This window comes from Eulemur rufifrons, chromosome 7 (genome assembly GCF_041146395.1).
Source record: "Eulemur rufifrons isolate Redbay chromosome 7, OSU_ERuf_1, whole genome shotgun sequence".
In the NCBI taxonomy this organism is placed as follows: Eukaryota; Metazoa; Chordata; class Mammalia; order Primates; family Lemuridae; genus Eulemur; species Eulemur rufifrons.
The window spans coordinates 171033000-171609715 of record NC_090989.1 but is presented as its reverse complement, the minus strand read 5'-3'; the positions used below and the strand labels follow the sequence as shown (position 1 = coordinate 171609715).

The 576716-nt window shown below is 41.8% G+C and overlaps 2 protein-coding genes and 1 pseudogene across 8 annotated transcripts; 2 read left to right on the top strand and 1 right to left on the bottom strand.

Annotated features, from left to right (window-relative positions):
- Positions 1-205469: 205469 nt before the first annotated feature.
- LOC138385854 (transcription elongation factor A protein-like 8) lies at positions 205470-205854 on the top strand (annotated as a pseudogene).
- Positions 205855-302780: 96926 nt separating this feature from the next.
- LRIG1 (leucine rich repeats and immunoglobulin like domains 1) lies at positions 302781-414972 on the top strand. 7 transcript variants are annotated; one of them, XM_069476036.1, is made up of 19 exons: positions 302781-303633; positions 339465-339536; positions 349824-349898; positions 381849-381986; positions 384106-384249; positions 385863-386006; positions 389046-389189; positions 390419-390562; positions 392585-392665; positions 398361-398432; positions 399222-399293; positions 403234-403397; positions 408137-408457; positions 409805-410086; positions 410647-411066; positions 411577-411702; positions 412256-412402; positions 412921-413205; positions 413305-414972. In XM_069476036.1, exons 1-19 carry the CDS (start codon positions 303416-303418, stop codon positions 413562-413564), a joined length of 3309 nt encoding a protein of 1102 aa, XP_069332137.1. In that variant the 5' UTR covers positions 302781-303415; the 3' UTR covers positions 413565-414972. The 7 variants fall into 7 exon arrangements, with proteins under 7 accessions (XP_069332137.1, XP_069332138.1, XP_069332139.1 ...); XM_069476037.1 differs by having other exon boundaries at positions 302809-303633; positions 412256-412393; XM_069476038.1 differs by lacking the exon at positions 339465-339536 and having other exon boundaries at positions 302809-303633.
- Positions 414973-414989: 17 nt separating this feature from the next.
- SLC25A26 (solute carrier family 25 member 26) lies at positions 414990-553395 on the bottom strand. Its single transcript, XM_069476043.1, has 10 exons — positions 553283-553395; positions 539965-540121; positions 534529-534638; positions 514763-514867; positions 513522-513569; positions 444933-444977; positions 431288-431357; positions 424373-424437; positions 423287-423360; positions 414990-416208 (listed from the first exon to the last, which is right to left on the bottom strand). The coding sequence occupies exons 1-10, from the start codon at positions 553313-553315 to the stop codon at positions 416091-416093; spliced, it is 825 nt and encodes a 274-aa protein (XP_069332144.1). The 5' UTR covers positions 553316-553395; the 3' UTR covers positions 414990-416090.
- Between the last annotated feature and the right edge of the window lie 23321 nt (positions 553396-576716).

The window sequence follows — 576716 nt, the reverse complement described above, 5'->3', positions numbered from 1 at the left end:
GAAATGCAGAGGCTATTGCTCTCTTGCCACAGGGCAGACAGAAAATAGATTGTTCTCATTCTTTCACTGTGGGTGAAAGTCTGTGAGGACAGACTTTAAAGTAGGAGAGAGCAAAAAATATTGGTGGTGTTTTGGGTTTTTGTTTGTTTGTTGTTTGCATTTGGTCCGTTTGTTTTTGTATTTCAGAACAGGATTGGAAACCCAGGCACTTCTAAGTTGCTCTTTATCAAGTTTAAATAAATAATAATAACTATTATTGTAAAATTATTTTTCCTAATAAGTCATGTTAAAAAAAAATTACTCAAATTTTAGTTGCCTGTTCTACAGTAATTTATTCTCCTTGTAATCTTTAGAGCTAAAGTTTAATCTTATTTTTATTCTTTGGCCTCAAGCACACATTTTTTTTGGCCACCCTGGTCTTGTCTTTTCCCACATTCAGGCGACTTTGAAATTATCTTTCTATCCCTACTGCTTTCTTTTGCTGTTTGTCCCCTAATATGAGTTTGCTGTCTTCCTTCCCTTTCTGGGAACATCTCAAGTTCTCTCTTCTTGAAATATTGTTTTGTTCTGCCTTCCCTTCCTGTCTAACCAACCCTCTTTCCAAGTTCTTATTTTTTTACCTTTTTCTTTCCAATTTCTATTAGAGTCTAAACCAATTCTACTTGCTTTTATCCCACTGGCACTTGTTAAGAATTAACTTTGAGTGTAGAATAACAAAATATTTGACTTACTTGTATACTAAGGAACTTAAATGTATGTGATTCATGTAAGGGTGATATTCCTCCTGTGCCTTGGTTGCATAAGGAAGATAAAATTTCATGAAACTACACTTCTTCTTATAACAGAAATAATATATGGTGTTGAGAGTCCAAAATATTTGCTATCTGACCCTTTACAGAAAAAAGTTTGCTAACCCTTGTTAATACCCTGGATGTTGGGAATGATATGTTGAAGAGGTTCTGGATTCTGTTAAGTTCCTTTAAAAACTATTGGTTATTTTTGTAAGCAGAGAGTTAACTTTGAAGAACTCAACACTGTAAACCTTGTCCCCCCTGCTATGAGCAGCAGCTGAAATCTCAGTTCAGTTCTTTTGGCTTTAGCTGGATGTCTGGAAGTCTGACCCATGCATATATGACTTGGGGACCAGCCACAGACTGAGGCAGGTTTTATACACAAAATCTGGGGCACCTTTTCTGTGGGTCTCTCTCTTCTGTTATGTACCCCTCTGCCATTTTCCATCTGCTCTCAGCACCCTGAACTTTTATATCTAATTTTTCAAGCCAGTATAACTGCAAGCTTTCTCTCTGAGTTTGAGTTGCCCTATACAGCAGACTAGGCTAAAACCATCAAAAAATGGGAAACTCACCAAGGGGCATTCCGGTTTTTCAAGTGTCAACTCCACTACAGAATCTGGTTTCTTCTGGTTGCTACCCCACGTCTTTAGATAGTTGTTTGGTCATGGTTTGTCCAGAGTTTAAAATTGTTATCTCCAAGAGTGTTGATCACATAAAAACTACTCAAACAATACCAAAACCAAAACCCTCCTACTCTTTTTATCATTCTTCATTTACCCATTTCTCGAGAACCCTTCACAAGGCTGTATTTTGTTCATCTCTATATCTGATGCCCAGAGTCTTGCTACTAAACGTGTAATCTCTGGACCAGAAGCATTGGCCTCACCTGGGAGCTTGTTAGAAATGCAAAATCTCAGGCTAGTGGGGGCCACATCGTGGGCACTTGGCAAATGTTTATTGAAAGAGTAAATGAATACATTTTTCAGCTCAACATTTACTCCTAAGTAAGGTGTGCTTACCTTAAGAAATCATTTTCCTTTCAGATTTTAATGTCAATATCTGATTCCAGTGTATTTTCCTCCTAAGAAAACTCTTCCTAAACTGATGAGAAATTTGTTTGATAAATATGAGCACAAATGGTAAAGCAGAAGTATTTTAAAGCTCCATTAAAAAATGGAAATGCCAGCCACTACGTTTAGAGGGAAGCAAGCATCATGTGTGGTTGTAATTGAATTGAGAAACTATATGGATCAAATCTTCCATCTACTTTTTTAAAAAGCCTTTCCCCCAGCCTCTAGGCTATAGATGAAAATCTCCCTGGAACAGAGAATCTCCTACCCCCACCCCATGCATAAATTCATCCAGATAAAAGCATTCTTCTTCATTGGCAAGCAAGGCAGACAATAATTATGGTCCCTGGCAAAGCAAATCCTGTCATAAAAATATTTCTGATAAATGTTCATAGTTTGGAAAACTACAAAATAATTTTCAAATATAGAACATAGAAAAAGCTTGACAAACCCAATGACTATATCACCTTTACATTTAAAAATAATCCTACCCAATTAAACATTCTTTTATTCTTCTTCACTTAATGGTAACTGTTGATGCCATTTTATGTGTTGCATTCTTTAAAGAATGGACTTTGCCCAAAGACAGGAAAGTAATGCCAAAAATCTTACCCAGAATGAAATTAATTAGTCTAACATCCTCTCTCTTTCCAAGTGATCTGTAACTCTTATTATCACATAGTAGGCATAAGCTAAAGTATTTATCTTTTTTTTCCCATTCTAGGCATATAATGTTATTAAGTAAGTGCAATTTGTGAAAATGATGCTTCTAAATAAAAGTGGAACAACACATTTAATAATAAACCCTCTTTAAAAAAGAAAAATATGATTTCCATTTGAATATCAAATAAATTCCCTTCTTAATAAATAGACAGGAATAGACGAGAATATTTATAATCAGCTAACAGTTGGCAGCTGTGACTGCTCAGTCCATTCCAGCAAAAGCAGCAGCAATGGCTACAGAAAGGAAGAAATAGTTGTCAACGTTGAAACAGACATATTTCAGTTTTTAATCAAAGTGGGCATTAGGATTGGCCTAGAATATAACTGGTATCCAATTGTACAAATTTGGTGAAAGCTTCCCCTTGGCTTTTAGTGGGCTCACCGCTCATGGAGACTGTGGACCCTTTTCTGTGAACCCTGCATTATTGAATCATGAGTTCTAGGATCAAACAGCCCTCGGTTTAAATCCTGGCTCCACCATGTATTAACAATGTGACCTTCTGCAAGGTAATGAACTTTTAAACCTCTGTTTCATCTTTAGAATGAGGAGGAGTTATAATTTCCCTTATCTCACAGGACTGTTGAAAGAATTAAATGAGACGAATCATAGAATGTCCTTATTATAGCCCTGACACAGAGTAACCTCTCTATAAATGGTTCTTCCTCCTCACCCCGCTCCTCCTCCTCCTTCATCTCCTCCTGCTCTTACCATAATTTGCAGGGTGTAAAATCCATTCGGTGGGTGGTAGGTGATGTGAGGTAGGGAGAATTTTATACTAGGTGCCAGCCTTGATTCGGAAATAGTTAATGTCCGGAACAGCAGTGTCCAACAGTCTCCCTGGGATGATGGAAACGTTTTTGCCTGTGCTGCCCAATCTGGTAGCCACTAACCACATGTGGCTGAAGAGCATTTGAAGTGTGCCTAGTGCAACTGAGGAGCTGCATTTTAAATTTTATTGTAATTAATTTAAATATAAATGTAACCCTATGTGGCTACTATATTAGACAATGTAAATCTAGAGTAAGGACCACAAGCTCCAGTGCGTGGAGGAAGGATACGGGCAACATGAATGAGTGAAATGAGTTGAGTAGATGATGGGGTCGGTGGGACTTGTGGAAGCTACAGACACGTGTCTTGTCTGAAGGGGTCAGCCAGTACTAGCCTCAGCCAATGTGGCTAGGGAGGTGTATGTCCAGCTCTTCTAACGTTTCAGGAAAAGCCAGAAATGCAAGTTTTCATGCAAAGTCTCCCTATTCTTTAAAGTGTCAACTAACTAGAAAAAGTTTGGAACACAGTGCAGACCAAACAAAAACTGTTTACTAACAAGATGTAGGCTGCAGAACATTGGTATGTAATCTTTAGTTTAGAACCCACCCCTGAAATCACGGAAAAGTCTTCAGATTAGACTGTCCTAGGGAAAAGCAGGAAGCATCAGTCTTGATACACACCAGGCCAGATGTGCAAGAAAGGGGGACTTCCTGGGAATCCCATGAATGGTGACCTCATTGCCTGCAGCAAACCTTCAGAAGCTAGTTTAGTCCTGGGGCCTCCATGCCATGTGCCTTATAAACTGAAATAAGCTAGTCTTAGAAAGAATAATCTTGCAAAGACGTTAGCGCTTCCTGGTCCAGCTCATCTCCAACACTGAGTGTCCACTGGTGTAAGCCTCTCCCCCAAAGAGGAGAGAGACAGGGACAGGAACCAGGTCTTTCCTTCAAGCTCTAAGTCCTTAGACTTGAAGGCAATTCCCAATTGATGGAAAAATGAAAAAGATTTTGTCTTGCTTGAACATGAAGCTCACTGGAACCTATTAGGCTACCAGAGTTTTCCTCCACTGTATTTACTCATTCCTTTACTTACTAAACATATATTTGTTAAGCAACTCTTACGTCTGAAACTCCAGCGCCACCTCCTTGCCTACCACCTGGGTGTGGGCAGTCAGAGAGTCAGCTTTCAGCCTGGTCTTCTTGCAGGAGCTGCATGCAAAGGCAACATAGCACTGGGGTTAAGAGCATTATCTTTGGCCTCAGATAGGCCTGTGATTCCAGTTGCCGACTTGCTATCTGTGGGGCCTTAAGCAAGAGACATCTGTACTTCTTAGTCCCTCATTTACAAAATGGGGAAAGTAAGAGTAACTTCCTTATATGTTAGCAAGAGGAGAGTAAATGAGAAAATCGTGTAAAGGGCTTAGCATAACCATAACAAGCCCTCAATAAAAAAGACATTTCCAGATAACAGACTGTATCTCTGGTCCATACAGTAGCATACCAGGGGAAGTGTGCAATGGATTTATCTGCACCAGCAGGGAGGGGTATTTTTTCAGTGACTTCATTTAGAATTGCTGGTGCAGGCTGAAAATTCAAAGCAGACTAACTTAGTCACTTTTATTATTGTTTTAAAATTCTCTGCAGACATTGTACCCCATTATTGTCTGCTCCTGAGAAACCCCCATCCCTTGACATACCACTGGCTTCATATTTATCCCTTCTGTGGTCTTGCTTCCTGAATATCTTTAATATTTGTTTTCATCTCCCCTGGAATCATTGGCCAGTTATGTATATACCGGTGAGTTGAAAATAGATGCCATGTAAACATAGATTGAGCGCCTGTACCAGTTTGCCCAGGACTTTCCCACTTTGAGCACTGAGAGTCCCATGCTCCCTCAGTCCTGCACAATGGGGACAGTTGGTTACCCTGGACCCACTAGGCATCAAGATGGTGGGGAAGGTAAGAAGTCAGGGTTCTAGTACCAAGAATTTGGCTGGGCCCAGTGGCTCATGCCTGTAATCCTAGCACTTTGGAAGGCCAGGACAGGACAATCACTCGAGGCCAGGAGTTTTAGACCAGCCTGGGCAACATAGGGAGATCCCGTTTCTACAAAAAAATAATTTTTTTCTTAATTACCAAGGAGTGGTGGTGCGTGCCTGTAGTCCCAGCTGCTTGGGAGGCTGAGGCAGAAGGATCATTTGAGCTCAGGAGTTTAAGTTTGCAGCAAGCTACAATGACGCCACTGCACTCTAGCCAGGGAGACAGAGCGAGACCCTGTCTAAAAAAGCAACAACAAACAAACCCCAAGAGTTTGAATACCATTTGGTATAACATCAGAGGAGAAAGAACTACTGACTGAATGTGTCTGGGCACATGCACACACACACACATGCACACAAATATATATATTTCAGAGCTTGGCTAACACAGGCTTTGACCAGATCTCCTCCTTTAGCCTCACACAAACATCTGCCTCCACCCACTGATCGCCTCCATATATGCTCAGACTCATTTGACTGAACCTAGAAGTACTGAGTTAGCAACCATCGCTTCATGCCCTTTCTTGTCTCTCGTGTTTTGATGTGCCCGCTAAGGGAATGCTCAACACGTTCTAAAGGCGGCCACACAGACTCGCAGTCCGAGCCAAACTGATCATTGCATAATTGATAATAGGTCTTTTGTATTCACATTCTATTTAGATTATCGCACGGAGCAGGTGACAGGTGTTCGGGGAACATTACCCAAGCTGCCTGTTGCCGAGAACATCCTGAGACCAGCTGGGGCAAGGAGCCCAGAGGAAATCCCCATAGTAATATAATAGTTCACAGGGCTTTGGGTTTGTGATTACAATGAAGAATTAAAGTGATATTGACCACCCACTGAAGAAGGGCCTTTGAGCTTTTCCCTTGGTATTTCTATACTTATCATTTTTTGGCCAAGAAAATCGCTGCAGGGTGACCAAGAAGAAAACTTTTCTTTTGCAAAGGGTGTGTGTTGCCACTTAACATGAGAAACAATTAAACAGAAAACATCGAGTAAGTGAGAAGCCTGTTTTGAAACAGCTGATTTAGGGGATGCCGGTTTGGAGACGGATGAGGATTGCTAACTTCTCTTTTCAAAGGAATTGAACCAGAGCTGGATGTTAAGGAAAATCTTAGACTGCAATTTTCAGAACTAAAAGTGGGTATTGAAACAGAACAAGGCAGAACATTTCACTTGATTTCTCACAATTCATACTCTGGATTCACAGATAAATTTTTCAAAGTTGATAGAGCCATTGGCTGTATGTTCTAGAATTTAGTTTCCGTTGGCCTCCCATTTGAGTATGTCTCCCCTGTTTTCTCAGGCAGTTTTGTTTTTCAGAAAAAGTTTGGATCAGAATTCATTCATTGGCTCATTCAACAAACATTTGGTAAATGTGCCAACTATGTAGCACATGATGTAAGACACGATTCATTCAATATTCATCCCAGAGATACTTCTGGAGTGTCACCCCTGTGGCACACTCTGAGCACACCAAGCAATGGAGACACATTCTGCGCGTGAAGCTTACATTCCAGTGGGGCAGATGGAGCCAATTGGTGATACTTGCTTTGGAGAAAAATTAAGTAAAGGTAGGAAGTGCTAGAGTAGGAAAGTGAAAAGTCATATTGTAACAAAAACCTGAAAAAGGTGAGTGAATTAGCCAAGTGAATATTTGGGGGAAAAATGTTCCTGGCAGGGGAAACAGCCTGTGCAAAGGCCCCAAGGCAGACAGTACCTGCATATTTGAGGCCATTGTAAGGACATCAGCTTCGCTCTACCTGAAAAGCCTTTATATCACTCCTCGGAGAAAGGAGTGATGTGATTCAGGTCAGGTTTTAACAGGATCACCCTGACTGCTGCGTGAGAAATAACACCACAAAGAAAGGAGGACACAGTCTAGCCCTCAACAGATGTGTAACTACTGCAGAAAATACATATTTGCGGCATTTCATTTACAATGAGGCACAATGAAATAACAGGGAAATAATAAAAAGCCAGCTGAGGAAAGGGTGGTTAATTCTAAGGCTTCTTGAAGGAGCTGGCTATAAGAAAAAATTTTTCTTTTTCTGTAAGTTTTTCCCTCCTCTCTCTCTTCCTTCTTCCTTCTCTCCGTGTCTCTCTTTCTGTCTTTTTTTGATGATGTATTTTTTTTTTCTGCCTTACTAATAGTTAACTCATGGCTAACTTTCATATCACCTTTACAGTACCTTTCTTTTATGGCCCTCAACTCTTCCCTAACTTCATTTTTCTCCCCTCAGGCAAATAGAGATCAGCACACTGACTACTGTTTCAAAGCAGGTTTTAAGCACTGAAATGATGAGTTTTGATGTTCAAAATATGACAATTGATTTAACTGATTAAAATATCATTTTAAATGAAGAGGTTTGGAATGGCGGAGGCAAATACGGATGCCATGAGATTGGCAGGATGATTGGCAGGATAGCCACGAAGGCTGAAGCTGGGTGGTGGCCCCGGAGGGTTAGAGTGCCACTCTCTCTACTCTGGTGAATGTTTGGAATTTTCTCTAATAAAATATGTTTAAAACTCATTGGATCATTCTCATGGAAAACTGCCATCCATGACACTAAATGTTTGGCATCTTTTAGAAATTATATCTTTGAAAGCCTTTTTGTTGGGAACCAGTCTCTGACTATGATGGTTCATAAGAATAAACATTTCAGGAAATAACTATTTTAAACACAGTCATGCATGGCATAGCAACGTTTCAGTCAGTGACAAAGCTCATATATGACAGTGGTTATCCAGTAAGCTAAGGTTAATTTATTACTGAAAAAGAAAAAATATTTTCTTCTAAATTCAGTGTAGCCCAAGTACCCAGTGTTTATAGTCTCCAGCAGTGCACAGGAATGTCCAGGCCTTCGCAGTCACTCACCACTCACTCACTGACTCACCCAGAGCAACTTCCAGGCTTCCAAGCTCCATTTACAGGAAGCGCCCTATACAAGTGTACTATTTTTTATCTTTTATACTATATTTTTTACTGTCCCTTTTCTATTTTTAGGTATGTTTAGATATACAGATACTTACCAAATTGTGTTACAGTTGCCTCCGAGTTCAGTCCAGTAACATGCCGTACAGGCTTGTATCCTAGGAGTAATAGGCTATACCATGTAGGGTAGGGATGTCATAGGCTGTAACATCTGGGTTTGTGTAAGTACACTGTATGCTGTTCACAGGACATCACCTAATGACGCATTTCTCAGAACATATCCCCATTGTTAAGTGACATGTGACTATATGTGAACAGGAGAGTGCAGACTTTTCTCTGTATCTTGATTTTACTTATTTTATACTCTTATTTTATACTTTATAACAGCCCTTATTTTATACTCTTAGTTCCATAATATTGTCTTTCTTTCAGTCTTATATTGTATACCTAACAGAGGTCATTCAAAACCAGCACAGTTTGAAGCAGTTATAGAGTAAGGCAGATTTTAATCACCAGGGTTCAGCATACGGTAGATGTGTGACAAATATTTGTGGGACTGATTTCTAAAGCAATTTATATCCAAATGTCTATTAGATAGACATTAGACCAGACTAATGGTTAGACACTATGGTTTATTAGACTAGACCATAGACAATAGACCAGACTCGGTCTATTAATTCTTAAAGGAATAGAACACTAGAGGTCAGTCTTCACATTGAGAAAGAATGGAAAGTATAGAAAGTGACTAGAAAACTCTATCTCTTCTAAATAGTTTTTTAAATAGTAAGAAAGTTATATTAGAATAACCTTCACATATTTTATACAACTTCTATTAATGCAGTTGAGAAGTAATAAAGTCACTAGATATGTGGTATATAAGTAGGTAGTGTTTACATTTTCATAGAGTTGTATGGGAAGTATTATATCACAAATTTGATTTTTTAAGCACTTAGTCTAATAAGATATCCTTTAAGAATCGTAAACCTAAATTAGAAGACAGAAATTCAAAAAATCCCAATCCAAATAGATTAAACTCTCTGCAAACGTATACTACAAAATCCAGAGCTGGTGAAATGCCTCAGCCTTGCAGATCAGAAACAGAAACAAAGAACAATTTAAACAGCAATAAATGTTAAGTTATTATGAGAAAAAAATAAGCATAATTAGTTATGCCTTTGAAAGGCACCTTTAAATTATAAGGCAAACTTCTGCTCTGAGAAAGTACATAGAAAGTGGGTGAGAAGACAAACTACAGACTAGAGACAAAGGACTGATATCTAGAATATATGATCTCTCAAAACTAAAAAAAAATAAACAATCCAAATAGAAAATAAATAAAAGACAAAAATAGACATTTCACTGAAGCAGATATACAGATGGCATATGAAAATATGTTCAATATCGTTAGCCATTAGAGAAATGCAAATTAATGAGATATTGCTACACACCTCTCAGAATGGCTAAAATAAAAAATAGCAACAACACCAAATTCTGGGGAGCATGAGGAAAAACTGGATCATTCATATATTGCCAATGGCAGTATACATTCACTCTGATAAACAGTTTGGCAGTTTCCTATACAACTAAACATAAAGCCCTGAAATCATACTCTTAGGCATTTATCCCAGAGAAATAAAAATGTATATTCACACAAAAACTTGTGCATGAACATTCATAGCAGCCTTATTCATAACAGCCTCAAACTGGAAACAACCAAGAAGTCCTTCAACGAGTGGGTGATTAAACAAACTGAGATGCATGCATCAGGGAATACTACTCAGCAACAAAAAGCAACAAAGTGTTGATACAGCAATAACTTGGATAAGTCTCCAGGGAGTTATACTAAGTGGAAAAAAAAAAAAAAAAAAACTTATTTCCAAAAGATTACACACTTGGTGATTCCATTTATATAACATTTCTGAAATGACAAAAAGTTTAGAAATGAGCAGATTAGTGGTTGGTAGGGGGAACCATGGTGGGAGGGGAAAGAGGGAGTTGGAGGTAGTTATGAGAGGGCAAGAGAAGGGATTTTTGTGGCGGAATGGTTCTCTATCTTGACTGCGGTGATGAATATATGACCCGGTGGTAAATATATGACCCAACAAGTAATAAAATTGTATGGAACTAAATACACACACACAGAGACACAAATGTGTCCAAGCAACACTGGAAAAATCTGAATACAATTGGTGGATTGTATCCATGTCAATTTCCTGATTATGATATGATACTATAGTCTTACGGAAATGTTAACATTCAGAAAAACTGGGTAAAGTGTACACAGAATCAATCTCTCCGTGTTATTTCTTACACTTAAATGTGAATCTTCAATTATAGCAATAACAGCTTTCAAGCAAAAGAATATGTAAAACAATGGTTAAAGAATTCAAACGTTACAATGGAAATTTGAATATCAGACTCTTGACCACTTTTTTCTGCTTGTTCAGACTTAAATTTTACATGACATTATCTGCAAATTGGTTGTTTCCATGTCCTGAGATTACTGCTGAAGAGTGGATCAAAATAATCTAAGGTGACAGTTCTCTAAGGCAAAAGGAAAAAAAAGTAATTTCCAAAGTAGATTGGTCATTTGAAGAATTGCCACAAAAATTACAGTATTGGAGAAGGAAAATGTTAATATTGGGAAAGCACAAATCTTTTTCTTCACTCTTCCTGCTTTCAGAATATCCTGCCAGGCTATGTGGAGCAGGCTGTGAAATGGAGTCCCTAATTGGCATGTTTATTCACCTCACTCAGGGAGTGTTGGCATTAAAATCTTTTTTTTTTTTCACCTTTTACATAATAAGATCTTCTATGCTCCTGCTACTACCTTTCTTCTCACATTATTATCAGGTCTTTTAACCACCAGATTTCCTGGGCCTGAATTCCCCAACCTAATTTGAGTGACATATTGTTTTCTAAATACGTAAAAGTATAAAAAAAAGATATAGATGTCTCCCTCCACCCCTCTACCAACACCCCAGAGTCACCTCAGATCTCCAAGTGACCAGATGAGACATTTTCATCGATGACTTCTGGCAAAAGGATTATTTTTGCAGGGATCAGGTGGCCTTTGAGGTTGCACCTAAATGTGGAAGAGATTGGGTAGATCAGGCAGGGTAGGCAAATCCCTGCTGTGATAATAACACCAAAATCTTACAGTAATGGGGTTAAGCTGTACATAGGATCAAATTACATAGGACCCCCCAACACACACACACACACACACACACACACACACACACACAGGGCAGTGCTTGTAAAAGGGGAAACTTCATTGAGTCTGTAGTCTGGTTAACAGTGTTATATCAGTGTCAGTTTCCTGGGTTGATATCATGCTATAGCCATATACAATGTTACCATTGGGGGAGGCTGGATGAAGGGCTCCTGGGATACTATGTACTATTTTTGCAACTTTCTGGAAATCTATGATGATCTATGAAAATAAAGCATGCCAGTTTCTTTCTCATCCCTACGACTTTCCCTCTGCAAGTCAACTGGAGACTCCTCTCTGGGCTGTGTCCTCTTAAGGGCTCAGAGCAGCTCCTGTCTGGAATGTTGCCGGCACCCATGCTCCCCCGCTCCACCAGGGAAAGAGAGTTTAGGAGTATCCAGCACTGGCCCAGAAGTGACACACAGAACTGCTTCTCACCACCTGTGGCCAGACCTAGTCATCACAAGGGTGGGCAGAAGGAGCTAGAAGGGAGGAATTAGTACAATCTTTCCAAGTCTCAGAAGGTAGAAACTTGAAAGTATTTAGCAAATAGTACGAATTACTACCACACTGAAACAGGTGGCAAGCTGCAAAACAAGCTGTCTATGGTGTTCTAAATACAAATTCTGGGCCTCTGGCAAAGAGATTCAGAAATGAGCTACTCATTTTATTGGAAAATGAACATAGTTTCTCCCTGGGTGAATTCAGGCTCTGCTACTTAATAATTATGAGACTTTGGGCACAGCATACCAGCTCTCTTTGAGCTTTAGTTTCTTCATCTGTGAAATGGGTGGGTTGAGAAAATTAAAGATGATGTATGTAAAACGTTCTATATGGAGTCTATACAAAAGCACTCAAAGAGTTAACACACAACATATGTAAGCAGTTACTGGGGCTGTTACCATTCTGCTACTATTATTTTCTTATTATTGATTGTCTCCACTCTCACTCCCCCTTCCAGGAGATATTAGGATTCAGTCTTTTGAGGCCTTATATTGAAGGAGAAACAGTCATGCTGGAAATTAAAAGACATTCATTTATAAATAATTCTATTGAACCATTAGTCATTCCTATTAAGCCTTGGTTCTTCCCCATCCAGTCCAATCTCTCTAACCCCCTACGAACCTTAGTATATTAGTAATATTAATAAAAAACCATATAGAATACTGGTCAAGAGGACAGACCATATAGTGCCTGAGCACCTGCGTCTGAATCCTCTTCCATCATTTACCAGCTGTGTGACTGTGGACAAGTTACTTAACCTCTCTGTGCCTCAAGTTCCTCATCCAGAGAACCAGCCGTTGCGAGGGTTAATTTGAGTTTATATTTTATACCAAATAGCAGGGAAACAGCATCAACCACAGAAGACATGATGTGCCTTTCTCCTCTCACAAATCAAATAGACAAATAGTGTGAAAACATACAAACTTCCTCATGTACAATGGTACAATGGAGTCCCTGGTCCCTCAAATTTAAGAAACATAGTTTTAGGTGATGGGAAAAAGCAAAGGTATATAACTGAATAGAAAGAAGCTAATTTTAGATCTTTTCTTAATTAAGGAAATTTAGGATTCGTCGTGGTAAATTATCTCAGAGTTTACAGATATATCCCCTGTTTTGGTTGACGGCATGGCGCCTTTGCACGAGGCAGCAATGACCATCTGAACCCGGGAGCAAAGGAACTGCTGTTCCTGTCATTGTGCAGAAGAGTAACTGCTATTGATAGCTGGGAATGCCCTGGCGACTCCTTCACTTCCTCCTGGCTGCTGGTGGAGTCAGGGGCTAATCCCAGAACCTTTTATTCAGATGACATTTTAAAAACTGTGTCCCTTGTGCTCTTGCTGCATTTCATCAAAGGCTAAGATGAAAACCTATCTAATCTGTCAGAAAGGCCAATCTAATCTGCCCTGTTAACTGTGTTTATTGAGGAAAATGTTTTATAACATTATGTATCATAAAACTAAACACGTGAAGCAGACTCGAAATGTTCCTGAAATTGCAAATATTGACTGATCTCTTTTCCTCCCGAAGCAGATAAACTGGAGACACGAGAAACACATCGTCTGTCACCAAAGGACAACAACAGAGAAAGTCACGGTAAGACTGTTTCACCTACCACATTCACTCACTCTGTAGTGCCCATGACAAAACCTCAGCTGCCTGGAAACATTTTATGATATAGCGTAATTTTTAAATGTTTTTAAAAAATTATATTGGTTAGTTTTTTGAAGAACCTCCATACTGTTCTTCTTAGTGGTTGCACTAATTTACGTTCCCACCGATAGTGTACAAGGGTTTCCCTTTCTACACATCTTTGCCAGCATTTGTTATTGCCTGTCTTTTTGATAAAAGCCATTTTAACTGGGGTGAGATGATATCTCATTGTAGTTTTGATTTGCATTTCTCTGATGACTAATGATGTGGAACATTTTTTCATATACTTGTTGGCCATTTCTATGTCTGCTTTTGAAAAATATCTAATTCAGATCCTTTGCCCATTTTTTAATCGGATTATTTGACTTTTGCCTATTGAGTAGCTGGAGCTCCTTATATAGTCCGGTTATAAATCTCTTGTCAGATGGAGAGTTTGAAAATGTTTTCTCCCATTCTGTGGCTTGTCTCTTCACTTTGTTGACTGTTTCCTTTGCTGTGCAGAAGCTTTTTAGCCTGATGTGATCCCATTTGTCCAATTTTGCTTTGATTGTCTGTTCTTTGGGGGTATTACTCAAGAAGTCCTTGCTCAGACCAATGTCCTGAAGCATTTCCCCGTATGACCCAGCAATCCCACTGCTGGGTATATGTCCAAAAGAAGGGAAATCAGTATATCAAAAAGACATTTGCACTCTCACATTTATTGCAGCACTGTTCACAATAGCCAAGATTTGGAATCAACCTAAGTGTCCATCAACAGATGAATGGATAAAGAAGTTGTGGTATATATACACAATGGAATATTATATAGCCACAAAAAGAATGAAATCCTGCCATTTGCAATAACGTGGATGGAACTGGAAACATTATGTTAAGTGAAATAAGCAAAGCACAGGAAGACAAATCTTGCATGTTCTCACTCATATGTGGGAGCTAAATATTAAAACAATTGATCTCATGGAGACAGAGAATAGAATGACTCCCAGTACCAGAGGCTGGGAAGGGTAGTGGGGAGGGGGAAGGGATAAAGTGGGGATGGTTAATGGGTACAAAAATATAGTTAAGATAGATAGAACGAACAATATTTGATAGCACAATAAAGTGACTATAATCAACAATAAGTTAGCATATACTTTAAGAGAACTAAAAGAGTCGAATTCAAATGTTCCTAACACAAAGAAATGATAAATGCCTGAGGTGATGGATACCCCGGTTACCCTGATTTGATTAATTCACATTGTATGCCTGTATCAAAACATCACATGTACCCTATAAACATATGCAACTATTATGTACCTATAATAATTAAAAATAAAAACTTTTAAAAACAAAAATAAAATAAAAATTTAAAAAAAGAAATAATGGCAAATGGTAAAAAAAAAAAAAAAAGTTTATACTGGCCAGTTTGAATTTGCATTTAGTCAAATCTATCATATATAAAGTCTTAGTCAGTTGTTTCCCATAACCCAATATTATTTCTTCACCTCCATCCTATTAATAGTTTCTCTCAAAGTTTCTCTCATGCATTTGAGTCACCAGGGGAACTTGTTAAAGATACAGGTCCCCAGGCCGGCCCCAGTGGGGCCTGAGTCAGAATCTCTGAGGTTGGGCCTCAGAAAATGACATCTTCAACCAGCCTCCAGGTTGCTGTGGAATTGCTGCAATCCTAGCAAATCTTTAATGATATATTAAAAATTATAGTTTAAATATCATTTTAAAGTATTTTAAATAGATAAGTGTGTACTGTATTTCTTCCTTTTTAAAAATTTTTTTTCGACTATTTCAAGTCTCTATTTCTCTAAAAAGATTGCATTTTATTGTTAATCCCTTCTTAGGGTTACATATTTTATCTTATGGACCATATAAACATAACAGAATAATAAATAGCTATAAATACAGATGATATATAGAAAGATCTTTATCTCTAGCTAACTTAAAAAAAATTCTCTACAATGCAAATGCTAAATATTTTTAAACAGAAAAAAACAACTACATTATCCAAAAGTAAGGTTTTTTTGTTGACCCTCATTAAATCTAATAAGAACATATATTTTTGAAATAGAAAAGACCACATTGGGGGGAGTGTGTTTATTTGTTTTTGATTTTGTTTTGCTTGACTTCAGGTATTTTCTCTAATGAGTAGCATGGCAGTTTCAAAAATATTAAAGTGCTGAAGGAAATCAAATTAAAATGCAAATCTTAGTAGAAAGAGAAAGGGCAAACATCACCCTTAATCTTGCTGAATGGCAGCTCAAGCCTGATGAGAGTGTCATCCTAAGCCAGCGTTTTCCAAAGTGGTTTCCAAAGAACAATGGCCCCATGTGGCACACCTCCTAGGGAAGGGTCCCATGGTCCCAAATGTGTTTGCAAATTGCCCCAAACTCTTTCCTGCCCTCACCACAGTGCCTCACAAAGTACATGTTCACATTAAAGACTCCGAGGAGGCCTGCAATAAGGACACTTAGTAAATTTTGATACACGAAGCATTTTTCAAACTTATTTGTCCCCAAGCCCCTCCCACCCCTCTTATTTGAAATCACTTGTATCACTTTGTGAGCAGTTCCTGGGAGCAAGCGCACCTTGAGGCTGCAGGAAGCAGCCCTGATGTATCTGCAAGTCAGCGCTGTGGGGTTAAATCTAATTTCTGTACCTATCAGTTAGATAAATCCTGTTCCCCAGGCAGAGACTTCAGCCTCCACCTTCATCTTCTAAATCTCGGCCGCTGGTCATCAGTAACAGGAAACTTCAAATCGCCCCCATTCCCCGAGCCAGGAAGCAGGCTTGGAGCTCCCACCCTGCTCACCAGCAATGCAGCCTGGGAGAAGCAGGGCGAGACGTCAGCACTGTGGTTCCAGGCTGATGTCTCTCCCCGCTTTAAGGATTCCCAGCAAAGGTGATTTCCCAGTCTCCCTTTGTAAAGGACATTATCTCATCTCCCTCATAAAGCAGACATTTCCGTCTAACGTGCTCCCTCATATATGTGGTCGCCTAGGGGGATACTTTCCAAGGCCCCGTATTTGCAGTTCTGGAATGGCTGAGTTGTGAAGCTGTGCACACCGGTAGTCTTTCAGCATTGCAGTGTAAAACAATATTCCTTCTTAAATGATCCGGCTGTCTCCAGCGTCCAACAGGAAGACCTTCCCCCACCCAGTTTTGTCAGCACATCTTGTTCACCTCTCTCCCTGGTGCCTAGAACAATAATATAGTCTGTAATTGGTACACAATGGACACTTGGTAAATACCTGTTGAAAGGGTGCATTGGGTAGAAAGCTCAGCAATGATCATAGTTAAAGGCTCCTTCCCCAAGGGCATCTCTGTGGCTGACCCGTCAGTATCATGCCTGTTCCCTTAGGACGGGCAAACCTCCTGACCCTTGTGACCGTGTTCCACACACTCCTTCCGCTCCCACAGCTCCTGTTGCTCTCGGGCAGGGGCCGTGTCCTCGAGATCGTCTCTAAAGGCCCCTTGAGTACCGCGTGCGGGCACTCAACCGAGGCCCGCGGCCAAATGAATACAACTGGTTCTTGGTCCATCGGTTACTAAAGGAAAACCACTAAGCAGAATACGTGCTTTAACAGAAGAACAGGACAAAGAAATAAAACCCAGTCTAGAGAAAATGACCCCTGAGCTTCCAAGAGTGCAAGAGTCTTTGTGCAGCCAGGCTCTCTCTTGAACCTGTCATGCCCGTGCCCACTGTTGGGACCCAGATATGCTGGGGCACGTCTAGCAAACTGATGAGGGAGCCCCACATTTTCTTTGAATTTGGGCTTTTTAGTTTCCTCCAAGAGGCCTCCCCTCAAAGCAAAAAGGAAAGCGGTGCAGTAAACTGAATAACAAACCCAAGCGTCAGAGGAAGGAAAAAATCACGCTGGGGCATGTTGACCTTTACTCCAGCGACTCAGTTCCAGAGGAGCCTGCTGAGGGCGAGTCCAGGTCCTAGGGAGAGGGGCTTTAGTAAATAGTGAAAGTGTGATTTCCCTAAATTTTGGGTCAAATTAGCAGTTGAGAACCCCTGCTTGGGGCCTCCCCAGCAGAGCATCAGAAATAAGGGAAAGTCATTCTTTTCTCCTTACCCCAGGCTCACGCCCAGCTTTGGTGTAGGGAGGGCTCAGCGTGCCTCTCAGCAGGGAACTGCTGGTTTTGGCACATCAGAGGGAAGGCTTGGTTCCTGGAGCAGCAGGCCAGGCTCTTGACAGTGCCTTGAGGCAGGGCAGACACCACCTGCAAAGAGCTTCCTGCTCAAGGGAACAAAGGCTGATGCTTGAAGCTACTCAGATACCCGGCAGGGGAGGACTGTGGGAAGCTGGATGTCCTGTGTATGCACAGAAGAGGGCTAGGGGTGGGCCGCTTGTACTGTAGAACAAGAAGTTGACTGCAGGATGACAAGGCCTCCATAGTCAGTAAGCTTGGGCTTTAAGGACCTGCTCCTTTGAGATATCTTGGGCGCATGCACATGGGTTGGGAAACTAGCATTTTAGAGAAAATATACTGAGCGAGGAACCGGGGACTCTGACTATAAAAATCAAAGAATCTCAGAAGATAGACCTTGAGTCACCTTGAGGTGATTTTATTTACATCTTGTAAGGTTTTCGGATAGGAGTCCACGGGAGGGGCGGCGCAGCTGAAAGTCAAAGCACCCTCCCGGGTTTCGGCACCAAATGTAAGGTTTTTTGGATTGGCCGGCACCAGAGAAAGAAAGACAAGCAGAGTTGAAAGGGATAAGTAAAGAGGCTTTATTGGGGTGCTCCTGGTTGAGGGTAACGAGTCCCAAGAGAGGGACCCGGGTGAGATTTTTGAGTTCCGGGGGAGAGAGAAAGAGGGAGAGACCCGAAAAGTCGCATCGCCCAGAAGTCTGAGTGGGTTTATATATGTTTTTAGGGCTGGGGGTAGGGGTTTCTTTGGCAGGAAGATTTATGGCGGGGAGAGTAAGGAATTGTCCCTTGCAGTTTAGGGCGGGTATTGAGAAATAGGAGGGGCCGGTGGTATGTGTGGACTCCAGGAACCGAGACTCTTATCAGGGTAACCATCCAGGTGTGGTCGTCCTTTAACTTAGCTGGGCCTTGCAGGCATTGTCCTTGGCAGGTCGTGGGCTTCTTCTTTTTCCATTAGGGAGGGGAGGGGTGCCCGCCACCAGCCTTACACATCTGTCCTTTTACAGATCAGGAAACTGATGCTAACAGGGAAGTACAGAAGTTCATTTAGTTAGGAGGAAGAAAAATTGTTTTCAGTTTGTTTTTTTTTTCCAAAACAAGAGTACTAAGTAGCAGTCCTGTGTCAGCAAATCCTGCCATAGCCCTGAAATTTCAAGCTGGGCTCTGGGCTTTGAGGAGGATCACCCTGGAATATAGAACAGCCAACGCTATGAAGTTCATTACTGGGGCAAGAAACTTGTTGCTCTGGAGATATCAAAGCCCACAGTCTCTGCTTCCAGAGCAAGGCACCTACTCCAGGCACAGCAGGGAACTCCCACTCTCCAACCCAAGTGCAGAATTCTGCCAGGAAGGCTCCTTGTGACTGCTGTGCCAGCCAGCTGGCCCCAGGAGGGGTCCTGGGAAGTCACTGCCTCTGCTGAGACTCAGCTGCCCACCCTTGGAACTCCATGGACATAAGAATATACTTCTCTTCCCCTTTCCAGGTGAGCTGCAGCACAGTAGTGAGTTGGGACAATAACTCACCTTTGGCAGGGATTAAAAAAAAAACACACACCTGCAGATAAAAGGCCCAACTCCCACTCTATCCCAGGGGAGCCTTTGAGAAGGCCCTTAGTGGCCTATTATGAGAAGAGTTCTCCAGCAGACCCAGAGAGAAATGATATACAGGGTTTTCTTAAGCATTTCCTTACTAAACTACTCATGGCTTTGTTGCAAGCCTCTCCAGAAATTCAAAATCTTTCTAATTTGAAGAGTAGATATCCTAAGGTTCAAAGGAGGGTAACCACAGAGAAAGGTTCAGTTGGGGTCCAGACATCACAAACCCATCCTCTGTTCTACCAGTTCTCCACCTGTGCAAACTGGACCCCCACCCATCGGGAGCATTCTCCCTGCAGCCCTCACTTGCTTGGTTATTCATTTATCCATTCTTTATCTATTTGGTGAGTGTCAGACACTCTGCTCAATAGCAGGGATGCAACTGTGGCATGACATATGTCCCTGTCCCCATTGAGCCTGCAGTGTGCTGGGGATCTTGGTGATTATACAACGAGGTAAGAAATGCTGGAATTGGCATCGGTACAGAATGATAGGAGAACACACTGGAAGGTCACCTCACTCAGTGTTGGAGGGTCAGGAAGGGCATCCTAGAAGAAGTGATGTTTTAACCAGGATCTTAAGAGTAAACCAGGTATTTGCTGAAAGTAAAGGTCCAAGGGTGATATGGGGAGATGGTAGAATTACATATAGAGGAAACAGCCAGTATGATAAAGCTTAACAGTGAAAAAGGATATAGTTCATCCAGAAATCTGAACAACTAAGATGATTTAGATTAATGGAAAGAAAAGAGCCTGGGGATGGGAGTCCCAGGACCAGGGCTCCTGTGCTGATGCAGCAATATGTTAGCAGTGTGAACTTGCACAAGTCACTTCTCTCGGGGCCTCAGTTTCCTCATCTGTCACACAAAGGAGTTGCCCTATAAGACAATGGAGAGTAGATAGTCATAGAGACCCCACCCCTTTTTCCCCCAAGAGACTCATGTTGGAATGGCATAAAGGCCCTCAAGAGACTCATGTTGGAAGGGCATAAAGGCCCTCAAGAGATTCGTGTCTGAAGGCTGGCACGTGTTGGAGGGCTGGCACGGTCACCTTGGTCTTTGTCTTTGGAGCCACTCCATGTTCCTGCAGCCATGTGGGGAGTAGGGCACCAGGGAGGCAGTGGAAACTTTCTTAGGACTTGGAGCTGCTAAAGTCGCCACCGAGTCCTGTTATCAAAGGGAGACATTTGTATAGTCCTTGTTCTTTGATAGTCTGTGTCTAAAATGTTTTGTTAAGCTTGGAAAAGGGCAAATACTTAGGTGAAATTACATGGCACGCGGAAAGAACTTTCAATGTTTAATAAGTGGAAAACAAATATTGATTGGAACTTATTAAAATTGTTGTATGTAGGATAAAAAAATAATGTTTACCAAGGCTCTTAGACTTGTTCAAAACATAGTAGGTGCTTCGTAATGATTTTGACTTGATTTAAATAAATATATAATACATCTATTAGCCCTGATACTAGATGTGTGTTACACGGGACTTGTTACTGTTTGATTTAAAAAAAAAAAAAAAAAGCGCTAGTTTTAGGCCAAGTTCCTAACATATTGACTTAAACTCATGGGATGTTTTCCTCCACGTAAATGATTTTCTTCTGACTTGAAACACCACCACCTGTGGCAGTGGCCAAACAAATGTCAGTGAAGGTAAATCCATATCATCGCATCAAAACATGTTATAATCAAGGTCAGAGGCCAAACGCATGCTTTGTCACTCATCTGCTAAGGTGTTCCTGCTGCTCAGAGCAGCTGTTATAACTATTGGAAGAACAGTTAAGGGCAAGCAGAATGAGTACTTGGAGGAATTGGTCTATAATTGGCATATTCGATAATTGATTCCATTTTTAAATGAAGGTACTTCTGTCGTTAAATAAACATGAAATAGATGCCCTCTGCATAGCCATAACCCGTAGTCTTTTAAACTATATACAAGAACCATTTAAAATACGTTGGTAGTGAGACTACATTAAAAGAAACAATCAAGTTAAAGTTGGGAAGGTTATAGTTTGGTCTCATGAAAATACACTCAAGCTGTTCAGCCGATGTGACATCTGGTGCAGTTAGCACACCATAATCAATCAGGCCATGTGTCACTTCATCTCCACTCACCCCAAACCAGAGATGTGACAAGTGAAAGATATTTTTCTGGGTGGGGAGAATTCAAGTAAGAATTTCAAAAGCAAGAGAATTTAAAAGCAGCTAGTATAAGAATTGTCTCAAAAAAGCCCTGAAAATTAGAGGTGGCCACATGCACTTTTTGGAACAGACATGTAACTGCAGTGTTACCACCCTCTTCTTCAGGTTGAGAGGCACCAATACACATCCCTAGACCACGTGTTCTCAGGCACCCCCACTTCCTGGTGACCGATAGCAACTCCAGAAGTCACCACAAGGGGGAGCATTGACCTGGTGAGTCAAGCCCCATAGGCGGTATCCGGTGGAGTGTAGAGTCTGGATGTTGTACGGCATGTCGTAAAGATGACTGTTCACAGCAAAACTTCCACCATTCACGTGCTCAGCCATCTCCCAGGTTGGAGGTTATCCCTGTGGGCCAAACTTCTGCCACCTGTTAGAATCCTTACCAACCTCTCATTCTACAAGTCACCCCTAGGGATCTGGAAGCTTCTCAAACAAAATATTTTCTTATTCTCCCTTTCCTGAACTTTGGAGTGTGCTGCATAACCTCCTAAGAGAGCTGGCCTCAAGTGCCTGCAAACCTCCTTAGAAAGGGGCGGGTGCGCCTTTCTGGCCTTAGGCATAATTTCCCTTCCTAAGGCTGACCAAGGTGACTTCTCCAAAAGGGCAAACAAATACTTGGGAACATTCTGCTTGCTAGAGCAAAGACATTGAACAATTTAACTCTCAGGCACCTTCTATCATCCTTTCTAGAAATCCAAATATTAATAGAAAATTCTTATTTCTTTTTTCTGTTTATTGTCCATGTAAGGATGGTGCATTTTGCCAAAAATAAGTTTGGAGTCTGGTGTGATATTTCTAGTTGATTCTTAGAGAGAACCGCCAAAGAAAGTGAAGGAGAAAAGAAAACAATTCATGAAGAACTCTTAAATAACTGTTCCCCTCCCCTAAAGCTCTGTAAATGTGAGTTAACACGACATATATGGAACATGCACCCAAATATAATGAACAGTTTGTTTTGGTTGCCGTGTAAACTGTCCATGTGGATTCTGGTGTCTAAAGAAAACCGTGCAGCCTTTAAATGTTAATGTGATATTTTTCTTTCAGCTTTGGAATTTTATTTTTGCAACTGAGGTGTTAGGTCCTAGGTGCTAAGGCCAGTGCAGGTCGTTTCTGTGTAGAAAGTTAGACCAATGTTGACAATTCACATTTACTAAATTGGCCAAAGAGGAAGAAAATAGAAAGCATATTGGTAAGCAATGTACTAGCTTTGGAAAATGAGGAAAGTGTAAGGATTTGGTTAGACTTTGCGTATTCCCCTACCCTAAGATTCACTATTATTCGTATTATTGTGGTCACTTTGGAGCAGAGAAATTAACTAACGTCCCTGAAGCTGAAGCAATTCAATAGGTTAAGAAGGGGATTAATCAAAGGAAAAAGATCCTAACTTGCTGTTGAAACACTCCTTCTCAAACTCCTCTAAGGCAAAGAATTATCAGTGTACGAATATCACTGATAATGATCATTCATGTTTCTGAAACTGTTCATAATAAACCACCTTTGCTTACATCACTGCTTTTGATTTTCACAGCAAGCCTGAGAACCAGGCTCAGGCGCAATTATCATTCTTGACAAATGAGGAAAGTATAAGTGTCAGCCTTAAGGTCACCCAAGCAACTGGCAGAATCAGCACCCAAATCCAGACCTTTTGATTTGGGAATTCAGTGCCTTTTTCATATTCCTGCTGCTACTTTCTAAGAAGCAGAAAACAGGCTCATTAAATCGTGAGGCCTTTCAAGAATAACTATTCTTGTAGGCAAATAGCATCTTCAAATAAGGCTGCCCACTTCCTTACAAGAGAGTTCATAAAACAGGCTTTTTCTACTCATTCTTACTGTCAGCAGTGAGACAAAAGGCTTGAAAATGTCTTGAAGGACTAAGTTAGAATTTTGATGCTGTGAGTCTCTTAAATACCCCATTGTCTCTGAAGAGAAGGACAATCCAGCCTTTGTACTGCCGGGGCGTTTTTCATCAATCCCAGATCCCTGGAAGGCCCCCGTTCCTCAGAAGGGCTGTTGTCTTTTTCCTGCCACAACATCAGTGCAACATATCTCACACTTAAGACAGCAGCCTACTCAGTCCCCATTCATAGATTCCTCTGGAAATTAATATCTGCTACTACCACCCCCTCCAAAAAAAAGAAAAAAAAAGGCCTGCCTTTGTCAAAAGAGTTATTGGAAATGGAACTTGTGAAAAACCCTTACTATGCAATGTGAACCCAGACAATAATGTTTTGTAACAGTTCTGTTTGATGTGTACTGACGGGAATTAATCATTTTAGTTAACAGAATTGCTCTTTGTTATGTAAACTTTGTAAAGTCTGCCTCATATGACCTCTTGCATTTGGGGAATCCGCTGTTCAAAACTGTCATCTTTCTGTGGGCAGCAGTATTCCTATGGCAACTTCTGGGACCAAATTACCACTTGACCTCAAAGTTCATACTGATGCTGGGTTGGATGCCAAGCCAAGCGAAGACGAAAATACTGTAAAATATGTACACACACAAGTCCCATTTCCCAAGAATTAAGTGGAGTGAGTATTTGATTTCCCATTTCACCTTTTCAGAGATAGCCTGTCTAGCAAAAATGATACAACCCTAAGAATACACCATTTCTAGATTAATACACATCTGTTCACTTTAGATATCTATCTCTTCTGTATGTATAAATTTAGTCCCTTGGAGAAGATATAATAGTTTGGCCTGGGATTGTGTGCTTTTAGATTGGATTTTTTAGAAGGAAATAAGATTGGTTCCTACCACAATCACCACTTCCCCAACCCCCTTAAAAGTGGAATTCCCTCACCACCTGGTTTTCCAAATATCTCTGACATGGCTTGAGCCAACTCCTCCCATCTTAGCCAGGAGATTTATATTCTAGAAAACCACCCCACCACCATCACCACAAAGACCACCAGACTGTCAAAAGCCATTCTTCAGTCTCTTTCTGTCCATGAGAATCTAGAATAACTTAATTGTCACAAAGATCCATCAAGACTCCTTGAACTAGAGTTAAAAGATTTTGTCTCCTAAGTTGTTAACCTCCTAGAGTTGTCTGTGAAGTGGTCACTTCCTATGTTTCCCACGAGTGTGTAGCTAACAAGTCAGTTGTTAGGCCCAAATTGTTTACCTGCAAATCTTTCAAGAGTGACAAGGGCCATAACAACGCATCAGTATAACTAACATATAGAGAAAGAAAGGAGGTGTCAGAGTGAAAAAGATCTGAGATCACATCTCACCTCTGCTGCTCGCAGATGACCTGTGTAATGTTAGCAAATGTCTCAGGACTTACTTCCCGTCTTGTATAATGAGAATAGCATATGGTGGAAACAGAGTGAACTAACGTAGAACTTCAACACATGGGGCACAGTAGGTGTTCAATAAATGGCAACTGCTATAATTACTATTGTTATAATCATGACTGTTACTCCTTTTTATTGTTAAAGTCTATTTCCCACGTGGTTTTCAAGTGACAATTAGGAAACCATGCCAAGAAATAGATCATTAACCTTTTTAAATTCTGGATTATTTTTTCCTTTTCTGCCCGAGGTTTTCAGATATGTAAATCTACAAACCCACTGTGGAATACTCATTGCCATCAATAAGAACAAATGAGAATTCAATCAGTTTTTAAAAGAAAAGGATAACATCGTGGAAAATTACAAAAGCAAAGCGTTCACCCCCCCAATACTCCTTTCTTTGGGGTGATAGATAAAGTCTTTACTGGTTTCACACAAACTTTATCTGCCATCTAAGTGAAACAAGATTAAAGTTCTGACCTGGATATTTAGCACAGCTGATAATCCTATGAATGCAAAAAAACTGGTGGTAGTGTGATATTTGTCAAGCCACACACTTGCCTTGCAACCCTACCTAGGTCTTCAGTGTTCCCCCGGCCTTATCAGAGCTGATAGGAAATACAGGGCACTTGTTCGCCAGCTGCAGGGGTATACTGTGGCTCTTCCAAAGAAAGGACATGGCAGGCATAGTCATTTGGAAACTTATCTGCCAAGGTATCTGCCAGCCCATCAAATGTTCGCTGGTAAACAGGTAATCTGAACTGGCGGATTCCTACAGACAGGGAGCAATTGAGGTCCCCTTGCCAGAGAGGAAGAGAAGAATTTGCCTGATTCAAAGCGGTGGATGCTGGACCTGCCAGCCACTGAACAGCCTCCCATTAAAGAACACAGAAGCTTTTGCGTTGTTATCAAAAGCCTGGGCATGTGGGCATTGAGCCCAGCCAGGGCCCGTGGTGTCTCCCTGCGAGGACATCTGAGACCAGGCTAAGCCGGCAAGGCCGTGTCCCAGGCTTCCCCAGAGAAGTGCTCCTTCAGCTCTTGCAGAAGAAACTTTCAGCACAGATGTTATTCAGTTTCTCTAACTCCATCAACTCCAACAACAATGTGTAAACAGATATATTTGAAACACACAGTGAGGAAAAAATACCAAAATTGAGTTAACTCCATTTTCATTTATTTTGATAACATCCATTAGTTTAATACAGAGAAACACAAGGAAAACAAGTGAGCTATTCTTACTGCCCAAGAATTTCTCTTGACACCATTTTTGGAACTTTTATCCCAACTTAATGCATGTAGAGGAAAATGTATAAATCAGAAGTACACAGGTCGATGTATGTTCACAAATGAAACACACCCTTGTAGCTGGTACCAGCTCCCAGATTAAGGGAAACTATCACTAACCCCTCAGAGGTCTCCTTGGCACTTTGTAGGCACTACCCACCTCCAAAGCCAATCTCAATCTGGACTTCTCACAGCATAGATTAGTTTTGCCTTGGCATTTCTTTCCTTTCTTTTTTGGGGGAACAGAGTCTTGCTCTGTTGCCCAGACTAGAGTGCTGTGGTGTCAGCCTAGCTCACAACCTCAAACTCCTGGGTTCAAGTGATCCTCCTGCCTCAGCCTCCCGAGTAGCTGGGACTACAGGTGTGTGCCACCACGTCCAGCTAATTTGTTCTGTTTTCAGTAGAGACAGGGTCTTGCTCAGGCTGGTCATGAGCTCCTGACCTCAAGCAATCCTCCCACCTCACCCCCCCACCAAGTGCTAGGATTACAGGCATGACCCACTGTGCCCAGCCCCATTTGTTTCTTAATTAACAAAAATAATACAGGTGTATGTGATCAGAGAAATTTGAAAGTACAGAAATGTAAACTGAAAAACAAAACCTTCTATTCCTCCCTACTTCATTTTCCCTGAATGGAACTTCTGTTAATAGATTTTGTTGTTGTTGTTTTTATTTTTGACTCTTTTCAGGGACATGTTTGTGTTATTTGCCATCATTATTATATCTTCTTGTTTTTCTCCTCTTCCTCCCTTTCCTCTTCCTCCTCCTCCTCCTTTTAATTTACACACATCATATATCTGTATTGTCCAATTAGTTGCTTATCTTCTTGTACCATTCCCCACCCCCGGCCCCAGGGATGTTTGTACAGATTTCATACAACTCTGTTATAAGTGCTTCAAGGGACGGATGAGGGGAGAGAGAATGGAAGGACACTTTATATTTTGTAACCAAATAAATTATGTTCTCAATTAGTAAGAAGGAGGAAAATTAAAAAGAAATCTTTTATTCCCCCTTCTGTAAAAAGATAAAGCCCCTGTGGTAATTCCTGCCTCTTCTCCAGATTTCTGGGTCCTTCTTTATCAGAACTCAAAAGAGAAAGCCCCCCAGCCCATGACAAGGACCCTCTATGCTTCTCTTATACCCCAGGAAACTCGGCCTCTGTCAGGGGTCGCCATGCAGCAACTCATGGAAAAGCCCGTTCCTGAACGATGGTATTTGTTGGTCTAGTATTTCATTTTTTAAAAATTTATTTATTTTTACTATCAGGTTGAAAAATGAAAGCCTTTTTCCCCCAGAACAAAATACCTAGAGATCACCTAAGTCTCCTTCAGTGAGCTGGCTTAACTTTGTTTTTCTTTGGCAGGGGAAATTGCCTCTAGAGAGGCATTTTCCAATATTGCAGACTTGAAGCCTGCGGCTTTATTTTTATTAAAATATGTTTTTCCAATAGGTGGCGCTAGTGTGTTTAGCTAGAGTTAACGCGCGCCTGGCAGGGAAAAATCGTACAGTTCAAAATAGCTGCACTTACCACTTATCAACAAGTTTCTTTTACACTCTTAGAGGCTGTCTTGACTTCTCAGCACCTCACACAGGGTTGCAAGATACCCAAACTAGCATTTCAGAGACTGGCTCGTGCCTTGTGGGTAATGACAAATGATTACAGAAAGAGAGAACAGATCGCCAATTAAGAATATGCCCTTTGCCCTTTTGCTCATTTGGGTTAATATTAATATCTGAAATTTAAAGTCTAAGATTGAAATCTTCCTTTTATATGCAACTCAGCACCATAGAAGCAGCAAAAGTCTAACTGGCCACAAGTCATCTACTTGGAATGAAAGTTTGACGTGAATGTCCAGAGAGCCACACACTTTACTTCTGTTTCAGATTTTACATTTGTGAGATAGAAGTAATAGTGCCTTGCCCCAAAGAATCATTATGTTTGATGATGTCTCAGGAGAAGAGGTTGCTTTGCATTCCAGGTCAATTTATATTATGCCTTCAAAAAGACTTTAATTGTGACCAGCTTTAAGCAACGTAGTGAAGGGAAAATTAGAGCTCTTTGTGCATTTCAGAGTCTGGGAGAATATGAGATGATACAGCCTGTGGGTGCTCGAATTGTGTTGAATATAATCCCAGTTCCTTCCCTTGTCTGCCTGCATCACCACAGAAGAGTCATCTAAACTCTCTTTGCTTATTAATCCACCTGTAAAATGGAATTAAATATAATAACTTCTATTCCTTTTATTAATTGAGAGTAAACAAAAAGCCAGATCTTTTCAAAGCACCAGGTTTGAGCTGTAGTTACAGTCTTATTTTTCATACTTGTGATATTTGGTCTTTGTCCTGTTTCCTGTCAAACCGCTCCTAAAATCCTTGGAATCTTGAGAGTGGTAAGAGTGTCTTTTGTATGCTAATGAGATGACTGGTGGCTGTTGTCCCCTCCTTACCTTTAGAGTGGGGTTGGTCACTAGAAAGACCAAAGCAATATTAGGGGATTGGGACTTTCAGTCCCACCCCCAACCTCCCAGGAAGGGAGAGAGACTAAAGATGAAGTTGATCACCAATGGCCAGTGGTTTACTCTATCATGCCTATGTGATGAAGCTTCCATAACACCCCAAAAGGACAGGGTTCAGAGGGCTTCCAGACAGCTGAACAGGTGAAGGTTCCTGGAGGTGTGGAAGCTCCATGCCCCTTCCCACTGCCTTGCCCCCACGCATCTCTTCATCTTGATCCTCTGTAATATCCTTTCTAATAAACTGGTAAATGTGTTTCCCTGAGTTCTGCGAGCCGCTCGAGCAATTTATCAAACCTGGGGAGGTGGTCTTGGAAAACTCAATTTATAGCAGGTCGGTCAGAAGCACAGGCCACAACCCGTGCTGGGGACTGGCATCTGAAGTGGGGGCAGTCTGGTGGGTCTGAGCCCTCTACCTGTTGAATCTGGTGTGATCCCCAGATAGAGTGTCAGAATAGAATCGAATCAGAGGACATTCCACTGGTGTTGCTGGAGACTTGCTGGAGAGTCCACAGGAGAACTGACTGGCTGCCAGTGGGGAGAAATCCCCACACATGTTGGTGGCCAGAGGTGACAGAAGTGTTCTGTGTTGGCTGTGTGAGACTAGGAAAAATACTGTGGTGGGTTTTTTTTTCCCCCTCCAATATTTCTTTAAAATACTGTATTTTGTGTTTGAATAGAAATATTTCATAATTAAACATTAAATAATTTTCAATAAGCATCGCTGTGTTTTGAAGAAAAGGCAATATATAATTCAAGATAACTTCATAAAACGTTTATTCATAAAAGTGATGCCTGATAATGTTAACAAACCTGGAAGGGGGTTTCCCTCTGCTGTCTGCCACATGGAAAGCCAGTGACCAGGACAAGGAGGCTCGTCAAGGAAGAAAGGAGAGTCATCGTAGAGGACAGCAGCCAGGAGGTGGGAAGACTGCCTCAAATCCGCCTCCCTGACAGACGGGGTCAGGCTTGTTCTAGAGGTGAAATGAATAATGTGTGAAATGAGTGAGCATAACTACATGTTTGGGGTGAAGAGCAAGGCACGCAAGTGCAATGAGAAATCATACTTGAACATACCTTGCATGATCAAACAATGGTTCATAAGCCCCTCCCAAGATGAAGATTTTAGTAGTATAATGTGCTGGGGGCAACACTGGTCATCCTTTTGGTCTGGTGCGCATGCATGTTGAGGGGAGCAGGTTACTCAGCAGGTCCTTGGGCACGATTAGTGGTGGAGTGCGGCTCATTGACTCCCTGAACAACTGGGTAGTGAAAGGCCTTGTGATTATTTTGTTACGGCAAGGAAGGGCCACCATTTCTGAAAGACAACTCAGAAGTGAAACAAAATTACAAAGTTCTGGTCAGCAAATCTTACTGGCCTGGGAACTTGAAATATAAGAGAACTGCAAGAAGACATTTTGGTTCATGGAGCCATTTACAAAAATTTTTTAATGTGGGAAATTATGGAGTGGAAGATGGGAGGGGTGCGGAAATCACCAACCATAGTGGGGAGAGAGTCACAGTTACCATAAATCTTAACGCTTTTGATCTTAACACTTCTGGTGATCGTGAATAGCATTTTTCACAAAAGTGCTTGTTAGGATATAACAAATACATAAAATAGGGCTGCTTTAAATTGCTAAAGCCAAGGGATAAGCCCTGCACCTTATAAATCCACCTAAATTGTTGACACTGGTAGGGCAGAAGACTCAAGTAGATGGCCTTGTAAGGCCCTATCCAAGGCTAAAATTCTATGATGTTGTGCTTTCATTCAAGAAGTACTTACGGAGTATCTACTACCTGGAAGACACTGTGCTGGGCACTAGGATGTACACGAGTGAGCAAAAGCAGTGGGAAGACCAACATTCAACAATGACTCAGATGACTCATTACTTGATTACAAGTAATATAAGAGAGGTTATTGTGAGATCATTGTGATAGAGCAGACACAGTATCTGACCTAGTATAGGGAGCCAGGAAGCTGAGCTTTGAACGCTAAAAAGAGAATCAACTAGGCAAATAGAAAAGGGGGAAATGAATAAGAGGAAATGTTCTGTGCAAAGGCCCTGCGGCAGGAAAGAGCTCCATATTATCTGAGAAAAGAGCACAGTGATTGGAGTGATGATGGGTACAGGGAATGTCACACATGAGACTAGAGAGTCATCAGGACCCCTCTGGCTTGTGAGAGGACTCTTGAGACTAGTAGTTTGATTCTTATTCAAAATAAGGTGGTATTCCATTGAGGAATTTTGAGCAGGGAGTGCCTGCTGCTGGGATTGGGCTTCCCCATGGAGACTGACTTAGACGGGGACATGGGTATGTGTGGAGGCTGAGAGCCTGCTGAAATAGTTCAGGCAAGAAATGATGATGGAGGCCGTGGATGTGGGGAATGATATTTAAAAAGTAACATTACCAGGACTTGATGCAATTGAATATGGGGTAGAGGCAAAAGGCAATAGGAAGAATGACTTCAAGGCCAAATGTATTGTATTAAATCAGGGTGTTTATGTATATATTAAGTTTCATGGAATGTGACTTTGTTTAGTCAACAAGTGCATATTAAGCCCTTGTAATATTTCAGGCCCTGTTCTAGACACAAAGAATACAACAGCGAACAGAGCAGACAAATTCCCAAAGCACCTATGAAACCACAGTATGGAAAAAAAAAATTTAGACTAGATGTCTGCAAACTGCAGTCACGGCCAAATCTGACCTGCCACCTGCTTTTGTAATAAAGTTTTATTATTAATAGACTACAGCCATACCCATTCAATCACATGTCTGTGGCTGCCTTCACCCTGAAAGTCAGAGTTAAAAAGTTTCAATAGAGACTGTACGGCCCACAGAGATGAAAGCATTTACTATCTGGTCCTTTACAGAAAGTTTGAGAACTCTTAGCTTAGACAATCTATATGTTAATCTTACTTTTCTCTCTGATTGTTAACTAGGGAAAACTAGTTAAACTCTCTGACTCAGTTTTCCTAGATGTAAAGCAGAGAGTGTAATAGCTATGCTACCCATGTGGACAAATTGCGAAAATATCAGTGAAGGCTTTGGAACATGTAATATGAAGTGCCTGAAAACTGTCTCAAGTCTAGGCCCTCATTTATATAATACTATTCCCTTTCCCCATAGACTCCCTTCCTTAAGTTTATTGAAATCTTGCCCTGTCATGGTATTTCATAAGTGTCACCTTCTTGACAAAATCTTTCCAAATTGACACAGCCAGATATCTCTCCTTTGTTCATATACACTTCATGCTAGGTCTGTCCCTCTCTTAACTGCTTACCTCCAATCTGCCATGGTGTTGCATTTACTTGTCCTGTTAGGACTTATGAGATAGGAGAGACGACAGGTATTGTAACTTGCTCATATCTATAGTCCTATAGTGCTTAGTACAATGCCCTGTTCTAGCAGAGGCTCAATAACTAGCCATTGGCTGGGATTAAATATACACCTAATAATGATTTGAAGTTTTAAATTGCAGTCCTAAGACTGGCTTCAGCATAGAAAGAAGGCTGTGCAGAAGTACAGGCTTCCCAGCAACCTAAAGACAAATGCAACAATGGCTGATGAAGATTCTTCATGTGAATGCAGAGGTCAAAATCTGCTGGCCCACAAGTTGATTCCAGCCTCCAGAGCTATTGATTTTGCCTTAAACTGTATGGGTCCATGCAGGGTGATACTTTTTTTAATTGACTTAACAGCATCTTAAAGTGGGAAGATTTCATGCAAAAATCTAGATTTCTGACTTCTTCTAGAAGAAGCCTGGGTTCCCACATGGCAACAATCTACAATATCTTAGTAGTGACTGCTGTCATTATATAGAGTATATGTTCTTAAACTTGCCACAGTCCCCGCCACTCCCTATTGTTGTCTGATGTTGTAGCTCAAACTCAATGGCCATTTATCATGGTGCTTGCTCTGTTTATGTCTGCCTGTTTTCAAAAATAGAATTGAGAGAAAAATAAAATATTTCCTTTACCCATATTGCTAATAAATATTTTTAGTAAAAGTACAAAATTAAAAATAGTCTGAGAAGTAGCTGGTAATATACACCTAAGCTCATGATTTCTGGAGTCAGATTATCTGGATTCAAATTCTGGTATCCCATCCTACCAGTCAGAATACAGAAAACCCAGTTAAATATGAATTTCACATAAACAATGAATAATTTTTTGGTATAATTATGTCTCATGTATACTGCTCCCTACTTTGTCAAAGATCAGAGGGCAATATGTGGATGGTTTTATATCTGGGTTCTCTGCTCTGTTCCATTGCTCTATGTCTCTATTTTCGTGCCAGTACCATGCTGTTTTGTTGCTGGTTTGGCTATAGTAACCAAAGCTCAAAGTCTAGTAAAGTGATGCCTCCAGATTTGCTCCTTTTGCTTAAGGTTGCTTTGGCTATTCAGGCTCTTTTCTGGTTCCAGATGGAGCATAGAATTATTTTTTCTAGATCATCAAAAAATGACATTGGTGTGTTGATGGGGATTGCATTAAATCTGTAAGTCACTTTGGATAGTATGGTCGTTTTAACAATGCTGATTCTGCTGATCCATGAGCATGATATGTTTTTCCATTTGTTTACATCATCTCCAATTTCCTTTCTCAGTGATTCATAGTTTTCCCTATAGAAGTCTTTCCCCTCCTTGGTTAAATATATTCCTAGGTATTTTATTTTCTTTGTAGCTATTGTGAAAGGTATATTTTTATTTGCTAAATCTGGGAACCCTACTTCTATTTACTCTGTGACCTCAGGCAAATTACTTAGCTTCTCTGTGCCTCAGTTTTCTCATATATAAACTGGGGATAATAAAGGGATATTGTGAGGATAAGATAAATATTAGCCACTATCATTGTTGATACTTTAAAGAAAAATAGCAGACAGAATATTTTCTTGGGACAATGAAGAACATGTCTTCATGTTTAATAAACAAAGTACGTCTTATGCTGAAACATACAACTTAAGATGCTGTGTTTGAGTAATTAACATTAATGGTCACTCTACACAAATCTCAAAGATCTCAGTAGCCTTACAATAGAGATTATTTCTATTTCATGTAATATGGACTGTAGATCCAGGGCCATCTCCCTCTTACATGGAAGATGTGACCTCCAAAGTCACCACAGTAGAGAAGGAAGGAGATAGAGAAGGCATATCAGCTGTTAACAACCTTGACCTGGAAGTGAAACAAGTGGCTTCCACTAACTGCTCATTGGCCAGAACTAGTCACATGGCCCTAATCTAACTGCAAGGGAAACTGGGAATGAGAGACGAACACATAAAATGTCTGTGAAGCAGTAACCATTTGGCCACAGGTGCCCTTATAAGACAAACATGGCCTACTTCAATTTTTGCATTACCTGCCAGGCTACTGTAGACACCTGGATTTGCAATTCCAGCATATGCAATGGATTCAAAGTCAGAAGAGCCACCTTATAGTTTTGCTCTTTCTCAAGCCTGGGAAATGTTGTCAGAGGATCTTTTTTCTTTGGGAGATTCATTTCTTCCCCTACCACTGGAGAAGCAAAGAGATTTTTTTTTTTCTCTTTCTGTCAGGAGCAGGAAGTTGTTCTAAGTTGAGGTGATTGTACTGTTGACATAGAAACTTTGAAATAGAATCCAAAGTCAAACAGAAGAGAAAGGGAAAGAGGAAACTGAAGTATTCTCATTAGGGGCTCATACGTATGAGAAGTAGTAAAGTCTTTCCAATTTGTAGCATATAAACCAGATCTCATTTTTTATTTTGGATTTGAAGCTTCATAAACCCTGATGTGTTCCAGCACTTACAGAGCAATTCTCAGAAGACAGACAAATGCCTACACAAGTCCAATCAGTAGGGTGAGTCCAGGTGTTTGCCTGGAATGGAATTTCACAAAAAGCAATTCAGGCTGTGGCTTTGCATTTTGGAGAATGTCACATTGATCAATACAGTTGGCACCAGGACTCCCTGGCTGGTCTCAGGGGTTGAAGGCCAATGCCAACTGCCAGGCTGCCAAGGTTAATGAGGCTATGTTGTTCTAATCTCATCTTAAACCGGGTTTCCAAGCTGTAAACAGGGAGACAGAGACAGTGAGCTGGGGAGGAATAGCCTCTGATGAGTGATGAGGCTTTGTCAGTTATACCCAATGTGTACAATTCATAAATCAGGGAATATTTCCTGATCTGCAAATCTGGATTTGCAGCTTTGGTGATGATTTTCAGATAGGTTCTGAGGAGTTACAAGTAGGGACTTGAAAACATAATCAAAACCCTAGACCTGATAAGCCATCTGTGTGTGCTCAAGGAGGAAGAAATTCATTTAATCGTTATACTTTTTGAAAGGGGAGGAAGGTGCTGATGGCAGATCCATAAAATATGTACAGCGGCCGAGTGACAAAACCTCAAAGTCAGGGGGAAATCATTTCCCCAACTTCACATTCTGCCTGGGACATTTTCTAAAGTTTCAGGAGCATCAATCCTAGTGCTATAATAAGCTCTAAAAAGAAAAAAAATTCCCCAAAGATCACACATTTGCTTTATGACATCATCATTGTCATTGGGCGGCATTTTAGATGTTCAGGGAAGTCAGGGAGACTTACTAGGCACTTAAATTCTTTCGGGAACTATGACGATCCCTTTCACCTATGCTTTGCTTTGCCTCTGTCCAAAATCCGGAAAACTCTGACAGAAAGCTCCATGGTAATAATAAGACATCCCATATATAACCTCTTAACACGCTTAAGTGAAAATCCACCAGGCTCTTACAATTCCTTTTGACTCTCAATCACATGAGACAGTTCAGAAAACTCTAAAACCATATTCAGTGAGGTTAACACCGGATACGACGCATTTAGCAAACTAAGAAAATCTCCAGCTTTTTCTTCTTTCCGTATTAAATGTAGTCAGTAGCTGGTTAAAGGAGGATTTGTGATGAGCATCTCACTTCCAGACTAGTTTCACTTTGCCTCTGCCCATTTTCTCATGCTAGTTATCAGTCTTTTTAGTGACTTTTTTGACATTACTAACATCCTTAGAGTAACTTCCTTAACTCGTTAATTCTTTAAATCGGACAATTTCTGTTGCTTGCGATGAGAATTTCTTCTTGGTACATTATCTCTTCTGCCTGGTGTTGGAATTTCTCCTGTCCAGGTGTGCCTCCCCAGCTGGACCCTAATATCTTGGAAGCTGGGTTGGCTTAGTCTCCAGCATGCCTCGTAATGCCCAGCACAGAACCTCCCAAACTGGGACAGTTAGGAGAGTGGATTGGAAAGTCACATCACCTTGGTTAAAATTCCTGCTTCTTCCTTTACTAACCATGTGAACCTGGGCAAGTTAACAGCCTTCCTAAGTCTTGGTCTCCTCGTGTAAACACAAGAGCACTTCCCTGTTTTAACGCTTAGAACAGGGCCTGCAGCATAGAAAGTGCTTAATAAGTATTAACCATTATTAGTATAACAATATTAAATTACATTATTTTATTTCTTATTATTTTATATTATATTCATATTATATATGATAAACATATCTATGATATAATTATATACTTTATTAAATATGTATAATTATGTAAATTATACATACTTATGCTATATTTATCATTATGTGTTAATAATATAGTTGTTATTACAAGTACTTAATAAAATAAATGTTTAGTTGACTTTAGTTGCTTCTTAAACTAACTATAAGCTCAATTCCAATTGATACTATGAGGTTGTTGGTTTTTTTTGTTTTTTGTTTTTTTTTTGAGACAGAGTCTCACTCTGTTGCCCGGGCTAGAGTGCCATGGCGTCAGCCTAGCTCACAGCAACCTCAAACTTCTGGGCTCAAGCGATCCTCCTGCCTCAGCCTCCCGAGTAGCTGGGACTACAGGCATGCACCACCATGCCCAGCTAATTTTTTCTGTATATTTTTAGTTGTCCGGTTAACTTCTTTCTATTTTTTAGTAGAGACAGGGTCTCGCTCTTGCTCAGGCTGGTCTCGAACTCCTGACCTCAAGTGATCCTCCCACCACGGCCTCCCAGAGTGCTAGGATTACAGGCATGAGCCACCACGCCCACCCGAGGTTGTTGGTTTTTAAGAAAAGTTTCCCACCCTTGGTTTTTTAAAATCTATGCTAAAAAGTTTCCCCTTGGGGGAAGTAATAATTTTTAACATGCAAGTTATTAAAATGGCAGCAAGGAGTTTTTCATCATATGCTACATTTTTAGACTCTACCTAAGCAGTTTTTACTTAACTGAAATGTTGTTGAAAGTTTTTCTTAATGTTGTGGTTTTTTCGTGAAGAATCTGTGTATTAGTATTTCATCTGCCTGAATGTAAGGTTTCCCGCACTGGCTGCATTGTCCAAAGAGGCGGAAGAGCTGTAAAGTACTGTTTTCATCTGGACACCTTTGACTGAATCTTAGGGTGGCACTTGACACTGAGATGATTCTCCCCGTGTTGCATCCCCAAAGCGCCCGTCTGCTTTCCTTCAGCAGACCCATCAGTCAGTTTGATTTGCGAATCTGACCTCTCCAAGACGTGGCATTGTTCTCACAGCACTGCATCCTCCTTGACATTGCACGGGATTCTTTGGAACGTCATTCTGCCTTTTCGATTGTCATATTGTCAAAATGGCCTATAGGAATTGGTTTCATTTCTAATTTTTAAAAATCTCTGACCCCAAAAAAGCCTTACCCTGGAGCTGCTGTAGTTAAAGTAGAATCCCTTTAGCTGTTCCACAGTTATCAGTTGGGGGCTTGCAGTGGGTAGGATTTACTTAGAATGAATGTTGGCCTGATTTAGAGATGAATGTGGCACGTCCACCCCTGTTGTAGAAGCAAACAGTGTCAGAGAATGACATTTTTAATAAATGATCAATGCCTATCTTTATTTGAAACTCACTTTACCAGTCCCAATTTCCAGTATAAATACAGTCAGTTTCCCAAGGTCTCCAAGAATAGAAGGTGTCGGGAAAGGGTGGAGGAGAGGAGGCAGGAGAGAGGAGGTAGTAAGGCAAAGAAGCTGGTTAGGCATCTGCTCAGTCCCCTCAGTCCCCTGGAATCCTTCTCATGCAACTTCATAAATATGGAAACACAAGCTTAGAGAAGTCTGGCGACATTTTCCTGGTCACACAGGCAGAATGCGCCAGAGCCATTTGGTGCAACAAAGTCTATACTCTTCTGTCCCATCTACCAAACTGCCCACAGATGGAGAACGGAGGGTGGAGGGTGACAGGGCAACAGGTGGTTCTGACCAGTTGAAAAGCGTCGTGTTCCTATTGTTCCAAAATCTAAAAAGATAAGTAAAGTCAAAGAAAGCAGTTGAATGACTTTAACTCCTATTAATTATTACAGCCTAATTAGAGGACATGTGGTACAGGTCTGTTAAATTTCTAAATACATCTGTCCATCTACCAGTCATTCTACATCTCAGTGTCTGCTCTAGAGAAACACTTGCACATTAGTAGAAAGAAGCATGTGCCTTGTGAAATTTATATAATGTGCAGAAATTGGAAACACAGAAATGTTCATTAATAATGAAATAAATGAATTCTGATAAATCTATGCTATTAAATTCCATGCAGATAAGATGGATCTATGTATGTCGAACTAAAAAATGATTTTTCAAGACACATTAAGTGAAAAAAAACAAGTAAGCAGAAAAATACGTGTAGAATACGATTATATAAAAAATTAATTTTGAAATCTGTATTCCAGAAAAGGCAGTGATGAGTTCAGAAAAGGGAAAGAATACTTCCAGATTTGGGGGGGAGACAGCACAGGTAGTTTCATGTGGGAGGTGATATTTGAATTAGGACTTGGAATGTGGTGAAACACAGAAATGGTCAGGATTTACCCAACGCCATCTGGCCAATAGGGGGTTGAGCTAAGATAAGAACTCAGTTCCATCTGAATCCAGAGGTGGTGCTTTTAACTAAGATTCTTCTCACAATACAACTTACGAGCAGTGAATATAAGATGTAGCTATAATTCACAGCTACAGATACAGGGTATGCATATGCATTTATTAAGTACTTACCATGTGTTAGGTATGCCTCTAGAAGTTGTGTGGAATATCCAGATAAATTAGAGTCTCTGGCCTTAATAGTTTGAGGTCTAGTAGGGGAAAGAAGATGTATTTATACATGTTTATATTATACAAAAGAAAGTTAACCAGACCCTAAAACAAAATTATAGGAAAATTCAAAAGAAGAATTGATACACCAACAGGAGAGAAAGATACTTCCAGCTGAGAAGCTGTAAGATGTACCAGATCAAATACATGAGCTGCAAGAAAAAAGATGAACTAACAGTGACTTAGCCCACAAGGTTTAATTCTTGCAAGAAGTCTGAAGCTAGCTATTCTGAACCTAGTTAGGCAGCTCAACAATGTCAATGAGGTCACAGGTTCTGTGATGGTTAATTTTGTGTCAACTTGACTGGGCCACAGGATGTGCAAATAACTGATTAAACATTATTTCTGGGTGTGTCTGCAAGAAAGCAGCCTTTCGATTGGTAGACTGAGCAAAGCAGGTGGTGCCCCCCAATGTGGGTGGGCATCCTCCCATCTGCTGACAGCCTGAACAGAAGAACAAGGCAGAAAGTGGCTGGATTCGCCCTCCCTCTGCCTGACAGCTTGAGCTGGGACATTGACCTTCTCCTGCCCTTCATGTTCCTGGTTCTCAGGACTTCACATTTGGATTGGAATCTACACCATCAGCTCTCCGGCTCTCAGGCCTTTGATTCACACCACTGGCTTTCCCGGGTCTCCAGCTCACAGATGGCAGATCACGGGACTTCCCAGCCTCCGTAACTGTGTGACCCAATACCTTATAATAAATACCTCTTGATAGATAGATAGATCCTAATGGTTCTGTTTCTCTGGAGAACTCTGGCTAATATGATGCTTCCTGTCCTTCCCAGTAATCCTTCACGGTGCTTGGCACCTCACGGTTTAGTACAGCAGTCACAGCTTCAAGTATCTCAGCCACATTCAAGGGCAGGGAAGAGAAGGTAGCCAGGGCAGGAAAAGCATGGGGCTTCTGATGAGGGACACTCTCTTTACATCTCTGAAAAAAACTTCTTCTCAGATGCTTCCCCGAGAAATTTCTTCTTCTAATTCATTGGCCAGAACTAGGTCATAAGTCCTGGCCCTCTACCACATCCCCTCAAGGGACACGGTGACAGTGAGAGCATGATCCTGACTTTTCCACGCCATGTCATGGAACACTGGCTAGGAAGAAGGAGCGTTGTGGTGCTGGGGAGCATCCAAGAGCGTCTGCCACAGCAGGGTACACGGGAGAAGCCACGCTGGGTGTGGGTCTTGAACAATAATGAAAAGGACGTTTATTAGATTGTCTATCCAGCATCCCTTTTCTAAGAACTGTCCTTCCCCAATCCAAGTGGGAGCTGCCAAAATCGTACAATGTGTTCCTGTTCTCTGGGGAAACATGTAATGGATTTTAACAGATACTGCCAAATTGCCCTTTTCTTTTGTTTGTTCCTCTCTGGGGGCATTTCTAACTTTCTTCCTTCTATTGAAGCTAATTGTGTAAGCATCTACTCCTGCTCAGCTGTTGGTGTGATATTTGTTAATTCTCTGTGCTCAGTTTCCTGTATTAGTCAAGGTCCCGATTGTTTTATTAGAAAGAATTTGACATAAAGTCTTGCTAACCAGAAAGCTGAAAAGGCAAAGAAGGGGCCCGAAAGCATCACAGGGGAAGTAACTGCAGGAAGCAGTTATAACCCCAAGTGTTGGGGGAACAAAGAGGCTGGGATTATTAAAACTTAATCGAAACCCTTAAAAGGGAGAGATGGGGGCGGAGAAGGGAGGGGAGGAGGAGAGGGGAAAAGGCTTGGGAGAGGTGCCCCACAGTGCTGGAACTCAATCTTTTGAGGAGGGAGTACCTACTGGTGCTGGTGTCTCTGAGAGAAGTTGATGCACCTGGGCTGATAGTGGGACAAAAGGCAACCTGGGACCAAGAACTTGCCAGGTTTAAACCCCCAGTGCTGGAGAGATGCTGACAGCAGCAGCAAGCCAAGCCAGGGGGACAAGTCCCTTCTCCCACCTCCATCCAGCTCCCCTTATCAGTGAAACTAACAGAGCTGCTGGCCCTGGCATCACAGGGCAGAACATGGAAGGTTTGGAGCTAAGAGCTCCAACCAGCACAGACTTATTGTTATTACAATGGAGGCAATAACAGAAGCGACCTCACAGTGCTATTTTGAGATTTAAACGATGTAAACCATGTGAAGTAATTAGCAGAGTGCCTAGAGCCTGATAAGCACTCAGGAAGTGTTCATGGATATTATCATTATTTTTTCAATGAGTAGTTGTGTCCCTACTATGTGCTAGACACAGACCTCAAGCATGAGAATACAGGGGTGATTCAGACAGACAAGGTTCCTGTCCTTGTGGAACTTGCATTCTGGTGAGAGGTGGTCTGGAAGAAACAAGATCATCTCAAGAACGTGTTAAGTGGCGGGGAGATAATAAAACAGTCCTGCACCTGAGAGGTACAGGGAAGAAATTAGCTAAGATTGGGTGAAAAATGAAAAGGTAAGACACAGACCAGGAGAAAGTATTTGTGAAATACGTATCTGACTTGTATCCAGAATACAGTCAGGTGTTGCTTAACGAACGATGGAGCTATGTTCCGAGAAATGCATCGTTGAGTGATTTTGCCATTGCGGGAGCATCGTAGAGTGCACTCACACAAACCTAGATGGTGCAGCCACTGCACACCTAGGCTATATGGTATAGCCTGTTGTTCTCAGGCTGCAAACATGCACAGCATGTTATTGTACTGACTACGGTAGGCAATTGTACCACATGATAAGTGTTTGTGTATCTGAACATATCTAAACAGAAAAGGGACAGTAAAAATACCCTATAAAAGATAAAAATGGTAAACGTGTATAGGGCACTTACAATGAGTGGAGTTTGCAAGACTGGAAGTTGCTCTGGGTGAGTCTGAGTGAGTGAATGTGAAGACCTGGGACATTACTGTGCACTACTGTAGACTTTATAAACACTGTACGCTTAGGCTACACTAAATTTACAAAAGAATATTTTTTTCTTCCATAATATATTAACCTTAGCTTACAGTAACTTTCTTTATATACTTTTACATTTCTAACTCTTTGACTCTTTTATAATATTTACTTGAAACATAAACACATTATACAGCTATACAGAAATATCTTTTTTCTTTATATCTTTATTCTATACACTTTTTTCTATTTTTAAAATTTTTTATTTTTTACTCTTAAACTTTTTTGTTAAAAACAAAGGCACAAACACACACATTATCCTAGGCCTACATGGGGTCAGGATCATCAGTATCACTGTCTTCCACCTCCATGTCTTGTCCCACTGGAAGGTCTTCAGGGACAACAACACACATGGAGCTGTCATCTCCTATGATAACAATGTCTTCTTCTGGAGCACCTCCTGAAGGGCCTGCCTGAAGCTGTTTTACAGTTAATTTTTTTTATAAGTAGAAGAAGTATATTCTAAAATAATGATAAAAAGGATAGTAAATACCTAAACCGGCGGCATAGTTGTTTATTATCATTATCAAGTATTATGCACTGTGCTAGACTTTAATATGACTGGCAGTGCAGGTTTGTTTATACCGGCATCACCACAAATATGTGAGTAATATGTTGCATCACGACATTAGGCTGACCCTGATGTCACTAGGTGATAGAAATGTTTCAACTCCATTATAATCTTAGGGGACCCCTGTTGTATATGAGGTCCATCGCTGACTGAAACATCACTAGGTGGCACATGACTGTAGATGAAAAACTATCAAAACTCAATCATAAGATACCAAACAACTCAATTTTAAGAAGAGCAAAAGATTTGAACAGATGCTGCATCCAAGCAGATATACAGGTGGCAAATAAGCTTGTGCAAGGATGCTCACCATTAGTCATCGGGGAAGTGAAATTAAAACAATACTGAGGCCGAGCGCGGTGGCTCATGCCTGTAATCCTAGCACTCTGGGAGGCTGAGGTGGGAGGATCACTCAAGGTTAGGAGTTCGAGACCAGCCTGAGCAAGAGCAAGACCCTGTCTCTACTAAAAGTAGAAAGAAATTATATGGACACCTAAAAATATATATAGAAAAAATTAGCCAGGCATGGTGGCACATGCCTGTAGTCCCAGCTACTCGGGAGGCTGAGGCAAGAGGATCACTTGAGCCTGGGAGTTTGACGTTGCTGTGAGCTAGGCTGATGCCACAACATTCTAGCCCGGGCAACAGAGCGAGACTCTGTCAAAAAAAAAAAAAAACACCATACAATATTGAGATTCTAGTACACAGGTATTAAAATGCCTTTTTTTAAAATTGACAATACTGCTGATAATGATACAGAGCAACCAGAACTCTCGTATACTGCCGGTGAGAATGCAAAATGGCACAGCCACTTTGGAAAATACTTTGACAGTTTCCTGTAAAGTTACACATACACTAACCATATGACCCAGCCATTTCATTTTACCCTAGAGAAATACTTAGACTCACACAAAAACGTATACGTAAATAAACGTTTGTTTACTCATTTGCTTTATTCATCATAGTGGCTTTATAGGAAAGAGCCCAGATTTTCTTCTGCTGGAAAATAGATATCCATACACCAGGCTACTACCCAGCAATTAAGAAAAAAAGAAACTACAGCTGACCATTGAACAACATGGGTTTGAACTCCCAGTCTACTTATAGGAGGATTTTTTTCAATCAAATATGTATTGAAATAGTGCTTGCTAGAATGCAAAACCCGCCTATATGGAGGGCTGACTTTTTGTATGAGCAGGTTCCACAGGGCCAACTGCAGGACTTGAGTATGTGTAGATTTGGGCACGCGAGGGTGGGGGACTCTTGGAACCAATCCTAGGCATGTACAACTGTGCTGATAAATGCAACCACGTGGAGAGAGTTCAAATGTATCATATGAAGCCAGATTCAAAAGGCTACATCCTGTATGAATCCACTGTGGTGACATTCTGGAAGAAGCAAAACTAGAGGGATAAGCAAGGGATCAGTCCCCCACTCCTGTCTTTTATCTGGGAACTGTCCACCTAGGACATCATCCGAAGTTTGGATTTTCTTCTGTCTGCAATGGGAAGCTGTGGTAGGGTTTTAAGAGATACAGTTGGATGATCTAAGTTTTCCTAATATCATTCTGATTACTGTTGAGAATGAGTTTTAAGGAGGCAAAAGGGCCATTGCAGCAGTCCAGGCAAGAGATGATGGTGGCACAGACTCAGTAGCAGTGGAGATGGAGAAAGTAGATGGATTTGGGAGATTTGCTTTGGAGATACAGAGGCAAGGACTTGCTTATGGATTACAGATGGGGGCACAGGAAATAAGGGAAAGAGAAAAATGAAGGATGCTCCTAGGATTTTGGCCTCAGCTACTGGGAAAATAAATACTGGCAGCACATTCTTTGTTGTGTAATAACGGGGAGGACTACAATGGGCCATGCCTAATTCTAACTACATTACATATGTTAACTCAGTAGTAATTCGTTTAATCCTCACTATGATTTAGGCAGTTGAGAGTAATGGGGAGAGTTAGTCCCACTTTACAGATGAGAAAATTGAGGCACTATAACATTAAGTAATGTGCCCAAGGTCATACAGACAATAAGTCGCAGAGCTGGGTTTCTAACCCAAGCACCCTGGCTCCAGAGTCTATGTTCTTACCTGCCATGCTCTGCTGTCTCTTAATGATATTGAGCACATGCTAGGGATTCAGTAAAGAACTGCTGAATCAGTGAATGAGTGAGTGAATGGAAGGTGGGTCCCATGTATGTCTTATGTTTATTTTTATGCAGGATGGCCACAACATTCTTATGCATGCTAGGTAGATATTATCTGTATGCTTTTCTCCATTCTCCACACAGATTTTAATTTTCCCTGTGTTCTTCTGGACATCATCTCCAATGTTGATGTTGGAAGTCCTTCAGGGAATTCTTGGGAGGTGTTTTTAAGACTTAAATTGTTATTATATGGAGCTGAGAATTTCTTTTTACCAATTCACCAAGCAAATTGGCCCATGTAGTTAAGTCTGAACGACAAGGAGGCCACATAGTATCAAATTCACATTGACTGCAATCGACTGAATTTGTCATTCAGACCTTCTGCAGCCTGGAGAGTATAGTGTTCAAGTGCACCCTCTCTTACTGAAGGCTCAGTACATCCAGCGGGAGGTAATCTAGCATGGCGGTTGTATTAGTTAGGGTTCTCGGGAGAAACTGAACCACTAGGAGATAGAAGGGTAGATAGGTAGATAGATGATAGAGAGAGATTTATTATGAAGAACTAACTTAGTGATAGAGGCTGAGATGTCCCCACACCTGCCACTGGCAAGCTGGAGACCTAGGAAAGCTGGTGATATAGTTCCAGTCTAAGTTCAATGGCTTGAGAACCAGGAGAACCGTTCTTAGGGCAGAAGTGTCCCAGCTTGTGAACTCAAGCAGAGAGAATTCCCCTCCTTCTGCCTTTTTGCTGTATTCAGGCCTGAATAGACTGGGCAGTGCCCACCCACACCCAGGAGAGCAATCTGCTTTACTCAGCTCCCAATTTAAATGCTAATCTCTTCTGGAAACATCCACACAGGCACACCCCAAAATAGTATTTAATCAGGTATCTGGGCACCCTGTGGCCCAGTCAAGTTGATACGTAAGATTAACCATCATAGGGGTTAGTTAAGACAGCTTCCTGAGAGACGTGAGTTCAAGTAATGGCTCTGCTCTGTGACCTAAAGCAAGTAACTTAACTTCTCTGTGTTTCGCTTCCTCATCCGTAAAATGGGGATAACAATGGTGCCTATTTCATCGGCTGATTGTGAGAGCTGACAAGATAATGCTTTTACCAGTGCCTGCTGCACAGTAAATGCCAAATAAAAATTGACATCCGTTATTTGTATATCAAATTCTGACTTATAAGAAAGCTAGTTATATCAGGCTCACTGGAAATGTCTTTAGCTACATAATAAGTTCCTTGCCTGGATTTCACAGTCCAGGTGTGAGCATGAAGAAAGAGCAGAAAGATTGCTGTTGGCAGCATCTCTTGTCACTCTCCCTCTTCCCTTGGCCTCAGAAGCCCTCTCATGGAATTTTTCCCACCTTCAAAACAAGCGGACAAATATTCCCTGCTTTCTGAGTGTCTGTTTGGAGATATTTATTGGTATTCACAAGATCTCTCAGGCCTATTGTGACCCCTGTCCTAGATTCCACCTTGGCTTCAGAGCAAGCACACACCCAAGAATGTAAGCTGCCTGCTGCTCCCAGCACCAAACAAGTCCACATTTTCCATTCGGTTCAGCAACTATGTAAGTGAATTGAATGCAACTAATTGAAGAATACACAGATATTAAACACCAAGCAAGAAAAAGGATGGGATTTACATGGTTGTTGATCTTATTACCGAGAGATACTGGCATCTGGGTGGTGAAACCACCAAAGAAGGCAATCCCTCAAGGACACACGTCTCAATATCTGCTTATGTACCATTAGCAGGACATAAATTCTTCTTTCTTGGGTCATGATTGAGAAAAATGATCTCAAAGAACATATTAGGTCCCACAAAACTAATTCTTTAGGAAACACAGTGAAGCTATTCTCAGAAAACCGCCTATACTTAAATCCAAGCACATACAATAGGTCAAACTGGGAGATGTTTATTCACTTGACAAAAAGGATTTTTATTTTTAGGTTCAAAGCAAATTTTATCCTGAAATTTGTTAAAGTATAAGTTACTGGAAACACATTTAAAATGTGATCTGACTCACGTGAAATTTGTCACTTTTTATCCTACCATTACTCTAAGCAGGTCAATGCCCAGCTGATGGGGCGAGTAAGGAACTAAGTCCAGCCCACCCTCCACTCAGCAGCCTTGTGCTGGGACATGGCGATGTTTTCGCACTCACACAGAGGAGCAGTAGGGGCTACCTGTGGCCCTCACCATAGCTGCATAGTCCTGCTCTGATATTCTGTGCATCAAATTCTCTAAGTCTTTTCCTCTAAATGAGTTTGCTTCTAGCAGTCTTTCTGAAAAAAACTTTCATAAATGTATTCGCTCTTTCCTCAAAAACATACACACACACACACACACGTTTCATTATAGGAAAGTTGTTACCATGCCAGGTACAACCTGCAAGCATCCCAAAGATACCTGCAAAATAAGGCTATTTATTTATTTCATCCTAATTGGTTGAGATGACACATGAACAAGGAGGTTTGTCTAGCAAATAGCAAATGAAAAGAATGAAAATGAATAGCAATCCACCTTCAGGTCTCTGGCTAGCAGGGCCTTAGGGAACTGAGGCTGCAGGAGAATTTCAGGTCCAGCCGACATTTCTCTACGAGAATGCCCTTTGAGTTCTGTTTTTGAAAACTACACTGACTGCGTCAAGCTGTGGGGATCAGGGGTGCTGTTGTTGCTCCTTGCAGAAGGCCTCGGCCCACACTGGGGGAAACAGTCCTGACATTGCAGCAACTCGCCCCAGCTGGGGCCTCTCAGAAGTCCTGCATTCACCCATGACGGAATCGTTCCAGCGTGCTCAGTGGGGAAGCCAGGCGGTGAACACATCCTGGGGAAATCGTTGTCTTCTCCCCTGCTTGGCCACAGAAGGAGGACGCCCAGTTTCAATGACGTCTTTGTTATCAGATGGAGTAGGTGCTCTGATTTGCCAATTTAATGAAAATGGGACACCTGCGTGGCAGCACTTCTGTGCTTCCCAGATCTGGGACCTGAAGTCCCCCAGATCCCCTTTCAGAAGGCAGCAGGGATTTCCAGAGGGGGCTGGGAAGAAGCTGGCCCTTTCGCTGCCGGGTAGCAGGACCGTTCCTGGAGTCCCCCCACCCCTTGCGCTGGGCCTCCAGGAAGAGCCCAGGGCCCTGGGGCGTCACTGCACCCTTCATGGGGGGGGTCTGTCACCCACAGGGCTCCGAGGAGTGGCTGTAGGAGTGCCCTGGGGTATTTTTTCCATTTTCTGGCTTGAACTACTTGAGACAGTTGAATTAGAGTCATTATTGTAATTTAATTTCTCCAAATTCAGAGCTATTTTCTTTCCAAATATATCAGGGGCCAAGAAATGTTCAAAGAATTGGGGAAACCATTCCAAATTCAGAAATGTTAAAAAGAAAGAGGAGTCACCGGGTGAACACTACTGCTAATATAATATTTCAGAATAATTGTAATATATAATATACAATTTAATGTATTATAAACCATAATATAGCATGTAATATGTATTATTATATGATAATGTATAGCAATAATCCTATAACTATATATATTATAGTTATGATAATATAGTATATATTATGTATATATACATCATAACATGTATAACCTAATATTCAGAATGTTCAGAAATAATACTGATAATGATAAAAATTGGAGGTCCAGGCCAGGCACGGTGGCTCACGCCTGTAATCCTAGCACTCTGGGAGGTGGGAGGATGGCTCAAGGTCAGGAGTTTGAGACCAGGCTGAGCAAGAGCAAGACCCTGTCTCTATTAAAAATACAAGGAAATTAGCTGGACAACTAAAAATATATAGAAAAAATTAGCCAGGCTTGGTGGCACATGCCTGTAGTCCCATCTACTCGGGAGGCTGAGGCAGGAGGATTGCTTGAGCCCAGGTGTTTGAGGTTGCTGTGAGCTGGGCTGATGCCACAGCACTCTAGCCCGGGCAACAGAGTGAGACTCTGTCTCAAAAAAAAAAAAAAAAAAAAAATTGGAGGTCCATTCCAAAATCACAAAGTTTTAAGAGGAGAAGGAGACGGGGGGTGAAAATAATCATTATTATTTTTATAATTATTACTGTATGATAATACAGTTTTAACATATAGTTACATATCATAATCTATATCATAATTATTGTTTTATTTGATAATATAATATATGATATAAACCTAACTATTTTTATTATTACTGATATTGCTGTTGAAGACAACATTTATTGAGTGCTTATCAGGCACAGTACAAAACATTTTAGAGGCATTGTATTATTTAATTTTGACAATAACCCCTATGTTGTAGACACTATGGAATTTTTTTCTCCTTTTTTAAAAAAATTAGTTTTTTTGAGACATAACTCGCATACCATACAAGTCACCCATTGTGTTTTTTAGTGTATTCATGGAGTTTGCAGCTATCACCACAATCAATTTTAGAACATTTCCATCACCTCAAAAGGAAACTCTGGACCCATGGCAGTCACTGCCCATTCCCCGCTCCCTCTAGCCCTAGACAACCCTAATCTGCTTCCTGGCTCTATAGATTTGTTTATTCTGGACATTTCATAGAAATAGAATTATACAATATGTGTTTTTTGTGGCCAGCTTCTTTCACTGAGCATGTTTCCAGAATCATCTATGTTGGAGCATGTATCAGTGCATCATCGTTTTTTATGGCTAAATAATGGTGCTGGTATGGATATTCACATTTTGTTTATCCATCTTCACCTGATGGACGTTTGCGTTGGTTCCACTTTTCAGCTGTTATGAATAATGCTGCTATGAATATTTATGTGCAAGTTCTTGTATGGATGTATGCTTTAATTTCTATTTGAGGTACTGTGTTTTACCCCGTTTTACAGATGAAGAAACTGAGGTACAGAGATGTTAAATAACTTGCCCAAGGTCACACAGCTAGTTAATGCTTTGGGACTCAAACTTAGTTCTGTCTGATGCTCTCAGCTACTCCGCTCTGTTTACTTGCCCTCAAGTTTATCAGAGGTTGATACGTTGAGGGCAGTGACTTCCATCCGTCCTGGGCCTCTGGAGAGACAGTGAGAAGAACCACAGTGGGGAGAGTTTCTGTCGGAGCTGGGGATGAACTTGCCCCCATGAAGGGTGGTTAGTAAAGCCTGGATGTGATTGCCAAGGGAGGGGTGAATTCCCCTTTGGGGATGCAGGATCCTCTGTGGGGCGTTTAAGACCCAGCAGGGATGCCTCACTCCTGAGAATGGGGTTTGGCTCAAGCCCATACAAATGGCAGTACTCGCTCTGCATCTGGTGTCCAAATGGAACGAGAGGGGCCAGGCCAGGAACCGGGCCTCCCTCACCCCAGTGCCAGGGTCTCATCCCACACAAGGTCCCCTGGACCTCCCTGTTCGTCTGAGGCCCTGACCTCCCCACCCTCCAGCTGCCACTGGTCGGGTACAGAGGAAGCGCGCCAAGGCCAAGCTGAGCCAGGGCTGGCGTAGGGTGGGGAAAGGTGATGAGTGCAAGGAAGGAGGGAGCAGGGAGGGGCAGGGGAGCCTCAGATCACCCAGGGCAGGGCGAGGCGTCAGGGAGAGGAGCCACTAAAGCTCCTGGGACATGATATTAATCAGAGCCTGTGGCTACATTATGAGACCCCTGTGCCCTTGTGGCTGCTGGAACTGGTGCCATTTGATATATTTCTATGGAATATGGTTTTTTAAAAACAATCCTACCAAAAGCATTCTGAATCCTAAAATTGTTATTGCACCAGTCACATAAGAAACCAAAATCCACAGCAAAATCCACAGGCTCTTTTGTGGGGGAGGAGGCTTTAGTTATGAAATGTACTATAATAGAAACCATTTCAGCTTTAACGTCAGAGATGGCATCTGTCCCTCACGAGCTGTAGGACCCGGAGCGATTTTCTTAACCTCTCAGATCCTCAATTGTTTTCGTATAAAATGGGAATAATAATAGCAGTACCTGCCTTACACACTTTTTGGCAGGATTAAGGACTGTGCAGCGTTTCCCAGTCTTAACACCCACATTCCCACAGGTTGTTGGAATATGGGGCGCACAGAAGGCCCACAGGCTGATGATTTTGGGAGGCGGTCATTCAAACAAAGCCAAACAGGCTCCCTCCTTGCATTCCTTCTGAGAGCATTTAATATACTGACCTTCATTAAGAATCTCTACGAAGGGCCCCATTCTGTTGCATCTTGCAAATTTATTTAACCACAGAAATCTTTTTGTTATAACATTCAGGGTAGAGGTTGCAAACTGGTGGTCCATGGCCCAAATCTGGCCTACAGATGTAGAGATTTTTTGGCCAGCACAGTGTTGCTTTTCTAAAAGTTTCCTATATTTAAATATAGTAAGATTTCACACATACATCACAAGATTTCACATAAAAATTAACTTTTCAGCTTCTTTTGAAAAAACCTAAGATTAGGCCAACCCAGGTCCTCATTTCCACATGGTGACATTTGGCCGGAGTGGGTGGTCTCCCCACCCTGGATGCAAGGGTTGCATCCAGTTTGCAACCCTTGAGGGTCTAGTGCTGTCAAATGCTGAGATAAGGAATGGAAAGTGGTGAGTTTCATCCATTGGCTCCTGCATTTAAAACGTGTTGAATATCTGTTGATTAATCATAGTCCTGTGTTACTGAATGACATGATAGTATAAAGCATATACCAAGAATAGTTAAACAGGATAAGATTAAAAAAAAATATAAATCAGAAGTTCTGCTCTTCACACCCCACTCTTCAGAGGCCATTGATACAGCTCATCACACGGAGCTGGCACTGAAATGGGACACTTTAAATGGCCACTTTTACATGAAATTATTGGGTGGTGGACCTGAAGGTATCCGACTTCCTCATTAAAGAATAGCTGAGCGTGGAACCCCCCTCACCGCAGCCAACACTGAGCTAAAAGTGTTGGGTATCTGCACTCATCAGTCCTGACAAGGAGATTGTGAATTGAGTGCTATTGTGCTTTTATAATATCATAGTCTGCCCTTGGGGGTATTTTTTTTCTTTCTTTTAACTGTGCCCAGTAGCATAAACAACAGTCTTTTGAACAGGCTGCGCCTGAAGTACTAATTTAGGTAAATGCCAATCCAAACAAAAAGAGATATTTGGTTCACAACATTTTTTTCTTTCAAATATTAGTGAAAGTGCTTGCTTTAGCCAGAAAGAGCCAGGAGAAAATTATACAATTTAAAGGGACTCCAAGCAGCCACACTCCATTATAGGCCCTGAGGGAGTAATCTAATAGTAAATAGTAACTGCTTGTGAAATTGTCTGAGAGTTTTGGATGAAAGGCCGTACAGAAACATGAAAAAGAGTTATTTATTATGCCAATTTGGGGGTTAAATTTTGGATGTTCCAACCTCATCTCTTACCAAATTTTCAAGTAGTGAAAAGCAACGTGACTGGCAAGATTAGCGTTTCCTCTTCTTCAGGGAAGCAACAGCTGGGCAGTGAAGGCCACCCCACCCTCCCCCCACTCGCCCCCCACCCGCCCCCCACCAGCACATTTTCAGTGCAGCTTCAGAGGCCCATTGAAGATCTAAGGAATCCAAATTTCCTCCAATCCTATTGCCATCACCTACCCATGCAAAGACTTAGGAGACCCCTGATCTGAGCAGTTGAGGACACAGCTGTTTCCATGTTTCTTATGACATGGAGCCAGTCAGCAGGATGGCCTCACAGCCAAGACTTTGGGCTCCGGAATCACCCCAGGATTCTAATGCTCACTCTACCACCTACTAGCTGGATGCCCAGGGCAAATGGCTCAACATCTCCAGGCCTTTTCTCAGCTGTAAAATGGGAATAATAATAGTACCTCCCTTGTAGCATTAAGAAGAGAAAATGTAGGTAAAGCGCTTAGTGCCATGGTTAGGCACATGGAAACTACTCAGTCCATGTTCCTAATTGTATTGCCAACTACAAGCTATTTCTCTTGCTTTTCTGCTCTTGAGATCAGAAATGCAGCTCTCCTCCCTTAACTCTTTGCATCTTCTGTTTTTCAACTGCTCTGACCCATGCCTCCTCTATTTAAGCCGAGGGTTGGAAAAATTTTTCTGGAAAGGGCCAGATAGAAAACACTTTCACCTTTGAAAGCCATAAAATCTCTGTTGCAACTGCTCAACTCTGCCTTTGTAGCTAAAAAGCAGCCATAGACAACAAGTAAATAAATGGGTATGGCTGTGTTCCAATAAAACTTTATTTACTGAAATAGGCAGCAATAGAATTTGGCCCGGAGGCCAAAGTTTGCTCTCCCCTGATTTAGGCTCTATTTCTCCCCAGAATGTACAAAAAGCAGGAAACCACTTGGGAGGACCAAGTGTTTAGCACATGTTCTTCAGAAGGAACCCGGGAACTGAGCCCAGCTTGTGTGGATTTAAAGAAAATAGAAGAAATCAAACCCCCTCTCCCCCAAAAAAGTCACCTAGATCCTCTCTGCAGAGTAGGACAGTCTGCAGGTGGAAAGAAGGGGCTGTTGGGGGGGAGAGGAAAGTGGAGCTGGTGTCCGGTGTACATCAGGCACCTACACGAGGGCTCCGCTCACGTGGCTCCACACTCCTGCCACATGGCGTGCATTCCCTAGGGTTTAACATCCCTGGCAGCTGGAGAAGAAATCTGTAAATATCTGCACCAATAAAAGCATTGAAATGGTTCCAGAACCATCCCCTCAAAATACTCTTGGTTCTGTCATATGGAGAAGGCGCCAGACGTTCCCAGAAGCCTGCTGAAACCTTCAAGAAATGGGTGTTTGAGAAAACTGCTTCCCGGTATTCTTCTGTGTCCCCCTCTACCGACCATACACACTCAATTTCCCCACCATCTCCTGCGCAGGGCAAGTGTCTTCTCAAATTATTGGTTCCTCCTGAGTGAAATCATTTTTGCCCATTCCGTCTCCATCTTTTTCTGGGAAGACAAAAATCTCTTCTCCCCTCTGCTCCCCACCCGCATCAAGGTCTTGAGTAGAGAAAGAAATACTTTTGCAGAATGAGCCAGGCATCATCTCCTTACAAGTTGCACAATCTGCAATGTTTTTATCTGCTCCATCGGCCCTGCCTCTGAGACCAGAAATCATCAGGCAGGCCTGAGTCCCTGAGTAACAGATCCCTGAATTGGGCTCTTTGTGCCTGGGAAAGAAAAAGGGTCACCAAAATGATATGAGGTTTCTCATGGTACAGTCTACTTCCCTTCCACCCTTTGTCTCCTTTGCTTTCCCCCAACCAACCCTCACCATCTGGAGTATCTCAGGTTTGGGGTGTCACTCTCCTGACACTTCAAAATGTATCTCTGTGGTGGGATGCTGGGCACAGGCTGTTGGTGGTTTGCTTACTTATGTGTGAGGGCTTCTCCTTTTGACTCCTGGAAGGGTCCCTGTGGAGCCAAGTTGACAATAGAACTGGGATTCTACCTTAAGTGGAGATATTTATTTCCCAACTGTCCTAGTTATGATAGATGTTTGAGAAGAAATTTACAGGGTCCCCTTAGAGTATAGATTCTGGTGTATTTTATGTGGGCTCAGGTAATAATTAAGCTGAAAAGTTTTCAGAAGATTCTATGCCTGTTACTACTGAACTGGGTCCCTTGCCTGCCACTAGATAAAGGCCGGTGTACTAAGACAGTAGGAGTTGCAGTGGAGAAAGGTTTTAATATTGTTAAGGCACCAGGTTAGGAGATGGAAGAAATTTTTCAAATCCACCTCCCTGAGAATTTGGGTCTCGGATTTTTAAAGGTGGTTTGGTGAACAAAGGGCTAGGGAATTGGGCCTACTGATTGGCTGGGAATGAACTCATAGAGTTGGGAGGCAGAAATTGTCCTCTTGGCTGGGACAGTTCCTGAATAGGAGGTCACAGGACTTTTTGGATTGGTTCCCATACATAGCCACAGTCCAGTTGACATTGGTTGGTCCTCTCCCGCCCCCACTGAATGCAGAGTATGGAAGATATCTCAAAGACCAGTCTTAGGTTTTACAATAGCAATGTTATCTGTGGAAGTGCTTGTGGAAGTCACAAATCTGGCACCTGTCAAGGTTACGTAAGCAGTAAGCAATTACAGCAGTAGGGAAGTTAGGGAACAATGGCTGGTTAACTTTTAGCTATACTTCTATACTTCTATAGAAAGCAGACTTTTATCACTATTCCTGCCTTATGGCCTTACATTATTTTAATATAGGTGGTTTCATGCCCATTCTCCAAGCTGTCCAGACAAGAGCTCTGCTTCTCCAAACAAGAATAATAATAATAGATGCAATTTCCCTTAATCAAGAAGTTCTCAGACTTGAGTGTGCATTAGAATCAATTGGAATGAATCTTTCCAAGGATGAAGAAGTTTAGGGAGGTCAAGTGACACATCCAAGATGGCGAAGCAAGTGGGTAACAGAGCCTGGACTCAAATAGGATCCTTAGGGTTCCTTACTACCACAGTCCGCTCTGTGGGAGGGAACCATGACCCCTGTCTGTGCAGTAGCCAGCACAAGAGTTGGAGCAATAGGGAAGAAAAAAAACATTGACAAATTCTTGCATCTGGGGAAGGCCTTAGAGTAATCACCGGAACAGCAGAGGATGAGCTACAGTGAAGAGTGAGTGGGGCCTGTCAGGCTGGGGTACAGTGATTAATTGGTGCAGGGAACACAGCCAAGAGCAGGGGCCTCCATCCATTTGTCCATGCCCTGGGGTCAGAGATGGAGCAAATGGAATCTTTTGTAAGAGAGGAAAGGGCGGAATGTAGCCATGGGGGAAATTCTGCAAGGAATTCACAGGTGTTTTCTTATTGTACTTCCCGCTCCCTAAAGACCTCTGGGTGTGCTGTAAGGCAATAGAGAGGAGGGGTGGGGGTGCACTGGGCTGGGCTCTGCCTCCCCCTGGCCTGTGTTTTTGTGAGCTACAGTGGTTTCAATTGAAATAGCAGAAACCATGTTCAAATCCCGGGGAATTGGGTCACTGGGAAACTCATTGGATTCTTTAATTAATGTCCACAAGTGAACCTGGAGGGGCCTTGGGTTTTTGAGGCAGCCAGTGAGTAGGATCGGTCCACCCTGGGCCATGAGCAGACAGATCTCTTCACTATCCTATAAGTCAACCCATCTGGGGGATTCTGCAGATTTAGGTTCAAGACAAACTCTGCCAACTTTCCTCTCTTTTGAAGAAAGCAAGCTACAGAAGTTGGTTCAGCTTATTTCCTGCCATTAAAATGCTGGCGAGAGTGTGTTGGTGGTAATTGATATTCAGAAGCATTATTGACGTGGAAGCACAACTGCTATGGATCAGGAAGTCATTTTTTCCCTAACATTTATTTGAATTATGAAATGATAGAAGATTTGGAAAAGTTTGTTTTAAAAAATCACTTTTAATCTCACCACCCAGGAAAACCAGTATTACTATTTTGGTGCGTTTTCCTCTGGACAGACAAGTAAACAAACAGGCAACTTCCCTATGTCCATAATGTCTAGAAAGCAGGTGAGCACAGCCATTAGGTCCATAAGAAACCAATCTCGTTAGTAGGATGTTATGAACACAGGGTCCTACTGTGTTGCCTTTTGGACCATACAAAATGAGGTGCAGAGATGTGGGAAGTCTTCCTTTTTTCTGTTTCCCCTCCCATCGTCTGCCCTCCTCTTCACAGATCTCAGCTTCATCTTCTGTCCTGCAAACTGCTACTGTCCTATACTTAGTAACAGAGTGTATATTCTAACCTAGATCCTCTAACTTGGGAGCCCTTATCTGTAGCACATTGTATTTTTCCTGCAGTCAGCAGTTTCTACAGCCCTCCAAGGGACAGGGACCAGGCGTAAGGGTTTCAGATTCTTTGGAAGAGAAAATGTATAAGACTAACAACTTTCTCCCCCTTTTTCCAGTACCAGTCATCTCTCACAGTGTAACTTAACTTGTTATTATGCTAAAGACCCTTCCTTCCTACTAGATGATGTGGGCGTTGAGGACAGAGCAACCCCCTGCTACATTGCCTAATAAGACCTAATGTTTTTTAGCATTAAATATGTGCCAATTAATATTCTAATTGCTTATTGTTAACTCATTGAATCTTCTTATCAACCCTATGAGGAAACTGAGGAACAGAGAGTTCAAGTAATTGACCAGCCCAAGGTCAAACAGTTAGTAAGCAGCACAGCAAGAATTCCAACCCAGGCCATCTAACCTGGGAGGCTCCATCTTGGCAGGTTGTATTTTCCAAAGATGACAAATCGAATCCCACATGATTTCTTACAAGGTATGGCAACACTCCTCCATCCAGCAGTGGGGATCTGTGTTCCCTCTCTTTGAACCTGAGCAGAACCTTATAAGTGTTTCGCCCAAAAAAATGTGAAGGAAATGACACTGCGTGATTTCCAAGACCAGATTATAAGAGACAATACAACTTCTGCCTACCTCTTTTTCTCTCTTGGGATGTACTCCCTTAGAATCCAGCCGCCATGTTGTAAGGAAGCTCATACCTTTGTATGATGATTGGGCTGACAGCCTCAATGAGGCTTCCATTCAAGAGCCAGCATCAACCACCAGAAATATGAGTAAATGGATCTTTAAGTGATTCCAGCCCCCAGTCTTTGAGTCTTCCCTATGAAGCTCTAGACACCATAGAGCAGAGATAAGCTGTAACTTATGGTGACCTGTTGGAAATCCTGACCCACAAAAATTGTGAAAGATAATAAATGAGTGCCATTGTATGAAACCACTAGGTTTTGAGCTAATTTGTTATGTAGTCAGAGTAACAGGAATCATGGTTCTTACCTAATAATATTACAAAAGAACCACCACATGCTCTCAGCAGCTCTCCATCCCGCCTTTAATCTGGCTGACTCTGGGCATCACCAAGCTTGAGCTTGCAGTGAGGGAAATTTTCTGTAGATTTTTCTTGGTCCAGCTCCATCCGGGGAATGATTCCCATTAGGCTTCCTGTTGTTTAAGCCTTTTTGCATTTTCCTCAGTTTTCACAAGTCTTTTGTTGGGGAATAAGAAAAGGCTGCTTCACAGCCTGCAAGCCAAATGCCATTTTTAAGCCAGATGTGAAATTGGCCTCTATTAGGAAAGATGTTGCCATTCCTTCAATAATTGTTGACTAAGGAGTTACTTAGACCAGTACTGGGCTTTGTCCAAGTGATTTTGTTTAGTCAAGAGAAATTGTATAATAATTTTCTTTTAAAAAAGTAGAAATATGCCCTATGCTTGAAATCTTGACCATTAGATCTTTTCTATAATGCCCTTTTCTGGAAAAAGACAAAAAAAAAAAGGGGCTGAGGAGAGGGAATTAGGAAACTAAGAGAAAAATATAAAGGCCTAAGAACCAGGCAAGAAAGATCTACTAATGTTAAATTTGACTGCAGGAGGGATTTAGAAAATGTGTTTGCAAAGCCGTGGATTCTAAGCTTATCCCCAAACCCTCACCCCACTCCCAGCGCTTTTGCACATCTTCAGAGTTTTGTCCTCAGATGTAAGTACAGCTCACTTCTTTTAGCCCCCTGTTCAAATTTCGTTGTAAAATTTTGATAGGTGCTAATTTACTTTCAATGGTTTGGTGGAGGGAATGGGGAGGAAAGATGGTAACAGGTGTCACAGTCAATACTCTCCAATTAACATAAGGATCCATGTGCCAGTTTCTCATGGATTTTAATGCCCAAATAGGCACCTTTAGGTGGACATTTATTTGTGAAGTTTAAGTTTATACGTGAAGTTTACAAATTTAAAGAGTTGAACTCCTCAATAAATTACCTCCTGAAATTCTGTATATGTCTCCATACATATTCTTCTACTTTCATAGGTCATAAGGCTTGGAAGGGAGAAATGAGGACAAATAGGAGAGGGAAAAATGAATAAATATCCTAGTTTAAATTTTAAAAGATTCAGTATTGCTACATTGGTTCAGAGTCCCACCAAGGACAGATGGCACATGTAAAATAAGATTATTTGAGGAGGTTTTATTCGCCAAGGGTCTGTTTACAGTGGGGTGGATGTAGGGAAACACAAGGGATAGCACATAAACTAGAGACTGGCCTTAGTGACGTTGTCACCACTCATAGGCCTAAAGGGGAGACAGGCTACTAGAAGTGAAAGGAGACAGGGTTGTATAGAACAGGCTGCCTGGAGAGAAGCTGTGACCTTCTCTTAAGACATAGTTGAGGACAGAGGGGACCAGGGGAATTAGTACCCTGATCTCCCTCTCCTCCCTCCCTTTTATGTGCTAGAACTTTCCATTGGCCATCTACCTGGAAGCCAGAGGGCCAGGAGGCTATTGCACTACTCCATAGCAATGGCTCCTGGGACAGGCAGCAAGGAGGGGTTGTGGATCTGGAGGGTAGAAGGGACAGATCCAGCACAATTGCCACCCCACACATGGAAAAGTTTTCAAAAGCAGAAAATGCTTGCTTGGAGACAGTGCTAAATGTTAGTAATGCCTAAAAAGTACAAATGCAACTTTAAACCAAATGCAGATTCTAGAAAGACATTTACAAGAGCCTGAGGTTTATCACTCATCTTCTTGGCTCAAATATAATTGAGTACCCTGGGTATACAGCAATAAACTCCATTCTAGTTTATCTCCATATGGCCGGCCTGCACAGTGATAGCAACTATACTATAAACTCCTGGGCATTGTGCCTCGATAAGTAATCATTTTAAAACCTAAGTCTAATAAAGTCTGTCTTCTGTTAACCACCCTCCCTCATGGCATGGAATAGCAGTTAGGATCGTTACATTGGCCTATAGGACCCTAGAAAATAAGCCCCTGGCTACTTCTCTGTACTTACTGCTACTATTCTCCCCCTTTCCCACTCAACTTCAGCCACACTAGTTCAAATACATCAATCATAAGTGCCCCAGGGCCTTTGCACTTATTTTCACTGCTCTTTCCCAAATATAACATGACTCATTCCCTTACTTTTATGGTTATATATTCAAATGTCACCTTTAGAGAGGCCTGTCTCACAACCCTATATAAAATAGTTTAAGTATACCAAGTGTGTTTTCTAAAAACGGCCACATCAATATTTCCAGTACCACATGATTTTCCAGAAACTTGCCACTTCCCGTCAACAGGTGGAGTCTGTTTCCCCTCACCTTGAGAGGGACTTGTAACTCTCTCAACAGATAGAATGCAGTAGAAATAATGCTGTGGACTTCTAACACTAGGTCATAGAAGGTGATACAGGTTCCTTCTGATGCTCTCTCTTTCTTGGGACATTTGCTCTTGGAACTCAGCCACCATTTTACAAAGAAGAAAAGGCCATGTGAATAGACCACATATCTGTGTTTCATTCAAAAGCCCTAGCTCAGGGCTCGGCCAATACCCACCATCAATCACCAAACACAGAAGTGAGTGAGCCATCAAGTGATTCCAGCCCACAGCCTTCAAGCCACCCCAGCCAATGCCAAGTAGAGTGGACAGACACTATCCCCACCAAGACCTGCTCATGTTATAGCAAAATAAGTTATTATTTATGCCACTATTTTTTGGAGTAATTTGTTATACAGCCATAAAATCGGAACATATTTTTGGTGTCAGGAGTGAGATGCAGTGGCGACAAAGCCTAAAACATATGGGAGTAGCTTTGAGACAAGGCAGTGAAAAGAAACCAGAGGAACTTTAAGGACAGTGTTAGTGAAGCCTAAAGGATCTTAAAAAGACTATTAGAGGAAGCCTGATAACCCCCAATAAAGCTGTTAGTGGGGGCTGGAAGGAAAGTGAGGAAAATGTTACTGGACACTGGGAAAAAGGAAATCCTTGTTCTGTATTAGGAGAAAGTTTAGCAACGCTGTTCCCAAAATAATATGGAAAACTGAAGACATACCTAATTAATTAGATGATCTAGCTAATGAGATTTCAGGCAGAATATTAAAAGCACCTCCTGGTGCTTTGTCACATTGTCTATAATAAAATGAGAGAGGAAAGAGATTACCTTTTAAAAAAAGGAATTATTTACTTTTCAAGCAAAATTTAGAGGAAATACAAGGGAGCCAGTATTTATAGGGTTCAAAAATAAAACTTGTTCTTAATCCCAGCCTCTCCAGCATTCTCAGATAAAGAGAGGGCTTTAGGACAAAGATTCAACCCAGGGTGAAGCCATAAGGTACTTTGTTAAAATCTCAGAAATACCTAAGGCAGTGGTTCAAGAACTGTTTTGTTAAGACCAAAGCCTGCCAAAGATATTCAAGGAGCACTTCACTTCTTGAAGGAAGATCCTCTCTGTTAACCAATAGAACTCTTAAGAATGTAAAAAGAGTGTTATCCTTTAGCAGCTTGACAGCAAAGCCCAAGGTAGAAAATCTTGAAAAGATTTATGGGCATAGCTTTTGTCTAATGGAGTATATTATAAATTGATTCATAAGAAACCCACAAGGTTTTTAAAAGAATTATACTAGTTTAGATGGAAAAGAAGATTTAATCAACACCTTCCATGAAGGAAGCAGACTGAGAAAACTATTCAGCTGCAAAATGAGCCACTTTTTATGGAAAGGAAAAGAAGATCAGGAGGACATAACCAAGACCCACAGTGAATTATTGCCAGGCAGTGGGACTGCACAATAATCAAGTAACTGGCAACACGTACCCTGCTAGATTTCAACACTGTTATGGATTCCTGTGTCCCTCCTGTTTCCCCCTTTTAGAAGAGGAGGGTCTATACCCATTACCCCATGCCTGTCTGACCATTATATGTTGCATGTTTAAGAAGAAAGCAAATGGTTTCTTGAGGTGACAAGTCTTAAGTTAAACAGGAACTATCTCCAGAAGCTCTACTTGAGGAACCCAAGGAGCTTCAGTTGCATATGAACATGATCTTGATGACAAGATCTTAGACTGTGAGCCTGAGCTCTGCAGACCCAAGGGTAGAGGGTAAGCTTTTTTGCATATGACAAGGATATGAATTATTGTGGTCAGAGGATAGACTATAGCAAAGTGTATTTTCCAAGAATAGCCACAGTAATATTTCCGGTGCCACATACTTTTTCAGAACCTTGCCACTTCCCATTAAGAGGTGGAATCTGGGCCGGGCGCGGTGGCTCACGCCTGTAATCCTAGCACTCTGGGAGGCCGAGGCGGGTGGATTGCTCAAGGTCAGGAGTTCGAGACCAGCCTGAGCGAGACCCCGTCTCTACTAAAAATAGAAAGACATTATATGGACAACTAAAAATCTATATAGAAAAAATTAGCCGGGCATAGTGGCGCATGCCTGTAGTCCCAGCTACTCGGGAGGCTGAGGCAGTAGGATCGCTTAAGCCAAGGAGTCTGAGGTTGCTGTGAGCTAGGCTGACGCCACGGCACTCACTCTAGCCTGGGCAACAAAGTGAGACTCTGTCTCAACAAAAAAAAAAAAAAAAAAAAAAGAGGTGGAATCTGTTTCTCCTCCCTTGGGGCAGAACTTGAGAAGTGTAGCACCATATCAAAGCAATGATAAACTGATGTTGAAACACTTAAAAGAAAAACAAAATAAATAAGGATATATTTATGGATAGAATGCTTTGATATCATAAAAATACTAATTATCCCTAAATTAATCTATACATTCAAAAATTCTAATTACCAATTTATCAGGCAGATCTTTTTTCCTGGAACTGGCCAAGCTAATCCTAAAATTCATGTGGATGAGGAAATAGCTATGTAAAGTCAAGGCAATTACAAATAGGAATAAAGTGGGATGTGGAAGGAGATATTTGCACTGGCATATGTCAAGATTATAAGGCTACAGTAATTAAAATACTGTGGAATTGGCACACAGGGAGATAGACCAGCAAAACAGATTTGAGAATGCAGAGCTATCCCCTTGGACATATGCATACTTGATTTAGGACAAAGTGGCCATTCAGAGCAGTGAGAAAATAATAATCTTTTCAATAAATGGTGCTGGAATATTTGGGTATCCATAAGGAAAAAAATAAGAGTTCTGCATGCTAATTCTAGGTGGACTTTAGACCTAGCAGTGTAGGTAAAACTATAGAACACTATAAACACCCATTTTGAAATTATAAAACACTGATCAATCTTGTCAAGATTTTCTACCTTGGGATTTTCAGTCAAGCTGCTGAAGGATAACACTCTTTTTACATTCTTAAGATTTATATTGGTTACCACAGAGGATCTTCCTTCGTGAAGTGAATCACTCTTGCAATATCTTCAGCAGGCCCTTGGTCTGAACAAAACAGTTCTTGAGCCACTGCCTTAGGTATTTCTGAGATTTTAACAAAGTACTTTATGGCTTCACCCTGGGTTTAATCTTTGCCTGAATCCCTCTCGTAATCTGAGAATATTGGAGAGGCTGGGATTAAGAACAAGTTTTATTTTTGAAACCTATAAAAATTAAGACAGGCCAGGTGTGGTGGCTCATGCCTATAATCCTAGCACTCTGGGAGGCCAAGGCAGGAGGATCACTTGAGCTCAGAAGTTCGAGACCAACCTAAGCAACAGCAAGACCTCATCTCTACTAAAAATAGAAAAATTAGCCAGGCATTGTGGCGCGTCTCTGTAGTGCCAGGTACTCAGGAGGCTGAGGCAGGAGGATGGCTTGAGCCCAGGAGTCTGAGGTTGCAGTGAGCTGTGATGACGCCACGGCACTCTAGCCCAGGCAACAGAGTAAGACCCTGTCTCAAAAACATAAAAATAACACAAAAAATGTACAAACTATAAAGAAAAAGACTGATAAAATTGACTACATCAAAATTCAGAACTTTCATTCATCTAAGGACACCAAAAACAAGGTGCAAAGAAACTCACCGATTAGGAGGAAATATTTGTAATGTATATAAACCCCAAATGATTAGCATCCAAAATATGTAAATAATCCCTTTTCATCACCAGTAATTACAAAAATGCAAATTAAAACAAGAATGAAACACTATTCACAGCCCTCAAATTGGCAAAAAATTTTATTCTGTCCATACCAAATGTGGGCAAGAATGTGGGAGAAAGAGAAATTTCAAACATGCTGATGGATTATAAATAGGTCTTTACAGAGAATTTGGCAATCTCTAATAAAGTTGAAGCCCCACATAGTTTATAACCCAGTATTTCTACTTCTAGGCTTATATCTTACAGAAATGTCTGCATATATGCACAAAGAACCATGTTCAAGACTATTTTGTAGAGGCATTGTTTGTTATAAGAAAATATTGGAAACAACCTAAATGTTCATCAGCTGGAAAATGGAAAAACAGATAGTGGTTTATTCATACAGTGGAATGTTTTACAACAGTTAAAATGAGTGAGCTAAATTCCACATATAAACATGGATAAGTAGCTAAAATAAGAAATTGAGTAAAAAAATCAAGTTGTAGAATGATGCAAACAGAATGATCCACTTATATAAGGTTTTAAAACATGCAAAACAATGCTGTAGTTTATGATATTGCATGTGTAGTAAAAATATTAAAACATCCTTAAGAATGATAAAAACAAAATGCAGGATAAAAACAAGATCCATCTGGGGAAGGAAGGGACTAGGAATGAGAGAGGGAAGAGAGAGTTTCAAGCATATTTGTGATGTTTTATTTCTCTAAAAGGAAAAAGGAGGCTATGGCAAAACGTTAAGACTTCACAAAGTTTTGCCGTGGGTAAGTGGCCACCTGATATATCATTCTCTTATCCTTTTCTGTTAACATAGTTTTGTTTTGTTTTTTTTAACCTTAATGGGAATCATAAGCCTCAATGAATTCATATGGTTTGTGGCCTTATTTGTGGATCTAGTAATACATCTGTTACACAACTTCTGCAGAGAATATTCTAAAGGTATGCATGGAATTCTGTTCATATTCTTCTCTGAAGTCAAGCCTCCACATCGTCAGCATAGCTCTTCTTTTTTAAGTAAAAGGAGCAATTAATTGGTTATTCTCCTTTTCCTGGCAGAGGGGTTTCTTTTAAATTTATCATCCGAAAATGCACTCAACAACCACTTCAATCTCCAAAAGAAAGATAAGATGTAATCAAATGATCCCCTACCATGTATAAAGACCTGAAAGAAAAGAAAAAACTCAGCATATCCACTGTGGTTTCTAAGGCCATATTAAGCATCAAATTTCAATTTCCCAGAATGAGAAGAAAGATTGAATCATCAAAAATGACGATCAAGGCCGACATGAGGGCTCTACAAACTCTTGGTTATTAAAAAGTTTCTGAGAGGTCAGTCCATCTCCCTGCCTGCCGCTGCATCTGGATTCACCTCCCAGTTTTAAGAATAGGAGTGGCACAGGCTTAGGCTTGATTATCAGGAAATGATAGCAAGTCGATCGCTTTCTTTTATGTTATTTCTTTGTTTCTTTTTTTTCATTTTTAGATGCAAAACCTTAAGCTATACCCTTTGATAGTATTTTTAAAAGAAGACTGTTAGAAAAGGATTTAGGTGAAAGAAATTCATCTGGGGAGGAAATCCCACCCAGGCCAGCAAGGGAGTGGGGGAGTGAGACCAGGAGGAGGGAAGGGAATGCAGGGCATGTTTGTGGGCAACTGGGGCTCTACTTCGCTAGAGACTCTACTTTGCTGGAGACTCTTGGAGACAACAACCCTTGAAATTGGCCCCACAAAGCATAAGAAAGCATAAGGAAGCCGGGGTATTTATCCACCAGCTTCTGATCTGATGGTTGTTCTTGGGGGATTAACTCCGCCCCGGGCTTCAGGCCTGGCCCTCCTGCATACTAGCCAAGCAGCCTTCTGGGGGCCACAGAAAGCCCTCAGGCTGAGTTCAGAAGCCAGTTGCATGCAAGGGAATCGTACAAAAATTTCAGATGACATCCGGCATGGGCCAAGGGGATCCGCCAACAGCATCTGCCAGATATATCCACAATAGAGTACACAGTACTATGTTTTCCAAAGCACAGGACAAGTACCACCAGTGGTTCAGGAGATGTTTTTAGATGGTTCTGGGTCATGGCTTTAAATAACACTGACTCATATGGTGGGGAAGTTCTTTCTTTTCGCTCCTCTCTCAGCCCTTCTGATTATCCAAGGAAAATGTCCCATTTTGGTACTAATTATGGCTTTACTACACCTCCAGTACTTGCTAGCTTCCAGTTTAACAGAGAGAATCAGCCTCAGGCTTAGAATGTTTACTGACAACTGCATTTGGCTGAAATTTTCTGATGTTGTCCTGGTTTCATTGCATTTATTTTTATAATTACCTTCAGCCTATGCCAAGTGATCCTATTTATTCAGTACCAGCAACAATACAAAGTTTGCTTTTTAAATAAGTTTATTTAATCTTCTAAGCCAGTCAATGTAAAGAACAACATTGAGCAAATAATGGAACCATAAAGATGGTACAAAGTGGCTAAAATCTGGGAAATTCTCTGAGCTCCTGAGCTGCAAGTCATGATGGAAAGAGTGTGGCTTTGGGGGAATCATCTAACCCCTCCAAGTTTTAGTCCCCCTAATATTGACCTCATAGAGTTGTTGAGAAAATTCAAATGGAGTATTTGGCAAGCAACAAGCACTCCACCTGGAAGGAATAAAAAATCAGTAAATGTTAGTTCTCTCCTCTTGAAATATTTATAAGAAAATAGAGATGTTTAAAAAAAACTTAGGAAAGTTATTACTCAGATATGAGAACACTATTAATGAGATATTAATAATTTGATTATGATAATTAATAATTATAATTTTAATATAATTTTCTTTTTTTTTTTTTTGAGACAGAGTCTCACTCTATTGCCCAGGCTAGAGTGAGTGCCGTGGCGTTAGCCTAGCTCACAGCAACCTCAAACTCCTGAGCTCAAGCGATCCTCCTGTCTCAGCCTCCCGAGTAGCTGGGACTACAGGCATGCACCACCATGCCCGGCTAATTTTTTCTATATATATTTTTAGCTGTCCATATAATTTCTTTCTATTTTTAGTAGAGATGGGGTCTCACTCTTGCTCAGGCTGGTCTTGAACTCCTGAGCTCAAACGATCCGCCCACCTCGGCCTCCCAGAGTGCTAGGATTACAGGCGTGAGCCACCGCGCCCGGCCATAATTTTCTTTAGAAAAGCCCCTATCCCATCATTTTGTCCCATCATAAGAAACTGGGATACTTCAGGAACTGGGTCCTTTTGATCTGCTTATTCCACCTTTTCTGGAGGTTGGGAAGATCGAATGTACGTTAGAAGGTCTGCACACACATGGGGTGGGATACAGTTACTACTTAGGTCCTGCTATAGCATGTTAATCAGTTTGTGTGTCTCGGTCATATTCGTTGAAATGAACCACAGTGTTTAAAACTACATTTTCTTTTATGACTTTTTCTCTCAATATGCAAAGTGTTCACACGTTCCTTATCCAAATAGTGGAGCAAGGAGGCCCCAAGAGCCTTCCTCTGATGCTGGAGGTTTGCAGTAGAGGAAATCAGCAGGGAGGATTTTTCAATAGAGAAAAATGTGTCATTTCAGAATTCTTGAGACCTGTTGGGAGAAGGTAGTTTGAGTTAGTGTTCTTAAAACAGTGAAAATGTCAATTCAGAATACAATGTGATGTTTCTTTCATGGGGGAAAAAAGCAACTTGGAAATCCCCAAAGTATGAGTTATTGCTGGGTTTCTTTCTTGTGAGAATTTTTTTTTTTTTTTAACGCTGTTACCTCCTAACAGGGATGTACTGAAGATTTGCCATCGTGTCCAGAAAAGCCCTTACCTGTCTGCAGGATTTTCAGGAATGCTGTCTCCAGTCATCACAAAGGGATGCAATTCCTTTAATGAATATGCCACCTAGGGTGAATAAAGGATAGGGTGGCCCTGGGGGAACGTGAGGGGCTGGTTGCCAGGGCGAGGAGAGAATATAAATAAGTGAGTTCTATCTGGCCTCAGGTTGTTCTTGAAATGAATCAAATTTCACCAATGGTAGACTCCTGAACAGAAGAGATGAACAATTGCAAAGAACGAAAGAGGAAAAGTCTATACCCTCCTACAGCCTGCACTCTAGTACAGGGCTTTAACTTCTTGTGCCATGGACCCCATGGCAGTTTTGGAAAGTCTAAAGATTCTTTCTCAAAATATTTTCAACTGTGTAAAATAAAACGCACAGAATCCAAAGAAAACCAATTATATTCAAATTCAGCTCCTTGCAACACTGTGCTTGACCCATATCTGCTCAGTGTGTTAGCAATGCTATTTTAAAGCACATACTTCAGTGATTATCTCAACTATCAAATGTATTTGAACGTGTCTGGTCTTTATTCCTAGCCACGTGCCTATCCGTGCTGCACAACGCCATGCAGTCTTAGGGAGAATTAAGGATTCTGAGTTGAACTGTCCAGTCTTACAAAATTTTAAACAAACAGCAGACACAACTCATTCCTTCAATGTATTGATAAACATCGTAAGTAGGAAAGACTAGAAAGCAAGGAAGCGTCTGGGTCACCACCCTGAGAAGTTGTGTTTTCACCACGTGGTGACTGAATAAAAACCAAGCATAGAGCTGCTCACTGGACCCTTGTGAGGGTCTCTGAAAAGGGAGGCTGCAATCACCTGCCGTCTAACTGCACGGGCCTCACGACTACCCTCATTTCAAAGTGATGATGAGCACAAAGGATATTTCAAGGAATTGTCAACAACTGTAATGCGATAGGAAACACATCTGTGATCTCCTGTTGACGAGCCACAGGCACTGCTAAGTCATGGGTTTGCTGTCTGTACTCACAATGAAAGGAAATGCTAAGTTTCAGTTAGAGGATAATCAAAATAATGATATGATTATTTTCCTGGCCAAAGACCTCCTGAAATCCCAGGTTGACTCTAGGTAAAAACCCCTCGTTGGGAAGCAGGCAGTAAATAAACAGGTAAATAGCATGGAAGGTGGTGGTAAGTGTAATATAGGAAAATAACCCGAATGGGGATCCAGGAAGCCAGGCACAGGGAGGAGGATGAGCTACTATTTTCTGTCACGAATGCCACTCCGGGATGGCATTAGAACTGTGATCAGAAGGAAGTAAGGGCGTGAGCCCTGTGACTACCTGCAGGAAGAACATTCTAGGCAGAGGAAGCACTAAGTACAGTTCCACTGCTTTGAACGGGATCATACTTGACACGTGGGGGAACAGGAAGGGAGGCAGTGATTGGACAGTGCGAGCCAATGGGCAGATGGTGAGCGGTGACGTCAGAGAAGAATCAAGGGCCTTGTAGATCACGCCAGTCAAGGTTCTCTTGGGGAAGCAGAACCACGGTATTTTGGAATAAGGGCTTTGTTATAGGAATTTAGACCTTGCACAATTGTGACAGGAGATGGAGAAGGAACAGTCTGGAAGCGGGTATTGGGTGTGAGAGAAGAGTCCCTAGGCAGCCCTGGTACGGGTAAGTGAGTTTACAAGGTGGATCTAGGAGCCAGGCGCACCCAGTTGCTGGAATGGGACTAGGAAGCGAAGCTGGCAGAGGAAAGCTGCCGTCTGTGCAGACTCACCACCTCTCTGTGTCCACGGGCAAGCGTCTGGTGACGGGCCTGGGGCAACTGCTGCTCAGCAGCCGGGAAAAAGTAGACACGGAGCAGAAGAGAGTGAGGAACACCTGGAACTTGCTAGACCCATCTGTGTTTGTCCTGTAGCATATTTGGCTCCAAAGATCTCCGAAGAGTAATGGCTGCATTTCTGCCTTTGACGTCTTCCACAAATTCCCCTTTAGTCAGCTCTGACCCGGAACCCTTCAGGGAAGAGGATTCTAGTAAAAGCATTTTTAGCTTAACCAAGTTGATAGAGTGCAAACTGTCCCAGACGTCAATGTAAGAAGTTTGGCTTTTCATAGTGAGATGGAAAGCCACCAGATCATTTTGAGTGGAGAAACACATGATCTGAGTTATAAGAATCTCTCTAGCTCCAGTATTTGGCACAGACTAGGAGAACAAGGGTAGAAACAGGACAGCCAATTTGGAGGTGATTACAATGATCTAGGTGAGAAAGAATGAGAATTGAATTGGGATTGCATGACAAGAGTGGTGACAAGTGCTTAAATTCTACATACATTCTGATCACTCTACCACCAAGATTTGCCATTATAAATGAGAGAAAGGTGTCAAGGATGACTACACGATTTTAGGCCTAAAACAATGGAAAGCATGGCAGTTTCATTCATTAGGATGAGAAAGACTGCAGGAAGGCAAGGGGAAAGGCTAGGAATCAGAAGTCAGACACATTAAATTTGAAAAGATTACTAGACACTCAAGATGACACAGTAGGCAATTGGAATGATTGGAAATGTGACTCTAGAGTTTAGGACTGAGGCTAGCCTGGGGTTATAAACTTGGAAGTTCTCAATGAATAGATGGCATTAACTAGGAACTGAATGTGGATTAAGTAAGAAAAAAGCAGGGGGGGAATGAGCCCTGGGGTATTCCCAGAGGTGAGGGGGATGAGTATATCCTGCAAAAAAGCCCTGAAAAAATGCTGCCTCTGAGACAGGCAGAAAACCAAGAGCGGCCAAAGGAAGAAAGTGTTTCCAGGAGAAAGCAATCATCGGTGTACAAAGCAATTTTTAAGTCAGGTACGATAAGGCCTGAGATTTGACCAGTATATTTGGCAAAAAGAAGGTCACTGGTGATCGTAAACAAGTCTTTTGGGTGGAGCAGTGGCCGTGGGCACCTGCTTGGAGTGGGAGAGAATGAGAGTGGAGACAGTAAGCGATGCGGTTGGTAAGGAGCTTTGCTGTAAAGAGACGGAGAAATGGGCCAATCTGTGAAGAGGCGTGCAGCATCAGGGGAGAGCTTGTTTTTATGAAACATATTGTACATATTTGTTACATGTTTGTGTGCTGAGGGGAATGATCCAGAAGAGAGAGGAAAAAAAAAAACCTGATGTTGTGAAAGAGACGGGGAACAATTTCTTCAGCAGTGTTTTTGAAAGATGAGAGTAGGTGGGATTCAGTACGAAGTGTAAAAATCAGTCCTGGATAGGAGCAAAAATGGTTTATCCATAGTAACAGGACTGAAGTAACAGAGGGCAAAGATAGATGAGTAGGTATTTTCTCAAATTGGATGTAAGATCTTCGGCTAACAGAGTTAAGTGTGGAACGCATGTTGGCAAGAGAAGGAACTATTAACTAGTTGTCTAGGGAACAGTTGGCCCTTGAACAATGCAGGTTTGAACAGCACGGATCCACTTATATGCAGATTCTTTTCAACCAAAAGCAGATGGAATTTGCAGCATGCGAGACCCGTTTACACCAAGGGCCAAATTTTGCGAATATGCAGGTTGAGCAGGGTGGACTCTGGGACTTGAGTATGTGTAGATTTGAGAATATGAGAAAGGGCCTAATCCTGGAACAAGTCCCTCGAGTATACTGGGGGACGACTAAACTCTCCTTGGAGGAGAAATGATCTGGTCTGGTGGCAAGAGCTATAAAGCTTGGGGAGAGAAGAATGATTAGGAAGAGGCATGGGGAGCAAAGAGGACACCTACCCCCTCCAGGCCCCGCAGCTGTGAAAAACAGCCACATTTGAGAGGACATTTGCAAGGAAATAGTGTCCTCAGGAGAGCCAGTTTCAGTTGGAACAGAAGGTGAAAGGAACATGTAGAGAAGAAGTTAAAGATGTGAGTGATTTTGCCGACAGTGGATGTGAGTTCAGGGGCACAGTGGAAGGGTTTGGTGCAGGCCAGTGCAGCAGTGAGGCTGTTAATACTGTCAAAGGAAGCAGGGGCTTGCCAGGGGCACCTATACCTCTGTGAACAGAGTCCCATTTTCATTCCTGCCAGTGGCTGAATGAAACCTGGTCCACCTCTCACTTTCCTGATTACATGAGCTAGTGATTTCACTTTATCCTTTTTTCCAATACTATATCATGAATCACTTCAACATCAGCAAAGTCAAAAGACTTTTTCAGAAAACACTTAGAGGCTATCCTTCATAGTTTTCATGATACTTGCTTTATCATATATCTATCCATGTATCCATTCTTCTATTAATCCATCAATCGATCTTATTTTTGATGCATTTTCAAAGCAAGTTGCCAATATCCACACAGCTTACCACACGTACAAAATAAAAAGGAATGAGCTGCATGTAACCATATATGGGTTAATCTAAAAACTATTATGCTATTGTGCTTCATATGGTGTGTCTCACAGAAATACTTTAGCATCCATAGTAACCAGAGATCATCAATATTTGTTGGCAATTTTTCTTTTGAAATAAAATTTACATGCCATGAAATGCACAAATCTTAGTTGCACATTTGCTAAGTTTTGACAGATGCATCCATCTGTGCAACTCAAACCCCTATGAAGATATAGAACATTACCATCACCTTAGAATGTTCCATTATGCTCATTCTCTACCCAAAACCTGCAGAGACAGCCAAATTTCTGATATTTTTCCACATAGTTTTAACAGTTGCAAAATTTCTTATAAGTCAAATCATACAGTATGTACTTTTTGTGTAAGGTTTTTCTTACTCGCATAATAGTTTTTAGATTTATCCATATTGTTACCTGTAGCTCGTTCCTTTTTATTGCTGAGCACTATTCCACTGTATGAATAGACCTCAGTTCATCTGTTTATCTACTGATGGTTGCCTGGATATTTCTAGTTTTGGTCTACTATGAAGAAAACTGCTGTGAATATTCTTATGCAAGTCTTTTGTAGACATACGTTTCTTTTTCTTTGGGGTAGATACCTGGAGATGAAATGAGCCAATGACTGAGTATATCCTTTTATTTATAAAACCAGTGTGAGTCTAGTTTTCTGTTGCTTGCACCCCAATACACATCCCCTAGATGAATTACTATAATGCAAGCTATTCCTAAAATGGACCAGGTCTTCAGCATGTAGCCTTAACACCAAGCCCACTACTAAGGAACAGTATTTACTATGTGTTCTTGACACGTGCAGATGGTTTTTTCTTTTTCTTTCTTTGGTTAACCAGACGAACCTCAACTTAAACCAAGCAACTGTGTCTTGACAAAATCTCTGGAGTTCTGAATTTTCCTACTGCTGAAGAGGTTGCTTTGAGGTAAAAGACCTATAGCATGACAAAATTGAATCATTTAAATATATATATACACGCACACATACACACAGAGCAGGTCCTCAGATAACATCATTTCATTCAACATTGTTTCATTATAAGGTAATAAGAAAAAAAGTCACTTCCCAGCCAGGCCACTGGGTTTATGTGGCATTGGTACATTCTCCCCACGTCTGTGTGGGTTCTCTGCATGCTCCAGTTTCCTTGTACGTCCCAAAGCTGTGCATGCCAGGTGAACTGGCGTATCTACATGGTCCCAGGGTGAGTGAGTATGGGGGTGTGTGTGAGTGGCCCTGCGATGGGATGGCGTCTCGTCCGGGGTTGGATCCCCCCTGGCACCCTGAGCTGCCAGGACGGGCTCCAGCCACCCAGGACCCTGAACTGGAATAAGTGGGTAAATAATTATCTTGTTGTGATTAATCTTTCTTAAAAGTATATATAGCTCCCGTTTATTTCCATGTTTAATGTTAGAAGACTTTTAGTCTTTGTTTAGAACTTTGGTGATTTTTTTGTGGCCAGAAATATGCTGTAGGAACTTAAGTTTTACTCATATCAATTAGCCTAAAGTAAAATCACCTAAAGTCACAGTTTGCAAGAACTCATCAATGATGTTAAGTGAGGACTTACTGTACGCAGGTGGTCCCCAGGTTTCCGACGAGATCGGTTCCTGACATCGTCTTTAGGTCGGATTTGTATGTAACTCGGATCCCTAATGAACAATGCATATATGGTAATGATAATACTACTATAATGGCTCACATGTGGTGATAATAATACAGTGTAATACTGTAATAATAATAATCATACCCGTTTACTGTAATAAGGTACAGCAACTACTATACTCTTTCTTTTAATCCAAACAAACAGAACATAAAAACAAACTCATACAAAAAGTTTAGATAGGATATAAGAGAAATTTCAAAAAAGAGTAATAAAGGTTCACACTCACCAAATGTGGCATCAATGTCTTGCTCACTGGAAGGGGCATTTGTGAGACAAGACGATAGCTGACATTAATCGGAAGATGATGATGATGGCAATGGTGCTGGAGAGGATGGAGTGGGGGCTGGAGAATCAGGGTTTGATTCTGTTGCTGGGGGTTGGGGGGGAGCTCACCACTGAAGTCGGTTTCTTGAGGAAGGTATCTAGGGTTGTTCGCACAGCATTTTCCTTTTTTTCGTCATAAATGGCCTTGTAGCAGCTGACGATCTCACTGACTCCACGGTAAACCTTTGTAAACCACTCCATGTTAGGATCTCGCTCCTTAAGCTCCGCAAATCCAGCTGCAGTGAGAGGGAAGCCTTCAGCTAATTCTTTTGTCATAGAATTTCTTGGCTCTGGATCTTCTGATTCTTCGTGTTCCTGTGTTTCTATCAGCTGCTTCTCTGCCTAACTATGAGACTAGTCCCAGCATAAAGATGCTGCTCCAAAGAACGGCTTACACCGTGCGGCTTTATTTACATGCGCGTAAGAAACTAGTTCCCTAATTATTTAATTGTAAATCATCGTTATGAGAAGCCTCGGGAGCCCATTTGTAAATACAGAACGATGTAAGTTGGGTCGTCCGTAACCCTTTTGTTGAGTATCTTCTGGGTCCCCGGTACAAGGGCACCGTTCTAGGCATGTGGGATTTATCAGTGCACACAGCAGACTAACAAAAAGTGCTTCTCTGTGGAGTTTACACTCTAGTGGGGGGAAACAAACAATAAATAACAATAGATATAATTGAGTTACATAGTATTTCTAAGTACAGCAGAGTAGGGTGCTAGAGAGGGCTGGGAGGCCTAAGGAGGTAGGTAGGGTATTAAACAGAGTGATCAGGGAAGGCCTCGCTGAAAAAGCCATCAGCAAAGCCTCAGAGGAGATAAGGGAGTGAGCAGTGTGGATACCTGGGGAGGTTCGGAGGGAACAGTTAGAGCAAAGGCTCTAAGGCAGCCTCACGCCTGGCATGTTCAATAAACAGCAAGGAGCAAGTGACAAGGCCAGCCACAAAGTCAGAAAGCCCAATGGGGTCAGGAGTGTTGAGCCTTGGAGTCCCTGTGAGGACCTTAGAGTTTACCCCTAGGGAAAGAGAGAGCCGTGGCAGAAGTTAGAGAACTAACAGGGTGACACATGCTAGGACTTTTTGTCCTGTGAATTCATTTTCAGATATTGTGTTTTGAAAGTAAAATGCAGACGTAGTCTGAACACATCATTGTTTCCAAAACCAAATAAGAAGACTTGAATCTCTCCTCGAGGAATCATAACAGTAGAAAAGAAAAGTAGGACCATGAGCCAAGTCAAAGATATCAATCTTAATGACTGCAAGGTGCTCAGGACATGGGGACCGGCCTCACCTGCAGACATTCTCCATATCCTCGGAAAAGATTTCATGTGGGCTGAAGCAGCCTTGCACCAGGATCCCTGGGGGGCTTGGAATTAGCCCAGGCTTGGCTTTTGTGGGCCCTGAAATACTAACTGGGACTTCCCAAAGTATACTTGATGTTGATTAATGATAAAAGGCCTCCCTGTTCTGTTCCTTTGAGCATAGGAAAACCCCTATCTCTAGGTGATCTGATCTGCTCTCTGGAAGATTTCTCCTTTATCATACTGGAAAGCCTCAAGTGGTAAAAGATACCAGCTCGCATGAAGACCTGGATTGGATGAATCTAACCCAACAGCCAGCCTATGATAGAGTTTGAGTTCCATTGTTAAAGTACAGTGATTCCTTCTCAAACTGGTCACCACACTACCTTTTCATGGTAGAAATGAAGAAAGAAAAAAAGAAGCCTCCCCAGAAAGTCACTCTCCAGCCCGTAAACCACATCATTTTCAATTCAGGGCTAGAAAATCCAGCACAGACTTCTTTTCTGTGCAGGGGAAGCAAAACCTGCCATTGAAAGCAGGTTAAAAAAAAAAAAAAAAAAGAAGAAGAAGAACAACAAAAGTACCATTTTGGAAGGAGGTTGAAGAGGGATTGCCCAATACTTGGAATACACTTTAAGATTGAGTCCCATCGTCTATACAGAAAATTGTGTGCAGTCCATTCCCGGAGGCCCTGTGATGAAATCCCCTGTGGAGTAAACAAAAAGAGAATGAGCATCAAGACCCAACAGGACTGACTCGACCGGAATCAGAAGAGGACTGGCAAGCTCACAACAAAATCATAATACTGGTCACAAAATCCTCCCTAAGGCTGCCAGTTTCCAAAAGTGTAGCCAGAACAAATCAGCATGCTGAAAGACAAGTATGAGAGACTCAAACAATGAGACATTTTTTTTGAAGGCATGGCACATTCTACCGCTCACCTAGAGAGGTGCCACCACTGGTGAGAAAAATGAAGGTCTTCTGCAGAGAGAGTAAGACATCAAAAAGATTGCAAACCCGGGGATGATTTAAAATAACACTCATTGTCTTTTTGATTTTTTTAAGTAGCATTGAATTAGGCCCCTGTTAGCTAAAGATTTACAAACCCAGGCCACATTCCAACAGTCTCAGCAACTTCCAGCCAGCTCCAGGAAGCTGCTGTACAAATTTTTGGGAAAGGAGCCCAAAGAGCTGGAGCCACCTGGTTTTGGGGTTACTTGGGGGCATAGAGTTTGCTTGACCTGGTTCTTTAAGGGCCAAAAAATAACAACTGGCATTTACGAATCTAAGCCTTATTGCTGGACGATAAGTTGCCTATTTTATTCCTGCCCTGAATAAGGAAAGTTCCATTTTCCTTGTGAATCCCTGAAATGAGAATTGCGTACTTGCTGATTTGGTCCAGAGACTGATAGAAACATTGTCTTGACAAACAGTAAGCTTTGTTCTGCTGACAAGGCTTTACTGAGGAACTCCCCAGACCACAGTGAGGTGTAAAAACCAAGCCTCTGGGAGCCAGCTGAGGGCAACAACCCCAGGCCCAGGGATTTCCTACAAGTTACCCCCTTCACTCAAGTTGGTGGGAGAGTGGCAGGGCCAGGGGACATGGTTACCTTGCCCAACACCCATGGCGGGCCCTGCCATCATCTTCAGCAGAGAGACAGTGAAAGCAACTCTCTTCTTGGATTTGGTAGTCATTTTTTGGAATCCCCCTAGAATTTAGGATGAGTTGGAGAACTGAGTGTCTCCAGAAAAACCTTGTAGATTGAAAGTCTATCAGCTGAAGTTGCTGGTTTTGAATTGAGGCCCGTGCCAAACACACATACCCTCCTAAACCGACAGGATCAACCCAGCCATAAGCACAAAACACAAACACCCAAAAGAAAATAAAGATTCCAGATACAACCTGAGGACACCTCCACACTTACCTGTGACCTCTACCACCTTTGGAAAGATTAACAGCTCAGATAGGGCTTCCAGTGACTTTCAGAAGGGTTCATCCTGAACCTTCTTAATCACAATGAGCATAATTTATTCTGTCAACATGTGATTCATAGGATTTCATAAGTCATCTCATCCACCCTTCTCATTTTACATATGAGGAAATTGAGGGCCAAAGAGGGGAAATAACTTGCCCAAGGTCACACATGTTTATGAGTGAAACAGAATCTTAAAATTTATTCCCAGCTACTGATTAACTTATAGTTGTTCAATTTCCTGCTCACTCTTTCTATGAGAGTTGATTAGCATCACAAAATTTGTGTTTAAGAAAAAGCCTGGCATGTTACTATCAAAAAGAAGGGAAACTCAAAAGCTATTTCTTATCTGTCACGGCCTGAGAAAGCTGTTGCACCAAGCCCTGGTAAACAATGTCACTTTGGGTAACCAGATAGCCCTGAGGGTCACAGTTGCAAGGCTCAGGAAAATAAACTCTCTTCCACTTTATGCTCCTTGTTTGGGGGGGGGGGGGTGGAAAACAACTCTAGAATTAGCTGTCCCACTGTCTTACTAAGACAGCATTTGTTACATACAAGGACTCCTTGCTTTTGCAGAAATTAGACATTTAAATTAAAAAGTCAGTTCCCAGAATATGCAATAATGGTGTTCCAATTTCATGGAAAGAGCAGGTCTTTAGTTATCTGAGTATACGGTTCTCATTTTCCTTAATTGGATTATCAGGAAATTCAGAGGCACAATAACATGAAAACACTATTCACATGCAGCATGTTAGTATGTTGCCGTGATTATAGCAATTTGTAAAATGTTGATCATATCTAAAATATATCTTCACAGCAATATCTAGACTGATATTTGACCAAACAACTTGGTACCATAGCCTAGCCAAGCTAACACGTAAAATTAACCATCACAGTTGTGAAAATATAGTTGCCCCTTGAACAACATGGGTTTGAATTGCACGGGTCCACTTATACGTGGAGTTTCTTCCACCTCTGCCACCCCTGAGATAGCAAGACCAACCCCTCCTCTTCCTCCGCCTCAGCTTCCTCAATGTGAAATCAATAAGGATGAAGACCTTTATGATGATCCACTTCCACTTAATGAATAGTAAATATATTTTCTCTTCCTTATGATTTTCTTAATGACATTTTCTCTTCTCTAGCTTACTTTATATAAGAATACATTATATAATACATATAATATACAAAATATGTATTAATCAACTTTTTTATGTTATTGATAACCTTTTGGATCAACAGTAGACTGTTAGGAGTTAAGTCTTTGGGGAACCAAAAGTTATACTCTGGAGCCAGGCACAGGGACACATACCTTTAGTACCAGCAACTCTGGAGGCTGAGGCAGGAGGATTGCTTGAGCTCAGAAGTTCAAGTCCAGCCTGGGCAGCCTAGCAAAACGCCATCTCTTAAAAGAAAAAGGTTATACTTGGATTTTCAACTTCAAGGGGACTCAGACCCCTAACCCCTGCATTGTTCAAGGTTCAACTATAACTGTTTTTAATTGCATAAACTACTTTTTAAAATTAACCATTAGTGTTTTCTATCTTATAAAAGTAATGCATACTTATAGTAAAAATTCAAGCATTACTGAAACATATTAATTCTCATTGTTATCATTATGATTAATAATAACCACCATTTATATAATAGTTTAATTTAAGTATTTAATAATAATTTACTAATTTAATAGTAATTTAATAGTGGTCAACACTTATTGGGTCCTTCCTCCCTTACTACTGTGCTGAGTGACTAACCGTGGAATGTCTCGTTCAGTCCTCACAATCCCTCTATGAAGTGGAGACTATTATCACCCCCGTTTCAGAGACAAGGAAACTGAGTTTTAGAGAGGTTAATTAAGTGGCCCAGCATCTCCCAGTTAGTAAGTAGCAGAGCTGGAATTCAATCCTGGATTAGTCTGATCTTAGAACTCACTCTGACTTTTCATCTTCCCAACTCTAATTTTACTTTATTATTTATCTTTTTAAAATTTTCTGTCTAGACATGTAATGTCTTCTTACCCTAAAACATTCAAACATTAGGAAGTGAACACCCCACCTATTCCTACCCCACGGGTAACCACTGTGAAGAGTTTGATGCATATACATGCAGATTTATTTCTATGTTTATATGACTATAAATATGAAAAGCGTGAATCACTGTCCAATTGCAGGTTAGACAGTATCCAAGATAAGATTGCCCAAGAGTGGTGGTGAAGGCAGGCTTTTGCAGTGGTGTCTACAAACCAATCCTAGACAGCAGCCTGGTCACGCCCACGTGTCATCAGAGCCTGCTAGCTGACTTCTGGGTGGACGCTTCTCCCTGTCCACTACTCCTGTAGCCAAGACCCGTCATACTAATTATTATTCAGGATTTCCAAGTGAAACATAACACTGCTATCTAAACCCATTGCTTTCCAAGTTTAACTTCTAATATTCCATAATCTCTCTCTTTTTTTTCAGTCCTTGTATGCTACTTCTTCTTCCTCTGGATTTTGTTACACTAAATTCAGTGATAGATATATTTCTGCCATGGGGAGGAGGACTGATCTGTGTAGCAAGAGTGGTCCTTTTGTGGGATCAGCAAAAAACTGCCAGCCCCTTTCTGGCTCTCCAGGCCAAAAAGAAAGAAACAGAAAGATGGCCTATGATGGCATTTTATCTTTCTTTATCTCATTGAGGATTTCCCAAACTTTGGTCCCTCATCTGTCATCTTCACTATATTAGCCTTGTCTTAGTGCCACTCTTACTACTATTATAGACTTAATTTTTTTTTTTTTTTTTTTTTGAGACAGAGTCTCACTTTGTTGTCCAGGCTACAGTGAATGCCATGGCATCAGCCTACCTCACAGCAACCTCAAACTCCTGGGCTCAAGTGCTCCTCCTGCCTTAGCCTCCTGAGTAGCTGGGACTACAGGCATGTGCCACCATGCCCGGCTAATATTTTCTATATATTTTTAGTTGTCCAGCTAATTTCTTTCTGTTTTTAGTAGAGACGGGGTCTCGCTCTTGCTCAGGCTGGTCTTGAACTCCTAACCTCGAGCGATCCTCCTGCCTCGGCCTCCCAGAGTGCTAGGATTACATGTGTGAGCCACTGCGCCTGGCCCTAGACTTAATATTTTTTAAATCAATTTACTGCTTTAGCCTAAAGTTGCCTGAAAACTTCTATTAGTGGCATAAATGAAAGGCTAGCATTGCTTTCCAGTGGAAGATAACTATAAAATAAATAATAACTACCACTTTTTAAGTGTATTCATATGACATCTTTTTCCTAGTTTGAGAAATATTGCTTTAATTGTCTAGCTAGAGTTCCACAGAGTTTGAATGTTAGTGGGATCTCTGAATGCTGGAAATATCCACAAGAAAGAGAAACTGTAAAGAAAGCTGTTAAAAGCATGGTCTTTGCTTGGCTCCCTCAACTAGAGACTGGTGGAGCAGAGAAATTGACCCAAAGCACTGACAGTGCTTCATAGTTGATGGATTTAGATGTGCATACATTTAGAATCAGGCTCCTATAACTTCAAGCAGAATGTAATCCCACAACAGCCACAGAACCTGACAGCCTGGGGAGAGAATGTGGCCTGTCCCCCTCGTGGATGGATGGCAGTAGAACAAAGTCGTTTCTCCTGATCTTGGTCCTCTGGGCTTCCTATAACCTACCAGGTGTGTTGGAGTCAAGCCGAACTAATGTTTTACTTATCTATTGCTGTGTAACAAATTTCCCCAGAACTTACTGGCTTAAAACAGCAACCAATTTATTTCCTCATGATTCTGTGGGTGAGGAATGTGGGCAGGGACTTGGCAGGACGATGCTCCTACTATACACAGCGTGGGCTGGGGTTGTTTAGCCTCTTTCAGCTGAAGATCAGGTTGGGTAAGGTGGTCCAAGAAGGCTTCATTCACATTCCTGGCACCTCACTGCTTCTCCAGAGGGTTTCCCTCTCGCTTTCTCCTCCTCTTCCCCTCTCCCGCTCTCTCTCCCTCCCCCTCCTCCCCCTCCCCCTCCCCCTCCCTCCCTCCTTTTCCCCTCCCCTTCCCATTCCCTCCTCTCTCCCCACTTTCCGCCTCCCCCTCCCCTCTCCCTCTCCCTCTCCCTCTCCCTCTCCCTTTCTTCCCCATCCTCCCTCCCTCTCTCCCTCCTTGACTAGCTAGGCTTCCTCACAGAATGGAAGCCTCAGGATAATCAAACTTCTCCCGTGGCATCTGGCTGCCATGAGTGTGAGGGAACATTCCAAGACAAGCAAAGGCAGGGACTGCAGATCTCTTAAGACCTGCCTTACTCTCTTCATCAAAACTCGTTGCAGAGCCAGCCAAGGTTCCAGGTCAGGAAAAGTCAGTCCTACCACTCAAAGGGAGGAGTAGCAAAGAATCTACAGCCCTCTTTAATTCATCTCACTTGGTTTCAGACCCCAGCTCAACGACATCTTAGCTATTTGGCCTTAGACGGATTGTTTAACCTCAGTTCTCTCGTTAGTAAGATGCAAGTAATAATATTTACCCCATTAGATCATTGTGAGGATTAAATAAGATAAGCACGTAAAGTGATTAGCACGGTGCCAAGAAGACAGTAAGTGTTCAATAAATGGCAGCTATCTCCTTCCCTATCTGTCAAGAGCTGATTGTCCTCCAATGTTATGAGGCTTAATAACCTCAGCTTTGAGAACCATTATCCTAGGATGGAATACTCAGGCGCAATAAAACATTATCTACCAAAATGTTAAGCAAAAGGGAAATGCCCTCGGATATCAGTCTTCCAGCCATCCCAGACTAAACCTATGTCCAAGCCAAAACGGAGGCTATGAATTGAAAGGTTTATCTTTGAAAGCTGACCTTTAAACATTCTGAAGGCCTGTGTTTGAAAACAGAGCTAAGGAGCCAGGCCATAGCTGTTTGGAGTCTGATCTTCAAATGACAATTTCATTGATCCGTATGTTTATTCCAGTTCCTAAATCTGCTTTGTGTCTTAAATAGAATGAATGCCAAAGATATTCCCGCTGTGTGCAGTCAAGGCTCAATGATTTAGTTTAACTGGCCTATATATTAAGTAGAATACTGGGAACATTTGCTTGGTAAAGGAATGTGTCCTATATACTAGTAGTTTCTCAGCTGAAGATGATTTTGCACACCTCCCCCCTGCCAGGGGAAATCTGGCAATGTGAGACATTTTTAGGAGTCACAGCTGGAGAGTGGGAGTGGCACCAACGACACCTGGTGAGTAGAGGCCAGGGATGCAACTAAGCATCTTATAATGCACAGAACAGCCCCCTACAACAGAGAATTCAATGGCACAAAATGTTAAACAATGCCAAGGTGGAGAAACCCTAGTCTAGGACATCACTGTAATGCAATTTGAATTAGGACCTGATACAAAATTTGAATGGGGACAGGCTAACTTGGAATCCCCTTTAGCCACTGAGTGACTGAAGGACCAAATGGACATTATTATTTTGCCCGTTAAGTAAATCTGTTGTACGGACTCAGAAGCATGGAGCCTGGAGATAGGAGCTATATTGTGGGAGGCAGTTGCTTTCCCCTAAGCACATACTCCAAAAGTGCTTTTTAACAATTTGAAGGTGGTCTGTAAGATGATGATGACGACAGATGTGGGAGGAAACAGTGCGAAAACAAATCCAGGCAACAGGTGGAGAAGGTAACCAGAGATGACATCCTTTTGCCATACTCACTGCCCCCAACCCAGCTGGACTCTGCTCTCACCTGCCCCACTCCTTCCTAGAACCGGAGAGTACTTCTGCAAGCACCCAGAGACAAGTGCCAGAACCTAAGTTCCTTATTTACCTCTATACCCTCTAGTACCTCCAAGAGCTAGGGAGGAAACTGGATGGTTATTGAATGAATGAAAAACCAAAGGAACAAATGAACCAGTTACTCAGCCAAAGAAGCAAGCAAGCAACGTGTTTTTTGTCATCATAAACCAGCACTTCGATTTTTTTCAAGGTGCCTAAAGCAAAGGTATACAATCAAGATTTGAAATTTTGAAAAAGACCAAGTATATTTTGATACATATCTCCAAATACAATTCTGAATGCACTATTGATACATGAGACAACATGGATGAAATTTCACAGATATCATGGTCAGCAAATGAAGCCAGACACTTGTACAAAAACCCGTATTGCGTGATTCCATTTATGTAAAGCAAGGTTTCTCAACCTTGGCATTAGTGACACTTGAGACCAGGTCATTCTTTGTTGTAAGGGGGATGTGCTGTGCATTGTAGGATGTTTACGAGCATCCCTGGTCTCACTAGACTCCAGTAGAACCCACTCCCCATGTATGACAGCCAATGAAGCCTCCAGACATTGCCAAATGCCCAGGGGTGGGGTGATCGCCCTATGTTGAGTAGCCCTGATACAAAGTTACCTATGGTGTTAGAAGAGTGGGTGGTCCAGGGAGGGACCCAAAGGGGATTTCTAGAATGCTAATGATATTTTTTTATCTTGGTGCTAGCTAATTATGTGCTTTCACTTTGTTAAAAATTCATTGAGCAAAATATGTTTTGTGCCCTTCTCTGTAGGTATAAAGTTTGTTTGGGAGGAAAAAAAAAAAAAAGAACAGAGCTATAAGAATAGGCAAAAGAAATTTGAATGGCTGATGGGGCAAAGGATTTGGGCTAGTAGTAGAATTTGTACAATATTCCAACATTTTCTGACAATATGGGTTTATTTCTCAACATTGTTTGCTCTTTCTGAAGTTTAGATAAGATTTTACAAAATGTAGTTTGGACAAAAAAAATTCTCGATTCATCTTTCGAGGCAGAAAACTCATGGAAAAATCAAAGTATGAATATGTGACCCACAGAGTTCTGGACCAGCGTGTCCTCTGGCCAGCCCCTGAACTTGGCACCCGGCCTCTAAGGTGGAGTTTCAAACACGTTTACAGATTACATTGTTGCAGTTATCATAAAAGGGTTCCGTTTGTCAAAGTTCCCTTCCTTGCTATGGTAACTGTCAGGTTCTTAGGCTTTTGTTGTTCAACTTGTTCTCACAGTGAGTCATTGCTGTGACCGAACAACAACAAAAAAATCCTCCTTTGAAATGTCTCTCTAGATACACTGGGACCCCTTTAAACTTGTCAGGGCTTAGAAATCCTATTGAAATGACCTCTGAGGGCCCTGTCGGGTTCTTTTCTTGTGCAGGAATTTTGCTTTATCTAATATCATTTTAAATAAATAGACCAATGGCTGGAGCTTGGAAACATTTTTTGCTCTTTAGGGATTATCTTTGCAAAGTGGTGATTGTAATTTAACCTATCTGACATCTAAGTCATTCTATTTTAACATTTCTGCGAAGGGAAAAGCAAAGACCAGAGACAGGGTGCTGAATGGTTTGGACTATACTCAGGACATTATTTTTCTGGAATTCCCTAAAGGGAAATTCTCTCAACTTTCCCACCCTTTATTTTATCCATTTGCAAAGTAGATTCTGTAACTTGGTGCCTGACCCAGGTTTTCACCGAGCTCAAGAACATACATGGACACAAATGTATGAACCCAATGTCCTTTGAAGGTTAAGATTTCTAATGAGATTACAAAAAGCCTCCGTACAAGATATTCTTGCAAGGACAGAAAATAGATGGTGAATCTTCTGAGCCCATTATATTAATATCTCATTTCCCCCAGGTGCTTAGCTATGTTTCTGGGAAATGGCCATCAACATGGCCACAATGTCCTTGCCCTGGGCTTCCAAGAGATAGCACAAAATCCACTGGTCGTTTGTTCACTTGAGGTACAAAGATGCCTCCCTTTTTAAGAGGCAAATGAGATCCAAATTTATAGAACTAGTGAGAAGTTGGGGGAAAGAGTCATGTCCCGGAGTTTTCCATCACAAAGAGAAAAGATGAAATTTCCTGACAACGCGCAATTGTGGCCCGTGAACATTGGAAAGGTGATGGGAAATGTATCCCAAGACACTTTGCTCCTTTAAATCAAAAGATATGTAGAGCTAGTGAAATGGAAGTTGTTATTTTATCTTTTAGCATGGGTTCGCAAACGACTGCCCAAGAGCCAAATGCATCCGCGCTCATTCATGTATTGTCTGTGGCTATCTGGCCTTTTATAGAAAAAGTTTGCTGACCCTGTGAGTTTTATTTTTACCTACAACTTGTATTAGTTTTTAGTTGTCAGAATTATGTTGTCTTTGTTTTTAGTTTTTACTCTTTTTTAAGAGACAGAATCTCCATTGCAGTGGCATAATCATAGCTCACTGCAACCTCAAACTCCTGGGCTCAAGCGATCCTCCTGCCACAGCCTCCTGAGTAGCTGAGACTACAGGTACCCGCCATCATGCCCAACTAATTTTTTAATAATTCTTTTTTTGTAGAGATGGGGTCTTGCTATGTTGCCCAAGCTGGTCTCAAACTCCTGGCCTCAAGCAATCCTCCCACCTTGGCCTCCCAAAGTGGTAGGATTACAGGTGTCAGCCACTGCTCCTGGCACTAGTTTTTACTCTTAAAGAATAAAACTTCTTGAGATATACCTGCTTATGAGGTTCTCCTTGTGATACATTTGTGGCAACATGGAATTTTTGTCCCATCTCACCACCTTTAATCACTCTCTCTTTCTCTCCCTCTCCCTCCCTGCCTTCTTCTCTCCCTCTACCTCTCTTTCTTTTCCCTCCCCTTCTGTTTCTTTCCCAATGTCCTATTCCTTCTTACCCACCTCTCTACATCCCCAGTAAAGAAAAAGGGCTTTTTGATAAGACAGAGAAACAAAACAAAGACATGCTAACATCATAATACACCAGCATATTTCAGTAAAAGATGGTCCTTATTGGCCTTTGTCTTAGAAAATGCTTCAGTCTAAAGATCCTGAAAGACACAGGGGTGTACTGAATCGGAATGTCTCCAGTGGGCACAAGAAGCTGCAATTTCCACCAATCCATTACAGTATGAGCCTGCCCCAGAGGTTAGACTAGGTCCACAAACTCTTCTGTTCATGGGCCGCTTTCTAAACCCCTCTCTCCTCATGCAATGCCAGCAGGGTTTGTGTTTGGACGTTAACACAGCTCATTCTTCCTATCAACTGTCTTGAATCCCCTCTGCCCTAGCTACCAGCTTCTCAAGGGATGTAGATCTTTTTACAGGGCCTGGAGTAGCTTCACAGGGTTAGAACAAATGGCTGTTTAGAATGCATGGAAATGTAATATCCAGCTTAGATGTGCTTTCTGCTGAGCTATGTAAGGAATGGGAGGCTTGGGCACATGGTTATCATACAGCAACAATCTTCTGGATTGGAACCATGTGTGCAAGCATTTAATACCTGGAGGCTGTTAAAACGATGACGGTGCTAGACAAATGTCGTTAAAATCCTGCAAACCACTCACCCTCTTTTATAAGGGGAAGCTCAAAGCAAACAAGCTGTTCCCCCCAAGATGTATCATATAATTGATAGCTCTTTGAACATTGCGTAAAGAAATGGCCTCTATTCTGATACCAAGTTCCTTTTCTAGAATCCATACTTGGTGCTAATCTCCTCATCTTGCCAATGCACCAGGAAAGTTAAGCAGAATTACCCTGCTTGTGCCCCTGTTGATAATGATTTTAACATATTTTTCTCTGTTATCAGAGACTTATCAGACACATGACTTATCAGAACTGTGTTATAATTTCATGTTTACAATCCCTGTCACCAGTAAGATTGGGAGTTCCCTGAGTACAACCACTTCTGAAAACTTGTCACCTCATCTCCCATCAGGCCTGATACCCACCCTGATTGATATTGAATGGATGCATCAATTACTTTATTAATCAGAGAAAGAAGAAAAGCTGGTCTTTGTTTTGTGGATGGGGGATGAGGCCTATGATGAATGGAATAAGAATGGCTGGCTAACTGGGAGAATTTTCTTGCAGTCAGGCAGTAGAAATGGAGACCATTCTCTCAGCCTAAGGGTGGGTGGGCAGTGCGGGGGGTGGGCTGGCATACAGAGCTGCTTGGAATTTTGCTTGTGTGGCAGTGGCTTGGGGCCAAAGCATTTCACTTTCTGCAGACTCAGCCCCATAAACAGACATTTTCTGGACCAAAAATCTCTGCTCAGATCCTTCCCGCCACTCTGACTACGTTTGTCTCACTCACGTCACCTTGTGGGTTGAAAACAATGCAAGACCTTGGGGAAGATGAAAGGACATCTTTAGGCAAGATGGCTCACATCTCAGCCTCACAAGGGCCACCAGGGTTATGTGGAGATCATTGTAGACACTTCCCTTCGCCTTGTGAGTACCAAAACTCACACGGAGTTATATTGCTATAGTGGTACTGATCTGCAAAAAACAATCTCAAATGGGAGAAAATGTTCTCTTCCTTTGGAGCCTGGTCCCTCTTCCCCAGTCCAGTGGCAGTGTCACTCAGCCACGGTCATTCCCATCTGTTCTGCAGCTGCTGAGTCAAAGGAGGAGGCTGGGATGTTTTCTAGCATTCGGGCTGCCCCAGGCTGGAGTTGCTTATACATTGCTTTTGGCACTCATTTCTGTAAGCACTCGGCCGATTTTCAAGTAAGCCCTGGAGATTTCTTTTTTCAAAGAAAAACATTCTCTACATTCCCATCTTCATTTGGGCATAAAAATGGACGAGTTCCCTTTGTCTCTAAGCCTACTGTTTTTGCTCAATTTGAGAAATGTCTATCGAGCACCCACCACGTGGCCAGACACTGCACCATGGAGTGTAGGAAGTCTGATGCCGAAGACAGCATGACCCTTGCCTTCAGGGAGCTCGCAACCTGTCAAATGGGACGTAACAGTGAATAATTCATTATAATATAATGAAATAAGGACATACAATATTTAAGTGCCAAAATGCCATAGAAAAATAGAATAATGAATTCTATTTGCGGGTGGCAGGGAAGGCTTCTTTTCTGAAGGTGAACTAAAGGTGGGATTTTAGGGGATGAATAGGAGTTTGCCAAGCAAAGACAATAATAATGATAAGTATCTAGATGTTTTATTATATCACTTATAATAATTTATATCTATATCCAATACCATTTATTGAGCATTTTTATGTGGCAGGCATTTTGCTGAAAGATTTACACACATCATCTCATTTATTTCTCACAATAATCATTACAATAATAACAAATTTATTTCTAATACTTGCAATGCAACAGGCATTGATCCAAGCACTTTATATGTAGACATAGAAGAAATGAGATGGAATCTCTGGGCTTTTTTTTTTTTTTTTTTCCACAATTCTGTAGATCACTACTCTGAGAATCAAGAGAAAAACATTAAACATTTCCCCAGTAGTTCTAAATTTTTACTATGTCTGAACTATTTAATATATGGAAGGGAGGGAGAAAACATGTCAGGTGATGGGAAAAGAAAAGTCTTTTTATTCCTGGGCCTAACCCTGGATTTACTCCCAAATGTATAGATTTTATGACTGTGGACTTAGAAGTAATTTTTATTTAGGAAAAAAAAAAACCTTTATGATTCAAATACCATCCAGAAAAGTTTTTAAGAAAAGAAAAGAAAACGATATCTTCTTCCCCACCCTTGGTTAAGATCTATAATGAACTGTCTAATGATCTTTATCCAAACTACCTAGAAATCCTCTGGGAAGAGTCTGCTACTATCAAGCTATATTTGTGCTTGGGAAAAGCCAACTCTCTATGGTTCCCACCTGGGATAAATCCCACCATTTTTCTACAGCTGATCTCTAAGACAGTCCACAACTTGGCTTTGGATTTAGTTGTCCTTGGTATACAGATAGCTTATGACTTTACCATTGCATACAAGAAGTCTGTATTTGTATTGACACAAATTGGGAGGATTGATTGGAATTATGAAACAATGAGGAAAATTTTTCACATGGTGGCAATTTCTTATTCCCCATATAAAAACTGTTCTTTCGGGTGTTCTCTCTTCTTAACACAACTTTAAAGTATAAAAATGAAGTGAAAGAAGTCTGCCTTCATGCTACAGAAACAGGACAATTCCATGGGAAACAACAGGCATTCAACTGGTAGTTTGATGTTATACCTCTGGCAATTGATTTGCTGCAACTTGGGAACCACAAAGTTAAAATATCCCAACCAATGTCCAGTGACCAACCCAAGCCAAAATCCTGCCAGCAAAGTGCCCTTTAGAGAAACCCATGGCACTCTCAGAAAGGCCCTTTAAAATTCAATAAACTTTTCCCAGATGAGACCCACTGAACAAACTCTTTTTTTTTTTTTTTTTTTTTTTGAGACAGAGTGTCGCTTTGTTGCCCAGGCTAGAGTGAGTGCCGTGGCGTCAGCCTAGCTCACAGCAACCTCAAACGCCTGGGCTTAAGCAATCCTGCTGCCTCAGCCTCCCGAGTAGCTGGGACTACAGGCATGCGCCACCATGCCCGGCTAATTTTTTTTTTCTATATATATTTTAGTTGGCCAGATAATTTCTTTCTATTTTTAGTAGAGACGAGGTCTCGCTCATTGCTCAGGCTGGTCTCGAACTCCTGACCTTGAGCGATCCACCCGCCTCGGCCTCCCAGAGTGCTACGATTACAGGCGTGAGCCACCGCGCCCGGCCTGAACAAACTCTTATTCAAATTGAAGGTGCTTTGGTCTAAGTGCCTGCCAACCAGTCTCTTTGGAGAAACTGAAAGCTACTAATTGCCAAAAGGCAGCATGACATGCAGTCAGAAATTTCCGTAGTGCTGATAGCCATAAAAATAGGCCTTGCACGGAGAATCCTGCATCCAGATAACCTAAACAGAGACCAAGTCAGTCTTTAGAATGAACCAAACTGTTTTGCTGGATTCGTTGAATAAGAAATATCAGTACATAGATATGCCCCTCTTCTCTTTTCATCAAAGATGTCCCCATGCCTCTACCTAAAGGGGAAAAAAAAAAGGGTAGGAGAAATAGATTTTCAAAAAGCAAAGCAAACATCATTTTAAAAAATCATTTTCTGGGCCAGGCGCAGTGGTTCACGCCTATAATCCTAGCACTCTGGAGGCCGAGGCGGGAGGATTGCTTGAGGTCAGGAGTTCGAGACCAGCCTGAGCAAGAGCGAGACCCTGTCCCTACTAAAAAATAGAAAGAAATTATCTGGACAACTAAAAATATATAGAAAAAATTAGCCAGGCATGGTGGCGCATGCCTGTAGTCCCAGCGACTCAGGAGGCTGAGGCAGGAGGATTGCTTAAGCCCAGGAGTTTGAGGTTGCTGTGAGCTAGGCTGACGCCACAGCACTCACTCTAGCCCAGGCAACAGAGAGAGACTCTGTCTCAAAAAAAAAAAAAAATAAATCATTTTCTGGCTTTGGTTTCTTCTCCTCATTTTAGTTTTCAATACAGTTCTTCACTCATTATCGTTTACTCAGTATTTGACAAGATTATTATGTACATCTAAATCTCAGATTAATTTAACAATCCCAAGAATTTCGAGGACATCTGAGTGCCCACAAGGTACAGCTTGGGGGAATCCTTGGCTTCACCATGACTGGCAGTTCTGTGGTTCCCAAGGAAGCGCCTCACTGAGAGAGAAAGGCAGTAGCTTTGGAAGCGAATGTTCTAAATATTAATTGAGGTTCTTAAATGTGAGCTCTCATTGCAGGCTCCAGACTCCCCTTGGAATGAAATTACATTGAACATTTAACATTTTTCAGAGTTCACCTTCCACTTTAAAGAAGAGGAAGAAAATCGTTTTGGTAATGCAGATGTCTATTAGTGTACATCAAGAGTAATAAAACCACATCTTAAAAAAAAAAAAAAAGAAAGAGCCTTTTAAAAAAAGGATGCAGAAAACAGCTCTTAGAGGAGTAATTTTTCAATTTCCTTGATTTGTTTAGTGGGAAATTGCTCTTCAATTTATTATAATTTGAAAAGACAATGAATTCTTCATTCAGAATTAATATAAAAATGACTGAAATGTATCTTGCTTGTCTCAGAATTTACAACCTGTTTGGATAAAGCATTTTGAGTCATGGATCACTGTTAAAACCCAAGACTTAGAAGGCTGGTAATGCCTTCCATATGGTTTTCCCTAAATGATAATTATAGCTCATTCTGAACTACAAATTATATACACTAAAAATGTTAATTTAATTTAGGGTAACCAACTGGATATTTTTTTCTAAAAGCAGGTGTAATAGAAATTACATTGTCTGAATATTGTCAGTAATGCTAGACATGATGAATTGGGGTAACCAAATTATTTCTGAATTTGACTTTATTTTGCAGATTCTCCTTGCCAATATTGGGCCTGGTATACATTCTCCGTGATGTATCCTGAACAGATAAAACATTAATGAAGGAAATCAAAACAAATGCCTCTCCTGGATTCTCCAATATGGCTGGTTGAAATAGACTATCTAGGAGAGAAGGGAAGAGTATAAAATTGCAAACCAGGCTCCATGTGACTTAGAATTTCATGATCAATCAGCATTAAATCAGAAACATTAATAATTATTGAAGTTGAAATTAACTGCAACCTCTAACTGAAAAGTACTTACTTATAACCTTTCAGTTAGATTCTATTATGAAATATGGCAATAAATTAGCCATGATAGCCTGGAGAAATATGCTTAATAAGAAGAGCTGCTCATATTTAGAAGCCGTGTTATTATCATATTTATTTCAGTGAATCCTCCTATTCTGCCCCTCCTCCCCCAAATGAAACATTGCCTCTTTACAAAGCCATCACTCCTTATAGGTAGAGGCAAATACTTTGGAAAATTTTTAATTAGTCAAAATTTTCAAGGTGTTAGGAGCCTTAGAAATCATTCAAGTTCAGATGCTCCCAAAAATCAGTATTCAAAAGGGAGACAGAGTATCCAGTGGTTAGGGACTAGGGCTCTGCAGCCCAGGGTCAGAACCTGGCTTCCCAAACATACTATGCCTGAGACCTTGAGCAAGTTGCTCAGTTGATGTGGGTCTCAGTTTCTTCATCTGTCAAATGGGTATTATAATAACACATTATAGGTATGAGAATAACAAAAGCTTATCGTAGAGTCTGTACCTAGAAATAATCTCTAAATGTTTGCTGTCCTTATTGTAGCAAAATCTTAGGATGTACTTTAAAAATGCAGATCTTTGGGCCCGCCCCTTGAGAGATTCCAATTTATTAAATGTTGATCAGGGTGCAGATATCTGCATTTTGACAAACATCCAAGGTGGTCCTGGACCACACTTTAAGAAACGTGGATGTGGTCCAACCCTTTGTTTGGAAGATGATAAAAATGAGTCCCAGAGGGTGAAATACCTTTCTCAAGGTCACACAGCTAGTTAGTGAACCACCTAGGAGAGATCTCAGGTCTCTCGTCTCCCATTCCAGCAGGCTTCCACCAGGGCTACAACCAGACATATATGTTACAAACACCTGAACAGCCTTTCAACTAAGCTCCAGCCCAGACCTGCTGAACCTAATAACAAGTGGCAGATCTCGGACCTGAAGCCACCTGCTCTGATTTTTCCATAGCACCAGGTGACTGCTCATATTAACATCCCATGCTCATCTCAGGCTGCAGTGCAGACACATAATTTCACTTACATTTGAGACATTTTTCCTTCCTGACCACACTGCTAGATCATGGTAATAGAGACACTAGACACAAGTTATTAAATGTTATTAAATATTTTGGTTTATTTCCCTCTCCCATTATGGAAAATTGGCATTGGCCACTGCCCAGGCAAAGTATTTTGCCACTCGTCCCCAATCTCCAGGGACATTTCTTTCTTTCTTTTTTTTTTTTTCTGAGACAGGGCCTCACTTTGTCACCCAGGCTAAAGTGCAGTGGCATCATCATAGCTCACGGCAGCCTCTAACTCCTAGGCTCAAGCAATCCTCCTGCCTCAACCTTCCAAGTGGCTGGAACTACAGGTGTGCACCATCATGCCCAGCCTCCAAGGGCCTTTGAAATACAGATTAAGCTAATACAGGGGTTCTCAACTGGGGACCACTTTTGCCCCCCAGGTGACATTTGGCAACATCTGGAGACATTTTGGACTAGCATCTAGTGGGTAGAATCCAGGGATGCTGCTAAACACCCTGCAATGCACAGGACAGCTCCCACAACAAAGAGTTATATAGCCCAAAACGTCATAAGTAGTGAGGTGAAAAAATCATAATCTATTGAGTGGGAAGGACTCAGAGGGGGAAATTTATTTCGGAGTGAGCTGAGAGACACTTCTAGAGGGGAAAGAAAAATTGACAGGGAAAGGAAAGAGCAGGGGAAGAGAAGAGTGGGCCTAGCATTGGGGAGTATCAGAGAGTGTGAGGAGAAAATGAAGAGTGGGGATTGAGGAGAAAGAGATGACGTGGCATCTTCATGGTGCGAAGGAGGTAGCAACCGAGAGAACGCCATGCTCAGCAGTTGGATCCTCTTTATTATTCCTCAAGAATGCAAGTTTAGATTGGAATGACCTACATTTTGGATCTCTTTAAATGTGACATTGCTCCAGGACTGGGTCTGTGGAATGCTGGCTTGTGTTACAGTTACGGGACAGCCCTTAAATTGCATCCCCTTCCTGAAGATAATGAAAAACATCTTACAGAGTCAAAATAATTTTTCTTTTTCCTTATACTGTATAGGCCTTAGGTTAGCACCATGCTTTTCAGTGAAGAGAAGGAGCAGGGAGTTGGGAAAAGCAGAGCCAAAGACCCAGGAAGGCTCTAGGAGCAAGTTTCTGGTTTGGCCTTGCCCCTTATTTGGTCAGTAACCGACCACAAGACCGAGGGCCATTAACTATCCTGGTGACCCAAGGAAACTGAATAACCATATAATCTGTAGGTAAAATCCTTGGGCTGGTGGAGGGCAGAACATTCTGGAAATAGCGACTGTCATAAATTGTTCAATAATGGCCCTCAACAAATCATGCCTTCCTGTGCTCAGGCATCTCTGCAGTATGATATTGTCAGTCCTTTCAACCAGAGGTGGGCCCATGGCTCCACCCCCTTGAATCCGTGCTGCCCTTGTGACTTGTTTTGACCAACAGATGCAGCAAAAGTGTGATGTTGCACAAGCTCTGAAGCCTGGGCCTGAAGAGGTCCTGCAGCCTCGGATCTCATGCTTGTAAAACCTAGAGAACTCCATGCTATGAAGAGCCCAGTCTAGCCTACACGAGGATAAGAAGGTGTGCAGTGGAGACCTGAGACACCATTGCCAGACATGTAAATGATGCCGTTGGGCCCTCCAGCCCCAGCCAAGCTGTCAAATAACTGCAGCTACATGGGTGACCCCAGGCAAGACCAGCAGAAGAACTGCCCAGATCACCAGCCCACCACATTGGGAAAGATAATAAGTTATTGCTGTCTGGGGATGGTTTGTTTCTCAGCAATCAGTACCTGAAAAATTTTCCCCAAAGTCCCCAGTAACAAATTGCTTTAGGCAAAAAGAGCTTACACAGGAGGCCGAGGTAGCTGTGTCCTCCTCACTGTGTTTCTCTCTCCTGGACCCACAGCTCAATCCAGGTCTCGCGGGCTAGTCAAAACTGTAACGTCAATCCAGTGTGGCTTTGGCCCTTTCTTTGTTCTTGTTAATTATTTTTTCTTTTTTTTCACTATAACCTTGAGATAAGTCAGAAAGTTCTTGTTAAGTATTCTTTGTCCTTTCAGGAGTTTCTATCCTCCCTACAGAAACTCCTAAAATGCCAGGGCCACCACAAGCGGCACTGGTCACCACCAGGCTTCCACCAGGCAGGGCTCCGTGTCTAAGAGGGCCTCCTCCTTGGACTCACAAAACCTTTTCTTCCCCGAATGCCCTGCTCGCACCTCGCTGTCACAAGGGGAATGGTCCACATCGGTTGATTTGCTAAGTTGTAAAGCACCAATGACATTTTTCTACAATGTTTATTAATAACAATATTAGAATCCCGTGTTTCGGGTGTATACCACCACTAACTTTACACTGGCCGGGTGAGAGGGACCTGGGAGGAAAAGAATCAGAGGAGTGAAGGAATTTGTCTAAGGTCACAGAACAGAGAAAAATAGAGCTCAACTCTTTCCGACTCTACAGATGGAGTTTTTTCAGTGTTTAACATCCTCCGATCTATACGTGAGACGCAGGAGACCTAATTTTAGAAACTGTGCCAGGAAATGGAAGGAGATAGTTGGAACATGTTTAGTCATTCAGTCGGTGTCCATTGAGCGCTCATTGTCTTAGGGCACCGTCCTCATCATAGTAGGAGCTACATATAAGAATCCTTGAGGATTTTTGAGCAAGTGAGCACACAATGATGTTTTTTTCCCTGGAAGATCACTCTCCCAGTAGCCTAGGAGAAGAAATGGAAAAGTAGGGTATGAAACTAGGAGGTTAATTCAGTGCCTGACCTAAGGCAGGTTAGAAAGTTGAAACGTTGTTTAGAGGGAAAATGCCCAGAACTGTAGTTATGTAGTATTTGAAAGATTGGACTGATAACTTCCTCTCTCTGATGACATTTAATTATAAGCATCTGTTATGAACTGAGTGGGGCCAAGCTCTCTAGAATCAGACAGAAGTGGATTTGGATCCCTGTTCTATCCTTTAAGAGCTATATAACTTTGGGCAAAATGGTATACCTTCTAAATCTCAGTTTCTTCATATTTAAAATGGAGATCGTAGCAATACCAACCTCAGAAGACTGTTGCGAGTATTGAATATTGGTTTTGCTTGTATATGAATGTTTGCCCCATTTGCAAGCTTTTACTGTTTCCGTGATGTCTTTCCCCTGCCTGTGTGTGTGGTGTTATTGGGATGTTTGAGTGATTGGCCAAGCATTATAGGGTCTTCACGTGTTCCCAGCTTACATGCCTTTTACCAATCAGTTTGCGATTTTAAGAGGTCTTATTAAGTATCCAACAATACCCTTGAGTCTGTGCAACACATATTTTGGTTTAAGGAACTCAATTATCTGAAAAACTCGGGACATCTCAGATTCCGGAAAATTTGCCTCAAGGGATTAATCTATGTAATGGGGAAGGTAGCCATCATATTCCCTCCCCCTGCAAACTCCTCTGAAATTTCCAAGTTTTGCTCAGTGTTTGAATTGAGTCATATGTCAAGAAAAACACATTGCATTCCTTTGACATAAGACAAACGCCATGTGTTAAGTTTATTTTTAAATGGTGGATAAGAACAGGGAGACCATGTTCCAGACTGAGAAAATATTGATGCCGTGGTGTCGGTGAGGCAGGTTATGGTTTAATTCATACCTGTGGATTAAAGAATGAAAAATGAACCCACATCCACGGCCTGACATCTGTGTAAATGGTGCATAGGGACGGAGGCCTGTCTGCCTGCCTTAATGTTCTCAGAATAAAGTAAATACTGAAAGGCTTGACATCTCTCCTAAGCCTAACAAGGCTGGCACAGCTGGCGCCCAGATGCACCGCAGGGTGGGTAGACGGTCTTAGGGGCTGGGGGACAGGGTAGAGGAAGATGCCTTGGGGTTTAGGGGAGTTGGGAGAAATAATGGCAAATGCCTGCGTTTACCCTGGATTGCCCTCGTGCACGATTGAAAAATGGATGAAGTTGGAGTTTGGGGTGTCCCCTCACCCATCCTCTTTCTGGCCATCCTGCCGGCACACTCTCCATTCCGTATCCAACCCCCCTCGTCCTCAGTGTTCCGTCTCTAGGTATGCGATCATGAGGGCAGTATGGCAGCATCTCTTACACCTAAAACTACACCTGCCTTACCCCTCAGCTGTCCCTCTTCTTGTCCCCATCCTACCCACACCTGGCCAAGGAGATCTGGTTGCACATTTGTCAGGGCAAGCGATTGGAAACAACCTAAATGTCTAGCAGTAGATGAAATAAGGCATGGTAATTCTGTATTGCTCTGAGATTTCTTGTTTGTTAAACGGGACCAATATTAGCTGCTTATATCATGGTGCTCCTTGAGGATTCAGTAAGAACAGTTCTTGGCAAACAGTCAGCAGTCCATAAATTGTAACTGCTATCATTATTGTTGCTAATTATTGTTATCATTATTATAATCTTATGCCTACGTGGAATACTATGCAGCTGTTAAAAAGAATGAGCTATGTTATTCTATAGTGACAACCATATTAAGGGCAAAAAATGCTAGTGCAAAACAACAAACAGTGTATTTCTGTATTTTTTTAGTAATAATGAAATTTATTATTTTAATATCTTACAATATTTCTATGAGGAAAGTACAACAATCAGGATAATTTTATTTTTGTCCCATAAAAATGACAATTTCATATGATTCGTCCTAATATACCATTTGCATTTTTATGTTCATAACAGCACCAATTGCCTACCGAGAACACACTAGCCCTGCTTGTCTCATTTTGAGAAGCCTCTCAGACATTAAGTGGAACTGGAAAATAAAAATGTGCAGAAACAGCATTTATATTTTTAAAAAAATCTTCACAAAACAATATTATACAGTTCTTTGGATATACATATGTGTATGAAAACATAGAAAACTGTCAGCAAAAGCATAGACCAAACCCCTAAAGAGGTGAAGTGGATAAAATTTGGAGCTTTTCTTTTCTGTTTCTTGAGTCTCTTGAAAAATTGAGGTGGCATGGGTCGGGGTTAGAGGAGGGGACGACCTGAGTCTCATCCCTAATGCTTTCATTTTGTGTAGGAACATATACTCATGTACCTGTTACTTGTGCTATTAAAAAAATACTTTAAAGGAGAAGGAGCAAGCCACGCTCAGGTGTTCATGTTTCACCAAGCCAGGTGCGTTTGTTCTTGAACAGCCATGACCTGAATCTCACAACCTCTGAAGAGGAGGGCCCCTTAGGGACCTGCTAGAACAGGTGCCTCATCTACATGTGAGAGAACTGAGGCGCTGCCAAGGGAGGTGAGTAGCTCAAGGTCACGTAGCAAAGGCAGTAGGGAGGGAAGGACGGAGGGTGGGAACAGGCGTATGTACCAACTGTATGCCAGCCTTGGGGTCGGGAGGAGTAGTTGGAAAGAAACTAGCTCATGCTGCGGATCAGCTAAGATTAAGGGGGCACAGAGGTCGGAAGAAAGGGAGATGAATCAGGATGTTAAGAGGTTTTGCAGCAGAGACCCACGAAAATCTTAGCATGCAAGTTTCTCAGGCTTTCCCCTTCCCACTGCTTCCCAGGCAGCTTCCAGGTTGACCTGCTCACCCTCTGGGGCCTGTGGTTGTGTTAATGCTGGGAATAGCAGAAAGAGAGTTGCAAAATATGCAGAAAATCTTGACATTAGAAAAGATGAAGTCCCTCATGAAAGAAAATAAGCGATCCAGAATATTGAGGGGCAGGAGTCAAGAAAGAGTCATGCCAGAGAGAGTTTGAAAAGAGTAGGGGGTTGGGGAGATGCAGCAAGAGTTGGCTGCACTCCAGAGGTGATGGGGCAAAAGGGAGAAAGAGGACTTCACAACGTTTCTGTAGGTTAGGAATGGAATTCCCTTTGCTCGATGTTTCAAGAGGCTTCAGTGAAAATTTTAATTGCCCTTCAATATTTTCTGAATGTTGGACTTGGTGTTGTGTTGAGTGGAACGGTAGCCCAAGTTCCTAACAGTGGCACTAAGAATCACTGCTGTGGCCGGGCGCTGTGGCTCACGCCTTGTAATCCCAGCACTCTGGGAGGCCAAGGCAGGCGGATCGTTTGAGCTCAGGAGTTTGAGCCCAGCCTGAGCAAGAGCAAGACCCTGTCTCTACTAAAAAAAATAGAAAGAAATTAGCTGGACAACTAAAAATATGTAGAAAAAATTAGCCAGGCGTGGTGGCACATGCCTGTAGTCCCAGCTACTTGGGAGGCTGAGGCAGGAGGATTGCTTGAGCTTAGGAGTTTGAGGTTGCTGTGAGCTATGATGACGCCACGGCACTCTAGCCTGGGCAACAGAGTGAGACTCTGTCTCAAAAAAAAAAAAAAAAAAGAATCACCACTGTTGATGGAAATGGAAGGACATAAACAACACGCTGAAAGGCCACATTAATATTTGGAACGGGACCTGAACCCCTCTCTCCAAATTCTTCCCCTCGACCGCCTTCATTCCTTGCTCTCATCCCTTTGTTTCCTGGGCAAAAGTAAAAACGAGGTGTGGATGAATAAAGCCCACAATTGAAACTACTGTTTGCCCCAGTGATATTTTTTTAAAAAAGGATTTTATAACAGCACCCATTGCCTGCCAAGAGCACACTTGCCTGACTTCTGACTCTCATCTCAACGAGCCTTTCAGACTTTCATTGGAGCTAGAAAATAGCAGCGTGCAGAAACAGCACATATGTCAAATCATTGCAAGTTGAAGAATAAAATACACACACATACACACCCCCAAGGTGAGGGGGGGAAAACCAACACATGTCCTGGGTTTGTGCTGGCAGAGTACCAGGTAGGAGGCTTAGGGACTTACCACATTTGGTGGCCTGTAGAAAGGGTAAGGTTTTTCTACTTTAAGCACCTACCACAGAGCCTTGGTTTCTCTGCCTTTGGTGACCTCGGTCTGGTAAATGGGTTTTATACGCTACATTTTCCAAACAGATCAGAATATGCGTTGACATTCATGTGCCAAAGATTACCGGGGTGGCACCTTCTTCTAAGAATGGAAACGATTCCGTTGGATCCCGCACACAGTGAGCGAAGGATAAACAACCTTGTTGAAATAGTGTACATGACGTGGAACGCTAAAAGCCTTTGGTTTGCTTGCTGTAGTGCAAAAATATGAGAAATATTTAATCTTTAAAAATACACAATGGTATCATAATTTTGCTGCAGGTTCAAAGAGAGAATATAGCTTAGTGTATTTAAAATGTAATGTTATTGTATATTTTCAAAATGCAAACAGCAGAGAGTTTGATGAATAGCTAAAGAGCGCCAGACCGTATCTTATCCTTATAAAAGTGTCTCCCATGAATGTTAACTGTATCTCTCAGAACATTCTTAATATGCTCCACAGCTGAATGTGCAGACAACAACTCTATAGAAATGTATATGCCTACTTGGTGTGCGGTCTTTGTCAATTCAAAGTGAAGGTTATATAAACTTTCGATGCCCAGCCTTTTGCTTTTGAACAAGGAAACACATCTAAATGTTTATAATTTTCCAGATCTCTTATATACCTAGGGTTTAAAAAATTCTATTTTTTGACACAATATTCCTCTGTTTTTTTAAATAATCAAACCAGACTATTTATAATCTATCTTTATCTGTTTTAAGCCATGTTTGATGTTTGTGTATTTTAAACTATATTAGTTTTATATCATAAAATTGATATATGCTCATTGTAAAAAAGAATTTGTATGGTGTGTAATTCAGCTACAAGTAACAAAGACATAAATATACGGGGATTTATTTGCTCTTGTAAAGTCCGGAACCAAGCAGTGGAGCAGCACGATCTAATAGAACTTTCTGTGATGATGGAAATGTTGTATCGTTCTTGTGGTCCAATCCAGTAGCCACTGGCCACAGGTAGTTATTAAACACTTTAAATGTGGCTAGTCGGGCTGAGGAATTGAATTTTTTGTTTTATGTAATTCTTTTTATTTTTTAAAATTTTTTATTGATAATAATTGTACATATTCATGGAGTACATGTTATATTTTGATACAAGCATATAACATATAATGATCAAATCAGGGTAATTGGGACATGATTCACCTGAAACATTTATCATTGCTTTATGTTGGGAACATTGGAAAACTTCTAGCTCTTCTGAAATATAATAAATTATTGTTAACTATAGTTGCCCTATTGCACTATTGAAAACTATTTATGTAATTCTAATTAAAGTTCAAATATCCGGATGTAGCTAGTGCTAGTACCATAGCAGACAGGAGAGCAGTAATCGGTTGGTATGAAGAAGATGCACAGGCCTTCATCCTAGTATTCTGCTGTTCATGGCTTCCACCCTCCAGATCTCCTCATAGTCCAAGGTGGCTGCTAGGGCCACATGACAAATCCACATTCCAGGCAGCAGAAAGAAACATAGGCAAAAGAGCTAGTCCCTTCCCTTCTAAGGAGCCTTCCTAGCTGTCCTATACAGCACTTCTATTTACAGGTTGCCCAGAACTTAGTCACATGACTATGCCATGCCACAAGGACTCTGGGGAATGTTTGGGGTGGGTCTGTTTGTTTTTGGTGTGTTTTGTTTCATTTCATTTTGACTGAAGAAGGGATGTGAGGGCAGGCAGTTAGCAGTCACTGCCAAAAAAAAAATGTATAAAGTCCACCATTCCTGTCCATTCCCCCATTCCCAACCTGAACCCATTACTAATCCTCAGAGATAACTGCCATTAATAATTGTATATAAACACATATTCTTTTTTTACATATTGAATTTTTACAATACATTTGGATGACTTCCAACAATAGTATATGTAGGTCTACATAGTTCTACTTTATTCTATATACAACAAATTCTATGAGGGTAGGAATTTTACCTGCTTTGTTCATCTTTGTGCCCTATGTATAGCAGGCGTTGAAAAAAATCAGCAGCATCATGTCTCATTTTATGGATATGCCATAATTTATTTAACCCATTCTTTCCTCCTGACTCCCAAAATAACAAACCCCCACCCAAGAAAAAACAACTTTTCTTTGTCCTCTGAGAACTCTGGAGCATTAACTAAATTAGCTATTGCCCTGACAATCTAATTTCCTAATTGTCTTTCCAATCAACTGCAAAAATTGATTGTCTCCACTTCACTGTGATTTGATTCTGTTGTTATAACAACTCAAAAATATGTATCCCTGGGTCTGTTACTCTGGCCATGAAGATCTGTAGGGAGTTAGAAGCAGCACCAGCTAAGGAAAAGTCAAACTAGTTAGAAATTCTCTTAGGAAAGAAAAAAAATCACTTCTTTGTGATTTCCAGACATTCTTTTAGTACAGGTATACTCTACAGCTGGAGAAAAATGGTTATGATTGAGGCTTAGAAGCAGAGTTCAGTCGGGAAGGTTTAAAACCAACCCAGCCCTCTGCTGATCCCTGCAGAGTTTTGTATAGAAAATGAGTAGAAAAGTGCAGTTGAAGAAACAGAGAGACAGGCAAACAGGAAAGAAGCAACAACCCCTGAAACTTCATTTTTTTATCATTAAGAGAGAGATAGTGTCCCTCACCTCCCAGCATTGTGATGTGAATTAAATGAAATCATCACTGTACCCACCTATCATACCTTGCCCGGCACACAGCAGCACCCACACAGAACTATAAATGTGGGAAGTATTCACGCGTTTCCAACATACTGGAACGGCTCCTGAGATCCAGTGGGTCAATTTCAAAGGAGAGACCTTTACAACAGTAGAGTTGCCCATCCAGATTGAATAACTCAAACTGGTATGGCCTGAAGTGTGGCACATTCTCAGATCTCTATAAAGGCGTCCTTACTGATACATAGTCCAGACATATTTGAGTGGCTCCCTCGCTGCTGATTGAGGCACTCTTGGTACCTGGAGGACACAGGGACCAGTACAATATGCAGAACAGTCACATCTCACCAAGACCCGACGCTCAACATCCCAGGCACTGGGAAATATTTCTAAATCAGAGTTTTCCATTGACCATCTGCACCAGAAATACTTAGGCTGCTAGTTAAAAATGCAGATTCCTGGGGCCCAACTAGACACGCGGAATCAGAATCTATGGGGGTGGAGCCCACAGGCCTCCAGTTTATCAAGCTTATCAGGGACTTTCACGCACAGGAAAATTTAAAAACCATTGTCCAAGAAGGATTTAACTTGAATAACAATAACTAAATTGAATAATTGAATACTTTTTAGAATCTATCTTGTTGAAGGGACACAGTTGACTGACACTAGAATACAAAGAGTATTCTAGCGGTACATATGTATCCCTCCTCAAAGATGAGCCAACAACACAATGTGATGAGCACAAGACAGAGCTACGTAAGAGCTCCAGAGGAATAGCAGAGAGGAGGGAATGATTAACTCTGTCAGGCGTTGCTAGAGGAGGCTTTAAAGGAGAGATGATATCTGAGCTGGGCTTTGAAGGCTGAATAGGAGTTCAGCAAGTTGCCAATATGGCACAATACATATTCTGGGGCAGTACTTCTCAAGCTTTACTCGCCTGAAAGCCTGTTAAAATGCAAGCTCTGTTTCAGTAAATCTGGGGTAAGATCCCAGGTGATGCTGATGGTCCATTGACCACGCTTTGAGCAGCAAATTCTAGAGGAGAAATGGCATTGGTCATAATGAATCAGACAAGGTTTCTGTTCTACCTAGAGTGAGGCAGGCATTACACATTATGTTGTGGTCTTTATTGACTTCTCTTTTATGGAGAATAAGCTGACCTCCTCCCTTCTACTCAGGAATATCATTAATTAGAGTTAAACAAATACATCCCTTAAACATCCCACCCTGACCCAGCTACACGGAGTTGTCTGTGTAAAAAGCAACTAGATCTAAAACCCAACTTCAGCAATTCTAAACATTTAGTAAACTAGCCAGTAAATTTTAATGGTTATTGGGTTTTGTCTGTTTTTCTGTATCTTTTACTCTTCTTCCCTTCATTTCAGCCACAGATTTGCTTTTCTTTTATTACATCCTCAAATTAAGGAACAACAGAACATTCTTTCTCTGATAAAAATTCTCAATGCTCCTCGGGTCTCTCCTTTATGATACACCTTGGGGAAGCTGCCAGAGATTGGCTATCTCCTTGTTATCTTTGTTATCTTCTAAGCAATTTCCCCTGTAATTACAGCTCTAAGCTTAACCTTTCTCTTGGGCTCCAGACTATCCTACCAGCTGGGGGCAGAGCATGGAACTGTGGTTGTGAGCACAAACTTCAGAGGTACACAATCCTAGATTAAAATCCTGGCTCTGGCACCAGCTGTGTGACCTTAGGCAAATTACTTAACTTCTCTGAGCTTCAGTGTCTTCATATGTAAAATGGGGAGAATAAGAGCACCTATTTCTGAAAGGATTAAATAAGCAAACTTAAGCAAAAGGCACAGTACCTGGTTCATTAGAGTTATTCAAAAAAAATGTAGCTATCGTAATCCTCAGACTCGTCCACCCTGGTCCAATAACCTCCATTTCAGTTCCAATCTCTGTGCGGCCCCAGATGCCCCATGCTCATACCTGAGCGCCCCCCACACACCCACCTTCAGCATTGCTTCTCTTACCCTCATGTCCTACCCTATCTTTTGCGTGAAGCCAACTCCTGCTATCTATTTCTTATAAAGGACTCACGTTTATTTGCACAGAAGGACAAATACGCCCACACAAACCACATGTTTGCTATCTCACCACGTTTCCTGGTCAGCCTCACGGACAAGCGCAGCAGGCCAGGGGAAAGGCAGCGTAGGGAGAAACTGTGCCTGGCTGCCCTTGCCAAGCCAAGGCGCGGCCATGACCACCTGTGTACACACCTGGCTGGAACTGAGGTTTTTCTGTTTGGAGTCTGGCTTTCTTAACTACTGATCATATCTAATCTGCCTCATATGTTTGAAGTAACTCACTACTGTTTTGTGTCCTGCACTACAGTTGCATATTGCGACAACTACAGGCATTCCAGCCTTTCGAAAGGCTGGCCACTTCTTCCAAGGTGGACTGATGACACTTAAGTTGTCACTTGAAACAAGTAGTTAACGACTTTGTTCTGAATCAGTTCACTCCTTCCACACTTATCTCTGCGAGTGTCTCGACTCTTGATAGCTGAAGAGTCAATGTAGCACATATGTGGGAGGGCAGGGCTTTTTGTTTGTTGTGTTGTGTCGTTGTCCTTTGTCCTGGAATAGGACAGTGGTTGGGTAATGGACTATGAGGAGGGGAGAGAAAACTGACCTCCAGTTAATTTTCCTCCTCATATTGATTTAGGGGAGGTGAACTTTACTTCCCAGCCTAGGCTGGGACTTTTCAAACTTGCAAAGATTTATTGATTCATTCGACAAACTATTGCCTGAGGGCCTCCTGTGCAGTGTGAGTAGGATACACTAGGGACATGCTGATTCCAGCACAGCCCCAGGGCTTCTCCGGGGCAAAGGGGCAGCACCTTCCACGAAGCCTTTGGTCAGGACCAAAGAGTGCGGTTTCTCCTTTAGTTATTTATTTGAGGTGGTTTGGGGTGAAGGTCCTACTCTGAGGATTTGAAGAGGGGCTGAAGCCACCCCTTGGTTGCTGCTACTAAGTGTTAAATGTAACCAAACAGGATGCCTCCCTTCAAGGGGGTTGCAATCTAGTAGTGGGAGAAACAGACACTACACGAGGAAGCAAACAAAAAATCGGATACAGACGGCAAGAGGAGCTCTTAAGGAGATGAATAAAGCAGCGTCACAGAGAGTAATGAGGAAGACCAAGGCAGGTGACACTTACACTTAAGGAGACATTTGAAAACAAGGAATAAGGCAGACAAAGAACAAAGGAACAGGTTTGTGAGCAGGTGCAACAACACCTGGGCCCAGAGGTGGGAGCAGGTTGGAGACTGCAGCATGGGAAACAGGGATGAGGAGCACAGTCCGGGCTGGAGAAGAGAAAGGAGCTACATCCTACAAGCTCCAGGCTAAGGGGTGTGTGTTTATACCAAGTGCAATGGAAAGCCACTGAAAGGTTTTTAAAGAGCAGGACTCCCTCTTTTTTATCATCATTATCATTATTATTATTATTATATGAAATCTTACTTGGAAGACCCATATTTAAGATGCTTGAAGCAGGCCATCTCTGACTGAAGTGAGGACAGGGACCCAGAGAGGCCTTTTCCTCCTGCGCCACCTTCCTGGAACCTCCCCTCTGCGGGCCACGGTCAACTCACCATTCAAGGCAAAGGGAGCCGTGGCTGATAGTCAAGGCTGAAAATGATTTCAACTCGGGAAGAGTGAAAAGACTGGCGTCAGGACCTAGAGCCTAGCTGCTCCAGAGAAAGTGAATTTGAAATAATGGGGGTTGAGACGGTTGCATGATTTCTGTTAGTGCTTTCAGCACCCTCGGCCAGGATTAGACAAAGAAAGTGATTGGAACTAGGTGAGGCGGGCGTGAGCAAGGCTCTAAGATGTTGTCTGTGGGTCCAGGTTGGCTAAGAAAAAATAAGATAGCTCAGGAGAGGATTGGGGGAAGAAAGTGAGTCCCCAGGATGTCATGGGGAAGATTAGCTGACCAAGGGCATGGAAGAAGTGCGGGAGAGATTCAGAGGCTATTGGATAGAGATGTTCTGGGAGACGAGATCTAGAATGCAGCTTGTGACTTACTAGGGCAAGGAAAGATCAAGGTTGCTGGAGCGTAGGAGACCCAGGAACTGTGAGGCCATTGGATGGCTGGGCAGCAGGACTGTTGGAGTCGTGCAGGAGATGTTAGGAAGGGCAGAGAGGAAAACTGCAGGCTGGATATGGATGAGAGTTCATCAGCGTGTGCTGGGACAACAGTGGGAAGAGGGTGATAGAACTGAGTCCGTCTTCAAGAGAAAAGGTCTTTTACTTTAATTTAATCCTAATCAACATTTCAGACACCCAAAAGAGTATCAAGAAAATACAATAAATATCTTTGTATCTGACACTCAGCTTATGAAATAACACCTTATACCAACACTACTGCAGCCTCTTGTGTAAACCCTCATAGATTCGTCCCCCTTCCTACTCCCATCAAAATAACCACTGTCCTAAACATAAGGCTTATGATTGCAAGCATTGCTTTATATTTTTACTACATAGACATGTATCTTTTTTTTTTTTTTATTTCATCTTGTTATGGGGGATACAGAATTGCAGGTTACATACGTTGCTCCTGTACCGCCTTTCCCCCCAAGTCAGAGCTCCAGGCGTGTCTGTTCCCCAGGTAGCTCGCGTTGCACCCATCATGTAGGTATATATCCCTCCCTTCCCCAACCCCCCCCTTCCCGAGTCAGCACCTTCAAGTGTTACCACTCCCCAAACGGTGCGCAATGCACTCATTGTGTAGGCATACCCCCATCCCCTCCCCCACCTCCCACCTCAGTCTGATATCCAATTGGTGTCGTTCCCAGATTTGTATTTAGGTGATGATCAGGGAAACCAATTTTCTGGTGAGTACATGTGATGCTTGTTTTTCCATTCTTGGGATACTTCACTTAATATAATGGGTTCCAACTCTCTCCAGGAGAACCATAGAGATGCATAGACATGTATCCTTAAGTAAAGCTTTGTTGTCCATGTTTCAAAATGTTATATAAATGATTCACTATATATTTTTCTACAATATGCTTTTATCATTCAACATTAAATTGTGAGATTCATCCAAGTTGATGTAGATGTATGTATATGTACGCACACACCCACATATAATATATGGAGAGAGATAGAGAAAGTTCATGTTCACTGCTGCATAGTTTTTCATTATATGAAAAGACAATCAATTTATCCTTTTTCCTCTTGGAGAACATTAAGTCATTTCTAATTTGTCTCATTTCAAACAGTGCTCCAGTGAACATTTTTGTGCATCTGGGTAAGAGTTGCTCTGGACTCATCTAGCAGGGAAACTCTTGGGTTCTAGTGTAAGGGCTTTTTTAATGTGGCTAGATACTGCCAAATTGCTCTTTCATGTGATTGTAAACATTTATATTCTCTTTAAGAGTCTAAGTTTCCATCACACCATATTATCATTTCTACTTAATAATATCCAACTTCTTAATTGGGCAGGAAATGCTATTTACTATGGTTTTGGCATGCATTGCCCTAATTACTAGTGTGCTTGAGCATCTTTTCTTATTTTGGAGGACATTCATGTTTCTTGGTCTGTGTCTTCCTTCAATGTATCTACTACCCATTTTCTTTACATTGGAGGGGTTTTTTTCATCAGTACATAGGACCTCATTATATATTCTAGACACTAATCCTGGGTGGTAAATTAATTTTAAAACTTTGGGTTTTTTTGTTTTCCTTTTGCTGCCTTTTGTTGAACCTAAGTTTCCTTTTACTTTTTAAAATGTGGCTACTAAAACATTTAAACTTACATATATGTCTCTGGAGTGGCGCAAAAGCTCTGAGGCACCGCATGTGAGCTCCACGTACGGCAGTAACAAAGACAAGTGGACATTTGCTTCTTTTTTTTTTATTATTATTATTCTTGTTTCAGCATATTGTGGGAGTACAAAAGTTTAGGTTACGTATATTGCCCTTGCCCCCTCACCCCCCTGAGTCAGAGCTTCAAACGTGTCCATCCCCTAGACAGTGCACATCGCACTCATTATGTATGTATACACCCATCCCCTCCCCCACCCACATCTGCCCGACACCTGATCAATGTTATTCCTAAATGTGCTCTTAGGTGATGATCAGTGAAACCAATTTGATGGTGAGTACATGTGGTGATTATCTTTCCATTCTTGGGATACTTCACTTAGTAGAATGGGTTCCAACTCTTTCCAGGAAAATACAAGAGGTGCTATATCACCATTGTTTCTTATAGCTGAGTAGTACTCCATGGTATACATATACCACATTTTATTAATCCACTCATCTATTGATGGCACTTAGGTTGTTTCCACATTTTCGCAATTGTGAATTGTGCTGCTATAAACCTTCGGGTGCAGGTATCTTTGTCATAGAATGTCTTTTGTTCTTTTAGGTAGATGCCCAATAATGGGATTGCTGGATCAAATGGTAGGTCTACTTGTATCTGTTTAAGGTATCTCCATATTGCTTTCCACAGGGGTTGCACTAGTTTGCAGTCCCACCAGCAGTGTATGAATGTTCCTGTCTCTCCGCATCCACGCCAACATTTGTTGTTGTGGGACTTTTTGATAAAGGCCTTTCTCACTGGAGTTAAGTGATATCTCATTGTGGTTTTGGTTTGCATTTCCCTGATGATTAGAGATGTTGAGCGCTTTTGCATATGTTTGTTGGCCACTCTTCTGTCTTCTTTTGCCCTACAACATTTGCTTTTGATAACATTTATGGGGAGCGGGTGAAGGAAGGGTCCAGATCCGTATCTGTGTGGCTTCCAGAAAGCCACAGCTTTGCAGGTTTATCTTCACCAAGAGAGGGATCTGCTTCGTGGGGCGAGGGCATATGCTTCTCTAAATATCCTCGTAGTTGAATCCAGCCTGAGCAAAACATTTCAAAGCCTTTGGCAGAAGCAAGATTTCAAGACAGTACATCATCCTTTGCATCCTTTAACAGTGTTTGTCACAATAAGCTACATGGTCTCAGAAACAGTATTCACAAACCAAGATATCTACAAAAATATTGTTTGACCAAGAACATATCTATTATTCCTTCCAAAGATTGACACATTTTTCCTCCCTCCAGTTTCCCAGGTCATCAGACTAAATCACCTAAGCATATGAATAACACAGTAGGGAACCAATACGGTGACATGAAACAGCTGGGTTGACCTCCCAGCATGAGCAGCTAGGGCTTTTGGTGACTGAGAAAGCTGAACTGACTCGAGCTGATGGTACACAAGTCCTTTCAAAGAAAATGGGAGGAAAATGCCTAAAAACCAAGTAGCCAACAGGGAGGGGAGAAGAGCTAATCTGACTTGGAAGCTGGACAGGCCATTCAATTTATTATAGAATATGTTCTAGAAGAGTCAGACAAACATGACATTCCAGGTATCAGGTTGTAGAAAGACTTCTGCTAATTCAAGCACCTGAACTGGCTAAGTTGGCGTTCCCATACGAGGGAGATTTTATTGTGAATGGTGCTATCTATCTATTTATATGATGGGAACAGTAGTAATCTATAATAAACAGAGTTTATTTTTCCTGAAAATATAATTATTATGAGCCACTAGTTTGTTTCTAAACAATCACAGGTTATGAAACAGGTTGTATCTGTAGGATATAATAATGTCGAAATTTAGCTTTAAAAATAAGCAGTGACTTTAAGCCCGGAACTTTAAAGAAAACAAGGTAGGTCAAGTCCTCGTTGAGAGTTTGTCACTTACTAGCTCTACAACCTGGGGGAAAAAACCACTTTACTTCTCTTGATCTCAATTTCCTCACCCATAAAATAAGGGAAATGATGTTAATACTTTCTAAAGATACAAGCCACGATTTTCCTTTCATTTGGTTATTTTTAGCTCATGTCAGTGGAAATTTCTATAGAGAAGCTATGAGCATCCATGTGCCGAGCAAATGCTGAGGTCCCCTAGTCTGACAATCTGGGAAACCAGAGAAAAAAGGAACCATCTCTGGAAGGAACAGTGGAAATATTCTGGCTGAAATGAGACTGCTGTAGGTCTGTTGCCTTGTGGATAGCGTCCAAGGACATTTTAGTTTATCTTGAGAAGTGCTGTAACCAGCCCAAGGACTCCTAGACCTAGTTAGAGATCAAGTGACATAATTTTGAGGTGATTTTGTTTTCCTCTATGAAGTTCATTAATTATTATTCTGAATGAACTCAGTCAACTGACTTATTTTCTTGCTATGCTGACTAAAGAGGTACCTTTCCATTTGTAGAAAATTTATTGCTTTAGGCATGAATTCTCTTCTCCTGAATGTATTCTATGTTGGTTTTTTTTTTTTTTCCTTCTATTTTCTTTTCTTTCTCTCTTTTTTTCTAAATAAGCTTTGGTGGTTTTTATAATATTAGAAAATGTAGATCAGAAGACGTGCGCATTATCTTGGAATTCAATTAATAGGTTTTTTTTTTAACACCAAATCTTGGCGTCGAGGCTTCTGAGTTTCTTCCTCATTATTGTGTCCTCTTTTGCAAACAGGGAAACCAAAACAAGCCCTTGGAAGACAGTGAACCTCGTCTCCTGGAAAAGTTTATTGTCTTGCAAGATCTTTCAAGGGTTTCAGAGGTCTGAGATGAGGACAGGAATTTGAGTGGCCTCAAAAGCATCCTACTTTCAGAAGGACACTTGTATGCAACTGGGAGGCAGAGACTGAGTTTTAAACAATGAGGGTGGCCCCTCTCTCTTGCTACCAGTGAGATTTCAGAACTGGTCTTTGCCATGGGGGGGAGAAAAAAAAGGGGAGAAACTCTCTCAACAATGACCACCAATGTTAAAATGCTGAGCTGCAATTACAGCTCAAGGAGATGCCCAGCTGGAAATATTTGAAAAGATTTTGATACTCGGTGGAAAACTCCGGAAGGGGTTCTGGGGTTAGAGGTCACGTGTGGAGCCTTACAGGTTACGTGTGACAGAGTTGTTTTTCTATCAGCACTTGACAGGTGAGTCGTGGACGTCACATCTGCCTCCTGCGGGAGCTGACAAAATGTCAGGGCTCTATGCCCAGCTGAGTTTAGCATCACGCACTTCAGGACCTTGTATAAACAGTTACAAGTCTCCAGGCCCTTCCCTTCCATTCAGGCTTTTTTTAAGTTAAACAAAGTCACTGACCATCACAAAGAAAATATTTAAAGCATTGTATGGGAGAAAATAGGGGGGTGCAGAATGGGACTGTTTACTTTGCTGTGTTTGGATTATAAAAAAATATTCACACCTGAGTGAGGCCTCAGGCTGATGAAGAAACCCGCCAACTATTTGAAACAAACACATTTTCATACTTTTCATAACTCCAAGTCATTGTAGCGTATATTGCCAAGACCGAAAATTAAAGCACAAAGAAGAAAAAGAGCAAAGTATTCCGTGGGCGATTAACCACAGGAGGAAAATTGCTAAACTGGTTGAATCTCACCACCAATCCATGATATATTCCATTTCTACATTCAGCAATCTTGCTGGAGGTGGAATATCTCTAAAGTAGCAGTTAACAAATTGACGGCGCTGATAGATTGCTCCAACACAGAAAGTGAAAAAGTAGGCGATACATTTCACCACCACATTCGTGCCAAGTGTTAAAATTGGAACAAAAATCAAAGTCAGGAAAATTAGTATGATCAATTGAGTAAAAAATGTGGTCAGGTCAGCTTTATTAAGGGCAGCTTCTTGTTTTTAACTATGGTCAGCCCAGTAGCATAGGAACTCCGGAGGACCCAAATATTGATTGGGTTTCCAACACTCTGAAGTCTGCTGACTACATGGAGACAGCTCCTATCAACAAATAAATGAGCCATTTGCTGCTTCACATTGTACGGTTAAGTTCATCTTCTTAAGAGATCTTCAAAAGTGATTACCTGGCTATTTTTAGAGCCATTGAAAGTACTGTTTCCTTGTGCATTTCCCTCGCAGAGCTGTGTAGAGTTATTTGCTAGACGTTGATTTCCTGGAATTCAGGGTTGGCTTAGGGACCAAGTTAGTTGCTTGCAGTTGCCAACTGGTAGCCAGACACTGCAGCAGACAGAGCCAACGAGGTTCCTCATGTGATGGGTGAGCTTCATGGGTGGTCTTCACGTTCACATAGCTGACTTGCCCACAGAGACGCCAGGCAGATCCAGGGCAACTGTACTATTTGGTCAATGTTGGAAAACATACATGGAGAGCCATTTTCTTAGATGAAGCCTGGTAGATTTGCGTGAAACTTTCAGAGTGAAAATCAGGCCCTTCTCCCTGTAGACACCGTGTTTGGTTACCAATCACAAAGCCATTTTGTGGTCTGTCCTAGTGAGTATGTTAATTTTGTTTGGAATGGCAGAAACATTTATGGAGTAAGGACCTATGCTGGAGGAGGAAGGAGGCCAGACTCAGAAATGAATGAAGCAGGGATCCTGGCCTGAGGAAAGTTCTCTTCTGTTAGGGAGATGAATCACAGTCTGGTGACTTTTAACTCCTGAAAGAGCTATGGAAGTTCTAAAGAGCCGTTTCTTTGAGGCCAGCAGAGAGGGAAGGTGATTCAGAGAAGATATTAAACTAAAGTGGGTTGCTCAACCTTGGCACTATTGAAATTTTGGGCTGGATGTTATTTGGTATGGGAGGCTGTCGTCTTTGTCGTGAGATGTTGAACTGCATCCCTGGCCGCCCCTCACTAGATCCCTGTAGCACACAGACACACACACACACACACACACACACACACATTGTGACCATCAAAAATGTCTCCAGACATTGCCAAATGTCCTTCAAAGGGGAAAAGTCATCCTGGTTGAGAAGCATGCGTCTATGGTGTTGTTTCTCAGAGTTGGACCAAAGGTGAATTGCATCAGAATCACCCAAGTGGCATTAAAAATGATGTATCCTAGGCTTCACCCTGGCTCTGCCGAATCAATCCATACCTAGAAGTCAGAAATCTGACTTTTAGCAAGTTTCCCAAGGGATTCTTATGCTCACATAGCTGTAAAGACAGTGGCAGGTATATGAGCTTTACCTGTTTGGTAAAGTTACCTTTCTGATCAAAGGACAGAGTATGATTAATGCTTATAAGGGAGGCTCTTGGGAACTTGAAGTAATGTACCTCTATAGATGTGATTCGGGGCTGACTTCTTCCCTACATTGAATTTTGTCCTATGTCAAGTTATGCCAGAAGGAGGTCTTTCATCTGGAATACACATTAGAATCACCTAAGGAGCTTTAAAAATTATGGATGCCTTAGCTCCACCCCCAAGAGAGTCTGATTTCATTAGACTGGGATATAGCTTGAGCATCATGGTTTTTTTTAAATCTCACTGGGTGACTCTAATATGTTTCCAAGGTTGAAAACCACTATCCTAGACCAGATTCTCAAACTTGAATGTGTTTAAGACTTACCTGCAGTGCTTATTATTAATAAAATATAGGCTCCTGGGCCCACTCTCAGGAACTGAGATTAAGTAGTACCGAGATGGGACCCAGAGAGCCTCATTTTTAACAAGTTCATAACCACCCCCAACACCTCCGCCCCCACACAAACGCTCACGCACATACACCCAGGTGATTTGAAATACGTCATCCACAGAGCCATTTTGAGGACTCCTAGGTTACAGTGCCTGGGTGTCACCTACTGTGTAAACAAAAACTATCTCCCTTTTATGAAAGCAGATTGGCTCAGTGGGAAGGAGAGGCGGAAGCCTAGAGTCCAACACGGACAGTCTCAGATCCTCACACTAAGATGATTCCCGAAATCAAGAAATGAAGGTTAGGTAAAAATGTGTAACTGTCGTCTAGGAAGGACAGTCTTCCTACCTATGTGTTTATTTTTAATACACAATGAATAGAGGCCATTCCTTGTGTTTTAATAGGAAGCAGTCACCCTCAAAAGGAAATAAATCATTCCCTCGGGAATTGTGGCTAGGCTTGGACTCCAGACCAGCATCTGGAGACTGAGGGGTACCTGCTTCCCATTCCTGCTGGAACCTGGATTCACTCGCCCCTGTATTCGGCGTTCTGGGAGAAACCATTCTATCCCCTATCCTCGATTAGACGTGGGTGATACAAAGGTTAACAAAAAACAAGTGCCTGCTCTAAAGAGGTTGTCTAAGTTTAACATAAATCCCTGCTCAGGAGCTTGCAGAAAATAGAGACAACCCCAAAAGTAGGTAGAGATGGCCAGTGAGTCCAGAATATGTGAGACTTTGAGTCTAATGAGTTGGGGTTGTTTTTTTTTTTTGTTGTTGTTGTTGTTGTTTTTCATATTTTGCTCTTTGCCACAGTAAACTAATGAGCTAAAGAAAGCAGGTCATGAAAATCCCAAGAAGCAGCCAGTTTTCTCAGAGATCATTCCTCTTGAAGAGATTGATTTTAAATGTGATGTTTGGGAGCCCAAAGCAAATCCCTCCAGTGAGGCACATGGAAGGTGCCAAACCCACAGCGAGCCAGGACCAAACCCTGGCCACTCGGGCGCTGGCCTGGCCCTGCTCGCATGGACTCTGGACGTTCCCTGGTCTCCAACTGGACAAGCTCTTTGGATGCTCACCAGAAGGTCAGCTCACTTTCCCTTTCCAAATTGATTTCACTCAGGCTGGTCACACCTGAAATAATAAACTCTGAGGTTACATTTCCCAGATCACCTCTCTTCTGTATTTCCCTCCCACCTTGTGGCGGCCCACACTCATTGTGATCTCTTGATTGAGACATCTGGAAACAGACCACACCATCCTTATTCCCGAGACCACAGGGATCCGTGGACAGGGGAAGTATTCAAATCCCAGCCCTACCATGGAGAGTGACCTCGCCTCTCTAAGCTTCGTTCTCCTCCTGTATGGAATGGGACGGGTAGGGTTGCCAAGAAGGTTAAATTCTCCCCATTCATCCCAAATGGGGTGGCTCCTTTTTTTTAAATTAAAATTTCAGCTTAAATGTACCCCCTTCAGAGAAGCATTTCTTGCCCACCCAATTGCTCTCTGTTATGTTACCCTATTTTAATTCTCTGCATAGGACTTACTATCTTTTTTGTTTGTTTGTTTATAAACTTGTTGACTGTCTTTGAATGGAAGCTTTCAGAAAGCAGGGACTGTATGTGTCTTGTTCACTGATATAATTTTAGGATCTAGAATAATGCCTGGCACATAGTAGGTGCTCTGTAAACATTTAATGACTCAAATGTGCAAAGGACATAGTACAGTGCCAGGCACTCAATAGGTGCTCAATAAATGGTAATATTAAGTATTATTTATAATTAAGTTTCTTTGAGATGGCACAAGATTTTGATTCAGAAATTCTTACTATATTTACAAGATGGGAGAGGTGCCAAGGCTGGTGATTGGGTGTCAGGGAGGTACCAGAGTAAAATATTTTTGCTATTATTGGTAATATTTCTAGTATCAACTTTAATACAATCCACTCTGTTTTCTCTGATGCTAACAAAGCATGATTGCTTATCATTTATAAATGAACTCTATCATAGACACAAACGATGTGCCCATAGACACAAGAGTGCCCTCTTGATTTCTCTCTCTCCATCTAACTTTTTTCCTGGTTTTCTGATCTGAGGTTACTGAAAACTGGCCCATGTTACTTACCTCTAGCAGCCCCAAACTAACCTTATCGTTGTGGCTTTCATCTCACCTCAGGGCAAAGAATCTCAGCCTAAACCAATAGAAAGAATTTTTTTTTCCCTCAAGATGATGTTCAAAAATCATATCATGAGGAGGAACCACACAGGGTCCCACGAAAAGCATGATAGATTTGTACAGAAGCAATTTTTTTGTGGGAGGGTTTTTTAAATCTTAACAACTACATTACAGGCCGGGCGCGGTGGCTCACGCCTGTAATCCTAGCACTCTGGGAGGCCGAGGTGGGCAGATCGTTTGAGCTCAGGAGTTCGAGACCAGCCTGAGCAAGAGCGAGACCCCATCTCTACTAAAAATAGAAAGAAATTATATGGACAGCTAAAAAATATATATATATAGAAAAAATTAGCCGGGCATGGTGGCACATGCCTGTAGTCCCAGCTACTCGGGAGGCTGAGACAGTAGGATCGCTTGAGCTCAGGAGTTTGAGGTTGCTGTGAGCTAGGCTGACGCCACGGCACTCACTCTAGCCTGGGCAACAGAGTGAGACTTTGTCTCAAAAAATTTTTTTAAAAAAAAAAAAAAAAAAACAACTACATTACAAGTAAAGGGGATTCAGTAGACAGTCTTTGTTGAAGGCTCCAGGACTGGTCTGGTGCTGACCTTAAGCTCCTACACTGAGTGACGGCCAGCAGAATCCAACAGGGAGTGCTGTTTATAAACGTCCAACATGCCTTATCATATCCCTGGAATAAGAAAGTCAGAATCGAGATGATACTGTATCAAAAGTCTGAAAAATTGTGCTCCTTTTCTTTATCACTAATGAGAAAACACATCTGGCCATTATCATGGCTACCACAGAGCGTGTGGTCTCCAGCCATTTCACTGTGTGTCTGTGTATCTGAAGAGGATGGTTGAGGAAACTGCATTCTTGGGGCAACCATTTGTTTCCAAAACTCACAATTAATTACATCCAGAGTCAGAAATGTTTAAGGAATAGAAATGTGGTTTTCTTCTCTTCTTCTGTTGTTCAGGTCACGCTGGGCCAGGCTCAGATCTTTTTCAGGAAAGAGATTTGGACCAAAGCAAAAGAAACAACAGCAATAATAATATTTGCACTTGTTATTTATTGAACACATAATATATGCAAAGTCCTGAGCTATAGGCATTACATATGTGATCTCATGGTCAGACCCTTTTCCTCCTTTTATCCAACAGAATTGTCAGAACTAAAATTAATAAAGGTTTCTGCCTAGATGTATACTTTGTGTACAGAAGAACCACTTCGTGCAGTGCATATTAAGTATATATGGCTTGTAATATCCTCTAAGACATGCTAGGGACTGGAAAGATACACAGATTCAAAAAAGATTATAATAGGCAATAGATGTATGTTGAGAAATATTCACTGTAGCATTATTTGTATGAGCAAAAAAAATCCTAAATGGCTACAAGTGACTGGTTGGTTAAGTTATGGCACATTCACATCTTCAATATTATACAGCTATTAACAACAATAGAGATCAATATTCATAGTCAGGAAAATATGTTGAGTAAAATATACACCCACATGCGTGTGCACACCTCTAGTTATGGAAATTTGTACACGTACAGATATGGTCAGAGAAACCTTGAGGGATGTTCACTAAATCATTAACCCTGCTCGTCTCACATTAGGGACAGAAGAATGCTGGGTGATTTTTACCTTCCTTTTGATACATTCCTACAGTTTTGAAAAGTTGTCATAATGAGCCTGTGAATGCATATGACTTTTTTTTTTTTTTTTTTTTTTTGAGACAAGGTCTTGCTCTGTTGCCCAGGCTAGAGTCCAGTGGCATCATCACAGTTAGCTGCAACCTCGAACTCCTGGGCTCAAGCCATCCTCCTGCCTCAGCCTTCCGAGTAACTAGTACTACAGGTACATGCCACCACACCAGGCTAATTTTTCTATTTTTTGTAGAAACAGGGTCCTGCTCTTGCTCAGGCTGGTCTCGAACTCCTGGCCTCAAGTGATCTTCTCACCTTGACCTCCCAAAGTGCTAGGATTATAGGCATGAGCCACTGCACCCGGCTCACTTTTTAAGATAGAATTTTTTAGAGCAGTTTTAGGTTCACAACAAGATTAAGCAGAAACTATGGAGAGTTCCCATGTACCCCCTGCCTCCCCGCGCTCAGCCTCCCCCACCACCAACATCCCCATCAGAGAGGTACATTTGTTGCAATCAATGAGCCTACACTGATACGTCATTATCACCTAAAGTTCATAGTTTATGGCAGGGTTCACTCTTTTTGTACATTCTATGGTCATGTATGATTTTGAAAAAAACAATAAAAGTATGTTAAAGGTTTTAAAAAACAGATTAATGAAATAGTCTGTTATTTTTTTTTTAATTTCAGCTTATTATGGGGGATACAAAAGTTCAGGTTACATACGTTGCCCATGTACTGCCTGTCCCCCCAAGTCAGAGCTCCAGGCGTGTCCATTCCCCAGACAGTGCGCATTGCACTCATCATGTAGGTATATACTCATCCCCTCCTTGCATTCCCCCCTCCCCGAGTCAGCACCTTCAAGCATGACCATTCCCCTAAGCAGGGTCGGGCCGGGTTAGTACTTGGATGGGAGATAGTCTGTTATTAATGATGTTTAGGGTATCATCTCCACCTACCCCAGTCTCCTTAGGATCTCTAAATGAGGAGGAATCATTAGAAGGGAGAGTGTGGGTTTCACTCACTATAGCAATATTTTATTTGTATCTCTTCTCCTTGCCTGTGTTGCTTGGGAAGCTGAAATACACCAACGCTCCCCAACTCTCCCTCCACCGATATCCCCATGGACCAAAGGAGCTCAACTTGGAGTTGTGGTTTTAGGGGCTGAGGAGATAAGAAAGAGCCGTGATGAGGCAGAAAGGGATGCCCGGTGGGAAATCCCTAGGACAAAACTTCAAAGTGAGGGGCAAGCTTCTCTCTGTGCACCATGGTCTATGCATTTCAGGGGTTTCCCCTGCATTCTTCATCCTCACCACTGGGAGATGAGGAGAATGGCTTCAACATGGAAGCCCCTAAACTCAAGATGCCAGAGAGCAAGACACATGCCATATTGTCCTTACATTCCCAACTTCTCACATCAACCCTGGCCTTCGGTCAGCACTCAATAAATGTGTGAATGAATGAGAGAAATAAGAAGGAGAAAAAAGGGGAAAAACAAGGAGGAACAGGGACAGGAGGGACTTTGCATGATAGAGCAATGACCACCAGCCTTTAGGTGAGATCCACTATTTTTTGATGAGCTTCCCATGCCTTAAAAAATGTTTGTGTCCTTAAAGCTGACTTTGACCACACCTCACCTTGTCATCCAGATTTGGCTTCATCCTTGACAGCGCTTCTCCAAATGAAAACTGGATTTAGTTTATTTTTTTCTTCCGTATTCTACTATCACCTCCCAAATGCTCAACCATCTCCATTTTCATTTGAAATGACAACAAAAGTAATTGTTCATTGCATACTCGTTAGGATTATGTAAGCCAACTTCCATTAGTAATAGGATTTCTGTACATTTCTGACTATAAGAAAGGTAGAGAAATCAACTATTTCTCTAGGTATCGATCACAGAGAACTCTGTAGTTCTCATCCCCAAGCTTTTGTTGGGAAGAAGAATAACAGAGTGGAAAGAGAAAGGGTTTGAATCCTGCCCCTCTGTCTCAATAGCTGTGTGTCCTTAGGTAAGTGACTGGAACTCTCCAAGCATCTAGATTACTCATTTATAAAGGGGCGACAATAATTCTGTTGGATTGTGAGGACTATATTAAATGTATGTCTGGAAACTGCTGTGTAAATTACTATCTTTCTACCAAGCCTTCGTCGCAGAAACGGCAAAGAGGACCCCATTTTTCAGTTTCCGTGTTGCAGTAACAGAAGACAGAACAGTCAAAAGCTTTGTCCTGTCTTTGAAAATATTTATTTTACATTTTTTTAAGATCAGGGCTGGGTTTTAAAGCAGGCCCACGAGGTCTGAATGCTTGGATCTACTGAACTTAGTGAGAGACACCTGGCTTCAAATTTTTACACAGGGAGGTGACTCTAAAAACAAAAAGGCATCCCACCTGCTGGTTTCTTTATTGAGAAACCTAGAATTATGTAACTTGGAATTGCAAACAATCTGCATGCGAAATAAGAAGGCGTAGAAGGGACAAGTTTAATCAAGTTTATGGGCATTTTGAGACCTGTAACCACAAAGCAAACACAGGTGAAGAAATCTTCAGTTACAAGGCTGCCGAATGCCAAGTCAAGCCTCAGGATAAACATGAGTTGATATGAGTGTTTTATACAGCTCTGGCAGGAGAGAGCAAAAGGGCAGTGTACTGGGAAGCCCAGGGTGAAAATACTTTGATCTCTCGACTGTTTCATTTACGGAAAATTATCTCAGATCATTAACTTAGTGGCCATATTGCAGAAATAGTTAGGAGAACAATAACATATTGGCATTGATGATGTCATGATCTGAACTGCCGGCTGCTCTTCATTGATAGGGAAAGCAGATGTATATACACCAACGTGACGACTGTTTTCTTTCAAAGGATCTCATTGGACATTGAGGCATCTTTCCTTTAGACCAAAGGTCAGAAAATTTCTTCTGTAAATGGTCAGATAGTAAATGTTTTTAGCTTGCAGGTCATACTGTCTCGGTCACAAGTGCTGCACTCTGCTGTTGGATCGTGAAAGCAGCCATAGACAATTTATAAGCAAATGAGCATGCGCACCTTCCAATAAGACGTTATTTACAAAAATAGGTTGTGGGCCACACTTAGTCCATGAGCCATAGTTTGCTGACTGCTGCTTTAGACCAATATATTCTCTATCTTGGTCACCCCAGACCCCCAAACTACTTAGGTTGTCAGCTGACATCATATTCTTCATGTGCAAGAAGAAATTACTCTGTCTTTTCATGGGCAATAACGAATGCTGGAAAAGAGAGAACCCTCATACACTGTTAGTGGAAATGTAAATTAGTGAGGCCACCATGGAGAACAGTACAGAAGTTTCTCAAAAAACTGAAAATAGAACTTCCATATGACCCAGCAATTCCACTCCTGGGTCTATATCCAAAAGAAAAAAAAAAAATCAGTATATCAAAGAGATATCTGCACTCTCGTGTTTATTTCAGCTATTCACAATAGCCAAGATATGGAATCAACCTAATTGTCCATCAGTGGATGAGTGGATAAAGAAAATGTGGTGCATGTACACCATGGAATATTATTCAGCCATAAAAAAGAATGAACTCCTGTCATTTGCAACAATGTGGATGGAGCTGGAGGACATTATGTTAGGTGAAATAAGCCAGGCACAGAAAGACAAATGTTGCACATTCTCATTCATTTGTGGGAGATAAAAATGTTGAACTCATAGAGATAGAGAGAAGAATGATGGTTACCAGGTTATCAGAGGCTAGGAAGGGTAGTGGTGGGTTGGGGAATAAAAAGGTGATGGTTAATGGGTATAAAAATACAGTTAGAATGAATAAGATCTGGTATTTGGTAGCACAATAGGGTGACTATAGTTAATAATTTATTGTACATTTTGAAATAACTAAAAGTATGGAATTAGAATGTTCCTAACACAAAGAAATGATAAATGCTCGAGGTGATAGATACCCCAATAACCCTGATTTGATCATTACACACTGTATGCCTGTATCAAAACATCACATGTACCCCATAAATATGTACTAGTACGTATCCATAATAATTAAAAATAAATTGTTTAAAAAAGAACTTAGGTTGCCTTTTCAATACAGTGGATTTGTGTTGTATATTTTGAACTTGTGGCTTAGTCCAGGATATATTCATTCCTACCATGAAAATATCATAGTAAGATTATATCTTCTCTTCTAACCTTACATTTTTTTCCCTCGGGTGATTTTCAGGACATTGCTGTAAACTGCCTAGTTCCACTTGTATCTCTAGATTTAATTCCATCTTTCAACAAATTCTCCAGGCACCAATAAACCTTTATCCTTCACATAGTAGAGAGGTCCCTATTTTTCTTTTTTTTCCAAAACACACTGGATAAACAAAGACAAATGTGTTTAAGACTCAGTGTTATCCATGTACAATGCAGAGTGCCTTGTTACTCATAGATGTTCAATAAATATTAGGTGAATGAAAAAATGAGCCAGGAAGGAAGGAAGGAAGGAAGGAAGGAAGGAGGGAAGGAAGATGGTTATCGGGAATCATTGAATCAATGAGTCATTGTGTTGCCACATCAATATATCTGGTTCTTTGGGAAGCGGATCTGTAGTCATGAGCTTTGCGAAGAAATGTTTTGTTTAAAAGATTTACCAATAAGGAAAGAATAGTCCTTCATTCTTTTATTCAAAAAATATTTTTTAAGAAGTGTCTATTTGCCATGCTGTGGGGTTATAGGGATGGGCAAGATAGACAAAGTCCCTGTGCTCTATTGGCAGGGGCAGACTGTAAATAAACAAGTCAATCTACAGTAAGGCGCCATGGGATTGGCTTCCAGGCTCGCTCTACCACCCTCAGCAACTATCTGTGGAAGGAACGATCAAAGTCTGTGAGCCCGTCCCTCTCTGCAGAATAGATCTGCACAATGGTCTCAGGGTTAAGTTAGGACCAGGGGAACAATGGGAACTGGGATATATTTCAGGCACTGTGAGTAGCTCGCTTGTTGCAGCATCAGGCTTGGGGGGAAGGAGGTGCTTCTTTTGAGCAATTTGAAATTTCCCAGGCTGGTAGCTGGCAGGGAGCTGTAAAATATTGGTGGTGGTTTCGGGAACTAGAGCCAGTGGGCTGTCCTGGACAACTAGATGCTCGTGCTGTCTCGGGGCCATATCAATAACCGCACGACAGACATGGCTGGTGTCTGTGGCAATGGCAGTCCCAGGAACATCTGCTTTTTCTCTCCCCAAGCTCCATGGTGCACTCCCAGAGTGTCGGCTCCTGAAGGGATAAACAGAGAAGGGGATGCGCAGCCAGCACGGAGAGAAACAATTGAGGATGTTTGCTGCTGCGGCAGCCAGACCAGCCGCTGCCTGTCCAGACAAAGTTCGTCTCCACTGCAGGGCTTCCCAGGAAAGCTGGTCAGGAGGCAGGCAGAGGAGTGTCAGGAGGCAGGCAGAGGAGCCCAAACAGCAGACCTCATCCCGACCCCTCCACAGGACGGGGACAGCATGTGTGTCACTCCGGGGGAGCCAAGCTAGTTGCAGGAGCTGAGGATTCTTTCAGGGATGCATCTGCAGCAGCTGATAACTGTGAGCTGATACGTGACCACATAGGGTGGCTGTGAAAGGGAGAAGCCAATATAGTCATGTCCTTTGCAGAGAAGAAGGTGCAGGTCAGGGGAGCAAACCTGGTCATGTCATTTCCTGCTAATCATCATATCGTGCCCCTATACAGAGCTCCGTGCATTCCAAAACACTCTTAATTTTGTCTTAAAAAATATCTATTTGTTGAGGGCTTACTTTGTACCAAATGATATGCTAAGCAGTTTACATCTATTATCTTATTTAATCTACTTGACTACCTGTAAGAGGCAGTTATCATTAAACCCATTTTTCAGATGAGGAAACTGAGGCTCATGGAGATTAAGTTGCCAAAGGTTACAGGGATAGCAGGGAATGGAGGCGGAATTTAAACCAGGTCTTCTGATTTCATCACATGAAACTATCTTTTATGTTCACCATTTCATTTATTCCTTACTACGTACTTTAAGATAAACAGATTGGGAATTATTTTCCTGATTTTATAGACTAGAACTGTGCTGTCTAATACAGTAGCCACTAGCCACATGAGTCTATTCAAATTCAAATTGATTAAATTTAAATAAAATTTAAGAATAAGTTCTTTAGTGCTAGCCAATTCAAGTACTCAGTAGCGACCTGGGACTAGAGGCTACCATGTTGGACAGCACAAATAATGATGTTTCCATCACCGCAGAAGTTCTAGTGAATGACACTGGCCCAGAGCCCTGTGATTCGGTTCAGTAGTTTTGAGCTCTCTCTACCAGGCACTGTGCTAGAAGACACAGTCATGAAAAAGGCATCATCATTTCCTTAAGGCTACAAATCTTGGGGGCCATGATTACTTGCTGGAGGTACGGACTGGGACCAGAACCATACTCACCTCCGTCTCCTCCATCACGTTGACATTCAGGCTTTTAAGTAGAGACAGAAAAATAACATGAAGTATCCCAACATTGGGTCTTTCAGGATGTGCTCTTACACCAACATTCAGGCTTGAGGCAAGATGGGCTGTTCTCTGAGAGAGAGAAATAAAAAGAAAGAGGAGGGAGTTTGTGTTGGGAGAAGGACATCAAGGTAGTCATGCAAAGATTGCACATGACAGCTGCTGATGAGGAATGATCTTACATATCCAGCGAGCTCAAGAAGACATAAACCCTGCTTTCCCTTTATGGATCCAGTCTCTGATTAGGGCAAATTCTCTTGAAAAATAAATCAGAAGCATGCAACCTCCTCCCAAAACAAACATGCATGAAAGTAAGTGCAGCTCTACAGCGGTAGAGAAAGGCAGATTGAACAGTTCAGATCCCAGCTACATGCCAGGCATGGTGGCTCACGCACTGTGGGAGGCCAAGGCAGGAGGATCACTTGAGCCCAGGAGTTCAAGGTTGCAGTGACCTGTGACAGCACCACCGCACTCCAGCCTGGGTGACAGAGCAAGATCCTGTCTCCAAAACAAAACAAATTCCAGCTATACCTCTTCCTAGCTGTGCAGCTTTAGGCAAGTTACTCCTCGACGCTTCAATTTCTCCACCCATAAGATGAAAATGAAAATAGTCCTAGAGTCTTATGTTTCTCGTGAGAATTGAATATGACATTTATGTGAATTACGCAGCACCCACATATGCCAGGCACATAGAAAGCCATCTATAAGTGGTAGCTTAGAGTAGCTAAAAACTGTTTTATCCTTGCATATCAACAGATTTGATTTTTCTAGACCAACAAATGTTAAATTGGGTTTATGTTTCTTTCTGTTTGATAGAGATCACTGTGGCACTGAGTTTGATGCAAATACAGTGAATTGCATTCATTTGATTACTGTATTCATATAGTTAGTTTATTTATGTAGTTGGATGATAAAATTTTAACTAAAGAGAGGGTAAGAAATAACATCGCAAATCATGGTAAGTTGACTTACTATAGGGGGCTTCAGCCATGAAAGAGTTATTCACTCTGCAAAGATGTACTGAACACTTTGTTTTGTTTTGCTTTTCTTGGTTTTTTTTTTGAAGATGGGATCTTGCTATGTTGCCCAGGCTGGACTCAAACTCCTGGTCTGATGCAATCTTCTCCCCGCCCCCAGCCTCCTGAGTAGCTAGAATGACAAGCATGTACCACTGCATCTGGCTTGAGCAATCTTTTATGTGCCAGGCAAAAATGAATAAGATGTAGCCCCAACCCAGAAGAGCTTGAAAACGATTGAGAGAGACATGGCAAGAACACACACGTATACACGTGTTAATAGTACATGTACCACAAGATAGGCATAAAGGTCCTGTGAGAGCTGAAAGGAAAGTCACATTTAGTTGTTTAGATACAAAAAGTTTACACGAAAGAGGCAAATTTCAAACTGGGCTATGACAGAGAACTAAAAGTTTGACCGAAAGGAAAGAGAGCATTGCAAGAGGCAGAACATAAGCGAAGGTTTGGTCAGTTGTTGCAGTTTGAATAAGGTGCCAGGCAGGTGCGAGGATGAGCCGGTGATGGGGCTGAGCTGACAGATCGGAGGAAAGAACGGGGAGACTTGAACGCGACCTTGAGGGGGTCGGAGTTTATTTGGTAAGGCAGTGGAAGATGGCACTTTAGGAAGATGAACTTTTAACTGTGTAAAGCAAAAAGAAACTAAGGGCAAGGAGATTAATTAAAGAAGCTTTTGCAATTTTACAGCTAAGATATGATAAGATACAGTGAGGAAGTGAAGTACAGTCAGCCTCATGCAAAATGGGACACACAGGAGTGGAAACCGTGTGAAAGTATTACCAGCAGACCTGGACATCAGTTCTGCAACAGGCCTCGGTGGCTCTGCCATTTTGAGTCTGGGTCAATGGGAGAACCATGGTGCCATTAACAGGATGGAAAAGTCAGGAAGAGGAGCCCATCCGCAGGGGAAGCCTGGGTTAAGATGGAGACATGAGCCTGGTTCAATTACACACGTAGCCACCCAAGCCTGACATCATTGCATGTCTTCCACTTTCCACCGTTCCTTAAATTACTTTAGTTACCTATTGCTGCATAACAGATTACTCCAAAACTTAGCAGCATCAAATAATGGCCCCTTACTATCTTGCCAAATTTCTGAGGGTCAGGAATCCAGTCCTGATTGAGTAGAGTGGTCCTGGCTCAGGGTCTTTTGCACTTGTACAGCTAAGACGCAGTCAAGGTGGAGGCTGCAGTCAAGCCGTCGCAGGGGACGGAGCCGTCTCAAGGCTCGACTGGAGCTGGAGAATCCACGTCCCAGCTCGCGTTGTTGTTGGCAGGCCTCGGTTCCTCGCTGGCTGTTGGCTGTAGGCTGCCACGTGGGCCTCTCCCTAGGGCAGCTCATAGCATGGCAGCTGTTTTCCCCCAGAGCACGTGATCCAAGAGAAAGAGCTCAAGATGGAAGACGTAGTCTTTTGTAACCTAATCTTAGAAGTGACCCATCACCATTTCGTCCATATGCTGCTGGTCACACTGATGACTCCTGTTATAGTAGGAGAGGGAATTCGCAGAACATGAATGTAAGGAGGCAGCCCTCATTGGGGGCCAGCTCAAAAGCTGCCATCACAGCTGCTAAGTCCTGCCGGTCAGCCTCCACATCTCTCCAGTCCTGCCCTGATCTCCATCTCACCTCTGCTGCCCTAGTGCGTGTGCTTAGCTCAGATTCAGTCTGTTGCAGTTTCAGTCTAACTGGCCATGCCATCATCAGCTTTTCTGCCCACAGGCTCATCCTTCTGGCCACTGCAAGAGTGATCTCTCAAAACTGGAGATCTGCCCACCCCCCAACACGCACACCTCCTGCACCCCCGGCATGAAGCCCATTGCCCAGATGATAATTAAAGAAGATAATTAATGATAGTCAGACCAGGAAATAAGTCAAGCTCCTTAGCATGGGTATGGGCCCTCCGTGTCCCAGCCTGGCCCCCAGCACCCTCTGCCTTGGACTTTACACTCTAATGTTAAAGTCAGGACTCTGTGTGTCCAGCACGACTGTGCTATGTCCCCCTCCTGTGCCTTTGCTACACCCTTCTTTCTGCCTGCCACACCGTTCCTCATCTCTCCCCACCTTCCCCTGGCAGGATAGCATGGACTCAAGGTTCCACCATCACTCACTGCAGGACTCAGCCAGTTATCTAAGCTTTACGAGCCACACATCAGCCAAATTTTTACATGTGTTTACTAACTTATGCATCCTCCCACAACCTAAAGGTAGATGATGATTATTATCACCATTGTACAAATGAGAAAACTAAGGCACATAGAATAAAAGCTACAAAAGTGATTGCAGTTATAATTATTCCTTGTTCAGTACTAAGTTCCGACGCCATCTCCTCCTCCACTAGACTCCATCCTTCTAAACTTCTAAGACAGGTGCCCTCTCCATGCTTCTCATACTGTCCAGGGTATAATGCTAACTTGGCATTACCATACTGTTTTGACGTGACTCATGTTTCTGTCTGCCTTTTAAACCAGCGGTTCCCAACCTTTTTGGCACCAGGGACCAGTTTCATGGAAGACAATTTTTCCATAGATGGGGGATGGTTTCAGGATGATTCAAGCGCATTACATTTACCGTGCAGTCAACCTCTCTGCTAATGATAACCAGTATTTGCAGCTGCTCCCCAGTGCTAGCATCACCGCCTCAGCTCCACCTCAGATCATGAGGCATTAGATTCTCATAAGAAGCACACAACCCAGATCCCTCGCATGCGCAGTTTACAATAGGGTTCTTGCTCCTATGAGAATCTAATGCTGCCGCTGATCTGACAGGAGGCGGAGCTTATGCGGTGATGCGAGCGATGGGGAGCGGCTGTAAATACAGATGAAGCCTCACTCCTCGCCGTCCGCTCACCTCCTGCTGTGCACCTGGTTCCTAACAGGCCATGGACCAGGGGTTGGAGACTGCATTTTTAACATGTTGACCGGCTGCCACACTAGAAAAAAAAATTTTCCTTGAGGCCACAGTGTTTTATTATGAAACTAGAATATAAACTTCAAAAACAAAATGACCTCTTCTAATTTAATGAAAAATTTATTTTTTTATTGTTTTCTGTGTGCAAGTTATATGCAACTTGAAAAATAGTTCACGTGGCTCCCGAGGTAAAGAGCCGTGTGAGTTACGTATGTTTCACAAGGCTCCAGGCTCAAAACTAGGGTGAGTTAAATACAACTCACGTGGCATTTAACGTGTTGAACAACAGGCTCTTTGAGGGAAGGGTCCACATCTCGGTGTCGGTGCCAGTTCAGTGCCCTGTAGCGTCTCAGTCAATGCATGTCGGCTGAGCTTGACTGAGTCTGCAGGGCCTGTCGAATATCCGGGTGAAGCTGTAGGCAGTTGCCAAATACGGAAGAAAAAGAAAAAAGGAGAGAAACTGAACCCAGAAAGAGAAGGAAGAGGTAGTGGAAATAACTATTTTAGGATGAAATTCAACATTTTCCTTAATAAAACTAAAACAATGACCCTAAGCCACTCATCTGAAAAACGTATCTGAAATAGCTATGAAAATAGAAACGAAGTGAGACTCGACTAGACATGTGATTCTTTCCCTGCTATTTTCTCCAGACAAGAACAATCATACGCATCTGCAGGCTCAGGCATAGCCGCTCGAGCAGTCATGTCTGCCGTGCTCATTCCTCGAAGACTCCTATGTCCACCCTCCTCGGGAGCCATGATGCTGTCTTGTTGCAGGCAGGCAGGCTGATCTGTGGGGCCAGGAAAATTTAAACACAAAATAAACTAATGGAGGAATTTTATGAGAGTAATAAGGTTTTCTTTCTTTCTTTCTTTTTTTTTTTTTTTTGCAGCGTTGTCTTTATGAGAAAAACATCAAAATACAGAGGCTTCTGATGACTGTGGGCCTTACAAAAATGTCTTTGGGTTCTTTGCAAACGGTGACTGGTGACCCAAAAAGTCCATTCAAGTCATAATCAGAAATAATATGGAAATTAAGGTAAATTTATCTTCAGTGATCTAATCTCTTACCAGGCTTGCGTGACAGACACGCCTTGTATTTTGTTATATGTTAAATCTGTGTAAAAAAAAAATCAATCCCTCAAATTAGTTCTGCCAGGTGTTTCTGAAAAATAGTTTCCATATGACAGCAGCTAGTGTCAATATCCTGCTAAAAAATGAAACATTAAAAAAAAAACTTTATACAGCTCGACTTTGTCTAGGGACTCCTTCGGTTTCCTGTCTCCAGTGATATCATTTTAAACATTTGCTTTCTCCAAATGGCTTATATGTGTGCTATATAACTCTATCTGTGATGTGTCTTGGCGTGTTGCTGTGGAAATATTAAATCATTCCACATGTGAATGTGTTTGCCTCTCCAGGTATATTCTGGAATTTACTTGAGAACTATGATTGTGTCTCCTCCTCCTCCTCTTCTTCCTTCTTTCTTTCTCACTCTCTCTTCCTTAGAAATGCCTCAAGACAGTGTTCACTGAGCAAGTACTCAATCATTCTTGACTGATTGATTTCCTAAACTGATTACTTCAGTTTATTGACATGTATGTGCCGTCCATAGAATGAAGTGCTTTACATGGGATCTTTCTTTAGTCCTCACGACAGCCCCATAGTATTGTCTCTACTTTCCAGTTTTGGAAACTGAGGCTTAGGAAGAGAAGTTGATCTTCCCAAGGCCACAGCTGATGACTGTGTGTCAGAGCTGGACTGTCCGACTCTCAGCTCAGGTGCACTGCCCACTCGTTTGCCATCCAGATGCTAGTTAAAACTAGCAACTTATCTGGAGCCATTGCTTTGCAGATTTAGAAAGGAAAGTGTGTTCTTTGGGGGAGTGAATCTGATGTCCCTGACAAAAGACACTAGGTATGATGCTTGTCGTAAAATCTGCTGAATTCCTTCCTCCATCTTCATTTCTAGAAGGTTCTTGTTTCTGTCTGCCTTAAAACTGTGCAGCTGCCTCATTGCTGCATCCAAGATGGTTGGTCTATGAAGCAACTCATTAACTATTCCAGCCTCCTCTACCCCCTTGCTGCTCAAAGTACAGTCCTTGGAGTAGGAATATGAACATTGCCTGGGATGTTAGAAATGTAGACTCTCGGGTCACACCTCAGACTTACTGAATCTGAATCTACATTTTAACAATATCTCTAGGTGATCTGTGCACCCATTAAAGTTTAAGAAGCCTTTCCCTACTTGTCAGTTGTCACATAGAGTAGAATTTATCTCTCCTGTGACTACTGACAAAGTAGTAAGATGGGTTAGCAGATCTGAGTCAAGTGAATCTAAGCAATGTGATTACATAAATCCAGGGGGTAGTGTTGGTTTTCTCCCATGAACACATAATCATTGTCACCAGTCTTCTGTCTCAACATCAGTTTTTCAAGTTAGCTGAAAATTCTCCAGCTACAGAGTTACATGCTAGTATTAAAATATAAAACCTTGTCCATGGATAGTTTCAAAATTCATTGTGCTTTCTAGAGCACAATGTCCCTAATGTCCATCTTTATGATATCCAAAGTTCAGCTGCTAAATTCATATGACATTTTAATCTAGCCTAACGTCAAAACATAATAACTTTGTTAAAGGAGAGGTGAGTTTAGGATTACAGCCCCTTTTAAGACTTGCATTCAGAAATGTTTATACCAGCAGTCTCCAGCATGTGCCAAATCGTGTTGTTGCTGTGGGCAGGACGGTAGAATGGCCTCATTATTTCTCCGTCTAACCTCTTTAGAGCTATAAAGCCTAAGCATGCTTTGTATTTGCACTGGTTTGAATGCAATGTTATTCTGCAAAATAGGACTAGTGATTATTCTGCAAGGACTTAACATGCTTGCGTCACAATTTAGAGCCTGCTTCTTTTCAAAGAATACATTTAAATTTATTGTGTTTCCCCATGCTTGTATTCACGTACTTACCGAGTAGTGCGGCGGGCACCAAACAAGTCAGACATGAATAATTGCTCTCTAGGAGGGTAGATTCTGGCTGGGGGGATAGATCGTACGTGGGAAAAAATAGAAAAGAATATAAATTATTCTGCACAATTTACCAAAATGATGGTAGGTTCAGGGAAATGTAGAGTATGACCATGGTCTGGGAAGGCCTCGGAGCAGAGGAGAGAGTTGAAGAATGGATAGGCAAAGAGTGAAGAAGAAGTTGTTCCAGAAGGAAAATAATCTTAGTAAAGGAATAGGGAAAAATGAGTCTAGAAACTTCTTCACTGCATCTTTGCCTGGAGCTAACATTTATTGACAAATCCAACCAGAGCTACTGTGCATTTCTTCAGCTAAACCAAACTAGATTCAAAGATGTATTTAGTCAACACATTTTTCTAGAGCTTAAATAATAATTTATAATTACATTATATTTTACTTATATATAATTATGTATGGCATATATTATATGTCAATATTAATCTATATTAATAACATAATAATGATTCTACTATATAATTAATGTTACATTAATATAGTAGTAATATAATTAATTATATTAATAATATATTGATTAAGATCAATATATAATGATACAATACACATGTATACCTACATGATCTAATTGTGTACATACTAAATTGTATAATAATTTGTAATTAGCATTTTTAGGTCTCTCCATATGTCATGGCTGAGTGCTCTACATTTGATACTCACAGCAACTTTACGGAGGTATTAATATTTTGATCTCCATTTTATTGATAAGGAAGCAGACTTAGTATGGGAACTTGAGCAAAGTCACATAATAAGTGACATTGCTTGTATGTGAACTCAAAATTTAAATGCAAAACCCATATTCTTAACACCATGCCATAGTGTCCAGATGTTCTACATATTATAGAATCTTGAATATTGTTTACTCAGGCATAATACAACATTAGGATGTTGAGCAATTTCTGTTCTTTATGGGAAGAGAAGGGCTGATGTATAGAGCTGAAATTATTGAGCAAGATCATGTGGCAATATCCCCTTTCTCAAGTCCTGAGAGTACATTAAAAAAGCCTGGGGTTAAGGTTAGTTTGGGAAAGACTTCTTAGAATTAATAATTTTGAGAAGATTAATGGATCTATTATTCTAGGCCAAAGTTCCAATTTAATTACTTATATGGCTGTGTGGCTGTATACTGTCCAAACGTCACTTCCCAAGATGGCCAAAAATGCAAGACATCAATTGAGAAAGACTTGAGTCATTTTGGAAGAAGCATTCACTGAATTTTTGACATGATTTCCTGGGTGTGTGTTTAAATACCTTTCACTCACTTCATTTTGGAGCTCATGGGAGGCAGTTTATCAAAAACGATGGAAAAAATAAAGAGTCACACGCTCAAATCTGGGTTTGAGAACTGGCCCTGCCACAGATGGTCGTGAGACTTAATTGTTCACTTAACCACTAGGCCAGTGCACTCCAGGTGTGGCCCAGGCACCACCTTGGAACTTGTCAGAGATACAGAATCACAGGTCCCACCTCAGACAGCTGAATCAGAATCTCTGGGGTGGCAGGGCCAGGGACATGTATTTTAACCAGCTTTCCAGATTTAGGGAACACTGAGCTAAGCCTCACCTCCCTCATCTCTGAAAAGGAGATAATTTAGTATATACCTTCTTCACAGTATCAGTATAAAGATGAAGTGAGATAATGCACGTTAAAGGGCTTAGTGCAATGTCTAAAACTAGAGTGCTGAATAAATGTTCTCTTCCATGACTTTATTATATTTTTTCATTTTTTGGTTAAGAAACAGTAAGAAACCAGAACCCTAGGCAGCTGAGTCTGTCTGCGTTAGGTTTCACCAGCAATCAATTCTTACAGTGAGTGATTAAGACTCCTCTGACGTCTGCCTTATGTTACTAAGAAAACCTGAATTGTATAAACAGGTTTCTGTTGTGGTCTTTCTTGGGCTCCTGTTTGAAAACCAAGGAGGTCTGTGGCTGAGTGTTTTACGGTCGGTCCAGAAGGCTCCGTGGAGCAGCTCTAATGGATGTGTGTGTCAAATTGCAAAAACACCCAGACTGGAGCATTTAAAGTCCTATTTAGAAAACTGTCTCCAGGTTTCACATTTGAGAACACAAACACTTGTGAAGCACAGTGCTTCTTCCCAGGGAGACGTGGCACTGGGGCAGCACCCTGTGAGCTGCCCGCATATATCAGGGGCTCAGCAGAGTCCTTGTAAGGCCCAGCTTTACCCACTAAACCACCTGAACCTGTTCTAACTTCTCTGTAGCTTCTGTTTAGTGTTTATTAGTGTGAGTTTGAGCATCTGTCTTTCTTATAAACTTCATGCTTTTTCACCTGCTCTTTCTCTCTGGGACAGAGGTCAACAAACTTTTCTGAAAAGGGCCAAATAGTAAATATTTTAGGCTTTGGGAGCCATAGGATTTCTACAGCTGTAACTCACCAGCAGCCGTAGCCAGTGCATAAATGAATGGACATGGCTGTTCCTAATAAAACTTTATTCACAAGAACAGGTGGCAGCTGGATTTGGACCACTGAGCTGTAGTCTGCTGAGCCCTGACTTAGAATCTCAAAACATCAGATAAAAAGGACCCAGATGACCAGGCAGCAGAATAATTAGGTGTCTGTGGGTAAAGTTCAGCTTAGAAGTAGTTCCTGGCCTGAACCTTGGATAATGGAAAGTAAACAACACTAATTGTCCATCCAGACCAACTGGACCAAGGTTCATTCTGAAGGTGTTTTATTCCCACCTCGTGGGAAAACACCTTCTCTCAAATTGAAAACTTTTAATGAAGACATTGCCCTATATAGCGTGGGAACAAACAAAGTGAGTTTTAAGTCTGCAATAAGGAAGTCTTCCGCAAAGTGATAAGATAGAAGGAGATGCTGCTCAGATATCAGTGGAGTAGGATGAGGGACTCAGACCTAAACCACAGGAGCAGAGAGGGAGCACCTGTGTCTTCCTTTCTTGGAACAGTTCAGAGTATATGACTCTTGGGGTTTAGAAATGACTAAACTGGCCCCTCTGCAAAGAAGCAACCCAGAGAGTGTGAATGTAATAGATTAGTCTGTATCCTTGTTTTAGGAATTCTAAGATCATGATAAGGATCTCTATATAAGACTGAAGCAGAAGAAACCAGTGGACAAATATTCTAGCCTAGGCTGTTGTTTCATTTGCAGGGCTTTTGCAGTACTGGGTGTAATTTGATACTCAGCCTTATAAGACTTACTCATTCCAGAGTTGGAATTTGCTGGGTTCCAAAGTAGCCATTTGTAACAGGTGTCATTGGTTACCTGTGCAACAGCCATTCTGGTTCCCCCTGTTTTTCCATGAACAAGAGCCCCTAACTTTGTTGGAGTATCCACGTATAGTGAGGCAAAGCTTACTTGGATTAATTCAGTCATGATTATCTCATTATTTATGTTAGTGATAAACATGTAACCCAGAGCTGCCAATGAAAAATAAAGAGAAGTCTACTGGGAGACTTCTGGAAAAGGTATCTTTTCCCTTAAAAAGAAGCATAGGGGGAAATGTGTCCTTCTGTGAACACTGTTGATGTGGAGCTTGGAACCATGGTGGCCACCTTGCAACCCTGGGGAAGCCAAGTTATGGACGCCAAGGCAGAATTAACCCTGAGCTGCCTCACCTTGAGACGACTTTTACTGCGTAAACGTTCCTTATTGTGTAAACTGACTTGGGTTTTCTTTTTCCTGCAACCAAATGATATACTTTCCAGTTTGGTTTCCACCAGGCCAGTTCAAATCTCAAGATCTGCCTCTGCCAGCTCTCAAATTTTCTGCTTTCACTAACCCCACCTCATTTTACCACCTGGTGGAGACCCAGGGATTGTGCTTTGTTGTATTTTGTCTATAATAGGTAACCCCTGAGGTTGAGGTCTCACCTGATAGGATTTCACCAGGGAGCCAATGCACAGTGAAGAGTTACTAAAAGAGATACTCACCGACTAAAGTGATTTCAATTTCTTGTTTTTGTTATTAGAAGGATTGGTAATTATAATGCCACATTTCTTTTTCATTCATCCAGCACACTTGTCCTTCTCTAACAAAGCTGGTAGGCTAGTGGATACGGTCAAATAAACTATTATACACAAGGTAATGATGGGCCCCAGGGGGACCTGGGGCTGTGGCAGTTCAGAGGGAGGCCCTGTTGTTGGCCTACCCAGCAGTCACAGCCTTCCCATTTCTTCTGTGCTTGCAAAGCCTCTTAGCCTGGGAATACCAGCTCCATTGCAGCTAGAGCTCGAACATATGAACCCCTTCTGGCCAGGGAGATGTAAAGGGAAGTCTTAGGAGAACTTCTGGGAAGAATTTTCCTTGAAGAGTAAGAGCATCACAGAGAGGTATCTTCCCTCCTTCCTACTCTTAGTTGGTTTATGAGAGGGCATGATTTGGAGCTACAGTAGCCATCTTGTGGCCATGTGGTAAAAGCCAAGGGATTGCAGAAAAGTTGAATCCAAGTTTTGACATTGTTATACCACAGAACTAATCTTGGCTCGGTATATCTCCAGATTTCTTGTTATGTGTTACTACCATTTTATTTCAGCATCTATCACTTATGGCTAATGGCATGCTAAGTAATACAATGCATTTCTAACGTGGACTGAGGGAGTCGAAGAAGACTTCCCAGAGGAGGTGACGCATGAGCTAAAGCATAAAAGGTGCACATTATGTAATATAAGGAGAGGTGATAAAGGGAGGTCCAAAGATTTTGAGGGGAGAATGTGGTACGTTTAACAACTCAAGATAGATGTCTGTGGCTGGAGCACAGAATATTGCTTATCGAGTGGCAAGAGAGAAAGCCGCAGAAGAGTACGGGGGAGGGGCAAATCATGCATGTCCTAGTACATCATGTTAAGAAATTTTGCCCTTTTTCTTAAGAACATTAGGAACACTGTTAAAGCCTTTTTCATTCTTAAGGTCAAAATGAATCACCCAGGTCACAATGCTGATAGTGTGCTGATAGTTCACCCTATCGAGGACTGTAGTTTGTTATTCAAGGATCTATTTCCTCCAGGAGACTGGAAGATCTTGGAAGGCAGACTATGGCTTATCTCATTTATATCAACCCCTCCCAGTGAATCCTAATCAAGGTTTGTTGAATTGAACGACCCATCCCATTACAGTGTCAAGAACCTGACCTTATTTTAATGTTTTATCTTCTTTGATCATTTTAATACCCCACGACGCCTAGAGTGGTGAAGAGAGGGCCCCAAGCTTTTATATAGCTCATTAGAGAGGTACCATAAGGGTTAGAACTAGGTTTCTGTCTTTCGGTCCAAAATGTTTTCTATTACATCATACAGTTTTACCCCACAGCAGGTGTTTCCATCACTAAAAAGTTCACACATTTATTCTTTTGCAGTGAGGTGCCAATAAGATGCAACTTAAAATTATTTTTTCATGTAGGCATTGCCAGAAACTTCCCTTTGTAGTGGAGGAAACATCCAGCCACATTTCTTTTCCTGGGTAGACCTCTGAGTGGCCATTTGGAGTCAGCAGATACAAGGCAAGTTAAGGCCTCTTTATTGTGGCTTGAGAAGGGCTAGCATTCCCCCACGTCCCCTGTTCTGCAGAGCTCAGAGACTACTGGGGGGATGGGGGGCAAATTTACATGGGAACTCTGTTAGTTACGGTAACTATCTGCCATGACCGATAAATCTGAACATCTCAGTGGCTCAACTCGATAATTTTATTTCTTACTCACATAAAGATTAATATGCAAGGAGACAGCATCGGAGATCCAGCCCCTTTCTATCTTTGGTCCACCATGGCCTGTGGCTTTTGCCGGATCTTCTGAGTCTAACAGACTCAGGGAGAGGAGCTTTTACCATGGACATCACTTCTGCCCACACGACCTTCAGTAGGACTGTCAATGTAGACACACTTACCTGCATGTGAAAACGGGAAATGTAGTCCATCTTGTACCCAGAAAGATAGCTAAATGAGTTGATAAACAAGCAGTCATCTCTGACTCAAGGATGAAGGGGAATCTTAGGAATAAAGTGGTGATGCCCCTTCCCTTCTGAGATGCTGCCTTAGCCAGTATTCCTGATGGACTGGGGTAGATCAGAGGAGGACAGGGAGCCCAGTGGAAAATTTCCCATAAGGGATAGGATAGATTTGTCTGTTGATTCACCTCAAAGCCAGGATTATGTTTTTCACAGGTAAAGATTAGTCCTGAGGATGATATATGGCTGCAAGTTAGAAATCCTCCCTTATACAAACATTGTCTTGGGGTAAAAATGGGTGAATGCCCATATAGTAAAAGGACTGTGTGCTAAAGAATTGTACATGTAATTGGGAGCCCATACCCCAATATAATACCATATAATACCATCAAGTGACCCATCTTTCATTCATTCATTCATTCAACAAGTTTTATTGAGTACCTATCATGTACCCAGCACATTCTAGATGCCAGGGATACTGTTGTCCCCACTCTCATGGAGCTTAGTTTTCAGAGAGAGACAGACAGAAAGATAGAGAAGGGGGGTATAAATAATAAATGAATATGAGTTCAAGTAGTCATAAATGCCATGAAAAAAACAGACTTTGGTTACAGGATCAAGAGATAGAAATCAACTAGGGAAGAAAGGCTGGGACTCTTCTAGATTGCACAGAACCAGATATGATGAATGCAACCAATGGAGAGAAAGGCTTCATGTCCCCATTTCTGAGCTCCAGCAAGACTGCTGTTGGGCCAGAAATGGTGTGTGCTTTGATAACTGAAAAATTTTTCCAGTGGTCCAAGAGTACCCCACATTTCTGGACCTCTTGATATCAGGAGCTGTGCTATGTGGCAACAATGACAACAGTGGCACAGTATGAGCTTCACGGGCAGACTAATGACGCTTTCCAAGATCTTCCCTATAGGAGACAGTAATCAAAAATGACCCTTTATGTCAGCGAACGCCCCTGAGATTCTCAGACTTTCCGCAGGAGGTAGAACTCCTTAGGAGTACTCCGATGAGAGAAGGGGAGTCAAAAGTGCATGATTTGAGGAGTAAGAGGCATGTGGTTTCATATATGAAGGAAGATGTGTCAATTCCACCTTCATTTCACAGTTTCCACAGTTTTTTATTAAACACTTTCTATGAAGCAGATTCTGTGTTAAGACCTAGAGACAAAGTGAACAAATGTGGCACACCCCCTGATTCGATGGAGATTTTAGTCTAAAGGAAAACTGAGAGTTTGACAAAATCAAAGCTGTCCGTGTACAATTTTTGTGCTCTATGTACAAAGCACTTTGCCCAAATACATAAGGCCACACAGCGGGGTGTAGGCACGAAACCCCGTGTGCATTTTTATTTGTCTTCATGAATACCTGAGGACATTTTTCTCCCCGACTGTACTCCTCCCTAGAGGGGCAGTGACTCTGTTCCTATTACCAATCCTGCAGATGCTTCCCTCTTAGGGGACGTCAGCCTCGTTCTGCATTGTCATCAGGCAGCTGTGCAGGTCCACAGTGCAACATCCTTACCTACCCTGGGGTCCAGTCCCAGCATGTGACCCTGGATCCCGACCCTCCCATGTCACTCTGAGGCTGCCTGGAACCACCAGTCCCCACTGCATGTTGTTCCCCCAAAGTTAACCTTGTCATTCCACGAACGCTCTCAGAGGCCATGTCTGAACACCATGCCCAAACACCTAGTCCAGAAGGAACATTCGGTCAACTTTGTTTGGAAAGCCAGAAAATAAAACATTTGTTTGACTGAATTCCTGTAAGAGTTGGTCTGGTTAGCTCATGTATCTAAGCACAGGTCTCATCTTCTAGGGTTACAAAAGCCCAGGCACCGCAACAAAAATGTGTCCATTTCTCCCCCCAAGATCTTGGTCTTATCTCCATAACCACCCTGGAAAGCACTTGAGGGCAAGAATTATATCATCCTCTCCATTGCACAGAGGAGGTGTTTAATATTTGTGTCAGGCAGGGACTTGCCAGGAAAGAGATGGCCTACTCACACTGAGTGACTTGAGGAGAGTTTAACAACCTCTAGGCCTGAAAGGACATAAATGTTCCTTAAACTTACTTGGAGGCCAGGAGGCATAGGAGCATATTGAGGTAACCCGTCTGTATCAGCCTCCCAGGACACAGAAAAATCTAGAAGGGTAGAAAATAGACTGAGAAGGACAGAAAGAAGTCATCCAGCTCAATACAGTTTTAACTGACTTCCAGAAGCGGTTGATTGTACACCCTCCCTGGGTGAGCATCTTACTTTCCAAGTTAAGGAGTCACATGGAATCACAGACGCGTGAGCTTGGGAAACTTTGAATGCACCAAGGCTTTGGGGATGCATAAAACTTCTCTCAAGTATCCTCAGCAAGTTGCCCTCCAGCCTCCTGTTGAATACCTCTGTTGATGGGGACATCACTACATTTCAAGGCATTGGAGGGCACTTCTAGTTAGAAGCCTCTACAAATCAGCTCCCTGGAAGTTCCTAGTTTTCTTCCCAGAGGTCACCAGAACAGGTCTAAATCTTCAACTCCATTTCACAAGCATGCTTAAGCCTTGAAACTCTACGTTTTATGCGTGGATAATCACTTTCTTAAAAGGGAGGGGGAGGTGCTATAAAGCAAGTAAGAGCCCATTTCCCAAGCAAAGGTGGAAGAGAACGCAAGGTGTGGGGAGGGAGAGGGAACCACTTCTCTCCCCGTATCCCACCCCAAAAGCATCAAAACTCAGAGCATCCTAAAAATGCAAATGTGACAATGAAATCCCTGAGAACCAGAGGTGGGACCCTTCAGACAGATTTAATTAGGTTTCAAAGCCACATGCTTCGGATTCATGAGCCAACCCCAGCTCCCCTCAGCAAGACAGAAGAAACCAAGAAGCCACAGCGAGCAGCAGCCAGCGTAATTAATGAAAACCTAGCAGCTAAAAATACTCGTGCCCACTCGGAGGGCCACACTGCTGCCAGTCAGTTGTATTTCATCTTTTTCAAACTCCAGCCTACAGAGAGCACTCCGCATGGAAAGGGCCGAGCGGTTTGCATGAATCAGTGTAAAACTTAGACAGTAGTTTATTTGTTAGGCCAATAACACATGAGAAACGGAGGAGAGATTTGTTTTCTGTAGCACGGGGCGGATCAAGCCAGCTGGCAGTATGCCTGAAACAAATAACCGAGAAACAGCCAGATCTGTGTGAAACTTGGTGAGAAAGTTTAGAGTTGGTAGGGCAAGGAAGGGGTGGGGCGGGGGGAGCTACTATGGAAGATGAAATGGACAAGCAAAGAGAGGACAGAGAGAAGGTTCTCGAGTCTTATTGGTAAATTCGCCAATTTCTACCTCCTGCCTGTTTTCAACTGTCGCCACATCAGCATTCCGTTTCGAGCCCTGGATTTTGTCCTGTTTCCTTTTCACCACTTTTAAGAGTTGAAATTAAATTTGGTGGGTTCCATTTTTTTTTACACTTCTACTCAGCAGCTGCAGACCTAGAAATATCAGGCTAGGACTACAAAGAAGTACATTTCAGTTGTTACCCAGCTGTTTACTGTGTAAACCCTAATGCCACAGCAACCTTTTGACAGGGGCATTTTTTTATCAGAGTGTTTTTTTTTTTCCTAACCCTATAAATATTTTTGAATTTACATTTAATAAAATTCACTTTTTTTTTTTTTTTGCTGTACAGTAATTCTGAGTTTTCATAACCACGACAACGAAGACACAAAACAGTTCTGTTACCCCAAAACTCTGTGCTAGGCCAGGCGCGGTGGCTCACGCCTGTAATCCTAGCACTCTGAGAGGCCAAGGCAGGTGGATCGCTCAAGGTCAGGAGTTCGAGACCAGCCTGAGCAAGAGTGAGACCCCGTCTCTACTAAAAATAGAAATTATCTGGCCAACTAAAATATATATATATATATATGTATATATATATATATATATATATATATAAAATTAGCCGGGCATGGTGGCACATGCCTGTAGTCCCAGCTACCCGGGAGGCTGAGGCAGTAGGATCTTTTAAGCCCAGGAGTTTGAGGTTGCTGTGAGCTAGGCTGACGCCACGGCACTCATTCTAGCCTGGGAAACAAAGCGAGACTCTGCCTCAAAAAAAAAAAAAAAAAATTAGGCCGGGCGCGGTGGCTCACGCCTGTAATCCTAGCACTCTGGGAGGCCGAGGTGGGCGGATCGTTTGAGCTCAGGAGTTCGAGACCAGCCTGAGCAAGAGCGAGACCCCACCTCTACTAAAAATAGAAAGAAATTATATGGACAGCTAAAAATATATATAGAAAAAATTAGCCGGGCATAATGGCGCATGCCTGTAGTCCCAGCTACTCGGGAGGCTGAGACAGGAGGATCGCTTGAGCTCAGGAGTTTGAGGTTGCTGTGAGCTAGGCTGACGCCATGGCACTCACTCTAGCCTGGGCAACAGAGTGAGACTCTGTCTCAAAAAAAAAAAAAAAAAAAAAATTAAATTAAATTAAAAACAAACAAACAAACAAACAAAAAAACCTCTGTGCTAAATCTTCATAGGCAAACCCTCCCTGAACCCAACACTGACCTATGGAAACTACTAATAGAGTTTTGCTTCTTCTAAAATGTCATATAAGTAAAATCACACAGCATATAACCTTTTTTCTCTATGTTAGCCACATTTTACGAATGAGCCAAAGCAAGCTCAGAGAAGTTTGGTAACTTGCCCAGGGCCACACAGCTGGAAAAGCAGAGCGAAAATTGAAGTGGAAGCCTGCTGATTCCAAATCTTATCCTTTCTGCCCAGTGCTGAGCTGACACCCTGCCTGGCCTCAGTTTCCTCATCTTGCTCATTGAGATGTGAAAAAGGGGCCAGTGACATCATGGATGCAGAGCTTTGGAAAATGTAAAGCCCTTCGTGTGAGGCACACATCGCTTATTAATCCTACAGCTTTTGTCCCCTGCTGAGCATTTTGCAGGAGGGCATTGGGCCCTTCAAATCACCCACCTGAACTTGGCGGCACATCTTTGAACCTGGCCATAATCAATCTGTTTAAACAAATACACACACACACACACACACACACACTCTTTCTGCTAACGCAAGAAGCACCTTGGGAGGCTAAGGGACCTGTCTTGACCGGAAAAATGAAGCCCTGTTTTCCACAAAAGAGGCAAAGCCACAAATTTATTTAATGGGATTTAGGGTCATGCAGGGGCATTTCGGTCATCTGAAGGGATTTCTCTATTCTCAGGACATGAAAGTAACTGCTGCGAAATAAAATTTTGACTTGACTGTTTTGTCACAAGAAGTAAACATCATCTGCCGGCCTGATGGCTTGGAAGCCTCTCTCCAAACTGCTTCTGCCAAAGGCTTTGAAATGTTTTGCTCAAGCTGGGTTCAACTACCAGGATATTTAGAGAAGCACATGCTGTCGCCCCACGAAGCAGATCCCTCTCTTGGTGAAGATAAACCTGCAAAGCTGTGGCTTTCTGGAAGCCACACAGATACGGATCTGGTCCCTTCCTTCACCTGTTCCCCATAAATGTTATCGAAAGCAAATGTCTACTTGTCTTTGTTACTGTACATGGAGCTCACATGCGGTGCCTCAGAGCTTTTGTGCCACTCCAGAGACTTGTATGTAAGTTTAAATTTTTTAGTAGACACATTTAAAAAAGTAAAAAGAAACAGTTAAAGCTAGTGTTGATAATATATTTTATTTAAACCGATATATCCAAAATATGTAATTAGTATGCAATTATTAATGAGATAGTTCATTTTCTTTTCTTAAGTCTTCAAAATCCAGCACATCTCAGCTTGTACCAGTCACATTTCAGGTGCCATGTGACATATGACGAGTGACTACAGTATTCCACAGTGCAACTCCAGGGGCAGGTACATCCAAATCCCAGCAGGGCTTCTTAATATCGGTGTGACCTCAGACAAGTTATTTAAGCTATCCAAACCTTGGATTTCTCACCCCCCAAAAATGATAATAATGTCTAGTCACAGAGTAGGTGTGAGGATTAAATGAAATAATCCAAGCAAAGTGCCTGGCATGTGGTAAGTGGTCAATGAATGTAAGTTATTAATAGAAGTGCAACTATTATTGATTTTACTGGTAGCATTATTACTGTTACCACTGCTATTGAGAAAGTCAAACCTCACTGAGTCTATTCTTGGATTTCTCATGGAAATGGAAACTGGAATCAAATTTGCTACCTCTAAGGCACAGAGGAATTAGGAAAAATACAACCAAAAGCATAAATCATATTTTTACAGCCCTTAAGAATTTAAAAAATTCTCTCCTCCATGTTATTTCTTTAGCAGTCACAATTAACTTGGAATGTAGAAACTGTTTTATCTTCTTTATAGATACGGAAAGTAAGGCTCAGAAAAGTTAGGTAAGGTGTTCAAAGCCATTCAGGCCAGAGCAGGAGAGGCTGGATTTAAATATGAGGCTTTCGGCCAGGCGCAGTAGCTCACACCTGTAATCCTAGCACTCTGGGAGGCCGAGGCAGGAGGATTGCTCGAGGTCAGGAGTTTGAGACCAGCCTGAGCAAGAGTGAGACCCCATCTCTACTAAAAATAGAAAGAAATTATATGGACCACTAAATATATATATACATATATATATATATATGTATATATATATAAAATTAGCCAGGCATGGTGGCGCATGCCTGTAGTCCCAGCTACCCGGGAAGCTGAGGCAGGAGGATGCTTGAGCCCAGGAGTTTGAGGTTGCTGTGAGCTAGGCTGACGCCACGGCACTCTAGCCCGGGCAACAGAGCGAGACTCTGTCTCAAAAAAAAAAAAGAACAAACACCACTGAAGGTCGGGGTGACCACTGCCATCGTGCCTTTGATGCATGCTGACTGACTTCAATGTGCACATCTGGCTCCACATGCTTTTCTTCTGCTGCAAAGCTTTCCTCACCCCACAAGATCACATAAAGAGGCCTCATCTTGAAGCCATCACTGCCATTCAGCTAGCAGACGTTTTACTTAGCTCTTCAACGAAGGCATAATGGGAAAAAAATGACTGAATATCAATAGGTGTGGCTCGGAGTCTTGGCGGGGTACACACACAGCTCCCTCCCATGGGACGGTTGAGGAGAACTCAATAAAAGTGTAGAGTTGTTTATAAAAGTGTGGGTTGGGTTAAGGGAAAGCAGCAATGGGTGGGTCAGAACCTTGTGCTTAGCTACAGAAGGGCTATATCATCCCAAGCTTGAAGGGACAAGGGGACGGAACCAGGAAGTTACTAGAACAGGAGAGGGCAGTTCTATCTGTCCTTGAGTGCTGCCTGACAGGAAGTGTGGCTTTCAGTAGAAAGACACCACCAAACTGCAGAGGAAGGAACAAGGGAACTAGGCACCATGACCTCACTCTCAGATCTCTTGACAATGCCCTCGATGGGCTGCACTCAACAGAACGTCAGAGGGCAGGGAGCCCATTGATGGAGGCCATGAAGATCCGCACAGAGCTTGGCAGAGAAATATGGAGAGTGGACCCGGAGGGGCAAATGGAAAATATCCAGCACAAAAACACCGTTTGGTTTGGATGCCAGAACCTTTCCTAGATGACTGACTCCGCAGGTCCTAAGTCCTGGGTGGTGTTTTGGAAGAGAGCATGACTGACCCGTTACCCTTCAAGATCTACCCTCCTGAACTCTAATGTACCCTCTAACCTACAAAATCCTCTTCCTTTCCAAAATCTGATGGAGGTAGGCATGGTATTTTATGATGAGCAAACTGAAGGGTTGGCCAAATTGTCTTACTGCCAGAAGCTGATTTTTTGAGGCTCTGCCTGATTTATTTCAAGTTCTTAAAGATGCCACCCCCACAGAAGCACCGCTAAAGGCCTATGTAGCCTCATCCTTATTCCTAAGCTTTGTAAGTCTCTGAAACCAAAAGAGCCATAGGGTCAGTGGTTTTAGTGGGCAAGGTTAGAAAAGGAAAAGAAGGAAAGGAATTGGTCGTTTGTCATCTTGCAACCCCCAAAAAATTAGGTTCTATTTTTCACTTTTCAGCTGACTCTGGATACAGAACACACTTGGCTGTAGTGTCAAAGAGAATGCTCAGTGTAGCAGAAGTTGGAATTTTTAGTAATCTTCAGTTTAAAAATGGGAAATCTCTGTTCTTCAAAAGGAATTTGTTCACTGATTTTCTTACTACTTTTCATAAAAATTTTTTGCAGATTATATATCTAATACCCATTGTGGAAAATTTGAAATAACACACACACACACAATAAATAATGAAATATCAGTTATCTTTTATCCCATCTGACAAAGATTTCTGCTGATGACCTTTCAGTAAATCTCTGTGTAAGTTTGGTTTGTTTCACTATTTTCCTTTTCCCTGGACACATTTGGGGTTATACTGTAATTGTTCTGTTTCCTCTCAGTCCCTATCTTTAAGACTAACCATAATCTAAAAGAATAGTTCTTAATCAGTGACATGCATTAAAATAAATTGCAGATTTCATTTTTAAAGGTAAAATAAAACAAGCCTTCCCTTGGAAATGATAGTTCAGTAAATATGAGGTGGATCTAAGAAATTTTTTGATTTTTTTTTTTTAAGTTCTTGTGATTCTGATACATATCACCAGTTGTGAATCAGGGTATACTAATGAAAATAAATAAATAGCAATGGAGTCCCTATAATATGTACACAAACATTGTCAGTTTTAACATAGCACCTTTTATTCCATAAGAATTTTCCTATATCACAAAATAATTCTTTTTTATTGTGGTAAAATATACATAACATAAACTGTATCATTTTAATCATTTTTAAGCATACAGTTCAGTGGCATTAAGTACATTGACAATGTTGTGTAACTGTCACCAGTATTTCCAGAACTTTTTCATCAACACAAATAGAAACTCTCTAACCATTAAGTAATACCTCCCTCCTCTTCTCATAACCCCAGTCCCTGGGGAAAAAATACTTTCTATATATCTGGGGGGATATAGTAGGGGTGGTTAATGGGTACAAAAATATAGTTAGATAGAATGAATAATATTTGGTAGCATAACAAAGTGATTATAGTCAACAATAATTTATGGTACGCTTTAAAGTAACTAAAAGAATGGAAATGAAATGTTTCCAACACAAAAAAATGATAAATGCCTGAGGTGATGGATACCCCAATTACCCTTAATTAATATACATTGTATGCTTGTATCAAAACACCACATGCACCCTATAAATATATACAATTATGTGCCCATAATTAAAAATAAAAAATTTTTTTAAAAAGAAAACTTTTTATACATCATTTCATATTTACTATAAAGTATTGCTTACTTATATCAATATGCAATTATTTAATGAACTATTATTATAACTTTGGACCATTATGTTGTTTATATTTTTTTCTAAGACTACAGCAAACATCTATATCTGTTTGTGTACTTGTATTTCTATTTAGTTTTTATTTACATTTTCTATTTCTGTGCTGAGATGTACAATATTTTCATTTGTTTCCAATGCGTGTGCAGTTGCTTATTGCAGCATTTTATAATAGCTGCTGTAAAATCTTTACCACATAATTCCTAATAATGAAGTCATATATAATATGTAATTGTACAATATATTACACGTAATTTTTATATGTGTGTTATTATATTTTTGAGATGGACTCCTTGTAGTGAATTACGGGATCAAATGTTCACTATTTTAAAGCTTTAAAGCTCTTGACAGGTGACGGCTCCAGAAGGGGCAAGATGGCAGCCGAGAAAAACCGCCAGCCAGAGTGTCTCTGCAAGAAAGGCAGATTTTAGAAGGAGTGAAAAAGATAAACAGGCAGACAAACATAGATTGGGTAAGGGTCGGAAGGAAGGGTGCCTGAAACTACAGAAGACTCCATGGGAAGAAGCTGCGGAGCAGAACTGGAAGGAGAAAGTCCTGGAGAGGCTTGGAGACCAGCAACAAGGGTAGGTGGAGCGGTTAAATTTCCCCTCCCTTGCATGTCGCGGACTGCTGGTGGGCCCCTGAGCGGCTGGAGAGACCTGCTGACACCAGCTCAGAGATGGCCCCCGCCAGTGAGCGGTGAGCCTCTTGCAGACAGGGCACCAGGCTCCCAGCTCCCTCGGGCCACCTCCCGGCTGCAGACCTGAGCCCCTCGGCAGGTGCCATATTGCGTCATTCTCCCCTCCCCCTTCCCTACCCTCGGCTGCCGAGAGAGACAATTTAGCCACCACTCGGAGGCATCTGCAGGGAAAGGGACCTTTCCTTTTGGGAACCTACAGCAGACTGAGGGGTACTCAGACTGTGAGCTCCCTACCCGCCAGCCCTCCCAGGTGCTGCTTAGCTGTTGATTCCAGGAGAGCGGGGCAATTCCCGAGGCAGAGAGACATTGATCCAGATTGGGCACCCCGTGGGTGACTTGAGACCAGCACTCCTCTCCCTGGCAGGGTCAGAGATTGATCTCCAGAACCCAGGGGATAGACCTGCAGACCAGATCCCGTACACCCAGGTCTCCATTGCATTGCCCGAGGGCACAGAGGGGATATTTGTGAATGTGCCTACTGAGGGCTATGTGCCTTCAGGAGCAGATCAGCATGCAGCTGCTTGAGAGGCAACCCTCCTCCCACAGGAGGGCCATGCTCCCAGCTCAGGCTGCGATCCTGGGCAGGGAACCTTCCAGCCCACACCACAGCCAGAGGAGATCCGCTGGCTTGAGGTCCTGCCTGCTGGCAGAGGCCCGGGAGAAACTCCAGAATAGGGGAGGGTGGAAAGAAGTGAGGCCTGTTCCAGACTGTAGGTTTCAGACAGTCCTCCTCCTACAAGCAGACTTTTCAGGTCAGTGGGGCCATTTCAGCCCTTCCCTGGCAGCTTTGTCCAGAAGCAGAGAACAGACTTTTGACAACAACATTTGTGGAGCTTGAGGGCAGGCTCACCCAACCCAGCTCTGCCCAGCCTCGCTCCCCCACCTACCCACACTGAGGTGGAGAATAAGGACACACCTGGAAGTCCCAGGGCTCCACCCACCACCTGAAGCACTAGAGTGCCTCTTCGGAGGAACCAGAGCTGGTTACAGGACCCTAAAACAACACTGCAGACTGCTCCTCCCAGCAAGCGCCACCTACTGACAGGGAGGTCATTCTGCACACCTTTGTACTCTGTCTACCGACTCATCATACAGGGTGTGGTCAAATCTCACCCACAAACACCACCTGCTGGCTCAGAGACTAAACAGGGCATGTCACTATCCAAACGAAAATCTAAAGGTAAGAAGCAACAGCTGATCCAGATGGAAAGGAATCAGCAAAAGAACTCAGGAAGTATGAAGAATCAAACTGAAAGGATACCCACACAGGGGAACACTAGCTCTCTAGCAATGGACATCAACAAAATTCAGAACACTAAAATGAAAGACAAAGAATTTCAAACATGGATTGTGAGAAAACTCAATGATACGCAAAAGAAAATGGATAACCAACACAAAGAAACCACAAAAAAATCCAGGACTTGGAAGAAAAATTCACTAAAGAAATTGAAATATTAAAGAAAAATCAAACAGAGCTTCTGGAAATGAACAATTTATTTAAGGAATTATGAAACACAGTGGAAAGCCTCAAGAACAGAGTAGATCAAACAGAAGAAAGAATCTCAGGGATTGAACATAACACCTTTCAATTAAATAAGTCAGTCACAGAGATAGAGCAGGGGAAAGAGCAAAGCCTACAAGAAATGTGGGATTATGTGAAGAGGCCTAACATGAGAATCATAGGCATCCCTGAGGGTGAAGAAGAAAATACACAAGGGTTGGAGAAGCTATTTGGGGATATAATAGAGGAAAATTTCCCAGGCCTTGCTAAAAATCTAGATATCCATGTACAAGAAGCTCAAAGGACTCCTGGGAGATTAATCACAAACAGGAATACCATGACACACAGTCATCAGACCAAAATAACCACCAAAGAAGCCCTCCTATGAGCTGTAAGACAATAAAAAGCAGGTAACCTACAAAGAAAAACCCATCAGAATAAAGGCAAACTTCTCAACTGAGACCTTACAAGCAAGAAGAGACTGGGGCCCCATTCTCACTCTTCTCAAACAGAATAATGCCCAACCTACCATCTTGTAGCCCACAAAACTAAGTTTCGTATATGAAGGAGAAATAAAGACTTCTTGGACAAGCAAAGACTGAGGGAATTCCTCAAGACAAGACCTGCCCTCCAGGAAGTACTCAAAACAGTGTTACACATAGATCAGCACCATAAACACTCACCAATGTAAAATCATCCAAAAGCTAAAGATCAAAAGCCAGATACCACAATGGCTCACGAGAGAAAACAAGGCAACAAAGTTCAACTCAGCAGGATAAACAGAAATCTGCCCCACTTATCAATTCTCTCAATAAATGTGAATGGCTTGAACTGCCCACTAAAGAGACATAGGCTGGGCGAATGGATAAATATATACAAACCAAGTATCTGCTGTCTTCAGGAAACACATCTAACCCACAATGATGCATTAAGGCTCAAGATGAAAGGATGGAAAACAATATTTCAAGCAAATGGAAGCCAAAAGAAAGCTGGTGTGGCAGTTCTGATTTCAGATAACTTAGTCTACAAATCAATAAAAGTAATGAAAGACAAAGATGGTCACTATATAATAGTGAAGGGTACAATTCAACAAGAAGACATAACAATTCTAAATATTTATGCACCTAACTCAGGTGCACCTATATTCATAAAGCAAATCCTACTTGATCTAAACAAAATGATAAACTGCAACACCATAATAGCCAGAGACTTGAACACCCCTCTGACAGAACAAGACAGATCCACCAAACAGAAAATAAACAGAGAAACAATTGACTTAAACAGAACTGTAGAACAAATGGGCCTGACTGACATTTACAGAACATTCTACCCAAAAACCACTGAATATACATTTTTCTCATCAGCTCATGGGACATTCTCTAAATTGACCATATCCTAGACCACAAAGCATGACTCAAAAAATTTTTAAAAAATAGAAATTATACTATGCATCTTATCAGACCACAGTGGAATAAAATTAGAAAGCACCAACAGAAACTCTCGTCCCTACACAAAGTCATGGAAACTAAACAACCTTCTGCTGAATGATTATTGCATTAAGGAGGAAATCAAAGATTCTTTAATCTAAATGGTAAAGGAGACACAAGTTATCAAAATCTGTGGGACACAGCTAAAGCAGTCCCGAGAGGAAAATTTATATCCATAAATGCCTACATCTAAAAGACAGAAAGATCACAAACAATCTAATGAATTATCTCAAAGAACTGGCTTGATAGCTCTGTAGGCCAGGGACAATGTCTTGTTTCACATATATGTAATTGGCAATAAATATTTCTTGGCAACAAAAAAAAAGAAAAAAAGCTCTTGACAAAATAGCTTAATATTGTTATTATTTAAAAAGGCTATTTTACCACATTCCTTCTAAAACTGTCATATTTCACAGATAAATCATAATGTCTAATAGTTCTGATTTCTTTTAACTAGGTTAATAATGGCAAATACACTACTTTTACATGTTTATTACCGATTTCTTATTCTGTAAATTATCAAGAATTTGAGTGTTTATCTGCTTGTGTTATGGTTCATTTTATTCATTTACATAGTTTAACACAGATGTAGAATACTTACTCTTTGCCAGTGATATTTGTTGCAAATATTATTCCTAGATTGTTGGTGGATTATTAATTGTGGGGGCTTTTTTAAACACAAAGTGTAGACATTTATGTGATAAAGTCTTTGACATTTGTAATTATTGTCTTTTGATTTGTTTTTACCTTAAAAAGTTTTTTCCCAAATAGAGAGGTCAATAATCACTTACTTTTTACATTGTTTTTTTGTTTAATTTTTCCCACTTAATTTTTGAGAGTACCTGGAATTAATTTTGAGGTTTTGTATCCAGTGAAAAGTAGATCTTCTTTTTCCCACAAATAGTTAACCCACTGCCAGATATCTGTTTGTTGAAAATCTTCCCTTTCCCTGCTGATTTATGATTGCATCTTCAACATATATGTTAGGATTTACTGTGCTGGATCTCTTTCAGGACTATTTTATTTTAATTATTGTCTTTTTATTCTCATACCAGTGTCACATTATATAATCATTTCATTTCTTTTTTTAACTTTTAATTTTTTATTATAGAGAATTTCAAGTATATCCAAAATAGATAACTACTATAAAATCCCATGTGCTCATCACTCAGGTTCAACATAATATCTCATTCAAGTTTTATATATATTTTTTAAAAGCATTGTTAAAAAAGCACAAAAGAAATGGCAAAGAAAAAGGAGGGAGGATATTAATAATCCTACAATCCTACCATTGCATTGTATTCATTTATGACTTAGTGTCTATCAGTAAAACAAGCATAAAAGAGAAAGATCCATGTGACATGTTAAAAGAAAAACAGTTTTTCCAGGAAACCTAGCCAAGGAGAACCAGTGTAATTGAACAAAGATTATATGAGGTTCTGAAATTCTTGAAATCCAGTACAAAAAGAAAACCTAAGTCGTATAAGAAGCACAAGAGTTCATAAGACGTGATGAACCTTTTCTTTATGTGAAATTCAAAGAGGAATGTTTTATTTAAACAATGTTGAACAAAATGGACAATGTCTTCCAAAGCAGCATGGCAAAAGATAACAAAGCAAACTTAGATTACTTTTTCTTTTCTCAACTTTGGATAAAAACCAAAGTCTGTTTTTAATCACCATCTTGAGTACATTTCAACCAAGATCTAAAGTAATATCATCCAGGTATATAGTTTTTTAAAGATGCTTAGAGAATCTAAGACCTTGAGTCACAAGTTTTTAATTAATGGTACTTGTGTCATGACTAAAAGGCTGATAAACATATAATTGTTCTTTTCTTCTGAAAAATGGGAGGTTGAGCCACCCTGCCTTTCACAAGTGATTCTCGAAGTATGGTGTAAGGCTTGTTATGATAGGTGATGGGGGTTACATGAATTTTAAAATGCATGTTTTGAGGTTCCCAGTTCAGGTAAGATGGACCAAGCACACTCTACTCTGGATCTCCCATTGAACACACTAGAAAATCTGGTCAGAATGCATAAAACAGTTATTTGAGGACTCTGAAAAGTAAATAGTAGCAGGAAGATTGAGGAAGAAGACTAGAATTTGAAGCACTACCAAAAGGGAGGTGAATTTATCACTTTTCTTCCCTTCACCATCCCCTGGCCTGAAACTCAAACAGGAGCACTGGGGTATAGACAGGGCCCCAGAAGAAGCCTCTACTCCTGGCTTTAGAAGAGAGGAAAGGGAGCTCCTAACATTCAGAAATAGTTTGGAGATCCCATTTTCCCTTTTTTCCCCCTTCTCTCCGTTTTCTCCCACCCATCTTCCAAGCGGTCCAATGGGGACAGCGACAGAGGCTGCAACTGGAGCTAGCAGAAACCAAAACTCTAAGGGAAGGGCACCTTCCTCTCCTATAGGTGGAGATGTGATCCCAAGAGAGGGGACAACTGCCCTCCTCATTGCATTTTATTCTTTATCCTCCTGCCACCTGAACCCAGATGTGGGCACAGTTGCAGACATGCATGGCAGAAAGAGGAACTAAAGCCCCAGGTATCAGGCCAGAGGGATGAAAAAGAAGAGCTCTAGGAAACTATAGGGAGTACAGGGAGATTACAGACGGGGAGCTCAGCCAAGCAACCCTATGGTTATTTATGAACAGTTGGGCTCACTGCAAGCTGTGCATGCAAGAGTCTGATCATAATCAGCAAACCAAAGATTTGGGAATGGAATGAACAGATAGACCAAGGCCTAGCTCTCAAACTAACCATTAAGTGACACACTTGTGGGACGGATCTGAACAGCACTTTGAAAGGCTTTGAAAACAGAAAGGATGTTGGGAATAGCGCCCACAAGTGGCAGGTTGAAATTTGTGGTCTGAACCTAAGTAGTTTGATTGCCTGTTAAACAAAAATTTCAAAAATTTTCATTAGATTTAAACAAGACACAGTTTTATGACATATTCAAAATGTTCAGAATATAATCCAAATTACTGGGCATACAAAGAATAAGAAAAATCTCACATTACATGAAAAAGGCAGTCAACAGATATCTGTTTTATACATTATTTTTATTATTTTTTTGAGTGATTATAATTGGTATTATATTTTTAGTTTCAGTGTCCACATGTTCATTGCTAGTATATAGAAACAATTATTTTGTATGTTTATCTTGTATCCTATGATTTTTCTATTTTTTATAGAGGCAGGGTATCACTATGTTGCTCAGGCTGGTCTTGAACTCCTGGCCTTAAGTGATCCTCCTGCCTTGGCCTCTGAAAGTGCTGAGATTACAGATGTGAGCCAGCATGCCCAGCTGTATATTTTCATTTTTATTGAGTTCTTTGTAATTTTAAATTTCTCTTGAGACTTTCACTTTGACATATGAGTTATTTAAAAGTATGTTCTTTAGTTTCCAAGTTTTAAAGATTTTCCTGTTACCTTTCTTTTATTGATTTCTAGTTTGATTTCATTGTGGTCATAGAACAGACTTCAATTCTTTTAAATTTGTTGGTGTTTGTTTTATGGCCCAGGGTATACTGTATCTTGGTGTATATGTATATGCTCTGTGGGCACTTGAAAAGAATGTGTATTCTGGTGTTACTGAGTAGATTGTTCTATAAATGTTCATTTCATCATGCTGGTTGATGGCATTGTTGAGTTTCTTCTATAACCTTGCTGACTTTCTGTCCAGTTGTGCTATTTATTGTTGAGAGAAAAGTGCTGAAGTCTTGCAATATAATCTTAGATTTGTCTCTTTCTCCTTCAGTTCTACCACTTTTTGCTTCTTGTATTTTGCAGCTTTGTTGTTTGGTGCCTATATGCTTAGGATTACTGTGTCTTGTTGGTGGATTTCCTATTTTATTATTACATAATGTTCTTCTTTGGTTCTGTAATTTTCTTTCACCTGAAGTCTACTTTATATGATATTAATGTAGCCACTCCTGCTTTCTTTTGATTAATGTTTTCATTATATATCTTTTTCCATCCTTGTACTTTAAACCTGCCTATATCATTATGTAGACAGCATATATAGTTGGGCCATTTTTAAAAAATCCTTGCTGCTAATCTTTTAATCAGTTTATATAGACAGTTTACATTTAATGGAATTATTTATAGATCTTAGGGCTTAAGTCTGCCATTTAATTTATTTATTTTTGTTCTGTTCGTTCCTTCTGCTTTTCACTTTTTCATTTCCTCCCCACCCCTGCCTTTTATGGACTACTTTAACTTTTTTTTAGATTTTCATTTTGATTTGATAGCTATTTTAGCTGATGTTCTAGGTATTACGTTTCATATACGTAACTTCTCAGTCTACTGGTGTCATCATTACACCAGTCCGAGTGAAGTGTTGGAACTTTATCTGCCTTTATGTCCCATTAACTTTTCCTATTTATAATATAACTGTCTTTAAATAGTTCTTTTTTATACATTTAGAACTACAGGAGACAGTGTTTATATATATATATATATATATATATATATATATATATCTTCCATCAAAAACTCAAAGGAGAGTTTTTGATTTTGTATTGTATACGATTGTATTTGCCCATAGTTTTTATTTTCTACATAGCTAATCATGTTATCTATAAATAGGGATAGTTTTATTTTTTCCCTTCCAATGTGTATGCCTTTTCCCCTTTTATTATCCTATTGCACTGGGTAGGACTTTCAGCACAATGTTGAATAAGATTGATAAGAGTGGACACCCTTGCTCTGTTTCTGATCTTAGGGGAAGCATTCAGTCTTTCACTATTAAGAATGATGTTGGCTGTAGGTTTGGTTTTTTGGTGTTTTTTTTTGTTTTTGTTTTTGTTTTTTTGTAGATGCCTTTATCTAGTTGAGAAAGTTGTTTTTTATTCCTAGCTTTCTGATTGCTCTTAATTATAACATTAGTTAAACTTTTTTATATCAATTAAATGATCATGTGGTTTTCCTTTAGACTGCTAATATGGTAGATCACATTGATTGATTTTTAAATATTGAATCATTATTGCATTCCTGGGATTAACTTTATTTGGTAATATAATGTTACAATACTATTTTATACAATGTTGGATTCTATTTGCAAATATTTTGTTGAGAATTTTTGCATTTATGTTCTTGACATTGGTCTGTAGTTTTCTGTTTTTAGAATTGCCTGTTTGGTTTTGGTACCAGGCTAATGCTGGTTTGATTAAATGAATGGGGAAGTGGTCGCTCCTCTTCTATTTTCTGAAAGAGATTATGTAGAATTGGTATTATTGTCTTCAAATGTTGGGCAGAATTTACCAGTCAAGCTATCTGGGCTGAAGATTTATTTTTTGGAAGATTTTAAAAAATATAAATTCAATTTCTTTAATAGTTTTAGGACTATTCACATAATGTATTAATATTTCATCTCGGGTGAGTTTTGGTAGTTTGTAGTTTCAAGGAATTGGTCCCTTTCTTCTAAGCTGTGGAATTTATATGTGTAGAGGTTTTTTTGGTAGCATTTCTTTGTTATCCTTTCAATGTTTGTAGAGTCTGTAATGATATCCCAGCTCTCGTTCCTGATATTACTAATTTGTTCTCTTCTTTTTTTTCTTTGTCAGTCTTGCTAGAGAATTATTAATTTTACCACTCTTTTGAAAGAACCAGCTTTTGGTTTCACTGATTTTCTTTATTGTTTTCTGTTTTCAATTTCATTGATTTATGCTATTATCATTCCTTTGCTTTGCTTTGGATTTGTTTTGCCTTTTTCTAATTTATTAAGGTGAAAATTGAGTTAATTGATTTGAGATCTTTCTGCTTTCCTAATACAAGTATTTTAATACTACAGATTTTCCTCTAAGGACCGCTCTAACTGCATTCCATACATTTTCTGTTTTATTAATACTTTCATTTTCTTTCAGTTCAAAATATTTTCTAACTTCCCTTAAGACTTCTTTTTTGACCTATAGATTACTTAGAAGTGGGCTATTTAATTTCCAAATGTTTGAAAACTTTTTCTGTTATTTCTTATTGATTTTTACTTTAATTTGGTCATTGTGTGAGAAAAAAACCTTATATTTCAGTTTTTTAAAATTTGTTAAGGTTTGACTTATGACTCAGGATATAGTCTGTCTTGGTGAATGTTCTACGTGTTGTCGAAAAGAATGTGTATCTTGATGTAGTTTGGTGAATGTTCTATAAACATCAATTAGATCTAATTGATTGTAAGTGTTGTTGAGTTTTTACTATATTCTTGCAAATTTTTCTGTGTATGAGATCTATTACTGAGAGAGGTTTGTTCAATACTTCAACTATAATTGTGAGTTTCCTATTTCTCCTTGCAGTTTTGTCAGTATTTAGTTTTATGAATTTTGAAATTATTATTAAGTATATAAACATTCAATATTATTATGTTTTCTTGATTATTTGATCCTTTTAATATTCTTCTTTATCCCTGAGTCTATATTCTTTTAGAGCAGGTCTGCTGGCAATGGATTCTTTTAGTTTTCCTTCACTGAGAATATCTTTAGTTCACCTTCATTTTTGAAGGAGTTTTTCACTGGATATAGAATTCTAAGTTAACAGTTCTTTATTTTCAGCACTTTAAAAATGTCGTGCCACTTCCTCTGGCTCCATGGTATTCTGATGAGAAACCTGCAGTCACTTAAATCATCATTTCCTTCTAAGTATTGTACTGGTTTTTTTCTGGCTGCTTTGGAGAAATTTTTCATTGTCTTTAGTTAAGTAATTTGGTTATGTTTGGTCTTGAATTCTTTTAGGTCTATCCAGTTTGAGTCTCACCAGACTTCTTGAATCTGTAGATAAATGTCTTTTGTGAAACTTAACATGTTAACAGCCATTGTTTCTTCAGATATTTATTCAACATTGTATTTCTTCTCCTTCTCTTTCCCTGGAACTTTGATGAATGTTAGACCTTTTGCTGGTGTTCCACGTGTCCTTGAGGCTTTGTTCATTGTTTAAAAATACTTTTTCTCTCCATTGTTCATATTAATTTCTATTTATCTAGCTTTAAAAATTCACTGACTCTTTCCTCTGTCATCTCCAATCTGCCATTGATCCCATACAATGAGACAAGATTATTCTAAAATTTATGTGTAAGGACAAACGAACTAGAATAGCTAAAATAATTTTGAAAAGAATAAATAGGAGGAATCAATCTGCCCAGTTTCAAAACTTATTGTATATTAATAGCTATAGTAATCAAGACTATTTGTTGGCAGAGAGGTAGACATGTAAATCAATGGAACAGAATATAGAACCCATAAATAGATTCACATGGTAAGCCCAACTAATTTTGACAAAGATGTAAAAACAATTTCATGGAAAAAAAATAGCCTTTTCAATAAATGGTGCTGGAGGAAGTGGACATCCATAGGTGAAAAGCTGATCCTCAACCTAAACCTCATGACTTATAAAAAAACTAACCTGAAATGGATCACAAACTTAAATGTAGAATATAAAACCATAAAATAATATTTTAAAAAGAGAAAATCTTTGGGATCTAGGGCTACGCAAAGAATTCTTGGACTTGACACTGAAAACCTGACCTATAAATGGAAAAAAAAAGGTAAATTGGACTTCATTAAAATTAAAAACTTTTGCTCTGCAAAATGTCATGTGAGAGTATTAAAAGACAAGCAACAGACTTAAAGAAAATATTTACAAAGCATATATCCAGCAAAGGACGGGTATCTAGACTATAAAAGAATTCTCAAAACTCAACAGTAAAAAAACAAACAAACCAATTAGAAAATGGGCAAAAGACATTTCCCTGAAGAAGATATACTGATGGCAAGTAAACACATGAAAAGATGTTCAACATCATCAGACACTAGGGAAATGCAAATTGAAACTACAATAAGATATCACTACACACCTATCAGAATGGCTAAAGTTCAAAATAGTGACAACACCAAATGCTGGAGAGGATATGAAGAAACTGATCACTCATACATTGCTGGTGGGAATCTAAAATGGTTCAGTCACTCTGCAAAACTGTCTGGCACTTTTCCAAAAGGTCACATACTGTATCATTCCGTTTACTTAACATTCTCAAGATGAGGATATTATAGAAAATGAAGACCAGATTACTGGTTGCCCAGAGTTAAAGAGAGGGTTAGAGCAGGAGAGAAGTGGATATGGCTATAAAAAGACAACATGAGAGATTCTTGTGTTGATAGAAATGTTCTGAGCCTTGATTATATCAATGTCAATATTATAGTTGTGATATTATAGTAAAATTTTGCAAGATATTACCATTGAAGGAAATTGGGTAAAGGGTATACTGAACTTTTCTCTACTATTTCTTACAACTGCATGAGAATCTATAATTATCTCAAAATAAAAAGTTAGATTTCTTAAAATGCCTGTTTTTTCTTTTAAGTCTTATGCATGAATGACTTGTCATTCCATGAATTTTTATATATGATTCAGGGCTACTTAATAGTAACCTATTGAATGAGTTATTCAGAGTTCCTAAAACTTGATATTCATTAATTGAAACTAAAAGGTTAGTTTGGCTTTTACTTCTGAATTCTCCTAAGAAAGCTGTCTGCCAGGCAGATTTTCACAAGAGCTGTGAAGCTCTTACTGTACGTGTAGATACCATCTGATCATTGGAATCACTGAGCTTTGGGGGTAGAATACATTGGACTGCGCTGTCTTACTTCACTGCAGTTTTCAGTGTCTCCTAATGGTGGTTTGTTTTGTTTCGTTTTGATCTTAAATTACTCTTGGTTTAGCCTCACATTATCGATTGAGTTTGTTGGGATTGCCTGCTTCACTTCACAGTTAAGAACTTCCTATTTGTATGAGCAGTATGTCTAGCCTGTAACTTTCCAATAATTACACTTGCACATATCTTATGTGTTGTGATTCAAAATGAGTCATCCTTACCTGTATTGCTAAAACAGATGTATATATAATCCCAAAAGAATCTGCTTGCACATGGATTCTTTATTGTTATCAATGAATTAATTTTCCACCGGAAAGTGGGGAGAATGTGGATGGATTGCCTGGGAGGTCTTTTGCTCCACTAACTGCCATGGTAAAAGAAGTATGAAGGCCTTGACCTTAGACTCTCTGGTTTGAATACTCATTTTCCTAGCTGAGTATAATAGCAAAAAGTCCAGATTTGGGTTGCTAGTAAGTGCAAGTATTGTATTATTGAATAAAACGAGATCCAGATACATTGCATACCAACTGCATCAACAGCAATGCTGACTGTTAATGAACGTTAATGATTCTGACTTGCATTAATGTCCAGGTGGAGGATCTTCCTATTTTAGCCCAAGGATGAACTGTTAAAAATACATTTTCATTTTCACAGAACAAAGTGGGCTTTGTACACTTGCTGGTGCCATTTGTGGCAGAGAGGACTTTCTCGGATTGCTTTGGAATGATGAAGAGTGTGTCTCTCATCCAAGAACTGAAATGATACCTTCAGGTGAGTCCGGAGTCCAAATTCTCAAAGGAGGGATTTAGGAAAGCATTTGAGAGGATCAGGTTTAAACCAAACAATCCCTGAAGAAGAAATTCCATTCAAGTTCTTTCTTTAAAACAGGAAATTAAACAGAGTCATTATAAGGCAAACTCAAGAGAGTGGTAGCACCATCCCTCCCAACTGTTAGTTGCATGAATTTCATTTTGGGTCATCTGTGAATTGAAAACTATTTAAATTTGATCCTGGTAACCATGGCTCTTTTAAAGTGCAACAATCGGAATTCTAGGCAAAATGCATCATTTTAGAAACATAGAATATAACTGAAGTACAACTCTTCGCATAATAATTAAGATTTAAGTCTCCTGGAGTATTATTTTAAGTATTTTATTAAATTCATGGGCCTATTCCCAAAACTCTTATAGCAGTGGACAGGGCCAGACTACAGAACATGAATTCTTTCAAGACCCTGGTTGAGTTAACATACTTTATTAAAATTACTTGAGGCAAGCCAGAAAGCTGAACTGATGAAGCAGGCATTAGTTGGCACACTTTCCAGATGTTTTTATTTTTAAGTTTTCATTAAGTGAATATCAGCAGAAGAGCCAATGCTATGTCAATGCAACAAGACTAAAACCCCGCCCAGTAAATAACTCTCTCAATTGCTTTCAACAATCCCCTCTCTCTGCAACTGAATCACACATTGTTCTTGATGAACGCAAGAAGAAAGGCTTCATACACATCCTCTAAAATTCTTGCCAGGGCAGAATGTTGGTGCAAACTCCTCTTGAAACATTTAACAGTGAATGCTTAACATTAATCTGATTTTATTGGAGTGTTTTTTCTGTGTAGAAAAATGAGGGATTGGGAGAAAACTGTTCAATTCAGTCAAGGTCTTCACTTGTTTTGTTCAGTGGGATGTTCCCTAAGAGATCAGGGGGTTAGAGAAGGCCAGAGTTGAGAGCCTGCCTGGCATAGCTGAGAAACAGCAAGGGAGTGGGTGCAAAGAGCAGAGGAGAGGTTGGTGCAAAGAGCAGAGGAGAGGTTGGTGCAAAGAGCAGAGGAGAGGTTGGTGTAAAGAGCAGAAGAGAGGCTGGAGGGAGCTGTGGGAGATGAGATCGGGGCAACACAGGACCAGAGGATGTTGGGCCTTGCAGCCCCCTGGAAACTTTGGCTTTCCCTCTGCACAGGAAGGGAGCAATGGGAGGCTTTCCAGCAGAGTATTGACAAGATATGGATCTGGGTGTGAAGTCAGCCTCCCTGGAAACTCAGACCCTCAAATGGAAATCAGGGGCTGTGGGGAAGAGGGGAAGGGAGCAGATGCTGGGGAGACAGCCAACAATGTACACAACACACTATATTTTCCCACAGTGAATGATAGAAAGAAAATAAAACAAAGTATGTTTTTGAAACCAGGAATACTTGCACATATGTAACACACACACATACAGAGAGAGAGAGAGGGGAGATTTTACATCCCAAATACCTTTGTAGCTATGACAAAGTGAACAAAGTTCAGAGACAAAAGAATTGAAAATCACTGAAGTGCTTTGATCAAGACTAATTATTTTTTTTTAATTAGGGTCACTTTGAGGAGTTCAGACTCCTCAGGAGTATATCTTCTTGGTTCCATCTGTCCAGTGTTTTAAGAAACAGTCTATTTTGGCAGTTAACTGTGTCTACAATCCTTAAATAAAATATTTTAAACATCTGTCCCTGATCAACTTAAATATCACTGCCTTTATTGTATCAAATGCTGGCCCATCAAAATATAACTTACAGGGAAGGTTTTTTTCCCCCATCCTGTCTTAAGAACTGCATCTTTGCAGAATAATCATTCTCTCAGGACTAAAAGGGAAATTTTTTAAGTATGACAATTATTCAGTTTCATCCTAGACAGATATCATTAGTTTGGGGACCACATGGGGTGAATTTGGCCCAGCCCCTATTTAAAAATATGTCCACCTTTGTTTGCAGTTCGTAGCTGAGAGATTATTTCTTTTTGTCAGCCAATGCATCACTAAACCCATTTTCCATGAAAGAATTAAGTTCTATTAGTACTGATATGCAGACCAATGTGGAATTTCCACCCAGCCAGTGTTGCCGCTCTCAAGACAGCCTCTTAGGAAAGGTTTGCTCTACGACAACACCATGAACACTGCTCATTATTAAGACTCTACTGCGTTCCAGGTACTGGACTGAGCTCTTCACATACAATAGTCTAGCTTCACCCCTTAGAGCTGTGTGATCTTGGGTAATGGGCTTCGTATCTCTGAGCCTCAGTTTCCTCATCTGTAAAATAGGGAGAACCTCATAAGGTTGTTGTGATGATTATATGAGTTAATGTATGTAAGAAATTGTACCTGGCACATCATAAGCACCAAATATGTCACCTATTAATCATCTAGTTTAATAATCCTCACTACAAAGTTAGGGGATAATATCATCATGTTCCCCATCTTATTGATTAAGGACAAGAGAAGATAAATGACAATAGTAATGATTACGCATTATACTAATAACTGGGCTAAGCAAGTTTTATACACTATCACTAGTGTTGGCCACACCCTTGTTCCCGGTGGGAAACCAAGCCTCTAAGAGGATAATGTCTCATGGTTGGACTGATGGAACTAAGATTCAAACCCAGGTCTTCTGATAGAAATACCTGTGTTCTCTGGGTTATCCGAGGCAACCTCCAACATTTAGAAGTTTTGTCTACATGATACAAATCAATTCTAAAAACCCACTGAATTGGCCACTGTGTTTTGAATACCCTTGTTTTCTTTAATTGAGCAAATCAATAAATTTGGCATCTTAAGATCATGATTTTTTTAATCTCTTACTAAAACCACATTCTTTTTCTCAGATACTATGCTTTTATTCTATTCTTTCTTTTGGTTAAAAAGTTAAAGTTATCAAACAATGTACTTTAAAAGTGTTTCTTGACATTCAAGCCTATCTGAGGAAATGACTTGGCTGAGGGAGGATGGGTGGTGCCCTACTATGGATTGAACACAGGCAGTCCCTGCACGCCAGAGCCAATATTTTCATACTTGAGCAACAAGGTTCAAAGCAACAGAATATTGATGCAAGTGTGGGCTAGAACCATGTTTCTTACAGTGAGGTTTAAGGATGATCCTGCATCAAATAACCTGGTGTGGTGCTTAGAAAAAGTGCAGATTGCTGGGCTAGATTGACTGAATGCAGAGGTTTGGGGGTAAAAGCCAGTCATCTGCATCTTTCCAAGTTTACCTTATCATCCCTATGCACACCACAGGTTGAAATTATTGCTTTACATATGTGACTTTTCTTCATTTTCATCATCTTTAGGCCTGTGTGCAGCTATTTTATTTTGTTTCACTCATAATCCTATTGGACTGGCATGAAGTAGACTCATAACTGTAGAAATAATCCTCATCAAGGCAGAATTTGCAAATGAGCAGCCTATTTATTTTACCATTTGGGTAGCAGTGTCTTGTCACAATCATAAATGTGGCCAAGGAATCATGTCTTCTATAATTTCTGATACATTCTCAGTTTTTATCTCTTCAACTTTCCCATTCCCCTCATTCTCTCAATCTATCCTTCTAGAAACCTAAAATAGGATCTTATTCTATCCTTTAGGTCTCTTTACCTCTTTTCTGGTTATTGTTTTCAAACTTACTTTCCAATTTACTAATTTTCTCTTTGGCTGTATTCCACCTGCTGTTTAATCCATCCATTGCATTTTTTATTTAGTGATTTTTTCACTAATAAAAGATTTATTTGCATGGTTTTGTAAACCTGCAGGTTCTTTTTTCTTAATTTCCTATTTTCACTATAGTTTCTGATCTCTTGAATCATTTAAATTCTACTTATTTTATGACCAGCCATATACTTAACTATTTTTTATTATATTTTACATGATATTTCTATGTTTTGTAGCATAAATAGTATCTGGGAATCTATATATAACTATTGAACAGGAAAGTCTTTTATTTCAACAGACAGTCTTTCTGGCTTGATAAAGTCAGAAATGAAGAGGGTATTTGAGGGTATTTAAAGGCAGAGTGGTAAGTTCTTGAGCTAAAGACATGGCAGCCTGGGAAGGTGTAGGTGTAGGTTTCAGACCCAGGCACCAAGACTAGACACTGGATCTTTCTGATCAAAAAGGAACAGAAAGTCTGGGAAACTGGAAAGGCTGCTCCCTTAGGGAAAGGAAGACCACAGAACCATAGCTACTGGCTGTGGGGAGCCCTGCCCAAAGTCTCTTGTGTTCTGGAAGCCTATCAAATCACTTTATACAATGATCCCTTCGTAGAACAAACAAGGATTTTCAAGGAGAGAACTTTAAAAATGACAAGTACAGAAATTTTCAGTTGAAACCGTAAATTCCATAAATAACTGGAAGGCAGTGAGGAATAGTATAGTAGTTCAAGGCATCATTTTAAAAGTGAGAAAAATCTAGATTTGAGCCTTGATTCACTTCTTCCTGCCTGTGTGACCTTGGGCAAATTTCCTAACCTCCCTGTGCCTCTCATTCCTCATCTGCAACATGGAAATAAGAATAAGAATAATCCCGGTATTGGTCAGGATGGGCCATGATGTTTCCACAAAAGCTTCACAATATCAGTAACTTATCACACAGAAAAGTTTACTTCTCGCCTACGCTTCCTGCCCCTTCCCCATCAGTAGTAGGCTGTACTCCTTGTTGTCCTCACTCAGGGTTGAAGGTTGACGGAAGCTCAATCTGTGCTTCCACAGTCACTGTAGATGAGGACAGAAGGCAGGCACTGTGTTGTCTCACATTGGCAATTAAGTGCTTCCCCCAGAAGTGACCCACGTCACTAATACTCTCATCTCATTGGCCAAATCAGGCCATATGTCCCCACCTAACTTCAAAGAGGGCAAAAAGTGCAGTCCTACCATGCTTGAAAGAGGCAGAAAACTGTATGAACAGCCCTATTGACTACGACTCTCCCTCATGAGGTTGCTGTGAGGGCTACGTGAGATGATGCCTGTCGAAGTCATATAACACATAATAGATAAGTCTTAGGCATTTTTGCTTTTAATTGTAATCATAAAGCATTGCCCATTGTCAAAAAGACCCCTTTTACTTTTGGAAGTCTAGGAGTGTATGTAGCAGCATTTAAAGTAGATTTGAGGTATTCAATCAATTGATCTCATAGAGGCAGAGAGTAAAATGACAGTTATCAGAGGGTGGGAAGGGTAGCAGGGGAGGGGGGATAAAGTGGGGATGGTTAATAGGTGCAAAAATAGATAGAATGAGCAATGTTTGATAACACAAGACAGTGACTATAATCAACAATAATTTAGGGTATATTCTAAAATAACCAAAAGAGTGGAATTAGAATGTTCCTAACACAAAGAAATGATAAATGCCTGAGGTGATGGATACCCCATTTACCCTGATTTAATTAATACACATTGTGTGACTGCATCAAAACACCATATATATGTACCCTATACATATATACAATTATGTACCCATAATAATTTTCTAAAAATAAATATAGTAGATCTGGGGGGGTGAGTGTGGTGGTTCACACCTATAATCCCAGCATTTTGAGAGGATGAGGTGGGAAGATTGCTTGAGCCCAGGAGTTCGAGACCAGCCTGGGCAACATGGTGAGACTTTCTCTACAAAAAATAAAAAAATTAGCTGGGTGTAGTGGCACATGCCTGTTAGTCCCAACAACTCAGGAAGCTGAGGCAGGAGGATCCCTTGAGCCCAGGAATGTGAGGTTGCAGTGAGCTATGATCATACCACTGCACTCCAGCCTGGGTGACAGAGTAAGACCTTGTCTCTTAAAAAAAAAAAAAAAGTAGATTGTAGATTTGAGGAGCTCAGTAAAGATCATCACTACATTTTTTTGTTTTTTGGGTAAATAAAACTTGTAAGACCATATCCAAAGGACAGAATGTGAACACACAACTGACAACGCAAAATATCAAACCCTACAACTCTACAAATTGTAGAGGATATTTGTATGTCTTGTTCCTAATTAGAACCAAGCTCTAGAATGAGAGGGTAGTGATGACAAGGAAGATAGAAACCAGGCTAATGGCCCAATAGTTGAGAACTTATAGTGTGCTCTCTCTGGCTAAGCACTTTGCATGCAGCATCTCATTTTATCCTCACAGCACCCCAAGAGGTAGGTACTGTTTTATCCCCATTTTGTAGATGAGGAAAGAGAGGCACATAGAGGTCTAGAAATTTGCCAAGGCCCTAGTACATCAGTGACTATTCAGACAATAGCCCTCCAGCCTCAGTAGGTTTGGCCTTAGTTAATCAGAGGGTCCCATAGGGTAGTAGCCCACCAATTAATTTATTTAGATATACATATGTAAAATACAACAAAAAAGGACGTATTTTTACCCAAATGCTTTTGATGTTTGAATATGACTTTGACTGGGTCTAAGTTAAAACTGACCAGCAGCAAGTGTATGAAGAGCTGACAGATCACAATCTGGTGAAGACTGATCACATTTTCACTTACAGAAATTCTAGGCTTTTTTCTTTTCTGGGGTTGGGGTAAACCCAGCAAAGCCACAGGCAGCTCTGGGTCTACATTGCTAAAGGCAGCTGGCGTTTGTTGGGTAATCACCACGTGCCAAGTGAGACAGCATTTCAGTTCTGACTTTGCCATTTCCATAACTGGCAATTCTGAGAAACATCCCTGGTCCTCTTTATGGAGTTCAGTATCTCCTGTTGGTATAATGCAAGTATTGCCCCAATTATCTTGTAAAACACCAATCCCTCTTTCAAACACCTGGAATTTATCAGGATAGAAACCAAAACTCTACTTTTTTCTGAGAAACCATTTTGTTGTCATAGCAGCCACACATGAAAAGTTTTAAGGACCAAAACTATAATAGTATTACAGAAATGCATTTGATGGTGACATCCAACTGTCTCTTGTACTTAGAATAAAATTCCCAGGTTCCACCAAGAAATCTTCTCTCCACTCCTGGGGTGAGAACTGCTACACTAAATGATCTTTGTAATTTCATCCCTTCTAACTCTAGAATTTGACCAGCCCATGACGATGTTTCTCAATTGAAAGAGCAAAGGGAGGGGGTAGATTCTGTAATTTGCACATGTGTTCCGTATATCTATTGATTTCTTCATACAAACAAAATCTTGGCTGGCAAGGACACCCAGAAGATAGAGAGAGTATTGTCAGATGTTTAAAATAGACTGAGAAACAAGAGCACTAATGATGATTAATAAAGCATATCATTGAATAAAATAGGTAATTAGCCATGATAATGGAAATATAAACAGCACCTAATTAGCAGAACTTTTCATTACTATCTCTTGATGCAGAGAGTAAACATTTGGTATTTGGCTATCACACCCATGTGCATAATTTCTTAGTTGATTTTGGCCCAACTGACTGGCTAGTAGTGAAAATGTCCAAAATAGTTGAAGGCAGTCACAAGGTTTTATATTCTTACCATTTCCAGTGAGCCAAAGACAACATAAGCGTGAGTTGGAAGTGTTCTGTGATATCAAACTAAGGTTCTTGTAAGAATTGCTTTCACCTGATGTCTGTGTTCCAGCAGTTCCTATAATCCCAGAGAAACAACCTTCACCCCATGCCTTCCTTTATTCTAAGGTGGAGAAGGGAACGGGCTTAGTTCCTCAGTCTACTTGCAATCTGGCTTCCACACACACGGTCTACCTAATCTGCTCAGGATAGAGTTTCCAATGACCACCATGTTGCCAATGCTAAGAGAAGCCAATTGATAACAATTTTCTCCCTATCTTTCTTGACCTCTTTAGTATTTTGACTCTGTTGACTGCTTCCTCCTTCAAAATGCACCCTGCTCTGTGATGCCCCTCTCTCAGTTTCTCTCCTACCCCTGTACTTATACTTCCTCCATCTTTTTTTCTAGCTCTCATTCTTCTGCCCATTTTAAATGGGACTTCGTTAGTAATCTTATCCTCTTTTCCCTTTGTGAATAATCAGTGCATAATCTCATGCCCATAATTATCATTAAGCTGTTGCTTTACACTTCTACTCCCAATGCCTCAGTTCCAGCACTCCACGCTTGTCTTCTGGATTCTTTCCTTGCCTTCCCTAATTTTTCTCCTTGCTCCCAATTTTCCATTCCCGCCCCCCAAATCCATTCTGTACCAATATTTCCAAATTGCAGATCCAATGCTATTTGTTCTTTGTTCTCTGTCCTCTGGGCTTCTTTTTACAAAATCATTTTGTGTTTGAGACAGGGTAGTTTATAACTCCTCGGGGCTGGGTAAGTGACTCCCGGGGCTGAGGTGACAGAGACAATAGCTGCTGTCACAGGCGTGAGCTTCCTGAGGGAAAAGTGTATGCTGGCCAGACTAGGGCCAGGTGACTCTTCCAGGAGTAGGGGTTTTGCCACCTGAATTATGGTGGCATTCTGAATGAATGCATTCTGGTCATTAATAAACTCTTTTTTGTGTGTCAAGTTTCATTCTGGCTTAAGGACAATATATGGATAAGCATTATAAGTAGGGAGAACCACTAACCACCTGACTCAGAGATACCAGGAAAGTCACTGGCCTATATTTTCATTTTCCACCAGCCTAACTTAGTGTCTGTTTAATTAGGATTATATTAGGGCTGCTAATAATGCAAAACTCAAAGTAACAGAAACATACGTGGAAGTTTATTTCTCTCTTACATGGATAAATTCCAAGGGTAAGCAGTTCAGGGCTGGTGAGGTACTCCTTGATCATCAGACACAGGCTCCTTCCAACTTCCTGCTCTACCGTCATCAACACTCTACTTCCACCTCGTGGTCCAATCTGGCTGCTTGAACCCCAGCTCTCATGTCTATGTTCCAGCCAGCAGGAACAGACCTATCACCTTCCTTTAAGGGCACACTACCTGGAAGTTGCACAGACCACTCTCCTTGTATACTATTAGCCAGACCTTAATCGTGTGGTCACCTTAGCTGCAAGAGAGACTGGGAGATACAATCTTTTTTTTTGAAAGGTCATGGTCTCAGCTAAAGAATGGGTTTTCCATTACTAAGGACGAAGGGGCAAATTCACCTATTGAAAAACTGTCTTTGCTGCAGCACCTGAAAGCTCTTTCATGAAGATACAGACCTTAGGTTCTGAATGATGTTCAGTGACAGATCCTACTCTTTCCATTAGGTACCATCATAATTCCTTGGCATCTGTTGATTTATCAGTTCCCTTTCGGCGTGACATCAAGATCAAGAGGATGTCTGGTGGGTGGGAAAAATTACCACTAAGAACCAGAGGGATCCTAAAGCCAGAAGATATCAAATACACACAATGCACTTAATGATGTCAAGGGGAAAAGCAATAAAACAGAGAAGTTAGGGTCTGCTGTCTGGCCATGGAGTTAGACTCTCTCCCCTGTAAACTGGGAATAATTGGGTTATTATAAGGATGCAATAGCGAGCTTTAAGATAGTTTTTAAAGCCTCAAGTGCCTTGCCTTGATGGGTAGTACACATTAATCAATGTTTCTATAACTAGCTACAAATATTAGGCTGAACCAAAACCGCCAGAAAGAAACCAAGTTCAAAATGTAGATCTGACGTTTTGTGTTAGCCCAGCTGATGACAATGCGCTAGTTGTAAGCTTTGTGACGACAGGGACTGCACCTGCTTCTTACACCAGTGCATCCTCGGTGGCCTGCACGGCACCTGGCGCGTGGTAGGTACTCGGGAAATATTTGTTGAATTAAGTGAGTTAATGGTCCAATAAGATCAGATAAATTGTGCAGCAAGTGGTTAAGAACATCATAGTAGAGACCGCACAAGAGTTCTAAATCAAACTGAGGGGAAATAGCGTCATGAGGAGATCTGGGGAGAAATGGGAACCAAAGCTCATCAGCAACTCTTTGGTGCTGGCAAATATTTGACAAATTGATGAGTATTTTTTACACAACCTTGGGAATTTGGCCTTTATTAGGTTTTGGTTTTTGAGTGCTTTATGTTCGTATTTGATACTTTACAAATTAGGATGGGATAAAACTGCGAACTGAAATTAATTGAATTAATCAGTCAAACAAATGCAGGCAGGAAAAAACCTGCTATGTGGACTCGTGTTAAGTGACACACATAAAAAAAAAAAAAAATTCAGGTCCTGTGAGCTATTGGCAACTTCCTCTAGTCCAGATTGTTTTTCCCTTGAATTAAACAAATCTAAATGTTTATAAAATTCTCCAGAAAATATGGCGACCACATGAATAAGTCAGTCAGAGCTTTCTCTTTCATAGGTTGTGGCAATCTGTTAACGAGGTATTTATGGTGTCAGTGCCATCATTCCAGATTCGTCACAGTCTGTTTAATAGCCACCTGGACGTTGCATCACGTAACCGCTGGAATGTGTAAATATTTCTCGCCAGCATTACCGATAGCCCATGCTGGACCAACACCATATAAATCTTCTTCTTTTTGTTTTGCTTTATAAGAAAGTCATATATATTTGCCTCCAGATATACTTTTTTTCCCTCACATACATCTTGTCCTGCCTTTGTTAGCTTGCTGTGCCTTCATCACCATTATAGTGAAGAGTGAATCTCAACCCCTAATTTAGGTGTGCAGGAAATAGAATTTTATTTTTCTATACTTTGCCTTAATTGCTATTTCAAGTCCCCTTTCCCCAAGGATGGAAAAAACTTAATCTCTGCCAATTCAGGATCTTCTCTCTTTCCCCGGAGCTGTTGCTCGGTGCCGAGGATGAGAGTGATACGGTGCCGAGGCAATGGAAGGGGTTCGTCCGCTCTCCTGCTGACACCTGTCCACGTGGCAGATGCTGTGGGTGCTTAGCACCGTCTCTGTTCAGGGCTGCCGCTCTCATCCCACGGCTGCTGAAGGTTTGCGCGCTTCTCGGGAGTATTGTCCTTCGCTGCCTGGAGCCTCTTCTCCCGGAGATGCCTAGAAGGTCCCTCTGTGGCCGGCGACTGACGTAGCAGTGTGAACGCTCAGCTCCCATGCCTCAAGCTGGAGCAAACGGCAGTGCAGTTCACACTCCAGGGCTCTCCGTGGGATCGGGCGGGGGCCAGTCTTCTCCTGGAACCACATCTCTGCGTCCCTTCTACCCCTGCCCTCTCCCGCCTGCTTTCCTCTCCTGCTTTCTCCTGAGAACACTCCCCCAAGATGTCATTGACACAAGAATCTCCATCTTGGGCTCCATGTCTAGGGAATTTGGCCTAAGACAATATACAGCGAGATGTCCATCATCCTCCACATTCCCCAGTTGTCAATCTGTTCAGGTCGCTGCTGAGTCATTCCTCTCTGTGACGCTTCCCCAGAGCTAGCAGTCGCCCTGCTGTGTCCCTGCCACTGTGGCAGGCGTGGAATTCTTCTCCTGCGGTGTAGGAAATGTGATGAGGCTGTTCAGGCCCGCTTGGCTGGGGGGACCCGATAGTCATCTCTGGTGGAATCTTGCTGCCACATCAGAGCTCTGCCTGGCAAAGCAGGTACAAGTACCCTTGCCTCTCAACCCCAAAGCCCTATCTGGGGACAGTGTCATCCCCTCACCAGGGCTCACGCTGGAGAGTTAGGGTCACGTGGGTCACAGGAATGGACCAGCATCATCTTAGCTCTCCCGGCATGCCTTTGACCCTCCCCACCCAGTCCAGGAATCCTTTTCTAATTTCAGAGGCAAAAAACTTTGCTCAGACTGAATACATTATCTCCCAAATCTATTGTCTCCACCGTGAGTCTTTTCTATTCCTTTATTCCGAGAGGCCAGTGACGTGCAATAGAAATATAATGTGAGTCACAATCATGGCTTAATGAAAATTACATACGTAATTTTCTAGTAGCTACATTTAAAAAAAAGGAAACAGGTAAAATTAATTTCAATAATACATTTTACTTAACCCAATAAAATATTTTCATTTCAACATGTAAATCAATTTTAAAATTTAGTAATTGTCTTAGTCTGTTCAGGCTGCTATAACAAAATGCCATATAGTGGGTGAGAGGCTTATAAATGACAGAAATTTATTTCTCATAGTTCTGGAGGCTGGAAGTCTAAGATCAAGGGCTGGCAGATTGGATATCTGGTGAGGGCAGCTTCTTGGTTCATAGGTGGCAGAAGGGGCAAAGAAACTCTCGGGGGCTTCTTTGGTAAGGACCCTAATGCCATGCATGGGGCCTCCACCTTCATGACCTAATCACTTCCCAAAGGCCCCACCTCCTAATGCTATCACATTGGGGGTTAGGTGTCAACATAAGAATTTTAGGGGGACACAAACATTTGGTCGATAGCAGTAATGAAGTATTTTACATTCCTTTTTGGTACTAGGTCTTTGAAATCCACTGTGTGTTCTGTATCTATATAGACTAGCCACATTCCAAGTACACCATAGCCACAGGTGGCTCACGGCTACCACATTGGGCGGTGCAAGTCTACGTGATGAGTCTTCCTTTCTATTCCTTCATTGTCTGGCTTTTGAAACTCAAAATCCAGAATAGCTTCTTTTTTATTTGCTTTTTTCTGCTAGTTCATCTATTCCCTGAGACAATGAACCCAGAATGGACAACTTCCCAATAGGGAGCAAAGTTATGGAATAAAAAGAAAACCTAAAAGAGGTGTGGGAGAGCAAGGATTAGTAATGCAAAAATTTTATTCTGCCATTGTTTACTGATAAAATGTTTATTCATTATAAATGTATCCTTTATTATTTATTATATTTTGTTACGTTTTATTTATATTAATATATAATATACATTAACTTCGTATTTAGCTAATTATTAGTTATATACTAACTCATAAACATCATAATTGCTATCCTATTATTGTTTATTGAATATCCACTACATGCACTTTATAAGCTTTATTTCTGGGACTTACAACAATTCTACTCAAAGGTATATTCAGATTTGTCAACTGAAGACACAGTCTCATAGAGGTTAAGTAACTTGCACATGGTCAGGGATGATAGAGCCAGAATTCAAACCCAAATCTTTGTGGTAGCTCTCAAATCCTTTGCCTCTTTCATTGAGCCATCCCAATTTCTTTCTCTTCTTGCTTGAAGAGGTGACTTTGACGGAACGTATAGGAAAGATTGTCTGCTGCCCCTTCATGGTTAAATGGCTGGTTAAATCAGTTCTCAGACTGAACCAACAGGGGAACCCAGGAAAGCCATGGAACAGCTGTTGGAATGGCCAGTTCAACCATGATTGCCCTGGCCTTTGGCGCCCTCTCAGAGTGAGGCCATTGCTGCTTCCTGTGTCAAGAGAACCTTCATTTCTGATAAATGATAGTGGCCGGGATTGGGAAATCCATGCCCAACCTTTGGCAGCGAGCTACAAGTTCACTCCCTCAAACTGACTGCCTGCAGTTCACAGATACAATTGGACATGAGCACTGGCTTCTCGGCCATCTCTCAGGGCACAGTAGAGACCTGACTTGGAGTTTTAATCCTAGCTTAATCTTTTCTATAATAATTTTCATTTTTTATCTGAAGACAGCTATATCTTTCTTTTCTGCTCTGGGCTACACAGATCTAATTTTCTTGTTTCCTTTTTGAAAGAGGGCAGTTCACAAAGTTCAAAGGGCAGCTTGAATAACCTGGCTCACTTCTGTTTAACTCTTAGGTTGTTTTTCAGTGTTTGGATTTGATTTTCTCCTTATTAACAATCCTAGCTTAGATCACTGTTTAATTTACCTAGTACTAAAAATAATTATTTACGCATCTGTCTTATTCATTTTTAGCAACTTGAGGGAAGCGATCTGATCTTATCAACTTTGTTTTCCTCTTGTTCAATGCTTTCATTCAGCATATATTCATCAAGCATCTACAGTATTCTAAGGACAGACCAGCCACAAAGGTTACAAAGAAGGACACAACAGGATCTTGCCCCAAGGAGCTTAGAACAATATTCTCACCATGTGATGTTAATCGATTTTATCAGCAAAAGAATTCTACAAGTAAGTAAATTTGAAAAATGCTGTGTTAAATTACCTCCCCCCACCTCCACCCCTCACCATTGCAGGACTTCTCAGAGTCTTTAATATGCCAGTGTGTACTAGGAATCTCCAAAAGGGACAGTAAAATAGTGTTTCCTGAAATGTTTTGACCACAGAACTGTTTTTATATGATGTAATCTCATGAGATAAGTGTTTTGTGAAACATGCTTTTGGGAATGGTGGCTTAGAAGCTGGTAGAAGGGAGAGACATGGAAAAGTAATTGAAATAATGTCAGTTAACAACGATAAAGTTCCACCTTGGGCCAGGCTCTGTATATATGCTGAGAAGAGGGAATCAATCCTCAGAGAAAGGTAGAGATGTCGTTGAGGAGGGGGCTCTTAAGCTAACAATGGAAAGACTGGGCAAAGCCTTGCATGTAGATCTTTAGGAATATTTGTTCGCAAAATGAGTAAAAAGATATATCTGCATTCAACTTAATATATACAATTATAAATTTTAATAGTTGTGTTTTGTTTATCTATTAAGGATCCACTTGGCAAATAACTCAAAATGGTATTTTGGTAGTCTAATAGTGGCCTCCAACACATTCCCAGAACCTCTGAATATGTGACCTTAAATGGCAGAAGAGAATTTGCAGATGTGATCAAGTTAAGAATCTTGGAATGAGGAGATTGTCCTGGATTACCCAGGTGGGGCTGATGTCATCACAAGCATCATTATAAAAGGGATGCAAGAGATGAAAGAGACAAAAGGTGATATGACCACGGGAGCAGAGAAAGATTTGAAGACGCTATGCTGCTGGCTTGGAAGAGGAAGGAGGGAGGCCACATCTGTTCTCCAAAAGAGTTAGGAATGGTTGAAACTGTGAAGGGTTGAGGTTAGCTAGTGAAGGAGAAATTTTTGGTCCCCTTCAGGGATGATGTCCAAATCCATTACAGCAGTAACCTCAGCCCCAATACCAAGTGGGCACTTAATAAATATTTTTCAAACGAATAAGTAAATTGCTCCATCCCCTCACTCCACCTCTGTATGGTCTTTTGAAGTCCTGTCTGCAGAAAGATGGATAATTTTGCACCTCCACTGCTGGAAGCCAGGTAAGAGTATCTCACAAGCGAAAGTTACCATTGAGAGTCCATGTGGTAAAAAGAAGTTTCGTGTTTTGCCTTTTGTTTCCCTTTCAAATTCCTGCTGATGACCATGGCCTCCACCCTCTCTGCCAGAAAAGAGGGAGGGGAACTAAAAAGGAAAAAAAAAAGAAGAAGAAGAAAAAGAAGATAAAGTGCCTTTGTAACAGCTCAGACTTTATCTACAGCTTCCTCTCGAAGCCACCCAGCCCTTCCCCTCAGATTGTAATAACTGTACCCTTTTTAGTTTTTCTTATCAAGGGGAAAATAAGAAAAGAATTGCCTTTTCAAATGCTTTCGGAAGTCATCAGATCGCATCTCAGGAAGGGAAAAAATGCTCAGACATTCAGGGAGTTGGGCCCAAAGAAAGGCCTCCTTCCAGTTAGGACACACCTGCTCTCCCCAGAAGGTTCTGGCTCCTGTGTCTGGGGACCTGGGGGTGTTGACTGCGCCTGGAGGTGCAGCTGTTTGCTTTAGCAAAACAGCTCACACTGTAAATACTCCGAGGTATTGTGCCTGGTGTGCAAAAATCTTAGTTCCAGAGCAAATACATAAATCTGCCCCTGACGGGGGCAGCTTAGTGGGCCACATGTTAGGAAACGTTCAGTGTTTTCTTTATGAAGGCAGATTGCCTTGCCCTGTGGACTTAGGGGATCCTATTTTCTTTTTCTTTTTTTTTTCATTTCAAATTCTCAGGCTCTCAGAAGAATTGAAAGCAAGCAGGTGCTTTGAGAACAATGGGAAAAAAAACTGCTGGTGGACCTAAAAACATTAGTCATTTGGGGAGTTTTTCCCTCTTTTTCAAATGAGACCGGGTGGAATTAGCCACAGAGCAGTTATTACAATTTAGCCGGACCAGGTGGCTTTTTGGGCAATGTCTACAATGGACCAAGTTCAGTGGGTGTTGTCAGAAATCTGGTTTGTTTCATGAAAAGGGAGATAGCCAAGCAGACACCGGCGTTCTAAACAAAAAAGAAGGGGGGGAAAAAAACCAATTAAGTTGTTGAATTATATCAAAACCTCTTGTTACACAGCTTTTCCCGCTCATAATCACAATCTTCACTGAAGATATAGATTAAAAAATAGGGTCTCTTTGTCCCAAGAAATACTCCAACCCAAAATGAGTGCTAAAATCAGTCAACCCTACACCGAGGACCCAGCAAATTACTCAAACATTTGCTGTTCTGACAGTTCTGTTCTTTACAGCCACTTCCCTTTGTTACTTTAATTTCTTCCTCCTCAGAAAAGAATGGTTGAAATTTATGGCTAGGAGAAATAACTGATTACTGCTGGCCAGTTAACTGAAGGGGCCAATTGTTCCATACGGCAGGAATCAGAAGGCCAGGGAGCCATTCACCAGGAAAGACTGATGTGCGAAAGGGCAAAGCAACGTTCCCTCCATTGTGTGATGAAGACTTTTCATGTTTGGTTCCAAATTCCTAAAGGCAGCCTGGTGTGCAACAGACCAAGCCACGGGGAGAGCATGCAGAAGCTGCAAGCGTACGCCTCACACACAAGGTCGGGGTTGACTTCCAGGAGACAAAGGTTTCCTGTTCACTTTTGTTAGAGGGGTTGGCCGTTTTGCTATTTTCACATGTAACCTGAATGGCCCCGGGCCTCCTCCAATTCCGGTGAGGAACGAGGTCACAGAGACACACAGGAACCCCTCTTCTTCACACACATAAATACATGCACACACACCCCAAATTGTGTCTAGGGACCCCAGGGAGGCTCTGTGTGCTTAAGCCAGCTTTAACTGGGTGATACTGCTACAAGCAACTGCTGGATATTGACAAAACTTCTCTGCCATCTCCTGCGAGGCAATAGAATCTCTGTACCATCGTCCCACTGTTCCACCAGACGCTATCATCAGCGTATAAGGACGACACTGAGGCCAGGCCAGGGCTGGGTTCCGCCCAGAAGTGGGAGAATACTCTGCCTCACGCTTTGCCATAGGATCCTAAGCCGTATGCGCCCATGTCCCCTAGAGGCCCCCTCAAGACACCTGCAACTTTTCCAGGTAGCTCTCCACTGGTCTTAGAATGCATCCATGGGACGGAGGAACGGACCCCACCTTGCCTGGTTGTCCAGCCCCTCCTCCTGCCCCAGCGCCCACTCACAAAGCATTCTTCTTGGTGAATCATTTTTCTGCCACAGTCTACCAATTCATGCAAACAATACCCTGAGAAAACCCTGGCCCCTAAGTCAATGAGCACCAACCAGCCTCCGCACCCCACTGCGAGTCAACCTGTAGGTCCAAGCAAGGCCCCAACTGAAAGGGGTCCAACTGGTGTGGCTGGCTCCCTCTCTGACATACTCCTTCATTCCTTCACTCACCATTGGATGTGTTTATTGGACATGTTACTAAGAATGAGAAAGTCAAAGAATAAGAAAATGCTATAAATGGCAGAGAGCTACGAGATGATCTAGTTCAGCCAACTCGGGGAAGAAGAAACCGCAAGGCGTATGCCCTCCGCATGGTTGCAGTAACAACAGCAACTCTAATCACTAACAGGCAGCGATTGCTTCAGAATTTATGAAGCATTTTACATACATTATTTTATTTAAATAGTGAACTGAACCCAACCCTGTGGACCCCTAGTTGTTAAATAGCAATGAAATGGAACTTTCTGTTTCTAAGTAGGGAAGCTTAAAAAAAAAAAAAAAATCTTATTAAAAATAGCTCCAAAGGCAATTTGAACATCAAAGAGCTTTTTATGAAACAGCATTTTGATGAGTTAAGTGTAAATGAATCAGAAACATGTGGATTAAATTTTAGTTAAAATAAACAAGAGTTTAAAAATTAAGAGAAAAAGTAGTTTGAAAACACATCTTACTTAATCCAAAGTGTCTGAGGAAAGAAAGGGACTGAGGGTTTTGTAAACCAGGGAGGTGAAAAACTGACAATCTTGTTACCTGGAGTTCTTGTCCGAGGTTCTAGCTGGAGTAAAACTCTACAAACCTTAACCGCTAAACGAGTGGAGACCTAGAAGTTTCTATGAAATTTCCCTTTAACTTATGAAATTATTGTATTAATACCAGATGACTAAAATCATGAATTAAGCTATCCACAGATTGCTAAGGCCCTGGAGCTTCTGTTTTTCTAACATTATTTTAACTCTTTTTTGGGATGCTTTTAGGAGTGATGTGCTCAGTTTTCAAAGATGTTTTCAAAGTGTGTATCTCTCTCTCTCTCTAAACATTCAAATATTTATTTTGAGACATCTCATCATTTCTTTGCTTCCAGGACTAGACGGTCCACAGACTATGAAATTTTTGTTTCCATTTTATTTATCAAAGAGAGATTCTTGGCTGTTGACTGAGCTAGGTATTTTAAGGTACGCAACTTTAAAATATACTTGGTTTAGGGAGCCATAGTTGTTTTCCAGAGTGACATAAGAATCCTAGATTCTAGGCAATAACCAAAACTGACAAAGTTTTAGTTTGTACAAGATGATTTCCTTTTGTCATGAGAAATTTCCGCCTTACTGACTGTCCTTTACTTGTCTTCAGTGAACGTAGCCATTTGGCACATGTCACAAATGTTCCTTATGTGAGGAGATAAATTTTTCTTTCTCCGGCTGCAAACTCCATTGCAAACCTCAGGTTTCATATGTGGCGATGCATTTTCCCTCTCCTGGTAGCAAAATCACCCAAGCATTTGCCACTCTTAGTCTAGCCTCAGCGACCACCAAATAAGTACTACTTTGTATTGTAGAGTCATGGTAATTCGTTCATTTCTAAGACAAGTTTGAGGGAATGTCTGGGTGTCTGCAGTAAACTTGGATTGAGATGGGGAGTTTTGTAGTATCAATTATCCACAGCGATATCCTCCACACTGTCATCCCATCGTTAACTGGGTTCCAGAAACCAGGGCAGCCTGAGGCACATTGTCAAATTGTCATAATTTGTATGTAGCACACCTCCAGCTTCTCACAGTAGATCCCACAACTTCTGTGCCCACACACAGACCTGGTGCCCTCGTGGGGTACAGTGGAAAGCATCGTGCTTAAAGTCACACAAACCTGGGTTTGAGACTCACATCTACCACTTTCTGGAGAATTCAATAGGAATTTGTCCTGTAAAATAGCATTTTTTTTATTTCCCAAGACATTCCTGTCCATTCCGTGTTTGAGTGTCGTGGGCTCAATGCAAGATGTACCGTCCAATAACTGGCTTTGATGTTGCCTGGCTTGAGTGCCACGTTCATTGTATACAGAAGGCATTCTCGCCTTATGACCTGACCTTTGTCCGTGCAGACACACTGTGCTCCTCTCACTGCCTCATCCTTGCCCACGTCGCTTCCCCTGCCTGGAATTCACTCCCCCTCGCTGGCTGCATTTTCTGCCATCAGAAGACTATCCATCCCTTGGGCCAGCCTTTCCAGAATCCCTTCCATGAATATTGAAGACGTCTTCCTCCCCTCAATTCCTGCACCCCAACTGTGACCCTCCCCATCTGATGTCCTATCGTGTCAATATTCGGTCTGCCTCAACACCATCTCCCCTTCTGAACCTGTTCTGTCCAATATGGTAGCCACTAGCCATGTGCAGCATCTTCATTTTAATTCATTAAAATTAAGTAAAATTTAAAATTCAGTTCCTCGGTCACCCTAGCCACATTTCAAGTGTTCAGTAACCACAGGTGGCTAGTGGCTCTCATATTGGACAGTGCAGGTATAGAACATATCTATCATTGCAGAAAGTCCTATTGGACAACACCATTTAGACTCTACAAGACCAACGGCTCTGTTTCTTCTACAAATTCTCTCTACCATTTGCTATACAGACCATACTGCCTGGCACAGGAGATTTTAGCTACATCTGCCAACTTCCAGTCTTTCATGGAGCCAATGCAAGTACCTTTTACAGAGCAATGATAGTACTATAAAATTATATCATTTTAAGTGTCTTATACTAGCTTAGCACATTATTAGGCAGTATTAGTAACTTCATTTTACAAGTGGGAGAATTAAGTGAAGTGATTTGCCTAGGCCATGCACCAGTAGGTGACGAAGCTAGGATGTGAGCCCTGGCCTTTCTAACTCCAGCACCCTTGTGTAAAACACCATGATCTAGAGCAGCATTTCTTAACCTGGGCACTACTGACATTTGGGGCCGGATGACTCTGTGATGTGGGTGCTGTCCCGTGCACTGCAGATGTTTAGCGGCATCCCTGGCCTCTACCTACTAGATGCCAGCAGCACCTCCCCCCATAAAATGTCTTCGGACATTGTCAATGTCGCCTGGAGCAGGCAACATCATCCCCAGTTGAGAATCGCTGGTCTAGATGGTCAATTAAAGTTGGTCAGATGAATAAATAGGTGCCCTTCAAAATACCACCTTCTTACTTTTAAAGTGAGAAGCCAGTTGACACCTCTTCTTAAGGGAAACCAAAATATCCTTCTTTCAATTCCCTGCGTGATCCTCCAGGCCAAGCTCCCATCTGGGCAATGTTCTGTGGCCACTTCCCTTTGCACGGGGCAGAGATGGAGGCTTGGGTTGCAAACAGCCCGGACACTGCAGCTCAGTGTGACACATGTTAACACACTTCCTGCTCCTTGAGTGGCCAGCTTTGTGTAGACACCTGGTTTAGACAAATAGTCTCCGCAAACAGCACCTCCGTGGGAGGGGTGTGGGAGGGGTGTGGAAGGGGTGTGGAAAGGGCTGGGAGAGACATGAGCGGAAGAAGAGAGAGCTCATATCTAGGCCATTCAGTACAGAGGTAGAGGCCACCTCAGGGGAGGGACCACCGTCCTGAGTAGTTCGAGAGGACCCAGGGCCTAGCACGTGGCTCTGAAATCAAAACAGGCAAGAGAACAAGCCTCCTGGGAAAGATATTTCATCTTTATAAACAATCACAAGTTGCATAAGGCAAGTAAGACAAGTTCTTTAAAAGCAGTGGGTTGTTCCTAAGGCGGCTCTGCCCCCATCATAGATCCAACCTATCATACCCCCAAATTTCCCTGCTTTTTTTATTATTGTCTTGTTAAGTATAGTGACTGCACACACCTCCTAAGAAAAACATTTCTTTTTTAAAATGTATATCTAAGGCAGCATTTCCTCATTAGCCCTATGAGAAATTCTACAGATAAAAAGTGGGTCACACAAGTGTGAGAAATGTTGACTACTCTGTCCCCTCCCTGGGCACATTTGCTAATGCGCATGAGCATGGAGACGCACTGAGAAGTCCTGCACCAAAGAAACGCGGACTGTGCAAGCAACATGTACCCCCGTCTCAGGCAAAAGGTGATCGATCATACCTACACCACAAGCCCTTTGGGAAGAAAGTGAGTTAGTAGAGCTAGCAGATATGAAAATATTTTTAAATGTTGAGAGTATAGATACAAACATCTGGTAGAACTCAGGAAGCCTGCTTTTTGCAAGGAAGCAGAAAAACCCTGAATTATGGAACAAACTTCACAGGCTCAAAATTCAACCAAAAAAAAAAGAAGAAGAAGAAGAAGAAGAGTTTCTCCAATGAGTATATAAAGATGTATTCTTACAAAAATAATCTCTTTAAAGAGTTTTATTTTAGGTTCAGAATCTCAGATGGTCTCCAGCTCTCCTCCTAATGCGTCCAACTCCTGACTCTAATTAAGTTACTTATACTCAGCTCTTAAAAAGCAATAAAGTCCAGAGAACGAGCAGTTGTGGTTTATGAATAATGATCGTCGTCAGGCTGAAGCGGTAACGGGCAGAACGTGTCCTGAGATTGCTTCCCCTTCTCCCCCTCTTCCCTCCCCTCTCTCTCCTGTCTCTGGCAGGGGCACCATGAGGGCACCAAGGCTCGGGGACGCACCTGCCTTGCCCAGGTCACAGGGCTAGTATGTGGCAAAGCTGTCTGCCCCTGGGTAGTAGAAAATCTCCACGATGATCCACGCCACCTCCCCAAATAATGGCAATAACCATGGCAACAACAGTAACTAGTGGCTTTGTTACTGGGTGTTTTTAGAAGTGCTTCGTGTAGAACAGGGTTTTTTATCCTGGGATGCACGGTTGTCCACGGGGTTAGTGGTTAAAATTCCTTCTACTTGAATGGGGACTACATCTTTATTTTCGGTAACCTCTAACTGAAATTTAACATTTCCTTTCATAAAGAACGTAGGCAATAAGCCACACAATTGAATTAGCAGTACCTGTGACTTTACAACCCGTAGAAATCGTTATTTTTTGGTATCACCTGACAGTATTGTAGTCTTGAAATATTTTTCTCATCACAACTTTAAAATTATGGTAGTTATTAGATCTCTTATTAGCACTTGTTATTTAATAAGTAAAGAGGCACATACATATATTAATAGATATCTGTTTAAATATTTTGATAATTATATTTTGATATAATTAGTTTCCTTTGGAATCCTATGTACTTTATGGATTTAAAAAAATTTTTTTTTTCTGAGAAAGGATCCATAGGCTTCACCAGACTGCCAAGGTGTTTAAGGCATAAAAATGATTAAGGGTTGGGTGAGGTAGCTCACGCCTGTAATCCCAGCACTTCGGGCGGCTAAAGCAGGAGGATCATTTGAGGTCAGGTGTTCAAGACCAGCCTGGGCAACATAGAGAGAAACTGTCTCTACAAAAAATAGAAAAATTAGTCCAGCATGGTGGCATGCACTTGTAGTCCCAGCTACTCAGGAGGCTGAGGTGGGAGGATAGCTTGACCCCAGGTGTTTGAGGCTGCAGTGAGCTATGATCACGCCACTGCACTCCAGCCTCAGTCACAGAGCAAGACCCCACCTCTAAAAAGAAAAAAATAATGATTAAGAACATGTAGTAGGCACTATTTATTACTCACTTTTACAGATTGGGAAACTGAGGCACAGAATGCCAAAATAATTTGCCCAAAGTCAAAGAGCTTATAAGGAAGAGGGTGAGGATAGGAATCCAGGCAATCTGGCTCCTGAGTTCATGCCCTTAACAAAGGCCCTGCAACCACCCCGCTGAGATTCTGTGAAAGCTCCTGTACTCAATTCGAGAGGTGCCATGGTCTCCCCACTTGTAATCTCAGCCCCTCATCCATGCTTCACACGGCAGCCAGGTGTGCACCATTATACCCTTTATTGGCGTCTCATTGTACCATCCTGCTTGCCCTGGCCGTTGCCTGCCCCTCTGAGCCCATCTCCTTCCTCCTCATTCTCTACCTTCCAGCCACTCTGGCTCCTGGCCTCTGCCTCACCGCCTTTGAACTTCACATTTTCTCTGGCTGGAATGCTCCTCCTGCCTTCTCTTCCTTCTCGTCCTGTGGTCTCCACTTTCAGGTCACTACCTACAGAGGGCTCCTGTGATTAACTCATCAATGTAAGTTCTCCTTGGGTTTCTCTCTGTATCTTGCATATTAATCCAGTCTTGGTTCTGGGTGTTGGGAATCTCTTGTCCCAGTTTTTGCCTTGTCTTTTCACCTCTACAGTATCATTTGATGAGCAAAATTCTTTATTTTAGTGAGTCAAATTGACCAATCTTTTTCTTATATTTTGTGCTTTTTGTTTCTGGTTTAAGAAATCATTCCTTCTTTCCATGCTCATGGAGATATACTTTTATATTTCTTCCTAAAAGTTTCAAAGTTTCACCCTTCACATTTAAGTCCTTGGTGCATCTGGAATTGACTTTGGTGAAAGTTGTGAGATAGACACACAATTTCTTTTTCTTTTTTCTTGCCATATGGATAACTAGGTGTCCTAATTATCTAGTAGTCCATTTTCCCCCCACTGGTCACACATGAATGTTCTCTCTTGTTTCTGTGATATGTTGGCTACCCCCTTGGCCAGTCATACACTGTCTTATTTCATATAGTCTTGATATTTGTCATGGCCAGTCCCCTTCACTAAATTAATTCTTAAGTAATATCTTGTTAATTCTTGGCCTTTGCTTTTCTATGTAAGTTTCTGAAACAGCCTGTCAAGTTCCACAAAAATATTTTTTTAAAAACCTGTTTTGGGATTTTCATTGGAACTACTTTATATCTACATATTTATTTGGGAAGAATTAACATCTTTAAAATATTGAATCTTTCTATCCACATATAGGAATTAACTCTGTTTATTTAGGTTGTTCAATGTTTTTTTCCTTGGCTTTATTGAGATATAATTAACAAATAAAAATTGTATGTATTCAAGGTGTATAAGGTGATTTTGATATATGTATACATTGTGAAATGATTACCACAATCAAATCAATTAACACGTTCATCATCACATTTAGTTGTCGTGTGTGTGTGTGTGTGTGTGTGTGTGTGTTGAGAACACGTAAGATCTACTCTTAGCAAATTTTAAATAAACAATACAGTATTTCATCATGCTGGACATTAGATTCCCAGAACTTGTTAACCTTAAAACTGAAAGTTTGTACCTTTTGACTAACATCTCCCCATCCCCTCCATTCAATGCTTTTAATGCTTTCAATTTATAATTTTCTCCATCAGCGCTTATACATGTTGCATTATGTTTGTTTCTAAGATAGATATGTAGATATCTTGCTATTATAAATAGAAACTTACATTTTTTGTTTATTGTTATTGAAGAGAAATTCAATTAACTATATATAGATATAATAGTCCACAAACTTGCTAAATTCTCATATTATATCTAACTACTTGTGGATTATTTTGTAGGTTTATTTTCTGCATAGACATAGACATCATCTGTACATATGACAATTGGTTTTTTCCTTTCTAATATTTATACATTTATTTACTTTTCTTATTTTATTGTATAAGCTAGAACCTCCAAAACAATGTTGAATAATATAAGTCAGTCTTTTCTTGATTCTGGTTTTAAAATAAATGCTTATTTATTTATTTTAGAGACAGGGTCTCACTTTCTTGCCCAAGCTAGAATACAGTGGCACAATTATAGTTCACCAGAGCCACAAATTTCTGGGTTCAAGCAGCCCTCCTGCCTAAGCCCTCCAAGTAACTAGGACTATAAGCATGGGCCACCACACCCAGCTAATTTTTTTTTTTTAAGATACAGAGTCTTGCTATGTTGCCCAGCCTGATCTCAAACTTTTGGCCTCAAGAAATCCTCCCACCTAGGCCTCCCAAAGTGCTTGGATTACAGGTGTTAGCCACCACACCTAGCTAAAATAAATGCTTTTAACATTTCAACATTAAGTCTGGTGTTTAGTTATAAATTTTCATAGATATTGTTTTGCTTTTTTTTTTTAAAGAAAGTTCCTTTTTATTCTTATTGTTTACTTTTTTTGTTTGTTTGTTTTTTTGAGACAGGGTCTTACTCTGTTGCCTGGGCTAGAGTGCAGTGGCATCATCATATCTCACTGCAACCTCAAACTCCTGAGCTCAAGCAATCCCCCTACCTCAGCTTCCCAAGTAGCTGGCACCACAGACATGTACCACAACACCTGGCCAATTTTTTCTATTTTTTGTAGAGACAATGTCTTACTTTGTTGGCTAGGCTGGCCTCAGACTCCTGGCCTCAAGTGATCCTCCCACCTCAGCCTCCCAAAGTGCTAGGATTACAGGCGTGAGCCATGCCACCTGGCCCTACCAAGATTTTTTTAACCATAAATGGTTGTTGAATTTTATTTAATGCTTTCTCTTCATGTAATGGAGTTCATTTATTTCCTATATTTTGTTAATGTAGTAAATTAATAGATTTTTTTCCCAAGATTGAACCAACCTTGCTTTCCTAAAACAAATCCTTCTTGGCTATGATGCATTCTTTATCTTTATATGCTGACAGATTTAGTTTCCTTAAATTTTGCTTAGAGTCTTGTGTTTATGATCCTTAGTGTCTTTGGGCTGTTATTTTCTTCTTTCATATTGTTCTTGTCTAGTTTGGGTGTCTGGCTTTTACTAGCCTCATAAAAATGAGTTATGGCATAGTCCCTCTTTTCTATTTTTGAAGAGATTTTGTATGATTGGATTTGTCTGTTCTTTGAATATTTGGGAGAACTTGCCAGTAAAAGCATCTGGCCCAGTGTTTTCTTAGTTAGAAGACTTTTTAACTGTTGAATCAACATCTTTGATGATTTTAGGATGTGGTAGATTATAAAAAGTGACCTTAATTCTCCATTCTTCTCTCTATCCATGCCCTCTGATTGAAGAGAAAAATCTATTTCTTTTGAATCTGGACTGACTTTGTGAATTTGTTATCCAATAGAATACAGGTCTTTCACGGACATGCTTTCTCAAAAGGCCTTTCATGCTTCTGCCCACTATCTTAGGACCGTGCCACCACCACATGAACAAGCCTAGCCTGGCCTGTTGGAGGATGAAAGACCAGGTGGTGGTGAAGCCAGTTGTCTCAGCTGAGGCCACACTAGACTGGCCTACAGCCAACTGCCCTTGAAACATACATGAGAGAGAGCCCAACTTCCATCAGCAGAGCCACCTACCCCACCTGTAGTCAACTAAAGAAGTATAAATAAACCTGGCCAAGGCCAGATGAACAATCCAGCCCACCTGTGGACTTCTGAGCAATAATAAATATTTATCATTTTAAATCATTGACTGGTAGGTGGTTTGTTATGCAGCAATAGATAACTAGTGCATAGGATCATTTATAATATTTTCTGATTCTTGAATCAGTTGGGGTAATTTATACTTTCCCAAAACTGTACCCAGTATCCACTTCACCTGAACTTTTAAGATTTATTGGCATAAAATTATTCCTACTAGCCTTGTATTATATTTTTAATTTCTGATGTATATAATGTCTCCTTTTAATTATTTTGTTTGGGTTTTGTTTTTACTTTATCAATCTTGTAGAAAGTTTGTCAATTATATCATTTCTATAAATCAACCATTATCCATTGGTGGGGGACATCTCTATTGTGTATTGTATTATCTTTTATTAATATCTGCCCTTTTTTTCATTATTTTGTCTCTCATTTTATTTTCTGTAGCTTTTTTGGTCTTTTGTCCATTGGTATTGTTTTGTTTAAGTTGACTCTTAGCTAATTTGTTTTCAACTTTTTCTATTTTAAAATACAATCATTGAAGGGTACAAATTTCCTTTGAAGAACATTTTTGTTGTATCCCACAAGTTTTACTATATAGTATTTTCATTATCAGCCAATTCAAATGCCCATTATAATTTCTTCTTTATCATATGGGCTTGAAAAGTGTGTTTTTAATACCCGAATGAATGGGAGGGGGAGCGTTAGTTACACGTACCTAATTATATTTTTTTATAGTCAGAGAGTTCTGCAGCCAACTTACAGTTACTCACAAGACCTGATATTTAAAGATTCAGGAATTTCACTGACCCACTGTTAAACCACTGAAATCAGCTATGGTAGAAGTATTTATACCATAGAAATAGGAAAATGCTACAAATCAGGGCTTTTTTCTTTTGATACAGGAGTAGTTTACCAGTATACCCCTTGCCTGTGTAATACCAGGTGCCTGAAATTTGGTATTTGCTTTATGCCCCAGTATATGTTCAAATTTTATGATGTATGTATGCACACGAGAAAAAAATGTTCATTCCAGTTATTAGGAATAGTATTCTATATGTGTCCACTAGATTATCCTTGCTAATTGTTTTATTTAAATCTTCTATATTTTTATTATTTATTTCCTTTACCTATCAATTATTGATAAGGAAGTTCTTAAATCTCTCACCGTGATAGGGGACTTGTCAATCTTTCTTGGTGATTTTGAAACTTTTGCTTTAGATGTTTTGCAGTTATATTATTGGAAATACAAGTTTAGAATTGTTCTATCTTTAAATTGGAACTTTTATGGAAACGTAGTGACCTTTATCTCTAGAAGTATTGTTTGTAGAAATATAAGTACCCATGTTTATTTTGATTAGTAGATACCTGTCACATTTTTTTCATCTTTTTATTCTAAATCTTTCTCTACCCTTCTGTTTTTTGTGCATTTCACATAAACAGCATATAGAGGTGGAGGTTTTTTAAATGTTACCTAATAATCTTTGACTTCTTATTGAAGTGTTTAGTTTATTTTCATTCGTTTGATTATGACGACCCATGTGTTTGGATTTATTCCTAAAATCTTATTTTAAGCTTTCTATTGACTGCATTCCATTTCAGATTAGGGGAGACCCCTCCCGACTTTCCATTTTTTCCTCTCTACTGGTTTGGGAATTTTATGTGTAGTCTTTTTTTTTTTTTTTTATCCTTTGCTTACATTCATGATTAATTTGCTTCCTAGTGTGTGTAGTGGTTTTGATTCTGAATGTTTTTTCTAAATGTTCTTAGAGCCCTGAGTTGAAAGGATGTTTCTCCACAGAGGCTTTGAGGTATTCCTTCCACCAGCCACCTGAGAACGACCTAAAATTACATTTTTGGTTTGAGGGTTTCTGTTTCTTTGTTGGTTGGTTGGTTGGTTGATTGATAGCATGGATTCCAACTGCAGACCTGCAAAGACCTTTACTGTGGGTTTACGATCAAGAGTTCTCAAGGGATTCCGTTATCTTTGTTTCTTCATCCAAAGCCAAAGTTGAGGCAGAGAGTACCTCCCTCATGGCCAGGGTTTGGTTTTGTCTTGCTTTTTTTTTAGTTCACTTACTAAGACTGTTGCCCTTTAGTCTCCTGGCTTTGTGGAGAGGTCCATTCATCCCACCTCTGCTCATTGTTATGCTCTAGGGTCTATTAAAACCCAGCGGCCGAGCCCAGTGGCTCATACCTGTAATCCTAGCACTCTGGGAGGCTAAGGCGAGAAGGATCACTTGAGCTCAGGAGTTCGAGACCAGCCTCAGCAAGAGTAAGACCCTATCTTTACTAAAAATAGAAAGAAATTAGCCAGGCAACTAAAAAAAAAAAATATCTGGGCATGGTGGCGCATGCCTGTAGTCCCAGCTACTCGGGAGGCTGAGGCAGGAGGATCACTTGAGCCTAGGAGTTTGAGGTGGCTGTGAGCTAAACTGTCCCCATGGCACTCTAGCCGGAGCAGCAGAGCAAGACTCTGTCTCAAAAAAAATAAATAAATAAAAATAAAAACAAAAACTAATGTTTAGGCCACCCAAAGATCTACCCTCAGGGCAAATGCAAAATCCAGATCTACCTCTCCCATGACAATTCTTGCTTTCTGGTAATTTATGGCCTCCACAAAATTTCTTTACTCTCTTGCCCAGTCAGCTATGCATTTTTTAAAATGTCTTTACTATTTTATTTAACATTTTAGTTGTACTTTACTGGGAGGGGTTTCGGTGAACATCTAGTCCACCATAGGACCAGAAACAGACGTTCCTCCCCGCTCTTCTCCTTCTTAGTCCTCTATTTATTTCCTTTGTAACACAACTTACAATTATTTGCTTACAGGCTTGTTTTCTGTCTTCTTTACCACTGTATCTTTAGCACATACTAGTGTCACTGGGCACTGAACACCTTTTTATTAAATTAATATGTGAATGAATGAATGAACACTCAAAGAGCTGAAGGACTAGTACATAGTGACAAAGAGAAGGCAGATCCTTGTTTTTTGTTTTTTTTTTTTGAGACAGAGTCTCACTTTGTTGCCCAGGCTAGAGTGAGTGCCGTGGCGTCAGCCTAGCTCACAGCAACCTCAAACTCCTGGGCTCAAGCGATCCTCCTGCCTCAGCCTCCCGAGTAGCTGGGACTACAGGCATGCGCCATTATGCCCGGCTAATTTTTTCTGTATAGATTTTTAGTTGTCCATATAATGTCTTTCTATTTTTAGTAGAGACGGGGTCTCGCTCTTGCTCAGGCTGGTCTCGAACTCCTGACCTCGAGCGATCCACCCGCCTCGGCCTCCCAGAGTGCTAGGATTACAGGCGTGAGCCACCGCACCCGGCCAGAAGGCAGGTCCTTGGAGAAGGTATTTACTCACATCTCACATTTGGGGGGAAGGAGTGGGGAGCTATGCACAGTTCATGTAATTAGCGTGAACTATGGAGGACACTGAAGTCCAGGCCATTCCCCGAGCTGGCAAATGGAAGGAACCTGTAGTCCTCACTCTTGGCGTGTCGGGCCACCTCAAATTTTACAAAGGAGTGAGGAAAATGGATTTTTCAGGCTGAGGGTGTCTAAAACTATTCAGTGTCTTTAGGCAATCTACATGATACAAGTTGGATATTCATTGTATAAATTGTTTCCATATCATTTTGTCTCCTATTATACATTTTTTAAAGGCTTGGTGCACTAGTTGAGGTTAGGAAGGGCTAAATGCCCCAAGGAAATCATGTGCAATGTGAGAACAAAGTACTAGCAATGCTGCTTACCCTTTGACCACCCTATTCTAGGTTTCTGCTCTAACAGGTTTTGTTTATCTTCAGATTAAAGCAAATCAGCAGTGGACATACTGTTATTGCTTTATGGCGAAATGCAAACACATAAGCCAGAGGCATCAGTGGATTCTGTCACCTTTGAAAAATGATTCATCTTTTTTATGGGCTTTGTTTTTCACTATTGGGAAACCTGATAACATTTCAGAGCTAGAATTCCTTCCCCAAGCTGAAATAACCTTTTGAAAATAGGTATAAATCAAGTCTAAGCTAGAAGAGCAGAGATTTAAAAAAAAAAAAAAAAAAAAAGGTTCCTTGGATCTAGAAACCTGACTGTTCATACTATTGCAATAAGGAAAATAAATCATAATTGGATTCCATCCGGTCACAATTTATCCTGAAACTAATTGTATTATAATTAGAGAAATCTAAGATTCATAAATACACTGATTAATACATCTGCTCTACATTCTGTGCCATCATTCATCAACATAGTGCTCCTCCACTGGGCTTCAGAATCCTTCTTAACACAGGGTAACAAGAGAAGCTTAAATACCATTTCTGATTCTCAGTGAATAAAGACATCACCACCATTTGCCATTTTGCCAGTAAAGCAAAGGCTAAAGACACCCCCTTAATTAAGGTTCTGGATTTTATGTGGGTTAGCTTACATTAAGCAGTTCAGGTGTAGATCTCTGAAGTTTGGTGACAATGGCTTTCTGTGTTTCTTTTTCACAGGTAATCTATTTTTCATTTATTATACTTCTATCCTACCATAACTTATTTCCTTCTCACTCTTTATAATAGTTCAAAAATATAATTTACAAGATTAAGGAAATTCCTAAAAGCAGAGAAATGTGCAATCAGATAAAATGAAATTGCCTTATTTTCCTTGAGATGAACTTAGTGGCTATGGTCCCTGCAGAACATGCTGGAAGGAGATAAGCTCTATACAGCAGCAGTGAAAGTTGTGATAACAATCAGCAAGTGATTTTTCCACAATGCAGAGATTTTCCATCAGATTTCATTTGACCTTGAACACTGTATTCGCAATGAATAATTAATGGTACTTATTACAGTAATGTTCCATTTAACTGGCATTATCAGGGAATTAGATGCCCTAAATGAGTGAATTGGCCAGATACTAAGACTTGCTCCATTTAAGCACTAAAAAAATCTTTATTATAACCATTTCTTGTGCTCATTTTTCTAAAATGTGTAGCAATGTTTTCTTACATATTGACATTCACTGAAATATAAACATCTATCCATTCAACAAATAACTTGGAAGCCTAATGTGTGCCAAACACTATGCAAAGCGCAGGCAGTATAATAATGAATGGTAGAGACAGAGTCCCTGACCTTATTAAACTTCTGTTCCGGTGGAAAATACAGATAATTAAACAAGGAATCATGTTGAACTAAGTGCTAGGATAAGGGAAGTACAGACTGTTACAAGCTCCATTGAACTGAGTGGCAAAACAGTACAATTCAAAGTTGGCTCATTTCTCCACAACAGTTTGCCTCTCCACTAACTGGCCTCTGATTGGGTGCCTTGGGTTCTTGTGATTGATCTTGGTAATTTACAGATCACGTCCCTCGAATTCAGCTATAGTTTCTTGCTGCTTGCTACATATATGGTGCTACTCCTACTAATTTTCTTCTACACGACAAACACATAAAGTGATTAAACTAAGAATGGTAAATACATGATATATTCATTACCCATTGCTGCGTAACAAATCACTCCAAAACTTAGCTTAAAACAATCCATGTTTTCTTTCGCACAGCTTCTGTGGGCCAGGAATCCGCAGAAATCCAGCATACATAGCTGGATCCTCTACCTTAGGATGGCTACATGCCATCAAGGGCTGGAGCCTCATCTGAAGGCAGGATGCCATTCCTCAAGGAAGGATCGGGAGCTTCAGTTCTTTGCTGGCTGTAGCCTGGAGGCCACCCCCAGTTCCTTGTTACGTGAGCCTCTCCAGCATGGTAGCTTGCTTCCTCAAAGCCAGCAGACAGAGCATCTGCAGCAACAAGGAAATCACAGATTTTTTGTAAACTAACTGCAGAAGTGACATTCCATCACCTTTACTACATTCTGTTGGTTCCAAGCAAGTCACTAAGGCGTACTACACTCAAGGGGATGAACGCTAGGGAAAAAAAATCACTATAGAAGAAAAATCATTATAGAGGCTACTTACTCCACATACCAAGTATATTATGGTCTTTCTTCCAAGGCCATGGCAAACATCCCTAATCAACCGTAGCACTCTCTCCCATGGTGCCCAGAAAGGGCCTCAAAATCTTACCTAAGGGGAGGACCTAAGAGGTCTATTACCAATCAGTTGGTGAGATAAAACCAATGTGCCTTCTCTTGTTTAAACATAACCATTCCAAGTCATTGCTATAGAGAAAATATTTAGGTAGGGAATCGGGACAGAAACAGGAGGCTCTAGTTGGAAACAGAACTACAACATGGCACAACTCTGGCTATCATTTTCCACGTCAATGGAAGGGAAATAAAGTCCATAACAGAAGTCAATTGATAAAGACTTAAGAACAAATATTTCACAGGGAAGACCATGAATCTGGAAACGCACAACACAGCATGCTTGATCCCATGTGACATCAGATCATATTATGGTTCGATATACACAAGGAGAATCCAGTCCTGACCAGGACAGAGATTATTTTCTTAGCTACACTGGACAAGAGTTATCATCATTTTACTCAATGAAAACTACTGGAGATGGATATTAGATGCCATAGACTGTCTTTATGTTTCTGTCTTGTGCTTATCTCAGATTTGGGGGGTTTCTTGCTGGGGTTTTTTTGTTTTTGTTATTGAGAAAGAGTCTTGCTTTGTCACCCTGGGTAGAGTGCAGTGGTGTCATCACAGCTCACTGCAACCTCAAACTCCTGGGCTCAAGCGATCCTCCTGCCTCCTGAGTACCTGGGACTATAGGCACGAGCCACCAAGCCTGGCTAATTTTTCCATTTTTAGTAGAGACAGGGTCTCTCACTCTTGCTCAGGTTGGTCTCGAGTTCCTGAGCTCAAGTGATCCTCCCGCCTTGGCCTCCCAGAGTGCTAGGATTACAGGCGTGAGCCACCACATCCAGCCTTCCTGCTGTGTCTTGAGCAGTGTTTCTCAATTTTTCTCAGTCATCCTCTATTTTTATAAACATAAACATCTCATTACTTATCTCCAAAGGAACTTCTCTGCAGCCTCTCCTTTGAGAGAATCACTCACATAGCTCTGCATGTTTTATACATATTGCACACTGAGGACCTTCTCATCGTTAAGAAATCCTTTATGTTTGTCCACACCTTCTTTGAACTCCTAAAGCCTTCATCTCTGTCCACAGGGCTTCTAAAAAAAAAAAATACTTATCTTCAAACTGGGGATCACAGTCTCCCAGGAGATTAAGATTTTTTAATGTTTTATTTTAAAATAATTTCAAATTTTCAGAAAACCTTCAACAATAGAACAATGAGCTCATGGACACCTTTCACCCAGATTCCTCGTATTTCCCTCATCTCTCTCCATATGTATATTTACATTTTTTTCCCTGAACCATTTGAAAGTAACTTGTAGACATAATACCCATTACCTTTTAATATTCCAGTATGTATTTCCTAAAGCCAAGGGCATTCTCCTAAACAGCCATAGGATAGCCATGAAACACTGATTCAGTAATGCCTCTAATCCACAGACCCCTTTTGCATTTCACCAATTAGTCCAGCAATGTCCTTTATGGGTCCAGGGTCCAATCCCAACCACATGCTGCCTTTAGCTGTCAAATCTCTTTAGCTTCCTTCCATCTGGAACAGTTCCTCAGTATTCCCTTGTCTTTTGTGACCCGGACATTTTTTCAGAGTGCAGGCCAATTACTTTGTAGGACATCCCTCAATTTGGGTTTGTCTAATGTTTCCCAAAGATTAGATTCAGGTCATGCTTTTTAGGCAGAAACATCAGAGAAATGATGCTGTGTTTTTCTCAGGGCATCCCATCCGTGGGTACCCAATGTGTCCATATGTTGTGGCTGCCAGGTTTCTCCACTGTAAAGCTGATTTGTAAATATTCTGTACTTAGTACTCAATGAATAATTAAACCATGTTTGTGGGGAGTTGCTTTGAATCTCTGTAATTATCCTGTTCCTCGTCAGATTTTACCTACTAGTTCTAGCCCTCGTTGATGGTTCTTGCCTGGGTCTGTTATTAATATTTCTTTGATAGTTGCCACAAAGATTTTGAAGGGTGACTATGGCATGAATGGCTTAAAAGGAGTAATTTCTAGATTGTCAGCTCTTCCCTAGATGCGCCTGAGAGTGCCCTGTCCAAGAACATGTCTGCGGCATGCTGGTTTTCTTTCTAAGGCCTCCGAGTGCCTGGGTACCTCCTTTAGGACACGCACAAACACAATGCGAACGAAGGATGTCCCTTGGGGTTATGTCCTAGGTCTCAGCTGGTCCCCTCCCGCTTCCCCTTTTAAGCTACCTTTTCCCCTTTTACTAAAGAAAGGCCCACTTCTCACACATCCTGGATCTCACTGCAGTTCATTGCCCCAAGATTAAAAAAAAAAAAAAAAAAAATCTCAGACTCCAAACAAAGGAGTGATTCAAAATCTAGCTGTTTCAGTGTTGAGAAAGTGAAAGATTCTAATGATTGGGTTACAAATCTTTTTGTAAGTCAATTCGTTTCCAATTCTTTGCTTTCAACAAAATTGAAGGAGGATCTGATGAGGTCGTCAGCTGGTAGAACATTAAAGGTAATTTTTTGATGATAGATCACCATATGATTTTTGGCAAATACCTTGGAAGCATTTAAAGAATTGAGTCATGTTGTTATAACAAAACTCTTTCCATTCCTGTCTATTTATGTGAACGAAAGTTTTCAATCCTTACGTCTATGATGAAAAACAAAGAAAAGGAATAAAATTGATGATGAACCCCATCTCACTTGGATAATAAGAAATATTTAGGGGTTAATTAGAGAGAAAACCCCATCCCATTTCCTTTAAGGTATGCACTTTCAATAAAGTTTTAATTCTCATGTTTCACCATTATTTACTAAAATTGATAATATATTTGTTATTTTGACCAATTAAGTACAAATAATAATTGTAATGATAACATAGAAAATATTGTTTAACACCTAGAGCACCAAATTCACAGAAAATATTGAAGATTTAAATTTTAACTGGATAGAATCTTGATCCAGAGAAATGTGACAGTGATCAATAAAAAGCCATTCAAATATTAAAATCTATCATAGGAAATTCTGTGCAGGAAGTAGAATGGAAACAGGAAAAGCAGTGATGTATCAAATCCCTATAATATGTAACCTCTACTAGATGAATTTAAAGCCATTAATAAAACCATTTTTATTTTACAGCTCCAAAGTATGCTAGAAAGTACCCAACTTTTATATATCTTGTTAACTTTATGATGAAATATTTTAGCTCTTGACTTAAAAATATGTGAGGAGTAAATAATTTTTCAAAAACATTTTAGGAGCCACGTACACAACATTTGAAGAACATTTTTTAAAAACACACTTTTCCTCTGCACGTACCACTTTGCAGAATTTCTGTGGAGCTTTACCTGCTATTTTCCACAGCAAACCTTTTGCATGCCATCCAGGGTCTGTCTCCACCAGCTTATGGGTCCCAATCCTCCATCACACCCCCGACAATTCCCATCCCCTGTGTCACCTCAACCCCCAAGTCAAAGCCGAGCCTTGCCCCTTGGCAGGAATGCAGGAAGTCCAGATTGTCTTCTTAAATTCTCAAATTAAAGATCGTCCTCTGGGTACCCTATTTATCACACTTAGATTCCTACAGCAGATGGCCCCTCTCTGATTGTAGACAAGATCTCATGTTTAAAGACGGGAAGTAAGCCCTCGTGGCAAGTCCCCTGTGCCTCGAATCTGTTTGAATGAGGGCCGTCTCCCTGGGGACTTGTGTACCTTATCAAAGTCCAGTAGAGTCTGGGGAAAGCAAGAACAAATTGACTCAGCATGAAAAGGAAAGTCTGAGTGATTTCTAAATTCCAGGAGCCTTATTAAAATGCAAACTCCTGGACCTTGCTAACAAGATATTCCAATTTGGTGGATGTTGAGTAAGGCCCAGGAACAAGTATTTTTTTTAACAAACATCCCAAGGACAACCCCTGCCAGGTGATTTTGTTGCAGTTTGTCTTCCCTGTCCCACACCTTGAGGTGGTCTTTGGCCCTGATTTAGGCTTCTCAAATCCATTTTTTTTTTGTTTCCATCAGGTACTGAATATTGCAAAGACTTACAGGGGGTCAGTAAACCAGTTCAAGGTAAGTGAGCTGTTAAAATACAATATTTTTTTGTGGTTTATTAAAACCTGATTATTTATACGAAATGACTATACTTAAAATATAAGTTTTAGTTGGAAGTATAATCAACCACACAGATGATATCAATTATTAATTTAAGTTTAATTGAATTTTAAAATATTGAAGCTTCTAAAGAAGAAGATGGATAGGGAAAATAGACTTATAGAAAGAGAGATATAAATGATAAACATTTTAACTGATTTTTTCTAATTAGAATAATAAAAGTATTATGTGATAGCAATGTGATAATACTGATGAAAAGTCTATGGTAAAATAGGCATGAGGTTGGGACCTTAGATCAATGTCAACCCACAGAATTAATTTAGCCATACTTGTAAACAATATCGTAAAATTCTATAGTTTTTTAGCCAATAATTCTACTTCTATGAATCTAGTTACAGGAAACGCCAAGCTACCAGATTTGTTCATTGCAGAATTGTGTATTAGTTAACAGTAGAGTGACACTAGCAATAAACAAAAAACAACTGGCATAAAGGATTGAGTACCTTCCCTGGAGTGTTATACAGTTCTTGAAAACGTTGTTGTCAAAAAAACATTTAATGTTATGAGATAATGTTCAGGATATAATGCTAAATAGATCCCAAGTGTATTAAAAGAAAGAAAGATGAAAGAAGGAAGGAAGGGAGGGAGGGAGAAAAAGAGGGAGGGAGGGAGAAAGAAAATCTAAAACACATATAGGTAAGACAAAATAGATAAGCATGATGGTGGAATTAAGCGTAATTTTTATTTACATTTTTTTTTTTTTTGGTTTTTAAATTCTTTGCAATGCATGCATCCATTTTATAATCTAAAACAGTATTGCTTTAAAAAAACATATTAAGTAAGTATTTCAATTTCTGAGTGCTGGTTCTGAGGAAAAACAGATTTCCCAGGCCACTGGTAGCGTATTTGTGCAGAGTCCCACAGAGCTGGTTCCCGTTTCCCCAGTCTATGGGCAGAAGCTTGACGTGCAGGCTGCTGGTGTCTGTCTGTCTCTCTCTCTCTCACACAGACGCACACACACAGACACACACAATCAGAGAAGGATATTCTAGCACATCCCTCGAGAGCCTACTTCCTTTCCCTTATCCTGAATAATTTACATGGAGCTGAAGGAAGCTATTCTGTTCCATGAGCCTGATATTAAAGGGTCGAGAGAAGCCTGCAATGAGTTACTTTCATTTATCAGTTTTATCATGATTAAGTGTCCTCTCTTATATTATTCATTCATTCAACAAATAGTTTGAGTGCCTGTTAGATGCTCAGCGAGTCACTCTGATGGAGACAAAGATTCAGCCCTTCATTCCCCTGCTTCGTCAGTCAGTGAATAGTATTTCCCACTGTGTCTGTCCACTGTGACAGGTGCCACTCAAGACACTGCAAACACAGCAGGAAACTAGGTAGATACAGCCCCTGCCTTCAAGGAGCTCACAGTCTAGTAGGAGGGAGCGCCAAACAAGTAAACAAAAATAATTACAGCTTGTAACATGTGCTACACAAGAACACACAGGTGTTAGAACAGACGCTAGCACCGGTACCTAAATGAATAAGGCAGTTGGCAACGCCTCTCTAAGTAGGGGACTCGCAGTGTGACTAGGAGAACACAAAGAGACCAGCCATGGGAGAGCTGGGTTCAGGCAGAGGGACAGCAGGCTCAAGGCTGGGGCAGGAAGGGATGCCAGGGGCTCTGGGAATAGGAAGGTGTGCCACAGGGTGGCACTCAGGAGGCTCTGGGGAGAGGGAGGCATCATCCTCTTCTGCCAGGATAATGAGTTTGGCTGGATCCACGATTGTGTCTTAAGAGCAGAATAGGGCCGGGCGCGGTGGCTCACGCCTGTAATCCTAGCACTCTGGGAGGCCGAGGCGGGTGGATCGCTCGAGGTCAGGAGTTGGAGACCAGCCTGAGCAAGAGCGAGACCCCGTCTCTACTAAAAATAGAAAGACATTATATGGACAACTAAAAATCTATACAGAAAAAATTAGCCGGGCATAGTGGCACATGCCTGTAGTCCCAGCTACTCGGGAGGCTGAGGCAGTAGGATCGCTTAAGCCCAGGAGTTTGAGGTTGCTGTGAGCTAAGCTGACGCCACGGCACTCACTCTAGCCTGGGCAACAAAGTGAGACTCTGTCTCAACAAAAAAAAAAAAAAAAAAAAAAGAGCAGAATAGGTATAATTGTGATGCAAATCAGGAGTGAACAAACCTTTTCTATAAAGGGCCAGATAGTAAATATGCTTGGCTTTGCAGGCCTTAGGGTCTCTATTGCAACTACGTAACTCTGCAGCAAGGAGGGCAGGGCAGCCACAGACAGTACATGGGTGAATGGACACCTTCATGCACAGACACAGGCAGTGGGTCGGATTCGGCCCGTGGGCCATAGTTTGCCAGCCCCTGATAAAAAGGACAAAGTAACAAAAATCTCCAGGAGTGTACGGGAAATCAGACAAAGGGAAAATGACTTCCGGAGGTGAGAGCTGAGTTGAGGAGACTTCAAAAATGAAATAATGGAGGAAGGGAAATCCAGGCAAGGGGAACAGTAGGAGCTAAGGCCCAGAGGCAGGAAATCTCAGCGCCCGTAGGGAAGCCTGAGAGGTGGTGGGAAATACATTTGGAAGTGCAGATTTTTTATTCCCCAGATATTTTGGGGGCCTATGAAGTAGCAGACAGTTGGGGACAGAGATAAGGGATGAATAAGGAACAATCCCTGAGCTCTAGCTCTAGGATGTCAGAGACCAGAGGGGTTGACAAATACACAAACAAGACATCACACAACCAGCTCAGTATGAGAAAGTCAGGGAAGGCTTCCCAGCAAGGGTACATTGAGAAATTAACTTTTTTTCCTTCATTATAATTATTTTATTTAATGTTTAAATAGGTCAATATATTTACATGCTACAATATTACAAAGGCACAAAAAGATAGCCAGTGAAAATTCTGTCTCCAATCTCTATCCCTAAGGCCTGACCAACACCCCTTCCCCAGAGACAACCAATGTCACTGGTTTCCTCTGGATCCTTCCAGAGACCGTCTATGCAGACCCAAGCAAAGGGGTATGTTTTAGATTCTTTCTTTTTCCTCTTTCTTACTCAGATGATCTGAGCTGAACTTTATGAATTTTCCAGAGAAGGGGATTTTCAGAATGAAAGGAAGAGAACAGCAATGGAGGAAAGAGAAAGCTTCTTAGAGACAGGGGTGGGGGGCAGTTTGGGGAGGGCAGGAGATGGCACCATGTGTGGATTGGGGTGCATACAAAAGCCACCCCGTGCTGCTGAAACATTAAGTGTGAGGCAGAAAGGTAGGAAGCACCGGGTCATGGCAAGCCTTGATTTAACACAGATTGTAGAATACAGATTTAATCTGGTTGGCAGCCGGAATCCAACAGAGACTTTTATAAGCACAAGAGTGACATGTACTAATTGGTGGTTTAAGATAATTGTCCTAGCAGCTGGTAGAAGACAGATATCAAAGTGAGCCTTGAAGGCCAACTAAAAAAGTTGAGCTTCTTTCCTTGAGTCAGTGGGAGCCAACGAAGGTTCATGAGCAGGGGAGGGGCGATATAAGAGGTATGCTTTAGGCAGATTAATCTATCTGCAGTCTGCTGTCCTTAAATACAGCACAGTGGTAGAGGAAGAATAACTGAAACAAAGCCAAAGAAGTGACAACCTAACTACTTGCCAACCCTCAGCAGAAATGTAGGTCTTTTGTCTACTTTTTAATTTTAAGAAAGAAATCTGTATTTCTTAGTCCCTAATGTCACACAACTTACCCCAAACTTAGTGGCTTAAAACAGCACATATTTATTATCTCTCAGTTTCTGTCGGTTGGGAATCGAGGCTGGGCTTAGCTGGTTCCTCTGCTTCAGGGTCTCACTGGCTACAGTGAAGCTGTCAGTCAGTACTGGGTTCCTCTGAAGCTCTACTGGGGCAGAAGCCCCTTCCACGCTCCCGTGCGGGACTGTTGGCAGGATTCAGTTCACTGAGGGTTGTTGGACCCAGGGCCTTAGGTCCTTGTTGGCGGTGGGCCAGCGGCCACCCTCAGTGCCTTGACACGTGAGTCTCTCCCATGTAGCTTTTTGTTTCACAAAATGTACAAGCTGAGAAGGCGATGGAGAGAGTCGCTAGCAAGACAGAAGTTAAACACTTTTATAACCTGATTGGAGAAGTGACATCCTGTCACCTTTGCCGCTTCTGTCGGTTAGGAGCAAGTCACCGGGTCCAGCTCCTACTCAGGGACAGCGGAGAACACAAAGGCATGAGCACAAGGAGGCGGGATCATCGGGCCAATTTAGAAGCTTAAGGAGACTCACTCCTGTGAGTGTTACAAACCAAGACGAGGCTTGGAGGAACAAAGCCTGTATTGTCCCTCACCCCCGATCTAGCCAGGAAATCACCTTGCTGTCCCCTGGCCTGCCTCATTACCGTCACAGCCATACCGCTGTCATTTTGTCTACTTTTCCTAAGGACAAAACGACGCCCTCTTGAAGTCCGAGCATCTGGGAATGTTTATATGCAAGCTGTGCCGGGCTGAATCTCCCTGCTCGAGTCGGATTGTTGTGAAAAGTGTCCTCGCCGCCACCGCCGCCACTACCATTCTTATGGCCGGCAGTGACTAAAAGAAGCATTTTTAAAAGGGAAGATAAATTCTTAACTGCTCCCTTACTTTTTTAAACGAAGCAGACTGGTTGATTTGGTGAAGGATTTGTCTCTGCTCCTAGCAGGGCTGTCCAAAGCATAGTGTCGTCGCCTGAGAACCAGCAACTCAGGGAATGCCGGGAGGAAGTCAGAGCTCAGAACCCGATCTGTGTACTCCGCTATTCCAAACCGCTCCAGGCAAACAGAAATGACAGCAGCCATCACTGTGTACGTGCCAGGGACTGGGGTGAGACCTTGAGCTTCATTATCTCTGTAGTTCACTAACGAGACAGGGTTCGTGCTGTTATCCCCATTTGACATGAGACCGAGAAAGGTTAAATAACATGCTTGGACACTCACAGCTAGTAAGTAGCAGTACCAGGACTCAAACGTAGTCAGTCTGACTCCAAAGCTTTGCACTCTTAAATTGAGGACCGGCAATAATTTATCTTTCTGCACAGTCATGTTCTGTCCTTAATTACAAGGAGGCCTCATCAGCTGAAGATAATTGGGGTGAGGGGGAGTGAGAGAAGGGCATCACCTAAAATAAATCAACCTAAAATGGAAATCCATCAAAATGTCAGAGTAAATAGTGAAGGAGGGAAAACTTTTCATTAGAAATATGTTTTTAAAAATAAAGAGGAAAAGTTTATTTAAAGAAAAAATAGGTCAGGAATCAGCAAACTTTTTTGAAAGGGCAAGATAGCAAACATTTTTGACTTTGTGGGCCATGAAGTCTCTGCTGCAGCTACTCAGGTTTGCCATTGTAGTGCCATAGGCAATAAATAAATGAATGGGTGTAACTATGTTCCAATAAAGATTTATTTACAAAATCAGACGGTGGGCCACATTTGGCCCTCAAGCAGTAGTTTGCTGACCCCTTATTTAGGTCACGATTGTAGTGACGTATACTAATTCTTAGGAAAAGTAAGAAACGTGGTTTTTAACATACTATTTCTGACAAAACATGTGATAGCAATTTACACATTTACAATGGTGATAACATGATACAATATAATCCCTTCCTGTTGACTTCCACAGTTTTATCAAAAAGAGAATCAATTGTGCAAAAATATTTGAGGGCTTTATCATTTTTCTCAAGGTCTCTTTCAATCCTTTGATAGCCATATAATTATCTTTTGAAACTGTGACAACATCATCCTTTGGGATTTTCTCTTCTTCTCTTGGAAACTTATCTAACTCTGCTAGATCCCTGTTTCTATTTGAATTGAATAATTCTCTAGCATCTTTTCATCGACTTTATGAAATCCTGCGCATTTGTAAAATTTGCTGTTCACTCTCACAGTTTTCACTGTGTTTGCCTGTTTGCTAGGTGGCTATCCAACAGGCAACAAGAGAAGGGAATCAACCAGGACTACCTTGGAATGAGCAGAATAGACAGTAAGCCAGGAAGGATTTGCATAGGAACTAACCTTGTGACAGTCATGTCACTGATGAGTATTCTCCACGTCACCACAATCTCAGCTTCCCTACAACTGGCTGCCTGTAGGGTCTCAAATAATGAATACTCGGGTCACGAAGATGTCCCTCCCCCCGCCCTGCCGCCGGCGTGTGGTTTAGTCACCTGTCTTATGCATATGTTATTCTCTTACATTCAGTTTTTCTATTGTATGTGTCATTTATTGAACACCCACTCTGTTAAAAAGTCACTTTAGGCCGGGCGCGGTGGCTCACGCCTGTAATCCTAGCACTCTGGGAGGCCGAGGTGGGCGGATCGTTTGAGCTCAGGAGTTCGAGACCAGCCTGAGCAAGAGCAAGACCCCACCTCTACTAAAAATAGAAAGAAATTATATGGACAGCTAAAAATATATATAGAAAAAATTAGCCGGGCATGGTGGCGCATGCCTGTAGTCCCAGCTACTCGGGAGGCTGAGACAGGAGGATCGCTTGAGCTCAGGAGTTTGAGGTTGCTGTGAGCTAGGCTGACGCCACGGCACTCTAGCCCGGGCAACAGAGTGAGACTCTGTCTCAAAAAAAAAAAAAAAAAAAAGTCACTTTACTTATACAAATGTTTTTCCCTACCCAAATTCTTACCATCTAAGCTCAAAAACCAAATAAGTTGAGATAAATATTCCAATAAAATCCTCACTACATAAATTCAGGAGCCAAATATCTTCAAAAAGCACTGCATTCCTTGCTATAGAAACTCACTGTTTTTAGTCTCATATTCTAGTTCTTCTTTGGCTAGGAAGAGATACTTCTTCCTGTTTGTTTTTTCCTGTTTCTTCCAGTGACTGAAAGGAGTCTTTTACTATCCTTATCTCACAGATGAATATTCTGAGACCCTAAGAGGACAAGTAACTTGTCCAAGATCTCCTGGCCAGTCAGTGGTGAAGTGAAATTCAAAGCCAGGTCTCCCTGACTCCAAAGCCCGTGATCTGTCTTCCAGTTGCCTTTCAAGTGTGGAGTTCACACTGATGAGAAGCCCAGCAGAGTCATCAATCACAAAGTCAAAGAGACAGATTCCGAAATTCTTTAAATCACACTTTAATTAATGATGCTAATTTTATGTCATAAACACTGATGCTACCATTTTTTAAAATCCTACAAGGCAAGGCCAGGTGCGGTGGCCCACACCTGTAAGCCTAGCACTCTGGGAGGCCGAGGCGGGCCGATCATTTGAGCTCAGGAGTTCAGGGCCAGCCTGAGCAAGAGCGAGACCCTGTCTCTACTAAAAATAGAAAGAAATTATCTGGACAACTAAAAATATACAGAAAAAATTAGCTGGGCATGGTGGCGCATGCCTGTAGTCCCAGCTACTTGGGAGGCTGAGGCAGGAGGATTGCTTGAGCCCAGGAGTTTGAGGTTGCTGTGGCTAGGCTGATGCCACGGCACTCTAGCCCGGGCAACAGAGCAAGACTCTGTTTCCCAAAAAAAAAAAAAAAAAATCCTACAAGGCAAATTTTAGTGTTGAAAGAAAAGCAGTTTGAACAGTTCTTCTATTTATTCTCAAAGTGGTTCTCAAACTGTAGTCCCAGAGCAGCACATCAGTATCACCAGGAAGCATGTTAGAAACGCAAATCTGGAGCCCCACCCCAAACAAACTGAATCAGAAACTCTGGGAATAGGGCCCATCAGCCTGTATTTTAACAAGTCCTCCAAGTGATGCTAACACACACTCAAAGCTGAAAGCCATTGAATTATAGAATGCACGACAAAGGTCTTGGGTGATTCTTGCAGTAAGACCAGAACATATGGGTGCCAGAAATCCAGATGACTTCTTGACGGCCATAAAGCTCTGGTTAATGCTCTTATTTCCTTCCTAGTCATTCAGTCATTCATCCATCTAACAAATACATACCGAGCCCCTACCCTGGGTCAGGCATGATACTAGGTGCCAGGAGCATGGTAGGAAAGAAGACAGATATGGCCCTAGTCTTCCTTGGGTTTACGGTCTAATGTGGTGGCAGACCAGGAAACAGTCATGTCCAGGACAACATAGTGAGTGCCTTGCTAGGTAAACACAGGGTGCTAGGGGCCAGGGGTTGCTCCTAATCCAGCCCTGCAAGTCAGGGAAGATTTCCAGATCAAACAACTCAAGAGCGTAGGGGTCCAGAACTCTCTGAGAAGGCCCAGTGCCATGGGAGGTTGTTTTGTCTCTCCCTCACATCCACAGCCTGCTTGGAGCAGCTTCAGATGGAAGGAAGGGGGGAAACTCAACCTGTTGCTTCCAACTTGTTGGAACACTTATCTCCGACACGCATTAAAAACATATGGAAGGTCAAAGCTCCATGTGTTCGCTTGGTAGGGGAGCAGAAAATTGGATAAGCAAATATGCATACCTCCCCGGTCCCAACTGCTGGGCTCTTACTGCCAATTTACGTAATTTCCTGTGCTTATTTCAAAATAGTCAGGGGGGCAGGAGACCTTGTGAACACCATAACCAGGCCGTTCAGGCTAGCAGCTGCTGGCACATTCCGCTCTTCTTGATTTGAAAAAAAAAAAAAAAAAAAAATTCCAGTGGAATTTGAGGGGAAAGCATCATTTGAGAGAGGAATGAATAGTCTCTTCTTAAGATAAATCAGTTTAGATTCCACAAGCCACCCACAGACCAGGCTCCCACTTATTCATCCCACCATTCAGCAAAAGCACTTTGAGTGCCTACTGTGTGCTAGCACTGAGCTAGGTGCTGGACATGGGACCAGTCCGAGGTGGGCCCTGACCGCAAGGGGATTAAAGGACAGAAATTGAATGCCACTTCAAATGCCATGCATGTTTAAAAAAAGAAAAGTTCTATGCAACACCGATATTTAATAAGTACATACCAGTACCAATAAAGATTGTTAAAATGTTGGAATGTTTTCGTACTGGTTGATGAATGGCATACGTTTTTTACTAATATCGTCCAGAGATGACCACAAAGGGGAGAGCAGAGCCTAGAACAGAACCTAGGGGGCGCTGCAGCACCCACCCAGAATTACAGAGATGGAAAAAAGATGTGTGCCCACAGGGGTTAGGGACACGTGTGATATAACTGCATAGAACCACACCCACACACTCAATACGTAAACGTAAAGTGCATGTAAAACTGCTGAAATCTGAATAAGGTCTGTGGATTATACCAAAACCTATGTCCTGGTTTTGATATTGTACTATAGTTATATAAAATGTTTCCTTTGGACGAAACTGGGTGAAGGGTACACAGGGCCTCTCTGAATTATTTTTGCAACTGCCTGGGAATCTATAATTATTTAAAAATAAATAGTTTAAAAACATTGGAAGTTTAAAAAAATCGTTTAAAAACAAATAGTTAAAAAAAGTCATTTGGAAATTATGGGAATGGTTTGAACAATTTACACTGCAATGTATTATTCAGAATGCAGATTTGTTCAACACATAGTTTAATTTATTTAGAGAATTAAAGGGTGCTGTGGACTGAATTGTGTCCCCCAAAAAAACTTTATATGTTGAAGTCTTGGCCCCCAAAGTGATAGTATTTGGAAATAGGGCCTTTGGGAGGTAATTAGGTTCAGATGAGGTCACGAGGGTGGGGCCCTCATGAGGGGATTAATGCTCTTCCAAGAAGAGATACCAGAGATATCTATCTCTCTGTCTCTCTTTCTGTCTCTTTTTGCCACATGAAGACATACCAAGGAGCCCTCACCAGAACCCAACCATGCTGGCACCCTGATCTCAGGCTTCCACCCTTCAGAACTACAAGAAAACAAATGTCTGTGCTTAAGCCACCCGGTCTATGGTATTTTGTGATGTCAGCCCAAACTGATAAGACAAAGGGAGATTATTCTTCATTCATACGTCTAATCATTCATTCATTTGTTCATTCATATTACCCAGCAGTGACCACACACTTGGACTATCACCCCTGGTCCTTGGGGCCATAAAACACCCAAGGCTTATGATCCAAGGCCTATTTCCCTGGAACAGCTTCCTACTGCTAGAGAAGGAAAAAAAACACCCCAGATCCTTTCAGGATTACTTTATTCAAGAAGGAAATAATAAAAAATACTCAACATGCAAAAGTCTTGTGAAGAAAATGAGAAAAAACCACAGAACAGGCCAAAGGCTGAGGAAGACAGCCCTTGGGAAGATGCACCACAGCAGGCAGAAGGAAATCCCAACCCGTGAAGAAGACTGAAGCAGAAGGAAGGCCCAGAGGAGGGGACCCCACCTGGCCGGGGTTCAAAGGGGACACTCCCATTGGGCATCTGGACCCCGAAGAAACGATAAGAGGAGGTGAACTGGACAGGCTTGGGGAAGAGACGAGAAGGGTGAGAATGAGTGTGTGATGAAGCACTGGAAGCAGAAGTCTCGCAACTGCCCTTACCCTGCGTGCTTTGGACCTTCAAGTCATTTGTGTCTGATTATGAAAATCTGGCCCCTGTTTTCTTTCTGTTAGAGGAAAATAAAACCTCAGAGGGTGTCCCTGGGTGGGTAGAGCGGGGCTCTGTGGCAAGGACCAACAGACACTGGCCGGGTGAGAGGGATGAGGAGTGAGCCAGGCAGAGAGACCAGGCATGATTTTATCAGCACCCACTTTCACTTTCACGAATGTCCTTTGATCATTTAAACAGCCACGGTGAGGACTGCGGTTACCCTGCAGACGATGGGCAGCCACTGCAGGATTTGGGGCTAGAGCGTTAGGTTCTCCTTCTCATTTCAGAAAGGCCCCTCTGGCTTTCCGGTTAGAGCAACTGCTGAAAGGGAAAATAAGCCGCCCGGAAGGTATTTGCTTATTCTCTAGAAAGGGAGGGAGAAAATGGGGGTGGTCAGACGCTGCCAGTGCTGCAAAACCTAAGGGAATCTTTGTGCCAAACTCCACCCCACGCCCACCAGACCTCTCGATAAAAATCACCCCAACAAAGGCCAACCCTGGAAGGGGACGGGGAGAAGTTTGCTCCCCTTTATTGCCTCTGACTCAGACCTGGTGCTAACGTGTCGTCTTTAATCGTGACAAACCTCTGCCCATCCCTGCACCTCAATTTTCCTCCACAAGACAGCTCGAGTCTAGAGTTATCTTTGGGGTAAACGTACCAGTGCCTGAAATTATAATTATGAGCAGAGATTTCCTTCAAGGTTAGAAAATCAGACTTTCACCCAATTTCTCTCCTGTGCATTCTGACAAACTAGATCAAGTGGCCTGATCTTCTACCTCAAAGAGTGCTTTGCTCTCTTTGTTTCAGAACTTTCTATGGATCAGTGAAATGTGTCTAAGAAATTCTTCTTTATCTTCTTACCTTCATCCTCACCTCATCATCCTTGTGACTTTGCCAACCACACGGTCTCACCCGAAACATCCCTCTCTGACCTTAGCTGCAAACCCCGTTCTCAAGAATTCCTTCCAGCACAACGTTCATTTTTACACAAAGCACCATCAAAGAAGGAGACATCGCTAATTTTCCATCTTTAACCTAACTTTAAAATCCGATCTTTTTTAAGTGTGAAACCAAAGTGGTTTCCTGTCCCTTTAAGCCAGACCATTCCAAGTGTGGCTCTGAGTTTGTATTGGCACGTTGTTGAAAAGAGAGTGATTTCCCGACCTTGCTAGGGAAAGAGAGCTTTCTGGCTATTCCTTAGACAAGGCAGTTTTGATGTAAACTGACATTCTGAGATGCTCATCTTGGGAATATTCGATGTGAAACCCCAAATTTCTGGCAGCTGAAACCCCGGCCCAACTGCCAGGCCCTGGGCAGAGATAAAAGAATGTGGATGAGCGGCAGGAGGATGGGGTTACAACAAGAGGCCTTTTCTCCACGCCCAATGAGATGAGCGGGGAAGGGGGTCAGGGCGAGTGGGGAGGGGGCAAGGGCAGCGCCTCACGGTGAGGGAGCCAACAAAAAAGGCACTTTTTCTGCTTTTCATTGAGAGGGCTTGTTTCCCCTGTTTTCCAGCCCATTTTGAGCACCATTCATTGAGAGGCGCCTTTCTTCTCACGTCTTTCATCCCAGGACGCTGAAAGCGTTCCCATGTCCTTCCTCCAGAGAGGATTCTCCCACACTCCAGCCCAGACCCCGGCCCCAGCCGTCTGGGGCTTGCTGAGTTCTGTTGCTTCCTAGGAGTTTTTTGTTGCCGTTGTTTCTTCTTCTTCTTCTCCTTATGTTCCTATAACCAGGGATTTAAACGTTGGAAAAGATCAACTCAAAACGTAGAAACATATAAAGGGCTTTTTTCTCCTTCTTTTTCTTTATTCTTTTGCTCTTTGGGGGAAGATATGAGGGGTTACGATAGGGAAAACATGTTTTAATTCTCTCTCAGTTTGTTTTCTCACACCTTCAAGTAATCTGAGAATTGTACTCATCTTTTCTTAATACTAAAAATCTAAAGGAAAGCCACCAAATGCTTTCCTTCCTCTGTCATCAGGTTTTCAGCATTTCTGATACCTGAGATACGGATTTATTTAAATTCCGGCTTGAGAAACAAGCCAGGGTGAGGACGGCAGCACAGAGCAATGCTCAGACTCCTTCCCGACAGCCAGCTGCCTAGTCGGGAACCCCGGCCCCACGGCCTCCCAGCTGTGTGACCCCAGGCAAGTTACGTCACCTCCCTGTGCACCAGCTTTCCCCACCAATAAAATTGGGACAATAACAGCACATATTTCATAGGATTGTTATGAGGATTAATTGGATATGGCCTATAGGTGCTCAAGAAATATTAACTTACATGTTTGCTGTATACTTACATATGTACTATATCTCAGTGCAGTCATGCATTGCTTAATGTGTCATTAGGTGATTGCATCAGTGTGTGAACACCATAGAGTACACTTACACACACCTAGACGGTATAGCCTCCTACACACCTAGGCTAGAGGGTAGAGCCTATCTCTCCTAGGCTACAAACCTGTACAGCATGTTACTGGACTGAAATGTAGGCAACTGTAACACGATGGTAAGTGCTAATGGATCTAAACCTACCTAAATATAGAAAAGGTACAGTAAAAGTATGGTGTTATAATCCTACGGGGCAATCATCATATATGTGATCCATCATTGATCACAGTGTTTATGATGTGGTGATGACTCCGTACATATATATTAACATATATTTCCTTCTGGGCAAAGACTCATTACCCTTCATTTTTCCAATAATTTTTTTTAAGAGATGAGGTCTTGCTATGTTGTCCAGGCTGATCTTGAACTCCTGGACTCAAGCAATCCTCCCACCTCAGCTTCCTGAGTAGCTGGGATTTCTAGTGCGAGCCACCATGCCCAGCATAATGATTTTTCTAATAAGCAGAAAGCTGGATTTTCTTGTATCTGAGGGCAGCTCACATCTTTGTTCCAGTGTTTGCCCCACCTGAGGCCCTTTGGCAGGGATAGGCCCCAGACAGCATGGCTCACAGGACAAAATTCCAAGGCAATGGGTTTTGGGAATTGGTTACTTAAATAAATATAAATCTCTGGATTATTTTTTCTTTCAAAGAAATATCCAGAGTGAAAAACAGGACATCTTGGCTAAAAGGAAGGTCCCAAAGCCCCTGTGCATACTTCTGTCATTGCACTGACGAACAGTTTGGTGGGAGATCCCAGCTCTGTTGCCCCTGGAATCTTTCCCCCTTTCTTTAGGGTCCCTAAGTCATTCAAGGTCAGGTGGGCTCCCAAGAAGCTAACAGTCCTCTGCACCCAAATCCAAACACTTGTCCTGAGGGAGAATGGATGTTCCAAAGCCCTGCCCATGGGTTTTCCAATATCCCAATTTTATGCTTGTTATTATGACTTATAAAAGCTTGCTGGGTTTGTTTTGAAGACAAGAGAAAAAATAACATGACGCTATTTTAAACGGCTACAAATATTTCAAATATGACCCAAGGCAGTAAAAATGCTGTGTTTCCCAAACCACAAACCCCACTCCTTGTTAAAATCCAATTCCCGTCTGACTGTGGAATGGAGAGTCAGGATGCCAAGACCAGCGCATCACACCCTTTATCTTTCTTTGAGTGACTGCGAAATACTGTTTTCTCTACCACTTTCATTTCTGTGTTTCACAGCCCAAGTTCATAAAACTGCGGGAAAAACCATACTCCTAATGTTATTTAGGCTTTGCTTTCATGATGTTTGAGACTCTGCAGTTTTTAGGTCTCATTACAGTTGGATTCGGGAGGACAGGGCTTGGTGGAGAATGAAGAGGGAAGGCACATCGTTTCTGATACTTCTTTTGATGTTACAGATGGAAAAGCACAGGTCATTTTAAGAGCGGCTTCATTTGTTTTCTTACGGTTTGTCGATGGTGCTCAGAGCACAGGGACTAATTCTGGTTCATTTTGGGATATACTGTGCCAAGCACAGTATCTGACACTGAGCATTCAGCAGACATTTGTTGAATGAATGATCTATTTAAAGAACGAGACCTAAAAGGGAAACAAAATTGGCATAACTCGCTTTGTTTTTACTATATTTAAGTAAGTGGGCTGTTTTATGTTAACTGTATAGTTTAAAATTTAAACACAATATTTGTGCCTACATAAATAGTTGGAAAAGGTAAAATGTCATAACATTGGGTGTTTGTTATTAAAGTTGGAGCTTGCCTTTGGATTATGACAACTTGATTTAAAACAAGGAATGGATTGTTCCTTGCTCCGCTTACTCTAAATTTCAGTGTTTTGCAACATCAAATCTTTCTTTGGGATATAAACAGATGGGCTACAAAGGGTAGGTGCCTTGTGGAGCCATTGCATCTGAGCATTGCCCTTGCTGGGTGGTTGAAGGTAGGATGGAGAGAAGCTGACCCCAGACCCAGCATAGAGAGCTGGGCACGCCAACCCAACCTAGTGTCCCACATTAAAACCAGGTACTTCTCTCCCAGTTCCAGCAATGGAAGACTTGAACTTGAATAGGGCATTATAGGGAACAGAAAGGTGACTTTTTTCCCTTAACTTTTTAATTATAAACTCAAAGATATGTGTGCAGAAGTTGAATGACATTTACCATAACGTTAAGAGGATAGTTTTTTCTCTTTGCCTCAGCACTCCACCACAACACACACACACACACACACACACACACACCCCCGACCTGTCTAGGGTCAGCCTCTGTGATTGTCACAGAGCAAGGCCACCTTCCGCTCCAGAAGGCTTAAAATTCTAAGAAAGACCCCACCATCTTTGTGTCATCACATTTTATCTTATCTTGGGCCTCTTCCTCATAATCTGCATCTGTGCTCACTGCCTATTGGCCGACGTGTCTGAGATGTGCTAGAACCTTAAAATTAAGAAAGTTTTGTTGAGAGGTTGATTAACAGATGCAAAATTACAGCTAGATAGAAGGAATGAGTTCCAGTGTTCTGCAGCACTATAGAGTGAATATGGTAACTATAATTTATTGTGTATTTTCAAAGAGCTAGAAGAGAGGATTTTGAAGGTTCACAACACAAAGAAATGGAAAATGTTTAAGGGGATGGATATGCTAATCACCCTGACTTGATCATTACACAGTGCATACACATATCAAAATCACTCTGTATGCCATGAGTATGTAAAATTATTACATGTCAACGAAAAGGAAAAGGGAGGAAAAAAGTTCTGTTGAATAAAAACAAAACAACAAGCAAACCAAAAGTTCAAGGGGCAGAGACTTTTGGAAGAATGAGACCAAGTTCAGATCCCAACCCACCACTTACCGCCTATGTAGATTTAGACAAATTACTCATTCTATGGGGCCTCCCTTTATTGCCTCATATATCAAAATAGAAACCATAAGAGACCTTCCCCATGGAGTTGTTGTGAGGCCTGAATGAGATAATGCATGAAAAGCCCTTAGCAAACTGCATGGCACACAGGAAGTGCTCATTGAGGGTTAAGAACAAGTTTAAGTAAATGAGACATATTAAACTGAAATTCTGGGCCTACCCTAGGACCACAGCAGTGGAATTTTCTGCAACAGGGCGTTGCAGAGGGAGGCACTCAGCCTGTTTCCACCCAGGAGGGGGTTGATGCCGTTCTGACAACAACCAAGCCACAAGAAGAAAACACCCATTGCGACCTGTCTGGGCTTCCACTCCCTGCTCACCTGGTTCCCAATTAACACCTTATTAGGCTGCACACCTGGGGTGTGACTTTATCCTCTACCAGCAATTCTTTAACCCTATCCTAGGCTTCTCAACCAGGCAGGCAGAGCCGAGTAAAGGGAGGAAGCTGAGGGAAGGACCCCATTCATGAACTCTAGACACTTAGTGTGGGGTTCTGCATTGTGTCTTGCATGTGGGCCTTTTGGCTGTATGCTGAAGCCCAAGAACCCCTTCTCACCATAAGATTTTGAAATGCATAAAACAACATACATAAAATTATAAAAGAAAAACTTATTTTAAAACACAGTATTTAAATGTAAAAATCATGATGTCATAATATATGGGCTTCTTTAGTAACACATCATATAGCATGATCTAGCAGCCAGTCTAATAAGCACCATAATTTTGAAGAAGTGATGAGGGAAAGTTCTATTTCAAGACATCCACCACAACTGTAATGTGATCTGAAAATACCTGTAATTTCTACTGATGACACAGTAGCGGGTTCTGCCAATTCGGGTATGGTTTGTTGCCTACAGTCCTAATGGAAGGAAATGTTAAATTTTAGTTAGAGATTGTTGAAAATTAAGCTATATTTTTTCTCATGCAAGTTCATCCAGGTTAGAGACCCCTGACCTCAATGTTTCCAAACCTTCCTCTTTTCCCAGCCTCTCTTTCAAGCGCTGGAACCAGGGCCGACTTTTCCCAGTAGGCACAGCAGGCACGATGCCTAGGACCCACGACACTTATAAGGGCTTATGAAAATGTTTTAATTTTAATTTCTTTTAAAATCAGAAGAAAATGAATATGATAATAATGGATGTATATGAATGAATTCTTCTGGGATTAAATTTATCTTTATACAAATGCAGCATTAAATATAATTTTTAATTTTTTTTTTTAATAAAGGAAAGGGTTTATGAGTGTACGAGTGCCTAGGGCCCTTGGAAGTCATAACGCAGCCCTGGCTGGAATTGATGGTAGTTAACATCTCAGGATGCCCTGTCTTTGAACTTCCAAGTATAAAACAAGCAATGCCGGGGAGAGAAGGCATGTCCTTGGTTTGGCAGTCCCCTCGTCCGCCTGAGTAATAGCCTGTTGGGAATCTGTTCTTTCTCTGCAGGAGCCATGTGGGTTGGAGTCTTCAATGAAGGGCTCATCTTTTTCCCATTCCCAGTAGGGTCCTCAATTTGGCCAGGTTTGCCCAGGACTTTCCCAGTTTGGGCACTGAAAGTCCCATGTCTTAGGAAACTTCTCAGTCCTGGGCAAACCAGGCTAGTCTGTCACCCTATACCCCAGGTCACAAAGTCCAGGCACCTGCTGTGGTGTAAATAGGATTGTCTGCTGGGGGCTCCCCTCCGAGAGGAGAAACTGCAAACACACAAAGTGACCAGGTGCACTGAGTTTTCCCCACTGTGGCCAGATGCACAGAGTGAATTCTCTTCCTATTAATTTGATTGCTTTAATATAGAAAATAATAAAAATTAAAAGGCCTATAGTCCCAACAACAAGATAAGCCCTGATGATACGTAATTTTTTTTGTTGTTTCATATGACATCGAAAGCCTTAAATACAGAAAAAGGAAAAATCTCCCCTACCTTCAACTTCAACCTGAGGCCTTCTTTGCAAAAGTAGCCAGTGTTAACATTTTCTTACAGATCCCTTCCCAAAAATGATTCTGAGTCACTAATATTGTTAGCCTAATTCCAGGGTCTCCCTTTCTAACCACTTAACATCCTAGCTCCACAGTGCACTGCGGGTGACTGGCATATTTCTTAACCCCTTGGTGCCTCAGTTTCCGAATTTGTAAGACAATAATGACCAGACCTATGCAGTGAGTGATGGTCCATGTGAAATACTTAGTACTCGGCATGTACTGGGTGCTCTGTAAACATTGTTGATTGTAGCAATAATAGTAATAAAGTAATTGCCATCGTTGTTGTTGTCACTTCTGTCTCTTTCTCTCCCTTCACAGTAGGTTCCTCATGGCCTGGCAATATGCAATGGCCTAGAACAGGACGGACACTGTTTAGCCTGTCTGGCAGGTGGATATGGGAGGGGAGTAATAGGTATTCATGCCTAACCCTTCTCCATGAGCGCAGCGAGCCCACAATCCTTCAGTGTGTCCTTGAAGAGCCTGGTACCCAGAGCCGTGTGGTTCCTTCTGTTCTTGTGTTGTTCAGTATGGGAGCCACTAACCACATGTGGCTATTTACATTTTACTTTAATTTAACTTAATTTAAAATTCAGTTCCTCAGTCACACTAGCCACATTCAAGGGCTCAGTAGCCACCTGTGGCTAGTGGCTACCATATGGGGCAGCACAGATGCAAGCCATTTCCTTCATTGCAGAAAGTTCCATTGGACAGTGCTGTTCTAGAGTCCTCTGTCTTGTAGCTCTTAGAGACAGACCCTGCTCTGAGCGGCCAGTGGAAGCCTGGTTGCCTTCAGCTGCGTTGTTCCAACCTTCTATCGAAAGGGTTCTACCCAAAGTCCATGGATGGACTTCACGGGCCTTGTGAATAGAGGAGTAAATAACACACTGTTAGCCATACTTCAGTCCTTCTTGAAGCACAAGCAGACAACATACATTCCTACTTTGCTTCTTGCTTCTTCCAGGCTCTAGCAATCGCTTCTACTTAGCACAGAGCCCCCCTGCAACCTCCAGCCTCAAGAAGTTTCAAGCATGTCCCACTCATCTGTACACCACTTTAAAGTTTTGCATTTGGGTCCCTTTGCCCATCCCCTGGGGCTTTGTGTGGATCCTCTCCTCTGCTCCCTCTTCCGTCTGAGGGTCTGCTCTGGAACTGTGAGGGTCACGCCCCAGGGCTGGGGCACAGGCCAGCTGTCTGGGAAAGATTCTTAATCTCCCTCTCTCATGTCTTGACACTGGAAGTTCCATTGCTGTGCTTCCTCCTTTCTTCTCATATTCAATCTTTATCATGTACCTGCGCTAGACATCAAAGATTAAAAAATAAAAAGACTTGGTCTTTATACTCAAAGAGCTTACAGTCTAGGAGCAAAGAGCAAACAAAAATAATGATGATTATGATAAGAGTTTACAGTTATTGAGAGCTTGGTATGTGCCAGACTCTGCTAAAGACTTTTTAAATATTTATTTACATACGTATTGACTTACCTTCACAAGAACCCCATCAGGTAGGTACTGTTGTTATTCCCATCCCACAGATGAGAAAACTGAGGCACAGAGAGGTTAAGTGATGTGCGTAGGGTCACGCAGGTAAAGTAGTAGAATTTGGACAAAGACAGCCTGGTTCATAACCTGGGCTTTAACCATTATACATACTGCCCTTTAATGTAGACTGGTGGCCCTTGTCTGTGACCAACTATGCCCCCCCTGGAACATCCTGCAATGTCCAGAGATATTTTTGGTTATAACAGTTGAGGAGAGAGAGGTGCTACTGGTTATCTAGTGAGTAGAGGCCAGGAATGCTGCTAAGCAGCCTACAAATTGGCAGAGAATTATCCCTCCTAAATGTCAAAAGTGCTGGAGTTGAAAAATTCTGACGTAGACTAATTATTGAATATAAAGAATTTGATAAAAGGTTGTAGGTGTACATCCTTCAACAAAGGATTCAGAAACAGAGAACGATTTAATTTTCAAGCATTTCCCTCAAATAAGTGTAACCTGATCCCCCAAATCCAAGAACCCGAATGCTGTTCCTTCCATTTAAGACTTTGAGGGGCAAAGGGAGCTGGATTGGCTGCCGGTCACCCATCTCCACTGCCACCATCCAGCCCCCATGGGAGGCTGCAGACCCCAAGCCCCAGGCTTCCTGCACATCCTCCTGCCCCTGCAATCGCCGGTCCCCTGAGTGCCCTTCTGTGCACCACCGTAGGAAATAATTATCCTCACTGGACCCACGCCAATTAAATTCTCCCATGGTTGCTTGTTAGCAAGAGAGTGTGGGGAGGCAGGCAAGTTGGCAAACATTTCCTGTTCATCTCATCCAGGCTCCTGCGTCATCAGAAAGTGGAGCTTTCTCTCAAGATGCCCACAGCTGCACTCCCAGCCCAGCCAGCCAGACATGCCTGGCCCACCAGCAGGCTGACCGTCCCACGTTTAAAGAAAGGGAGAAGAAGACACTTTTCTGAGGAAAAGGGTTTCCAGAAAAAAAAGGTTTTCCGTTTTCAAAGAAGCCTTTTCTGAAGGTTCTTGTCCCTGCCCCTGAGAGAAATCTTCCACCCAGGCAGTTCTGTTTGGCTGTTGGCTCCATGCCAGGGAATGACAGCTGAGGCTGCTGTATCCACCCATCAACTCGCAGAATAAAAATGAGGGAAAATATCTTTGAGATGACACCAGCCAACATTTCTCAAAGCATATTTCATAGGACACTTATTCTAGGGAACCTTAAAAGATGTTAGGAGTAAAAGATTTTTATGGACAAATAAGTTTGGGAAAGCCCGAGTTACAGAAAGCTGGACAGGTTATTTGCAGCGGGACTTCTCAGAGCCTTGAACATATGCATGTGTAGTGTGCATGTCTGAGAGAAGAACAGCATACAGTATTTCCCCAAATTATTTGACCATGTGTCTTAATTTGGATTCTCTGAAAAGCACAGGCAAAGGCTTAGCATCAGGTATAGTTTATTTGGGAGTTGATTCCAGTAATCAGAAATGAGGAAGCAGGAAGAATGAAACAGGGAGATAACAAAAGGCAATAAAAGCACATTAATGAGCTGGTTACCACTGTGAGCAACTGGAAGTCAATATTGCTGGAAAAGCTCTAAAGGACCGTATAAAAGATGCCCCAAAATTGTCCCACTAGAAGGTGAAGCAACTAGGGCTCCCATTCTCCATTGGTTGAATGTTGCCCCTACAGGGTTAAGTGCCCTGCACTTCCCGGGTTTGCACCCATGTCCTGGTTGCTATGGTTTGAATGTCCCCTCCAAAACTCATGTTGAAATTTAATGGCCATTATAAAGTTACTGAGAGGTGGAATTTTTAAGAGGTGCTTAGGTCAGGAGGACTCTACCCTCCTGAATGGATTGATGCCATTATTGCGGAAGTGGGTTACTTATCACAGGAGTGGGCTCCTGAAAAAAGGATGAGTTTGGCCCCTTTTCCCTCCCTGTCCCACCCACTTGTTTGCCCTTCTACCTTCTGCCATGGGATAATGTAGCACAAAGCCCTTTTCAGACGCCAGTGTGGTGCTCTCAGACTTCCCAGCCTCCAGAACCATGAGTCAAATAAACTTCTATTCTTTACAAATTACCCAGTCTCTGGTACTCTGTGATAACAGCAGAAAATGGTGGAATAGTTCTCCACAGCTTTGAGTAAAGCTCTGAGGCAGGAAAGCAAAGAGACACTGAGAGAAACATTTGACACGGAACTCTGGCAATGCACGTGGAAGTTTCCACCTGGCTACCCTGAAATAAGGTGGGCCAAAGGCATGTGGGATGAAACACAAGTCTACTCACCACAAAAGCCTTTATTTTTCCCCTGAACACACCAGATTTATAGCTCTCCTAAGAACACATAGGAGGAAAGTTTGCTCTAACCTGACCGACCCCCTTATTTTATAGATGAGGACAGAAGTTCAGAAGGAGCATGACTTACCCAAGGCGCACCACAGCATTCAAAGAGAGGCATACTGTGTTTCAATTCCTCATCCATGAATGGGTCTTACTGTAGTACCTGCCTCCACGGTGAGGCAGTACATTGTGTGCTTAGAACAGTGCCTGGTGCATAGTAGGGGCTCCATAACATTTGCTTGTTATTTGCCAGAAAATGAGAGTGATTGCGCACACGTGAACTGCTACCATAATGCCAAGTTCACACCATATTTGTGGAAGGACATAGTCCTTCAGTTCAAGAAGCTTGCTTTCTGAAATTCATGATTCGTTAACTCATGATTCATTCACGAACGCCTGCCCTGTGCGGGATGATGAGGTTATAATGGTGAATGAAACAGAAGTGATCCCTTCCTTCAGGGGGCTTCCAGCCTGGTAGAGAAGAGAAAAATTAAACAGATCATCTGGTAACTGATTCATGACTTCAAATGTGATGATTGTTTTGAAAGAAAATTATCTATGCCATGAGGCTCTCTTCTGACCTCCTGGCGGCCAAAGTCCCTCTTTTGCTTTACCTACACACATAAATGTCAGCCCTGCTGCACCCACGGGAGCTGCTAGGGTGGTACGCAGACAACCAACAAGTGAAGAGTCTCAGGCGAAGTCTCCCAATGCCCACAGTCTGGCGTCCATTTGGAAAGAAAAAGAACTAAGCTCGTTATCTGACATTACTGCCGACCCCATCCACCATCATGTACCCAAGGGAGGGTCACTTGTCTTTTTTCCGATTTTTTTTTTTTAACAAAGTCAGTGAGAAAAATAACAGAAGACTCTGAGGGGAGAAAAATGTTGACTCTGTCATAAAAATATTTAACCCTATCATTATACTAGTTACCACTTGTTAATCAACTCAGGTGCCATTTTGTAGGGTACTTTATATGTTATTCATTTAATTTTCAACAACTATTTATCAAGTACCTACTGTCTGCCAAGCTCTGCTCTAGACACTGGGCATAGCTCTGAACAAAACAGGCAAAAATCTCTACCCACTTGGGGCTTTTAGTCTGGTTGGGAGAGATAGTATGCATAACAAATAAGACAATTAGATATGTTAGTGGATCAGGTAGCTTGTGCTGTATAATGAACCACTCCAAATCATTTACTTAGCTCCTGATTCTGCAGGTCAGAGAGCCTGGCTGGATGGTTCTTCTGGTCTCCTCTGGACTGACTCACATGTTCTGGAAGGCAGCTGGCTCGCTGGCAGCTGAGGGCTCAGACACCTGGTGTCAGCTGGAGCAAACTAGGCCGTTCTGGTCTATGTGTGTCTCACATCCCTCCAGCTGGCTAGCCCAGGCATGCTCTCATGGCTAAACAGAGAGGCAAAGGAAAACAGCCTAGTGCTACAACAGGGTAAACAGAAATGTACACAGGCTTTTCAAGTCTCTGCTTCCATACCAGTTGCTAACATCCCATCGGCCAAGAAAAGTCACATGATTGGGTAACAGGGGCCTACAGCCCCATCTGATTGGCCAAGAAAGGTCACATGATTAAGTGATAGAGGCCTACAGGGCAAAAGACGCAGATACAGGGAGACCATTAGTCAGGACCATTAAATAAATCACTTTGCCACAGATAGAAGATAAGGGCTACAGAAATAAAGCAGACATAGAGAGACAGAGATACTGAGGCTAGAAATTTTAAATAGGAGAGTCAGGAGAGCTCTCCCTGGGAAGGTGACATTTAAGAAAGGTCTGTTTCGGCCGGGCGTGGTGGCTCACACCTGTAATCCTAGCACTCTGGGAGGCCGAGGTGGGCGGATCGTTTGAGCTCAGGAGTTCAAGACTAGCCTGAGCAAGAGCGAGACCCCATCTCTACTGAAAATAGAAAGAAATTATATGGACAGCTAAAAATATATATAGAAAAAATTAGCTGGGCATGGTGGTACATGCCTGTAGTCCCAGCTACTCGGGAGGCTGAGGCAGGAGGATCCCTTGAGCTCAGGAGTTTGAGGTTGCTGTGAGCTAGGCTGACGCCACGGCACTCACTCTAGCCTGGGCAAAAGAGTGAGACTCTGTCTCAAAAAAAAAAAAAAAAAGAAAGGTCTGTTTCTTCATGTGTTAGTATGTACTAACCTCATTTCTAATTGTCACAAGTAAACCACACATTTAGTTATTATCCCCATTTTACAGATGAGAAAATTAAAGTTCAGAGTGGTTTGGTTAAGTTATCCTAAGATCTCATAACCAATACGTGGTTGTAATATTAAATAGGACTCTTTCTAATTCAAGCCATAGACAACCCACCCCAAACCAGTATAGGCCAAAGAAAAAACAAAAAACAAAAAAACAGGTGCAAGAGCATGGACTGATTGGCTTGAACATTGAAAAGGCCATCAATAGACTGGCTCTCAGACACACTCAGAGGCCTCTGACCCTCTCATTGGCATCTTGTTTCTCTCTCTGAAGACCGGAGCCCAGGTTTCTCTGTGTTGATCCCATTCTTGGGCAGTGTCCCCTGCAGTGTCAGGATAGCCACCAGGAGCTGCTTCTGATGTCAAGTCCAGGAAGAAACAACTACCTGTTTTCTGGTAGTTCTCACCTGAGTTTAGAGATTCACTCCAATTGGACCAGTTTTGATGCTGAGCACCCCTGAACATTCACAGTGGCCAACAGCATGTGATTCAAAACCTGACTTATGCACTCACGTGCCTTCCACCAAGGGAGCCAGCCTGTCTTTTGATAGCTGGGCAACATTGTAGGTGCTTGATAATTATATAATAAATGAATGAATAAATAAATAGACCTGAATGAGGGCTTCATAAACTTGACGAGCGGGAGTAAATACATAAAGCTATCTTCTTACCAAATAATGTCCAAACCCTCTCACTTCTTTAAAATGAAAGATAGTAACTTTTACAGTGCCTTTCCTTACTCCCAGCACACACCTACCACCTTTATGGATACCAAGCAGCTTTAAAATAATTGTTGATCGAAGTCTGCAATGCACAAAGGTGGAGCACCTATGGCACAGAGAAGACAATCACTTTATATGGAATCACAAGACAGGCCAGTCCTGGAGCCCGAAAACAGACAAGTTTGACGTCCAAAGGCTACCAAGCCATCACAAAAACTCAACGTGTTCTTCTATGAAGGAAAATACAAGTGACATGTCAAAGGCCTCTTTCAGAAGAATCAAGGGTGATTTTCTCCAAAAGAATGGGGCCAGTATGAAAAATTTTACACAACCATTCTAATGAAAGACTTCTTATGTACATCCTCAACTGCTTTTCTGAATCTCACTGCTGGTAGTTTTGTAGTGTATCCTTTGAAAAATTGCTTTTCATTGCATTTCAAAATATATGATAAAATTTGAGATCATGATGTGACTCAAAGGGAAATGTGTTAATCAGATTAATTTAGTTCAGCAATCACGCACTGAACTCCTACATTGTTTCTGGAGCTGTGCTAACGTAATGTGATGATACAAAATACCTAAAGCACAGGCCATCTAGGGGAGTGAGGCATGTTCAATATCTTTGCAGCGGACAATTTATTGAACTTGAACTCTATGTGCCAGACACTGTTCCAAGCACTTGACAGCCATTATCTCATATAATCCCCAGAACAACCCTATAGGTGGGTATTCTTATTATCTCCCTGTTCCAGATGAGAAAACGGAGACACAGAGAGATTAAGTAACTTGCCCAGGTTCACTCAGGTAGAAAGGGGCAGAGCTGGGCATCAAACCCAGGCAGTCTGACTCCAGAGCCTCCACCTCCGGTCTATACAACACTGCTTCCTTCTAATCCCTGCAAGCCTTGAAGATGGTGTGTGAGTCATGCTGATCAAGTGCTCTAGGTACTCTCCTATTTAACCATACTTTCTTCTGGGCCAGGCACACCACACTGGGATACTTATGTGTGTTAGCCTACTTAATCTGCATAGCGATTCTGTGAAATTGGTATTATTATCCCCATTTTTCAGTTAAAGAAATTAAAGTTCAGAAGAGTGAAATAACAGGACTAAATGATTATATATTGGTGAGGGATCAGAGTAAGGGAAATTTGAGCAGGATCTTTCCCCATTCCCCCCACTCAAAACAATTGGAGCTGCCATTTTTTATGCACTTATTACTTGCTAGACTTTGTGCTAAATACTTTCTGTAAGTCATCCCCACTACTCTTCCTGAGGAAACTAGTCATGGAGCATTTCGCTGACTTGCTCATAGGTCATATAGCGAAGAGGTGTCAGGCCCAGAATCCAATCTCATTTCCAGCTGACCATAAAAGCTCTGTCCTTAGCCACTGTGAGAGCACAATTTTTCATGTAAGAAGAGATGAGGACATGTCCTCAAGTGGAGAATGGACAAACAAACTGTGCTATATCCATACAGTGGAATACTACTCAGCAATTGAAAGGAATCAATTCAGATACATACAGCACAGATGAATCTCAAACATAATGATGAACCTCAAATGTATTATGCCGAGTGAAAAGAGTCAGATTCAAAAATCTTCATATAATAGGGACAGAAATCAGAACATTGGTTGAGGGGTGGTAACCATGAAGTAGCATGGGGGAATTGTGGGGGTGGTGCATCTATTCCATCTTGATTATGGTGGTTATATGACTGTATGCATTTGTCAAAACTTGCAGAATTGCATACTGAGAAGAATGAGTTTTAATGTTTGTAATGCATAGCTTAATTTTTAGAAAGGAAAAAAGAAAGAAAGAAAGAAGAGATGATGGTGGAAAAAGATTATTCTAGGGAGCTCAGCTGGCACTGAGCCTTCAGGGAGCACTGACTTCCTTCCTAGAAAGTGCGTTGGATGCAAACATGTGTTGGTTTCCTCAGCAAATATTTACTGAGCACCTACTAGGTGCCAGGTACTGTATTAGGCACAGAAAATACTACAGTTAACAGGACAGAGGAACTTCTGAGCCTCCTGCAGCTTATGTTCTGGTTTAAGTTTTTTAAAAATTTAAATAAGATAATTTCAGCTAGTGGTAATAAAATGAGAAAATAAAATGGGGTGATAATGTCCTAAACATCAGAAAATGTGACATGAGTGATCAGTAGTGTCCAGGGCACTGGAATAACCACACCCAAAGTATCATCAAAAGAATGGATTCAAGGGTTTTTGAACTCAAAAAAGTCCTAGACAATACACATCCAGTGAACTCTCATTGATCCACATATAGGTTATCTGGAAGAACATTTTGACCCCAGGGAGGTTTCTTTGTGTCACCTAATATGCAGGTCACAGGGCTTTTACTGGGCTCCCCAGCCACTCAGGGAATGCTCATTAATTTTAACAATAAACTCCAGGAAACATATTTAGAAAGAGAAATATGTTGGGGCAAGAGATCACATTATTCATTCTCAGGACTTGGAGCAGTGCTTTCTGGATTATTCACACGGCTGCTCCCGTCAATGCTAAGTGGATTTATCTTCTATTCTTTTGCACAATATTAAAACATTACAATTCCTTTCCAACCTGCACTGTTTGCTTAGCTTTATAATTTATGAACAAAGCATTCTTCCCTTCCCCTGAACTCTTTCCTGTGCTTCATGCCCAGGAAAACCACACAACTTTAAATGCTTTTGTGTTGGGTGGCTTCTTCCTGCATCTCAGCCCCTTATGTCCTGAAAACATGACGCCAGAAGTTGCCTCCCACATTTACAAGGTGTGTTTCTTGGTTGACTAGGACACATCCTTTCTCCCTTTGTCCTCTGCTTACCTGGAGAATCCTTCAAGTTCAAAATGTTGACATAGAGTCAAGCAATTGTCAAAAGTGAGAGTGGAAATGACTTTGGGTATCTTTGCAAATACACCATGTTGTCCTCAACACCTTTGATTCCAACCCCACTTCCTCCCAAACCCTCTGAATGTAACCTGATTTGGGTTGGTTCCACAGCCATCTTTGGCATTCAGGTCAAAAAACCTGGTTATTGGCTCAGAAATGAGGAGTAAAATTGTTTTGCTATGATACCCAAACTCTTGCGAAGGTTACAAAATCTGATGCAAGTTGTTCCTGAATTTCCAGTGCTCAGAAAAGAAAACACTTTGTCTTTTGTCTCCATAACCTGTTTACTTAGGGCTGTAACAGGGCTCCCCACCTTTCATACACAGAATGGATGACTCCCGGCCAGTTGGCATTGTCTGTTTTAATTTGTCCGCAAGCACGACTTTTTCTTCTTTAACTCACTGTGAATGTCAAGAATCGTCGCTGGGAACTCACAAAGAAGTTGAGAATCTTGGGAAGCCTCTGGCAGAAGACATTATAAAGGTGCTCCCGGCCAAAGTCTGGCTTGCCCCAGCAGGTCTAGACAACGTGAAAACCACATCTCAAGTGAGGATTGGCTGTCCTGCCTCTCATCTTACAACCTTCACTCTCCCATCAGTGTTACTGGGGGGGAGCAAACACTTGCATTTTTGCACTTGAAATGTTTGTGGGTTTGCTGATGGCCATGTGATCTTGGTTGCATGCAGTAACAGCAGGTGATTTCCAAAGCAGTGGGGGCCAAATTGATTCTGAAGTCATCAGGGATGTGTATGAAGGTTAAGGCACAAGGATATTCATGATGGCGGCCTTTATGACAGTAAAGAGAAGGAAGAGGAGGAGGAGGAAAAGAAGAAAGAGGAAGGAAGGAGGGAAGGGAGGCAAGGAGTGAGGGGGAGAAAAAAGGGGAGAAGGAGAAAACAAAACAAAAAAGAGGGGAGGGGACCATCTAAATATCTGATAATGGAGTATTGGTTGAGTAATTTATGGTACAGCCATTTGATGTTAACACCATGGAGTCATGAAAACTGACACTATAGAAAGCCATATGATGGCATGAAATGCTTTTTTTTCCCCTGTACATACCAGCACACTAGAAGGAAACTAGTAATATTTGGTAAATGAATGTTCAAGAATTACTCTTAACTTGCAAAAAAACTTGTGTTTCTATGTACAATGTGACCTCATTTTTAGTTTTAAAAATATACAGAAATATAGGACTAGAAGGCTATGCCCTAGAATATTAACAGCTTTTGTATTTAGATAATAGAATGATTGGATTATTTTTCTTTTCTTTTAGCTCATCTGCATTTTCTAGTTTTCTTCTTTGAACATAGATTACTTTGGGGAAAAGAAAGAAATCAGTTAAAATTTTAGGAAAAGCTGGAGGGGCCAGGACTACTGGGAGTGAAGAATAAAGAGCTCTAACTCCTTTACCAAGGACCTATTGGGCCCATTTATTTTCCCTTCCTCCGAGGACATATGTAAGTTTCAAAGTTATTCTCTGCCACTGACGTCAGTTTTCTGAAACTGCAGCAAGTGGAATAGAGCTAGCTGGAAGATTGACCTGAGATTCACTATTTAGCTTCCTTTGATTCATTCAAAAAATTCTTGAGAGCATCATCCTAGACACCAGAGAACCAGTCATCAGGAAATACAGATGCCACCCCAGCCCTGCGGAGCCTGTCACACAGCACAGAGTTTCTCATACTAGTAACATCTGGGGCAGGACAATCCCTTGTTCCAGGGAACTACATTGTAGAATGTGTAGCAGCATCCCTGGCTGCACTCACTAGATGCCAGCAGCACCTGCTTCCATTGTGACAACCAAAAATAGCTCCAGACAATGATAAATGTCCCCTGAGAGGCAAAATTGCCTCCAGATTAGAACCACTGGTCTAGCACATAGTGATAAAATATGAGAACTGCTCTAAAGGAGAGGGCCTTTAGGGGAATGTGTCAAGGTGGGCTTGGTCTGGTCTGTAGGGTCAGGAAGGAGTATTTCAGCTGAAGTCTGAAGGGTGAGCAGGAAGGACCCATACAAGGTACGGACGCAGGGGAGAGCATCCGTAGACCCTGGGGCACTGGGGATCATTTTGACTTCATTTTGAGAGATTCCCAGGAATCCCAACCTGTTGCCCTGGGTCTCCTTAAGACAAGAATCCAAAGAGTTACAACCTCTTCACCATGAATGGGGCTGAAAATATCAAGCAGTTCAGAGGATGAGGTTTAGGATCAAGTCATGCTGCTTCCTCTACTTACTAGTTGTATAATCTTGGGTAAGCTATTGAACCTTTTGGAATCTCTATTTTCACATCTGTGAAATGGTTATAATTATTCCAACCTCACAGGGTTTCTGTGAAGATTAGTATCTGTAAAGCCTCTTGCACAGTGTCCAACACATGCAGTGTATTCCACAAATCCTGGCTGGAGCTGATAACTCTCACTTTTTGAACAGTCACTAACTTGCCATGCATCGTGTTTAGAACTAGATACATGTTATTTCATTTAATCTTCGTAACATTCTTTCAATCTTATCCGTTCTTTTAATCTCATTTGACACATGAGGAAAAGACTTAGGGAGGTTCGGCAACCTGCTTAAAATCACACAGCTATGAAGTGGGGGTGCCGGCGTTTTCATCAGAGAAATTTGAAGAAAGAGCTCATTCTCTAGAGCCTGGGCTACACAGCCCGTCTGGCTATTGGTCTATCATCATGTGTATTTCTAGGCCATTGCTGTGGGAAAAAATTACCACAAATGTAGCAGCTTGGACCCACACAAATTTATTATCTCCCAGTTTCTGTAGGTGAGAAGTCTCTGCCCGGGGCTTAGCTAGATTCTCTGTTCGGGGCTTTGGGGAGTTGAAATCAAAGTGTCCGCCAGGCCTGCGGTTCTCATCTGGGGCCCTGGGTCCTCTTCTAAGTACACTAGTGGGTGGCAGAATTTATTTCCTGGCAGTCAGGGGACTGAGGTCCCCGTTTTTCTGCTAGCTGTCAGCCAGGGACCACTCTCAGCCCCTGCAGGCCCCCTGCAGTCCCTGGCCACATCCCCCAGGGCATTTCGCAAACGCAGGTGTCTGCTTTCCTCCGGGCCAGCAGAGACTTCCACCTCCGCCACTCTCTGCTCTGAGAGGGCTCAGGTGACAGGTCAGGAGCACCTGGATAAACACCCTATCCTCAAGCCAACTGATGTGGGGCCTTAGCCGCGTCTGCAAATGCCTTTCACAGCCGAACCTAAAATCGTGTTGGACTGAATACCTGGGAGAAGTGTGTGTGTACACCAGGTGCGGGGAATCCGAGAGGCCAGCTCAGAATTCTGCCTGCCGCATTTCTGTGTTTTTAAGCAGTGGCTGCGAGGCCATCAGAGAGAGCTGCCCGCCCACGCCGCAGGTCCAGGCCTAGCACAGCTGTTGGGAAGAACATCCCCCTCTGACAAGTCTCCTTGCCCACCTGGCTGGGTGTCCCGCGCAGGCAGGCAGTTCCCCCAAGCTTTCCTGGCGGTCAGGTTTGGGCTGCGCCTCAGTTGTGACCTCCATCAGCTCCGTGAACTCCCCCGTGGTCCTGCCTCCTCCGTTCTGTTGGGAGAGCCAGGTAATTCCCACTGTGCGGAGGGAAAGTCCGTGCTCTTGGAGCCGGGAGGGGGTACCCCTGCCAAATGTAACCAGGCCCGGTTCCAATTCAGCCGGCCAGTGCCATTTGGTGGAATCCGAAACTTTGTTCTGACTTTTCAGCCATCACGGCTGACCCTCCCCCACCCCCCTACTGTGTTCTCTGGTTTCCCCCGAAAATTCCTGTGTTCTTACAAGCATGCCAAGAAAACTGCGCTCAAGCCATCTGGACAAGTAATCCCAGCGTGAAAATATCCTGGTGCTTGGGCTTCCCAAACTAAAAAGGTTTTGATTTGAGTCACCCACACTGACCCACCCTAAAACAGCCTTGTTTTTTTTTTTTTTTCTAAAGGAAGGGAAATGAGACCCTAATAGAAAGGCAGCCTCCAGACTAGGAAATTTCACCCTGCCGTAGATTTCTTCACATCTGATCTCTGTGAAAAATTCCACTAATTTTTCAAAGGTAAAAAGTGAAAAATGGGAAAGACAGGATGTAGAGAATTAGCTGTACCAAGTATTTGTACTAGTTTTAAGGTTTAAAGGGAAGAGTCTTTCAGAAGTAATTGGTCATATGAAGTAATCATTTTGTTCCAACCAGACTTTTTGGCCTGTGTTTATTTGGTTCTCGATAATTTCAAGGAGAATATTGGTATTGGCGCATTTAGGAGTACCATAGAAAAGTATAAAGCTGCCATGTGCTAGAATTATGAGTTAGTCAGACATTTTTATAAAAAGTGGAAGCCGATACAATTTTTAAATGAGCGTATCTTCTGTGATACGCTCTTATATTTTGTGAGATTAAAGGTCAAAGAAATACTAGCTGTGTTCTTGAGAAGAAAATGTAACAAGCAATGCATGTTTTTCTGATGAGACCCATGTTGAGAGGTTGAAAGAGTCAGGATATTAACCGAGTCCAAATTCTGCAACTGAACTCATCAAAACCAACTCTTCCCTAGTTGCCATTGAGGAAAGAGAAAAAGGCCTGTGGAAGGCAAACGTGGATAAGCGGGGATGGATATACCAACTCCCACCGCTCACTGGTTGAGGGCTGCTCTCAGCGGGCATTAACGCGCTAGGATACCATCCGCCTGCCTCACCGGGCAAGCAGGACCCTGGCGGCAGAGAAAGCCCTCAGGCAAAGACATGCAGGCCTGGTCCTTGGCAGTGTGCCCTCAGGTGGACAGGCAAGGAGATGTGAGTACCTGGTGTGTTGGGAGATGTAGTGAGATGCTTCATTTCTTCTGGGAAGAGCTATAATAGGTTCTGCTCTGATGTCCTCTTAGAACTTATAAATTTTTTTTAAAATCCCAATACAGAGAGAAAAATATGTATCTTTTTTTTTTTTTTTTTTTTTTTTTGAGACAGAGTCTCACTTTGTTGCCCAGCTAGAGTGAGTGCCGTGGCGTCAGCTTAGCTCACAGCAACCTCAGACTCCTGGGCTTAAGCGATCCTACTGCCTCAGCCTCCCGAGTAGCTGGGACTACAGGCATGCGCCACCATGCCCGGCTAATTTTTTCTATATAGATTTTTAGTTGTCCATATAATGTCTTTCTATTTTTAGTAGAGACGGGGTCTCGCTCTTGCTCAGGCTGGTCTCGAACTCCTGACCTCGAGCGATCCACCCGCCTCGGCCTCCCAGAGTGCTAGGATTACAGGCGTGAGCCACCGCGCCCGGCCAAAATATGTATCTTGACATACAAAGGATGTTCAGAAAGTACATTGTGATGTTAAGTCACAGGATAAAGATCAATATCCCGAATGTTTGGTCCACTGGTATCTCCTTATCTCCTCCTTTGGTCCTCTGTGTTCTCTCTGACCCACCACCCCGGCCTTCTCTCAGGGACTTGAATCACCACGCTCCCTCCCACTGCAGAACCGCTGCACATGCTGTTCCCCTGCCCAGAATGTTCTCCACAACCACCCCACCCTCCCCCTCACTGCAGTGTGGGGACCCTTCAGTTATTAGCTCAATCTTTCCTCGAACAAAGATACCTCCTAACCCTACTCGCAACCCAGAACGGGTTAGGTCACCACAGGACTTATGTACATTCCAACAGGGGCCTGGCCTTTCCTCAGGCTCCATGGGGACAACGACACCACTGGCTTCTGTTCCACTCCCTCTCCCCAGGGTCTGGCACAAGGCCTGGCACACAAGAGATTAGCGAATATTAAGTGAATGGATGGATGTTAAGAGAATAAATTCCAAATGTCAGCCATGCAAAGGAAACCTGTTGTAAATATTTGAGATGGATTAAACATACATCCTTGTTTTGGGGTTTTTTCTTTCTTTGAATAGGTAATCTATTCACATAGACAAAATCCAGTGGTGAACAATTATTTACCTTTTAAATCATCATAATGATTTAAAATATGCCCTGTCATACCCACCTCCCCTCCAAGCACTCACTTCCCCTCCTCTAAACTAACCATTTATGGGGTTGTTAGCCTCTCTTGTTGTTGTTCTCCGTTTCTAGGGTCTCCCTCCAGAGATGATATATGCGCATAGTCTCAGATACTCCTATGCATTCCTTGTTTTCTTCTATGATTGGTAGCATACTGTGGATACTGCTACTTTTTTGACTTAACAATAAAACTGAAAAGAAGTCTGTATCAGAGGCCAGTGCAGTGGCTCATGCCTGTAATCCTAGCACTCTGGGAGACCCAGGCAAGAGGATCGTTTGAGGCCAGGAGTTCAAGACCAGCCTGAGCAAGAGTGAGACCCTATCTCTACTAAAAAAATTTTTTTAAATAGAAAAAATTAGCGGGGCATGGTGGCGCATGCCTATAGTCCCAGCTACTTGGGAGGTTGAGGCAGGAGGATTATTTGAGCCCAGAAGTTTGAGGTTGCAGCAAGCTACAATGACACCACTGCCCTTTAGCCTAGGCAACAGAGAGAGACTCTGTTTCAAAAAAAAAAAAAAAAAAGTCCATATCAGGACATAAAAACTTCCTCATTCTTTTTTTCCGCAACACTTTATGAAAATGTTCAAAACAGAGTGAAGTTTAAGTAGTTTTACTGTGAATCCTTGTGAACACCCACCAGCTAGGTTTCACCTTTAACATTTTCCTGTGCTTGCTTTATCAGATATCCTCCCATCTGCCCTCTCTCTATCCATCCGTCAATCCATATTATTTCTGCTGCATTTCAAAGTAAATCAAACACATCAATACATTTTTACCCAAATACTTCAGCAAGCATATCATTAGCTAGAGTTCAATATTTGTTTATAATTTTTTACTTTTTATGTAAAATTTACATGTTATAAAATGCACACATTTTTAAATATTCTCTAAGTTTTGACAAATGCACAAATCTTAGATGCAAAAATCGCTGCGTTTTGACGATGAATACTTTTGGGTAACCCAAACCCCTGTCAAGATTCAAAATATTAACATCACCCCCAGAAACGTCCTTCGTGCCCTTTACCAGCCAATCCTCATTCTTATATCCTCAGAGGCAACTATTCTTTTTGTACTGTAAAATAGCTTTCCCTGCTCTAGAATTTCCTATAAATGCAATCATACAGTATGTACTCTTTGTTTTTGAGGTTCATCCACCTTATTGCAATGTATCAGTGGTTATTCCTCTTTATTGCTGGGTGGGAATATTCCAGAGTGTCCACAAAGTTTGTTTACCCTCCTCATTCTTTTTCATAACTACATATTATGCCATGAATGATGAACCTTTGGGCTGTTTGTACCTTTTTCCGATCACGAAGAGATTAACCTTCTACATGGATTACAAATATGTAGGCTTAATTCCTGGGAGTGGAATCACTGAGTTATAGGCCTTGTATTTTGATTCTCACATCTGAAAGCAAAACTGGTGCATGACAAATTCAAGACTCAGACACAAGGCCATGTTTAAATAGCAGGTGACCTGCAAGACCCCCTGTGAAAATGAGAACTGTGAATTACTAGATCGGTCATTTCCCAGCCTGCAACGAAGGGCATTGCTCGCTTCCCACCCCCAACACCTATGTTCTACTGCACAGCTGAAAGCTGGGAGACTGGTGAGCACATTCCTACAAAGAGTTGTAGGTTTTAAACTCCGCTAGAGAGGATATCATTTTGTACACATTCCTCTAGTTTCCCACTAAACCTTTTGTTTCTGGCAGGCTTTATCCCTGCAACTTTACTGCAGACTGGCTGCTGGTCTTGCTCTCAGCCATAATCCTTTGTTCAAGAACTCACATCCCAGGAAGGCTCTGGGTTTCATTAGATAAGCTTTTCCCTCCACCCGTTTTTCACACCCATTATCCCAGGCCCAGGAAGGTGGTGATATGTTTTCCTTACTTTTCCCCCTTTCTCTTTTATTTCCCACTGATAAATGGCCAAAGCAGCTGTAGGGTTTGCTTTGAAGGTTCTGATGGATGAGCATGATGAATGGGTGATGGATTAGAGCAGATGAATCACATAACACGGAAAGGGAACCCAGGAGAGAGCGGGAAGCCGGCTCCCAGCTTTACGTTTTTCAAACTCACTCTAAAAGCCAGCATTTCTTTTAATCTGTTTCCAGTTTCTGCGGTGACTCTGCATATGTTTAAAAGAAGGAGAGCGAGAGAAGTCTTGTGGATATAAACAGGGAATTCCATTCTTCAGTCAGGCTCTAAGGACACATTGTCATTCAGGGCACTTAAATAGCTAGGAAACCACTTCAAGGCCCCTCAGAAACAACTGGGCAGCTCCAGGAAGAGGAACAGTTGGCAAACCAAGTGACAGAATTTAAAACTGTAAATCTTTAACATGAGGATTGACTAGCAAAATACAGCTGTTGCTGCTAGTAGCCATATCCTTGTTTGGAAGGAAAGTGTATTCTTGAGCTGATTATCATAAACTGCTTAGTTACTGTGAAATGGTAAGCATTAGCAGGTTGGAATCTGGTCTTGTTTGGAACCCAAGAAAAATAAGAACAGTTATTTCATTGCCTGTAGTGTTTTCTGGTCTTAAAGGGACAAAGAAAATAAACTGCAGTTCTGGAACTGCCATTAAGATTGGGACTGAGAAATTCCAAGTCCTCCTTTGAAATTCAAGAGATACTTAATAGAGAAGAAAGGTCTTGGTGGATGGATGGTTCCTTTGTTTTTGAACAAGAGGGGCCCTCTTCCTCCCTAGATGGAAAGCCATTCAAAGGAAATCATTAAAGGACATCCCTTTTTGCACAGCTTAGACTCTGGCAATACATGCAAAACCAAGTGTAGAACTGATGCAATTACCCTCATAACAGGGGCCAGGATAGAAAGGAGGGGAAAACCTAGGCTTAGCTATTTGGCTAATTGCTAGGACCTTACAATTCACCCCAATGCTCTTGGACATAGTCACCATGAAACAGTTACTTAACTACTTTCTCATTTCATATCTTAAGAAAGGTAGAGGAAATAGTAAAGGGTATAAAAGACTTTTGAGTGACAGGGAAGGGAATCTAGGTCTGATTTATCAAAAATGTTTTGGCCGCAAGAGTTGGAGTCCTAAGATAATCAGTACTGGTTCCAAGACTGAAGATTTGAAGGAGGCCCTCCCGGCATTGCTGAATACTCATAATCCTCGCCGACAGTGTGATTGAGCACTTGCTATGTGACAACCACTTTGCTAAATCATTTCCAAGGATTCTCTGATTTAATCTTTATCTCATCCCTGAGGAGACTGTGGCATTTCCTTCTCTTGGAGAGCTCTAAGAATAAAATGGGTCTTTTTTTAAAACACAGTTCTTCCTGCTCTGCTCATGGTGGATCGAAAACCATTAAATAGTGGTTAGAAAAGAAATTTGTTACCCCCCGCCCTTCTCTGCTACACTTCTTGCACTGGTTTTCCTGAGAATGTGGGTCTACTGGGAGCCCTGAGGGATTCCATGTCAGTTGTGGCTCATGTCTCCAGTTCCCTTCCACACCTCTTGTTGCCAAACACTGGACTGATTCTTGGTCATGATAAGTTGAGAAATAATAAAAGCAGAAAAGTAAGGAAATGATGGAATTGCTCGGTGTGCATTTTGACCGTCCAAGTTTCATAAATCCACCTAACAAGGCTGGCGTAGCCCCCCATCTATTTGGGAAAGTCATGTTAGATATAAATGAAGGTTAAATGACTCATCAGATTTCTCCCTATCATTGTGATTTCAGAATTTAACAAGGTATCTGGACACTCATAAAACTAACTCAGAGTCCTAAAAAATGTATGTGATTTGTTTATAAGATGTCTCCACCTACATCTTATTTGTGACCGCAGTGACTATCTTGTGGTTAAATATGTCTCATTCAACAAGTATTTATTGAGCAACTGCTAGGTACCAGTTTACTCGCCAGATCCTGAAGATGCATTAGTAAGTAAGATACACATTGCCCCTTGCAGTACAAGGTGGACATTAACTAAATAATCACTCAGATAAAAATCTAGTTACCAACTATAAGTGCATTAGAAGAAAGGGATTGAGAGAAAGAGAACAAGTATACAGAGGTTCTCATTTTGTTAGGGTGTCCAAGAAAGGCCTCCCTGAGGAAGTGACATATTAACTGAGGAGTGAAGTAAGATGTAGCCAAGTGAACACTAATGGCAAGAGTACTCTGGGCAGAAAGACTGGCACTGGCAGCAAAGTCCCTGTGTCTGGCAAGCATTCGGTTAGTTCAGAGAACTGCAAGCAGGCTAGTGTGACAGCTGCAAGCAGGATGAGGGGTAAGGACAGGGTCGGAGCATGAGCAGCCCCAGAAGGCTAGGCAGGGACTGACTCCAGTGAGGCCTAGCCGGCCTGCCTGCATAAACATTTAAAGCTTTACAGGAACAATGAATAGATATTTCTCAAAAGAAGACATATGAATGTCCAACTAGTATATGAAAAAAGGCTCAATAGCACTAATCATCGGGGAAATGCAAATGAAAACCACAATGAGATATTGTCTTACCCCAGTTAACATGCCTTTTAATAAAAAGACAAAAAATAACAGATGCTGGCGAGGATGCAAAGAAAAGGGAACTTTTATACACTGTTGGTGGGTAGGTAAATTAGTAAAGCCACTATGGAAAACATATGAAGATTTCTCAAAAAACTAAAAAGAGAACTACCATATGATCCCGCAATCCCACTATTGAGTATTCATCCAAAGGAAAGGAAATCAGTATATTGAAGTGATACCTGCACCCCCATGTTTATTGCAGCACTATTCAAAATAGCAAAGACATGGAATCAATCACCAGTGTCCATCAGTGGACTAATGGATAAAAAAATGTGCATATACACAATGGAATACTCTTAAGCCATAAAAAAACAAGGAAATCCTGTCATTTGCAGCTACAGGGATAAAACTGGAGGTCATTGTGTTAAATAAAATAAGGCAGGCACAGAAAGACAAATGTCACACGTTCTCACTCAGATGTGGGAGCTAAAAAAGTTGATCTCATAGAATAGAGAGTAGAAGGATAGTTACCAGAAGCTGAGAAGGGTATGTGGTGGGCAGTGGGATGAAGAGGTTGGTTAATGGGCACAAACAAATAGTTAGATACAAAGAATAAGTTCCCATATTTGGTAACAGAGTAGAGTGACTATAGTTAACAACAACATATTGTATATTTCAAGATAGCTAGAGGAGAGGACTTGGAATGTTCCCAACACAGAGAAATGATAAATGCTTGAGGTGATGGATACCCCAGATACCCTGATTTGATCATTACATATTCTATGCATGTAACGAAATATCTCATGTACCCCATAAAAAATTAAAGAAGGAAAAAATATGTGGGTAGGTAAGCAAAATAAATATATAAGGCTTTACAAGAACAATGAACGGGATGCCATTTGAGCGTTTGAAACAGGGAAGTGAAATGATGAGATCTATATTTAAGGAGATCACTCAAGCTGGGGACTGGAGCCTGAGTTGAGCCGAGCAAGCTTAGACTCAGGGAGGCCAGCTAGGAGGTCACCGCTATAGCACTGGTGAAAGTTCACAGCAGCTTGGGATAAGATAGTGACTACAGAGACACTGACTTGTTTGAGAGATTTGACAAATGAGTATTATTCCACTTTCCCTGTATCCTTGAACAGGGAGGCAGTGGGTACAACTACAGAGCAAAAACAGATAACAGTTTTTAAGTTGCCCATTTAGTCAACCAAATAAAGTAATTCATACCTACCTACATAGAATTCTTTAGGGGAAAGGGTTTCCTAATTATTCTGATTAGCTTGTTCTCATCAGTGTTGTTGATTGGCAGTTACTAGCTATCTAGATGTTGACACTAGCTTTAAGGAGTCATAAACTGACTCAAAGAGCAGCACATTGCTCCTTCAATTGAACTGTTGAAAAAGACTTGATAGGTGCCCTGTATGTGAGAATAGCGACACTGTGAGTTTAACTACCATATGTTAAAACGTATTTACTAGAATTCATCATAAGCTTTATTATTCCTAACATTAGCCCTACCAGGATATACTTCTAATCTTTCTCAATGCAATCATTCCCTTTAGCAACCAGAGGTCATACCTTCATCCCTGAGCCACGAAGTCTGTCTTCTGAACATCATGGCTCACAGTGAATTCGGTCCCCATGCACAGTAACATTCTGTGGACTGGTCCATATTCATTCTTTGCTGTCCATATCTGGTTACACAACTTGAACTGAGCTCTTGTGAACTTTACTCATCCTCAGCAGAGTTGAACAACAAATTCTGCTTTACGAAATGTCTGTCTTTGCTCAAACCACAGCCTGTAGCTGGATACAGTCTACAAGTTGCTCTTTCAGTCAAATTGGCAAGGATTCATCATTTGGAGGTCAAGGTTGCATATTCTGTTTCCAATAACACGTGCTTGTGATGAGCCAATAACCATGGTGCCTGTATGTATGAATGAGCCATTACGACACCCACCATAGCCATAGCAGCACTGTGGTAACCCCCCCACCAGAATCAGAAGAACCTCCTTCACTTTAATGCATTGCTCAGAACTTGTTAGAATTTTAGTATCTAAAAATGTCTTTAATGTTTTTTAATGTTAATAACACATTTATTCTATACTGGAAGATAAACAGTGGATGGACTTAGTGATAGCTCTCTAAAGTCATCCCAGCTGTATCTATGTACACATTGAAATGGATGATAATGAAGACAATTATCTGGATAAAATGCCAAGAGCTGAGATAAGAATCTGAATCAAATCCAGAGTCACTCTGCCTCACCGTCTCTTCTCTTTTGGCCGGTGTTTTCCCTTTGCCATTTCTTTCTTTCTGGGTTTTTTTTTTTTTTCCTTTCTTTTTAAATTGTGGTAAAATATATAAAACATAAAATTTACCATTTTAACCATTTGGAAGTATACAGTTCTGTGGCATGAAGTACCTTCACAATGTCATGCAATCATTACCGTTATCCATTTTCAGAACTTTTTCATCATCCCACACGGAAACTCTATACCCATTAAACAATACCTCCCCATTCCCTCTTCCCCTCAGCTCCTGGTAACCTCTATCCTACTTTCTGTCTCTATGAATTTGCCTATTCCGGCACTTCATGTAAGTGGGATCATACAATACTTGACATTTTGTGTCTGACTTATTTCTCTTGGCATATATTTTCAAGGTTCATCCATGCTGTAGCATGTGTCAGAACTGCATTCCTTTTCGTGGCTGAATAGTATTCCATTGTATGGATATACCACATTTTGTTTATCCATTCATCAGTCCATGGACATTTGAGTTGTTTTCACCTTTTGGCTATGGTGAACGATGCTGCTATGAATATGGGGGTATAAGAATCCATTAGTGTCCCTGCTTTCAATTCTTTGGGGCATAAACCTAGGAGTGGAATTACTGGCTCATATGGTAATTCTATGTTTAACTTTTTGAGGAATTTCCAAATTGTTCCATAGCAGCTGTACCATTTTACAATCCCATCAGCAATGCACCAGGGTTCCTATTTCTCTACATCCCACTAACACTTGTTATTTTCCTTTTTTTTTTTTTTTTGATAATAGCCATCCTAATGGGTGTGCCCATTTCTTTTTAAGTGGTCCTATTATCTATATGCCTGATCATCTTGCTATAATCAAGTGATCATGCTATTCAGCATAGCTGAAATAGTTGCACATATACATGCAAATTTTCATTCAGGCAAAAAATGGGGGGGAAAAAAAAACCAAACCATCTATCATCCAGATACACAGTAAGGAAACAATGATTACTCACAAGAGATGGTATAGCCAAGTGGCTGAAAGCTCAGACTCTGGCAGGAGACTCCTGGAATTTGAACGCCAGCTCTGCTCTAACCAGCTAAGTCTGTGTCTTTGTCATAGTGAGCTGCGTGACTCCTAAGCAGCTTCCTCTCCTATGAAATGTGGATAATAAAGGTACCTGGCTCCTAGGGTTGTTGTGAGAATTAAGTAAAGACATGCAAAGCCCTTAGTACAGTGCTCTGTAAATATTAGTTTAAGCAACATTAGTCTAGTAAATGTCTAGGGCTCACATGCATTAAGAATTTTGGGTCTTATCTCATACCCTAGGCAACTAAGTCAGAATCTTGGTGGAGGGTGGTAGCTACATTTTTAATGAGCACCAAATGTCCACATAATCCCCACATACGAAGCATTTGACAACCCCTGCCCTTCCCATTGCCAGCCAGTCTCATCTTTGAGTTTCCTCTGACGTTCGAGCAGGTTGGGTCCAAAGAAGGGATCCCATTTATGTCTAAAGCTGCAAAACTACAAGTGGGATTTTAAATTACTAGAACTTATAGCCTATGAAGATTATAAGATTATTCCATGAAGGAAATTTCTTTTAAAGTTTTTCACTCTGTTAATTTGGTGGTAGCACTTTCTTCTTCCCAGAGTAAAACAATGGATTTTTCCCCCCAAATGAAAATGACAAAGGCATTATATTTTTGTGACCAACTCTGGCATAAATCATTTTAAAATCTAAAAAGCCACACTTTATTTTTACAAAAGAATGATCCTAAAACTCCACAGAATGCCAGCACACCCATGTGGCCAGTCACCTGGTTATTTCCAAATATCCAGATGTGTGACATTAAATAGACAAAACATGGGAACTGAAGACACAACTTTTATCTTGACCTAAAAGAGCCCCAGAAATGTTCCATTTCCTAAAAGCATTTTAAATAATCCAGGGATGCAAGCTCTCGTGAAATACTTTTCACATTTTACATTTCAGAAGTTCTTTCAGCAATGTGGGTTTTTCAGAAGACTGAGGAGTTTAAGAGTGTGAAGACTTCACCTGGGCAAGCCACACTTTTACAACCAGGCTGGCTGCATCGAGCTCCCACTGGGAAAGCCACCAGAATTTCCACTCCGTGGCAAAAGGAGTGGAGCTGGAAACAGTGTAAAGGTTTTCTTTGCGAAAAGCTGGGGTTACTAAACAGCATGTAAGAGAAAAGAAACAAGAACGTTGCAAATATAGAGCCCCAGAATCATTGTGAAAGAAGCATCACTCTGAAAAATTGCAAATAGTGGAAATATTTTGCACTGAAAACAAGGACTAGAGACATCCCATCAGCAGTTCACCAAGATTTCCCAAAGGCCCCATAATTGGGGGAAGTGGCCGTCCTGAGATATAGAGGCTGATAGAAAAACTGTAGTTTTACCACCTAGAGCTTTGAAAAAAGCCTAAGTTTCATAAACACACTATGAGCCTCTAAACACCCCAGCCCCATACCAGCATCATCAAGATCCAGAAATGCCCCCAGAATATAAAAAGTAGCAACCATTTTGAGGGTTTACCAGGGGCCAGACACTGGGCAAGCCTTTCCCATGTGTTACTCCTTGAATCCTCTACACAGTAGACCCATTTTACAAAGTAGGACAATGTAAGGTTCATTCATTTGCTCATTCAATAAATATTCAGTGGGCATCTTTTATAACAGGAATTCTGGAATACGGTGGTTAAAAATGGAGGTGGTAGAGACATAGCCAATCTGAAAAGGCTACATACCATATGATTTTGAATATATGACATTCTGAAAAATGCAAATGTATGGAGACAGAAAAAAGATCAGTGGTTGCCAGGGGCTAGGGGCAGGGAAGAAGGGATGAATAGGTGGAACACAGGGGATTTTTAGGGCAGTGAAACTATCCGATGGTGCTGTAATGGTGAGTACCTGTCATTAAACATTTCACAAGACCCATAGAGTGCACAACCCCAACAGTAAACCCTAATGTAAACTATGACCTTTAGTTAATTATCATAATGCACCAATATTGCCTCATTAGTTGTACCAAATGTACCACACTCACACAAGTCATTAGTAACAGAGGAAACTGGCGGGAGGAGGGGGTATGGAAACTCTCTGTACTTTCCACTCAATTTTTCTGTAAACCTAAAACTGTTCCAAAATATAAAGTCTATTGATTTACAAAAAGAAAAATGGAAATAGAGGAGAAGCACAGTCTCTACCGTTATGAGGACTTACAGAGGGCAAGACAGATTAAAAACAAGGAAACAAAGACAGAACAAGAGGCCAGGCATGGTGGCTCGTGTCTATCTGGGAGGCCGAGGCATTTGAGGCCAGGCATTCGAGATCACTTGAGGTCAGGAGTTTGAGACCAGCCTGAGCACGAGCTAGACCCCATCTCTACTAAAAATAGAAAAAATTAGCTGGACGTGGTGGCGTGCGCCTGTAGTCCCAACTACTTGGGAGGCTGAGGCAGGTGGGTCGCTTGAGCTCAGGAAGGAGTTTGAGGTTGCAGTGAGCTACGATGATGCCACTGCACTCTACCCAGGACGACAGAGAGAGATTCTGTCTCCAAAAAAAATTAAAAAGAAAAGTAAAGAAAAGACATAACAAGAGCTAGTGCTCCGTGTAATTAAGGAAACAAAGCAAACGACTGTGTTGCATTGATGGGGTAGTGAGGGGAGGCTTCTCTGTGGAGGTAACATCAAAGCTGAGACCTAAAGGAGCCACCTCATGAACTGGGGGAAAAGTGTTGCACATAGAAGGAACAGCATGTACAAAGACCCTGGGAAGGAAGGGGAATCTAGGGGCACAAAGAGGCCACACAGCTGACAAATGGCGGAGCTGGGATATGACTCACCTTCTGATCCCAGCTCCTCTCCTTTAAATGGCCACTCTCTTGGATATCAAACCTCACTCTTTTTCAAGTTCTCCCTGTACCCCTTTCCCTATGCTTGGCTGGATAGTGTAAACATTACTTAAAATGGGAATGCATTCTTCTAACGCATTCAATGGCAGAGCGTTCTGCCCCACTCTTCAATCAGCAGAGAAAATTCCAGGGCTTTGCTTTCCAGCTATCTTTAACATCCAGGGGGGCATTTTGTCATTTTGAAGAAAGGTCATTCATTCTTTATTTTCCAAAAATATCCAACATATACCACTCAACTCTCATTGGGCACGTACATCTCTCTGCATTATGAGAGAAGTTCCTATGGACTTTTTAAATATTTAGGATATATGACTGACCATGTTATACATACTGTGTAGACTGTGCCGTACTAATATTAGCCGTGGCTGAAAGTCACAGAGCAGAGTGATCATGGATAAATGGAACAGCCGCCTAGCCAGGAGAGTGAAAGACATTCATTGCCATTGTTCTGTGAGTCTGCTGAAAGAATTTGCACATATCCAAATCACAATACAGGGTACTTCTGTTCCTGAAGAAGAAGAAAAAAAAAAAAATCCAGTCTGTTTCAGTCCATATGAAAAAGCATTTCAGAACTGAAAACATGGCGTGTAAAGAAGAAAGAGGTAAATGTGTTATTTTCAATGGAAAAAACAGCTGCTTGGGTCAGATAGAAACCAGATGGGAGAGAAAGAGTCAGAAGAGCGGAGCTGAAATGCATTCAGGAAAAAGACATCAGAGGCGAAATGTGCTCCCAAGTCAGAGGAGCCGCAACTCCCAGACTTTCCTTCCTGCGGTGCGGGACCATGTGGCTCACAGGAACACGGCAGAGAAGCGGAGGCGGATGCACCGGTCACCCAGGGAACTGGTCCCCAAGACAATGCAGTCACACCCGCACGGCTAAGAGTCTTCATTAGAGACAGTCAGGGCTTGGCACGTTCCCTGAGGAAACGGACAGGAGCCCCCGAAGCAGAAGGGGGCGTCTGCGCGTCCTCAGCCAGCCCCGGTGCCGGGGCTGTTTATGGGGGCTCTCCTCTGTCACAGTCCACCTGCCTTTTAACACGATTCTCCGGGGAGGCGCGCTGTGGGCGAACGGAGAGGCCAGCTGGGGCGGCCATCTTGCCCCGCAGACGTGAGGAGGAACATTCTGGTGAACTCTGTTGCCTCCGCGCCGTGTTGTGGCTTTCTCACACTGGTGGAGCGTATTATTTGAGTTGCCACATGCTGACCACAGGCTTCCGCTCGCACCACATGCCGACCTCAAAGGAGACTCGCTCACGTTGGGGCTTCCCGCCGAGGCCCGCTGTGGTCCCCAGGCCGCGGCGCGGGCGGCTGGCTCGGCGTCTGCCCACACGGGGCTGGAGACGCGCCCGCCTCTCCTCCCCCTGCGGAGCGACAGTCACCCTGCTCACACTCGGAGTCAGAGCACCCGCCGGTGTGGTTATCTAGCGGATTGTCTGCCTGGCATCACCTTATTAGCTAAGGGTGTGTTAACACGCCAGGGTAAAAAGAACAGTCGGCAAAGAGGACAGCTGGCCTGTCGCCACGCCAGGGAAGGACAGAGCTGGTGTCCAGACCGCTCAGGCCTCTCTCCCCGCCCACCCCCAAAGACCCCGCCACCCTGAAGCCGCCCCTGCGCGTAGTGCAGTTTCTCAAGGTGCATCAGGCATTCAAATCACCTGAAGTTCTCGTTCACAGGCAGATTCGGATTCAGATTCGGATTCGTTACTTGGGGGGTAAGGTCTGAAATTCTGCATTCCTGTCTCACCCCCCAGGGGATGCCAGTGCGACTGGTCTACAGATCACGCTTTGAACAGCAGGGTTTTAGTAGATAAAAAAGAAAAGATCTTCTGTGAATAAAAAAGTAACCCAGCTTGCTTTCATAAAGCTCTACAACCTTAAGCCAATCACTAAACACCCCTGAGCCTCAGTTTTCACATTCATAAATGGTGATAATAATGTCTATCTCACAGGGTGGTTGAGAAAATCAAGTAGCATAATTTATATAAGAAGCTTATTATATACAGTATCTTTACAGTTAAAAGTAAGAGGGCTTCAACCTGAAGTAGTTTAAACAGAAAAAAAATAAAAGGTCCTTACTGGCTCCCATAAACTGAAAAGTCTTGGAGTGCATCTGGCTTCAGGCATAGCTGGATCCAGTTACTCAAATTATTTCCTCCAGATGCTTGCTTGCTCTTGCATTCTCTCTCCATCCCTCAATCTCTCTCTCGATCTGTTTCTCACTCCTTTTCTCCTCTTCCTCCCTTCCTTTCATTCCTCATTCTTTCTTGTTTGGGGCTTTGCTTTTTTGGCATGGCCTTCATACCCAGGCAGGCTCTCTCAAATGCTAGGGGAAACATGTGCCTTCCCATAAATGCCGAAGGTGGAGATGAGGGGACTGTAGTCTCTTTGACTTACTCTCTTATCTCCCTTCATTTCAAACCCTGCTCACCCTGGATAGCATTTCCTTTTATTCAGCTGTTACTTGAAAAACAAATAGGATATATGGCAGGACATGGTGGCTCACGCCTATAATCCTAGCACTCTGGGAGGCTGAGGCGGGAGGATCCCTTGAGCTCAGGAGTTTGAGACCAGTCTGAGATCAGCAACAGCAAGACCCATCTCTACAAAAATTAGCTGGGCATGGTGGTATGTGCCTGTAGTCCCAGCTACTCGGGAGGCTGAGGCAGGAGGGTCGCTTGAGCTCAGGAGTTTGAGACCAGTCTGAGATCAGCAACAGCAAGACCCATCTCTACAAAAATTAGCTGGGCATGGTGGTATGTGCCTGTAGTCCCAGCTACTCGGGAGGCTGAGGCAGGAGGGTCGCTTGAGCCCAGGAGTTTGAGGTTGCTGTGAGCTATGATGATGCCACTGCACTCTATGCACTCTAGCCGGGGCAACAGAGTAAGACTCTGTCTCAAAATAAATAAATAAATAAATAAAATCATAGGATGTAAACTGGCCTCCAATTGTGTGTCATGGAAAGATCTTCTATTAATATTAGAGGCCAGAGGTCTACATTCTAATCCAAGTTTTGCCACTAACTGGCTTTGAAACTTTGGTCTGATTCATTTAACTTACATGTGGTTTAGTTTCTCCATTGGTAGCATGAGGGCTGACATCCATTGTCTCAAAGGTCCCTTCTAGCTCAAAGGTCTGTCTTTCTACAATTTTGTCCTTATTGTACCCACTCAGGGTACTCACATTTTAGCAGAGACTTTCTGAGATTGCAATGACTTGATGCAATGAATGAACCACCACCCCCAGAAATGTAATAAAGAAATTTGGGTAAGAGAAAGCAGGAATCTCTTTCCAAGTCTTCTAAACATCACCCCACATGGGCATTCACCTAATCATGGAATTTTGAATTTGCTGTTCAAGTCAGTCAAGACTGTGGCTTGGTTGCCTTTGTTAACACCAGGGCAGGAGACAAGGCTAAGTAGTCACACTCAAGCTTACTTTCCTCTGACCAGATGTCTAGCTTCCCACTTCCTAGCCTGACAATGACCTTCATCCTTCTTTGGGATGGTCTGACCAGTCCTTCCGTGGCCTCCCATTTAGGTTCATCCTGAGCCTACTTGGCCTTCACACCGCTCCAGCCTCCAAAGCGTCCCTCATCTTCAGGTCTCCACCAAAACTTCCCATCCTATGTCCCCATCCCTTCAAAGTCCTACACCCTGCTAAGTGGCAGACACTGCCTTCAATAAAGTAATCGCTTCTGGCTTACTAATGGGTGCACAAAAGTTACCGTCCAAAACAATATATGTGTGCTTCTCAAGGGCCTTGTCCTAACACCAAAGAATGACCCCAATGGTGGAATTTCAGGCCCTGTAACACGTGAAGAGCTGGATTAGAAGCTAAACCTGTGAACTCACTCTCAGACAGGCAATTTGTTTTTATTTTATACTCCACTTCTTCCAAACAGTATTGGAGGTCACTGTGATTATAAAAAAAGGCACGTGTATTAAATGATAGAAATTAAATTTAAAGATGGAAAAACAAATAAGTCAAGCCCATAGCCTAGGCTAATATTTATCATGAGTATAAAAATTCACCCTGAACTTCTTGCTAGCCAAGGCAAAAGTAAAACAACGGTGGATTAAATCACTTTCAAGCACCAGTTAAAAGGGAAAATGCTAGATTGTAGTTATAAATTAGCAGAGGAATTCATACCAGGGACTTTACACAGTGTAAAGAACGATGGCTTAAAAGGCTGCTGATTACATTGATGTAGGTATATTCTTCATATGGACTTTTGGTTATGCCTTTGAGAAAAGATGACCTCAGAGGGCAGAGGGTCCCTAGTTTTCTCAAGTATGACCTTGTCTGTACAGCACACAGTGAAGCAGAGAGTTTTCAGTTATCAGAGGTAACCAAAGTTGTTCATTTAAATCACCTGCCTGATTTGAACAGTGCCTGTTTGAGTTATCACCAAGTCCTATAATTTTTACATCCTAGATGCTCTCAAACCAATCCAGTACTCTTTTTCACCACTGTCCTCAGCCTCAAGTTGGACCCGCATCACCTCTCCCCTGGACCTAATTCATCTACCTCCAGTCCTCCGGTCCACTGCATACAGAGCAGTCAGACAGGAACTTTCTAAGACACAAATCTCACGGTGCTACATCAGAGCCTTCCCATCACCAGCAGGGTGCAAAGACCTTAGCCTGGCCTCCCAGGCCCTTCTGATCTGGCCTCCTGTCTGCCCTGCCAGACTCATCTCCCTTCCGCTCCTGTCCCATTCCTCCACTTCTCTCTCATCCGAAATATTTTTAGCTCTTCCAAATGCCCCACAGTCTTTGCCTGGCTATTCTTTCTCGCCCTTCAGATCTCAGCATAGACAAAACATTTTTCACAAAGGCTTCCTCAGCCTCTCTAGCCTGTCCTGTCCCAGTGTCTCCATTGTATCACTTCTGGAACCATATTAGAATTGCCTGTGTACTCACCTCCTTGCTCCACTGGACTCTCAGCTCCATTACTGAATACTCAGCCCCACCTCCACCCCAGGAGCCGGCCATGTTGCTCCACTGGCCAGCCACGTGACCCTGAACAACCACTCCATTCCCCCATGCCTCAGTTTCCTCATCTCTAAACAGGACTCATAAAAGCACCTACTTTATAAAGACATTGTGAGAACTAAATGAGAAAATTCACTCAAAGCTCTTACACTGTTTCAAGCACACAATGTGAATAACAATTATTGTTATTATAAACAATATTATTGTGTTAAAATAGGAATTTTTTTCTTATTCACTATTTGATGCCCATACCCAGCTCAAAGTCTGGCACAGCATAGGTGATTGATAAATATTTGCTGGATGAATGGATGAATGTTGAATTGGCTAGTGTTGCCATGTACATTGTTCCGTTTGGGCTTCACTTGATTTAGGTCTGTGACCACCAATAGACCCAATGTGCTAGCACCTCCCCAGTTTGTTTGCTCTGGTGTTTTTTCCATTTACTCTGCGAGGAGAAGGATTCCATTTTACAAAGAAGGGAGGAGGGGGGAGCCTGGTTCCAAAGGCCTGTTTGTTCTCATTATTAATTTTCCTCTCCTCTTCCAAGCAGAGTTTGAATGATTTTGAATGTGCACTCATCTGGAACGGCACCCTCATTCTCTCGTTTCATGCCTGGCTGCAATTAAAGTCAAAGGCAAAATTTAAAAATACAACTTTATTATAGAGTGAAAGAATTGTTGATTCAGGAACTGGCCTATAATCTCACAACATTACCAAAGAGAAAAAAAAGAAGAAAGAATACCAAGCTGCCAACTTGTGGGTTTGGTCCTGCCAGCAGAGACTCGAAACTCTAGAATCAATAACTCGGTTAACTTTGCTGGTTTCTAATGCAATTATAAGCATTGGAAAATTGCCCAAATGCTCAAAAAGGAAATAAGGTTCTACTTAGAACATCCCCACACCCTTTTCTAAAGAAATACTTGGGCGTTAAAGGCAAAATAACTGAATGGGGTGAGGCTTGGACATTTTCAATGTCAGATCAGAGAACTGTGGAATTCCGGAGCTGGAAGGAGGCTCAGAGGTCATCGCAAGGCCATTTTACAGATAAGATAATTGAGGCCCAAAAAGAGAAGGAATTTGCCCAGATTCACACAGTGGGCGTGAATCTTGAAAGATCTCCTTCTTTATTATATCATTTATATAAGAAATATTTACTGAGATCCTATTTGGGACCAGGCACTGTGCTAAGCATGAGAAAGTCATTAGTAAACCAAACAGACATGTTCTCTGTCCTTGTAGAACTTAACATTCTACTGCGGAGTCAGACAGTTAACAAGTAAACCAACAAATAAGTAAGCAATGAACGGCCAGAAGGAAGCAGATTGCAGTGACAGAGAACTGCTTATCTGAGGTGATCGGGAAGGCAACTCCGAGGAGGTGACATTCTCAGCTGAGACCCAGGGAAAGAGAGCCAGCTCAAAGGCCCAGAGCCAAGGGAGAGCTTAGCAAATTCAGGGAGCCAAAGGGAGAAGCATGTGGCTGGTGCATAGTGGGTGATGTGACAGCCACATCCTTAAAACAGAATGTGATAGCACTTACAGGCCCCATCCTCCCAACAGGGATGCCACTGGCCTTTGGCAGAGTAAGGAGGGGCTGGAACCCCACCTCCCACCCACTCCTCCCCGGAGCTGGGCAACCTGTATCCGCTGCTGCACTCAGACCTGCTCAACTCGCTTGTGAAAGTCCTTCTCCTTCACGAGCAAGAAGAGGGTTTGACCAGATTTAGTTAAGAGCAGAGACTCCATTCAGACGCCCTTGGGGAGAGGCCAGGCTCGACCATTATGGAGCTAGGCAAGTTGGCTAATTTCTCTGGGCTGCAGTTTTCTTCTCTGTAAAATGGGTTCCTCAGAGTGGAGTTGTAAGGAATAGATGAGCTCATGCTTATAAACTGCTGCGCACCTATCAGGCGCTCACTCGGAGCTCTGCACTGGCATTAGCTGTCTTGGGCACACACAGCAACTGGCCTGAGTGAGCACTCTCGCTCCTTCCACCCGGCTGAGGTCCTGGCTCCACGGCCCCAGTGCATTATCCCACCTTCCGTGGTGACCCCCAGAGCCCCACCTGAACTGAAGGCCTACCCTTTGAGGCCCAAGGACCATCTGGCGTAAGACCCAGTAGGCTGCCTGCCCACCACCACCCTCCACATCCAACAGCAGAAGACAAACGACTTCACCAGAATTAATAAGATGAATTGCACTGTTTTTGTTTAAACACCGATGAGGTGATGTCTGGTTTTTATTAAATATCATAAGTAAATTATTAATTCATACCAGAAACAAAAGTATAAACATGGCTGTATAATAAACATTGATACTCCGACAGTCTGTGAATCACACCAAGGGCCCCGACTGGCCACACTCTAAGACACACAGGCTTAACTGGCTTGAGGCCTCAGCTACACTGAAGTCCCAGCAAGCAGGTGTTCTGGAAGTCGGGAAAATAGGGTGTTCCTCTGCTCTATTCCACTGTACCCACCCCCAACACACACACACACACACACACACACACACACGTCCTTAATTCCATTGCCCAGCACTGGATAGCAATGATGATGATAATTATAGCAACAGTAATACTTACAGAGCACTTCTGTGCTGGGCCCACGTTGTCCACTGTAGCAGCCATGAGCCACATGTGGCAACTGAACAAACACCTGAAATGTGGCTAGTCAAAATTGAGATGCACTATGAGTGTAAAATATACACTGGATTCCAAAGATACACTATGAACAAAATATATAAAATATGCCATCAATAATTTTTATATGGATTGCATGTTAATATTATTTTGGATACGTTGGGTTGGATAAAGCATATTATTAAAATTAATTTCATCTGTTTTTACTTTTTTTAATGTGGCTACTAGAAAATTTTAAATTGTTTATTCGGTTCTCATCCTATCTCTAGTGAACAGGGACTAAGTGCACAGCATGGCATGTGCATTATTTCCTTCTAGCCTCACAGTAACCCCTTCGGGTATTACCCCATTTTACAGATGATAATACTGAGATTTAGTAGTTCTGACTGTAATCTCTCAAGGCCTAGGGACTGTTGGAGTGTCCTTCCTTGATTTTTTTTTTTCTCTGAATTCGACTTCATTCTCAAGGCTTAGAACTATGTATTCCTCGTGTTCTTGAAACCCTCACAGTTCCCCTAACCTCCCCTACTTCTCTCTCTCTCTCCCTCAAATGTTTGACTATAACACTTCCCACCTGTTCCAAACAATTACATACTTAAATGACATCTGTCGTGTCTTACACTCTTGCTATTTCACATTGGTTGGCTTTTTCTTTGTAAAGTAATATGTTCTCATGCAGTGTTTTAAAAACTACAGGTTATAACCCAATCATTATTGGGATGTGAAACCAATTTGGTGAGCCATAACTAAAAACTTTTAAGAGATGAAATAGAAGAGCATAGAAAAAATAGAATAGAAACAATATATACATTGTTTCCTAGTACTTTTTTATGTGTGTACTGGGTCATGACAAAATTTATATTTCTGACTCGGAGGCTCAGTCCAGAAAAGTTTGAGAAACATTGCACTAGTGGTTTAGACAAGCATGGTTCCTGAAGCAGGTGCCTGAGTTGGAATCCAGGTCTATCACTAGCTAGCTGTGTGACCTGCTCCAAGCTTCAATTTCCTCCACTGCAAAATGAGGATTACACTGGTGCCTCGTGGGGCTGTTGGAAAGATTATACATGAGCATACATGGAAGATGAGCTACCAAATTTGTGTTATTGCCTTTTCCTTCCAAAATAATGTACTATTAGGACTCCCTTGCTCAAAACCTCCCATGCATCCTTATTGTCTACCTGGTAAGGCATTGGCATCTAATTCTACAATTCAAGGCCCCTCTCTATCCGACCTTAAACTACCTCTGCAGCCTTGTTGCCCTCCTACAGGGAAAAGTTCATCTTTCTTCCAAGGTTCATCCTCTTGTTCACTTTCTATCTGGTCAAATTCTAGCAATTTTTGATGCTGAACTAAACCCTAGCTTCAGCAGTCTTGTGTCCTCTTTCCTAACTTCTCAATGAACTCACTTGTCTCAAATATTGTCTTCATTTATTTGAGAGTCAGCCAAGGTACAGGGAAGAGTGATAAAAGAAGGTCAGGAGGAGGGAGAATCAATAAGCAGTGAGTGTCCAACTTCAGAATCACCTGGATCTTGTAAAAACAGATTGCTGAGCCCTACCCTCAGAGGTTCTGATTCAGTAGGTCTTGAGAGGGGCCCAGGAATTTGCATTTTTACCAAGTTCCCAGGAGATGCGGATGCTTCTGGCCAGGGTCCCACACTTGGAGAACCACTGGAATGTTAAGAATATAAACTCAGACTGACCAGGCATGGTGGCTGGAGCCTATAATCCTAGCACTTGAGAGGCCAAGGCTGGATTATCGCTGGAGGCCAGGAGTTCGCGACCAGCCTGAGCAACATAGCTAGACCTCATCTCTACAAAAAATAAAAAAATTAACTGGGCATGGTGGTGTGTGCCTGTAGTCCGATCTACTTGGGAGGCTGAGGCAGGAGGATTGCTTGAGCCCAGAAGTTTGAGGCTGCAGCGAGCCATGATCATGCCACTGCGCTCTAGCCCAGGCACAAGAGAAACACTCCTGTCTCAAAAAAAAAAAAAGAACATGGGCTCAGTGAGATGGACCTAAGCTAAATTCCGCACGGTATACACACCAGTTCTACAAACTCAACCTACAAATCGATTACATTTTAAACTAATCTCTGCTTTAATCTCAGGATGCTCTGTATTATTCTTTTGAGACTCTCCCCACACACACAACTGACCAAGAACCCCAGAGTGTGACCTCGCCCGTCAGGATTTTTTAATACTCCCCTTCGCAGGCGCACGGCATACTCATCAGCTACTACTGCCGGTGCTTCCCACTAACGCACGGGGGCGCTGTGGAGGACTGGCCCCGCACCACCGCTTGCCCTGGAGCCTTGATTACCGGCTTGTCCAGACTGGCCCAAGCGCCCGCTGAAACTCGCTGAAACTCGCTGAGGTCTTGTTTTGGGCTTTAATGTGACAGCTTTTATCCGTTTACACTTTTACACTCAGCCATTTTTCACCAAAGTACATGCACTGTGCCACGATGGCTGGGTCCCGGGGAGTTCAAATCATCATCTTCACATTGTGCCCAAACCAGCCCACGTCTGTATATTCTCAGCCCTTTGGGTTGCATGGTAATTTTATTTTAGGGACTCTGTTGCCCTGTCTCGCTGTAGGTGGGGGCCATTCCAAACGACCCTGATTTTGGAGGAAAGAGATTAGAGGCAATTTCTGCAAACAGGGTTTCTTCTCTCCAGGGACCAGCTCTGCATAACAAAGGGCCAGGGAACTCTTGGTAAACCACTCAAAAGAACAAAAAGGTGTTCTTTAGTCCCTTTTCCAAGACAATTGGAGCCTATTTACCCTTTCATTTGCACGCTGAGAGAAGCTTTTCAAGGACTTTTTCCTGACCCCGCTGACCTCCTCCAGAGACTTTCAGCAGCTACTTGGGTTTAGGTTTTGCTTTGTCAGGCACTAAACTTATCCTCAGTTTAGGCCTCTAATGTTCTATCCGCCCATAAGTCCTCATTAGTGGGTCATGAAAACGATTTAGTGGCTTGCAACCATACTTTTTGCTAATGAATTAAAATGGAAAGTAAAATTATTTTGCATGTCTTAGAGAATTGATTCAGGAAACTTTGGCTTCACTCCCATGCCAAGATGTGCCTATGCTAGATCAAGACTTAAAGTGAATTTCGCAGTGTGGGTCAAAGTCAAAAAGTTTGAATCCACTGCTCTCTGAAAAAGATCTTTCTGTTACTGGGCCATCCTCTCTCCCTTGTTTGGCTTTCTCCTCTTCATCCTTTAGGCTCAACTCCAGGAAGCCTTTTTTTTGAACCCCTCTTCCCACAAAAGCCCGGGCCTCCAAGCTTGCAGAGATCGTGTAAGCCTCTGAGTACACTGGCCAGATTGTTTTGCAGTGATCTGTGTGAGTACTCTGAGACCCTCCCTCTTCATGCATCCACATTGTATAGACCCCTGAGCTGCTTGAAGGCAAAGACTGTGTGTCTTCATCGCCACCGTAGCCCCAACGCTGGGCACACAGCAGGATTGGCACAGTAAATATTTGCTGAATGCACCAACCTGCCCCCATGACTTGTTGCCTTTGGCACCTTCCAGATACCACCATATGTCACTGTTGATATAAACTCTTCTCTAACCTTGTATTGAGTCACTTTGTGCACACTTTTATAGCTCATCAGTTTCACCTGTTTGAATTTAAACCCTATGAGGGCAGAGACCATCTCTTATCATTCTTTGTATCTTGAGTCCTCAGAGAAAACCTGAGTGTAAAGGTGGTGCTCTGTTAATCTTGTGCTGAGCAAGAGATTAGTCCTATCCCACTTTCTCTCTTTAATTGTATCTCAGCTTGTTCCAGAAAGTATTTAAGGGGGCTTGACAGGATACATTAAATGAAGCATAAGTTAAAAGCCAATGAGAACGTCTAAGAATTTTAACTGAAAGAAAAATCAATACATACATGGAAGATTCAGCTATAAGAGTGTTACATGGTTTTTTATAAAAGGAAAAAATTAAAAGCAGCCTAAATTCAACAATCTTATCCCATGCATGGAGTTGAGGGTGGGGGAGGGCATCGGGGTGTAGGGAGAAGATAACTAAAATACAAATGATGGTTCTCTCTGGGTATGACTATGTAATTTTTACTACTTTTGTGTTTGTTTTTCTGTTTTATACATTTTCTAAGAATGAATTTTTTTTGGTGCAAAAGTATCATTCTTTGGTAAAGGCAGGTTATGGAAGTTAATTTTCTTTTAGGTAGGCAGGCCAAAAGAAAGAAAAATGCAAATAGGAAGCTAAGAATGAGGCTTATTCCAAAATTACATACCATAAAAACTGAAATAGGCAAGTCACAAATTTGACTCTGATCTTTCCAGCAATTAATGTGAAAAGGGAATCAGGATAAGCTACATAACTCATACCACCGGGGAACAACACGGCTCTTCCTGATGTGTCGCCCTCTGAGGATGTTCTGCAAGGTAAGGAATAACATCTTTAGCAAGATCCTATCATCCAGGTGAGTTTCCTAGAGTTGGCCTGGAATAGAGCAGTCTCTAAATTAAACCATCTTCCCTGCCCTTATTCTAAGGACGGCCTTAGGCAAGGTATTTAATTCCTCACTAAGTACCTCTATTTACTAGTGGTAAATTAATTGCTTCATATCTAAATAACTGGAGACTATAATAGCTGCAATGAGCAATTACAGTGATTAGCCCGTCCTAGCCTCAGGCTGGCTTCTCAGAATTGGTTCCCTCTCCCAAAATGCCCTGAGCACCTTTCCTGAGGCGGGGTCTCCAAAACTAGTAGTGTGCGGGGCCAAGAAGCGCTCAGTGACTCACCTGCGTTTCTACCTCTGGCTCATCCAGGTGTACAAAGGCAAGAAGCCAGAAAGACTTGATTGTTTAAACTTTATCTCCTATCTAAAGCCCAAAGTGCCCAATAAAACCAAACTAGTGATTTTTTCTTTTTATTTTTTTCTTTACTGCCAGGGGCTCTTGGAATGCACACAGAGAGAAACGAAAACAAAAGGCTGCAGAACTGCCTGGGACTCCAAGGCCGTCTCCGTTGGAAGCATGTGGGCTCAGGGTCTTGACTGACTTCTTACAACACCTGCCCCTAAGTGTGCCTGGCACTGTGCTAGATGCTGGGGTACAAAAGTGACTGTGGGCAGGTGAGAGAGGCTCCCAACTGGGGAGACAGCTAGGTAAGCAGATCATTCTAATCTCAAAGGTTAGAGAGGGCATAAGAAACTAGACTAACATAAAGAGATCCTTATCAAACCCCAAGGGTCAGGAAAGGCCTCGCAGAGGAAATGATATCTGAACTAGGTCTTAAAGGAGTAATATGGCTCAGGAGAACTGAGAAAGGGATAGAGGGCATTTGAAGGAAGCAAAGGCATGCTGTATTCTGGGGAACTACAGTCATGCTATTACTAGAGCATGAAGTTCAGAATGGAATGTTGCTACTTCTGCCTTAGAAAGCAGGACACCAATGACAGCTCTGAGGAAGAGGAGCAGCATGTGGACTTGCACTTTTTTAAAATCCCATGTGCAGTTGGAAAATCCCAATGTTAGTTAGAAAGGAGAAAGACAGGAGGCCTAAAATATGTTATTTAAAGTATAATTAATAATTCTAAGAATTGGTTATTGTGAAATGCCCAGCGTTTTTTCCTAGTCCTTCCCTTTTTTTCCCCTTTCCTTTCTGTTATATTTTAAAGCAAATCCCTGGCAGCATGTCATTTGACACTTCTGTATGAGCCTCTAAAGTATAAGGACATTTTCCTACAAAACTGTAATACAGTTCTCATGCTTAATAAATTTACAATATAGGCAATTATTTAATACCATCTTCTAGCCAGTCAATATTCAAATGTCCCCAACTGCCTCAAAAGTGTCATTTTATAATTGGATTGTCCACATATTGCAGTTGATGGTTATGTCCCTTTCATCTCATAATCTATAACAGCTCCTCCTTCCCTTCCGTTTTTTCAGGCCATTGACTTGTTGCCAAAAAAAATAGTAATGATAAAGTGAGCTGTCCTAGCTTCTAGATTTATCTGATTGCTTCCGAAGCATGGAGCTGTTTACCTTGTTCCTCTCTCCCTCCTGGTTGGCTCTGGAGGCGGATCAGGGTTCACTTTTTTCCAGCAATAATACGTCATAGTTGGGTTGTATGTTTCACATATGGCATCTCATCAGGAGTTATCTTATGTTTGGTTGTACCAAGAAATATTTGTGCTTTCTAATTATGACATGGATTATCTCATTTAATCCTAAGAGGCATGTTCCAAAATTCATCCCATTTTATACTTGAGAAAACCAAGGCACAAAGCAGTTACATGCTTAGCCCATGTTCATGCATCTGTGAGTGGGAAGCTTTAGATGTGCCTTAAAATTGGGCAGAATGGTAGTTTCTACTTGCCACTCTCTAAGGACCCTAAATCTTAGGCAGCTGATCCATCCCAATCTCTCCCCGTTTTTATCTTGCACAGCCTCGAAACCATTCCTGTACTGGAAACTCCACCTGCTCCCAGCTCACGGGTTTTATGTAAAGGCCTGGTAGAGAGAATGCTTCCCTTCGTGTATCTGCAGTAAACAGAGAACTGATTTCTTGCACCGTCAAATAGGATACACATGTATGTAAGTATATATGTGAGTGTGTGGTGTGTGTGTACATATTTGTAACCCCCAAATCAATACTGAGGCACTGTTGCAATCAATCACAGGCACGTACAAAGAGGTGAAAAGATTGTCACCCAATGTGCACGTTCCCAGCTGAGGTCGATCAAAGTGATGCTTGGCCTTCTTGTTTACGCCCCACACTATTAACACAGGTTCTTTTCGAGGTCTATTTAACACCAGGTTTTTCACATTTTTGTGCTTTTCACTGGTGATTTTGCTGTTTAAAATGGTCCCCAACCATAGCACTGATCTGTTGTCTTGAGTGCCTAAGCATAAGAAGACTGCGAGGTGCCTTGCTGAGAAAATACGTGTGTCAGGTAAGTTTTGATGTTCTTGGCTATGAGTTCAATATTAATGAATCAACACCATACATCAAATAAGGTGTCTTTAAACAGAAACACATATAAAACAAAGTTACATGTTGATCAGTTAACAATAATGTTGTGACCAAAGGCTTGCAGGAGCCTGATCCTATATTTCCCTAGGAACAATGATTTGGTATTTGCTAAGTCAGTGTTTGCTACAACTTTATGGAACATAACTGCCATGAATGATATAATCAACTGTATGTGTGTGTGTGTATACATTCACATTAAGGTTGTTCTTTTTTCAGTTCTCCAAAATCTGACTAACCTCATTTTCACATTGAATGTTTTGAATCAGACCTTTAAAAATTGCAATGATAGCCAGGCACGGTGGCATATGTCTGTAATTCTAGCACTCTGGGAGGCCGAGGCAGGAGGATTGCTTGAACTCAGGAGTTTGAGACCAGCCAGAGCAAAATTGAGACACACTGTCTGTACTAAACATAGAAAAATTAGCCGGGGCATCATGGTGTGTGTCTGTAGTCCCACCTACTCGGAAGGCTGAGGCAGGAGCATTGCTTTAGCCCAGGAGCTTGAGGTTGCAATGAGCGACGATGACGCCACTGCACTCTACCCAGGCGACAGAGGGAGACTCTATCTCAAAAAAAAAAAAAAAAAAAAAAAAATTGCAATGAAGAAAAAAATAATGTACTGAGTATATGAGGAGAAGTGAGAGTTTAAAATACATCAGATTCTCTTTTCTCTGCTCCAATCAATTTGGGATAAACTTTTCCACTGAAGTGCATCCTGGTACTGCTGACTCTTCTAAAGCAAGCGGACTTTGGAAGGTAGGATCAAACCTGCTCCCAATTTAATGTCACTCGGAGCTGAAGTATTTATAACTTTGTTTTGCTGAATCATTTTAAGATATCTGAGTAAAAGAAAATTCATCAATTCCTTAAGTGTTTATGCCTCTGGGGTTTTGGGGAGAATAAACCAACAGAATTTTCATTTATTATAATTAGTTTTTCAGCCTTCATTGGAGTCTGTAGCCCTAATGTAAGTAATTTAATATTTATTCTGGGTCTTCCTTTAATAATGAAAGCTGGGTTCCCATTTGGGAATTCTCGATATTCTTTTATTCTTACTGCTGGAGGACAGTAGAAAAAAGTGTTTTTAGAAAGCAATAACACAGTGTTCCGCTTCCTTAAGATACACAGCACTGGCTTTATAGTTAGTGTTTTCATAATCGAGAGCCTTTAAAACATAGCATTCATTCCAGTGCTTCCATATTTAGAGCAATTTTTCATATTGTTTTGGCTATTTAAATTTTTTCTTATTAAACATGTTTATAAAAACATAGGAAACGACTTTGATGAAAACCACTATCTGAAGTACAGTTCTTTAAAACCCAGCAAAATCACACCTTGTAACCCTTTAAATCCAGGTAACTTTTCCTAGCTGAAAGTTCTGAATGCCAACTTCTTCTACACATGATGGATTGAAATTTTTTAAATAAATATCATAAGACTGAAATGACCTTGGACAGCCAATTTGATGGTGTTTGTTTACCAATGGTTTTCAAACAACCAATTTGAAAATTTGGGGTGATTGTAAATGCGTCTGTGTGTGTATTTAAGCATAAAATAGACTGGTTTTTTAACATTGGCTTTATACAATCATAATCTTAATTTCTGAAATTAAATGTCCAAGGAGTGTAATTGAGGAACAAATTTAGGAATTTTCCTCTTGGAGTCCTTATTTACCAAATATCCCTAGACAAATACAGGTTTGTCTTTTTTAAAAAAGAGAGGTGGGTCAAAAAGAAAAAAAAAAAGAAAGAAAGAAAGAGAAAAGAAAGGAATTCCCCCAAAGAAAGGCATCTTGGTGTAGATTTTCTAAATAAAAAGAGGATTGGCTATCCCACCTCCCCATTGTTTTCCTGCGGCCACCAAAGCTGAAGATTAGATATCACTGAGACTCCCATTTCTGTGACCTGATTCTTCCTGACATGCCGCGTGAATGGTTTCTTGGATGTGAGGAGAGAGAAAACCTCCTTCTCAATTCTCCCCTTAGACTTCCAATAAGAACATATGTTTGAACAACAAGAAAGCAACATGGGAACGGTTGCCAAACCCACAGCAATTACACCTCCTCCTTTAAATGGGACTCTTTTCAGGCAGCAGTGTGTCCATTCCCAGAGGATAAACTATGATTGGTCTAAGCCAGTTATGACTATCCTATTTCTTTTTGCCAGTGATTGGTCTAGGGCAATGGTTCTCAACCTCAGATGATTTCTCTCTCTCTCTCTCTCTCTCTTTCTCACACACGCACACACAAAGACACACACACAACATTTGGCAATGTCTAGAGACATTTTTGGTTGGCCAAACTGGGAATGTGCTCTTGGCATCTAGTGGGTAGCAGCCAGGGATGCTGCTAAGCATCCTACAATGCACAGGACAGCCCCCCACAACAAAGAATTATCTGGCCCCAAATCTCAATATGGCTGAGGTTGAGAAACCCCAACTACAGGTGGACATGTAAAATAGTTCTGGACAATGAAATGTTATAGGAAAGAGATGTGGGAACGTCTAGAAAGTATTTTTCCTCCTTAAAAAGAGGAAATTTTTTATCCCTTACCTCCATCTTTCCTTCTTGGAATACTGGAGTATGAAGATGTGATGGTTGGTACTGCTGCAGCCATCTTGGGACCGTGAGGGGAGACAACACCAACATGCTGAGGATCTTTGAGCCACCATACCAACCTAGGACCACCTTTCTCCAGACTTCTTGTTACATGAGAAAGTAAATTGTCTTTATTTTTTAATGATTGTTAGTTTGTATTTTTGTTATCTATAGTCAAAGGCATCATAATTATTATATCTACTGTGGCATATACTTTTTCCATAAAAGGTCCATATTAGGTTGACTAAAAAACAGCAAAACTTTTCAGAGATTCTGATATTGTTCAATGAGCTGGGCTCAGTAACTAGCTAAGTGACTTTCTTCTTACACAAAGCCCCAAGAATGACAAATGACTCCATATCTTGGGTCTTCAGAGGGACTCAAGAAGACTAAAAATTGTGAAGCCATCCTGTGCTAGTTTAAATCCAAGCTCTGCCACCTAGTAGATGTATGATCCTGGGGTAGTTTACTGTTGTGCTTCAACTGCTTCATCTGTAAAATGGGGATAACAATGGTGTCCTCAGAGGTTCAATGAGTTATCACATGAAAAATGCTTAAAACGGTGTTTGGCACATATTAAGCATTATGTTCATATCATCATTATCATTATTATTATATGTTTCATCTGTGAATGCCAAGGGCCTGCTGAACAATTTTTATATCTGAATCTTTCCTGAACACCTGACCATCCTTCAAAGGTGTTACCGACAGTTGAGTGGGCATTTCATGTGATCTACTAATAGAGAAATGAATTAGCTATACTCTATCCATTCTTACCAAATTCCACCATTGTTTAGGGGCATACCCAGATGGCTTGGGCCAACTCTTCCCAGAATATCAGTGGCACAATGCTAGCAGTCCCACTGTAGGTATGTCCCAGGCTGGAAGAAGAGCCAATTCCATAAGAAACACGCCTCCTGTCTTCCATTATTAGTGATTCCCTCACATGGTTATATGTGGATCCAGATGCTTGGTCTAGCATTCTTATACCTCTGTTTCACATCAGTCCTTAATGCTGTCAAACCAATACCAGGAAAGATACCATGAAGTTCTCAGTTTCCACATACTCCCTCGGTAGAGTAGCTGTCCTCAGAGCCTGCTGTCTTCCTCTTTGTCTTTAAAAACCTCTTTTGTTGTCTGAACATGCGGCTTTGACATGAGGCCTTTGGGGATCTGAGCCAAACTCTGGGGCTAGGTAGCCACAGGACCTCCGGCAAGCGACTCAATCTCACTCTGTTTCCTCATCCTCAAAATGCAACCCTACTTCATAGAGTCTAATTCTGTTTGGTTCTAATTCCTGTTCACTTATGTAATAACAAAATCCATGTTCCATAATATTTCAGGGCTTCGTGCAAGTGGATTGCACTGAACTACGCTGGACCTCAGCCAAATCGTATGCTCCCTTTTCATAAATACCTGAGTAATATTTTAACCCAAGAAGGCAGGGGAAAAGCAATAGGAACCCGGGAAAAGTCAGCCAAGAATCCGCATGAGTTGTGTATTCAGAGTGGCGCGCCTACTGTCCTGGAGCATAAATCTCAAACTCTGCAGATCTGTTCTTTTTTTGTAGACTCCAAGCCCCACAGCTTGACAACCACTTTAATTAGCCAGGTCTCGCTAGGCAAAAGCAGTCCTGTGCATGATGAGGTATCCTGTCTTGTGTAAGCATTCAAGAGCTTGGCACCAACGTGTTTATTTTTACCCTTCCTGGAAGAAACCAACCCTTTCCTCCCTCTGCCACCTTTCTGTTCCAGGCGACAGGCTGCACAGCTCCCCCAGCCTTGACAACGGTGCCAGCAAGAGACTCGGTCTTCAAACTATCCCCTTCCATCAGTGCTGTCCTCCTGCCGGTGTTTCTCCGAGCATGTGATACCTGTGGCAGGATGACTCTGATAGTACCTAGATAACCTTTTCAATATGAAGCTCTTTGTACTCAATGTTGCATTCTTAAAGGTGAAAAAATGGGGTAATATAAATACATTTTATTTTCTTATGGCAAGTGAATTTCAGTAAAAACAACATAACCTTAAGTATTTCCCTTCACAGCTAACGCGGATGGAGTGTTGAGAATGTTCCAGGCCGAGCTGGCAGGGCCTTGTAGGCGTCATCCTCACAGCCCTCAGCGACAGGTGAGGTTATTATTCTCACTTTACACGTGAGGAAAGTGAGTCTCAGAGGGGTTAAGTAATTTGCTCGGTTCTTGTATCAGAGCTGCCTTAACCTCTCTGCTCTTCTGCTCTGTCGATATATTCACTTTAAATTGTTAATCATTGAAATGAGGCTCAACAGCAACAGAATTAGGGATCCGGGGGGTCTGGTGTTGGCCCAGGAATCTGTGTGTTCTCCACACCCCAGCAGGTGCTGATGCAACTCTCTGGGGACAGTCTCTGAGGGCCTCTGATCTGCACTATCTCTATAGCTCCTTCCGACTGGAAAAGGTAGCAACAAATGTCATTTATTGAGCACCACGTGTGTTGGGTACTAAACTGGACATATTGGCTATTTGATCCAATCCTGTCTCCCAGTAGCTTCATTGCCTCTATTGCAGAGACGGGGAAATGGAGGCTAATTCTGCACACTGGCTTGCGTGGCTGAGCCAGGATTCAAACTCAGCTCTGTTTTTCTTCAAACCCTGTGCTGTTGATTTCCGTGATACAATCCTTTGAAAATGTGGCCAAAAATTCCTGTTCTTCCTACTTCTTAAGGTGATCACGAAGATCAAATTTAGTAATATATGTTAAAGTACCTTGTAATCTGTAAGGTGCCATATTTAACTGTTCAATCAATATTTAGTCTGAGCACGTCATTGCTCTACCTAAAACCTTCCTGTGGTTCCTGTCTCACTCGGAGTTAAAGTGACAAGCTTCACTATCTGTCTGATCTCTATTTTACTACCCTCTCCTTCATTCCTGACCAACCACTCTGGCCTCTTTAAATACACTAAGCATGCTCCTGTCTCAGGGCCTTTGTACTTGCTGTTCCCTCTGCCCAGAAGGCTTTTCCCTTACATATCCACATGGATCATTCCCTCATCTCCTTCAGATCTTAGCTCAAGTTTTCAGAAAGACCTTCTTTAACACCTCCATGTAAAATTGCAACATTTTGCAATCCTCCAACCCCCTGTTCTTTCTCTCTGATTGATTTTTCTCCAAAGTACTTATCATTGTGGAGCACACGATTTATTTATGTATTATCTCCCCCAACACACACTTAGCATATAAGCTCCTCAGGAGAGGGACTCCTGTCTGTTTTGTCTTAGCTGCTCAGGATGGTACCTAAGCTAGAGTAGGTACTCAGTAAATAGATGCTGAATGAATGAGTTTATTAAGCATTCTCGCTGCCAGGCATGGTGCTAGGTGCTAGGGATTCGAGGACGAAGCAGATAGATACAATCTTCCCTTCCTGGGGCCTATGAAAGGATTGTTCCCTGGTTTCTTTTTTACGTCCAATTTATTTCTGGATTCTTAAACGCAAGAGCACAAAGCGTGACTACATATATGTAACCTGGATAAATCTCTCAGTGCCAGCTTTGTCACCGTGGCTCGGACAAAGCTTAGAGGTGGAGCTCTGATCCTTCCCTGCCCTTGCCTCAGTCACAGAATCTCCCCTTTTTCCTTCCAGGAAAAGCCCCAGATCCTTTTGGCCTCCACCCAGCTCTCCCTCCCCGAGAAGCCGGGACGCAGCTGAAGTTCAGCAATGGTGAGCGCTTGACCTGCTCCCCTGGGGACATGGCACATTAGTCACCCCATAAACATTTAATTTTATTTAGCTATATTTATAAGCTGGCACATTATCAGAGCTGTCTCTCTCTATTTCCCCAAGTGCCACTGTTTGAAGGTGCCCATAATGCCTCTTAATGTTATGTCCCTCTTTGCTTCTAGTAAAACACGGGAATATGCAGCTAAAGAAACTGGGAAAGGCAGATGCTGAATGAGATAGCCAAGAGTGCTGGGGGAAGGAAACGAGTGTGTCGTTCAAGTGCAGTGGATTTCTCAAAGGGGGTTTCCCTAATGACCTGCGTGCCGCTGCCTGGGGACCTTGTTGACACCCCCCACACCCCGTGCACACGCACACATGCACACACGCACACGCAAGAGCGATTCTGTCAATCTGGGCTAGAGCCCTGGAATTAGCATTTTAACTTTTCATGGAGATATTAATATACAGAAAAATACAAATAAGTATACAGCTCAATTAATTTTCACACACCCATGTAACCAGCATCCAAGTCAAGAAATAGCATGTTGCCAGCACCCCAGAAGTCCCCTGTGTTCCCTTCGTCACACCTCTCTCCAATAGTTCCTGTTATCCTCACTTAAAACCCATAGATTCTCTTCTGCCAATTTCTATGTTTATCTAAATGGAAATGTGGTGGGTACGCTTTGGTGCCTGGCTTCTTTTGCTCAGTGTTGTATTTGAGAGAGTCATCCATGTTGCTGCCTGAAGTACCAGCTGATTCTCTTCATTGCCGTGTAGTTTTTGTATTATGAATATACTGCAGTTTTTAAATTTACTCTAAGACTGATGATGGACAATTGAACAGACTTCAATTTGTAGTTATTGTAAATAGCACTGCTATGAACACTCTAGCGCATGTCTTTTGATGAATATATGTGTGCATTTCTAGTGGGTCTATACCTAGGAGTGGGATTGCTGGGTTAAGTCAGCAGTTTTGTTTTGTTTTGTTTTGTTTGAGACAGGGTGTCATTCTGTCACCTGGGGCTAAAGTACAGTGGTGTCATCATAGCTCACTGCAACCTCAAACTCCTGGGCTCAAGCAATCCTCCTGCCTCAGCCTCCCAAGAAGCTGGATCTATAGGCATGAAACACCATGCCTGGCTAATTTTTCTATTTTTAGTGGAGATGAAGTCTCACTCAGTCTGGTCTTCAATTCCTGGCCTCAAGTGATCCTCCCGCCTCGGCCTCCCAACGTGCTAGTATTACAGACATGAGCCACCTCAATCAGCCGTAATCAGCATTTTTGACATGCAACGCAGGCAATGCTGACTCATGCTGAAATTTATAAACCACACGAATAGACAAACAAGTGAGGTACCATTTACCAAGATTATTAATCAGGCTTGACTTGTACATCAATACAGAAGATGTAAACTGTGCCCACAAAAATCTTACAGTCTCATTGAGAAAACAAAATATGGACTCAATAAGCATATATTGAAGAAAACACTGTGCGGAAAATAACTCAGAGATCCAATCCAGATGTTCTGCTTTGGAACAACACACACATACATGGAGCAGACCTGCAAATTGTCTTCCTATGGGAAAGACTCCAGGTATGTCGTTTGGCATAAACAGTGTTTTAAAAAATCAAGATATGTCCTAAAAAGTCTATTTCTGATTTCTTTTCAAAGCTTTTTTTTATTATTATTTCAAGATATTATAAGAGTACAAACGTTTTGGTTACATTTTATGTCTTTGCCTCACCCAAGTGAGGTTTAGAGGCTTGCCCTTCCCCTCTACAATGCACACCGTGTCCATTAGTTGTGAGTTTACCCCCCTCAACCCCCTAATCCCTGGAGAATATTACTACTGTGTGAGCACCATAGTGTTGATCAGTTAGTGCCAATTTGACGGCGAGAACATGTGGAGGCTATTCCTCCGATCTTGTGATACCTCACTGCGGATAATGGGCTGAAGCTCAATCCAGGAAAATATAAGAGGTGCTAGATCACTGTTGTTTCTTATAACTGAGTAATATTCTGTTGTATGCATATACCAAAGTTTAGTAATCCACTCATAGATTGACGGGCACTTGGGTTGTTTCCACATCCTTGCTATAGTGAATTGTGCTGCCATAAACATTGGGATGCAGATGTCTTTATTATAGAATGTCTTTTGCTCTTATGGGTAGATGCCTAATAGTGCTATTGCTGGATCAAATGGTATTTCTAGTTTTAACTCTTTGAGGTGCCTCCAAATTCTTTTCCACGGAGGTTGTACCAATTTGCAGTCCCACCAGCAGTGTAAGAGTGTTCCCGTCTCTCCACATCCTCGCCAGCATTTGTTGTTTTGGGATTTTTTTTTTTTTGATAGAGGTCAATCTCACTGGGGTTAGGTGATATCTCATTGTGTCTCTCAAAACTTAAGCTCTGCTAACACTGGATCCTCATTCCAACATGGTAGCAATTGGCTGGAGATAAGCAAGAACTGTCCCTTTAGATGAGACATGTGGTCTCCAGGGCACCATAGTCCCCACCAATCCCTGTTGGCTTCCCCTGGTCTCCTGCCCTCATTTATGTCCTGCCTGATTCCTGTGGGCATTTGACTTTCCAGTACTTGTATAGAAAATTACAGTTTTTGAACAAATATTTTCCCATATGATACTTGCGCTAGTCCTCACAAGAACCCCAAGGGTCATCCCGGGCTTGCTAAGATTGTACCCATTGGGAACTGAGGAAATTGAGGCTTCAGGAGTGATTGAACAAAGATGTGTAACTAATAAATAGTGGGTTGTTTATTTTTTCCCTAATCCAGGGGGCTATTTTGAGAAGTATTTTAAAATTGTCTGTATGCTTTTTTTATGTGAAGCAGTAACATAAGTCAAGACAGGTGCAACGAGATGTTCATAATAAAGTTCAGAGAATTTTTTTAAAGGTCTCAGGCAAGGGAAAAAAGCTCAAAGGACTGAAGTAGTCACAAACACGTGTCCCCCAAGGATGCAGGATTTCACCGGAGCTGTGACAGAGGACTGCCTGTGAAGGAGGGGAGGGTGATGGCATTCTGTAGGAGTCGCAAGTAGGCAGGACTGAGGTGGGGACGGACAAGAGTGTAGTGGGAGACAAGTGTCCTTACCTGTGTTGCCTTGGGCAAAGGGCTTCACCTTGCTGCATCTCTGGGTCCCATTCAAGGTAAATACCTCATTTAATTTTGAGAGGACTAAAGGAAATTAGGGAAGCTAAGATAGTTGTAGTTTATTCTTCCTCATTCGGAAGAATAGCACAGTACTGACTCGGACAACCACACAAGAAGTGATAGCTATTGCTTTCTTAATATCACGACGTTGATGGCTCGCTTGCTGGCGGTTGGCAGCACAAAGGGGAGAAGAACTGATTAAGTCCCCAGGGAATCTGATCTTAAGCAAGACCTTCATCCTTGTGCCATGCCCCCTCCCCCCTGCCTATCCCTCACTTCTCAACTGCAAGTGGGATTTGTTTCATCTGAACTATCTTCCTCGGTGTTACTCTTTCATTTTCTTTTAAAGTCACTGCCAAAAAGTATCATCCGTTTGGTAAAATATGTCAAGACAAAATCTTCCTTTAGATGTAGCCACTGTGGGTTTAGCCCTGTCATTGGTCTAGTAGGTTTCGATGCTTTAGAAGGGAGGCCGTGTGGTGCAGTGGAATTAGTGTGCACTCTAGGACCTGACATGGGTTTGATTTCATGGACGTCTTCTCACTGTGTGGTCTTGACTGAGCCATTGAACCTCTCCAGGTTTCCATTTTCATTGTCTGCAAAATGGGAAAACTACTCCCAACCATTCAGGGTGACTGTGAAGGTTCAGGATAAATAAAGTGGCTGCCACATAGTAGGTGCTCAGTTCATTGTCACTATTGTTGTTCCTGGGCAAGATCTGTATCAGAAGAGCCTAGGAATTAACTTACACTTAATTTTTTGAGACTTTCCCTGGGCACAGAGCACAACATTGTGAACACATGAGGGACTCAATCATATCAGCTGACTTCTAGACTCAGCTGTGTTGCTAAAAAAGCTGTGTGACCTTGAGCAAGTCCCTTAACTGTCTTGAGTCTCAGTTTCTCCATCTATAGAATGGGGGAGTGACCCTGTATACACTCTAGCATTAATGTTCAAAAAATGCTCTCTAGCATTGTTTTAAAAATGCTACACATGGCTCGGTGGCTCACGCCTGTAATCCTAGCACTCTGGGAGGCTGAAGTGGGACAATTGCTTGAGGTCAGGAGTTCAAGACCAGACTGAGCAAGAGTGAGACCCCCGTCTCTACTAACAATAGAAAAAATTAGCCAGGCAACTAAAACAAAAAAACAGCCAGGTGTGGTGGCGCATGCCAGTAGTCCCAGCTATTCGGGAGGCTGAGGCAGAAGGATTGCTTGAGCCCAGGAGTTTGAGATTGCCGTGAGCTAGGCTGACGCCATGGCACACTAGCCTGGACAACAGGGTGAGACCCTGTCTCAAAAAAAAAAAAAAAAAAAAAAATGCTACACATAACAGAAAAAGAACTAAGAGTAATATATATATATATATATATATATATGCACATACATATACATATATATTTTTTTTTTTAGTAGGTGGGACTACAAGCACGTCCCACTATGCCCAGCTATTTTTTTAAATTTTTTTTATAGAGATGGGGGTCTTACAAGATTGCCCAGACTGGTCTCAAACCCCTGGCCTCAAGTGATCCTTCTTCCCTGACCTCCCAAAGTGCTGGTATTATAGGCATGAACTACTATGCATGACCTTAAGAGTAAATTTTTAAATGAAACTGTCTCTTCTTAAACTTCTTAAGAAGGTTTCAGGGTTGTCTCCAAGACTCAGCAATGTCATTGAGGACGTAGATGTTTTTCCTGTCTTGTCTCTGCCATCCTTTTTGTAATGATGATACGAAGCTACTGCAGCTCCAGCCATCATATCATTCCATGAGAATGTCCAAACGCCAGAGGAAAGGGAAGTTTCTCCTCGTGCATTATTTATATCAGGGATAAAAGGTGTTTTCCCCCAGGCTTCTTCTTGAGTTCATTTGCCACAGTTGTTTCACCATCTGGCAAAAGAAATGGAATCACCATGATGGGTTTAGACCAACATGTCTCAACCATGTTGCTATTGACATTTTGGACAAGATAATTTTCTTGGGGGTGCGGCCTTATGCATTATAGGAAGCTTAGAAGCATCCCTAGCCTCTATCATCTAGTCAGCAGTCCGTTTTTGGCATCAGGGACCAGTTTCATGGAAGACAAGTTTTTTCACGGACATGGGGTGGGGGTAAGGGTTGGTTTCGGGATGATTCTAGCGAATTACATTTATTGGGCACTTTATTTCTATTATTATCACATTGTAATGTATAATGAAATAATTATACAACTCACCATAATGCAGAATCAGTGAGAGCCCTGCACTTGTTTTCCTGCAACTAGACAGTCCCATCTAGGGGTGATGGGAGACAGTGACACCGGAAGTCCAGTCTACTCTGGAATCTCGTTTTGGTTGCCGTCACTGCAGAAAACCCTGCTTCACAAAAACAGGATGTTGGAAATGGAAGCAGGCTTTTCAGTGCGTTTGTGGCACTCTCAGGATATTCCACCTTGACTTTAGAACATATGGAGATCTGAAGTTATCTCAAACATACTTTTAAGGCCACCGTCATTTGCGATCTCAAGCAGTTGAGCCTCTTCTAGCACAAAGTGAATTCACCTGGCTTATTCACAAATGGGTCGCTGATCCATTCCTTCCCAGTTCAGGGGTCTTTTGTGGTTGGGAAGTAATGCTCAAACTCTTTTGAAAGCTGAAATAGGTGATCATGCACCAGCTGGGAGAAAGTGAGCCCTGGCTCAGTCTCTTTGAAAACCTCTGCTAATGTTTGATACATGTCAAAAATTCCAATGTTCACTTATTGCCCCCACAATTCCAGTTTGGCTTTGAATGCAGCCACTTTACCTGCTGACTTGAACACAGTTGTTGTTCTCCCCTGAAGTGACGGACTGAGTTCGTTGAGTAGGTTGAATATGTCACATAAGGAAGCAAGTTTTGCGACCCATTCTGTGTCACTGAAATGTGCTGCCAGTGGTGAGCAGCCTCCAAGCTGGAAAAAATAGAACTGAGAAATAAATTTCTGCTGTTTTCAGCCACCCAGTCCAGGAGATTTTGTTATGGTAGCTCTAGCTGACTACTACAGTTTCTTTTCTATTTTCAAAAACCACCCAAAGAAGTGGATTTCAGATTCCAAGGAAAGGCTCATGAATGAGATATGTGGAGAACAATTGCCTCAAACCCTTCAACTGCTCATCTCAGAATTACTTACCAGAAACTTTGTTCTTTGTCCAGTAATTAACATCTTATATAAATCAATATTTAAATTCATCTTGAATCTGGTAAGAAAAAAAAATCTTGACGCAGAATGATGCCATTTAGCATGTTATCCTGAAACATCTATGGTGATCCACAGAATAATCACTGAAAATGAGTAGCATAAAAGGTTGAGATATTCTATAGATATAAGATAGGAAAGTCTTTGTAGTGATAAATAAAAACTGAATAACAAAAAATCTTTAATATATTAAAGGGATATTTGTTAGGAAGAAAAGCAAAACATTGTTTTATGGGTACAAATAAGAGTTGGTTTACAGTGGAATCTAAGAAAAGATAAGTGTTTTTGAGAGACTGAAGAAATTCTTTTTTATCTTTAAACCTGCTAGAATTTCTCAACAAACATTCTAAGTGAAAAGAGAGTTTCTTTTATTTTTCTGTCTGCATTCACTCAATTTACTTTGAAAGTGTTTTCATTATCTGTTGCTATATAACCAACCACCCTCATATTATTAATAATTTATGCTCATGATTCTGCAATCGGGGCTGGTCTTGCTAGTGGTCATGCTTATGGCTGCATTCAGCTGGTGTCAACTGGACCGCTGGGACTCCTAGGTGTCTCTTTCTTCCTCCATGTGGTCTCAGGACCTCTCCTACTTCACAAAGCCGTGACCTCTCCCTCTCCATGTGGTCTCTCTAGGTGGTTTCTCCAGGGTGTGGCCTTCTTACAGGGTGGCTCAGGATTCCCAAGAGCACCAAAGTGGAAGCTCCTTCTTCAGGCTCAGACCAGAAACTGGCACAAGATGGCTCCCATTGTATCTGATTAGTTAAAATGAATCATAGGCCCAGCCCAATGGCTACATAAGGGCATGAATTCCAGTTGGCCTGGTTAATTGGTGGCCACTAATGCAATAGACTACCCCAAAAAGATAATGACCATTTTTAAGAGGGTTTTTTCCATGATTATAAAAGCAAAATGAGCTTATTATAGAAAATTTAAAAGACATAGGTCTAAAAAAGAAAAATTATGTCACCCATATCTTTGCCCTTTGGATAACAATAATATTAATGTATCTTCACTATATACTAGGAAGTTTATCCCAAAATAACTCTATGAGGTAGGTAGTATGTATTATTATTCCCAGTTTACAAATGGTGGTTTGTCTAAGATCACATAATAAGCAAGAGGTGGAGATGGAATTCAACCCTGTTGTGCTGACTTCAAAGCTCTTACCTATTATTTTATGCTATGACATTTATTTATATTTCCTTTCCATATTTTCTATGCCTATATATGACATGTAATATTGTATACCATTAAGCTCATAATATATATATTTATGTCCTGCCTTTTAAAAAATAACATTGCATCATAAATAATATCAAAGGCCCTTTTGTAGTTTTAAAAAATATATATAACTTATACATTTCTTATTGGAATTATTTCTAGATATGAATAGTTTGGTTTTTGTTACTTTTATTTAGAATGAAATCTATTTTGTTTGGTTTTTTTGTTTGTTTTGAGACAGGGCTTCAATCTGTTGCCTGGGCTAGAGTGCAGTGGCATCATCGTAGCTCACGGCAAATCTTAACCTCCTGGGCTCAAGCAATCCTCCCACTTCAGCATCCCTGGTAGCTGGGACTATAGGCGCGCAACACCATGCCCCTCCAATTTTTTATTTTTTGTAGAGACAGGGTCTCGCTGTGTTGCTTAGGCCAGTCTTGAACTCCTGGGCTCAAGCAATCCTCTCCCCTTGGCCTCCCAAAGTGCTAGGATTACAGGCGTGAGCCACTGAACCTAGCCAAAATGTATCTTATCCATTGCATTTTCTAGCTGGTTATTGCTGGCATGCAAAATGCTACTGGTTTTTATTATATCGTATCCAGACAATGTACTATAACCTCTCTTACATACCCTAAGAACTTTGTCTCATTCGTTCCAGTGATATTTCTCATATTTTTTTTCATATCTTATTTGCATTGGCCAGAACACCCAGAAGAATCTTAAATCTAATTATAAGGGGAATGTGTTTCACTATTAAACATCGTATGCTTCTGATATGAGATAAATATTCTTTGCAAATTGAGGAAATAGACTTCTCTTCTGATTTTTTTCTAAAAAATTTTTATCAGATATGAACTTGGTAACATTAGGTGGCTTTTCTACATTTATTAAATACTAATTTTTATATTAACCCTACTTAAGTATCACATGTTAAAATTTTCTGGTATAAACCTTTGAAATACTAGTATAATCTGTACTTGGTCATCATAAAGAAAGATTATAACATAGTGTTGAATTTGATTTGATAGCTCCTGATCTTATTTTACTATAGAAAAGATTATGTATTAAAGATAGAAATTATTTATTTTTTGAAACCTCACTTATTTGGCCTCAGAAGCTATTTTAGAGGTAATTTTTAAACAAACAGTTCAATTTTTGTTCATAATTATTTGGTAGTTATATATTCTCACAGATTATCATCCATTTCTTTGAAATCCTCAAATGTGTTAAGAGACTATGGGCACCTGTTTTTTTCTTTGCTTTTTTCATTTGAAATTTCATTCGCTCTGTTCTCTTTCTTTTTCTGGGTAAAATTTCCAAGATTGGCCTATTTGACTGCTTTTCTTTAAAAGCTTATAGAATTATTTATCAATTATATTGTTCTTTTTCAAATCCACTAACTTTTGCTCTAACATTTAGTTTTCCTTCTAATTTCTTTTCTTTTCTTTCTTTCTTTCTTTTTTTTTTTTTTTTTTGGTCAGCTTCAAGCACAAATCTTTCTAATTTCAATGTGTATATTTTTGTCACTTTGATAAGTTCTGCCTTGAACATTCACCTCTTTTTTTTTTTTTTTTTTTTTTGAGACAGAGTCTCACTCCATCACCCCGGGTAGAATACAGTGGTGTCATCATAGCTCACTGTAACAGCAAACTCTTGGGCTCAAGCAATCCTCCTGCCTTGGCCTCCCAGAGTGCTAGGATTACAGGCGTGGACCACGGTGCCTGGCTCACCTAATGTATTTTTATTCTTTCTTTTTTTTTTTTTTTTTTTTTTTTGTTGAGACAGAGTCTCACTTTGTTGCCCAGGCTAGAGTGAGTGCCGTGGCGTCAGCTTAGCTCACAGCAACCTCAGACTCCTCGGCTTAAGCGATCCTACTGCCTCAGCCTCCCGAGTAGCTGGGACTACAGGCATGCGCCACTATGCCCGGCTAATTTTTTCTATATAGATTTTTAGTTGTCCATATAATGTCTTTCTATTTTTAGTAGAGACGGGGTCTCGCTCAGGCTGGTCTCGAACTCCTGACCTTGAGCAATCCACCCGCCTCGGCCTCCCAGAGTGCTAGGATTACAGGCGTGAGCCACCGCGCCCGGCCTATTCTTTCTTATTTAATAATGAAAACATTTAAGCCAATGATTTTGCTCAGAGTTTGGGTTTGATAATTTTCTAAAAATATTCTTTTTTCATTAATTTCTAAATTGTCAGAAATTATACTTTTTATTTTTCCTTTGACTCTATATTTTTGGGGAATGTATTTTTATTATTCCTAAAATTTCCTTCTTATACTTTTATTATTCATTTCTAATTTTATTGAACTGTGTTTGCAATATTTGATCCATATGTTTTCATTTGGGGAAGTTATTTTCTCAATGGGCTAATGTGTAATCAATTTTTATAAACATTAACAGATGCCCAAGAAGAAATTATAGTTTCTAGATACAAATGTCCGTATTGAATCTTATTAATTTTATCGTTCAAATTTTCTCCTCTATCTATTTATATTTTTAACTACCAGATTTGTAAAAGTATATCAAAAAAAAGTTTTAAAATCTCCCACAATTGCCTTTTATCTATTTCTTTTTTCTGTATTTTTGATAAATGATGCATTTATGTTATTGACTGATCTATCTTTGCTAGGAATTGTAACTTTTAGCAGTATAAAAATTTCCTCTTTTTGTCTCGCATTCTAAATTGTCAGAAAATAATTTTGCCGCCTGTATGTTGTATTTGCATCTACCAGAAAAATCTTACTCAGTCTTTTATATTTAACCTTCTCTCCTTAATTTGTTTTAGGTGTGGATTTTGTAAGCAACATGTTATATTTTTGGTTTTGTTCTTCTTACCTTTGTCAGTTAATAGTGAAGAAAGTGTTGTTTACTTTCTTTTGAGGAAGGAGGCTTCACAGTTTCCCCGAGAAACTTTCCTAATGCGACGCCTTTTGACTTGGAGTTCATGAAAATTCTTGTGACATTCTACGTGGGATTGTCTATCACGGCTGGTTTCTGTATTTTTCTTAGTTCTCATAAGTATTTGAGCCGAAGTTGGCAGATACCATGTCAGGGCCTGCAAGCAGATGCCGTTTTAAATTAGGCCAAGTTTTCATGCTTCGTAATTTAACAAAAGAAACACATTGCTGCTGGGAGTAAACTCCAATCATGTGCTCAACTTTGTGTCACTTATGTGATTCAATTTTCCCCCAAGTGAGCCTGATATAGAACCAATACTAATTCAGTTTAGTTTCACAGGTATGTATTGGCCTGGCAAACACTGGGCTAGGTTTCATTTATTGATTCACTTCACAAAAATATATTGAGCACTTAATTGTGCTAGGCACCATTCTGGGCCCTGGAGATAAACTGATGGACAAGATAGGGTGTTTGTATCCTCAAGGAGAATACAGTACATTTTAGTATAAAAAAATGGTAAGTAATTTAAAATAATTGTTTAATTTTATATATGTGCTATGTAGAAAAACAAAGCTGAGGCCAGGCTAAGTGGCTCCTGCCTATAATCCTAACATTCTGGGAGGCCGAGGTGGGAGGATTGCTTGAGGCCAGGAGTTTGAGACCAGCCTGAGCAAGAGCAAGATCCTGTCTCTACTAAAAATAGAAAAATTGGCTGGGCATGGTGGTGCATGCCTGTAGTTCCAGCTACTCTGGAGGCTAAAGCAGGAGGACCACTTGAGCCCAGGAATTTGAGGTTGCAGTGAGCTATGATGATGCCACTGCACTCTAGCCCAGTCCACAGAGTGAGACCCTGTCTCAAAAACAAAACAAAACAAACAAAAAATCTCAAACAAAAACCAAATACAAATGTATATAAATATGAATATAGCTTATTACATATGTATATTAAACAAAATATTGAAATATTTTTAATGATTTCTATTTTAAAATGTTAAAAATTATCTATTAAATTTAAAAGGCAAAATACAAATTATAATTACCAACTATCAAAATTTAAAATCAAATTTATTTCAATGAAGTTGAATTTTTTTAAATTTAATTATCCATAGTTTTAGGTATGAACTGCTGCTTGTGATAAATAAGATTAATAGGGGGGTGGGGGAGGGGATGGGGGTATGCCTACACAATGAGTGCATTGCGCACCGTTTGGGGAGTGGTAACACTTGAAGGTGCTGACTCGGGAAAGGGGGGGTGGGGAAAAAAATATGAAACTATTGTTTTTAACTTGCAAAAAAAAAAAAAAAAAGATCAACAGAAGTTGGAGCAACAACAACAAAGATCTGAGTTTAGCTATTTCACTTTTTAAAGGATTTAAAATATTGCCCAGGCCGGGCGCGGTGGCTCACGCCTGTAATCCTAGCACTCTGGGAGGCCGAGGTGGGCAGATCGTTTGAGCTCAGGAGTTCGAGACCAGCCTGAGCAAGAGCGAGACCCCATCTCTACAAAAAATAGAAAGAAATGATCTAGACAGCTAAAATTATATATATAGAAAAAAATTAGCCGGGCATGGTGGCGCATGCCTGTAGTCCCAGCTACTCGGGAGGCTGAGGCAGAAGGATTGCTTGAGCCCGGGAGTTTGAGGTTGCAGTGAGCTAGGCTGACGCCACGGCACTCACTCTAGCCTGGGCAACAGAGGGAGACTCTGTCTCAAAAAAATAAATAAATAAATAAATAAAAATAAAATAAAATATTGCCGAGGCTAGAGTGCCATGGCGTCAGCCTAGCTCACAGCAATCTCAAACTCTGGGCTCAAGCGATCCTCTTGCCTCAGCCTCTCGAGTAGCTGGGACTACAGGCATGCGCCACCATGCCCGGCTAATTTTTTCTATATCTATTTTTAGTTGTCCATATAATTTCTTTCTATTTTCAGGAGACACGGGGTCTCGCTCTTGCTCAGGCTGGTCTCGAATTCCTGAGCTCAAATGATCCTCCTGCCTCGGCCTCCCAGAGTGCTAAAATATTTTTGATGTAAAAATTTTTTTAAGTCAAATGAAACAGCATGTGAAATATGCCATTAAAAAAGACATTCATCAGGGGTGGGGGGGCAAGGGCAATAAATGTAACCTAAACTTTTGTACCCCCATAATATGCTGAAATAATAATAAAAAAAAGACATTCAAATATACAAGGAAATTAGAGCAAGGAAATAAAATCCTTTGTATGACTGGAATTGTTTTTCAAAGTAACTGAGCCATTTCACACTCCCACAGGACATGCATGGGGGTTTCAGTTTCTCCACATCCTTCTCAGCACTGTTGTTTTATGTCTTTTTTACTGCAACCTAATGAGTATAAAGTGGTATTTCATCGTGGTTTTAATTTACATTTCCCTAATGCCTAATGATATTAATACCTTTGCATGTGCTTATTGGTCATCAGTATATCTTCTTTGGTGAAATGTCTATAGAAAGTTTTAAGGATGCAAGCTCCTTATCAGATAGATGATTTGCAAATATTTTCTTTCAGTGTGTGGCTCATCTTTTCACTTAACAATGTCATTTGAAATGTATAAATTTTTAATTTTGATGAAGTCCAATTTATCGATTTTTTTCTTTTATCAATTGTGGTTTTGGTGTCCTATGTAAGCATTTTTATTTTTGTTCAAGGAAGGCAACATAATTTTGACTTAAAAATATGTAATAGATACAGTTTTCTTACCTTCCCACCAATTTTGAATAAGCCTCATATTATAGTGGCAACACTTTCCTAATCCAGTGTCTGCTTTGCAAGGTAAAAAATAAATCACTGGGGAGAACATTTTGCCATCAGTGCAGACTAAGTCTGCAGGTCATCGTCCATTAAGTTTTTGCCTACGTATCACGCATTGTCTGTCTGTACCTGCCATCTGATTTCATGGGTACCTCTGCACCAGTGGCTTAGTCCTGTATGGCACAAGGAAATGCTCTGTTTTGAAAGCAAAGGTCAAACTTCACATGTCCAGCCCCAATGAACCTAAAATAAGACAAAGCAAAATACAAGACAGTAATATTAAAGAGCCCACTTATGGAGTCAAACAGTATTTGAGTTCCTGCTCTGCTACTTACGAGCAATGGGACTTTAGGCAAGTCATTTAGTGTCTCTAAACTTCAGGTGGTCCTTTAATACGATGGTAACATTTTAGTCAGGCTAGGCTAGCCCTGCACATACTATGCCTTCCACAAATGTCATTCATCATTGTTCTATAATTATTAGTGTCATCATTAATATTTAACTAGGACCAGCAAGAAAGAACACCAAAGTGTCAACTTTCAGAAAGTTCTTTTGAATCTAGGTTTTAAAAATATATGGGAAATGAGAACATTCCTTGATACTCAGAAGTATGGTCTGAGGACCGCAGCATCAGCATCATTTGCAAGTTAGTTAGAAATGCAGAATTTCAGACTCCACCAAGATCCACTGAACTGGAATCTGCGTTTTAACAAGATGCCCAGGTGATTTGTGTGTACCTTACAGTGTGAGAAGCACTAGAATCTTTCTAGTCTTGCGGGGAAGGAGCAGTGAACACTTTGGCCTCCTTCTTTACCTCCTTCAACTCCACCCACATTTGAGTATTGCTCCCTCCATTCCGCAGGTATTCTTTAAGGAGATCTTGCTTTGACTTGTGGCTTTCTTTACCTGAGTAAAAGAGGCTGGGGGGGAGTCCTGTCTTATCTGAGAGGCACCATTATAGTTAATCCGTGTTTAATCAGGACGCTCTGTCATGAAGGGGTTTGCTGAACTCTTGTAAGGAAAAAGTGTCAGATAACAAACAATTAGCACAGACAAGATAGGGATAGAGACAGAGAAGCAGAAGGGTTTGGTTCTCCCCTCCCCAGAAGCCAATTACAAGCTGACAAAACCGGCTATCAAAGCTCTTCGTTAATCTTCTAAAGAGTCAACATCTGCTTAAACTGTTGCGGTGCAAAGTGTGGCCCTTCTGAAGCGTGTTTGTGGATTGGGGCTCTTCCCAAAGTCGCAGGCTCTTCCTGAGGAAAAGTCATCTCTTCCAGGATAAATTAATAGAAAAGATAAGACTTGGACCTCTCACTTGACTGCTAGCTCATTCAGTTTTTGAAAAGCAGTGCCTCCATTTGCAAAACAAAGAGTCCCTTCTCTCGGTTTTTTTTTTTTTTTTTATTTAGACACCCCACGAAAAAAGTGTGGGAAAAATCGCACCAGAAAATCACGCATCCGGGATTCTGTTTTGCTGAAGTGGAAACGAGGATTTGCCCAGGAATTTCTTAGATCAAAGGTGGGGGCTGGAAGGGGAGTTAAATGACCAGTTCCACAAGCAACAGCAGGGTCTCCCGAAGTGTTTCTGTTTTTAAACCCCCTCTTCTCATAAACCAGTATTTAAAACACAGCAAAGAGAACTATAATAACCATAGACATTGCATGCAAAGACTATGGAGGAGGAGATAGCATCTAAACTGAATCTTGCTGAACAAATATGAGTTAGACAGAAGTAATCAAGAGAACAATTTTTAAAAATTAAGATGTAATCCACATACTACAAAAGCCACCCTTTTAAAATGCTTTCGGTATATTTACAAAGTTGTGCAACCATCATCACTATCTAATTCTGCAAGCAGCATTCATCACCCCTAAAAGGATCCCATTAGCAGTCACTCCCCGGTCCCTCCTCCTGCCCGCCCCTGGTGACTAATGTACTTTCTGTAACAAGACAATGTTTAAAACAGAGAAGAAGCAAGCCTGCACAGTGATGAGATCACAGTTCTTCAAAAAACTAGTAAGAATAGTTCAGATATTTTTTCACCATGTTTTAAAATGGACCTAGGTTTTTTGTTTTTTTTTTTTTAAATTTGGGTATGGTGAGGCCATCAGATCCGGAGACGACTGCCATCGAAAAGGTAGTTGTTACTCACAGTTCCCAAGAGGAGGGGACAGGGCATGTCAGGGAGGGCACTTGGGAAAGCACCACGGTTGATCAGGAGCCGAAAGGAGGGAAGGAAGAGCATGGACCAGAACGTTTATTGTGGACAAGGGGAGAAATGGACAAGGCAGAGTAGGCAAGTTGAACAGGGTTAGCATTGAATAGTGTGAATGATTTCAGTGGACGTCAGACCATAAAGGTGGTCCCTAATTGTCCCATGCCTGGCACTGATATGATTTAGGGCTAGGAAATAGTGTCCCAAACTGCAGGAGCCTACTAAAAGGAAGGCATGGACTCAGGATTGGTTGGTTTGCATATCAAAGGCATGCTCTAAAGCAGTTGTTTGCTATCTCTAGGAATAAGCTAATCCTGAGAAGAGCAATCTCTTCCTGGTCTGAGAGGCTTCCTCCAGATGCCAAAGTATTACAAAATGTAGAAAATAAAAAACATGATTAATACACACCAGTCAAGGGCATGGGTTAGGATATATACCATAAGAAATTAGACCAGTGTCTAATACAAAATGTTTTCATCTGTTTTTGCTCCTTATTTCTAAACTTAAATATGTTTAGTCTTGTTTTAAGCAATAATATCCATGAAATCAAGGGTCTGAAATACTTAGCATATTTTCTAAGTGCATATTAAAGTAAATACATAGCAAAATTATCTGCTGGGCTCAGTGGCTCACGTCTGTAATCCCAGCTATTGGGGGGGGGGGGGGCTGAGGCGGGAGGCTCACGTGAGCTCAGGAGTTCAAGGGTACAGTGAGCTATGACCATGCACTGCACTCCAGCCTGGGAGACAGAGCAAGACCCCATCTCTAAAAAAAAATTCCTGAACAATTACCTAAAACACGTTATGTATGTACACCAGTGTTTTGTGTGTCTAAGAATGGGGAGCATCGATCTAGTTTAACTTTTTCATTTTATGGAGGAGAGATTTAAAGCCCAGAAAGAAAAAATGACTTGTGCAAGCTCAGAAAGGATAAGTGACTTACCCAAGATCACATAACTATTTGTGACAAAACAAGGATTAGAACTCATCACCCTTGACTCCCCATCCCAGTGCATTTTCTCCTCTGTGTAGTTCAAATTTCATTTGTGCTAAAAAAGCAAGAAAACTACTTTGTGTCACTCCTATTAGGGACTTACTGCGTTATTCTGCTAATTTCCTGTTTCAGTGGCCTGTTTAGAACTACCAGTGTCATTTGCACTAAAACCAAAGCACTCCCCCTGGTTCCTTTACCTGTGTTGTTCTTCATTCTCTATCTCAAGTCACTGTGGAGTGGGAAGGAAGGTCTTCTAACCTGGGCACTTCAGATTTCCAATGGCTAATGCATCCCTTGCTCTGAGAACTGGGCCAGGAGTACCCACTATAATCCTGTCCTCAAAAAGGCTAGCTCAATTCAAGCATTCCAAAGGTCAGAATTTAAAGAAGGAAATGACATGAAAGCCAAACTGTAGAGGATTCCAAAAAGGTAATTAAGAGCATAGACACAGAGCTTGAAATTTTATTTATAAATGCCCATGTATTTTATAAAGCAGGCAAGGAACTTCATTAATATAATGCATGACAGGAAAGCAATCTAGTCCACTTGGCAGGTTTTGCTTTGAGGCATCTGTGGCCTTATTAATAATATTGAGAGCTGACACTGAGTCCTCAATCCCTACCAGGCATCGGTGTAAGCCCTCAGGACGTGAAGAAGGCGCTATGATGCTCTTCACTTTACAAAAAAGGCTACTGACGTGGAGAGAGGTTAAGTGACTTGCCTAATGTCATACTCGTAGTAAGTGTCAGAACTGCGATTTATACACAGGATGTCTGACCCCCACAGCCCACGATTTTAGCCACACTATTACACTGCCCTGTGTAAGGGCTTCTCACCCAACATCGCATCGTCCCTTTATTGAGAAATTCACATGCTTTGTGTCGGGACGCCCAACTCAAATTGAACTGCCTTGAAAGTATTGAAATGTTCAGATTTAGAACTTATTCCTGGCACAGATGTTCAACGTGAAACAGCTCCAGAGCCATTAAATAGACGGCAACTCAGGCAGGCCCGTGTGTATATTGATCGGTTTCCCTGTTAGCCTCTTTGTGCTCTTTCTTATTCAATAGGAAGTTCATTAGGAATTACCTGGAGGTCCTTGGCCCTTGCTCCCTCCACAAAGTTAGGATCGAGCTTTGTGTGTCATTTCGTAACGAAATAATTACAATAATAATAATATATTGCCACATTAAGAGTTTGTTCAGTTTGGTTGGGGTTGGGGTGTTGGGGGAGGGACTAATTTTTTTTTAAGTTTTAGAAAATTTTTTTTCTCCATTGCCTTTTTCCCATATTTTCAGCTGCAAGTGGTTGCCCCTCAACTATAATAACTCAGACCACTCTTCGATTCCTAAAACTGTTCAATTTCAGTGCCAGAAAGAACATTACCAACATCTAGTCCAGTGTTTACAGGTACTCTTAGCATTGTGACACTAACAGTAATAATTTAGGAGTTCAAGACCAGCAAAAGCGAGACCCTGTCTCTACAAAAAATAGAAAAATTAGCCCGGCGTGATGGCGTGCACGTATAGTCTTCGCTTCTTGGGAGGCTGAGGAAGGAGGATCACTTGAGCCCTCAGTGAGCTATGATGATACCACTGCACTCTAGCCCAGGCGATAGAGCAAGACCTTGTCTCAAAAAAAAAAATAAAATAAAATAAAATAGCAATAATTCACTGTTGATGTTTACAATATATGATAAATGTCTTGCAATGCATTATATTAATGCAACTCTGTGCCTTCTTTGTAAAATATTATGCTATATATACACAAAATTTCCAAACCCTGCGACTAAGCTGAATAGATTGGAGTAAATATAAGGTTATCCCTATCAAAGCATTACTTATAATTCTGAGATGATTTTTTGATAGGGAGAGGAAAGAATGTCATCTCTAGAGCACTGGAAATTTCCCAAAATCGGTGTCTAGAAGATGGGAACATTCTCTATCAAGCATGTCATGGTGAAAGAAAAGAAAAGTTTGGAGCCACTATTCCTGGTTACCCCCTCATTTTCCAGATGAGGAAACTGAAGATCAGAGAAGTTAGGTAACTGAATCAAGGTCACCCAGCTGAATAGAGGACACACCAGGACAAAAAGCCAGTGTTTCCAGGTGGCATGAACATAGAACAATAGCCCAGTGGGAGATGCAGCTCATGAGAGGTCTGTCAACTCCTTGTTTCTAGCACATTGCTCGGTGGCATCCAGTAAATGTCCTTTACTAGTTGAGATCTGTACTTGTTTTGTATTGTCTTAACAAATTACCACAAACTTAGCAGCTCAACAATACATATTTATTATCCTACAGTTCTGGAGTTCGGAAGTCTGACATGGGTCACACAGGGCTAAAATCAAGGTGTTGGCAGGGCCATGTTCCTTTCTGGAGGTTCTAGGGGAAGATCCATCTCTTTGCTCGTTTGGGTTGTTAGCGAACTTCAGGTCTTCGCAGTTGGAGGACCAAGTTTCTAGGCTTTTTGCTGGCTGTACACTAAAAGCTCTGGCTAGCTTCTAGAGACTGCCACGGTCCTTGGCTTTAGCCCCTTCTCTGTCTTCAAAGCTAGCAACGTTAGGTTCAGTCCTTGTCACATGGCATCCCTCCAACTCTTCTTCTACGGTCACATCTCTCCCACCACAGCTTGGAAAGTTTCTCCATTTTAAAAACACATGTGACCAAAGTGGGCCCATCTGGATAATTCAGGATAATCTTCCTGCCTCAAGATCTTTAACTTAATCACATCGCAAAGCCCCTTTTGCCGTGCCTTAGCCACAGTTTCCACTGACCAGGACATGGACATCTCTGGGGGATGTTCTTCACACCAATCCAGTTCCTCCTGTACCCCCCACCTACCCCAGAGAGGCATCAGGATGGGCCTCCAGCTCCCCAACTGCTCAGCTGTCTTGTAACTGGCCTCCTTCCTTCCATTAACTCCCACTTTCCACCCCACTGGATTAACTTCCTCCAAGGCACAGGGTTAACAACATCACTTCTCTGTTCAAAATGTTGAATGGCTCTTCCTAGTCCACTTAATTGAATCTAACTTCTCACCCTGGCATTCAAGGCCTTCGGGGATAGGGTGCTTGGTTCCAGCCTTTCTTTTGTTCGTATCACCATCATTCACGCTTGCAACCCATTTTCTTTTGCCAAAATGAGCGACTCAATCTTCCCCCCATGCACCAGACACTTTCTCACCTCTGTACCTTGTCCGCATTATTTTCTCTGCCTGAAATATCCTTATCCCGTCACCTCTGAATTTCTAAATCCTGAAGTTTTCCAGACTCAACTCAAATGTCACCACTGCCTTGAAACCTTCCCTGCTTCCTCCCACCACCGTTAAGGCTAGAAATATTTTTTTCTTCTGATTTCTCAAGGCCCTCATTAATCCCTTTGTATTAATACTAAACACATTCCAGTTATCTATTACTTATAACAAATAACACAAAACTTAGTGGCTTAAAACTACAATTTATCATTTTTATATTTCATGATTCTCAGGGTCAAAACTGTGGTCAGGACACAGCAAGGAGGGCTTATCTTTGCTCCATGATTTCCGGAGCCTCAGCTGAGTGGACGTGGGTGTCCCTCTTGCTCGCTGTCTTCACAGAGCTTCTCTGCGTGCCTGGCTTGCCCTTCCTCATAGCACGGCGTCCTCAGGGTAGCGGGAATGTTTACATGGCAGCTCAGGGATCCCATAGACCAAAACAGAAGCTGCCAGTGCCTCCAAAGACAGGCCTGGACCTGTCCTAGCATCATTTCTGCCCTACTTTACTGCCCAAAGCAGTCACACGCCAGATTCAGGGGAAGCAAAAGCAGACTCCCACCATTCTACAGGAAGACTGTCAAAGACTTTGAGGACATCTTTTAAATAACACAAATCATTTTCTAGGTACTTAAATATACACCTGATCTTTTCTCCAAGGCTGTGAGATCTGGGGTATGATTCATTTAATAGTTCCCATGGTGCCTAATACGGTGTCTTACCCGGAACAGGAGCTCAGTAATTTTTGTTATGTTAATGAACAAATGTGTTTAGCAGATGCTTCTTGCCAAAGGCAACCACACCTAATTTTACATTCTGTATAGAGTGAAAAAAAATCGGGGGACTAGAATTCTTATTTTTAAGCCTACTGGAGAGATTTTGAAAGTAGATGACTGTGTTCTTTAGAGGGTAGACTGTGGGCGTGAGTCTCTAGTATTATGATGTGGATTACGGGTAATCAATTTGGAACTACATTGAACCAATCTTTCTAATTGGATTCCAATGAAGCACCTGCTTTCTGTCAAACTCCGGCTCAGAAACCCATTTCACATCGATTTTCAATGCTACTTAATAGTTTGTTTTGCTGAGTCAATCAAAATTTAAATCTGTAATAACAGAATAAAGGGCTTGCCATTAAATTTGTTTCTGTCCGTTCTCTGCTCTGAGGTTACATAGTATCAGCTTTTAGAAATTAAAACCCCTTATTTAAATACACCATTTTCCTTCCAAAAATTTAGGAGCATCCCTTCCAATTTTAACCATCATCGTATTATGAAAACACACTACCTTTCTTTCTTGCAAGAAGAGCATTGAAAAGGTTTTACAGAAATATAAAAAATACATTTAATAATAGTAATTAGATAATCATAATAGTGAGGCAATTACAGTTTAACAGAAAATTATTAGAGGGTAATGTGAAGAATAAAAAAGCATGGACTTGAAAAAGAGAACTCCTAAATTCAAATCCTGGCTCTTCCACTTCCTAGCAAATAGCCTAATTATTCTGAGCTTTTTCCCCTCTCATCTGCAAACCAGAGCTAATAATATCTAACTCACGGGGTTGCTGAAAGGATGAAAAGGCCAACATACATTTCTGGCATGTAGTGAGTCCTCAGTAAATGTTAGCTATTATTACCATTTTTATTGATTAGTTTTTCTTAGTAAGGATACTATCCCTGACGAAGAGGAAGAAGAAGAAAGATAGGAGGAAGAGGAAGGAGAAAAGGAGGAGGGGGAAGAAGAAGGCATAAAATTACAAAAGATTTAGATTCAGAAGACACAAGAGGGGTAGGGGACATCCATGGAAAGGCATTCGGGCACTACTGGGATCAGTGATGTCTTCTCAAGGGATGCTTGACCCTGAAGGGTTTTGACTGAGAGACAGAGTTTACAAGCGGACAATGGCGAGACCACACATGACAACAGAATTCTGAGCCACAATCTCTGCAGACCACCCTGGGAAGCCGAACCACAACCTCTGCAGTCAGGACTCAGTCAGTGACTGCCAAGGTCTCTATTTTTTGCCCCCTCTTCTAACTCAGGACTAGCTAGCGAAAGCCAAACAATCTCCCATACCGATCACATGAAACACCCTCCTAGAAGTTAGCCTGCCCCCGGCTGCCCCAGGCCAACAACCTCCAAACAGCACACCTGACACCTTCCCTTATTCTCACCATAAAGCTTTCCCATGCCCCTGACAGTCTTCAAGTCTCCACCAAACACAAGTGATGGTGGCCCATTCCGTTGTGTATCCATTTCTTGGGGCTGCCATAACAAAGGACCACGAATTGGGTGGCTTAAAGCAATAGAATTTTATTCTCTCACACTTCTAGAGGTTAGACATCTGAAATCACAGGTGTGTTTTAACATCTCTGATCCTTGGTTGCCTTATCTACAAAACAGGGCAATCATAGAACCTGCTTCACCGGATGCCTCTGAGAATCAAAAGAGGTAAGACACAAATTATGCTCTCAATAAGTGGTGGATATTGGTAGCCAGTAAGAGAAGTTTACTTGACATTTTTCTAGTGATAATGGTGCTTAAAATTTAAAATCCCCAATTCTTTTTTTTTTTTTGAGACAGAGTCTCGCTTTGTTGCCCCAGGCTAGAGTGAGTGCCATGGCATCAGCCTAGCTCACAGCAACCTCAAACTCCTGGGCTTACACAATCCTTCTGCCTCAGCCTCCCGAGTAGCTGGGACTATAGGCATGTGCCACCATGCCCGGCTAATTTTTTCTATATATGTTTTTATTTGGCCAGATAATTTCTTTCTATTTTTTTTTAGTAGAGACGGGGGTCTCACTCTTGCTCTGGCCGGTCTCGAACTCCTGACCTTGAGTGATCCACCTGCCTCGGCCTCCCAGAGTGCTAGGATTACAAGCCTGAGTCACCTCGCCCAGCCTAAAATCCCCAATTCTAAGTATCACAATTATCTAAATACACTGTCCAACACACACATCCTCTTGCTCAGGTGGAAGCTCCCACACGGTAGGACCCTCCTGTCTTCGTGTTTATATCCCTCTCCCTCCCACCCCCCTCCTCCATTAGCCTCTTGCTTTCTGTGGAGTAAGTTTCAATAGAAGCTCAATTAAAGCTCCAGGTGCTGGGTGAGGGCAAGAAAGTGATCTTTGAGTCACTTTAATATGTACTAAATGAATCATTATTAATGCTTTGGGGAAAGCAGAGCTCTGTGTCAGAGAAATGAGCAGATCTTGAATTTGGAATCCATTTAGACATTGCTCCTTTTGCCCTAAGACCCTCAGGACCCTTTGGGATTTCGTTGTCTGCAATAGATTTACAAAGAACGCAGCATCCATCTCCCAGCCTCAGGTGACAGGCCTCTCAGGCAACCCCATTGCTGTCTTTTTTTTCTTTACAAAACTCCCTTCAGCCAGAGAGTTCTGTGTGGTGAAGTCCACATGGGACTAACACCACCTGGGACCTGGTGGATGTTCAGGGACTCAATCAGGTGTTTAGTCTGCACACCCTGAAATGCGGAGATCCATTCTCATCCAACATTCACTCTGCAGCTGGGACGAAGTCCCCTCTCACAGGTCTTCAGTGGGAATGAAGCAGACAGCTGCTCTCTTCCATGTGGCTTACGGAAAACTTCCACCAGGTAGACGAACATCGGAGGGGTCGCCCCAGCCGTGCTGTTTGGCTGACTCTGAGGGCTTAGGAGAAGCTTATTCTGTGATCTTGGGGCCTCATGGCCCCTGCTGACAGAAGTTTTAACAGCCTAAGTTAGTTCTCTCATGTATATGCTAATGCCAGTCTATAAGGCGTCAGTTTCTTCCCACCCTGACTAGGCACAATTTAAGAACTGTTTTAATGTCTTACATATTTACAGAAGAGAAAATAATAAGCCCTGATTGTTTAAGCATTTCATATGAAAATGCAGAAATCCTTAGTTTCATCCAAGATGAAACTTTCTAAGTAATGTCTAACTCCAAGAATTGTGTGCATTATTCAATTGTAGCCATCCTAATTCATATCCTATTCAAGTCCTTTGTACTCGGAAACTATTCTATTCTAGAAAAGAGAAATGAGGTTGGTTTTTGTTTTTTTGTTTTTTTTTTCAGAGACAGGGTCTCGCTCTGTCACCCAGCCTGGAGTGCAGTGGTGTGATCACAGCTCAGTGTAGCCCTGAAGTCCTGCGCTCACGTGATCCTCTTGCCTCAGCCTCCCAAGTAGGTAGAGTTACAGGCATGCACCACCATACTCACCTAAGTATGGTGAATTCCTGGCCTCAAGTGATGCTCCCACCTTGGCCTCCCAAAGTGCTGGGATTACAGGTATGAGCCACTGTACCCAGCCTGGTTTTGTTTTGTTTTGTTTTGTTTCTATAACTCAAAACTTAAAAGGGACTGGGTAATATTTTATCTTTGTATGGTAAATTGTTCTACAGGAGACAGGAGAGCTTTGCCTAGTCATTTATCCAATCACTCACCCTACCATGGGCCATTTACCATTTAGGCACTGAAGTAATGGCAACGAACAACACAGGCAACCTCCCTGCACTCATGGAAATTACATTCTAGCAGAGGAAGATCTACAGTACTCAAATAAACTATGAACATGAAAATCTTAAGATAGCAATGTATTATTCATTGTTTAAGCTGATGGGAGAGAGATCACCAGGAGGACCAGGGGGTGACTTTAGCCAGAAGAGTCAGAAGAAGCCGAGAGCTGAGCTGAGCAGATCTGGAGGCACAAGAAAGAGCTGCCCAGGAGATCCAAGGCAGAAGTTGGTAAATGATGGCCCACTGCCAAATCCTGCCGGCCATCAGTTTTTGTGCAGCCTGAAAGCTAAGAATGGGTTTTACGTTTTTACATGGTTGGAAAAAAATCTACAGTAGAAAACATTTTATGATGCATAAGATGATATAAAATTCACATTTCAATGTCCATAAAGTTTTATTGCAACACAGCCACACCCATTTGCTTACATACTGCCTGCGGGCCGCTTTCATGGTACAATGAGAGTTGAGTAGTTGCAACTGAGAACTTACGGCTTCCGAAGCCTGAAGTATTTCCTACCTAGCCCATTAAGGAGAAAGCGTGCTGGCCCCTGATCTAAGGGAAGAGCATTCAGACATGCTAAGTCCCAACACAGGACCAGGAGGACAGCAAGAGCCTGGAGTAAAGGGTGAAAGACAGTGTCTGAGAGATAAGCAGAGACTACCAGATCCTATAGCACACAGGATACTTTTTGTTATCTAGCCCTGTGCAACCATATGCTTCAGGTAATAGGCTTTTGTCTAGTCGCTAACCCTAAACAATTTCAAGTAACAGAAAACAAGGCCTATGTTTTATCATTGTAATTGACAAAATTCTACCCTATCCTTGAACTTGGCATGCGGGCTCACGAATCCACCTTTTGCCTCCCTTTTGCTCAGAAGAGTGGTTTGCCAACTAGAATAGACGAGCAGAATCTCAGCTCTACTACCTACTGGCTGTGTGACCTTGGGCAAGTTCCTTAACTTCTCTGCGCTGCAGTTTTCTCACTTGTAAATTAGGGCTCTTACTACCCAACTTGAGGATTTCTGTGAAGATTTGATGAGATGATACATGTCAAGCACACAGGAAGTGTTGTGATTAGCTGCTGCCATGACTATTGAGCAAAACACTCACTGGGCACGCAAATGTGGATGCCTGGCCCTACCCCTAGAGATCCGGATTCAGTAAACCGGAGATTGGGACGCAGGAATCCGCCAGGAGGTATGTGAGCCACACATTGAGAAATACTGCCGCAGGAAGACAGGTGTGGGGCCATCTGGCCTGGCAACGTGACCCGGCCTAAGGCATTGATAAACAGTAACTGTGTATCACTGAATGGCTAGATAGTCTGGGGGCGTGGAGTGGGATTTTTTTCCTATGCAAGCTCAAGCCTGAAGTTGAGCAAAGACACAGAGGGGGAGGTAAGGATGGGGATGGGTTGGGCCTGATAACAACCCCAGTCCCGCTCTGTGGTAATGATATTAAGTACTCTCCTGTTGTAGGCAGGGGCCTGTGCAGATTGAGTTGTATATAGAAAAATTATTCTGTTTCTTAATCCTCCGTGAATCCAAAAATCCCTTTCGTTTATCTCTACCCTTATCCTGTGGATGTCAGTCCTTGTACTTCTCGGGGCAAATATGACAAAGGAAGACAGGGCTTCCTCCCTTTCTCTATCTTCTCTATTGGAGCAACAGGGACAGGAAGGGGAGGGAGTGAGGCAGAACTGGTATGAGACAATAGAGAGTGGTGAGGACTATGGTGACCCAGAGAACACAGGCTATACCCAAAGGGCCAGTGGCTCCTCCTCTCCAGCCATTTGTTGTCACACAGAAATGCAGACCAAGAATGGCCAGATATTCCTGTTTTTGAGAAGAAGCCAGATATCCAGATTTTTGTGCAATATATTCTCATTAATACATGTTGGCAAGTAATTCGTTTTTTGTTTTTTTTTAAACCTCATGCAGGCCAAACAAAACACATCTGCTGGCCGGATCCAGCCTGTGGGTGGGCCTCCAATTTGCAAACTCTGGTCTAGACTGAATAATTCCAGCTTTGGGACCTGCACTGACACCTCCAAGCTCACCCCTCCCCCACTCCTTGGCCTGGTGGAGGGACAGTGGTTCTCAACCCTAGCTGCACATTAAAATCACCTGAGGAAAAGAAAAATATATATATTGATGACTGGGCCTCATATCCAGAGATTTATTTGGTCCAATTGGAGTTCCCCAAGTACTATGCATCCAGAGTTGAGCTCTGCTGTATTGGGAGGAGATGGTCTCAGGAAGAGGGTGCCCAGATGTCTGAGAAACAATGCCAGGCTAGAAACCCCTGTCAGGGCGCTGACTTTTCCCTGCTTTCCCTTTCTCTATGGGGAGCAGTTGTATTAACAGTTACGAAAAGTCTGACGTTATTAAAAGTTTCGTCTTCCAGTCCCCGTCAGTAACCTCCAGGTCATCACTAAATTTTCACAGCCGGATACAGCTTTTTAAGACAGAGGTGGAGGTGGTGGTAATGGTTTTGGTGAGAGCAATAAGAGACAAAGTGAAGGCACCTTGCTCCTCCTCCTCCCCTCCACTAGTGCCCACACAGAGAAGCAGCATCCCCTGGCAGGACTGAAGCCCAGGGGCTCCAGGTGACAGCCAGCAGCCCAGGGGGAAGATTCTGTAACACAGAGCCGTGTTCGGCTGCCTCGTGCGGATTTAAGGCATACCACCTCGTTCCCAAACATACCGGAGGAAAATGACCCTTAAAGTTAGGGCCTGGGGTTGATGCTTGGGTGATGAATTATTTTTAATCTTTGATACTTAGCCAAGTGTTTGGTCCATGGTGGGCTATAAATGTGTGTTGAAGGCATGGAGGGAGAGAAAGAGAGAGAGAGAAAGAATCAATGGCTGTCTTTATTGCTTTTCTGCCTTCTGAGGCAATTCTTACGCTTCTCACTCCCTCCCTGGGAGCAAATGGGGGGTCTGTGTGGGAACTGGGTCTACTAAACTTTGTTTTGTATTAGCTGCTGTGCTTTCCAGCAAGTTCACGAGTTGCCAGGGTGGTTTCGTACAAAGGCTTCACTCACATATATTAATTGGCCCTTAACACACAGGAAGACACCAGTGAGGTTTTATAGTGTGAGGAGGTTTTTTTGAACCAGGAACCAGATTCCTAGTTTTCCCTGCACCCACTATTTTCCCTTTGAAGTCAACAGGAGCCCTGCTCAGGGTGTCTAGAGAGAAACAAGGATCTGGTCTAAGAGAATTGTTAGGAAAATGTATTAAAGTGCTAAAGTAAGATTAAGTTACCTAGAGAAAACACATTTTGGCCAGAAGGAACTGCAATCAGAACCATCTGAAGGAGGTCCTGGGGTCAGAGAAAAGAAGAAAATGTATTTTAAAAATTCAATTAATGCATGCAGTTGCCTCAGAGGATGTAAGGACTCATTGTCCTTTACACGTTTAAAATATGAATTGCCAATTAACAATGCTATTGGCAAATTGCTCTACAATTAAAAACATAGAAATGTTGTTTGAGGCAATTAGAATAATTGTCATATGTTAATTATGGGTTGATGGATTTTGCTTGCTGCCAGCAATTACCTTTTGAGCCTGAGCTTTTCTGAACAGACTCCAAATCCATAAAGACATTGATATAATAAGAACTGTCTTCTTTGTTGGTGTGCCTGCCATATTTTTAATATCTTTTAAGGTATGTAATTATTTTTAATTAGGTTCTAGAAGAAAATTTTTTAATGTATGTTTTACTGGGTCATCATTAAAGAAACTTGTAACCAATTTGAAAGAAGAGGGAAATAGAAGGAGTACAGGCTTGGGAGTCAGGCAAACCTTGGTTTAGATATGTACTAGCTAGGTACATTGGCAAATTGTTCAGCTTTTCTGAACCTCAAGGTAAAATGAGGAAAATGTATACCTTACAAAGTCACTAGGAGGATTGTATGAGATAATGTTTACATATCGACAAACATTGTGCATGCTGCATAGTAGGTGCTCAATAAAAACAGTTATTGTTTTTCTAGAAAGATTGGCGTTATCCTCTCAGGCTGGGGTGGGCCTCTTCTATTATTATAGTAAAATCCTTGCAGGTACTATTTTTGCAACTAGGGCTGTCATATGTGGCTATTCAGATCATGCCCTGCACAGCTTCTAGGGTAGTCATTGACCTTGGAATCTATGTGACTAGTGCCCCCTGGAGTTGTACAGTGAACAACCCTTACAACTATACATGGCCACTCTGCTTGCAACCAGAATTCTAAATTTAAATCCTTTTCATCCTTGGTCCTCAGATAAGCATGTCCTGTGTTTGTTCGTTGGACCTTCTCCTAGCTGGATTTTTCAGCACTATTGGTAAGGAGTTAGCAGATTTCCACCTGCAGGCCTAATCTGGCCTGCAGTTTGTTTTGGTAAATAAAGTTTTATTGGGATGCAATTACGCGTATTCATTTACATATTGCCTCTGGCTGCTTTTGAGCTACAATGGCAGAGTAGAAAACAATTGACCCTTGAACAACATGGATTTGAACTGCATGGGTCCACTTATATGTGGATTTTCTTCTGCCTCTGCCGCTCCTGAGACAGCAAGACCAACCCCTCCTCCACCTCCTCCTCAGTCTACTCAACATGAATGCAGGGAGGATGAAGACCTTTATGCTGATCCACTTCCACTTAATGAATAGTAAATATATTTTCTCTTCCTTATGATTTTCTTAATAACATTTTCTTTTCTACAGTGTTCTTTATTGTAAAAATATAGTATATAATACATATAATCTAAAAAAGATGTATTCATCAACTACTTTTTAAATATGTTATCAGTAAGGTTTCTGGTCAACAGTAGGCTATTAGTAGTTAAGTTTTGGGGGAGTAAAAAATTACATGTGGATTTTCAACTGCACAGAGGGCTATCGCCGCTCACCCCCATGTAGTCCAAGGTTCAACCGTAGTTGCAACAAAGACCCTATGGGCCACAAAGCCAAAAACATTTACATCTAGCCCTTTACAGAGTCAACCTGGTATTGATGACTTTCTAGCCAATATGTGCTTATCTTAATTCCAGGGAAAGCCAATGGCTGATAGCTATTCTTTTCTCTCATATCTCTCATATGACTGGGCCAGGAGGTTGAGTAGACATTTTTCTGGATCTGCATTGCCATTCCTAGACTATTCCTCTCTTTCCTCCCCCAAATCCCTATAGCTTTGAATCTTATGAGTTCAGATTCTCCCATCTACACCTTCCCCCATCGCTCTGTCACCTTATGGCAGTCATTTACTGATCCCTGAAGGTTTTAACTCCTGGCCCACTGTCACCTTCACAATAATTTTCCCATAGCAATTCTTAGTAATTTTCATAACCATGCAAATGATCTTTCTACTGTCCTGGCCTTTCAGATCTTAAAGTCAGATCATCTCTAGTGATTTTGCTTTCATTCATCATTCAGCAAATATTTATCGAGTGATAGACCTCACTTTCTTAGTCTCTCTGGGCCACTTACTCCCATGGTCATAACTTACCTTGTCTTTGCTATTTACAGCAACCCCTCCACAATCAAGCCTCCCTTTCTACAATCACATCTCTTACTTTACCTTCTCATGGTTCCTCAAACCTCCATCACCTCCAACCTTAATCTCTCTCTTAGCCAATGATTTTGACTTTTATTTCACTAAGAAAATAGAAGCAATCAGAAGAGAACAGCCAGAAACTCCTGCCACCATAACCCCGTGCTCTGTGCCATATACAGGCATACCTCATTTTATTGTACTTCACAGATACGGCATTTTATACACATTGAAGGTTTATGATAACCCTGTGTTGTGCAAGTCTATTGGCACCATTTTTCCAACAGTGTGTGCTACTTTGTGTCTCTGTGTCATATTTTGGTAATTCCCACAATATTTAAAACTGTTTCATTATTATCATGTCTGTTATGGTGATCTGTGATCAATGATCTTTGATGTTACTATTGTAATTGTTTTGGGGCCCCATAAACTGTGCCCATAGAAGACAGCAAACTTAATAAATGTTGTGTGTGTTCTGACTGTTCCACCAACTGGCCATTCTCCCATCTCTCTTCCTCTTCTTCGGCCTCCCTATTCCCTGAGACACAATAATATTGAAATTAGGCCAATTCAATAACTCTCTAATGGCCTCTAAGTGTTCAAGTGAAAGGAAGAGTCACATGTCTCTCACTTTAAATCAAAAGCTAGAAATGATTAAGCAGAGTGAGGAAAGCATATTGAAAGCTGAGATAGGCCAAAAGCTGGGCTTCTTCTACCAATTAGCCAAGTTGTGACTGTAAAGAAAAAGTTCTTGAAGATGATTAAAAGTTATACCCCAGTGAACACAGGAATGATAAAAAAGTGAAACAGCCTTATTGCTAATATGGAGAAAGTTTAAATGGTCTGGATAGAAGATCAAATCAGCCATAACAGTCCCTTCAGCCAAAGTCTAATCCAGAGCAAGGTTCTTTCTTCAATTCTATGAAGGCTGAGAGAGATGAGGAAGCTTCAGAAGACAGGTATGAAGTGAGCAGAGGTTGATTCATGAGGTTTAAGGAAAGAAGCCATCTCCATAACATAAAAGTGCAAGGTGAAGCAGCAAGTGCTGATGTAGAAACCACAGCAAGTCAACCAGGAGATCTAGCTAAGATAATTGATAAAAGTGGCTACGCTAAACAAAATATTTTTCAGTGTAGACAAAACAGCCTTCTATTGGGAGAAGAAGCCATCTAGGACTTTCCTAGCTAGAGAAGAGAAGTCAATGCCTGGCTTCAAAACACAAAGGACAGGCTGACTCTCTTGTTAGGGGCCAATGCAGCTGATAACTTTAAGTTGAAGCCAATGTTCACTGATCGTTCTGAAAATCTTAGGACCCTTAAGAATTATGCTAAATTAACTCTGTGTGCTATAAATGGAGCAATAAAGCCTGTATGACAGCACATCTGTTTATAGAATGGTTTACTCAATATTTTAAGCCCACTGTTGAGACCTATTGCTCAGAGAAAAAGATTCCTTTCAAAATATTACTGCCTGTTGACAATGTACCTGGTCACCCAAGAGCTCTGATAGAGATGTACAAGGAGATGAACATTGTTCTCATGCCTGTTAACACAATACCCATTCTGCAGCCCATGAATCAAAGAATAATATTGACTTTCAAGTCTTAGTGTTTAAGAAATACATTATATAAGGCAATAGCTGCCATAAATAGTGATTCTTCTGATGGATCTGGGCAAAGTAAAATGAAAACCTTCTAGAAAGGATTCACCATTTATATTAATAGATGTCATTAAGAACATATGTGATTCATGGGTGGAGGTCAAAATATCAACTTCAACAGGAGTTTGAAAGAACTCGATTCCAACCCTCTTGGATGACTTTGAAGGGTTCAAGACTTCAGTGGAGACAGGCACTGCAGACATGGTAGAAATAGCCAGAGAACTAGAATTAGAAGTGGAGCCTGACAATGTGACTGAATTGCTGCAACCTTGTGATCAAATCTGAACAGATGAGGAGTTGCTTCTTATGGATGAGCAAAGAAAGTAGTTTCTTGAGATGGAATCTACTGCTGGTGAAGATGCTGTCAACATTGTTGAAATGATAACAAAGAATTTAGAATATTACATAAACGTAGTCAATAAAGCAATGGCAGGGTTTGAGAGGGTCAACTCTGATTTTGAAAGAAGTTCTGCTGTGGCTATCAAACAGCATCACGTGCTACAGAGAAATCTTTCCTGAAAGGAAGATTCCATCGATGTGGCAAACTTCATTGTCTTATTTTCAGAAATTGCCACAGCCACCCCAACCTTCAGCAGCCACCACCCTGGTCAGTCAGCAGCCGTCAACATCGAGATAAGACCCTTGACCAGCAAAAAAAATAACAACTCACTGAAGGCTCAGATGATCATTAGCACTTTTAATCAATAAAGTATTTTTTTTTATTTTTATTTTTTGGAGGCTAGAATAACGTATTTTTAAATTGAGGTACACACAATTTTTTTTAGACATAATGTTATTGCACACTTAATAGACTACACTATAGTTTAAACATGACTTTTATATGCACTGGGAAACCAACAAATTTGTAACATGCTTTATTGCATATTTGTTATATTGCAGTGGTCTGGAACTGAACCTGCAATATCTCTGAGCTATGCCTGTAATCTGCCTTCCGGCTTGTTTAAGGCTCGGTAGTCCTAGGTAAAACCACCCTATCCACTCGTCCACTCTTGCCTATTCAAGCATATTGCTCTCACATTTCTCCCCTTCCTTTGATACATTATTGATTTTTCCTATTCTCTACAAGATTATTTTCATCGCTACAAATGCGATGTTATTTCTCTAATCTCAAAGCAAAAAAAAAACAAAAAACACACACACACAACAAAAAAACTCTCGACTCCACTTCCCTTTCCAGCTACCATCCCATTTCTCTGTTTGTCTTTATGGCACAACTCCTCAAAAGTGCTGTCCTCATTGTGCCCAATTTTTATCTTCAGTTCTTTCTTTAACACTCTAATCCTGCTTTCGTTCTCTTCACTCCACCAAAAGAGCTCTTGTCAAGGTCACAAATAAAATCTGTTGCTAAATCCAATGGTCAGTTCCTAGTTCCGTTCTCACCCAGACCTTCCAAAAGCATTTCACACAGTTAACTATTCCTTCCACTTGGCTTCCAGAACACCATGTTCTACTGGTGGGGGCAGCAGCCTGAATCACAGGAGAGAACCATTTAGGGGACCTTGGGACACATTTGAATTGTTGTATTGCATGTGAGAGAAGCCTCACCCTTTTTTGTAGAAGCCTCACCCTTATAAAACAGACACACCATCTGAGATGAGGTCTCATCCATGTGATGCCTAGAGGAACTTATTGGCTCGGGGGTTTAGGGGTGGAGGTAGCAAGAGGAGTTAGCCCTGAGTTGGTCCTAGTCCCCAATATATAAGCTTGTGACCTTGGCCAGGTTACCTATACTTTCCGAGCTTCAGTTCTCTTATTTATAAAGTGTTAGTGGGGATGCCTGCTGGATAGGCTTGTAGAGAATAAGTGAGCCAGTATTAGAGAAAGCCTGGGATCACAGTGGCAAACTCAAATGCCTGGCAGGGTGAGCAAGCAGGAAATATAAATTAAGACAGTCAGCAGAAGCCTAGCTCCTAAAGGTAGGTCAACTTCAAATTTTGAAATTAAACACTTCAGGCCAAATGAATCCCTCCTGAAGTCCAAATTAGGCCCCCACCTTTTTACCCGGATGGGTGGCTGAAACATGGTAGGTATTTGGTTAATATTAGATTTTCTGTCCTCTGGAAACCCACCTCAATCTGATATTCATTCAGTTGACCTACTATGTTTCTATGTTACTATGCCTGCTACATGCCTTCAACACATCTGTCCTGGGCTTCCCCATGCCAGGTGCTGTGAGAGACCCTGGGGGTAGAGTGGGGGGGGGTCCCTGCCCTCAGGTTCCAGCTCTATTATCAGAGACAGTCAGGTACAAAATAGGCTGACAAATCGTGAAAATAATTGCCAACTGTGAGAGGTGTTATGAAGACAAAGGGATGAGGTTAAAAAAAAAAAAGCAGAAAAGCAGTGGGAGACCACTATAAAGTATATGAGAGTGGTGGGTTAGGGTGTAGGTTCCTGCCTGTGCTATCTTAGGCAGCTTACTTGTTTATTCTGCCCCTCAGTGTTCTATTTTACAAAACAGAAATAGGTCCTGCCTCCTAGGGCTGTTGGGTTAATGCATTTAAAGCCCTCAGGTCATCCCCTCGGGCTTACTGTAGTAGGTTCTCACATAGGTTAGCTATCTGGCATGCAAAGGGCTTTAGATGTGAATTTAGAAACTAGGGTTCTAATTGGGGTTACCAACTCACCCCAATTTTCCCCAAACGTTCCCTGTTTTAGCACTGGAAGTCCCATGACCTGGGAAACCCCTCATTTCTGGGCAAACCTAATAATAGATGGTTGGTCACCTTCATTCTACTTCCAGCTACTAACTAGTTGTGTGACTTTGAGGCCATCTCATCCCTTCTCTGCATGTGTAAGAGGAGGAGTTTAGACTAGATCAGGGGATCTCAAACTTCATTGTGCATCAAAATCACTTGTTGTAAAAACATGGGGTGCTGGGCCCCACCCCAGAAGTTTCTGATTTAGCAGGTCTGGGGAAGGGGCCATCCCTACTCACTAGATGATCACAAAGGTCCCTTTATCATCTAATAATCTGTAATCCTATGACCTGCTTATTGCCTTAACAGGGAAATGAAGTTCACATACAGAAAACCATTCGTTCATTTGATCATTCATTTAGTCAATAATATTTATTGAATACTTGCTATTTGCCACTGGGGATCTAGCAGTCAACAGAACCATATGATTATAAACTTCCTGATACCAGAGATGTAGCTAACTTGGTTTTGTGTCCTGCACTGCTCTGCCCCTTCCCAATGTCATGCACACTGATGGCCCTTAACAAACGAGAGCTGGAGAAAAGTGCAAGATGATACACAAGGAAGCAGTAAGCTGTGCCCTGCAGACCTTAAAGGTTAGCGTACAGCTTCTGGGTAGATGACGTAGTCTGTGTCCAAGAGATATAACCCCCACCACTCTCACCCCCTACCAAACACACACCCAAACTCCACATCACAATGTCAGTTTTATGGCCGGGGTTCCATTTTTATATATTCATTTCTTCCATTTGTCCTTTATGAAAAATAAATACTTTAAAGCCTTATCTGATATTTTCAGGAAGACTATAAGAGGACTTCAATTATTTGATCCTCTCCATCAGTTATTTTATCTTGCTGCCACACGCTGACATAGGAGAACATACCTTTTATAAATAAGCAGTGCTTTGCATTTCTCTTGTACCTACTTCCCAGACAGGAGAAGGGAAGCCTGATTTGTGGCCTGCTAAAGAGCTACAATCTTTATTACCTAAGAAGTTTTGTTCAATGGCATTAGCCAGTTGGCATGTTGCATTCAATCAAGGCCTGACAAACATGTCAGGAAGGTCAACTGATAACACTAGTTTTTTTGACACTCCTAATGACAGGTTTATTTGATTAGACTTTATTCCTCCCCCGCAAATCCACTCACATTTTATTGCATGTCCACTTAGCCACACTTGTGGTCTTAGTCATCTATGGCTGCATAACAAATCATCCCAAAATTCAGTGGCTTAAAACAAGATCTGTTTTTATTGATCATGATTTTGTGAGCCAGGAATCTGGGTAAGGCTTGGGAGGATGGCTTATCCCTGAGCACGTGGTGTTGGCCAGGCTCATTCGTGCAACTGCATTTAGCTGGTCTGCACTAAAAGGTCCAACATGACTTCATTCTCATGTCTGGGGTTATGGTACTGATTGTTGGCTGGAACACCCAGTTTTCTTCCATGTGGTCTCTCTCTATATATGGTCTCTTCTCCCCAGGTCTTCTAGTTCAGGGTAGGAAGTAGGCCAGAGTCAAGATTGCCAGGCTCAGAACTGGTACAGTGTCACTTCTATGCCATTCTATTGGTGAGAGCAAGTCACAAGGCCGATCCAGATTCAAGGAGGGAGGGAGGCAAAATAAACTCCACCTCTTGATGGGAGAAATTGCTGATGTCTGCCTTAGCAGACTATGAGTCTATACACTTGCCTTCTCTGAATCTTACCCAGGCAATGCACTTCAAATGAGACAGAGTTGTGGTTTTTTCGTAGGGTGGGGGTGGGGGTATGGTGATAAGACAGAGACTTTTCTTTGATTTATACTATCTAAATCCAAGAAGAGTATCAGAACTTCCCCAGGGAAACAAGGATATTTAAATGATTATCTAAAGAATGTAGCTCATGGATAAGAATGACAGTGAAAAGCATATAATATGTGTCTGTCTAGGTGTTTATAATAAATTTGAAATGTGTCATAAACCCAACTGTCCTTTTGGAAACAAATAAAACAGGCCATAAATTCACAAATGCTTCTTATTAGTCTGAGTGCATCTCGAAGAAAAAGATTGTTGAATGGCACGAGAGGACTTTACCAAATTCTCATGGGCAGCAGATGTTTTGAATGCTTTTCAATTTAGGGCCTTAATGCCAACCACATGCTTACTTTTGTTTTTGAAATTATTTCATTAAGGGCTTGTGAAAATATGGAAAATGTAAACAAATACACGTACATAAAAATACATAAAGTGCAAAAAACACAGTCTATCCTACGGTGGTGATGAGGGAGACAGTCACACAAGGTGTGTATGTGGCATACATATGGTAACCTGGTACTTCTCAATCTTTAAATGTGCAAACAAGTCACCTGGGAACCTTTTTGAAAGGTAGATTCTGATCCAGTGGGTCAGAAGCTTCAGGTGATGCTGATGTGGTGGGTGCCCAGATTTGAACAGCAGGTGTGTATTAAACAGGGAAAGGAGAAGGCACGATAAGCCTCCCCTCTTGCAGAGTGGGCAGAGCTCACTCAGCAAATTCTGCCTCTGTGCCTACCACGTGCCTGAAATTGTGCTAGACAAGGGGAATTCCAAGGTGGGATTAAGACTCGGTCTCTGAACTTAATGAGCTGCCAGTCTGGAAGGAGAAATAAACAGGAAAAATAATTGAAATAGCAAATGATAAGAGAAGGTGTATGATTGTGATGGGTTTGCTGTGGATTCCTGCTCAAAATAGCTAACTAGGATGTAACGAGGGTAAGTCGATTAACCTCAGAGTCTCGGTAACTTCATCTATAAAATGATGATCCCTATGGTACCTATCGCATAAGATTCTTATGCAGCTTCAGTGAAATTAAGCCATAATGTGAAATAATGTCTAGTGCATAGTAAGTTCCCGGTAATTATTGACCATTATTATATAAGTGGTGCTATGTATGGTGGGAAAAAAGGTCAATATGTTCATCTTTTAAAATTTTAGCTTATTAATCATAGGAAATTCTGGAATTAGTAACTATGGAAAAGGAAAGAAGTTTTGTCCATTCTCACGCTATCCTTGAGAAAGAAGCATGATATATCTCATAAGACGTGTACTGACTATAAAGTGTGTGACTGTGGCTGTGATGGAACTTTAAGATCTTATTTCTAACCCTGTGTGACCTTGGGACAATCAGTGAACCTCAGTTTTCTTGTCTATAAAGTGGGAACGATAACAACTATCATATTCAAAGCTCATGAGGCTCAAATGTCAAAATGGATCTTTGGTGTACACAAAACTGGCTTGGAATCTTGGCTCTGCCACTTATTAGCTTGTGTGGCCTTGGCATTTTTCTTAACTCCTACCTCAATAAAAAAAAGTATGTAAAGCATTGAGCAAAGTGACAGACACATAAGTGCTCAGTAAATGATAGCTGTTGTTACAATGTGACATTGCTTTGAAAAATATAAGTCATATGACTTCATGGGGATTATTATTTTAAGTAATGATAAATGTGCTGTTCTTTATATACATCAAAGTGTTACTTCTGAATTGCTGGCAGTAAGGCATAAATTTTGATTCCTTGCCCTTTCATGTACTTCTCCAAGTGACAAGTGGAAAGGCAGCAGATTGGGGGTGAGTGGCGCAGTCTCTGGTGATGATGTAATGAGCCCATCCCTTCATCATCGTGGGCAGAGGTAAGGGGCTGCCTCTTGCACTGACCAACACTCCAGAATAATCTCAGAATTTTGAAACACTCATAGCTTTCATAATTTTTTCTTAATCTGGCCCAGCACGGTGGCTCACGCCTGTAATCCTAGCATTCTGGGAGGCCAAGGCGGGAGGATCCCTTGAGGTCAGGAGTTTGAGACCAGCCTGAGCAAGAGTGAGACCCCCATCTCTACTAAATAGAAAAAACTAGCCAGGCGTGGTGGCATGTGCCTATAGTCCCATCTACTCAGGAGGCTGAGGCAGGAGGATCACTTGAGCCCAGGAGCTTAAGGTTGCAGTGAGCTATGACAACGCCATTGCACTCTACCCAGGGTGACAGAGTGAGACTATCTCAAAAAGAAAAAAAAAAGTTTTTTTTAAACCTTTCAGTGAACGAGTTAAAATTGCAAATTCACAAGGCAAGGACAAGTGTCCAGGTTCTAGTTTGTGTTAGAAAGTGGATTTTAGGCTGGGCGCAGTGGCTCACATCTGTAATCCTAGCACTCTGGAAGACCAAGGCAGGAGAATCCTTTGAGGTCAGGAGTTCGAGACAGCCTGAGCAAGAGTGAGACTCCGTCTCCATTAAAAATAGAAAAATTAGCCTGGCACCTCCTGGGCTAGCATGTGCACACCTGTAGTCCCAGCTACTCAGGAGGCTGAGGCAAGAGGATCACTTGAGCCCAGGAGTCTGAGGTTGCTGTGAGCTGCAATGATGCCACTATACCCAGGGGAACAGAGCAAGACTCTGTCTCATAAAAAAAAGGTGGGTTCTAAAGGATTTTGGCCCCTGGTCAATGCTGCTCTGCAGAAGAACCTGTGAAGGCTCACAGCTGAGCTGCAGGGATCAGCCATTCTTGCTGTGGAAATGCAGCAGCTACAGCTTAGCACTGTTTGGGCATTAACCAATATTTCAATAGCCAGGGATTGCACAATAAAGCACACCTCTCCCCACCTCCACCAAAGGAAAATGTTGAAATGGAGGACAGGGAGATCCCACAATTGTCTCTTCTTATATTCTATCGCCAAACTCATTAGTCTCCTCCCTTACCTTTTCCACCAATTCATCTCCTTGACAAGATTATTGCAAGGAAGGAGTTAATGAGTACACAGTTTTATTTTCCTTGGAAGAGAGATACAAAACAGGCTCAAAGCAGGGCTGTCATCACCCTGCAAGTCTTCAGGGGTTTTATAGGTAATTATTAACCCTTTGTCACATTCCTGGAAAAGAAACCCTCATGCTGAAAGAACCTACTAAGATTTTCCATCTATATTATATACAGGGGCTCTCAATTTTTCAGAGTTAAAATTCAATAACACCTTAAAAATAAACCTTAGATGTATGTGGCCCTAAACAGTTTAAAACACCACTTGTGTCCTTTATCAAGTGGATCTTTCCTTAACTCTCTTAGCACCCAGGTCAGAAGGTACCATTATCCTTGTTTTCCATTTGGGAAAACTGAAGCTTAAAGAAAAGGTTTCATGGGAAATAAGGCCTGGCTAGACCTCAGGTCTTCTGAATGCTGCGCAGGTGCTCTTTTAATGAACAGAACATAATGTAAACTCTTGCCTAACATTAAGAAAGCATCTCTGAATCTCAGCATTCTTTAAAACTACCAATTATCACCACCTAGAACTGCAGCAAACTGCCACAATTCAGTCCCCAGGAAGTTGTGTTTAAAACAAAAATCTATGTGGTCAACCTGCTTTTTTATTATCTTCTCATTTGCTTCTCTCCCCAGTCCTTGGTCATTTCAGGCTTTTTAGATTTTGGGTTTCTCTAGCAGTGGTTTAGGATGATTAACTGCCAGGGCTTCTGCATTCAAGAGATCCCTGCTGTGATTGTCATTGGGGATTTGATTCCATGCCCTGGAGTTTGGTCTCTGGTAGATTAAAACAAACTGGAAAATAAAAAATCCCTACCTGACCCACTCAAGGAATAAGTAACTATTTAAAATTATGAAAGTAGCAGTGTTTGGAAAATAAGGACCCAGAGTATTCGAATCAACTGTTGCTCTATGCTGAATGGACCAAGGATTGCTTTTTTAAAAAGCCAGGGCATAGATTCCCTTAGAAACTTGCCATTGTTGTTGTTAAGGTCTCCGTGATCTTAAGTTTTGGCCACAGAAGCATTCTCCCCTTAGCTGCATATCAGTGCTCTCCAAGCCCACACTCTCATTGCAATTGCAGGCAGGTTGCTAGTATGTGGGCAAACTTCCATACATGGTATGGGGAGCAGACATGACTTCATGCTTTGCTGTAGACAAAAAGAACTGCCAAGGCTCAGGCGCCCTGTCCCCCCAGTGTTCCTCAGCTTCAAAATCCTTTTCTCTAGCTGTGTGGTAACCAGATCAGAGGGGATGCTTTAGATTTGTGGGTATGCCCTTACCTTGCAGATTCTCAAATCCTATCCTCCAGAACTATGGGATTCCCCAAAGAACATCTCACAGGTATACCCATAAACATTTGAAAAACTTTTACAATACTAATAATGTCACAGATATGAAAGATAATTTTGGGTCAGCATCTCAAGAGGTTCAATCAGCTGAATTTATTTTTGCTGCATATGCCATTTTATTTGGGGGGGAGGCTGGATGATCTGACAGTTTTGTTTTAAAAAATGGTCATGGGTATTCTGCATTAAATTACCGTTTTATGTTTTTTGGTCTTGAAAAACTTAAACACTGACATATTAGGATTTCATAAATTTGAGGTCTTTTAAATTCTATTCCCCTTGCTTATTATTATCTTTACCAAAAGGCATGAAAACAAACATATTTCTTCTCGTCCAGATGGAAGGTGTACATTTATATGGATTACGAATGAAACATAAAAGCTGCTTAAAGTCTTGGGTAGAATGGGTCAGGTGCAGAATTTTTCCACTAACATTTCTTGGGAATCAGATTTGAATTGATTTACACACATATTTGAACACTGCTTTGGGCATCACTGCTAAGATCATACAAAAAAAAAAAAGCAGAAGAAGAAAAGAGAAAGAAAAATGAGGCACCATTATCTCAGGGCATAATGAATCAGAAGGGGAAGGAGGAAAAAGAGGCTAGGAAAGGATAAGAAAGGCAACCAGCAACCACTTGACTACCAAGCCCAGACCAAACTTTGGTTAAAGAAAAGAGGTGATCTTACAGTGGAGGGAAAGTTTAACACATTTAGTGCTCTTCAATTAAAGCAAATCCCTTAGAATGTGCTAACAGTGGAATAAAAGAATTAACATTTTTTTTTTTTTGCTTTTCTTCCTGAGGAACATCTCCTTCCCCTCAGTTCCATAAAACACAACTCAGATTTAATGTGCTGTAGCAAATGTTTTTCAACAGATTTGACCTGCTTAATTTTCCTGACAATGTGTGCAGTTTTGTTAGAAACTTACTCTTGGTAGGGATATGAGACACTGGCAAACCAAAACGCCCAGAGGGGCAGCTATATATTACAGTGCTAATCTTTTACTTTTTTTTTTTTTTTTTCATAAAGAGTGTGTGTGTCTGCCTTACTGTTTTCGTGCACTGTCATATAACACATGGCTGCTATATTCTGATGTGTAAGAGCCAAACAGCCAAAGTTAGAAGTAACTGGTTTTCCTTTTATTCTGTCTTTTAGGCGTACTGTAACTATGACTTCTTGAAACCGACTTTAAAATGCTCTGACTTAAAACACACACACATACACTCACACACACAAACAAAACAAACGAACAACAATAATAACAAGGAAACCCTTTTATCAAAGGCCGGAGCATTTCCAGAAATACCCTTCAACTAACTCGGGGCAGGGGAGGGAGGTGCACCTTTGAGACTTGGTTTCTGCATTTACACATTCATTCTGGTAATTAAGGACATATAGAGGGATTTAAGTCGTCAAGAACGAATAAAGAGCAGAAATGAGCTCCAGGCTGTTTGAGAAGAAAGGGGGCCACCCCTAATGAAATAATTAAGAATGTCCCAATCAGAGGAAGTGTGTTAAGTTTTAAACCTGTGTCTTTGCCCCTGGAAGGCACCTGGTAAATGGGTGTGGATTTGCTGTAAATCCGCGGTCCTGCTTGCAGCCAGGGAAGGAGGAAAAAAACCTCGGGGCCAGACAGTTCCAGTGTGGGGGCGTTACCCTCTTAACCAACTTTCTCGCTTCTTCTAGACGAAGAGGGCATATCTTTACGCCTCCTTTCCCAGCTGGAGTCTCCCTTCTCCACCAACAGCTGTACGTCTCCTTTAAGAGGCGGGGGCCGTCCCTCCCTTTCTCCTCCCAGTCCCCCGCCCTTCACACCTCGGGTGGGAAAAGAGTGTGGGGGCGGGGTGGCCGGCGTTGCTGGAGGGGCGGGATCCTGGTGAGCGTTCCAATGGCCCTCGAGGCTGGACTTCGATAGCCAATGAGCAGCAGGCGGGGGGCGTGGCGGGGCGCTGTTGCAAAGCATCCAACGTGGGCCCGCAGGCGGCCGCGGGGCGCGGAGCCGAGGGGGTGTGTGAGGCCGCGCGGCCGGGGCGGGGCCTGGGGGACCAACCGGGGCTGGGCGGCCGGGAGACTAGAGGCAAGCGGCTGATTGTTCGGCCGCGAGGTCGGCGGGGTCCTCGCTGCGTGGAGGAGCCGTACGGCACCCGGGACTGCGCGCGCGCTCTGCCCACGGCACTGGGACAGCGGGGCGCACGGGGCCCTCCGAGCGCGGGGCTGGCCGCGCCGTCGAGCCCGGGGTTTGCAGTTTTGCTCTCCAAGGCGAGAGGAAGATGCCCGTCGGCGCCGAGCTCGGGCTGCGGGACTGAGCGTCTTCCTTCCAGCAGCGGCAGCGGCACTGCCCTGGGCCGGCGTCGGCAGCGGCACTTGGTGTGCGCGGGGGCTCAGGAACCGGCCAAGAGCGCGGCGGGAAGACAAGGAGCGCCGGCTGAGCACCCCTAGCCTGAATCTGCGGGGTTCGCAGCGAGCGCGGGCGGGTCGGCCCGAATGGGCGCGGGGTTTGCGGCCCCGGCCGGGTGCTGCGGAGCGGCCCGTGCACCCGGGGCCCGCTGAGCGTCGGAGCCGCAGCTGCGGAGAGAACTTGTGCCGGTGGCCATGCCCCGGCGTGGAGCCTAGTGCCGACTGCAGCCCCCGCGGGCCCGCCCGCGCCTGCGGCCGCCTGGGACCCCACAGTCCCCGCGCCCGGAGTTCGCAGCGCGTTCCAGACAAGATGGCGCGGCCGGTCCGGGGAACGCTCGGGGCCCCGCGCCGCTTGCCTTGCCTTCTCCTCCTGTGGCTGCTGCTATTTCGGCTGGAGCCGGCGACGGCTGTGGCTGGCCCGCGGGCGCCCTGCGCGGCCGCCTGCACTTGCGCTGGGGAGTCTCTGGACTGCGGCGGGCGCGGGCTGGCGGCGCTGCCCGGGGACCTGCCCTCCTGGACGCGGAGCCTGTGAGTACCTCCCTTTCCGCCGCCCCTGCGCTGTCATTTGGGGACGGGGTGACGGGGGTTCTTACCCGAGAAGAGGGTGCGGATTAGGTTCTGTGTGTGGAGTTGTGTGGGCCGGAAGACTGCTAGCGTGGGGTGGCCGAGGTGAAGACCGTGCGTGGGGGCCCGGGCGAGAGCGGGCGGACGTGAGAGTCTGCAGGGGACTGGAGGTGAGCGAGCGTGGGTCGTGAAGGTTTGGAGGTGAGCGAGTGAACGTCGCGAGGGCGACTTGCGGGTCAGTGAGTGGGAGTCTGGAGGTGAGAGTGTGTGTGTGGGTGGGTGGGAAGCGTCTGGGGCAGAGTGTGAGGAAGTCGCTGTGGGGGTCTGGGGGTATGTGTTTCCTTTTTCCTCTCCTGTAATCCTACTCTTTGGTGTCTGAGTTCCTTGGTCTTCCAGTGGGTAATGAATGAAGGTGACTCTTGGCTCCAGTCTTTCATTTACATTATTTATTAGAGAGAGTGTGTGCGTACCCGCCTCTTGATCCCTGAGGACCACAGTGGCCTGACTTGGCTCTGGCTAGGGCAGAAAGCAGCCTTCCTCCGCGACCCCCAAGTTAGAGGGCTTGACAGTTCTTAGAGATCTGTGAGTACTGGGAGTTTGTCCTTTTCCGCCTGGTTGGCATTTTAGGGAACTGTGTTCCAGACCCTTCCTGTCTGTTCCCTAGGGCCCCATTGGGCTTGATGATCCAGTGGGGTGGGGCCCACCATCAAGAGTTTGTCCTCCATAAATGGTGCAAATTAGTTTTGGAACACTCCTGCTTCAGGAGAGGGTTCCAGGGGCTTGGCTGATTTAAGCAGAGTTTGTTTCACCGGAAAGAGGCTCTTTTCTCTGCTGTCAGGATTTTGGCCTATTAGAACTTAATGGGACACTTCTTACAGGAGATTTGGCAGGAAAAAAAGACATTAGAGTTCTGTAAGCATGGTAGAACAGAATAGCCTTCTTCTGGTTCTGAAAAATCTGGTCCATGAGTCAAATCCTGTCGCGTTATCAGTAATTAGCATCTCTGTAGAGTTATTAGTACCTTCTAGAAAAGGCCTAGCTTGAACAGTCAACTTTTCAGTTGAATAATTGGACGTCTTTCCTAGAACACAGAAGAGGGACAGTAGTAACCTCAGGCATGACATTCGCTGTTTAAAAAAGAGAATCGAAACTGGTGACACAAGTTTTAATCAACATTTGTGGCTTGATGGAAGAAAATGTGGTCTGGTTGGTTATCTGGCTGTGGTGAGGGGAAGAAGAGAAGTTAATTCCTTTCTAATGTGAAGATCTTGTACCTCTCAAAATGGGGCATGGATCTTTTTACACGGTCCAAGAGACTCCCTGCCCATGAGCAAGTACTACAGAGTTCTGAAGCTTGCCAGGACCCTTTGGTTAAGTTGGGTTTTCTCTTCAGTATCTGCTGCTTCTGGGGAATTCACTGACAGTGAAAATCAGTGGTCACAGGGTGAGTTTTAACACAGGCAGTAGCTGTGTTAAGTACTGGGAGATAGAGCCCAGTATTGCCGTAGGCAGTGTTTTATTTAGCTGAGGCAGTCTAGGGTTTTGTGACTTTTTTTTTTCCTTTACATACTTAAGGTAGTTTTTTTCTTTTTTTAATAGAATCATGTGGGCAGAATCAGATTAACTTCTTAAGTGTTCACCTGTTGGAAGACTGACTCCCAATGCCATGTGTCAGTGGCTTTGTGGGGAAGGCACTTAGTTATGAAGCGGTAACTTCCGAGAGAGGACAGGGTGTCCTCTTATTTGCACTTCCCTGTGGTCACAAGATTGACTTTGCCTTGCCCTTTAATTTTTGGAGCAAAACATACTGGTCGTTTTTTTTAGACTTTTTGTTGCCTAGGAGTGACATTAGCGTAAATACCTTTAAACTTGCAATCTTTCTGTTTTACTCACACATTTGATGATCAATAAATACCAAACTGAGTATTTTGAGCCTCACTAGACTTAATTAAACTGATTATGATGTTACCTGATTAGATTTTAAGATGTGAGCAATGCAATTTCTGGTTAGTATGTGGCGACACAGTGTATAATACAAAATAGCTATTCTTTGAAAAGCATTTGTGAAGTTATTTCTGATTAAGGAAAAATCAAGCAAATGTGGCTTTTTTCCCCTGGACTTAAGATTTCTCAATTTAAACCACTAGTCTTATTCTGAAATTTCCATAAGAATATTTATACTGCTTATATTTCTGCCTAAGATTCAGTCAGACTTTAGGGGAGAAATTCTCTGTATTTAATATAATAAAATATCTTGAAGTTTCACCAGGTTTACACCCTCCAAGTCCATTGTGTCTAGAAAATGCTTTGAGCTAGTTTATAATCCTATGAACTAGATTTACTGCAACTAGTTCAAACAATTTCAGGCTGTGGGTTTGAGATAGCACGGGACCTGTGGCTTTATGGGACTTTTTTTTTTTTTTTTTTTTTGAGACAGGGTGTCATTCTGTTACCCAGGGCTATAGTTTAGTGGGGTCATCATAGTTCACTGCAACCTCAAACTCCTGGGCTCTAGTGATCCTCCTGCCTCAGCCTCTCGAGTAGCTGGGACTACAGACTCTCTCCACCACACCCTGCTAATGTCTCTGTTTATAGTAGAGACGGGATCTTGCTGTTCAGGCTGGTCTCAAACTCACTGAGCTCAAGCCATCCTCTTGCCTCCCAGATTGCTGGGATTACAGGTGTGAGCCACCACGCCCCGCTTTTTTTTTTTTTTTGCTTTTGTAAACAGTGCATCTAATTTTGAAGTTGCCACTGGGCCTAACAAAGAAAGTAAAACTTTTAAATAGTGAATGTAAATGCATTGTGAATAGAAGAAACAGAATGGAGCTGATAGAGGGGAATATTGTTTTGTTCCTGTTCCCGGGGGCCTGAGGATAATTTATTCAGCACAATAACTTATAGTTGTAGTAGTCACGCCATAACTGAGTCTCCCGTCCCATTACGTAGGTGAGACTGGCACAGTCCAACCAGCACATTCATAAATAGCACCAAGCCATTGCCAAGCCTTATTTCAACTTCCCAGAACCTTAGAAGAAGTTGAACTCAGATGTTTGCTTTCTTTGAAATTATTTTTGAGAACATGATTTCAGAAGCTAATAAGTATTAAATACAAGTTACCTTAGACTCTTACCTGTGGCATAAATTTGAGCACAGTATTTAGTCACAAAATATTGCAGTTTAAAAGTTCTGATAGCTGAATGATAGCTGATTAAGATTGGGAAGGGAGGAAGAACAAACCTTGATTTTTGTTCTCAGTGTGGAGGGAAGATGACAGGGCATTCAAAAGCGAGGACATTCGCGAAAGGACACCAAATGTGGTTATCCCAAGCCACATTAAGATGAATTTATTGATTTGAGTCTCTTTGTCCTATGTGTTTGCAATACCAAACCCAGTAGCTTAAATCTAACCTTGCCAGTTTTGTCACAGAAGTGGTGCTTATATGATTACTTTAGAAAATAAACACAAACTATGGTAGAATGCTAGTTGTGAAGCAAAGAAGGCCTTTGTCTTTCAAATTTTACAGCTGTGCTTGAAGGCCCAGGTGTGTAGGGCATTGTGAATTAAGGGTTTGGAAAATACTTCCCATCCTGTTTATGCAAATTAGTTTTAAAGTGCAGATGACCAGATTGTTTCAGAACTAAACTGAGATTCAATTTGTGGTGTTTTGTTTTTTTTTTTTTTTTTTTTTTTTTAGAAGTGGATTGTTGTATGGATGGTCCTGAAATATTCCTTTCTGCCCATTTTCCTCTGTGTCACCATATCACTTAAGAAGAACTGAACAGACCTTCAACATCTTCTGATTTGTGGGACGGGCAAGGGGTTGTTTGGAATAGGGAGTGTTTTAAACACAGGGTAATGGCCAAGAAAAAAATCTGAAACGTGCAAGTGCTCTCAGAGTTTTAGGGAGCTTTACCTTGAGCTCAGAGTCCTTTTCTTTGCAACAGATGTCAGAAGGCTAGCCTCACTTCCCTCTTGATGGTGAAGAACTTGTCTGTTGCTAGGGCTCTGATAACCTTTTTCGAGTAAGAGGAGGTTTCTGGCAAGTAATATTGGTTGCCTTGAGAGAAAGGCATACTGTTTAAGTCTTGGTGATGTGAGATTATAGCCATAAAATGTAATTTTTGTGTAGTCCGAAAATTAGGGTGTGTCCAGAGACCCCTCAGGGACTAATATAAATTAATTCTATATTGACACACAGTGTCCCTCTTACCTTTGGGATATGTCAGATCTGTTCCTGCCCTCCTTTTCAAGGGACTGTTTTAAAAAGTAGTGTGTTTTCTCTTTTCATAACCACATTTGGTTACTAGATTTCACAAACTTTGGATTTTTGAATGTATTATCAGCAGTAATTCTTGGGAATGTCTTCAGAAATATGAAGAAGATTCAGTGTAGTGTGATGATTGCTGGTTCCTGGTGAATGTCCCCATGTGCTGGCTTCCCCAGCTCCACACAGTGAGCTGAACGTTTCCCTCCCTCCAGTGTTAATTACTTTGCCTGGGTTCCCCTTGCAGCTTCCCTGAGCATGTGGGGACGGCCTCTGGCTGACCTCTCTCTCCCCCAGACACCATGCTCACAATAAAAGGGTCTCTCCCCCATTCTGCAGAGGTGTCTCCTTGGTGCAAAGTCTTTTCAGCATCCTCTCTTTCAGGGTGGACAGGAATGCCAGAGAGCGCAGTAGGGTTTTGTATGACTTAACAGTGCACCTGGCCCAGTGTTGTGCACCTGCTAAAGCCCTGAAGGTTTGTTATTAATAGATAGGAGGGCTAGAGGGAGGTTGTTTAAAATAGCCTATGGTTATTTTAAAAGTGACATCCACAGGAGAGGGCAAACTAGAGAAGGGATTCATTGAACTGAAAATTGCTATAAGCAGTAATGGATGTTGGTTGTACCAGGGTTTTTTTCTTCTTTTCCTCATTTGTTTAAAACATAAAAAGGATTCTTCTGACTCACCCCATAGGTAGAAGGACTTTAAGTTTCCTGAGCAAACCTAACTTTCAATTCCTTTTGAATATACTTGGTGACATTTACCCACTGGGGACCTTCCCCCTCCTCAGTGACTGCAATTTGAAACCCTGGGGGTCTTTTAAAAGCGAACAGGACTCTGGGCTGTGTTAATATTCAGAGCTGTTTATAATGGATGCAGTTTCAAAGGCTGAAGGCATTGTCTTGAGACAAGAGGGAGGAGGGGTGGAGAAAAAATTCCCAGGCAGAGGAGGAGAAATATCTAAAAATCTTGAATGTTCATCAGCCTGTGGGAAATTTAGGGACCGTTAGTGTTATTTTTCATAACTTAAGCATGACATTGAGCCAGTGGGGTTCATTCCATCTGCTTCAGGGCTTCAGTTCTTGTTGTGTGTCAGAAATGTGATTATCTTTTGCTTTTGTTTCAAGTTAAAATGTGGCAATCAGTAAGAAACTCAGGTCTGTTCTTATCTCCTCTGCAAAGAAATAGAGGACTTTGAAGACCAGAGGTTAAACTTTTTTTTTTTTTTTTACCATAGTTTATCCTCTGGAACTTGTATTTATTTTTTGCTCAAAAGAATTTTATATAGTTGCAGAGTTTAGAATAGTAGTCCAGACTGACTAATTAATTGGTCAATTATGACTGGGGCTGAGAAATTTTCTGAAGAACTTGATACATGGCCATTGTTGTTATTAAGCAAAATGAATGGATGGAGCAATAAAGTTTGCAGAAAACATTAAAATTGCAGTTTGTAGATGGTCTAATTGGAAGTTGCCCAATTTATGTCACTTTTTTGTAGGGCAAGTATGCTTGTGAACTTTTCTTATCCAAAGGCTTTATATGCTTTATGTATCTATACTGTTATATAATTTAGTACTGTATCTGTGTTTTTTATCCAAGGACTTTATGCATAATCTTCTAAAACATAAGTTATAAATTCAGTCTGCTTATAAAAGTCATTCTAGAGCCAGGCACGGTGGCATGATGTGTCTGTAGTCCCAGCTACTTAGGAGGCTGAGGCAGGAGGATGGCTTGAGGCCAGAAATTTGAGGCTGCAGTGGGCTATCACCATGCCTATGGATAGCCACTGCACTCCAACCTAGGGAACATAGCAAGACCCTCGTCTCAAAAAAAAAATTCATTCCATTTTTTTTAAAAGCCATTTTTTCATTTCCTTGAGAGTTGTGCTCTCCATTTCCTTCCTTTAGTTCTTTATATCCTCTGAATAGGCATTTGCTACTCAACTGTCCCCTGGTCTCTGTTTGGGTTATTGATTGGAGGAAAGGGTGGATAAGGATGAAGCTTTCTTCACTTTTACGCTGTTAAGTGTGCAGGGGCCCTCATCCCTGGTGCTCACACCCAGCCCACACCCTTGATGTGGTAAAAGAGTTGAAAGTTACTTCTGTGGTCCATTCCTGGCACCTTTACCAACTACATGTGTGAGAACAAAGTTAGATGATGCATGTGTTTAGCCAAGTTCCCCAGTGTGGACCCAGCAACTTGGTGATGATTCCAGAGCACAGTTGGAAGGTTAAGGGCTCAGTAACTCAGTTTTTGCGTCCTCTCTCACAGCCAGTCTTTCCAAGTCAGATTTCCTGGTGATGGGGGCTTTCCTGGGAAAAGTTTACATTTGTGATATGAAGGAGTCTTTTGAGGTGGGAGGATGGCAGGGCAGCCTTCTCCTGTAAGACTTTTGGTAATAGGAATAAAGTACAACACATGAAACTTCATGTGACCTTGGAAATCTCAGATGAACAGGAGGGAAGCTATGAACAGTTGCAGCAAATTATATAATTAGCAGAAATTATTAAGTTAGTTTATAAATCTATTCCAGTTGTACAAATACTTCTGTCTATTTAGCATTATCCATTTGGGAGGTGGTGGGGTATGAGGAGGAGGCAGGGAAATGAGAGGCCCTTAAGCTAATCATTTTATCCTATTATTTCCCAGGGTTTCATTGAAACTGAGCCCTACCAAGATGCAAGTAGCGCCTCTCAGTCAATAGCTTGGAAAAATGCAGGTGCGCTCTTCAAAACAGGGTTAGGTTTCAGAGTTTAGGGCTGGCTGAATCCACTGTACCCACTTCTCTTTGGAAGGACTTGAGGGAGGAGGGGGAGGAGGGAGGGGAGACAATAGTTGAGTTGTATGCAGAGAACATTTTTCATTTGTTTTGATCTATTTACAATCGAATGGTAACTTTGCAGAGGACACGGGCAGTGAACACAGGGTCGTTTGAGGAATTTGGCAAGGATGCCACCTGAAAAGCCGTTTACCGTTTGCTGTTGCTCCTTGTGCACCTGTACCTGAGTTCCTTCCCCAGTGAAAGGCCATGATTCACAGCCTTGCCCACATGAACGGCTACGATTGTTTGCATCTTTATTACTATTTAATCTAGCATAACCGGTAAGGCCCATTGTGCGAACAACCAATCCGTTCATCTCTGCAAGTCCTAATACATCTTGGTTTCCTTATGAACCAGGATGCGGGTTCCAATCACTACTTGTTCAGTTTGTTTTGGCAAAAGGTGGCATTCAGAGGGCTTAAAGATAGCATGGCCTGTCTCTTTTTAAGTGCTTTGCATTTATTATTCTTTAAACTTCTGTGGTGCACAGGTCTCTAATCTTTTATGATCTGCAGGTGTTTTCTTTTCTCAAGGTCTCAGATTATTAGGAAGAAAAATGAATGAAATGAGTGAGAGTCTCTCCCCCATGCAGAACTAACTGGATGTTGAGAAACAAGGTGGAGATAACAGAAGGGTTTCTTCTTCTTTTTATTTATTTATTTATTTTTAGCTGATAACCCCCTGAATTTTATCTTCTAAGACTCCTTTACGCAGCATTTAGCAAGTGTCCCCGCCCCCCATCCCTCCCCTCTGCTCCTTCCACCAATTTATAATTTGCTGTTCAAATAATTTACTGCTTATCCTGGTCAGAGCATATATTGCACTCATAAATTCTTTCTTCTGGATTATCTACTTGATGATAGCTTGTTAGATACAATGAGAAGGATTGAGCACTTCTGAACTGGGGGTGGGGGTGGGGGTAGATAATCTTGCTTTAGTTCCAAATCTTGTAGTTCCAGTGCTCTTTGTTTGAAAGCATTTGTATCTCAAGCAGTACCACTTTGGGTTGGGTAACAAGGAATTGTCAGGCTGGTCTCTGCTTAGTGAAAGCTCCCCACTGATTGGGAAGTAGGCTGTTGCAGATACAGCTTCTTTCTCTTGTACAATTTGATTTTTTAAAAAATTCTGAATTAAGAGAACATTTGATGTGCAGTCAGGTACTTTAAATAAACTAACTCACTTTTGTTGGTATAAGGTATTTTTTCTTATCTTTTTATACTGCAGATAGGCAAGCATCTGCACAAATAGAATAATGTAAGAACTCTTTGTCCCTGTCATCCACCTTCAGCAGTCATCAACCTGTAGCCTTTCTTGTCTGATATATGCCCCAGTACACTTCTCTTCCCAGTTTTTTGGAAGTAAGTCTAAGGCATATCATTTCATCTGCAAATATATAGGCTTTTTTTTATTAACAGCTTTATTGAGAGATCATTCACATGCCATACTATTCACTGTAGGGTGGTTTTAAGAAATGTGAATTTGAAAAAAAAAATTAACAAAAAAGTTGACATTTCTCTTAACTGTTTTTCCAAAGGGAATTTTGGTAAGCTGTATATTTACAGAATGTTTATCGGGCACGTACTGTATGCACTCTAATTTATACGTTCTCAAAATACAGGTTTTTTTTTTTTTTCTTTTGTGGGAGTACTTATAAAATTCTTTTGTCCTAGAACAATGGGCAGTTCTGATTAGCTTTCCTTTCTCTTGGAGTAGCTTTTAAATTGGGAGGTTTCTATCAAGCTGTTAATTGTTGGTTAGAATCCATTAGTGAACATACATAATTACGAGTGGAATGGATCATTTAAAAAGTGATATTTTGGATATTGTTGTTTAATAGAGGGATAATTAGCCATTGGTTATAGTTAAGTCATGAGTCTGAATTGAGTTAACTATTGTTTACTTTGCAAAGCCTGACCCTCCAGCTGTGGCTACTTGAGGCTGCTTTAAATAGAGCTGGAGGCACCCTGTAAGAAAATCCTCAAAAAGCAAAGAAATAGGTTCCTGGAACCCTCTGTGCTTGATTTAAACTTCACACAGATTCAAAAATGCTTGTCAAGAAGCTGCTGAATGGTTTGTTTTGTTGTGTAGAAGTCCATAGTTTAATTTCCCCTTAGCTACTTTGTTGGTTAGGGGATTCCATTAGAATAGAATTGGTCCTGGCTGCAACTTAATTAGGAATCTGAATGGGGGTTACTAGTCCTCCAAGTTTCATTCACTTTATCATGGTTTATAGAATGATTTCCATATTCTACCTGTGAAAATCTAATTCCAGGTAGATTATGGAGTGTGCAGTGGTTTTAAAAGCTGTCCAACATAGGTTATACTTGTGGATCTATGAAGCTTAATTAAATTTATATATTTGATTAGATATCATTTACAGTGGGTTCTCTGTTTAGAAAAGTGGAAGTGCACTCCCAAGGATTTAAGAAAAGTTTATGGGGGAGAAAAAGTTACAATTGAGAGATTCTGACTACAAATTTAAGTTCTATTTTGCAATTTAGGAGAACTTCATTCTTCCATCTGATTTCAGCAGTACAGTACCTTGATCTAGCATCATGCCGACATCTTAGTTTTCATTTTATTTTTAATTAAAAAGAATTTTTGTGTGTGTCTGTGATTTCCTTCCTCCACCTGGGCTGGTGTGAGTTTCTGGCACACAAGCTCCCAGTGCTTGCAAAACTTATAAACAGCCAGAAGAGCTTGTTGCTTCCAGGAAGTGGGTTGTTGATGCAACGAAGTGATGGATGCAGAAGCTGCAGCTCGAATGGAACAGGGTTTCGTCCATTTTGGAGGAGAGGAGGCCCAGAAAGCAAACTGACATGTTCTGTAGCTATTAATGTCTGCCTCATCCCAAATTCCTCTGACTGTTTTCTCAGATTTGGAGTCTGTGTAGGACTCTTAGCCATGGGTGGTTTGGCCTCATCCAGGGCTCTGCTTTACCAATGGAAAAATCAGGAACACTTCTGTGGAGATGTTTAGATTCTTTCATAAGTTCATTGAAACAATACTTAGAAATGATTAAATTATATTCAATTCTGGACTGTCCTAGTGACTGACATCAATTGTTATTTACTTGGGAGTCGGGGGAACTTTATTATTGTATGTGAACTCTTGGTACCCAGAATATCTTTCTGGGCAGAAAGGAACCCGTATTTTCATTAGGTTTCTTAAAAAGGTCTTTATTAAAGAGGAATTTAAAAACTATTGAGCTAAATAAAGGGAAAAAAATTATTTTCTTAAAGCTACAAAGGCAGGAATGTGGTGGAATGGGAAATTAGCCCATGACTGGGCCTCAGGTGACCTTAGGGTTTTGTCCCTGCTCTGCCGTTGACTGGCAGTGTGACCTTGGGCTAGTCACTTAATTTCCTGTCTATAGAGGGATATGTAACTTCTAAGACTCCTCATTTTCAGGTTTATGATTTTATCCTAATTGATGCAAAGAGGGAATAAACTTTATAGCTCACTGGATGGTAAGAATAAATACAACTTACTTAAAAGTGGTCTTTGAATGTTTGGTACTTCTAAGTGAAATCCTCAAATGGGCAGCAAAGGGAAAAGGAAAGGGATACACGTGGGAGAGTGAGAGTCTCAATGAGGGCCCCATTTGTGGGCCTTTGGGTGCTATTGAAGGGAATCGAATAGACCACAAAGAAGAAAGTCATCTTTTATTTTTTAATATTGCCTCCCTTTCCCCTCTGGCCCAAACAAAACTATGGAAGCTGGTGCAGATCCACTTTAGAGCTTTGATTTAGCTTTTTAAGAACTTAAGTTAAAAAAAAAAAAAGGCAAATAAATCAATTGCATGTTTTTCCAAAGGGTCATTTTCTTAGAGCCTTTCTTAGGGCCACCTCAGGCAACATCTCTCTCAAGCAGGCCTTCCGTGAACAGTTGGGATGAGTGAAGTTGTAGGCAATGCTGATAAACTGACGTAAAGACTAGATGGCCTGTCTGTAACTTTCAATAGTAGCAGCCACAGGAAGGGCAGCTACCACCATGTTGTCTGTCCTTTGTGAGCCAGCTTGCCACCAGAGTATCCTTCACCCCTTTTACCAGGGAGATCCTTTGTGTGTACTTTCAAGACAAAAGCTCAGCAGCCTAATATGTACAGCCCAGTGGCTTCTTTCTCCAATTTTGAAGTCTCTTTGTTTTTGGTCAGGTTCATACCAAATTTATCCATCTACCTTGGTTTGTATTGACTCCTCTGGTTAAACATTGTTTTTGAAAATCTTGACAATTATGACAGTAGTTGGACTCCTTAAAAGATTTTATTTATCATGCAGCATCAGTGAACTTTTATTTCCCATGTTCTGAATATGCACCTTTCTTCCACATGGAATTTGCTGGTGCCTTCAGTGAAAATTCTTGGGCTTTTTTCATTCTTCCATTCGTTTTTTATCATGTACATTTTCATAGGACCTTTGGTGTTTTGTTTTTTTGTTTTTTTCCTGTTTTTTTCTTCAGAACAAATGCTTGGAATTTGGAGCTTTGTTGGGGGATACAACTAAAACGCAGTGAAGTTGGAGGTACAATTAGTGGCTTGGAACTTCTTAACAGAAGTTTAACAAGAATTAGGGACTACTTTAGGACCAATGGGAATAGTCCAAAAAACTAGACTTTAAAAAAACCATTCTCCCTTTAAGACCCAAAGATGACCTTTTCCATTGTGCTTTCTGAGATCAAAATAGGCCAAATGATCTTCCCACCCTTCCACAAGCTATGTCAGTGTCAGACATTCTGTTACTCACTTGATCTCGTTCTGGTGAATTTATAATTTATGTCTTGTCTTCTCCCAGAGGATTCTCTGTGTCTGTCTGAGTAGGTAACTTTTCACACACCCCGTCTTTTTTTTTTCTCCACTTAGACTTGAAAGCAGCAAGGATTGTTCAGTTTCATGTACCTAGAAATCCCTTGATAATTATTTGTTTATTGCCTTACACCTTCTTTCCTGGCTCTTGGTACATCTTTCAGGGCAGAAAGGATCCCAAGTTCTCATTGTTTCTCAAAGGGGTTCTGAGGTTTACCCCTAAAGTGTGATTATTCCTGATTGGCCTGTGTGAAGGACTTAACAGAAGTGTTTTTGGAATTCAGATATAAGGAGTAAAAAGTCCTTTTGCTTTGTGCTGGGGATCTGTTTTCCCCTCAAGAGCCAGCTGATGGGTAAAGGGGTGAACTCAGAGGCTGTCTTCGATTGCTGGGGCTCCTTGCAGTGTGGACCCTCAATAGGAAGACATAGCTTGTGGTTTGTCTGATTTTATATGTCAGAACTTTTGGAGAGAATATTTGACCTAAAACAAAAATTATGGATGGCCCTCCCTTCCTCTGCTATTTCTCTTTATTTTCTACTTTCTGCTTGAGAACCACTTCAAAGAATCAGATGTGTTGGTGCCAGACGCCATGCAGTTATTGCTAAAAGAATTTGGAAATATAATTGAAAACAAACTTTGTTGAGCAAAGCAGATCTAGGCGAGTTTTAACTTTGAGGGAGAAGGGAATTCCAAGTTTTTCCTCTATTTGGAGCTGATGTCTCAGAACACTTGTTCTGTGAGATGAATCATCTGTGAATTCTACATCTGGGAGTTATATATTGGGAAATGGCATTCTTTTTAAATGTAGAAGAAACACAAAAGCTTAAAGTTACAGTGTAGTTGGAAAATTCTAGTCAGAGTTTTAAAATATTAGCATTGAGGTGAAATTGGCAGAGTGATTGGACGTGAGACCGTGATACTAAAATAGACGTGTCCATATATGGAAAGCAATATGATAACCACCACACTTATTTACTGAGACCCTTCTCCTCTGTTTTGAGACAGATGACATTTTTTTTAAAGGTCATAAACATCAATTAATCAGAATCATTAGTTAATGCACATATGACTGGAAAGTCAGAATTTATTTGCACATTTGTCTTGAGCTCTTGAAATAAATTCAGGCCCTGCCCAGCATTGGAAAGTGCAGAGCAATGTGGTGTTTCAGGGTCTTCTGTGAAGTCCTTCATTGCTTGTGTCTGGCTATGAGGGGTGGTGATTGTGGGGACACAGCAGCCTTGTTGTTAGGTGACACAGTGATAAGAGGCAGCTCTTGCTGCCTGGGTAACCTTGGCAATTTACTCTGCCTCAGTTTTCTCTTATATAAAATGAGGATATACATAATGAGTGCAATGCGCACTGTCTGGGGAATGGACACGCTTGAAGCTCTGACTCAGGGGGATGGGGGACATGGGCAACATACATAACCTAAACTTATGTACCCCCATAATAAGCTGAAATAAAAATAAAATAAAATAAAATAAAATGAAGATAATTGTTATGCCCACCTCACTAAGCTTGTTATGAGGACAAAAATGAAATAATAGTTTTAGAATGGGGCCTAACGCATAGCAGAAGCTTGAGGAACGTTAGCTGTTTTTTTCTATAACTATAGCAGTAATAGCAGTTTACATCTTTTATAGCAAGATACATCTGTGTTAACTAATTTTATCACCATTTTAACCCTATGAAGTATAATATATTGCCTCTGTTTTTATACATAAGGCCCAGAGTAGTTGAATAACTTGCCCAGGGTCTATTGCCAGAGTGAGAACCTAAACCTGCATCTCTGTGCTTGTATCTAGAAAGAATACTGTGACCAGTACTGCCTGCTTGCTTTCCTTCCTTTCACCTCTATGAATTCCTTGAGGCCAGTGATTGGTCCTTCAGCTCTTTGGTGGCTCAAAGCACCTAGCACAGTTCTGGCCACACAGCTGGTGCTCTGTAAATCGTGTCTTGAATGTGATCTTGAAGAGCATGCTGCTTCATTGGTAGGCTTGTGTGTCAAAATCCATTTTTGGTTTGCCTCTTTGGTGAGAAGGGGTGGTAGCATGCACATATGTCTTGCCATCTGTTGTTTATTGTTTCTGTTGGGTTGTGGTTTGTGTTCCTGTTCCATGTTTCTTTGGTTTCTGGAGCAACTGCGAATATTATAGGCTCAGGGATCAAAAAAAGTAAACTATTTATAAACAGTAAAGTATCCTTGGGTTTGGAAAGTGTTTTTCTCAAATGCGTGTATATTTGGCGGCTTTATTATAATCTCACGGATGTATCGTTAGACAATTGGCAGGTTGAGGCACATCTAAGAGATGGACGAGTCACAGTCCGGCCTTGTGTAACCAGCTCACAGCCAGCCTTGACGATAAAGCCCTGGTGTCAGCATGGACCCTAGTGGTGTATTTTTAACTCAAGAACATATAAACAGTTTAGCCTGCCGGCGGAGCTCACACTCAGCCGAAACCCTTGGCATGCCTCGGGGTGTGTGGCACTGAGATGTATGTGGTTCTGGGAGACTGCTGTGGCCACCAGTGACACACTGCCCCACCCTTCATTTAGAAAATAGGAATGCAGCAGAGATGGAAGGGAGGAAGGTGGGATTTGTCCATGATTTTGGATGACCAGTTTATGTTAAACTTTTCTTCTATACTATTTCACTGTGTTTTGCAGACTTCAGGGGGAGTAGAGAGCTTTTTACTCACATCTGTTTTGTACTGCCCCTCACCCCCAGCTGCAGGGGTCTTTGCAGAGTCACAAATTGGAGCACATAAATTCTGTTGCTTAAAGCACCCACCTCTCCAGCTTCATCGCGCCAGCCTGCCTGGCTTCATGTCCTTCAGCCACCACTTGGCGCTTTCTCCAGACTCTCTTAATATTGCGCATGCCCCATGTCCCTCACCCTCTGTTCCCTCTGCCGGGAGAGAGGTTCTTCCCTCTTTGCCTTGCAGACTCCTATTCATCTATCTTAAATGTTTCTTCCCCTAGAAACCATAGCTGACATCCCTTTAAGTTAGATTCCCATCTTGAGGATTCTGTGGTACTTTATGCAGAAGTTTCATTTGAATATTTGATTAATACCAAACTCCTCCATTAATCTGTAAGCTCCCTGAAAGCAGGCCCTGGCTTTATTTCTGATCCACCATTGCATTCCTAGGATCCAGCACAAAGCCTGGAACATATTAAAAGCGCAATACAGATATTAATGTAGATATAGATATTGGTGTTCATTCTTTATAACCCTGTAAGTCCTATGGAAATACCTTTGCCAAACAAGTGGAATAACTTAGCCGCCCATGGCTCATCTGTCTGTACATTTCCTAAATATACCTTGCCTGTTTGGTGTATTTAGTTTCCTCCATGCCCCGCCAAAATATCAGTGTCGAGAAACTTAGAAGAATGGAAAGGAAGATGAAACAAATAGAACCGAAGTTGAAAAGATGACATGTAGGCTGTTTACCTGCCTCCTTAAGAATTGGCAGCCCTTTTATTCCCCCTGAATTTTGGGAAGGTGGCTTTTTAATCCCATATGCAAGTATTGTCACTTAAATTGATTTTTAGTTTAAGCACTGAAATGAACTGTCTCCCACATGGGGCCCCTGGGCATCGTGACCCTGCTGGATCTCTGGTGGCTGTCCTTGGCAAGTGGGCCAGACTTGGCAGTCATCCTCCGTGTTACGTTTGGCGAGGAAGCCCACGGTGCCTTTCCCAACTGTTGACATGGTCTCTCATCTGCTCTTTTGCTGCAGCCGAGCTTTGGAGTCTGCTTTTCCAGAGTTGACACTTCAGGGGAGGGTGGCTTCTTACATGGACCGAGGCTGTCTAGACACCCTTCCCCTTGTGGTTATTCCGCTCAGTTTATGCTGAGCCCTCGCCAGGCAGCTGGCTTGGGTTGCTTGGGCTCTCAGTTACTTTGCTGAGGCTTCTGCTTTGACAAAAAGGATGACCAGGCCAAGGTAGCTTCCCTCTTTGCTGATGGCAGAGAGAAAGACTGCTTTCCTTGACCGGAGGGAGTTGTGAGAGCACTAAGGGCAGGTTACCATGCTCTCAGTGGACCGAGCCAAAGTAACAACATAGATGGATAGAAGCTTCTGTGGCAGGAGACTCTGGGCAGCTAGACTTCTAAATCTGGTCTCTGTTAGTGTGAACCACAGATGTGAGGTATAGCTCCCACCCCATCCTCAGACACACAGGATCTCTGCTCCGCGCGGCTCCTCTCTGGGCAGTCTCCCAGAGGTGGTAGTGAGAGGCAAAGGGAAGCTGTGTTCTGCCTGGTGAACTTGGCCTCACATGTTTATTTTAATGGCTACTGAGGTCTTGGGCTGTGATACTGTGGGGAATCTTTTTGTCCCTAGTGAGCTGGAATACTCGGGGTGGGGGGGGTGTTGCTATTGACCCGTTAGCATAGTTACCATGTCTTTAATTACTTTTAATTTCCTGGTGACAAACGTTAGGCATTTGTTGAATAAAGAAGAAATATGAAAGAAAAAAGAATACTTGATCTCATTATCCTGTGATATCACTTTGGTGCATAAATTTCCAATAATGTCTGAGGTTAAATACTTTGAGTTATATCATAAAGACTCAATATCATGAATATTTTCTCTGACTTGAAATACTTAAAAAATATAGTTTGATGTTTTATAACAGATTATAAAACTTACTATAAAACTCATAATTAAACTTTCCCTGATATTGGACATTTAGGGGGTTTTTCCTAAACTTTGGTAGATATCCTTGTGAATAAATAAATGTTTATTTCTTATTACTTTGGGATGAGTTACCAAATCCAAATTGCTCTAGATATGCAAATTCTCAAGATTTTTGTTACCACTGCTGCTAACGAAGAGGCTGCCAGTTTATGTGTGGACTTGTGCTCATTTTTCCCACGTACCCTCACAAACATTAGATACTGCTGTTTATTTCTGTAATCATATGCCAGTTTAATACATGAAAATTGCCTTGGATTATTTAATCTGCATTTCTTTGGATGGTGAGGCTGAAGACTTTTCATGGGTTACTCATAGACATTTCCTTTTTGAGTTTCCTTCCTTTTTGATGCTCAGCCCAATAAAAAAACATCTTGGTGTCCTCAGCTGTGTACTTTGGGTTTGAGCACAAGTACATCTCTCTGGTACTAGAGATGATATATTTCTGCAAGAGTGCAGGTGTAGTTGCGTAGAAAACTATGTTCCAAGTAGTTGTGTTACAAGTTTGACTCTGAACCGGGACATGTTTTTGGGTTCTCCTTAAACCGATTGACTGTGTGTTCTGGAGGGGTGTGTTGCGGTGGCTTTGTGGATCCCATACTGCTGCAGTCCTCTGCAGAGCCAGCCTGCCTGGGCCCAGGCTGCCCTTTCTGGGACCAGCGTGCCTGGTACCTACAGCTGGTAGGAATCAGAGCAGATTAGCATGGCTGAGAACCCTTCAGGAACAGCTTCTAGCAAATGGAAATTATTTTAAAACAAATTGATGTGGTTTTTCTGTCAAACCTACTTGGAGCATAAACAAGGTTGGACTGTAAGCTGCTTCCCTTCTACAAACGAGCCCATGTTTAGAATGTGGCTTTCAGCAAAGTAAACATGGTCTCGAAAGTGAGTTGTCATTGTGTGCGTGTGACTTGAAAAGTAAAAGTAGTGCACTGCACTAGTATTCTCATAGACAGTTTTGTCAGAGTTTAAGACGTCCCTTCTTGTTCATTTGTCTGCCTGCCACAGAGATCACTACTTCTTGTAACAGGTTTTAAAGGTAAGGAGTAATTTGGTGTTGCAAGGATTAAGGGAAAGAAATGCCAACTCAGTTTCTTTGGTGAGATAAACATTTTAATTTTACCCCTTTGCCATGGGGAATATCAAAACCATCTTGTGAAATACTTTGTGAGAGTGTGTGTGTGTGTGTGTGTGTGTGTACGTGTACACCCTATGGTTTGTGCATCTTTGAATTCTCTGCCAGTTTCAAGGTGGTTTCCCCACCCTAGGGACAATGTCGGCTTTATTAAATTGGCTACAGTCTCCCCAGAAGGTGAAACAATGCTTTTAATGTTCTGATTATATATTAATGAACAACCAGGCCAAGGGGCACTTGCCAAAAAAGCTACAAAGTGAGAAAGCCACCAATATCAGAGTGAACTTTGCACTCTGAAAGTGTGAATGATGTTGGGTGAAAGGAGTTTATTGCACAAGGGGAGCAACTGGAATCTCTTTGATGTTGGTTAGCATCCTGGCCCCATTAGACTTTGGGCCTTCCCAGTTAACTACATCTTTGCTGGCGAGGGCAGCACTGTGTTTTGGTACCTTAGGCATAGAGGGACCTGCTTTTGGTCACAAAGGACCAGCCTACCTGTGTGTGTGTGTGTGTGTGTGTGTGTGTATGTGTGCAGAACTGTTGACCATTTATATCTATTTTCAAGCAACTTCAGCAGATTTTAGTACAACACTGAAACGTATAGTCTCACAGCCCCACCCTCCCAACTTTTCCTCTGCAGGGCCTTTTCCGGAAATAGCATGCTATTATTCTTAAATCTGCTCACCCCAACCACAGAAAGGGGTTAGATCTTAATCTTAATCTAACTAATTTATTTTCTCCCCATTGTGGTGACATTTCCTCCTGCCTTCTGGCTTGTGCTTAATTTTTGAATGGCTGGCCATTGGGAACCCTGCTTTCCTCAGCCTTATTAAATCATTACTCAAAAGAAGAAAAAAAAATTGCTCTTTCGAAACACCAAGAATTTGTTTTCTATGAGAGGATGAACTCCAGCTGAGGTTTTCCATATCTGATAGAATCGTGGACAGAGCTTGGTGTAGTGAGCGCAGTACAGTTTGGGAAACAGAGAGAAGTGATTGGGTGGGAGAGATATTTGAAGGTGGTATTTTGAAGGTGCTTCACCATCCTAAATGTGAATATTTTACTCGGTCCCCCCTCCATTTGTCTTCTGACACTTAGAGGAACATTTATTTCTGCATTTTTGTGGTACAGAAGTAGCTAGGTGGCATTTTCAGTCTGGAATTTTGAGAGGCTGCTAAGGCAGAAGGACTTTTTTTTTTTTTTTTTAAATAACAGCTTTATTGAGCTATAATTCAAACACCAAAAGCCAGCCTTTTAAATGATGGGATTCTGGGTTTTTAGTATATTCATAGAATTATACAACATTCATTACTAATTCTAGAACGTTTTCATCATCACAAAACAAAACCCTGTACCTATTAGCAGTCCCTCCCCATTCTTCCTTCCTCTCATCCCCTGGCAACGTCTACTTTCCGCCTCTGTGGATTTGCCTATTCTGGGCATTTCATGTAAATGGAATCATATAGTATGTGGCCTCTTGTGTCTGGCTTCTTTTACTTAGCATAATGTTTTCATGGTTCTTCCATGGTGTAGTGTGTATCAGTATTTCATTTTTATGGCTAAGTAATACTCCATCATGTGGATAGACCACATTTTGTTTATCCATTTATCAATTGGTGGACATTTGGGTTGTTTCCACCTTTTGGCTGTTGCAAATAATGCTGCTATGAACATTTGTGTATAAGTTTTTGTGTGAAAATATGTTTTCACTTCTCTTAGGTATACGCGTATACTTAGGGGTGGAATTCCTGGATCCTGTGGTAACTCTGTTTAACTTTTGAGGATCTGCTAGACTGTCCCAAAGAGGCTTCTTTGGGAACCATTCTTTGTGTGCCATTTGGCACTTTCAGCAGCATATGAAGATTTCCATTTCTCCACAATCTTGCCAGTATTTGTTATCTTTTTTTAGCCACCCTAGTGGGTGTGTAGTGGTATCTCATTGTGATTTTGATTTGCATTTCCCTAATGACTAATGACACTGAGCATCTTTTCTTGTGCTTATTGACCATTTGTATATCTTCTTTGGAGAAATGTCTATTCAGATTCTTTGCCCATATTTTATTGATAATTGGGTCCTTTGCCTTTTTCTTGTTGAGTTGTAAGTAGAGCATATTTTAGAAAGAGACAAGTAGTACGGTTTCAGTTTGGGGTATTCCCCAGGTAGGTATTCCTTTCTATTTTATCTTCCTCAGGTGAGAAGAGTTTTTTAGCTTTAAGACTTTTCAGATCTTTAGACAGAAATATAATGGACAGTTCTTGCCTGGCTGCTAAGACAGCCAGCAGGACTTTTTTTTTTTTTTTAAACTTGCTCCCCTGTTTGTAATCCCAAGGGAAGGAGGAAGTGTGGCAGAAAAGAGTAGTGGTAGTAGTAAATTTCTCATAGTCCGGATTTTACTCTCTAGGGCAGCTCACCACAGTGTTTGTCCCTAGGAGAATGGGAGAATTTGCTCTCCTGTAACCTAAGGAAATTTGCTGTGCTATGCATTTACTGCAGGGCCTGACCGTTTTCTCTGCATTCCCTCTGCTCCAGGGCAAGCCTGCCTTTGCCCACGGAGCTTTACAGCTATAAATTAGACAGAAGTGCAGTACTGGGGCTGTCCAAACGCAGGCAGGGTAATTGCTCTGGACAGGTTTACAATAGGGAGGTGTGAAGTACTTGGTGGAGACCAGAAGCTGGGAGAAGGGAAGAGGTATTGAACTTGGGCAGCTGCAGGGTGGTGGGCTGACAGAGCTAATTGAAAACTATGGCACTGGTGGGAAAGGGAGCCGAAGCCTTGAAGCAGTTTCCTTTAAAGCAAGAAACCAGAGGGAAAGTGGCTCGTTGAGTTACTCAGGGGGTTAGTACTGAATCTCTGTAAGCATTTAGAACCTCTGGCCTTGTGTAGAGGGTCAGATCCTCTGGTTTTTGTTTTCAATTTCCTACTTCTTAGTCCCAGTCTAGATGAACTGAGTGGATAGAGGGGGGTTCCGGGTGGTGGTAGCAAGCTTGAGAGAAGGCTTACTGGGACACGTTGTGTTGACAGCCCCACCCTTGGAGACCTACCAGCCACTGGGCTGAGCTCTCTAGACAGGTGAGATGATAATTACATGGTAGCCTCTGTTAGTCCTCTGGTTAGAATTTATGGGGTCACAGCCTGGGGATCTGCATTTTAAGCTGCTATGGGAGACATCACCTCGGAGCCTTAAGTGTGAGGGCTGCAGGTCCTTGTGGTTTCGGGTCCTCGCATCACTGCCCCCCCTTCCTCAGTCCGCCTTCTGTAGTTGCTTGATACCAGGGGCTTTCTGGGCTCTGGCCCCAAAGGACTGTATAGTTCCTTCAGCAGCCATACCTTTTCCTGCCTCAGGGCCTTTGCCTGTGCTTTTCTCAGTGTGCCTCATAATTCTCTTTCAGGTCCTCTCAGGGCTTTTCCAGGACACCTAGGCAAGGGTGGCCACTGTCATGTGCCATTAGAGCCTTTGGAGTACGTCTGCTTACTCGCTCAGTGTTCACCTTCTCCTGACTGCACACTCCCCGAGGGCAGAGCCTGCCTGGGACCTGTGTGGTCCCGGAGTCTAGCGTAAACATTTGTGTGTTTGTTCATTTCCAGCTGTGAGTGACTTTTGGCTTTTCTGCCTTGGCAGGATCTGGGGCACTGTTTTCTCATGTCCCTGAAACTCCTGCCTACACCCACCTATTGAACTAACCACAGGTGTAGGTTATTTCCATCCTACAGATCTGCCCTTTTGGGTTAACTGTTATTTTCTGCCCCACTGGGGTTAACTAGTTGCCTTTTCTGGACCACCTGCACCCACTGAAATTAGTTGTGTATTAAAAACAAAACCAAAAACTGGACTCATCTCTGTTTATTTCAAACTCCATGGTAGCAACTTCCAGAAAGTCCTTTCAAAGGTGGGCTATAAAAGGTGTGGAGATGGTGGAAGGGATAGGATCTTCCTTGAGATGTGTGGTAGTTAATGTGTAACCTCTTTAACAAGGCTTCTGTGGACGTTTATGTGGCCTTGCAGCTATTATGGATTCATAAACCCACGCTGTGTATCATGTGTTTGTAGTAAGTCCAGGGCTTTGCAGCTAACTCATACCCCCAAGGTTTAATTTCCTTTGGTTGAAACAACCACCACGAACTGTTTGGTAATCCTCCTGTCCTGCAGCAGGTTGGAGACTCAAATAGTGGCTGGAGAAGGCTTTATGAGATCATGTCTCCCTTCTGTCCCCAGCACACCTGTGCATGATTTTAGGTTTCTTGTTCTGGTTGCAACATTCCTTAAAAAAATGAGAGAGAGTGAAGTCAAGTGAGATTGAGAAAGAAAGGTGGAGAAAATAAGATTTGAGGGGAGAGGGAATTGGACCTCCTATTTTGGGAGGCGACTGAGGTGTGGAGACATGTCTTCCTCATGTAATAAGACATTCCGGTCTGAGGTCCAGGCAGCTTGCCTCTTGGATGAGGGTTATTTCAGCCATACTTGCAGCTTCATTATGCCTTGGCATCTTTGGGAATTGTCCATTTGGAGGGGCCAGATTAGAAATGGGATAGCATGATCACAGTAATATCTTATCAGCAAACTAGGATCATTTTGTCTTGAATTTTTGCCTTACTGGAATTATCTAACTGTTCCATCTGAGATGCAAGGTAAGCACAGGAGTTTGGCTACTGTGGAATCCAGAGGCCAAGCACCCCGGCTAGTGGTGTGTCTGGCTCAACAAATAACATTTTGAAGTCCTACCTGCCCCCAATGGCAACAGAAGCCATCAGTTAAATAAACCAGCTGTTAAGTAAGAGCAAGAACAGGAGTGTTTGCACAAACAGCCTTTAAATTTTCTGATCCTTGATGAATGTTAGTTGGTTTGTGAATTATTAACTTCAGTGTATGTGAGGAAATACTGGCCACTTAAGTATATTTTTATGTAAGAAAAAAATAAAACTGACCACACCCTCAGCTGCTCCCATTTTGGGCTTAGTACTTGCCTGCTTTCACTCAGCAGGCACATTTAAAGCAGAGGTAGGAATGTCGGCTTCTCACTGACCACGTGTACACCACCATATATCATAGCCCATCAGTTGCCATTGCAATTTTGCTTAGAAGGGAACGGAAGTGTTTTGCAGCCTGCTGGGATACGTAAGTATGATGATCCTTATCAGGCTGCATCAAGTATCCAGAATCCTAGTGAGAGGTTTGGATAACCATCTCATTGGGAAGAATCGTGTGTATGGGACCAGGAAGCTAGGTTAGGTGAATCATAGGAAGCTGGCTTAAGAAGTCTGAGTCTGTCACTTGCCAGCAACCTTGTAAGAGGGTTTTGAGGCAGGTTCTTTCTTTAATTTGTCATCTTTCTCTAGTACTTCCATTTCCACAGCAGTGTGTCTCCATGGAGGAGGCCAGCAGATTGAACTGTGGTGTCCGTTGGAGAAAGCAGACTTGAGGACTATGAGTGATGATAGGAGACTTGGACAAATCTGTTTGTGAACTTGGTATACACAATGCACAGCTATTTTCAGAGGTCCCCAGGGCCTCCTAAAGTTGGTATTAATGGGCTCGTTATTTATTCTGACTTTTACCTGGCAAGGGGAATTGTGATTAGCCCTTTATTGGGAGGGCAGGGAGAGGCTAAGGGAAGAAGGTGTGAAAGGAGGAAGGAATTTGGGGGAATTGGAGTTGGCCAAACAGGGGCTGTTTAATAGCAGGGGTCTTCCTTTGAGCTTCACATACCTTTGGGTATTGGTTGCTGGATTAATCGCGCAGTGTGAGTAAGTCACACTCAGAAATGCCTGGGTGTGATTCTTGAGGTTCTATTACTTTACTGCAAGGTCTAAGCTTTGCTCATTTGCAGTGCAGAAAACATACATGCCGTGGGAGGGAAGGAAGCAGGTGCTGCTCTCCCTTCCCCACCTCCTCATTGTCCTCAGGTGCAATGCCATTTGATATGGGCAGTGCTAAAACACATTGGATGCTTTATTCTCAGGCTGCTGGGATTATTACTGACATAGACCGTGGTCCTGCAGCCAGCCTCCTGTGTATAGAAATGGAAGAAAAGAAATCCAAGCTGTAAATGAATCTCTGTTTTGGGGCTTTGTAATGGCAAATTATGTGAATGAGTGAATTGAAAAGGTGCCTAGTTTATACCATCATGAGTACCCAGGCCTTAGATAAATATTGACACCAGCAGTGTAACAGGCCTACCATTTGTCTCATGCCCCTAGAAATAAAAGATCTTTTCTCAGGTGCTCATGACCTTATAAACCATCCTGACGAGTTTGTGCAGGTGCTCTTTGCGCCATTTCTTTGGATTTGAGAGTGGGTGGTTTTCTCATTGTACTTGTGCAAGCTTAAACCCAACAGAATCTAAACCTGCTTTGGTTTATTGATCACAGTTGACTTTGCTGCAAGTAAATGTAGTTGCCAGCACAGTTTTGCAGAGTCATGCTTGTGTGGCCATGCAGATTGGCCCTGGGATTAGAGCACCTTTTATTTACTTTGATGGTATTTCAGGACTGAGTGTGGAGGAGTGAGGAGAAAGGAGAGCCTGCTGGGAGGACTTGGCTGGAGTACAGGTTGAGTCTGATAGCTGGATGCCTGCCTTTTCCAGCAAACTGTCCCAGCCACAACTTTGTTGCCCCTTTATGTCTCAGGGCATGGAAGAGAATCAGCCTAATTCTGTTAGTGTGAAGTATGCAGAAGCAAGTTAGTCTCCTTTGTTCCACCTCCTGCAAGGTGTTTGCTTGTTGAAGGGAAGTCATGATGGAGTCACTTGATGTAGGACAAGCTGAGCAGAGACTTTGACAGACTTGGATTTAATCACATCATCTTTAAAAAGGAGTGACTGGGAGATTGTGTGTTCATTATATAGCAAGTGTTAGGCAAAGCAGTCCTAGCTGTTCGTAGGGTGGTTGCCTCAGTGTAGCTGATCTTGGGGATATCTGAGTTTCTGTGATACCTGGGCTTGGGTTTCCTGCTCCGATGTGAGGATGCCCTGTGGTTTGAGTGGCTCTTGCCTCTCCCTAGTGCACAGAGAGTATATGGAGTATCTTGAAGTACACATGTTGTTTCTTAGGTCTCTGCCCATAATTGAGACTTCAAAAAGAGCCACTTATTGAAATTTGGTAGGCTTTTAATTGCCTTTGCTGGTGATTTGCTTTAAAAACATAGGTACCCAGTATTCATTATTTGGTTGAGGTATAGTTTAGCGAGTTGAATTTACTGCTAGGATCCACCCTTGAAGACACATCCTTTAGGAGTAAATGACCTGGAACTGCAAACTTGGGCGGGGGGAAGGGGGTGTGATGCCCTGAGCCTCATTGAGTGTGGATGGACCATGTGGAAGAGACAAGGCATCTTTTTCTAGAGACATTGGTGAAGGATTGAAAAAATAAAGCAAGAAAAGTGTGTCGTGGCTTAGTCATTTTCACAGCCAGTTTTCCATTTGATACCGTAAAATTTTAATATGTTCAAGGATGAGGGGCACACGCATCTTCTGCTCATTTGTGCTTGTGATTTCAGTGAAAAACAAGTTCTGTGCTTTAATGGCAGAAAGCAGTCTGTGTACACTAGTACATGCTGAAATACTCTATGGTTGTTGAACCTTGACTTCATATCCTCTCAGCCATTTCAACAACCAGAGCCAGAGAAATCGTCACTGCCTGGGTGCCTGTAAAGCAGGGAAAATGATGAAGTAGATGGTCTTTTAAGTTTAGAGTGTTTCATGACGTCTTAGTATTGTAGAAAGAAAAACTTTGCCTTTTGGCTTCAGCTAAGCATTTCATGACATACATAAACATTAAAAAGCCTAATGGAAAGATGGACAGAACAAGATCCTGAGTCGATAAGCTAGCTAATAAAGTCAGCAACTTAACTGTTGGCCAGGCGGCTGACCTTTTAAAACTGTGTGTTTTGTTTAAAATACTTAGCTAGAGATACTCGCGTGCCTCCCTGTAATACAGCGGATGTGTTCTTGGTTGTAATTTCAGTTTTCTAATTTGGCTGATTTAATACCAGGGATCTGCTCTCTGTATTTGAGTGATCTTTATTTTTAAGTTTTGAGGTAGCCAAGACAGGAAGGGAGGATAAACCTAGAAAATAATATTTGAGGAAACCTTGCACATAATCCGTTTGTAATTCAAAGCATCGTGGTAAATGCAAGTAAACATGGAATTTTATATTAGCTTTATAGATTTTGGATGCTTGGGCTTTGCGCAGGCACAAAGAGACATCACAGAGTCAGTCATTAGTGAGCTGTGGGTGTGATGGCAATTGAAAAATAAAGGACGTGGAAGTTGCAGTGGAAGCTGATAGGGGATGCGAGAGCGTACTCCCAGGAACTTCTCGCTGCCCAGAAAGGGTTTCCCTCATGCACTGCTTGAGCCTGGGAAGGTAGCTACACTCACTTATGTCATTTGTCCCTTAAAATTTTGTGTGTGGGTGGGTGGCGGAGGAAAGAGATGCTGATAACACTAAGGTACGCTGTTGTTTGTACAGATGTATTTGTTTAAAACAAACCACTTTCATTTCCTTCTTCCTCCTTGTTAGGGGGAACAAATAGGCAACTTATTGTACATTGCTCCTTTGTAACCCAGAAGGGTATTTGCCTAAAATTGCTCTTCTAAATACTTTCTTTAAAAACAACAACTCCTGACCATTACATGCCCAGAAGTGAGTCACGACTGAATTTTATGTTTTATCTTTTGGCATACATTTCTGTAACATGAGGTTTTTGTACTAATATTTTTACGGATTTGATGATGTTAGAGAGTGAATTGTTAGAAATGAGGGTTAAAAAGGTACAAAATGCCTTAATCCTTTCCTAGTTCTAGGAAAGTCCTAGACAAGAGCGTTTAAAATGGTGTGTAATGACTCAAATGGAGGGAAGGAGGTTTTTCCTCTTATTTGTTTGTTTTGATATTTTAATCTGTGTCTTGCACTTAGAGGAAGTCATACGTTATTTGAGGTTTCATTCCTAAAGAATTAAAAGTCATTGGAGGCCGGGCGCGGTGGCTCACGCCTGTAATCCTAGCACTCTGGGAGGCCGAGGTGGGCGGATCGTTTGAGCTCAGGAGTTCGAGACCAGCCTGAGCAAGAGCGAGACCCCATCTCTACTAAAAATAGAAAGAAATTATATGGACAGCTAAAAATATATATAGAAAAAATTAGCCGGGCATGGTGGTGCATGCCTGTAGTCTCAGCTACTCGGGAGGCTGAGACAGGAGGATCGCTTGAGCTCAGGAGTTTGAGGTTGCTGTGAGCTAGGCTGACGCCACGGCACTCACTCTAGCCTGGGCAACAGAGTGAGACTCTGTCTCAAAAAAAAAAAAGTCATTGGTATAGAATTTCCTTATCTCTTTATCCCAGTGAAATCCCTGGTTGTACCTTCTGCCAGGAATACGGGCTTGGAATTTGGCCACCCTGTTCTTGTGACCAGGAGGACTTTTTGTGGGCCTGTGTTAAAATAGTTATTTTCCTCTTTGATAGCAGTGTTCCTCTCAGGGCCCTTTGGTGTGTGAAATCAGTCAGCATTTAAATGGAGAATCATTGCAGTGTGTTGGAAAAGGAAACTGATCACAGCATCAGTTATAGATGGTGATTGTGCCAAAGTTTACACACTTAAATTCTCTTGCCTGACACATGCAAAGAAGGATTCATAACATGTTGCTAGTTTGTGTCTTTCCTATGTACACCCAAAGTTAATGAATTTTAAAGTTGCAGCACATTTTAAGAAACACCCTGTATTTTGCACTAGTGGTTCCACAAGAAGCTAATCTCCTGAAAATGGTTATTCATGGGGGCAGAGGGGTGAAGATGGAGGTGTCAGGAAAGGAAAATAATAATCTGTGACCAGAGGGGCGTTGGTGGACTTTACCAAGCATTTGGTGAACCTGAGATTCTGAATTTATCCACCAGATTAATGTGTCCTTTTTCTCAGTCTCACCCATCCCTCCCTTCCTGTCCTTTTTGCCTGGCTTGTTTTCACTACTCCAGAAGCAAAAGTCTCAGGTTCCTGCCTCAGTGGAACATGATTTTCATTTAGGAGAATTCTCCCCCATCCTTTTACTGAGAGAACCTCTGGGCTCTAGGTGCATGGCCTGAGGTGAGCAAACATTCTAGCTGCACTTGTCAGCATGGATGAGCCTGGGTCTCTCTGGAGCAACTTGGGCCTCAGGCTGTGGGGGCCCCTGGTTCTGAGGCCCCAGCCACCCTCTGTTCTGCAGAATGGCTGGGCTCTGGGAAGGTAAAGATTAAGCTGTGTTACTGTGTGGGGGCAAGGGCGGCAGGGGCCTGTCATACAGGTGATGAGTCTGAAAAGTCCTGTAGAGCCTAAGGACTCTCTGAAAGGGTGAATTTGAGATGATAGAGAGTAGGCAGTCCTGAGTGACCAGACTTCTGACCCCTCTCTTGCCCCTCCCCATTTCCAAGTCTCTGCAACGTACTTTTCTAATAGCAAAACCAAATGGTGGCTGCAGGCACCTCTCCCCTGCTGGGGTGGTCATGGTGATGTTCCCTTTGTGGCAGGTCTGTGGGAGGGTCAGGCCAGTGGCAGCAGCTATTCCCTGCTCAAATTCCTTTTGCTTGTAAAGTCCCCACCAACTGCAGAGCTAGTGTGCTGGAGCGCCTCTTCTTAATTAAATTAATTAATCCTTAGGGGTTAATGATGCACATACCATATTAACAAGTGACTATTATGGGAAATTTGTGTGCTTCCCCTTAGTATTAACCTCCATGAAGCATGAGACTGCTTGCGTAAAAAAAAAAAAAATAGAAAGAAAGAAACCACATTATGCCTGATTACTTTGCCTCTCTTTGGCCAAGCTAAGCTTTTGATAGGAAAAACAAATCCTAGAGTCTCCTGTTCTATGGGATGGTATAGAAAGCAAATGCTGACTACCTTCAGTGATGGGGAGAAAACATTATGGGCCTCTTGATTATTTATTTATTTTAAATTTCAATACTGATAGGGCACCCTTAATTACTTAATTCAAAACTTTTAAGTAGATGAACAAAGAGATATTATGTTCCTATGGAAATCAACTTTAATGGCCCTGTAGATTAATGTTCATGAGGGACCTGGTGCTAGAATTTGCTAAGGTTTATATAACCCTTGACTTAACTGCTTGGTGGGTTATGGGTCTGGCAGATGGGGCTACTCTTTAGGACTTTGCCCTAAATCATTTATGTCTTGCCACTTTCCTTTCTAGGAGGTCCTGACTTCTTGGCCTTTTTGTTTGTTTTACTCCATACCTTATTTTATTTTCCTGGCCTCATTTCCCAGGACTCTTCCTCCAAAAATGTGCTCTTTTTCTTCTCTTCTTTCAGGCTTAGCTGAGGTCTGATGTTTTCTGATAAACCTTTCTCATCACAACTGATCTTTCCTGCTCTGGATGCCATCTGGACTCGGTGTTATCTGTACCAGGATGACAAACTCAAATGCTCACAGGGGCCAGGTGGATACTGCCAATGAGTAAAGAGGGCCTGGGTGAGACAATAAGGAGTGGTGAGGTCTGTGGTCAGTGGTGTGCTTGTTGATGCACGCAGCTGATTTTTGCTGTCAGGAATGCTGGATCGGTGATTATTTTCAAGAGAAGCTGAAGCTTATTTTTTTGATGAGATCTTTAGGTTTCTCTAAACACTGTTCAGGCACAAACAAGCAAACAGGTTTCCCTGCAGCCCAGCTTTGGCCCAAGAGCTATCAGTTGGCAGCTACTGGTCTGCCATCACAGGATGCTTGCGATGTGAGAGCCTTTGGCTTTAGTTACTTGGTCAGGAGTCTTATGTGATGAGTGGATTGTATACTCCTTCAGGTCACAGAGTAAATCTTCTCCTAATTTGTTATCAGAATTTATCACAGTGCAGTGTACATTGTAGACAAACAATAGATATTTGTTGACTTGGACATTTGTTGGGTGCTAGAGGAAAATGACATAGATCTGTACTCAAACACAGGTCAAAGGGTACTAGTAAGGTCGAGAAGCATGTGTAAGACCTTATGGGATGATAGAGGCAGGCAGAGTGACTCTTCTCAGTTAATGTCATAAGCATTAGAGTGCAGAGGCTCATGCTGACTAACATAGCTGATTTTAAGGGGTAAAAATAGGCACTGACTCTGGTTCCTCATACGGCTATGTGTATATTGTGTGTGTATTATCTCTTCTTTTGAATTCCCCGTAGGCCTCCCTCATTTGCATAGATAGTGGTCTATGTAACATTCTCAAAAATTGAAATAATTGTGACTCATTACTGACTTCGTGAAATATAGCTGACCAAAATCTTATGAAATGAGCTGTATGTGTTGTGTTGAGATCCGAGTACTTTTTCACTTGGCGGTTTGCAGAAAGCATTTCTTTGCCGAGCCTCAGTTGCAGGAGTACGTGGCTGCTTAGCTTATTGCAGGAGGATGGCAGCAAGTACAGAAGCATCTCTTGAGTGGGACTACTTGGTGAAGATACCAGAGGAATGATTCTAGTTCATGATGCAATTTTAGCATTCTTGATTTAAGCCTTTCATGTGTATTGTCGGATTGTTCAGTTACTGGGTTTTAGTTAACAGAGGAAAACATCACAATAGGAAAAAAGATAAGAAGAGCTGTTATGCTAGGATTTTTAAAAAATCTCTTATTCTCATAAAACAACCTGGCAACATAATGTGGTGATTTCATTGGAACTTGGTGTGTACTGTATGTAATTCCTCAGAAAGTAAAAACGAAGCAGAAACAGCCTTAAAAGCTTAAAGGATTAAATAACTTAAACACGTCGCATGTTCTTCCTCACTGGCACCCCTTGAAATCTTAAAAGGGCCAATCACTTTTCCCCTGTCAGTCCTAAGCAGACGATTCCCTTCAGCAGCAAACAGTACCGGTTCAGAGGCTGAGAAGGAGATGGGTGGCTGGAGCCCACAGTTCCCAGGCCAGACCTGGGCGCCCCACTGCTGCCCAGGACTGGTCGTTGGATTGTCTCACAGGTTTCTTTCCAGCTGTATTATTCAGTTTAGCAAACATCTGAAAGCTTAAAATATGCAAAATACTGTGACGTTCGGGAGTCCAGACAGGGTTGAGTAATGGGAAATAGGCTAGCCTGGAAACCAAACTGCATACGAAAACCTCATTCCTCAGGGAGTGCTTGTACAGATTTGGGACCAATTCCTTCCACTTCGAATTATTGTAGTGTTAATGGTGAAAAACGGAGCCATGCGCCGTGCCGCTCTTCATAGCAAGAGGGTACAGTCAGTGGTCTGTGAGCAATGCTAATTATGTTGTCTAACGAAGTGGGGTTATTTCCTCACCACAGCTTGCTCAAAAGTAAACGGAACTTTTTATCCCTCAACTTCCAGGGAGTCAATGAATTATTGTTCGCCAGCTTTGAATAGCATGTGCCAAGTTTGTAATATGTGGTTCTGGTTGTAATCCAGGAAGGTGCTGGTCAGATTATGTAAAGCCTATAGAATTACACTCAGAGGGCAGTTTTTACTAAGGGTGCCTTCCTAGAGACTTCGGTGTTCAAAGGCCCTGTCCCTTTCCCCTGGCGGGGTGGTTCAGCACTTGGTGTGCTTAAAGGACTGGAGTTAGTATCAGTGTCCAACTCCCACCACATCTTTCAGCAAAGCTCTCGAATTATTGGGAAACTCAGATTTATTTTTAAAATCGAAGTTTCTTCTGTAGGTGCCATTTCACTTGAAATATTTATGGATTATTTCATATTTAGACTTATTTATTGATTACTTGATAGAAATGTCCTCTGTCTGCATTGTGTAATTCGGTAGCCACTAACCAATCCCATGTGACTGTTGACACTTGAAATATGGCCAGTGTGACCAAATAACTGAATTCTCAATTTTATGTGATTTTAATTTAGTTTAAGTATAAATGTAAATAGCCACATAGCTAGTGGCTACCAAATTGAACAGCACAGGTTTAGATAGTGGTGGGGATTTCTCAGCTATTGAAAGACTTTAGCTTTCCGAATTCTTTGGGGCTGGGGTAGGAGGGCCTGTCACAAAACATGCTCCACAAGCAGACTGTTGTCTCGTACTGTTAAACAGTTTGCTTTTCAGACACGCCTGGCTAAAATTTGAGCTGTTCGCTGCAGAGGTGCCTCTTGTGTGTTCTGCAAACAGTGGGCTGTACGGTCATCTTTCAGCAGATTAGCTGAGAGAATATCTATGGCTGGGCTCAATTGTTCAAAGATCTGCGAACCCTTTGTGTAAGAACAGGGAAAATTTGTGTTATGACAATGGCTGACAAAATGTTTAATGAAAACTGCAATTGGCAGTAACTAAATTCCCTGAGGTTTCTTTCCTCTCTTCTTTGCTACTGAAAGGTACAGAAATGCTTTTGACAGCATCTGTCCTGCTGACAGATGAATTGTTTTGACAGGAGAATCTAAAACCTTCAACTGAAGACACATTCAGATGTCAGGCCTGGTAAGGGGCGAGCGTGTTCATAGAAATAAGTGAGATGCTTTAGATGTGTGTGCATGTCAGCTGCCACCTGAAAGGCCTCGTTAAAGGTTTTTGCTGATTAACCCTTTGATTGTTCTTAGGACCTGAGATGAGAATTCACACCCCTTTCTTGGTCTGAGTAAGATTTCCTTAAACATTGAGAAATGAGTGTTGTCAGTAAGCATAGCAGTCAAATGGTTTAAAAAAACCACTTTGCTTAAAAATCGTAAAAATTTGGAAAAAAGTGCACCAATATTCATAGCAGCATTATTCACAATAGTCAAAAGTAGAAACAACCCAAAACGTCTGTTGACAGATAGATGGATACGCAACATGTGGTATACACATACAATGGAGTATTATTCAACCTTAGAAAGAAATGAAATTCTGACACTATGACAGCATGGATAAACTTGAAGATATTATGTTAAGTGAAATAACATAACAGAAGTGAAACAACAGTCACAGAAGGACAAATACTGTATGATTCTACTTCTGTGAGGTACCTAGAGTACTCAGATCCATGGAGACACAAGTAGAATGGTGGTTGCCAGGGGCTGGGGCAGGGGGGATGGGGAGTTAGTATTCAGTGGGTACGGGGTTTCAGTTTCGGCTGTTGAGAAAGTCCTGGAGATGGATGGCGGTAATGGTCACACAACAATGAGAATGTACTTAGTGCCACTGAACAGTACACTTAAAATGGTTAAAACAGTAAATTTTATATTACGTATATTTTACAACAATAAAGAAAAAGCATGCCCAGAGTTTGTCTTCCTAAAATGGGCCAACAAAAAAGTGTCTTTGAGGATTTTATTTCATGCTATCTTTGCCAGGGAGAGTATAGTAAATATTTTCCTCATTTTCTGATGGAGCAATTGACGATCAGCAGCTCTTTCCGGACCACTTCTCAGACTTAAAAGCTAGAGCAGCTCTGTGTCCGCAGCAGAAACTGTTCCAAGGGACGTGAGCTTCGGTGACTGTCTTCTTTCTGTATTGCCAACAGGTGCTCTGAGAGGAGAGTTACCCTTTATAGGCAGTACCCTGACACTTGTTTGTTGATAGGTGGCTTTTCTGGTTCATTGAAGCTCTAAAAGTCACTGCATCCAGGCTGACCCAGTGAAAACTTAAATTTCGGCTTATAAGTATCTTCATCTGTATTGCTGCTTGTTGGCCTCCCAGTATTAAGTCCTGATACTACTTGGCTTCTTGATAATAGAAGCTAGCTATGGAAGACCCTTTTCTCAAGTGGCCTTATAGAAAAAGTGGAATTTATACAACATTTGACACCTGAATAAATTTTTTCTGCTCTTTAATGGAAAGATAAACCAAAAGGTGTTGTGACCTAAAATAGTTTTATCCTGAATTGCTAAAGAATATGGACACTTGCTGGGTGGGGATTGAGGGAAGTGATCTCATTTCAGATAGTTCAAAACGGAGCCATCATCAAATTGCGTAAGAGCCGGTGAGCCCTGGCTCCACCCCTGGCCACATGTGTAAGCCAGAAACAAGCCGTTCCCTTTGAACTTAATAGCCTCAAGAGTCAGTGGCCTAGATCAGAGGCAAAAACTGGCAGTCTTTAGGCCAAATGTGGCCTGCAGATATGTTTTGTTTGGCTATCTGCAGTTACATTTTTATTTTTATTTTTTTTAAATAAAGAAACGATTTCACGTAAGAATTTAGATTTTGAGCTCCTCTGGAAAACTGAGAAGATTGGTCTGTACTTGCCGTTGTTTCAGGAGACGAGGAACGAATGCCCCTTTAGGTGGGCAGGCACCGCCGTGTCGGCCTCGTTCCGAACGGGGCAGGGTCACCAGCTGCATTACTTGCTTGCCCTTCCAAGCTCACAATATCTTTATACCTAGAAACAATATTTCCATTTTCTCTTTTATGATAACCTGCCCAAAATAAAAGGAACTCTTAGTCTGTCCAGTTCTTTTTCTGATGTGGGAGAATTGTCTCAATTTGTGGATTTTCTTTCCCAAGTCTAACTTGGAATTTTTATGTATCCATCAATAAATACCCCCAAGCATAGACAAATTCACACTTGACTTCAATATGTGGTTTAAAAAATTACCACCTTCAGTCTTTATGGTAACATAATCTCTGGACAAATTACTTTTAATCAGGCTGTGCCATGAATACAGATGTACTATTAGTTTCAAGTATAGTTTGACGTTTATTTAGATGAATGTCTTTGAGTTCACAGTGAAATGGCTATCAGCTCTGGGTTAGTATTGATTGAAATGTCTCTGGAGTAAACTTAAAAGGTAGTTGCCACTTATGTGGCACTTTAAGAGACAGACTTTAAACTCATGATTAGTAGTACTGTTAATTGGCAGTAATGTCAGTGGACTTAATAGCTGAGATGAAAAATGTTAAGTTCTTTGGCATACACAAGGCTAGGTGGACTTTGGTGGCAGGGAACAAGATTACAGTGCAAAATAATTTAGGGCCCATTTGGATCACATCTTTGTGCCTTCTCCTCCTGAAAGATGAGGCTGGTCTGAGTGGAGACTGGGATCAGAGAGCTGACCAAATATTGCCCGGCTTGCTCTTTGTCTGCCTGTAAGGGTGTGGCTGGGTGATGAAGTGAGGAGAGGTGTAATTCTGAACAGTTGAGACAGACACTATCATCTTGGGAAGGCTGTTCACAAGAGGCTTTCCCTGTGTTGTTAACACCAACGTGAATTTCCAGCAACTGGCTCCTGTCTCCTGTGTGACTCTTACTCCCAATTTATTTGTTGGTGGTAGGAGTACTGTGTTTGTAAGTAGCCGTATAATTCAGGATCTTACAGTGCTCACTTTCTTACAGTCACTTGAGCTTTGAATATACATCTGAGCAAGTTTTAGTCTTAAGTTCTTGTTTAGACCAGGGTTTCTCAATCTCTGAATGCTAATATTGACATTGTGGGGCTGGGTAATTCTCTGTTGTGGGGGGCTGCCCGTGCATTGTAAAATGCTTAACAGTATCCTTGGCTTTTAGTGTATGTGCTGCCGAAGCAAACACAGTATCCTTGGCTTTTTTACCCACCAGATACCAGTAACACCAGCCTCCCCGCACCCCCCAAGTCATGACAACCAAAAATGTCTCTAGACATTGTCAAATGTCCCCTGGGGGTTAGAATCATTTCAGGTTGAGAACTACTGGTTTAGATGATGAAGGGTCACTTCTCCCCCTTTTCCCTTTTCCCTTTTCCTTTACTACTGCTTAATATTGATGTTTTAGTAAAACATTAATTTAAAAAAATGTCATTAAGAATAGCCTTGGGTTTGATATGGTGCAAAGCATTTGGACCAGAACACTTTAATGTAGATGGAGGACTGGCTCACCTTAGAATTTCTTTCAGTGTTGTTAAGTAGTGAAATGGTATTGATTGGAATCCATTTGGGTTTAGCCAACCTCGGGTGAAGTGGATCTGCACAGGATTGCTTGGAGTGCCTTGTTTATGGATGAAAATGGGGAGGGAGGTACATCTGTAAATTTCAGTATCAGTGGGTTATTTAAAATAATGCATGAGATGGGTAATTATGAGGGGGAGAGGGTTTAGATTTTGTCGGTGGTGCAGTGGGGGAGAAGATTCTTGCATCTCGGGTGTGATGCCAAGTGTTGGTTCAGTTTTGTTTTGTTTTTTTCCCTCCCTTTACCAGAAACCTGAGCTACAACAAACTCTCTGAGATTGACCCTGCTGATTTTGAGGACTTGCCGAATCTACAGGAAGTGTGAGTGCTTCCCCTAAACCTCTGCGGGGTGGAGGGATGGCGTGCTCTTTGGGAGTGTCCTCTCATACTGCAGCATCGCTCGCTCTTCTAGAGCAGCAGTCTAAACTTGTGGGAAGGAACATTTATGTACCGGCTGTTGGTGACGAATTGTGCTACTTACTCAACTCTCCATTACTGCCGCTTCTCTCTCCTTCCTAGGCAATCCTAGAAGGGTGTGTTACAATCCGGTAGGCATAGAGTTCCTGGAAATTATGGGTACACAGTGGGTGTATAGCCAAGTCCCCAGGGTAACACACCTGGGCTGGTACTTTCTCAGTAGCTCCCAGGAAGGTTGAACAGCCCACTCAACAGTGGTGTGGGATGCCAGCCCACCCCTTCTGTTTCCCAGGAAACAGAAGTATAGAAGGGTGGACAACAGAGGCTTACCTTTTCCCCTCCACAAACAGAGCTAGGCATCACTGCCTTTGGAGCTCTAGGCTTGCTGCCTCTTGCAGTGCCCTTTACATCAGGCTGCAGTCTCCTCTTTTAATGTAAAGAATTTAGGTTTTGACGTGAATGTTAGGATTATCAGGAGGTTTAGCTGCTTAGCGATTTTACTAGGAATGTTCATGAAAGTCATGCATACAACTGTAGAAAAATTGGCAACTATAGAAATGTGCGAAGAATGAAAATCACCAGTATTATCACCCAGGCGTGACCATTGTAACACTTAATGAAAAATATATACTTGTACACACATCATCTTAGGATCAAACTGTATATTATGCTTTTATGTCTTTCTTGCCTCCTTACCCTTACATTTTTAGATACTTTATCATGTAGATTAAAATTTTTTGAATGTCCTGTTTTGATTTTTATGTAAAACTACTATACATGTATATTCTGTAAATCATTTACCCACTGCTTCCATTATTATTTTTCTTAGACATTATTAGGTAAGATTTTTACACATTTTTGTTTTAAGTAACTGATAAAAGCCCTCGTTTATTTTTCAATTCCATTATTGATGGCTTATCTAAAGAAAATTTAATTTCATCTGGTACAATTTGCAAAATACTTGCATTCCCTATCCCATCTCCAAATTCTTCAAATTGTCATATATGATTTCTATTTTTAAAAGGTTCAGACTTCTAAATTTAAAAGAACATCAGAGTTGGAAGGGGCCTTGGACCCTCATTTTCCTGTAGGATCAATAAGCCAGTGTCTGGGGAAGAAAGTTTGAGTGGGTCAGTGGGTCGCTGTGTTAGTTTGCTAATGCTGCCATAGCAAATGCCACAGGCTGGCCAGCTTAACACATTAATTGCCATGTGTGTTGTATTTAACTCACGCTAGTTTGGAGGCTGGGGCCTCATGAAGCATATGTATCTCACACATCTCATTTTGGGAGCCCTGAGAGCTATTTTTCAAGTTGCGTATAACTCAGGCACAGAAAACAATAAAAAATAACAAATTTTTCATTAACTTAGAAAGGATCGTTTTGTTTTCAAAGTTTTTATTCTATTTTTGTAATAAAACACCATGGCCCCAAGGAAAGAATTTTTTTTCTAGTATGGTAGTCAGTGTGTTAAACAGAAATTCATTTTCTCACAGCTTTAGGGTCTAAAAGTCCGAGACCAAGGTGCAGGCAGGGTTGGTTTCTCCTGAGGCCTCTCCTTGACTTGCAGATGGCTGTTTCTTGCTGTGTCCTCACCTAGTCTCTCCTCTGTGTGCATGCGTCCCTGGTTGTCTCCTTTGCGTGCCCAAGTTTCCATTTCTTATAAAGACACCATGGGATTAGGACCCATCTATTTGACCTCATTTAACCTTAGTCACCTCTTTAAAGTCCCTGTCTCCAAATACTGTCACATTCCGAGATATTGGGGGTTAGAGCCTCAACATATGAGCTTTGAGGGGACATAGTTCAGCCTTGTCGTAGTCACCCAAGATGATAAACCCAGGCCATCATGGAGCCAAGTGGGTTCATAACCCAGTGCTTTCCCCTGATCCAAGCTGTCTTTAATTCTTGTGGTTAGAATATATTCAGATTCTGTGGGTTAAGTCTCAAAATTCAGTGATTTTTTTTTTTTTTTTTTTAAAGAATTGGACAAAATTTAAACTGGGGTATTTCCTCTGGGATGATTCAGGCTTTCATTTAACACTTATTTGAGTGCCTACTCTGTGCTAGGCTCTGCTCTGGGTGCTGGGGGTACAGAGTGAATGAGGCACACAAACAGGGCTGGGACTAGGGAGGGGCAGGTGAGGTACCCACCTCAGGCGCAGAATTTATGGAGGCACCAAAAACTCAGCAATCAAGATAAAGGATATTTTGATGCAATATTAAAAAGTCAAAATGAATGCAAAAACACATTATGATAAGCATGATATAAGAAGTTTAAATCAAGCAAGGATCAGTATTACTGATTCTTTTCCTTTTGTCATGGGCTCCGGGATGGCTTTATCTTGTCTTCCTTTAAACTTTTGATATTTTGTTCATCATGGATTTTTGTTTTGCATTCATTGTGATATTTTTAAAATATTGCATTAACATACTCCTTGTCCTGGTTACTGAGTGTTTTGGCAGCCCCTTAAATTTTGTGCCCCCTCCTCACTCAACTCTGGCCCTGAAGACAAAACTTTCCTTTCACAGAGCTTATGTTAAGTTGGGGGGAGCCATGCACTGAACAAGGAAGCCAGGAAGACTTACCGGTGATAAGTGGTGTGGGGGGAATAGAACAGGGTAATGTGAGAGGTTTTCTTTCTTTTCGTTCGTTCTTTTGTTCTCTTTTTTTTTTTTTTTTAATTTTGGAGGCATGATGAATGGAGTCGGGGTGGTCAGGGAAGTGACAATTGAGGAGGTGTGAATGACAAGAACAGGGAGGACTGCGAGTACAGGGGCCTCAAGGAAGGAACAGACCGAGGGCCACTGTGCATGAGGGCAGGGGTGTGTGGTTGGGGCCTGGATCCTTTAGGGCCCTAGGGGCCATGGGTAGATTACAGGTTCAACCCTGGTTGAACCCCTGTCAAGCATTTTCAGTGTTGCTCTGTCTAGCTCCCTTGCTCCACTTGTTCCTTGCCCATACAGGCTTTCAGCTTTCATTTGGTTTGGTTCCCTTGACCTCCTACTCAGTGCTTCTCAGAGTTTATGCCCCACCCAGACCTAGAACTAAGAACGTCTCACTTCCACCTGTCCTTCACCAGAGATGCTGGTTATGAGTCTTACAAATACATTTCTTGCTTAACAACAGTCACACTAATCATAGTAGCACTGTGCTAATAAACCTTTGGGGAATACGACCACATCTCACCCTCACACCAACTCTGATATAAAAGATTTTCTTTGTAAGATTTTTCTCCACTTTGTAGAAGGGGAAATGGAAGCTCGAACTTAAAGAAACTTGCATAGCGTCACATGGTTGGTAAAGCTGAGAGTTGAACTCAAATCTGAGTGACTCTAAACCTCTGCTTTTAACCCTGAGGCTGCACTACTTTAAATTCCCACATCTCTCATTTTAACCCCAAGAGTCAACTGCAGATGAAAAAAAGAGGAGACCCAGCATTTATTTGCCTGCTTCACTGTTTCTACACCAGTCTTCTCTTTGTGCATTCAGAGTCTTATCTCTTATTCCCCCAGATCCCTCAACCAAACCCACACTGTCCTTCAAGCCTGGCCCGCAGCACCCCCACTCCCACCCGCATCTTGGCTTTTCTTCCTCCTCTGAACTTGGGTTGCATTTCTGGGCACAGTGATGCTCCTAGCCCTGTCCTCTGCTCTTTCTGTTCTTTTTTTTTGGAGACAGAGTCTAGCTCTGTTGCCTGGGCTAGAGTGCCGTGGCATCAGCCTAGCTCACAGCAACCTCAAACTCCTGGGCTCAAGCAATCCTCCTGCCTCAGCCTCCCGAGTAGCTGGGACTACAGGTATGTGCCACCATGTCCAGCTAATTTTTCTATGTATATTTTTAGCTGTCCATATAATTTCTTTCTATTTTTAGTAGAGATGGTGTCTCGCTCTTTCTCAGGCTGGTCTCGAACTCCTGAGCTCAAACAATCCGCCCGCCTTGGCCTCTCAGAGTGTTAGGATTACAGGCGTGAGCCACCGCACCTGGCCTGCTCTTTCTGTTCTGTGTGTGAATTCTTTCCCTCCTCCTGCCAGTGCACTCATGAAGATTGGCCATAACTCGCCATTGTGCTAAGCACTCCTTATTCTCACTTCCAGCTGCAGAGAGTTGAAGGCATTGAGGCAGGGGATGTGGCAGAACTGGGCCTGTGCCCCCCAGTCTAACTCCTGGTTACATTCTGTGGCGGCACTACCTTCCTGAGTATGGGCGGTATAAAGACAGACATCGTATCTTACGGATTCAATATGGTGTAGTGGGAAAAGCACTCACTTTGGTAGCAAACAGACCTGAGTTTGAGTTCTGGTTCTGCCCCTAACCGGGTCTGTGTCCCTAGGCAAGGTACTTCTCAGTGTTTCCTTTCCCTCTTCTAAAATATTGACATCACAGCACATTATCAGCATTATTATAGTTATTTATTGAAGGTGATATATAAGGCTTCGCATGTAACTTCCTTTCTGCTTTTTGGAACCTCACAGCGCCGCCCCCATTCCCCCCCCCCCCCCCCCCCGCCCCCAGCTGTGTGCATTGTTTAGAAACAAATCTTTGAGAGCTGACAGGTTGAACCTCTTAGCACTGTGACCATCTCCTGTCTCTGGTGTCACTCCCTGTCCTGTGAGAGGGATAAGACGAATTCACTGGTGCCCAGAGGAGCAGAACTTCTCACTGATAAATATCCAGGCCTTTCCCTTGGGGAATTCTATTATGTTGTGCAGACAGAGAGCGGCTGTCAGGAGTGAGGGGTGGGGAAGGACATTAAAGAGAAAAAAATTGTAGCTGACATACCATTGCTTCAAAATTAATTGGGCCCGAGCGTTTGCCAGGGGCTGTCAGTTCTCCCAAGCCCTGCAGAGACTTCAGAGTCCAGAGTCCTCAACAAGGCAGGAGCCACAGGCTGGCAGAGCAGCGGGCGGTGGTTTAGCCGTGGTTTTATTTTGGAGGCCCCAGAACCACATAACATCGTGGGCCAATTGGAGAAAGAAGGCAAGCCCTTTGGAGGCCCCTGGAGGACACGAGGACACTTGTGCAGCTGCTTCCAAGCCACACGGTCTTCACTGCCCACAGCCCTGAGGAAAGCCCACCAGGGAGTGCTTCCAGCCCGGGGCCTGGACGGCAAGGCTCCTCTATTAATAAGAGGGGCTATTTATACAGTGCTCTGTAAAAACTGCTCTTGGATCGCGTTACTGCCACCTGGCCTGCTAGTGCTTGCTGTGGTGCTGCCATGTGCTTGCAGGGCCACTGACCTAAAATGTTCCTCAAGGTGGTGCGGAAGCCTTGAGTATGCCCTGCCATTGGGTATTTGTGGCTCACCCTGCTCTGTGCCAAGCTTCTGCTCCCCGTGTGTGTGTGTGTGTGTGTGTGTGTGTGTGTGTGTGTGTAGCGGGTTGTGATGGTGGTATGTTTAAGGAGAAGGTGAAACAATGAGGGCTGTTGTTTTGAGGAACTGCTTTTTGGCTATGAATTACTGCCATCTCTTAAGCATGTCCTGTGTATCTGGCTATATCCTAAGCTCTTAGGTTTAATCATTTCAGCTGGATCCTGCCATAATCCCTCCAAAGCTGGTCTTTGTATTATTTATTCAATAACATTTTTCGGAAGAGGAAACTAAGGCACAGCAAGGTTAAGTCATATGCTTAGCGTTGGATTGGTAAGGGGTGGAATTGGGGTTGCATGAACAACAGACCTGATTTTAAAATCCTGTACTAATAATCCCTGCTCTGCTGCTCAGTAGCTGTGCCTCAGTTTCTTCTTTTTAGATGAGGTGATAATTTAGTACCTTTCTCAAAGGGTTGGCATATCATTCAGTGAGATACTGCATGTAAAGAATTTAGGACAGGGCTTGGCACATAGTAGATGTTCAACCTTATTATTTATGTTATTGTTTATAATTGTTAAATTAACTGTATACTATATCATTATACTAAAATAACTTTATCGGGCCATCTGGTATGGAAACTACATATCATAAAATTTTGCTAGGGCAATTATTTAGTATGCATTATTCTCAAGTAACTAAAGCATAATAAGTTATTAATTAACTTATTATTTTGGATTCCAAAATCTGGGCTACTACCTGCTCTGATGGTTTTCTCCCTTTTAAGAAACAAAACCAACCAAAGTTCCAAGCCCCTGCCCAACTTTGACTGTTATTAACTGTAGCTCTGTCTGTGTTTGGAAGCAACCAAAAAAATAACTGTTATGTCTACCAATATTGGATTGGCTAAATAAATTATGGTTCATTCATACCAGGAGAGGACTACTCTGTAGCTGGTTAAAAGAATTGTAGAGAGCTCAAAGATATATTACTAAGGGAAAAAACAGCAGTGCAGAACAATCTGTATAATACATATGCGTTTGTGCAAAAGAAAAACATATGTACATCTCTAGCAGCTAGTAGCAGGAGATTCCCCTTGGAGACAGACCAGATGACAGAAGCGCAAGGAAGCTTTATTTTTCACTTATCCTCCCATATTCTTTTTGAAATTTTTGAAAATTTTACTATATACTAAGATTATTCAATAAATAAAGAAGGTAAGAAAAAGTGCGATAGCCGAAAATTACTCCTTGGGTTGGTTTTACAATGTTTGTTGAAGCCAAATTTGATTAGGTGGTGGTGGTGGTGGTGGTGGTGGTGGTGATACACTGTGAAATATCCTTTATAACATTTTGCATATTGCAAAATGTAAAACTTCCTTTAACCAAGCCAAAGAAATGGACATTTGGGGAGAAAGTTGAGGGACCAGAAAGTCCAAGCTGACCTTATGGATTGAGTTCTGAAAGGTCCCACCTCCAGGTTCTGCCCTGGGGTTAGACAACCCATGCACCTTACCTATGCCTTCTCCAGCTCCAGGGTCTGGCCATGAGTCATAGCCTGATGCATCTAAGACACTTCTTAGTCCTGAATCATCAAGACAAGGTTCAGTTATAGAAGCCAGACATTTCAGAAAGATTTTTAAAGCTTCAGGTGGAAGTAAATTTTGGAGGCAAGTAAATTGGGGAGGTGTGAGGGGTGGAAGACTTCACAGCTCTGGATGTGCAAAAGATTTCATCACACACAGTCTTTAATTCCTAAAATTTCCTTATTCATAGAGACTCTGCTAAACTTCCCGAATGCCTTTTCCCTCAGAGCTTTAGCTGTGCTATTTTTGACCAGTCTCCCTTGCAGTCTGGCAAGAAGTTCATTGCATCTCACAGTGAGTTGGGCCTCTACTGCCTTCTGAGGATAGTGTTCTCTTTTCAGCGGGGGCTGGATGGAACAAAGAAGCAGCCAGTGGTGGTGGAGTGAACAGACTTATATTTAACCAGTGGTTCTTTTTTAAGTAGAAATGATCTAGAAGTAAGCTCACTGTGCAGTGCCTCTGCTTTGGGCTCCAACTGTCCTCTTCATAAATCAGGCAGCCCTGTTGAGATTAGAGCCTGCTATTTCTGACTGAGGCTGTTGACTTGGGCTGCTCATCTAGACATACAATGCCCTGTTAATCTTCACTGGTCCACTGCCCCTGTATTCTCTACTCCCAGCAGTTCTTTCAAGATTTGAAATATTTTTATGTCCCTTTTCCCTGTTCATTTATTTCTGTGAAATTGGGTGGAGGAGTTTGTCATATGTACAGTATAGCTGGCCTGAAACCAAGCTCGTCAGCCAAAGTTCCCTGGCAGAGAAGTCCATATTCTTTGTTTCAGGTTTAAAATCAAGTCAGATCGTAAAGAACGCTGAAAAACAACTACCATGTTACCTAAGGGATTATGAGCTTTCCGGCTTGCCCTGTGCTTACTGGTCCTTTAGCTTGTTGCTCTCCTCTGATTTGTAGTCATACATTGTTCAGCTCTTAGCTGTGTGCTCCCTAGTTGTGTGACCCTGGGCTAGTTACTTAAACTGGCTTAGAGAACTTACCTGTAATGTAGGGAACAGTGGAAGTACCTGGTAACTAACTCAAAGTTGTGGTGATGGTGAAATGACATAAGGCATGTAGAGTGTTTGCTGTAATTATAAAGAAATAGAAGGTAATGGTGAAGAACCTAGACTTTGGGGATAGACACCCCTGGGCCACTGCCACTTATCGCTGGTGACCTTGGTCAAATTGCTTAACATCTCAGTGTTTTACATTCCTCATTGGGATGGTGGAAATGCTCCTGGGACCCACTTCCCAGGGGTCTAAAGATGAATTAATGCACTGAAAAGCTTAGAGCCATGCCTGGCACATAGTAAGCCTTCACTAAGTTACCTGCAGCTGTTACTATTATTATCATCACCCTCTGTGTTTTAGAATCAATCTCCAAGAAATGAAGAATTCTGCTGGGCATGGTGGCTCACACCTGTAATGCTAACACTCTGGGAGGCCAAGGCCGGAGGCTTGCTTGAGCTCACGAGTTCTAGACCAGCCTGAGCAAGAGCAAGAACCCGTCTCTATCAAAAATAGAAAAAATTAGCTGGGCGTGGTGGCACATGCCTGTAGTCCTAGCTGCTCGGGAGGCTGAGGCACAAGGATTGACTGAGCCTAGGAGTTTGAGACTGCAGTGAGCTGTGATGATGCACTGCACTCTACCCAGGGCGACAGAGCGAGACCCTGTCTCAAAATAAAAAAAAAAAAAGGAAAAGAGTTCTTAGACAAGCTGCCTAAGTGGCAGCAGACCCTTGACTTTAGTTTTTCTTGCTCTGTTAAAACCTAAGGGTCTCGTGTAATAAAAAGTGCATTGATGGGTACTATGAAAATTTATTAGTAGAGATTAAGACTGATTAGGGGTTTTTCAGTATTCCTGCACCACGATGGGAAATGGATCACAGCAGGGTTGGAGGAGATAAAAGGTAAAGCAGAAACAATCTGATTTAGGGGGCAGTCAGATAAGAGACTGTTAACGTAATTAATTGTCTATTTCAACACACAAACAAGGGCCCTTTAAGTGGAGAAAGGATTTGCCACATGATACGGATCTGCTTTCTCTCTGCCAGATGCTTCAGTCATGAAGCTATTGAAACAGGCATGCTGTGTCCCACAGCCCACTAATTGCCAAGCTTCATCCCTAACTGGCTCTGGCACCGAAGAAAGCAAATGGGATAATTCAAGGCCTTTCCTTTTTCCCCCCTTCTCCTATTCATTCTATAAAAGATGGCAGACAACCAGATTATTCAAGCAAATGGTAGCTGTATGTTTGTATGAATACAGCTGTCATTTCAGTGGCCTTGTCTTCAAACAGTAACAAGATGCTCTGTGTAAGACATACCTCCCTTAAAAAATTGAGAATAAGATAACCCGGTTTTATATCCTTGACTTTGCATCTCAGATACAATTTCTTTCTAGCCCATCACTCAGCAGAAAGCTTGAACACTGTGCTTTGGCTTTCTTAAAGATTTTTAGGCTCACTTTGCAAGTCTGATTTTGGATTCTCTTTCCAGATTTAGAAATACATGTCCATGTAAGGAGGCCAGATTGCACAGCCTCTGGGGGCAGACCAGGCGAGCTGTTTTCGTTCATGGGCTTTCCCTTCCATTAAGAGATATTAACTCTGGAAATGCAGATTTAGAATGTTTGAGCAGGAAGGGAGCTTGGAGAGCAAATCTTATCTGCAGAGAATTTTCAGAATGCCTATGTGCAAAAGTGTGTATATATGCATTCGTTTTTCCTGGAAGACAAGACCGGAGCCTTCATCGAGCCCAAAGAAGCTGGAACCTCAAATGGATGAGAGTGTCTGAGTCCAGCTCCCTTGTTATTTCACCAATGAGGCATTGAAATAATTGAACCCCCTCAGAACTCCACGCAAGCCAGGGAGAGTGAGTCTCTGGTCCTCCTTCTGGGCACATTGCCCTCTGGCAAGGGTAGGTTTCAGCCTACAGGGGCCACTCTTTTCAAGGCAAAGGTCTTGGGGGCACTTTTGTCTGGAACCTGCATCTTGGCCTTTTCTTACCATTCATTGTCTGTTCGTGTTGATTTCTGAGCTCCATGGGAAGCTGGTGGGAGACAGGAGATGTTTCCTCTTAGTGTTTATTTCTAACCATGGGTGTGATAAACGGTTATTTTTTGTGACCTGACCTGACTTCTCTCCCTTTAAAAACTAAATTCTTTACCTTTTACCCAACCTTGGAATATAGTCTCATTATGGCGAACTCAGCAGTGTTTTTTGATTTTCCTTGTGTGTGTATGATTTCAGACTACTAGTTTAAATGCTTCAAATGACTAATTTCTTCTTGTTGTTATTGCAGGTACCTCAGTAATAACGAGTTGACAACCATCCCATCCCTGGGTGCTGCTTCGTCACATGTCGTCTCTCTGTTTCTGTAAGTGGTGCCGTCTGGGCAACCCCGGGCTGTGTGGGGAGGCTGCGGTGGTATCCTGCTGGCACGTGGTTGTGGGTTGTGGCAGAACTTGAGTTCACGAGCTCACTGGTGAAGAATAGCCTTTCTTCTTGTGCCTCTAGTGATCATGACAAATGTCTTGCTTGCCGTTTTGGGGTTTGCAGTATTAAAAGCTGGAAGTTTTGCCTCCCCTCTGATTTGGGAGGACATGGATCTTTTTTAATACCCAGAGGTACATGGAGCTAGGTTTCTTGCTCCTAGTGGTTAAGCTGCAATTTTGGTGAATAAACTGGAGTTAAAGGAAGGTGTGTTAATTATAAGACAGCAAGCTCTTCTTTGTGCCACTGAATTTGGTAATGTGATGACTTAGTTTTAATTTTATGGCTTTAAAGAAAGAAAGTGCCCCCAGGCCTCTGAAATCAGCATAAAAGTAAGGAATTAGTTGTCATGGTCAAGTGTTACACAAAATGCAACCTGTATATTATTATAGACAACACACCGGAAATGCAAAAGGGCGTAAAGGGCCTTAACTAAAAAGGAAAGGAAGGAAACCATAGGGAATGTTATCATTTGAGCTGTAAAAAGCCTTTGCTAGAGAACAGGGCACTGGCCTTCCTCCCATTTCTTCAACAGTAAGGTACATGCTTGTTTTAAACTCACCCAGAGGTCTTTCCAGATAAACCAGCTATGAGTCCAGCAGTCTTCTCAGGCAAATTTTATTGGCACCTTCCCTAGCAGAGCACCTCCCTCTTCACGCTGAATTTCCTGTTTCTACTCTAGCCTTGCTTATTTTTATTTTAGTTTGATTTTGGGGGGTTTTCTAATTGGTTTGCTCACCTGTATGTATCTTTTCTCGACACCAGGGTTCAGGAGGTGCTATGTCCCCATGAAACATAGTCTGGAGCTTAACCCTTTTCACGGCATTGTGGAACTGCAGGGGATCCTAGGGGGTTAAAATTGTGGCTCACTGTCTGTGTCCTGCACAGATCACTTCATCTTTCTGAGGCTCGTTTCCCTCGTCTACAGGATGTGTTCTTGACCCATTTTATACGCAGGGAGTGAGGCCACGGTGAGAGGGGCGTGTAACATATATGAAGCTCCTGGCCTCATGCGGGACACAAAGCATGTGTTTGACAAGTGGTGGCTGCTGCTTCTGGCTGGTGGCAAGTTGTCACATAGCTCCTTGGGCCTTGGCAAGATCTCACCTTCGTGGCTACAGGCTTTGTGAGGCGGTCCTGACTGTGAAGTGCTGGAATAAAGGTTGGACCCTTTGTTCCCTTGATGGGTAGGCAGAGGTCTGACTTTTTTTTTGGTATCCACTTGGCCTACGTGTCCAGCACCTGGAAGGTGTTTAATTGTTGGCTAAATTAAATGAGTTAGCCTATGTGAGGCTAATCAGGGATGTGATAACTCCTTTTGTGTTCATAAAGCAAAGCACTTGAACATGCTTATAACTCCTTGCTGCTTAAAGCACAGGTCATGGACTATCAGGGTCGTGTATGAGCTCCGAACCTGCTCGAAATGCAGACTCAGGCCTCATCCCTGCCCTACTGGATAAGAAACTTCATCTAACAAACTCCCTGGCCATTAGTCCACACATTAAAGTTTGAGAAATGCTGATTTAACTCCTCTTGTTCCTCACCTGGTGAGGAAGCCAAGGCCACAGAAAATACCTTTGTGTTACTAGAGAAGAAACTGAGTCTCCCTCAAGGTCTTCTCAGTTGCAGACGTGAGAGGGAGGCACTGAGACTGGACACAGCTGCCCATGCATCGCTCCTTTATGTACCCCACACCCTCGGGCAGGAGCGTGGCAGGTGACTCTGAACAGCGCTGTGCCAGAGGCAGGCGGGGCCCCCAGCTCGTCCCGTGGGCCTGTGGTACTTTGAATCGCACCTTGCTCTGCTGACTAAAAATACATTTCTGTTTCTTGGCCCAAGTGCCAAGAGAAGTGGGGCTGTTTGGCCTTGTTCCTGCTATTCCATTAGACAGCGTTGAAATATGTAAAGCAAGAGAAAAAAAAAAAAGACTGCCTCCCTGTTTTGATTCAGTTAGGAAAATGCAGGTTAGTACTGGCAGTCACCTCTTTGGCCTGAAGTTGGTCTCCATCTGACTTGGTCAATGATTTCTCTGAAACTACAGAAACTGAAGGGTCTTTATCTTGGTTTTCTCTGACGTGGCTGTGTTCCCTGTTCTTAGACTAGGATGCCTGGATTTAGTGCCTGCAAAAGTTAGGTTAGCTGCATGACGTCTGGGTAGCAGGATTATTGAAAATTTTGCTATCATTTGTCATGCTGCTGTTTCTATATTGCCCAAGTGGACTGTGCAAAGGACAAGGGAGAAAATAATGGAGCAGGTAGCAGATGAGCATCACTTTACAGCCAAAGGACCACCTCTCCCACCCTGACTGACAAAGGCAGAGGACTTAGCATCTCCATCCACACCATGCTTCCAGTTGTCCAGGCTTTGAAGAGCATGTTTTGCTGATGTGTCTGTTACTTTGCAGAACTGCCAAGTTAAAAGGTGTCATGTGTTCCGTAAATACTTAGTAGGTCCCTCTGTGCCCCTGCAGTTGGGTCCAGAGGCTATCCCGAGGTGACGCAGAAGGCCCAACATGTTGTCTGAAAATGTGGTAGTTAACAGATGCTTATAGTCCTTAATCTCCAAATTCTTAATTCTCCTTTTTGGTACAGGCGGAGGATGAGAAAAATAATCAAGATGTGCAAAGGGGCCGGGTGCGGTGGCTCACGCCTGTAATCCTAGCACTCTGGGAGGCCAAGGTGGGTGGATCACTCGAGGTCAGGAGTTCGAGACCAGCCTGAGCAAGAGTGAGACCCCATGTCTACTAAAAATAGAAAGAAATTATCTGGCCAACTAAAAATACATATAGAAAAAATTAGCTGGGCATGGTGGCACATGCCTGTAGTCCCAGCTACTCGGGAGGCTGAGGCAGTAGAATGACTTAAGCCCAGGAGTTTGAGGTTGCTGTGAGCTAGGCTGACGTCACGGCACTCACTTTAGCCTGGGCAACAAAGCGAGACTCTGTCTCAAAAAAAAAAAAAAAAAAAAAAAGATGTACAAAGGGAATAGAGCAGATGTCTGCTGAGGCCATGTGAGTTAGAGGAGCCAGGACACCTTTCTCAGGACAAGTTTATAGGCAGGTGCATTGGTAGAGTGGGCCCCCATGTATGTCCTGTTCTGTCTTGGGTGAAGTTGTCACCTGGGATAAGTTGCTTTCTTCTCATTTGTTGAAACAGATGGTAGAAAAACCCTTACAGCTTTTGTATTCCTTCTGTGACCTAGTATTCCACAGTGGGGGTAGTAATGTCACAGAAGACATAGTTCCCCCTCTGTCCAGTAACCCCCACTGCTGCTTTATATCTTTTAACACAGCAGTCCCCAACCTTTTTGGCATCAGGAACCAGTTTCACTGGGGGGTGGGTGGGAAGGGGATGGTTTCAGGATGATTCAGGCACATCACATTTATTGTGCAAACCTCTCTGCTAATGATAATCTATATTTGCAGCTGCTCCCCAGCACTAGCATCACCACCTCAGCTCCACCTCAGATCATCAGGCATCAGATTCTCATAAGGAGCACACAACCTAGATCCCTCGCATGTACAGTTTACAGTAGGTTTTGAGCTCCTATGAGAATCTAATGCCGTGGCTGATCTGATAGGAGCTCAGGCAGTGATGCGAGCGGTGGGGGGCAGCTGTAAATACAGATAAAGCTTCGCTGGCTCGCTGAGTGCTCACCTCCTGCTGTGCAGCCTGGTTCCTAACAGGCCACAGACTAGTCCTGGTCCTTGGTCTAGGGGTTGGGGACTGCAGTTTTAACAAAAGTAGCAGGTTTGTGATTTTCGTCTTGGACACTTGTGATTATGAACTTGCACCTCTGGGAGTTGGCTCTTCATCTCTCTTTCTTTTGCTTACATGGGAGTGCTCTGACTTCCCAGATGCCTGAGCCGTCCTTAGCCGGGGACCACGCTTGGGAGGGCCTCGTGGGAAGAGGCGTTGTGCCTGGCTTTAATATCAGGGCTTCTAAAGAGAGTTCCAGAGTTTTGGGAACCAGAGTCATCTAGTAAAATTGCAATTGGTTAATACTTTCTGATTAAAGGAATCGAATTCAATTAAAGTATTTGTCAAATAACAGATTTATTTGCATCACATTCTGAGGTTAATGCTGAAGCCATTTGTCCTTAATAACAGAAAGCATAAAACTCAGGGAAAGCCAGCTTTTAATAAGATTGGGTTGCAGTGAGGGAGCTAATTTCATAAAATAGTTCTCAGAAAAAGAAACAGACTTTTGTTAAATAGGGGCAGAATCTGCCAGTGGATTTTTTACGTTGAGATTTTTTCCTTTAATGCGAAGTCCAGGAAACTCAAGTTACGATTCCCACGGCAACAGTAATTCTGTCTGATGCATACGCGACATTTCTGTTGAAGAAAAATTTCCGCTTTTCCTGTGGCATTACTGCACTTGTATCATTGAGAAGATTGGTTCCAGTGGAAAGGGTTGGATTTTTTCAGTCCTAGGAGTAAAAACGCTTGCTATAGAATTGGCTTTGGCCGTCTGTCTCCTGTCCATGGGCTGCAGCATGTTTCCCACATGGCCCTTGGCTCTGCCCACCTAACTTCTTTTCCAGTTGGTGGGAGATTTCAGACCTTATGCTTTAGCCATGCCTTGTTACTTGCTCTACCCCAACCTGCAGCCTTGGTCCAGTGGGAGATCTAGGCAAAAATTAGGTGCACCCAATTATTTGTGACTTTGTAATATTGCAGTTAAAATTCCTTACATTGATCTTGAATTCAAAAACACATTTAAATAAATATCTTTTACTTCTAATCTTGAAAAAAAATTTTTAGAAAGTATTTTTTATTGAGATAAAATTAACATACCATAAACCACCATTTTAACCACTTTAAATTGTTCAGTTCAGCCACTTTTAATATATTCTCAATGTTGGGCAGCCATCCCCACTGTATAATTCCAGAACATTTCCATCACCCCCCAAAGAAACGCCATACCCCTTAAGCAGTCACTTTTCATATATTGACCTCCCTCCAGCCCCTGCCAACCACTTATCTAAAAACCAATTTTTTTTTTTTTGAGGGAAGTATTTTTCTCTCACGTTAACAAATGTACCTGGAAGACTTAGAATATGAGTAACTTAAATGAAAATGTCTGAGGTGGTTTTAACTGCTGTATTTTGTTGCATCTGCTTAGCTAAAGAAAAAGGACATAAATAAAAGGGATGGGATACTTAACATCTATCTATTGTAAGTTCTGGAGAATAAAACCTGGAAGGAGAGAAACATGGTGTCCTGTCTGCAACCCCACTCGGAGTGAAGGAAGGGTGGAAGGAGCCCTGGGTGGAGTTTGAGGGATTGGAGGCAGTGGAGGCCTGAGCCCTCCTCTTGGCTGCATCTGCTGGAGGAGTAAAATCAATGGGAATACTTAACTCTCAGAGCACCTAGCAAAGCCTCTGGAAGAAAGAGGGGTGACATCAATCTTCTTTACAGGCTCATTAATGCAAAGATCAGTTCACGTTAAAGCGTAATTAAAGAGTGAGCCTTAGAGGGGAGGCAACCACGATCTGCCGCCCCTCAGGGCCGGGGAGGATAATGAGAGGCCCTCGGAGGGCTGGAGCTGGAAACAAGGCAGGAAGGGACCTGGAATTCAACTTCGGAAAATTAGGTTCAGTCTCAGGACCTGAGGCTAAGGCTGTTAATAATGCAGCCTGAAGCACAGGTGATATTATACTGAGTAACAAATAGTGGGCTTGCGTTCCTGAAACTGTGTGTGTGTGTGTGTGTGTGTGTGTCTGTGTGTGTGTGTGTGTGTGCATGTGTGCATGGGGGGAGTGAGGGGGATTTATTCTCCACTGGAGGAGTTGGGTCGAGGCCTCTTTCCTTTCTTTTCACCAGCTGCCCTTAGAACTTTCTCTAAATTGCATCACCTGAAAGAAGAGCATCCTTTGCAGTCAGAATTGATGTGAAAATGCTCTTTTGCACATGAAGTTTATCTCTGGAGATATGAAATAATAGTTTGTCGTTAAAAGTTGATTGGTAATCTCAGATGGTGGAGCTCGTTGTGTGTTTATTCATAGCTGCACCTGTGGGCATTATAGGTGTGTGTACAGTTGAGGCGGATGTAGCGATTTTCTCTAGATCAAGGATCACCCCAACCTCCCTGTGGAGGAATTATCTGCTGGACCATCCACCAATAGTCAGAGTAAGAGTGGACCTAATCGGGTGTGTTAGAAAATATGGAAACTGGTAGATGTGTCCCTAGTCTACTTTGGAGAGGCTTCCCCTACATAGGAACTTCATTTAGCCTTACTGTTGAAGGCGGGCCAGTCCGTTTGGGTGTCAGTGTGAAAGTAAATGTTACCTGGGCTGTTGGTGTTTTATTTGCTCTTGCAATAAAATGCACTCCACATCAGGAGTGTGCAGTTAATAGTGAGTGACTCCAGCCACTTCAGGAAGAAACTGGGCAAAGTTGTGTTTTACATATTAACTGCCGTGTGAGTTGTATTCAACTCATGCTAGTTTTGAGCCTGGGGCCTCGTGAAACATACGTAACTCACATGTCTCTTCACCTTGGGAGCCATGAGAACTATTTTTCAAGTTGCATATAACTCACGCACAGAAAATAATAAGAAATAAATTTTTCATTAAATTAGAAAGGATTGTTTTGTTTTCAAAGTTTTAATTCTATTTTCGTAACAATACACCATGGCCCCAAGGAAAATTTATTTTCCAGTGTGGCGGTCAGTGTGTTAAAAAGGCCCAGGTTGAGTTTAAGTGAATGTCTCTTGTTTCTTTAGCAGTCCAAAGCTGTTTCAGTTCCCAGATGCTAAAGGTAAAATATAGCCCTAGTCAAAAAACAGTACAACAGAGAAATATATGTGTACATATATAATTTTATGTATAATGCAGTTCCTCTTCTGAGTCTTCAAAGATGTTCTCACGTTCTGCCCTGTTTGCCCAGATTTTTGTTGATGTGCACTGATTCTTTTCTTCTGGATAACATCTCATACCCCTGCCCTACCAGTGGTGGCTTCCCCTCACTGGTAGACCACCTGTAGGGCTTGCTGAGACACAAGGTGACTGGGCCTCGGCCCCTGTTTCTGACTCCGCAGGTCTGGGGTGGGACCAGAGAATTTGCCTTGCTCGTGAGTTCCCAGCTGCTGCTGGTGGCCTGGGAACCTGTTTTGAGAACCGCTTCCTAGGCTTAGATGGAGATGGTGGGGAACCCCAAGGCTCATGTGTCAAGTCCTTACCAAGCTGCTGAGGCTTTAGTGGACAGTAAGTTATTTCGAGCAATTCCTGCTGCTACCAGTGTAGTGACAGGCATCTGTTTGGGAAAGTGGCACTCAGCAGCCCTGGTGATCACTTCTGAGAACGGTCCTAGGGTTGTGGGCACTGCGTGAGTACCAGAACCATGCCCAGAACAGACCTGGCTGTGGCTTGGGGTTTGAGGCCCACTGCTGTTACAGATGTGTTTCTGCTTAATTTGCTGTTTGCTGGTTGGTGACCACTCATGTCTCCCCAGCAGACCTTCACCAGTTACTGCAGAGGCGGAGAGCGCTTTGTGAGCAGCCTCGCTTGGCAGGAGACCTGTTACTATCTCAGCGTGTGGGCTGGCAGCTCTGCTTATGACCATGCATCCCCTGCCTGGAGTCAGCTTTAGCATACTTATCTTCCAGCAATTATCAGTCACCGGTACCTGATAAATCTTTGTCCTTGCCTAAGACTTGCACCTGAGAATAGTACCTCTTTGTTCCAGGTTAAAGTTAACAGGAGTGTCTGAAAGTGATTCTCCCCTGCCCTAGTGGGGTCCACACCTGCCCTGTTGCCTCTTCCCAACCCCCACATTGATTATGATGGGGTTACTCTCTTCCCATTTTTCCCAGCCTTCTGCCCTTGGGAGGCTGTGCTCCTGGTCATCAGTGGGTAAAAGAGATGAAAGGAAAGCCTAGGACGCCCATGCTGGTTCATCGTGGAGCTGTGGGTTCATCTGCAAGGCTGCTGTGAGTTTTGCCAGCATGTGCCCTACCTGAAGCCCATGAACAAACAGGCCAGGTCCCATGGGCTGGAGCTCCTGCTCTCAATGAACAGGCAGTCCAGCTGCAGGGAAAGATGGGTAACCAGACAGTTGTCATACAGGGGCCAGGGCCTTTCCAAGGGGTACCAGTACTCATCACTGAGCGGGTGCATGGCAGGGAAGCTTCCCAGATGAAGCAGCATTTTAGCTGGGGCTCCCTGGTCTGCGGCCCTCCTTTCTCACCCCCTGCAAATGAGTTCAAGTTACAGGCGTTAGATGGAAGACCCTAAATGTTCAGCCAACATGTTGGGTACTTGGCGGAATATTCAGAGGAATACTAAAGGGACCTGGCTGATTCCATTTCTAGGCCAATTTGCACACCCCACCCCCACGCCTTTTTCTTTGTCAAAAGGCAGGCTGTTATGAAGAGCCAGCAAGCTTCTGTTGGAAGGCAGAGTTAAGACCCATGGTTCTTAGAACTGCAGCCTCATCAGATGCTGGACACCGCCAATGAGCCTCAAAATAGAAAATTAAACACCCAGTTTACAAAGAAAGCAGCTCTGTCCCGGAAACTTCCCAGGGATTCTGTAGTGCAGACTGCCTCTTGCCCCCAGTCTAAGTGAGCCTTTCGCTGGGAAAGGAGCCGCTGTGGCCTCTGCAGTGAGCCTGCCAAATTATACACAGTCATGACTTGTCATTTTCCTTCTCTTTTCTTTTTTTTCCCCCTTTCTTTGAGAGTGGGGGTGGTGAGGTACATCTGCTAGTCATTTGCTGAGAAAGTGAAGGGAACACCAGCTGTGGGTTTGGGAGAGCTGAGGAAGGGGAGAACTGGTAGAATAGGAACTTGGTCGTGGAAGTCACTGTCTTTTTTGAAACTCAGTAGCTTAAGTTCTGTTGCTGAGAATTAACTTTTGCTGGGTGTTTGGCTTTTTCTCTCTCCTCTCTCTCTCTCTTTTCCCTGATAACTGAATAAGCTTTAAATATAGCCCAGGATCCAGTGGGGACACGGCTGCTCCTGATGTTGGAGAAGCAGTGGAAGGTCTTGGTGGGGAAGTACCTCTCCTTCCAGCAGTGGGTGTCGAAAACCCTCCAGGGCTACATGAAATGGAGCTGGGAAGCTGAGCTGCTCTGTCATTGCACAATCTCCCTGTGAGAGGGGCTGGCTCCAGCCCATATCAACAGTCTCATTCCAACTGGGACCATTTCCTCCTCCTCCTCCTCCTCCCCCTCCTCACTTCCTGCAGGTGGCTTCTGTAATCCAGTTACCACTGGGGAAGCCTCATGTGCATGTGCACCTAATCCGAAAATGGCCGGCTTGACTTTGACCCCCGTGGTGACCTTGCAGAGAAGGCAGGGCCTATTGTGTCTGCTCACACCTGGGAGCCATTTTCAGCTTTTATAGCCCAAGTGGAAGAAATGTGTTTGTGTCTTTCATAAGGCCTGTGATTGTTGGGCGATACATAGGGGATATTAGATTCACCCTGCTTGTTCAGAGGCAAGGGTTTTTAGAGATACAGTAGTTTACTCAGTATATTGAGTCCTACAGAATTGCCATTTTTGTAGTTCCATAATGGTTAAATGTCGGCAATCTTATTCAGCCTTTTGAGATGAAAAAATAGTGACAGCGCATGTGGTACACTGATATTGGCAGGCTTCACTCTGTGTGCCTTCCCAGGCCTTTGTTGTGTCAACCTCTGCAGTCCTGAGACACAAAGTATGTTTATTAGGCACAATTTACAAATGAGGCACCTGACGCACAGAGAGGGCAAGTAACTTGCTTAAAGTCACAGAGCTAAGAAGCGTCAAAGGTGGATCCTGGTCTCATTTCTCTCCTATCTGTGGGGCTTATCCTCACTGTATACTTGGAAGTATGTGGTCTGGGAGCCTGGGAGGGTCTTGTCATTTTTAGTGCTGACATATCAAATTGCGTTCGGTGTGGGAAGCCTCTGGAGTGTGGAGTGAGAGGCTCCTACCCCGGCAAAGGCTGCAGGCATCTCCCAAAGTGGTGCTGTGTGCCTGTGTAACACCCTTGCGTTAAGGGCCTCTTTGTGGCCTCAGGTGAACTTACTCTGGGCCGCTCTTGGTATGATTTTTATTAACTGATACAAAGTAACAGGAAGTCCTTCTCCTGCCCTGAAGATTAGGCTGACCAGCCCCTTTTCCGTCCGGAGTCACACACAGTCAGTTCTTCCGAGCTGGTTCTGATCAGCCATCTGTTAAAGGCCCAATGAGGGAAAATAATCTCGTTGTCAGGTCTCGGCAGAGCCCGAACTTGTTGTTCAATTGTGCCAGCAGATTCTCAGATAGTGGCTATCTGCCCTCAAAGACATCACTTCAAGGCGAATTCCTCTACAGTTTCCTCACTTCCTGGATGCCTTTCAAACTCAAACAGCTGAAATAAAGGTGCCAATTTGTGGTTTTTTCCTCCTAACTTCTTCAACCAGGAGATGGGAACACGTGCTGTGAAGGGTGCACCCCCTGCGGCACTTGTGGGTGTCATCTCTAGGGGCCACCAGCTTCTGCTCAGTGGAGTCTCTTTAGAGGCTCAGAAACACTTTATCCTTGGGGACGGCTGCTGTGAAATTGGCTTGTAAATACCAGGTTCTTTCTTCAAATAGGTGTCGGACAAAGGCAGGTACAAATGCTTCTCTGCCTTATGCTGATTCCTGCATCATGTGGGCTTTATAGAGAGGGGCAGTCTTGCATGGTGGTGAAGAGAAGGCTCTGCGTCGATTGGGTCTGGGTCTGAGTCCTGCCTGCCTCACCCTTGCTGTGTCACCTGGCAGGTTCTCTCAAGCCTCAGTTTTCTCCCTCATAAAATGGTATTTGTTGATAAGGTGGTGGTTATGGTAAACTAAACAGTACATGTCCTCAGGACAGTGCCTGGTATATACTGAGTGTGTACCGGGTGCTAGACACTCCCGGTGTCCCCGACAACTTTGTGTTGAGCACCTTTGGGGTTGTGGGTGAGGCAGGCCTGCTTTGGCTACTGTGCTCTAAGGGTTTTGTTGTTCTCTACACTGAACCCAGGAGGCCTGGTATTGGGGACTGGAGTAGAGTCTGTTTACATACCCTAAAACATGGATCTTACTTGCAGATACCCATTATGGCTCACTTGTGAACCAGTTGAAGTGTGTAGAAAATCCCCGTGTGTATAAGTAAGTCCTTAGCTTTCTTGGTATTAATACATTCATTCGCCTTACGGGAGCTGTTGAGTACAGCAATAGAGTTGATTTTCCCTCTTTTCTCAACACCTGTTTCTCTACCTGGGGTAGGTGTAGCAGGCAACAAAACGCTAAGCAAATGTTTGCGCAGTGGCTCTCATCCTTGGCTGCACAGTAGAATGAGCTGGGGAGCTTTGGAAAAAAATCTAGACGTCTACCTCTCAGGGCAATTAAATCAAAACCTTGAGTTAGGGGGGCTGTTGGTTGTGGGGGTGTTGGGCTCAGGCATTGCGGTGGTTTTTTTTTTTTTTTTTTTTTAATCTCTCTAGGTCATTTCAATGTGCAGCCAAAAGTTTTAATAAGCCACAAGCTGGGTTATTGCAAGTGAAAGGTATTGTTCTTCCTCTTCTCTCCTTCCCTCTCATACCTGTCATTTAAAATACACAGGCTCTCCCACCCCCACCCCTGCCCTCCACATTTCCCCCCCTTTTTCTCACCAGGTAGAGGGGAAATAATTACAAGTGCTGGCCTTCAGTTTAGCACTTATAATTCTGGGGATCCCTATTAAAGGTTGTTAGTTGCCTCTTTCAACACTGATTTAATTTAAAGATGATATGCAGTTAGCCACTTAGAATAACTAGGAAATTGCTTTTGTGGTGTATGTGGGAGGGTCTTTGGTCTGATTAACCCAGGCACCTCATTTGGGGGCCACAGAATTTGTGGAGTTTCCCCCTTGTCTGGGTCATTTCTTTCCCCTGATAGCCCACCCGTCCCTCATTTGCCTTCTACATATAAGTCAGACATGTCCCATTGTGATAGTGGAAAAAACCCTCTTTGTAGTAAAACCATAGGCAAAACTTAATTATTCCAAGCTCTTTAAACACATTTTTCTTTATAATTCCAAAAGTAAGACTTGGCTCTTACTTTAAAAAAACAGAATATGTAAATAAATGACATAGAAAGTAAAAGATCCCACCCCCAAACTATATTTTCTAATATAGCAAAATTCTAGTGCTAAAATTGAGTTGGATAATTATGTGATGGGATTTTGTGAGGGTTGTGTTTGAAGTCAGATGCTTAGATAAGTTGCAAAGATAGAACTTTGGAAATGAGAAGAAAATTCCCCTTGGACTTTTTAGAATGTGACTTTTTCTCCAAATCAAGTATATTTTTTAATAAGTGGAAAAACAGTGGTTATCAGCATGCATAGCAAAGTTTTTCTGCCTCGTAATTGTTTGGTTATTTGCAGTCAGAATGACGGCTGGCCTGTTGAGAAAGCCAGCATGGGCTTCAAGGGCTGGGGGAGGCCCCAGCACAGACTTTCCAGGGGCTCCCTTCCTCGTGGCCTTGCCGACAGCCGGGATAAACCCTTTCACCACCTGGCTTTCCTCATGGGCCAGGCTGGCCTCTGCCTCCCTGTCCCTGTTCTCTAGTGTGTGTTAACAAGAGCCCTGATTTGGTGATTCTGTAGCAATTATGTGGTTCCAAGTAAGAGTCCAATGCCTGTCTTCACTTTCCCCCATTCCATGAGAAAGAGCTGTAGCTCCTAGGAGAGTCAATACTTCATCAGAGGGAATGGGTTTAGATGTGCATTCCCTGCCTTGGTGGCTTCATGGGTCACCTCTGAGAAGAGCATACCAAAAGGCTTGAGGAGCTGGCATGGTGGTGAGGACCCAGCCTGCCTCTCCTAGGCCCGCTCCTGTGTGGGTGTTGTCCTTGAGAATGTTGGTCCGTTCTTTGCTCAACTGCAGCTGGATGCTGGGATGTCTACAGTGGTATCTCTGCCGGCAGGGGAAGCCCCCCTCACTGTCCTCTTGCAGGACATAACCCAACAAGGCTCGTCTTCCTTCCTGAATGCGGGTCATTCTGCAGTGCAGTGGGATGCCAAATCCCCTGGGAACGGGGAGGAAACATCGCTTCCTGGAGTGCACACAGCCTGCTCCCCATGAGTACCAGTAGTGTTCAGACAGGAATGAGTGTCCGGCCACTTGGCTTCCAGTCCTTACTGTGCCGGAGACCCCATTATGGGATCTTTCACAAAACACGTCTCTTTGGGCTGCCGTGCCCCTCATCTGTAAGGAAAGGGGCTGGTCCCATATCAGCCACACTCCACCAGGGTTAAGAATATACAAGGCTGCTTCCTTCCCTTCGGCCTGGGACGAGGCCTGGGGTGTATGTTCTTTGGAACAAACTCACACTTCTAGTTGAGAACTGCTATTGCAGGTGACCACTGGTTGTGGGACGCCACATTCCTGGCAGAGGCTTGCTTCCATGTGAATTCTGTGGAGAGGGCCAGCAGAGCCGTGCATTCGGTGTTCAGAAGTCTGCTTGGATTGTTGCCGGGGTTAGCATCCTAGCCAGCCCTTCTGCTCCACTGCCCAGTGGGAGCCATGCAACTCATCTGTAAAGGGGGGACCCCAAGGCCTCGGCCCCAAGTGTCCAGATGTGGCCCTTGTCTCCCTCTCCTCAGTCCCCCCACCCCAGAGGGCCCGCCTAACCTCATCCTTCCCCACTCTGCCCAGTGAAGTGCCTGGCTCTCAGTTGCCCCATGGTCAGTATTTAATGAAGACATGAATGAAGGACTCCTTCATGGCTTCCCCTCATCTCTGGGATAAAGTCCCAGCTCTTTCAGAGTTGGCCCCGGCGCCATTTCTTCCTGGTCTCTCCCCACTCCCTGCCTTGACCTTTACATAGAACCGTGTATAACGAAAGCCCACACTGGCCATGTCTCTGGATGCTGTGCCGTGTTCATCTTGTTACCTTGGTCTGGAACAGATGTCCCTCTCCTGACCACCTCCTCCCATGATGTCGTGTTCCCCTCTGCCAGGGCACCTGTCACATCTGTTCCTCCCTCTGTCTCCTCAGGGGGATGGGCGTGGGCGAGGGGCTGACGGCATGGCCGCACCCATCTTTCCCTTGCAGCAACTGCACATAACAGGCTTTCCATGCGTGCATGTGGGTGAGTGGGTCAGTGGGGCACTGAGTGAACGGGTGATCTCAAGAGACAGCGATTGTGGAGCATGGGGTAGATGTTGGGTGGCTGTAGGCATTTATTCAAGGTGAAGGGACGAGCTTGGGGTGGGTAATGACAGAAGTGGTCTGCTGGGGATCCCAGAGGGCATGGCTCTTCAGCCAAGAGACGGGACTTGCTTTCCTTGATTTATTGAAGAGCCAGGTGGGGTGTCGTAGGGAAATAGTAGTAGTGGAAACCGCCACATGAGAGGCTGCGTGGCTCAGAGGGGAGCAGTGCAATCCCTGGGGTCTTGTCTGGGTTTGAGTCCCAGCTCTGCAGCTTTCCAAGCAAGCCTCAGTTTGCTTAGGTAAGAAATTGCTCTTACTCTGGCAAGGGTGTGTCAGAAAAGGGCTCGCCCAGTCTCTGCTCACTTGTTTGAGGGGCCAGCGGGTTGTCTGGGGAAGGCTTTCTCCAAAGTGACGGTGGAGAGTCACTGGGGATCCCGTGGGCACCCAGCCCATGCTGGGAGACACCACACTTTGTCCCGCAGTCCCAGAGAGACGGGAGGAAAACGAGGGACGTGCACCAGCCTGTGTGAAAGATTGCCGTAGGAGCTTGGGGTCTGCAGATGTCTGTGGATGCCCTGAGAGGAAACGAGTGCTCTGTAGGCAGAAAGTTCAGAAAACTCAGAGTTGAAGGTGAGCACCTTTCTTAGCTACAGGACGTGTCAGAGCCTTTACGGCCCTGATGTTCATCTTGAGTCTCCAGGGAGAAGCAGAGCAACTCTTCCTAAGATTGTTGGGTAATAGCTGAATCAGTTTCTCATTTTCTTTCAGAGGTAGCAGGGGCGGGGGGGGGGGGGGGTTGGATTTCAGGAGTGTGAGAGATGCTTACCTTAGAGAATGATGAACTCCACTCCTCACGCCTCTGGCTGGGAAGAGCTCTGCTTCCCTGTCTCTAAATGCATGCAGCGAATTTTATACTTTGTTACCATGGTCAAGCATTCCTCCACCTTCCCCTTTCGTTCTTCCTGGGCAGATGTGTCACAGTTTGGGTCCGTCTGCAGGCTGGCACCAGACTCCCTGGGTACTGTATTTTCCGTCTTTTGACCTCTAATGAGAGCGTGAAATGTGGTTTTTCCCACATGCAGTGAGCCACCTAATGCACTTGTTCTATGGGTTGTTAACAGTTTCATGAAAAAAGAATTCTGTGGTCATGCACGTTTAGTAAATACCAAGTCAAGCAGAATGCAAGGTATCTTCACTGGTGTGCTCTCAGCACCTTTCCTTGCTGACCTGCTGTGGGAATCTGCAAGAGGAGGTGGGAGGATATTTGTATCTATTCCTAAACTTGATTGGGTCTGGAATCCTTTTCGTGGAACACCTCACAAGTTTAGTATTCAAGGATGACACTTGGGGATCTGGTGTCTGGCAGCCGGTGTCTGGCAGCCATTGTCTGTCACTTTCTGGATGTGGACGTCCAGCAAGCTCTCCTCTTTGGCCAGGTAGTGCTGGGAGAGGACACAGGCTTGATGACAGCCCCTAATGCCAGGCAGGGCCACACCAGCTATCCCAAGCTTTATCTGCAACACTTTTGTCTCTAACAGTCCAAAACCCCGAGCCCTTTCCTGAACAGTGGAAGATAATTAAACAGTTTACACATATCCCTAGATTTCAGAAACCCCAGAGTTCAGCATTCCATGGTGCTTGGCTCTGAGAACTGAGTCACACTGCTGAAGTTTCTGCTGGTTTGAAGGAAGGCTGGAGACCAAGTAGAACAGCAGCAGGAAGGCTGTCTGCTTCCACTGGGAATTCACCAGACAGGTCTGATTCCACTGTGAATGGCATGACACTTTTGTGTTGTTGTTTTAATTAAGCTTTTTACTTTGGGATAATTGTTGATTCATATGCAGTTGTAAAAACTAATATAAGAGGTCCCCCATATACCTTTAACCCAGTTCCCCCCAATGGTGACATCTTGCAGAACTTTTCATAACCAGGATATTGACGTTGATGCAGTCAGGATACAGAACGAGGAGCTCTCATGTTGCCCTTTTATGACCACAGCCATTTCCTTCCTGTCCCCACACCCTCTAATCTGCTTTCCACATTTACAGGTTTTTCATTTAAGGAGTCTTATATAAATGGAATTGGACAGTATGGCATTACCTTTTGGGGTTGGCTTTTTTCACTCAGCGTAATTCTCTGGAGATCCATCTCGGGAGTTTGTTGCATATATCAGGAGTTCATTCCTTTTTATCACAGAGTTGTATTCCATGGCACGGATGTACCTGACTCTGTTTAACCATTCGCCCAATGAAGGACATCGGGGTGTTTCCAGTTTTTGGCTGTTACAGATCAGACTGCTGTGAATATTCATGTGTGGGTTTTTGTGTGAACATAAATTTCCATTTCTCTTGGATAAATGCCCAGGAGTGCAATTGACAAGTTGTGTGGTAGTTGCACATTTAGTTTTTTAAAAAACTGCCAGACTCTTCCCAGATGGCCATATCATTTTACGTTCCTACCAGCAATGTATGGGTGATCAGTTTCTCCACGTACTGGACAGTATTTGACACTGTACTTTTAAAGTTTAGCCATTCTGATAGACGTGTAGTGATACTTCAGTGTGCTTTAAATTTGCATTTCCCTGATGGTCAGTGATATTGAGCATCTTTTCGTGTGCTTACTTGCCATCTGTCACTGTCTTGGTAAAGTGTCTGTTCATTCCATTTGCCCATTTTCTAATTGTATTATTTGGTGTATGTTGTTTTGTTTTGTTTTGGCTCTTGAGTTTTGTGAGTTCTTTATACATTCTAGATACTAGTTTTTTGTTGGATATATAGTTTGAAAATATTTTCTCTGAGTCTGTAGCTTGTCTTTTCATCTTAACAGGGTCTTTCATAGGACAAACATTTTTAATTTCGACAAAGTCCAGTGTGTTGATTCTTTCCATTTATGGATTGTGCTTTTGATGTCAGGTCTAAGAACTTTGTCTAGCCCTAGATCTCAAGCATCTTCTTCTTCGTTTTTTTCCTAGAAGTTCTGTAATTTCACATTTTGCATATAAGTCCATGATGACATGTTTTTTTTTTTTTTTTTTTTTTTTTTTGAGACAGAGTCTCGCTTTGTTGCCCGGGCTAGAGTGAGTGCCGTGGCGTCAGCCTAGCTCACAGCAACCTCAAACTCCTGGGCTTAAGCGATCCTACTGCCTCAGCCTCCCGAGTAGCTGGGACTACAGGCATGCGCCACCATGCCCGGCTAATTTTTTCTATATATATTTTAGTCGGCCAGATAATTTCTTTCTATTTTTAGTAGAGACGGGGTCTCACTCTTGCTCAGGCTGGTCTCAAACTCCTGACCTTGAGCAATCCACCCGCCTCGGCCTCCCAGAGTGCTAGGATTACAGGCGTGAGCCACCGCGCCCGGCCTCATGATGACATGTTTTTAAAAGCCTGAAACAAGAAATGGGAAGCTTGTGGTTCCAAGAAAGAAACAGAGCAAGTATTGGCTCTTGTAGGAACCTAGAACAGACAAGACGAGGGGACGGGGTGGTTCTAGGGTGCAGAGTGGTGGTGCTGGAGACAGTGCCACTTTGATGTTGCGGCAGGCCTTATCGTCTTTGGGTGGATAAGAAGGGCTGCAGTGAAAGGCCAACTCCTTAATCCCACCCATCCACATCCTTACCCCTCCCAAAGTGCATTTAGATCATATGCTAAATGCTTGGGAAATTGCGTGGTAAGAGATATCTTAAATCATATGATTGAGAGATCAAAGTCTTTCAGATGGGGCAGGAAGCAGGCCTGGTTTTATTTTTAAAGGCACATCAGTGGTATCACTCCCCAGAGAGGGGAGGATCTTGTCTTGGAGGCTGCAGCCAAGTGCTGAAACAGCTTCCTTCTTTGCTTGGAAATGCATAGCTGTCAGGAAGCTGGCATGCAAATCTCAGGGAATGTGCCAGTGGCTGGCAGAGGTGAGCGGCCCTTCTGTGGCCTCCGAGGGAACTTCAGCGTCCCAGCACCCACAGCTCGCTCTCTGTGTTCTTAGCCACAGGGCTGTCTGGTCCAGCTTCTCTTGCCTCTGTTATGTTAGAGGGTGGTACGGCCTGGAGTTAGAGAATACCTGGGCTGCCATGCTAGTTAGCTGGGTAACTCCAGACCAGGGTCCTAATCTCTCTGAATATGGGATAGAGGTGCCATCTCTGGCATGGTAGAGAGCAGTAGGTGGACAGGTTTCTTCTACTCTCTGGAGAATGCCCAGTTCTGTGCTGTCATACTTACTGCCTGAGGAAATAAGAGCCACTGTCACCCACCTGTTTAGGAATGGGGAAGCTGACGACTGTGGCCATCTAAAATATAAATAGAGGTGGTCTGGCTGGGCCCTGCAGCAACTGTGTGTTGACATGCCGTGGGCTGTGAGGGCCTGGGAGGCCCACGTGTGAGTGTGGAGGTGTGTGGGCCTCTGGTGGGGGCGGGAGGATGTGCAGTGGCTTGTGCTAGGATTTGCCGCCTCTGCATCTGCGGAGTCAGGTCCTGCCTCTGCTCTGATCACATGATGTGGCCCCAGCATGGGGGACACCACTCCCTGGTAGGTGCAGAGAAGAGGTGGGGGAGGTGAGGGTACTGTCCAGAGAAGTTCTGCTCACCAGGGATTCTTCTGCCTGCTTCTGTTATGAGGCAGCTCCACATCCTGAGCAGGAGTGGGGGTATGGATTCATGTTCTCCAGTCATAGCTGCGCTGCTTCCTGCTGCGTAACCTGCAGCAAGTGCCTTTCTTCCTGTGCCTTAGCATCCCCATCTGTGAAGTGGGGATGGTCATAGTAGCCACCTCTAGGGTTGTCACAAGGGTTAGTGAGGGAAGACGTGGAGAGTGAAGCCAGTACCTGGCTGCTGGTCAGCACGAACAGTGTTAGACTTGTTCACCCTCCCTGCTATCGTGGCCAGTGCTCTTCCTGCTACCCTTTCTACTGAGGAAGAAAATGCACGTGGAGCGGGCCTCCTTTGGCTGAGCGGGGAGGGGGAAGCTCCCTGGGAGATGCACTGCCCCATGCAGCTGACTGCTAGCATTGGAACCATTTCCTGGAGGCTACAGAAGCCCCAGGGCTCCATTCCAGGCTCCAGCTACAAAGGCCCTTTGAGGTTTTCACCACCTGGGACAGACGTGTGTGCCATGGGAGTGTTAGGGTGCAGGGGGGTTCAAGCGAAGGCTCTGCACGGAAGATCCTCATTTGTACCTGGTGAAGGGGTGGTGGAACTGCTTAGGCTGCCCCTGAGCTGCACCCCCTTTCCAAAAGCCCTCCACCACTCCGCTGAGGTGTTTCTACACCTAAGGATTAGGTTCCAAAGTTCAGCCTCTAAGTTTGCTTTAACTGCTTCGTAAATATAAAATATTCACATGATTGACAAGTACCTTAAAATAATATGCAAAATAGGGGGGGCAGAAATTCCATTATCATCATATCTGAGAGCAACATATAGTATTTCCTCCCCTTTTCCTCTCTTCTAGAGAGCGGCAGTCATGTGAATTGATGAGCTGTTTACCCTGTTTTTGGTTTAGCATGGTGGCATGGACAGTCTCCTGGGTGCGTGAGTAGTGCAGACTGCTCCTCGTCTGAGGTTGAAACAGAAGGGCAGCCATGAGAAGGAAGTTGTGTTCCCTTTGGGAATTGTGAGTGAGGTCACCACTTTGTTTCTCCTCCGTGATTCTATTTATTCAGGTCCTGCTTGGTGAGGTCAGAAGAACAGAGACCATATTAGCTACTGACAGAGCCCATTGGTCCTGGACTCCTGGGTGACCCCTCACCCAGCTGCTGACCACCAGATAGGGAAGCCGGAGGGGATATGGCCTTGCTGGGTGAGGTACAGTGGCTGTCATGGGGCTGGGGACTTCCCACCTAACTCTACCTGGTGTGGTGCCTTCCTTAGAGGAAAACCACTCACAGCAGCTGCTTCACATCCTCCAAGTGGGGTGGTATGGACTCTCCTTGGTTAAAATTTCTGGGGTTCATCCATGGCCTTAAGGGTTACTCTCATCCCTTAAGATCATTGCCATCTCTCCACCTTTTCCAGTTTTCTTGGCCAGAAACAGTAGCTCAGCCCCTCAAGTCTGGGCGAATCCATGCTACTCGCTCATTGTTCTGTGTCCTGGCTTTCTTTCCTCCTGCCTGCAAGGGGCAGAGCTGAACAGCAGGGACACACCTACCTTGACAATCGTAACGAGACTAAATTTAGCCTGTTCTTAGTGAGAAACCAGGGGATTCAGTTCAGCTGTGCAGCACCCTGGGGTTGGTGTCTCCACACAACGCAGCCTTACACACTGGTGCTCTGCTGACTTCTAGGCCGGGCCCATCCTCCACCAGGGCTGAGAGCTTGTGCAGGGAACACCAGCAGTATGCTGGGCTGTGCAGGCTAGCAGGCTGCCAGGGAAAGGGGAGCAAAAGGGGAAGATGGGTTTAGGGGAAAATAAAGCCGACAGAGATGATCAGGTGGCTGTGTTGGCCCTGACCTGTAGAGATAAACACTTTTGGTTTTTATGACCCAGAGGGTGCCCATTTGTGGATGGGAATTCTGGGGGAAGTGGCTCATTGTTCCTGGCTTTTCCTCTCCTGGTCCAACGTGGTACCACTTTGCCCTGCCCAGATGCCAGGACAAATCATCTCCCTGTAGACATGGAACTGACTTTTCAAGTCCTTGGAAGTCGCTGCCGGTGTTAGGATGGCACAGCCTTTCTTCCTGGGGAGCGCAGTCCAGATGTGGCTCGCACAGCTTCCTGGGGTCAGCAGTGTCTGGTTGGAGCTCCCAGGGGAAGTGTGGGGAGGGTGTGTGCAGACAGGGGCCTCGGGCCGCTCCTCACTGCTGCTCTCTGGCAGAGCTGCGGCCAGGGCTGGGGTGAGGGAGGGGTTGTTAGCCAGCTCAGGACAAGTACAGTTGTCTCGCCACTGCCAACCCTGGTGTTAGTCAGTGAATGCCAGCGTTTGGGGTTAAATTGAGCATAGGAAATGCATAAGTAACTCCAAAATCCTTTCTATTTGAAAGTCCATTCTATTTGACATTTTAAAGAGATCTATCAGCTGCTTTACCTTAAAAATATTTTCACTGTACATTATATGTTTAATTTTTTTCTTTTTAAAAATTTTTAATTGGATGGTCTTGCTTCAGAGTGTTTTTTTTTCTGAGTAGCATTCCTTGCTTCAGTTTTATTGTGGTCAATGTAAGAGATGGAACTAAAGTTGTAATTCATTTATTTATTCAACAAATATTGATTGAGCACCTTTTATGTTCTAAACATAGTTCTGGGTGCTAAGGATATAGCAGTAAATAAGGTTAAAAAATTCCAGGCCATGTGCAGCTTACATTCTACTGTTGTCAAGACTTCAGGACCACTTAATACTTTAGGAGGTTTTGTTTTGTTTTGTTTTTAATTAGTAGACTTTTGGAGCAATTTCGAGTTTACAGAAAAATTGAGTGGAAAGTACAGAGAGTTCCCATGTACCCTGCCCCACTTCCCCTATTATTAATGTCTTGCCTTAGTGTGGTACATTTGTTAGAATTGATGAGTCAATATTCTGATACATTATTACTAACTAAAGTCCGTAGTTTAGCATTCACTCTTGGTGCTGTACCTTCTATGTATCCACCATTACAGTATCACACAGAAACTAGTCTCACTGCCATAAAACTCCTCAGTGCTCCACCTATTCATCCTTCCCTCCTTCCTCACCCCTCGCAGCCACTGATCTTTTTCCTATCTCCATAGATTTGTCTCAGAATGCCATACTTTTGGAATCATACAGTAGGTTGTCTTTTCAGATGGCCTTCTTTCACGAAACAATGTGCATTTCCTTAGGAGGTTTTCTCATTGTTACTGTTTTTTATTTGTGCATCTTAAAATGAAATGCGGGACATTCCGATAGTTTGGATTGGATCCTGATGACCTGCAGTCATGCATGGATTGGGTCACCCTCATCAGAACAGTGGTGACTGGCTCTTGACCGTCTCTAGATCTCTTAATTTTACATCTGGGGTTTTCAGCTCAATGGGTGTAAGCTGATGGGTGGGAGAACCAAGTGGGATGTGCTGCAGCAGGGTCCCTGCGGCCATGCAGTGTCATGGGGATGGGACATCAGGTCTTCTTTGCAAGGAGTTAATGGAAACTGTTCGTTGAAGACCCCAAGGGAAGAGTGACCCCAGAGGAAGTGAACGGGTTGGAAGGTTGGTTGACACAGCCCAGTCCTGCCTTCAAAGGGGTTGACCTTGCCTGGCGGAGGCTGTTTATCCCGCCACTGGGCTGCTCTTGTTTTTTATCCCATCTCCACCTGAATAAACAGATCCGGAACGTCATCTGCAGCCAGGCTGAGAATCTGCCAAAATTCCCCAGGGAAGTGGTGATTCACCAGCAGCAGGGGAAAGAGGGAGTGAGTGAGAGAGAAAGAGACCTGCTTATTCTGATTTTCATTTCCTGTCCAGCAAACAACCCAGGCTGGGCCATTTCTTCTTACGAGACAGCAATTTCTTCGAGCAAATGATCAATTTATGCAATAGAACACATGATTTTGGTTTTGTTTTTAAGAAGATGAATGTAAAGCAGCCTAGTGAGAGGGTGATGCTTTTGGGTCCTTCTGAGAACAGCGACTTTTCTTCAAGTTGGCTTAGGAAAGCTCTTCTACACTCTCTTGTTCTTTGAAAAATCTCTTCCTCATTTTCAAGTTGCATATGGGCACTGTTCTAGCATCGGGTGCGTTCATGTTTCTTGCCAATTAGGGACTTAGAATTATTCTATTTTTTTTCTTTTTTGGTGCTTATTAGGCCCTCACTTATTAAAAAAAAAATTATAATAATTCTCTTTGACACCTGAAGAAGATTAGATTGAGCCTGGCCATGTTCTGTGGCCCCAGGCTGTATTCTTCATTCGTTTTGTGGGGAGGGGTGCAGGAAGGGACCCATGAGGGCAGTAGCGTCTGAGAATGTGGTCCACTTGGATCAACTGGTTTTCAGATTCATTTCAACCCTGGGGGATTTGGTTTGAAAGAAAACTACCAGTGTCTACAGGTTGAACATATGCATACTTGATGACCTGTGTAGCAATCCCATGCCTGGACATTGCACACCTGCCAGAAATGCATGTAAATACACACCAAAAAACACGTGCAGAGGACATGTCCATGTTCATAACTGTGATTTTTGCAGTAGCCTGAACTGGAAATAACTCTGTCCATCAACAAGAGAATGAAAAAAAAAATTGCTGTATTCCTTCAATATAAATACTATACAGTGATAGAAAAGAATTAACTACTTCAAGTCCAACAGAGCTTAAAGGGAAAAAATAGAAATAAAAAAAAAGAATTGGCTACTGCTAATGCAACAACCCGGGTAGAACTTACAAACATAATGTTGAGTGAAGGTAGCTACTTACAGAGGAGTATGTATAGAACAATTTTGTGTCTATATGGCACAAAAATAGACAAAATCATGAGTGGTAAAAATTAGAGGTCTCCTTTGGGAAGAATAATAGCTAGGAAAATGACAGGAGGACAGAGACTTCTGGTGTGCTGAAAATGTCCTCTATCTTGATCTGAGAGGTGGTTACATGGGTGCATACATTTTGTAAAAATGCATTGAGCTCTATACTCATAATTTATGCACTTCTCAGTATAACTGTTACATTTCAATAAAAATGTTTGTAAACAAAAGAACTGCCAACACTTGGCCATAGGGTCTGTCTGGTATTGGTGTGACAAAGGAGAAATCATCAAATCATCATCTTCATGTGTGTTTTTGAAATGGTTAGCATTTTTTGGCACATACAGTAATACAGTATAGCTCCTTAGGTCAGGGCTGCTCTGTCCTGTGCTGAATTTCATAATCAATAACGTCAGGAGCTCACATAGTCTCACGTTGTATGGATTCCATGTATGGCATGTTAAGCTACACCGTAGCCTCAGATGGCACATGTAGGTGTGCACATACCTTCATTCATCTTGATCAGACCTTTGAGTGTCCGCAGTGTGTAGGCAGAATGATTGGGTGTACAATGCAGAGCTTTTGTAGGAATTCCAGAGTGGCACCATGGTGGGCAAAGTGCTGCCAGTGCTCGGAGGCTGTGGGGTGTGGAGTTGGGTGGCCTGTTACAGTTTCTTCCCATTCTAAGCTTAGGTGAAACTATTTTTTAGCCAGAGGATCAGGGAAGGCAAGGAACTGTAATTTGGGTTTTGTTGACTTGTTAAGTAAGGCATGTGAAAAGTTTGATCTTGAAGTAAAATTATGGAAGATTTGCTGTTTCTGGTGGGAGTCCACACTCAGGGTTGACAGTGTGGACTCCCGTGAGTCACTGTGAGAGTCTGGAAGAGCCGAAGGGCATTCCTGCTTAGACTTAGGACTGGTGAGTCGGCCGGCTTCAGTGTGCTTCAGACTAACTGGCAGAACTAAACTGAGGAAGGATATGCAGTGTGGATCTGTGTGTTTTCTGTAAGATAACCCTGCTTTCACTGACTCCAGCAAGGAACCTGGCTCATCTTTCGAGGAACATAATAGTGATGTGGACTTATATTCCATTTCACCTTCCGAAGAGGTAGGAAAGATGTTGGCGGCAAACATTGTGATTAGTGATGTGTGACGTGGGCTCTGGAGGGAGAATGGGAGGGCTTTCTCTGTGCGTTTGAGGGGTATTTAGCCTCATTTTCCAGGTGGTTAAACCAGGTAGAGAAAGAGTCATGTATATACAGTTCCAAAGTTGCATCAGAGCTGGAATTAGAATCCAGGTCCCTGGCCCTAGAAACCCAAACTGGTTGCCATAGTGTTGACAGGCTCAGCAAACTACAGCCAAGGGCCCAAATCTAGGCCCACTACTTGTTTTTATAAGTAAAGTTTTATTGGAACACAGACACACTCATTCATTTACATATTGTCTGTGGCTACTTTTACCCTACAACAACAGAGTTTGACTGAGACCATATGACCCACAAAGCCTAAAATACTTAGCATCTGGTCCATTATGGAATAAGTTTGCTGACCCCTGGTATAGACAATAGGTACATAATTTCAGGAACCAGAAGTTACCCACTTGACCCACCTTGGCCCTGTGCCTTTGATGTTTTTGCCCTTTCCTCCTGGCTGTTATCTGTGACATGAGATCTTTTCTCCCACTAACGGGAATACCTTGTAAACCAGGCTTTCCCAGAACTGTAGTGGAACAATCACTTATGATAAAAAGTTTTAAATGTTGGTTTCAAATGCCTCCATCTGTTTTACTGTCTAATTTAACATTGGCTCTGAAAATGTAGCCAAGTGGGGAGAGCTTATCTTGCCTGCTCTCTGCCTTTGAAGACTGATTTTATTTTTGAAGCCTTTAACAGGTGTTGGTTTAATAGACTTCTGCTGTATTAAGTTCTCCTCGCTCCAGAGGGCAGCCCAAGGGGTAAACTGACACGAATGCCACGTGACCTGGCCACCACACACTTCCCCCAGTCCCTGTAATTGCAGAATCACTAGTTGTGTTTGGTTGCAGAGAAAGACTGGACTGTTCCTTTGATGAGGCCAGTAAGAACTGTTCCTAGCACGACACTCTCCTCTCACCTTGCACCATCCTCATGCTTTTTTGTAAACTTAAATGGATCCCTTTGCAGCTTTACCTTCCCTAAGGATAAAGGTACTCGTTCCTCCCTCAAATGCAGGTCTGTTAAGGTCTCAAAGAAACTCTTCTATTCTTTCCATCCAGAACCTCCAGAATAAGAACTTTAGTTTCATCTGCCTTCTTTGCCGAAGTTTGGTTGCACAAAGCCTTGTGTGTATTTGCTACTCACGCAGCACTCTGGGACACTGGTACAAAAGCTGGGCCACCTGGCTGAGTTGACCAAGAAATAGCCAGCTGACATTTAGATTTAGCCAAGCTTTGCTGAAGGCTTCTGGGTGGAATCTGGGGTAGTTCCCTTAAAATTCTGCCAGGAGAGCATCTCGGGCTGGATAAAGTGTCACGCTCCTCTGGCGTCCCAGCTGTGTGACCACAGGTAAGTTTCTGCAGATCTCTGAGCCTCAATTTCTTCAACCATCTAAGTACAGATGCTCCTTGACGTAGGATGGCATTACATCCTGATAAACCCCTCAGAATTGAAAATGCCGTAAATTGAAAATGCATTTAATACTCCTAACCTACTGAACATTATAGCTTAGCCTAGCCTACCTTAAATGTGCTTCGAACACTTATGTTAGCCTACAGTTGGGCAAAAACATCTAACAGAAATCCTATTTTGTAATACAGTGTGTAGTATCTTGTGTAATTTATTGAATACTGTACTGAAAGTGAAAAACAGAATGATTGTATGGGTACTTGACATATGGTTTCTACCGACCATCTATGGTGAAGTCAAACAGTTGTTAAGTCGAGCCATTGTAAGTAGGGGACCACCTGTAGAGATAATAAAAGTAGTACCTACCTTGTTTGATTGCTTCATGATTTCACTGATGTTTTGCCCAGGGCCTGCTGTATACATGATAGATGTTCGTTAACAGATCAGCTATTCAGAGGTTATAAGAGGAGTTCTTGCACAGTTAGGTTAAAGGAATGACATGATGACCACCTGTGTTTGCAGGTGGCATTAAAAACAGTTTCCTGAAAATGGAATGCCGGCTTCAGTCAGGGCAGCAGACACCTTTCCACAGCCGTGGACTCTCAGGCAGGAAGCGGGAGGGCTTCCCTGCAGGGGTGTGAATACTTGCTGTGTCCTCTCACCTTGGTAGAAGTGGGTCCTGCAGGGGCTGTCTTAGACTGGCAGGCTCCCCCTGAAGTGGTGGGGTTCGGTGAGCTTGGGTCAAAGACATGGGCCTGAGTCCCACTTGCCGTTGGAGTGAGGCGGGGGCTGTCATCTGGCTGGTTGGGGATCTGTTGGATCTCTGGGCACCCTGAGTCCCACAGAAGTTGCAGTCTGGGATTTGCTTTGAAGCGTGGCTCCCCGAAACACCCTGGTCTTCCCAGTGGCTGGGTCTGACACTCTGTAGCTGGAGCAGGCCTGTTTCATGCATAAAGCTAAGAGTAAGAGCTCTGAGTCAATCCTTGGTTCCTGAGGGGGGAGCCAGGCCTGCTTGTTCTCATTGAAATGTGGCAGAGGAGGAGATAAGAACCAATCATTCATTAATTTTATTCATCCTTTTGCCAAAGCACCTTCTACAAACTAGACCCTGAGCTTGGCTCTGAGGACACAAACATGACTACTAAAAATGAGAATTCATTTTCTTGAGCAACCACTACATGTCAGGTCATATGAGCCCGTGGGGCCTAGGAACTTAACACCCTGCTTTACAGATGGGGCTCCTCCAAGGTTCACACCCATGGGAGGTGTAGCTGGGATCTGAACTTGAGCAGAGCTACACAGCATATTGGTCCACAGTGCTGTGCCATGTTCCAGACAAGGAAGAACTCCCTGCCTTGGGTGGAACTGCCAGGGTGCACAGACACAGCTGATGCAGTGTGGTTCTTGCTTCCTGGGGAAAGGGATGCAGAGTTCTCCTGGAGGGCAGAGCTTCGAAGTCAGCTGTCCTGCATACGGGACATTTCAGGAGAAGGATTTGATCAGGGTCCAGGGCTACAGTCTGGAGCAGAGGGACTGACTTAGGTTGGGGGAAAGGTGGCATGTGTGTCCTCAACAGCTGGGGATGGCAGTGTTGGAGCCCTGAGGATCTCTGGAGCTGCTGTGGGCTCAGTTTGTGTCTGGGCAGTGATGTCATAGGGCACCTGGGATACTATCCTCTCCACATGGTCCTGAGTTCTGATTGAACTCAGCTACTTGCGTGGTTTTCTTCTGCTTATATGCTGGTGAGTCCGAAATCTGTGTCCAGCCTCAGCCCTTCTGAATTCAACCTGTATTCACGCTTTGTGATTCAATCAGCGGGCATTTATTGAGCACCAACTATGTGCCTTGCCCTGTGGCTGGAAACATAAGAGTGAACAAAGGAAACATCTCTTTGCCTTGGTGGAGCCACATGGGGGCAGGGGGAGATGGTGAACTAGAAATAAGCAAATACTGAGGATATTAGATGATAATTAGGACTTTAGAAAAATAAAGCAGTCAAGGGGGTAGAGAGTGTGTATGTGTGTATATGTGTGTGTGTGAAGGGGCTTGTGGTTGTAGAGAAGGTGGCCAGGGAAGGCCTCATTGAGAAGGTGACATTTGAATAACGCTGGGAAGGGAGTGAGGGCGTGAGACACCTGGATCTCTGGGGAGCAGCATTCCAAGCAGTGGGACCACACTGGTGAAGGTCCCCAGGCCTGACATGTTTGTTGAGGGTGGAGTGTAGGAGGTGAGGGGTGTGTGTGCCAGACCCTGTGGGCCTTGGGGGTCATCATAGGGACTTACTCCTGAGTGACATACAAGAACCATTTGGGATTTGGCAGAAGAGTACTGTGGACTGACTTGTGTTTTATTTTTAAATTGTGGTAAAATACAAATAACATAAAATTTGCTATCCTAATCATATTTTTAAGTGTAGAGTTCAACAGTGTTCAGTTTATTCATGTTGTGCAATGGATCTCTGGAACTTTTTCATCTTGCAAAACTAAAACTCCATGCCCATTGGACAACAAAGCTCCATTTTCCCCTCCTGCCACTCCCTGGCAACTACCATGCTACTTTCTGTGTCTGAGAATCTGACTACTTTACATGCCTCGTATCAGTGGAATCATACAGCAATTGTCTTTTTGTGACTGACGTATTTCACTTAGCGTAATATCTTCAGGGCTCATCCATTCGGTAGCATGTGTCAAAATCTCTCTTCTTTTTAAGGTTGAATAATATTCCCTTGTATGTATATACCACATGTTGTTTATTCATCTGTTGATGAACATTTGGGTTGCTTTACCTTTTGACTATTGTGAATAATGCGTCTATGAACATGGCTATACAGATGTCTCTTTCGAGATCTGCTTTCAATTCTTTCAGTACCCAGAAGTGGAGTTGCTAGATCACGGTGATTCTGTGTTTAATTTTTTGAGGAATCACCATACTATCTTCTTCAGTAGCTGCACCATTTTACATTCCCACGAATAGTGCTGGGGGGGTTCAATTTCTCCACATCCTCACCCACATTTGTTATTTAATTTTTTTAACAGTAGCCATCCTGAGGTGTGAGGTGATGTCTCACTGTGTTTTTGATTTGCATTTCCCTAATAGTGATGCTGAGCATCTTTTCATGTGTTTGTTGGCCATTGTTTGTTTTCCTTGGAGAAATGTTTATTCAGGTTCTTTGCTCCTTTTTTAAATTGGATTGTTTGTTTTCTGTTGTTGAGTCGTAGGGGTTCTTTATGCATTCAGGGTGCTGGCCCCCTATCAGATATATGATGCGCAAATGTTTTCTCCTATTCACTAGGACACCTGAGCTGACCTGTTTTTAGCAGGATCTCTCTGGCTGCGGGGTTAGGGACAGACCTAAGTGGGCAAGGATGGAAGGTGTGGCCAGTGGCCCACTAACCTGGTTATCTTCCATTTCCAAACTGGAAAATATTGGATCGCTGTCATTGTCACCTCCTGCTCTTGTGGGCTGTAGTCCTATGACTGTTCTCCTGTGCCTGTGTCCGTATGGCCGCCATCTCTTACCTGGCCCACTGTGATGTCCTTAGCTTGGCCTGGGAGGCATTTCCTGATGTGGTCCTGCCTGCCCCACCAGCTCCACCATCTGATCCAAGCTCCTGGCCTGTCCCTGCCTGTCTCCTCCCAGTTCCAGCATCCCACCCTCAGACACTTGCGCCAGCATCTTCTCCCTGGCAGGATTGAATCCCCCCCCTCCGCCCCAAGCGCCCCCCCCCCCCCGTCCCCACTCCTCTCACGGACCCTGCCACTGTGGCCCGCACTCCCACGCACCCTTGTTCCCCATCTCCATGGCTGCTACTTTGGCCAAGTGGGAACTTTTTCCAGTCGTGAAAGAGACTTGTCTTCCGCACAGTGTCCTTTATCCAGAGTGGGAGGCCTAGGATGTGTTTGATTCAATGAATAAATAGACTGACGAGAAAGAAGCAAAAGGTATAAGACCAAAGACAAAGACCAAGGAGACAGAGGAGGGAGGTGGGGGAGAGGAGAGAGACAGGCGGCGGGAGAAGTGTCGGGGTTCGCAGCTGTCCCACGGCCGAGCAGCAGAGTCCTCCCCACGCCAGAGCACTCTTTGTGCTGCCTGGGACAGCGGCGCCCGTCCCTTCTGTCTGCAGACCCTCTTTTCCTGGCTCCCTGGTACTGTATTCAGAGTTCCCGGATAAGGCTCAGCTCTGTCGCCTTTATTTTTTGTTCTTTTTCTTCCCATACTTTACATAATAAAGGTTTGCTTCTCTTTTCTTTTTTCCTTTCTTTTTCTTTTGGAGTCAGAAAACTGAAGAGACCATCTTTATTAAAGAACTCAATAAAGAACTCAAAGGAAGTGGCTTTGGGGGGTGGGAAGGAGAGGTGAAGGGAAAGGGTCCTTTCATTCTAGGGAGATTTCTCTGTGTGCAGAGTTGTGCCCTTGTAAATGGATTTTTGAGTTCAGGGCCTGGGAGACTTGTGAAGAAAAACAAAGGAGTCGACAAGAAGCCCCAGAGCTTCTGGGAAAGAGGTCCTTGTTTATGCCTGTTGGAACTGATTTGGTCAAGTGTTTGTTTAAAGGAGATGCCACTTGGTAAGCGACGCCTGGCTTACTTGTGTTGCATTCAAGAATGCTTTGATTGGCCGGAGATGCTGACACTGTTGACTCAGAACTGGCCCGAGTGTGAGTGCCTGGGACCTAGAGGCCTAGCGCCACCACCCAGCACATTCTTAAGTGTCTAATATTGGAGTCAGGGCAGTGGTGGTTTGAATCTGCCCGGCAGAGCAAAACCCACAACAGGGTGGTTAGGTATCTCCAGCCTCGGTTGGCATTTGTTGTCTGTCTCCTGATTAATAGCTATTGGTTCGTGGGTTAGATTGTGGGGTCTACAGACAGAGGATTAAAGGTGCGAATAAGTCATGGTGGCAAATGCCTTTCTTGGGGGACTGGTAAGCACTGTGAACGTTCACCTTAATATCTGCCAGGTATTTCAGTGAGGTTTCAGGTTGGATCATCCATGCCCCTGAAATTAAGGGCTGTGGCCCCATCTCCCAGATGAGAAAACCAAGGCGGACAAAGCTATTAAGGGTGGAGTAAGAAGGTTCAGGGGATGTGATTCCAATTAGACCCAGCAGTGAGCCCCTCTTTGCCTTTGTAGATTGTCAGGATTTTGTCATCATCTTTTTTTTTTTTTTTTTTTATCCTTTGTGTCTATCTCTGTGCCTGGTACACGGTAGGTGTCAGTAAAATGTGTGAAATGATGTGTTAAATTGGATTAAAGTGAACTCTGGGCCCGGGTGCCTATACTGTTTTAAGTTACGGGGTTGGACTAGGCCCTAAAGGTCATATATGAAGGTTGGATTGGAGCTGTCCGGCTGTGCTGGGCTCATCCTTCTGGTCATGTCATGCTGGTCTCACATGGTCTTACATATCACCGCTATGTTCTTGCCCTTCAGAAGAGCAGCCTGGGCATAGAACCTTGACAGACAAACTTGTTTCAGACAAGAAAATCCAGCATATTCTATCCAGCACTCAGCCAGCAGATAATAACTTCATGGGAAGATGAACAGGAGATACCATTTTAAAGCATCACTGCATTTGTAGTTTTATGGAAAGGCAAGACAACTAGGAAAAACTGTCTAAAAGAACTGGTGGATGGGGGGAAATAATAGTTTTTTGCAATTACTTTGCAAAAGGGAAATGCTTGAGTCACCTCCCTTGGTGTGTTTCAGACAGCACAATAAGATTCGCAGCGTGGAGGGGACTCAGCTGAAAGCTTACCTTTCCTTGGAAGTGTTGGATCTGAGTTCAAACAACATCACGGAAGTCCGGAGTTCCTGCTTTCCACATGGACTGCCTCTAAGGGAGCTGTAAGTACCTCTGTTCTGCTGTCTGTCCCTCTGCTTCCAGGCAGGGTATCGGCTTCTCCAGCGCCCAGGTCTGGATGCAGAGTGGATGTTTCCTTCTCTGCTCAGCCGTGGCTTGGCTGAGTCCGTGGGGACGCTGCAGGCCTTTGGCTTCCCTCTGCAGGGCAGAGGGCAGGGGCCCGTGGCCTGTTTCCTTCTGTGTGCCTGTTGATGGAGCATTTCCAAATCCCACAGCGTTACTGTGATGTTACAGACAGATGAGGAAGCTGAGGCAGGGGGAGGTTAATTAGCCTGTCCAAGGGCTCACCACTCAAAGAGGACGGTCCAGGATTCAGATACGGTCTATCCTGACCACAAAGCCTGTTTTCTCTCCCGTTCACTAGACTGCCTCCTAGGAAAGCTTCCAGAGAAGATTAGAGGGTAGTCAGAGGATCCTACGCTGGAGGGAGGCTCTGACAAGGCTTATCGTGTCAATGCTTATCTTGCACTATTAAAACAAGTCATTAGGTTTAGGGGGAGGGCAGTTACTCTGTTCTATAGACGTTTAGCACCTTTTAGATTTTTTTGTCTGTTTCTGTCTTACCCATGTTGATGCCCCATCTCACACACAATGGATGGTAGACAGGAAAGAAAAAAGTTAAAGCCTGTTTAATCCACTACTTGTTGGTAGGGAAGTATTGCTTTGGGAAAGAAACTGAAAATTCAGTCTAAAGAGACATTTTCCATTTATAGGTGAGTTTTTATTCCCTGTATTATTACTGTTCCAGAGCAATTTTGGAAATCGTTTTCAAGGCTCTTTTAGGGTCTTGTTGTGACCTGTCTTTTCAGGGAGGATGAGGCTTAGCACACAGATTTTCCAAGTAAAGACCCCACGGAGAGGAGTGATTTCTTTCTTAGGCTGCATCAAGATGCCAGAATTTGGGAACAGGAGGCATTGGCCATCGTGAAACCTCCAGTAGGGTCTTTCGAAAGGTGTCCCCAGCTGCCACCTGCTTGCCTGGGATAAGAAACACAACTGCTAAACTGAATTGCACTGACCTTCTCTCCCTGCATGAAGGCAGGAAGGACTTTCTATTTTGGCAGCTATGGGCCAGTATATCTTCATCACTCAGGCTGTTCTTCTTTAATCTGGAGTGTTAAGAACAAACAGTCCAGCCCCATTTGCAAGGAATCCTCATGTGCCCTGTCCTGGGTCACTGCCTGGTGAGGGGATGAAAAGTGCTTTATTCCTTTCCACTCTCTGTGGTGGAGAATTCTCCCTGGCCTTTCTCCTTTTCACTTAGGCCAAAAAAAAAAAAGTTAGCATTTGCCTGGGTGAGGCAGAAGGAGAGGTGTTGGCGGGGGCCGCGGCGGGTAACTTCTCCCAGGAATACCGTTGCTCCTCTCTTTTCTTTTTTTCATTTTTGTTACTTGCTGTAATTTGCATGCAGTGAGGAGCACAGATCTGACACTGGGGGACAGTGTCTGCCTTTCCTGTGCTGTCTCGGTGGGTGCCCCAACACACATCACCTCCTAAGTGTGGGCACGTGAAGTGTTGCCGCTTTTCTAAAGGGACTCTGTGCAGGTCTCTACCTAGAGTGTTTCTTTGAGGCATTTAAAATTATTAAAATGAGTTGATTTATCCTTATGTATTATGTAATTCCCTTCAGTGAGACCCACTTCAAAATTAAAGTCTGTTTCCCCAGATTATTCAGTTGACTCTGACCTGGCCTCTCAGTTGACTTCCTGCTTTCTAGGGCCTTCCTCGTCAACCCTGGGCAGAGCGGTGAGGAAGGAGCCTTGCAGGTGGCTCCTGAGGTGGGGCTGGTGTGGGGGGTGGCCGGGCGTGGGGGTATTTGACGTTCACTCCTACCCTCTTGGGGTGGCCCACCAGCCACCAGGACAGTGTGCTCCAGGCTGCAGGCAGGCAAGCCTGCGGGCCTCAGTTGGACAGTCCTGACACCTGCGCTGCTCTGGCTCCCCGTCTGGAAGCCTTGTGACGATAAACATCTCGTTGGAAACCTGTCCCTCTGGGTGTGTCTTATCTTGTTTTCCCAACTGAGACCCAGCTGGGTCTGGTGTCTGTAATGAAATGAGGAAGGCCTCCTACGGACCACTACATTTTCTTTCCAAACCATTCCAGCAACCTGGCGAGCAACCGGATTGGCACCCTGGAGTCGGGAGCATTTGATGGTCTGTCACGATCGCTGCTAACTCTTCGCCTGAGCAAAAACAGGATCACCCGGCTTCCTGTAAAAGCATTCAAGTTACCCAGGCTGACACAACTGTGAGTACAGAAACCCGCGCTTTAATTAAGGCTAGCCAAAGTTTATGGAGGCCAGATTTCCCCACGGACCTCATACCAAATGCGACCCCGTCCTCGTTCCCCCTTGGTAAAGCTCAGCATAAACTGTCATTAACGGCCCTGCGGCAACACCTAATAAAAGCAAATTAGGAGTCCGGTCTGGTGCCTGTGGGCTGCCTCAGAGAGAAAAAGATCCACTAGTTTATACGTGCTTGTCTTCCTTGACATTTTCCAAGACGAAATGAGGAATCCTGCTAGTTAGCTGATGCTGGCTCGTGTTTAGGTTGCATGGGGTTGGTATATTTTTGAGGTTTTAGTGTATTTTTGAAAGATACCCATAAAATCTGGGCCTTGGACATGGTGATATCTGGCTCTTCTTTGAGCAGTTTGAGAAGAAGTTAGTGTAGCCAGAGGTAGCAAGCAAGAGATGGGCCTTTGTCTTCCTCTCCTAAATCTTATAAGGTCGTTGATTTTTTATCTTATTTTATTTTTTATATTTTTCTTCCTCCTGTCATTCCCAAGATATATGATATATTTTTTAAAGGATTTATTTAATTTTTTGGTGGTCGAGGCTGTGTGCCCGCCTAGACACACACAGCTTTGGATTCAAGAGAACCTCCATTAACCAGAATCTGATGACGGTCTCGCCCCCACCCCGGTTTTTTGTTTTGTGTCCTCTTTTTAGCAGAAGAGTGTATTTCAGGAAAATAAGCCAATATGGGAAATTTGGTTTGAACAGAACAGTTGTTGAGGGCCAGGTGGGCAGCAAGATGGGATGCGCCCCGGCCCCGCCCTGCCTGTGCTGCTCCTCCCGGTGGTGACTCCCGGGCTCTGCTCTTTCCAGTCTGTGAAGAAGGTCTCATTGACACCGAGGGGGCTGTGTGGGGGGCAGGGTCGTGACACAGTGCAGAAATATTTGGGGAAAACCAAGGGCTTTCTGGTTAGCCCTGTGTTCTCCCTGCCCTTCCCCGGGGTTGCTACGGATCCAGCCCACCCCGATTCCTGCCATCTGTGGTTAACTGAAGCTTTGTCATGCTGGGGCTGGAAGCCAAATGTGTGTGCTTCCTGGGGTGTCTCCCCCATTCCAACCCCCCCCCCCCCCCCCCCCGTGCAGCAGCTTCTCTTGATACGTAGAGATTGTGTGAAATGCCCTGAGTGGAACATGTTACTGCCATCTGATACGCAGTGGTTAGGCCTTTCCTGGGTTGAGACATCTGGTGTGGATTTCGGTTGCTGAGCTAAGAGACACCTCACCTAAGACGTCCACCTCCTGAGTCATACCCACGTCCTCGCTGCAGAGTCATGAATGGCACCGTGCTGCTCAGGGAGGATCGCAAGCACACACAAGTTCTTGGAGCTGGCTGTGGGGAGCTCCCCGCGCCCCTCTTTCCCACCTGAGCCATTGGGTGGCAGCATCAGTGCCTCTGTGGTGGGCGAGACATACCGTGTGCTCCCCTGGTGTGTCCTGACTCCCGAGGGACCCCTTCACCAGGATTTCTCCTCTGGCTCAGAAACCCAGCCGGGACTGCCTGGGAATGATTGTAGGAGGGGTACATGCCTGAGATGCTCTGACCCTGCTGGCTTCATCTCCTTAGGGATCTCAATCGGAATCGGATTCGATTGATCGAGGGCCTCACATTCCAGGGGCTGGACAGTTTAGAGGTGCTGAAGCTTCAGCGGAACAACATCAGCAATCTGACAGATGGGGCCTTCTGGGGCCTGTCCAAGATGCATGTGCTGTAAGTGTGGGGCGGGGCCCTGGCTTTGCTCTGGGGTGGAGGACCCATGCACGGTCTGTTTGTGCACCGTGTGTGTATGTGCGTGTGTGTGTGTGTGTGTGTGTGCGCACACGCTCATTCACCTAAGCACTGGGCGTGGAGAAAGGCACCCAGCCCCTGCCCTGAAGGATCTTTTGAGACTTCAGCTGGACCCAGCCCTCTGCCCTTTGGGACTTCAGCTGGGCCCTACTGTCTTTGGGGACTGAGCCAAATCTCAGGGTGCTTTCCTAGCAGATATGGAAGTTTCTTGGGGAAGTTTCATCTGATAGTCAGGTAAGTTGGTTGATGGAAGTGGAGGAGGGGAGCCCTTGTGCTGGGCCTGCTCCCACCCGCCCCCCAGCCACAACCACCACCTCCCCTGCTTCCTCTGTGAACGAGGGGCTGCAGAACAGACCCCTCCCCGCATCCTCTCCACTCCCACACACCACAGGAAGTTCCTTTTCTCCCCATTGTGGGGTTGACAATCTTTCTTGATGTGCAGGTGGGACAAAAATGTATAGCTCATCCTGGGAGATTTATTTCTGTCTTGTGAGCTAATCAAGACTGTGGGTGCAGATGTTCAGCTTTTATCAAGGGAGCATTCTCTTTAAACCAGATGTGTACAATAGCAGAACGTGCTTGCCTGCCTGTGTAACATGAAACAACAACAGAGAAGCATAGAGAAAAGGCAATTACTAATCTTCTCTTTCTAAACATTAAAATTTGTTTATATCTAATCAAAAGTAATGCATCCGCATAGTTAAATAAAATCAGATAGTAAAGAAAAGCAGTCACTGCCTGCCCCTGCCCCCTCGTTCCCTCTTAATTCCAGTTCTTCTCCCGGGAGGCAGTCCCTTCTGAGCATTGCTCTTTTTGGGTTTTCTGTTTTTAGTCTTGCTGGTGGTTACTTCCAGGTCCATACGCTCATGCCACCATCTTTACTTGTCCACTTGAGATTTCCTGCTTTAAAGTCGATGATTTAACTTGCTCATGACGGCAGCCATGTCTCCCCTGCAGTCTGCAAATTATATCATGACTTCTATATCCTTTATTGGTTATCTCATACTGGAAACCAGCTGGGTCCAGGCCTGTGCTCGTGTTGTGCTGTGCCCACTGTCCGGGTGTCTCCGGTGACCACCCTTCCCCCGTACGCCGTGTGCAGCAAGGACAGGAGCTGCTGCTGGGCTTCCCACTCGCCTCCTTCCCGGCCCTTAGCTGGACCTCTGCTTTTATGTATCCAAAACACTTTAACTTGAAATCCTTAAAACTGTCATTTTGAGCTTTGAAAAATCCAGGTGGTCATGTGCCAGGTAGGAGGATGAGATTAAAAGAGAATTCTCAGAAGAAAATGGAGCATCTGCCATCTGGGTTTTTTGTTTGTTTGTTTTGTTTTTAAAAGAGACAGGATCTTGTTCTGTTGCCCAGGCTGGAGTGCAGTGGCACCATCATAGCTCACTGTAACCTTGAATTCCTGGGCTCAAGAAATCCCCCCACCTCAGCCCCAAGTAGCTGGGACTACAGGTGCATGCCACCACACCAGGCTAATTTTTCTTATTTTTAGTAGAGATGAGGCCTTGCTATTATCCCAGGCAGGCCTTGAATTCCTGGCCTCAAGCGATCCTCCTGCCTCGGCCTCCCAAAGTGCTGGGATGACAGGCGTGAACCACTGTGCCCGGCACCCATTTGGTTTTTATGTTGAACAATTTTGTATAAATTAGGAGTGATGAGTTTCCTTAGAGGTTATTTATAAATTAAGTGCTTAGTTTTTGAGCAGTGCCAGGAAGAAAAAAAAAGCAAAACTTGGTTGCTCAATGTCCTTGTAATATTGAACATGGAGCAAAATTTGAATTAGTGACTTTTATTAAAGAGTGGAATCATCCAGGATAGACCTGGGCTAGCATATGCCATGTGGAGACACAGGATAAAAGTGTACTTAATAAACTTGTTGAGAGCTAAGTCTTCAGCACTGTGCTAAAATCCTGATGTGTACTTTATTACCTCCTCATAGAGGCCCTGTGAAGTTGATATTCTTGGTTATCTCCATTTTACAGATGTTCAGGTTTATTCAGCCAGCAAAGTGACACAATTAGGAATTTAATCCAAGTAGTCTGAGCCCAGAGCTAAAGCCAGGTCTTTTGGCACAGCAGTGCAGAGCCCAGCCTTTGCTGGCCAGACCTGGGTTTGAATTTGTTCTGGCCCTTTTACTACTTGCTAAGCTGTGGAGTCTTAGACAAGTGGTTACCTAGCTTCTCTCAGCTGTAGATATCTCCTTTGTAAGATGGGGTGATAGTAAGAGCTGCCTCCTGTTCTCTCTTTCCAGTCGTTTAATGGGCTTTGCCCTTACTTGGAATGCCTCTGCCCATTTGTTTGCCTGGTTCACTTTTACTTAGCTAAAAGCGTTATTCATAGGAAGTTTCCCCTTGCCCTCTGAACTTTCTAGTCTGCCTTGCCACTCACCATCATCTGTTTTGTTGGCCTGTCTTCTCCTAGTTCCTGTGTGCGTGCACATGCACGTACACTCTGTCTCACGCACTCGCTCACTGCAGTTCTTTTTTTTTTTTTTTTTGACAGAGTCTTGCTCTGTTGCCCGGGCTAGAGTGAGTGCCGTGGCGTCAACCTAGCTCACAGCAACCTCAAACTCCTGGGCTTAAGCAATCCTCCTGCCTCAGCCTCCCGAGTAGCTGGGACTATAGGCATGCGCCACCATGCCCGGCTAATTTTTTCTGTATATATTTTTAGTTGTCCATATAATTTCTTTCTATTTTTAGTAGAGACGGGGGTCTCGCTCTTGCACAGGCTGGTCTCGAACTCCTGACCTCGAGCGATCCACCCGCCTCAGCCTCCCAGAGTGCTAGGATTAGAGGCGTGAGCCACTGCGCCCAGCCCACTGCAGTTCTTTTGTGCACTGTTACATCCTTGGTGCTGACCACGGTATCTGATAGAGAGCGGTTGCTTATTTGCTGTCTGTTGAGTGAATGAGTGAAAGTCCCCTCTTCATCCTGCGTGTGGCTGTCTTTGCAGGCACCTCGAGTACAACAGCCTGCTGGAAGTGAACAGCGGCTCGCTGTACGGCCTCACAGCCCTGCACCAGCTCCACCTCAGCAACAACTCCATCTCCCGTATTCACCGGGACGGCTGGAGCTTCTGCCGGAAGCTGCATGAGTTGTAAGTTCCTCGGCTGTGGACTGTGATGGGCTTTTGAGACACTGCCTGTTGGTGAATTCTCCCAAGCCCAGAAAGCTCTAGTGTTGGCTCAGTCCACAGCACCCTGGACCGGGAGCATTTTCGGGTAGGGAGGGAGCTCAGAGGCAAGCACCCTCTGTGACCGCCAGAGGGTATGTGAGTCCGTGGGAAGGTGTCTTCCCTCCCTGGTGGGCCTTTGAGCTTCCCAGGGGTCTGCCTCTCTGGCTGGTGGACAACATGAGGCTGTCTTCTGTGCCCTTTAGATGGTGCAGGGAAGGTCATGGAAGGGTGTCTTGACCAGTCTCAGCAGTCTGCCCCGTATCCAGGCGACTGCGGAGCCAGATTTAGGATTGCTTTCCAGCGTGTGTTTCCTGGCCCTCCTTTAAGCTAAATTCTTTAATTGCAGGTGAGGATGTAATTTTGATCTCCTGCCAGGTCTTTGAGACTGACAGACACCATGACTTATTTGTCCGGGAGAGAAAGAATGTTGCTCCCTGTCACCTTTAAAAACTCGTTAATCTTCTCTGAATTTATTTTCCTTCTTCCTGCCCCTGCCCAAATTCCCTGTTTTTCAACGGTAGATGACCAGTATATCAAGTAATCAACCCAGGGCTATGTCAGGTGTTGGATTCTGACACTCAGGCAACGTGTGTCACACTCAGAGGTGACTTGGGCGGAAGCCTGCAGTCCCCCGCTAAGGTGTGAGACGTTGCCGTGGCTTCCGAGGCAGTGGCCAGTGGTGCCCTCTGCTGGCCAATGCCGGGAGTAACGGGGGCTCCCCGGCTCACTGTCAGAGCCCGCTGGGGTCCTTCCCGTCCACAGTCTCAGGCCTCTGCCCTGCGAGGTCTTGGTAGCCTGAGTCAAGACCAGCCATGGACACCAGCACGAAGGGGTTCAAGCCTGGAGAGTTCTTGTGTTGCGTGACCTTGTCCTCACAGTTGAGTGGACACCTTGGTGTCCGTGACCTACACAACCGTTCTGGGAGTCACTAGATGGATGTTGGGCCCTGATGAGTTTCTGGCTGCATGGCCACTTATTCCTTTGGTATTTCTGTGGGCGTGCACGTGTGTGTGTGTGTGTGTGTGTGTGTCCTTTGCCGCTGGGATCCGGCCAGCTGCGGCTCGGTGTTCAGGAAAGGAGAGGAGAGGGCAGCTGCTCGTGGCCTGGTGGTGACGCCCCCCCCTCCACCCCCGCCCCCGTCGGCCCCCCAGGGTCCTGTCCTTCAACAACCTGACGCGGCTGGATGAGGAGAGCCTGGCAGAGCTGAGCAGCTTGAGTGTCCTTCGTCTCAGCCACAATGCCATCAGCCACATCGCGGAAGGCGCCTTCAAGGGACTCAAGAACCTGCGAGTCTTGTATGTCTTTCACTCTCGACAGAATGAAGGGGTCCCCGGTAGGGAGAACACAGTGGGACAGACCAGCTGCTTTGTTGAATTCCATTCTCATTGGCTTCGAGTCAGAATAGGATCCAAAGCTGACTTGTTAGGTGTGCAAAGTCTCGAACTTTTATATAATCAACTGAAAAAGAACCAGTTGAACAGAAAAATCTCTCGCATTCCCCCAGGCTGGTACCCGATAAATTGTTAGCAAGCAGTAATTCCCACGTTGTGCTGGGCGGGTTGCTGTGGTCCTGTTGTTGGGAAAAGCTTCCCCCACCCTGAGTGCCTGGAGCAGCCTTCGGAATGGCAGCCGTGGGATCAGTTTTTCCAGTCTGGAGTCTTCCAGTTGTGACTTCCATTTTTAAGTCCCAAATATTTTTTCTCCAAGCCAAGTGGATCCTGCAGTTCATCTCTTGGTCCTAGCATTTGCTCTTCAGCATACCCTGTGTCTAGGATAGCTTGTTCCAGGAGAGGTACTTAGGGAATCCCATGTCTTTCCTTGCACCTCATTAGGGGGTCATTTAACAAAGTGGAGGTGACAATGCCATTTCCCTCTAAGTTCCTAATTAGACAGGGTTGCCAGAAGTTGCTGCAGGATGCTTTTCTGGGACTTTTATAAAACTTTTCCATTGTTGCCTTCAGAGAACTTCCAAGCAAATATCGGCACAAAGCCCCCAGAGAGGTAGTGGAGACAGTGGTAGTGGGTTCTGAGGCCTCCTTCCCAGGCATGTGACAGGGAGGAGGGCTGTTGCACTTGCACCTGGCAGTTGGCTTTAAAGCAGAGCCATTGTTGGGAGTGTGAAAGAGCCCGGAGCCAAGCTATTCAAGTAAGGTCAGCCTGCGAACCCTCGCAAGGCCTGAATAACAAGGCTGGGAACATTCAGACTGAGCTGGCCAGAAAGAAGAGAAAAATTTTGGCAGCCAGGGCTAGGAACAGGGAGACAGGCACACAAAGCCGCATCCCTGGGTCCCTGGTTTTTTCAGTGGGAAGATAATAGGGAGGAACCCATTGAAAGAAGTCCCTTCCAGAAGCAAAATCAGCTCTTTGAGCTTCCTGCTGTAAAATAAAGGTCAGAGCAAGCATTTCACTCTTCAGTCAGCGCTCCCCTCCCTCCCTACTGGCAGCATTGATTCCTTCTGAAGGTTCTCACGGGGCCAAGAGCAGCATCCCTTTCTGTTCCTGGCCCCTGTGTGTAGGAGCTCAAGACAGGAAAGTTTAGGAACCAAGAACCTTGTGGAAAGTTGGAGCGGGCAGAATGGGGGCCTGGTCGCCAGGTGTGATGTCTCGCCTGGGCACCGTGACCCGCCCTTGGAAGCTGGGGAGGCTGCTGATTCATCGGCCTTGGGATTTTCATTATTGGAGGGGCCTGGGCCGAGGAGTTGGCCTCATCTCCCTGGTCCTGGCGAGTGGGTCACAAGTCTGACTCAGCACCCAGATGTCCGCGCTGGCTCAGAGTCAGTGCTGTGCAGGCCTTGGGAGGAGATGGGCTTTAGGCTCCAGACCTGCTGGCCAGCACCGAGGGGCCTCTTTCTTCGCCATCCTTTCCCCCATGCACTTTTCACAGGTTTTCGGTCACGTCCAGGAAAGGGACTCTGGTTGGTGTGAGAGCAGACGAGAACTCTTAAGGAAACTTTCTGGCTGGTTCTCTGTGCCGGGGGCCAGATGTCTGCTCTCTGGGGGCAGAATACAGACTGGGCTGTCTGCACGGCCTCCCTTCCTGCGAGCGTGGCCTTCGATGCAGAAGCTACAGAGGGAGTCTGGGGAAGCTTGAGGCTTGTGTGAGCTTTGCTGACAGGCTGAGAAGGGCAGACCGCCCTGCAAGGTGTGCAGAGCAGGGCTTCCTTCCCAGGGCCACACTTGCCTTCACTGTATAGTACGGCTGGGCCTCCAGGTTGCACCGAGGTGACTGCAGCTTCCACGTGGCAGGCTGGGTGGGAGCCCGTTCTCCCTTTCATGCTCAGACTAGACAGTGAGCTGGCTTTCTGTCCTCTCCCCAGGGACCTGGACCACAACGAGATTTCGGGCACCATAGAGGACACAAGTGGCGCCTTCATGGGGCTTGACAGCCTGAGCAAGCTGTGAGTATCCCCAGCGCGGAGCCCCACGGCGGGGGAGGCGGGGGAGGTGGGGGAGGCGCTGCTGCGGTGCCCCTCACTCCTCTGTTCCAGGCCCAGCAGAGGAGAGCTGGCTCCGGGGAGGTCTTTTGTTTGGGGAGAAGGGTGTGAAGATGAGAGTAAGGGACACCTCAGCTCCTCGCAGGCCAGGGGGCTCCCTGCTGCCCTGGACACTGGGGCCTTTGGGGCCGAAGACCAGGCATTCAGTGGCCTAGTGGAGCTTTTCTTGGGTTCCGTTTGCAAATGATGTAAAAACAGCTAAATTTTTTGTTGTCCTTTGTACAAAGGAGTCTTGCCCTAGAAGACTCCTTTGTACACAATTTGTACATGCAATTTCTAGAAATTGCATGACGTATATAAAGCTGAGTAGCTTGATGTGTGTAAAGCCAACTAACTTGATGGTTTTGAGGCCCCTGTCGGTATTTTTGTTGTCAATCATGATCTCAGGTGGAAACAGTTATTACCAAGAGTGATAGTAATAGCTATTTTGAACTTAAGATTTGGGGTCTTTTTTCCCTAGCTCCTAGAATCTGCCAGTTCTTCCTCCAGGAGTGTGTGCATGTGGATGTGTGTGTGTGTTATGTTGTGCAGCTTTTTTATCGTTGAGGAAAAGTAAAGTAAAGGTGTTTGCCCAGGAGCACCCAGCTGGCCAGCGGCAAGGTCAGGATTCGGCCGTCTGGCTCTGGAGTCCACGTTCTTTGTCCCTTCACCTGCCCTGTTTTCTCTGCATCTCGCCAGCACTTTGCCTAGATGCCATCTAGGGAACATGCAGGTGGGGGTTCGGGGTAATCACTGCTGTTTACCAGCAGGTCGGAGGAGGACAAGACAGACAAGGCCATCACCCCTCAGTCCCCCAGCCCACGTCCCAGTGACAGGAGGCTGAGCAGAATGCAAGTGTAAAGTAATATTTGGGGAGCTCTAGTGGAGCTGAGATCTAGGAAAGCCCGTAATGGGGAGAGTCTTTTTGTATAGTAAATGCTTCTGATTTGTTGTAAAAAGTGTGGCTTTTCTCACCTTTTATACCTGGAAGGCATTGATTAGGAATAAGCTGTTTTGGCTGTGTGAGAATTGCTTTTCTTGAGTACCCTGTGCTCTGATGGCATGTTAGAAATGCTTATCAGTTTTTCTTCTCCTTCTCATCCCTAAAACAATGCTCCCCTTCCCTCAGCCTCCTGGCCTCTTTACCCCGTACATGGCAAGCTTGGAAGAGCCAGGAGCAGCCAGTATGTGGGGCACAGGCAGTTATTAGCAAGTGGACCTCCAGGCTTGCGTGTGACTGCTGGGGTGGGAAGCACCTTGGCACAGGCCTCCCATGGCCTTGGCCATGACTGGCTGATGGGCGAAGGTGGGGAGAGCCAGGTTCTTCACAGAGCACGTTCTTCCCGTGGAGCCTGAACCATTTCTTGGGTGCTGTGGCTTCCAGGAAGCTCCTCCCAGAGAAGGGAGGGCCTGTGAGGTACAGCTGGCCCTGGGGTCCCCGGGTCTTCTGGTGCTGTGTGAGCCAGCCGGCTGCCTTCCTAAGGGCCTGCTCTCTACTCCCTGGTGTTTTTGCCCACTTCCACCTGCTGACTAGGTTCAGCAGTTCTGTCTGAACGCCAAGAAGTCAGCCAAACCCATTCACCTCACTCACATGTGTAGGTTGATGTGGGCTCCGTCAAAGTGGTGGTCTCCACACTGACCTGGTCCTGAGACTCCTGGGAACTTGTTAAAATACAGGGTCTCAAGCTTCACCCTCCCCCAATGTCACTGAATCATGGGGCAGGAGGGCCGGAGGTTCCATATGTGTTTTTAAAAGAGAGAGAGTGAGAGACATACTGAATCAGAGGAAATTGGGACAACAAGAATTCCTTAATTTGATTAAATATCTGCTGTCAGTTATTTAAGTGTGATGGTATCATGGTTAGGTTGCAAAAGAAAAATCCTTTTCTTCTTGAATAAAAAAGTAAATAATGTGTCTATGATTTGGATTCCAGCTAATCCAGCTGTGCTAGGGGACGGGCAGTGGGCAGGGGTAGAGATGAAATGAGGTTGACGCAAGTGGATGACAGTTGTGGCTGTGTGATGGGCACATGGGGTTCGTGAGACTCGTCTGCCTCGATGGTATGTGAAAATTTCCACATTGGAAGGGAATGAAAAAAGTAGATGGTTTCCACGTGATCCTGGTGCACAGGCCTTGTTATAACCACTGTGTTTGGCAGAGTGTAGGTTTGAGGGAGAGAGGGAGGACCCAGTGCTGCTTTGCCGCCCTCCCCCCGCCCCCCAGCATCGCTGGGAAAGCTCTGTGCCATGGCCACGGCTGGAGAAGTGGCCACAACACTGTTACCCCGTCTCAGTGGCCCAGTGCAAGTCTGGGATGCACTGAGAAAGGGGGCGTGTGTAGCACTGGGAAGGGCTGCCGCGTCAGATGCGAGATCCATCCTGTGGAGGTGGCAGTCAGTGCCCTGACTCTCTTTGGGCTGGCGTGGGTTTGCCTGTGGCGAGCTCAGGGGGCTGGTCTCAGGGGTCTACCTCATGAGGAGGAGACTCTTGCCATCACTGACTTATTCAAGGACCTGGGGTCCTTCCACCATGTGAGAAGCCAAACCTAAGTCACAGTGTCCCTGGGAAAGGAAGAAGTGAGCCACAGAGGCCCCTCTGAGGACTGGGTGGCCGCTGCCCTGTCTGCGCTCTCCACCTGCTGAACACAGGCATTGGGGGTAGATCAGCAGACTGCAGCTTCCTGGCAGGACAAGACTGTTCCTCCTCTCCAGTGCCTGCCTGTCTTCCTCGTTTGCCTGGGATTATGATATTAACTTACCTGCCCCAGGGCCCATTTCAAGATGGCTTAGGGTTCCCCTGCTGGGAGCCCGCACAGTGCACACAGTTCATATGTGAGGAGGAGGGGAGGATTTCTGAAGCTCAAAACACAGGCAGAGAGGAGCAGCAAGTGACTTGTGTTTGCAAGTACCCGCGAGGTGGTCCCAGCTCGCCGCAGTGTGAGGAGTGGGTGTGTTGGGGGAACACGCAGAACTGCATGAAGAGGCAAAGCCTGTTGATTCCTGCCTGGGTGGGGCTGGGCCTGCAGAGTGGGATTCATGGGGGGGCTTTGCACATGTGTACCTTAGCCCTGCCCCAGCGCCTGCCACCCGCATCAGCACGCGCCAAGCAGGCCTGGGAGCCCGGCGCTGGGCTGGCGGGAGGAGGATGGGAGAATCTGACGGTGACTCCCCTGGCCTGCCTGCTCCAGGTCGATGCTGGGGAGGCCAGGCCAGCTGTCCCTCCCTGGGAGCCTGGCTCTGGGACAGAAATAGCGTCCTCCCGGCCCGCAGTCGCAGCTCTCCTTTCTCCTCCCAGCAGTCCTTTATTAGAGCCATCCCAGCCTGCTGGCCTGGACTCCTCCCCCGGCCCCAGATGTCTGCAGGGGGAGGGTAAGGACCGGTTTAATCCACCAACAGGATGATTAGCCCCTGCGTAATTGAGAATTTGAGAATTTGTTTTATTGCTATTGTCACCATTAGAAATAACAGCATGCCCTCATTGTAAAAGAGGTCAATGTGACTAATATTTAATGGATGAAATAAAGCACAGCTTTTTCCTGGATCTAGTTTACGGGAGATTTCACTAAACAGTTCAATACGTTTTTACTGGGACCTGGAGCCCGCAGTGCCTTGGCCTGGGGGATCTGATGAAGTGTAGAAGTTGGCAGCGCGCTCCGAAGCGCTGGGGGTTTGGTGCCCCGCGAGCTGTGATTTGCTAGCTGGCTCTGTGGTTGAGAAGCCTAAGTTCGCACAGCCACTGGGTTTTCTGTGTGTTTGGTTTATTTGTCTTAAAATAAGTTTTCGGATGGAGAGAGGTTGCAGAAAATCTTTCAGGATGAGATTGTTTGCACATCCCTGCAGACCGCCTCTGAGAGAAAGAAAAGGCTGAGGGGTCTTTGGCCTGTTTGCCCCTTCACCCTCCAGAGACAGGAAACAGAGCTGGCTTTGTCGGAAGGCTGAACTCGGAGTTACCGTGGGGGACTGCCTAGGAGGCCCCCAGGAAGGAGTCTGTTGCTGAGGGGACTGAGGGTCAGGAAGCCCCTGCACTGAGGCGGCCCCAGAGGTGGCTACGCGGGCTGGCAGTGCCTCGGGAGCAGGTTGAGCCAGCGCCGCCTTCTGTGGCTCCGGGCAGGCCTGTGTACCTGCCCAGGTGCCTCTTGGTACCTGCCCAGGCGCTCCCCTGGGCCTGCTGCGATTAGGATGGAGCTCGGGCGTGTGGTGAGCGAGGCGCAGGCCGCCCTGCCATGTTTGGTTTTCTGCAGGGCTCACGTTTCCATTCATTCTTCCTCCTAGGGAGGGGCCAGTGCTTTTTGTCTTCCCTTGTGACCCCAGTCTAAATGCAGGCTGAAGGGAGAGCTGGCCTCTCCTCCAGATCTTGTCCCTGATTCTCGCTGGGATCTTGGACAAGGCCTTCCCAGACTGACTCTCTGCAGAGGTTTTTTTCCCCCCTGCCCACCAGTGGTTCCTACACTAGACCTGTTGGCTCCGAGGATCCCAGGAGTTGGCTCCCAGCAGTTGGTGTTCTTAGCAAACCCTTTAAATAACCTTCGTGGACCTTAATGTTGGTGAGTCCACACAGCTGATGATCAGCATCACCAAGGGTGGTTCGCTGGCAGGGGGCTTCCTGTGCCAGCCAGACTACAGGGGATGCCTTGGGTGGGTTCTCAGAGAACCTGAACACAAGGAAGGAAAACCTGACTCTGTTCATTCCCAGCAGCCGGCACGCTCTAGGGGCTCCCGTGTGTAGAGACAAACCTCCCTGGGATCACACAGCCCCACAGCACTCGTTTCTTCCATGTGCATTGCAGGGGACAGACTTTGGTTTCTGAGAAAACTCTGACAGTTACTGCTACGGCTGGGGTTGGAGCTGCTTGGAAGCACGAGCCCCTGCTCACAGGGAACAGGCACTGAATAACCCTGGAGGTCACCCTTTGAGGACCTGCCTGTGTGGGATTTAATGAGCCTCGGCCCCATTGACATCATGTAAAATCTGGGGTCTGGCTCAAGGGGCCAAAGCACCGGGATCTCCTGCAGGCCCTGAGCGGCCTGCTGGTCAGGCATAGATGCAGCTCGCCGTAGCTGCGTGCTGGCTGCGTTCTGGCTGCCGAACTGCTACAGAGCCATCTTGATCACTGCCAATTCTCCTGTCCTCCTCTTGCCTCTTTTGGAAAAACTTTCATCCCCAGACTGTAGTTCTCAGAAGTAGGTGGCAGTATTAAGTTGCATAGTTTTCAGTGTCTTCTTTGACTCTGCTTCCTCTCCCCGAATCAGTCACCAATCCCATCTCTCCTGCGAGGCCATTGCAAAACTTCACCCACCACTCCCCTTGGGTGGTCCTCGGAGAAAGACAGCCCAGGCTGGACAAGGTGACTTCCTACTTCACACTGCAAGGGTTCCTTTTTGGGCCAGATGGTGCATGCAATTCCAGCCTGTCATCACTGTTAAATTCTAATAGAGATAAAAGTGTTTCATTTCAGAAAAGGGGAAGGCCTGTGTAATCTCCGCACAGGTCAGCTTTCCACCTGCCCCTCACTGCGGAGACTTATCAGGTAGCACTGCCCTAATTGTGTGTTCTCTTTCTCCCAACCCTCCCTTCTCTCTCCCCCACTGCCTCCCAATTTCTGGATGTTTGGAAACTACAGTACTCTGTTTGGAAATAAGATCAAGTCCGTGGCTAAGCGAGCATTCTCGGGGCTGGAAGGCCTGGAGCACCTGTGAGTATCTTGCCAGACCCCGCCTGACATGCAGGCCTGCCAAACGCGACTGCCGGGGAAGTCTGCTAGCAATTTAATCGCATCTTTGTAAACCGAGAAACAGGCTATTTGGAAAGGCCAGCTGCTTCCTTCTCATTATAAGTCAGCTTCAACTTTGGCCTTTATTTTGCCTATGCCAGGAACAGTTACAGAACATATGGCCAGTTAGTGTGTTCCCAATTAATACAACTGGTATGTGGATAAATACCTTCCTCCCTCCCGCCGTGCTGCCTCACCACTGCACCGGGCTCCTTCCTGGGCCCCTGGTCTCACGGCCATTTCCACTGGGCACTTCATCCCGGCAAGCCTGCCAGCCCCACAAAAGCAGCTTAACAACGCCACGCACACACTGGGCTCGCGGGGAGCTTTCCTACTGGTGTGCTCGCTCCTGAGGCCCTGGGAGGATGGGGAGCCAGCCCTGAGATCTCCACGTTGTTGCCATCTGGGGCAGATGCCTCTAGTATGTGATTCTTAGTTTATTTCCTCTTTGAATCAAGTATGACCTTAATTCTGCTGCAGAGGTTCTGCTTGTTGACTTGCTGAGCAGCCCCCAGCCTAGCTTTGATGCTGTCCTTAAGGCTGGGTTGGTTCCAGAGTCGTTCCCTGGGTTTGTGTCAACGTGTAGGAAACAACAGCCACCTGCAGTGGAGTGGGGACCCAGCTCTGGCTAGTGCCTGTGGGTCATCCGTGAAACCAGGGCTGTCCTACGTTGTACCTAGGGTTTCTCTAAGTAATTGTGCTCTCTTTCAGGAACCTTGGAGAGAATGCAATCAGGTCTGTCCAGCTTGATGCCTTTGTGAAGATGAAGAATCTTAAGGAGCTGTAAGTACCTGGATTCCATGGCTTTGGCTAACATGAGTAGAGACTTTGAGTAAGAAACACCTGTAATTGCATTATTCTCACTTTATGTAAGGCCTGTGATCGTTTATAGGCGTATGTAAGTGTTATCCTTAAAAAAAAAAAAATGCCCTATGGGGCTTATTCTGGTTCAGGAGTCAGCAAACATCTTTTTAAAGGGTCACAGTAAAGATTTTGGACTTTGTAGGCCACAGGGTTTCTGTCATGATTACTCAACTGCAGTGGTGTAGTAGAAAGCAACCATAAATAATAAACAAGCAGGTGTGGCTGTGTGCCCATAAATTCATAGTGACAAAAACAGGTAATTTGTTAACCACTGTTGTAGATAATGTGAAATAAACTCTCCGCTTGAAAGTGGATAATCATCCCTTTCGTTAGGTCAAGGACAAGTTTTCATCTTTTGAGTTTGCCTAAAGTGAAGGCCCTGCATTGGGAGGGGCTGCTTTGAAGGGCAGTGAGTGAGGTGGAGGCCACGGGTGCTCAGTGTGTGGGGCGCCCAGCCCACACCCTCTGCAAGGCCCTTGGAACAGGTAGCGCTGCCGCCATGGACACTAACCGGGGGCTCTTGGGTAACAGGGGTTGGAAGAGCCTACCTGTATCCTAGTCCCTGGTAGAGGAGCTAGTCTAGGTATGTAGGTAGCAACACCTGTGTTTCCTTTCTTTTTCCTATACATGAATCTGATTCTGCAGCAAGTTCTATTATCAGTTCCCTAATAGTGTAACTTTTGGTTTCTAGATGTGCTGTCAAAATGGCAGAGGCCAGAGGATGGTCATCTTTGTGCACTGACTTTATCCCCATGCTGAGGCCACTCCTGGTGGACCCTCAATTGGGCAGGGAGGGTAGGAATGGGGAAATGGGGTGCAGTCCCCGTAGCTGAGGACCTGGGTGGGCCGGGTGGTGTTCTCTGAATGACGTGGTCTGGACGCTTGCCTCATGACGTGGCTGGCTGTGAGACTCAGGCCTGCCAAGCAGGTGGCCTGCCTTAGAAGGGCTGGATCCTAGAACGGGGGTTGCGGCAGGTTCAGTGGAGCCTCAGGGCTCTGCGAGCAGCTGCTCTGGTCTGCGCCACCCCTCCTTCAGCCTCAGCAGTTCTGCTTTTGTCTGTCTGGGTAGTTTGCACTGTGAAGAAGGGATTCCAGGGCTCCCCTTCCAGGGAAGGGAGGAAATGATTCCAGACCACTTCAGAAGGCCAGATGGATACGTGATAAAGCAAGTAGAGAAAAACATTAATTGCGAAAGACAAGTGGTGGGTTTGTGAGTGTTCCTGTACAGTTCTTTCAACTTCCCTGTCTTTGAAAATTTCAAATATAATGTTGGGAATAAAAATATCTGATAAAATGGGAAGACGGTATTTTAATGGAAGGAGGGGGAGAAAGATTTTCCTTACGGCCTCTTACGAGACCATTTTCTAGCTGGGAAGAATTGGACCCTTCCACGAAGCTTGCCCCCCACCCCCGAGTGGCCTCTGCATGGTTCTGGAGGCTCAGCCTGGGTTCCCCGCCCGGGTTTCCCATCAGCCGCTGCACGTACCCAGCTGGGGCTGGCCCTGGGCCCAGTCCTCTGATGGGAGAAACGGTTAATTCCGCTTGGTCATTTTCTTCCCCATCGGATCAAGGCAGGTTGTACTGTGCACTTAGTCATCCTCTGGGTAAATTTCCACAAGCAATGATTAGAAACACACTTTGAGTTGGAATCATGGAAACGGACCATGTGAGCCAGCGAAGATTGGGATGGCTGGAAGCGGGAGCCACAGCGGGCAGTGCCTGTCGGCAGTTGACGAGGCTGCGCTTTCCGCAGTGAAGGAAGAGCAGCAGCCGTGCGTGCAGGGCCTGGCGCTGCCCACGGCCCCCGCGTCCAGTCTGCCCACCAGCCTTTGTTTTTATGGTAACGTGTGTATGTCTGGGGGTCAGTGTCCTCACTGCTGTCTGGCTACAGTCCCTTTCCATCTGTCCTTTAGGAACACCCTCTTTCCACCCCAAGTACCAGCTGTGTTTCTGGGGTCTGGTCTCCTCTCTGAGGTGGGTTTCATTGTGGAGGAGGCAAGAAATCCTCAAAGGTGCTAAGCTCCACAAATCCACTGAATGTGTGCTATGAGGCTTAACCCTTTCCACCCACATGTCTGATCAAGGACAAATGTCAAATTTGTTTTCCCCAATTTGTTCCCGTGGCTCAAACTAAATATGTCGCTGGCCTCCATGTAAGTGCCGAAAGTCTCACAGTGGTGGCCCAGCATCTTCCTCTAGGCGTTTATGTAGCATCCAAGCTGTTCTGCTTGACTGTGTGGAAATGCCCTCTTGATGGGGAGCTGGAGGTGCTCTGAGTGGGAGGCTGATGGGTTCCCTGGTGCCTGGCGCAGCCTCCCCAACCACCGCACAGAGCACCTTCCCGGAAGCTCCCTCCCCGCGTGCTGCCTGAGAGTCGGCCATTTTCTCCTGGTTGGCCGCGAGGGCCCTTCTGCCACCTAGAGTAAGGGGACAGCCCTCCAGGTATCTCTCAGCAGAATACTACCTGCCCATCACATAACAATACAAAGTCTCATGCCGATTTTAAGGTCTATTACAGGTCAGCATCCCAGTTATAATGCTTTTGAGATACTGGTTCAGTCTTTGGAAAATCACTTTCCAGAATTATTTTAATAAAATGCCAAATCATCTGGGAACAGGGAGAGGAAGAAGAGGAGGAAAGAGCAGAGTTTACTTAATGTAGTCAGCTTGGGGGTATCTGGCTTAAATTTCATTCATCCTTGCTGTTCACTAGTTTCACAGCTTCTCTGCTCATTAGAAGGCCAGAGTGAAACAGAAGAAAACAAGAAGTCAGTCCACTGGGTTGCTTTGTCAATGTCTGAGGACAGTGGTGAGTGGAGGAGGAGGCCATTGCTGTGCCATTGGCCTGTGTGATGGTTTTGTGAAATTTCTAAGCATACCTGCGTCTCATTTTCGTCACTGTGTACCAGAGACAGTTCGTTACAGGGAAGCCTGCTGTTTCTTGGGTCTTCCCCTTGTCGTGTGCCAGCCGTCATTCTTCAGCTCATAACCTTGGGGTCTTCCAGAAACAGGGCAGCTAGATTCTCTGGTTGACTTAGCTTCAAGTGACTCCACAGGAAGGAATGTCCACTGAGATGGTGATTCCGATTTCTGTTTAATAAAAAGCTTATCCACAGTTGCTGAGAAATGAAAAAGAAAATACTGTCTGTTTTGGTTGGAGCCTCACAAAACCAAAGTTGTGCATTCTCATGCTCCCTGGGCAGTGGCAATTAACTAAGAAGCACTATTTAGGGAGCGGAGCCGAATTCTGCTGGCCTCCCGAATAACGCTGGTGCCGAGATAAATACACAAACACGAGGGCAGCATGTTGGCGAGGCTTACATTTGGAAGTAAGAAAACACTCAGCTTTGCCAAATCGAAAAATAACAGCCACATAGGAAAAGAGCCCTTTTCAGAACTTGTTACGGAATTTAAATCCAGGCTGAATTTGGAAACTCTAAGTAGCTTATCAGGAAAGTGGGGAAAAACCAGAGAAGGGACAGTGGTGGCTTACCACTGTTGGAGGTATCAGAGGCCAGGAAAGATTAAAGGTGTCCCCAGGGTCACATGGGAACAAGTGTTTGCCTTAGAACAGGTAAACTCCAGGTTTGTGCTACTCCAGGTGTGGTCGTTGGACCAGCAGTACCAGCATCCTGGGCTCCACTCCTGACGGAGCCAGAAACTGCATTTTATCAAAATCTCCAGGTGGGTTATGCACACTGCTCTGGGTCACGGAGAACTGTGAGGAAGACCGTTCCCCCTCCGGCTTGTTGGTGTTAACCTGAGAAGCTGATCCGAGGCGATCAGTCCTTCCAGATACTAAGGGAGTGGCCCTCCTTTGCGGTCACACTTCAAGCATCCGCCTTTCTTTTTCTTTCAGCCATATCAGCAGTGATAGCTTCCTGTGTGACTGTCAGCTGAAGTGGCTGCCCCCATGGTTAACGGGCAGGATGCTGCAAGCCTTCGTGACAGCCACCTGTGCCCACCCAGAATCACTGAAGGGCCAGAGCATTTTCTCTGTGTCGCCGGAGAGTTTCGTGTGTGGTAAGACCAACTCTGTGACTTTTTCTTTTCCTCATGCAGGGCCCAGAGGAACTCTTCAGTATGGGAGTAATTCCTGTGATCAGAGTAACCCCCAGATCAGCTGCTGGATGCGATTTATTTCCCAGTGAAACCACACACAGTATTTACCGTACAGTTGCCTCATTATGTGGTTCTCGGAGTACGTGCATTTAATCAGAAAGGAATATGAGTTGGTTCAATTACAAATCAGAAAAGTCAGTTACAGGAAGATAGTTCTGTGTTTCCAAAGGGCTCTGGTGCCTGGATTTAGCTGTGAACTTACTCAGTGTATGAGGCTGGGGTTTTAATGTGTGTTTCTTTCCAACCCCAAGAATGAAAGGTTAAATGCAGGAAGAACAAGTCTCAGGAGAACAGTTGCTATAGTAAAAATAATTCCTTCATGTAGCCTTGCACTCTTGCTATTTCTCCAAGCCACTGAAATCTGCACTTGCAACTTTAAATTCTTTTTGCCTTCTGATTGTTGGAACGTAGATCTGGCTGTCTTTTGCAGCAGGGGTAGTCAGGATCCAAGTTTGGTTGCACAGAAAGAGCATAGAAAATGCTGAACAGCTACACACACACACACACACACACACACACACACTCTCTCACTAACTAGCTTACGGCCAGGAAGATGTGATCAAAGAATGAGCTGAGTTTTTTTTTGGGGGGGGGGGGTGGTTGATTCATTATTTATTGTCATTATTGTAGAGACTCAAATAGTTCCATCTTTGGCCAGTGGGAGTACCTTCAAGCTATCTCCAGATCATTTTATTTTTTTGGTTATCTGTGGGAGGGTAAGGTCCAGTAGAAGCTACTTAATCACAATAAGAGAACTCCATTATGTACATTCTGAATCATAAATGATAATGAAAAAATTTGGAAGAATGAGTGTTTCTAAACCCTGGAATTTTAAGTTTCTCTCCCTTTCTCTCAGTAGGTCTACTAAAGGAGTTGGATGTTAGGAGCTAGATAGTATAATACTGAACCTAGATCATCTTGAACATATTTAATGATTGTCTTGCACTCCATATAATTTGTTTATAAATCAGGTTAATGCTACTGTCACAGTCCAATGTAAATTAGATGCATTCTCAAAAGATTTAAAAGCAAGAACATTTTAGTAGTAGATATTCAGGAGAATTTAGGAAATAACTTTTTTAGGTGGTATGATGGCCAGAGTCTTGCACTATTCTCAAATTCACCATAGAAGCGTTTTTGATAATAGTGATACAAGGATGCCAAGATATTACAATTATACTCTTGTACATTATCCATGAAAATTCTTGTTCTTGGAGCTGAGTTTTGAGCTGAGTCTGGTTTTGCTCTAAGCAGGAGGGAAGTGGGAGTCCCAGGCTGGACTGGAACGGTGGGGCAGGTGCGGGTCCCTCTGGCCTTTGTCCTCTCCAGTCGCCCCTGAGGCTCGGGATCCCCACTGTGGTGCTCTTCACCAGGGGCTCACCTGGTGGTACGGGGATCCCTGTGGGTCACATCTGCGTCCTACTTTTTGGCCATAGCAATAGCCAGTCAGCCTGCTGGAGACAAGATCCAAGTGTCCTACTTCCACACATCCACCCCCACCACTTCTGAAAGCAGGCTTCCAGAACCTTCTCTGGATCCAGACCAGGGAGCAGTCTTAAACATACTGCGCACATGGCAGCAGCCTACCAAAGTGAGCTTTCCTTACTGATCAGTCTTGTGGGGCCTTCCGTGTGGAATCTAAGGCTGTGCATAGCACTACTCTCTAGGCACAAAATGGCTGTGTAACATTGCTCATCACTTGATGAGCAATTAAATTATTAATAGAGCTCCCTAAAATTAAGCTTCCTGCCGCTTCCCCCCCTTTCCCTGCCATAGGCTAGTCTCTCCCTTTGGATGAGCCAGGTAGAACTTTCACAGGCTCTACCTAGCCCGTGGCCCTGGCATGTTCTGGATTGCAACAGTTTGTTTATTTCACTTCTCTCACTCCTCCCTTGCATTTTAGCTGGGCTTCCCCCAAAACACCATGAGGTGTTACTGGGAATCATGACAACTGTGGCAGGAGATCAGAGTTTCAAGCTCTGTGGGAGTCTCCCACTCCTTTTTTAAAAAAACTGAAACATAATCACTTTATGCCCACTAGGATAGCTGGAGTCCAAAAGTCAGATAACAACAAGTGTTGATGAGGATAGGGAGAAATCTGAACCCTCCATACTGCTCATGGACATGTAAAATGGTGCAGCCACTTTGGAAAACAGTCCTGGCAGTTCCTCAGTTAACACATGAACTGCTGGGTGAGTTGTATTTAATTAACTCACGATAGTTTTGAGCCTGGGGCCTCATGAAGCATATGTAACTCACATGTCTCTTTACCTTGAGCCACGTGAACTATTTTTCAAGTTGCATATGACTCATGCACAGAAAACAACAAAAAATAACAAATTTTTCATTAAATTAGGAAGGATCATTTTGTTTTCAAAGTTTTTATTCTATTTTCATAATAAAACACTGTGACCCCAGGGAAAAAAATTTTTTTTTCCAGTGTGGCAGTCAGTGTGTTAAACACAGTTAACTTAATACGTGATCCAGCAATTGGCACGTCCAGGCATATATGCAAGAGAGTTGAAAATACCTGTATACACAAAAACTTTGTTGGAGAATCCCATGTACACTTCAAAAGAGTGTTTGCTGCTGTTAGGTGAAGTGTTCCATCGATATCTGTTATGTCTGTCTGTTCGGTGGTGTTGAGTCTTCTCTTTTCTTGTTGATCTTCTGCCTAGTTCTATCTGTTATTGAAAGTGGAATATTGAAGTCTACAAACTATTATTTTTGCATTGTCTATTTCTCTCTTCAATTCTGTCAGATTTTATGTTTTGTGAAGTTGTTAGGTGCATATATGTTTATAAATTTTATATCTTCCTGATGGATGGACCCTTCTATGTTATAAAATATTCTTTCTACTAAAAACTTCTGTCTTAAAGTCTCTTTTATATGTCATTAGTGTGGACAGTCTAGGTCTTTTTTAGTGACTATTTGTGTATTTGCATCTAAAATGTCTCCTATAGACAGCACATAGCTGGCTCATGGTTTTTTATCTATTATGGCAATCCTTGCTTTTTAATAGGAGTGTTTAATCTGCTTACTTTTAATGTAGTTAATAATAAGGTAGAGTTTGCTGCTTGCTCTTTGTTCTATGTGTTCTATCTTTTTGTTTCTTTATTTCTCCATTACTGATTAGTTTTATATGAATAGATGTTCTGGTATGCCATTTTAATTCCCTTGTTTCTTTTACTATACATATGTATATATGTTTAGTATTTTCTTAGTGTTTGCTATCGAGATTAAAATTAGCAACTTAAAGTAATCTAGTTCCAATAAATAATGAAGTTAACTGTGACAGTATGCAAAAAGTTTGCTCCCATTAAGATCCACTCTCCCTCATTTGTGTTGTTATTGTCATACACATGACATCTTAATATAACATAAGCCCATAGACAGTTTTATAATTGTTGCTTTATTTAGTTGCTTTTTAAATCAGAAGAGAGTGACAAACAAAAATACATTCATACTGCCTTTTGTACTTACCTGTAATGGTGTTTTTTAATTTCTTTGGATTTGAATTACTGTCTGATGTTTTTTCAATGTAGTCATTTAGTATTTCTAGTAGGATAGGTCTGGTAGGGATGAATTCTCTTGGTTTTTTGTTGTGTTTTTTTTTTTTTTAAATCCAGGAGTATTTTAATTTTCTCCTTCATTTTTGAGGGGTAATTTTGCTGGACATAGAATTCTTCTTTCAGTACTTCGACTGTGTGTGCATGCTGCCTTCTGGTCCGCGCGGTTCCTGATGAGGCTGCTGATGTTACTGAGGATGCCCTGGTGTAAGGAGTAGCTCCTCCTCTGCTGTTTCCAAGGTTCTTTGTCTGTGGTATTTGATAGCTTGACTGTGGTGTGTCCAGGTCTGGATCTTTGAATTTATTTTACTCGGAGTTCATTAGGCTCCTTAGATGTGTGGATGCATGTTTTGCATCAAATTTGGGGCCATTATTTTTTCAAATAGTCTTTCTGTTCCTTTTTCTTTCTTCTTTTCCTTGGGACCTCCATTCTTTGTATGCTGTTATGCTTGATGCTATCCCACAGGTCTCTGTGGTTCTGTTCATTTTTCCTCGTTTATTTCTTTGTTTCTCCCACAGAGATAGAGCTATTTTCTTGAATCAACACTCCATGGATTGTTGTAAGCCTTTGGTTTTTCCAGAATTCCAAAAAAGTAGATTTTTGACCATTTTTGTGGGGGTTTTCATGTTTTTAACGGAGGTGCAGATTTTTGGAAGTCCTTATTGTGAAATTCTGAAGTGCTTCACACCCCTCCTTTTGGAGTAAGGTTTGTGGGTGAGGTCTGTGCGGTCGTGACTGGTGGTACCTGACTCTGTAAGCGGGCAAAGCCAACTGTAGTTTTCTCAAGGGAACTGCTGGCTGGTTGGTTTGATACTTGAGTACTGGTGGGTGAATTTCTAATCAAGGAGTGTGACCACAGAGGTGGTCACTACTCACGGACTTAGACCTGGAAGAAGCCAGATGCCCAGGTTGCGACTCTTAGGGCATCTTGTGGGGCTGAGGATGCACAGGGACTGTGAGCTCTGCTTCCTGCTCCGTGTTGGACCCCGTTCCTTGTTAGCTGAACAGCAGCTGGTCCCTGTGTGTACCAGGGCTCAGGGAGCCTTACAGGTTGGCCCTTCTCTCCTCAGACGACTTCCCGAAGCCACAGATCATCACCCAGCCAGAAACGACCATGGCCGTGATGGGCAAGGACATCCGGTTCATGTGCTCGGCAGCCAGCAGCAGCAGCTCCCCCATGACCTTCGCCTGGAAGAAGGACAACGAGGTCCTGGCCAATGCTGACATGGAGAACTTTGCCCACGTCCGCGCACAGGACGGGGAAGTCATGGAGTACACCACCATCCTGCACCTTCGTCAGGTCACCTTTGGACACGAGGGCCGCTACCAGTGTGTCATCACCAATCACTTTGGCTCCACCTACTCGCACAAGGCCAGGCTCACTGTGAATGGTACGGAGATGCTGTCTGTATTCTAGTGCAAGACTGCTACAAGCCACACTCCTGATTGTTCTTTTGAGATAGTTTTCCATGTAGAGATGATTCAGACAGGAGACACACATGCCTCTGTGGGACACCACTAAATCATGCCATTATGTGGGTTTGCCCAGAGCAGGTTTTTCAGATTTGAAGGTTATTCTCAATGGATTCTCTGGTTTTAGTGACTTTTTAAAATCCAGTTATTATGTTCAGTGGAATTGTGGAGCTAAGCCTTGTATTTATATCCATGTATTAGCTTCCATAAGCCACGATGCATGGTTTTCAGATTCCAAGCATCCCCCGACCTTGGGGAAGCTGCTGCTCTTTGAGTAGAGGGCACAGCCCTGGAGCCGGAGGCCAGCCGGGGTGGGGACAGGTCCCAGCCTCGCTGGAGGCTGTGGAGTGCAGGGCTGGTGTGAGCACCTGTCCTGAGAGAGACAGCGTTTGGGGAGGGGTTTGACAAGGTTCTTTTTCCAGTCTCACAGCTGGTCAAGGGGGCTTTCTTCTGCACTGCTATTTGTGGTAGTGTTTGGGGTAGACAGCTTGAGTAGTTAACTACCCCAACCCCGGTAACCTAGTGGGATTTTCCTGGTTATTAAACCTCCAATTAAAAAGAGTCGGCTTGTGGTCATCAGAAGTGCTAGATTGGCAGGGGAGCACCTTCTTTGCACTTCGGGTTGTCTGAGGGATTCCTCAGTCTTTCTGGAAGACTCAGTGCACCAGCGTAACCCTGGCAGGAACGGAGGCGCTGCCTGACACTCGCTGCTTGCTTCCCCGTCAGGACGTGGCCTTCAGGCTCAGTAAACCGGCGAGCTGGGTGCTCCCTGCCTGTGTGGGGGGCAGCACGGCCCCCGACCGCCTGTCCTAGAGGGTTTCTTCCAGAGGGAAGAGCCATCCCGTTGCCCTCCCCAGGGTGGAGGCATGCCGGCCCACCCTCTGTGATTCCATCTTGATGGGGCAGGTGTTTTGTTCCCTGGGCTCTCCGGTGGGTAATTAAGCACCAGGCCCTAACACTTACAGGGGACCCCTGTGTAGACTGATTACCTTACGAGGTATAGCACGGGAAACGTTTTCACCTTTGAGGGGGTTAAAGCCAGTCTAGGGTGTACAAGGAGAGGGTTAGGGTTAGAAAATGTTCCACCTGGGTGCGGAGGAAGGCGGCTCCCGATTCACAGGTGGCAGCAGTGGTCCTGGGCGCTGGCAGGGAGGGTGGTACGGCAGTGAGCTGGCGCCCGGGCGTGGGGGTGGGGAGGTGTACTGACCAGAGGGTTTCCCGGGCTCTGTACCTGGCTGTCCTGTAACCCTGCATGTGTCTTCCAGTGTTGCCATCATTCACCAAGATGCCTCAAGACATTGCCATCCGGACTGGCACAATGGCCCGCCTCGAGTGTGCCGCCACCGGTCACCCTAACCCCCAGATTGCCTGGCAGAAGGATGGAGGCACAGATTTCCCTGCTGCTCGTGAGCGCCGCATGCACGTCATGCCGGATGACGATGTGTTTTTCATCACCGACGTGAAAATAGATGACATGGGGGTTTACAGCTGTACCGCCCAGAATTCAGCCGGCTCCATTTCCGCCAATGCCACCCTGAGTGTCTTAGGTTCGGCTCTTGCTACACTGTGTGTGTGTGTGTCTGTCTGTCTGTCTTAAATATCATAGGTACCTAGAGGCGAAGTTGTCAAACTCTTGGAGCCTGGGGTATGTACATGTAGTGGGCTGTGTCTACTATGTTTGAAATTTTGGGCTACTTTCTAAAATTTTTCTTAAACAAGTGGTTCCATCTCTTTAAAAAAAATTGATAGCTGGTGAATTAAGAGAGTCTTCATAGGGCTTAGATATGAAACACTCCAAGAACCGCCCTCAATTGAGCAGGATGGGTGTGGTCTTGGTCAAGAATTAGGACACAGGCCTGTCACAGGACAGTTAGGGAATAATAGGGGCTTTCGTGGCCAGAAACGAGTTCGTTCTCCTTGTCAAAGCCACCCCAAGATGTTGATTTAGTCATTGTGTTAGGTTTTCTGAAAAGCTTGCCGCTCTGATAGAAGATCTCAGAGGGCATTTCGTTGCCATGTTGGATCACCCTTTGTCCAGAGGACAAGGCACAGGTGTAGTAACCAAGGCCCAGAGAGTAACTGTGCGATCTCTGCTGACTTCCTGCAGAGACCCCATCCTTGGCGGTGCCCTTGGAAGACCGCGTGGTGTCTGTGGGAGAAACGGTGGCCCTTCAGTGCAAAGCTACGGGGAGCCCCCTGCCCCGCATCACCTGGCTCAAGGGGGGCCGCCCGCTGAGCCTCACGGAGCGGCACCACTTCACCCCTGGCAACCAGCTGCTCGTCGTCCAGAACGTGGTGGCAGAGGACGCGGGCCGGTACACCTGCGAGATGTCCAACACCCTGGGCACCGAGCGAGCGCACAGCCAGCTGAGCATCTTGCCCACCCCTGGCTGCAGGAAGGATGGGACCACCGTGGGCATCTTCACCATCGCTGTGGTGTGCAGCATCGTGCTGACGTCGCTGGTGTGGGTGTGCATCATCTACCAGACCAGGAAGAAGAGCGAGGAGTACAGTGTCACCAACACAGGTCGGGCACTGCCGGCAAAGCTGATTTTCAGGGGCGGAGGGATGTTTGGGAACGAGGCTGGGTCCAGAGGCGTTGTCGAGAGCCTTTGGGAACATGGAGTCATTCTGGGTAGCTGAGGTACCATTCTGACTTTTAGGACCGTAACCTTAAATGGGAACACTCTAAAAACATCAGTGCACAATGGCCTCTGCTGTTTTCTTGCTCCTCGGTAATTCAGAGGTGTGCTAGGCGTGTGTCCTGTTGCCATGCTGGTGGGTCATTCCAGAAGCGACCTCAGTGCCATTCTCATGTTAGTCCCGTCTCCCTTCCCACCACTGTCCTCAGTCTTGTGTGCACTCAGGTATGTGACTGCCGTGCGTTCACACCTGGGGGCACAGGAAGGCTAAGCAGGTTCTGGGAGAGCCTGTCACATGCACAGCTGGTCGTTGTTGGGGAAATCCTGTTTCTGGGCCTGACAGTGAATTTCTTGTCACCATGACTCTGCTGTTTCATTGTCCTGTCTCCTTGCAGATGAAACTATCGTGCCACCAGATGTTCCAAGCTACCTTTCTTCTCAGGGGACCCTGTCTGACCGACAGGAAACCGTGGTCAGGACTGAGGGTGGACATCAGGCCAACGGGCACATTGAGAGCAACGGTAAGGCCTCAGCAACGGTGAAGCCTGAGGGCTTGTTTGGTTTTGGACCCAGTCTGTGTAAGCTCTGCAAGGTTTTAGAATCCTGTGCCCCAAGAAGTCACCGTGTTGGGCTTAGTGTCTCCCAGTCAGGACAAGGTAGCACTGCCGGGAATAACAGCTGCAAAGGACATTGCAAGGCGTGAAACCAACCCGTTCCTTGTGTGGGGGAAGCGTCTGGGTCTGCTCTGTCTTCCAGTTTCACATTAGAAAGTTCTCGCCAGGGCGAGATCCTTCCCGGCAGTGGGGGACTCTGAGCCCTCTCCCAGGGCCATAAGGTTTTTCCTTCGCAGAACTGCTCCTTTAACGTGGCTTCGAATGCCGAAAGGCCTGCCTGCCGGGGAGGGGTGGTAGAAAACACGCTCCTTGTGGGTCCTCTGGGTTAGCCTAACAATCCCACAATGTAAAGAACATTTTTAAAAGATGACTTGGTTCCAGCAGCCTTGCCCACTCCTTTCCTGAGGCTACTGTGAAGCGCTGAAGCCAAGGTTTCTAAATGTGTGCGAACCCATCGCAGGTGTCTGTCCGAGGGATGCCAGCCTCTTCCCAGAGGCCGACGCGCACGGGATTCCGTGCAGGCAGCCCAAGCTCTGTGCGGGCTACAGTAAGGAGCCATGGAAGGTGACGGAGAAGGCTGACGGGACCCCTGCTCCAAGTAAGCTGGGTGAGAGAGGCTTTCCTCGGGAAAAGTGGTTTCTTTTTGAAATTGAAATTTGGGTTGATCTAGTCACTAAATGAAAGAGGGAAAACACATTATTTATTTGTCTACGACTATCTCCAAATTTGGTATTAACCCAAAACGAGAAGCTCTGGCCGCCCTCTTCATGGCAGAACAGCGTCTCCCCTCCATAAATCTGTGGGGCGGTAGCCTGCCCTGGATCTTCCTAGACCTATGGGCAACTTAGGTAAGGAGTAGAGCGCAAACCAAATGTGGAGTATCAGTCGGTACCTTTTCACCAGAGCTCTTTGAGGCTAAATTTCTAATTGTTCAGAAGACCCTTAACACTGCATCATGCCAAACTCAAATTGGAATTTTTTTCTTTCTGCGATCAAAGTAGTACAACTACATTCTCTTGAGTTCGAAACTCACTCACTCTGGAACATGTTAAGCACCGTGTTCTCTGTGTGGGGCCGCGATGCCAGCAGCACTCATTCTCATGCACCTGTGGCTCTGTCCCTCAGAACCCAGTGGCCCGACCGTATGTAGTGACTGCAACGCTGACGTGGATGGTTACTCCGAGGAACGAGCCTTCTGCGCCCAGCCTGTGGCCAGAGACAGTACACAGCTGAGCACGCTCGGTGGCCGGGAGCCCAGTCGGAACAACCGAGAACATTCTCCGCATCAGCAGCGCAGTGGGACTGTTGAGGGGTCTTGCACCGATTACAGGGGGTCGCTGTACCCCAGTAACCACGACAGAATGCTGATGGCCTTGAAGAAAAAGCCAGTGGCATCTCTAGATGGAAAAGGTAAGGTTTTGCTGTCCTCTGAGGAGTCACCAGCAGGTGGGTTGGGAGCCACTTAAATGGCCAGGCCGGAGGGTCTGACCAGCCTCTCTTTTCTTCCAGGGGATTCTTCTTGGACTTTAGCGAGGTCGTATGAACCGGACTCCACAGACCTGCACCCCGCGTCGTCATTAACTTCGGGCCATCCAGAGCTCACGGAGGCCGCCCCGGGCTTTCCTGCCACCCCCACTGAAGCCCAGCACTTGCTTATTTCCAATGGCCACCTGCCCAAGGCATGTGACTCCGATCCTGAGTCCCCAGCACTGACAGGACTGCTCCCTGGGAAACGGAGGGTGCCATTGATGTTGGCACCGAAAAGCTAGGCTTTGTCTACCTCAGCTCTTGTTATACCAATCTCTGCGGGGAGAGAGAGGTAGGAGGGGCCGTGAGGAAGCTTGGGTTCAAGCGTCACTGATCTGTACATAGTTTTAACTTCCATGTGGAGTATCAGTCGTTCAAAGGACTTGCATCTGAAGCACAGAAATGCAAGAGGCTATTTGTGTACAAAAGGCAGAAAAAGTATTTGATACCATTGTACATAAGAGTTTTCAGAGATTTCATATATATTATATATCTTTTACAGAGGCTATTTTAATCTTTAGTGCATGGTTAACAGAAAAAATTATACAATTTTTACATTATTTTTCATATCAGGTTGCCGTTTAATTTTGGAGAGGGGTGGGGAATAGTTCTGGTGCCTTAATGCATGGCTGGAATTTGTAGAGTCTAAAACCACATTTGTTCCCAGGAGTTGGTAGGTTGGGAAGGATGGCAAGTCCTGAGATTGGTACTGCACTTCGTAGGACAGGCTTCTACCTCTGGGCAGAACTTGCGATTTCGTGTGCGCTGGAAGTAACTTCACATCAGTATTGCCTGTGTGGACGCTCGGGCAGCAGCCTCCCTAGAGCCCGGAGGTGCAGATGCCACTCACCGGTGCAGTGAGTGACTTTGATGTGTAAGTAAGTTCCTTCCTTAAGGAGTGGAATGAGGGTTGTTCACCACAAGCAACTAGTTGGAACAATTAAGCACTGCCTTTCTTCCTCCTTTGAAGCTCATTTTGTAATACAAGCAAATGTGGTCTTTCAGTATCCTTTGATTTCTGTTTGAGGCTTTCTATTAAGGTAAAGGCTGCTGGTGTTGGTACCTGTGGATTTTTTTCAATAGTGATGTTTTAGTTTTGCCAATATAATTAATATTACATTGGCCTTGGGGCCTAAAAAGGATAAAAAGTTCTCACTTTTCAGGGCTAGCTTATTTCTACTGAGAATCCAGAGCAGGCCTGTCCACGCCATTCCCTTGCACAGAAGGAACTGGGCTGGGACTGTACAAGATTTAGCCCTCACCCTGGGTTCTAGGTATATTGCACTTTCGAGACCTGTAGTTAACCATCTTGTGAGTGCCAGTGTGTGAGTCCGTACACGTTACATTGAAACAAACAAGGTCCTTAAAGTCTCGGAAAGCAAGTTCCTTTGGCTAAAAAGCTGAAGGGGGAGTATTGACAAAATGGTTACCTTTGTTAAATTTTACTGTCCGATGTCATCACTGTTCCAAAAGGTAAGCACATTTACAATTGTGTTCTCAATGGTTAACCGATTGTTACTTCCACAAAATATGTGAATTTGCTGCTTCTGAGAGGCAATGTGAAAGAGGAAGTATTACTTTTATGTACAAAGTTATTTATTTATAGAAATTTTGGTACAATGTACATTGAAAACCATGTAAAATATTGAAGTGTCTAACAAATGGCATTGAAGTGTCTTTAATAAAGGTTCATTTATAAATGTTCAGTGTATGGTTGGGGTCATTCTTCTACATATATTAACCAGCCTCTCCCCATCCCATTTAATTCCAGAGAGAGATTCCCTTACAAATGCAGGCATTCTGCCTTTAACTGATGTTTTTTTCCTCACAAAGGACAAAGTTGAGGCAAAGCAGAATCACATACTGTTGCTCCAGGGAAGACACAACACTGCAAGATTCCTGAGATTTCTTTCTGAATTCTTCTACACCTGGAGCTTGTTAGTCAAGCTCTAAAATCCCAAAGGATGGTGACCTTTCATTCCATCCCTTCTCCTTGCAACGTCGAGCTTAAAGCTCGAGGAGGCAACACTGTGCTTCCAAAGCTGGCCCAGGCCCTCCTTTCAGCCTGGGCGGAGGACAGTGGGGGGTAGTGCAGCCTCCCAACGGGGACCCCGCCATGCTCTCCTGCCTGGAGCCCGCTGGGCCCACCCAGTCACATGAGCTGCAGCTGCTTTCTCTCATATACCACATGGGTCGTTGGACACTTCACCGTAAAATAATACAATCGTGTGTTTTTATAGGTGAAATCTGAAGGTAATTAAAACCAGCAGCCTGGTTACCCAGAAAGAATGCTTGCTATGCACCTGTAGTTCATTCTTTTTAAACAAAGCTCTAACCTTACACAATAGGAATTAACCCAGGGGAGAAACACCCACATACACAACTTCTTCCCCAAGTCTCCTTCCTTTTCCCAAGCTAGCCATTCTTTTCAAATTATAACCATCTTGCCATCATCAGGTGGCAGGAAATGAAAGCTCAGATACAGATCAAATAAAAGTTCTGAAGAGCCTGGCCCCAGCATCACCAAACTTATTTATTAAGACGTTCTGAGAAAATTGTTCAAAGTACCGCCATGGATGTAGTTTCTTCTCCTGACTTCATCCCAGCCGCCATGCACCACACACAACACATTCTCAACGCCGTCATCTCGGCAGAACTGGACGTCAGCGCCGAGTCCTGCAGTTGAGAGGGCCAAACAGCTGCTCCGCAGGAAGAGGGTCCTCCCAGCAGTCCCCTTTCCTGAAAGGGAGTGTGAGACCATCTCTGCTTCAAGGAGTCCTTTTGCCAACTTCCAACAGAAAGCTGCGCGTCTGGTCATAAGCCCCCAGGAAGATGAAGCCGCCCAGACTGATGGCTGCCATGCGAGGGAAGACACCTGCAAATAACCTGGGGGGAACAGCACGAGGAAAGAGTTTAAAAATCTGTGTAAAAAAAGGTTACATTCCACAGCTTGCTCAGCTCAATACACTATGCTCATTAAGCCTCACGCAGCACTTAAAATGCGTTTTTTTCCTTTTAGAAGGGCACTAAATTACATTCCCGAGTAGGCCTGCTGAAGTTTGAGCACAGCTGTTTGCTGGCGAAATACCAAACAGCTTACTTGTGAACACTTACCATTAAGTAACGACTCTGTCCCAACAGTAGTTCTCTTTAAAACTTTCACACCATTTTTTTTCTTTGAGAGATGGTGAAACCGACTTTTAAAAAAAGGAGTCAAAGGGCCAAATCCTAGGGGGTTGGTCCAGCCAGTGAAGACACTGTTGGACAACTGTGCTGCTCTCCCCGCCCCCCACTCAGCCACTTTTGTCCTTAGAGACCCACAAATGTGATGCCACCACAAGGAATCAAACCTCCACGGCCTTGTTTTCTTTTTCCATCTAAGTAAGGGTGTGAAAGGCGAGTGGGCTCCGGCTGGGAGGGAGCAGCCTTGTCACTGCGGATTCACTTTAAACACCCTCCCCAGCTATGCACAGGCGCTGACTTGTTCAAAGATGTTCATCGTGGCATGATTAAGACTAGGAAAAGTGCACATGGCCTGCTTCCGGTTATATATACGTTATAGTACAGTATAAACACAGTGGATGACTATGCAGCTGATGAGAAGGAGGCAGTCCCTGGGTACTACCATAAAAAAATTGACAAAATCAGCTTTTTAAAAAATCAGGGCCCTGAGCTGTATGTCTAATACAACTGCACATCTGAGAACTATGGGAGGGACGTGGCCTAAACTGTGAGAAACCGCTGTCTTTGGAGAGGAGGATTCCAGGAACCGTTCCCTGCTCCCATTTCTATAACATTTGAACTTTTTTTTACCACAAGTATAGACATACCTTGGAGATACTGTGGGTTTGGTTTCAGACCACTGCAATATAGTGAATACTGCAATCAAGTGAGTCACACAAATTTTTGGGTTTCCCAGTGCATTTAAAACTAATGTTCACACTGTCCTGCAGTCTATTAAGTGTGCAACAGCATTATGTCTTAAAGAAAAGTAATGGATATTCCTTAATTTAAAACTACCATCCTGCTAAACAATGCTAACAATCATCTGAGCCTTCACAAGTCAATCTTTTTGCTGCTGGCGGAGGGTCTTGCCTTGATGTTGCCGGCTGCTGACTGATCAGGGTGGTGGCTGCTGAAGGTTGGGGTGGCTGTGGCCATTTCTTAAAATGAGACAACAATGAAGTTTGCTGCATCATTTGATAGCATTTTTCCCACAGTAGAACTACTTCCAAAATCAGAGTCAATCTTGTCAAGCCCTGCTGTTTTATCCACTAAGTTTATGGAATACTCTAAATCTTTCGTTGTTGTTTCAACAGTGTTCACAGCATCTTCACCAAAACTATATTCCATCTCAAGAAACTACTTTCCTGGTTCATCCATAAGAAGCAAGTCCTTATCTGTTCAAGTTTTATCCTGAGATTGCAGCAATTCAGTCACATCTTCAGGCTCCACTCCTAATTCTAGTTCTCTGGCTATTTCCACCACATCTTCAGTAACTTCCTCCACTGAAGTCTTGAACCCTTCAAAGTTATCCATGAGGGTTGGTAATCAACTTCTTCCAATCACTTGTTCACAATGACATTTTGACATCCTTCCATGAATTACAAATCGTAAGGGCATCTAGAATAGTCAGTTCTTTCCAGGTGTTCAATTTACTTTGCCCAGGTCCATCAGAGGATTCACTGTCTATGGCAGCTTTAGCCTTATGAAACGTACTTCTTAAATACTAAGACTTGAAAGTCAAAATTACTCAATCCATAGGCTGCAGAATGGATATTGTGTTAACAGGCATGAAAACAACATTCGTCTCCTTGTACATCTCCATCAGAGCTCTTGGGTGACCAGGTGCATCGTTAATATGCAGTGATATATATGTATTTTTTAGAGACAGGGTCTCGCTCTGTCACCCAGGGTGGAGTGCAGTAGCACCACCACAGCTCACTGCAGCCCTGAACTCCTGGGATCAAGTGATCCTCCTGCCTCAGCCTCCTGAGTAGCCAGGACTACGGACATGTACCACCATGCTAGGTTAATTTTTTAAAAAATTTTTTGTAAAGATGGGGTTCTCACTATATTGTCCAGGCTGACCCCAAATTCCTGGCCACAAGAGATCCTCCTGCCGCAGCTGCCCAAAGCAGTGGGATATATACAGGTGTGAGCCACCATGCCTGGCCAGCAATAATATTTTAAAAGGAATCTTTTTCTCTGAGCAGTAGGTCTGAACAGTGGGTTTAAAATATTCAATAAGCCATGCTACAAACATGTGCTGTCATCCAGGCTTTGTTGTTTCATTTATAGCACACAGGCAGAGTTGATTTACTGTAATTCTTGAAGGTCCTAAGATTTTCATAATGGGCAATGAGCACTGGCTTCAACTTAAGGTCACCAGCTGCATTAGCCCTATCCGCCTGTCCTTTGAGGCTTTGAAGCCAGGCATGGACTTCTCTCTGGCTAGGAATACCCCAGATGGTGTTTTCTTCCAACAGAAGACTGTTTCATCTACATTGAAAATCTGCTGTTTAGCGTAGCCACCTCCGTCAATGATCTGAGCTAGATCTTCTGGATAACGGGCTGTGGCTTCTCCATCAGCACTTGCTGCTTCACCTTGCACTTGTAGGTTCCAGAGATGGATGGCTTCTTTCCTTAATTCTCATGAGCCAACCTCTGCTAGATTCCAACTTGTCTTCTACAGCTTCCTCACCTCTCAGCCTTCACAGGATTGAAGAGAGTTAGGGTCTTGCTCTGGATTAGGCTTTGGCTTAAGGGGAATGTTGTGGCCGGTTCGATCTTCTATCCAGACCACTCAAACTTTCTCTGTATCAGCAATCAGGCTGTTCCACTTTATCATTCATGTTCCCTGGAGTAGCACTATTAATTTCTTCAAGAACTTTTCGTTTGCACTCACAAGTTGAGCAGTTGTTCGGTGCGAGAGGCCTAGCTCGACTTTCATCATGCTTCTTCTCTAAGCTTCATCATCTCTTTTGATTTAAAGCGAGAGACATGAGACTCCTCCTTTCACTTGAACACTCAGGGGCCACTGTAGGGTTATTAACTGGCCTAATTTCAATATTGCTGTGTCTCAGGGAACAGGGAGGCCTGAGGGGAGGGGAAGAGACGGGGGAAGGCAGGTCAGTGGAGCAGTCAGAACACACACAACAGTCATCAGTCAAGCTTGCTGTCTTCTATGGCTGCGGTACATGGCACCCCAAAATGATTACAGCAGTAACAGTAAAGATCACTGAGTACAGATCATCATAAAAGATGATGAAAAAATTTGAACTATTGCAAGAATTACCGCAACGTGACAGACACGAAGCAAGCACCTGCTGTTGAGAAAATGGCCCATAGACTTGCCTGGTACACAGTTGCCACCACCCTTCAATTTGTAAAAAACGTATCTGAGAAGCACAAGAACGCCAGGTATGCCTGTATTACTTTGTAAGCAGAAAAACAAAGTTACAAAATCAGAACTGCTCAGGTGCAGGAGAGAAAACTGAAATGGTCAAGTTATGCCAACGTAGCTGTGAACCCTTTAAGATACGGGAGAACCACGATCAGCGAGCTGGGTGAGAATGCGACAGGGAGGGAGTCCCCGCAGGGCGGCTCCTGCCTGGCCACCGCCTTTCTGCCCAACTGTTGGGACAGGCCAACTAGCCCCCTCTGTGGCACTCAGCACTTCTGAGCAAATGGGGAAACTAGAATAGTTTCATGGGGCCTATTTTAGTTAGCTAACTAAGGATTTAAGTGCAATAAAATACTACACATAAGATTAAGAACCCCTTTTGCTTGTCTGGAAATAACCCTGAGAATTCTACAGCAAACCAAAATACACTGGAAGGAAAAAAATGGTGTTGAGCTCAGCGTCGTGTACGTTGTTGTTGCGTGAGGTGGTTGGTGAGGGCAGAGGGTGGGAAGTTACCTCGCTGAGGCCACTGCGTCCTGGCCTGGACCACAGATGCCCCCCGGCCCTGCCCTGCGGAGGGAGGGGTGCTGCGGGAGGGCGGCGGGGGCCGGGCTGCGGGAGACATCAGCAGCCGCGGCTCTGCTCCTGCTGTCTGACTCCCAAACGCCCGAGTCCTGCTCGGCCTCTGCCCCTAACGAGCTCAGCTGCTCCTGGCAAGGGGCAGACGGAAGTAGTTTATGGTTTCGCTAGATGACAACAGAATCTACGAACATAATCACAGTCTTCACGTGGCGTCATCTGTACAGTGAGCTTCAGCTGAACGAAAGCCAAGCCTTAGCGGGGCGGGGCTGTGTTCCAGCCCGCGGCGACGATGGCATGGCGAGGTACAGCGTCCAGCGCAGCGCCGGCCACTCTGTTCCCGCAGCCGCAGCCGGTACACAGAGGGCACAGGCAAGAAACACAGAGCCAGTCGATTAACAGCAGGAAAGCAGGAAGCGGCGATCCGGCCTAAGCGGCCTTCCCACCTGCTTTCTGGCCACAGACTGAACAGGCACGCGGTGCTTTACTCAGGGGACCCAGTCTGCCCTGGAGCACGGACACACATGTCCCCAGTGTGCGCCAGAACATGGTCTTCGCCTGTGTGAACCACACAGAGAGACAAAGTGGTCACCGCTTGGATTTACCCTGAGGGACGGCACCACTCTATCCCACGGTGGGGACACGGTGTCTGCTGGGGACGGAGCCAGGAAATGGCCGCGGCTTGGGGCCTGCAAACCCGACACAGGGGGCAGGACGGGCACCTCCTGGGCTGAGGGCACCTCGCACCTCTGTTCACAACAGCTGCCCGGGTTTGGAGGCTTTGTCTTTTGTTACTGTTTTGTGGTCAAATGATTTGTTATCTTTTATCACATTAATAAGGGGGGCTAATTAAAACTGTCATTTCTTAAGTGACAACCTTTGTTCTTAGAATACTCTAAGCACCACATTGTGCAGAGTAACTAAAAAGACTACACAATCTGAGAGACTTTCAGAAGATAAGCAAAAAATCCAAAGTACTTTTTCAAGGCTGACAATGGGGACAGAGAACAGGCAGCCCTTGGCCTGTTTATGACACCCCTTCCCTTGTCCATAACCCGGGCACTGCTCAGTTTTACAACATTCACAGCGGGGACAGGGAAGATTTCTCTTCTATCTATTTGAGATGGTTCCTTCTCTACCAGCTTTTGAGGCCACGGGTTGCAGTGGACCACGCCATCCTCCCCGTCACCACGCTGTCAAGGAAGGCAGAGGGGCTGCCGCTCCATGTCAGCTCCACAGAGCTCAGGTCAACAGCAAGGTCTGACCAACACTTGCCACAGAATCGAACGTGAACTGCATCAAAACAGACGACACGGTGAACACTGGTAATTTAGCTTCATGATCTAAAAAAGCCACTGCACACAACTTCTCCATGTCTGTGGCCCAACCACTACTGGAACATGTAAGAACCTTCTACCCACTATCAGAAAAGTGGCTCTGGAGCTCACTTTTTTCTTTTGAGACAGGGTCTCACTCTGTCGCCCAGGCTGGAGTTCCGAATAGCTGGGACTACAGGTGTGTGCCACCGCACCTGGCTAATTTTTCTTTTTTTTTTTTTTTTGTAGAGACAGGGTCTCACTACACTGCTCAGGCTGGTCTTGAACTCCTGGCCTCAAGCGATCCTCCTGCCCTGGCCTCCCAAAGTGCTGGGACTACAGGTGTGTGCCACCACACCCGGCCAGAGCTCATTTTTTCCTCACACCATTTCTTTGTTCAATATGGAACTGTTTCAGAATGAATGGGCCACAGATAGGAGCAGCCAGATTCTCGTTTCCTCACTATATATTAGCTGTAGGTGGCAGGCTCACAGCACAGATGCCACCAACACCCTTCAAACCCTCTTGCTAAACATCAATAGTTATTCCTTTTAGTTAGACCCAGTCCTTGACTCAAACCATTACATCCTTCAGACACCAACATCAATCCATCGGCGTTGCCACATTCGACAAAGACATCCAACGTTACCTACTTTTCAAACTTCCAGCTGGAAACTTTAAATCGACCATAGGCTGCTCTCCTGCAAACACTCTAACTGGGGCCCAACCTACCAGCCTCACTTTCCCCAGACTCCCCGACAGCTGGAGTTAAAACTGCCAAATTCACAGAAACACTGTCAAAACAAAAGTAACAAACCCCAGAACATGTTCTACAGCATTTGAAAAGGTCACGTAGCAGAACACATATTAATATAATCAAGTAAGTGATCCCACTCAGCATGTTGATGAGGAGGTGGCACCAGCTAGGAGGCCCGAGGACCTGGCAGAGGCCCCCACCTTGCGCCCGCGCCGGCCAACCCTGGCGCTGGGCTCACCCCGACCCGCTGCGCAAGAGGTTGCTGCTTTGCTCCAGTGGGAAGATCCCTGGTTGATGATTCCTAAGAGAAAAGCCTAATTTTGCATACCTGTAACTTCCAAACGTTCAGACAGCTTTACAAGTTCATGTTGTCAAAGCAATGTTGAAATAACCTCTTGCCTAGAGAGGTTTTCAGGACATGAAGCTGGAAGTTTGAGGCACTCAGCCAACAATCCAGAGAACAGTGGTTCTCAGCTGACTCTCGGCGGAGGTGTGGTGCACCGTGGTGCGTTGAGGGTAATTTGTTACTAATGATAGTTAAAAGTACCCAAAACACAAATGCTCTCTTCTAACGTGAGCCTCACTCGCTTGCATTCCCACACTCTGTAACCAGAGCCTATTTTATCACTGCCACAGCCCAGACCCTGGCGAGGGCCACACCTATGAATGTCACCTAACATCAAGACGGGCAAGGCTGAGAAGGCCTGGCTTGGAACACTGCACGGATTAGACTCTGTGCTGTGCTATGTTCACATACACAACATCAAATGCATTCTGTACGACACAAATACAGACGCTAACCGGAACACAAGCAGAAGGAAGGAAAGGTCTTCAGCCAATGTCAGGCTAAAGGAGGAGGAGCCGGAGGAGAGGGGGAAAGGCAGTGGAGCATCCTCTTGTCCTTACCCTGTCAGCCCCTGGGACCGCCAGACCCCGTGCAGGGCGGAGAGCACGTTCCCGCTAGCGGTGCTGGAACCGGCCTGTGGGAACAGACACAGGAGACATCGGTTATCCTCGGAGCTCCGCGATGTACAGCTGGCTCTGAGACAGCCTCAGATGCCGGGGCCCGCCGCCCTCAGCCAGGACAGAGTTTCCAACAGACCGAGCAGTTTCTCGGCCATCGGGATCTGGTCTCGCTCGCCCAGAAGTGCTTACACTCACGCTCGCAGGGGGGCAGGGCTGTGGCCCGTGCCGCACCGGGAAGCTGCTTTTCAGAGCTCACCCCCATTACCGACGAACAACTGTTCACCAGGAACAAGATTGAACGCGGCATGGGGTGGCCCGAGGAGGACAGCGAGTCACCAGTGTAAACGGTACGATTATGAGACGTGCCTAAATAGCTCACGAGCACATTTAGCGGAGAGTACCCACTTAACCGAACGCACGATCAGCATCCTTAGGTTTGGTCCTGTCAACCACGTACTAGAATCTGCCCGTTTGTTCTGCTTTTCCGCAAAGATAGGACTTGTATTGTTTTGGTCCAGATGTTATACGTATGGCTTTCCTTGAAGTCTCAGTCTAGCTTTTTTTTTTTTTTTACACAATTTTTCTCCTTAACATCCTTTTTTAAAACAGTTATGACAACGGTCTTAACTCATCTGGTTAAGGCCAAGCACAACCTCATGTTGAGAGCTTACAGCTTACTTGCTGCGTGGCGTGATGCTGATTAACCTAAGCCTTAGGCTTTGTTACCAGTAAAAACAGAGTTTATTCAAAAATAGTATGACGAGACAGTGGTCCTATCAGCTCTACTTGCTTGCATGACGTAGGTGAAAATGATTTTGAAATGGTAAAATGCTCTACAGACATTGGTCAGGGTGATTACTGTGGATATTGTTCTATCAATGTCGGTTCCATTAGAGGTTCCACAGGAAGCTCAAGGTGCTATTCCAGGTACGTGCTAGACCACTTTTATTCGTGTTTATACCTGTACGTCCTAGTGCTGACAGACAAGCATCTGTTGTGCCTATACTACGTTATCTTGCCACTTACCTTTGCCAGCATGATCCTTGTCTTTGCCACATCCAGAGGCGTGGTGACTGCAGCTGCGAACCCACCTGTGCGTATGAGAATACCCGACATGCAGGTGAGACACTGTTTACTGTACATGGTAATTCTGTCATTTGCATTTTATAGTTCCTTATAGCTTTGCCAAAATCACTTCTTTATCATTATGTCTACTTGACTGATTCAAGAACAGGACGCACACACACGATCTTTATCTACACGCTTCATTTCTTTTGCAGGTGCAGAACTGCACATAAAAGAAACATAAAAAAATGCTTTAGGCCGGGCTCGGTGGCTCACGCCTGTAATCCTAGCACTCTGGGAGGCCGAGGCGGGTGGATCATTTGAGCTCAGGAGTTTGAAACCAGCCTGAGCAAGAGCGAGACCCCATCTCTACTAAAAATAGAAAGAAATTAGCTGGACAACTAAAAATATATAGAAAAAATTAGCAGGGCATGGTGGCACATGCCTGTAGTCCCAGCTACTCGGGAGGCTGAGGCAGAAGGATCGCCTGAGCCCAGGAGTTTGAGGTTGCTGTGAGCTAGGCTGATGCCACGGCACTCTAGCCAGGGTGACAGAGCAGGACTCTGCCTCAAAAAAAAAAAAAAAAAAAGAAAGAAAGAAAGAGAAAGAGAGAGAAAGAAAATGCTTTACCCACTCAGATGAAAGAAAATAAGGCTCCACAACATATATATCTTGCTCTTTCACGGACTAGCAAACCAATCTGAATGTGTATGTACATGACGTGTGTGGCCAGATAGCCACTCTTGACACGAGAAGCAGCCACTCCGGATGCTTCTGCAGCCCATGCCTTTCTTTGGGCCACTGTTCTGTAAACACTTCTATCATGTCTGCTCTACCATATAGCAAAATGGATGGAGTCACGTGTATCACTCTAGGGATTTTTGGTATAAATGGCTGGATTCTTCAGGTTAAAAGAGTAAAGCTTTCTGTATTTCACAGGCTCTGATAAGAGAGGCCAGTCACAGTGCCTGTATTTGTCAGCTCTCTTCGTCTGTTTAGAGTCAGTCTGTGTCACCAGGCATCGCACCTTACAGCTTCCTTCCCACCCCCCCGTCACATTCTTGTCATCTAAATATCATGACGGCCAAACCGTCCACAGATTTTACAAGAGTTTGTACCTGTGAAAAGAGGAATGGAAGGACTTTTGCCTGTGAGCATAAATCACGGTTGATAGTGTCAATATTTTATTTACTACGGTATAAAGATATATTTTAAACCCCAAGAGGCCCTAAGGAGATAGAATAAACCCCAAAGGGCTTTCAAAAGGCTCAACCTGCATGAGCTGGGGGCAAGAGGCAGTTCTGCAAGGGCCGGAACATACACAGGCGTGAGGGATGCTCCCGAAATAGCACTGCTCTCCTCACTTCTGTGGCTTGTGGACAAGAAGGCCATTTGATATCTGCCAAATCTCTTTCTAAATATGTCCCTGAGATAAGACCATTACATGGAACTTCCTCCATATGCTAACATTCATTACGACACCGACTTTCTGGAAGTCCACCTATTTATGCTTTCACGGCTCACTGCTGGTTACTCACCAGTGTCACATACCTTAGGGCTAAGGGGGTAGCGGCTGACTTGACCATTAGAATCCCCTTTCTTTTAGCCACTTTAGGATCATGACTATGTAAAATGCTTTGTTCCAAATTCAGAGACTTGCTAAACTTGAGGTCTTTTAAAATTTGGTGGGCTTAGTCCTGAAATCCTACTCTGTAATTTTTTTCTAACCACACATTCTGCCCTAGAAGAGTGAATATACCTTTAATTATAGAATAGGGTCCAGGAAAGCTTCACATCCCTTCAAAAAATTATCTTAAAAAAAAAAAAAAATATATATATATATATATATATATCTCCTAAAGAAAGGAAGAAAAGGGGAAAGGGAAGAAAGGCAACAAACTTACACTATCCCAAACTTCCCACCCCAAATACTATATTGGGTTTTGTCTCCCTAGACTAGCGGCAAAGTCTGGCCTGAAAGAACCCTTCTTTGTTGTCAGAAAGACCAAGGCTTAAATCTTTCCTCACCAGCTGACTGGCCTGAGGTGATGACTTGCTCTCTAGTTAAAGTACCGTATGCACAGGTCCTCTTACTGCCCCACACTACAGATGGGGAAACTGAAGTTTACAGAAGCTAAATAACTTGTAGAGGGCTTTACTTAGTGCACAGCTGAGACTTGACCTTAAGTCTGTCTTGACTCCAGGCTTGGCCATGGTCTTCTAATGTCCTCACTTTTCTCATCTGTAAGATGCAGGCAGTAATACGACACAAAGATTAAATAAGTCTACGCAAAGTGTCTAGAATCATGCCTGGGTCACAGCAGTGCTCAAAGTAATTAGCTCTTTTCTGAGTGGGCAGAGCTAATGTGTGACTTTTCTTCATATCTCTAGCCCAGCACACATAGCAGGCACTCAAAAATGTTTAATGACTATGCTAGCCAAGCGTCTACAGTTTCTACAACCTGAAACTTTCAATTCATCCTGTAAAAGGGAGAGGTAAGATGAAGGTAGAAGCCAGTATCTGCAGTGTGCTAACTTCATCTCTGGCATGCCAGGAATGTACTAGGCACTTTCATTGATCATTTTATCTCATTTGCATAGGTACTATACTATTCCCGTCTTACAATCAGCTTGCCCAGGGCCACACAGCTGGTATGGAGCTGGAACTCAAAGTCACATGTATCTTGACTCCAAAAGTAGTACACCTTCTGCTACACATCATGCCTTTCATATAAGACAAAATTTGTCCAATTGTTACAACTCATTTTCGTATTTGAAAATGTTCACAAACTGTCCTAAACCAATTAAGAAGTCCTAAAAGTTGACAAGGAACATCTAATAAATTTTCTTACTTCAAAATCAAACTTATTTTGGCCATTAGCAAAGGTTCACCATTCTTTTACTGTGGATGACTGCCAATATTCTCTTAGAGATTTGTGTTTCATGAAGGTAATACGAAGATAAGTTATAGGCGGAAACACATGTGCTTAAATAAGTCATAACTTCACTACCATGATGGAAACTGTATTTTATGTAAGCTACTAATAAATCAATTTGCATGTCTTCAAATATCAGAGATTTCTTTAACTGTCAGACCTCACAATGTTTTCATAAGGCTGCAAAACAAGAACCTGTGAAAATAATATAATGGAATCGCCAGTCACAATGGGGAAGGGGTTAGGGACCAGGACTTTCAGTTAAAATGTTACTATTTGTGACCTTTTACTTAAGGGAACTGTAAGCTACTGGTAATAAATACCAGTAGCAGGTACATGCCAAGGTATTAGACAGATGAGATGGGAAATAATTATTTGGTGCTGCTTTAGTGTTCAAATCACTTGAGAAACAGCAGTGTGCGTCTCCACTGGAGTTAGGTTTGTAACTGAATGGCAGACTAACTGCTTTCAAGGCCCAGATTCAGGGGAAACTAGACTGCTGTGATAAAACTACATCTCAGATTTCCCTGGGGAACAAATGCAGATTCTTTACCCACTGGTAGGCAAAGTGGCCACCTTCCTACAGTAGGGCTGGAGATGTCACCTCCACGCAGCAGCTGAGAATGTGGTGGGGGCAGCAGTGGGGAAGTCTCACACCCGCCCCTGGGGACCCTCGCGGCCACATCCAGGCACCACGCTCCCCTGATCAGTGGGGAACCTGCAGCCTCAAGGCCACATGTGGCCTTTCGGATCCCCAACTGTGGCCCCTCAACCAAATCCAAACTTCACAGAACAAATCCTTTTTAAATAAAATTTGTATTCAGTCAAAAGGCCACACTCAAGGATTCAGAAGGTGACAAGTGGCCCCAAGGCCTCAGGTCACCCCACCCCTGTAACAAGGGCACACTTTCATGCACCTCTTACACGTGATCTCCAAACAAGTGTCTAACTGTGGAAGACTTCCAGAACAACAAAGGCCATGAACATGCTCTTTTTTGTAAAGATTGTGTCAGGCCTTCTCATTTGTTACCCAAATAATCCCTCACCCTGATTCTAGAATTTCAAGCCCATGGGGAGATTGTAATCTCTCCCTTTCTTCCTCTTTCTCTCCCCCTCCCTCCATTTCTCCCTTCCCCATAATCCCCTCCTCCTCTCCCACACAATATAAGGAGGTGTTTAGTGTGAGAAATTGATCAAAAAATACTAGAATGCAAATATCACTATAGTAGCACGTCAGAATTATTCAGACTGTATGATGGGTTTTTGTTTAGAAATTAACTTGGAGTGAGGAAGTTGACAAAGTCTTTTTTTTTTCCCCCTAGTTTAACCCCTGACCAGGAGCCAAGGGAATTTCTGAGCATGACAAGCCATCAACACCTCCAATCTAGAGAGACATTTCTGAGTATCTGTGCCAAGTAGTTTATAGAACAAGCATGGGCAAGGAAGGGTGCCGAGGATGGCACACGGGATGATTTATCTGCAGTGGTTCCAGCCTATTTAAACTTGGAAAAGCACTGCAGGACGAGAAATCTGATTTCTGATTTGAAGGCTGGTGTTGTCGCTGCCTTCATGGCCACGCTGGGGTACACTGCCATGCAGCAGGGGAGTGTTTTAAAGGGGCCGGGCAGGATGGCGAGTCACCATTCCTCTCTATACTGAGCAGGGCAAGATGTCGCAACGAACTCTTACAGAACATCACTTTTTCACCATCTGGAACATTTTCAAGTGCTGTTTATCCTTCAGAAATGTTTTAAAATATTAATAGTAACCTTGTTCCTGCGGATCAACATTTGTACCAAATAAAATTTCAAAACAAAACTAGATATAAACAAGAAATGTATTTATCTTTGGCTAAATATATGTGGATCTACTGACAGCAGATTTTTTTTTGCAGGCCTTGAACAAAGTCCTTCACTTATCAGAACCTCAGCTGAAAAAATAAGATGCTCATATTGGAGGAATTTTAAAATATACAAGCTATTAGATAAGATTATTCTTTACAGTAACTTTGTTAACATTTATTAAATGACATTAAACAATAAAGTTAATTTATAAATGTCATTTATTAATGACATTATTCCTTCACTCAATAGAGAAGACAAATTATTGTGAGAATAGCTTTTCATTTTCTGGGTGTTGGTTGTTCTTGCTGAAATGGTAATAACTCCTACATCTGTTCTGTTTTACAGATGACAAATTAGGAGCACATCCATTATCTCAATTACTGAAGTTAATTAAGGTAGGAACGGTCCCTTCTGCATTACAGGTAAGGAAACCGGTGCTCAGGAAGGCCCCGAAGTCTTATTCCTGAGTTGGGGACAGAACAGACTCGACAACCTTGCAAGTCAGACAGCCTGCGCTAGACGTGTGGCTCTGGGCACCTCATCCCCTTCTCCACCTCCCAGTGTCCGCAGTTGTCACTAGAGCACCGGCTGTGCTGCTACACCCCTCCTGGGACCCATCTGAACTAAAAGGGCCCGGATGGCAGGTTCCTGCCACAGAGCAGACTACTGAGTTCCTGCCTTCCCTCCTTCTGACAAAGGGAAGTGCTTAGTGCCTCTTACAGAGTTATTATTCAGAAAAGGAAATTGTGATGAACGCAGATTTCTTTAAGAGTAACAATGCATCTACAAGCCAATCTCTGAATCGGGTATTTACGGAATGGGACCAGAGAATGTATACTTCTTCCTTCAACACATGGAAGTTTTAGAGTATTGTTAACTTTAAGAAGTGGCCTTCCTTATCCAGGATGACTAAGTTTCCATAACGTGCTCACTTGGTCCCCCGCGCCCAGGAGGGAGTCAACAAAATGGCACCTTTCTCTTAGGGACTGGGGATTAATGACTCCTGACCTCTGGAAAATGACTCAAGACCACCTACTTATTTAACACAGCTATGTGTCATGTGGAAGCAATTACCACCGTGGTCAAGCCAGGCTGGTTTCATGTCTAGAGGCTAGGTCCTTATTTTTGATTATCAATTCTACCCGTCAAACGGGTCTAATTATTAATAATGAATCCTATAAAATATGTTTTCTGTTTTCCCAATCACTACAACAACAACAAAAAAAAACCCCAATCCTACAACCACCATGAAACAAATGGAAAAAGAATTATTTTCCAATAAAACTGATACCCTAAACTTGAACTGCCTGTCCGTTTACTAGTTTCCCATCTAAACTAAAAGTTTAGAATTTTCTGGCAAATTTACACTTCGTTTTATTTCAACTGTAATTCTAATTTACCTTTATGTGAAACAACAAAATATATTTCTCTCTTGGGCTTTTAAACGTATCACTTATTAAATTCTTTAAAGCACCTGCGTTCTCATTAAAAGCTCATTGGAATATTCAGATGACGGAGTGATGGATAATGCGATCTTGTGTATTGTTACTTTGCTCTTGCTTTAATGTCTCCAAAGTACCCAGATGTGTAGACTGCCAATTTTCTACGCAGAGCAGTTTAGCGTTCAGTAAGTCGTGGAGGAGCCGCTGCTCTCCTGACACCAGTTAATCTGCGGCGCTGTCAAACATGTCACACGAACCGTGAATCATTGCCTTCTGCAGAAATCGCTTAAACCCCCAAAGCAATGCTCAAGGCAGACAGCTGCATGGTTAGCCCTGCACCCACAGCAAGTCACTTCCCACAGAGGACTTTATAAATCATCTTTAAGATAATCCCAGGGCCTGAGTGAAGGCTTTAATAAAGATAAAAAGAAAAAGGAAAATTTGTCAAAAACAAATTGGTTGTCTGTCTTTCAGGCAGACACATTTTGAGCAGGTTTTTTTCCCCTAAGACATGTTCTTTTCTCAAACAACTAGTGGAACTCTCTTCATCTAAACAATCTGGAATTTCTAAAGAATGTTGTTTTTGCATAGTTAATATTTTCACATTTTTCTCCCCCTCTTTGGTCTTTCCCAGTATAATATAATCCTTTGCACCTGCAAAAGCTCCACAGACTGCTGACTGCCAAGAATCCACCACATGATCCTGCCTCCAGGACCAGAGGGCCTGTGTTTAAGGAGAAAGAAAAATACAAGTTATTAAATATTTGAATTTATCGGAACCTCCTGTGGGTTAGCTCTGGGGATGGGAACTTAAGTGAGAAGCTATTTTGGTGGCATTCTCCACTGATGACATAAGTGACTTTCCCAAGGATTTAACTGCATTCTAAAATAAGTCAAAGAAACAAGGGTGACAGCTACATTAGAGTGCTCAAAGGAAACAATTTTCAGGGAATATGTGTGATACACACACACACACACACACACAAAATCACCACAATTAAGACAGTGAACTTATCCATGAACTAAAAGTTTTCTTGTGTCTTTATGTAACCTCTTCCCACCCTTCCTCACTACCCCTAAGCAATCTGTCATTCTATATTAGTTTGCCCTTTCTAGAATTTTATACAAATATAATCATACATTAATTTTTTTTTAGGTCTGGCTTCTTTCATTCAGGATTATTTTACAATTCATCCATGTCAAGCAGATATCAACAGTTCATTCCTTTTTTATTGGCAGGTAATATTCCATTGGTTATGTGATAATTTATGTATTGGCCTGTTGGGATTTTTCTAATTTTGGGCTATTACAAATAAAGCTGCTATGAACATGTGTATACGAATCTTTCACAGACACATGCATTTCTCTCTCTTGGGGAAATACCTAGGAGTGAAATAGTTAGACCACATGGCAGGTATAGATTTAACTTTTGAAGAACTGCCGAACTGTTTTCCAAAGTGGTTGCATCATTTTACATTCCCACTAGTTCCAGTTTCTCTACATTCTTCCCAACATTTGGTATTGTCACCATTTTAAAATTTTAACCATTTGAATAAGTGCATAGTTCAATTTCACTATGGTTTTAATCTGCATTTCCCTAATGACTAATGATGTTGAGCTTTCTTATGTACTTATTTGCCATTCATTATAACTTCTTTGGTGAAGCGTCTGTTCAGATGTTCTGCACATTTTTACTGGATTGTTTATTATCTAACTTATTGAGTCCAGGGTAGGAACCTGCAGCCTTAAGGCCACATGTGGCCTTCTAGAGGTCCTTAACTACAGACTTTTGAACTGAACTTATTCTTTCACAACCGAAAGAATAACAGTAAAGTTAGCACTAATTTCCTACTCTCCGTACTTCCCCCCTGACAAATATATCTGGAAGGTTAAGAAGGCCGCGAAGGAGATGAAGAAGATGCCATATAAACAAGACAGAAACAGTCCTGTTTACTTTGTCAATTTTAACAACTTTTCTCAAGTCAGACACCTATGTTAACTGTCTAACAAATTAGATACATAATAATGTGTGGCTTCTGAGGACTCCAACATTTCCTTCCATGTATACTAATGAGAAGGATTCTCTGAAAGTGTACTTATTCAATTTACTGGACTAAGTGCAGCAAACAGATTTTAGTAACCTTGCTTGTGAAAATAGATAAGCTAAAAAAAAACAAAGATTACATACAGGTTTTTGGCACATTTTCAGTAAATGCTCTGATGTTTGCAAATAAATCTGTGTGCTTCTGCAGTAAGTATTATTTTTTTCCAGAGCTCTTGTAAGCACTGGAGAAACAATAGGAAACACAGTAGAGTAACATCTTTTTACTTTCAAAGTGGCAAAATGTGGCCGGGCGTGGTGGCTCACACCTGTAATCCTAGCTCTCTGGGAGGCCGAGGCGGGTGGATTGCTCAAAGGTCAGGAGTTCGAGACCAGCCTGAGCAAGAGTGAGACCCTGTCTCTACTAAAAATAGAAAGAAACTATATTGACAGCTAAAAACATATAGAAAAAAATTAGCCGGGCGTGGTGGCACATGCCTGTAGTCCCAGCTACTCGGGAGGCTGAGGCAGGAGGATCACTTGAGCCCAGGAGTCTGAGGTTGCTGTGAGCTAGGCTGACGCCACAGCACTCACTCTAGCCCAGGCAACAGAGCGAGACTCTGTCTCAAAAAAAAAAAAAAAAAAGTGGCAAAATGTGTATTTTATCAGCCTAACAATGTCAGTTCCATTACACACTTCACCAACTTACAAGGAAAGACATGTAAAACATAAATTTGACTTTTCTTGACAATTGAAGGTTATCTTCAGTTAATCTACTGATACCTTCAAGGGTTCCCAAGAGCAGAAGTTTACTCCAAACAGACTTAAAATACTAGTAATAATGCTGAGTTTATAAGCAATAACAAATAACATGATGTGAATTTCATCTTGTCGTACACGAGGAAGAAATCAAAGATGCTATGTAATTCATAAATTCAACAAACATTTACTAAGCACCTACTAGGTGTCAGGCACTGTAGAGTCAAGAAAAAAAAGGAACAGTCGCTGGGTCTCATATTTGAGGAAGGCATGGTGGGGGCAGAAGAGGATTACAAAAGAGAGAAGAGAGGTGATGGAGACGGCTTCACAGAGGTGCCTGCTGTAATCTAGGGGGGAAAAAACTTTGGTTGCCAAGGGAAAAAAACACAATCAAAATAGACTCAGATGGCTGAAGACAGAGTTTAAAAATAGAAATCTCCACAGATAAGCATAACTTTCCACTATCACCTGGCCAGAATAGTCTAAGAAGATATAAATAGTTTTGTATTTGAAACGGATACTAATAAATACCTTAAACAAAAAATCCCTAGAAAAACCAAAAGGTTTAAAGTCAAGTGAGAAATTTCAGTGGCAAACACAAAGCATGATATAAACACTGATTGTAACAGCTGCCGCAATACATACTTATACAGAACTTAGTAGCTTCCAGGCACTCAATACTTTACATACATTGACTCATGTAATCCTCACCCAAGTCTTACGAGGTATATGTAATTCTTATGATTTTGCCATTTTTAGACAAGAAAGGTGAGGCTCAGAGATGTTAAGTAATTTGCCAAAACTTAAACAGTACCAAAACTGGGATCTGAATGGAATAATCTGCTGTGAAGTATAAAAACCCTTGGATTTGGATCTATAGGTTGTATCTGTCTTGATAGAGCATAGAATGGTATCTCTAAGACACTTTATTTCCACACACAGATCACAATTTCCACTGGAATGACATTAAAATATCCAAGTGAATGAACAAACTATGTCAATGTCCAAGACAATTTGCTTAAATAAGAATTTGAAATGATTTTTCAAAATGAGGAATTGTTTAAATACAGAACTTCAGAAAGTAATATTCAGACCAATCTAAGAAGATGAGATGTTATTTATAAATTATTCATTTGAGTGCAACTCCAAACACATAAAATGACAAGAACCTGACTGGTAAAAAAAAAAAAACAAACAAACAAACAAAAAAAAAACCTAAACATATTGTATACAATTTAAGAAAATATTTTGAAATCATACATTTGCTCATGTATTTGAGGCACAGGAGGATAGTGATAAACATACTGGCTGGAAAGACAGGAAAAGTTACTTACTGGAAGATTAAAGATGATTATGACAGTAAGTGGGGAAACTGAGGCTGATTTGTTCTGCTCCACACAAAGCCATGTATCTTTTAGACAAATAGAATAGTATATCTGCAACACAGTAAGATCCCTCCCTACCATACACAGCTCAACTTCTAATGGAACTACATTATAATATACAAGTTACCAGAGAAAATATTTTGGTGTCAATAAAATATATTAATATTTAAATAATGTGGATCTATAATAGAGAGGGCTTTTGGGTTTTTTTTTTTTTAAGGACTTGTCTGAACATCAAAAATTGTTTAAATTGCCATAATTTCTCAACCTAAATAAGTAATTTCACTGCTACAGAGGTCTCCTCATCGTTTCTGTCGGGGCAGATAAACGACGGGGGAACGGGCGGGCGACAGGCACAAAAGGAGCCCAAATGTAAAGAACCAGCATGGGGGTCTCAACTGTGGCTGATGGAGGTTGTGCACCAAAATAGAAATAAGAATTTTTAAAAAGCAGGCGGCCATACTTCCCCTGGTATTTGTTTTTGTTTTTTTTTATCCCAATTCAATGTCCCATTTCCTTTTTCTTTTCAAATATAAATGAAATTTTCAGATGAATCTACAGAGATTTGTGTACATTAAGTTTCAAGTTTAAGTAACGAGGCTGGCAGTCAGAAACATTCTTATAGATTTTTTATGTAAGTTATTAATCAACTTATAGTAAGTAAAACTTCCTTAATATAGGTTGATTAATAACTTACATAAAAAATCTATTTTGAAACAAATTTAGATTTACAGAAGAGTTACAAGAACAGTAGAGTCCCCTATACCCTCCCCCCAGCTTCCACAGTACAATTATCAAAGCAGGAGACTGGAACCCGGACAATACTACTCACTAAGCTACAGACCCTAACTGAGTTTCTCCATAGTAACTACTGTTAAAAGGTATGCAATTTTTAAACATCAGCCTGATTTTTTTCAATTAATGATATTTCTATTATCCATTAGGATACTCAGTGGTTTTGCTACAAAAACAATTGGGTTGTTCTACTTTCCCAAGTGATTCTGCACTTACTGCTCAAGGCCTGTCAGAGGAAGAGCAGCAAGAAGTCTCTTGGTTTCGCCCCACCCCAAGGTTAACACCAGTACTCATGGGACAAAAAACAAACACCAGGCACAATACTATGAAATGGCCAGGAGTCCAAGCCTGGACCAGGTGTCTTCTATTAAAGTATGAGGTGAAGAGAAAGCTTTTTTTTTCCCCTCCCACTTTAAAAGACCCACCCAAATGAACACTACTTTCTTATGAACAACAAATTGAAAGTACGTGCTTTGGCTCCAGTGCAGGAAGACTAACAATCTGGGACTTCTTCAGCTGTTCCCTTCAAAAGTAGTTATGTGGCTTCCAATTTTGCAAGAATATGAAATTTTACTATTACATGCTTTTTATGGAACAGCAATAGGTATGCATACAGAATCATCTACTCAATTCCAATTAATAACATCAGACGAGTATTTATTTAAGACAACAGAAAGGACAATGCTTAGTTTTTTTCAAGCCTAGACTTGCTCTTGATATTATCCTCTGTGTAGGTCTCACTGCTGGGAGTCTACCTGCAGAATTTTATAACACACTAAAGACAGCAGACAATTATTTTCATGCAAATGCTCTCCATATTGTAGTTGATCAAGTTCTTATGTCGCTTTGGCACATACTTTAAAAACAATTAAAGCACCAGCTACTCATAATTTTATTATTCAATCAGATGAGCCATCTCTCTGTGAAGTACTCAATACTAGTATGCCTGAAAAAACAAGATTTCCAAAACCAAGTCTAGAAGCTGAAAAAAATATCACGTATAACTGGGAACCACAATTAGGCTCTCAATTCTGCCATACCATGGCTTTAGCAATATTATCAAGTGGCTAAAAAGGCTAAAATGGGTCAGGTGCAGTGGCTCACGCATATAATCCTAGCACTTTGGGAGGCCAAGGCAGGAGGATCGCTTGAGCTCAGGAGTTCGAGACCAGCCTGAGTGATGTAGTGAGACCCCCATCTCTACAAAAAATATAGAAAAATTAGCTAGGCATGGTGGCATGCACCTGCAGTCCCAGCTACTCAGGAGGCCGGGGAGGGGTGTGGGTGGTAGATTGTTGGAGCTCAGGAGTTTGAGGTTGCAGTAAACTATGATTGTGCCACTGCACTCCAGCACTGACAACAGAGTGAGACCCTGTCTCAAGAAAATACCAAAAAACAAAAACCATTTATACCAAACCACCCCCTAAAATGCTAGCAAATAATGAGTAAGGAAGTCTAAAGAATACATAAAAACAAAGCTAACACACTCCTTTTTCCCATTTTTTAAAGGAGGTTACATGTGAATGGATAAATGGGTCCTCAAAATCAAATACTGGCAGAGTCTTACATTTCCAAAGGAACCAGGAATCATTATAGGCATTTTTAAAAAATGCTTCATATATATTTATGTTTGATAATCTGATTAAGCTAAAGTGTGGGAAACTCCCCTCTTTTCTCACACTAAGCCAAACAAAGTCAGTATGACTCATTATGGGAATCTCTTATCTCGATGGATTGTATTTATCTCATTTTAGTCACAAACTTACATAAATAGGAGAAAACTGTCTAAAAGAAAGAGACAAAAGAATTCTGGTGTGCTTTTTAAATTGGGTTTCTGGTTTTTTTTTTGTTTGTTTGTTTGTTTGTTTTTTTCTTTTTCTTTTTGGAGACCAGAGTCTTGTTCTGTCACTTGGGCTAGAGTGCAGTGGCATCAACCTAGCTCACTGCACCCTCCAACTCCTGGGCTCAAGCCATCCTCAGTCTCCCCAGTAGCTGGGACTACAGGTGCGCGCCACCACACCCAGCTAATTTTTTCTATTTTTAGTTACCCAGCTAATTTTTTTATTTTTAGTAGAGATGGGGTCTCACTCTTGCTCAGGCTGTTCTGGAACTCCTGAGCTCAAGCGATCCTCCCACCTCGTCCTCCCAGAGTGCTAGGATTACAGGTGTGAACCATAGCACCCAGTCCTATATTCCTTCTATGATCTTAGTAGCCCTAGAAACAAAAAAAAAATGTTGCCCATTTATTTTATAACTTGAACAAAAGGATGCTAGGGAGTTCTAATTATTTTTCTTTTGCCATAAAGTATCCCATATTTTCTAAGATAACAATTAAGAATTCAAGCTTTCTTGAAGTATTTGAATTGTTAAAGGATGCCTACTTCATTGTAATGTGATTTTGCTATAATCTTAATCAGTATCTTAGACTCTGATTTGAGTGGTAATCTGGAAGTATAATACGTACTTTGTTGTTCTTTTTCAGGTGGTTTTCTTCCATGCCAGCATGTTGTATTTGATTCTGGATACTAGCTTAGTATGGTAAGAATCACAGACACATGCGTGTACACGAATTTTTACTGTTTCCATTCCCTTTCAGTCTTTAATATTCCTTTATTGGAACCTGTGTTCTGGGCAAGTGTGTCTAATGCAGATACCAGATTCTCCCAGTCTCATGAAATGTAGTGTAAATGGAGACCCTGAGCACAGAGCATCTTCTAATTATTATTATTTTGCTTATGTTACTACAAGTATAGGAGGAATTTGTTGTGAGTGGGGCGGTGGTAGACATTTTAACCATTATTAAAGTAAGAATCAATAAGAAAAAACAAGTTGTTTATTCTTTAATTTGAAAACAGCTTTTATAAAGTACTGCATGTTTAAAATATTTATAAGACAAAAGAGAAATCTAAGTAATTATTTTACACATTGTACTATAAGTGAAGTGATAATCCACTAGCCTCTGATTTCTATTACAAAGCTACAATTTCATCTTAGAAAAGCATCAGCATGTCACTGTCTTACAAAATCAAACTGATTTTATTTTCTTTTTGATTCAAGTGTTGCTTAGCTTAAATCTTGCATCTCTTACAGTTATTGCTTTGTTACTTTACAACACCTTGTAGCTGTAACAAGACTATTTAGACCCGACAGTATTCTTTGGTTTTTGTCTAGAACAGCATCCACATAGACCTGCCTGTACACTTAACAACTCTCCACACTGCACTATAAAATGATGTTGCATATTAAGATAACAGAGAAATACTTGACATTGTTACAGGAAATTTCACCAAATCCATTCAGAATATGCTCACTTTTGACTTAAAGCTCAGTAAGGGAAAACCTATATGCTTAAAAAGAAAAAACATATTTTCATAGCTGTGAACATACTTCTAAAAGAATCTATAAGTAAGACAGTTGACGTATATATAGTTCCCCAACTTTGCATGGAACTTGAAAAAGAAAGAATGCTAACCTTCAAACAGTTAGCAAATAGTTATATAAACACCTGCTGTATAAAAGCCAGAATCATAAAGAATATAAACATAAACAGTCAGAAGACAAAGTTCCTTCCTCTAATAAGCAACGTCCTGCGGGGGAATTAAACACAAACACGTGGAAACATGTGGTTCTGGCTCCACTCGTTACCATAAACTGTGCTCCCCGTGGCTGGTCTCGGAGAACTGACTCAAGTGAACACCGTTTAATTCCTGCCCAAGTGCAGCAGAGACAAGGGATGTTTGCAAGAGGTGGTCTGAGAAATATGTTGACCAGACTTTTTAAGTTTTCTGTCATTAAGTTAAGGAATCAATGCAATTTACAGAAATGCCTTAAATGAGATGACTAGATATTAATATGACCTCAGCTTGTGAGCATATGAAACTGTAAAAACATTAAAGACATCATGCATAATGTGCAAAATTACATGCAAAGTGATTAAGAACATCAATTGTGGAGTCAGCTTGCCTGGGTTTAAATCCTAGCTGTGCCCCTTAGTATTCCTGTGGCTTTGGGCAAGGCACTGAAACTCTCCTTCGGTTTCCACATCTACAAAACCAAGATCAGGATAGCGTCCACTACCATGAAGATCAGTAGGAGATAATCCATGGCAAGTGGTTATTACAGCACCTGGCACACTCTAACTTTGAGAAATGTTGGCTGTTACTACTTTTATTACTGTTGCTATCATCATTAACACTGTCACATAGTAAAAGGGTGCTGTACAGCAATCAGAGGACTCGGGTTAGTTACTAGGTGAAAGACAATCACTCTGGGCTCCAGTTTCCTGGTTTTAAGGCAGGGCGAAGAACATGGCCTACCTCTCTGGGTTAAGATATGAACGAATACATGGCATTTAGCCTAGGGCCTAGCACACAGCATCCACTTGACACACAGGGATGGTAAGTGCATAACTAAATAAACTAAGTTATGAAGATGCCAGTAAGGAAATAAATAGGTGCTGTGATTACTGAGGGAGGAAGGGCAGATCCTACTTTAAAGAGAGGTGGACAGGGGATGTAGATGTTTCCCTGAGGTGACATCTGATCTAAGACCTGAGGCATGAGAACAAGGTAGACGTGAGAAAAGCCTAGGGAAAGAGCTAGAGTGAACACTCCACAGGGGCTGGGATTTTTGTCAGTCCTCTTGATCACTAAATCCCCAGACCCTAGAAAATACCTGGAACACAGTAGACACTCGGTAACGATGTGTATATTGTACACATATTTCAAAACATCATGTGGTGCACCATAAGTGCATACAACTATCATTTGTCAATTTAACAAAATAAATAAGAAAACAAAAAATAATTATCACAGGTACACAAAAAATAATTATGTGTAGAATGAATGAATAAAAAGTATTTCTGGCAGAGAGAATGACAGATGTAAAGGCCCTGGGGTAAGAACCAGCTTGGCGCATCCGAAGCGCCCCGAGGGGAGGCGCTAGGCTGTGGCCCAGTAAGTGGGCGCCGTGTGGCCGAGGGCAGTAGGCAGGTGCCACGGGCCAAGGCTGTGAGGCAGAAGGGGCCAGATTACCCAGAGCCTTCATCAGCCAGAGATTAAACTCCGGATTTCATTCTTCTTTTAAAGAAACGTCACTGACAGGTTTTAGCAGGAAGTGGTATGATCTGATTTATTTCTTTGAGAAAATCACTCCACTGTCATGCGAAGAAGCTATTTTAGGGAGGCAAGAGTGAAATCAGGGAGCCCATCTGAGAGGCCAATACAGCAACTCAAACAAGAGGTGAGCCAGGGGCTTGAATGAGCAGAATGGACTTGCTGAAGGACTGGATTATGAGGGATGAGAGAACAGGAGAACTCTGGAATAATTCGTAAGTTTCTACCTGAGCAAGCAAGAGGTCATTGTGCTATTTACTGAAAAGTGGACAATGGGAAGGAACAGGTTGGGGAGAACAAAACCGAGAATTCTGTTCTGAACTGGTCACCCTGAGATGTCATCAGTAAGGATGACAACCAGGCAGCTGTCATCTGAGGCTGGGACTCGGAGCAAGTGGTTTGCCACAGAGTTGTAAGTGTGAAGTCAGTATACAGATGGCACCCAAACCCAAGGGATAAGATGAAACAATAGGCTTGGTTCTTTGTCAAGGTAATAGAAACCATAAAATCTATCATGTTTCCCTTTTTGTTGAGCTGCCAGAAAGTTCCAAGGTAAACATAAAACTTAAAGGGAAATTATCTTCTCTGAGGTTATGGATATGATAATTTTACCCTTTTTTCTTCCCCTCCCTCTTTATGATGTCTTGTCTTCTTTCATCTAAAATATGTGTTTGTAAGTATACGTAAAAAAAAGACGACCATAAGAAATGAGGTAGTGCAGTGACAGATTTGGAGAGTCGGGGGACTGGCTCCCACATTACCCTGTGTATTCTCCAGTTAGAGACACGCTCCACTTAAGCCATCTGTGGGTTGTGTGTGTGCCTCCCTGGTAGACGCTAAGCTCGTCAAGGGCATTAGCCATGTCTTACTCATCTTTGTGGTTCAGCTCAGAACAGGAGGCAGTACAGGTACGCTGTCTGCAAACTTCACACAATATAGGATGTGATTAAATACCAGTCAGCAATACAGACAAATGAGAGCGGAGATCTTCAAGGCCTGCATTGGAAGTCTTCAAGCAGGAGATCGAAACCTGAACTGAGCTTTGAAAGAGGCAATGCTTTTGGACCCCTGGAAGCACATTGCAGAAAAAAGTCAAAGAACAGGGGAGGGTAGTGGAGGGAAGAACATATTTCATATTTAGAGGCAGTAGGTGGCTATTCTGGTTGGAGGGGAAGGAAAAAAAAAGTATAGGGGGAGGGAGCTGAAAAACCCAGTGTAGAGATCTTTGAGTGCCAAGAACTTCATCTTTTAGAGTTTTAGAAAGTTAAATGTTTTAGAGAACATACATGTTACTTCAAAGAGATGTTTAAGGAAGATCACACAAATTCAATGCGTGGAACGGATGAGACAGCAGAGAACCTGTCAGGACTTGAGCCAGGCTTAAGGTCGTAAGAATCAGGTAAAAGGTGGCCATGGGTTCCAAAGAACCAGAGTCAACAAGACTTGGTGAGTAACATGATATGCAGAAGGAGAAACAAGAGAATCGAATTTTAATCTGTGGTATGAGACCAGGTGGTCAGAAGAACAGTGATTAATAGAAATGGGAGAGACAGCAGGAAGAAGTGATGTGAGAATGATGATGGCTTTAAGACAGTTAGGTGTAAGCTAACAGTGGCCTCCCCGGCTGCAGACCTCACTCCCGGCGGGACAATGTGTATGCAATCTGCTAAAGTCTTGGCTGAGAAAAATTTTCTGAGTAGTATTCCTATGTAAACACAACAGAGAAATCCTCCCACATAATACAATCTCCCTCTATGGTTGCAAAAGCAAGTTTAAATAGTAAACACAGAAATAAGAGACATGCCAACAATTGTCTACTTCTACAAAAGCACTGATTTCACATGTAGATGTTACAAAAACACTATTATATGAAAAAATGCTTGACATTATTTAGTCATGACGGAATTGCAAATTAAAACCACAATGAGATGCCCATTCACAACTATTAGAATGGCTGAAAATTTTTTAAATTTAGTAACAAGTAATGACATGGATGTAGAGCAACCGGAACTCTCATACACTGTTGATGGGAATGCAAAATGGTACAGCCACTTTGGAAAAGACTTTGACACTGTCTTATAAAATTAAACATATACTTTTCCTTACGACCCAGCAATGCCATTCCTAGGTACTTACCCAAGAGAAAGAAAAACATATGTCCATACAAATACTATATGCAAATACTTATAGCAGCTTTATTCATAATCATCGAAAACTGGAAACAACTCAAATGTGTATCAACTAGTGAATAAACAAACTGCTGTACATCCTCACACCCACAGAATAATACAAAGTGATAAAAAGAAACAAACTATTGGCACAAGCAACAACATGCATGAATCTCAAAAGCATTATATTAAATGAAAGAAGCAAGGCACAAAATGCTAATTAGTATCCTCTGTTTATATGATACTCTGGAAAAGGAAAACTATCAGAACAGCAAGTGGGCAGGGACTGGGCATAGAGGGAGGGCACTGACTAGAAAGGGGCGTGAGGGAACTTTCTGGAGTGATGGCAATATTCTCTATTTTAGTTATGGTGGTGGTAATGAACATTTGTCAAAACTCATAGAAATGTACATTTATAAAGGGCGAATTTTACTGTATGTAAATTATTCCTCAAGAAACGCAACGTTAAAAAAAACAAAAACCAAAAAACTATACCATCTCAACATTTGCTCAAAGGAAATTTTTAAAGCATAGCACTGTTATCTGTGATTACTCTGAAAACTTCTAGATGTTTCTTAACTAGCTAGAACTCTACAAATGTTCTTAATATTGAAAAGAAATAAACCCCATGTTCTTTCCTTCTTTGGGCCTCAAAACATTCCTTTGCAGAGTTACAGCATAAGGATGTCAGAGTGTGCAGAATCTGTGTGAATGCCAGTTATTGAGACACTAATAAAGTGAGTCTTGTTTGCTGGACAGCTGTTGGCTTCATTGTTCTTTTGTCACACACTAAAAAGGAGAGCTGTTATGCTAATGGAATGTGACCTTCTCATTGGATAGCTGTTACATCATGCCCTGAAACAGGGCCTGAGAAATCTATTTTCACCATGCACCATGTAGGAAATGGTAAAAATAAAAACAAACAAAATAACAACAAAAGACCCAAACAACTATATTAAATGAGCAGTACTACTCCTTAAAAATCAGATCTCTCAGAAGAAGTATTTCCCAATACTTAATGTTCCAGAGTTTATTTTTTAAAAGAATATCTTATCTCAATTTATTATCCTTTAATATATAACCTCAACACAATTTATTTCAGAGTTTAAATACTGTTTATTGTATTCTTCAAAAGATATTTTATATGAGTAATCCATGATTAGTAACTGTAAAATTATGGGGTAATTCCTTTATTTTTGTATCATCTAATGCCCACCTAGGAATTTCACAGTTTGGTCCTTTACAAAACATTTTCACTTGAACAAGGGCTTTCAAGGTTTTTTTGACCATTATCCACAGTAAAAACACATTTTACATTGCAACCCAGTAAAGATGTGCGCACGTTCATGCAAGCACAACATTGAAGTTTTACAAAATAATACTGATCCTTACCATGGAAGATGCTAACATTTTTTTATTATGATCTTTAAAATGCTGGCAAAGACCTACACAAATCATATCACGACCCACAATTTTCAAATCGCTGCGTCAGAGGGTGAAAAAGTAATGCAACATCTCTGCATGTTTTGAACACAGGCTTTTAAAACTTTGTTGGTTTTAAACAGATGAGTGACCTTCCCCCGTGAGGGATGCGTGGGGAGATGCCCCTGCGCCTGGCCTTCTCAGCCTATGAATATGCAGGCCCTAGGTTCCCTTGTTTTCTTTTCTTTTCCATTTACTGTCACTGTTAGTCCTTAACCTCCCTACACACACACACACACACACACACACACACACATGCACGTAAAGTAAAACAAAATTCCACTGGGTGCAAAGAGAGTACGATACGCAAAGAAAGTAAAGCAAACGTGTGGATTTCAGTTACGCCCGCCCAGCTTACTGCCTAGTGTCTCAGCCACCTGAACAGGTTTAAAGGCTGAACTGGCAAATGAAGCACACATAAAAAGCACTTTCAACTGCTAATACTTCTGAGTTTTTAAACCTCTAGTCAACATTATATTCTACGCTTCCACACTCAGACTATTGGGTACTTGTGATAATTAGAGACAAATTTAATATGAAGATTGAAAAACTTACCTTTAAGGACTCCCATAAGGGAAACTGGACCAAAGAGAAAGGAATCTGAAGAAAGAAAGAAAAAAGAAAAAAATCAAATACATTAAACAAGAAAGATCAGCATTTGAACAAATGAAATAATGTTTGAGCAAATGAAATAATGTTTCTAAACAATAATTCCAGGTTCATATAGTAATGTCAGAACCTGTAATTATTATTTAGAAATGTTTTTTTCATTTGAACTTTATGTATAACAATGCTAATATCAAACAAACTTACAGGTATAATATACGTAATGTTTGGGAAAAGAGTTAAACTATAGCCTGTAGATCCTCTAACTCTTTGAGCCCCAAAGATATAAAATGATGCTGTGAAGCCCTTTCGAACGGAAAGTGAAGCATATAGTCTGGCTACTGAAATGACAAAATAAATATTCCCCATCATAAGTAATAAAGACTTTAAAGACTCAATCAATATGTTTCCCTTAAGGGCCAAGGCTGTCTACTCAGTAGGCAAAGTGTTAGGATTTCAAAGAGAAACAGGGAGGAGAAAGATGGAGGGTAAGAGAGGGTGGGGGCAGCCAAGCCAGGGAGGAGAGGGGGACAGGATGAGAGAGGGAATAGAAAGGAGGGGAATGGAAGGAAAGAAAGGAGTGGAGAGAGGAAAAGAAGAGAGGCAAAAAGGGAGAGAGATGGAGTGGGAAGGAGAGAGGAGGAGGAGTATGGAGGGAGAGGGGAGAGAGGCGAGGAAGCAGAGAGAGAAAGAAGGGAGGGAGATAAGAGAAGAGGGGGGAGGATGTGGAAAGGGCAAGGGTAGGTGGGGTAGTGAAGAAAGAGGAGACAGGGCCACCTGGAAAGGGCAGGTTGAGAAAGGGGACTCGGGAAGAGAGCAGCCAGTCTGGGAGTGGGAAGGCTGTCCCCTCAAGGAAGGAAGGAAGGAAGGAAGGAAGGAAAGAAGGAAGGAAGGAAGGAGGGAAGGAAGGAAGGAAGGATAACAGAGGTAAGGGGCTGAAAAAGGGCAAAATGTATTACAAGTTGTCTCTTTAAAACCCCCACCCTTCCTGGGAATTAAAACCTGCATTCCTGCCCAAGGCCAATCAAAGGCCCAGAAAAATGTTCTTTATTTTCTAACATCTTAAACCACAGGAGATGGCTCAACAGAATTGTCCAGAGGTCATCTTCACTGGAGATAAGGTCAACCAAAACCACCACCGACAGCTGAACAATAGCCCAAAGCCACATGTGACACTGGTCACACAGACCCTGACCCAACCTCTGAACACCCCCCTTTAAAAAGCCCAGTATTTCTGCTTCACAGCCAGACAGCGGTCTTTCAAGACGCCAGTCTGCTGCCCTCCTCATCTGCCGACAAATAAATAAACCCTTTCCTTTCCCTCAAACCACTTGTCCTCATTCTCCGTTCTCACTGATTCGGCCTGGGGACAAGTGCCTAACTGTGGCGGCAGAAGGATGGACGGGTCACGGAATCAACGCTGAAGGAATAGAGAAGTCCTAACCAGACACAAGAAGTGGGCCTGGACACCTGACGTAGTCCCAAGTGCAGTCAGGGAGAAGAGTATCCACAGTAACGAAGTATGAGTGGTCAAGACAATCACATAGTAAGTATTTCCAATTAGTTGTCTTACAACAGGGCTAGAATCACCATGGACTTTCCACATGCCAGGCACTGTGCTCATAAGCACTGGATAAGTTTTATTTCACTGAATCCTCATAATAACCCTCTAAGACATTGAGGTATTATATCTATTCTCATTTTATAGATGAGGAGACTGAGGTTCAGAGAAGCTGTGTAACTTGCCTAAAGGCAAACAGCTAGGAAGTAAAAAGCCCAGATGATCTGACTTCAAAATCCTGTGGAACTACTACTCTATCTCAAAGTCATCGAAATGTAGTTATCTGCATATAAGTTCACCCCTAGTACAGTCTATTTGCTTTTAATGAAATTTTCTGAAATTCTAAAATAGAAACCCACCTCGTATTTCCTAAAATAAAAATGCCTGAATTCCAGCAGACCCCAGCCCCTAGCTTAAGTGATACCCAGTCACTGCCCCTATGGACCAGTACTAGGACCGGAGCCACCGCCATGAACATGCCATGGCCCCAGGGTTGTTATTCCGTAGTCAGCTCAGCTGCAAGTGAAAAGCAAATGTGGACTTTGAACATTATCACTGTATGTGTCTGGGGGTTGGGGGAGGGGTCCCCATGATTTGAGGTATTTACCAGCACAGGAATTAAGGGCATTATTTCTGAAATATTTATATTTAATCAGAAATTTAAGGTCTAGCATCATCTGTCATTGCTACAGAAAATGATGGCCCTCAGTTTGACACACAGTGGCCACAGAAAGAAAATCTGTCTCCCATTCAGGAAAGAAATGGCAGTGAAGAACAATATCATTGTCTACAGCCTGGATTAATTTGACAAACTAGAACCTCAGAGAAGTTTATAGTTGTCATCATAAGCAGCCCCCCCCCACCTTGAATGTTAACGTTCCACAAGAGGAATCAAAATTTAGTTTAGCTTCTTATTGTCACTAAAACATAAATGCATCTGACATCATCTATTCTGAAACTAAGGTACTGTATTTCCAATTAATTATCAAAATCCTCCCAAAACCTGACCATATGAGTTTCTAAAAGCTTTTTTAAATTTTTAAAAATTTGTAATTTATAATTAAAATAAACCCAAGAGGACTCATAGGCAGTAGGATTATAGATTATTTTCATTTTCTCCTTTGTACTCTCTCTTCTCAAAGGCAAATACATCACATTTTAACAAGAATGTAAATATTTCACATTTATAAGATGAAACAATCTTTAAAATGTAGCAGTCAAGGCTATCATTAATCACTTCTTGATTAAAATAACCTACAAAATTGCACTGAATGTTATCTGCAGTTATTTAGTACTTAATACTATTAGATTTTGGATCCTACAGATAAGCTTTTTGCCCATATTTCCTTTACTAGAAGTTATTTATTAAATCGTTCCTTCAGTTTAAAGAAATAATTTTAAAATCACACATTTCGAATGGCCAAATTCCCTTGGGTATTTATTTTTTAAAGTGAGCTGACAGTAAACCCCAACTTTACTCTCTAACATATTAATTAAATGTGCTATAAATGCATGAATTTATTTCTGACTTCCAGTAGTGAACTGTCCCTCATAAACTTCTAATATGTGAAAGCATTTCAAATATTCTTCGAGTCAAAGTCATTATTGCACACGTATTGTCATTTACGATATGAAGAAATAACAATGAAAATGTGTTCCACACATGTGAACGGACGACTGCCAGCAAATACGGCTGCACGGCTAAAACAAATACTTCTCTCAACGTCCACGGAACCCGGGCCCGTCAGAGAGCTAGCACCCTCCCTGCGTCTGGCGTGGAGTTACATAACAGTGATGTTTCTTCAAAACGAGGAATTTTATACCCCAAACAGATGTAAGCTGTTATTCTAAAATGTTTTATAGATGAAGAAAATGAATAGCTGCACTCAGAGGTCTTATATTCCAAAACACAACCTACCCATTTTATTGCACCAAAAGCTACAAAATGGCTCACTGTTGTGACCTGTTTAATGCCTCCATTTAAGATGTTTTGTTTGAATAAGGTTGTTAAGACCCAGGGCACTAATAAGTGAGTGGCAGTAAACCCAGCTACCATCAAAGACGCAGATGTAGGGGGGAAAAAACCTGCTGAAATTCAACATGGATTCCACTCAGCAATAAACAGAGCAGTAATTCTATGCAAAAGGCCAAGTGAGGATTCCAGGTGAAGTAGATAAACCGAAATCTGGGTGTGGTAAAGAGGGGAAGGAAGCGCTGGGCATCACTGAGGTAATAAAGTACAAAATTATATTATGAGCACGCTTTACCCATCTCAAAGTACTCGACTAGAATTAACCCTGAAGAGTCTAACCCTGTGATCTTAAAATAAATGTCTGTAACCTAATGGTTCTTTAATAGTGAAGGGATTTATAATATAACTGAGGGAATATTGAAGACATGGTTTCTAAGGTATCATTTAGCTCTCAAATTCTATTTTTCAATGGAACAATCACAACAGAGTACCAATACAGTTTTAAAAATAAGACTTGAATGTAAGCTGCAATGAACACAATGCTGCTATTAGTGAGATCTAAGAAGCCTAAGGAACAAGCAAGTACATTTTAAAAGCTGTGAAAGCCATCACACTTGGCAGAAATAACCAAAAAACTCTATCAAGAAGATAAAAAAACAAAAAACTACACATAACCATGTGCAAGACCTCCAATTAGAAGGGGTCTGAAGAACAGCATGGAACTGGTAGGCTTGCCATGCGTATCGGAGTGGGTCCAAGGACTGGCCCATTCCAATTTTCAAGGGATCCTACAAGTGATTCACAGGAGGGTCTCCTTTTTGTTGCAGGACAATTTCCAAATTTCAGAGCAAGATTTTGAGTTTTCAATTCTCAAATCCCATAGATAACAAAGCCATTCTTCTCTTAGATACTCTGTGCCTTTTCCCATTCAACCCCAGTGGTAACCAAGGACAAATGAGGTTGAAGACCTAAAACCTCCTTGCCCCAAAGGGACCATTATTCTTAAAAAACAACAAAAAAGTGAGAACCATTCAGTTAGTCTGTTAGTATTTAACATACCAGGAAGCATCCTATTAGTAAATACATTTTTCATTTTTTAATTTAACAACTACAACCCATTTATTTGCACCGCATATGTGCTAATAAAGGAAATTAACCTAAAAGGAAAAATAATTTAAAGCGAATTACTCCTTAGGTTAATAAGACATAACTAAAATTCCTAAAGCATCTTTCCAAAGAATGCACAAAATGGACACATGAGTAACAGAATCTAACAGAGAAAAGGAAATGAGTGTGAGCAGTCTGATTCTTCAGTAAATCTTTTAGACTTCAAGGGCGGGACCATTGGGAGTATAGTCAATTACTAACTCAGTGCATCAGACACAGGAAATGCTTAATAAATGTTATCACTGACGGTAATGATTAGATTTTCTTTCTCTACATTCTATAGACTCATCACAGTAATTTTGTCCAGGTGGAAGTGGCTCCTAGTAGATCGATGACATGTTAGAGTGCCAGTTATATGACGCTATTTTGTAATGAAGATAATGGCAATGTCAAATTAGTCTGTAATTCGCTATACTTCTGAGTCCTAAAAACAAGTTTCACTGTTTTTTAAAAAGTATGTAAGTATTTGATAACTACTCATGATAGAAATGCTTCTCAAAGTAAGAACAGAAGGGAACTTCCTCAATCTGATAGCTAATATTCTTAATGATGAAAGACTAAATGCTTCCCCCTAAAGACCATGAACAAGGCAAGGATGTTTGTTCTCACCACTTCTGTTCAACATTGCACTGGAGGCCGGGCGCGGTGGCTCACGCCTGTAATCCTAGCACTCTGGGAGGCCGAGGCGGGTGGATTGCTCAAGGTCAGGAGTTCGAGACCAGCCTGAGCGAGACCCCGTCTCTACTAAAAATAGAAAGACATTATATGGACAACTAAAAAAATCTATATAGAAAAAAAATTAGCCGGGCATAGTGGCGCATGCCTGTAGTCCCAGCTACTCGGGAGGCTGAGGCAGTAGGATCGCTTAAGCCGAGGAGTCTGAGGTTGCTGTGAGCTAAGCTGACGCCACGGCACTCACTCTAGCCTGGGCAACAAAGTGAGACTCTGTCTCAACAAAAAAAAAAAAAAAAAAAACAAAAAACATTGCACTGGAGGTTCTAGTCAGTGTAATCAGGCAAAAATAAATAAATAAATAAATAAAAACAAAGAAAAGAAGTAAAATAGTCCCTACTCACAAATGACATGATTGTTTATGCTGAAAATCCTAAGGAATTAATACGCACACATACACACACACACACACACAAAAAAAAAAAAAAACAATAGAATTTCTAAATACTAGCAGCAAATACATGAAAAGCAACTTTCAAAAAAAACAGTTCTACTTACAATAGCATCAAAATAACATAAACTATTAATATGTAGGAATAAGGTTAACAAAGACTTATAGCACCTCTGTACTGAAAGTTACAAAACACCATTAATAGAAATTAAAGAAGACCTAAATAGAGGATATGCTATTAATAACTAGAAAACTCACTATTGCTAAAATGTCAATTCTCCCCTCAATAACCCATCATTTCAATGCAATCCCAATCATAATCCAACCAGGCTTCTCTTTCTATTTTAAAAATACAGATTGACAAGCTGATTTACCTGAAAATGCCAAGTATCCAGAATAACCAATTAATGCTGAAAAATGTATTTATATAAAGCTGGAGTACTAACAATATTTGATTTCAAGATTTACTATCAAATTGTAGTAATCAGGACAGTAATCAGGACAATAGGCATAGACAAAACAATGGAACAGAACAGAAAGTTCAAAAACAGTATTCTCAATAAATGGTACTAAAACAACTGGCTATCCACATGCAGACCCCAAGCTCAAAACCATACATACAAAAATTAATAAGAGATGGATCACAAACCTAGGGATAAAAGCTCAATCTATAAAGCTTTAAAAAAAAAAAACCAGATGAGACTTGTGACCTAGAGGTAGGAAGGAATTTCTCAGACCACAAGAAGCAATAACCATTAAGAGAAAAAAGTTTTGAAAATTAAACTACATCAAATTTTAAAACTTCTGTTCATCAAAAGGCACTGTTAAGAAAAATCCCAACAGCGTATTTTGAAGACATACAAAAATCTACCCTAAAATTCATATGCAATCTCAAGGTACCTCAATAGTCAAAACGATTTGAAAATAAGACGAAGTTGGAGGTCTCACGCTTCCCGATTTCAAAAGTTGCCACAAAGCTACAAAGAGCAAAACGGTGTGGCTGTAGTATCAAGACAGACATATAGTCTAACAGAATAGAAAGCCCATAAATAAAACCTCACGTATATGGTTAAACAATTTTCAACATGGGTGCCAAGACCATTCCATGGGGAAAGAACAATCTTTTCAACAAATGGTGCTGGGAAAACTGGATATCCACATGCAAAAGAATGAAGTTGGACCCTTACTTTAGACGGTATATAAAAGTTAACTCAAAATGGATGAAAGACCTAAATAGAAGACCTAAAACCATAAAACTCTTAAAAGAAAACATAGGGAAAAGTTCATAACATTCGATTTGGCAATGATTTCTTGGATATGAAACCAAAAGCACAAGCAATAAAAGCAAAATTAGACAAATGGGACTACATCAAAATTAAAAACTTATGTGTATCAATGAACACAATCAACAGAGTGAAAAGGCAACCTAGGAAATGAGGGAAAATATTTCCAAATCATGTATCTGATAAGAAGTTAATATCCAGAATGTGTAAAGAACTCAACAATAAAACAACTTGATTTTAAAAAGGGCAAAGGACTTGAATTGATATTTTTCTAGAGAAGATATACAAACAGACAACAAGCATCTAAAAAGATGTTCAACATCGCTAATCATTAGGGAAACACAAATCGAAACCACAATAAAATATCAACTCACACCCATCAGGAAGGCTATTATCAACAAAAACAGAAAATAACAAGTGTTGCCAAGGATCCAGAGAAAATGAAATCTTGTCCACTGTTAGTGGGAATGTAAATGGTGCAGCTGCTCGAAACAGTAGGGCTATTTCTCAAAAAATTAAGAATACAATTATCACAAGATCCAGCAATTCCACCTCTGGGTATATACCCAATAAAAAGACAAGCCACAGACTGAAAGAAAATATTTGCAAAACATGTATCTGACAAAGAACTTGTATTCAGAATATAAAGAACTTTCAAAATTTAACAATAAAACCAACCCAATTTTTTAAATGTGCAAAAGACTTGAATAAGCACTTCGCAAAGGAAGATATACAGGTCACTAATATGCACCTGAAGAGATACTCAACATCATTAGTCATCAGGGAAATGCTAAATAAAATCCATTGAGAAAACAGTTTGGTGTTTCCTAAAAAAGTTAAACATACAATTACCATATGACCCAGCAATCCTATTCCTAGGTATATATAGCCAAAATAATTGAAGACAGACTCAAACAGACACTCATATCTGAATCTTCACTGTAACACAGGTCACAGTAGAACAACAACCCAAATCCATCAATAGATGAATGGATAAACAAAATGTGGTATATACATACAATGGAATATTATCCAGCCAAAAAAGGAAAGAAAGTCTGATACATGCCACACTATGAACTCTGAAAACATCAAACCAGGTAAAATAAGCCAGACACAAAAGGACAAATATTGTATGATTATATTTACATGAAATATCTAGAATAGGTAAATTATTAATAGAGACAGGAACTAGCTAAGAGGCTCCCAGGGACTGGGGGGAGAGGAGAGTGGGGAGCTGCTGCTTAATGAGCACAGAGTTTCTGTGTAAGGTGATGAAAAGGATTTGGGAATACAGAGTGGTGATGGTTGCACAACACTGTGAATGTAATTAATGATACTGAATTGTACACTTTAAATGTTTAAAATGGCAAATTATATGTTATATCTATTTTACCACAACTTTTAAAATATTTCTCAAAAAACCATGATGAGGTGCTAGAACCCACTAAAACGGCTGAAACCACAGACCGACAAAACCAAATAATGGTGAGGATGTGGAGCAACCGCAACTCTCACGCCATGCTGGTGGGAACCTGAAATGAACAATCACTCTCGAAAAGTGTTTCCTATGTATGTATTTCATCTAGAAATGTTACTTCTCGGTATTTATCCAAGAGCAGTAACAATATATGTCCACTGAAAGATGTGTACATGAATGTCATGCAGCTTTAATCATAATAGGTAATATCCATCAACAGTGCATAAACTGTACAGCAATAAACAAATTGTGGTATATTCACACATTCACTATCGATACATGCTGTAATACCAATAATCCTCACACAGGTTAGGCAGAGCAAAAGAAGTCAGACACAAAAAGAGCTCACACTGTATGGTTCTATTTATATAAAGTTCTAGAAAAGACAAAAATAATCTGGGTGGGCAGAATGGGATGGGGTACAAGAGAATATTCTAGGGATATGAAAATATTCAATATTATGATAGGGGTAGGGTTACATGAGTGCGTATATTTGTCAAAAGTGTACACACATGAATTGTGCATTTCAATGTACACAAATTTTATCTAAAAATGTATTGTAAAAAATATAAAAGTTGAGGTGAAGAATGGGTGGAGTTTTAGATGAAATAAAAATGGCAGAATATTGATAACTGTTGCAGCGTGGTGATGGGTACTCTAGGGTTCATTATACTATTGTTTAGTTTGTGTATATTTGAAATATTCCACAATAAAATGTAAGTGTATGAGTTGGCGTGACTACATCCTCGTTATTAAAATTAATATCCAGAAGTCCAACCAAAGTTAACTGTCGTTAACATTTGGGATGTATCTTCTTACTTATCGCAAGACATTTAGTTTTAGGGTTTAGTTTTTGGGGTATGTATGTATATATTTATTTATTTGGATGAAACATTAGTATACATATAGTTCCAATATTTGGTTTTCCCCCTACATAATGTCTTAGAGATATTTCCATGTCGAATATAGATCTGTCATTCTTTGTGACCACTGCATAATACTTCATAATATTTAACTGTCCCTCATTGATGGCTTATTTCTAATTTTCTTCCTCATAAAACATTATTTTTGTTTAATCATTTCTAATACATAGGACATTCCAGCTATATCATACAGAATATAAGTATTTCTGAACATATTTCTTAACAGTAACATGGTAGGGTAAGGCCCAGTATTACTAATACTTCCTTAGCACAAACATCCTTAGAAAATGCCCAGTGTTAATATTCACGGATATCAGAACACAAAGAAATCTTTTAGGTATCAAGTTTAACGAATCAATAATAATGAAAATCATACAATAGTACTGGCTTTCACATTTCTAGTGAGTGATTCTAATGTTAAATTCAATATTAACTGACCCCCTGGCTAATGCTCAATACTTGCTGTAAGATTCCATCCTACTTCCAGGAGTCTATGAGCATTATTTATGCAGTGCAATTATGGCATCAAAAATTACCAACATATGTCTGACTTAGCACAATATAAATATGACAGCACAAGTAGACACAGGTTGTGCCCTACCTAAAAATAAAAATAAAAAATTTTAAAGGACTATTTTTGATAGTTGAGATTCTTATGAAATAAAAGTAGAAACACTAAAGTTTTTTAAAATCTATTAATATATAAATATATACACATATAGACATGCATACACATATACACTGATTCCTTCAGTGATCCATTTATTTTCACTGGCTTCCTGGAATGAACTGTGGATCACTCCACAATTTTTAAAATAGTTACTCAGCAATTTGGATAGTTCTTGCTCATGTAACCTGAACAATTTCTTCTGGTATATAAGAAGCAAATGAAGAAGTTAGTTTGCAGTTCTGCACAGTTATTTCCAGTATGTTAAGCAATGTTGACTTAAGTCCTCTAAGAAAACAGCAGGGAATAGTTGAGGGAGGTGCTTAAGACTCAGACATTTCAAAACCAGAATTCCTGTCAAGATGGCACAGAATCAGGAGGCAGATGTTTTCGGTTGGAATTTGCATGCAGTTTTAATCCTTTACAAAATAAAATAATCAGGTTGTCTTAAGATTTTTTTCTGCAGTCGAGAATGGCATCAGCATGCACAGTTCCTTTCTTCTCTGCCAGCAGCACATTTTAGCATCTTTTTACTCAGACAGCAATAAAGAGGAGAAAGGAAAAATGAGTAACCAACCCCTCAAGGAATTCTACCATAAAAAGTAGATTATTTTCCTTATTATTCTATCGAATGTCCTTGTTAACAAAGGCACATGCTTATTTAACCAGGTTTTCCCTACTTCTGAAGCAATTTTTCCGGTAATAAAGATGTTCTAATTGACAGTTTCCCAAATTCTAAAAAATAAATACAATTGTGAAGACTAGCCAAGAGCAATAGAAGTTCTCACCTAATATTCAAATCATTTGTATAGAAACATCCTCTGTGCATTCACACAAAATTACACCTTGAAAAGAATCATGAAAAATAAAAATAGGTGTTCAGGGTGGTGAGTCCCCAGGAACAGCTCCTTGCCTCCCTCCTACCTGCCTGCCTTCCTCCCTCAGCAACCCCCTCAGCTTCTCCAAAACAATCAAGTGGTATTAAAAGCACTTTTGAAAGCAGCCGCATTAACATAAAACAACAACAAGGAGGCTAAGCAGTAATGCAGCACTGACTAATTTACAGGACTGTATGGCTGCAAGACAGAGGAGGTGGGGGAGCAGAAGAGAGGGCAGGAAGCTTGATGAGGGCAGGGAGGTAGGTGTCTGGCTTCCTTCTCCCCACAGCCAGCTTCCTGCATAACAGAGCACTCAGTAAATATTTACTACATGAATGAACGAGGAAGGCAAAGGGAAGAAAGAAGAGACAGTAGGGGTCTAGGGGACAAGACCAGTAGCAGGGTTAGGGCAGAACCCAGGTGTTCTGGTTCATAGTCCAAGGAATGCTCTTTCCCCACTCATCAGCTACTGATTTACAAATATTTGTTAGAACAATGTCTTGAGAACAGAATAAGAAAATAAGAAAAGTGAATATCAATTACATACAAAAGGGCTAAAATACAAAAATAAATCCCATTCTCTATATTTGTTAGTCAGCTATGCCAATGGGCCAGATAAATATGCATATGTATATACACATCCCAGGAAATTCCAGCTTTGGAAAGCCCCTCCAAAAATGCTTTTCCAATTAACTCTTATGTATGATAATAGAAAATAGCATTGAAGCCCAGTGTTGACATCTGTAAATAAACTGCTCTATGCATTTAGAGAGAAGGCGTGCTTCCAGAAGAGTAAGTTCACGTAGCAGGGCATTAGATAAATGGGTAATAAACTGCCACAAGACGCTGCCTACAATTTACTGGTTATCTTTTCCTTTAGTTGTTACATGGGTTAGAACCATTATATAATTTGTAAACACTCTACCACAGGTAATCAGCATTTGACCTTAGTTACAACAGTTCATTAATATCAGCCAATTAAGAGGTAAATTAGTATACGAAACAGAATGTATGATACCGATTTAAAAAGATGGTGGAAAAAATAAATATTAGCTAATTAAAAGAGGAGCAAGAAATTAAACCAGATATTACCAGTCAGCTTTGCTGCAGTAACAAAACAACCCTGAAATCTCAATGGCATACATCACACTTGCATTTCCTAGTCACATTCCACGTCAGCTATAGGTTGGCTATGGCTGCCCTTAAGGCTGTAGCTTTTGCTGCACATGTCTTCTCATTCCAGGATCCAACCAGGAAAAACAGACCGTATCTGGGACATGCCATTCTCAGGGTAAAAGGCAGAAGAAGCAAGAGGGCTGATAGAAACTTGCTATACCACTTAAAGCTTCTGTTCAGGACTGCCACACTAACACTTCCACTCACATTCCACTGGCCAAGTCCTAATGCCAAGCCTGACTACGGGATAGGGAGGCACTACAAATCACACAGCAACAGGCAGCGAAGGATAATCAATCTTCTTACAGGGAAAGAAGCAAACAGTTCAGAACAGTAATATGATCTACCCCACAGGTCTTCTAGCTTTCACAACTAATTCTTTTTTTCCTACTGTTGGTAAGTCGGGGCAAAAGCATACATCCACAACTGTTAAGACAGTGACAAAATAAAAAATCCAGGCCCAAAGATTCCAGGAAGAGGATGACATAATCTCACCTCCCTTTACCTCCACTGCCATTTTCAATCTGTCTGTTGCAACAGGCCATCGCCTGGGGGCTGCAGACAGCCAAATGGAAGTGAAGGCTTGGGTTCTTTGGAGTACAGAAGACAGAACTGGAATGTGTGCTTTTTTATTTTATAGCATTTGGGCAAGTGACTGGAGACAGCCTCTTGGAACCCTGGGAAAGGACCGTAAGTTAATGGTTCTAGGAGAAGCTGGGCCTGCAGAGATCTGATGACCCTTGGGTGGGGAGTAGGGGGACAGCATAGCTTCATCTCTCTGAATCATTAGCAGCCAAGAGCAGCCCTGGGCCCCAGTGAACTGACCAAGAAGACATGACAAGACATAAGGAGGCTGAGCATCCAGAAAGACGAGAGATCAGTCAGGGCAATGGGAGTAAATCCAAAACCAAATAGAGCTGCTTGAAGAAAGAGAGGCCAATCTGGGTCACAAAATGCCTTCCTGTATCTAAAAACACGATTTTCCAAATAAACCATATAGTAGGTTAAATGAAAGAATTGAACAGGTCTTGGTGAAAATCCAAATTTGTGGTCTGGCAGGTCAAATGGAAAAAATATCTCAAAGCAGCAAAATAAAAATAATGACAACAACGATAAGAGATTTGGAGGACAGATCTAATGAGATGAAAAGCAGTTCCAGCAGAAGAAAAATGAAAAGATAGAGGAAAGGCAATAGTAAAACACGTATCAAAAGAAAATTCGCTTGAGTCAAAGACAGACCTCAGCCTAAGAGCTCATTTTATTTTAGACACAGATCTAGACATATACTATTAAATTCCTGAACTCTGTAAGACAAAAAGTTCGCAAGTTTACAACTCAATACAACATAATTACAGAAAAGAAAAATCAAAGAGGCACCAGACTTCTCACCTGCAACAATGGAAGCATAGCAATAGCTCTAACAAACTACTGAGAGAAAAATGACAATCCCCAAACACTACTCCTATCACCTGTCAGGAAAAAAAGATACATATGGATACTCGGAAAATATACCACCCACAAACATCACATAGGAAAATACCTGAGAAAGAAGCCTGATTAAAAAACAAACGAATTAGAACAGAGACCTCTGGGGAAGGACAGAAGAGAGAATAGTAGTAAAAAAATAAACCTTGTCTGAGCTCACACTTGCTTTCTATGTATACAGTTTCATATGTCTTTATTTATTCCAATGAATCCACCAACTATAAGTCAAAATCCTGCCAATTATCTTTGTAAATCTAATTCTAGAAAACCATCAATTATAAGGTTCATCTCAATTTCAGAGGTGCTAAAATACAAAAAAAAGTGTTCTAGAATTAAAAAATATGGTAGTTTCATATGTATTTAATCTAAATGAGTAATGATTAACTTCCTGGCAACATGTAATCAATCCTAAAAATACTTGAAACAAAACAAATGTACAGCAAAGTAATATCTACTAAGAACTGAACTAAAAGTATTAAACTATCGCAGGAATATTAACGGGCTGGAGAAGGGCTAAATACAGCAGGAGTAAAAGTATCCTAAACTTCTCAGCTGACTGTGGGGAAAGCAGAAAAGGAGGAAAGTGAAAATATGCTAAAGTTCTCACCTTACTGATGAGTAGAATTAGGTGATATAAGACAGAGCAAAGGCAAGTTGGTGGGGAAAGTCACAGGTATTTCATTTTTAAATAATGGTATACAAATGTTTCTAATTAGGACTATAGGGGAAGAAAAAGTAACCATTAATGGAATGGAAATATACAGCAGAATTTCCAAAGTAACAAGAATTTTTTAAAAAAGGAATCTGAAATAACTTGATCAAACCAGCAAAAATAAGAAAAGGGATAAGAAACTACAAGTTAAAATATGCAGCAAACAAAGCAACATAAAAGGAAAACTCTTTATATGACACACAAAGTAAATTATTCCATTAAGAGATCTAGCTATATTCTCTTTAAAAGAAAACAAAATGACAAAGAAATGTCGGAAATAAAAGGAAAGCATGGCAATTATATTCAAAAGGTTAAAATGACTAAATGGGATTTTTTTTTTAAAAAACGGTATTAAATAATGATAAAAGCCACACTTTATGAAGAAGGAATGTCATAAACCAATACTCAAACAAAAACATGGCAGTTCAGTAAATTAAAACTGAAACAAGATGGGGTGCCTCCTGTCACCAGTATTAAGCAACATTCCTTAATGCTGTGGGTGAACACAGTAAGATAAGAAAATGAAATAACTTGGTAGAAACATGGGAAAAGGGAGGTGAGAAAGGGAGAAAGTGAAAGAACCCTTCTTAATCTCATACAATGACTTTGGCCCTAGAAAACCTAAGAGTTTCTAGCAAAACAGTTCTAGATTTAATCAGAAAGTTAGGTAATGTGGCTGATTACAAAGAAAATTTTAAAAGTCAGTATCTTTTAAAACTATTCTATCAATAAAGCTTCTAAAATGAAAATGGAAGAGGCAGGGACCCCCTTCCATTCACAATTGAAGCAAAAACTAGAAAATAACTAGGGATAAATTCATTAACAGGGGTGCATGATCTGTCATATATGAAGAAAACTATAAAATTATATCAAAAGATACCAAACAAAATCTAAAAAAAATAGAAACTATATATTCTTGTCAGTTCTCCCAAGATTAATATATACATTTAATATTCTTTCAATTAGAAAGCTTTTTAAATTGTATAGTAATCTTAACATTTAAATGGAAAAATAAATGTCCACACATAGCCAAGAATATTTTGAAAAAGAATAAGTAGTAAATGAGGGAAGTGGGGGAGAATTCATGTTCAGAGATCAGAATATCCCATAAAGCTACTTAATTCAAATCAATGCACTATCAGCCAAAAATAGATAAAACTATTACATAGCAGAATACTGAATCAATTAATAAATTCTAATGTATGTGAGAATTTAATTTATTAAAAGGAAGGGTGCTGGCATAATTAACAAATGGCAACTAGAAGAAAATGGAATCCTATCTACCCCAGACACAAAAGATAAATGCTAGACAGATTCAATGTCAAAAACTGTTTTGATAAAAAAAAAATGCAAAAAAAATCTAAGACAACATATGCATATTCTACAGACGAGAAAGACCTTAAGCCCAGAAGTTGTAATTGAAAAGACAGACATATTTGACTACTAAAAAAATTTTTAGTTTCTGTAGCAAATAATGGAAAAAGCAAAAGAACAGACAACAGATTTAGGGAAAATATTTCCAACACAGAGGACAGAGGTTTAATATTTATATAAACAAAGAACTCTTACAAACTGGCTAGATGAGCACCCAAGGGGAAAAAAATGGCAAAAGACAGAAAAGGGGCAAGTTCACAGAAGAGCAAATCCTAAGGGTCAATGTCCCCCAAGAATATACAAGATGACATTCAAGCTCAGGGAAAAGCAAATTAAACTACCAGTGAGCTATCACTTAACATCAGATTGGGAAAATTTGTAAGATCTATTATATCCACTGCAGGCAACAATCAAGGAAAAGGTTCCTCTCATACATTGCTGGTAGATGTGTGAATTGCTAGTTGTTTTTTAATGTCATAAATCTAGAAACATCTATGTTTAAAATTACAAAATCTTTAGATACAATAATCCCATTCTAAGAAATGTATCCCACAGAAATAAAGTATCAGTAAGGATACCTGCACAGAGGTGTTTACTGCAACACTGTTCACAGTGACTAACATCTAGAAACAAAGTATACGTCATTAATAGGGAAATAGCTGGATACATCAAAATACTCCTCTACCACAGAATGGTAAAGCAGCCAATTAAAAGAATGAATTAGAACTGTATCAATTGACATGAGGAATTTCTATAGGTATTGTTAAAATAGAAAAACAAAATATACAGAAAAATATGTATCATGTAAGACCCCTTTATAGAGCATAAAATAAAAACTGTATTTGTACATGATTGACAGTATGGAGACAAATATAAAGGAGACACATCACAAATACATGCATACACATTAAGTTATTAATTGCATTATGGGGGAGTAGGAGAAGGAAAGTTGAGCAAAGTAGTAAAAGGAAAAACAAAATACCCAATCCACAGCAGATAAGATGTACAGACTTATGACAAAGGAGTTATACTCTGATAAGCCCGTAAATTGAAAATGTACTTAATGCACCTAACCTACTGAACATCATAGCCCAGCCTACCTGAAATGTGCTCAGAATGCTTACATTAGCCTACGGTTGGGTAAGAACATCTAAAACAAAGCTTATTTTATAATAAAATATAGAATATATCATGTAATTTATTGAGTACTATACTGTAAATGAAAAATAGAATGGTTGTATGGGTACACAAAGTATGGGTACTGAATGCAAAACACTTTTGCACAATTGTAAAGTTGAAAAATCGTTAAAAGTTGAACCTTAAATCAGGCACTGTCTGTAATCATTTGTAGGCATTTTTTAAATGTACACAAAAGAATATATTTTAAATGAGACACTATAAAATTTTTAAAAGAAAAGGGAAAAACTAGAAAAATATACCAGGACATGATTGTACAAAGTCTGTGATATCAGAAAAATAGTATGGAATAAATTTATCCTGTGTCACCTTGGAGCCCCACCGCCTACCAAAAAAATGAACAAGTTACTAGCATTCAAAAGCCGTTTTTATACTACAGAATGAGGGAGAGAGACCAGGGCTCCCTGGAGAAATGACTGATTCTAGCACTGAGGCAGGAAATTTATAAGTAAAGCCTAGAGCATCTTGCAGTGCCAGAGAATAAGGAATCACTCAAACAAGCATACAAACCAACCCAACACCCACATCAATGGGGGTATGGCATAGGGACAAAAGAGCCAACTGAAAGAGCACCCAATGGCCAAAAGTGGAATAATTCGAGCAACAAAATAAATAAACTAGTATTGGATTATAACCCAAAGTATAAAACAAACACCCATGAATCCACATTGACATAAATGATTGAATGAAAGTGAGGAAATTAGTAAGATAGGACAAATTTGCACAGAAGAATTCCAAATAATTTATGTAGATACTCTGCCCTCAAGAAGGTGAAGAACTCCCCACTAAGTGTGGGTCGCACACCGTGACTTCCTCCCAAATGGTACAGTATGGAAAGGAGGGAAGAGGAACTAGACAACGGAAATACTATCTCAACCAGGTGATCAAGGTCAACATTAAGAGAGAGAAATCATGTTGGAAGAACATACCCTAACACCAGTCTGTCTAATCATGACAAAATTATCAGACAAATCGCAATAGAGAAACATTCTACAAAATACCTGAGCAGCACTCCTCAAAACTGTCAAGGTCATAAAAAATCAGGAAAGTCTGAGTAAGTGTCACAACCTAGAAGGGCCTAATGGAGACCTGATAAATAAATATAATGTGGTGTCCTCATAGGATCTTACAACAGGAAAAAAAATCAGGTAAAAACTAAGGAAATCTGAATAAAGTATGGATGCTAGTTAATAACAGTGTTTTGAAATTGGTTCATTATGTGTGAGAAATGTATTAATATCATACAAATGTAAGACATCAATAATGGAGGAAACTGGGTATGGGGTAGATGGTAATTCTGTCTTAAAACTCAGCAATTTTGTAAATGTAAAACTCTTCGAAAAATAAAATTGTCTTTTTTTTAAATACTCAAGTAAGTTTAAAAAAAAAAAAAAAAAAACTAGGCCGGGCGCGGTGGCTCACGCCTGTAATCCTAGCTCTCTGGGAGGCCAAGGTGGGCGGATCGTTTGAGCTCAGGAGTTCGAGACCAGCCTGAGCAAGAGCGAGACCCCATCTCTACTAAAAAATAGAAAAAAATTATATAGACAGCTAAAATATATATATAGAAAAAATCAGCCGGGCATGGTGGCGCATGCCTGTAGTCCCAGCTACTCGGGAGGCTGAGACAGGAGGATCCTTTGAGCTCAGGAGTTTGAGGTTGCTGTGAGCTAGGCTGACGCCACGGCACTCACTCTAGCCTGGGCAACAGAGTGAGACTCTGTCTCAAAAAAAAAACAAACAAACAAAAAAAAAACTAACAATATCCCTGGGAAGTAACTACAATTGGGCACAATTTGAGAGTGATGGAAATCAGATTGCCTTATATAATTACAACTCAATAATTATACTAAAAATCATTGAATTGTATGCTTGTAACAGACAAGTACAATGTATGAGAATTATACTTTGATAAAGCTGTTGTTAAAAAAACATCCTGCATAAAAGAAGAAAGGTGCTTATATTGTTTAAATTTTGTTTGCATTTTGGAGTACAATTATAACTGGAGGGGAAAATTTACATTTTTTTCTTCTCAAAATAACAAAGATGCAGCTTCTCAAATTAAAACCTATAAGCCAGCCACCCATGGTGGCTCACGCCTGTAATCCTAGCACTCTGGGAGGCCAGGGCTTCAAGACCAGCCTGAGCAACAGAAGCGAGACCTCCGCCTCTACCAAAAAAACAAACAAAACAAAAAAAACCACCTATAAGCCTGGGAACTATCATTTTATTGCCCCTATGGAAATATCCCTAAATTAGCATATTACTTGATAATTGAATTCCATATCATAACTATGGTAACATTTTAAATAGCTTTCATTTTAAAATTAGGGATATATGCTAAACCTAGCTAGCTATGAGTGAAAAAAGTGACTAACATCTTAAACATTTAAACGCTATTTATAATACTGCTCAGAATGAAAAACCTTATTTTCTGAGACTGAAGTTACAGCATAATAATACCACTGAGGTGTCTACATAAAAGCTAAAATAATTAGTAAGCATTTTAAATAAGGCTTTTCAGAGGCTTCATATAAACTCTAAATTATAGTAAATCTAAGGCTTAAAAAATTGAGATACATACACTGTCATAAAAAAACTACCCAAGAAAAGGTCTAAGATGATTTTCTCATGAATTCTATTCTTAAAAGATTGTTATAGGTTGTTTGTATACCTTGGATCTGATTCCTTGCGAGTGAGTTTGGTTATTGTCATATCAAAAGAATTTTCCTATAAGATAGTTTCATATTTAAGGTAGAGTTGCTGGAAAAAATGTATCGAGAAAATCATTCTTGGAATTCATTTAACTTATTGAATGAGAAGTTGTATGAATGTATATCAGTGGTCTATAAACTGTGTATTCTGCTGATTAAAAAAAAAATGCCAACCTGGTACGGTGGCTCATGTCTGTAACCCTAGCACTCTGGGAGGCTGAGGTGGGTGAATCGTTTGAGCTCAGAAGTTCGAGACCAGCCTGAGCAAGAGCGAGACTCAGTCTCTACTAAAAATAGAAAGAAATTAGCTGGACAACTAAAAAATATATAGAAAAAATTAGCCGGGCATGGTGGCACATGCCTGCAGTCCCAGCTACTCGGGAGGCTGAGGCAGGAGGATTGCTTGAGCCCAGGAGTTTGAGGTTGCTGTGAGCTAGGCTGACGCCATGGCACTCTAACCCGGGCAACAGAGTGAGACTCTGTCTCAAAAAAAAAAAAAAAAAAAAAAAAAAAAAAGTCTTCTCACCCCACCCACTGTATGTCTATTCATTTAAGGACCACTTATACAAAGACACTTTTGTCATTAGCTAATATCTCAGGGCACAATTTACAACAAGGCACACTGTCTATGATAGAAGTAGTATATAAATATACAGATGCAGATATGGGTAGACACATACATGAAATGTTATATATATCTTACCTCTATTGTAGACAACATATATAACATTTAAAATACACACACACATAACATATATAACATTTAAATCATCTCGATAATTTTTTAAAATTTCAGCTGACATCTTGTCACATCTGACTAGAACACATCAGTGTTTTTTCCCTGCTACTCAACATTTCCATTTGGATGTCTAAGAGATACCTCAAACTAAACATGTCCAAACTCAACCCCTGATCCTTCTCCCAAACCTGTTCTACCTACAGTTTCTACTATCTTAAAGGCAACTGTTAGGGTGGCTTAAGGTGGGAACCCGAAATAAGTATAGGATATAACACGGTTAATGGAGTCCGGAGGTTGTAAATCGAACTCCGACCACAGGCAGCTGCAGCAACGCCAGCATTCCTACGCGCCCTGCTAAGGCTGAAGCTACCCGCCCCCCCATCTCTGCAGGTGTTGCTCACTCCCTCCGGAAAACCTCTCTATAAAACCCAAGGCTTTCCCCTTCCTCATGGTGGACGCTCTTTTGGCCTCCACCCATCTGCACCCAGATGCTCAAATAAACAGCATTTTGCTACACATGAGGCTTCGTGTGTCTCCCTCTCGGCTCCGGACCTAACAGCGTCTACATAGGCCCAGTGGTAAAGACCAAACTGGACCCTGGAGTCACTTCTGACAGCTCTCTTTTTCTCTCAAACCACATCCTATCTTTCAGGTTAATTTACACGAAACTCCTGGTGTCAGGTGTGGACTAGAGGATTGGGAGAAAGTATAAAAGGTAAGGATGGGGTGGGAGTGGGTGTCTTAATGAATCAAACCCCTAGAAAGGCATCTGGCACGCAGCAGGTGCTCAGTAAATATTTATTGAATGAATGAATGAATGGATCCTTAGAAAAAACATTTCTGAAACAGTTATTAATACAAGGATAAAATGCCCAGCTATTAAATCTAGAAGCTGACTCACAATCTCCACCTAAATCAGTATTAAAATAAAGTGGGGAAGAAAAGACTGGCACAACCTGACACAAAATATTAACACCAATTGTCATTCATTATCTAACTGTTGGTGTCTTTCCTCTTTCAATTCACTTATATTTAAAAACGTGATAATTTATGTCAGGCACTGTCTGAAGCATTTTACATACTTTACAAATAAGTTATAATATATAACTAATTCTAATGAAACTTAAAAAAATTAGCTGGCATATATTTGGGATTTTCACAAAGGCCTAGAGAAAATAATGTTGCAGATCATCTACTCATAGGGTAATTTTTCCCTAGAGCTATGTCCTCCTAATCCAATAAGGAAACATTTTTTAAAGTTTTTTTTTTTTTTTTTTGAGACAGTCCCGCTCTGTCACCCAGGCTAGAGTGCAGTGGTGTCATCATAGCTCACTGCAACCTCAAACTTCAGGGCTCAAGCGATCCTCCTGCCTCAGCCTCCCGAGTAGCTGGGACTATATGCGCGAGCCACCATGCCTAATTTTTCTATTTTTAGTAGAAATGGGGTCTTTCTCTTGCTCAGGCTGGTCTCAAACTCGTGAGCTCAAGGAATCCTCCTGCCTTGGCCTTTCAGAGTGCTAGGATTACAGGCATGAGCCACCCCACCTGGCCTTTTTAAAGCATATTAAATGGTGCATTTTGACAACAAACAGAAAAGTAAAGATACAAATCTAAATGCAAATAAGCATAAAAGAATATCTTGTAAGGAGAAGCAAAATGGTGTTTTACTGCTAACTAGGAAATGTTCAAGACACACAATTTTTATTGATTAAAAATGTTTAACAGTCCTAATAAAGATGACCAAGCTATTTCCTGAACACTGAGAGTCTTTTTAAGGTAAAAATCTTGTAACGCAGGATGACTAGCAGCTGTAGATGAATGAAGGTACTGCTAAATAGGAAACAGAAGTGTGTCAGATGGCAAACCTTTTACAGTCCCATCCTTAAAGGAAAGAGGATGAAAATAAGCCATCTGAAAATGTGTGGGCTGATCAGGAAATCCATAAACCACAGCTGATCTCCTACTTACCGGTAAGCAATGTGTTAGGACCACATGCGCTGAGTTTAAGACCATGAAGATCTAACACTAATTCACAGAGGAGTGCCTGGTAAAAGCAGCTTTCGTATTAAATATAATCACATGGGGAAAATGGTTGAAGTCTCACTATAAAGAAAAACCTTCCCCTATGAAATAACCTATTCCTTGAATTTGCATTTTATTAGACTTTTATTCTCTTTTCATATCATTACAGAAAGAATACAACATTATAATCTAAGAAAAAGCAACCCAAAATAATTTGTGCAACTTTTCTAATTAAAATGTATTAATAAGAAACAAGTATTAACCAAATATTACAAAAGCTTAAAATACACTTTCATATAATATTCACTGATTCCTAATAAAACACAGTACATTTATTAATATAAATCAAGGCACATATCTGTATCATGCATATTTTTCAATTTGACACAACAAAAACTATAGTAACTATAAATACTTGATTTTCCAAAATATTTTCTTACTTGTTAACACTTTTGCTTTTTTTTTTTTTTTTTAACAGATGGGATCTTGCTATGTTGCCCTGGCTGGCCTCAAACTTCTGGGCTCAATCTTCCCACCACTGCCTCCCCAGTAGCTGGGATTATAGTCAAGTGCCACTATGTCCCACAATACCTTTACTTTCTTGACAACTAAATCATAATTAGGTAACAAAGAAATGAATGGATAGAAAGGACAGTCATAACATAATGAACTAAAAAAAAACCCAAGAACCCTTTAAGGAGTGTAATAACTTTTATGAAAAAAATTTTAAGTAAAACAATATGAAAGTTCAAAAGCATCTTAGTTTAATTCAATCTCCATTAACACCATGTATATTTACTGAAGGCCCATTAATGGTCCAATTTTTTAAGACAGACTCTGTGGATACAAAATGATTAAAACAAGGTCTGTGGCCTCATGGAGCCTACAATCTAGATTTTTTTTTTTTACTTTTGTAAAAACAAACTAACAGATGTTTCTGTACTAAACAGAAGTTAATGGCCTCATATCCCCATGACTATGACAGTGCCTGGCCCATTACAGGCACTTAATAAATGATTGCTAAAACAGATGAAATGAATTAGTAGTATAGCTTGAAGTGGTGCTGAAAGTTCAATAGTGTATAGGTGGAGGCTGGCTGCCTTTCCTCTCTTAAAAGTTGATCTTCCTGCAATTCCAAAGCTGAGAAAACAATTAAATGGATGTTGAAGTTTTGTGGACCCCACCCCACCCCCAATCACACCCTACAACTATAGAAGCAACTCCCTCTTACAAGAAGGCTCTGAAACCAATTCTGTGGTGCCCCTTTGTTAAGAAGAGTCACATTCTACACCAGGGGAAGGATAATCAGCAATAGTTTAACAACAAAGATGAAAACTAGGCCAGGTGCAGTGGCTCACACCTGTAATCCTAGCACTCTGGGAGGCCAAAGCAAGAGGATTGCTTGAGGTCCGGGGTTCCAGACCAGCCTGAGCAAGAGCAAGACCCCCATCTGTACTAAAAATAGAAAAAAAAAAAAAATTAGCTGGCAACTAAAACTAGAAAAAATTAGCAGGGCGTGGTGGTACGCACCTGTAGTCCCAGCTACTTGGGAGCTGAGGCAGGAGGATCGCTTGAGCCCAGGAGTTTGAAGTTGCTGTGAGATAGGCTGATGCCACAGCACTCCAGCCCAGGGCAACAGGGCAAGACAAAACAAAACAAAACAAAACTGGTTTTTGTCTCCTTGTTTGCAATTGTTACCCATATACTAGGTAAGTAAGAACGTTGGGCACATGGCACCATAAATTTTTCTAGAAACTCCATTTTAATTTTGGTCCAAAAGATACAAAAAAATTCCCAAATGAATAACTTCACAAAGAATTTTTACAGAAACTGGGGAAGTGGGGGTGGGGGGAGAGAAGAATATTGGTTGGCATGTATGTATGTGTGTGTGTGTGTGTGTATGCATACAAAGCACGTAATTATTTATGTAAAAATAATACTATCAATCGCCCAAAGTTCAAAACTCTTTAAGACACATTCCTGTGATGAAGGCAGGATGAAATACCCATTTTCCACTTGTATAAGCTACGAAGCCATGCTGAATCTGCAGAACCAACCGGGAATTTGCTTGTTTTATTTTCTAAATTAAGGAAAATATTCAGTGAACCCTTTTATAATTAATCTTTTTGGTGTAAAACAAAAAATCCCTGATAGTTTAAGAAACACACAGTTATAACACGTTAATTAGTCTAAAAGTTTATTCCCCCCAAAATAGGGAAATAACCCCATGGATTCACGTAATACAGGCAGGAACTTCTAGACAGACCTACATGGATGGTGCAGTAACGCTAATCCAGAGAGAAGTGGGAAGTTCTAAACCTGTATTCTAGAATGTTAGACTACTCGAATCAGCCCCAGCCATCACGACCATGTGTGTATGCATGAGTTTGGGGAGGGCAGTGGTTCACTGGTGGGGACCTTGCTCACCATTTGACTAGATTTGTCTGTGTGTTTTAAATACTAGCAGGGACAACAAAGGAGAGGTAGGCAACCGGTATGGGATATACAGGTCTCCTTCCCAACAACTTCCTTATCAGGTAATATTTGCAATGAAAGAAAGTCTCAGGGAATTTGCAAACAGACATTTATTATCAAGCAGTCACCAAAAAGGTAAAAGAAACTTCATTTTTAAGCTCCATCTCCACTCCCTGCTGTTCCAGGCAGTCTAAGGCACATGCAGCAATGTTCTATGGCTATCCTTCAGGCAACAGAACGCTGGTGGGACACAGGAACCCTGAAGGTTCTTTATGTTAATTCCTCTAGTGCAGGTTTAGATAGTAACATTAGAAGTCCTTGCCATAGCCATCTCTGTAATGTAGACTCTTGATCCAGGTCCTTCAAATGTAAACTATTAGTGTTGGATATTTCATAGGCTGACCGCCCTACAGTGTGATTAGAGTTAACTTGTACATACTCACACATATTATCCTGTATATGGAAGTACTTTTCAATCGATAAGTACTTAAGTATATTATAGATAACACAACACTGAAGTTAATTGCCTCTGCAAAATAACTTAAGCAGAACTATACAAATACCAGTACTTCCAAAATAATAAGTTCCCAGTCATTCAATTTCAGTTTTCAAATCAGGACCACTTCCACGAAGACGTAGGACTCTAGCTACCATTCATCTATAATTTTTTCTCTCAGGATCCAGAAAGGGTGCCAAAAGTGATGTGGAAACCAGACACAAATGGCACAGCAAACATATGCCTATTGGAAAAGTTCTCAAAAATCCAAAGACCATTTATAGTCTTAAAATCCAAATGACTGAAACAAATTTAAGTCCTTTTAAGAAAATGAAACTTTGAAGAAAAAAATGAATAACACAGCATTTGTCTGACAAACATTTATAGACTTCCTACAAGATGCAAGGCCCCATGGTGGAATTAGAATTTATTAATAGTAATTAGGGGCACGATACTCAAATGGATAGTGTTTTGACAAGTGAAGGTAGGGAGTGGGGTGTGTGGGGACAGCACCAGTGGGGCATAGAGAGAGGGAATAGGCAGGCTGTGCCCTAGTGGAGGACACTGTGAATACCAGTCTGAAGAGCTCTAACGTAAAACAGGAGGCTCTAGGGAGAATCCAAGACCTTGTGAGCTGATGCTTTAGGGAAAGACCAATTAGGAGGTTCCTGCAGGAGTGTGTTGAGTACATGGGAGATGAGAGACTGAACTAGGTTAGAAAAAGTAGCAATTGGAGATAGAACAGGTATGAGAGGCCTTTTGGAAGAACAGCTGGTGGAGCTTTGACAATTAAATGTGAGAACTGAAAGAGAAGTCGAAGGTTGAGAGTAGCAGAGTACACTGGTACAGGGAGGTGGGCTACAGTGTGCCTTTCCTATTAACAGGACCTGTGACCTTCATATCTTTATTTCCTTATCTATAAAGTAAAGCTGTTAGACACCAAGATCTCTCAAGTCCCTTACAATACTAACTTTTTATCACACTAAGGTTCCAAGGCTTTAAGTTTTGTTGGCTGAGCGAACTCTAGTAACAAGGCACAGACAGCGAAGTCAAAGGGTGTGCTTTTAAATAAAGGACATTCTACATATGTATGAGACAACAGATGCTTCAAAAAATGATTTTAAGGCCCGGTGTGGTAGCTCACACCTGTAATCCCAGCACTTTGGGAGGCCAAGGAAGGAGCGTGGCTTGATGCCAGGAGTTTGAGACCAACCTGAGCAACATAGTAAGATCCCATCTCCACAAGAAATAGAAAAATTTGCCAGGCATGGTGGCACGTGCCTATATGTAGTCCCAGTTCCTCAGGAGGCTGAGGCAGGAAGATCGTTTGAGTCTGGGAGTTCAAGGCTGCAGTGAGCTATGATCATGTCAGTGTGCTCTAGCCCAGGCAACAGTCTCAAAAAAGGAAAAAAAAAAAAAAAAAATACAACGAAGATTTTTTAAGTTGACTATAGATTGTTATTTTGGTTTAACTGTTTTCTGGATTACAACGGAGTTAGTGGAAAGAGCAAAAGCTATGAAGCCAAACAGACTCTTGTTAGAATCCAGATCTGCCGAATGACCTTGAGCAAGTTACTCAATGTCCCCTAAGTCTCAGTATTTAATCCATAAATGAGAGGCACTAACGGGACAAATCAGAGATAACAAAGAGCTGACACCACGTTTGGCTGGCAGCTCCTCCACAAATGGCTCTGCTGACCTCCTTATTTCAAGGTTTTTAACTTTCCTTGACTGCTGCTGTCTGATAAGACACTTTATTTTAAATTTAAAAACAGGATTTATGGGCCGGCGCAGTAGCTCACGTCTGTAATCCTAGCACTCTAGGCGGCTGAGGGAGGAGGACTGCTTGAGCTCAGGAGTTTGAGACCAGCCTGAGCAAGAGTGAGACCCCGTCTCTACTAAAAATAGAAAAATTAGGCAGGCATGGTGGCACGTGCTTATAGTCTCAGCTACTCGGGAGGCTGAGGCAGGTGAATCACTTGAGCCCAGGAGTTTGAGGCTGCAGTGAGCTATGACAACACCACTGCGTTCCACCTGGGGCCACAGAGTAAGACTCTGTTACAAAGGATTTAAAAAAAGGATTAGCATAATCTGCGGTATTTGCAGATTTCTGTAATACTGGACATTCCAATAAAAACTCACAAAGCTGATGGCCAACCCAAACAGATAATTTTTTAAAATTCCATCTGAAATTTCTCTCTCTAATTCAGACAGCTCCTCTAGCTCCTGATCCATATGTTCAGCTGTGCACACAACCCCTCCACCTGGCTACCCCACAGGCAGCTCACTCAAACTCAGTGTGCCCTACAATCTATATCATATAGTCTAACACCCCAACCCCCAAAGCCTATCCTCCTCCTGGGTCCCCATCTCTGTCAGCATGGCCACTATACATCCAGGTGGTTATCAGAAACCTGTGGGCCCTCCTTTCTCTTCACAAGCTCGTAGCCAATCCTAGTTAATTTACTCTCCTAAATATCTCCTCAATCTATTTCTCCCCACGTACCCCTAGCCCAAGCTACTACCTTCCACCCGGGCTACTGCGGCACCCTGACTCATCTCTGTCCAACCTCTTTTTTCACTCCTCCGTCACGATGCATTCTCCAAGAGCCAGAGGCAACAGTAAAAAAGAGACCAACAGGCCCAGCGCGGTGGCTCACGCCTATAATCCTAGCACTCTGGGAGGCCGAGGTGGGAGGATTGCTCAAGGTCAGGAGTTCGAGACCAGCCTGAGCAAGAGCAAGACCCCGTTTCTACTAAAAATAGAAAGAAGTGATCTGGACAGCTAAAAATATATATAGAAAAAAATTAGCCGGGTATGGTGGCATTTGCCTATAGTCCCAGCTATGCAGGAGACTGAGGCAAAGGATTGCTTAAGCCCAGGAGTGTGAGGTTGCTATGAGCTAGGCTGACGCCACGGCACTCTAGCCTGGGCAACAGAGTGAGACTCTGTCTCAAAAAAAAAAGAGACCAACAAACAAAAGTGATCACCTTCTGTTTAAAATCATCAATGATTTTCTATTGTTTTTAGGATAAAGAAACACATCCTTCCCCAGTCTTCAAGACCCGGCATGCACTGGCTCATTTCAAGCCACTTCTCCCTCCTATGTGTTTCATGCTATGCTGGCCTTATCCCGAGGGCCTTCATAAGTGTGATTTCCTCAGCCTTCCCCACACCCACATCCTCTTCACCTCCTTACTAGTCACTAATCAGGATGCAGACCCATCAGCACTACCTTCAGGAAAATGCCACTAACCGGTCCAGACTAGATCAGGTGTCCTGCTCAGACGTTCTCATGGCACCTGTGAGGCACTCATTACATTCAACTAAAACAATGTCTGTTTCACCCACCAGACTGTGAGCCTGGGAGAGCAAAGGGCAGGGGCCGCACTGACCTTGTTAGCCGATGTTTCCCCTATGCACGGTGCCTTGCAGACATGAAAGACTCAGTGTACATGTGTAGATGATCAACGAACTAACCACCTACCTATCCACCCGTGCACCGATTCATAAAACCTCACTTAGCTGACATACAAGCAGGGTAGGAGTGCGTCACCTCAACTTTCCTTGGAATTTTTGACTTTTATTCTGGTTATCTTTTCGTTGTTGAATATATACCTTAAGTTTCACACAACTAGAATGCTCGGAGAGAAATGCTTAGACTGCAATTGTAGAAACATCAAAGGAGACCAAGATAAGGCAGGGGGTTAAGGCAATCCTCCAACACAGGGAAAAAGAAAAATCCAACTGTGGGGGCGCAGGACGGGGGGAGCAAACTAGCAAGCTGAGTAGTGATACATAGTCAAGGAGAAGTACTCAAGTCAGCTCAAATTTCCATAAATTTCTCTTAACTCACCCTTAAAGTGTAGGATACCTGGCCTTACATATACAATCTTACAGAGTAACTTATGCACACTAAAGTTTGAGAATTACTAAGTTAAAACACAGTAAAGAATAAAGCAATATGCAGATCTGTCGGCATTCAAACCATTCTGTCTTAAGATGCTGTCAAATTCCTATCTGAAAGGAAGACACAACAGTAATCTAAAGTGGTCTGCTTGCCTGTAGGGCTTATCTCACTTTTCTGTGCCATTAAACCCCTTAACCTTAAGAGATGCTCATAGATGTATATGTTGTAATGCAACAAGTTCCTATGTGTGGAATGTACTAGTACAGGGCCTAGCACACAGTAGGCTTGCTAGCTCAAAACCACACACACGTTGTTCTTCGGAAAGCTGTAAAAAAGAACACAATCGATTGCTTCCTGTCTTTCCAGGCTGGCATTTCTTACTGCAGCCCCACTAACGAGCCAGGACTCTCAGGCCTTTGGAACCTCCCCGTGGAGTCCCATCTTACATGGTGTTAGGCGCTAGAGGTCTGCGGCTAAGTTACAAGACCACATAATGTTCCTCTATTGTAGCAGGACTTCTTCTTGCCAGAAATTAAGACAACCAAAATAAGAAGAGAATTGACAAAGTTTGGATTTGTGGGTAGCATCTGTGTCACGGGCCAGGTAGGTGTGAACACATCGCAAAACAGTAATAGGAAGTTTGCGCCTTCTTGCGCAAACCCCCTTTCCCTGTGTCAATGTCATTTTCTAAACGATTCTCCTCAACCATACCATTTCTCTCATCAAGCCAAGTACAAGTGATGTGAGCACAGAACAGCCTTTCTTACAGGGGTCAGTAGAAGACTCAAATAGTCCTCAGTATTGCAAGTATAGCAAGGATGGGATTTCCAGATTGCCACATAAAAAAGGAATTTCTCGACAACAGACTACTATTCTCTCATACCCTTAAAGAAAGGGTAAGCCATTTGTTGTTTTTTCATTTGAATATAATCAACCAAATGAGATACACAAGTATCCTCTATGCCAGAATACTTAAATAAAACCACCGCAAAATTTTCCCTCATGACAACCTCAACCCATCTTAAGAATTTATATGAGCTTAAATGAAGTTGTTAAAGGAATGCACTGACCTTGAGACAGAGTAACTGCTGTTGCTAAACAACAGTATTTTAGGAATACTGAGGTATGCTGGGGGACCAGGCCTTGACCTACTGTCATATTCCACAGAGCTGTGTTTTGTCACTCAATGATACAAAGTAATATTTCTCATACTAGATGTTATAGTTTGAAGATGAACTAATGTAGAATTTTTGCTAAAAATATGAAACTACAAAGGCTCTCTCTAAAAATAGAAAAATACTGAGTATATACCTTTTTGAAAGTGTAAACTGGTTCAAGAGTTTTGCAGTGTTTATTAAGATAAATATCCATCTTACCCTATGACATAGTAATTCTGCCTCTATATACATACCCAAGAGAACTGAGTGACTAAACTCACAAAAGAACATGTACAAGAGTATTCCTAAGTTTTACCCATAAAAGCCACAAACTACCAACAACCCAAATATCTATCAACAGGAGAACTGATATACAAATTGTGGTGTATTATACAATGGAATATTATGAAGGAAAACAATAAAAAAGAACTGCTCCCCACACAACATGGCTGAATCTCAGAGTGAAGGAAGGTTGACAGGAAAGAACACAGTGTGTGATTCTGTTTATATAAAGGCCAGGAACAGATAAAACTAATCTATGGTGCTGAAAGTCAAAACAGTGGTTAATTCTTCAGGAGAGGGGGTGTGAACATGAAATGGGAAGGGGCCCAAGAGAGCCCCTTGGGTGATGAGAAAGTTGTGTTTCTTGATCACGGGGGTGGTTACAGGGATACATACATGTGTGCAAATGCACCACTCTGGACACTTAAGATTGGTGCATTTCAGAATATGTAAATTACACCTTAGGAAAAAAATCAGTACAGGACTTTCCATAGAGCAAAGTAAGAATTAATGATAGAAGGAGAAATGATAGATTTGTCTGTATAAAAACTGTGTAAAACTTCCCTATGAAACATAAAGGTCTTGTAGAAAATTAAAAGGTAACTGACTCACAAATGGGTATATATTTACAATCTACACAGTAACAGATTACTATCCTAAATATATGCCTCACAATCTAAGTACACACAAGAGTAAGTACCCCTCAAATATAAAATTAGCAAAGATGTCAACAGACAGTTCTCAAAAGAAACACCAATACTCTGGCTTGAACCCTGAACAATAATCTCAGGTGAGTAAATTTACCAAGTCAGTGTGTCTTGCAACAAGACCCCAAATCACAGTCAGCCAGAAGTCTGCCAGTTATCGTATATATTATCAGTCATTTCCCTCAGAACAGATAAGGTACTTCGGTTTTATTTTCTGGCCCTCTCCTTGTGGCAGATGGCATTTTCCTATCATAAGGACAAGACTGAGGAGGATTTATAGCCCCTCTCCACTAGCAGCAGCCAACCTTTGCCTGGGATTGGGGTGAAGGGGAGAGTTACCTGTCCCTCCTCCAGCAGGTGACTTATGTTTTAGCTCAGTGAAGGTTCTGGGGTGTGGGTGAGTTTTATGCCTGTTTTCTAGGGACAGCTGATTAAAACCTTGTATTTGTGCAAGCCCCAAGTGCAGACGGGCTTCTCTGGGTACTCCTGCTCCACCCTCAAACTCTGCATCGTGAGGGGACTCGCTCAGGCCTCCTGCCCTGCCCCCAAATGCTTCTTGTATGTACTTGGTAGAGTAACATTGAAATGAGCAAATGAATGGTGCAGACTCTCCTGGTATCTGAGACTTCCAGGAATTTTGAGCTATCAGGACACACTCTAGCCTTTAATAATATGTTAAGATTTCAGTTATTCTCCTCTTACCTACTTTTATGGCACCTCTAACTCTCTGTCAAAGCTGAAACAGTTCTGTCTCTTCTTGGAGGGGTTTGTGACTCTTTGTAATTCAGTTCACCTGGCTGCTTTGCAACCTCTGCTCGGTTATCTACTCAAAAAAAAAAAAAAGAACTATGATTTTATATATTCTCTGGCTTTTTCTCCCTATGGCTTTATATATCCTAAGTGAAAAGGCACTTCAGAAAATATTGTGAAATGAATGCAAATGAAAACACAACCTATCAGAGTTTGGGGGATATAGCTAATCAGGTATTTGGAGGAAAATTTGCAAATTTAAATGCTTACATGAGATAAGGAAAAAAAAAAAAGGTCTACAAATAAATAGTTTAAGCTTAGAATTTAAGAAGCTGGCATGGGAACAGCAAAGTAAATCCAAAGCAGTAGGAAAAAGAAAATGATAAAGAAAAAAAAGCCTTAACAAAATATTAGCAAGTTGAATCCAGAAGTCAACTATATCCACTTCAGACTGGTGAAGGAACTCTGGATTCCTGAGATAATACATCATGAGCAGTGAGACGTATCCCAGGAATCCAATGTTGCTTCACCAGCCTGAAGTCAACAAAATTTGCCATATTAACAGAATAAAGAAAAATCATATGATCATCTCAATAGATGCAAAAAAAAGCACTTGAAAAATTAAACATCCATTGCGACTAGACTAAATAAAAAATTAGCAAACTAGAAATAGTAGGGAACTTTTCCAACTTGGTAAAGAACATCTATAAGAAATCCACAGCTAACATGATATTTAATGGCAAAAGACTGTGTGCCTTTTCTCCAAGACTGGGAAAACAGCAAGGCTGTCCAGGGTCACCACTTCTAGTCAACATTCTACTGGAGGACCTAGCCACTGGAGTAAAGCAAGAAAAATAATCAAAAAGAACACATATGGGAACGGAAAAGTAGAAAATGAAGAAGACTGACAGCACCAGGTATTGGCGAGGATATGGAGCAACCTGAACTCTCACAGAGCTGATAGTAGTATAATATGGTACATTCACTTCAGAGACCAGTTTGATGGTTTCCTAAAAACTTAAATACATACCATAGGACCCATCTATTCCACTCCTATTTACCCAAAAGAAATTAAAATAAATATTCACACAAAGAATTGTATAAAGAACGCTCATAGCTGCTTTATTTATAATAGCCAAAAACTGATAACTCAAACACCTATCTACAGGAGATGGGATAAACGAATTTCAGTGTATTTACATAATTGAATACCACTCAACAACAAAAACGAATTAACCACTGATGCATGCAATGACATGGCTGAACTTCAAAAACATGCTGAGTAAAAGCAGCCAGACATTAAAGAGTAGATACTATGTAATTTATTTTAAATTTTCTAGAACACATAAATCAGATCTAAAGTGCTAGATAGCAGAATAAGTAATTGGATGGGGATGGGGCTGGGGCTGGAGATTTGACCATAAAGGGGCCCAAAGGTTCTATATTCCAAAATGTTCTATACTGGAAAATGGCGAACTAAAACCTGCAGGGTGGCTGCCTGTTTTGGTAAATAATGTTTTACTGATACACAGCCATGCCCGTCCATTTGCACTATAAGGGCAGAGGTGAGTAGCTGCAATAGACTATATAGCCTGCAAAGTCTAAAATGTTTGCTTTCTGGCCCATTATGTAAAAAGTTTGCTGACACCTGTTCTATTTCCCTATCTTACTTGAGGTGATGGGGTTCCAAGGTTGTATGAATGTGTCAAAACATACTGAACTACACATTTTAAATGGATATATTTCTCGTATGCAAAATAGCACCTCAATAGAATTGATTTAAAACGAACAAGTGCTTTAAAGAGGATAAATCATGACATAAAAACAAAATATTCTTCCCAGAAATTTAACAAAGAAAAAGCTATGACAGGAAGGGAAGTCCAAAATAAGCCACTGTGGCACAAAATTATTTTGAGCCAAAGGCACTAGAGTTCCTGAAATCCCTTATCTGCCTAAAAGCAGAGCTGCCCAAAAGAACTCAATTTTCATAAATCCCCTCCCCAGGAGGAACTCTAATCTTCCCTTCCTGGAGGAGTCCACACCACAACCAAACAGGCGCTGTCACAAAACTACTACACCTCCCATTTATTCTCCTAAGGACCATTCATCTGTCCAAAAGGTCATGTTTTTCTGAAAGTGACTTTTCTCCCTCCCTATTATAAGAAATCTGTTCTCCCAGAAGGGCCCTTCACCCACCCGTCTCCATACATATGTACCATTATGTAAGATGGTACATAAGCCCCAAACTCTAACTGCCTCACTGAGTCACATTTATTTGTGAACTCCTGTGTATATCTACATAATGAAATCTGTTTTTCTCTTGCTAAACAGTCTTTTTCAGTTTAATTTGCAGGCCCCCAACCACCAAATATAAGAGAATGAAGGAAAAGGGTTTTTCCTCCCCAATAGACACAAAATATAAGGCAAAAGAAACAAAATGGTGCTTATAAATGAACTTTAATAACTTTAAGTGAACTTGAAATAGTTCATTACTTTAAATATAGTACATTATTTCTTTTTTTAGACCAGAATATTATTTGTATTACTGTACAGTTAACTGGAAAATGTGGTTTTAGTTTAGTCAAAGCCTGTTAAAGGCAAGACCCTCAATGCCAATGTGGTGTCTACTAACACTCTCTCTTATGTCACCTCTTCAAGCACCCCCATCTCCCCCACCCCACCTGTGGGAACGCACACACTTACACAGACCAGCTGCCTCATGCTGTTCTACCAGAGAGGAAAGGAAGAAGGAATCTCTAGTTATACCTAATGCTCATATGCTCATAGTAGTTACTATAGTAAATTTCTACTTCAAAAGTCTCCATTTCAACAGAAACTTTTATAAAAGAGTTTCACAATATCATTTTTTATTATCTTACAATTGTCATTTTGAATCAATATAAACCATAATAAGTAAAAACCAAGAAGGTAAATAAGAGCTCTGGGGGGAATTTGTTACCACTTAATCATAAAACCCAACTAGAAATGTACTATGAAAAACTTGCAAAAAAATTTTTTATCAACAATGCAGCTTTCAATATCAGGCACCCCAAATAATTGATGCCTGGAATGAAAATTCTATATAGTAACTGATAATATATTTTACACTGAGTGCTAAGCTATAAATTTACTTAGAAGTTAAAGTCATGGCATACGTATGAAACTTCAAATTCTATGTCAACATTCATTTGCCCATGCTTATTTGTTATTAAAACCACATGTTGGCACTGAATCATTTTATGGTTCATTTGAGACAAACATGCAGAAAATTGTGGAAAACAAATAGAGCCCTAGAAGTCTGTTAAAGGCAAGATACTCAATGCCAATGCAACCTCAGTTATGAAGCTTTATGAAGCCTAAGTTAAGAAGTGTATCTGTGGTTGAAAAGAGGTTTGTCTTAATAAGAAAATTCCACTGCAGCTGTAATGGGATTAAAACTGTAGCAATCACTGATCAAGTTTTTATTTTTATCCCATTAACTGGAAAACATGGATCCCATTACTTGTTTAATGAGAAAATGTATGCCAAACTTTAAATGATATCTTCAACTAGTCATACATTTAAATTTTGTAGGGTAAAAGTATCCTATTTTTAAAAACCTAAAGTACGTATCAAACTAGTGAAATAATATTAACACAAAGGACTTCTTCCTTGAAAGACACTTTGCTTATACCCTAAAGGCAAAAACAGAATCATCTCAGAGTCCCCACTCCCACCCATATAATTATCTTCAAAGTTCTTTTTTCTTTTTTTTTTTTTTTTTGAGACAGAGTCTCACTCTGTTGCCCAGTCTAGAGTGCTATGGTGTCAGCCTAGCTCACAGCAACCTCACACTCCTGGGCTCAAGCAATCCTCCTGCCTCAGCCTCCCGAGTAGCTGGGACTATAGGCATGCGCCACCGTGCCCAGCTAATTTTTTCTATATAAATTTTTAGTTGGCCAGATAATTTCTTTCTATTTATAGTAGAGACAGGGTCTCACTCTTGCTCGGGCTGGATCTTCAAAGTTCTTTTCAGACAACCTTGTAAGTATTGTAAAGCAAGTTTGCTACGGTTTGAATGTGTCCCTCAAAGTTCATGCATTGGAAACTTGATCCCAATGTGGTAGTGTTGAGAGGTGGGGCCTAACGGGAGGTGTTTGGGTCATGGGGGCACCAGCCTCATGAATGGATTAACACAGTTATCTCAGGAGTGGGTTCCTTATAAAAAGATGAGGTTGCCGGTGCTCCCCCCGCCACTCTCTCACTCTCAGCCTCTCACCCTTCCCCCTTCTGCCACAGAATGACGCAGCAAGAAGGCCCCTGCCAGATGCTGGCCCCTTAATCCTGGAATTTCCAGCCTGCAGTACTGTGAGAAATAAATTTCTGTTCATTGTAAACTCCCTTGTCTATGGTTCTCTCTTATAGCAGCATGAAACAGACTAAAGACCTCCTGATAATTCTGAATCTAAATATTAATAGCATACCACTCTTAAAATATGATAAAAAGCAGGCAGAAAGCTAAGTAACAAGAAAGTGTAACAACATCCCCCAAGAGAATTTTTAAAAAAATATAAACCCAACTTTTGCCATTGTTTCCACTATCCCACAAATCAAACAACAACCTGTTTCATCTCTTCTTCCCTGTAATAATTCTATGTACCCTGTCCCCCACCCATTGGGCACACAATTCAAATTCACAAACCTTTAAAAGACCTCTACAATTTGTTAAACATGCTGATTTGTAAAGAAGTGAAAGAGAATCAAATCCCTACACCAAAGAGATTCTCAAACTGGAAGGAATATCCAACAAACTATCAGCACTCCACAGTAGTGTACCCTGAGAAACAGAACCAGAGGTTTTGGGGCTGGGGTGTCCCTTACTAGACAGGACAACACCACAGCTAAGCCAAGATACACAGATTCTCATAATGCTATAAAGGTCAAGAAAAATACTCTAACTAGAGAGAACAGTATACACCTTAGCATGCATCATCATAATCTGGAGGGCTTCTTAAACACAGACTCTAGGCCCTATCCCTAGATTGCCAATTTAGGTAGGGCCTGAGAATTTGCATTAACATCAAATTCGCAGGTGATGCTGATGCTCTTTTTTTTTTTTTTTTTGAGACAGAGTCTCACTTCGTTGCCCGGGCTAGAGTGAGTGCCGTGGCATCAGCCTAGCTCACAGCAACCTCAAACTCCTGAGCTCAAGCGATCCTACTGCCTCAGCCTCCCGAGTAGCTGGGACTACAGGCACACGCCACCATGCCCGGCTAATTTTTTCTATATATATTTTAGTTGTCCATATAATTTCTTTCTATTTTTAGTAGAGACGGGGTCTCGCTCTTGCTCAGGCTGGTCTCGAACTCCTGACCTTGAGCGATCCACGCGCCTCGGCCTCCCAGAGTGCTAGGATTACAGGCGTGAGCCACCACGCCCGGCCAATGCTGATACTCTTGATCCAGGGACGACACCTTGAGAACCACAGGTGTAAGCAGATTGGTGTGGCCTGTTTGGAGAATCCTAATAAGTTTCCCGTGGTTGGAGCACAGATTGTCATTAATTTACAATAAGTTCCCCATTAAATTAGTTTCCTCTTTTTTTTTTTTAAGGTGGGCCACACTCATTTTAAAGATCATGACTACTGGGATAAAAATGACCAATGTTAGCATACAAAAGAATTAAAGGCCCCAAAACTACAGGCAACAAAAGTGAAAACAGACAAAACGGGATGACACCAAACTAAAAGCCTTCTGTACAACAAAGAAAACAATCAACAGAATGAACAAACTATGGAATGGGGAAAAATATTTGTAAACCATGCATCTGATAAGGAATTAATATCTAAAATAAATAAAAAATTCAAACAACTCAATAACCAGAAAACAAGCAGCCTAATTAAAAAATGGGCAAAGGACCTGAATAGACATTTCTCAAAAGAAGACACACAAATGGCCAACAGGCTGGGCACGGTGGCTCATGCCTATAATCCTAGCACTTTGGGAGACAGGCAGGAGGATCGCTTGAGGTCAGTTGTTCGAGACCAGCCTGAGCAAGAGTGAGACCCCTGTCTCTATTGAAAATAGAAAAAATTAGCCAGGTGTGGTGGCATGCGCCTGTAATCCCAGCTACTTGGGAAGCTGAGGCAGGAGAATCACTTGAGCCCAGGAGTTTGAGGTTGTCACGAGCTAGGCTAACGCCACAGCACTCTAGCCCAGGTGACAGAGTCAGACTCTGTCTCAAAAAACAACAAAACAACACAAATGGCCAACAGATACATGAAAAAATGTTCAATATCACTAATCAGAGAAATGCAAATTAACACACTACCACACTAGAAAAAAAAAAACTTTTTTCCCTTGGGGCCACAGCATTTTATTACGAAAATAGAATAAAAACTTCTAAAACAAAACAATCCTTTCTAACTTAATGAAAAAAATTTTGTTGTTTTCTGTGAGTGAGTTATATGTAACTTGAAAAATAGTTCTCGCAGCTCCCAAGGTGAAGAGATGTGTGAGCTACATATGCTTCACGAGGCCCCAGGCTCAAAACTAGCGTGAGTTAAATACAACACACGTGGTAGTTAATGTGTTAAAACCACAGCGAGTTATCACTTCACACCTGTTAGGATGGCTATTATCAAAAAGACAATGGTAAGTGTTGGCGAGGATGTGGAGAGAAGGGAACACTTGCACATTGTTCTTGGGAATGTAAATTAATACAGCCATTATGGAAAACAGTATGGAGGTTCCCCAGAAAATTAAAAACAGAACTACCATACGATCCAGCAATCCCACTACTGGGTTTATATCTAAAGAACATGAAATCAGTATTTCAAAGAGATATCTGGCCACCATGTCCACTGCAGCATATTCACAACAGACAAGATATGGAATCAACCTACCAGTCTATCAATGCATGAATGGATAAAGAAAATGTAATATACATACAAGGGCCGTCCTCAAAGTATCCAGCCATGTAATATGTTCTCGTTGTATTAACAAGGCTGGATACTTCCCGGAGAGCCCTCATACGTAACGGAGCACTACTGAGCCTGAAAAAAGAAGGAAATCCTGTCATTTGCAACAACATGGAAGAACCTGGAAGACATTACATTAAGTGAAATAAGCCAGGAACAGAAATAAACACCACATGATCTCACTTATATGTGGCATCTAAAAAAGTCAAAGTCACAGAAGCACAGAGTAGAATGGTGGCTGCCAGGAGCTTGGGGGTTGCAGAGCAGGGTAGGGTGTATTGGGGAGACACTGGTCAAAGAATACAAAATTTCAGTTAGACAGGAGCTCAGTTAGACAGGAGCAGTAAGTTCCAGAGATCTATTGTACAACATGGTGACTACAGTTAATAATGATACATAGCATCCTTGAAAAATCTCTAAAAGAGTAGATTTTAAGTGTTTTTACCACAAAAAAAGATAAGTATATGAGTAATGTGTAGGTTAATTAGCTCAATTTAGCCATTCCACAATGCATATTTCAAAACATGAAAATGTACTTGACAGGCCGGGCGCGGTGGCTCACGCCTGTAATCCTAGCACTCTGGGAGGCCGAGGTGGGCGGATCGTTTGAGCTCAGGAGTTCGAGACCAGCCTGAGCAAGAGCGAGACCCCATCTCTACCAAAAATAGAAAGAAATTATATGGACAGCTAAAAATATATATAGAAAAAATTAGCCGGGCATGGTGGCGCATGCCTGTAGTCCCAGCTACTCGGGAGGCTGAGACAGGAGGATCGCTTGAGCTCAGGAGTTTGAGGTTGCTGTGAGCTAGGCTGACGCCACGGCACTCACTCTAGCCTGGGCAACAGAGTGAGACTCTGTCTCAAAAAAAAAAAAAAAAAAAAAAAAGAAAATGTACTTGACAAATCCTTGCAATTTTTGTCAACTAAAATAATCTCTCCCCTTCTCTGTCCCTCCCCCCCCACCCTCTCTACTCCTACCCCTTCTTCCTCTCCCTTAAAATGTGGTATATCAACACAATGTAATATTATTCAGCCATAAATAGGAATGGAGTTCCCATAAAATTTTATAAACTACAACATGGATAAACCTTGAAAACACTGTGCTGAGTAAAGTAAGTCAGATATGGGATAAATATTTCATGATCCACTTACACAAACTATCTAGAATAGATAAATTCGTACAGACAGAAAGTAGATTAGAAGTTACCAGGGGCTGGGGTGAGGAGAAAAAGGGGAGTTATTGCTTAACGGTTGCAGAGTTTGTGTTTGGGGTGATGAAAACGTTTGGGAAATAGTGGTAACAGTTACACAACAACACTGTGAGTGTAATTAATGCTACTGAATTACACACTTAAAAAATGGTCAAAATGGCAAATTTTATATTGTATATATTTTACAAAAAAAGTTCAAGTTTACAGTAATTTAATTAAAAGTTTAATCTCAATTATTTGTCTAAAAGCCCGCTAAAGATTACACTGCTGTCATCAGTACTTTGATTTCAGATGAGCTGAACTCTTAAGTTATAAAGACATGTCATATTGATCCTGTGTTATCTACAGTATTTCCATGCTCACAAACAAAACCTGCTCAAAGTTTTAACCAAATTTAGTCAAAACAACTGTGAAAGAAACAGTCACAAGAACTAACTCATTAATGACAGATCAGGAAGGTATAAAAATGCTAGAAAAGCAAGTCTGTTTCAAAGAGAAATTATCTAACTTCATTTTCCCCTAATCTTATGAAAAATGAGCTACTTAAGGAAAGCACAAGAAGTTTTTTGATGAAATAAAATGGACCGACAGGACGCATTACATACTGGTATGTTATCTGCCCATAATTTTTATTTCCTTAGCCATAATATGAATTTTCCCAATATATATGGTCTCACTTTGCTTCTGGTACCTCTCAACTTTCAATACTTTTGGTACTTAAAAACAAAGAAGAAATAAACAATTACATTAATTAGACCCAAATTATATATGGGCTCCTGACATACAGGAAATTAGTAGTAAGATATGCCATCTCATATACTTCTCTACTTCACCATGGTTCTACAAATGTGACTTAAGTGATGCTAACTCTTCAGTTCCTTGTGGGTGGCTGTGACTCTGCCTTTACTCTTTATTCCATAGCCTCTGACATCTATTAATAGAAAAGATATCAGTCTTAAGTGAAAGTCTCGTAAGTACAGCATAAGTCACACAGGGGAAAGGATCACTCAAATTCGAGATTTTAAAAAATCTTTCTACCCTTAATATATAAACTTGGTATCTGCTAACATCACTGTTTAGAATCCTAACCAGGAGTTCCAATTTTTACACCACTGATTATATTACGTAATCATAATACTCTTAGAGAACCATCTTAGAAGAAAAATACGCAGATCCACTAGAGAAAAAAGGACATGTTCTTCTCTGTTCTTAAATTAGAGCAAAACACTTATTAATGGAAAAGAACTTCATTTTCTATATTTAGACACTGCTTCTTCAAACTTCTCACAACGATGAGAACCCAACAAACTCAATAAACTTGTGAATTATTTGTGGGGAGTGGAATGGACATCATTTGGAAATAGTTTTGGCTTCTGAAAACTTCGAGTGTAAAAATTTAGTTCCTAGAAAATTGTCAGTTGCTTAAAGAAGAATCCCAGAATTTTAACAAGTGATACTACTGTGTTATAGATGTACTTTTTGGTGACCAAATCTTTTAATTTTCTTAACATTATGGAGTAAAATGTCGGTAAGTTTATCAGGTCTTTTTGACCCTGTAAGTTATAATAAATGTCATAAATCATCTTCTAGATATTACTATATCAATTCTTATCACAGTTCAGTTGGTAAAGAGAAGAATTCAGCAAAGTATTGAAAACTGCAAGTTCTGCATTCAGCAACAAATTACCCAAGATTTCCACCCACACAGGTTCAGTCAGTTCCACATACAGTTAAAAAGAAGACTGGATATAATGATCCTAAAAGCATTTTTAAAACTGTATTAGCGAATAAAGAACCCTGAACACTTTACACCTCAGTGGTTCTGAAAGCACCAGTGTGCGATACAGTATACATCTGCTAGAGTGGTCTGCAGTCAGGGCTTATGACCAACTATGCCGGTACAATGGCATCCCCACAAGCAACACAAAACACCTAGCCAAAGCTCAGAAGCCACCCCATGCCTTCAACTTATCCTCCTCCTGCGAAAGTAGAAGAAAAATATGAAAATGGAGAAACTGACCAGAAAAGACAAATTTTAACATTAGTTGTAAGATCTAAGAAAAGGTAGGCTCCTCGATCTTTTTCAATCAAAAGTCGCTGTGGTAGACAAAATTATAAGATGGCCCCAGATATTCCTGCTCCCTGATATACATGTCCTGTATAATCCTCTCCCCTCCAGTAAGGATGGGACTGGGAATAAGATGGAGCAGAGTCCTGTGACCAGGTGACCCTTCATGACCAAAGTGAAAGGATTTTGCAGATACAATCAAGGTCCCCGATCAGTGGGCTCTGAGTTCATCAAAAGGAAGATTATCCTGGATTCAAGGTAAGTCCTCAGCAGGACTGGCCCCTTCCTAAAGAGATCTGAATTGTGAGAGAGTCTCTTGCTGGCTTTGAAGAAGTAAACTGCCATGCTGTGAAAGGGTGTATGGAGGGGCCACATGGCAAGGTCCCAAGGGCAGAATGCGGTCCCCATCCTATTTATGAACTAGCAAGAAAACATACCTTAGTCATGTTGCCACAAGGACAGGAAATCTGCCCTTGAGAGGCCCTGAGAAGGCCCTGAGAGGCTGGAAGAAGACTCCAGGCCCCAGATGAGATCGCAGTCCCTGCCAACATCCCGACTGCTGCCATGTGAAACACTGAGAACTCAGTCTCGCAGTACCTGGCCACTACCTACAGAACTGTGACATCATAAAGACATAGTGTTCTAAGCCACTAAGTTGGTGGTAATTCCTTACCTAACAACAGAAAACTAAGGCAGTCATCTAAAGCACCTCTAGATGTTTCCCTAAGTGATCCTGATCTTACATGACCCCTTCCTGAAGTTACTCATTTCAACACAGTGAAAAATGTGGGACGCTGCAGTTAAACGATCTTGACTAGTGTTAAAAGTTTCAGGAATCCTCCAGTATTTTCTGACTCACAGCCTAAATTTTACTTAGAAGGTATTTTGCTGATATAACCTAGCCACCCCATTTTCTAGCCAAGATGCGGAGAGGGAGCTGACCTCCCCAGGCCCACGGGGCTAATGAACAGCAGAGCAGGAGCTAGAGTCCCGGCCCCGGCACATTTAGCTGGTCCCTCAGAAATCTGTCAGGTGGCCGCTTCTTAAAGATATCAGCAGTTGGGCTTGGCTGGAGAGGGGGAGAGGGGAAGAATATCTCCTCTCTCTGCTACTGCAGCAAAATGCCCGTAAAATAAATACTGCATGCTTTAGAAAAGTGGGGTTTAAAGCAGGTATTTTAAAAGATTCAAAGACAAAAAGCAGCACTAAATATGTCCATGGTAATCAGAACACAGTAACTGCTATATTATATTAAATAATAATGTCTTCCATGTCTTTCCATCCCCTGGGGACATTTAAGGTGCTACTGACACCTAGTGGGTAGAGGCCAGGGATGCTGCTACATCCTGCCATGCACAGGAGAGTCCCCACTGCACGGAATTATCAGACCCTGAAACCTGCTTTCAGAATCAGGTATCCCTCTTTATCCTTGTTGACCCTTAGCCCTAGGACACTTAGCAACGTGGCTTGCCCCAGTCATGCTCTTACACACTCAGAAGGTAAACAAAGCTCTCCCAAATCTCAATTTTCTTTGGCTTGGGCTTTAATCTCTTTTCTTTGGCTTGAACTTAAAACATAGGCTAAATTTTTCACCCCTTATTTCCCACCAAGTCACATCTAGCTCTAACAGCACAGATGCATCCACCCAGCTCAAGGTGCCTCCTGATAGGAAAAAACAAAAAAACCACTATCGTGTACATTTGATTTTAACAAATATGTTTTATACATTGATCAAAATTTGGCAACTTACCAGTGAGGGGCCAGTGAACATGAGTGTGCATAACTCACAGCTGAGACCACTGCTCAGTCAAACCTGTGGTCCCCAACCCCCCTGGCCTCGGACCAGCACCAGTCCAGGGCCTGTTAGGAACCCAGCCGCACAGCAGGAAGTGAGCGGCAGGTGAGCTAGCAAAGCTTCATCTGTATTTACAGCCACTCCCCATTGCATCACCGCATAAGCTCCACCTCCTGTCAGATCAGCGGGGGCATGAGATTCTCATAGGAGCGTGAACCCTACTGTAAACCGCATGTGAGGGATCCAAGTTGTGTGCTCCTTATGAGAATCTCATGCCTGATGATCTGAGGTGGAGCTGAGGCGGTAACGCTAGCACTGGGGAGTGACTGCAAATACAGATTATCATTAGCAGAGAGGCTGGACTGCACAATAAATGTAATGTGCTTGAATCATCCTGAAACCATCCCCTTCCCACCACAACCCCCACCCTCCATGGAAAAACTGTCTTCCATGAAACCGGTCCCTGGTGCCAAAAAGGTTGGTCTAAACCAACTCCCAGCAAATAAATATTACATGACCCGAGCAAATGATATAAGTGGCTGAAGTGAGGAAAGTGTCAAAATAACAGGAAGTGGCAAAGACTCTGGTGATCTGGAGAGCACAGCTCCTTTCTGAAGAGGCAGCTGCTGCTCCGCTGCTGCCATGCAGGAATGCAGGCCCAGTACTGCCAGATATTGGGCCAACACTTTGGACTACCTCTTGGAAATTTATGGTCTAGAAATTGAAGGGCAAATGAAGAGGCTCGAGATAGGCCAAATTCAGGGTTATGTTCAGGGTACACTGTGCACATCAGATGCAATACTACAATCAGGATAGAGCTAAATAATAAGGCCTTGGATGAGGCCAACAAGTTTCAAGAGGGTACTAGTAATATCATCACAACAACAATATCAACAAATCATAAGATTTATACAGGATTATATTTCAGGCACTGTCCTAGGCACTTTATATGTATGAGCATAAGTAATCTTTTCAACAACCTTATGAGGTAGGTATTATATTATTACTTTCATCTTACAGATAAAGAAAATGAGATAAGAGTTTAAATAACTCGCCTAAGGCCACGTAGCTAATAAGTAGTGGAGCTGAGATATGAACCCAGACAGGCTACCTTCATCTCAATTCTCATGCTTATGTCTGTAGGCGGTTAGTTCTGTATCTCTCACCATCTCGAGTTATAGATAAAATATGTTTCATCAACCTAAGTTCTTAATGGCAACACTAAGATAAGAGAAGACTAAAACAATGCTCAAGGTACTCTGTCCAAACACGTATGGAAGTGGCAACATTTTTCCTAAAGGAAAATGTTAGCCCCTGCTCTCTAGAAATAATGTTGGCCTAGCAGGAAGGATTCAGTCCTTCTTGTTAGTTGAAGTTTTACTTTCCTAAAGATATTTTGGGCTTCTGCTTACATAAGAATACTAACAAATAGATGCAGGTCACACTCTGGCATTCAAGTTAAAAGGCATACAAGAATTGGCTGTGCCCTCTGACCAGAGTGGAACTGAGGCAAACAATTCTAAAGCCCATCAAAGATTTACAGCGTGAACTTGTCCTATACATTGTGGCAGTATTATCACTAAAATTCCTTTAAACATGTATATTCAAAATTCATAACCACTTGGCAAGCAAAATTATACTTCAAAGAAACTAGTATGTAAATTAACTTTCCATTTTATTTCATTTTAAAACAAGAGACTTTGATACAACAAATTCAGGGAAACTGGAAATCTTGACTTGAATTGAAAAAAGTCAATTGTCACCTTTAATAGGAGCTCTGCTATTTGTTCTTCTTCATGAGCTCAATTTTCCATTTCAGAATCAGATGCTCTGAGGACAGAATGAGTTCTATCATTTTATTCTTGCAAGTCAAAAATTGCTCAAATATTATAAAAATGTACAGACTTTATCTAGAGATGCAAAGGAACTTAAAGTGTTTTAAATGCCATTACTCACAAATCTGCTTAGAAATCCAAACAAAATCTATTTTAAACTCTGTTGGGAAAAAAACACTCTTGCACATACAAAAGCATAAATAAATTAACAAGTGAACTTAACAAGATACTAAAATATAATACACATGTTAGCAATCATTTTGAAGAAAGCACTAAAAATATCAGTGCTAGTCCACCTTCCTTTAATATATGCTGCAGTCTAAAACATTTATATTTTCTACTTTCTCTCCAGGAAATAATGATGTCCAAACTTTTTTTTTTTTTTTTAGTGAAGCAAAAGGGAAAAATACAATCTCAAAATGGCAGGCAGATAAACATAAACCACAATGGTGTCTCCAGAAGGGAGTATATAAATCCTCATTCAGTTTTGGATCTTAAAAACAAACCCAAAACAAGCAACAGCAACAACAAAGCCAAAAGATTCTTTACGAAAATAGTTTTTAGATTTTGATTGTTCAAACTGTTAAAGATGAATAGAAAAAGACCACCTGAAATATATGCAAAGAGAAATTTCACTTATAAGAATAAAGTTCAAATCATATTACCAACGTCAATATAACAAAAATTTAGCCATTACCAAAAGGTCTTCCAAAATGCAGTCAATGGCCCACTCACCTCAAGTAATATTGGTAATGGCTAAATTCCAGTATAACAAAAAAAAGAAAAGAGAAAAAAAACCTAGCCTGGAAGTCTACTGGAGTTCACTGTAACGGGATTTGAGCTATAATTAAATTTGATTAGTTTGGTTCAAACCTCAAGTTCAAAAGAATTATCAGCATGAATGGATGAAAAGCCCTTTTACACGGGCATTTTGAAAATATGAAAAGGGCTGACACAGCAAGCATCAAAGACTTTAAAAGCAATTGACCCTTCCCAGAGCAAAGGAGAAATGCTAACAGCTGAAACTCAGATGCTGCGTGCAAAGAAAATAAAGTTCCAGATGGTTCAAAAGCCTGGTAGTTTATTAAATATTAAATACTATTATTTCTAACTGGATTTTGCCCAGGGATAGCCAAATGTGTCATCTACAAAATGTGCAAAAGAAGTCTGACAGTACTCTCTGAAAACTGAAGCAAATAAACATTCCCTTTTTGAAAAACTACCAGCTCTAGGAAGCTTCTCAAGGATACAAACAGCCATGATGACAATCAAACAATCATGATGTTTAATAGAAACAGAAACAAAAAATACCTATAACCTAAAAATCCAAACCAGTTTCTATGAAGAAAAGCAGATTTCACAGAATTTAACATAGCATTATTTGGAGACATTTAACTCTGCCTCTATAAATACACACGCAACTATACACACCCATTTTATACCCCTTGAATCACATTATATTTTTTGCATATTACAAAAGGAGAAAACTAAAAAAACCAGCAGAGTAATACGGCCTGCAGAACTGTGTTAGTTACAGAAGGTTAACACAGATTTTAGATGTGGTTCAAAAGTGGTATTAGAGGATTATATATATAAACACAAAAGTTTGTTATATGCTTGTTTTAAATATACATATATATGGAAATGGGTGCAAACACATGTGTACACATATATAAATGTATAAGCATACATATAATAATACTTGTGTATATATGTATGTATTCATGTGTACACACACACATAAACACACACACACGCATAAACCAAAGACCCCTTTTCAACCAAAAAAAGTTTAGTTCACTTGGTTTATATACCTTGAGTTTTTTTGGAAAAACTTTTCCCTTGTTACCATAGTGTATTTATATACCTTGGGAGTTGGGGGAGGGAAATACTGTTTTTCATGAACTGGAAACGTGCTCTGCCAAATGAAGCAGGTGTGAGATATCTCAAAGATGAAAGCAATTCTCCAAATAACGACGTCATCCTGTAATGCTTTCTTGACATGTACAATTTTGCTATTCCTCTTTTTGAGATTTAATACAAAGCACTATGTTTGTGATCTTTCCCAACAGAGATGAGTAGTCTGGTGCTCATTTCTGGTGGCTTTTAGCACTGAGGAAAAGTCAATTCAACATTGATCTCACTTAAAATGGGTAAAAAATCCAGCCATAGCAGACAGGCTGTTGTAACACTTAAGTGCTCTTTTCTTAAAGCATTTTCTTTATAAGCAAAATAATTGTTAATGTAATTCTCTTATTCTTAAAACTGTTTATTACAAACCAGTTTCAAAATAATTCAAAGTAATCTCCCATCAAAAAAAGAAAACCACAGAAAGAAATCAATCATACTGTTTTCTTTTCTTTTTGTCCATTAAAAATATGCTGAAGGTGACACAGATTATCCTCAGGAATTTTTTGTTATATTAAAAAAACTATTCCCCATTTATGACAAAAGGTTTTTTGGAGGAAAAAAAGATAAAATATTAATTTCACTAGTTTCTGTAATAATATCCTACATTTCGTTTTTCTCCTAATATACTCACCAAATGGTTATAGTATTTAAGTTTTTCTTCATTTCAAAACAGAACGAGAAAATCTTTTAACTGAACTTTGTTACCATCTAGTCCAATGGTTCTTTAACTTCGGTGTACATCATCATCACCCACAGGGTGGAAAACACAAATTCTGGTTCTCCACCCCAGAGTTTCTGATTTGAAAGGTGTGGGATGGGGCCTTAGATTCTGTATTTCCAACAAGCTCCCAGGTAATCCAGAGACCATACTTTCAGAACCAACGATCTGTTCAGTATTTTCTTTCTCTTCATAATTAGCAAAGTTGGTAATGAGAAAATGGTATACCATATCGGTAACAGAAATAAGGACTTTTGGAGCTTTAGAGAGAAGTTGATAGGCAGAGCACAGTCCTCAGAGAGGACAGAGTCTGGGATTAAACAAACTTTTTCATAAAGAGCCAGATAAATAAATAGTTTAGGCTTTGTGGGCCATACAGTCTCTGTCACAACTACTCAACTCTGCCATTGTAGTGTGCAAGCAGACAGACAATACATAAATGAAAGAAAGTGGCTGCATGCCAGCAGAGCTTTATGACAAAAACAGGCTGTGGTCTGGGCTTGGCCCACAAGTCGTAGTTTACCAACCATTTTAAAAATGAGGAAATCAACGCCCAGGGAGATTAAACAACTTCAAAAGGCACAAGATAGTAAGTGGCAATAATTACAACTAGAACTTTGGTATCCTGATGTCTGATGCACTAAAAGAAGCTACTGTTAACAGTAGTATTTTGATAAGACAAGTCACGAATGGAATGAAGGCACTGCAAAACCTCATGCAGTTTAATGACCAAAAGGAAAAAAATGACTTTACTACACAAAATAGTATCTGAGTTCTAGAATTAATGCAAGGCATTATTATTTCTAATATTACTTATTCTAAATAGGAGGCTGACACAGCCGACCGTCTGCACTCCTGTCGCATGGCTTCCTAGCACACTGCACTGGGTTGGAGTAGGGAGTGTGGGAAACGGGGATTCGAGGGTTTCTCAGTTCGCACCCTCTTGGTCCTTCACCTTTCTCATCCCATCTGCCAGCCATTTGATGCCATTCCTTACAAAAATTCTTCCCAATACAAAATTTTCCCACATAAGAGACAAATTCAAGTTGGTGAAACTTAAATTAAAAACAATGTTTTTGTGCAGTCTACTAAGTTTGATCTTCATTCTAAATGTTAAATAAAGTTAAACAATATTTAGCTAATAAAACTAAGCAGATATGTTTATCTTTACCACATAGATATCCAGAAGTATATAACTGTATGTGTGCATATATACATATAAGTAATTATATATGTGTATATGCATATACACACATATTCTTTATGTTTTCATAGTTACATAGGCTTTTACTATTAAAACTGATATTTAAATAAGTCAATATATTTTAGCAATTTAGTAAATTAAATTTTATGCATTGCCTTATAACTATTTTATGCCAGTTTTCTTTAAAAAGCTAATGTATACATATCAGGAAAATAAAATAGCTTTAAGTATCAAACACAAAGTCAAAAGTTTTTTCTAAAATAGCTATAGTTTAAAATGTGCATATCCAATTCAGGATAAGAATGATGAGTCCTAAATCTGAGACAAAGTTTTGAACATGTTTGATGTATCCTAAACCATGCATGAAAAAGCATCTGTTATTTACAGATCAAAGCAAACCTGAGTATCCTAAAACAACTAGAGTGAAAAATGCCCAAATTTAATTTCATCCCTGTCCACATGCTTCTTTGAACTAATAATTCAGAGAACTGGTGAGTATGTTGAACTAATTAGCATGCTTAACGCCTGCCAACTTTGATGGCTCCAATTCTTTATTTTAAGAAATGGAATATAAAAAAGTTTTAAAAACAAACACAGAAGCAAATTTGAGAAAATGCAAAGTCCAGTCCAACTTGACAAAGTCACATATATTGAATAATGCCTCAAAAAGTTTCAAAACATGAGTGATACCTATTTAATACACTCTAAGCTATGAAATGGATTGTAAATTATTTTGAGGTTTCGATTTGAATGACATGAATTCAATTTTTTTTTTTTTCTGTGTCCAATACTTATTTAGGAGATTCGGCATACTTCTAATTTTATTTCAACATAAGGAATTGCAGTAAGGTGTTCCTGACAAGAGGTTAACTCTTTATTTTTTAACTGCAATGCGAGTAAACTCACTCAAGATCTCTTAAATGAAATCCCACCTAAGAGCCAAGAGAAAATGTACCCTTTACTACCCCCTTATTTGAGCCTCGTGGCCACATTTGCTATAAAGATTTTCAATTAAAAAAAAAAAACACAGTAAATAGGTTACTAAGTGTTAAACAGAGTGTTAACTAGCTATTATCTCCATTATGTTTTTTTTTGGTCTAGTACCAGATGGATTTTTTAAAAGTTCTTTTGTTTAATGTGGATATTCTAAGACAACCCCATTCCTATAATTTACATAAGAACCTTACACAGAGCCTTTCAAGTAAATTTCACCTGGGCTTGCAATTCCATTTCTTTCCCTCTAACTTGAGGCAAGAATTAGGCATTAAAAACAAAAAGAAGAATTAACAAAAGTCCCAACCCCATGCAAGGGGGTTCCATGCATGTGATTCCAGGCAGGAAGTCCATGCTCACTGTTTTGGTACCACTTGAAGTACCGGTAAAAAATATTCTTTAAAAGTAGTTAAGTACCCTTTTTAAAAAAAAAAATCATGCTTCCCAATATCAATGTATCAATTCCATTCCTCTCCCCTTCCTTTTTCTAAGTTTTGTAAAAGGATCACCCAAAATTTAACTCACTTAGAGACAAAGATTCACTCCTTGATTAACTATTCATTCCTATAAAAAACACTCTGGCACTTTTAATATTCAACTACTAAATGTTCAACTACTAATGACCTGCTTTACAAATGCATATACAGGCACTTCCATACACAAATAAGAAAAGCCGTCTGAGGGTAGAATCTCTACCATACACACACTGCTACTCTATAGCTTTATACCCCACTGATACCATAAATGTTTTCAGGTGAGCTAAAAAATTACTGGTCACCACTTGAATAACACTGCTTTGCAACCACGGCAAACTTTTTTTGAACTATAGGGCACAAAGAAAATTTCTATTTGTCTTCTGCATTAAAAGCTTCACATTAATTTCATGGTTTGTAAAGTTTCCATTCTAGGAAGGCAGTGCTAGATTAAGAGACCTATAATCTGGGTTCTAGCTTTGTCTTCAGCACAAAGTAAACAAGTGATCTTGGTAAGTCATTCCAGGTCATGTTATTTTATAGGATATTATAAAGAGGGTAACTCAAAGATGCTTCGTGCTTGGATAAAATACATAGCATCTTGTCCTTGTTCAAGCAGGTCAATTTCGAGATTATTTATACTATATGACAATGTAACAGCAGTAACATTAAAAAAAAAAAAACCTAGTGGTCCAATCTATATAAGGTAATAATACATACTATATTCTAAATCAAAGTAGAAGAAGAACTGATCTTTTAACCCCCTGATGTATGCACATTAAGTACAGTGATGCAAGAGAAAATAGGCATACTTAGAAAAAGGGAGTAAAAAAAGCTGAAAGACACCCAAGTTTTGGAATTTTTTTTTTTACTCAGTCCTTTTTATTAGCCAAAAACAAAAACAACAACAACAAAAAAAACCAAATAGATGTTTTGGGGGAAAGAAGACGGAAGACACGTAAGATTTGAGATTTTTTTTTTTTTTTTTTTTTAGACAGCCATCGTATAAGTTAAAAAAGAAAACACAGAGGGAAATGTCTTAGAAAAATCAAAACATCATCTTTCAAGACTGGCATGTTCAAAAATATGAAAACAATACCTGAGTAGTTAAAGAAAAACAAAGACATTGCTTTTTCCACTTAAGAATGCTTTTCGGAAAAATAAATAAATAATGAAAAAAATAAATTAATTAAGACATTGCTTGGCACATTGTAAGGAATCAATATATATATGTTCCAGACACAGACCCACACAAATACGGCCAACTGAATTTTTACAAAGGTGCAAACACATTTCAGTGGAGAAAAAATAATCTTTTCAACAAATGCTACTAGAACAATTATACATCTATATGCAAAAAAAAAAAGGAAAGAAAGAAAAAACCTCGAACTAAGCCTCACCCCTTAAATAAAAATCAACTCAAATGGACCACAGATGTAAATGTAAAACATAAAACTAAAACTTTACAAGAAAACACAGAAGAAAACCTTAATGACTTAGGCAAAGAATCCTTAGACATGACATCCAAAGTACAATCCATAAAAGAAAAACAATGACAAACTGGACTTTGCCAAAATCTAGAACTTTTACTTTGCAAATAATGCTATTCAGAGAATGAAATTATAAGCTACAGATTATCAGAAAATACCTGCAAATCACGTAAGTAAAACAAGAACTAGCATCCCAAATATATAAAGGATTTTCAAAACTCTGAAAGAAACAACCCAATTAAAATGGAAAACACGTGAACAGATACTTCACCAAAAAAGATACAAGGGTGGCAAACAGGCATATGAAAAGACATTCAACATCATTAGCCATTAAGGAAGTGAAAATTAAAACCACTATGGGATACCGTAACATAACTCCTTGAATGGCTAAAATAAAAAAATCCTGACAATATCAAGTGCTGAGCATATACTGATGGTGAGTCCGCAAAATTATACAGCTATTATATATAAAAAAGAGCTTGGCAGTTTCTTATAAAGTTAAAACATACACTTAGCATATGGCCCAGCAATCCCATTACCGAGTATCTACCCTAGAGAAACGAAAACCTATGGTCACACAAAAACTTGTACAAGACTATTCACAGCAATTCTCTTTATAATGACCCCAAACTAGAAAGAACTCAAATGTCCTTCAATGGGTGAATAGATAAACATCCATTTTACTAGTAATTCCACTGTACATCCAAACAAAGGAATACTACTCTGCAATAAAAAGAAATTACTGATACATGCAATGACTGAGATGAATCTCAAAAGCATTATGCTGTGTGATAGAAAGTAGTCTCAAAAGATTGTCTATTATGTGATGCCATTTAAATGACATTCTCAAAAAGAAAAAACTATAGTTTTCAAGAATAGATCAGTGGTTGCCCCTGGTAAGAAGCAGAAAAAGGAGTATAACTACAAAGCAATAACCCAAGGGAATTTGGGGGGTGATGGAAATGTTCCATATCCTGGTTGTGATGGTGGTTATATAAATCTATACATGTACTAACATTCATAGCACTGTACACCAGAAAAGAAGTTTACAGTATGATAATTTTTAAAATAAATCATGATTATGTGTTCTTGCCTGAGATAAATATGTGGAAGAAAAAAGAAATAATGTATTTAAAATGTTTTTTCTGCCCAATAAGAGAGCGTAGATGCAATGATACATCTAGAGCCCAGATGTTGGTTTCTGAATACCACTCCCCACCAAAAGGAATCAAGGGCTCCTTGGGGAGATGCTGATTGCAGGACTAGGGCAAGAAAAATACAAGAGTAAGACTGGGACACCTTGTTATGCCAGTAAGGAGAGTCTCAAAGACTAAAGGGGAAACGTCACAAAACAGAGTAAATTAAAGGGCTCCCACTGGCTAAATTTGGGACAGTTAAGTATCAAAATAATAATAATGGTAATGGACTATAATTAATGAATATAAAGAATCCATGACTATGGTGATGGTTGTATATATCTGTGAACATATAAAACCCACTGATCTATCACTTTAAATGAGTAAATTGGTATGTGAATTATCTCTCAATAAAGCTGTTTAAAAAAAAAAATCCATGAGTCCGTAGGGATACTAAAAAAAGAATCTGGAGCATAGGAAGGAAACTCTTCTTTACTGAAGAATGCCAACTAATAAATTCATAGAAAAATGACAGTATTAGGAAAATCATCATTTTGCAATCACCGATGTAATAAACACTTCAGACAAGAAGCATCCACAGATGTTAAAATCATTAGGTGAAAGATTACTGGGGAACAGGATAATCACATGGTCTCAAAATGCTACTCCATAGCTTAATAACAATGGAGAATTGAACCTTTAGCGTACAGAAAACTGGAGAATACCAACTTAATCAAATGATTAAACTTAGCCTCACCAACCAAGTATAGGACATTATGTGCCTGCTGGTATAACGCAACATGAAATATTCAACAATACTTAGGTAGTATCCATGCAAAAAAGAAAACAACAACAAAATTAACCTGAATCTAATTATAAGGAAATCAGATAATCCAGATTATGGGACAGTTTACAGGACAAGTGCTCTGGGCCCTATGATGTCACTGGCCTGGGAGTCAGGGACAGAGGTTGAACGGAACCCAAACAACCAAACGCAATGTGTGATCCTTTACTGAATCCTAAGAAGAGAAAAAAAATTATAAGGCTTTTATTATTGGGATTACAGGGAAAATTGACCATATATGGATAATATTAACATACTGATATTAAATTTCTTGGACATGATAATGGTATTGTAGTTGTCAGAGGTACGACTCCATTCTTAGGAGACATGCCGAAATACTGAATGATTAAGTGTCAGAATGCTACTTACTTAAAAATGTTTTAGGGAAACAGAAAGGAGGATAAGGCAGAGGAAGCAAAATGTTAATTGGTGAATTCTGGGAAAAGATTAAGATGTTTTAACTTTTTCATAAGTTGTAATTCTTCAAAATAAAGTTGGAGAGGGAGAAAAAAAGAAAAAGAAGGTGCTACTACTCACTTTAAAACCTCCTCACTCATACCCCCAACAGAGAAAAGAAAATATATACATTGTTATGAAAAAAACATAAGAGTTCGAACCTAGGAGTTCAAAGAATTCAGAACCCAATTCTGCCCTCTATTAACAGTGTTATTTTATGTAGAACAAGTTACAACACTCCGGGTCAGTTTTCTCATTGGTATTAAATAGAGAAATACCTGCTAGCATGTAAAATGGTTTACAAGGTAGATGAACATTATTGAGTGGTTGGGAACCTTGACTAGATATGTAGGGAGTGCATACTTTCCAATTACTCTGTTGGTAATGATGATTCTTTGAGGATTACTGTGAAGATAAAATGAAAAAAACATACAGAAGGTACCTAGTCCAGAATATGGTAGATGCAGGATAAATTCAATCTACTTCCTCCTTCAAATACAGAAAAATATGTGATACAAACTTGCCATTTATCAAGAGAGGACTTGCACCAGAACCTTTGGTGTTCTTAATCAAAACTTAATGGTTGAGGTGTGTTGTTTGCACTATCAACACTTTTGCAAACTCATATTAAATGTCTATAAGGATAAAGAAAAAACCTTGGTAAATAATTGTGTGAACCAAAAGATAAATCAGCAGAGTGTGTAACTTTCACAAGATCTTTGTTAGTCAATATAAGACATATAGCATAGTCTCCTATGAACACAGATATCATTGGTATCTTCTACCAGGCAAATGACATACTTAATTTACCCTATGATGGATAATAACCTTCATCCCAAAGTGATCTTTAATTTGGTCATCATTCTATTACCCAAAACAGAATTATGGAATAATTCACAGAGAAACACAAAAGACATTATGTGCATCAAGGTATAGATGAGTTTTATCAGAACTTGATAATCAGTTTATAAGACCCCTACAGATCAGATCAATTGAACCACTTATTTCCCAAACATAATTAGACTGCACACTAAAGTGATAAGTTCGAAATGTTTCTCTAAGAATCACAATATTAATATAATTCCTTCCTACTTTAAAAAAAACAGCAATGAAACATTTGAGGTCAAGGAATCATTACAAATGGTTATCATCAGGTGTCTTTAATAAGAGATTTGTGAATTATATTAGGCACTAGAGAAAGACAATTATCTGAGCAAAAAATAATAAAATAGAGGCCTTCAAATAAATGAGTTATATCCTTATATTTATTATGTCTTAAAGCATTTTCATACAATGAGGACACTAAGGCATCAGAGGCAAAAGGCAGAATTGTGGCTGGAGTCCAGGCAGTCTGGCTGCAAACCCCATGGTCTGACCCACTATGCTCTGAAGCCTTCAGGAAACCACAAATCCAACCCAGGAAGGCAATGAAGAGAAGCCCAGATACAATGAATGATCACACCAGATTAGACAGAACAGGAGGATGGACGATCCCAAGATTCCCAAGGGAAAAACAGACCCGGTACAAAAGACAGTATGTTTTCAAGGTTGTCACACTTCAAAAGGCAAATAATGCACCCAATAAAAACCAATTAGAAATTCCAAGGAAAAAATATAAGTTCACGTCCCAAATGTTCAGGAAATTAAATCACTGGATTAAATTTCAGCAAGTGTTGGAGCGCAAGGAAAGAGAGTCTATTTGACTGTGATGCTGAAAAACATCTCTTTTAGGGTGATGTGGGACCCATACAAAAGGAAATATAACCCTAGCACGCTACTTGACTTGGTGATCATTCATGAAGTCTCAATAACACAAACACTAGTTCAACGGTTACTCAACTTTTAGAATCAATATAGAAAAATCATGGAAGCAGTGATTGTGGGAAAAGGACAGGATTAATGTGTCAACCACCTTGAAAATGTAGGATGAAAGACAGCTGACAGAAAGTCGTTCTAGAAAGCAGAATTTGCAGATTACGGAGAACAAGGCAGCATAAAGAAAGTAACAGCTTTGTGGTATGGAGAGAAAGTTCGAAGATGCCGAAAGTTTGTTGGGTAAGAAATAAAGACACAAATATATGACTTAAAGTTTCTAAAATGACCAGAGGAATCAAGTTTATATAACTGGAATGCTAGGATGAGACAGGGTTGGGGAGGAGTCTCCCGTGAGCGAAATCACATCTTCCATCCCAAAGATCCATAGACTGTATCTAACGTGGACAAATTATGGAGAAGTTTAAATGTATTATCCAGAAGTATGGATGTAATCAGAAAAAATAAAAATAGAAACAGTTTAAAAACGGTTACCTCTAGAGAGTGGACCAGAATGGAGACGGACAAGCAGGAGACGGTTCTTTTATATTATTTGAGTTTTTACCGATTGCATGTATTCCTTCGATAAAAATTACAAGTAAAAATTAAGTTTTAAATTTAACTTGTGATATTTTAGAATATCACTTTAAAAATAAGTATTTCATATGATATCCAAATCTGGCATATCTTTAGCTTTTTGTTTTTAAAAATAATTTGTAGACTTTCATAAAAGTGCTGAAATAGCATAGAGAGTTCACATATACCATACTGTTCCCTGATGTTAACAAGTCAACCAGAGTACAATTATCAAAACCAGCTACCAATATTGCTGCAATGCTAACAGCTGCATTATAGAGCTTGCTTGAAGTTTACCAATATTCATCCTAATATCCTTTTTTTGTTCCAGGACCCAATCCAGGATCTCACATGGAATTTATCTGTTGTATCTCCTTAATCTCCTATCTGTGACAGTTCTTTCATCTTTCTTTGTTTTTCATGACCTTGACAATTCTGGGTTTGTCAGATATTTTCTCATGATCACATTGAGATTATGCATCTTTTGGCAAGAAGACTGAAGAAATGATATTGTGTCCTTCCTGGTGCATCATATTGAGTGTGTTTGATGTCAATATATCTTATAACTGGTGATGTTAACCTTGATCACTTGAATAAGATAGTGTCTGCCAGTTTTTCCAACCATAAAATTATTTTTTCCTTTTAATTGATAAATAGCTTGGAGGAATTACTTTGAGACTATGATATTCATCTTTTAAAAATTGACAAAGATTACATATTCAGGGTGTACAATGTGATGATTTGATATACATATACACTGTATAATGATTATCACAATCAAATCAACACGTCCACCACCACCCATGCTGTACCTTAGGTACCTAGAAGCCGTTCACCTTATAACTCAAAGTTTGTACCCTTTGACCAACATCTCCTCATTCCCCCCAGTCCCCAGGAACCACCGTTCTACTCTCTATGAGTTTGGCATTTTTAGATTTCACAAATAAGAGAGATCATACTGTATTTGTCTTTCTGTAATGACATTCATTTTTGATAAGTTAAATATACTTAACAGTCCTTATCTGTTAGAGATGCACAGTGAATTATTTCTGGATGAAATAAGATAATGTCTGGTATTTGCTTCAAAATAATACAGAATACAGGAAGTAGTTCTGGGTACAGAGGGAACAATATTGGTCAAGAGCTGGTAATTGCTGAAGTTGGGTGATGGGACTGGGATTCATTTTACTAATCTACTTTTGTGTATCTTTAAATTTTTCCATGATAAAAGTTTTAAAAAATTAAAGCCCAAATAAATTCTGTGCACGTATGTACCAAAAGATAACACAAATTCATTCATTCAGACACCCTGGATCAGAAAACACTACTTATCATGTTTGGATTTTCATTTTTTAATTTGAACCATTTTCAATGGTGCCAAGCAAGCAACACAAGAGCTTCCAGGTTCACATATATTGAGGTTTCTGCCACCAACATTTAAAACACAGGCATTGTGCGCCCTCTAGTGTATTATTCTATAACATGACTTGTGCATTGACAAGTTCAATAACAAAAAGCAGAGTACATTCAAAAATTAAAGAAATATCCTTCTCTTTCACCAATTTCTGCTTCTCCACTAGTCAATAAATTCTCTGCTAATTACCCAACTATGCAACAAAACCATTTCAGTGCCAATGATCATCAACTTTTTCCCACTTACTGTGCTGTTTCTTCGAACATATGCTGAAGCTCAGGGAAGAAAAGAGGACAAAAGACTAAAACCAGTCAAAACATTTTTAAGCAACCTTAGTAAAGGCTGGGTGAAGGAGGATATTGAAATCAGTATTAATGGCTGATTTAGAAGCATCTCATTGTGTTCTGCTCATATAAATGTTTCCATTCCCATCGTTTAGAATCCTCTAAAATTCATAAAAAGTGCTTCACTTTCAGGTCAACAGATTTGGTTCGAGTCTTACTGATCTCCCATTGCTTTACCTTCCCAGGATTTACTGAAAATTTCTTAGAGGAATAATCAGTGAATTTATCTGTAAGATGTGAGCTGAAAGCGAAGTATAATAAGAAACACAAGCTTTGGAATCACACAGGCTTGACTTCATATTCCAGTCCTGCCACTTCCTAGCTGTATTACTTAATTTTTCTAAGCCTCAGCTTATTTATCTGAAAAAACACATTATCTTAGCATTTAGGATTAGAAAAATATATGTAAAGTTATAATTCATATTCAAATTTTAACTATTTTCATTATATGATCCTAAGGTAATCTGCAGCCAGTGCTCAAACTTAGAGATAAACATTTAAATTCCTTTAAATGACTACCTTCAACCACTATCCTTGAATTACATATGAAAAATTCTAGGCTAGATGCAGTGGCTCATGCCTGTAATCCCAGCACTTTGGGAGGCTAAGGTGGGAAGATCATATGAGACCCAAAGTTTGAGAGCAATCTGGGCAACATAGCTAGACCCCATCTCTACAAAAAAAATTTAAAAGTTCACCAGGTGAGTGGCACGTGCCTGGAGTCCCAGCTACTCAGGAGCTATGATTGTGCCACAGCATTTCAGCCTGGGTGACAAAGCAAGATTCCCATTTCTAAAAAGAGGGGAAAAAAATTCTAGATTTGACCTTCAAATTTTTTTTTGATATACAGTTTCCTCCTTACTCCTTATGAGATGGTGTTTATTCAGACAATAAGATTGTAGACAGTGCTAAGAACCTCAAGGGTAACGTTTGACACATGGTGTTCACTGAACCTAATCTGCATACACCTGATGAAGCATCTTCTCTTCATAAATAAGTTGTTTACTATATTCAGATGTTATTTCAAAAATATTTTGCATATATAAAATATTTACAGGAATAACTTTAACTAGAAATGACAAAATTAAAATAAGGGCAATTTGTAGAAGACAGGAAATACAATAAGAAAAGACCAGAAGAAAATTAACCTTACTGGAAGTGCAGAAAATTTATTTGGCAGAAAACCATTAATTTGCCTGGGAATTAATTGGGGAAGCTATAATTCTTGCCAAATATATCTAGAGAGATCTTAAATATCTCAGCCCTTTAGCTGGTCTACTTCTAAGAAGCAAGTGTGATTAAGTTACCTATTTGTTCATCAAATATTTTCCAAGTATGCTGTGTCAGAGGGAAACAGTAGAGAATAAAACCCACCGGATGAGGCCATCTGCCCTCCTGATGCATATATTCTAGTGGAGGGAGGAGAGCAGGTAATAAATTTGTAAACAAGAAATGAAGACGATTTCAGATAATTGTGCATGCTAGGGTAACAGGAGACTGAACAGGGTTGGGGAGGGTCTATTTTAGCTAGAGCGGCCACAGGAGGCCCCTCAGAGGAAGGGGCATATAAACCTAGATGATAAGAGGAAATCATACAAACATAGGATAATACGCACGTACAAAGCCACTGTTCTTCACGAACACCAAAGAGAGATATAAATATGGACTATTTATCTTAAATATACACATATTCCTCCCCAGAAAAATTCATCTGCATATAAAGTGCAAACCGCACAGCTCACCACAGGGCTGAAGATCACAGGCTCTGGAGTCCTTGGTTCTCTCCTTCGCTGCACTGTGAGAACCTGGGCCAACCACAGCCCTGCTAGAGCTTCGGTTTTTATAAAGTAGGAATCATGTTTTGGGTTATTGTGAGGATTATCTAAAATGATGTATGTAAAAAACTTAGCACAGTCACTGGAACACTGTAAGTATTCAGTAAACATATGCTATTATTTCTATTTAAACTGTGATGCACATATTTAAGGGAAGTGTTTATATATACATCAATACAGGTATTCTAAGAAAACTGTACCAAACAAAAATAACTTTGAAGTAAACTCATGTCTTCCAAATAATAATTTCACAGGGACCACCAAGTAATTTTTAAAGAAGAGTTTCCACACTGGTGCTCAAAAGAACAAAGGTGGCAGAAAGAGAATAAGAACAGACGTTACAGTACAAAGTAGAATTAAATGGCAAAAAACAGTGTGGTACAGACAAGTGCTCATGGATCGTAACAGCACGATACCCAAGAATGGCTGGAGCTAGAGATGCACGGAACGGTTTCCTTTCTGAAGGGACGGAACTTTAGCTGGGAGGGTGTGAGTGGACAGAACACGGCAGACACTGCAGGGTGACTCAGTAACAGCAGTCCCAACCCTGCTTGCCTGCCTTCATCTACTACACTAAGGAGCTACATGCTCAACTTCCCAGTACCCGTGCAACTCAGGAAGGCCCTAAGACACTACCTGGCCCAGGAAAGCTTATGTTTCCCAGATAAACGAAAGGACAGATAAAGCCAATACTGCCTCCTGCCCTTCCCCTTCTTCATGCTTGGAACCGAGCCATGATACCTGCAAATGCAGCAGCCATTTTGTGACCACGAGGCAATGTGCCAAGGCAATAAGGTTAGCCCAGCAGAATGAAGGAGACTGGATCCTTCTTGCCCTCATATAACCTGTACACCAGCCTTAGACTGGCCATCTTCAGATTTCTTCTAATCAAAGGAAAAAAAAAAAAAAAAAAGAAAACCTTTACTTGGGGAAACCATTGTAGTCAGATTTTCTGTTATTTGCAGCCTAAATGCAAAACTGACTCAAAAAGACGAAGGAAGAGGATATCTCACTTGGGATGAAAAACACAAAGGAATAACAAAGACAGAGCTACTTCAACACTATGGTTTATGGTTGTACCATTTAGAATAAAGAATTAAGAGACAGTTTCCACCTTTATCCAATAGCTTTCTTACATGTTTACACTGAAGAGTCATGTTACTGCATTTACATGCCAGTAAACCATACGCACGGGAACTGGTGCCCCTTCAAAACAAAATGGCCAATGTGCAACAATGGAAATATGTAGCATTTTCAAAACTAGAGTGCAAACAAAATTTGTCCAAGGAATGAGAAAAGTAAATAGCAGCTGGTTTCATGTAAATAAAACATGAGAAAATATGCACTAAAGAGTAATTTTTCTACATTAAGATAATTTTATTGAAATGTTCTTCCTAAAAATGTTTATTTAAGAGATGATGAAAAACTGTAGGCTAAAATTCATATTTGAGGAGTAATAATTTTAGGTTCTTGAATTAAAGAATGAACTGAATGAACTATCACTCATTTTTCACAGAACTTCTCTACGGTAATGTTATAATAATGTAAATGCAATTAAGTGACTCATTTTATAAACCTCTCTGATTAAAGGGGAAATTTCATTTTGCTTTAATATTCCCATTAATAAGAATGTCTCATTACACATTTACTGAAAGCCTGAACAAAAAAACAATGGACAGATTCCAAGAGCAAACAGGGATTTTTTTTCTTTTCCCATGAAGCTAACATTATGGAATTTTAACAGATGTTCTATTTGGTCATAGTTAATAAAATGAATTATGTAGGATTAAAATAGGGTTCAATATGTTTGCATTGGATTTTAACTGAAAAACAATTTCACATTAAAAGTTTGGAAAGATTTCTAATCACTTTTCTCCCTTTTCAGAATTACTAACATGTGGAAAATAAATGAATAATTAACAGCACTTAGTACTTTTCCAATAAAACCAGACTTATAAAAACTACTGTTTCAGGGTTTAAGAAGACTGAAATCTTAGAAAAGTATGTACTTGTTGGTATTCACTGCCTATCTCATGCAAAGATCACAGTAATGTAGCACATCAAAAGCCTAACTCACTACCCTGCATAATTCCAAGCCCCCTTTGAGCTCCCTCACCATTCTGAAATGATCGTGGTGTCAGATAGCATCTGAACAAAAATGAATGAAAAGTAAAGGAATGAAGAAAACCAAAAAACTTTACTGAGTGCCCACTGTGTGGAAGGTATTATACTAGAGCCTATGGCATGCCACAAAGAAGTAAAAATCCAATAGCTGTTTTCAAGAGGAACTTACATACTATCTGGGAAGATAAGACACAACTAAACTATACGGACAAACCAAAAGAGAAATAAAGAGGTAAATGAATTCTTACAAACAGAGAGACACATAACACTGCTACTAGGAATAAAAAAAAAAAAGAAAGAAAATCCTCTCCTATCAGATAAGACTTTTTTCTCTCTCTTTACTGTCATGAAAGCGGGCAGTATTAACAGTATACACACTTAAGGGACAGTAAATAAGTAATAGAAGTTCCAGCTATAGTTGCTTCATAACATTTTTCAATGGAAAACATTCAAGTGTTCCAATCTCAGTAAGAAAATGGCCCTGTAAATGGGTAATCTTATTTGAAAAATAAATTCTAGTAAATTATCAAATTGACTCCAAAAAGAATCATCCTAAAATTTCCCAATCCACTTACACTGGTAATTTTGATCAGCTCAATCATCAGTTAGGGTAACTTTACATTATTATACCAATGGGCTGTTTTTCCTACAGAAGTAGCCAGTGAGTATCAGTTGCAGGTTGCCAATTTGTAACAATTATAGAAATTCCTCTCTACAAGACATCTGGATAAAGCACTCTCAAATTGCAGCCAAGAAGCTTTACAAGCACTAAAGGTTGGCCTCTCATTCAAACACAGCAATCACTACTCATCAGCATAAAATGACATTCACCCGTCTAATTGCAGACAGATCAAGGTTGCATCCCTGTTCAAGAACCTAACAACCTAGAGGCAGGTTTAACTTCTGAGTCTCCTAGCAGGCTGTATTGTTACAATACCTACCTCACAGCACTACTGTTAAGCTATCAATGAGAACAGTCTATGGAAAGTTCCTAACACAAATGGGCAAACTTGGGCTCAGAAAGGTTAAGTAACTTGCCAAGAGCAGACAGCTGGTAAGGGGCAGAGCTGCATTTTCACACTTAGGTGTCCTTTACTGTCAAAGGTTCAGTTACCAAGAGCACTAATAACCACAGTTAACATTTTTTGAATGCATACTATTGACAGACACCACAGAAAGCACTTCCCATGGATCCGCTCATTTAATTCTCACAAGAATTTTATGATTCAAATACTCACAGTTCACAATAAAGGAAATAAAATAGTTCTCAGATACATGATAATATGCCCAGTCTTATCTGTAATTAAAATTAAAACTACAATAACATCTTTTTCATCTGTTAGACTGCCAGTATCATTGGTGAGGCAGGGAAAAACAGAGAGCTCCTTCGTTCTTGGCAAGTGTCAATGAGTACTTCTAGGAAGGGCAATTTGGCGTTGTCATCTATCAACATTACAAATGCCCACACCTTTAACCAAGTAATTCTACTTCTTGTATAACCTACAAACACTCTCCACCATGTACAAAATGACATATGAACATTATTATTCATGGCAGCATATTTATAATGTCCACCAACGGGGAACTGTTAAATAAACAATAGTTCATTTGTACAATGAAGTATTAGACAATCATAAAAAATGAGGGTGCTCTTTATGAAGTGATATAAAATGACCTTCAAAATATATTAGGTTAAAAGCAACAAGACACAGGATGCCTAGGATAGAGTGTCTCTGGAAAAATACACAAGACACTTCTATAACATGCAAGTTTTGAGAAAAAGGCACTGAGTGGGCAGACCACGGAGCTGGAAAGGAGACTCTGAAGGACAATCCTTGAGGCTTGATCACTAAAGGTTCCTGTGTCCAGCCACTGGATTTGGGGGGTCCTCAATGCCTAAAGTGGACAACAGGGGTAACCAAGTGTGGAAAGCTGCTATATCCACTTTCGAGTGAGCTATTTAGAGTGGTGATTTCTGCACCTAGAGAATAGGGACTTCAGTGAACTTCCTGAACAGGATGGATGATTTATTCAGCCTGCGTGATAGCTTGAGGCAAAACTGGGGTGAGGAGGAATAACTTTCACCTATCTCAAATCCCTTTAGTGCCTACTCTAATCTACCAAAAAGCAGCCAGGAGTCACTCATTACCAAAATTTTGGCAACATCCATCAGGACTGCTCCAACCAACTACTCACCTTCCGATTTCTGCAAACAAGAATCAGACACCAGAAATTTGCCCTCCCAATTCCAGAGACACATGTCAGGCTTTTTCAAGGGCTTTTCCCATGAGCTCTCCTCCAGTCCCTGCAAACATCCAGTTGGGGTGAGAGGTCCAACCTGTCCTCCTGACAAATACTCTGCTGTGTGTTCTCTTGAAGCACCCTCACTTGGCCTGGGGAAGGGGGGACTCCCACTTTAATGGGCATGAAACCCCAATTCTGCTTAGATAAGCGAGGTACACACGTTCTTTCACAACCTTGTGCCTTTGCTCATGTTGTTACAACTGCCTATCTCCTTGACTACTTCTAATTGCCATTCCTTCAAGAATTAAGTCAAGACTCACTTTTATTAATGTAACAAATGCTAATTGGGTACCACTCAAGCACTGCTGCCTCTATAATCCCAGCTGTACCCTGTATGTACATATCACTACATAGCACTTACTATCCTGCATTGTGCAGTGTCTACTTCCCTATTTGTTTCCCCACCAGAACCTGAATCCTTTGGGGCAGCAATGTTCTGCATAGTGCCCAAAACACAGTAGGCACTTTAAAAATGACTGCTGAGTAAAATCTGTGGATAAAAGACATCTGCTGAGCTTAGCTTATTCCCACTTCTTTTGAAACAACTTGCCTTTCTCTGTTTTCTTCCTATACAGAAGTCCTTCTATTTAATAACTCACACCCAAGAGAATGAGGCTGCTCTCTGCAGAATTTTCAGGCCAGTGGACCATCTGAAATCATCCTAGCTATGAAAGCAGCAATGATTTTGCTTCCCGCTACCATCTTATTGCAATAACACCACTGTATCACAACGCTTGGCCACATCTAATTTGGCCAAGATCATGAGAAAAATGAATACTGAAAGGGCGAGGTAAATAGTATAATCTGTTGACCTTGCTTAGACTCAGTCTAAAATTCACAGTAACTAACATAATTTAAGAGAACATAAGGGATAAGCGTGCAATCTCCACAAACATCAAATACAGTAAATAATGTGTGACAGCATTCACAAAACCTAAAGAACACATAATCTACCTTACGATGCATGGATTCAAACTTCAATCTCATTCTAATGGGCTACTACTAAGGAGATAAAAATATTTCAAAGAAAAAATTACACACAGAATAAACATACAAGTTTACCAGTGATCCTCACAAAGGCTTCAATGTATTTTCTTATTGAAACAATCAAACAATCTCTTGGCAAAAAGACTTCATATTGGCTCCAGAATAATGTAAGAATCGAAACTATAATGCAAAAAATTTTGCTTAAAGCAGATATATCACTTCTTATTTTTCTCATTTTGAAAAGAAGCTATGTTTCATTCAGCAGTAATTCTTCTCTCATTCTATCAGAGAATCTGTACAAAAGCAATACTTCAACTAAAATCAATTCTGAAGGATCTTTTATGAATACGCATAATGCAGAAGACCCCAATTAAATTTCCAACAAAGCACTGCCATTTTGAATAAACAAAGTCATCTCAGTAAGGTCACAACATTTGCGAGAATTGCAGCCTAGAAATTAATTACTAGTATGACATATGTCAAAACAAATTTTTAAAAGAATAGAATGCAGTTGTAACCATGTGTTTTATCTGTTTGCATGCAAAACCAGTATTCTCTAGCATGTAAATATATTCATTTATTCAGTATCTCTCAGAAAAATAAAACAGGTTTATTGCCTCTCTTTTTCCTGCACCCAGGTAAAAATCTGAGTAAGTAACACATGTTTAGTGAGTCAGAAAATAAGTACAGAGTGAAGACATAGACCAGGTAATATTTCTGAAAGACAGAAGTTATCTTCATACAAATAACTAATTTTGAAACATTCAGTTTGCCTTCAAAAGAAGTTCTTCAAAGATCTACACCACAGATTGGTATCTTGTGGAAACCAAAGCTTTAAATCACATGTAACAGTGTTGGCGTGTCATAAAGAAGATTGTAATCCACAGTTAAAAACAAAAAACCACCTGGGAATAAAATGAGGGATTTCAAAGAATTTCAATATTCTGCCAGTTATAACAACATTGATTTAAATACTATGTTCCAGTATCCTAGGACCTCCAAACAGAAAACACAGATGCAGAGAAGATACATGCAGGTCCTCACTTGTGTTTTCTTTGATAAAAAATGATGTCCCAAATGAAAGACTTCTCTTGTATCTCACCTATCTAAAAACCAACTTTTGAACTTCGAGACAGTCTCTCCTATTTGAGGCAAAGATTAAAATATGGTGCCTGCAGTAATTTACTAAAATCATTTACTGGCGGTAAAGTTTTGCTTTTTCAACCAAAAAAAATTAAAGAAAAATTTCACACATGTTGAATCACAGGTATTCGAGTTAGAAGGCACAGAGAGGTGAAGTGGCTCGCCCTGGGGCACACCGCACCTGCAGAGCCAGGACTCCAGGCCAGACGGAACTTCCCAGCTCATTATATCTTGTTCTCAGGAAGCCAAGAGCTACCTGCCAGATGCAGACTTTTGGGACACCTGTCTCTTAGAGTGCCTCTTCCATTACCAATTTTTCATTAGTTCTCCATATTGCAGTAAGTAACTTGATGTCTTACCCTTAAGTTATTTCTTAATCTTTCCACTGTAAGAGACGTTTAGCCACCCTAGAACAACAAGGAAGCTACACAATGGACCACTCTGACCACTGGGACTGCTCTTCCAGCAAACCCATTCTACTCATTCTCTTAGATGTAAGGACTGAGATAAGAATAAACAGTGCTTAAAAAAGTGATCATAATTTCCGTTTGATTTTTTGAACCAAGATTCTCCAGATATATTTCTGATTATTAAGTATAAATTTACTGAACAAAAGCACATAATTCTTTTGGTACATCAATATTGGAAATTAAATGACTTACCTCTCTTAAAACTGTGCTTTTGTAGCCTCGATACAACCCTTGGATGCCCTGAAACAAACAAAAGCCAAGAGCTCTGAAAGTGAGAATAACAGAGATGATTTTGGAATGACATTCTGAGTACAGCAGATTTGCCTGCTTTAAAGTTCTAAAACAGTCCCAAGAACCATAGTTCTGTGAGAGGTTAAAGGTTCTAACCTGGCCTAAGGGACACAAAAAGCTCAGGTTAGCTCCCTTCAAAATGGGAACATCTCTAATAATAAAACTGAACTACATATTAATTTGGTTTTAGTTGCTATTATTCTACTAAGTACTAAATACTGTCATTTAGTATTTAACTGCTATAACATTTCTTCTTTTGAAAAGAACATTTGAAATGCTTTAAATATATTTCCAAAAGCAAATGCACATACATGCCAATTATCCTTTCATAAAAACAGAATTATATTTCATAGGTTCAAACACCAGGAATTCATCAATAATCTCTCAATTAGTATTAGTAAATATTCCCAAACTTTGATTTTTTTTTTTTTTTTTTTTTATTTCACCATCCACATGGTTACATGGGGACCCGGTATTAGATTGATCTCATCTATACAATTAGGAATTTGATGTCTGCTCACCTAGGTGACAGACCGTTTAGAATAACTTGTCTAAAACCAAAACTCATTGAAATTTCCATGCAATTGATTCCCATTTAAAAAAATTTAAAAAAGCAATCTTCTGTAAAAATTATAAAGGACAACAGCTAAATGCTCCCTGGTCACATGGCCAGGAAGAATAATTTCTGACCCACAGCTTAACATAAACAGTGATAGAGGAATTACATTTTGATATAAGCACTATGAGCTTGGTCGCTATTACAGTGCATTACTGTATTTCTCTTCCATGGGCCCTCAAATTCTGTAGTGATGTTTTAAGATAATACCTTCATTCACTTTACAGATTTACAATTTGTTCCATGTCTGATTCTGGAATGACTGTAGGAAGATTACGATTCAGGACACATACACAGTAGTGGCACTCAATATGCTTGTTTAGAAATTTGAAAAAGAAATAAAAATGAAAATAAACATTCAAAAACAAATAAAGGCAAAGATTATCTCAGTACAAGAGTTACTATGGTTGGACATTAAATTTAGCTCTGAGGTTTTCTCTAAGGCTCCTGGGATGAGGCCCACAGTGTTTGTATTAGCTACTATAAAATCTTTCTCAATGAAAAAGAGCTTGAAAACACATCTCACCTCTTCATATAAGATGTTCGAGAAAATCTGAAATGTTCTCGAAGACGCAGATACCTGTGCCCTCTGCTTAACCACTTCAGATGGAACTCGAATCAGGCAGGCAACCTAAAACATACAAAATTGGTCAAATATCCTAAAAAGGATATAACTGTTATGAAAAATTAACATTTTTCATAAGCAAAAATTATAGTAAGGACACATAACATAGAAATTTAGTGTAAGATGTCAAAATGTTTGGGTTTTTTGTTATTTTTTTGAGACAAAGTCTGACTCTGTCACTGGGGCTACAGTGCAGTGGCATCATCATAGTTCACTGCAACCTCGAATTCCGGACTCAAGCGATCCTCTTGCCTCAGCCTTCCCAGTAGCTGGGACTACAGGTGTGCACCATCACACTCAGCTAATTTTTACATTTTTTTGTAGAGATGCGGTCTTGCTATGTTGCCCAGGCTGGTCTTGAACTCTTGGCCTCAAGCGATCCTCCTGCCTCAGCCTCACAAAGTGCTAGGATTATAGCATGAGCCACCATACCCAGCCATGTTTTTTTGTGTTTTTTTTTTTTTTAATCTAAAACACTGGGACCTTTAAAAGATACACATTGTTTTGTCAGCCCAGGCCTTTCCTCCCTTGTCCTGTATAGACCCTCACCTCCTGCCATGTCGTTCCAAGCACATCCATCTACGAGCCTCCAGATGGCAGGAAGCAAATTTACTCATTTTGAATCCCCAACGCCTAGAACAGCATCTGGCACATCACAGACATTTCAAACGTGTGAGGAAGACGAGAGGCAAGGCTGATCACGAGCTGGTGCTCCAATCCTTTACCCGACTCCTTCCACCCCAGCCCACCCCCAGCCTCAACCGACTCCCAACCCAGCATCCTAGACCTCTCCACCATGCAACACGGAGGGGAGACTCCTGGCACTCTCGGGCTCTGCTCCAGCTTTCCAGCTGACATGGGTCCCGACTGGCCCGTACTCAACACCATACCAGTCAGCAAATAATTTTAACATCACCCTTGGTTATATGCCAGAGTGAGGCATATGTCACCTCCAATTCACACTGCCAGGATTTTATCTTTACACTGTAAAGGCAGCCTACTTATTTTCAGAAATGGGAGCAATAAAGAACTGGTCAAACCTGGAGGAACTCTGCCCAAAGGAAAGGCTGCAGAAAGGGTAGCAAGGTACAGGGAGGGAGACATATAAACTGCTATGTTTAACTGTTTTAGTGCAAGTCCTGTATTTGAGCCTCGAAACACTAAGCAGTCTACCAAAGACAGACTTTTTCTGCAACTTAGATTCCACATAACTTTGATGGTCAACGTTTTACATACGATCGAGGATATTAATTTTAAATCTTTCCTTCAATGATACATGTAGCAAGATGGAAAGAACAGGAAACTTAACAAAACTATCAAACCAAACAGAGTACACAAACTCAAAGAGGTTTGTCCTTTTCAATCTGTATTCTTCTAATTCCCAATAAAAGGGTATTTGGATATTACATAAGGCTTTGTTTTTCTAAAATTAAGTGGCTCTACGGCAAAGGTCAGCACATTTTTTATATAAAAGACTAAATAATAAATATTTTAAACTTTGCAAGCCACATGGTCTGTCTGTCACCACTATTCAACTATGCTGGGTTTTTTTTGTTTTTTTTTTTAACTTGTACCTTAAGGGCAGCAATTTTTTTTTATTTTTTTTTTTTGAGAAGGGGTCTCACTCTGTTGCCCACCTTGGAGTACAGTGGTGTCATCATAGTTCACTGCAACCTCCAACTCCTGGGCTCAAGCGATCCTTCTGCCTCGGCCTCCTGAGTAGCTGGGACTACAGGCATGTATCACCACACCCAGCTAATTTCATTTTTTACAAAGCAGGGTCTTGCTATTGCCCTGGCTGGTCTTGGAACTCCTGGCTTCAAGCAACTCTCCCTCCTCCACCTCCCAAAGTACTAGGATTACAGACATGAGCCACCTCACCTGGCCACCTATGCTGTTTTAGCACAAAAGCAGCCATAGATTTAATATGTAAATAAATGGTTTGGCTGTCTTCCAATTTAAAAACTTTATTTATAAAAACAGGCAACAGCTTGCCAACCCCTGCTCTAGGTATAAACACTGGCAACTTCTTCTCTGGTATTAGCCTTGACAAGAGCAAATTAGGCACAAAATAGATGTAAGCCTCAGCACCCCAAGAGACAGGGATAAAGATGACATGTGATGTGATCTTAGATGTCATGAAGTCAGGTGACATGGACATATCACCTCTTTAAAAGCTAAGAAGTTACAAGGCTTTATGTTGATGCACTACAACAGACATGGTTATGATAACAAAGGATTCATTACCTGCAGTCATTTTTCTACCAAAGCTGACAAGATTTACAAAACAGTAATCTGATTTCCATTTCTTCATTCACCAAATAGCTGAATGTTTATTATTCATAAAGATGTCTGCAATTTGGGCCAACATACTCTTCCAACCAGTCTCCTTTCAAACTTACCTAATTCAAGAAAAATATATCGAGCCAGATACTACACAAGACACTCCACGTCAAAGAGTAGGGCCCTGGCCTCAAAGAACCCACAGACACATACAGATAATTTCAATAATATATGGCTTTAAAAATAAAAGGGGCATACACAAAGATCATGGGAAATGGGAAAGAGGGGCATTTGGTCCAACCTTCAGACTCTAGAAAAACCGCCAAGGACTGTGCCTTCACAGAACTTTCCAAATAAGCCAAAATGAGCTGGCAAGGAAGGTGGAAAGGGCACCCCGGGGAGAGGAAAGAAGAAAAGGAAAGTGCATAAACACAAAGGCAGAGTGTTCAGGGGAAACGGTGCCAGCTGTGTGGAGGGTACCACATCCCAGAGCCTGCAGCCACCCAGGCCACTCCGTACCACCAAAGCCCGCGTGCAAGGTGGGGAGCGACGGGAAGACGGACCGGACAGGCAGACAAGGGCCTGTGCTCCATGCCAAGGAGCTGGAACTTTACTCCACAGACATCAGAACAAGTGAGAGAGCTTAAGCACAGGAACGCTAACCCGTGCTTGGGGCCACCACTCCGGCTGCGGCGCACAGAATACCTGGGAGACAGGGAGAAGAGAAAGGTAAGAAGCAAAGGAGGAAAGATAGGCCAGCAGGCAGAAGGCGAGTTATGAGACCCTACAACAGGTCTATGAAAGATCCGAGGAAACAAAACATGGCTCAGAAAAAAAGGGTCAAATCTGAGGGAAAAGTGAAGAACAAAAGGCACCGGACCTGGCTACTGACAGGAGGTTAGGAGTGAGGAAGTGGGGAGAGTAAGATGCTCCTAAGCTTCTGGTTTGGATGATGGGATTTTGGTGGTCCCATCACATGAGATTACGGGCCAGGGTGGGAGGAGCAGGTTAGGAGGGAAGAGGAGAAGTTCAGACTGGGGAATGCTGAGTAGAAGTCTGTGGAAGAGGCAAGGGGCTATGTCCAGCCAAGAAATGCACACACAGCATATGGCTGTAAAACTAGAAAATGACAGGCTGGAAATGCAGCTATGGAAGCATACAGGTGACGGCTAAAACCAAAAGGACAGACTAGAGCATCCAAAGAGGGAGCCAAAAGGGAAGATCAAAAGGCCAAGAATGAAATCTTGAGGACATCAATTTTTGAGGGGCAGGAAACAGAGAACTGGCTGGAGACCCACGAGAAGGCGGGGGGGGAGGGGAGAAGGGGGGGTTGTGTTGCTATAGTGAACACCTGCCTTCTTGCACTGCCAGGTTTCCAACTCTCCTGAGTGAGAGGCGTCCCACTCAGGGACAACAAAGGGAGTCAGTCTCTCCCTGCCCTGCCCCGGCATGAGAACCACGACCCTGTGACTGAGGTTTGGCTACTCAAACACTCCTGCCCAGGGGTCCGATTCTAGAGCTAATGTGGCCAACACAGGCTATTAGCCATCTGAGGCTACGGAGCACCTGAAAAGTGGCCAGTACAACTGGGATGTGTTGTAAATGTAAAAAACACAGCAGATTTTGAAAACTCGTATGACAAAATAATGTAAAATAGCCTGCTACTAATTTTTAAGAGACAGGGTCTCTATGTTGCCCAGGCTGGCCTCAAACTCCTGAGCAAGGAATCCCCCACCTCAGCCTCCTGAGTAGCTGCACCCCGCTAATAATTCTTTTATACTGATTACACATTGAAATGTTAATATTATGGATAAGTTTGGCTTAATAAAATGTTATTAAAATTCATCCTAGCAGTTGTTTTCACCTTTTTTAATGTGGCTAATAGGAAATGTAAAGTGATACCCGTGTCATGCACTATGTTTCCACCGGACATTGCTGTTCTGGAGCTACTGGGAGAGTTTAACATTCCTTTACGGCAGCAGTAGCCAGCAGTGGATGTGTCCAGGCCCCAGTACCCAGGAGCCGTCCAGCGGGTGGTGCCCGGGGCAGCATCCTAACCACACTGTTCCGAGGCTGCGGGCCTGGCTGTGGCGCCTGCTGTGGCTCCTCTTCCCACTCACTTCCCCAGCCTCGTTCCCCACACTTCCATGCATTCCAAGAGCCACCACATCGTGTTCTGAGTCACGTACAGAAGTAACAGCTCTTTTGGTTCCACGTACCAGAACACTGACTATAAGTGGCATTTAATTCTGTAACTTAACGAGTTGTTTGGCGATAGCCAGGTCAACATTTACTGCAGAACCTCAGCAAAGTGAACCAGAACCCACGCTCTTCCTATCTTTCTGTCCTGCCTCCCAGCTTACTGGCTTTCAGCCTTAGGTTTGCTGCCCCGTGGATAAAAGACGGCTCTGACGTCCTCCAGCATCATCTCAACACACAGCCGGGTTCAAGGCAAGAACAGGCCTCCTCTTTTCTCTGAGATCCCCCCCCTACACACACACACAGATGTCCCTACATGTGCTGGCCAGAATTGTGTGACACGGCCAGGCAACCCCTCATTAGAGAGGCTGAGAATATGTAGATCTAGCAAAGGATTCGCGCAAGAGTAGTCGCCCTCCTCCCATAGATACGGAAGAGTAAAATTGACAGTGGAGATGCGTAACAGAGGAATGGTCTGAAAGAGTGGATAAAAATATTTTTTGTTCCTGTAAAACTTTTTCACCCTTTTTGAGGACTAAAACCTGTACTCCTGCTTTAGGCCAGTGGTTGGGAGGGACAGGGGAATGTCCTTTGTTCTCTGTGTTTTGTCCAGGCAGGGTGGAGGTTTGGGTGGAGGTCAGGGGACTGTGACAGATCAAAAATATCAACTGTACTTAAACAACAAGTGCCTGAAGCTGAATGGCCACCCTTTAAAAGCTCTGCATTTCCGCTTATGATTAGAAAAATTGGTATTTTAAGACAAGAGTCTGCCAGTTTCCTCATTTGTGGACAAATTAATAAACAACTCTTTCCTTCTCCTCAAACCACTTGTCCTCATTCTTCTGATGCAGACTCAGGGACAAGTGTCAAACTTTCAGTAACATTAAGAACACTGCCACGCAAACCAAATCAGTATTCTGTCAGCAGGGGAGAAGTGGACGGCAACAGTGTCCACCAATCTTCCGAAAAAGAATCTTTTCCATGGGTTAGGATCAATTTCAACTGCAAAAAATCAAGGGGGCCAGAAGCCTCAAACGGAGACCTGCAGAGCAATGCATCAGGAGTCTCGAACAGCCTCGTATGAGGGTTCACAGTGTTCACCAGAACTGTTTCCATGGGTGGCTGAGGCAGGAGATCCATTCCAGTGAATTCATAAGGCACACAAGATGGAGAGGGGCCGGTGTCACTACCATCAGAGGAAGGCGGCTAAGGAGTTAGAGGAGATGGGTTCATAGTTAAAGAGGGCCACAGGGTCAAGCAATAGTCCAGTTTTATTTAGGACCATAAATATGTGCACATTGGATGGGGGAAAGTGTAAGAGCAAGGCAGAGGCTGACAATCTAGGAAAGAAATGAGATAATGTATGAAGACCCCAGAGGCAAAGAAGAAAGGCCAAGTCAGGAGCCCTAGCCCATGCCCACCCATCTGTGACTACTCCCCTGCCCGGCCACCCCTCAGCCTCAAGGGTCACTCCCGCCTCTGAATTGCACCTTCATTCAGGGCTCGACCCCAGGAAGGAATGAGCAGTGGTCTGGCCGAGGGTCTTCAGACCCCAACTGTGGCCCCAGCTCTGGGAGTGAACTCACGATCGTTCTCCTTGTCTTCTAGAACTGTTTTAATTTTTGAAATTTTAGTTACTTTTAATTAACAAATCAAAATGTATATATTTATACAATTATATATATGTACAATTTTTCTTGACTTAGACCAGAAAACTTTATGGTATTTTTTTAGGTCCTTATTCCTATAATCCTTAATTTTCTAAAATCATACCTTGTCTTCTCGACCTTAAAAGATTCCCTCCTTATTCTTAGTTCCCAAATAAGCTATTTTACCTGACATTTTTTACTTATTAACTTATATCACATAGGTTTTTAAATATATTATTTTCTCTTCTACTAAACCATAAGCACCTGGAGAACAAGAAGACAGTACGCCCCAACCTTACTCATCAACTGATGTGTTATTTTATACAGAAAGCAAAAGAAACTACCCAGAGGCGGAAAAACACCAAATACAAACAAAAACCAATCATTTCCACAGAAATGACTTTACCAGTACTTTAGCGCTTTTTAAATATATTTTGTCTTTATACTAAATAGATTGCCTACACATATATTTATGTCAAAGACCAGCAAAAAAGAGCATAAGATTATAGGTGATGTTTCTTCTTTTCTGCCTACCTGTACTTTCTAAATTCTCTACAATTGACATTTATTATTACTTCATACATTTTTTTAAATATAATTTCAAAGGATAAAAATATTTGTTATGGACCAAAGATTTTAAATGAGGGAGAAAATAAAAATGAAAGGGCTAATTTAAGATATGCTTTAGATGCAAACCTACCTATTAGTCTTGACAAAAACATTTGTTTTCAATTTAGTAACAATAAACTCAAAAACAGATTAATGAGCTTACGAGTGAGGCCTAAAATTGGGTATAAATTATGTTTCTTCTGATAACAGTATAAACTTTTAGAAACATCAACTAGGATAGAAAATAAAGTTCAGTGAAACCTCCATGAACCCAAGAGGACAGCTCTGAGCATCTAAAACTCATTAAAGAAATGAAAATAAATAAATAAGAAAAGAGAAAAGAAAAGGATATACTAACTCCGTGTATTTTTCAATTCAAGAGGTCAAGAGTGAAATATGACCCCAATATGTCAAGAAAATAGGAATTGTCTACTTCTGTGGTTCCATAAATATTTATGGAACTTCATACTTCATAACCCTCCATGTTCTTACATTATATTTTTATTTCTTAAAAATACAGAAGCAGAAGAAAAACTTTGAAAAGGTTCCAAGATAAAAAACAATCTAACTAACCGAAGGAGTACAAAGTCCTCAGCACGGCTTCCTGACTTCTGTGGCGTGGCAATTTTGGCATGAGAGAGAAGCTACAAAGTAATGCTTCTATTTCCTCCTGTGCCTTCCATTTGGTTTCCTATTAACTCTGATCTTTCTTAGATTTGAATTTGAGCCACAACAGAGTATTTCACTGCACAAGAACAAAAACGTGTTACAGTATTGTGGTTCTACGAAAAGAAATAAAAGTAATGTCATCTAGGGATCTCTTGGTAAATCCATTCTGTAGAGCATTCTTTGCTCGTGAATCTGAGGTTCAGAACGAATCCATGACACAGGAATGGTGGCATTTTCATTAAACCCAAGAATGTTTTATATGTTAAAGTTCTATCAAAAAATAAGACAGCTAAGGTTTTCCAAAAAGACAGGACACCCTCCCCCGTCTTTTATCAACATTAAAATGCAATGCTGGTCTCACTAGAATTAAACATACCAAATACATGATAAAACTTTGGATTAAAAAGATTAAATAATGATGCTGCTATAAAGATTTTTTTCTTTCTTTGACATAAATAAAAACTTTTCTGATATGTTTTTGATTGACTGCTGCAGTGGAAAGCTGAACGTTTTCTTTTAGTATAATTAAATAAAACACAGGAGCTGGGCACACATGCCTGCAGTTCCAGCTACTCAGGAGGCTGAGGCGAGGAGATCACTTCAGCGCCATGAGCTCGAGGCCAGCCTGGGCAACATAGCTAAATGCCCATGATAAAAAAAAAAAAAAAAAAGAAAGAAAGAAAGAAAGAGAAAGAAAACACCAAGATGTAAAACTACAAATCATTAAGACTATGATTTGAATGTGAAAAAATTATAGCACACTTTAGCCTCACATTAGTAAAATGAGTGCAGGGAAAGAGAGACGGATGCTGCTACAATGTCTGGTTCTGACATTGCCCCAGCCAAATTTCACACCTCCAACATACCATCTGCCAGGTTTCACAATCCCACTTTTGTTTTCTCGCTCTGGAAATGTCCTTCAAAAATCAGTGAGTATCACCAATAGTACCTCATATTGACAGTATGTCTTTTTTGCAACTATTTCGACAAAGTTCACAAAAACTTACCTGAATTCAAGATTTTTCTCTAAGAAACTCAATCAACAACATATAAACATTCCTCTGATATTAGAAGCTAATCATGCATTTTATATGTAAATAGAAGTTAGCGAAGGTCAGAGAGCTACTTTGGCTCAGGAAGCGAGTGAAACCCAAATCTTTTGATTATCATCTCCACAATTATTCTTCACTAAAGGTATATCATATGTACACACGTTTAATGAACTTATTAAAGGTTCAAGGTTTAACTTCAGCTAATTCTTCATGCTTCAACAGGCAACTCTATAATAAATTCAATAGAAACTTAATATGCTGAATAAGCCAATCAAAGCTTAACTATATTCAAAGCAAAAGCTACTTTGGACTTTGCAGAGCAAACTCAATGTGGCCAATTATTAAGAGCAGGGGCAGGGAGACACCTCTTGACTTTCTGAAGATTTTTGAAATGCAGTTTAATTACTTGTATTTTATCCTACATTCTCTTTGTAATTCCCAAAATTCTCTTTAGAAAGCAGATTTCCAAATATTAATAAGAATACATAACATATCTCTCTATACCACCACTTAAAAATCAAAAACCTCTACAATAGTTCATTTGTGTGTCAAGTCTGCCATCTTCTGGTTACAAATGGAAGTACAGCTGTTGACAAACCAAACAGCAATTTATAAATCCTAATTTACACTTCTTAGAGTTTAAATTTTACCCACTTATAGTGAAACATAAGCTCATCAAACCTTTACTCCTTACAAGACTCTTTCCAATTACACAAATAGCCAAGAGGCATTATAAGAAAAATATTAAATCTTTGTATTAGTCTTCTCTTGCCTGACAAGACTATTGTCTCTGATAATAGAGACACTACAAAGTCTTCTCAACAAAAATAATTGTATCAACTTCTAGGCCCTGTGTCTAAAAATTGTTCACAGAATTTTATACAACCCAAGAGATAAGCTTCAAATGGCGTTTTCACTTTTGTATTTTTCAGTAACAGAAATGAGCCAAGATTTCACAGAAGGTGACAAAAGCCCCATGGATAGATTTTACAGATTTTCACCAATATAAAAATCTGAAAATGGAGGAGGCTGCAATGGTAACCGTATTAATTTCCTATTGCTGCTGTAACAACTACCATATACTTAATGGCTTAAAACACCTCAAATTATTCTAATTCTGGAGGTATGAATTCCAAAATGAGTCTTACTGAGCTAAAATCAAGGTGTCAGTCAGGCAGCCTGTGAGAGGCTCAAAGGGAGCCTCAATTTCTTTTTCTCTGGAAGCTACCTGCATTCTTTGGTGTGTGGTCCTTTTTCCATCTTCAGGCCAGCAGCACAGCATCTTCAAATCTCTCTGACCCTCCTATTTCCCTCTTATAAGGGCCCTGTGATTAGATTGGGCCCACCTTGATGATCCAGAAAACTGCCCCCACCTCAAGATCCTTAACTTAATCATATCCTTAATCCCTTTTACCTTACGTGAGCACAATAGCATTAACCCTGTTTTTCAAGATGAGAAAAAAAGGAGCCCAGTGAGGTCACATCAACGGCCTACAGACATACAACAAATACGTGACAAGTCACAATTCAGACCCTAATCTGTGTCACTTGACAGTCCATGATCCATACCACGCTGCCTCCTTACAGAGGTCCTCAAAATAGTCCCTAGTTATTTAATAAACATATTCAATTTATTTATACACTCCTCAAGAGCTGGGATCAAAATGTCTTATTCTGGGTCTCTTAATATCTATCATATAGAGTTAGATATACAATGAACACTCAAATTTTGAAAAGCACACAATCAAAACAAATTTCTAACAGTGGCATTTAATTCATTATAGGACTCTTATGGCAATATTTTTAAAAATAAAGGTTTGTCACTGACATAGTTCAGGCTCACACGGAGGTGGCTAATCCTAACTTCCTTCAGTACATTGGTCCTTGGAGAGACCCATTTGGTTTTCCCATTTATAATGTAGAGGCAATAACTGAGCAAATTATACTCTTGCGATTTAAGACAGTTCTTTCGACTTCATCATCCTATATGAAAATCGTATTGTTTCTATAAAGCTGAACTTAATTTAATTGTATTCTATAAAATGATACTGCTCTTAAATAAAAGCCAACACAGAGCTTCCCTTCCCTTTTGTCCACTAACTAAATAATAAAATCAATAAAATACACTCTCCTGGATCATGAATCAATACCATCTGAACCAACACAGCATACTATATTAGGAAAAGAAAAGAAAGTCCAAAAAACAGAGAGCAATCTGAAAAGTGTCATAAAGGGAAGTCATCCAGAAACTGGGGGTGGGTGGGGTAAGCTGTCCCTCTATAAAGGCTTCCCTGACAAATCTCTCCAGCACACTCACATGTGTGCTATAAATGCACACAGACCAACAAGGTCATCACCACACACAGACAATGCCGAGCCTGTCCTGTCCTGTCCCTGTCCCTGTCCCACCTTCCTCTTCTTGCCTTCTCTGCATGTGAGCTCAGCCTCAGATGGCGGGGACTGCTGGAAAGACGGGTGTGCTTACTGAACTTAGCTCAGGAGACTCCGCTGGAGAATTCAAGCAGGTGTACAACACACATAGACCCGAAAAACATCCATGACAAAAAATGCACTGTAGGAATGTTGCTGGAAGGGCTTCCAAAAGAACTACCATCTTTCTGCTGGCTCTACCTCTTTAACATCTCATGAACTCATTATCTCCCTTTGCATCCCTCTGTCCCGGCCTGAGGATCTCTCCTGGGGATTACTGCATAGTCTCCTCACCTCCACACGGCTGCCAGACGACCTTCTTAAAATTACACATCTGATCAAAGTTGTTCCTCTGCTCAGCCCTTCAAAGGACAAAGGACAAACTCTTTACCATAGCAGGCAAGACCCTGGAGCTCCCTGCCCCTACTTCACCCCACGATGACTGTGTCACACCATGCTCTAACCATTTGGAACCTGAAAGTGTGTAACAAGGGCTTTTCAGAACACTAATATCCCTCCCTAGCACCCAGCCACCTGGTCATCATATTCCAAAATGCAATATAATAAAACTGTACTGTAACTGAGATTACTGCTAAACAAATAGATTTTAGCTGCTCTTATCACAAAAATAAAAAAATGAGTATATGAAATGATGGCTATGCTAACTTGCTTCACTACAGTAACCATTATACTAACGATAAGTATCCCATAACATCATGTTGTACACCTTAAATACATACAATTTTTTTAAAACAAATTAATTAAATGTGGCTCAAAGATTGCCTATCTGATGAAGCCTTTCCTGAATCAACACCCATCCACCCATCCCAATCCAGAGAAAATCTACCATTCCTTCCCTTCAGGCTCTCACTCTACCTTATACAGATGCTCCTCTACTCACGATGGGGTTACATCCCAATAAACCCCCCGTAGGTTGAAAATATCATAAGTTGAAAATGCATTTAATACATCTAACCTACTGAACATTACAGCTTAACCCAGCCTGCCCTAAATGCGCTCAGAACGCTTACACAGTGCGGCTGACTGGGCGCTGCACCGCCCGGCACCATGAGAGAGTATCCTACCTCGTATCACTAGCCTGGGAAAAGATCAAAATTCAAGGTACAGTTGCCACTGAATGCATCTCGCTCTCACACCACCGTAAAGTTTTAAGTCAAACCATCATTAAGTCATGGACCACCCATGGTTCCTTTTCTTAAAATGCCTGTAAAACTTTAGTGTACCTACGTGTCCATCTCCATTTCTTTTCTTTTTTTTTTTTATTTCATCTTATTGTTATGGGGGATACAGAATTGCAGGTTACATACGTTGCCCATATACCGCCTTTCCCCCCAAGTCAGAGCTCCAGGCATGTCTGTTCCCCAGATGGTGCGCGTTGCACCCATCATGTAGGTACATCTCCATTTCTAAACAGCAAGCCTCTAAAAGGCAGTGTCTGATCTTGTCATTTTATCCTCAATGCCTAGAACACATTAAGAACTTCAGATCTAAATCCACACTGCCAGGTGAGGACAACAAAAGTAGCAGAAGAAACTAGGATGAGCTGAACAAAAGCAGCCTATAAAAAAGGAATCAAAAAGGTCCAAGTGAGAAGAACATAAAAGGAAAAGCAATGGATAACAGGTTATTTTTCATACAGCTGAGAGTATTTTCTGTATAATTCTCATAGTTTAGGGTTCCTAAGAAGGAATTTTTTAGTCTGCCTGCTCTAAGTATTTAATGCCCTAAAGTGAAAAAAGGTCCCCGGGCACACAGAAAGCAAACAGACAAGAAAACAGGGGTAAAAGGTCCTCTTATCACATGCGTGGGCTCAGATGCAGGAAAAGAGAAGTGCTTGTTTGAGTATGGTCAGGTGTCTGACAGCGTTGTTACAGCTTCTAACCGTAGGACAAATCTCCTGGTAATTTGTAAATATCCATACACTGGTGCCTCCGTCCATCATAAGCAATTTCCATCTGCAGCGTTCCTGGGTGCTCCTTCTGATCTAGTACCTACAATTCACCGTTGCCCTGGGGCAGTCATCTTATTTTCTATTCAACCTAGCCCCCACGACTCAATTGCACAATTGTGCATGTGTTTAGCAAGATACTGCAATTGCAAATGAGTTAATCTTTATTAATTTATGAATATTTCAAACTCTGTCATGATTAATTTAAAAGGTAAAACGCAATCCAAAAGTTGTCAACCTTTTTTCTACTATCTTGCTCAGTGGTTCTTCTTGGAAAAGACCAATGAAGAACACCACATATTCGTTTTGAAACATGACATTAAAAGTATAAACAAAATAGCTTAACCGCTCACTAGGAAAAACACAATGATAAGTAACGTGCACCTCGCTCTGCAGCCGACAAACACCTTCCAGGATCAATGTGTCTAATCCCAACGAGACCCTCCCCCCATGGACTGCAGTGCAGTGACTGACTGCAGCAACGGAGAGCCCACGGACCTTGTCAGCTACTAGACAAGTTGAACCTTAACACAAGCTGATTTCACCTGCAAGGCACTACAGCAGCATTGGCCTGGGAGAAAACTCCAGGGAGGTTGTAACACTCTAACTTCAATAAAATCTACATGTCTGAGTCTACTGTCACCCTCTAAAATAACAAGTTTATCAAACCAGGCTTTTTAGTAGGTCTGAAATACTTCATTCCGAGAACAAAAGGAATGACATGTTTGATCTGCATGTGGTACTCCCAGTGTTTTGCACCTACTAAAATATTCTTATGTAGGAGACTGCAAGCCAATTCAGCAAACGTATTAATATTTACTACTAGGGTGTAAATTAAGATTTTTTTATAAGCCAGATTAGCAGTACCTAAATATCAGTGAGTTGCAGAATCATCTAGAAATCGTCTTTAAAATACAGGGCCCCTGGTGCCATTTCCAAAAATCTTCATTTGTAACCAGCTGCCTAAGCAATTGATTCTAAAGTAGGTGGGTGCTCCTTGGGCCACACTTGGAGAAGTACTGTTTAGAAGCCATCAGAAAAGCCTTTTTTACAAAACATGATATAATTTATTTCCTAGCTTTCTCAGTCTCAAGTGAGAATGAGATTCAAAAGGACACTTTAAAAGGACAATCTACCAGTGCCTATGTGTGTGAGGACATCTACATGTCACCCTAACACACACACATTAAATTCACAGTGGCTGCTTTTAGCTGCAATGAAATTTCAATATTCTTTCATTTCTGACAACATGAACTAGGCCAAAAGTAAGACACAACAAAAGTCAAATCTTAAAACCGTAAAAAAAATCACTACCACTGTGTTATAGCATCTGCAGTATCAAAGTAAACCTGCCCCAACCTTTGATCTAATTACAGATTCTACGTCTCACAGAGCTTTTTCTGTGTGTGATGAAAACTGAGCTATAAAATAATTGAGGTAGGGATTTAGAGATTTGGCACAGCAAACTTCCTAATAAAAATGGCACAAATGGGAATCTTCTTGCTGTTGCTACATATTAAATCTTATTTGATCGATTTTACTGTATTCCAAATTGCAAACATAAGGTAGAAGGTTGTAATTATAGTTTTATTGATTCATCATTAAGTTTTAATCAAGTTGCTGCTACAGGGAATGGTTATTATTTTGGTAGTATTCTTTTGTTTCTAAGTTTCTTTCATAGTCACTAGAACAAAGCAAGCGTGAATATATTCAATACCAACAAATATGTTATTGTTTCTAAGGAATCAGTCTGCAACATAACAATCTTATATCAGAGCAAATATGTTACAGAATAATGACTGCACTAAACTATTTCTAATTATCTCTAGGTACCTTTCTGAACACTGACAGCTATAAATGTTTTTGTTTTCTATTCCTTTTTATAAACATTTTTGTCTCCTATTCCTTTCTATTTTATATACAAAAAACTTATTTCCCCGAAATTCACCTATTTCTTTCTCTTATTTTTAGCAACTGTACTTGCAGGAATCCCAAACCAAAAGTTTATGCTCTAAGAAACTGAAACAAGTTACTGTAACACAAAGGACAGAATATGTATATTTCTCAAGCATTTACTGAGGAAATTGACACTGAATGGTTTCAGGAAGTTTTTTAAGAAAGTTCAAAGATTATTAGAGCATCAGAACCAATATTTCCAGAAACTTCATAAATTTGGCAAACTTTTCAGCATACTAAACCATAACTGAATTTAAAATCAATTAAAAGTCAACATCAAGAAATATTTCATGTGTGAAGTCCTCAATCTATGTACCCGCTGCTGATCAAATCTCCTCTTAAGGTTCTCCAGGAATCACAGAAACCACAAACAGGTGTTTGACATTAGGCCTTACCACCTCAGGGACCACAGAACATTCTTATTCCTAAGAGACAGAATAGAGATAAGACTGTCCTAGAACTGTGTATCTCCAGTCTTACAGATACTTGTTTCCCAATTCTAAAGTAGACCTACCCACCTCCCATGCCCAGGAGTCCACACACACAATATTATGATATTAAAAAGGCTCCCATTTTTTAAAAATATCAGTTATAGATATTAGAAGCATTAGAACACAGAGTATTTTCTACAAATGAAAAGATGTATCTTGAACATGAAGAACCTAACAAGTACTACTTTCCCCTATTATATCACTTTATATTTTCTTGGTAAGTCTAAGAGGCAGAAAGTTTATAAATTGAAGAAAGCATGCTCTTCAACATGGCAAACTAGCTTTCAAGCCAGGTGGCCTCATGTGAAATAAGTGGCCAAGTTCTTTACTTGCTGCTTGCTCTCAGCAACATATTAAAAAATGTAAATGTGTTTAGCCAATCAATGGGTGTAAAAAGAGAAAGAAATGTAAACCAAATACTGAATTTATAAAAATATATTCAAATCTAATCAATGCAACATGCAATCATAAAAAGAGGCAACAGCAATCTGTCACAAGGACAGAATTTTCACAACCCAAGACAGGGAAACCTTCACAAACAATGTTATTCTTCGGAGTGTGCATACTCAAAAATAATTGCATGTCATGAGGCTCTAATGTCAGAACCTAATCATCAAAAATAATTTAAACCTAGGATAAGACATTAAAGTATCTTTTTGTAATTAAGCATAAGTTGCTTTTAAAGTACAGGTTAGCCAGTCTTGGTGGCTCATGACTACAATCCCAGCGCTTTGGGAGGCCAAGGCAGGAGATCAGCCTGGGCAATACAATGAGATCCCATCTCTACAAAAAATAATTAGCATGCCTGTAGTCCTAGCTACTCAGCAGGCTGAGGCAGGAGGATTGCTTGAGCCCAGGAGTTCACAGTTACAGTGAGCTATGATTGTGCCACTGCACTCCAGCCTGGGTGACAGAATAAGACTCTGTCTCTAATAATTAATTAATTAATGCATAAATAAATGCAAAAAATTAAATAAAACCTCCAGTAAATAAATAAGTAGTAAGGTAAAGTTTAAGCAAATTTTCAGGTAGAACTCTAGCAATGGAGAAACTATATGCAAAATGTTCATATGTTCACTTTACTGGAGAGAGAGCCATAGTTTCACTAGATTCCTAAAGGGGTCTAAAGCTCATAAAAGGAATTTTCTACTCAAAAATTACTATATTGCTAATCCCATCACTTTTATAACTTCAGTAAATTGTAAAAGCAATTTTTTTTAGAATCCAGAGTGAACCTGTGCTCTGCAAAACTATTTTTAAACCAATATCAAAAGAAAGTTTTATTAAAAAAAGAACCCTCAGTGTATAATATTGCTCAAGCTAATTTCTTTGGACATGCTCCTTCAAGGAACCACACAACTGATTTCTTAGATCAAGAAATTCATTTTACAGTAATGGGAAAGTATAAAGATATACATAGCCCGGATACATAGAAATGAATAAACGACAAATGAAATGAAAAAAATACCAAAAACGACCGCAAGTCATTTTTTTCATGTCAAACATCATAACCTCAATCATTCAAATTATCACATGAATAGGAAGAGACTTGTTTTTCTTTAGAACTAATACTATTGCCTCCATAATTCCCCATCTCCTGGATTTTCCAGATGTAACGTGATAGGTTTTCATCAACCAAAATGATTGACCATATGTCTTTAAAATAACTTAATAGCTTATTTATTTATATTTTTAGAAACAAGGTCTCATCTGTCATCCAGGCTGGAGTGCAGTGGCTCAATCACGGCTAACTGCAGCCTCAAACTCCTGGGCTCAAGTGATCCTCCTGCCTCAGCCTCATGACTAGCTGGGACTACAGCATGCGCCATCTAATTTTTTTCTTTTCTTTTGGGTTTTGAGACAGAGTCTCACTCTGATGCCTGGACCAGAGTACAGTGGCGTCATCATAGCTCACTGCAACCTCAAACTCCCGGGCTCAAGCAATCCTCCTGCCTTAGCCTCCTAAGTAACTGGGACTACAGGTGCACACCACCACGTCCAGCTGATTTTTCTATTTTTTGTAGAGGTGGGGTCTAGCTCTTGTCCAGGCTGGTTATGAACTCCTGTCCTCAAGCAATCCTCCCACCTCACCCTCCCAAGTAGCTGGGATTACAGGCACAAGCCACTGCACCTGGCAAAATTAGCTTGACACTTCCCAACTCTTTCTACGAGGCCAGTATTATCTTGATACCAAAACCAGCAAAAGACATCACAAGAAAACTACAAACCATTGTCTGTTATGCATACAGATGCAAAAGTCCTCAACAAAATATCAGCAAACCAAATCTAGCAATATATAAAAATTATTGTATACCATGACCAAATGGGATTTATCCCCAAAATGCAAAGATGGCTTAACATGTGAAAATCAGTAGAATACACCAAAATAAAAGACAAAAACTACACGATAATCTCAGAAATACAGAAAAAGCATCTGACAAAATTCAACATCCTTTTATGATTTAAAAAAAAAAAAATCACTCAACAAACTAGTATATATAGAGAACTCCCATATAAAAATTCAGTAACAAAAAATTAATGCAATTTAAAAAGAAGCAAAGGATCTGAATATTTCTCCAAAGAAGATATGCAAATGGCCAATAAGCGCAGGAAAAGATGCTCAAATCAGCTATCAGGCAAACGCAATCAAATCCACAATAAGATACCAATGAACAGTTACTAGACAGTTATAATTAAAAAGATAATAACAAATGGTGACGAGGATATGGAGAAATTGGAACCCTTATATCTTGCGGGTGGGAATGTAAAATAGTGGAGCCACTTTATAAAACAGTCTGACTTTTTCCCACCAGGGTGGTTTCATGGAAGACAATTTTTCCATGGCCGGGGTGAGGTGGGCAGGGGTTAGGGATGATTCAAGCGCATTACATTTATCATACACTTTATTTCTATCATTACAGTGTAATATATAATGAAATAATTATACAACTCACCATAATGCAGAATCAGCGGGAGCTCTGAGCTTGTTTTCCTGCCAACTAATGCCGCCGCTGATCTGACAAGAGGCAGACCAGGAGGTGATGCAAGCGATGGGGAGCAGCTGTAAATACAGATGAAGCTTCGCTTGCTCACCCACGACTCACCTCCTGCTGTGTGGCACAGTTCCTAGCAGGCCACAGACAGGTACTGATCCACAGCCCAGGGGTTGGGGACCGCAGCAACAGACCAATCTTGCTACTGTGTCAGTCAAACCTTCTATGGCCTTAGTAGGTTTATGCCTGCCTGGTCTTAATGCTTTGAGAGAGAGATGTGAACATCTCCAACTAAGACTATAGTTTTGCTCATTTCTCCTTATAATTCTATCAGTTTTTGCTTTATCTGTTTTGAGACTATGTTATTCAGTACAGGTTCAGGCTTGTTACATCTCCCGAAGAAACTATTCCTTTATCATTACGCACTGATCTCTGTTTTTTGCCTTAAGTCTTTTTCACCCAATATTAACATTATTCCACCAGCTCTATTTCAGTTAGTATTTCTCTCTCAGTTAGGGTTTCATCAGAGAAGCAAAACTACTATGAGTGATAAGAATAAGGATTATAGAGATACGACCAGCAATTATGGGAGCTGACTAAGCAGTTTATGTAGAACTGTTGCTTCTGCTTCTGTCTTTGGGACAGAAATCAAAGGGCAGGCAATAGGGAAAGAGAGATGGATGTGAAGTGGAGAAGAGCAAAGACAAACTGGAACTCACATTTATTTCTCATTAAGCTGTGAAGGAGAAACTGTTGTATAAGCTGGCACCCATCACCACAGAGCTTATACACCTGATATAGAATCTGAAGAGGCTGAAGGAGAAGACCCAGTGGGAGCTGGAGAGGTGTAAACCGGAGGCCAATACAGTGAGCCAGCACAGATCAGTGACAGGATGTGCGAGCTACAGCAGTGCTTGACCCTACACCAACCTTCTGAGCATAAACACAACTGCTGCTTCACTTGTACCTTTCAAATTGTGTGCAAATTTCTCTTGTGGCTGATGGAACCTGAAACTATCCTGGAAAGGGAATTCTGGGAAAAGTGCTTTCAGCTCAGTTATGCTGACACAATATACAAAGCCATCACAATTTGCACAGATATTCTCTTCCATCTCTTTAATTGCATTCTTTCTGTGGAATTATGTTTTATATCTGTCTCTTGTAAATAGCATTTGGCTAGATTTTTTTTCCATCCTATCTAGGACTCTTTTAACCGTCATGTTTAATCCATTTACATTTATTGGGATTTATGACTTTCATAATTTTAAAAATTGTTTTTTAAAAAGGAAATGAAGTAATATCTCAACTGAAAATATATGCATGATTTGCATATCTGAAGTATTTTATACATATAACTTGTTACTTACCAGTTCTCCAGCAGAGGCAGCCAACATATGCTTCATAGGCATCAAATATGAAGAGGAATCCGTATGTAAAAACCATTTCACATATTCGTAGGTGATAAAAAATGCAGCAGCTGAAATTTAAAACAAGCCAATCTTTCACAAAGTTTAAATATACATTGAAACTGTTAAGAAATACATTTCTCATAAAAGTATGACAATAATTATTAGACTATGACATAACAGATAAAGATGACAGTTCAACATATACCTTTTCTTCCACCCTCACTCTTTCAGAATTTACTAAGGCCATATTATTATATGTCTGATCCTGGACTTACAAAGACGCAGAAAATATAATGCCTACCCTGAAGGAGCCTAACAGCTAACCTAGCATTTACCACGTTGTACTGACAAATTAACATTTTTTAAGTCAACTTCAGAAAAGGATATGGGTTTCTATGATTCAAAATATCATCACATATGGTCATAAAACAATCAGTTACATTGATTTATAGACAGGTTAAAGTTGCAAACACATACCTTAACTTAAATAAAATGATTCTATGATGTTTTATTGCTGGTTACTCAAAATAAGCATGGCTACTATTTACTACATCAATTCACCTTTATATCAAGGAAACAATCAACCATTTAATTAAAACTGGAAATCAAAATCTCTAAAAAGCTACCCCTGTCACCATGAACTAATCACAATTGCACAGGAGGGCTTTAAAACTTGCTATGTACTGTTAATCAAAAGATGTTTATCAGTTCCATAAAAGGTAAGGCACAAAAGATAAAGGAGTGACCAATTCATCTCTTGAAGGACATTTGAACATGTCACAGTAAAGCCTGAAACACTCAGGAAAACAGCTTGATAGTGAAAATCAGTTCTCCAAAGTCAACAAGCTTGCAAAGGATCCTCAGGCTGCTAACAAATCTACACCAGGTCAAACGAGTAGGCACGTTGTCCACAGATGAGTAATGACCAGTTCCAGTGGTTTTATACAGTTAACCCAGGTCTATTCCCACTTGTGGTTCTTCATATCACTTTTCCCACTTTGACCTACTTGCTACATGTGCAGCCCTATCTCTATACAGGATTCAGCTGTAAGTTCTGCCACTCCACATCCCACCTCCTCCACTCCCACACCACCCCCTCCGGGATAAACAGAGAAAGTGCTCAACTTCTTTCCTTTCATGGTTAACACACTCACCCTTGTCTGACTTTGTGGCTACTTTTGTGATGTACAAAGTCCTTTAAAAATATAAGTTTCAAACCTCTCCCTGATCCCTAGGTGGCATCCAAGGTCTCTACAGAATTGCAAATGTTGGCACAATAAGGTTCCAAGGGAGCATCTGAACCAGTTAAAGCGAAGAAGAGGTTCTGGGCTACCTGATACCTACAGTCTCTTCTAGCACTTAAAAAACAAAAAAAAAAAAAAAAAAAAAAAAAAACCCCTATATTTTCTTGACATTCCCTTCTAAACAGGAAGTAAGGCTCCTAAATGCAGGTCTTCTCTTTTACTCTTCAATCCCATCTAGCCCAATCCCTCACCCCTACAGAACACATTCACAAAAAATTCTATACCCTACACACTACGATTAATATTACACCTACCCACAATAATCCTTGTGCACAATATGTAAGAGAAAAAGATCTTAGAGCAATGAGTCTAAATGAAGGAGACACCATAAAAACTGGTGACCAAAAGATAGAAACTTAGTGACATACTCCTTCGCAATTCCCTAGTTCAAACTTGTCTGCATATTAGAATCACCTTGAGATTTTTTTTTGTTTTTTAAACCTCCAACACCCAGGCTACATCTCAGACCAATTAAATCACAATCTCCAGTGGGTGGGCCACGGACATCAGTACGGTTGACCCTTAAACAATATGGGCTTGAATTGTGCAGACCCACTTGTACTTAGGTTTTTTCCCAATAAATACATTGAAATTTTTTTTTGAGATCTGCAACAATTTGAAAAAGCTCAAAGATGAAACATGTAGCCTAGAAATGTTGTAAAAATTAACTTAAAAGTATGCCATGAAAGCAAAAAATACACAGATACTAGTCTATTTTATTATGTACTATCATAAAATATACGGAAATTATAAAGTTAAAATTTATCAAAACTTACACACACACACATAACACACACACACACACACACACACACGGCACCATTAACAGTCCAGAGAAATATAAACAAATGTAAAAATGCAGTATTACATAACTGCATAAAATTAACTGTAGTACACATTATACTAACATAATTTTGCAGCCATCTCCTGTTGCTACCGCAGTAACAACTGTTACAAGTGTTGCAAGTATCCACTTAGTACACTGTGTGCCTAATCATCTCCAGGTGAACAGTTTGTCTTTGCAGTAAATAGAGTATCACAGTACAAAGCAATCTCTCAGTTCTCACATACTTTTCATAGGGTTATGGAAAATTAGTGCACTACCATAAACTTTGAATAACACCATGGAGACCCCCACGAAATGCCACTAGTGATGCTGGAAGTGTTCCCCACAAGCAGAGAAAAGATGACATTACAAAAAAAGTTGTATTGTTTGATATGGACCATAGACTGAGGTCTGCAGCTGCGATTGCTCACCATTCCAAGATAAAAGAATCCAAGCTAAGGACCATTGTTAAAAAAAGAAAAGAAAATTCATGAAGCCATCGCTACAGCTATACCAGCAGGTATAGAAAACCTTGCGCTTTTTGCAAAACACCTTTTTATCTCATATTGAAGATGCAGCTTTTTAGGTGGGTGCAGGACTGCTACAGGAAAAGCGTACCTATCAACTCTAATATAATTTGAAAACAATTGGTCATTATATGACAACTCAAAGCAAAAGGAAGGTGAAGGATCTAAAGTTGGGGAATTTCATGCCACCAAAGGATGGTTTGGTAATTTTAAAAAGACATTTCGCTTTTTAAAAACTCAAGGTAATAGGAGAAGCAGCTTCTGCCAACCAAGAGGCAGCAGACATGTTCCCAGACGCCTTTAAGAAAATCATTGAGGATAACGGATTATCTGCCTGAACAGGTTTTTAATGCAGGCAAAAGTGCCCTATTCTGGAAAAACAAATGCCACAAAGGGTATTTATTAATAAGGAAGAGAGAAGCAAGCACCAGGATTTAAGGCAGGAAAGGACAGGTAAATTTTGTGCAAATGCAGCCGGGTTTATGATCAGGACTGCCCTTATCTATAAAGCTGCTAACTCTCAAGCCTTAAAAGGAAAAGATATAAACCCAGGCTTTTTGGTTGCACAACAAGGAAGCCTAGAGAAAAAGAACCCTTTTTCTAGACTGGTTTCATCAGTGCTTTTTTCCTGAAGTCAGTAAGTACCTTGCCAGTAAGGGGCTGTCTTTTAAAGATCTTCTGATATTAGACAATGCCCCTGGCCATCCAAAACTCCATCAGTTTAATACCAAAGATGTCAAAGTCCTCTATTTGCCCCCAAACACAAGGTCTCTTATTCAGCCTCTAGATCAGCGGGTCATAAGGATGTTTAAGGGTCATTACACACAGTACTCTATGGAAAGGATTGTCAATGCTACGGAAGAAAACCTCAAGTAAGAGAATATCATGAAAGTTTGGAAGGATTACACCACTGAAAATGCCATTGTTGTTGAAAAAGCAGTAAAACCCATCAAGCCCAAAACAGTAACTTCCTGCTGGAGAAAACTGTGTCCAGGTGCTGTACCTGACATCACAGGATTTACGACAGAGCCAATCAAGGAAATCCTGAAAGAGACTGTAGATGTGGCAAAAATGGGGAAGGGGGGTCCACGGGTTTCAAGATATGGGTTTTAGAGAAATTCAAGAACTAATAGACACCACACTAGAGGAATTAACAGAGATGACTTGATGGAGACAAGTGCTTCCAAACCAGGGCCAGATGATGAGGAAGAAGATGTAGAAAGAGCAGTGCCAGAAAACAAACTGACATTAGGCAACCTGGCAGAAAGGCTCCGATTACTCAAGACTGCTTTTGACTTCTCTTACGACAAGGACCCTTCTATGATACGGGCACTGAACCTAAAGCAAATGGTGGAAGGACTGGTACCATACAGAAAAATTTTCAGAAAAATGAAAAAGCAAAAAAGTAAAACAGAAATGACCATGTACATCCATAAAGCTGCACCCAGTATGCCTGCCTCTCCTTCCACTTCCTCCACCTCTGCCACCCGAGACAGCAAGACCAACCCCTCCTCTTCCTCCTCAGTCTACTCAACAAGAGGACAACAGGGATGAAGACCTTTATGATGATCCACTTCCACTTAATGAATAGTAAATACGTTTCCTCTTCCTTATGATTTTCCTCATAACACTGTTCTCTAGCTTATTTGATTTTAAAAATACAATATATAATACATATAACATACAAAATATGTGTTAATCAACTATGCTATTTGTAAAGCTTCTGGTCTGCAGTAGGCTGTTAGTTAAGTTTTGGGGGAGTCAAAAATTATACATGGATTTTCAACTGCACAGGGGGTCGGTCCTTAGAGTGATTCCAAAGTGGACAAATGTGGGAACCCATGCCTCTCTCCCACACTTATGACTACGCTGGGCATGGCAACTTGTTGCAGTCAATTACTCAAAATATTAAGACATACGAAACTTCAAGGATAACCCCAAAACAGTTTGCTGTTCCCATGATTGCTGGGGGAAGAAAAAGAAGGAAAGAAAAAAAAAGGATGGAAACACTATTTTTCTCTTTGCACTACAAATCTTTATGTGAAAGCTGTGTTCAGAGATTGGACATTTAAATGACATAAGAGAAAGAATTCCCCACCCCCATCTCTACTAAAAATAGAAAGAAATTATTTGGACAGCTAAAAATATATAGAGAAAAAAATTAGCCGGGCATGGTGGCGCATGCCTGTAGTCCCAGCTACTCGGGAGGATGAGGCAGAAAGATTGCTTAAGCCCAGGAGTTTGAGGTTGCTGTGAGCTAGGCTGACGCCACGGCACTCTAGCCTGGGCAACAGAGCAAGACTCAGTCTCAAAGAAAAAAAAAACTGCTGATACCCAGTCAAAGCCTAGACCAATTAAGTTTCTGGGGGTGACACACAGGTTATCAGTATTTTTTAAAGCTTCCCAAGAGATTCCAATGTGCAGGCAAGGTTGAGAACCACTGCCCCAAGAAATCACAATCAATGCTAAAATAACATTTTAAGGATTCTAACTAGGAATTTTTAAAACAACAAAAACCACTTCTAAAAGATTGCTCTCTTTTTTTCTATTACAAATATACTGGAATGGAATCTATAGCACCAGCTGATTCAAAAATAATGGGTCAAAAAATAGAAAAATTCAGAAGGTAAGTTGTAACACACAAGAAATTTGATGTGGGGTAAGACCATACACCATTCTGAAAATAAATCCCATTATCTTGGCTTTATAGCAGTGAGAAAATCAATATAATTTTTACCATTAGGAAAGGATCCAATAGCAGCAGAAGGAACACCGGCATATATTCCATGAAAACCGCCAGCCTTATTAAATCCTTGGGGACTCTGCAGCCGGGTCTTAATGGTATCCAGAGGAAATAATATCAAGTCAACAGAGACACCTGCTATCCCACCGGCCTTTAAAAAACAAAAGAGAGAAAAAAAAAAAGAGGTTACAATAAAATAAGCTCTCTGCCATTTGGAGGCGGGTAGCCTTTAAAGCATCTCTCTCATGACTTTCAGTCCACAGACTTCTTCATCATAGTCAAAGGAACTTCAACCTACATCTAACGATTTTCTGGGAAAAATAACCATTATTGGGTCACATTTTCAAATTGCAAATTTTATATTAAATTTTCTTTTTAAATGAATTTATTTTTAAAACAAACTTGAAATTCATTTTTAGTATAGTACTCATATGGTTCAAAAGAGTTTTCTAAAAAGCCAACAACAAAAAAACACTTCAGAAAGATAAATAGTTCAGTCTCCTTCCCATCCCTGTTCCTAGTAACTCAGGTAACCACTTTTATTGGTTTCTTGTTGTATTGGTTTCAAGTTACTTTGACATATGCAAGCAAATATGAACATATATATATTATTTTCCTTTTCTTTAAAAATAAAATAGTGTATAACATGCACTATTCTGTGTTTTTTCATTTGACCATTCATCTTGGTGATCTTTTCATATCAGACCAAATGTTATATTTTTGTCTTTTTAACCAATAAGTAGTGAATCTTCATTGACTTTTTGAGACTTGCATTTTGAAACATCTAATGATTCTTATGAATCTACATCTGTGTTTTAAGAATCACACCTCTAAGGATTCATATAGTATTCTCTCTACTTTGTATATATTTGAAGATTCCTTGATAATTTTTAAACTGAGTAAATAGATGGAGTTTTTTTTAAAGATATAAATTCCTAGAGGAAATTAAAACCTGGCTCAAACTAGTCACCTCTCAAGAGACATCATGTTGCTTTGGAGAACCTACACTGTAAAAACTGATTAAGAACTATTAATACTTTAAACCTCATGATTATAATGACGATTATATACAATATTTTAAAACTGGGTACACCTTAGTTAAGAAAAAAAATTCAGAAAAATATGAACACAAAGACAGCATCAAAGGTTAACACACAAGATCTAAAGGATCATTTAAAAATATGAATCAAAACCAGTTCACAATAAGCAGATGGACATATCTCTATAAAGAGGAAACTCAGTATGTTTCCTACATAGTAATTTTTTAATTGCTAATTTTTCCTCTATTTTGAATTCTGAAACGTGAGTATATTATCTATTCAAAAAGTAAACATATACTTTTAAAACCTATACATTTCATGGCACAGAAAAAGAAGAATCAGTATTATTCAAACATATAGGCAAAGTTCAAATGGATCGATTGTTTCTATCCTTTGCGTTTACAAAACATTCAGGTGCTACAAAACTTGGTACTTAGCAAATACTATCTGCTTGCAATTCACCATAAAACCACTGCAAGAGTTAACTGGGAAAATGAAATACTATGGTGAGAAATCCAATAATGCCTATTTTAAAATTAACTATAGGTAAATTATTAAAAATTAGTTTATACTAGAAAGGTACATTACTATAAATATGAATATATACTGTATGATTAGCCTGAAAGACATGAAAGAAGCTCAAAGACCATGAAGGTATATTCTGCAGATGACCTAAAAATATGTTACCAAAAGAGCGCAGAGATGTGCCAGTAGAGAACCAAAAGTGGTACTGAAAGAATAAGCTATAATGTGGGATTTCTTTCTGGATATAAATGTGGCCTAAGTCGTGGGAAAAAGTTCACAAGTAATGCAGGAAATTTTGAAAGCCAACCCTTTCAATACTCTTATTTATTGTTTAAGTATTTTTATGAAATGCAGTAAGTAGAGCCAGGTACAGTGGCGCACACCTGTAGTCCCAGCTACTCTGAGGCTGAGGCAGAAAGATCGCTTGAACTCAGGAGTTCAAGGCTGCAGTAAGCTACGATTGCACCTGTGAACAGCAACTGTACTCCAAACTGGGAAACACCGTGACACCCCATCTCTAAAATTCAGTAAGTAAATAAAATATTTTTCCTGACTCTTCATTTTCTCACAACACAGAGAGAATAAAATCCTGCAGAGAATGTCAGATATGACTCGATTCTTTAAAAACATGCTGCACTTCACTCTAATTTTCTCTTTAATCTTAGGAGAAGGTTCAGAGAAGTGCTTGCTATCTACTGCTAAATTTTAATCAATAAGTTAATTACTCTTTTAATCTAGTTGGCTACTTTACATGCATTGATTCTCTAACCCTTCTTTCACCACAATTCTTATCTTCTGAGAATAAAATGACCAGACTCAATCTACTTATCTAGTAAAACAGGAATCAAAAGTTACTAATTGCTTCTGCGGATTTCAAACTTCTATAACTCAAAATGTCATTTAAATTCATGAGACTGAAAAAAAAAATCAGCTAACAGAGAACCTAAAGAATAAGAATACCTATATAGCCACACAACATATTTAAGATTTAAACAAAAACTTTAAGAAATGTCTATAATTTTACATCAGTATTGTTTTGTACATAATTATGTACAAAATATACAAGCCAACACCAACTAAATTATAAAAATCTCTATCAAATTATTTTGTTGTTTAGCCTGAGATTTTTGTTATAACCATTTATCAAAAAAGTTTATAGGCAAATGATTAGTTTCAAGATTGATGGTAGCTTACACTGAAAAATTCTAAAAACTAGACAAAATCCAAAGAAATCGGACCTAACTCAGATACCCAGCAAGCCTTGCTACAGCATCACAATAGGAGACCTCAATATCATATAGATAAAATACATGTCTCTACCTTAAGTTAATAAACGTACAAAATGCTGGCAGGCTGTAGAGAGGAAGTGCCTAATTAGTGCTCTGAAATTACTCTGGGAATTGAAAAGGTCAGAATTACATGCCGTAAAACCTTTTTTTCTCAAAAGGAGGCAGGGACAACAACAGCAGCAGAAAAAAAAAAGCATTGCTACTCAACTCCAGGAACAAAAAAGAAAAAAAAATCACCTGTGTAATGTAACCAAGCAAAATCAACACAGGCCACTGGCCTAAACAACCGCTAAGAAGAACCCGCCAGACATTAACATGGCTTTGGAGGGAAAACATTCCTCCCTGACATTCTCAGTTTCCTCCACAACAAAGTGGCAATCTGTGATTTGAACCGCCATCCTCCTGGCTGCAGAACTGCTGCCCCGGCTTTCTGTCATCCTTGTCTCCTTCCCCATTTGCCATTTATTCTCCCTGCAGCGCTCCCTGTCCCTCTACGCCAATGGCCGAGTCATCTTCCTAAAATGCAAACTTCATCTTGCCACTCTCCAGCCTATAAATCTTCCAGATTTTCAAACAGCCCTGAAGATGAAGTACAAAATCCTAGCACAGCCTTTTAGGCTCTGGAAGTTGTGGAGCCCATCAACTCCTCCAGTTGAAACTCCCACTATTTGCCTTTGGCTCAGCACCTTCCTGCCACCCAGATCTCTCTTTTCCTCCAATTCATCTGCTCTTTCTCATTTCAGGACTCTGTACAGACGCTCCCTAATCCCCAGTTCAGGTTTAGATCCTCATGTTGTTTCCAAGCACTGAACAAAATTTTAATTATACATTGAGCATCTGCCCATTTGTTCAATGTCTGTCCAACTAGACTGTAAGATCTCTATCTCCATCTGTTTTGTTTACCAATATTTTCCCAGCACTAGCACACAGGTGGCACTCAAAGGCTATAATAAAAGGTTTACTATTTATATTTTAGAAAGCACTACAAATCAACCAAAAAAAGGTACATTTAGTAAAAAAAAGAAAAAAAAAATAGCAAAAGACAGGACCAAGCAATTCCCAAAAGAAAAATACAAATGGCCAACAAAAATATGAAAATATGCTTCTCTACCATTAATGATAAAATAAAAACAAATTAAAATATTGTCCCAACTAAATTAGAAAACATTTAAAATATGAAATATAGTTATGGGCACTGTTAATGGAAACATTACTATAATCTACTAGAAGACAATTTAGCAAAAAGAACATTTTAAACTATCAAACCCTTTGATCTAGTTATTTCATTTCTAAACATTTCTCCCACAGAAATAAGTGCATGAATATACAAGAATGTTTACTACAGCATGTTTGCAATAGTAAAAAACTGAAACAACCTAAAAGGCCATCCGCCGGGACCTTGCTAAATAAATTAAGTTATGCCCAAAAAATGGATTTCTACAAAGCCTTTAAAAGGATGAGGTTGATCTGTACTTACTGGCACAGAAACATATATTAGTTTCTTAAATTAATCAAGTAAACTATAGAATATATGCTATATAATCCCACCTTTTCAAAAAATGTGCAACTATTCATGCTTGCATACTTGGAAGTCTGGAAGCATACACACTAAATTGCTAGAAGTTATCACCTCTATGCAAAAAGACTCAGGATAAGGAACATTATTACTACCTTGTTAATTTTTATACTGCTCAAATTTTGTGATGAATATTCCAAATACATAAAAGTCATTCAAAATTAATAGTCCCCCCTCAAAAAAAAAAAAAAAAACCCACCTAATTCACTGGTAGCACCTAATACACAGCAACCACTCACAAAGAGCAATAAGAACCTCAGCCCACGGCCCCTCAGCTACCTCCTCGGCAGCTTCATGCTGCACACTCCTAGAGACCTTAGGGCTTCATCCAATGCGACCACTCTGTTTCCCCAACATGTCCTGAAACTTCTCATTTCTGTGCGTCTGCTTAGGTTTTTCTTTCAGCCTGGAATGCTCTCCTTATCCCCATCTCCTGCCTCTTGCAGGCAGCAGGCCACTTCCCCATCCTGCCACCACTCACACACACACACAAACACACACACACACACCCCTGCCAAAATCCTCTTCATTCTTAAGGCTGCAACCAAATACCACTCCTCATGAGGCCTTTCTCAATCTCCCAGTCAAAACTAAATGCTCCTTCCTTGACTCCACCATATAATGTTTCTATCTCACTTATCATACTAACCATCCTGTCTGACATTAAGATTCTTCAGAGCAGAAGCCAGCTCAGTCACCTTCATCTTCCTAAATATCTAACCCATGGCCTCATTCATATGTGGCAGTGCTTCTCAAATAGAATACGAGATAATACTTTATAAAAAAAATTAAATGTTCAGAAGAAAAATGACAGTAAATCTCTGTTTAATTGTCTCTGTTCTGGTTTGCCACAGCACTTCTGACAACTAAAAGCCAGTGCTATCTGTCTGCCGCTGTTCTTAGCATTCCCCAGCCACACTGACAGCTCTGTGGTATAGTGACTTCTCCAGAAATCCTCTGTTGATCATCACCTCCTAACGGAAAGGCCTGTGTAGGTTCACTTGTGTTTAGTAAAGCTATTCTCAGGATGCAATAATGGTTCTGGAATTTGACTTGACTATTACTTAATTTCACCAGAAATTCTTTCAGATTAAATATTGCCTAAGAACACAGCTTTGGTATCAGGCAGACCGCTTCAGTCTCAACTCAGTCTCCTTAGGAAAGCTATTTAACCTCTCTAAGCCTGTATTTCCTCATGCATGCAAAAGGGGAAAACAGCGCTTATACTTCATAAAGTTTTAAAGAATTCAATAAAGTTAAATGAGAACTACATACAATAAGATGAATCTATTATATACTTAGCAAAATGCCTAACCCTTAATCAATTATCAATAAATATGAACTATTATTTTTAGAATGATTAATGTTACTATAAATATCCTTCAAAGTTTGCTGATGCCAATCTTGACATGCCAATATTAGAAACCATGCAAGACTAAAGAGTACTTTACCACAGACTGAAGATTACATTCATATATTAAACTCAATTAATAAATTCATATATTAAAATCTGTAAATTCAAGTTTTTCATTAGCAATAATGAATTAAAAAGCTCTCCTCAAATTCTGCTCCTGGACAAGAATCACCCACGGACTGACTCAACAGAAAACCAAATCATGCCATGCATGGCAGGAACAATTCAGCATCACCTTCAAAAACTTAAGAGAAATACTAGTGTTCAAATTGCTTTATGATCCTTGTATTTGAACTTATGTGTTAGTTTTTTTAAAAAGATTACAAATAGTACTTTTGACTTCAGCTATGAAAAAAATTGCAAAAGCACATGTCAAAGTGCTCAGTAAACAGTTAAGTTTTATTACCATTTGAAATTCCACAATTATTGTTTCTCTTTTTAACAACTGCCTCCTACTACACTATAACCTCATGACGGCAGGGGCCATATCTTTGAGGTATTATACACCAAATACCAGAGCAAAGGCCAAAAAATATATCTGGTTAAAATAGGTAGAAAATGGCCAGGCGCGGTGGCTCACACCTGTAATCCTAGCACTCTGGGAGGCCGAGGCGGGAGGATTGTTTGAGCTCTGGAGTTCGAGACCAGCCTGAGCAAGAGCGAGACCCCGTCTCTACTATAAATAGAAAGAAATTATGTGGACAGCTAAAAATATATATATATAGATAGATAGAAAGATAGAAAAATAAGCCAGGCATGGTGGCACACGCCCGTAGTCCCAACTACTCGGGAGGCTGAGGCAGGAGGATTGCTTGAGCCCAGGAGTTTGAGGATGCTGTGAGCTAGGCTGACGCCACGGCACTCTAGCCCAGGCAACAGAGTGAGACTCTGTCTCAAAAAAAAAAAAAAAAAATCAAATCTTAAGCAAATGTGAAGTTTATCTCTTGTATCAAGCAGAACTTTCTGCTATTTAGTTATTTGATATATATGCTCTGCTAATAAAACCAGTAAGTCTAACAAGTGATAGAACTTATAAGCTTAGCTTTTAATACCAAGCAGTATATTTAATGTAGACTGTTGGCAGACGACCATATAAAGGGGATATGTGCAATTTTCCTTTTTATTGTACCTGATCCAGTTTTGCTTCAGATATTACCAATAAACAATCTCTCTTTTTTTTACTTTATCTGCCCCATAAGAACATATTCAAGTTTAATTTAGCTCAAAAATGTTTGTGGAATGCAAGCACAAGCCTCGGGTTGGGTGATAAATGAGAACCCCCAAAATAATATATATAGAAAAAATTAGCCGGGCATGATGGTGCATGCCTGTAGTCCCAGCTACTCGGAAGGCTGAGGCAGTAGGATCGCTTAAGCCCAGGAGTTTGAGGTTGCTGTGAGCTAGGCTGACGCCACGGCACTCTAGCCCGGACAACAGAGTGAGACTCTGCTTCAAAAAAAAAAAAAAAAAACACCAAACCAAACAGGTAGAAGATAACTGATTTGAGGAAGTAGGGTAATTGTGGGTTTAACTTTTATCTTTCCTTTATTTGGCACTTCATTAATGCTTTTCAAATTTTGTCTGTATAATAAAAATTTAATATTTAAAGCAACTTGCAACATGTAGCATTAGGATTTGGAAATGGTAACAAAAGCACATTAAAAGTCATTTACAGCTAAATATCAAATACTAAAACTTTCCAAGTATCTTTTTTTTTTTCTTTTTTTTGGAGACAGTCTCACTCTTTTGCCCAGGCTAGAGTGCAGTGGTGTCATCATAGTTCACAGCAACTTCAAACTCCTGGGCTCAAACTATCCTCCTGCCTCAGTTTCCCACGTAGCTGGGTCTTAAGGCACATGCCACCATGCCTGGCCAATTTTTTTTTTTTTTTGTAGATACAAGGTCTCCCTATTGCCTAGGTTGGTTTTGAACTCCAGACCTCAAGTGATCCTCCCGCCTCAGCCTCCTAGAGGGCTAGGATTACACATGTGAGCCACTGCACCCAGCCCCCTAGTATCTCTTAAATTGAAAGAAAAATGAGAAAGAAAAGGTAGTGCCACCTCGTGGTATTGGAGATGCACTAGAAATGCCTCCTTCGCAGCAGTGGTTCCCAGCTGTGGTCCTCAGAGGACTGGTGGTCTCCAAGGGTGCCTTGCATGCTTCACTGGCTGATCAAAATTTGGAATATACTTGTGTTTCAATAATTTCCTGCTCAACACAAAAGCAAACAAAAAAACGAAGACTTGCTCACTCTGACATAAATGCCAAAAAGAAACAAGTCACACAAAGCAACCCTGAGAAAGAGGAACATAGTTTCCAATTTCTTATAAATTTGGAACAATGCTTTCTCATCAGATACTATTAATAACTTTCTTTTATTCCAAAATAAAAACTAGGAGGCCACTATCCAGAAAAGTTCTGAGGCAAAAACAAAAGAACAAAACAAAAAACCTCCTTTAGGCCAGGCGCGGTGGCTCACGCCTGTAATCCTAGCACTCTGGGAGGCAGAGGTGGATCGTTTGAGCTCAGGAGTTCGAGACCAGCCTCAGCAAGAGCAAGACCCCGTCTCTACCAAAAATAGAAAGAAATTATATGGACAACTAAAAATATATACAGAAAAAATGAGCCGGGCATGGTGGTGCACACCTGTAGTCCCAGCTACTCGGGAGGCTGATACAGGAGGATCACTTGAGTCCAGGAGTTTGAGGTTGCTGTGAGCTAGGCTGTCGCCTAGGCACTCTAGCCCGGGCAACAGAGTGAGACTCTGTCTCAAAAAATAAAGGAAAAAAAAAAAAAAAAACCTCCTTTAGCAGTATATCCATACCATTCCCCTCAAGGCTCCTTCTGCCAGTGGCTCTCAGCAGAAGAGCAGGCAGGTCCAGTGAGAAGACTCAACATGAGTGTTATGAAAAGCTCCCCAGGTGACATCACCACCCTGCCTTTTCAAAACCACCTAAGGAAAAAAAACTGTAAGTGATCCTCACTTTACATAATATCAACACACATGAATTTCAGCTACTACAGTTTATTGAAATGACATGAATCTCCCAACAACGTGGATCAATTTTCAGTTACCACAGTATATTAACTGTAATTATCTGCACAAAGTACAAACCTCACCACTCCTTGCTCTCAGTCTACAAATCACAATGCAAATAACCGAAATTACTGCCTGTTACTCAGTTCATGCACGGACAGCAAAGCATGTAGCTGTGTTACCTACCCATTTCCCAGTAATAGAGTCACATGACATTTTACAAATATAGATAAGCAAGAGAGAACCGACAAAGATGAAAGTGCAGCAAAAAAATTAAAAGCGATAAGACTGAAAGTGAAGTTAAAATTGAACATAAATGGTGTTATGGAAGAAATAGTTGACCATGAAATATTGACACCACTATCACTAATCTAAATACACAACCAGGGGAAATAGGTGAAAGCAAACTTATCAACATAAATGAGGAAAGTGGCTGTGATTAAAAGAATGAAGATGCCCCAGAAGTTATGCCAGCAAAAAATCTTCACATTAAAGGAACTCTCACAGATATTTCACAAGACTAAAAGCACAAAAAAGAAAATGTTGGAAGGTGATCCAGACTGAGAAAGCAGTAGGACAACTTGCCAAGGCATAAAAAGATACTTGCTCTGTATCATAAGTTACACGACAAAAAGGCAAGTAATGTTTGAATGACTTTAAGTTTTTAAAAAATAAGCTCTTAATGTTTCTAATGTTTTAAATCAGTGTACTAATATTAGCCTTACAATTTTTCCCCTATATATTTACAACCAACAGTAAGAGTGTTTTTAATGTTTTGACAAAAATTCTTAAGGTTCTGAAATAATAATTTTCCCCATCTATTAAGATCATTCTGCAGTTTCAGCTTACAGTCATTTTTATAGTCCTAAAACTACCAATCAAATCAAGAACTGCCTGTATTTTACACTGCATAGCACCCAAACTGCCAAAGTTTTTTTTTTTTTTTAAACCTGTAACCTCATGCTTATTAAAAGTCAACTGTAGCAGGGATGTTTTTGGTTTAAGTCAAAAGCCAGGCGAACAAATGAACTACAGGATTAATGAAAGAGTGAAGTACTAAAAAGGGAAAGAGAATCAGGCAGCAAGGAAAGAGATATGATTGAAGGGTATGCTATTTAAAAAAAAAAAAAAAACTCGAGTTTTTTTGTATTAAAAAAATTGGAAAAAGAAAATGTAATCGTACCATCAAAAATGCTTGGTGTTATTTTGGGGTATTTCAATCCCACTTTTTTTTAATGAACAGTATAGTATTTTTTTTTTTTAACATAGCTTTAATTAGGCACAAACATACATATATATATACACAATGTTGTGTTTGTTCTCTTAATTTTATTTCATAAGCATTCTCCAGGTAATTATAGTACATTCCCTTCACAAGCATTGGGTTTTGTGTGGTGGTGTTTTTTTTTTTTTCTTTTAGAGATAGAGTCTTGCTATGTTGCCCAGGGTGGCCTCCTCCTGCCTCAGCCTCCGGAGTAGCTGAGATTACAAGCATGCACCAACAAGCGCTATTTTTAATGGCTCCAGACTAGTCTAAGAAATGGAGTTCCCATTGTTTACCTAATCCTTTCCTTTTTGTTCCATGTTTAAATGATTTCCTTTTGTCTCCACTGAGTTAAATGTTATGAACATCTTTAGGTTGTTAACACTTAGTTCCAACTGCTTTCCTAGAAGTATCCACTGATCACTGTACTCTTTGAGGTTTTTGGGGTTTTTTTTCCTAAAGAGCCTGCTCTATGTTCCAAATGAAAACTAACACCCTAGAAGCTCTCCCCTTATTCAACTCTACACCCCTTCTATCCTCTTCATGAAGCTTTAGGAATAGAGCATTTCAAAGTATGCTACTTGCCAAGCTCTGTACTGCATGTTTAACGTTATCTCATTTAATCTTTAGAACTCAAGTTTGTCAAGACTTCAGCAACCATTTAGGCCTTTCATTCATTCATTCATTCAAGGAGCAGTGGTGAATGCTTACAAAGTGCCAAGCACTGGTAACACAATAGTAACCAAACAGAATTCCCTCAGGAGCTGTCACTCTGCCTCAAAGGCACTCTAGACCTGCAGTCCCCAACTCTCAGCCTCAGCCTGGTACCAGTCTGTGGTCTGTTAGGAAACAGGCCGAGCATCACCACCTGAGCGCCAAGCATCACCACCTGAGCTCCAAGCATCACCACCTGAGCTCCGCACCACCCTCCTCCCCGCCCCCCACGACACCCCACCTCACTCACACCCCCACCCCCAGTCCGTGGAAAAGCTGTTTTCCATGAACTTGGTCCCTGGTGCCAGAAAGGATATGGACCACTGCTCCAGACCTTAAAAAGTAGCCACTCCGTTTCTGGACTACTTTGATAATAAAACCTCCCAATGGCTTCCATTACACTTCAAATAAAATCCAAATTCTTTTCCCTGGCCCACAATGCCTCACCTCAGCTGGCTTTGCCTACCTCTCCAATACCGTCCTCTGCCACACAACCCTTACCTCCTAGGCCTCGGCCACCACTCAAACATTCTAAGCAATTTCTGCCTGAGGATTCTCACATGCTGCTCCCCTTGACTAAACTTTCCCCGCTACTCATCAAAATGTCTAGCCCCTTCCCATCCTTTAGGTCTTGCCTTAAAGGTCACCTCACCTCTTCAATGGTCTTCCTTGGTCACTTCATGTAAAATAGGTTCTCCAATATTTCCCTACTCTCTACCATACCTTCAGTTCACTTCTTTCATAGTACTTATCATGTGCTACCTGTTTTATTTGTTGGCTTTTCTCCCCCTACTTGAGATGGGAATTGGTTTGCCACTGTATCTCCAAGGGCTACCACAGTGCCCAGTGGGCAGAATACACAGCAAATAAAACGTGCTAAATGAATGTTTTTCCTTGAGCTGGAATGAAATCTAATTTCTTGAAACTTCCACCTATTGATCCTAATTTTACCCTGTATAAATACATTGGAAAAAAGAATACTGTATGTGTATCGTACTTTAATAAAGTACATTTTAAACCCATTCTTTTGTTAACTCTAGCACTCACCTGTTTTTAGCAACTGCTACTGTTGCTGACTTCAGAGCTAGTTTCAAGAAGCAGTCAAAGGTATGGACTCCGAGGATACACCCCCTGGGTTAGAATATGATCCCTAACACTCTCACAAAATGGATCTCACTTATGTGATTTTAACACGTTATCTAACCTCTCTGTATCCCAGTTCCCTCACTTGGAAAAGCAGGATAAGACTTCAATTGTTTGTGAGAATTAAATGGAATAACGTATGTAAAGAGATTTCCCCAGTTACTGGCACAGGAATTTTAGTTGACAAAACTACAGCTATCTCACCAGTTAGACAGGAAAGCTTCTTGAAAGTGATAAATATATTTCTTTATATCTCTAAGACCTAGCTTATATCAGTCTCAACAAATCTAGATTTAAAACCATCATTCTACAAGTCTGGCTAAGGCACCCACCCCTTCCTTTCACATATTCCCATAACACCCTGCACCTAAGCCACCTGTTATTTATCCCAACAATCACTTTACTATTCTTTCACCAACAGCTGACCCTTGTGAGCAGGTCTGTCTTGTTCACCATGTTATCTCCAACATCTGCAACACCAAACATTGGATAATTACACGGATAAATGCCTCTAGACCTCCATTTGCCCTATAAGTGGCGTTTTAAAAAATATTTGCTTATTGTCCGCCTCTGCCAACTCCCCAACAATGAAAATGTAAGCAGCCAATCTGTTTTGTTCACTGCTGTAACTAATATTCTCTACTGGGCCTACCATAACAGAGGCTCCAAAATATTTGTTAAAGGATTTTTTTATCCTTGTTTTTTGGTTTTTGATGTTAAAACATGTTGATTCTCAGTTTTCTACGGAATTAACTACTAAGCCTGTCTACTGACTCCACAGCACTATTGATGAGCTATTTGTGCTCATCAATATTCCCCAAAGCCTAGGTTTGTGGGGGGGAAAAAGCAGACTAATTATGTACTGATTAATATATCATTTTCTAAGACTGAACAAAGATACAGCAAAAAGACAACCGTAGTCTTGGACAGAGGAGCTGTGGGCGATCTGAGCAAGGATTATTTTGTTTTGTTACAGGTATTTCCTTAATTCCCAAGTTCTCTGGAGCGATTACAGTATATAACGTGAAGAGTAATTACAATGAGTAGTGGAAACCTGCGGAAAACAATGAGTCAAGAACCCCTCGCTCCCCCGTCTCTCTCTCACACCTGGGCAGGACAGACAAAGGCCTTGATACCAGGCCAGGCGGCACCCTGGGATCCCCGCGCTCCCTCCCAGACCTGGATGCCAGTGACCCAAGGACAGTCCAGCGCGCAAAACCGGAAGAAAGCGCTAGTGCAGAGAAGCCCCCGCGGGCTCCAGGGCCGGATTCCGGAACTCCGAGCAACCCACCCCACCGTCCTGCACTCACCACCAGCGAGGCCATGAACCCTGGCTGGTCCATGGCCCAGTAGACCTACTCAAGGCTATAAATCGAGATTTAACAGACGCCGGTCACGTCCTCGTGCGCTGGGCGCCGCCATCTTGGAGGCGGAACCTGTATAGCCTGTACTTCTGGGACCACGTGACGTAGAACCACAACAACTGCACGTGCAACCCAGGGGAGCTGGGCCAGGAGTTCCGCCGGGAGGAGGGGCGGAGCCTGGGGGGGGCGGTGATCAAGCTAAATCTCGCGGCTTTTCTCTGCCTCTGTTTCCTGCCGCTGCCTTGTGCTGCAGCCAGATGGAGGAACTCTCGCGAGCAAATAAGCGTCGGCTGGGATCCAGAGGGAAGCTCTGCTGGGTGGGTTGGGTGATTGTAAAAGGCAAACACCCGCGGGAGAGCGTGGAGGGGCGGGACTGCTTTCAAGAGGCTCGGCCTGTGTTTTCTCATTATTCAGAATCCAAATCGGTTATTTCATTTTGGTTTATCTCTTGGTTTTAAAAGTACAAATTTTTTCTGAAGTTGTATTAACTCATTATCAGAGGTTATTAAATAAAAATATAGAAAAATACTTTTTAGTTTTCTTACTTAAGCTAAAAATTAGCATCCTCCACTTCTTACAGGCAGTTATTGCACTTAAAATTATTTACTTGTTCAGTTATTTACTTGTTTTGTCTTGTTCGCTGTTGCACCCGTGTGTACACCTTGAAGCACACGTTAAGTACTTAATAAAAGTTTCTTGGAGTGGACCTGTCTTTATGTTTTTTTAATATCTTCTAGCCTTCTACATATGTTAAGGGCCAACTGCATCTCAGACGTGGTGCTAGGTGACTGACAGACATTTTCTCATTTAATCCTTACACAAACCCTGTGCTGTCAGCACCACTACCATCCTCACTTTACAGAGGATCTTGATGCTCCAACGAGTTAAGTAACCAAAACTCAAAGCTACAATGAACATAGCAGACCAAGTATTGAAAATTTACTTCATGCCCTCATCATCTTTCCTCAAAACCCCCGCAGTAGTCTTAGCAGGCTTCTTGTCTAGCCTCTCTTCAATCCACCTTCTGTGACACTGCTACAATTATTCTTAGAATTATTCTTACTCTCTTGTAGATAAGATGATCTAGAAATGATTAGCAGAATAGCCTTAGGTGTTAGATGGGATTCAAATTCTGAGCTATCACTTACTGAGTTTGGTCATAACTTCTCTAAGATTGAGTTTTTTCCCCTGTAAAGTGAAGTTGATAGTAACTTATTAAGGTGGGAGTACTGTATAATAGATTAAATAAGACAATAAATTCAAATTCTTAGCCTAGTTCCTGGCTCGTAGGAAGTACTCCTTATAAATGATAGTAATATCACTTCCCTGCTGAAACAATAACCCTCTGGTGCCCATGGTAGAGAGTCCAGTTCTTAGCATGATACACACCTCTCAGCTGGTGTCTCCTGTCCCTCTTCCCACTGGCTGAACTACTCACAGACAGACACACTATCCACTTTCAAGCCTCCGCACTTTGCCCATGTTGTTCCCTGTACCCAGAATGCTTTTCCCTAGGCTGCCTATACAACATCAGTCCTCTCCTGTCTGCCATGTGGACCCCTCCACAGACCCTCTCAAAAACACACTAGTTTACTTCCTCCAGGCCAGCAGGAGAATCTGTGCTGCTGCTGCTGCTGTTTCTCTTTTAAGGGCTCATGTGATCCAATTAGGCCCACCCATGCAAAGGGTAGTAAATACATATGATGGAAGGAAAGCCAGATGAAAATTTTAAAAGGCCTGTTTGAAAGGCCAGTTTTCCCTTAAGTGATAGAATCAAGGGTACACTTTTCATGTGGCTTTATGTTTGCATTTCAAATTAGTGAGAAAAAAAAAGATGACTCTGTAAATTGTTTTGGGACAGTCAGCTAACCATATAGAAAAAATAATGTTTGATCTCCATCTTATACTTTGCCTTCAAAAACAGTTGTGTTAATTGACACAATTAAACTATTAAAATAATACTAGAAGAAAAAGGTAAACATTTTACAATTCTCAAGGTAAAGAAACAGGTTCTATGTGTGAAATTTTTTTTAACTGGGAAAAATATGTGCAGTGTATATGATAATATCAAACTTTTAATGTACAACTAGCTCCCATAAATCTATAAGAAAAACACTAATACAGTAATACCAATAGAAAAAAATAGGCAAAGATGCCAAAAAAAGAAATACATATAGCTAATGAGCATGTGAAAAATATTTTTAACACATTGACTGCCACACTAGAAAAAAAAATGTTTTTCCTTGGGGCCACAGTGTTTTATTATGAAAATAGAATAAAAACTTTGAAAACAAAACAATCCTTTCTAATGTAATGAAAAATTTGTTATTTTTTTATTGTTTTATTTGTGTGAGTTATATGTAACTTGAAAAATAGTTCTCATGGCTCCCAAGGTGAAGAGACATGTGAGTTACATATGCTTCACGAGGCCTTGGGCTCAAAACTAGCATGACTTAAATACAACTCACATGGCAGTTAATGTGTTAAACTCATGAATAATACTGAAATGAAAATTAAAACAACAATAAAATATATTTTTAAATATATCAAATAGGCAAAGATTTTCTTGAGAGGCAGAGTTACAGCAACTTTTCTTGTGAACAATATGGCAAGATGCAACAAAACCCTAAAAAACGTGATTTGTCCTCAACTATTCTACTTCTTGCATTGTACTCTGGGGTAATATTTAAGAAAATCCATAGAACTATGGCTACAAGGATATTCATTTCACTGTTTATCAATCAAAAATAAGAATTTATGCAATCAAGTATGTTCATTGGTGTGTGATGGAGATAATTTGATTCTAGTATTCATTTGTAGTTATTTAAAACCATGATGTAGAAGAATCTTTAATGATATAGAAAGATATTAAGCATAAAAATAGTTACACAGGAGCATAGCTTATGCTGAATTTTCTCATCATGCCCCAGCAAACCCATTCTCTACTTTCTCTGCCTTGTTCTCTGCCCCAGGGGGCTGACCCCTAGGAAAGAGTCTCTAGTTTACAGTTGGATTTGGCCAATGAAAGTCGTGGGCAGATCTGAGGATTGTTATTGGGGGAGAAAGAGGTCAGGGTATTTCTTCTCTGCTCCCTCCCTGCCTGCAGTCAGTTCTGACAGGGGTTGTGTCCCTCTGCAATAGTCTCCCCCTCTGTGACTCACCTCTCTTTGGCCTCTGGTAACATTTTCCTCCTGTTTCTGCTTCAGTTCTGGCAATGATAATGGCTTTCCACTGTTGTAAGCTCTGGCGTCCTCTTCATACCTTGTTAATTTTCTTCATGCTGCCCACAGTTCTTTCCAGAATCCTAATTGAGTGCCTTCTGTTTACTGCTAAAACTCTGGCTGACAAAAGACAATATAATCCAACTTTTGTAAATATGTACGTATTAGTTATCTATTGCTACATAACAAACTACCCCAACACTAGCAGCTTAAAACGAAGCACATTTATTACATCAGAGTTTCTGTGGGTCGGAAATCTGGATGAGGCTTAGCTGGGTCCTGCTGGCTCCAAGTCTCTCAGGAGACTGCAGTCATGCTGTCAGCTCGGGCTGCAGCTTCATCTGAAGGTACAAATGGGGGAGGATCCACTTCCAGGCTCACTAGCATGGGTATTAGCAGGAATCAGTTCCTCACAAGATGTTGGACTGAGGGGCTCAGTTCTCCACTCTCTGCTGACTGAAGCCCTCCCTCAGTTCCTTGGTACATGGGCGTCTCTATCTCGGAGCTTGCAACATGGCACCTGGCTTCCATCACAGTGAGGGAACAAGAGAGAGTGAGAGAATATCCAAGATAAAAATGACAGTCTTTTATATCCTAGTATCTGAGGTGACATCCCACCACTTTTGCCAGCCCACATGCAGAGGGAGTGGATTACACAAGAGCATGAGCATAAGGCAGCAGGAATCATTGGGGGTAATTTTAGAGGCAATATATACAAATGCACAGGAAAAATCTATACAATGACTGGCTATTTCTGGGTACGTTAAAAATTATCTGTCTGGGTTTTTTTTTTCTTTTTCTTTTGCATTAGTGGTCATCTTAAATGAATAATTACTACTACTACAACTATTGCCATCATATAAATCTTTTGCTGCTGACCTACCTAGCTGACAGCCACTGATATGATACTGTTTAATTTCTCAACCTTCTCTGTGAGCAAGTAGAAGTACACCTGCCTACACTTTATATAGAGTTCATTATCTTCCATAATTGGTTTTTCTTCAATATTTGACCCAAGATAAAGCTCTGGCTAGGTTTCTAAGACATATATAAAAATAATCAGGATTAAATGTTGCTCAGCTAATTTTCACATTCTCTGACAAAGATCTCCACTCTATTGGGTGAGGAAATTATTCTAAAACCTTATGCCTTGTGCATTGACTGCCCATCGGGTCTGCAAGTCTGTCACATTGAAATATGACACAGAAGTGCCCTTGCTGTAATTGTTCCCCTCTATTGAAGTGGCAGTGGATAATTATAGGTCACCCTTGTGACACTTACCTGACACAGATGATGGCAGCAAATGAATTTTCTCAGCCTCTCACTTTTGTTATCTTCAAGGGCAACTGGAGATGTTTTTTCTTTGCAGTACTGGAAATAATGTGAAAACATAAATGGGGTTTATAAATCTCCTGTTAATCATTTAAACAAATTTAAAGAAAAATAGCCACCATTAAATCATAGTCTTCCAGCTAGACCAAAAAAACAGCTTTTATTATTCTCCAAATTAATTAATTCCATCAGCAAGTGCTAAGTGCCAATTGTATGTTCACGTCAGCCTTTTTCTTTACAAACGTCTTACCCTCCCAACTTGCTTTTTTATCATGTTCCACCATCCTTCTAGTCACTAGGTTAAGAAGCCTGACTCTTGTCCAACTTCTTATTTATCCCGGATGTCCAAACCATCGCCTAACCCTTCAGGGACCCTACTCCTCTCCTATCCTTTTGCTCTGCAAAACACCTTGGTAGGCTTTCAAAAATAATGACTTAATGGCTAAAAGAGTCATAGAAAACTGCTCTGACTCCATATCCCCATTCTCAGTTCACCTGGACACCTCTGCATGAGTCAGAGAAATTGCAACCACTGATGCCAGGCCCTGTGTAGGGGCCTGACTTTCAGACCTTATTTACTTTCTCTTTTAGTTTATACTGCCATCCTGTGACTTAAGTGTTATAATGGAGCCTGGACTCCTAGTTTCTGAAAGAAAAACAATAAAACTCAAAAGGAAGTCATTGCCACTTTGGAAGACAGTTTGGCAATGTCTTAACAAAACTACATATAGTACTATTCAGCAGTTGCGATCCCTGGTATTTACCCAAATGAGCCAAGAATTTATGTCCACACAAAAACCTGCACATGGATGTTTATGGTACAGCTTTTATCATTAATTGCCAAAACTTGGAAGCAACCAGTATATCCTTCAGTAGGTGAACAGATAAATCAATTGGGGTACATCAGACAATGGAAAAGCATTCAATGCTGAAATGAGCTATTGAGCCATAAAAAGACATGGAGGAAATTTAAATGCATATTATCAAGTGAAAAAAGCCAAATCTGAAAGGCCATATATCATATATTTCCAACTATATGACATTCTGGGAAAGACAAAACTATGGAGGCAGTAAAAATATCAGTGATTACCAGGTGTTAGGAAGAGGGAGGAATGAATAGGCAGGGCACCAAGGACGTTTAGGGCAGTGAGACTATTCTGTATGATGCTGTAATAGTGGACACACATGATTATGTACAATGCCAAGAGTGGTTTACCTAATGCAAACTATGGATTTGGGGTGATGATGTTTCAATGTAGGTTCATTGATTGTAACAAATGTTCCCCTCTGGTAAGGAATATTGTTAACAGGGGAGGCTGTGCATGTGTAGGAACAGGGAGTATACAGGAAATCTATGTGCTTTCGGCTCAATTTTGCTGCGAACTTAAAATTGCTCTAAAAAATAAAGTCTGTTATATTTTTTTTAAAAGAGGAAGTCATTTCATTAGTTCTTGAGATTCCCAGTGGTAACATGCCTTAGTCAAATTTCATCCTCCGTCTATCCAGGGAGAGAGAGGAGGAGGAGAGGAAAGAGGGAGAGAAGGAAGGAAAGGGCAGGGAAAGGAAAAAAGAAAAGTAAGATATAAGAAATGGAAAAGGTCATGTCTCTGCTCCATGTTTGAAAGATACTTTCTCTACAAGCAAAATGTCCATTGACAAATGAATGGGTAAACAAAATGTGGCATATACATTTATATATACGATGGAATATTCAGCCTTAAAAAAGAAGAAAATTCTGACATATGGTACAACGTGGACGAAACTTGAAGACATTACGCTGAGATAAACCAGTCACAAGAGACAAATATTACATAATTCCATTTAGATGAGGTACCCAGAGTAGCCAAATTCATAGAGAAAGTAGCATGGTGGTTGCCAGGGGCTGGGGAAAGGGAAAAATAGGGAGAAGGTGTTTAATGGATGCAGTAGCGCCACCCCGCCCCACCCCCGCCTATCCACAGAGGATATGTTCCAAGACCCCCAGTGGATGCCTGAAACCCTGGAGAGTATTGAACCTTATATATACTTTGTTTTTTCCTGTATATACATGCAAATGATAAAGTTTAATCTATAAATTAGACATAATTAGAAATTAACAGCAACTAATAATAAAATAGAACAATTATAACAATATACTATAATAAAAGTTATGTGAATGTGGTCTCTGTCTTGTTCTCTCTCAAAAAATATCTTAATATTTTCTAACCGCCACTGACTGCAGGTAACTGAAACCTCAGAAAGTGGAACCACAGACAAGGGAGGATTACTGTACAGAGTTTCTGTTGGGGAAGATGAAAAATTCTTGAGATGGATGATAATGATGGTTGCCCAACAATGTGAATGTACTTAATGCTGCCAAACTGTACACTTACAAATGGTTAAAATGAGGTTGGGCACGGTGGCTCACTCTTGTAATCCCAGCACTTAGGAGGGCTGAGGTGGGAGGATCACTTGAGCCCAGGAGTTCGAGATCAGCCTTGGCAACATAGCAAGATCCTGTCTCTTCAAAAAATAAAAAACTTAGCTGGTTGTGGTTGCACATGCCTGTAGTTCCAGCTCCTTGGGAGGGGGAAACAGGAAGATCGCTTGAGCCCAGGAGTTTGAGGCTGCAGTGAGCTATTATGACACCACTGGACTCCAGCCTGGGTGACAGAGAGAGACCCTATCTCAAAAATAAACAAATAAAAAAGTGGTTAAAATGGTTGTTTCATGTTATGTTTTATTTTATCACAATAAATAAAGATACTTCTTCAGAAGAGATGGAACACATTAAAGTCTTTAAGTTCAAAGATAAAATGCTTCTCAGTCTCACAAAAAACTGATGCGTGTGATGTTCATTAATCAACAAATAATGAAAGTTCCCCCCTTCATAAGGCAGAGTTGCTAGAGAGAAGCAGAGAGGGCGACAGCAATAAGTGCAGAGCTCTATTAAGAGCCACAGGACCCCAGATGAGCCACCGATATGGAAAAGTTTAGCAGAATGAGAGGTATTACTTCAAATTTCCATTTACCAGCTCCCTCATCGTTAGGTACCTCTCCCAGGCCCAGTTTGCCATTTTTTACCTTCCTCATCGCAAACCTTCCGAAGAGCTCGGGGGCATTGTGGTCTTTATATTTATTACCTTCTGTCAAACAAGCAGCAGGCCTCCATTCAAAAGGGCACAACCTTTTATTCTTCTGAGCTACCAGCATGCGTCCTAAATGAACACGTTAGGCTTAATGCTACGGGCCCAACATAAATCTTCTTGATTGGTCCCTGCGAACATTTTAGAGTTCAAAGCATCACTTGAAAAAGGTGAGCAAATACCTTTGTTTTGTCATTTCTCAGGTTCAATGCTGCTGACATTGCAAAATGGCCACAATTCCCCCAAATAATTATAAGGGAACATGTTGCCACCTGGAAGGTAATGTGTCACTCAGGTGCAGTCCCACAGCCTCTGTTAATTTTTAGTTTTGTTCCTTTTGCAGGTTTTATTTCTCAACAGACATTTTATATTTTTGCCTTCAGCCTGACTGAGCTGGCCCCTGACTACTGCTTCAACTTCAGGGCTCACTAGTCACCTTTCTTCACTAGCAAAGCTTTAACAATACTTGGCTGTTTGGTCCCGCAGAGGAGTCAAGCTTGTCCACACCTTCAGTCTCAGGACCTTTGCACATGCCTGACCTCTACTCCCACATTTTTCCTTCTTTCTCAACTTTTACTGAGGGTTCAACTTAATGTGTTCTCCTCGGGGAAAGCTTCCTTCTTCACATCACCACACTCCCACCAGTTTTTTCCCGTAGCATCATATTTTTTCCTCAGCACTGATTGCAATTTGTAATTCTGTATTTGTGTGCCCAGTTGTTTAACATCTGTCTCCCCACTAGACTATAAAAATGCATGAAGACAGAGATAATGCCTGAATACTTAGTGCCAGAGCCATAGTATGGGCTCAAATGTTGGGATGAAGAAAAGACAGGAGAGAAGGAAGGAGGAACAAAGGAAGGAAATGAAGGAGACCATACACAGTTGCATCTGTAGCTCGTAACAAAGCTGATGTGCACTGAGAAGGTCCAGTAGGCATCCAAGACTCTTAGAGACCTATGCTAGAGGATTTGCATTGCTGTCGGCATGTTCAGGGTGTTCTTTCCCCCAGAAAACTATTGCTCCTATATCTTTGACAGTCGGAAAACAAAGGATGTCAATTTGCAATATGTTTTTCTGGCAAGAGAACAATTGGAACCCATGTAGCAATCTCTTTCCTAATTTCCCCGATCCCTGGCCCCTCCCAGAGTTCACTAACATTGGCCTGCCAAGATTTCCTTTAAAAAAAAAATGGGCTCTCTCAGAGATATAACTGATTCCAACCAGGGCAATGAGAAATCATTTCTGTTGTGACCCAGTTGGCAATAGATTGGCCGTTTCGCAAGAGCAGGAAATCATCTCTCTTTTTAAAAGTCATTATGGTGAGCGATGAGACTATAGGGTGCTTCAGAAATAAAACAGGAAGATCAAAAAAAGAAGCTAGATTTTCATTTTAGTAAAGCTTGGAAAAGAATGATTAAAAATAAAAGTTTCCAAAACGTAAAAATACAGTTGACTAACCCTTCTGAAAGAGAGTAATTTTTCCACAGTGTTTTAACTACAAAATCTTTTTCCATGCAATATGTAAGTTACCTTAGTCAGTACTCAGAGAGCACTATGCTTGTACAAGTACTCACAGTGTACTTACTTTATGCTAGCATACAATGGATATTTAATTCATGGGAACATTACCTCTGTCTTCTTGATACACTGTTTCAACAATTTATCAATAGTAATAGCAGATGATCTATTAGGCCACCTCTCCTTTCCACCTCTGTTTCTCAACTTCTACAATAGTCCTCTGAAAGATTAGATGGACAAGAATATTGGCACAGGTGTATAATAAAGATTTAGAATTAAGTTGAGGAATATCTTTCTAAAATATATATTGTGTGCCTATCTTCTTTCCCAAATATTCTCAATTAACAATGAGACTAATTTGTAATGAGGAAAAAAATTTGGTTTTAACTATGCATTTGTTTATATGAAAGTTTATAGCATTTGTCAATTGCTTTGAACAGGAATTTAGAGATGAAATACATCATTTTATAGGCAGTACATTCTCATTCATCAAAATTTACGTAGAATATTATGAGTAAAATGTTAATATCAGACCTGGGCTCAACCAAATCCTGCCTTTAAAACAAGTTTGAGGTAGATTTTCTCATAGTACTGTCTCACTGGAAATCGAGATTATGTACCTTAATATATATAATAATCAAATGGGGATTAAGATATTAGGCGGAAGGTTATATCTGCCTTTTTTCCCATGAAACTCCTAATTGTTGGGACCACACCAAGAGTGGAAGAGCCATGAACTAGACCAGAATGGGCAAAAGGACTGGGGAAATGAGGCTGCAGCTTCTCTGTGTTAAGGTGTCACACACAAACCTGGAATGTGAGGCAGCTATACATGCCCTATGTAGGTGAGGAGGCCCAAAAGGTGGGGTATTTGGCTAACAGTTAAGGCCTCCAATGAGGCACAGGTGCTGGCTGTGGTCCCGTATCCATCTAAAAGGCCAAGAAAACATGATGTCAGGTTTTAAAGCCTATTGGGTCTCTTGACTTTGATTGCCACATAGAACCTGTAACTACTGCTGGGCTGACACAAATATGTTAACTAAAGTCGTCTCTTTTATTCTGAAATGCCTCTGTCTAATGCTTTAAAAGTAATTTATTCACTTTTCCAAAAATAATACCTACCCTTCATAAGAGGATTTTCTTATAAAAGAAACAGTGTGTAGAGCTTTGCAGATTACCTATTACATGGCTCCAAGGGATGCCAGTTATACTGACGTCCCTGTGAATGTTTTACAGATTTTTCATTGGACAGCTCTACGCAATAATAATTACATTGTAATCTATGTAAGTGGCAATCTTTGGAGTTAAATGGTGCGCAACATATATAGCCATATATGGTAGCCTTGAGTCTACTTCAGTCTGAAGTTTGATAGTTCCAAAATGGACCCTGCCTCGAAGTAGAGAAAGCAAGGATTTTGTAGTAGATGCTGTTGATGTACTGCCCTATGTCTCCTTGGTTCCCCTGAGTTCACCTATAGCTATGGTAGATACTCCCTGGCACACCGACAACATCCCAACTCAAGAATCAGCGTCTCTTGTCCTCTCTACCTGAGCCCTCTCCCTTGCACCATGGGAAACTCACAGGCACAATCGAGATATGTGGGTGTGTACATGCCCCAGCCTTCCCTCTGAAGGGGAGATTTTAAGTATGTCTCAATTTCTCAGAGGTGAGCAGGAGGATTGAGACCCAGGTGCTTGCAGCACTAACCTGCTCTGTTATACTCACCTTGTCATCTGTTTCTCCTTTCCTGTCTCACTTTTTCTACATTTTTATTTGTACTTCCAGGAGTTTTCTTCCCCCAAACGCTACCTGTACCAAAGACCTTATCTCAGGGCCTATTGCAGATGAAACCCAAAGTGAGACAGATACCCTTATGATCAAATGGCTTTAGTTAGGTGTAGCTTGAGTGTTGGTCCATGGCTAAATATTAGTTGATTGAATGAATTAATAAGCCTTCTACAAGACCAAGGGGCTGCCTCCATGGATCAGGAAGATGGGGGCAAAAAGAAAGAGTGAAGCAGTAAGTTCTCATACTTCAAACTGCATGTGTGACAATGTGACAGAGAACTTAATTGTCCCTCACCCATGCAATAAAATATGCTCTATTCCAAATGTAAATGAACACTGCTTTACACAGCATTGCAATACTTTGTATTATAATTTTGAGTGGGGGTAGGTATAAGACCCTTGTATTTATGCTGTCAAATGTCTCCCTCTACCTCTCAAATTCTCTTCAATCTCTTAATAAAATACCTGTAAGCACCCCCATTCCAATGTTAGACTCAAAGCCTTGAGATGACCTAGTTTTGGGAAGATAGTTAGACCTATGAGTACCATCTGCTTCCTTACGAGAGAAAGGTATAAGACTCTAGGGACAGGGAATTTTAAACCCATTTGTTTGTTCTTTGAAATCGTTCCTTTATCTCTGAGCCTCAACAGTGCTTTCTTTTCTCTCTAATTCAAGGAGGAATACATGTTCAAAGAGTGTGAAATTAACACAATGCATGCACAATCTCAGTAAATAAACATGAAAACCTTTTCGTTGCACATCACAGGCTTAGTTCAATTAGTGAAACGTTAAAACACTATTGCACTGCAGAACCTAACCTTTTAATTTCTGCAAAGCCCTAATAAAACAAACAACTAACAAATAAGAGAGCTTGAAATTCTTTCTTTCCCCCCAAAGTCAATGTTCTCAGCCAAACATGGAACCGGCAGAATCTGTTTTCCAAGATTCATATTTCCATCTCAGAACCCTTTAGTCCTCCTGGTCAATACTTTACCCCACCCCTAGTCTTTCTCTTTTCAATCAACTAACTGTCTAAAATGTCAGCTGATACCTAAGTCAAGAAGAGTGGTTTCAGATAAACAAAGCAAACATTTTACATGTGCCCTGACTTTACCCTATTGTACACGTGGCAGACATTGCTAATCTATCACAGAAACAGCATCATACTCCTTCTCAACAAAGTGCTGCCAGCCCCTATCAGCATCAATCACAGTTAATCCAAGAAAGTCATTCCTCAATTAATCCTTACTGAACTCTTACTACTATTCCTGTCACTGATCCTATCAGTAGGAATATCATGATGCCCAAGACAATGTTCTTGCTTTTTGGGGGGTACTGGTATTATAATACATGCTTTTAAAAACAGAAAACTCTAAAAATCCAAAAGAATGAACATCCAAAAGTAGATGGCATTGGTATTTCTGGCCACATACTCAAATAGCCATTCTTGTTCTTTTCATGTAAGCTTCCTCCTACAAGGACAGCAGTTCTAGGATCGCATCATTAAGTCAATTATCACATTATTAATAAAAATTCAGATATAGGAGAAGAAGGTAAACAAACTGGGTAGAATATTCCATTGTCCTCTTTGCCTCTTTCTGATATACAGTACTGCATGCCTACTGCGTATGAGGTGCTAAATTTGGTCTGGGACCACTGTGTCAGCTGAACAGGCAGACCCTAGAATGTAATCAAGCCACTGTAGAACTGTCGCAGTAAATACTCCAGTAATTCAAATTGCTTTTATGAATTACACCATAACAATCACCATCTTTAAAGTAATCAATCTTTTCTTTTTTTTCCTCTAGACATAAGAAACACCCAGAGGACAAAAAGTTAAAAGCCATCCTGGTAATTATATGTGAGCATTTATCTATTATTTAAAAACATTGAAAAATGCAAAACGAAACATCTCTGTATTATCTCCCAAAGGTATTTTCGTATTTTATTAATCTACTGACATTTAAAGAAATAAGGGTAAATTAAAATTTTATTTAGTCAGCAGGTTTGTATTTTTTCTTTTAGAAATTATAAGCATTTAAGGATAATTTATTAATTTTTTAAATTAATTAATTATTTTATTTATTTATTTATTTATTTTTGAGACAGGGTCTTGCTCTCTTGCCCAGGCTGGAGTGCAGTGGTACGATCATAGCTCACTGTAATCTCAGACTCCTGGGCTCAAGTGGTCCCCCTCCCTCAGCCTCCCAAGAAGCTAGGACTACAGGCATGCACCGCTACAACCAGCTAATTTTTTTTCTTTTTTGTAGAGATAGGGTCTTGCTATGTTGCCCAGCTCATCTCAAACTCCTGAGCTCAAGTGATCCTCCTACCTTGGCCTCCCAAAGTGCTGGGCAATTTATTAATTAAATTATGCCTAAGTTTTAAAAATTAGTTAGGTATCTGGAGATTACAATTTAGTTAATATATTAAATGTTTATGAATTGTATCAGTGTAAAAATTTTATAAAACTAAACCACTTAAGAAGACAACCACTATTATATTATTTAGTTGAACCCAATTTAATATAATTTTAACACATAATTTTTAATTTTAAATTTAACCTTGATCTCAAACAAAGCAAAACAGTGCATTAACTTTTTTTATGGTAAACTAAGCGTTAGAGATGGAATGATGTTGAAGCTTCAGGATTGCCACTCAGACACTCACGACCAGTTTTTAAATGGCAAACCCAGCGTAACTTAGCAGAATCCCTTCTTTTGTTTGTATCTTTCCTCTTTTTACAGGGATTCCTTAATGGCAGCTCTTAAGGCTGCTGCTGTGTAAGATCACATAATGGAGCAAAATTAGAACGACTCAAGGAAGGTGTGTGGGAGTTCTTACTGTTGAACAAGTGTCACAGGTGATTCTTAGCTTGGAACACCTGAACACCCTTGCTAAGGTAAACTTCACCAGTAACAATTTTTCTTGCTTAAATGAGCTTTTATAGGAAGCTCACCTGCTTTCATGGATTTATAGCAGTTTTCATTTGCTTCTGCTTTTACTCTCTTGTCCTATGTAGTATAAAATATTGAGCCTGCATTTCTTAGATTTTGGTAGTTTAATAGTGCAACTATCAGTCTTGCCCATTCAGGGCTATGGTGCTTATGGCTACGTCAGAAATAGTCACTTATTATACTGATAATAGGGCTTAAAACGAACTCAGAAATATCTTGGCAAGATCAATTCCCTACATGCAATGTGCAGGTGCACTAGTTGTAGTGAAGGATTAAAAATTGTTAACTCACTTGGCAAGTTCAAAGCAGAGTTTATTTGATCAAGAAAAAGCTCCTTTTTAAAAGGTCATGGCCATGTCTTTTCCTTTTTCCTAATTTCTTGACATTCTTGCCTGATTTCATACTGGTCTCATTTCCTCTGCTAAGGAGGCAAAATGAGTACAGGCAAGAAAATATGATTATAACAAAGAATAATCAGCCAGTTGTCTTTCTTTCACCCTGACCATCGGCTGCTCTAGTGAACTGCTGGGTTATTGTCTAGGAAGCAGAAACATCAGTCATTTTTTCCTTAATGATTATACACTACTAGACAAACCCCTTTGTAACACAGCACCCTGGGCTGTTTCCGGCACATAGGAAGTACTCTGGAGTCTTAGGATGTTTTCCCCCACTTTGTCAATCGCTCTAAATTAGCTCTGTGGCATTTTCTGATAGGAAAGTTCTCCATGAAAGCCTTATCCAATATGAACTCTCCAAAGTTTATGCTACCTCTAAAAGTAATTTCTGATTTTGATTTTACAAGATGCATAGCTCTGTGGCCTATAAAACCAATTTTTCCATTTCTAAAAATAGCTCTTGAAAACATAAGCACAGGCTTGTTCGCTTGCTTTCCTCTGTGTGAGAGCATGAAAGCACACTCACCGTGGATCTCCTTTGCTCTCATTAGGCACATCACCTAATAGATGTGTTGCCATTCTCTATGGAAGCGCATTTGCAGAGTAACCACAATAAGCAGTAACCAGCATATAATCTTTTAATATTTTTTTGCTAAAAGGATCCATTGTGACGACCATGACACTTGGTCCATAGCTGTGAGCCAAGTGCCGGGAACCGTGGCCACATCCTTTTAGTCTGTGTGCTGTGCCATCCACCCTCCCGAGCTGCCACCAGCTAGCCTAGCCCACCCAGCCCTTGCCAAAGAAGAGGGAGCGAAGCCACAAGGGCAGTGGGCGGAGCCAAGCATGATGAGGGTGCTAGGATCAGTCTGGAATCCTGGGAAAGTTTACGTTTTCAGCCCTTTAACTCATGAGCTGCCACAGGGATAATTTAGCATAGTAACAAATAAGAACAATAAAAACCACCATATCTTTGTTTATATTTTTCTTACCTCATTGTATTAGACTATATTAACATGAATCAAAGCAGTGTATTTGAAAAGATGTAGTACAAGTGTAGGCAAGTTGGTAAATATAGTTCTCAAAAGTATGTTCTTATTGCAAGTTGTAAGAAATCTAGATGAAAGTAGAATGTGTGTGCACACAAGACATCATGCTCCAACTCAGTGTGGTGATGATGGTCCACATCAGGGTCAGTGTGGCCTGGTCAGTGTAACTCTGGTCAGGGTTAGGATCAACCCTGAGTGAGGATCAGGGCAGAGTCACAGTGAGGGTCAGGGAGAGGGTCATAACAGGGTGAAGGTGGGAGTCAAGGTCAATGTCATGGTGAAGGAGCATCAAGGTCATGAAGGGTTTGGTATCCGGACAAAGGTGAGCAAGTGCCAAGTACAGATTCAGGGTGAGTATCAGAGTTAGAGTGAGGGTGAGTGTACATTTTAGGGTCAGTGTTGATATAATACTCAGTGACAGGGACAGGGTCAGGCTCATAATTGAGGCCACTGTCAGGGTCATGGCCAGAGTGAGTGTCAAGTAAGATGAACGTTCAGATGAGGCTGAAGGTCAGTTTCAGGTTCAGGATGCAGGTTAGGATCAGAGTCAAGGTGAGAGGTCAGGTTCAGGACAAGCGTCATTGTTCAGGGGAGGGGTGAGGGTCAGAATCAGAATGAGGGCCAGGGTCAGTTTAGGTATCAATGTGAGGTCAGTGTTCTGTGTGATTTAGTTCACAGTAAGGGTCATGGCAAGGTTCAGGGTAAAGGTAGGAAGAGAGTCAGGTTCAGGACAGGAGTGCGGTTAGGGTCAGAGTCAGGGTGTTGGTTAGAGGCAGGGTCAAGTAAGACCTGGGATGTGGGGAGTCAGAAGCAGTGTCAAGTGACATCTGAGGGTCAGGAACATGAGAGGGCTGAGGGTCAGTCTCAGGGTCAGATTCAGGATCACCATCAGGACGAAGATTGGAGTCATGGTTAGGGTGAGGGGCACATTGTGGGTCAATGTCAGGTCAAATCAGGCTCAGGGTCTAATTCAGAATCATGTCAGGAGGGAGGTCAGAGTCATGGTGAGGGTGAAGGTCACATTGAAGGTCAGGTCAGGCTAAGGGTCAAGATAAGGATGATGGTCAGGTTCAGGGTCAAGGTAAGGGTCACAGTCAGGGAGAGGGTCAGGGACAAGGTAGGTGTAAAGGTCAAAGTGAGGGGAGAGCCAAGGTAAGGGTTAGGGTTACAGCATGCCCTGTGAAAGGAAGGGTAGGAATTATTGTCAAGGTGAGGATCAGGGTCAGTCTGAGGATGAGGATAAGGGTCAAGGACAGGTCAAGGTCAAGGTGAAGATGAGGACCAGGTTCAGTATCAGGGTGAGTGTCAAAGTCAGGACATGATTAGGGTCCAGTCAAGTTTCAGGGGCATGGTGAGGGTGAGCATCAGGTCAGAGTAAGGTTGGCTGCAGGTACAGGTCAGCATCGAGTCATGGTTGGAATAGGGTCTGGGAGAGAGGGAGGACATGAGGGTAAAGTTCTAGGTCAGGGTCAAGGTCCCAGTAATAGTGAGGATCACTGTGCATGTCAGCGCACATGAGGGTCAGGGTCAGATTCAGGGTGAGGTTCAGGCTCAGGGATAGAGTGAGGAATAGGGTAGGGTCAGGATGAGCATGACGGTCAGTGTCAGGGTTCAGTCACAGTGAAGTTTAAAATCAGCTTCAGATTCAAAACAAGGGTCAACAATCAGTTGAGAGTCGATGTTGGTGTCAGGGTCAGGATCAGGGTGAGTGTCAGGTGACCATCAGGGTCAGGTAAGCTTCAAGGTCAGCATCAGCTTAAAGACAAGGGTGAGGGTGGAATCACTGTGGAGATGAACATCTGGGTCAGAGTCAGGTCCATGTGAGGATGAGGTCCAGACCACAGCGAGTATCGGAGTCAAGTGCAGGGTGAAAGTGATGCTCTGGGTGATGGTAGGGGTGAGAACTGGGGTCAGGGTGAGGCTTCACATCAGACTCATGGGGAGGAATGAGGTGGATGGAAGGCTGAAGGTCAGGGGCAAGTGCAGGATGCACAGTCATTTTGAGTTGAGGGGTGGTTCTAGGTCAGCGTACCTGTGCACGGGAAGATCAAGGGCGTAGACATGGTGAGAGTGAGGGTGAAGTTCAGGAGAAGGTCAGAGTCACATTCAGCATGAGTATCAAAGTAACGGTCAAGGTCAGCAGATGGCCATGGACAGGGTCAGTTAGAGGGAAATGATGGTCAATGTCAGGGCAGGGGTGATTATAGGTTTCAGGGTGAGGGTCAAGTCAATGGTCAGGTCAGGGTCATTCTGAAGGTCAGGATGAAGGTCAGGTAAGGTCAGGGTCAAATTCAGGATTCACCTTAGTGTAAAGGCAGTGTACAGGGTAAGTTAGGGTGAGTGCTGGGTACAGGCAGGTTCAGAGTGAGGGTCAGGAGCAGGGTCGGGGAAAAGGTCTGCTTTGGGTGAAAGTAAGAGTGGTTGTGAGATTTGAGGTAAAGATCAGGGTAACATTCAGAGGAAGGTCAAGGTGACTATCAAATTCAGGGTAAGGTTCAAGGTAAGAATCAGAGCAGGTTAAGGGTAAGGGTCTGGATCCTAGTGTGGGTAAGGATCAAGGTCAGTGTGATAGTCAGTAAAGGGTAAGTTTCAGGAAAAGGGTTAGAGTGAGGGAAGTGTGAAAATTAAGAGAAACTTCAGAGTCAAGTTCCGGGTAACTTCTGATGAGTGGGAAGGTCAGAAACAGTGTCAGGGTGGTGTCGAAGTCAATTTGAACAGCAGGGTTATTTAGAGGGAAGATATGAAGGTCAGGGACAGGGTGGGGTCAGTTTCAGAGTCTGATTCAGACTCAGGGTCGGGGTGATAGTCAGGGTCAGGATGAGGGATGTGTTTTGAGAATTTCATTCTCAAACTCACCATTTCTGTAACTGTGATCCTTACGCTCACACATATACTGACTCAGAATCCCCCCTCATCCCACAGTAACGCCATCCTGAAGCTGACCCTGACCCTGACCCTGACCTTCAGCCTCACACTGACCTTATCTCTGACCATGAACCTGATGTTGACACACACCTAACTCTGGCCCCTAACTCTTATCCCTTGCCTGACACTCACCATCTCTTGACAATAACCCTTCATTTGCAATCAACCTAATTTTGACCCTGACACATGCCTTGATCCCAATCCTGACCCTGATCCTGACCCTTATTGTGACCCTGAAACTCTCCCTCACCATGACATTAACCCTGACTCTCACCCTGTTCATGACCTTCTCCCTGACACAAAGCTTGGCCCTGACCTTAATCAATCACTTGACCCTGACCTGAACCCTACCCTAACCCTGAGCCTGATACTCTCTATCACCATGAAATTAACTCAACCCTGACCAGAGCCTGACACTGACCCTACATTGACCTTGACACCTGTCATGACTCTGGTCCTGATGCATCACCAAATTGAGTTTGAAGATGAAATCTTCTTGTACATGTACATTCTGGTTTCATCTAGATTCCTTGTAACTCACAATAGGAATTTTTTTTTTTAACCAACTGAACATCGTCCCAGAAGAAATGTTACTTTTGAGAACTATGTATAGTTCTGAACTTGCTTACACTGGTACTGCATGTTTTCAAATATACTGTTTTGATTTGTGTTAATATGGTCTCCCTCAAAGTGAGACAGCGAGGTTGAGAAGAATGTGTGATTCTATTGATTTGCCTCAGATAAAGCATGGGTTCGACTCTGTTAATTCTAACAGTCATTAAGAGTTCTCTTTAGAGACTAATGTCTGGTTCTGAGTGTGATTTCTTCTTCACTGTTTGTACCCATACCTACAATTTTCAACTATATTTGCTTTAATTCTCAATAAGAAGTTACTGTCAAGAACAATGTTTAAATATAAACTCATTTTCACATATACAGCCTGGATTACCCTTACCTTGTTCTAACTTACAGAAAGAAAGGGTAATTGAGATGAATGTGTGTTTCCAAATTTGGGGGTTTTTTTCCTCATATAAATCTTACATGTATCTGAGTTTAGGCAAAGAGAAGTAATGTTTTAAAAAATTCATATTGGGGCAAACCAAGTCAACCTTAGACATTTCTCTCAAAAGAAAGTCCATATTGCTTTTTAGTGTAAACTGAGATAAACATAAGGAGAGCAAAACACATTAATTTCAAAGGCACATTCTTACTAAAAGAAAAAAATATATAAAATGCTATTTATAAACTGGGCATTGTAGCATGAACCTGTAATCCCAGCTACTCAAGAGGCTGAGGCCAGAGGATCACTTAAGCCCAGGAGTTCAAGCCTAGTCTGGGCAACAAAGAGACCCCATCTCTAAAATTAATAATAATATGTTTATAAGCCATAATTTTAATTGACTTTAATTTCCTAAAATATCAGTGAATTAACAAAATATGCAAATGTCTTTGGATAATCATATATATGTTTGTATTTGCCTCCTCAAATGTTTAATTAATATGAGATAATGCTTATAAAAAAAATGACCCAGATGGTTTTTAACTTTCTGTCCTCTAGGTGTCACTTATGTCTACAGAAAAAGAAAGAAAAGAGATTACTTCAAGATAATAATTATTGCAGATAGTTGATTATACTATGCACAAGAATTACAGAGAGAGTTTATACTTGATTTTCTATTTGTTAATTTTAAAAGGTTGTTGCAGTTCATTCACCTAATAAATTTGATACATTGCTTTATTTAATGTACTAACAGTTAAATTATATTTTAAAGCTATAGTTAAAAACCTTAAATTATTACCTAATTGTTTGTTGTATAGCTACAAAGTACCAAATCATAGAATTAGCCCCATTTTCTAACACCACCAGAACAAAACCCTCATTTCCTTAGATCCTCCTTCAAATAACCCCCAAAAAGATTAAATTCTATAATAGGCACTTTCTGACACCTTCTTTCTGAGTCACCCTGTGGTTCCCAGTGGTGTGCATTCTCCCTCAAGGCAACCCATAATAAACCCGATTTATTCATCTCCAGGTATGTTCTTGGGGCAGGGGAGTCTTTAACTCAACGGCATTGACAAGCCAAATGCATAAATAGACACAGGGGCTATGAAGTCAGCTTGGCCAGGGTTGGATCCCTTGTTTTTGCCTTTTCAGTTTTTTTAAGTAACAGGAGATACATTCTCATAAACAAATATGATGAGTGATTTTAAACTTTCTGTCCCCTGGGTGTTCCTTATGTCTAGAGAGAGAAAAAAAAGATTGATTACTTAATTAAAGACAGTAATTAATGTAGATGTTGATTGTACTGGCTTTAGGATTGCGGAGATAACAGGTCTATGCATAGGATAATTGTATTTTAAAGTTATAGTCAGAAACTATTTTTATGTTTGTATATGTATGCATGCCTAAATGCATATAAATAGATGGATATCAATAGATCCTTTACTGCGATTTGTTACATAAATAATGTGCCAAGGGAATAAATTAGAATTTAGGTCTTGCATGTAAAATTACTAAATTGTTTTATGCCCAGATTAATAAAAGTTCCCTTTGTCACCAAATTATTCTGTTAATTCTCAATGCTTTTTCCATACTCTTCAACCCTTTTTTTTTTTTTTTTGAGACTCTTTTGGACAGTGCTGACCTAATTTTATTGGTTCATATTTTAAAATGCAGGCACAGACTTTAATCCACCCCTCAATGTGGACCGCGCTACCAGCAGATGGAGGCGCTGAGCACGTGCACTTCGGGCTGGGCAGCACCACCCCTGCAGAGGCGCCCGCAGGCCTGCCCAGCGCAAGCGCACTTGCTTGAAGAAACAGATGGTTAGAATCTGGCTCTTAGCTGAGGCTCGGACCCTGCCTCCTGTGTCATTCTTCCTTTTGAGGATAGAGGTGGATGCAACAGATCTCCTTGCTAATCCCCGATGTTCCTCAGCCCGCAGCAGCAGGCGCTGCTGGGGCTGCCTATGGCTCCCTAGCGCTCCCTCCTCAGGAACAGCAATTTGGCTGCCGCTGCACCTGGATAGTCGGTGCATGCTCAATAGCCAGGCAGGGTGCTTTTCCCCAAAGGTCAACACACAGCCAGGTCAAGGGCATTAAAGAGGGCGTTTCCCAGCAACGGTGAGTCCTGCCTGCTCCAGGTTCTGGGTAGTGGGTAGTGGGGCAGGGGGTCCTCTGCAAACTTTTCCGAGAGTGACAGCAGCGCACACTGGGCAGCATAGCTTGGGAAGCGGTAGGAAGGTGACTTACACCAAAAGAACTAAATTGCAGAAGGATTCCGGGCGCGTTAAACTTGCAATAGGTGATTGGGTCACTGGTAAAGGAGGTGGGGGTGGGGTAGGCAGAGAGATCTGTTGCAGCTCCCTCCATTCCCCAAGGGGAGAAATGGTAGAGAATCTCAAGTACGATCACAGGTTCAGCCACCTGTTCCTTTAAGAAAGTTTTGCCCTTGAAAAATAAGGAGAGAACGCGCCTGGGTCCCAGAAAAAAGGGGTTGATCTTATAGACATGAAAGCTAATAGTAATGCTTTGGGCCATAGGAGTTCAAGAGCTTCTGAAAGCTTTATTAATTTTTGTTTTAAAATTCCATTTGTTCTCTCTATTCATCTTAAGGACTGTAGGTGACAAGGACAGTGAAGTTTCTGTGTAAAAGTACTTAAGAGCAGTACTAGTAAAATGAGCCACTGTCATTAGAGACATAAGTGGGAATTGCCCAGGTGGGAAAGCAATACCAAGCCATCACCTCACTCCTTCATGACCCCAAGAATAAATACACAATAAGCAAAACATTATTTATAATTCATTGCAAGTGATATTTGTATGAAGTCCATTTGGAGGTGTTTAAAGGACCCTAGGGGCCTTGATTCCTGTCCATGACCCACCTTGACAGTTTTATCAGGATGTCACTGGCAGGTAGGACATGCTTTGTAACACATCCTTGGCATCTACACCCAAAATTAGGCCACCAGTGTTGGTCTAATGTTGTGGTCAGTTTATCATTGCTTTATGGGTATATCATGAAGAATTTTTGTTAAACTCCATTCTCTAGTGTTTTGGCATGATCAGCGGGCCATCCTGAGATGTAATGATCATCCTAAATTGAATTAGGGACTTATTTCTGACAGTTAGTAACAGTCTCTTTGAACTTCTCCAAGACTTTTCTTGTTTGTGTGATTACAGGAGTGTTTGTCTAGGGTTACATTGTTTGTGTAGCATAGTGGTCAGCCAAAACATTACTATGAGTTTCTAGGTCTTGTCTATTCAATGGCTGTATTTTTATGATAGCTGTTTTCTTAGGTAATAGCAAAGCATCTGAAAGTTCTTTAATTTGTCATCCAATTTTTTTTGAAGGTTAGAAACATCTTTGTTTCTAAATAATTCTGAATTTGTGAGCTACCCCCAAAACATGTTTACTATCAGTATGAATATTTACATTTTTATTTTTTTTCTTGCTGTCAAGCCCGGGTGAAGACAATGATGCTAGTCATATGAACTGATTTAATTTTTAGAAGTTGTGTATGTATTAAGGGTGAATTTAACTCTGTGATAGCATCTTTAACATTGAACAAATAAAATTATAATAGTTGAAAGCTATGCGAGGGACTAAGAGAACAGTTGAAGAGTATGCAAAAAGCATAAGCATTAGAATAATTTGGTGACAAAAATGGAACTCCTCTTGATCTGGGCATAAACAAGTCATTTTACACAAAAGTTCTAAATTCTAATTTTATTCTTTTGGTATATTATTTATATAACAAATTGTAGTAAAGGATACATACCTTTTTTGTATGCCTCGATAAAGACACAGATATACAAACATAAATATGTAATAAAGTTTCAAAGTATAGTTTTAAAGTGTAATTGTCAGTGTACTAAATAAAACAGTATGTATCGTATTAAATTTATCATGTAAATGAACTGCATAACTTTTAAAATTACACAAACAGAAAATCACATCCTATACATATATCTATATCTCTCTGCAATCCTTGTACCCAATATACCTAGCTATCTTTGTCAATTACTATCTTTAATTAAAGTAATAATTCTTTTCTTTTTTTTCT

Bases quoted from the DNA above. Each gene is read 5' to 3' on its own strand.
- LRIG1 (XM_069476036.1), top strand. From the start codon at position 303,416: ATGGCGCGGCCGGTCCGGGGAACGCTCGGGGCCCCGCGCCGCTTGCCT. The intron at 384,250-385,862 runs GTGAGTACAGAA...TCATCTCCTTAG, and splicing joins TTACCCAGGCTGACACAACT to GGATCTCAATCGGAATCGGA. The intron at 386,007-389,045 runs GTAAGTGTGGGG...CTGTCTTTGCAG, and splicing joins CTGTCCAAGATGCATGTGCT to GCACCTCGAGTACAACAGCC.
- SLC25A26 (XM_069476043.1), bottom strand. From the start codon at position 553,315: ATGGACCAGCCAGGGTTCATGGCCTCGCTGGTG. The intron at 534,639-539,964 runs GTAAAAATTATA...TTTAAATTTCAG, and splicing joins TATTGGATCCTTTCCTAATG to CTGCTGCATTTTTTATCACC. The intron at 423,361-424,372 runs GTAAGTGGCAAG...CTGTTCCCACAG, and splicing joins CAAGGATCATGCTGGCAAAG to GCCGGTTCCAGCACCGCTAG.